This window comes from Ceratotherium simum, chromosome 36 (assembly GCF_057802395.1).
Source record: "Ceratotherium simum simum isolate JZ-2026a chromosome 36, ASM5780239v1, whole genome shotgun sequence".
Lineage (NCBI taxonomy): Eukaryota > Metazoa > Chordata > Mammalia > Perissodactyla > Rhinocerotidae > Ceratotherium > Ceratotherium simum.
Window position 1 is genome coordinate 1,425,373 of NC_141935.1, and position 565,666 is coordinate 1,991,038.

Here is a 565,666-nt window from a genome sequence, read left to right on the forward strand (position 1 = left end):
GGAGCATCTTGAATCCAGTGTCCCCCCCCCCAGGGCTGTAAACAGCTGGGAGTCCCCAGCACATTACCAAATACAGTAGAAAGGAGTCGTGGACCACACACTGCCCACAGCAACCTCACCCCAGGGTGGAGAAGTCGCATACGTGCCTGGACAGGGCACTCTGGGGCTGGCTGTTCATGAACCCCCGTGGCCCAGTCCCTGCTTTCCTGCCTGTCCGTGGCTCCGATCTGCCTCTGCCAGCCTCTGCATTTTTGTATCTTTTTCTCATTGCGTGGCCCCCTTGTCTTTAAAAGGCTAAATGCTCTGTACTAAATTTGGTCACACAGCGCTCCAAGATTCCCTGGAATGTCCTCAAGTTTCAAACAGCTCTGACAGCGAGGCCGGCCCGCCCCCTGCTTGGGGATTGGCTTCTCCTTTCCGGGCCAGGCGGTCATCCAGTCTTATTGGCCACTGGTTAGACCAGCCAGGGTCTGCTAGCCCTGGGCTTCCAGTTAACACTTCAGCACCTGTGGCAGGCAGGGCCGGGGAGCTGCGGTCCTTAACCAGCTGGGGGTCTGCTCCTGAGTGCACTCTGCTCCATCTAGACCAGCTCACTGCCCACTCCAGGCCCACCAGGACTCCCATAGCCCCTGCAAGAGCCACAGCCCACTCTGCCAACATGTCCAAGGTAGCCAAGTATCGCCGGCAGGTGAGTGAAGACCCCGATATCGACAGCCTGCTGTCCACCCTGTCTCCCGAGGAGATGGAGGAGCTGGAGAAGGAGCTGGACGTGGCGGATCCAGACGGGAGCATCCCTGTGGGGCTACGGCAGAGAAACCAGACGGAGAAACAGTCCACAGGCACGTACAACCGGGATGCCATGCTCAACTTCTGTGAAAAGGAGACCAAGAAACTGATTCAGAGGGAGATGTCCATGGATGTGAGTGACCACAGTCCTGGAGGGAAGGGAGGGGGGGAGGGATGGAGACCCCGACTCGGCAACTGGGATGCTGCTTTCCTTAGAGGAAACATTCTTGTGGCAGAGGATTCACTGCTTCAGACCCATGTCATCCCCTAAATTGGCGGTATGGACCTCTCACCCCTGATCTCTGTTTGATAAAGCAGAGATTGGTTATGTTGGGGGAACTCGACATCCCACAGAACCAAATAGGGCTGCTAGTGGGATGGGAGCCGAGAGTGTCCTTGAAGTGTTCATTGTCAAGTTGACTTCCTCCTGGTCCCCTAACACCTGTCTTTTTTCTTCACATCCGTCCCATCCTGTTGTGGGGAGGGGCACAAGGATAGAAAGAGGCTTGCTGTCTCTTGCCAGCCACCCAGGAAGAGAGAGCTAGGCCCTCCTTGCGGGAGAACCGCTCATCTTCAAGCCCTCTGGCGTCTCCTGGCACTCGGACTTCTTGAGAGGCTCAGGGGTAGATGGGCTTCCCAAGGCTCAGGGGCCGGGCCCAGGGGTCTGTGGGGCAGGAAGTGTGTCAACCTGAGAGCTTCCGACTCCTTCCCAGGGCAGGAGGGGTCTGCGCTTTCTGGAGGAGCCTCTTGCAGGAGCCTCCCCTTCTCTTGGCAGTAAGCCCTCGTACAAGCCAGCCAGGTCCTTTGCTGGGGAGATGCAGATCTCTCCCGGCAGGGTTTTGCCACCAGGAGGGGATAGAGGAGAGGCAGGGCTGGCCGTTTGGAAGCGTCTGCCCACATCTAGGATGGGCCTCAGCAAACCCTGCTTTCTGTTTCCTGGGCTGGCATGGAGCAGTTCTCTGTTTTCACAGTGTGTCGTGTGTGAGTTTTGTCCAGCAAACTAGACCAGCCCCCAAGTGTGACTTTGTAGAAGCCTTGTCCGTCGTAAAGAGTGTTCTCGCTCTCCACACTGATCCTCTCTTCACCAGTGTGTGTGATTTTCCAGGGCCTGGCAAGCAGTGGCCCCCACCTCTGCTTGTTGAATGGATATTACAGGGGTCAGGGCGAGGCGGGAGGTGGTGCTAGGCAGAGCCGACCCCTGGCTTCCCTCTTTCTCTTTAAAGAGGCAGACCTCTCAGCCAGTGGGTCCTCCCCACCTTCTCCCCATCCCCTTCCCCCACCTGTCCTCGTCCTCGTCCTCCCGGGAACTCTCCCTCACCTGGTGGGAGACAAAGTCCCTGGGCAGGTGTGCAGCCACTGAGCCAGTGAAACCTTGTCCTTGGCTCAGTTTTCAGGAACCAGATCCCAGCAGGTCAACTCTGGTGTTCTCTTTCCTTCCCAAGTGGGATAGAAACCCTCCAACCTGCCTCCACCGTTCTCCCTGGCGGTACCAGGGTCAGGATTAGCACTGATGCCCTGCCAGGGACTGGGCAGCTGGGGCAGGGCGGAGGAAGCTCCTTTAGGTTCTCCCTTGGGTAAACTCGAGAAGCTAACCAGAGGGCCCCACTGGCCAGTCTCTGCTGGGCCCCAGCCCCCTGACCCTCCCCTCTGGTCGCTGGCCCCGGCAGTCCCAGTTCACAGCCCAGTGTCCGTGGTAGCTCGGCAGGGATGGGAATGCAGGGGGACCTGGGGCCAGCAGCACTAACCCTCAGGCTGCCCTTTGCAGAGGGCCGGGCCCTATCAGGACTGCGCTGGGCAGCACGGCTCCTTGCTTAAGGAGATTAACCCCGACTGGTAAACACTCAAAATAGCCCTGGAGCTGGGGCGGAGTGGCAGAAGAGGCAATGGGGTCTGTTGAACAGGGAGGCAGAAGCAGGCACCCAGCGAGGGTGCAACAAGGTTAAAATCTCTGCCTGGCGTGAGAGCTGCCTCCAGATGGTGGGTGCCACAGACATCTGTTTTGTTTTTTGTTTTTTCTGTGAGGAAGATCAGCCCTGAGCTAACATCCACGCCAATCCTCTTCTTTTTTCTGAGGAAGACTGGCCCTGGGCTAACATCCATGCCCATCTTCCTCTACTTTATATGGGACGCCGCCACAGCATGGCTTGACAAGCGGTGCGTTGGTGCACACCCGGGATCCGAACCTGCGAACACCGGTCCGCTGAAGCGGAGCGTGCGCACTTAACCACTGCGCCACCGGGCTGGCCCCCACAGGCGTCTGTTTTAATGATGGCTCTTACTCCTATATTATAAATTTTCCTCTGTATGTATAGAATATTTAAGTTCACGAATTTTAAGCAGTGCAGCATCGGTGCCTGCTCCCGCCCTCAGTGTGGCCCCGGGGTGCATGCCTTCTCCTTGTCAGGACAGCAGGGCTAGAGCTTGGCTGGAGAGGGAGCCAGGACAGATGGACAGGACCATGGAGGACTTGGGAAAATGAAATGGCTCAATGGTGAGGGGGGAGGTAGATGGTCAGAGGCGGTATGAGTCCCACTGACCAAGGGAAGGTTGCTGCCAGCATCTGGCAGGCTGGGCGCCTTGGGGTCCCCAGGCTGAGGCAGGAAGAGGCACATCCGAGCAGACACTCAGAGTGCGGCAAAGCCCCCTTCTACCTGTCTACCCGCTCTGAGCCTCTCTCTACCCAAGAGGCTCTGGAGCATCTGTGTCAGACGATGTCAGCGCACGGCACCCAGCCAGAGTGTGCGGGGTTGGATGGAGGGCGCGGGGAGAGGACGGCGGACAGAGGAGCCGAGGCGCTGTCCTTGGAGACAGAAGGTCTCCATGCATGTGCACGTGCGCACGCACACACGCGCGCAAACACATACACACACAGGCACGCGCACACATGCACACGCACACACATGCGCACACATATGCGGGGGAAGAGAGGATGAAATTCGAATGCCTGCCAAGTTGGACACACAGGACTGTCCTGGCCACAGCACACAGGCCTTGCCAGCCCCATCTGTGCTTTTTTCCACTAGACCTCTTTTGGCACAACCAGCAAAGAAGAGGGGTCTGGCTTCAGAGTGTCAGCCCCCTCAAGTGCTTGTTGGCACGGAAGCCCGTGGGTGTTGGGACCCAGATGGTGCAGGTTTCGTCTTGCTCTGCCCCTTGCAAAGCCAGTGACCTTGAGTAAGTTACCCAAGGAAGGAGGGACATGAAGTGTATTGATACCCTCTGGTGCCAAAGGCATTATCAGTGCCGCCTCTCAACATCACTTCCGAGGCTCGATTACTCCTCCTGTCAAGTGGGGCGATAACATCGGCCTTCCTGGGCTGTGGTGAGGACCTGCTGGATACGGGGCTGGGAGTGTTTGCACATCGTGAGAGACCCTCATCTCCTCACCCTGGAGTCTTCAGACTTCATACCTGCATACATGCCAGATCAACCATTTTTGTTTTGTTTTGTTTTTTTATCTCTTATGAGGTTAAAACAAAGCCCTGTCGGTGGGAGGTAGGAGATGACAGGAGGGGAGAAGGAGCGGGCGCGCGGAGCTAAGGAGAAGGGCCAGACGTGGTGATTGCTTCCAGCCTGGCCCCAGGCCCCTGAATTCCTTGAGCCACTGCCTAATTTATTTTATGCCCCAGGCTCCAGGGCCCAGCTGCCTTGCTGGGTTGGAAACATGGCGGGGTAAAGGGAGGATTGTGGGGAGGTTTCGGGACTGTGAATTCTCTTTGTCTGCAGCCTCCATGACTCAGAAAAGCCAAGGCTGCTTAGGAAGAGTTTGCCTTCGGCTGTCTCTGGGGTGCACTGCAGAAAGGACCAGCAGGGTTGTCAGGATGCTGTTTGTAAACAGCTAGGAATAGCAAGGCCCCTGCCCCCTCACCCCCCACCCTCTCATCCCCTCACCTACCATCCCTCTTGAGGACCCTGGGCTCCCTCAGCTTGTCGCTCCATCAGCCCATACTTCCCAGTCAAGCGGCAAGGCCAGCAGGATCCCTGAGACCCTGTGGGGAAAGCGGAGCGTCCTGGGGCAGAACTGGCAGGAAGCTCTGGGTGCAGCGTGTGTGGGGTCCAGTGCTTAGGCTTGAGTCTCCAGACGCCGCTGGACCTGACTCAGATCCTGCCCTGCCCGTCACCGGCTCTGTGACCCCCAACAAGTTACTCTGCCTCTGAGCCCAAGTTTCCCCATCTGTAAGACGGAAATAACACCTAGTCAGAGGAGAGTTGTGAGGCTGAAGCAAAATCACACACGTACCGCACCTTGCAGTGCTGGGCTGGAAACCGGCTCGAAAGGGCCGGAACCTTTGCTTTTCTACCTTCCTTTCACGCCTGTCCCTCCACCCTCCGTTCTCCTCATTCTTTTGTAGGCAGGATTCAAGAGTCATGCTTGGGTTTTCCAGGAGGGAGGAGGACTCCATTAAATCGTTAATTCTCAGCTATTCCATGAGGCCCATCGTGGTAGCCCAGTCTAACCTCTGGGTAGAGTAGTGACTCAGACAGGCAGGTGCTGGCCCTCGTGACCTTTATGCTAACGGGTGAGAGAGACAGTGCATGTACACACGTCTGTAGAGCACGTACAGCACATACACGTGTAACACGTAACATACATGTGTTAACAGAGAAGAATAATGCAGTCTCAGGAAACAGTATATGACCCACCATACTGGCAGGGGACAGTTTCCTACAAGGTGGTCAAGGAGGACACCCCAGAGAGCTGACATTGGAGCAGAGCCTGGGAAGGGCCAAAGGAACCATGGGAAGGTCTGGAGAAAGAGCTTTCCAAGCGGAGGGCAGAGCCAACACAAAGGCCTGAGGTGGGAGCAGGTGTTGTGTGTCAGAGGAAGGGCTGGGCGAGTGTAACTGGAGCAGGGTGAGCATGGCGCAGGCCGTCGGGGGAGACCAGGCCAAGAAGCCCGCAGGGTTCAGACGATGCGGGGATGCAGGGCATCCAAGGGCAGCGGAGGGAGCGCGGATGGCTATCCCAGGTGTGGTGAGACCTCATCGGAGGGTTTTGAGCAGGGAGAGATGTCATCTGATTTATGTTTTAAAAGGATCGATCACTCTGCCAGCTGTAAGGTGAATGGACTGTAGGAGGGCAAGACTGGAGGAGCGGGACACAGTTAGAAGGGGGTTCGGTAACTCAGGCAAGAGCTCAGGGATGGTTTGAGGAGAAGTGGTCAGAGTCAGGACATTCTTTAAAGGTAGCATAGGCAGGACTGGCTGACATATTGGGGGAAAGAGAGAAATGGGGGTGAGCAATCCTGTCTGAGCTGTTAGGTGAATTTAATGCCATTTACTGAGATAGGAAACAGCAGAATTGGAGTGGTGAGCAGATCAAGAATTCTGACTTGAGGGGCCAGCCTGGTAGCGTAGTGGTTGTTTGCGCGCTCCGCTTTGGCAGCCCAGGGTTCGCCGGTTTGGATCCTGGACGTGGACCTACGCACCGCTCGTCAAGCCATGCTGTGGCAGCATCCCACATAGAGCAACTAGAAGGATGTACAACTATGACATACAACTATCTACTGGGGCTTTGGGGAGAAAAAAGGGAAAAAGGAGGAAGACTGGCAGCAGGTGTTAGCTCAGGGTGAATCTTCCTCAAATTGGCAACAGATGTTAGCTCAGGGCCGCTCTTCCTCCAAAAAAAAAAAAAAAGACTTGTAAAGAATTCCGACTTGAGCAATTAAGTTCCTTGTACTTCTTAGGCCCCCAAGAGGAAGTGTTGGGTTGACGGGATGAACAAGCCTGGAGCTCAGTTGGGAGGTAGGTCTGGAGATTAAATTTGGGAGCCATCAGTACATAGGTGACATTTAAAGCCGTGAGCCTGGAAGAGATCTTGTAGGGAGTGAATGTGGATGGAGAGGAGCAGAGGGCCAAGGACCAAGCCCTCCATTACCCCAACATTCAGGAGGAGGAGAAGGAGCCAATGGAGGAGACAGAGAGGTAGAGGAAACTCAGAGTGGCTTCACAAAAGCAAGTTGAAAGGGCTGAAAGGAAGAGTGAGTGTCCACCGCGCCCGTTCTTGCTGAGAAGTTTAATGAGATGAGAACAAAGAATCAGCAATAGTAACTGGAAAGATGGAAGCCAGTGGGACCTTGACAAGAATGAGTTCACTGTCGTGAAGAGGGGACTCAAGAGAGAGTAGTGGACGTGGATTGAAATAGGGAGTGTAGACCAGTCTCTTGTTTGAGTTGTGTTCTGATGGGAAGCAAAGCAGGAGGGTGGCAGCTGGAGGTAAACATGGAATCAAGGGAGGCTTTTTTTAAGATGGCTATGATAGCATGTTTACATGCTAATGGGGATAGTTCAGTAGAGGGATACCTTGACGACACTGGGAAGGGAGGCAAGAAGGGATGGAATGCACTGGAGTTGAGGGGTCAGCCTCAGCGGCAGGTGACTGCCTCTTGTGTTAGGAAGGAGGGCAGCAGAGACAGGCAAGGATGCTGTCAGGTTAATAAATGTGGGGAGGGGAAGATGGGGTTGACATGTGCTGCTCCGGGAGGACAGCACTGGCAGCCATATATAGGCTGGATTGAAGGGGAGAGAAATTTAGGAGGCTGTGACAATTGTCAGAGGTTAAGCTTCAGGTCACCAGAATAATGCTCAGTGCTCCCTGGGTGAGGTAGAGAAAATACAAAAACACTTCCAGATCTGAAATCTGGCATGTGAACAGTCAACAGACAACTGCCAGAGCTGCTTCAAAATCCAGTAGATTTTCACCTCCAGTGTATCCATCTTCTGCCCCCAAGGCCACCCACGCCCAAGGAGAAGGAGGGAACACACAGGTCCTTTCCCAGCACACAGCTGACCACTAGGGTGGTGGGACAAGCTCTGGGTTTGTCAGCCAAGCTGGGGGTACCTGGGCCTCCTTCCCAACTCAGCTATTCACTAGCTGTGTGGCCTCAGACAAGCGTTTACCGTTTCTAAGCTTTATTTTATCTTTATTCTTTAATGTCTTGTCTGTATGGCATATTATTCTTGACAATAATGTATTTTTTCTTATATGTATATGTTTTATTGAAATGTAAATTACATGCAGAAAAGGGCACACAACACAAATGTCGAGTTTCCTGAATTCCCACAAAGTGAGCAAGGACTAGAGCCCTGCCAGCACCGCAGCCCCCCGCCCCCCCGCTCCCTCTCCTTCTCTGCTCCCTTTCTCCTCCACAGGCAACCCCTCTCCTGACTTCAGCCTGCAGGCCAGTCTTGCCTGTTTAGATTTTACATGTAGAGAATCATACAGTACATGTACTTTTGTATCTGGCTTCTTTCACTCAACCTCATGTTTGTGGGAGTCAACCATGTTGTTGTCTGTAGCATTTTCTTTAAACTTTCACTGCTACACAGTATTTTGTTGTGTGAATGTGCCATAATTTATTCATCCATCTCACGGGTACTGTACACTTGGGCTGTTTCCAGTGTGGGGCTATTGCAGTCAGTGCTGCTCTTAACATTTGTGTCCATTTTTGGTGCACTTGCGACTTCATTTCCACTGGGTATGTACCTAGGAGCGGAACTGCTGGGTCAGAGAAGATGCATAATGCACTGTTAACTTCTTCAGCTGTAAGTAGAGGTGATGCTACCTATTTTGCAGAGTCTGTAAGGCTCGAAGACAAAAGTTTGGGGAAGGTCTAACATGATTTGCAAACAGGAGGCATCGAATTAGGCGATTGCCGTCATCGTCGTTTCTAGTGGAGGCCATCTTTGAGAGTGAGTAGAGTGCCATCCTGTCCTTTGAACGCGTCCTGCCTGCGGTCTCCTGACCCGCTCTCTTAGGATTGGGGCGCTTCATGAAAACCCGGTTTAGATGCCTCCGCTCAAGACTCTCATCTCCCAAAGATGGTGGCTTAAAGGCGTGGCCCACTCATGGCCTCTCCCCCTCTTAGCCTTTCTCACTCCCAGCGTGGACAGACTCCCCCATTTTCAGGCCCTTTCTGGCTTTCCTTATGTTCCTGTTTCTGTTTGGCTTCTGTCTTACTTTGGTCACTCTCAACATGATCCTCAGTTCTCATGCTTCGCCCCCAACCTTTCATCACCCCCTGCCAGGATGATAGGAACCCCTGGTCGCGTCTGCTCAGCTCTCTAGCTGCTGGTCAGACCTGGAGATGCCAGCACAGTCGAATATGTCGGTGCTGCTGTGGTTAAAACCCTGTAACCTCAGACCAGCCCTCAGGGCCTCCCAGAAAACCTCTACATGTCTCTCTTTTATTCCACAAGTGAGCCTCTCTCTCAAGCCTCCTGCCCCAGCGCCTCCCTCCTCTCCCCCGGCAGGTGACCTTGGGTCACGTTTCACTGAGAAGCTTGAAGCCACCAGGTGAGAATACCTTCAGATTCCTTTTCTGCGACCTGAAAACTTGCCTGCCCGCCGTCCCATCTTCAACACTCCTTTCTGTGGTTTCCCTTTCTCTCCGACCCCCTCCCTCTCTCCTTGCCTTCACAGCCAAGATGCGGAGACGTACCTACACTCACTGTCACCCCGTGGGTCCCCACTGCCACACTGAGGTCCGCCTTGGCAAGGTCTCCAAGGGCCTCCTTGTTGCCCTATCCAAGGGACACTTTTAGTCCTCATGCTGTATGTTACTTTGTGGTATTTGACCACTCTCTCTCTCATTCTCAAACCACTCATGTCCCTCGGCACCAAGACCCAACATTCGCCCAGTTTTCTTCTCTTCTCTCTCGCCGTCCCTCCCATCTCCCCTCAGAGCAACTCTTCCTCTAACGCTAACCATGGTTGTTTGTCAGGGCTCTGCCCTTCCTCTGCAGTCTTCGTAGGTGCCCTCCTCCCACCCCGGGGATTCAACTACCACCCCAGGCTCGCTCTCTATCTCTGGCCTACATCTCTATTTTGAGTTCTAGATCATTCACTGGCCTCTTGGACTCCTCAAGTGTCTCAGATTCAACTAGTCTAAAAATAAATGAATCGCCGTCACCCCACCCCACCCCAAGCCTGCTTTCCTCCACTTGGGTAAACAGAAGCGCACCTAAGTCCTAGCTGGGAATTATCCTGCTCTGATCCCTCTCCCAGGGTCTCCAAGCTCTCCTGGTGACAGGGTCCTATTGATTCGACCCCTGTGACCTCTCTTGATTCTGCCTCTCCTCTCCAGTCACTTCTACTGTCACCCACATCATGTATCAACTCGAAGAATCCTGTGGCCTCCTCACTCATCTCCCTGCCTCTCTCCTTGCCCCATTGCCATCCATCCTCCCCGCAGCTGCCGGTGTCTCTCTTGACACTCTCCTGCATAACAGCCTTCAGTTGCTCAGTAGAGCTTCCCTGCTCAAATTCACACTCCTTAGCACAGCTTAGAAGGCCCTTTTGTCCAGCACTTCCCTGTCCCTCCAGCCGCTAGCGCCCTTCTCCTTGACTTCCACCCTTTGCTACAGCCAGACCTGACCGCTGGTTCTCCAAAGGTGCCGTGCTCCCCCCTGCTTCCTCTGGGCCTGTCACATGCCATCGCCTTCAGCTGGGATGCTAACCCCACCTGCGCCTGGCCAGTCCCTAGTCCTCTTCCAAGGCTCAGCTCAGGTGCCGGCTTTCTAGTTCCCTGACCCATCCAGTCTGGGTCATGTGCTCTCCTCCGTGTCCACAAGGCACCGTCTGCAGCTTCCTTCATGGAAGACACACACGTAACACATTGTTTGGCATTGTCTGTTTCTGTGCTTTCCCCAAACATTTTGAGGGCAAGGCCTGACTCAAGTTCATCTCCACAGCCCCAGTAGGGAGCACAGTACCTGGCTCAATAGATGTCTGTTGAATGAATAAAGGATGAATAGTTTGCAGATACCAGCCTTGCCATACTTTACGGACTCTACAGAAGCTATGAATTCATCTATACTCTTCTGAGACTATTTGAAAATATGATTTTGTGTCCAAATCTTCAAATGAAGGGAAATTTGGCAGTGCTTCCTTTTTTTCTAGTTTCTGTAAAGAACCAATTAAATCAGTCCAAAACTCCACACGGTGGGATCTGAATTGTGGGCCATATTCATGGCCATATTCCCTTTCAGTTTGTCCTGGATGGAATGAGCCTCAGGTCTCATTTTCATCTGGCTCTATTTCTTCCTCCTTTTCTTGTTTTCCTCCTTCCCAGCTCTCTAGGGAGCTGAGATTACAAGCTGAGAGTTTCAGCCTGACCCAGTCATGTTCAAGTAATCTCTGGGGCCACAGTTATACCCTAAAGAGGATATTAGTAATTCGCTCGGTATACAGCCAGCTGAGGCCTTCAGTTCCCATCATCTGGTCTTCTCTAAATGTCTAGAGAAGTCCAGCAGCTTTGCCTGTAGATCTAGAAACAGTCATCTGGCCCCTCTGGAGAACTTGCTCTGAGTAGATGTCCCTTTGGGTCCCTCACGTGCAGCAGGACAGCTGCCCCCACGGTACTTGCAGAGCCCACCCCTTCGGGGGGCTGGCTGTTTGGATGTGTGGGTGTGATGACCCGGAAGGTCTGGATACACCAGTCCTGTGACCGTGTAGACACAGACTTGTGAGGCTGAGCACAGGCGGAGCAGAGCTGGGAATAGGTCTTCGTAGACAGACAATCAGTGTTTCTCAGCCAGAGTTCTGCAGGAGAATTAGGTCCTACAGAAAATGAATTGAGTGACTTTCAGTTCTCCCAAAGATGCTAAATAGCTGGTCCCATTCTAGATAATTCTAGACACAGAGGAAAGAAAGTAATTCATTACCTACAGTGGATGCCTCAGGGCATCAGGACTTACTTTTTCTCCTGGATTCCCAGGTGATAAGGGCTGACATGGGGCCATCTTGCTTATTCCAAGTTTCCCCAAGATGGATCATCTCACCTACTGCAGTGGCAGCGTCTCTGCCACGTGCCGCTTAGTGAGAACTTGCCTGTCCCTGGTCCTTTACTGCACTGAAAAACATAATGTAATTTCTAAATCGCCAGGAAGATATCTCACGATGACCCCAGAGGACGGAAGCCTCCACTGTTCCAGTCCCTCAGGCTGGGGAGACTTCCTGTTCCCCTTCAGTCCCTGTAATCCTTGCCTTAAAGGCTGGAGTAGGGGGTGTACACAGAGCAGAGAGGCGCTATTTCTAGATGTACTTTCCTCAAAAAATAGTTATAACGGAAGAGGGCTCCTTATAGACAATATACAAAATATAGGAAAAAAAGAGAGAAAATAACCAAGAATTCTTTGTCTTATTAGCTAAAGATGTTAGCCATTGTCAAATTGAGTGTGTGCTTCTGTACGCACCTTTCCTTTTGTGGTTGAGGTCATTTAATGTTCACACACAAAGGGACGTAAATTTTATATCCTGCTTTTTTGTCCTATTGTATTATAGTCATTTTTCCATGTCACTAAAAATTCTTCCTAAACACACCATTTTCAGTGGGTGTTATCATAGTCTGTCGTATGGCTGGGTTGAGCCATGTGCCTATATTTGGACATTTACATGGTTTCCAATAAATATGCTTTCCAAGGCCCCAAACAGATCCCCAGTGCACAGGCTCCTTGCCTTGGCCTTTGGCGCCCATCCCTGGAGAGATGGAGCCAGCCAAACAAGATGATAAGTAGGCCAGTTAACACACTGTCCCCAGCTGAGGCTCACAGCCCGACGAGGGAGATAGAACTCTCCAAGGAGAGAGGAGACTCACTGACCTGGGCACGGAGGGACTGACGGTCACTCACAGGACGGGTACTCCACAGCCCAGGGAAACGCGAGGCCGCACATGGTATTTTTCAGAGAATCAAGTTCCTGATGTTGGAATATCAGCCAACCATGGCCAACCTCCACCTCCCTCTCGCTGTGCCCCCCAGGAATGTGTTTGTTTGTGTGCACCATGGATGCAACAGATGTGCCTGGCCCCCCGTTGTCTTGGGAGGAAAGAGGTGTTACTAATTACAAGGAGAAGCAAGCCTCCAGCCTTGGAGAATTTCAGGTGTAGGGAGGACGTTGAGAAGGGAAGGTCATTTAGTCCATCCTCCTGCTGCCAGAAGGCATTTGAAAGTACCATAGTTAAGTCCACATAATACCCGGTTATGAGGCAAAGTCCTTTTTCCCTCCCAAGAAAACTAGAGGAAGAACGTCTTACACCCGGTAGCCTGCAGGTGAGCACTGAGTCGCTGTCTTGGGACATCACCACGTGTGCCCCAGCTCCTCACGGCCCCATGGTGGTAGAGCCCTACACCTTGTGTCTGTGTTGAGCCTTCCAGGCTCTGTATGCAGGGTCTCATTTGACCCTCCTGTCAGCTTTGTAACAGAGGAGGATAGACAGGCTCTAACCTGCCTGACAGATGCGGAAACTGAAGCTTAAAGAGGTCACCCAACTGGTGACCGAGGAAGATCTTGAACTCTTCTTCTGACTTCAAGTTGCAACAAGCTGCATAACTTAGAAAAAAAAATTGTCTCTCCGGCCTTTTTGGACTTCCACTTGAATGGGAGATGCATTTGTTCACTCAGCGTTTATGAAATGTCCCCTGTGTGGCCCCTTCCAGGAGAGGTGCCGCTCAGTCCTGGTGGCTGTCTCTGCTGGCAGCTCTCCAGTCACCTTGCTGCACCCTGGAGACCCTCTGCGCTCTGAGGACGGTGCTGGCCTGGCTCCCCTCTGCTCTCAGATACGCCCTGGGGAAGGGCTGTCAGGAGGCACTCCTGGCATTCTGGGTGATTCCTTCTCCCAGCAGCAGGATCCTCGTGCTCTGGCTCCCTTCGCACTTTCTCCCTAACTGTAGACCCCAGAGACTCACTCACCTAGTTCCCCTCTCCTCTTTGAAATTGCCCCTTCTCTCCCCTGAGGTTCTCCTCCCCAAGCCTGGCTGTAGAAGAGGCTGTGGTCTCCCCAGCTTGCCTCTTGCTAATGACATTGCAGCCAATCACACAAGCCCTGTGTTATTTAGGGTTTTTAATTGCTCACCACACACGGAAATAAACAGAAGGAAATCACTGGCTCACGTGGGAAGTGACCGTCATTCTAGATCGGCACTGTCCAACGTAGTGACCAGTCGCCACATGCAGCTCTCGAGCCCTTGAAATGTGGCCAGTCTGAACAGAGATGTGCCATAAGTATGAAATTCACATCAGATTTCAAAGACTTAGCAGGAAGAAAGGAATGTAAAATATCTTATTAATAATTTTATATTGATTACGTGTTTTAAGTAATATTTTGTATGGGTTCAAAACATGAATTATTATAATTAATTTCACTTGTTTCTTTTTACCTGTTGTAATGTGGCTACTAGAACATTTAACGTTACATGTATAACTCACATTACATTTCCACTAGATAGAGCTGGTCTACAATATAGTGTTTCCAACCACTGTCTCTGGCATACAGGTTTTTGGGTCTTTTTGTTTATCTTTTTATATTTTCTGTTCTTTATTTAATCTTTATTCTTTAGAAATTAAAGGAAGAGAAGATCAGGACAGTATGTGAGATAAGATTTTGTTTGGTATAACCCTTCTATCATTGTGTAATTAAGACTAGGATCTCTTAGTTATCTTAAATTTTTTTTATTGAGATATAATTCACATGCCTTAAAATTCACCCTTTCAAAGTGTGAAATTGAGTGGTTTTTTAGTGTATTCACAGTAGTGCAACCAACACCACTACCTAATTCCAGAATATATTCATCACTCCAAAAAGGAACCCCATCCCCATTAACAGTTACTCCCCAGTTCCCCTACCTCCAGCCCCTGGCAACCATGAATCCACTTTCTGTCTCTATGGATTTGCCTATTCTGGACATTTCATATAAATGGACTCATACAATATGTGGTCTTTTGGGTCTGGCTTCTGTCACTTATCATGTTTTCAATTTTGTAGTATGAACTTCCTTCTTTTTTATGGCTGAGTAATATTCCTTTGTATGGACACACCACATTTTGTTTATCCATTCAGCAGTTGATGGATATTTGGGTTGTTTCCACTTTTTGGCTATTATGAATAATGCTGCCATGAACATTCACATATAAGTTTTTGTGTGGACATGTTTTCAGTTCTCTTGGGTACATACCTAAGCATGGGATTGCTGGGTCATATGGTAACTCTGTGTTTAACTTTTTGAGGAGCTGCCAGACTGTTTTTCAAAGCAGCTGTAACATTTTACATTCCCACCAGCAACGTATGAGGGTTCCAATTTCTCCGTGTCTTCGTCAACACTTATTATTGTCTGTCTATTTATTATAGCCACCCTAATTGGTGTGAAGTGTAGCTCATTGTGGTTTTGCTAACCTCAAAGGATGGGGTTTTATTTTGTTAAATAATATGGCAATTTCCCTGCTCCTAGTCCTTAAATCCCTTTCTCTTCCTGATGACTCCCTTTTCCAGAGTCACCTAATTTACTCCCGTGGTTTTCGTTGTTACTTAGACACTTGTGACTCCCAAGTCTACATCTCAAACCCAGATCTCTTTCCTGAGCCTCAGATCCTTATTCATGCCAACTCGTTAGGCATTTAAACTTTGTCATGGCCCAAACAATTCACCATCTCAACTCCTATCCTCACCTCCTGCTGCGTTCCTCATTATGGTTATGAGCATCACTATCTATCCAGTCAACCCAACTGGAAATCTGGAGTCATCGTCCACTCTCCTTGTCACTCCCCACTTCACTGGATCTTACTCATTGTACCCCAGAAGTGTCTGTAGAATTCCTCTCCTCTTCCTCATGCTCACTGCTTGGCCTTGGTCCAAGATCCCATCGCTTCCTGCCTGGACTTCTGTGATAGCCTCCCAACTGGTCTCCTTCCCTCCGGCTTCTCCCAGCCCCAACTCCAGCCTCCAAACTGCTGCCAGAGCTGTCTTTCTAAAATACAAATCTGATTGTCACTCTCTGGTTAAACATCTGGATGCTTCTCTGTGGCACATCAGGTGAAGCCCACATCCCTTAGCATGATGTGTGGTCTTTCGTGATCTGGCCCAGGGCATAGTTCTGGTCTCATCTCTTGCCCTCTCCAGTTACAAAGAACTTCTCAACTATCCCTGGATGTCTATGCTCCAATAAACCACCTCTGCTGAGAAAGTCCCTCTCTGGACTCCTGGGCCCAAACGACCTCCTCTGAAGGAGGCCACCCTGAAGCTTTACTCTCAGCCCCTCCAGGCTCTCACCTCCCCTTGTGTATTCACTGGGTCCTGTGCTGTGTAGATGCCACTTGGCATCCCTGATTTAATGGATTGATATCCTTGTTGCTGCCTCTCTCTTCCCCTGCATCTGGACTTGCCTTTCTTCCCCCCAGTGGAATTGACCAGACCTTCCTCCCAACTGTCCTGGACTGAAAGACTCAACTCGATGCTCGGGCTGCTCCCCAGCTCTGGCTGACACCCCAGGGAGCCTCTTCTCCCAGCTAGTGAGGGGAATTCCCACCTCTGTGGCCTTGGCACATGAAGAGCTTGGGCCTCCTCGGGCCTCAGGCGCTGGAAGGGAGCCACATTTGAGAGTTGTAATGAGCCTGCAGCATGAAAGGAGGAACTTTCCAGAACAACTTGCCAGTGTCTGAAACCTGGGAAATGGTGGCTCAATGTGTATCATTTTACTGGGGTAAAAGTCCCCAGGAAGAGTCAGCAGTGGGTGGAGGTGGCATTGAAGCCAACAGTTCCCTCTCCTCTCCACAATCCTGTCCCCTCCAGAGGTTTAGGGGACTTTGGAGAAGGCCCCTCATAGTAGCTCACTGGCAAGGGTGGAGAGATGGGGACTGGGAGGTAGTGCAGTTGGACGCTGACTGGTGGCTCCCTAAGGGGTCTGTCCTCCACTCTGCCCCTTCCAGGACCTAGAAGGCATACCTACCAGATTTTCAGATTATCTGAAGCTGAGAGTGATGGTGAACTTTTAAACAGCAGAACTGGGATCCAGAAAGTTCTGATCAGACTGGAATGATGGGCTCAGTCTAACATGAACTCTTACAGCCTGGAGAAGGGCAGCCCCAGGGAGAAGACAACACATACAGAGCACTCATGTGGAGGAGAAGGGGTCGCCTTATTCTGTGCGACCCCAGGGACATAACCAGACCAGAAGTGCTTTCTGAGTCAGCTTAAAAAAAGAGGCCTGTCTTCCTCAGGAAGAACTGAGCTCCCTGTCACTGGAAGTATTCAAGCACAACCTATTTGGTAGGGACATTGTAGGTAGGATTGAAATCTTTTCTTTTTATCCCAGCTAATATTTACTATGTGCAAATCACTCTGTGAGGTCAGGTGCTAGGGACGGAAATAAAGGACTGGTCCTTCCCCTCAGGTTGCTCACCATCTAGCCCAGGGACAGAGAGCGGCGAGCCCTGCCTGCTGCGGGGGCACAGAGGAGGGATCCCAACCCGAAGCCTGGCTGAGGGCCAGTGAGAGGCCCTGGGCTGAGTGTCGATGGGCTACTAAGGAACTGCTATTAATAATTTTTCAGGTAAAAGAATGGTAGTGTAGCTATCTTTTTAAAAAGTTTCTGTCTTTTAGAGATACACACTGGAATATTTATGCATGAGATGATATACCTGGGATTTGCTTCAAAATAATCAGAGGCTGAGAGAAGCAGGGGCGGGCATCTGGAGGAAACAAGACTGGCCAGGAGACTGGGCACAGGGTGTGGGGCTGGACCCTGGGGCCCTGAGGCTCACTGTGCTGTTTTCGAGTCCTGTGTACAGTTGAAGTTTCCCATAATAAAAAGTTAAAAAGAAGAAGGAGGAGGTGGAAGGGGAGGAGAAAGAGAAGGAGAGTGAGAAGAGTTTGCCCGGCAGAGAGGGAGAGGACACTCTGGGTGGCAGGAACAGCATTCGCGAAGGTGGCTAGGCTTGAGGGTGGGAGGTCCGTTCTCCGCTACAACAGGGATGTGAGGGTGGGGGAAATGGGATGAGAGGCCTGATCGCAGGGCGCTGGGCACCAAGCTAGGAAGTCTGGACTTCATCCTGAAAGTATGGGAGCCACTGGTCAGATTTACATTCTAGAAAGATTTCTCTGGCCACAGCGTGAAGATGGCTTGAGAAGTCAGACAGGAGACAGGGAGACCAGCGGGGAGGCAAGAGATGACGGGGGCCCCAAGCACAGCACCGGCAGTGGGATGGTGAGGAGCTGATCTAAGTCAGGAAGGTGGGGTGAAGCGAACGTGGCAAGGGAGCAGGATTGCTCCCTCTGTTCCCTTCACTGACTGTGAAGGGAACTGAGTGTCTGGGGTTGGGGGTGCCATTCCCGAAGATGGTGAATGCAGGAGGGCAGAGATCTGCTCTACTCCCAACATCCTCTGCTCCTGCTCTTCTGTTAGGCCCAGGACTGGTGACAGAATTTTTGGAACCCAGTGCAAAATTAAAATGTGGGTCCCCTTGTTCAAGTATTATGAAGCCTTTCAAGATGGCGACAGCAGAGCATTAAACCAAGCACGGTGCCCTCTTGAGCACAGGGCCTGTGGATCCAGTCCTGATTGGGCATCTTCTGTTTAGGACAGGCCGGGGGTGGGGAGGGTATGTGTGAGAGCCAGGCTCCTGCTCGCAGCACCGGGCAGCAAGAGGACAGCGTGTTCCTCCTGCCACCCCCGGGGACCTGAGTGAGACACAGTCCTTGGGGACAAATGGCTTACATTTAAGCAACTCTTTACAGAGTGTTTCAAGCTTGCTTGGGTTTTCGTCTGTGCTGGGGTGGAGTGGAGAAGGGAAAGCAGCAGCAGGCCTTTCAGGGAGTGCAGTGCTGAAGTGACGTGTTTGTTTCTACAAAGAGATTTCCCGGTTTCTCCAAAAATGGGGTTAGCTACAAGCTCCCCAGTGTGAGTCACCAGACCAGTTGGGCAAGTACTTAGGTCTGCAGAGAGCACAGGGGCTGACCGTTTGTCATGGAGAAGATCGGCCACAGGCCCTCAGGCTCTGGAGATGGGTCCTCATAACCTGCCATTCGGCCCGTCTCAACCTCCCATCTTCCTTGTTTGTGCCTCTCGGTGGCTCTTCTGGGGCTCCTGGAAGGGGAGCAAGACCCACAGAGCTCTCACCGTCGGGTCTGCTTACCCAATTTCATTTTTAATATCCTTTTGCAGGAAATCCTTGTCCTTAAAGACTCCGAGCCATCAAGACTCACCATACCCTTGGCAGAGTTTGGTGGAACATTCAGGGCCAGGTGTGCACACCCCTGTCTGTTCCAGAATACGCCCGTCCCCCTTCACTTACCAGGGCAGAGCAGACCCTGACACAGACGCTGTCTGTTCCCCGTGGGAAGCCCCGAGCTGGACAGCCTCAGAAAACGGCCTCATATCCCAGGTTCTCAACCCCCTGGAGACAATCCTGCGAGGGAAAATGAACCGTGGAGTTTGTGCTTACGCGGGAGGTGGAGGCGGACCCTCCAATAAGGACTAACATTTATCACCGGGGCTGACTCTGAAGTCACTGGAGCAGAACCAGCGAGGGTCAGGCTCCGTGGCAGGTCCTGCCACAGCACAGCCGGGCTGTGTGACGGGGGCCACCACCAGCTCCCTGTCCCCGTTGTCCCTCCCATCCCCTCTCCCTGCCACTGGCCTCAGGGGTCTTGGGTTGTTTTGTTTTTGTTTTTTCTTTTCTTGCTATGAAACTATTATTCAGACAATTTTTTTTCATAAAAAATTTTGTTTTTTCTGATCATAAAAGTAATTCAGACATTGAATATCTGTTTGGAAAAAAGAGTTAGATTGCTCCCTCCTATCCTACTCCAAAGTAAAATCCAGATGAATTAAAGATCTCAGCTGAAACCTCTCTAGGTTGGGAAGTAGGGTAAGAATTTGCTGGGCAGAAGGAGGAAGAGCTTTCCACATGGCGAGACCATTGCTGCAGAAGCCCGGGCTCTGGCTGCTCCGGGAACCAAGGGGAGTCAAGCAGGGCTGAGCAGAGCTGCAGGGAGGGATGCCAAGAGGGGCACTGAGGGACAGAGGTCAGCCCAACGTCGGGAAGGGCCTTGAGTCTGGACTTTGTCCCGAGGGCACTGGGGAGCCACTGGAAGGTTTTAGGTGAGGAAGTGAATTGAGGGGTCTGTACTTCAGCAAGGTCCCCGCAGCTGCAGTGTGCAGACTGTCCTGGAGAAGGAGGTCAGCAAAGCCAGGATAAGGGTGTTGCAGTAACCCCAGGGACAGGTGACAGTGACCTGGACTAAAGTGACATCGATGAGGATGGCAGGAGGGACTGGTTCCAGAGGTGTCAGGAGGCGTCTGCGTGTAGGAGATGAGGGAACAGAACTGTCTTTTATAAAATAGGTCGTTCCACAGCCGGCCCCCAGATCCCCTGGGACGGGGGAGAGGGACAACTGAGTGCAGAAGGGTCCGCACTGCTCCCCCACATGCTCCTCCCATCCTCTTCCCGTCGGGGCTTCTGATCTGAGCCACCGGATGTTTGCAGGAGCCCTTCACCAGGAGAGGGACGGAGCAGGGGCAGTCCTGGCAGTGGGGAGAGAGGAGGAACTCAGTGTTGGGGATGTTGGGACGCGCAGACAATGGGACACAAGGGTCTGAGCCTCCGTAGTGGCGTCTGGCCCAGAAATATGGCTTCAAGAGACAGAATGTAGGACACAATGATGCCATCCGCGTGGGTGAGGCCCCCTGGAGGAGGGTCTAAAGGGGCTCAAATAAGACCTTGAAACACCCACACCAAGAGGCATGCAGAGGACACAGATCTTCAAGGAAACTGGACAGGAGCTGTAGGAAAGCTGGAGGAATCCACGAGGTGTGATGGAAACCAGGGAGGAGCAGTCAAGAGGGAGGGCTGGGTGTTGTGTCAGAGCTTCCCAAGCAGCTGGGCAAGATAAAGAATAAACGATGTAAACGCAATTTAGCAATGAGAGAGTCCCTGTGAGCTGGATGAGTTTCCATGGCTGAGGCGAGATTGTCTGGGATCCGGGAATGAAGAGGGATTAAAAAGGAACTCTTTGGGGAAGTTTGGGTGTAAAAGGATAGAGACAGTGGGCAGCAGCTGGAAGGCAGGGATTTGATTGATGTGGGAGAGGTGCTAGCTGTCTAAAGGTGGTGGAAGGAGCTGGAAAGAGGGAGAGGTCAGGGCTGTGGGAGACAGTGGGAGCTCCAGAGAGAGGAGGCTGGGAGCGGAGCCCATGGGGTCAGGAAGAGAGACGCTCTTCCTTCCCGAGGACAGGAGGACAGAGACGAGCTGGAGGTGGGTGTACAGGTGTGATGGCGGGAAATTAGAGAATTCTCACTGGTTGTTTCTGTTTACTCCTGGGGAGTGAGTGGAGGAGTTGGTCTGCTGAGAATGCAGGTGGAGTGGGATGCGAGAGCTGAGGAGAAGGGAGAGAGATGCAGACAGGCGCTGTGGAGAACCAGCAGAGAGCTGTGAGTCAGGGAAGCAAGACTTCTCCGGGGCGCTTCCTGTGCGCTGGGCACTGCTGTAAATGCCTCCCACGAGGCACCAACCCTCTGAAGGACTGCGATCTCCGAGTCGCATAGGAGCAAAGACTGCAGCCCTGGGTTCTCACTCTGGAACTTGTGCTCAGCCTGGCCATCACTTGGGAGGGCGAGGCCGTGGGGGAGGAGGCAGCCGGTAGGTGGACTCCCTAGGGTGGACCCTCAGCCTGGAGAGGCAGCAGTGCAGGCGTGGACTTGGGAGACTCTGGGTTGGGGCTTGGGTGGAGAGTGTGCCCCCTGCTGAGGATATTTTCAGGAAAGTGATTCACACACTGGGTAGGATGGAGGTGAAACAGCCAAGGCGGGGGGTGCAGAGAAGTCAGAATGTGGGTCTGTTCCAGCAATGCCCCTTCTGGGTGTACGCCCAAAAGGATGGAAAGCTGGGACTCAAACAGACACTTGCACATTCATGCTCACAGCAGGGTTATTTACAAAGTGAAAAGGTGGAAGCAATCCAGTGTCTGTCCATGGATGCGTGGATAAACAAAATGTCTATACATGCGACGGAATATCATTCAGTCTTAAAAAGGAAGGAGATCCAGAATTTAAACTTCTTGCAGTGTTCCCATTCAGCAGGACTTAAATCTCGCTCCTGCTCACACACATTCCTCAGTAACAAGAGGGCCAGCGGTGGTCTGGATGAGAACTGAATTATCAGGACTCCAATAACTTGCCCTGAAAGATTGTGTTTCGAGTAGCAGCCGAGAGAGAACCACTAAAGAAACTAGCTGATGGATGACAGTTCTGGAGTGAGCTTCTGAGCCTGAAGCTAACAAGCCTCTGGTTTGGTAAAATAAACTTGACCTCTCCCCAGCGGCTCAGTCCTTTGGGATAAAGTGGTCAAGATGGAGAATAAGATGGTCATCCGGGCTGCCCCCACCCCCAGCCTCCCACCTCTGGCCCCATGGGGCCGAGCTTCTTGTTTACTGCATTCCTTTAAGGAAAGTCACTGGCAGGCCGGCTCTGGGAGCTGGCCTGGCTTGGTAGCTGCCTCTCAGCTCCCACCTCCCTCCCCCTAGCTCTGGACATCCTCAAGGCTGCGGCCGGCCAATAGCAGGCAGCACAGACCCAAGAGGACTTCTCAGTGTGGACTCTGGGAAGTGTCATACACACGAAGGTGTGCCCTACAGTCCAACTAGTGTTGGGGCGGCCTGGTCTGGACCCCGCACCAGGGGGGGAAGGGGCCAGGGAGCTGGAGAGCCCCCAACAGAGGGCACAGACTGGACAGGGGCACGTGTAGCCCTGGGCCCTGAATGGGAACCTGTCTCAGGGTTGGCCTCCTCCGGAGAGGGTATGAGTAGCTTAGAAATGCTCTTCTGCTGAACAGCAGAGCCCGGGGCTGTCTTTCCAGGAGGGATGGAGTCACACTCATCTGTTCTCCCAGCAGCCCTGGCCCGTGGCCTGATCCTGGCTCAGCCTTGGCACATGTGTCAGTGAGCAGCTCTGGCCAGGCCTGTGCCCAGAGCCCCTGCCGGCCTACGTGCTACTGGGTGAAGGGTCAGGGACGTGGCTCGGGGGCCGGTAACACATCTGGACCAGGCTGAGAAGTTGAGGTCCAGGTTTCTCAAACCTACGGCCAGACTGGATGTCGAGCACACCGCATTTCAGCCTTGGAATCTGCCCCTGACAGTGGTCAGTGGTGGGAGGGCACCCTTCTCACCTCCAACGTCAACCTCAATGATTCATTTTTATTCATCACTCACTTAGTTGTGTTCAGTTCCTTGTTCTACTAAGGTTCTGATCTGCATCATTCCAAACTAGTGTTGGGCTTCATTTGGTGGCCGTCACTCACTCACTCATTCACTCACTCATTCACTCACTCACTCACTCATTTATTCACTCACTTACTCACTCATTCACTCACTCACTCACTTATTCACTCACTCAATCATTCACTCACTCATTCACTCACTCACTCATTCACTCACTCAATCATTCACTCACTCATTCACTCACTCAATCATTCACTCACTCATTCACTCACTCATTCACTCACTCGTTCATTCGACAGCTGTCTATCTAGCACCTACTGTGTGCCAGGCTCTGTGCTATCTGCTGGAGATCCAGTGAACAATAAGCATCCTTGTGCCCATAGTCCCCAGGGGAAGATGGACAAAGGGACAGGTGATAGGGGCCGAGACCAAGAAGGAAGCCATGGAGAAGGGACCAGGGGTGACTTCCCAAAGCAGACCATGCTTGATGCTTACATGATCCCAGATGATGGGCAGGGGTTAACCGGCTGAGAAGGGGTGGAGAATTGCCTGCAAAGGCACAGACCTGTAGGATGGGGCTGGGGGTGAGGCACAGGGGGAGTGAGGCTGTGGATGGGAAACTCTTTCTCGGCACACCCTGCTCTTTACCCATTTCCCAAACTCCTCCTTCGGGATCAGCTCCAGGGTCTCTGCCTGTGTGGACCCTCCTCAGTCCCTTCCCAGGGAGGCTTCCTAGCTCTGTGCTCCACAGGCACTACCACCTGTGAGGCCTTCTCATCTCAGGCTAGTGATCGCCTCTGTCAGGAAACCCGTGTGGATCTCCCTCCTTTCAGCCAGGCTCCTCCCCAGGCCCGGCTCCATTCTCCAAGCTCCTCCTCTCGCTGCCATCCACGCATCCTTTGGGTTTCTTCCTCCAGGCCCGATTGTGGAGTGAGGAATGGTTTTCCCACTGGCCTTTGCTTCATTCTGACCCCGAGTTAAGCACATAGGCCCTTTTAGTTTAAGAGCATTGTTGCCAAGCACTGGAAAACCAGCAGGGAAATGAGCAGCTTCCGAGGCCGACAGTGGAGGCCCCTGACCCTGCAGGGAGGAAGTGAGGAGTGCAGGGGGCTGCTGGCCTGGTTTTCATTCCCACGTGGCTGTCTTCCCCTAACCCTGCCCTCAAAAGCCACTCGCCCTTCCCTCCAGGACGGCCCCTCCTCCCAGCCTGGCTGTGAAATCCAGGAGCACCGGGTACCCCTCCCAGCTCTGCAGAGATTCATGCCCCTCCATCTCTACATCCCCAGAGCCGAGCCCAGAGCCTGGCACGGAGCTGTCACTCCGTAAGTGTGTGTATGACCGTATGGCCAGACGCCCAGGTGGCAAGGTTCAGGTTCGTGCTGTGGGCTTTGCCAGGAGCTCCTGGCGGGAGCACGGCCTTCATTCCTTGGGGTTTTGCCATGACAGCGGGGAGTGTAGCATGGTGGTTAAAAGCACGTGCTTTAGAACCCAAGAGATCTGAGCGTGGATCAGTCCTCCCACTTACTGCTGATGTAACTTGAGAATGACCAGCTGCAAAATGGGGAAATGTTAACACTCACCCCTAGAAGCCATCACTGCCCCTGAGCACAGGGTCCAAAGGTGGCAACCTTTCAGTGGTTTAATTCTAAGACACTATGATAATGTGATGGTCTTTAAGAGCATGATGACAGCTTACAGGAAACAGCAGGAAAGGAAGACCTGAGACACAGGCGAAGGGCCACCCCACGCCCTCCTCAGGCGTCCTGCTGCTGGGGCAGCAGCCTCGGCAGCTGCGCCCGCATCCTGCGGCAGAGCGGGGACTGAGTTAGGTGGGTGACTGTGTCTTGCCCGTGTAAACACTCAATAGATGGGTGTTGTTACTAACACTCATTTCAGTGCCGGGTGGCTGGGGATGGAGAGACACCAGGGGCAGGCGTTTCGGTGAGAGAGTGGCTTTGCGCGGCCCACGTGCGCATGACGGGGCAACAGAGAGGTAAGCAGTGCAGACTTCAGAGTCTGAATCTTGCTTCCTCACATCACAGCTGAGTGACCTTGGGCTTCCATCTCTTCTGTACGATGGGCTAATAACAGTGATTACCCATCAAGCTGTCAGGGGGCTGCATGAGTCGTCACTTGTGTGAAACGGATGGAATAGCATGTGGATCAGCCGTGCTAAGGCTGCGACGTTGTGCTGGAGAGGGCAGTGCTCCCAGGACTGAGGATTTGGGGAAAGGATTGAACACGAGCCTGGGAACGTGATTTTCAGGTGGATGGCAACCAGGGGCGGGATCAGGCCTTTTGGAAATACAGGGCTCAACGCCATGAGATTGGCCCCTCCGGTTTTCAAGTTTGCTGGTTGCTGCACTGTGTAGAAGGACGGCAGGAGTTTGCCCTGCCCATTCCCGGAAAGCCTGGTGCCATTCCCAGATGAGGCCCGACCATCTGCGGACACTCTGCCCCGGGGGCGGAACCCGCCCCCACCCACGTGGTGCCTCACATGCGCACCAGTGGGCTGGCTCCTGGAGAGCACCTGGAAGCCAGGTGGTCAAGCAGGGGGTGAAGGGGCAGCAGGGGCATCTGGGCTGCCTGCAGGACCGGCTTTTCTCCGTGAAGGCATGGGCCTTGGCTTCAGCTCGGAGCTTACCAGGTGCACCTGTCCCCCAGGGGCCGGCCCTGGACATCCCTCGGAAGCCCGGGGCATGTGGGAGGCTTTCTTTGGGCCCGCGTTGTTTTGGGGTTCGAGGGGGCACAAGCCTCCAACATTGCTCATTGTGTTTATGGTGTGGATCAGCACTCACACTGTCAACCTACAGGACTTCAAGCTGGGAGCTGTTACAAGACCTGAAGCTCTGTCTAGTGAGCTGGCCTCGGTCCAGCAGAGGACTCCTGCCCCCCCAAGACCAAGGGAAGCGGGCACTGCTGTCCCTCCCCAGGACCACAGCCCCAGGAATACTGCTTCCGCACAAGGCAGCTAACCTCCTGAAACTTCTTGGCAGGAGAGTCTAGAATCTTTCTTTTCGGGGGAAAACAAGAGTCGTCACTCCATGCAGCCAGAGGCTAGAGGAAGTGAACTCCCTCTGTCCCCACAAGCCCAGGGCCCGCTCCCTGTCCTGCCCCGACGCCAGCCCTGTAAGGGTGCTGCTCTCCTGGGGGACTTCGGCAGGCCCCGCAGCCTGTGGCCAGCTCCTCCCCGCCCTCCCTGTAGACAGATGACCCTGGCAGCCGCAGTGTCTGGTATCAGGAAGTCACCAGGTGGCTGGAGGGAGTGCGGCCAGGCCCAGCCTCTGCTGAGTCCACTTCCTAGGAGAAGCAGGGTGCTATCTGGGGCTCGAGATGTGGTGGGGGACACTGCTGCAGGACTGGAGGGAGAGGTGTGGGGGTTGGACCCTGGGGGCAGTGCTGGGAGATGCCATATGTGCTCTCTTGGTTGATGTAACCTTGACCCAGGAGAACGAGAAGCAGGCCACAGTCCAGGGCCGAGGTAAAAATGCTGTCTTCTAGAGAGCTGCGCTCTGATCACCCCGAGGCTGTCAGTGTCCTCAAGAACTTCAGCTAAGGCCTGGGAGAGTCTCCTGAGTCCTGGCCCGGCCTGGAGTTTGAGCTGGCGCATTCTGGACGCCTCCCCAGGCAGCCCTGGGGAGAGAGCACAGGCTGGCCTTGGACGATCTGATTCGGCATCCCTCTGTCTTGCTCTGGGGAAGGAACCAGTGTACCTGCGTTCCTGGCAGGGGTATCACACCTGAGTGCCACACCCACTGCCTGTCACCCCCTGGCCCTACACATCCCCCCCAGGCAAGTGGCTGAAAAGTGAAGCCAGCAATCCTGCACCCTCCACCTCCTGCTGGAGGGTCCATTTCCCCAGGGTCCATCTCGTCTTGGTGCCTCCTCTGGGGAGGTCCACAGACTGCCGCCCCCACAGACAGCTGGGGTAGGGTCACTCTGTAAAGAGGGAGGAGCCTGCTCCTGGGGTGAGGGGTCACAGGGAGGAAAGAGAGGGCCTCGGGGGTGGTCAGCATGAGCTGACCGGGAGCCAGTGGGCTGGGGGCCTTGGCCTTGCCCTCAGCAAGTTCTCGTTCTCCAGGGACTTCCAAATGGACAAACCATTCTGTTCCTCACCCCTTTGGCAATGGAGGGGGTGAAATGCTCTCCTCTCTGTTCCATCAGACAAGACTCCTAGAGGAAGGAGTGTCAGGAGGCCCAAGGGGAGGGGAAGATGTGGGTCCTGCCATCTGAACCTATCGACGGCGTGGAACGTGGGTCCTCACCTAAGTCACAGACACAGAGCCACATCGTGTGGCCATGGGGCCTAAAGGGGACGGAGAAAGGAGCTGCTTCTTATCTCTGAGCCTGAGCTACATCCCTGCAGCACGTCACAGGTTGTTAGAGGCTCTCAGCGGTCATCTTGTCCATTCCTCTGCCTCCATGAAGGACTCCCAAACCACCCCTGTGGGCTTCTCCTAACCCTAAAGCTTTTCCCAAAGGGGAAAAAAGTGATTGATGCTTAGGTCTCTCCTCTAGAGCCCTGTGGACCTTTGCTGCATGGAAGTTCTTCATTATAGCTAATCTAAACCCCTCTTGCTATAAGGGACGCACAGTCGAGTGAGGCCTAAAGACAGGAACGCAGCCCAGAATAACCCCTGGAGGTCACCAGGATGCACAGCAGTTCTAGAAGCAGAAGAGGTTGGCCTGGGCTCCCTTTCAGATAAGCAGGAAGGAGCACGGCTCCACAGCAGTCCCAGCCTGGGGAGGACGCTGGGTTCCTTCTCCTTTTAAGGCAACGTCTGAGCTCTCAGGGCTGCCCGTGCTGAGCTGCAACCAGCCCCAGCCCACTCATTCCTGGGTATTTGGAGGAAACCCATAATTAATCTGCCCTTCCCCCGGCCTGTTTTTCATTAGGTTTTTTTTAAAGCGTTGGCACACCTTCTCAAGAACAGACACATGGCAGGTCCAAGTCCAGCAGGACCCCAGGGTAGAGGCAGTACCTTAAGAGGGGGCGGGGAGTCGCCCCAGATGAAGACAAAGGGGAGAGGTCAGGGTCTGGGCTATCAGGGCAGAGAGAGGTTAATGCGTTGGACAAGGAGTCCTGATGCGCAGCCCTGGGCCTGAAGTGGGCTGGGTCTGACTAGGAGAGGAGGAGGCTGGTGTGCAAGGGTCTGTGGCGTCGGGGCACAGGCCCCGTGAGGGATGTGGGTGGAGGCAGTGCCTCGGCCCCAGTGGAGGAGGTCAGAGGAGGTTACCCTGACTCGTGGCTGCTCTGAGACAGTCAGGTCTGAAACCCAGCTCTTCCCAAACTTGCTGGGTAAAGCTGGTTAAGTTCTAATCTCTCTGGATCCTCCAGTTTCCCTCCAAGTGAGGCCTGTGAGTGTGTGGGAACTTGCTCTGCTGAGGGCAGCTGGGCAGTGCCCACGGGGCTCTGAGAAATCCTCTAGTGAGCACACTGGGAAGGGAAGGAAGCGGGAGGGCAGGAGTCTTCAGGAGCCCGACCTCTGCAGCATGGGCTGGACTGGCTGGACAGGCTGTGGCCCCAGCTCTCACCTCCAAGCTCCTGGAGTGGGCGGGGTCTGAGACGAAAGCGCTATGACCTGGGGTGGGGGAGGACTCCCCTGGCTAACCTGGGCAGAGCATGAGGGGTGTGCTGAAGGTTGCCCACTGGGCTTCCTCATCTACCTTCTGTTCGCATACTGCCCTCTTCCTCCTCCTTTCAAATCAAGGGACAGTGAGCTCCCCAGCCCTGACAGGTGATCTGAGGGTCACACCCAGTTCCCTGGAAGCCAGAGTGGGTGAGAGCGGCCCCCCGCCCCTTGCTCTGTTGCCACAGCCCATGAGTCCCCACTGGGGCTGCACCCCAGGGCCTGCGGGGCAGGAGGAGGGAAGGGGCACATTCCAAGGCCCTGTCTCACCAGGCCCCGTGACCCTTGGCTGCCTCTTGTGATTCTAGCAGAGGAGCCAAGGACTTCTGCTGCTAAATAAGCTCTGGGGCTGGCCCCCGATGGCAAGTGTTTGTGGTGCAGGTACAAGCTGTTTCCATAGGACCAAGCAGCTCTCCACGCCCTCTGGGAAGGGCAGGGTGAGAAGGGCCGCAGGGGCAGAGAGCCGATGGAGGGCGGCCTCATCTTCCTCCTTCTCTTCCCACACCCCATCTAGGCACTGCTGATAGACAGAAAACCCTTCTAATAATCAGGCAATTAAAAAAAAAACCCTTTAGGGAAGGACATCACAGCATCCCTTGAGGTCCCGTTGCTCTGGGATCTCTATCACAGCTGGACAGTTAAATATAACATCTGGGGGCCGGCCCGGTAGCGCAGCAGTTAAGTGCGCGCGCTCCGCTGTGGCGGCCCAGGGTTCGCAGGTTCGGATCCCAGGCACGCACCAATGCACCGCTTGTCAGGCCATGCTGTGGCGGCATCCCATATAAAGTGGAGGAAGATGCGCACGGATGTTAGCCCAGGGCCAGTCTTCCTCAGCAAAAAAGAGGAGGATTGGCAGATGTCAGCACAGGGCTGATCTTCCTCACAGAAAAATAAAAAATAAAAACTAAGGCTCAGACTTGATGTGACTTCCTGAAAGAAGAAACAGGTCCCCATGGAGGTGCCGGCTGGCCGTGCCACATGCAAAACTCTAGTGCAGAGCAGCTGACTTAGTCCCATGGCCTCCTCAAACCATTCCTCAGTGTCTAAGTGGTCAACGTGGAGCCGGAACCCCAGATCCCGAATCCGGCAGAGTGCTCCTGTGGTCAGCCAACCCACCCAGCAGATTCCAGGGTCCTCACAGAGGTGCTGGTCCTGAGCAAAGTTTAACTAAAAAATAAGGACAATTTTGTGAGTTTTTCGAAAAGGCACATGTATTTCATGTAAAGGTATGTCCTTTATTCTCTACCTTCCTTCTTTATTGTTGCTCCTTCTTTCAATGAGATGATGATGGTGGACAGAATTTATAAATATCCTTAATTGGTAAAATAAAACGTTAGCAGCCCTATGTTTGGCCCTCCAATTTTTTTCTCCTTTGAAAAGGTATTAGTTATCAAGTCCCAGTATCTGAGAGCCACTGGCCTGCCCTTGGCAGCAGGGCCGGGACTGGGGTGAGGTGGGCGAGGCACTCACCTGGAACGGGATGCAAGGGGGCGCCCAAAAGCTTGGTGATCAAGATAACTGACATTTTAAAAATCAACGATGATGAACAAAAATTCAAAATTTTAAGTAAAGACAGGATGAGTATTAGTACTTTTTCATTTTTCCTCAGTTTTAACGTGGCTCACAGCAGGGTACCACTTGGCAGCATCCTTTCTCCACCACCCATGACGGAAAGGGCAGTTCTGGGTCTGAGGATCCTCTGGGGAAGGAGATGCCACAACCTCCTCAGGTGTTTGTTGCGGGGCCTCGCGACTCTGAAGCCCTGAGTCTGATGTCAGCCTGCTCTCTGCAGTTCGAACCCCAGTCCCTCTTAGGGTGTGCTCCACAAGACTGTCCTTCCGAGGCTCCAGGGCAGTTACATAAGTGCCCACAACGCCTGTCCCCATACTCATTCCTCTCCCTCCATGGCCAGCTCTTCATGTTTATTTTTCTTTTTTGAATTCTTAGGAAAGCAAGCAAGCGGAGACCAAGACAGATGCCAAGAACGGAGAGGAAAGGGGCAGAGATGCCAGCAAAAAAACCCTGAGCCCCAGGCAGGACTCAGACCTGGGGAAGGAGCCAAAGAGGGGCGTTTTAAAGAAAAGCTTCTCCAGAGACAAAGATGAAGCTGATGGTAAAGGTGGCGAGAAGCCCAAGGAGGAGAAACTCATCAGGGGCATTGACAAGGGCCGGGTCAGGGCTGCAGTAGATAAGAAAGAGGCGGGGAAGGCTGGGGGCACAGAGGAGAGGCCCGCGGCCACGAGGAAGGGAGAGGAGAGGAAAGCGAATGACAGGAGCCCAGGTCTGAGCAGAGACAAGGAGAAGAAAGAGGAGGTGAAGGAGGTAAGCAGGAGGGAGGAGCAGGAGAAGGCGAGAGGAGACAGGAGGGACACAGACACCAGGAAGCAGGATGAGACAGTGAAAAGAGGAGCTGGAAACACAGACCCGAAAAAGAAGGATGAGAAGGTCAAAAAGGATGAGGCCCTAAAGGAAAAGGAGCCCAAAGAGGAGAGCAGGACCCCAGCAATGGAGACACAGGCCCCTGAGGGGCCTGCCAAGGTGGAAGAGGAGGCGGCTCCCAGCATATTTGACGAGCCCCTGGAGCGAGTGAAGAACAACGACCCCGAGACAACTGAGGTGAACGTCAACAACTCAGATTGCATCACCAATGAGATCCTGGTGCGCTTCGCCGAGGCTCTGGAGTTCAACACCGTGGTCAAGGTGTTCGCCTTGGCCAACACCCGCGCTGACGACCACGTGGCCTTCGCCATCGCCATCATGCTCAAGGCCAACAAGACCATCACCAGCCTGAACCTGGACTCGAACCACATCACAGGCAAAGGCATCCTGGCCATCTTCCGGGCCCTGCTGCAGAACAACACGCTGACCGAACTCCGCTTCCACAACCAGAGACACATCTGCGGCGGGAAGACGGAGATGGAGATTGCCAAGCTGCTCAAGGAGAACACCACCCTGCTCAAGCTGGGCTACCATTTCGAGCTGGCTGGGCCCCGCATGACCGTCACCAACCTGCTCAGCCGCAACATGGACAAGCAGCGACAGAAGCGGCTGCAGGAGCAACGGCAGGCCCAGGAGGCCAGCGCAGAGAAGAAAGGTCTGCTGGAGGTGCCCAAGGTCGGGGCCCTGGCCAAGGGCTCCCCCACTCCCTCACCCCAGCCATCTCCAAAGGCCTCTCCCAAGAACTCACCCAAGAAAGGGGGTGCTCCAGCGGCCCCACCTCCGCCTCCACCTCCCCTGGCCCCACCCCTCATCATGGAGAACCTGAAGAACTCACTCTCACCAGCCACCCAGAGGAAGATGGGAGACAGAGTCCTCCCTGCCCAGGAGAAGAACTCCCGGGACCAGCTCCTGGCCGCCATCCGCTCCAGCAACCTCAAGCAGCTCAAGAAGTTAAGCAGCAGGGCTGGGGCCGCGTCCGGGCTGGGAGGAGAGGGCAGGGCTGCACATGCAGGGAAGGTGTGCAGAGGCAGCTGTATCAGGCTGCAGGCAATAGACAGACAGTCAAGGGCACTTCCCTCATCCATCCTCCCGCCTCCAGGCAGGCCTCACCTCTGTCTCCCTTAGAGGGACACTCTATCCTTCCTTTAAGGAGCTTCCTCTAGCCTTTCACTCCACCCTGTGGCTAAACAAAGACAGAGAAGGAGGAACAGTCTCTACATAGTAGTCCTGCCTCAGGCCTGCCTTTAAGTCTTCTCTCCTCCATTCCCAAAACAAAAATGGTCTTCCCTAATTCCCTCTCAGGACCAGCCAAGTCCTATATGTGAGTTCATCCCAAAGGTCTCTGGGAGATTCAGCCCTCAGGAGAGTCACCTTGTGACTACCCAGTGCCATGGTCACAGGAGCCATCCCTGGAGACCCTACTGCTCAAAGCTCCACCTTCTTGGGTGACAGAGGCCACGATCATCTGCCAATCTGACCTACCCCCACAACATCACTTGGGACTAGACCCCATGAGATAAAGAACAACCTCAATTGTAATTCCAGCAGTCATTTGGTGACATCCAGTTTTTACAGAAAAGGAAAAATGCTCCGTGTCGACACCTCGTTTATTCATTCTACAGACGTACACTGAGGTGTCTGTGGTCGAGAAGGGAGGGGAGGGGAGGGGAGGGGAGGTGTGTTCCAGAGCCCCTTCTCTAATGGTCTCTGCTTGGCCCTCACAGGTGGAGGTTCCCAAACTGCTTCAGTAGGACCAGGCTGCCAGGCACCGTCTGCCAACCCGGGACTGCCCAGGCCTGGCCTCCCAGGGCCGCACAGACCCCGCCCACCCCACCCCCGGCTGACCTGCTGTGACTGTCCCTACTCTGCCACCGGAGAGCTCGAGGCCTGGGCCATGCACAAGGAAGGATGCCTTATCTCTTCTCACTTTCCTTTTCTTGTCTCTGAGGCTCTCCAAAAATTTCTTTTATACCTGGAGCTGTGGTTTCTAGACAAGAGGAGTCCTTCAGCACGTCTCTGAGAAGGTGGCATGCCTGGGGCCCATGGAGCCGGCGAGCTTCTGAAGGCCTTGATCCTGGAGAGATGTCCCACAGCCCAGCCCACTTCCTGCCAGGGCCAGGATTCAGGCCTCTGAAGAGCCCTCGGGGCAAAGCTGCCGGGCCAGTGGCACTCTGTGTGGGGCAGTGATGATGGAGAGGGCATGAGGGCCCAAGGGAGAGGGAGGAGGGCTGAGAGTACCCCCAAACCCCTCCTGGGCTAAGCAGAGGACATGGCAGGGGCAGCTGGCCTGGATGGACAGTGCCTGCTGGGGAGTGGGCTCTGGACGGGAAGGGAGGGATAGACAGCAGCTGGACCTGATGCCAAAGCAGATGTTTGCCTCACACCCACCTGCTGTTGTATAAAGAGCCGTGTATCTGTTTTTCCATAAGATTTTGATAATATATACAAGCCTCTAGCTGTGAATGACTATGCCCCACTCTGTCCGACGCTCACCCTGGGCTCCCTGGAGGACACTAGATACTCGGGTTCCCTGCCATGCTATGCCGAGCTGACCACAGGACAGGTTCCCACCTGCAGAAAGGACGAGTGGGAGAAAGCCTCAACCCGAGTAGTGGGTTCCCCACTGACCCCAGCCAGGGCCTGCTCCTGCCCTGTCTTGCTGCCTGGAGTCATTCGGCAGAGTCACTCTCGGGGTGACAGGCAGCGTGGCGCACGGGCCCCGGGATGGCTATATTAGGCATGCTCAGGGGATGCCCACTGCATGACTCTTCCCAATGGTGGGCTCAGGGCCAGCTCCTCACAGCAGTCACAGGCCCAGGAAGGCAGCCATCTCTGAGCACACAGAGAAGAGAAGGGACCATCTGGGGAGCAGCATTCCCACCCGTCCCCTGCTCACGGATTCCACTCCCTGCCCAGCTGCAGGCTGCCCTCTGGACCTGACAGTGCCCACGCCCTCCATCCCGTGGACATCAAAGGCATCTTTCTGATTCGATTGGCTTAAAGGCGCTGGCACCCTTGGCACTGTGGAACTGCCACCTTGGGTCTGGTCACTGTAGGTTTTTCTGCCTCCAGGTTTTGCCTCAACAGCAGGGAGAACAACAGCTTCATCATCACTGGGGGGAAGTGGGGTGCCCCGGCTAGGAAGCAGGGTCGCTGTGCTAGGTCTAGCTGAAAACAGAGGCAGGCTAGTCCTGGGAGCAAACCTCTGATCCCAGGGCACACTCTGCCTGCTCCTCTACCAACTGGCCTGTCCCCCAGTGACCTAAAAAAGCGATGGTCCCAGGAGAGGGGAGACAGGCTGTGCTGCCTCCCAGACCCCAAAGGCTGTTGGCTGGAGCTAAGTCCAGCAGGGACTTCCATTCTCCCAGGTCACCAGCTGATCCCTCAACTCCCTGAGGGGGATCCCAATATCGTCTCCATTTTGCAGACCAAGTTCCGCCCACAGAGGTTAACTGACAGGTCCAGGATCACACAGCCGAGAAAGGAGAGCTCGGGCCGCCCCTAGAGCTTCTTCTGATGAGAGGTCCCCCCACTTTCTGAACCGAGGCCAGTGCGGGGGCCCCAGGACGACGCTGGCCTTCTAACCGGGACAGACCACCGGGCTCCAAATCTAGAGACTCCAAGCGCACCTGTCACCTCGGGAAGCCCTTCCTACCAGACTTAAACAAGAGTCAGCAGATCAAAAACCGCTTTCCAGTCCCAGCAACAAGGGGAGCCCGCTACCCCTCCCCCGCGCGCGGGGCTCACCCGCCCCGGTGACGTCATCTTCCGCGGGGCCCGGACCCGATGAGGGGCAGCGACACCTGGCGACCGAGCGCGCCCGGTCCTCCGCGGTCCCGGGAAGCGTGCGAGCTGCGGGGGGGGCGGCCTGGGGCGAGGGGAAGGGGACAGAGCGCCCGCCCACCCAACGGGGCGGCCTGAGGGCGGGGAGCCCGGGCACCTGCTGCCGGCGAGACCGCATTTCCCCGGCCGTGCGCACCGCCCACTAGCCCACCGGCCCCGCGCGCCCCGCCTCTCTCCACGGAACCGGGAAGGAGAATGAGGCTCGAGGGAGCACACGAGTTAACAAGTGGATGAATCCGAATCCAAACCCAGGTCTCCTGCCGACGGGGCAAGGTGCTTCCACCGGGTGCCATCACTCGGGGTCCCCTCTGTCCCCTCCCACCTCCGCCCGGGGGCGCCCGCAGGACTGAGGCCCCTCGGGGCTGCTTCTGGACGCGGCTCACGCCCCGAGCTGCTCCGGACCGCCGGGTCGCCAAGCCAGCAGAGCTATGTCCGTTCCCCTCACCCCCACGCCTGTGCCCGCGTGTCCAGGCCTGAACCCGCCTGTGGAGGGGGAGGCTGGCTGCTGGCCTAGGAGGGACCCCCACCGCCACCTTGCCGCGCGCTCCCCCGTCCCGCGGCCTACCACCTGCTCCCCGTTCCTTGGCGCCGTCTCCAATCCTCCACCCCTTCTTCTGTTCCGCCGCCCTCCCTTACTCCTTGCCCGAAGTATTTGCTTTCCCTGCTGCTCCCTTCTGTCCCCCTCCTGGCCCCTTCCCCACAGCTCTCCCCTTCCCACTAACCCACCCCTCCTCGCCCTGGCTGTATTTCCAGCACCTCTGCCCTAGCTCTCTCCTCTGCATCCCAAGGCCCGCTTCCCCACTCGGAGCCGGGCCTTCCCCCGCAGGCCTGAGCAGGCCCCTGCCCCAAGAACGCAGGCCAGTTGCTTCTGTGTGAAATGATCCTCTTCTCCCTCCCGTTCCGGTCCTCAGTGTTCCCTCCCAGCCTTGCGGGACCCCATGTACACCAGTGGAGACTGCAATCCTCACACTCACTGCTCCTCCCATCCTATACCTGCCTCCCCTTGTAGGGTCCCACCTGGTTTTCAGGGGTGCTGGCTGTGGAAGGTGATTGGGAGGGGCAGCTACAGCCCTGTGCTCCTGCTAACCCTGCTCCCCTGGTGACAAGCCAACGAGATGGGGTTACTGAAGAGTAGAGCTTTGGGAAGCATATAGGGTGTTGCCCTATCTAAAGAACTAGAGAATGTGAGATGGCCTTCCTCTCTGCTCCGAGCATGTGAAAGCCCCACTCTGTCATGGTTTCCCCTTTTTTCTGACTGGAAATGTTGGAAGAGGGGGATTCCACCCTTCCGGGAAGCAGCTGGGATAAACTGCCTTCCCTCCCAGACTACAAAGCAATTTTTAACTGGCCTCAGGTTGTTGATTTAAGGATAATGAATTCTGGCTGGCATGGCCTTGTGTTCATTGACACCTGATTTCTTAGGGAAACTCAGAAACCTTATCCTGCAAATCTCCTCCACCTCCCAGCTTCAGGGGAGAGAGAGAGAGAGAGAGAGAGAGAGAGAGAGAGAGGGAGGGAGAGGGAGAGAGGGAGGGGGAGAAGGAGGGGAGAGAGTGGGGGGAGAGGGGAGGGAGGGGAGAGAGGGAGGGAGGGGGAGAGAGGGAGAGAGGGAGAGAGGGGGAGGGAGGGAGAGGGAGAGGGAGGGGGAGAGAGGAGACTGGGCCCCAAACCTTGAGATGACCTGGTGACCCTCTCCCCCAAAGCGTGAAAGCAGAACCTGCAGCCTGGAAGCCAGGACACTGGAGCCCCCACTCCCACCTCTTGCCCCACCCTCAGAGGGAAGGGGGATTTGCAGCTGTGGCCCCAGCTCTGTCCCCACCAGCGTCAGCTTCCCCTGTCTGGGTCAGGTCCAGGGGCTCACCTAGGGCTCTGAAGATTTCACTGGGGGGGAGGAGGCCGTGAATCCAGGGCAGAGCTCTGCCCACGGAGGAGTTTCTGACCCTGGCCCCGAAGCAGCTGGCCCAGGAGCCCCTCCAGGCTGTGTGACAAGAGCCTCCGCGATATTATAGGGTGGCAGAGGGCCCTGGGGGCATGATTAGCACAAGGGCCATATCCAGAACCTGTCAGGAAGACAAGCCTGCAGGAGCCCAGGGGCCTGAGGAAACGTGAGGGGGTGAGGCGGGAGAGAGGACCTGAGGTTGGACTGAAGGACCTGCAGGACCTGCGGATGGGGAGGGAGGAGGGGCTGAGCACAGCGGGAGGAGGAGAGTTGGTTGGGGGTGGGGCTCTTCCCACTTGAATGAAAAACTGTAAAACTTCCTTCCCTGGATCTGTCGCCAGACAAGTCCTGGGAGCTCAAGGACGTGCCCTTGGGGAGCAGGGCAAGAGGAGAGGGTCTGGCTAGATGCACAGGAAGCTCCTGGGGGGGAGGGGGGAGGGAGGATTTGCCTAGCCCAGTGGGGGCACTGACATGTCTTAGGGTCCCCTGCTGACCCAAGCAGCTGACAGAAGCACATGCCCCAGTCTCTCCGGTGGCCTAGTCTCCACCTGGCTCCTAATCCTCCATCAGGAGGGAAGAAGGACTAACAGTTTCATGTACGTAGTTCACCCGCACGACAACCCTGAGGTATTATCCCCATTCTGTAGATGAGGAAACTGAGACTTGGGACCTTCAGAGACACCTGGGGTCAGACAGTGGCTCTGTGTGCCCGAACAGGGAGGTGCTTTCCTACGGTCAGTGGTGCTGGCCCCTAGCAGGGAACTAGTGGGGAAGAAGATGCAAACCAACACCCCTTTCCCGGGGGTGGCAAAATCTACCTTGCTGGCTTTGGGAACCAGCCCCAGGAGCCCTCCCTGGGTGGTTCTGCCTGCAGATGGGGGCATGCTGGCCCTCCCTGCTTTGGGGATGTGGTGCTGGCAGCTGTCAGGGCCCCGCTGGGGCACTGCTGCTGGCCGGTGTGGATGGGCCAATGATGTGATGACGGAGTTACCTCTTTACAGCTTTAATCCAGCAGACCGGAGCCCTGGCTAGTGGGGCTGCCACAAGGGGGGCTTCTGCCCACTGCTGATGGAGCCCCCTCCCTGCCCTACCCCAGCCCACAGTGGGCAGATGGGGTGGGGGACCAGCTTTCCTGGGAGTGGAGGGACTAACAGAGAGCAGGGGCTGTGACCGGGCTTTCATGTCCTTCCCTTGCCCCAGTAAAAACAGTCCACCAATCCCAAGCCCTCCCCACCCCCCCCATTCACAGCCAAGGTCCAGCTCAGCTCCTGTTCCACTTCCTGGGGCTCTGTCCCCCGTTGGGCCCAGGGCTGGGCTTGGTCTGGGGCCTGGTGCGTGGAAGACCCCTGCCCACCCCCAGGGCCAGATGCAGATGCAGGAGAGGGCGTGACTGAGGGGCAGCAGACTGGGTCCTCAGGCTCCTGGGTAGGAGGGCTGCGGTGGCATATAGGGGGGAGGAGCTGAAAGCCAAGGAGACAGGAGGAGGATCAGAGGTGGCACAGGTGTGAAGTAACCCCCAACCCTGGGGCATGCAGGGTCCATGGGGAAGAGCCAGCCTGGAGGTTTCTGGCTAGAGGCAGAGGAAGCCTGGGAGAGGGGCAGGGGAGGTCCTGGGGCAGGGCTGGGGCTCCAGATGGCTTACTTACCTGCAGGGTTGTAGATCGGGGGCCCCGCCGGGTAGGGTGGGTACTGGGGAACAGGACCACTAGGTGGGTACATGAAGCCAGGCTCGGGGGGTACAGGGCCAGCTTTGGGGTCCTGGGGGTACGGGTACACTGGCTGCACTGGGATGCCTGTCATGGGAATCTCCTGGCCTAGGTGGGGGACAAGGAGCAGCACTCAGAGCTCCACCTCCATGGGGAGCCCCCCTCCTCCTGCCCGGGAAACAAGGTAGGCACCCCTGGGCCTGGCCCTCTGGCAGGCTCCAGGCTGGCCACCTGTTGCCTTTGTCCCCAGACCTCGCTTGGCAGAGAGGAGCAGGGCGCTATGCCCACAGCCCCGGCGGTCCATCCATGTTGGGCATGTCTGCTCCTCTCAGCAGGTTTTACAGACCTCATGAGCCAGAGAGAACAGCTCGGGGACTGTCCCACGTGGGCGAGCAGAGGGCAGCTCCAGCAGCCGGTATCTTGTAATCTAGCAGAGCTGCCGCCAAGGGGGTCCTCCCCCCATCCCCATGTGTGTCACCGTTCCCGTGCTGGTCAGGTTTGGGCATAGATGCAGTCACATGCCAGCACTCAGGCACGGGCTCCATGTGCTGGAGCACACCCAGTTACTGCTCACCACGATAGACCCCCGGTGTACTCACGCAGTCACGTGCATGCATTCACCCACTACACACACCACACGGCTCACCACGCACATCTGAGCATCCACGTGCGTGCATGTACACGTACCCACAGTCCCGTGTTCATATGTACCCCTGGCACACTCTTATTTCTTGGATCCCGTGCTGGCAGATGTGTATCTACAGAAGCACACACCACTACAGAGCTCACACACCCTGAGCGCTCTGGTGCCCCTCACAGCACCTGTCTCAAACTCGCCTTGCCCAGGACGGTGCGTACCTTCAAATGGGCTGTGCAGCTGCTGGCGCCGGCGGTACAGGTAGCAGCAGGAGCAGAGGAAGCAGCAGATGGTGGTGGCAACCACAGCCACAAAAAGGATGACAGCCGAGGCGATGCCTGCTATGGTCTTGGGACTTTAGACAAAGGACAGGTCCTGTCACCTTCCAACATTCGTGGGAGAGAGTCCTCAGGATGGTGACCATAGAGCTGTGCTCCTGCTCCTGGCCAGCAGGGGCCACAGCAGCTGAGGTTGGGGTTCCTTGTTGGGCTCTGCCCGGTCCCTGTGGAGGAGATCTTAGGGGACCCCCACTTCCCCTAGGGCTGTGCTGCCTGGCAGGGGTGTGGTGTGCCCCCCACCCCACTCTTACATCTGCAGCTTGATTGGTTAGACTTACAACATGCTGGCCCTGAAAGGCGCCTTAGAAATAATCTAGAGCCTTCTTCCACATCCCACCGCAGTCACAGTCTGCTCATATCTGTTTTATATAGTAGTGGTCCCCTTCAAAAAGAAGTTTGAAAACCACTAATTTTGGCAACCCCCTCATTTTACAAAGAGGAGACCATGACCCATGAGGGGAAGCGCCTTCCCCAGGATCGCAGGCTGGTGGGACGTGCACCTGGGAACCAAGCCAGTCACCCTCCTCCTTGCCAGACCTCCTTCCGCAAAGCCACACCGCACCACTGACTCTACACCCTCCCCCACACGCGACCTGACTGACCAGGGGGAGGGCTCCAGGAAGAACCTGGACACCCTGGCCCAGCCTCAGCCTGTGATGGCCACCAAAATGCCTTTCCTGGGACTCCCAAGCGCCTGCACTCACAGCTGGCTTTGTCACCAAGCTGGAGTCCGGGCTGGGCTCAGAGTCGAGCGGACAATGATGGGGCAGACTCGGCGAGGAGGAAGGGCCGCCCACCTGAAGGCCAGGCAGTGCTTCTGCTGCCGCTCGGTGATGAGAAGGCTCAGGTCCCGGCAGCAGTACCGCTGGTGGCAGGTCCCGCAGCAGAAGGTGAAGAACTCGCAGTTGAAGCCCGGGTGCCAGGAGCCGTTGCGGTCCACGTACCACAGGCAGTCCTCACCGGCCAGCGCTGCGGGCAGGGGGCGGGCGCCGGTGGCCACCAGCCCGGGTCCCCGGCCTCCCAGCCCCCAGGGCCTGAGAGCTCCCGTGTCTCCACCCTGGGGGGCTCCGGCCCTGCGCCCCAGCCCCTCCCTGCTCCCCGCCCACAGCCTCCGCGCCCCTTACCTGGGGGAACCCCCAGCGCCAGGAGGGCGACGGCAGCGAGCGGCGCGGCCCCGCACAGCCCGGCTGGCCGCATGGCGGGGGATGAGGCCGGCCGCCGGGAGCGGGGACGCAGCTAACTAGGAGGGCGCAGCCGGGAGCAGGGGCGCAGGATGGGCTCGGTCGGCTGCCGCTCCGGCTGCTCTGCCGCCGCCTCGGAGGGCGGGACCGAGGCCGGTCCGCGGGGACCCTGCCCCCGACGCGCCGAGCGCCCCGCCCCGGGCCACACGCCGGCGACGTCCACCCGCGCGCCCCTCCGCAGCCGGCGCGGCCCTGCGCCCGGGTCCCCGCTCTACGGGGCTCCTCCCGTCCCGGCTACCGAGGCGGGAGCTGCGGGCCGCCGGGCACTGCGCCTGGGAGGCCTGGCCTGGCCTGTGCCCGCCTCCCGCCTGTGCCCAATCAGCATCCCGGCCCCCAGAAACCCTGATCCTGGTGCCATCTCCTTATGCCCAGGCACATGGGACAACCCCGGAGGGGCAGGGCCGGCCCTTCCCCCGTGCGGGACCTCCTCTGCCCAGTGTCCAGCCCAGGACGTCCTGCGGGGGGCGGAGTGGGGGGGCCGGGAGCACCCCACCCCCACTCCCAGAACACAGGCGCCCATTGACGGGCAGCTCAGAGCCGCTTTGTCCCTGGCCCTGCCACAGGCCTGGACCCTGCCAGCTGCACTGGCTCCCTGAGATGGCCACTTCCCCTCCCAGTGGACTGCGCTGGCACGCACCAGCCTGTGGCCTCACCACTGGGGATAGCAGGCCCACCTGGGGCCCATCCAGTTAGACACCCTTCACAGTGAAAACTCCTTTCCTCACAGAGCACTCCTGCAGCAACACCCTTTAGCCAGGAGAGCACAGGGAGGGCGAGTTAATGGCACTGGAGACAGCGTTTCAGGGTGGGGGGATCACCTCCCTACAAACTGATCCCGAGTGTTGGTGACTGAGCCCACCCTGAGGAGCAGTTGCAGGTCAGGCTAGGAGAAATCAGAAGCCTCCTTCTGCCCTCACCAAGGACAGCCCTTTACCAAGCCCTCCAACACGCCTCATTGGAGGCCCTGCTCAACTGCGTGAGCAGAGCAAGCTGACGGGTGTTATCATCAATCCCATTTTACAGACAGAGAAATGAAGACTCAAGGGAGGAAAAGGACTGGCTCGAGGGAACAGAGCCAGCAAGGAGCAGAGGCAACAGCAGGACCCGTGGATTTCCATCCCCAACAGCAGATGGGGCTGATGGGGAGTCTTTCCGGGGTTCTGAGGTGAGGGGACCAGGGCAGGGCATGGGAGGCCCGGCAGAATCTCAGTAGGTTAGGCAAGGCAGCTGAAAGAGGAGCTGCCTCATGCTGGGACCTGGGGGTGCTGGCACACCCCCTGGGAGAGTGGAGGGAGAAGAGAACGCTCCTGCCCCAGGAAGGTGCTGGCCATTGATGGGGGCAGGCGTAAACATGCACTCACGAAGGACACAGTCACAATGCAGCAGCAGAGGGGCAGAGAGGCATCTCTCAGTTTACCAGCCTAGATGGTGTGGCCATTCCTCCATCGCCTCTTTCCCTGACCACTGGCTCCATGAGCGCAGGGACCACATAGCCTCGCCACAGGCACTCAGGTTAGTTGAACGACTCTCCGATGAAGGGCTGTCTCTTCCCGCCAAGACTACCTTCTCATGTGGACCCTGATGCCCACCTGATCTCTCTTCTTCATTAGCCCTTCTTTTCAGTTCTTTCGTTTCTCCTTCTTTACGAGCTTCTTCTCCATAGGAAAACAAAATCTGTCTCTCCTTTAAATCTCAACAAAACCACAAGCTCCCTGAAACTCATTCCTTTCTAGCTATTTTCCTACTTTTCCCCTTTTCTCTCCAACTAGTCCTCCTCAAGGCCTGTACCCCTGGTTGACTCTTCCAGCTCACCACCACGACACCTCGCTGTCACCAACATCATCAGTGAATTTCTAATTGTAAAATTCTAGGAAAACTTGGCAGTCTGCAGGATGGGAGGTGATTCGACCAGGACAGAGGGTGAGGAAGGGCTGTGGGCAGGCCAGAGGGGACAGCTGGCCATGCTGGGGAGCGGGCACTTCCTGGCAGGGGATGCTGGAGCCTGGAAACGAGAGCTGAGGCTAGCGAGGTCATCATAAGGGACAGAGTCCTGAAAGAGCCCATGGGGCTGGGAGGGACTGAGGAAGGGGCTTGGGTGGGAGGGCTGGGGGCCCTAGAAGGTGGTCGTCCAAATCCTTCGGCCTAGAGAGACTTCACTGGACCTTCTCTCAGCAAGGGCACACAGGGAACATCCCCCCCTCAATGTGCCAGACTCCGAGACCCAGGGAGGGGAGAGGACTTTCCTGGAAAAGAGGAGGCAGACAGTAATCTGTGATCAGATGAGATACAATATGGACTTTGCCAGTGGCAGGCTCTCCCTGGAATATGAGAATAATTATACGAGCAGCTAACACTGCAATGAGTTTGTCCCATCATACAAATGAGGACACTGAGGTTGGAAGAAATTAATTCTCCCAGCTCACACAGCTGGGATTTGAAATTGGGCTTTTGTGGGCTGGCCGGGTGGCACAGTGGTAAAGTTCTACATGCTCCACTTTGGCAACCCAGGGTTCGCAGGTTTGGATCCTGCCACCAACCTACACACCATTCATCAAGCCATGCTGTGGCGGTGTCCCACATATAAAATAGAGGAAGATTGGCACAGGTGTTAGCTCAGGGCCACTCTTCCTCACCAAAAAAAAAAAAAAAAAAAAAATTGGGCTTTTGTGATTTCAAAGCCCAGGCCCTTCCACTCCCCACTTGCCTCTCCTGAAACATTATGTCTAAAATGCTCTGTGACATCCTGGCACATGGACCACCTATTCGGGAAACTTGATGCCCTTAACCCCAGCTGGTCTGTGTGGGAAGGAGGGTAGTGGGGGTGCTGGGACGGGGAAGGGCAGTGGGGGGAGGGGGCTGGGACCATGCTGTGACCCAGTTTGAGCTGGGCCTGGCTCTGCTGAGTCATCTCACTGCGGGGCTGACTGACCAGCCAGGGCTCCTCCCAACCCCTTTCAGGCTCCTCTTCAAATCTTGCAGACTGCCAGCCTGGGCCTTCCAGAGGCCCTCTTACCTTCCCAGCCCAGGCCTGGGAGCCCTGGGGGCTTGCGTTGAGTCACTCTGAGATAAGGGGCACTCCCTTCCTCTCCTCTGCTGGCCTCTGGTCACGCAGTGCTCTTCAGGAGAGCCCTGCAGACTACCTGGCCCACCACCTTCCTGTGGGCCTGCAGCTGCCCAACTCCTCCACATGGGTAATTACACATTCCTTTCCTCCAGAGGACCCTGAGCCCTTTCCTCTGTCTAACCTCATTACACCCACTCCAGGGAGCCACGGACACACGGATTCTCCGTGCAGTCCACGGCTGGGGAGAGGAAGATCCAGGAAGGCGCCAGGAGCCGGCCAAAGTCTCCTGGCTTCACTGGGGACGAAAGGAACCAGTTCTCCTGGCTCCCACTGCCCCAGAATAAACAAACATTTCTCTGACATCAGAAAGTTTTTCGTGGTGTCTAGCTTTAATCTTTCTTGCTATAAATGAAAGAGTGTCTCCTGTGTTTGTCCTCTGGGGGTGGGGAAGGACAGTGGCATCAGCCTTACTGCTGCTCTGGCTACTGGTCAGGAGCACTCTTCCGCAGAGGGGTTTTCAGCAACACCCTTGCAGGATTACCTCTCCCAGAACACCAGGCCTCTGCTTCTCTGCAGAGTCCCAGGGCAGTCTGGGCAGAACTTACACAGCCTGGGCCTCAGGAAAGTGGGGTGGGTACACAGGCTGGCTTGGGTGGCGCCTGTGAGCAGCCCACCCTGGGTGGCTGTGGGGGCAGTGGCAGTCCCAGGCCACCAGTGCCTGGCTTCAGGGCCCAGCACAGCCAGTGGGGCAGACAGGGAGGGCCAGGTTATCTTTAAATGGCACCTTATTCAGCCTGCAGCTCTGCCAGTGTTATTTTGGGATCTGAGGATAAGAGAGGAAGAAGGCTCTGTTTACAGCTCTCCCCTCTGTCCCTTCCCTCTCCTGGGAAGGGTTTGGGGACATGGGCCTCTGCCCTCCAGCTGACCCCTTCCACCTGGGGGTGCCTGTTCTCAGCCATCTGCAGAGATGGGAACTGTTGGATCCAGGGGCACAAGTTCTTTCTTGGTGAGACCAGCTATGTAAGGGCAGGTTTAGGTGGTGAGAATTGCATTAGACTTGGGATTGGACTAATAATCGCGAACATTAATACTTCTATGAGGCAGCACTGCAAAGTGCTCACTATTATGTTGACTTTAATCTTCAAAGTCACTGCATGAAACAGACACTCACATCATACCTGTTCTGTGGATTGGGAAGTGGAGGCATGGAGATTGAAGCAGCTTGCCCACAGTCACCCGGCTGACACATGGCAGAGCCGGGACTCATACCCAAGCAGCCTGGCTCCAGAGTTTATGCTCTGAACCTCTGACCAGAATGAATCCTGCCCTGCTACTTACTGGCTCTGCACACTTGGAGAAGCCACCTGCCCCTCTGGTCCAGCATCCTCACTTGTAAACGGACCACGGTTCAGTCAAACCCACTAGAATCCCCAGCTCAGCTGGCAGAGGCGCTCTGGTCTATTCTCTCTCCCTATTCAACAGAAAAAGAATTTACTCCAGGTCGCATGGCAGGCCACTGGCAGAGCCTGGGCAGGAACCCAACCCTCCTGCCTCCACATATATTTCTGTGCTCTTGCTACTGAACGTCCCTGAGTTAGGGACAAGGCAAGGTAGCCAAGCTGGTGAGGGATACGAGATCACATATAAATTTGCCATCACAAGACCACGTGTGGAAGAAATGCACTTTTCTTTCTTTTCTTTTAATCGAATTAGATCAGACTGAGTCTACCCCACCAGCTGGTGGGGAATTCAGTCTGTGGTTGTTATGGTTTGCTCCCCTACCAGCACTGGGAACAGGACTTGGGGGTCTCACACAGTGCCAAACACTGGGGGTGGGCCTGCGGGCCTCGCCCACTCTGCTCCACTGATGTGAGCCCAGGCACAGGGAGCCTTCCCGGTAGCCTGGGTGCCGGCGTCCGGCCTCCGCAGGGACTCCATGAAGCCATTCCCTTAGAAGGTTCTCTCACCCCCTAGTGCTGTGCAAGGACCAGGGCAGGGCCCACACCACTCATAGGCACTTCTTGTCTTCTGGGACCACTCCCCTTTTTCTCTCCCCATCTTCCTCCAAGGCCCTGGGCCCCATCTCAGTTCACCCCAGCACTCAACATAGGACCCAGAGGAATGCCTATCTTCAAGCCATCTGCATTCCACCCTGCAAAAGCAACTAAGGAGATGTAAAGAATCTGGCTATGTTCTCGGAATAAGTGGAGGAACAAACCTAGTGGAAGCAAATTAACAGGTGGGTAATTCATAATGCCACGCAGGTAATCTCAGGGAAACCCTGCTTAGCAGGTGGGAGGCAGGGGCTGCAGCCACCTCCCGTTCTGTCCTCTGCTTCCAGGTGGGGCTGCAGCCCCTCAGAGCTGTGCTCCCCAAGCCACCCTGATTTAGCAGCAGCATCTGTGAAGCTGAGTCACTCTAGTCCAGTGACTCAGGGAGACCGCGCCAAACATAGCTCCCAGCTATGGGAGGGTGGGAACACGGGATGAGACGCTGTCCCCATCTGTGCTGCTTTCATGAAGTCACCGTTAATTCTAACCACGACCCTAGGAGGAAGGTATTTGTCCCCACTGTTCTAAGACAAGGAGGCCCAGGTCGGAGCAGCTGGCACTGCCCCAGCCGCCTCACTTTCCAGCTGTGTCATCATGCCAAGTCAGAGCAACTCCAGTTACAACCCCCCCAGCCTGCTCGTCAGGCCAGTGGTTCCTCACTGCCTGCCTGCAGCACAACTGTACCATACAGGTCTACCGTGTACACACGGGTCTGAAAGACCAGGTGTAACGTGTAATGTTAGGAAAACAACAGGAACGCCACCCTTTCACATCTACTCAAAAAAAAAAGAAAAAACCCTGGAATGTGAGGGTCTTGTTAGACAACTAATGCTGAACTTGTACCAGTCGATTAGAGAAAGGTAAATGATTCACAAATTTTGGAATTTTATTAACAATTACTTGTGGCTGCTTTGCTACTGGAATCCCAATAAAGTGTGGTTAAAATCTAGTCTACACTCCTGTGGGATCGGGGTTTTTCCAGTTTGATGCCTGGCCTCTGGTCGGGCACGTCGCAACACCATCCTTCCACACCTACCATTTTGGAGAACCCTTTCCTTATCAGTTGTCAGGTCCTGCTGACTCCACCTGGTCAACACTCCACTGTCTCCTCGTCCACTCCACCCCTCCAGTCACAGCCTCATCCAGGCTTGGCTCTCTCACCTGGAATGTGGCAGCTGCTCACGGCTATGCACGGCTCCACCCAGGTTCCAAGTCACCCTTCTGGTTATATCTGGATCAACATCCGAGTGCTTTCTTTTTTGTGTGTGTGAGGAAGATCAGCCCTGAGCTAACATCTGCCAATCCTCCTCTTTTTCCTGAGGAAGACTGGCCCTGGGCTAACATCTGTGCCCATCTTCCTCTACTTTATATGGGACGCCGCCACAGCATAGCCTGATAAGTGGTGCGTTGGTGCGCTCCCCGGATCCGAACCCGGCCGCCAGCAGAGGAGCGCGCGCACTCAACTGCTAGGCCACAGGGCCGGCCCCTAGAGTGCTTTCTAAAAGGCAAACCTGATCACATCACTTCTCTGCTTACCGTCCTTGAGTGGCGTCCCACCCCCCGAAGAGGAAGAAGCTTTGTCAAGCCCTTCACCACCTGGCCCTCACTTGTCCTTCCAGCTTGTTTCTGGCTGAGAGCCCCATGAACCATAAATTCCAATACTTTTACCTTGCTTACAAGCTCTGAAAACGCCGTTCTATTCCATGATGGTCTTTTCTGAGAGATTTTCTTTTCTCTGGGGATGTCCTACCCCACACCCATCTGCCTGGCAAATGCAGAGAGGAGGCAAGACAGAGAACTGGCCAAGAGCCATCTCCGAGACTGGAATCACACACTGGCACTTGCTGTGTGAATTTCAGCAGGTAACCTTCGCATCTCTGTGCCTCAGTTTCACCAATCTGTAAATGGGGGTAAGCAAAATTACCTACTTTGTAAGGTTATTAAATGGTCTAAACGAGACGATCCAAGGACAAGTTTACAACAGTCATTGGCATTTAATAAGTGCTTCTGAAATCTTGGCAGTTCTTGGCCACCTTGTAAAGGCTCAGTTCAGGGTCACCTTCTCCATGAAGCCTTCCTGACTTCCCCCCAGTTCCCGTTCACCAGTCCCTCGTCTGGGCAGCAGGGATTAACCCAGTACTCACTTCTCTCACGGCACTCCCCACATTGGCATTATTTCTGATCCCTGCTAGACTAGCTCCCTGAGGGAAGGGGCCAAGCCTCGCCAGCATCGAGCACTGGCCTTGCATGTAGTAGAGGTTTAATATTTACTGAAACGGAATAGAAACAGAGAGTAGCCAGACATTGGCTGTGTGTTTATGGTGTTTATTGACCATTGGTCTGCCTGGCTGGAGAAGTGTAGGATGCCCTTTGCGGGGCAACTTTCATCTTCCAAAGCAGTGTCCTGTTTTCCCTGAGTCTTCTTAACTCCTTCCAGCTGTTTTCCCTTGACACAGTTGGGGTTTTCTACTTCTTGGTTTCCCCCCTGCAGACGGGATCTCCACTGTAAGGGAGCCTCGGCTGAGCACCGGAATGGAACAGAGCGCTCTAGGGCCCGACAGGACAGGAAGACTGACAGGACCTTACACACTCCCCTGGACAATCTGTGCTCCACCCCAGCCTCAGGCTACACTGGGGTTTCGTGAAGACACATGGGCAGTTCCTGACGTCATAAGACTTATCACTGGCACACAGACTTGCGATTGAGACCACAGTACTCTATATAATCCTCGACTTTTTCCACAGATACTCGTCAATCCACATTCTTTGAAACAACCTTACATTTAGATTCTGCCCATTTTTACAGCTTGTACACGTATTTGTTCGGATCTTCAAGTGTCATCCTTCCCAGGGGTTCCTGTCACCTAAAAATTTGATCAGCATCTCCCTTATCGAGTACTTTTTTAGTAAATGGCATCAAACTCTCTTCTGGAATGGGTAAGGCATAAAAACCCCTCCTCAGTCATTAATCAGGGAGGGGCCAAGGACAGCGTCCTGGAGCACATCATAAACCACCTCCAGTGGGTCAATTTGTAGTCCAATCGTTGGTGGCCAGTTACCAACTTCTCCAGCTCCCTAGTGCTGACTTCACTACGTCCAGATTTTATCCAGTCTGTTAACAAAACTAGACAGTGAGGCCAGTTTGGCATCACATGCTCTCAAGTTCACAATGAACATCAATTAGAGCCCAGTGACCACTTTATCATTTTTATCCATCTGCTGGAGTCATCTGCTGGGTCATACTCCCCACTCAAGGTCACTCATAGGTCACTGGCTCACGATCATCAGCTTCCTTCCTTGGACCTTTACCTCCTTTCCTGTCTTCTAGTGTTTCCCCCATTTTCCCTTCGATTCTCTCCACTAAGAGCTCAGCAAACTCCTGAGGAAGCCCTTGGTGTCCCAGCTGCTATTCACCAGGTCAGGAGACCTCGAGTGCTCTTTGTTATTCCTAACTTGTCTTATTGTGAACTTCTTCTAACCAGTTAAAGAGTCTGAAGCTAGTTCTCTTTGGCCCCAGAGACAGGAGACAAAACAGGAGCTGGAGTTCAACTTCATGTCACCACCACCAGCCTCAGCAGATCTTTTTCTTCCTGCTCTGATGTGGTTGCGTCTCTGAACTCCTTTCCTCATCAGCATAATGAGAATAACATCCACTGTGCACCTGCTGTAAAGGTTAGATGGGAAGACATCTGTGAAAATGCTCTGGAGCACAAGGAAGTGCCTCCACACCAAGGGGTCTGAGACCCTCTGCTCTTACCACAGCAGTGTTTGCTGGGCATAGTGGCCCCAAGGTGACACTAGGACCCTTTCCTTCAGGACCCAAGTTCTCCTGAGGCAGGAAGCCCAGTCCTCCGCAAAAGCCAGCAACAGGAGAGCAGGAAGAGAAGATGCTTGCCAAGGGACCATTTTTGACACTACAGACTATTTTCCCAATTAGCAGGCCTAAAGGGGCCCACGTCATTCTCAGTCTGTGTGGGAGCCCCAGGCTTCCCAAACTCAGCAGCTCCATGCTGCTGGCACGAGGCCATTCTTTTGTGCCAAAATCAAGGGCTGATTTGGCCTTGTGGAACTGTCAGCACCGAACCCAACTGCACCGCGTTGAGATCGAGCCCTCTGGAGTGAGTCTAGGGCTCCGACTGTGGTCTTCCGAGCACCAGCATTTCCCAGCATCAGTGCCTCCCCAACTTGAGGGGAGGAACAGCAGGGGCAGAGGCAGCCCCACCTCGGAACCGGCTACACGGTGAACACACACCCCCTCAGGCTTCTCAAAGATAGTAACTTTGACAGACATCCCTCCCAACTAAGATGTGGGAGCTGAGCACCAGAGACCCCTAGTGGCATGAAGTCACTATTAGCTACAAAATCCTTAGGCTTCCATAACAGTCCTGCAGAGTAAACGCCCCAGTGGGGCCCTTTCCTGAGAGAATGGACATTTCCTGTCTGTGAGACCATCCACCTCAAGAAATATTCCGAAGCTGTTAGAAGGGGGGGTAACAGATGCGGGCACCATCAGAGAAGGCAACGCTGGGCTTTCCCCTCCTCCCCTGCACTGTTTACCCCCATTCCCTTTCTGAACCCAAAGCAGACCAAATGTCCCAATTAAGGGACCTCCCTTAAACATGTCTGATTGGACAATATAGTTCCTAAGAATCACTTTGAGTCAGGTTAGGTAAAACACGCTAGGGTGTCTCAATGGGCTCCACCTAACCCTTCCCCTTTATTTTATTTTCCTCCTAGAAGGTAGAGGTGCTGAGACACCTGATACCATGCGGACTAAATTCATTTGTAAAGATTACTTTACTCTCCTAGAAAAATACACATTGCAAATCTGAGGGCTACAACTTAACCACTTGAGAGGATTCCTGAGGGAGAGGGGTAACCTTTGAATATGAGGCTGGGTGGTAACGTGTGGGAGAGGCATATTAAATAGAGTTGGGTTAGGGGGACTTTTAAAAAAATCTGTTTTTCCTATTTTTTTTTCCCTAAAAAAGAAAAAACAGATTGCCATCTGTCTGGCTTATCTTGTGTGTGCGCATGTATACACAGGAATAGCTTGGGGGAGGGGCTGAATCATGCAATGAGGCAAGAACAAGATGACTTCCTTTGACAGACAGGGAGCCTTAGTGTTGTAGGAGGGAACAAGGAGAGGTCACCGGAGAGGGCTGAGAATGTCGCTGCTTCCTCTCGCTCCTACCGAGAACCCAGAGCATCTGTGGTAGAGGGAGAAGCAGCAGTACCTCTCAAGGGCATTCCTATCTGAACACATCAGATGTCCTATGAAACAGGTCTGTTTCAGAATATAAATAGTCATGACTTCCTGTGCTCCTGAGGTGCGGCAAATAATCCATGAACACAGATTCCTTCTGGGCAATATGTTTCTGGACTAGGCAGCAGAGGACTCTTGGAGCAGAGGTGGGGCACAGTTGGGCAGAAAAGGGTTCTAGAGATGGGATATCTTCAGGGGGACTTTGAGAAATGTCCTTTGTTCCATCATTCCTAGGTGACAGCACTGGTGAGCTTGGTCTGAATGTCGTCAGTGTCATTCTGTGAAGGCCGAGGGCCAAGAGTCAGGAGGCCACTCCAGATTGAGGAGCAAGTGCATCTCAAGGCCAGGAAGGGCTGCAAAATGGTTTGTGGCTGGGCCAGGAGGAGGAGCAAATGTGCAAAGGCTCCGCTCTTTAGATGCCAATGGTCTGCAGAACCCGCCTCTCGTTGTCATTAAGGTGGCCTGAGAACATTATGTAGCAGGGCTGCTGAGCAAACTGGCAGAGGAAGTCTGTGAGGTATGCCTGGAGGAAGAGAGAGAGCGGCATGCTGAGGGTTCCCAGGTCACCCTCTGCAGTGGGGTTAGAACCACATGTGGGATACGAAACACCAGCTTTAGACAAACGCCAGCACCCTGAGAGACAGCTTTCTACATTCTCAGATCTAGTTTAGGTTCAACCCTGAGACTAAAGTCCATACGGAAACAAAATTTTCCCCAGAATGTATCTCATATTCTGCCCAACGACCTATACAACAAAGCCTCAAGAAGCTGGATTACAACACTGGTATTAACACAAAGGTCTGAAGTCCCAGCCCACCAAAGCCCTTGACCACTCAGCAAGACAGGACTCTGCCCTGAGGCTCCCAGGATGAACCATGAATGGGCTTGAGCCCATATTCCCTTTTCCGTGGCTGAGACATTATCACTTGCAAGATATCTTCTCTGGACACCCTCACCTGCAGGTCAATCTGATAGAGAGGATCCTTCAGGGCATCAGGGTCATCTTCCTCGTCATCCTCGTAGTAATCCTCCTCTGTCAGACACAGCCAACATGGGAGGGGTCAGGACAGATGCCCCTGATCAGGCCCGGGGTGAGGCATCACCACATGGCTAAGGGAGAAGGGATAAAACCCCAGGAACCTCCCTGTGGCCCACTTCTCCCGTTTCTCTGGCACCCCCTTCTCGGGGCCAGTGCAGAGAAAGGGCATCACCATGGCTGTCCTCTTCTCAAACTGCTTACCATATTTACTCGTAGCAAGAATGTCAGACAAGAGCTGGCCAGCTAAGCCGTCCTCCTCATCCTCGTCCTCCTCCTCCTGGTCCTCCCACATGTCATTGGAGTCATCTATGAGAGAGGAGGAGCAGCTGGAGCATACTCACGCATTTTCCCTCCCAGATCCAGACAGGCGGGAGCAGAAGGGTCCCAAGGGCTTCTGCAACATGGCCTCTGGTCCCAGTGGGAGACAACCAGGCCAACCCTCCCAGCAGGTCTGAAAGGAAGAACCGAGAGTGTTCTGGGGGAGATAAAAGGTTGAGAAGCTCTTGAGAAAGACCAAACAGGAAGGGCTAAACCAGCCTGCCTCCTGGCTGCCTCTTACCCAGCCTCTGTGAGATTTCACCCGCTAGACCTGAAAAGCAACTCTTTGCATGCCCAGCAATGCTAGCCACACAGGAGGCATGCAATAAACATTAAACAAAAGAAAAAAATCAGTGAATCCATAAACCAAATCGATAGTTTGAAAATCTGTAACTTGATCTGCCAGGTTACAAGTCTCCTGGGAGTAGGGCCTGGTGCACCTTGACTCCACTCAGCAGGAGCTGCCTGGCGAGCTGCGTTGGCCTCCATGACATTGGAGAGCTCGTTGATGATCAGCTTTAGGATCTTGACCAGCAAAGGAATGTTCGTCCAGCGCTCAGGGTCTGGGAAGGAAGGAAGAAAGGCTTCAAGTCACATTGTCGCTGGGCTCCTTGTGGCAACACCACATCTTCCTGCAGTGCTGCTCACCGGACACAGCTCACTACCCCTCAGGCTTCCCACCCTCCCAGAACTCTACCCAGCAGCCAAAGAACAATTTCAAGTGAGGTGACTTCACTCTGCCAGATGTTAGACGAGTTCAGAAGTCAGGAGAGATGTGAGTGCAGGAATTAAGGGAGACAGGTTTTGCCAGTGACAAAGCTCGGGAACCAGGTAACCCCTGGCGCACAACACCCCAGGCCTGGAACCTGTAGCTGGAGAAACACCGCAGGTGGCTCTGAGGCTGCAGTTAAAGAGGGCGGCTCTGCACTCACTACCTAGACCCACTGGAGTCACAGGCCAAAGGCAGTCTGGTCACAAAGACATGATGAAAATGGGAATCAAAGCCCCAGAAGGAGCTGGAAACCGGGGATCCTTGGTACCTGAGACGATTTTTGTCGATTTTCAGTAACAGGAACCATATCGTCTCATCCATTGTTTACCTACAGTTTTCTGCTTCTTTTTACCAAACTGATCAGTAACAAGTATGTTTTAAAAACACAGATCCCAGTACTCCCTGCCCCCACCCCAGGTGCCCTCAGCCCCCAGGGCTGAGGACTGGGGGGTGGCAGCACCCACTTTTGGCTGACTTGGAGCGGGTGCGGATGCCCTCCTCCATGCTGTAGATCTCCTCTCCCTTCACGCGGATATCCTGCAGCCGCTTGTCGTCCGCGTTGATGCCATGCTGGAGCAGCTTACACAGGGCCACAGAACTGGCAAGAAGAGCCAGAAAGGGTCAATTAGCCACCCATCTAGACTCCACTCCGAGGAGATAAACAATTACATCCCGAGACTCTCTGATGGTGAAAATTCTGTTCACAACCAATTAGGAGAGAGAAGAGTCCAGCTGAAAATGGGATTTATAGCATGCATGAGGATGGTCTAACAAGCACTGTTCTTGAATGGAGCTAGGGTGGGCAAGCATCACAATGGCTGTCCACACTGGAAGGTGCAATGGTGTGATGAGAACTGGTTGGATAAAGTCCAAGAGAGAAAGTCAGAAAGCCAGGCTTGGAAGGCTGGGGTTTGGAAAAGAGAATAAGCCACCAGCAGTCCTTGGCTTGGTGAAGTCTGGCAGAGGAGGATCTCCAGCCAGCTGAGATCAAAAAAATATGGCCTACCTGTGTAGACTGTCTTTAGGGAATTTCAAGATGGCAGCTAGTCAAATACAGTCATGTGCCGCATAACGTTTTGGTCAATGAGGAACCGCACACACGATGGTGGTCCCATAGGATTACTACCACATAGCCTAGGTGTGTAATAGGCTACACCATCTAGGTTCGTGTAAGTACATTCCATGATGTTAGCATGACGACGAAATCCCTTAACGACGCACTTCTCAGACAGTATCCCTGTTGTTAAACTATGCATATGCATGACTATACACAGGTGAGCGATAAAGAGGGAAGAGGGAAAAGGAGCCATTTGATATGTTGAACAAAAACCAATGAAGCAAGTCAGGGAAAGAAGCAATGTGAAAGGCAGACTGCCCAGAGGAGAAAGATGAGACCCTACCTGACTTTGCCTTCATATTGTCCATAGAACAGATGCTGTCGGCTCGTCCACTCCGCCATCACAAACTCCAGGGCAGGTTTGCCAGTGGGGCCCGGAAGGCTGCACAGGAACTCCAAGAGGGGCTCCAGCTGAGTGTGCACCAGATGAGCGAACACCATGATGAGAGACTAGAAGGGAATGAGGACAAATGCTTCAGAGAAGGAGACGAGAGGGAAGAAACAGGAAAACATGGAGATCTCCTTGTCAATGTTTCCGGGGCCAGAACAGATACATCTTACTTCACTGTTCTACAAGAACAGAGAGAGAGTGAAACAACTCAGGACTAACACACTGATTTCCATCTCTATCACCTGGGGGTGGGGAAACCCATCCCCACTGTCCTCTTACCTGCATGACACTGAGCGTCTCTGCCTGCTGCATCTTACTGAGGATGGCACGAAGGATCTGGTCCAGATTCTCCCCCAGCTCCCGCCCTGCCTTGGAGATGAGGGTGGAGACAAGGCGGCCCACAAAGGCTGCAGTGAACTCCGAGGTGCGGGGGTCCAGGAGCTGGCTCACTACTTGCATCACGTACCACAGCCCATTGTGGCCCTGCTCATCATGCCACTGGGCGACCTGCTCCAGCGTCACTGACACATAGGCCCGCAAGCACTCTCCACCATTCTGGGGAGACAGGGGTGGGAAGCAAGATTAGCAACTGGGGGACAGATGCCAGGATGCCCTCAGTCTGTGTGGGCAAAGGTTATTCTCGGAGGCCTAGGCCTCCTAAGAGTGCTGAGTCGACAGAGCTTGTGGTGGGCTCATACCACAGCAGTCTGTCAGATACAGACATGGACTACACAGCCCCCACTCTATCTAATCAGCTATCTGAAAAATGCACACTTCTGATCACAAGGGACAATGGCCAAGCAAAGTGAGTTTTAACCATAAAGATCTACCTCTGGTATTGAAAAACACATCTAAGATGTAGCAATAACTGGGGATACAACAGGTCTCTATGGGAATAAAGACAGACCTTACACAAACCACCATTTGCCCAGAAATTTCCAGAAGCCTATCACTTTGCTGACTTTATAACAGAAAAATATCCAGGAAAGACTTTCTTAGGGCCCCAAGTCTACATATCTGTAATCTCTTCCACAGTAGCAATACCCAGACACACATGGGGAGGACACCCAGCATCCACACTCTTCAAGATTATGACATACCCCAAAGCACAGGATGCTTACTTAGCTTTTCCAGTCTGAACCCTTCCTGAGTACTCTGGGTAAATCCAGATTTCAGAGACTTATACCTCAAGAGCATGAAAGCATGTTATGTTTCTCAGCCTACTCTAAGCCCACAGCTGCAGAGTATCTTCCCTTTTCCAGTCACCATGGCTCAGATACCTGCATGGTGGCGTTGTCATCTGTGTGAAGAGTGCACTGTGCCACAGCAGGGAAAGCTTGGCAGATGAGGAGCTGGGAAAGGGGAGGCTTCGTATTCCGTACTACTGTGGTCAGGATGTCAATGGCTGTCTGAAGGAGAGAAGAAAGAAGAATCAGAATTGCCTCTGGGGTGGGGGTAGGCGGCGCCCAGCAACCAAGATTCTTACACGGTGGATACAACATTGCAACCCAGAGAAAGCTCATTAATAAAAGAATAATCAGACAGTAGAGAGTGCTCTTGGCCTCAAGACAGCTCACTGCTTGATCAGCCACAGGGGTGTACGGCAGTGGACTGGAGGGCCAGGCGACTTACTGAGTGGTGCCATGTTATGATGGCACTCTGTTCAGTTCACTGAGGGCAGCTCTGGAACAAGCAGAGCCGTTTCTTAAAGTCTCAAGAATCACCCACTGTCCCTGCAGGCAGAGTAGCCCAGTAAAATCACCCCATGAATCTCTAATGCTATTCTTCCCATCAGCGAGGTGGGATCTGCAGGCGGCATCTGTAGAGCATGCGCTCTCTCTCTCTCTCTCACACATACACCCACACCCACACCCACAGTGCCTCATAGCCACTTACCGCACAGAGCCCTGCTGGGATCTTGTCTGCTGGGGCCTGCATTATGCTGACTAGAGTGGGAATCAGCCTCATCTGCATTGGGCCCTGACAGGCTTCAATCTGGGACAGCTCCTTGAAGATGTCCTGAGCCAGTGAGGCGACGACAGGATCTGAAGTGGATAAGGCAACACGGACCCCCCGCCCGAGGGTCTGCATGTGCTTCTGGCTTAAGGATGCCTATTGTTTGCCCTAACCTAACAACCAGGCTTTGATTACACTCCAGACACCTAGAACCTAGTGGGACTACATGAATAACCTGAAAGAACAGGAGAGATGTTACATCTCCAGGGAACAGAGCATGCATGGTTTTGTTCAACTGGAGACTAGTCTGTAATAGTTACTCCTAAAACAAAATTTGGCTCTTTTTCTGGGGCAAATCTTTAATGCCCTTATTCTTGTGAAACCTGGATTGATTATGAAGCCAAATGCTTAAGAAACAAAAAAAGCCCACTAATCCTTTGTTAAGAAGACATGAAAGTTTCAAAAATTGCCAAAACACTGACTTTCCCAAAGGTTTCCCTGTTTTGAGGAGGAATCATACACACCCCCTGGGGTAAGGCATGATAGACACGCAATGATAGACACCTGAAGGCACTTCCAGGGCAAATGGCACAACACTCAAAAGCAGAGCCTTGTGAAGAAAAGGAACTTGAGCTCGACCCACTTGACCTATGTGAGAAAAAGATCCCCTCTACCTAGCATGAAACACAGGCAGGGTGCAGGGTGTGGCGCACTAGGGTGTGTGTGGAAAGAGCACTGCAGCATCGTCTGCAACAGACCATGGGGACAGCCTCGAGGGCCACGACAGACGGGACAGGTTATGACACAACCATTTCAGGGAACACTATGTGATGGGGAAATCTAAGAGTGTAATGTGGGACCCTCTCAAGGACACATTTTTAAGTGAAAAAGCAAATCCAATAAAATGTTTAGTATGATATCATATTAAATAGCCAACTTGACCCCTGTATATCCTTCTGAGCTTCAATACTGGGGTTCCCTCTTTAAAAACAAATATCCTCAACATTTTTTATGATAATAAACTATTAATAATACACTCGCTACAGAAAAACTTAAAATGCAGAAAAGTATCAAAGGAAAGAAAACACCTGTGATTCCACCACCTACAGATAACCACCCTTAACATGTGATGTGTTTTCTCTTGTCTTTTTTCTACATACATATCTATACATACATCCTTTTCCAAAACAAAAACCAAAACTTGGGATTATATTCTATGCATTTTTTTGAAAACTGTCTATACTTATTACAATGTGAGTACCTTCTCATGGCTTTAAATATTCCTTTGAAGTTTAATTTTTAATGGCTGCATAGTATTCCATTTTATGGATACAATTAATCTCTTTTTGTTATTTCCAAATTTTTGTCACTATAAAATACATGTGATGAACACCGTTGTTCATAAGCCTCTGCATGTATCTTTCTCCACTATCACCTTTTCTAATTATAGTTATAGGCCTCTTCTTTTAGGAAGCTTTTGATGCAGCTGCTCAATTTTCTGCTTTATCGTCCAAGCTCTGAATTCTATCTCTTGCTTGTTAGCCCTTTATTATCTTTTCCTCCAGTTCTTACGAGGGGAAGAGGTACAGGAATAGGTACTCCACTTTTTAGTGAAACTGTACCTGCAGCACAACTCTCACTGAAAGCCACATTCTTTGCTTATGATGCTTAAAACCTTCAGACCCAGGGACACTGGCACCTGACTTCACCAGCCGCCACCTTTTCTTTGGCACCCCATCGACACATCCCCCCTGGTGCATACCGTTACTGTACTTCAGGAAAATGGCGATGGTGAAGGGGCAGACTTTGCTTTCCATGTTTGCTGTGAATTCTGGGTCTACCGTACACACGATGCACAGGGTCTCCATCACCAGGTTGAGGACCTCTGAGCTGAACTGGGCTGCTAGGTGAATGAGGCCATCCAGGATGCTGGGGAGGAAGGGCTGGAGCACGTGGGTGCTCTCCGAGACCTTCAGTTGGTCACAATAACTGCAAGGAGAGAGAGAAGCAAGAATTACTCACAAGTGGATCCCTCCATGTCTAGTTTTTCAGTCAATGTCACGTCGCACCATTTGTGTGTGCAGCTCCACGCAGCCACTTCTAGAGTCAGTGTTACACCTTGCTGTGGCACGTCTGATAAACGCCAGCACCACCATTTCTACATTTCTAGCATACTTCTGCTTTGGTCTTGGCTATTTCCTTTAAAATGTCTTTCATCTCTCTCCCAATCTGTTTTGAAGCAAATCCCAGTCATATCGTCATATCCAAATTATTAAGCTATCAAGTTAAACGCATATTTATGATACACCTCAGACTACTGCTTCAGTCACATTCCTAAGATTTTGATATATATTGTTATTTTCCAAATAGTTACTGTTTTTAACATTTTTCCAATACAACTGTTATTTAGTAGGAAACTATTTTTCAACCTCTATGTAATAAAAATTTTGTATTTTTGGAGTTTTTTTGTATCCTAAAACAAGATCAATGTATATAAACATTCTATGCACACTTATAAAATTGGTGGACTGTTTGTAGGGTTTAAAGTTTTCTATACATAGTTCTACTGTATTCACCTCTTATTCAATCAATAAATACTTACTAGGTGCTGCTTACCATGTCCAGTGGGACACAACTTAAAAATACATCATCTAAGTCTACTTAAACATGTTTATCTTCAGAATGGCAATGGTAAGTTAAAAGTCAATAAATACATTGTTTCTGTATGTTAAAAGAACCTAGTACAGGGGCCAGCCCAGTAGCTTAGTGGCTAATTTCGTGCACTCCACTTCAGTGGCCTGGGCTTCGCAGGTTCAGATCCTGGGTGCAGACCTACACATCACTTATTAAACCATGCTGTGGCACGCATCCCACATATAAAAAAAAGGTAGAGGAAAATGGGCATGGATGTTAGCCCAGGGTCAATCTTCCTCAGCAAAAAGAGGCGGCTTGGCAACAGATGTTAGCTCAGGGCTAATCTTCCTCACCAAAACAAACAAACAAACAAACAAAAAAACCTACTACAGAAACAAGGTCCTCATCAGGTACTCAATAAATGACTTCTTTAATTTATTTATTTTTTCCCCCAAAGCCCCAGTAGATAGTTGTATGTCACAGTTGCACAGCCCTCTAGTTGCTGTATGTGGGACGCAGCCTCAGCATGGCCGGAGAAGCGGTGCGTTGGTGCGTGCCCGGGATCTGAACCCGGGCCGCCAGCAGCGGAGCGCGTGCACTTAACCGCTAAGCCACGGGGGCGGCCCAAAATGATTTCTTAACTTTATTTTTTAAGTGTCTTATAACTTATTTGTGTCAGCTGCTGGGTTCAAAGGTACATAATGACCAGTAAAACTGTGGGCTTTGATCTCAGATTTGTCCATAGACTTTGTTTTTTGGTCCATAACATCCCAATTTTCAGTCTCCCTTGCTCTGATCTAACTATCCCTGCAGAGCTGATGTGGGCATGGGTCGGCTCTCAACTTCTTAGACCAGGTTTTATCCAGACCTCTCCCTGCTGGTACCCAGTGTGTCCTCCCTCCTCCCCCCGCTTCTCCATTCTAAGGACTTACAGTCACATTGCCCCTCTAATGAACTGGAAACTAAACACTCTAGTAGATCACAGACTGCATCATCTGGTCAGATCATACGCCATCTTGTATGCCAAGTAAAGCGAGTTTGGACTTTATTTTGGAAGCCAGCGTATTGCAAACTTTTTTACAAGTTATTTCTAACACCTAATTTCTTCTTTACCCTACCCCAAAGTCTTCAAGGAAAACTGACACCCCAGGAAGATGCTACTATATATTTATCCTGTGGCTTCATGTACCACCTGCATACCAGGACTTCCTTCTAGGATATCTGTGTCTCAGAGTTTGAAGAGCACAACTGGAGCCATGAGGGTTTGAATTACAGGAACAAAAATATTAGTTTCCTATCTTAGAAAGATCAGTTTGACAGCTAAAATATACAGACTGTAGTAGTGTAAGGCTAGAGGTAGAGAGATCTACTAGGAAGCTACTGCAGTAATTCAGGCACAGGAAGTTGAGAATACGAGCTACGGGAGTAGCAGCGGGAGAGAAGGAGGAAGAGATGAGAGGCTAAGGAAGCAAGATCTAAAGGCAGACATCTTGGATGTCCACTTTTATTAAAACAGAAAATAAAAGACCTCTATCTTTAGCTACAAGATCTAAAGGTACAAGATATCACTTTTACTAACAGGGAATACAAGTAGGGCAGGCTTGGAGGTGGTATACAGTAAACTCAGCAGTGGATGTGTCACTTTTCAAGTACTTTTAAGATATCCATCCTGGTATGGATAGTAAGCAGTAGCTATATTAACTTGCAGCTCAGGAGGAATGACTGTATAAATATGATTTGAGAAATGTGACACAAGTATAATATCTGTGGATCAAAATCTTGCTTCAGAAAAGATTTAAGGCAGTTTGCAATGATACATAAACTATGACATGAAGGAATAAATTAAAACTGGGGCAGAGAGGAAAGAGAAGTGACCACTGAAAGGTTGCTGGTGACGTGAGAAAGAAGAGCTTCATGATGTGATCAAGACAGAAACCAGAGTGTGGCTGGAAAGAATGGCTAAGATCCCTTCACAGGACAGTTCTTAGCCTGGGATTCATAGCTGGCATCTCAAGGGATCTAGTCTTTGACACATTATGTAGAACTGTGTGTGTCCAGTGTGCATATTCACTGCTTTCATCACCTTTCCAGAGAGATGTTATACCTTTTAAGAAACCACTGCCCATGTAGTCAGAGACTTGAATATTATTTAAAAAAAAGTTTTATTCACATTTTATGATTATAAAAGTAATATAAACTCATAAACGTTTTTTCATTTTATTTTTTCAGCTTTATTGAGGTATAGTTGACATTTAAATTGTAAGATATTTGAAGTGTACATCGTGGTGATTTGATATACACATACATTGTGAAAGGATTCCCTCCATCTAGTTAGTTAACATATCCATCACCTCACATAGTTATCTTTTTCTTTTTTGGTGAGAACATTTAAGTTCTACTCTCTTAGAAAATTTTAATTATACAACACAGTGTTATCAACTATAATCAGTATGCTTTACATTGGATCCTCAGACTCTATTCATCTTACAGATGAAGAGTGTGTACCCTTTTACCAACCTCTCCCCATTTCCCCTACTCCCAAAACTACCACTCTACTCTCTTTTTCAATGAGTTCGACTTTTTTTTTAATTCCACATATAAGTGGTACCATGTAGTTTTTATCTTTCTCTGTCTGGCTTATTTCACTTAGCATAATGCCCTCAAGCTCCACCCATGTTGTCATAAATGGCAGGATTTCCTTATTCCTCACGGCTGAATAATTTCATTGTATATACACACCACATCTTTATCCATTCATCCACTGATGGACACTTAGGTTGTTTCCATGTCTTGACTATTGTGAATAATGTTGCAATAGACATGGCAGTGCAGATATCTCTTTGAGGTCCTGTTTCCATTTCCTTTGGATATATACCCAGAAGTGGGATTGCTAGATGACATCATAGTTCTGTTTTTAATTTTGTGAAGAACCTCCATACTGTTTTCCATAGTAGCTGCACCAATTTACATTCCCACCAACAGTGAACAAGGGTTCCCTTTTCTCCACATTCTTGCCAGCACTTGTTATCTCTTTTTGATAACAGTCATTCTATCAGGTGTGAAGCGGTATCTCATTGTGGTTCTGATTTGCATTTCCCTGATGATTAGTGATGTTGAGCACCTTTTCATGTACCTGTTGGCCATCTGTATGTCTTCTTTGGAAAACTGTCTATTCAGGTCCTTTGCCCAATTTTTTTTTTTTTTAATTGATGTTTTAATGGTTTCTAACATTGTGAAATTTTTGGGTTGTACATTTTTGTTTGTCCATCACCATATATATGACTCCCTTCACCCCTTGTGCCCACCCGCTACCCTCATTGCCCCTGGTAACCACAATACGGTTTTCTCTGTCCATGTGTTGTTTTATATTTCACATATGAGTGAGATCATACAGTGTCTTTCTCTTTCTGGCTTATTTCACTTAACATAACACCCTCTAGGTCCATCCATGTTGTTGCAAATGGAACGATTTTGTCTTTTTTTATGGCTGAGTAGTATTCCACTGTATATATATACACCACATCATCTTGATCCAATCATCAGTCAAGAGACACTTGGGTTGCTTCCACTTCTTGGCTATAGTGAATAATGCTGCAATGAACATAGGGGCACATAAGCCTTTCTGGATTGTTGATTTCAGGTTCGTTGGATAGATTCCCAGTAGTGGGATAGATGGATCACAGGGTATTTCTATTTTTAATTCTTTGAGGAATCTCCACACCGTTTTCCATATAGACTGCACCAGTTTGCATTCCCACCAGCTGTGTGTGTATGAGGGTTCCTTGTTTCTCCATATCCTCTCCAACATTTGTTGTTTTTTGTCTTGGTGATTATAGCCATTCTAACGGGTGTAAGATGATATCTTAGTGTGGTTTTGATTTCCATTTCCCTGATGATTAGTGATGTTGAGCATCTTTTCATGTGCCTGTTGGCTATCTGTATATCTTCTTTGGAGAAGTGTCTGTTCATTTCCTCGGCCCATTTTTTGATTGAGTTTGTCTTTTTGTTATTCAGTTGTGTGAGTTCTTTATATATTATGGAGATTAATCCCTTGTCAGATACGTGGTTTGCAAATATTTTTTCCCAGTTGGTGGGCTGCCTATTCATTTTCATCCCGGTTTCACTTGCCTTGTAGAAGCTCTTTAATCTGATGAAGTCCCACTTGTTTATTTTTTCTTTTGTTTCCCTTGTCTGAGTAGACATGGAATACAAAAAGATCCCTTTATGGCCGATGACAAATAGTGTACTACCTATACTTTCCTCCAGGCGTTTCAGGTCTTTGACCCATTTTGAGTTAATTTTTGTGTATGGTCAAAGAAGATGGTCTACTTTCATTCTTTTGCAAGTGGCTGTCCAGTTTTCCCAGCACCATTTATTGAAGAGACTTTCTTTTCTCCATTCTATGTTCTTAGCTCCTTTGTCAAAGATTAGCTGCCCGCAGATGTGAGGTTTTATTTCTGGGCTTTCCATTCTGTTCCATTCACCTGTGTGTCTGTTTTTGTCCCAGTACCCTGCTGTGTTAACTACTATTGTTTTTTTTTTTTTTTTTTAAAGATTTTATTTATTTTATTTTTCCCCCCAAAGCCCCAGTGGATAGTTGTGTGTCGTAGCTGCACATCCTTCTAGTTGCTGTATGTGGGACTCGGCCTCAGGATGAACGGAGAAGTGGTGCCTCGATGCGCACCCGGGATCCGAACCCGGGCCACCAGCATCGCAGCGCGCGCACTTAACCACCAAGCCACAGGGCCGGCCCGTTAACTACTATTGTTAAAGCAGCTTTTTCATCTCTTCATCAGGTAAGCCATAGATCTCCATGTCTTTGGGGTTGGTTACTGGAAAATCACTGTGTTCCTTTTTGTGGTGTCACGTGTCCTTGATTTTTCATGTTCCTTGAAGTCTTGCATTGCCATCTTCACATTTGAAGTAGTAGTCACCTCCTCCGCTCTTTACTGATTGACCTCTTCAAAGTGCCCCATATTGGATTTTCTTCTCTAACGGTATGCTGGAATTCTCCACTGAACCCTAGACTCCACAAAAGCTCTCTCGTCCATGGGTGATTTCTAAATCAGTGTTCTCTAGAGGCTCCTGGACCACAGCCAAGATGGCTGTGAGCCAGTTCACGGGCCACTTCTGGATTCACAGCTGGGACCGAGGTCTATATTCCTATTATCCAACACAAAGGTGGGTAAGATCCTCCAGGGTCCCTTGCTTTATGGTGCTGGTGACAGAACCCAAGCCAAATGGGGATGTGGTCAAGTCCTCAGGGGTGTGGGGTTGTGTCCAGGGCTTTAGCCAGGACCACGATCAGTGAGTCAGCCACTGGGGGAGGGCCTGTCTTCTCAAAACGGCTCTCCTTGTTCTTGGACTGCACCAGGGTTTCACAATTTCCTACCTGGGTCTCACAGGTCCCACAAAGGCACTTCTGTCTGTGGATGGATGCCAAATTATTGTTGCTGAGGGAGGGATACGAGTGAGGGATGTCTTATTCAGCCATCTTGCTGACATCACTCCTCCTCAATGCTTCCTAAAGACATACATAATAACGCACCATCTCAATCTCTGCTTCAAAAGGTAGGAAGACACAGGCAGGCGGAAGGTGAATTTCACTTTTAGGATTTTAGGTAGTTTTTAAGATTTGAGACTCTTAAGTTTGGACTTAAAAATACTCCTTAAAACAACAATGCTCCCTCTGGTCTTGGTGGGACTATAAATAAATGACCAGATGAGCCACCAGTAACCTAGCTGGGAAAAACAGAGGTAAAATTGGGAAAAAATAAGCAGTGTTTCCAAGCTACATTATCCTAAATTTGGTTTCTAATACAGAGGCAATCAATCAACAAAACGACCTGGGCCCTGGGCTCTAATTCTGTTTCTGTAATTTATCACTGTGCAACCCTATGCAAGTTATCTCTCGGAGCCTCAGATTTTTCGCCTTTGTTAGAAAGGGAGTGGGTCTAGATGACTCTGGAGCTGGAGTGAATTTAAAGGGAACACGATGTTTCTGGGACTCACAGAAGCCACATTCCTGGTATGGGTTTTTTCCTTGCCTTTCCAACATTCATTCTGTAGGTCTTCATCAGAAGCTTCCACACAGCACAACCCACTGGACAACCACTGAGGGGAATCCCACTCTGAGTGATCTCTTAAATAGTTCTTATTGCCCTAAGGGGCATACTCACCCCCAGATGGCTCTCACAGCAGAAATGCGAACTGACGGGGGCTGTGTCTCATGAAGACCACTAACTGTTGCCTGCAGGAACTGCTGGATCAATTCAGGGGACATAGCAACAGTGAACCGACTGGCAGCCCAAAGTGCCCGGCCCAAGAGGAATGGAGAAACTGAGAGAAAGAGCAGGCAATTAGACACTGGCAATAAAAGTCCCTGTTACTTGCCCTTCCCCTTTCCCTCCTCCATTCTTCCACCTGTCACAATAACTGGACACTACGCAATGCATACAACCTAAGTGAGAGAAAATGCATGATCTTATAAGATCCAAGTAAATGTGTTACTTACGGTACAGAATCATTTTCCTAATTGCACTTCTCACTATGTGCAGAGTACATCTTGAATATTCTTAGACTCAAAAGACTTACCACCCCCAGCTCTCATTATTGCTTACATACAGCATTTATTAGTCCTCTAAATGTCTTCACTGCCAGTTTTCCCCTACTCTTGGACCGCTACTGGAACATTACAAATTACAGCTCTGTCATTCTTTTATTTAAAATCTGTCAATGAGGTTGACATTCTACCAAATAAAGACCACCTTAATCAGCATGGCATTCAAGGCCCCCTGAGACCAGTGGCTCTAGCGTTACCTATGATTTCCCTTTTTGCCTTCTAAACTCAGGCACACACTCCTCCCCAGCAACTCACACCTTACTCTGCCATCTCTCTGCTTTGTTTATAAGCCAACTAATGCAACTCGCCTTGCACTGCCTAACTGATTCCTTGGGCTGAAGTAACCCTCACTATCTCTGTGCCACTGTAACCCTATGTCTTTAGCTCTCTTACATGTTATATATTTTGTTTGATACTCCAGCCACTGGTGTAAGGATTACTACCCACTGACTACTCTAAGCTGCTTGATGACAGAGACTATACTTATTCAGCTTGTCGGAGGGCCTAACTTAGTTACTTGTACAGTGAACATTCAGTTGATGGGAACTCTTGAACAGAACCTAACAAACTGCGCCAGTCAACTATTTTCACAGTAACACCAAGACCTGATTTGTCTTTTTCACTCTCATTCTTTCTTGAGCATACAGTGGAGTTTTCCAGAGGTTACATGACGCACAACACCATGACTCTGACAGCTAAAGGAACATATGCTTGCACTTCTATTTTAAAAACTTCTCAGTTTTAATTTCTAATGTTAAATATTGTTACATAAAACTCACAGAAAAAACTATGTGGGATCATTGAAAAATGTAAGAGTATACAGAGATCCTGAGACTAAAAACTTTGAAAATGGCTGATGTAGAAAAGCTTTTAGCTATAGGCAGGATAATAAATGCTATATATTAAAACTTTTTCCTAGTCAATACTAAATATTCTCAAATCTCCATGAATTTTAAGATTCTTTGCTAGGGCAAATCCTACAAAAATATGTTGATAGCTGTGAGAAATTCCAACACTTTCATTTAACACGTAAATATGGAATGCCTATTACATGCAAGGCATTGTGGGATAAAAAGATGTATGGACATGATTTCTACTCTCAAAGACTTTACATTCTCGTAGGAGAAAGAACACATATTTATCAACCGTAATACAATGCAGCATATGATAAGCTCAGAGTGAAAAAGGATACTCCCAATAGATCTGAGCTCTGCATGCTCAACCACTTTAATTCTGTGATTCAGAGAATGGAAGTGATGGAGTGAGACATCTATAACAGATTACCCATTGACAGTCAGAGAAGAATGTTTTCGAATGGCTTAAGCGATGAAAGGGCTATCCTATGAAGGAGAGGCAGGTGAATAGATTGAGAACGGAGCACACAATGACCATCAAATGTCCCATGATTTCAGTACTCAGAGAGGAAGCAAATACAGCATTTTGTAATGGAGGTCTGGCTCTCGGGATGAGAAAAAGGCATGGCATGGGCAAAAGCAATGCAGCAGAAAATGTCATGTAGAGAGATGACAGATTCTCGGCTACTGCCCTGCACCGCTGGAGAAATCAGTCTAATACAGCAAAGCCTCCTTTTTTTTTCCTTCCAAAGGCAAGCACCTAACATGGACATGAGAATGGAACATTTTAATTATCTCAATATCGGCCAAGAATAAAGTTTGAGAAAAATGACAGGAAATAAACAGGAAGAATGAGCATGACACAGACTGCCCAAGGGCGGACGTAATAACGACTGCAGAACTGAAGCCAGAGTTCTCAAGGTACAGCAACCGGTTTTGCATTCTATTCAAACACCACAAACAGCCATGAATGGGAGTGCCGATTTGGGAGGAAATGTGAACAGCATGGAAGATATAAATGAGGCAACATTAGGCTCAAGCTTCACCTGCTAAGAGACAAGGTCTCCGGGCTGTTTTAGAGGTTCAGATGAGCTCAAGCTCTAGGGTGGAAAGAAGAATTCTCACCCACAGGACATGTGAATACCTGGCTAACTATCTAAGTGAACAATATAGCTCAGTTGATGACAGGTCTAAAGATCTTCCAGAAGTCTGGCATTGTGCTGAAACATACCTGAGAGGTTGAGGTCTGCAAGGATGACATTGGTCAGGAACCCATGCATGTCAAAATGGATCCTGCCGTTTTTCACACTGTCAGTGATGATGGACTTCACTGAGCCTAGGGCAAGCATGCACGCCTCATGGATCTTCCACCTGCGAAAGGGAGGGACACCACAGCCTGGGAAAACAAACTACACTGCCAGAAAGATAAACATTTGATGGCAGAAGATCCAGCAAAGGGTGTTCCAGCACAATCTGACCCAAAGGGTCATTTATCTGCCCTTCCAATCTAAACCTATAGCTAAAAATAGTGAAATTTACTAACAGATTTTTCTAATTAAAAACAAAGTAAAAGTCCTTCCTTTCAAGGCTAAAAGGGGTAAAACAAAAGCATCCTAACCAATTATTTTAAGGTTGGGAAGAACTTTTTAAAACAGATGATCCAAAGCATGGATTTGTTTGCCTCAGATCTGATGCCCAGAACACGTCCCTAAGTTACGCATCTGCTGCTCACTCTTACCAATGTTCAGTGCCGCTGTTTTTGTTTTGCTCAGCTTCTTGCAAATGCCGAGTGGCTGCAGCAGCCAGGGCTGCTGCACTCTCATTCTGGAAATCAGTGGCCACAGCCTAGGGAGAGAGGAGGGGGGCTAATAAATCTATTTGTGCAAATTAATCCCCTTTTAATGGCAAATTGCAAATTTAATTGCAAACTGGATGGTTCAAACTCTTTCACACACATATGCTAAGCCCTGATTAGGTGTATTAAAAATATGATCCCTGTTAGAGCTCAGGGTCTCTAATGAAATTAAAGTAATATCTATACTTCTGCAGCGCCCAGGCCTTATAAAGCTAACAAAACGTTCAGCTCCTTTTGGCTAATATTCAGCAGAGTGAAAGTGAGCAATGACAGATTCAGCTTTGGATAACAACAGACTAGATATTCATTCTCTGGGAGCCTGACTGTGGGAAAAAAAGGCTAATCTCTTAATTGAAACAGTGTGATCTTTCACAGGTGCCTTAGAAATACCAGAGGATAATGAGAATATTTACCAATATTGAGAACAAACCTCCCAGCCAACAGGCAGCAAATGGCAGCTTCTTCATAGAACTTCATAGAGCTCTACTGTCATAGAGACAGTTCCACATTCTAGTCAGGGCCAAAGAAAACAGGAGCAGATATCTGGATGTTCATCTCTCAGCAATCTAATTTTTTTTTAAGTTTGTCAACCTCTGGTTTGTGCTATAGATTCTTGCTGAAGGGTGGATTAAACTGAAATGTTCCTGACTCAACTACCCTTATTCATTGGAACACTTTATCCTATGCACTTTTTTACATCTACATCTACAGTTTTTACATTTAATATTTACTTGTAAATCAGAACCAGTTAGCAATGACTTTGGAATTTCTGAGTCTCAAACTTCATTTGAGATGCTCTCGTTATCCTCCAAAAGGTCTGAGATCAAGTCACCCAACAACACTGCTCAGCTTGGGTCAGATGTCAGAAAAAAGAAAAGCTCAAGAGACTGATGAGGATGACTTGGCTAGAGTATCAGGTAACCCTCTTACCAGCACGAGGTCTTGAGCTGCAATCCTAACAGTGTAGGAGAAAGTGTCGTCATCTTCATCTTCTACAAACTGTTGGGGGTTGGCCGTCCATACTTTAATCTGAAAGGAAGATGAAGTTAGGTCTCTGTGAGGCTGCCAATCTGGTTCATATGTTCCTTTTTTCCATCATCTATTAACACAGAAGACTTTGACTTGCTGTTTTTAACTTGAACAAAACTCTTGCCTCAAAAGCCTTTTCTTTTTAATATAGAGAAGGAAACCCTTTATCAAGGTAAGTAGCAAAGGCTAGCGCTCTCTAGCAGACACTACTTTAGAATTTGACCGATTACTAGTTCTCTGCTACCGTTAATCAATGTTGTTCTTTGATAGATCAATTTTCTAAACATATTAGATCTGATGGGATATTTAATATGAAAATTATGTCCATTCCTATGCTGTTTATATAAGAGAGGTATTATCTGTTTTTTTAATGCTCTATTCTGGTCTAATGATCCACCAACCAGGCTAATGATCTAATCTTTATATTTCACTATTTATAGAGAAGGAACAGGTTTCTTCTAGATACCAGGGTCTTTGGTTAGTGGTCCCGTGTAGGTAAATGTACAGGTATTCTGAAAGCCCAATTACCTACTAAAGGGGTTGATAAAACTCGGACACTCAGGGATTTGGCAATAAAATGACATCAACGCTTTCCTAGAGCTTCACATGAAGTCATTCTTCTAGTGTCTACTTTTAGAAATAAATTGTTCACTTGACCTAGATCTCGCCTTCAAGTTGCACTCTCCAAATACGAGCTAGTGACTGCCTCCCAAAAATCATTTACCTGTTCCTCAGTGATTTGCATGTACAGGATAATATAGTAAATCAACTCAGGCAAGGCTTTCTTAACAGTGCTTTTGAATTTGCTATTTTCTAGTAGAGCATGGACAAATTCAAAAATGCTGAAGACAAGATTTTCAAAGCCCAGGACTTCACCTACAGGAAATACACAAAAGAAGATTTTAATGACATGAAAGCAAAAGAAAAGCATGTATGCTAAAAACAAACTACAGTGTCTTCGTAAATTAATGAGTATTTAAAGTACTTGCTAATTATTATTCCCAAGGGAATCGAAGAGGGGGCTGAGGAGTCAAAGAAAGGAACTCTGAGGATATTAAATACTATGATTTTTCAAGTAAAGGAATCAGAAACACTGAATACATTTTCCAGTATGTCTACTTATTTATTTTTTTTTTTTTTGGTGAGGAAGATTAGCCCTGAGCTAATATCTGTTGCCAATCCTCCTCTTTTTTTTTCGTGAGGAGATCAGCCCTGTGCTAACATCTGCCAATCCTCCTCTTTTTTTGCTGAGGAAGACTGGCCCTGGGCTAACATCTGTGCCCATTTTCCTCCACTTTATATGGGACGCTGCCACAGCATGGCTTGCCAAGCAGTGCGTCGGTGTGCGCCTGGGATCCGAACCAGCGAACCCCGGGCCGCCACAGCAGAGCGCGTGCACTTAACTGCTTGCGCTACTGGGCTGGCCCCAATCCTCCTCTTTTTTGCTGAGGAAGATTGGCCCTGGGCTAACATCTGTGCCCATCTTCCTCTACTTTATATGTGGGACGCCTGCCACAGCATGGCTTGATAAGCCAGTGCATGGGTCTGTACCAGGGAATCAAACCCGTGAATCCCAGGCCGCCGAAGCAGAGTGTGTGAACTTAATCACTATGCCACCAGGCCAGGCCCAGTATGTCTATTTTTGATCTGCAATACTTAAAAACATTAAAACAGAAAGGAAAGTATCATCATCTGGGACTCCCAAATTAAAAGAGACAAAATGCCAGAAGTAACCTGGATTAGATGGCCTTTAAGGTATCTCTTCCAACTCAGAAATTCTATGATTTTATGAGATTTATGCAAATGCATATGAGGAACAGATTAAAGATTTTCAATTTCTTATTTCCCCACATCCAATATGCTGAAAGGAAACTCAATTAGAAAACTCACTTAAGAGAGTGAAGCCTCTAAGTTACTGCTTTTTTCTCTCTCTGGCTTTTTCTTTTCCTAGATCCCTTTTCTCAGTACGTGGTATCTCCGTTAAGATCAGATAAACTACATACCATCAGAATCCACAGGATCTTCTACTTCCTCTGTGTAATTTACTTCTGTCCTCACATAAGTATGATGAAGAGTAAAGAAACAGAATTTGGAGTCTGCTTTATACATACAAGGGAATGGTATACATTCCTACACCAAGAGCAGGTACTTCAAAAAACTCCTCTAAAAAAGTGGAACCACATGAATGCAAGACCCAATGCTAGATTCCCAACTATGGCGGTAGCAGGTCCCTTAAGCTTTCCAGAAAGGATATAAAGCTGCACTCTCAGTTAGGGTGTTCCAAACAATAGGCAGAATCTGCTGCATGGAGGACACCATGTGCTTGGGGAAGTTTTTCACCAGGGCTGTCACTGCCTGAGAAGTTAAAGAGAAAAAGACCCAAGAGGTACAAGTAATATAGGAGAAAAATCAATGATTTCAGACCACCCGCTCAAACTCCAAGTATCTCCATGGCAGTAACTGTTTACCTTTAGGACTTCCATCTTAAAGCCACTGTCAGACGTGGGGCCATCTGGTATCTGGAGGGCCTGAACAAAGGCCTCTGTGAACTGCTGCACCACAGGGAAGATCAGGACCTTGGCTGCACCCTGACAATAGAAACCACAGTCAACAACGGACACACCTCTCATCAGCGGCTTCAACACACATATCACACACCAAGATCTGAGGCATCTGAAGATCTCTTCAGGCTCAGGTTCCAACAGAGGGTGTAGCTATAAAATCGCTGGAGGTATGCCTCAGATTTCATGTTTCCTGATCTAACATCTGCAGTTCCTCACTATGGCCTTCTGAAAAGTTGTTCTTTAAGACCAACTTTTCAAAACGGCTTCTGAATCACAGGGATCAGGGTTTTTCAGGTAGCTTTGTTTCCCATGAGAGGGCCACAAAAGAGTGCTAAAATTCTGGGTGATGACTGGTATGAAAAGGATGCGGGAGAAAATTTTAGAAGAAAAAAGGCTCAAACAAAAGGAAACTAAGCTACATACAAATGAAAAATTTAATCAAAATTTTAAACATATCCACAACACTGGTTAGTGTGCCTCCTGGTACCGCTGTAATGAAATGAGTCACTGCCTTGCCTACAATAGAAGGCATTAATGAAGACTTTAAAGCATGAAGTTTGTTACTGACCCAAAGGCTCACTTACTCTTTCCAGTTCCTCCATGTTACAGATCATATGGGCACAAGTGGTAAAAATCTCCACAGCTCGGGAACGGGTTCGAATACCATACACCTGGGGAAAAAGTTATAGCATAGCCATGAGATAGTGTGTGTATACGTGCATGTCTGTGACTAGGAGAAAAACTGTGACTACTTGAGGAGTCCTGACGTGGGAGTGGATTCCCTAGAGAGACGGGAAATGTCATCCACCCCCGTCCAGGAGACAGACTTCTTTTGTCATTCAGAGAATGAAAGGCAGCAGAATGTTAGAACTTACTGGAATTAGCCTTATACATAGGCCTCGGTGGGCCGATCTGACTAAAAATATTAGGTTGAGTACTGCCTGAAATCCCAACACGGCCAATGTATTTCTTTCAAAACGCAGACCCTTGGCTGGGGGCAGAGAGTAGTCAGGAAGTGAAAACATTACCCACCAGGCACTCACATAGTATTGTGAATAAGCTACCATTCATATACACATTAGTCAAATACATATACAGTATATTAAGGGCCTATTATGTGCTATGCAGTGATAGGTTGATTTCAAATACTGAGCCGAGGGGAGCAAGCTTAGATGGGGTGCCTCCAGGAGAGGGCAGAGGTAGCACAAGGCACTAGGTACTTAGGGGTTCCAGGGTGTCAGGAAGTATGAGACATGTGAAGAAATGCTGTAGCTACACTACTCTTCTGTCAAAGGCTTGCCCTGGTAGCCCTAAGTGAAAGGCCTAGGGTTCATCCAGATTCAGATCATACCTTCAGGTATGAGCCAGCAGCAACACAACAGTCTGCCCCCGCCCCCACCCCCGCCCCCCAACAGGAGGGGCCAACCAGAGCCCAAGCAACTCTCATTCACTGTGATCCGGGGTCCAAGACTGCGTACCTCGGCCATAGTGAAGATCTTATACATCTCTGGGAGAATGACAGGAGCAACTAGTGGCATCTGTGTGTCTGTTACTTCCCGAGTGAATTCTACAAAGAAAAAAGCAGTACTGTAAATGAAATCTTGCTTTATAAAGACATGAAGTGCGGGGCCAGCCCGGTGGCATAGCGGTTAAGTTCACAGACTCCGCTTCAGCGGCTCGGGGTTCACAGGTTCGGATCCAGGGTGCGGACGGACACACCACTTGTCAAGCCATGCTGTGGCAGGCGTCCTCTATAAAGTAGAGGAAGATGGGCACACAGGGCCAAACTTCCTCAGCAAAAAGAGGAGGATTGGCAACAGATGTTAGCTCAGGGCTTATCTTCCTCAAAAAAAAAAAAAAAAAAAAAAGACATGAAGCATGAAACTTCTCAAACTGCTTCTAGGTGGCAGTTCCCAAATAGAAAGCACCCACGTAAAGCCAGTGGCCTGGCTGCCTTGTCCTATGGAAGGACAAGTAGCAAGAGTTCCTGATTATTTGTTAGAAGCGGAAAGAGAACAATATGGAGACAGAGGAAAATACAGGAGATTAGGAAAGCAAATCTTTATACAAATATTGAAAGAAAATCTGTAACAGAGCTGCGTAAAAGTCCTTGTGAGGTTGCCTTAGGAAAATTCTGTATTAATCTAGTTTGTGCCCACGTCAACATTCAGAGGCACTTTGAGGTCTCTTACCTTTGGTTCCACATGTGACTCTCCCTTGGCAAGCTGTTGTGATAAGACGTAATAAAACATGTGCAGACTCACTAGATTTAAGGCCGTCCTGCATGTTACTCTTCCTAGTGAGTGACATTCACTGACCCAGAAGTCAGAGGCACAAAGGGATTTCTACCATACGAACGTGGAAAAAGCAACCTACACGTGGAATGAGACTAGAAGAAGGTGAGGGAAATATGGGCCATACCGTTCCCTTCACTTCCAGAAACACTCTCACAAGGCACTGAGACAGCACCAAGGGCCCTGGACTTTTCGTGGAATAGAAGCCCTTGAGTCCAACGTCTGTTGATCTTCCTGGCTCTTCCACATTATCACTAAAAATGGAGCTAATCAACTGGGACGTATTTCAGGAGGCTAGAAGTGCAAGTTGGCAGTTTCAAGTTTAATAACCCCTGCAAATCTCGGCATATCAATCACCAGAAGTCAAATGAAGACCAAAGAGCCGAGGCTGAGTCTTCTTTACCAGCTGTGGTTTCCTCCTGAAGAATAAATTCTTAACTGTGAACAGTGAGTAAGTGTTCTATTTTGTTTAGAAATCCAAGGAAATTAGTCCAAAGAAATGTGATGGATGGCATATTAATGAAACTAAGTTTTATGGAAAATGTAGTATCATTTAATTTTACTCTCATAAGTTTTAACACATTTTCCACTCTCCTATAATCACTCCAGGCAGTCTCAGTATATTAACACTTCACACGCTTAAGTCCAAAATAAGTTCTCTGAGGTCACTCAGCAAATCAGAAAAAGCTTGAGACACCAGCAACATCTCAATCTCCAAACATCTTTGAGATTGAAGAAAACACTGTAGCTTTTGATCAACATTTCAGCCTTAGCTGCTATGTCTGCATCTCCTTCACACCATTAGCCTTACTTCATTTTCCTTGATAAACAGATAAGTTTAATGGGAAGCCTTATTAAAGTGAGACTGATTCGCTATCTTAAAAAACCTGAAGAGAATCAGTCCCATGCTCCTACTGGGCCTCTGTCCATACATCAGTGTCCTGCTATCTTCGTGCATTCTTGAATTGCTGTTGTCAGAGTACAATCTACCCTCCTTTGAAAATGTGTAGAGCAGCTATTTGGGAATGGAGGTTGGCGGCTGACATTCCAAGTCTGCTGACTCCATCACAAAAGGAGACACACGTCCCCCCAGTTCTTTCCCTGTGGCTGACAGAAAAGTGACCTCACCAACAGTGATTTCCTCAGGCAGGCACAATGAAGGCTCTTCCCATCCCAACTACAGTAAATGTACAACCAGCTTTTCCTCCACGTTTTTCAAAAAGAAGCTGAATTTGGTGTTGAAAGACTAGAAGGAATAGGTTTCCTTTCCTTGTAGAAAACATATCTGTTAACTGATGTTCTGGCACCATAAAGCTTTATGTAAAAAAAGAATCCTAAAAGGCTAATTCCACGGAGAGAGTTGTGTGAAGTCACCTGAATAATGAGTCATACAAGAGAAGCAAGGGAAAAGCTGAGACAGGAACATTTTGATCTTTTTGGTAAGTCTGCTCTACACCCTGAGCACCTGTCACAGAGAATCAATAAGAATACAGTGGGTAGTTCCAAAAGGCAGCTGGGGCATGGGAAGAGGGGCTTTGAAACAAAAGGAGAGGAGGGATTTGCTTTTGGACATAGGACTGATATTATCTACCAGCAATATTACATGGACTACTAAAATTGGGCTCAGATGCCAAGTTCAGTAAACTGAGACTCCAAAAGAGTAGAAATGGCATTCATAACTAGGTAAGAACACATTTCAGGTAAGCCAGCAGACCACAGAGAAAAATAATATATAATAACGATGATAATCATAATGACTAAAATTTACTGAGTGCTTACCATCACATCAGTATGTAGATTAGCTCGTTTGAAGCACGAAAAGCTCCTTTGAGGAGATACTACCATTATCTTAACTTCATATACAAGGAAACTCAGGCTCAAGAGACTAGGTAACTTGGGTGAAGGTGAAGCCAGAATATGAACTGAAATCTGAGTGCTTAACCAGGATGCTATTACTCCATTCTTAAGTGGTAAGGTTTAGTAGTGGTAGAAGTACTCTACCAACTTAATTCCCAGGAAAGAGTCGATGGAGTGGAAGGATAGACACAGAGATAAAAAACTAGGAGGGAGGAGTAGCATCAGGGAGAGCTATAAACTTCAATTCCTACTGGTGAGAGCCACTCCATCACACAGCTGCTTCTAAGTATTCCTGTTACTTGGGATCCAAGTACCAACACCAGGGATAAGGCTTCTGATACCTGTCAGCACTCGCATGGCTCCATGGACTGCATTTAAGTCTCCGCTCACCAACATCTCCATGAGCAGGTTGAAGAGTTGGGGCCAGGCTTCAGGCCAGTCCCAGTGGGCAATGGCAGACACTGCATAGGCCACACTGGAGCGCACCTTGCTTATTGATTCTCTCAACCCGTTGGGCAAGAGCTCCCGGATAACAATTTTTGCCTGCAGAGGAAAAAGCCCACCTGCCATTACACCAGGTTATAAGTGACTAGCAGAGTCCTATCTAGTTTATGGGTTGGAAACAACTGTGCAAGATACTGCACAGCTATCAAAAACTCCACCATATAAACCTGACAAATAATTAACTCAGAGTTCACCTGTGATCACTAAACTTATGCTGTCCATTACACTAGCCACCAGCTTTTAAATTTAAATTAATTAAAATTAAAAATTCAGTTCCTCAGTTTCATTAGCCACATTTTACGTGTTCAACACTCATATGCGGCTAGCAGCTACTGAACTGGACAGCACAGATACAGAACACTTCCAACACTGTGGAAAGTTCCAACAGACAGCGTTGCTCTAGACCATACACCTCAGCATTTCTTGGGGGCCCAGAATGGTTGCATAGCACTGTTCTAAGTAGAAACAGTATTTCACTTCATCCTCAAACAACTCTTTAAAGTTGGAATTTTAATTCTAATGTTAGATATTTAGGAAATTAAAGCTTAGAAGTTAAAATACATCTCCAGTATCTCACAGCTAGTGAAGGCAGAACTAGAACGGAACACCTGACACTCGAGCTCTCCTATCTACAGCATGGTGCCCAAAATGCCAGCTACCAACCAAGCTCCCCTTCTGCCTAGTCTTCTGATTGCTCCATGCTGTCCCTGAAAGTTATAGCCCATCCTCTGAAGATGGCCCCTCCAATCTCTACAGGTAGACTAATCAAGTTAACTCTCCTTACCCTTTCTGTAGTTTCAGGAGGCCTAAACTTCTCTGACTGGGCACACCAGTGAGTCTCCACATACTGCTTCAAAATGACTGATGCCAGCTGTGAAGAGAATAAGCCAAGTAGTACAGCAAGAAAAAGACTTTATTCACATATAAAAACTATACACACAGCCTGATACATTCATTTGAAGTATATCTAAATCTGGTACATAATCCTAAACTATTTATAAGTTGGTCTTATTCCTTCTCTTTCCCATAAGAAAGTTTCATTACCAAGTAAAGTGAAATCACTTAGAAATTGGGCCAATCAGTCTGGACTTACCTGACGAATTGCCAGAGCCCCCTGGGGATCTACTGTCAGCTCTGCCAGGTGAACACCAAATTCTGAAAGAGAAAATTTTATTGTTAAGTTTAAGAGCACCAGAAAAGCCATAGCAATTTATTGAGTGCTAACCCTGAGGCCAACAAGAAATGAAAGAAGCTTGATCCGTTGCTTTTAAAAGTGATAATAACCGCTGAGATTGATTCCTCCAAGAGAAACAGGTTGGCTGGCAGGGCACGGCTGCTTACAACGGACAGTTCCAGCACAGTCTTATTTTCTCCAATCACTGCATAGCATCTTCCAGCCATCTTCTCTTCCAAGATGGCAACACCTTCCTCTTAGACAATGAATGCAGTTATTTGACTGAAAACCAGTACTATCTGACCCCAAAGAAAAATTAAAAGGCGTGATATCAGGCGTTGCCCAGATACACACCACGAGAAAAGAGACGATTAAATATAAGAAAATCTGGCTTTAACAGCCTTAGTCCTAAAAATATACTGCTGTAAGTAAACAGTTTCCAATAAGCAATGTAAGCAGTCATCTTGAAATGGATATTGGGAGGTTATAAACAATTCTTACTCCCAAATTAAAATTTAGACCCTTCAATGCAATCTCTATCAAAATCCCAATGATCTTTTTTGCAGAAATAGAAAACTCATCCTAAAATTCATACGGAATCTCAAGGGACCCCGACTAGCCAAAATAATCTTGAAAAAGAAGAACAAAGCTGGAGGACCCATACTTCCTGATTTCAAAACTTCCTACAAAGCTACAGTAATCAAAACAATGTGGTACTGGCATAAAGAGAGACATACAGACCAAGGGAAGAGAACAGACAGCCCAGAAATAAACTCTCACATATACGATCAAGTGATTTTTGACAAGGGTGCCAAGACCATTCAATGGGGAAAGGACAGTCTTTTCAACAAAAGTCTTTCAAACAAATTCGGGAAACTGAATATCTACATGCAAAAGGATGAAGTTGGACTCTTACCTTACACCACATACAAAAATTAACTCAAAATGCATCAAAGACCTAAATGTAAGACTTAAAACAATAAAACTCTTAGAAGAAAGCATAGGACAAAAGCTTCATGACATTGGATTTGGCAATGCTTTCTTGGACATGATACCAAAGGCAGAGAAAATAAAGGAAAAAATAGACAAAATGGACTTCAAAAAAATTTTTAAATTTTGTGCATCAAGAGACACCATCAGGGGGCTGGCCTGGTGGCACAGTGGTTAAGTTTGTGCGCTCTGCTTTGGTTGCCCAGGGTTCACAGGTTTGGATCCCAGGCATGGACCTACGCACTGCTTATCAAGCCATGCTGTGGCAGGCACCCACATATAAAGTAGAGGAAGATGGGCACGGATGTTAGATCAGGGTCAATCTTCCTCAGCAACAAGAGGAGGACTGGCAACAGATGTTAGCTCAGGGCTAATCTTCTTCACCAAAAAAAAAGAAAAAAGAGAGATACCATCCAGAGTAAAAAGGCAACCTTCAGACTAGGAGAAAACATTTGCAAATCATAAATCTGATAACGGAATAATATCCAGAACATATAAAGAACTCCTGAAATTCAACAACAAGCAACATGATTCAAAAGTCGGCAAAGGACTTGAATCCTTCTCCAAAGAAGATATACGAATGGCCAATGAGCACATGAAGAGATGCTCAACATCACTAATCATTAGGGAAATGCAAATCAAAACCACAATGAGATACCATTTCATACCCATTAGGATGACTACTATGGAAAAAACAGAAAACAAGTGTTGGCAAGGATATGGAGAAATTAGAATCCTTGTGCAATGTTGGTGGGAATGTAAAATGTTGCAGCCACTGTGGAGAATAATACAGTGGTTCCTGAAGAAATTAAAAATAGAATTACCACACAATCCAGCAAATTCCACTTCTAAGTATATACCCCAAAGAACTGAAAGCAGGGTCTCTAAGAGATAATTGTACACTGTGTCCATAGCAGCATTATTCACAATTGTTAAAACGTGCAGGCACCCAAGTGTCCATCAACAGATGAATGGATAAGCAAAATGTGGTATATACATGCAATGAAATATTATTCAGCCTTTAAAAGGAAGGAGAGGGGGCCGGCCCCGTGGTGCAGTGGTTAAGTGCGCACGCACTCGGCTCCTGGTGGCCCAGGTTCCAATCCCAGGTGCACACCAAGGCACCGCCTGTCAGGCCATGCTGTGGTGGCATCCTACATAAAGTGGAGGAAGATGGGCATGGATGTTAGCTCAGAGCTGGTCTTCCTCAGCAAAAAGAGGAGGATTGCCATGGATGTTAGCTCAGGGCTGATCTTCCTCACAAAAAAATAAATAAATAAATAAATAAAAGGAAGGAGATTCTGCAGTACACTACAACAATTGCTACAACAGATGAACCTTGAGGACATTATGCTAAGTGAAATAAGCTAGTCACAAAAAGACAAACACTGCATGATTTCACTTATATGAGGTACTTAAAAGTAGTCAAAAAAAAAAGTATTCATAATCATAAAGACAGTAAGTATAATGGTGGTTGCCAGGGGCTGGGGGAGGGGAAAATGGGGAGTTATTTGTTTAATGGGTATAGAGTTTCAGTTTTACCAGACGAAAAGAATTATGGGGATGGATGATGGTGATAGTTATAAACTGAACTGTCCACTTAAAGATGGTTAAGATGGTAAATTTTAAAACACACTTAAAATTTACCATCTTTTTTACCACAATAAAAAAACACTAAAAAAATTTAGATGTAACTTACACTTGCAAAGGAGTCACTTATCAAATATTTGTGAAAAAAGGAAGAAGAATGTAAGAACCAAGAGTGCATCACAATTTTCACATCTCACATTCCAGGGCTGTGCTATTCAATATGGTAGCCATTAGCCCCAAGTGGCTACTGAGTACCTGAAATGTGGCTAGTGAGAACTGACATGTGCTGTAAATGTAAAATACACACCAGACCACAAACTTAGTATGAATACAGAATAATATGAAATATCTTAGTAATGTTTATATTGATTACATACTGAAACAGTTTGCATACATTAGGTTAAATGAATAGAGTAATAAAAAATTGAATTTACCTGTTTCTTCTTACCTTGTTAATACAGCTACTTGAAAATTTAAAATTTTGCATGTGACTCACACTGTACTCCTACTGAACAGCACTGCTCTGGAGAATGGAGAGCTGCTTCTCAGACCTGCTCAGCTGTGGCAGGTGCACAGGTTACACAGGCTCGTCCCTCCCATCTGGAGGGAGCTATCGATGAGTGCGGTGAGCTCCACAACTGGGCAAATTTAGGTTCAAATCCTGGAGCTACTATGTCTGACCTTAGGCAAGTCACTTATCCTTTCCAAACCTCAGCGTCCTCATCCACAAAATAAGGACAAAGGTATCTAGTGATGAAGCAATCCCGTGAGGACAGAAAGATACCATGCACGTAAAGTACTTAGCATAATGCCTGGCACACAGTAAAAACTTTAAAAGTCAGTTGTTGTGCTATTATTGCCACCACGAGGACATTGTTTGGCTTTCCTATCTATGCAACTAACGTTATTTTCCATGGTATGTTGTAACTATCATAACTAAGGGTACTTATGCAATAAAAAAGCTTCATATCAAGAAAAAGTTGTTCCACGCAATGTTCCATGTTAAAGTAAATAGGTTAAAAACTACTGAAAATGATCTATGTCTATATTTTTAAAAATGCTTTATTCTGAAATAATTTTTAGACTTAAAGGCTGATGAACAGTACATCAAGTTCATGGACATCCTTCACCCACATTCCTCTGATGTTAACAACTTAGATAACTGTAGTTCAACACTCAAAACCAGGAAACTAACACGAGTATACTACTATTAACTGAACAGACATGATTAGAATTTCACCAGTTTTTTTCCCTTACCATCCTTTTTCTGTTTCAGGAACCAATCCAAGATGCCACATTTATTTGACTGTCATATTTCCTTAGCTTCCTCCAACACGTGACCGTCCCTTGTCTTTTATGACCAGAACACTTCTGATGAGTTATGATCAGTGATTTTGTAGAATGTGTGTCTGACTGAAGTTTCCTCATGATTAGACTGACGTTGATCCTCTCTGGCAAGAATACCAGAGAAGTGATGCTGTGCCCTGGGGATATCAAATCAGGAGTACATAATGTTGACACATTTTATTAGTGGTAATGTTAACCACAATCACTTGGTCATGTGGGGTCTGCAGGGTTTCTCCCTTTGCAACTGATACAAATCTTGGGAGAGACACTTTGAGATTATGCTAATATCCTGCTTCTCTACAAACTTTCACCCATTGATTTCAGCATCCATCTGTGGATCCTGCCTACAACAATTACTACTGTGTTGTTTGCCTAATGGTGATTCCGTATTTCTTTTATTCTCTTTACATTTATCAATTTTTTTTTTAAATGGCTGTCTTAATTTTTTTATTTATTTATTTTTTCCCCCAAAGCCCCAGTACATAGTTGTATGTCATAGGTGCACATCCTTCTAGTTGCTGTACGTGGGACGCGGCCTCAGCGTGGCGGGAGAAGCAGTGCGTCGGTGCGCACCCGGGATCCGAACCCGGGCCGCCAGCAGCGGAGCGCGCACACTTAACCGCTAAGCTACGGGGCCGGCCCTACATTTATCAATTAACTGCAATTCTTCTGTAAGGCAGAACTGCCCCTTCCCCTTTATTTATCTGTTTATGCCAGCATGGAATCACAATACTTTACCTTACTCTACGGGTTTTCATTCAATACTCCCATTTATTCTGTTGCTCAAGTTGTTCCACTTTGGCCACCGGCACTCCTTCTGGACGGCTCCTGTGCACTTCCACACGCTCCCATCCTTTTTCAAGCACTTGCTTATTTTCCGATATCACAAGATATTCTAGGCTTATCTTGCATTTTCTCTGCCTAAGCCCTGGAATCAACTTTTTCTCCAAGGATCCCTGGTGCTTTATAGTGGAGAACGCTATTTAGAAACCAAATCTCAGGGGCTGGCCCCGTGGCTTAGCGGTTAAGTGCGTGCGCTCTGCTGCTGGCGACCCGGGTTCGGATCCCGGGCGCGCACCGACGCACCGCTTCTCCGGCCATGCTGAGGCCGTGTCCCACGTACAGCAACTAGAAGGATGTGCAGCTAAGACATACAACTATCTACTGGGGCTTTGGGGGAAAAAAATAAATAAATAAAATTATAAAAAAAAAAAAAAAACAAAACAAATCTGGGCGCTAGCTGTGCTCATCGCTACTGGGCTGTCACGGGTCCTAGGTCCTCTCAGAGAACAGTGGTAGGAAATACATGTATGTGTATAACCTACAACTACACATAGGTCTGTCCACAAGTCCGCCCATCCATCCACCAACCCATCCATCATACTGACACCTCGGATGCCAACCCAGCACCTCAAGGTTCATTCTACTTTTCCTCCTTTTCTTATTTGTAATTCTTTCTCCAACAGTGATAAATCTGGCTTTCATTATCTATAATAAATTGACGTACTTGTTCAGTCTTAGTATACACATAAACTAATTACAGAACTATTAACCCATACCCTTGTGAAAAACAGATATATTAACTGGAGTACAATTTTTGCATATAGTTCTTTTTGACTTTAGTCTTATGATATGCTGTCAAAATACAATCTTCCAAAGTTACTTGGGTTAGTTCTTTTCTTTCCCAAGACCTAATAACTGACATGTTATTCACCTGTAATACAGTTAGGTTCATTTGTTACCAACTTGTATTCCATTTTGGGCCTCCTCCATCGTTTGACTTTAATCATTTACTTATTTTTATAAAACACTACTATGATTCTCAGAGTCAAAGCTATACAAAAGGGCATATTCCAAGAAGTGTCGATCCCTCCTCATCCTTATTAACTTCTTTCCACTCTTTCCCCACCCACTCCATGTAGGTAACCAACCAGTTTCTGGTTTATCTTTTCCGTATTTCTTTTGCATAAATGAGCAGATACATGTGTATCTTCTTCTATCCTCTTGTTTACATGAAAAGTAGCATATTACAGAGACTCTTTCTACATTGTTTTTTTTTTTCAGTTAATATTATATCCTGGAAATCATTCCAAATAAATTCAGATTCCTCATTCTTTTTTACAGCTGTACAATATACTACTGTATAGATGTGCCTACTTAACTCATCCACTCTCCTATGCATGCGCAGTTAAGTTGGTTCCAACATTTTGCTTTTATAAACAATGTTACAGTAAGTAACATTGTACAGTATGTATTTTCATACTGTTGCAGGTATATCTTCAGGGTAGATTCCCAGAAGTGGGACTGCTGGGTCAAAAGGTTAGTGCCTGTGTAGTGTTGTCAGGTGTAGCCAGATTTTCCTCCTGCAGGACTGTACCAATCAGTATTCCCACTAGCAATGTTAAGAGTGTTCCTCCACAACCTTACCAACAGAAGTGTCATCATACTTTAAAATTTTTGCCAGACTGATAGATGAGAAATGGTATCTCAGTGTTGTTTTAATTTGTATTTCTCTAATCACGAGTGACTTTCAACTTTTTTCTTTTCGTGAGGAAGATGGGCCCTGAGCTAACATCTGCCAATCCTCCTCTTTTTGCTGAGGAAGACTGGCCCTGGGCTAACATCCATTCCCATCTTCCTCCACTGTATACGGGACACTGTCACAGCATGGCTTGCCAAGCGGTGCGTTGGTGCGTGCCCGGGATCCAAACCGGCGAACCCTGGGTCGCCGGCCGCAGTGGAGCGCGCGCACTTAACGGCTTGTGCCACCAGGCCGGCCCTGACTTGAAAACTGTTTTTTGTATCTTCGAGTGCCATTTTCATGTCTTTTTGGGGAGGAGGAGGGGTGATTTATCCGTCCGTGTCTCCCTTCATTTCTCTATTTGGGTTTTGGTCCTTTGTTTCTCAATTTCTAAGAGTTCTTTATACATTAAGGATATTATCCTTTTGTCTGTGGTATATGCTGTGAAAAATGTCTCCCAGTTGGTCAGCTGTCTTTTAACGTTTTATATGGTGCTTTTTGTCATGCAAACAAAACATTTTTTTTTATGTAGTCGAACTTATCAACCTTTTAGCTTCTGCAAGGCAAATGAAACCAGGATTAAAATGAAAAGACAACCCACCAGCTGGGAGAAAACATCTGCAAATCATATATCCGACAAGGGGTTAATCTCCATAATATATAAAAAACTCACACAACTGAACAACAAAAAAACAAACAACCCAATCAAAAAATGGGCAAAGGATATGAACAGACATTTTTCCAAGGAAGATATACAGATGGCCAATAGGCACATGAAAAGATGTTCAACATCACTAATCATCAGGGAAATGCAAATCAAAACTACACTAAGATATCACCTTACACCCGTTAGAATGGCTATAATCACCAAGTCAAAAAATAACAAATGTTGGAGAGGATGTGGAGAAACAGGTACCCTTATACACAGCTGGTGGGAATGAAAACTGGTGCAGCCTCTATGGAAAACAGTATGGAAATTCCTCAAAAAATTAAAAATAGAAATACCGTATGATCTAGCTATCCCACTACTGGGTATTTATCCAAAGAACATGAAATCAAGAATCCAAAGAGGCTTATGTGCCCCTATGTTCACTGCAGCATTATTCACTATAGCCAAGAAGAGGAAGCAACCCAAGTGTCCCTCCACTGATGATTAGATAAAGAAGATGTGGTATGTGTATATATATATATATATATATATATATATATATAAAATGGAATATGACTCAGCCATATAAAAGACAAAATTGTCCTATTGGCAACAACATGGATGGACCTGGAGGGCATTATGTTAAGTGAAATAAGCCAGACACAGAAAGACAAACACTGTATGATTTCACTCATATGTGGAAGAAAAACTAACACATGAACAGAGAGAACAGTTTGGTGGTTACCAGGGGGAAGGGGGTTGGGGGGAAGGCACAAGGGGTGAGGGGGCACATGTATATGGTGACTGACAAACAATAATGTACAACTAAAATTTCACAGTTATAAACTATTATGACATCAATAAAAAAAGCTTATCTATCTTTTGTTTTATTGCCTCTGTATATTGAGTCGTAGTTTGAAAGTCTTTCCTTACATCCAGGTTAAAGAAAAATTCATCCACGTTTTCTTCTGGAACGTGTATGGTTTTATTTTTTAAATATTTAGATTCCTAATCCATTTGGAGCTTATTGTTTTGTATGGTGTGAGACACTGATCTAATTCTAAACGGCTACCCAGTTGTCCCAGCATCTTTCATTAAAAAGTCCATTGTTACCCCAATGACTTGAGGCACTACCTTTATACTAAATTCCATAGGTACTTGTATCAATTTCTGGACTTCCTAGTCTTTTCCACAGCTCTGTCTACTCATGTGCCAGCGCCATGCCGTTTGCTTTAATTACAGAGGCTTCATATAATTGTTTTAATGTCTGGTAGAACTAGTCCCTTCTCAGAGTTTTCCTTTTCAGTGTTTTGGAGTTATTCCTCCACGCTTGTTTTTCGGTGAACTTTGGAATCAACTCGTCTAACTCACCTACAATGCTGACTTGTCCTATCCAGGGACAGTATATGTCTTTCCATCTGCTCAAGTTTACTTTTAAGTCTTTCAGAGTGTTTAAGAAGTTTACCCTAATAGGTTCTTGCACATTTCCTGTTAATTTTATTTCTAAGTATTTAATCTTTTTTGTTGCTATTGTAAATGTTTTTTTTAAACCACCATTATGTCCTCTAACCTTTTATTGTTTGTGTATACAAAGGCTACTGATTTTTGTATTTTAATTTTACGTACTGCTACTTTACTGAATTCTTAGATTCTTAACTCATTCTTATTACACCCTTATTTTAAGCTGCAGTTTTTGATACAATCCCATGGCATCTATCATTCACTCAGGAAAGGAGAATTTTTGCAAGACCACTGCAAAAGAAGCCACATTCTTTCTAAAGCATTCACTAAGTGATTAAATCATAAGTAAGCACTTGAAACCTACAAATTACCTCTAAAGATACTGAAATCCATTCTAATTCTTAGGATTAGTTTGGCTAATTCAGACTCTGGTAAGTCTATAAAACCCACTTATAGCAGAAGAAACAGCAGGTACACATGGGATGCCAACATTCCAGTGTAATGGAGAAGGCGCTCTACAACGCGTGTGTGGAGCTCAACCAAAGGAGTCTGAGAAAGAGCATCTGAAGGCATTGCACTTCCTGCCACTCGGATACTTGGTGTGATGGTGGATGCCAACTTCATGGCCCCGAGTCTGCTCCGAATGTCACTGTCTCTCCAGGCACAGCCTCCCTGGATACAGTCTACTAATTCTGGTGGGCCTTATGTGATGTCCTTCAGAAGGATCTATGAGCATGTTCATAAATTACATGAGCCACACAGTATTTTCTTTTCAGGCACTATTTCAGTAATTTTTGCACGGACCACTGTGATGTGGGTTTTTTTTTTGCTTTTTTTTTTGTGAGGAAGATCAGCCCTGAGCTAACATCCGTGCTAATCCTCCTCTTTATGCTGAGGGAGACCGGCTCGGAGCTAACATCTATTGCCAATCCTCCTCCTTTTTCTCCCCAAAGCCCCAGTAGATAGTTGTATGTCACAGTTGCACATCCTTCCAGTTGCCGTATGTGCGACATGGCCTCAGCATGGCCGGAGAAGCGGTGCGTCGGTGCGCACCCGGGATCCGAACCCGGGCCGCCAGTAGCGGAGTGCGCGCACTTAACCGCTAAGCCACGGGGCCGGCCCTGATGTGGGTTTTAATGCTCCTGACAAGAGCATAATTTTTGGATCATCACTACAGGGACAGACTAAAACGAGATCAAGATAAACAAAATCTGTAATCATCTGGTGTGAAAAAGATACCGAGGAATAAAATGAGACTTTTTGAGTTGAGACTATAAAGCTTAAACACACGTGAATAATTACTTTTCCAATGAAAGCACAGACTCTGTCACAGTTCTGGGGGAACACCAAGGCTCATGGAAGGGTAAAGGAAGCCATGCATTTTCCATCAGTCCACGCTGGTACCAACCAGAAGAGTCACTACAGTATGAAGACCAGGCAAATGCCACACACAGCTCCTGCCAGTTTTGGGTCCTTTCTCAGAACTGAGAACTTCAAATCTACTCTTTTTAAAGAAAAGCTTAGCGTGAATACGTTTTTTCCATACCTGTGCCGGGAGAAGGTAGTACCCTGGTGACGATGACAACAGCTGGGAGCTCTTCGCTCTACACAATCTTTAAATTAATCTTGTCTAGTAACCTATCACAGATCATACCCCGCTTTCCACCAATCACTTTGCTTCACACATCACTGAGACTGTAAAGGATGGTGAGAGAAAGGGATCATCAGATGATTAAGATCCATGTGGGGCCTAGAACTCTAAGCCAACCAGGGGATCTGGACCTACAATGAGCATCATAAGATGGATTTTCTTTGGAAGTTTATTTTCTCCACAGAGGAAAGAAGAAGCTGGAAAGTTCGAGTAACATGACTCTCTGTTCAAAAGCCTTAATGGGAAAGAAAATCTTCAAAGAATATCATCAACTAAAGACAAATTTCAAAAATAGAATGAATGAAGAGAATAGATTTTTCTTCTCTGCAGGCTCCCAGTTTTAAAAACAGTGACCACATGATCAACTCTGGTTTGGAAACCCAAAAAATTCAAAGACAAAGAACTCATTTGCATTAGGTTGTAGGGGGACATAGGAGGGAAAATATCAATTACTTTATTTAACCCAATTTATTCTGTCTAGACCACATACCCATTAGAAACATGGGGATATCAGTCACCATAGAAGAGTTTCATACCATAAAAATTTTAGTTTACGTAAAAGCTGTATGAAAAATTGTTTACAAGTAGTGACAATGGTGGTGTCTTGTGGATGGTGAGCTCTGTGCTATAAAACTAATGCCCAGAATGAAAAGCCAGAAAAAAACCCTCAAGTTCTCTGATCTGTTTTAAATCTGATCACCACAGCTGCTACCAGCTATTGTTGGTTTCTGTTTAGTAATGAAAACCCTATGTACAGATATTCACTGAACAGACTACACAACATTTTTTGAAGAAATAAAACTAAGTATATCTGTAAAGAAAAGAGTACTTTTATTTACTTAACGTGTGTTGGAGGATTTCTACCTTCGCTGACTGGCGTCTAATGTAATTTCTTTAGAAAGCATTGGAAAGAACAGCTGAATGACTTACTCTGGGATGATTATGGCAGGGAGAACCCAAGAAACACAAACACACATAGCTGTTTTGTTTTGCTTGGAAAGGACCAATTCAGATTATACTAAGATTCAATCTATGAAGTTAAGCCAAAGGGGAACATTCCCAAGTGGGTTGTATGAAGTTAACTTTCTAAAGCCATTTCTGGGAAATTTACTTTCTCTAGTTCCTTTCCCAAGGTCAAATAAGGATAGTCCCACTCTGTTAATCTGGGTTTTCCCCCCGACCCCAGGTTCTTGATTATACCTTTAATCCAATCCAAAACGGTATCCTCAGACTTCCTTTCTAAGAAATCCTTCCCTCTTTCCTTAACTCATTCTCTGGTCTTTTAGTCTTTTGCCCCCCTCTCTTGTTATCCCTGCACCCCTTTCTCTCCTTTCATCCCATTAGGCAAAAATATTACCTACTAACACTTGGCTTAGAAGGGAAGATCCAAGCAGAGCATGGAGGATGAAGCGTAAGTCAAGAAATATACACTACTGCTCTAAGGGTCTACTAGAGAGACAGGAGACTTGGACAGTCAGGGAAGCTACTAGCAGGAAGAAGTGTGAACAGGGGTTGTTTGGGGAAGGAGGAAGTTCTGAGTAGAGCTCTGGAGAAGCCCCTTTTTTCTCATGGGGATTGGTAAGCACCACAAAACCACAGCTGAAAGGAAAAAGAAAACTCCACCACTGGCCTTTTTCCGAGCGTGGCCGCCTTCCCCTTGGCTCAGTGCCCGCCACATGCCCAGGAGCGCGTCTGGATCCTTGAGGGGCTCCCTTCGCAGGTGACAGTGCTTACGCTATACTGTAAGAGAGCCAGAAAAGTGCCCATGAGAACCCGAAAGCAAACTTCCATCCAGCAGGATCATCTCTCTAGGCATCTAAGATGGGGGGATCAATATGGATAGCAGGCAGCACCTGAATGCCAGGAAAACTGAGGGAGAGATAATTGCCCCTCCCCAGTTCAATATAGTGGTGGTGGAAGGAAAGAAAAAAACGTATTTTCTGTGACATACCTGCTGGGAGCAAGACAGAAAAGACTAAGTCAAGGCCAAATGACAGCGGAAAATGTCTTCATTTCTAACAGACAAAAAGAGAACTTAAAGAAGACAATGACCTAGGGTCTAAACCCAGTTATATAAGAAAGTCTGTGCTATGCTGGCCTGGAGAATTAAAGCTTGTCATGAACACAACTCATTTCACCACCTGGGTGATGCGGCTCTTAGAGGAAAGTAGACAGAGAAGAAAAAGAAGGAAAAAACTGCATTCTAAGATTAAAAAAAAAAAAGGTAAAGCATAAATACACCAAAAATAAAGAGCTGACATTCTCAAAAGTCATGATCTTATCATAAGTCAAACAAAAGAGAGTTGATGAAGCTGAGTAGAGAACATTAGACTTTGAGGTAAGAGATCTTTGGTAGTTGATAACCTTTCCAGTCTTTCTAATTACTATGTTCCTAAAATGCTTGATATGACCCTATTAAATGAAATGGAATTAGAAGACTGCTCTAACAGATCAAAAAGCCTTTTATTTTGACTCTATTGAGGCACAACTAAATTCCTGCAAACCCTGCTGATCAAACTCAAAATCTCAATCCTCCTAAGGAAAATGAAAGGATACTAATTATCTGCTGGAATACTGTATAACATAGAACTTCCAAACTTTCAAGTGATGTGCTTCTCAATTTAGGATGGGAGTGCTATCTGAAGAAGGTGGTTAGTGGCACCATCTTCTTCTCTAAACTTGTTAAATACACTGTAATCATCAGAAAGGTTTTCTGGGTTTCCCTCAGATTCCAAGTGACTAAAGAAAATGGCAAACACAGGGACTCGAGAAAATCATTCCAGGACATGAAGTGATGAAACAACCTATCCTGATCCTTTCAAAATTGACCCACTATGAGTCAGGTGAATCTCTCAAATATATACACTTCCTTGGCTTAAGAGAATAGGCTCCCATTGTGGAAAACATGATAACTAACTATAGGCAAGTTATTTCTTGGAAAATATCTGCTGGCAGACTAAAGGACTAGGATGTACCTTGGGCTTCAGCAACCCCAATTTTCTAAGATAACTGCTTCTCAAAGTCTCCTCTACCCCAGAATCTGGTCAGAGCATGTCAACCTCTCATCTGTCCATTTAACAGGGAGTTGAAAATTTACTCTGCCCTTTCCCCCAAAATTAAATTAGAGCTTCTTTCACTTAATCCTCAAGACTAGGGAAGGAAGGTGGCACACTAGTTTGTCAAAGGGAACAGACTGGTTAGTCTTAAGGATCAGTTGGGACCAGTCTCCCATGTGAGACAATAATAAATGGCTCACAAAGACAGTGTGGTTATTTGAGGGGACAGAGGATCTAGAAACAACTGGATTTGGTTGTCAGCTGACCTTGGGCCCCAGAGAACCAAGACAGGATCAAAAGATTACCAGAATACAAATAACAGACACCAACCCCCAGATTTCTCATTAACTTCAAGTTTTAAGGAAGCATGTTTCCTAGGACCAGAAAGCAAAGTTTCTTCCACTAGAGTAAAACTAAAATGTGAAGCAATTCCAAAGGAGTGGAAAACTATCTGTTCATTCATTTGCAAGAATGGCTCCTCACCTTGGCCTGCAGGGTGTTCTAATGGCAGGAGCAGCGTCCTGCCAGTTTCATCAGGTCAGATGGCTAAATCCTGGCCGGGAAGCCAGGAGCTATATATTTTCATGTAAAGAAGGGCAATGGCGAGTGGAGAAGAAACTACTGACCATGTTAATTTAACACCTGAGATTCAGACAGATTATAAAACAGGAGGTACTCTGGACCCCCGGCAAAAAATAACTTGTTCAAGGCCACAAGAAGAGAAGCAAGGTACTGTATCTGAGAAACAGGTCTCCATCCTCCATCTAAAAATAAGTTAACGAAGGGGGTGAGTTTCTATAGTTTTTAAATAAACATAAGGAGTCAGGCTATTTAAAAACAGAAACAGCCTCCAAACGGTCCAAAGCACCACATTCCACTGGAGACTTGATCCAACCCTGTCCATCACATCCTAAACCTGTGAACCTGTGGGTCATATGCCTTCCTCCTAGACCACTGATACAGGTCACTGTAACAAAGCCTTGCTATAGGTCTCACAGCATGCCCAACAGCACAACACCAGTAAATTATGGGGTGTGTGTGTGTGTGTGTGTGTGTGTGTGTGTTTCAATCCACTCCCATAAGTGGCCTAGGTCTAAGGCAAAATCCTGCATTTCTGCTTAATTTTTTATTTCAAGACCCAAAAAAGATGAAGTGAGAGACTAGAACTTCAAAAAGACTTCAAGAAGTTTCTAAGTGACTTTGCCTAGATGAGACCATGGCACTGGCTAGAGTGGAAGGGATCAGAGCCCAAGTGGTGCTGTTGCTGGACAGTTTAAACAAGAGCCAGGGTTCACCTTTCATAGGAAGGCGCTGGACATGTATTTGGGACACCAGGAACGTTGGGTATCATTCAGGGAAGGCAACGGACCCTCACCTTCATTCAAGTAGTAACCTGAAAGTGATGAGGTTCCTTTGTCACTCTTCCTCCTTGCTGCCCAAGGGAGGCAGAGACATGAATGTGAATCAAGGATTTCCCTTGGGAAGCTGTGATAACTCCTTCAGGTCAATCTACACACGGCTCTCAAACAGTTTTCTCCTACCTGGTGGTTGCTCCTCTTGTAGGGTCTCACATTTTACAGAACAATGACAAGTACAACTAGGCCTTCAAAATGGTCCTTAACCTGTGAGATCGCAAATCTCAATGCATTTCCAACAGAGGGAAATTCGTTTTCAACAGCTCACATTGTGAGAATATAAAGTTAAATTTAAGGGATACTTGTCTTAAATTCTTTTCGTAAAACTCTTAAGTCCAGTAGGAGAGCCAACTCAAGGTTTTGAGTGTGACTGTCAGACCCGGGACAACTTCCCGCGTCTCAGAAGAGCCTTTAAGAGGCGGTGGAGACGTCCTGCGGAGCTGGGGGATTCTGAGGATCTGGAGTCCTCCCAGTGGAGCCCTGAGAGACCAGCACATTCTTCCAAAAAGGCCAAGAGGCTTCTCCCTCCTCCTGCTTCAGGATCACACTGTTCTTTGTGGAGCGGCCACCCCGAGCCTGGTGAAAGGCCCACTCAGCAGGAAAGTGACGGAGCACCCCGAACCCGGAGTTTCTTTTCTCCTCCATCACTTTAAGACATATCACAGGAGGATGGGGACAAAGAATCAGAGACAAAGGATAGTCGGTTCCTCCCAACGGAACCGCACACGGAGGCATTTAAGAAATGCGAGTTACTGTGAAAACGGACGGAGAGAAGTAGGGTCAGGAAGGGAAGCGGCTGCATGCGCGTTTATTCGATTTCTGGGAAGACACGGGGAGGAACCGCCACCGGCCAGGCTCCGAAATCGGAGGCGGGCCCTGGAGAGCAGGACCACGCTCGGGAAGCGCCTCCCAGGCCCTGCTCCTCCGCTCCCCGCGCCCGGCCGGGACCCCGCGGTGCGGAGAGGAGGACCGGGTCCCGACTCGGTCATACTCGGCAGGCGGACCGCCCGCCCGCGGGTCCCGGCTCCACCCGACCCCTCCCCGGCGCCTCCCTCGCGGGGACCGACGCGGGAGCCTCCCTCCCGTCCGCCCTCTCCCGCGCTGCGCCGGGCCCTCCTCATGTGGCCGCCCTCACTCACCCTCCGTCACCTCCAGCACCTTGATCTGTTCCTCGGCCGCCGCCCGCACCTCCTGCACGGGCGACAGGATCCCGGTGAGCGTCTCCACCAGCGCCTCCTTCAGGCCCTGCGCTACCGGGCCCGGCAGCCCCGACGCCGCGCCCGCCGCAGCCGCGGCCGCCATCTTTCCTCCTCAGCCCGCCACCCCGCCGGGACCCGCCGCCGAGGACGGCTCCCGCGCGCGGCCAATCCGCGAAGCGGCGCCTGCGTACGGGGTCGGGCGGGGGCGAGCGGGTCGGGGAGGGGGTCCAGGCCTCCGCAGACAGCGCCTCCTGCCGCCTGGACGAGAACTGCACCCTTGTCTGCCGGAATCATGTAGGATTGACGTGAAAACCGAGCCCCGTACGGGACAAGCGGCTTTCCTAAAGAGGACTTGGAAGCAAGGCCGTGACATGTGACTTCAGATCCACAGATCTTTCGGGTGTTGGGAGAGAGGACGTGGGATGGGGATGGATGTAGAGGGCTTTAATAGCTCCTATTTTAAACCAAACTTTTTTTCCCTAAACACTGAAAAAATGTTGGCCCAGGTGAGTCTCTTCCTCTCTTAGCCTCAGGATTCCAAAGGGAGGGGGAAAAGAAACTGAAGTGGACGGGCACTGAGGTGTGGTCACCTTCCAAAGCCAATGTCTTGGTTTTCCAGCCTAGGTGAGCCCAACCCCCAAACTGGAACTTGGCCGGCCAGGAGAGAGCAGCTCCGTGCGTAAGGGCATTTCCTCCACTGTCAACACTTCTATGACTATTTGAGAATGAATCCTATTAGCTGAGAATGTATAAATTTTTTTTTCCCCAGAGAAATTATGGCTGGACATTTAAGGGGTGGAGGGACGAGAGTTGGTTAATATGGATGTCCCAGGCTGGTCGTGGGAAATGGCTCAGGTATAGAGATGCCCCTCAATACTGGAGCAAGTGGAGGGAGTTATCCGAGGGGTCGAAAATGCAGGACAGCGTGGTGGCAGAGGTTGGAATAGCGTATGTTCTTGGAGTGGGAGGTTCTAGAACAAAGAGGAACAGGTATTTCTTAGAAAGCTGTTCAGGTTGAGTGCCTTAAAATGGTTTCTAGGAACCGTCTCAATCCTAAGTGGCAAAGGAAACCAGTTAGCAATTCTTGGCTCAGTTGTAAGATGGTGGATGCTAAATTGATAACAATCAGGGTTTAGGTCACCAATCTGAGGATTCTTCCAAAAGAAAGACTCCTCGATTTATTTTGAGGTGAACTCTAAACACATTTGTCACCTCCCGTGTTAGGGAGCAGAGGTCGGTTGTGTTACCACAACTATTTCACAGGGAAAAGGTTGCTTCTTTCTTCAGTTCCATAGTAGGGAATAGGAAGACTTCTCACTTTCCTTCTCTCAGTGGCCAAGGGAAGGTGAACTCCATTAGAATAGGTTAATTAGAATTAGGTTAATTCACTTTTATTCCCAAAAGAAAGCTTAGGGAAGTCCAGTGGGTGGTATGTTTTCAAACATTGTGGCAGTGGATGGAGGACTCAAGAACCCAAGTTTGGGGCTGGACATTTCGAGTTTTGGTGATGGATGCTATGTCCACAGTGTGCAAGCAGGAGTTCCCCCCAACTCCCAAAGGGGTCAAGAGACTCCTGCTTAGGATTTGAGGATGAGACATTTCCGGGCAGGTGGGTTTTACCTCTAAGGTTAGGCAAACAACCACGAGCGGTCTCACCTTCCAGTTCGAGGAAGGGGCCACAGGAAGTGGAGACAGAACCAGATAGAGAGGGAGCTAGAGAGAACCAGTGGACAGTACAGGAGATAACTTTATTGAAACACAAATGGCATCGAACAGATGAATCTTGCTGGGAGGAGACATGCCTAATGGACAGAGGGCCCAGATGAGGGGATGGCCTCTTCAGCTGGCCCCAGCATGGATTCCATTTTCAACCAATTTGTGATTTAAAATGAATTACTGAGGGGACAGTCCCGCTCTCTTCCTGATTGTTACCGCAGCTATATACAACAGGTTGCTTTCCAGGTTGTTTTGCTTCTCTACATTGGATATAAAAGGGGGTCGATTGGAAGAGGGGAGGGTCAGATGAGAAAAAACATAAACACACAGACACACACATATCCTGGTTTTGGGTTTTGTGCTCAATAAATTAAAAAAAAAAGTGTTGCAAAAATTCCTGCCCACCTTCCACCTGAGGTTCGCCATGCATTTGAGAAAGAAAGACTCCATCACATAAACAGTGCTGCCTAAAACCGGATGGGGAGGGGAGAAGGAAAGGAATCTAGCAGGGGTGGGAATTTATTGTAAAAAAGATTATTCTGTTAAAACAAAAACAAAAACACAAACACAGCAGGAAGTGGGAGGCTTCTGCACAGCAGCAGCACAGAGACCAGCTGGGTATGGGGCTCTTGCCTTATCATCAGACGTCTCCGGTCTCAGAGAAATGGCAGGGAAGCAGGAAGATCCCACAGGAGATGACCAAAGGACCCATCGCCTGCCTTCTGGGGGTGAGGGGTGATTTTAGTGCAATTGTTTTAGACTCTCCTTCCTCTGTGGCTTAGTTCCAGAGCTCAGGAGGACTGGCATGCTTGTCTTCCACCCACAAGCTCTCTCCCAGGGAAAACAGACAAGTTTGAAACAAAACCAGCTGTCAACAGCCTCATCTCCCCCATGGCCCCATCAGCTGGAGTCAGTGAGTTTGGAAAGATCCAAAGCTCCTTTCAGATTTTTAAAGGGTTTTATTCTCTGGCCATGGCTGGGGAGTTGTGTATCTGAGTCCTGGTGTGGGGAAAGGAAAAGGGGAGCCCAAGGACTGAGGTGCCCCAGGACTGTGCCTTCATCGAGCTGAACTCTGTCCTGTGAGCCAAGTGGAGCATGGAGAGGGGCCTCCGTGGGAGACAGCATCACGGCTGTCTGCCGCATTGGGAAGGAGGTTCTGGCCAGGTTCTCAGACCTGCAGAGCCCAAAACTGGAGTAGGGAGGGGGATGTTCCTCAGACAAGTTGTCATGGAAATACAAAGGAGGTGTTTTGACTTTTCTCATCCTGTTACATAATCGGAAAAGGCTCACAGTAGACACAAGTAATCCAGAGAAGAGCGATCTGGAAGAGACTTCCAGCTGCTGTCTTCTGTGGGAGCCCCTTAGTGTGCCAGCCAGACACTTCAGAGCCATGGGATTTTTCTCTGAAGGTTGTGTTCAACTAGGAGAGATGCAAACATCCTGCTAACCTCAGCCCAAAGGCACACATACCTTTTCTTTCTGTGTTAAATAAAAGGAGAACCAGAAACATAAAGAAGCATGAGAAAGGTAACTTTGGAATTAATGTTGATGTCTGCATTATAAATAGGACCTTCTTATTCTAGGTCCCAAAGCTCCTCAGTGTGGGGCCTCTGATACTTGGCTTTCCCTCTAAAACAGTGAATTTCAGACTGTAGTGTGCATCAGAATAACCAAGGGGTTTCATTACAACACTCATTGCCGGGCCCTCTCCCCAGCTTCTGATTCAGTGGGTCTGGGATGGGGCCTCAGAATTTCACTTTTAACAAGTTCCCAGATGCTGCTGATACTGCTGGAAACACACGTTGAGCACCACTGCTTTAAGAAATGAAAGAGCTGAATCAAGGAACCAGCTGCTCACTTACTTCCATGACCACTCTTGTCATAGAAAATGCTCCATGGCATAATCGTTAAGAAAACTAGCCAAAATATCAAACTGGGAGGACCCAGTATACACAGGTTTAGTTTTCAACTGTATTGGTCTCTCTGCAGCTTCCAAATTTCTACTGGTGTCCTCACTTTGAGACTATACCATCTTCCAGTTTGCTTCCATCTTTCCCAGGGTCTGTGGCTGGCAGTGCTTGCTTCCATGGCTAGGCTGAGCATACAGGCACACATGGCCCCTTGGCAGTGGGGGGAGCTAAGTGGGTGGCCCCACATATCCCTGATCAGGTTGATTGAGGACTCGTGAATACATAAAGCTGATTCAATTATAAAGGGCAATATCTTCAGGCTTTGGCCTTTTGGGAACACAGTGTTCCTGGGACCATTTTGTTACTTATGGCCTCTTTAGTGGGGCCATGAATCAGAACTCGCTAGTAGCTATTGGTCATCCTAAGAGTGTCCCAGCATTCCACTAGTATATCCTTCTCCATGAGTAAACTCTGCAAAGCACATTTCACCTCATCACTGGGGTTGGCTCATAAAGTCTACTTATTAGCTTCAGCTTAGCTAAGGCCCAGGAGGAAGGAAAGGAAAGAAAGGTATGATGAGGAGCTACATCTGCTGACCACGATCCCTTCAGCACTTGAGCCCTTGTGCTGTGTGGTTAGGACAAGACCAACTTCCTCTCCCAAACACCTTGCAATAAAGAACCCTAAAGCCCCACGTAGGCTCTCCTTGATCCTGGTTTGCATGACCAAGTCCTACTCAGTCAGGCAAACTTCACCTGGGTGCAGGGTTTCTGTAGATGGGTGCTGTCCCAAGTGGTGACGTGAGGTGTCTGTGAGAAACTGCAGGCTGCCACTGCTCCCCTCCTACTCTGCTGGAACCCTAGAGGAAACAGTTACCTCTCAGACCACTCCAAATAGTGTGACCCTTGTCTCAGGGAGCTAGAAGTGAAGAGACGGTGAGGTTAAATCTACTCAGAGTCTTGCAAACCAGGAAACCCAGAAGGCAAGAAATGAAATGAAAAAAAAAAAAAAAAATCACTATTTTGTCTTAAGTCCTTAAGGAGTATGGATAGATTAGTTAGAAGGTTGGTGATTCAAGCCAAAAACTTGGCATGCTAGCCAATAAGGACTTCATTGTAAGGTCTCTCCGTGGACTTTTTGCAAATCCTTCTTCCCTGCCAGCTTCTAGCTTCCCAATGGTTAGACTACATAAAAAAGACATTGGTCTCAGGATTCACATAAAGACAGAGAGATAAGCACCGTAGAGCTGCCACAAAACACAGATTTTAAAAAAATACTCTATGAAGCTTCAGAAGATAGACAACAGTAACAGCAAACTGCTCCTGTGAGAGAAAGAGACACACACAGACATCAGGTCCCATATAAGCCTCAATTACCTAGTATTTTATTTGACGCCTAGGCAGGGATGGAGAAACAAATACACTGGACAGAACATGTTGGTCTTCTTCATCCAGAAACGAGAGGGACTCTGCTGAGGAACCTCTCCTGGAGCTGTGGCTCTCTCCCCAGAGGTTAGTGTTGGGTATTGAACCATGTTGTCTGCGAGCCAACTTTGGTGAGGAATGGAGTTGGGGGCTGGAGAGGAAGGGCATAGCACAAATTCCAGTATTAGGTAGGCTGGATTCTTCTGAAGGTGCTGGGGGTGGGTTGAGAATTTAGCTATGGGACCCAGTTTCTCTTTTTTGAGGGACCCCGGTGGTCTCCACCAAGAAGCAGGTGCGTAGGTAGGAGAACGCTGTGGATTTGCTCTTGCCATTAATTTCAGGGCAGCGAGGGGGAGCTCAGGTTTTCCACTTCAGAGAAGTCTGGATGAGCGTCCCAAGGGGTTATAGCACCATGAGGAGGCTCAACCTTCTGCAGTTGCCACATACCCATGATTCCTTGGTGAGATGACTGATCCCCACAGTGAGGTGCCCAGGTGTGCAGCTGTAAACAGGGTCCCAGGCTCCAGAGGGGAAGCTGAGGCTGCAATACCACCTCATCAGATGGGATCACACTTTCTGGAGGAAAGCAGCTGGAGACCTGGGCTAAATGCAGCAGTCAGCTGAGAGCAGAAGGTGGTGGATCCAGGAACAGAGATGAGAAGTCCTAACATGAGAGGCCTCCAGAATCAACCTGCCGAGGATCCAAATAAAATTCACGATGGTATCCAGGAAGGCAAGAATCTCTTTGGGGTCTGAGGCAGTTGGAATGGAGGAAGGGGTTCTCCCCTTTCCTCTTTCTCAAGTAGCCAGTAACATCCGTGACAGAAGGCACTGGCTGGGCAGCACCAGAAAAGAGAGTTAAGGGCTCAACCACCTGATCAAGAGTCTGAAACTTGCCACGGGACTGCAGCCAAGGAGAGTGTTCAGAAGAAGCCTGGGTCCAAAGAAGACCCCTCTGGTCCTCCCTCCTTCCAAGTTAGAATGCTCACTCCAGGGCCTCCTCATTCTGCACAGCAGAGACCTTAAGGCAGTGATTTCAGCACCATCCTTGGACAAACAGCCTCTTTCCACCACAGAGTTGCATATCTTACAGCTGGGTTGGTTGGGGGTCTTCACAGCTCATAGATTTAGCAGCAACAGCAATACTAGTCTCCAGCATCGAGGAGCCTGTCAGCCCTGGGAGCTACCAGGTGAATGCAGAAGCTTTCTTGGGGAGCAATGGACCATCTTTTGGACCTAAATGAAAATATTCTGAAGATTCAGAAGCATCTGCTCCTTGCTTGGGTGGGACAGTGATCCAGGTTAGGATGCCCATAGATGCTGATATGGTCTTGTGCTACTTAGGAATCTGCAGAGCAACCACTTGGGCCCAGGCTCATCACAGCTCCCTGATCTGCACAGCCCTGACACTTCAGCCTCACCGGGCAGCTCAGCCTGGATCTGGTCTCACAGGGTCTTTCAGAAATGGAAGGAAGCGGACTTGTCCACTCGAGATAAGCAGGATGTCAGAGTCCTTCAGATTCTATCTTAACTGATCCCAGATCTTCTGCCCTCAAATATGGGACATCTAAACAAAGGCTTCTTTCCAGCTGGCTCCTTGGGTTTTGGTGACATTTCTTAGATGATCCTGAAGGTCTGGATAACAAGGGGATGTGTGCTTAACAGAGGTTAACACTTCCTACTGCGTTGTGAACATAAAGGCCCAAGTCTTATCTTTTTTTTTTAACCAATTGACTGGTACACAGTAAGTACTCTATAAGTGCTTGTTGATTGAAGGAATATAGACTGCCAACCCTGAGGGCAACTTCTGCAAAAGGTGGATCCCTTTGGAAGGCAGATCTTTGCCACCAAATCAAACTCCTTGAGCCTCCTATTCTGATTGGGACTATCTCATATGGATGTCCAGTCCTACATGAATAACAATTAGTAAAGTCCAGTGTGGGATTTTGGACTCCGTCAGGCAAAGGGGCTGCCATCAGAATAGCGCAGTGAGGGGCTAAACAGGCCGCCAGCTAGAGGACTATTTCTCGTCTCCTGGTTTCCTCCAGGCCATGGGGAAGCTTAGAGTAGATCTTCTATCAAGATGCCAGAGGCTGGCAGCTGAGTTCCCAGGCAGAATGTGCGTCTTCTCTGAAGGGAAGTCAAGGTTCCTCTTTTCCCAGTACTTCTGAGCCAATGCTTCATGTCCCACATAAGCCCCAAGGATGCCAAAGATAGTGGCATAGCAGGTGTCTACTGGTGCCAATTAGATGGCATCAGATTCTCCAAAGAAAACCCACTTGGAAAAGCCAAACCAGCCCCTGGAAAGGCAACCCAAATGTCTTGTGAACATGTAAGGAAATGGAAAAGAACAAACCAAAAAAGAAAAGGAAAATAAATAGGCAAATGGGAGAAAAAAATAGAAACAAAACAAAAATAAAAAATAAAAAAGTAGGGTTTATTGACTCTCATGCATGTTAAATTATAGGGTATAAGACAGACTTGTAGTCTTTCTCTGAAGGCTGTCATGTTATTTTTGTGGTTTGGTGACTTCTTAGCTTGGCAGCTGTCTTGTCAACGTCCCCATGTCATCCAGAGGGCAGGGCGGGCAGTGCTCTCTCTACCTTGGCATTGGTTTCCCTCTCTCCAGCTTCATCTTTTCCATTTTTTTTTTTTTTTCCTTTTACAGATTGATTTAAACATTTTCTAAACCACATGCTTCTTTTTCTGGGCTCCAGCCAGATCTCTGGGGGAACAGTTGTTGGCAGTGGTGATGGAACTGGGTAGGGTCTGCGAGAATTCTGGGGAGCTTCTGCCTCCCTCAGATTTCCCCACACAGGACTGTGTCTCTCATAGTTCTTCATGAGAATCAGGAACTACTGCGAGTTTTTTTGATGTCTTCTGAACCCCTCCCCAGAAAGCCCAGGAGTTTGTAATTGACATAGGAAATCAAGGAAAAAGACTCAGAATCATCTTTACCCCAGAGTCATGAGAGGAGGCCAGTAAATGTATCTAGGGGACGTAAGTTCCCAAATTCCACCCCACCAATCCTTATGAGGAAGTTCTCAAAGAGGCAGCACCAAGAACCTGCGCCTCTTCTGTCACCTCCTCCTCCTCCCTTCTGTTCTCCTCTTGGGCTGGAGAGCCAGTGGTCTGGAAGAGGAGAGCGGAGAGGAGGAGCTGACATAGCTGATGTCAGTGTTCTGCTGTCCCAGGGCAACAGTGACTGCTGGACCCTCAAAGCGTTGCCTGGAGGTTGGGGTCCAGGATGGTTTCTCGATCTGGAGACTCAATGTAATTGGCAGCTTCTTGAAGTTTCAGCAGCATGGCCATCTGAAGAGGGGCAAAAAGATGGATTAACGAGAGTTGGGACTTTAAGTCTTACCCACAAAAGGGAAATAAAAAATCTAGATCGTGGGTCTGATCCGTGGTTTGAAAATGATTAAGAGCCCAGAGAGTCTAGAGGCGGTTCATTAAAAAAAGCAGTGATGACTGCTTTAACCCTATTTGTAGACACGCACTTGTGTAACAGATACTCGGGAGTGCCTGGGCTGTACAAGGCACCACGCTGTGAGGTGAGGGGGAATGGCAAACAGAACAAGACCACCTCTGCCTCCAAGGTGCTCATACTCCAGTGGAGGACAGAAGGCCCTCTGTACTTATGTGTATGTTGTATGTACATACAACAAGGTACATACCAGCTAGTACTGGGAAGCATGGGGAAGTGCCAGAAGAAGGTCTCTGTCTAACAACTTGTCCCTCCAATAGACTGTAACCCAACAGCGAGACTCCGTGTTATCATGAACCTGTTTCTCCGAGGCTCACAGACCCTATTGATTCACGTTAAGTCTAAACTCCCCAGGGTCTTTGCCTCCTCCCTCTTGACCTCTTCTTTCCCCTTCCTACTTCCAGTCTGTGACCCTCCACTCCAGCTGACTAAGCTTGGGAGAGTCTCTAGTGAATCTGCCTTCTACCCTTCTAGTTACACGATTATTAACCGTCTTCCAATTTAAAAGCGTTTTTACACACATAACATCTATTTTCAACAAAGTAAAAATTAAAATAAAAATGTATTACGACTAAAGAAGGAGAATTTCTTATTGAGAGGTAAAATTGCAAGGCCATAGGATATGTGCATGTTAAGTTTTCATACAATCTGTCCAATTATCCTCCAAAAAGGTTTCACTAAGGAACACTCCCACCAGCAGAGTGGGAAAGTCCATGCTTACACACACACTACTGTTGCCAACGTGGATGGTCATCTCCTTGTTGAAATATGCATTCCCTCAGTTACTAGAGAGGTTAAGGATCTTTTCATGTTTTTATTGGCCGTTTGCATTTCCTTTAGTCAAATGCCCATTCATATCCTTTATCCATTCTTCCGTTTGGAAGTTTTTGGGAAGTTTTATATGTTCTAGATATCAATACTCTTTTGGTCATAAGCATGGCAAATATCTCCCCCACTTTGTTACTTGTCTCAGCTTGCTTTCCACAGGGGGTTCATGAAATCTTCTGAAGGAAAGTAGTCCTCAGGATACCTCAGAGAGCAGAAATACTGCGCAGCCGTCGGGACCCGTCAGAGAGCGAGGGGCGGAAGCCGTCCCGGGGACCCCCGGAGAGCGAGGGGCGGAAGCCGTCCCGGGGACCCCCGGAGAGCGAGGGGCGGAAGCCGTCCTTGGGACAGGTCAGAGCGGCGGTGGAAGCACAGAGAGCTTGTGTGTTGGCGGCCTGTTCTTTGGCTGATACTCCCACCCGCGATTTGCCTGAATCAGGTCTTTGCTAGAATACATCTTGCTGGCTCGCATTATTATGGAGCTTAAGCCAGGTTGCAGGCATACGATTTGTATGACCCAGGATCCTGCCAGTCAGAGCTCCTCACTGGCCTCATCCTGGCCCTGGCCTTGCTGACCCTCTTCAGCCTCCAGGCCCCCATCAGGGTGTGCATGAAGAGTCAAGTCTGTAATACTCTTACTCTTGCCTTAGAATGGCTTCTACTCACCAGAGGGTCCGAGTCCAGGGAACTTGGGGTGCTGTCTTTGACTGTCCTATCCTCAGGAGGGGAGGCAATGGTGTGAGGGCCCACGGTGGGTGGGGGCAGGTGGTACAGCTTCGATTGGTCTTGTTGGGCTGACGGCCAGGGAAGAGTGTCCCGGACCCACTCCACTGGGTCCTCCCAGGCGGCTTTCTGTCCATGGACCTGGAGAGAAGGAGAGATGTGATCACTGAGAGAGAAGTCCACAGACTAGAGGCTGTTCGTGCAGCCTCCCCGTGGTGTGTATTTCCTCAAATGTAAAGCCTGGAGGCTCCCATCCCCAGGGAATTTTCTTTGAGTTTCCCAACAAAGTAAATAGTTGGCATAAATTGGTAAAACCATTTTAGGGGATAATTTGGAAGACTATGTTAAAACTTAAAAGTTACAAATCTTATGACCCCATAATGTTTTTTTTCAAGTAGGAAATTCTTCCACTTTATTAACAATACCTTCACAAAAGTTTTTGACTTTGTTGAAAACAGATGTTATCTGTGTAAAAATTCTTTTAAATTGGAAAACTATTAATATTAATGCAAAATTAAATGAAATAATGATTTCTGGCATCAGTGCGATAGAAAGCATCTCTAGAAATTTACCATGTCATCAGGAGATATCTTTCCATCACAATGAAAAATTACTTTCACGGACAACACATGACCAGTAGGGTCCAGTTGCTGCAACATAGCTCATTAGTGCCAGAATGGGCCTCAGTGATCATATGCCCTAATTTGCAAGTGAGACAACTGAGAGGTTTAAAAAAAAATGACATCTTCCTTTTGCACAAAGTTCTTATTCTAACTTTTAAAAATTTTATCACATATTTCATATGTCTTCAAAACAATCCAGTGATTTAGGCACAGCAGAATTTATCTCCATTTTTACATATGAGGATGTTAAAAAGGTTAAGCAACTTGGCCCAAGCAACATTTTTATTAGGAATAATCAGGTTTTACTTAATTCTTAGCTCAATTATTTCTCTCTTTGCTCTGATCCCTAGAGAGTGGTCTGAGTTTGGCATACAGCCAGAAGGCCCAGGACTGGAGACACGGCCCCAGCAGCTGTGGTCATCTAGCCCTTTACTGAATAGTGGTTGAAGGCAGGAAAGCAGTGTAGTCTCTCCAGTGCCTTCCTGTACCTGCTAGGAAGGGAACCTCACTAATCTCAGTAGCCCCAGGTCTAACACTGAAGAAATGTGTCTGCTTTGTTAGGTAGGACAGCCTGGCCTTGGCGAATGAGTAGAGTCAGAGGGTAGGGCTCACCTTGATCCCATCCTTGGCTCCTTCTTGTAGGTAGGGAATGATAGAGTTGTTCCACAGGTCAATGAACCAGGTCCGGAAGTCCTCAATGCCAATGGGACAGGACAGAAAGAAGCAAGGGCCTGGGGAAAAAAATGGGGCTGTGAAGATAGTGCCTGACTGGCAATCTCATAAATCATGCTTCACAAGGTGGAAGTGAGGTCAGAAAGTGAGGGGAAGCTTTTAAACACCCTCCTACATATTTTCCCTCCTTTTTTCCATTAATTGTGGGAAAAAATGAAGGAGAGGGGTTAGCTTTCTGATAGTTGAAGTGATTTACCCAAATCATGGTGCTAAGTGTGTTGGGAATGCTTGTTAAGTAATTATGTGGTTCTAAGTCTGAAGCCACAAGGTTTGCAGCTCCTTTACATGCTGAAGACACCAGAAAGAAAGGGTAGCATCCCTCTGGGGTGGCCAAGTCGGAAAAGGAAGCCACCTCCTGACCCCAAGGGGAAGCTGCACCCCAGTACCGATGAGGAAGTCTGAGGTGCTGTGCTTCTCAAGGAAGGTGTGGAGGTGGTACCACAGCTTGGGTACCCAGTCGAGCACCCGGAGCAGCTCCTCCTTGTTGGCATTGATGTCGCTGTCTGACTCTACCAGCTTCCTCCTCAGGTAACGGACCAGGAAACCATTGGCTGGCTCCACGTTGTTGGAGAAAGTCAGCATCCTGCAGCCAGGGGCGGGGAGAGTGGGGTCAGAGTGGCAGTGGGGATGTTGTCAGGTTCATCCCCTGCCAGTCTGTCCCTCCTCTGGCCTGCCTCCCACTGATGCCCGCTTGGTCTCTTCTCAAGTAATAGTGAGGTCAAGAGAACTCCCTGGGCAGGCAGAGCTGATTCTCAATCAGTGACCCTTTTCAGATAACCACCTGACCTCACTGACCCAGATGAGGGAGTGTATAGGCATAGAACCCGAATTCCAGCAACCTAGCTGCGTCTCTCGTAGTTTTGCGGTTCCTCCTCTGCCCTGTAACTGTCATGGCAGATATACCTGCTCTCTTCCGAGCCCATGGCTCTGGCTGGTTCTCCTTCCTCCTGCTCTCTACTGCCTTCTGGTCAGATCCTGGGATTTAACTAGTATATAGACTCTTGGGTAGGGTTGGAAGGTTCGTCCAGGGCCACAGTTCTTACCTGAAGCTCAAGTGCAAGCCGTGATTGGGCGTCATTTTTACAGGCTGATTGGTGGTACCGATAATATATGGACTGTGGGAAGAAAGAAGAAAGAGATCCACCTAGACTTGTATACTTGCTTTCTGCCAGGTGCCCCCAAAAGGAAGCTCATAGGTTGGCCTGGACCGGGCTCCCCTTCTTCCCATTGTGGTGAGTTTCGGCCTGACTCCAGCTTACCATTTGTGGTACTTGCAGGTCAGGGCCCCATTGACCAGCTCACTGATGGAGCCTGCTTCACTCAGGTCATCCAGGAGGATCACCAGGGGCACGTCTCCAATCCCTGTTTCCCGGTCTATCTGGTTGGCCAGGTTGGAGAGATACAGCTGCAGATCCTGGAACAGAAGCAGGCAGCAGGTTAGCACTCAGGAGTCGTGAGCACGTGGGTCAGCCTTGGAAAGAAGGGTTTAGGAGAAGCTATGCTAGTTCTGGGTTTCCCTAGGGCCCTTGGTTCCTGCTTGATGCATTCGCACATTTGACTGTAGAAGCAGAGACTGATAAAACAGTGGTCCCAAAGGCTCTAAGGCAACCTTTGTAAGCAGGGGCCCCTAAATCCCCCAGAGGTGGGGAACACGTGCTATTTCCTAAATGGACTTTCATGGGTTGGTCCTATGAACTCTTCCAATGGACATGTCTCCCCCAGCTGAGAAGCCAAGATGTGAACCAGCTCCAGAGTGTTAGGGTGTGCCTAAGAGACTTCAGGATTTTGCAGGGGATAGTACAAGATGCAGCACTTAGTTCTGAGTGCTTCTTCCCAGAAAGACCAAAGTTAGAGAGTGATACTGAAAAGAGAGGTGGACGGAAGAAATAACAGACACGGGATGGGACGGACAGGGTCAGAGGAGAGGGAGGTGGCAGTGAGGAGGATGCAGTTTAGTCAGTGATCAACCGAAAGGAAAGGAGCTCAACAGAGGCAGTGGGTGAGAAGACAGAACGGAGAGGAAAGCACGGAAAAGGGGGAGGAAGGTTAGGCAGACGAGAGGAGAGGGGAAAAGGAAATGACGCGGTGGGAGGGGTCTGGGAAGGCGCTGGGGGAAGCTGAGGCCTGGACAAAGGCTGGTGGGGGTCTCGGGAGGCACCCACCTTGCAGGACTGCTGGTGCATGTTGAAGGTGCTGACGATGCCCTCGGTGACCTCGCGGCCGGAGCGCTCCACTAGGTACTCGGCCAACCGATTGGTCAGGTAGGTCTTGCCCGTGCCACTGGGGCCCGAGAGGACAAGGCGCCGGTGCTTGAGCAGGAGGCTGATGTAGTGCTGCATCATTGGCTTGGGGATCAGTGTCTCAAACACCAGGCTGTCGACGCACTTCTCCTTCAGACCTGAACCCCAGCCCCAGAAAGCACGAGTCTTGACCAGGGCCCTGAGGATGGCAAGTGACCCTGAAGGGCTCTCTTTCTTCATCCAGGAGCCCAATGAGAAAACTCAGAGCCACCTGCCTAGTGGTTCCACGGGAATCCCCTAACCCCTAGTTTTGAAAATGTAAATCTTATTTTTAGGGACATGCTCTGAGCTACAGGTGCGTGGGTGGTATGAGAAACCCAGGCTTGGCAGAAATGTCCCTGGGAATAAAAGTCAGGACTGGGTCCTACTCATGTTTTTGTATCTCACATTACTTAAGCACAGTGACCTTCATATTGGAGCTTCTCAATAAATCCTTATTGAATGAATCATGATGGACCCTCTGACGCTCCTCTCCCTCCATTCACCCCATATCACCACACCCCAAGAGACAAAGACTGACCTTTGAGGGAAACTGATATGTTATTGACACCTCGGCGGCAGGGAGGCATCTCTGGGGGCTCCGCATCCAACACTCGTTTCACGTGGCTGATGCTATAGCCATGGATGGACTCAGTGCTTAGTCCCAGGGTTGAGGCTGGGTCCATCTTAGAAATATAGTCCTGACAGAAGAGAAAGGAAGAAAAAGAAGAAGATGGTGAGAAACACTGCAAAGACACAAACACATGTAAGAGCCACAAGAAAAACAAGCATTAAAGGGAACAAAAGTAGATGGAAAAAGGGAGGAGCGTGCTTTTCCTGTTTAGCATTTCTCCATATAGCATCCAAGGTCCCCAAGATCCCAGTGCCTGATGAGCAACCTCTGTGGGAACATGTACCCTTTACCTTGAACACTTGGAAAACAGCTTCATCCAGCATCTTCCAGTCGACTTTTCCACTGACCTTGCTGCACCCCAGGAAGAATTCCTGCTGCTTCAAGTCCTGTGCGGCCAAGGTGGAAGCATGTGAGCCCCAGGGCAGGTAACTCCAAGAAAGGGAGACCCTCAAAGGAGTGGAGTACTCTGGTTTTGGGGGTATTCAGAGCCCAGATTCTCTTGGATAAAAATGACAGTGTCACTGGCCCTCCATCAAGTTCCTTACCCCTTTGATGATGTGCTGGGGGGGCATCCTCACCACCACCCGAAGGGTCACTTCCTCCTTTGGACCACAAGTGCTGATGCCATCCATAGGTGACAGGTCTGCAGGCAGAAAAGGGACTACCAGTTTTAGAGGCCCCCACAGGCTTTCTAAAACCTTCCATCATTAATCCGTTCCAAATAACTCTTGATTTACCACAAAGAAGAAACAGAAGCCCCAAACTGAGAAGTAAGTAAGGTTAAGGGACCATAACAGCTCTTGGTGTCCCATGGCACTGGCGTCTCCTTGGTTTAGGCTTCGTTACCTTCAGGACCCAAGGAAGATGCCAACAGAGCAAGCAGAATGGTGTAACAGTGACCCAACCCTTTTCTTCCCTCCACCCTATGGGCTCTTCTCCCACACAGGTACCTGTGTCTGTGAGACTTGGGCTGAAAGAATGGGTGAGTGCAAGGCCCAGGGAGCGGTGAGGGGATGATAAAGCCGATGATCCAGGGGCCTGCCCTGGAGTGGTGCCCGAGGAGGGGCCCGGGGCCACCTTCAGCCGGTCATTCTCTGCCTTCAGCAGGTCCACCTCCAACTGTGGCAAGAAAACAGGGAGGGTGGCAGGGCTGGACAGGTCTCTAGCCTTGGCCCTCCCTTTCCTCAGCTCTTGGCCCAGGTACTGACTTGCATGTTGTGCATGGTCTCCCGAAGCTGGTCCAGTTGGTGGGCAGAGTTGAGGGCCTCCAAGCGGATATCTGTAAGCTTCATCTCCTTCTCCCACAGCTCAGAGCGCAGCTCTGACACCTCCTTCTTCTCTGGCTCCTCTTCCTCATTGGCATGGAACAGCCTCGTGTGGGGAGCCGGGTGAGCAGGGCCCCTGTAAAACAGCGAGAGTCAAGCTCGGCTACGAGGAGAAGCGCTGGAGGTACTAGGGGAGACTGAGACCCGTGGCTGGTAGTCTTGGTTCCTCCTGCCCGAAGATGCTCAAGCAGCAGTGAGAGGAAAGAGCCATCTCCTGGTCTCGTCTGCCCAGGGAGAGGTCTGTAGCGGGGTACTGTTAGTTCAGGGTCTGATGGGCTTACTGCCAGCTCTGGCCAGCAGTTTACACTGGCTCCAGGCTGGGTGGCGGGCAGTTGGAGAGCACTTACTCAGTGACATCAATGCCCACAGAGGACGAGTTGGAGGACTTGATGGAGGGCGAGGCCGTCTCTGTGGAACCATGCTGCAGTTTGGGCGAGGAGGGGGCTGAGGAGTCAGGAGTGGCAATCTCCTCGATATCAGAGTAAGAGGAAGCTGACTTGGGTCCCTTTTTTATACTGAAGGCTTTGTTGAAGGAACTTCGAAGCTAGAAAAAAGCAGATCCAGGGAGGGAGACGTCAGGGCTCCACTCTGGGGATGGGGGAGGACTGGTTTGGGACTTCTGGGACAGGTATAGAGGCAGGGGATCTGCTTGCTGTAATTAAGGCTCCCTCTTTAAGGCTTCACTTGATTCATGGGATATGGACGTAAGAGTCGCCTAGAAATTAGGTCTGAGAGAAAGTGGAACCTTCTGTCTCCTGCTGTTGTAGGCTCTGGGAACTTCTGGGGTCTTCTCTCTCCCCTAGGGGAGCTGTGCTCAAGAGGGACAGAGAGAAGCCCCCAGGGGTCACTAGTGTCTCTCTCAGTGATGGAATCCTGCCTTCTCCAGCAGACCAGTACCTGCTCAGTCTAGACCCTTGCTCACTTTGGGCCTCAGGATCTACCTCTGCCCAGGCTCATCAGGCTAGAATCTATTCACCTACCCACCAGAAACTGACAACATGATTCTGTGGACATCGACAGAAGGGAGTGGTGTCAAGTCTCTTTCAGCACATCACAGAATGGTTAAAACAACCAGATATAAAAGCTTCTCCTATTTCCACCAAATGTCGTAGGAGAGGGGATATTTCCCAGCATTTCCTCAGAGTATGTGGGGTAACAGCTTGTTTGATCATAGGAGTCGATGAGCTTGGGTGTTAGGGATGTGAGCTGGAGATGCAAATCAGGGTCCTGGCCCACACCCATCCTCATGCATCCGTACAGCATGCACACACACAGGGACACATGTGGAATGGCAGCAAGAGACAGAGAGTAAAGGAGGGGTCAAAGGCTAAGGGGACAAAGGCAAACCAGACCTCTCACAGTGAGAGAAAAGAGGGGAAATCCGAGGGTCCTCTAAGTGTCTCTCCTGGAGCACAGGAAGGCTGTGGGGTGCTGGCTGGGGCTGACTGGTGGTGTGTGATGGCGTCTCTACTACGTAGGACATAAAGGAGGACCTCTCTGGTTGTGATGAGGATAGGAGTGAGAGAGCATGTGTGCAGGGGACACACGGTCACTGAGCAGTCGGGGCTCCAAGGTACCATAAGGCTCAGTTCTCTGTAGAGGAAAAGCAGACAGCTGACTTGCTTGAGTTGCATAACTTTCTAATTTTCAATCTGATGAAGTCTTCTCTGCACCACTGCATCACGGGAAGCCGTGTGTCTGAGTGTGTGTGAGTGTGAATGAGAGTACACGTATGAAAGTGTATGTGAATGTGTGAATGACAGTGTGTATGAGTACATGTGTGTATGAGTGCATGAGTGCATGTATATACAAGTGTGTGTGAATGAGAGCATGTATATGAGAGCATGTGAGTGTGTGAATGAGTGTATGAGTGTGCATGTGAATGAGTTTGTGCAAGTGTGTGTGAATGAGTGTATGAGTGTGTGTATAACTGTGAGTGTGTGAATGCGAGTGTGTGTGCGAGTGCATGCAGAAAGAGAGCCTGTGACCACATCTGCTGGAGCCTAAGCCCTTTAAGATCACTAAATCCTAGGTGAGCAGAGCGCTCTATGTGTATTCCCAGAGCAGAACTGCCAGGAGGTGTTGACTGGTGTCATATGGTGAAGGATTCCGTGGTCAAATGAGTTTAGGAAACAATGGATCAAGCAAAACGAGACAGGACTTGTCACTGAGGGACATCTCAGAACTTCTATGCGATGTGTGCTGTAGAAATGCAGTGCATTTCCAATTTGATGCTGGCATCACCTTTTTTTTGAGGAAGATTGGTCCTGAGCTTATATCTGTTGCCAATCTTCCTCCTTTTTTCCTTTTGTCTCCCCAAAGCCCCCATAGATAGTTTTATGTCATAGTTGTACATCTTTCTAGTTGCTCTATGTGGGACGCTGCCTCGGCATGGCTTGATGAGCAGTGAATAGGTCTGCCCCCAGGATCCAAACGGGTGAACCCTGGGCTGCCAAAGCGGAGCATGCAAATTTAATAACCACTACGCCACCAGGCCAGGCCCTGGCATCACTTTCTAAGGAGCATCTCAGTAGACTAGTGTGGACCACGCTTGAGGAAATGTGAAGCTAGAGAATCAGGTTGAAGTAATTTTCCTAGCATTTCAGGCCCTTCATATCTGTGCTCACTCCACTCACAGTGCTCCGGCCAGACTGCTTTCTCCCCACCACTGCTCCCCTTGATCAGCCAGTGTCTGTAGAAGGAATGCAGCACACTCCTCTCTGCCTATCGCAATCCCACCGCAGTGTGGCGTTTAGCTCCTCTGTGGTATTTTCCCTGCCTTCTGATATGAGCCTGTCTCTCCATGAACTCCGTTAGCACTCATTGACTGACTTAAACATTCTGGCACCACTGAATTGTCATCAGTTTTATATACAATGTTGTTTTTTGTCTCCCCAGCAATTCTGCAGGCTCCTTGGGGGCTGAGATGACAGACTCCAGTTTTCACAACCTTCACAATGTTGGGACAGAGTTAGGGTGGACCTCAGATGGCTGGTTTGTCACTTAAGTTCTGGGCTCACTTTCCATTTGTCATTTGTCTGAGACTATTCTCTAATCCCTGAAATGTCTTTGCAAACTCCATGGATGCTCAGAAGGCTTTGGGCTTGAGGGTGACTTGAGGGTGCCCTGGCCTGGACCACATCCCTCACCTACCTCTGCCTCATCTTACTCTAGAGCTACATCTGCAGGCTAGACCCAAAGTGAGCTGGCCTCTGGGAAGCATGGTCAAGATAATGTTCGCCCAGTGATTCTTTTCCATTTTGGGCTTCTAGGGGTTGATGGAACAGAAAATAAGAGAGCTCACTTTCTGGGTAGGAGGAGCTCCATTTGACTGCTTTTATAACAGGCTGATTTTGTCACAGGGGAAGATGAGAAGACAGGAGGGAACAGGTCAGGATTCTGTCTGACGTTCCCATTTGGCCCCCAACCAGACCACTCCTCTGTCCTCATGTGGGGCAGCCGTGGATGGACCATGCAGTGGAGCGAGTTAGGTACTCTAGGGTGGTTGTTACGGTTAGTTTCATGAGTGGCTGTTCTTTTTTTAAGGGAGGGGGTTGCTCTGGAAATGGGGAAGGTATGGCGAAGGGAAAGAGAAAATGGGGGAGAGGAACTGGGTCTCTTACCTCATAGACCTGGAAAAAAATAGGGATTTGAAGTCAGCATTTTGAAGGGAAAAAAAAAGAAGCAACACTTAATCACTCATTGCACACAGCTGGTAGCTATCTGCACTACCCCCAGGTTTGCGGCCAGGCTTACTGCACAGGGACAGCGGGACAAGAAGTCCTCTCCAGACCATAGGCAGCAGAGGAGCTGAGAGGGTTTTAGACCTGCCTCAAGAATTTCAGAAGGGTCATCCAAAGTCAGTTTACGGTTATCTGGGGGAAAAAAACCCCAACTATCTCTGGACCAGTCAAAGGTAATATAAAGGTTCCTCTTGAAGTAATCTGGAAAGTTCCACAAATACCTCTCCAAAAAATTGAAGAAAAGGACCTCCAGGAACATCTAGAATGAATGGCTTTGTTCATAAAATCTTCTCTCCATAGTATAGAAGGGGGTGGGGGTGGGGGGGCTGATAGGACATTCCCTTCTGGATATGTCCTTCTGTTGCCCATGCACTTGACCTAATCAGAATGGAGAGCCCAAGGAAGCAGATGTGTATGAGGGATGCAGGGATGGCCTTAGGACAAGCAGGGAAAGACTGGGGGAAAGGGAGAGTTTAGCAGACCTTGCTCTGAGCAGACTCAGCCTGGAGCTTAGTATTAGAGAGACTATATCTTGGTTAATCCTGGAAGGATCTGCTCCCTATGCGGAGGTGGAGGTGGTCCACCATGGTTCTACATAGTGCCCGCCCCAAAAACCTTTACCTACCCAACTCTTTTTTTTCTTTTTTTTTGCATCAGCATCCTTGCCGCTGCCAATGCTGGAATGGCTGGTGATGCTGTTGAGGCTTGAGATGCTATCTGAGGAGTTCTGTCTCTTGATCCGAAGTTCTAGGGGCCAAGTACAAGTAGGAAGAACACAGTCAGGGCAGATTTAAAGATGACAGGAGAGGCTGGCCTGGTAGTGTATCGGTTAAGTTCGCGCACTCCGCTTCGGTGGCCCAGGGTTCGCGGGTTCGGATCCTGGGTGTGGATCAATACACTGCGTGTCAAGCCATGCTACGGCAGCATCCCATATAAAGTAGAGGAAGATGAGCACGGATGTTAGCCCAGAGCCAATCTTCCTCAGCAAAAAGAGGAGGATTGGTAACGGATATTAGCTCAGGGCTGATCTTCCTCACACACACAAAAAAGAAGACAGGAGACTTAAGGCAAGTCTAGCTGCAGAAGGTAGAGGAGAAGGAACCAACCAACACCTAGGTCCACGTTACTCACTCAATTTTTGGATCATTCTTTCAACAAACATTTATTGAGTGCCAACCATGTTTCAACATAAAAACAATGCTCAAGGTAAAAAGGTAGGAAATCATCCCTTTCTCAAGAAGCTCCCAGTCTTGTAGGAGCAGCCGCAGTACATGAACTAGTGAACTCAGCGTGAAGAGGTCTGAGAGGGGCTTCCCTAAAGCTGGCCTCTACGGTTCTGTGGAGACATCACTCTACCGTTTGTCGTGATTTTCTCCAGCAATACTTGGATGCCCGGGCAGCCAAGGCCAGATGCCCTGCATTTAACCTGAATGAGCTTTAGTTTTCTCATCTAGTAGGTAGAAAATCTTTGGCTCCCTGAAGTTTGTAACGGCCCAAAAGATGACCCACTTTTCTGAAACAGGGGAGGAAAGGGTTAACAAAGGAGGTGCTGTCTGAGTCTTGAAAGAACAGAACTTCTTTCAGATGATAGCATTGGAAAAGGTATTTAGGGTTGAAGAAACAGCATATGCAAAGGCCCTGTGCAGGGCCAGAACCTCGGGGATGGAGCAGCACGGGGGCCAGCATGAGAGGATGGTAGAGAGGGGGCCCAGGCCAGGGCAAGGAGAGCCCTACGTGCCTTTTACAGAAGTCTGCCTTTGTGCCACAGGCAATGGGCAGCAGAGGATCTGAAGCAAGGGTACACCATGACCAGATTTTTAAAACTTTTTATTTTTAAATAATTACAGATTCACAGGAAACTGCAAAGAAATGCACAGGGAGGTCCTGTGTACCTTTTACCCCGTCTCCTCCAATGTTAACATCTTGCATCACTAGAGTACAAGGTCAAAAGATATGTTTCTTCCTAGAGCCTACCACAGTAACGAGGAGAAAGACGAAGTGGAGGGAAGCGAGTCTGGAGGCAGGGGGCTGTCTGCTATAGCTCTCTGAGAAACAAGAGCCAGTCAGTGAAGGAGATGTGGGTCATATTTGGTCATTTTCTCACTCTCTCTGTCACCAGAAAAGGATCTTTAAATTCTAATTTTCCCTTCAAACCACAGGGAAAACAAGACCCTAGGATCTGATGTAGGAACTACCTGAGCTCATAAAGCACATGGAAACCCTCTGTTCAATGATTATCCAAACAGGTTTATCACACAACAGAGTCCTCTCAGTTATTTAAAAGGGATGGAAAATTCTCAAGAGAATACACTGAACTGAACTAAAGAATTTTCCATTTGTATGAAAACATATATGTACCTATAGATATTTGTTTGTATATGCATAGGAAATTATTTCTGGAAAGATTCACAAGAAACTATTAGCAGTAGTTACCTCTGGGGAGTGGGATTTGGAGGGGGGTTCAGGGAGAGGGGCTTTGTCTTTTACCATGTACCCTTTTGTGTAGTTTACATGAGGGGCTGGCAACCTTTTACTGTAAAGGCCAGAGAGTTGATACTTAGGCTTTGCAGCCATAGGGTCTCTGTCACAACCACTCAGCAACGCTGTTGTAGCATAAAGCAGCCACGGGCAACATGTAAATTCATGAGTGTGGCTGTGTTCCAGTTAAACTTTATTTAAAAACAGGTGGTGAGTCCGATTTGGCCAGTGGGCCATGGTTTGCCAACCCCTAGTTCACATTTTCCCCCAGAACATGTATTGCTTTTATGATGAAAACAAATTTAATTAAAAATGAGTTCATTAAAAACAAAATGAGGGCCGGCCCCGTGGCTTAGCGGTTAAGTGCGCACGCTCCGCTACTGGCGGCCCAGGTTTGGGTCCCGGGTGCGCACCGACACACTGCTTCTCCGGCCATGCTGAGGCCACATCCCACATACAGCAACTGGAAGGATGTGCAACTGTGACATACAACTATCTACTGGGGCTCTGGGGGGAAAATAAATAAATAAAATTATAAAAAAAACAAAAACAAAAAACAAAATGAAGCACAGCAAAATAAGCATGTGCTATCTATCTATCACCAGTGACTTGGAGGTTCCAATTAGTTGTGAGCCTATAAATTAAATTTTAAAAATAGGCTATATAGTACTTTTAAGAGCAAAAGATGTATTTTAGAATCAAGCAGTCTTCAAAAAGTTAGGAAATCTTTTGGGGCATTTTTAATCTTGTGCCATGCACATTTATGACCTATTTACAAATGAAAAACAGTTAGGCATCACTGCCTTAAGCATTAACTCTTTGAATGCCCCCAGAAAGCCTCCTGACCAAGTTGAGCCTGGGTCAACATGAACTGAGGAAAGCGTGAACACTCACAGCAAAAGAGAGGATGCGTTTATTCACTCAACACAGACACATCTGAAGAGTAGCTGTCCTTGGGAAACCAGAAATAGCTTAATACCCCAGACCCATCACTTAGGGGCTGTGTTTGAGCAGCTTACTTATTTTCTCTTCTCTTACTCTCCCCTCAACTATAAAATATTGAGTTGTTATCTGGAATAAATTAATTAACATAAGTAAAATGCTTAGAAAATGTGTAGCATATAGCGAGTGCTCAGTCAACACTGGCTGTTACTATTGCCACAGCTGGAATACAGAATGCAGGGGGACAAGTGATGGGAGACGAGGCTAGAAAGAAAGGCCTGCCTTAGGTCAGGAGGAAGAGGAGGTGCCACGCTAAAGGGTTTGGGATGTATCCTCTTTCCCTTTAACTTGTTTTTCTGAAATGTTTCAAACACACAGAAATACTCAAAGCACAGTACAATGGACACCCGGATGCTCTCCCCCTAAGTTAACAACTGTTAACATCTTGTTGTATTTGCACTTGTGTGCTCTCCTTCTTCTTTCACGTACAAATGTGCATGCACATACACACAAACACACATACACAGAGATATTTTCTTGAACAACTTGAAAACAAGTTGCAAACATGACACTTTACCACTAAATTCTTCAGGATGCACCTTCTAAAAATAAGGACATTATCCCACAACATCATCACACCTAAGAAAATAAATGGTAATTCTTATAATTTAATCTCTAGTCCATACTCAAATTGCAATGATTCCTGATATTAACTGATGCGACTGGATTACCCTGGGGGCAGTGTGAAGGAAGGACCGTAGCAACACAAGACCAGGTAGGAAGTTATTCTAATAATCCAGAAGAAGAGTGGTGAAGACCTGAGCCAGGTCTGACAAGACACAGGAGGAATAGAAACAAGATCTATAGATATATAGATATATTTAGGAGCTACATTTATAACTGACTGACCATATAGCGTGAAACAGTGAGACGAAAGCATGACTCTTGTATCAGCAGTTTGGGTGACCAGGCAGATGATAATACCTAAAATGAGGAGAAGGAAAGGGCTGGCTTATATCTTCATAAGGGAGGTGGAGGGAACGCCTTTTAACGTTGGACATGAAGAGTTAGAGATATCTATCAGGCGAATTACGTGGACACATCCAAAAGTAGTTGGAAACAGGGGTATGGAATTCAGGAGAGTGATACAGATTAAGAAGAGAGTGTAAATCCTAGAGAGTCAATAAATGAACTCAGGAAGTTTGCAAGATATAAGATCAATAAACAAAAACCCAATTGTATTTCTATATACTAGTAATGAATAATCTGAAAAGGAACTTAACAATTCTATTTACAATGGTATCAAAAAGTAAATTCAACAAAAGAAATGCAAGACTTGTATACTGAAAACTGCAAAACACTGTTAAAAGGAATTAAAGACTATCCAGATAAATGGAAAAGCATGCCATGTTTATGGAAGACTTCAATTCATATACAGAGTCAACATAATCCCTATCAAAATCCCAGCTGGCTTATTTGCAGAGATTGACAAACTGATCCTAAAATTCACATGGAAACACAAAGGGCAGAGTAGCCAAAACTATCTTGAAGAAGAACAAAGATGGAAGACTCACACTTCCTGATTTCAAAACTTACTACAAAGTTATAGTAATCAAGGTAGGGTGGGACTGGCTAAGGATGCACATATAGATTAATGGAATAAAACTGCGAGTCCAGAAATAAACCCATACCTTTATGGATAATTGATTTCCTACAAGGGTGCCAAGATAATTCAATGGGGAAAAAGAGTCTTTCCAACAAATGGTGCTGGGACGACTGGATAGCCACTTACAAAAGAATGAAGTTAACCCCTACCTCACATCATATATAAAAATTAACTCAAAATAGGGCCGGCCCTGTGGCTTGGTGGTTAAGTGCGTGCGCTGCGATGCTGGCGGCCCGGGTTCGGATCCCGGGTGCGCATCGAGGCACCACTTCTCTGTCCATCCTGAGGCCGAGTCCCACATACAGCAACTAGAAGGGTGTGCAGCTATGACATACAACTATCTACTGGGGCTTTGGGGGCAAAAAATAAAATAAATAAAATCTTTAAAAAAAAAAAAAATTAACTCAAAATAGACTAAAGATCTAAAGGAAAAAGCTAAAACTATAAAACTTTTAGAAGATAACATAGAAGTAAATCTTTATGACTTTGGATTAGGCAATAGTTTACATACAACACTGAAAGAACAAAAAAAACAAAGAAAAAAAAAAGATAATCCTTCATTAAAATGGAAAGTTTTATTCTCCAAAGGACACTATCAAGATAGTGAAGACAACCCACAGAATGGGAGAAAATATTTGCAAGTTATATATTTGTTAAGGGTCTAACATCCAGAATATATTAAAAACTCTTAAAACGCAAGAGTAAAAAGACAAATAACATGCTTAAAAAATAGGCCAAGGATTTGAATAGACGTTTCTCCATGAAGATATACAAATGGCCAATAAGCACATAAAAAGATGCTCAATATATCCTTAGCCATCAAGGAAATTCTAGTCAAAATCACAATGAGATAGCACTTGACACCCACTAGGATGGCTATAACAAAAAAGAAGGACATTAACAAGTGTTGGCAAGGATGTGGAGAAATTGGAATCCTCATACATTGCTGGTAGGAGTGTAAAATGGTGTAGCTATTTTGAAAAACATTTTGGCAGTTCCTCAAAAAGTTAACCATAGAGTTACTGTATGACCCAGCAATTTCACTACTAGGTATATACCCAAGAGAACTAAAAACATATGTCCACACAAAAACTTGTACATGAATGTTTACAACAGCATGATTCGTAATAGCCAAAAAGTGAAAACAACCCAATGTCCATCAGCTGATGAATGAATTATGATTATGGTGCATCCACAGAGTGGAATATTATCCAGCCATAAAAAGGAATGAAGTACTCATATATGATACAACATGAATGAATCCTGAAAACATCATGCTAAATCAAAGAAGCCAGTCACAAAAGACCGCATAGTATGTGATTCCATTTCTATGAAATGTCCAGAATAGGCAAATCCATAGAGACAGAAAATAGATTAGTGGATGCCAGGGGATGAGAGGCGAGGGGAATGGGGAGTAACTGCTCAGGGGATGGGCTCTGTTTTCTCTGTGGGATGATGAAAATGTTCTGGAATTAGATAGTGGTGATGGTTGCACAACCTTGTAAATATGCTGAAAACCACTAAATTTTATGGTATGTGAATTATATCTCAATTTAAAAGAAAAAAGAAAAAGTTATAGAAGCTACAGGAGCGATGTGAACACCAGGGAAAGTATGTGGAGTCCTAAGAAAAAAAGCTGTGTCTGGAGTCCTGAGAAATAGCCCACTTGAGGAGTAAGTAGATGACAAGGAGTGGGCTCCACGAAGGAGTCGGAGTAGCAGGAGAGACGAAGACGGGAATGCTGACTCAGAAGGGAGGGGAAGAATTTAATAAAGAAAGGAGATCTTAACGGGCCAAATCTTGGAAGTCTTGGAATATTGGTTGTCTGTGTGTGTGCGTGTGTGCGCGCGTGCGTGCGTGTAGAAGAGGTTTTCTTCGAGCACCTAGTCTATGCCTGGCGCTGTGGTGGATGTTAACGTACATTCTCTGATTCATCTGAGCCCCATGTAACTTCTGTGACCTTTGTCTCATTTGAAGAGTAGATTGCATCTCCCTTGGAGAACTGAAATGAGCATCAAATAAGATTATATATGAGTGTGTGCACGTATAACACATTTATGTAAAAATGTAAAGTGCTAATTCTTCAGACTTTATTTTTTGGAGCAGTTTTAGATTCACAGTAAAATTGAGTGGAAAGTACAGAGATTTCTCCTATCTCCCCTGCCCCCACACAAAAACAGCCTCCCTCATATCAACATCCCCCACCAGATTGGTGCATCTGTTACAATTCCTGAGCCTACACTGACACATCATACTCAGCCAGAGCCCACAGTTTACATTAGGGTTCACTCTTGGTGTTGTACATTCTATGGGTGTGGACAAATGTATGATGACATGTGTCCACCATTATCATATCATACAGAGTAGTCTCGCTGCCCTAAAAATCCTCCAGGCTCTGTCTACTTATCTTCACCTCGGCTGCCCCACCCCTGGCCACCACTGATCCTTGTACTATCTGCATAGTCTTGTCCTTTCCAGAATGCCAGAGTTGGAATCATACAATATGCAACCTTTTCTGATTGGTTTCTTTCACTTAGTAATGTCATTTAAGACTCCTCAATATCTTTTCATAGCTTGATAGCTCATTTCTTTTTAATGCTGATTAATATTTCATCGTCTGGCAGTTTATCCATCCATTCACCTACTGAAGGACATCTTGGTTGTTTCCAAGTTTTGGCAATTATGAATAAAGCTGCTTTAAACATTCACGTGTAAGTTTCTGTGGGGACATAAAATTTCATCTTCTTTGGGTAAATACCAAGGAGTGTGATTGCTAGATCATATGGTAAGAGTCCCTGTAGTTTGGTGAGAATAAAGTGCTATTTGAGTGATTGTCGTTGATAGCTCTTTGGCTCTGGCCTAATGGCTCAGGGGAGGACCCCTGGGGACTGCAGGCCTCCTCTCCTCTCCCTCATCCCCAGGGATGGCAGCATCGTGCCCCTGGCACTCCTCACTGACCAGTCCAGAGCGTCACACTGAAGGCTGTTCAAGGACCCTCACCTACGAAGTTGGTATAGGACCCGGCATATTGTATCAGATAAAAAATTGCAATAACCTTCCTTGCACCCCATTCCTGTGCTCCCTCAACCTGCGGGTGGATGTCTTACCTTTGGGTGTGGTTTCTGAGGCATTCAGGGCTCCCTGAATGACCGCCTGGGCCTCAGAGTTCTTCTTCTTCAGAAAGTCTATGGTTTCTCGCAAATCCAGCAGCTCGGTGTCCTGAGAGAGAAATGAAAATAGTGTCCTTATTTGGGACTGGGAGCTCCTATCATGTGCCGGGCACTGGAATCCACCAGAGTCGATGGAGAAGGGCAGGAACTGGGACCAGTGTATCGAGGGGAAGGTTGAGAATTCGGGGTGACAGGGAGGGAGGAGCTGGCAACGAGGAAAGGGAGGAGGTCAGCCGCAGCCTGTGTGTCCAAGAGAACCCTCCCTGCATCCATCCCTCCCATCCAGGCCTCTCACCTTCTCCTCTGCTGTCTCTGCCAAGTGTCGCAGGCGGGAGGTCATATTCACCAGGCTCTGCTCGAAAGCCGCCACTAGGTTAGCCTGAAACAGACACATGAGGAGTTTCTATGGTTGCCTGAGGCCTAGGGAGAGGAAAGGATTGAGGTGGAGGTAGTTTTAGCTGAGCTTCTGGCTCAAGCTGAGCACTGCCCACAAACCTCTTGGGGATTTTTAAGAATTGATCTCCCTGAGCAGACAAGGTACGATCAGACGCCTTCCTCGCCTGAGGAAGTTTTCTGGCAGGGACCAGTTTTCTGGCAGGGAGCAGTTTCCTGAATAACGAAGTGGTACAGAGAGCATGAGGGCAGGTTTCTGGAGGCTCTTGGAGACTTGCGACCCGGCACCCATCATTTACCAGAGCTGGGACTGTCCCTCTGCTCAATGGGAGGGCCAGAACCTCGGGGTCACGTCTGTGCTCTTGGTCTAACTCCTCTGTTGTCTAGCAGGCTGGCCCCCAGGATCCACATCGCCTCCCAGTAGAAACTGGCACATCTTTCCAGCTCTGCTCCCAGGTGGCCTACCCTTCTTAACTCATTCCTGCTGCTCCTCCTTTCTGGCTTCTTCAGCTCCCTGTGCAGGGCTGGAGAGAAGCAGCTCAAGGAACATCAGGGCATCCCACAGTTGGCCACTAGATGTCAGGTCTGTATCAGGAGTGAAGGATGCCCGGGACCAGGGTAAGAGGCGGCTGGGGACAGGTGCTCAGTGGAGCTGAGGCGGGCAGAGTGTGGCTGGAGCTTTGGCTGTCCAACTAGCCGCAAGGTGTGCGGGAAGGGTGAAGGGACACGGGGCTATAGAAGAGACACTCGGGGACAGAAAAACAGGCACCAGGGGAGGGTGTCTGAGCAAGCTGATGACCCTAGCAGGAAGCGATGGATACAGTCTGGCAGGTCCTTCATACAGAGCCCTAGGACGTCGGCAACACTCTCACTGCCTCCTGTCAGCTAACAATTCTTCCTCCCTGTTGGGCCGATTCTAGTTTCCACCCACCGCCCCTGAAACATTCCTGAAGGCTGCTTCTCCTTGACCATGGCTGGAGGCAGTCGCTCTGGTCCTCTGTGAGCCCTTCTTCCACTTGTACTACAAATGTCAGCTGGGCGACTGGCTCATTTGTCACGACCCTGGGCGGTTTACTTTCACCCACTGAACAAGGAGCTCCCGTCTTCTTGGCCTCAGGTCAGCTCCTGTTTGCTTCTCCATATCCCACATATCTATAGACAGACTGCTCCTGGTCCTGGAAACCCACTCAAGGGACCCCGAGACCCTGGCTTCTGTGTGCTTTTCTGTGCTGCTCTTCTCGCTGGGCTCTCTTGACAGATCTGGGTGGGCTCTCCTCCTCGTCCCTTCTCTGAGCCTCCCCAGCCCTCAACCCCACAGGGAGCCTGTCAGAGCTCAGGACAGAGTGGTGGTACTGAGAGAGGCTGGCATTTGGGAGGGAAAGTGATCCAGGCCCTTCCCTATCTAGGGATGCCCTCAGCATGGGCAGCTGGGAAGTTCCACGGAACGAGAGCAAAGCCGAGCTGGGTCCTGAGGAGAGCTGCGGACCTTCCGCAGTCCTGCATCACACCTCCTGCAAAACCCTCAGCAAAAGTCTGCCTCTCAAGTTCAGAACTCGTCGGGTCTGGGCGTTTGGTTTGTTCTCTGTTAGCCAAAGGAACTTCCTGTTCTAAGAAAAATCACCCTCTAATCCATTCTCTTGGCTTTCACCCAGCCTGGAGAGCACGATGGCTGACAGACTGCAGTGTAAATGAATCAGACACACTAATGTTCTCTGCCTCCCTGGCGCCTCTCCCCGCAGCATCTCCCAGACATGAATTTCCTGGGGTGTGCAGGACGTGACCCAGGCCACCAGCCTTGGTGGGAGGGGCATAAGGGAGAGAAGAGATGGCTCTTGTTTATATTATAATTCTTGTGGGTTCCCGAGAGGGGAAAACAGTGCTGGCCGTGAGCTTCAGACAAACGGGTGAGTACACGACTTATGAACTGAGGATTTGGAAAGAGAATAACCAGGGAACTGCTGCTGAAATAGACTGGAAACAGGCAAAGTCTTGGTGAGAGTCCTCCACCTGATTACAGGGGAGACCCTGGGCCTGACAGCTGGGTCCCCAGAGGGGAAAGGAGAGAACACCAGAAACTACTGCGGAAATTGCACGTTACTTCTGTGCAAACGCTTGGAAAGCTCCTACAGATCCGGCTCAGCTGTTGTTTACAGCTTTGGGGGAAAATGGCTCTTGTGTTCTCGGTTTGCACCTTGGTCACCAGGCAGAAACGGCCACAGCCCAGTTAGAGGAGGTGGCTTCATTCCTCCCTGTCTCACAGGGGAGAAGAACCAAGGAATACAGAAAGAAGAAACCCATTCTAAAGGGACGCACTGTGGGCAGGTGGAGGGAAGGAACAAAGAATTCTGGCTCCCAACTGAAGCTGAGCTCATTTCTGCCAACTGCCCAAGGAGGCTACTAGGAAAGGCAGCTGTGAGTGAAGGAGCTGGACTAGAATGGCAGTGGGATTCCTAAGGGTGTCATGGTCACCAGACAGAATTCTAACAACCAATCCCGTGCCTGCCCAGTTATGTGGCGTAAAACAATGACATGAACACACCCCAGGGCAGTGGTAAAGGACTCTGAGGGCTCTGTGATTATAATCCAGAACTATTTCTGTCCACGGCCAATGGCAAGGTGGTTACCACCTCCATGCAGAACCACTGAAAATCTTTAGGGAGTTCAAAGACCGTCAGACATGAACTCATCCATACCTATTAATTAGGCTGGGGGCAAAATGGTTCTTTATAAAAATCGAGACTCGGAGAAGGGGAAAGCAAATCCCCAAATCCTCTGTGGTGGAGCATGAACAGGACCCACTCCCGCGGAACCTAAGCTGGGGATGCCTCATGAGATGATTCTCCTCTTCTGGCTGAACTTATCTAACTTACGGCCAGAACAACTGCCTGGGCCTCCCCGACTTTATGGCACTCACGTTGGCAGACAGTTGAGACGTCAGGGTAGCCACTTTTTCCTGGGACGATTCCAGCTCCCTACGAAGCTTCCGGATTTGCTGTGAAAGGAAGAGAAACACAAACTTGAGGTGGCAGAAGTAAGTATCAGACTTGGGAGGGAAATGGCGTGCAGCGGTGTTAACAAGCAGAGACAAGGGCTTTGCACCCTACCTCAGATTGCATCCTCTCCTCAGCCTGAAGAAGGGAGCACAGAAGGAGAGAAAGAGAGAAAGGAGCTAGTTACTATGGAGGGGAAGAAGCCAGGCCCAGAGGCAGGCAGAGAACTTGAAGAAGTGACTCAGAGGTGCAGACTCTTTCCTGCCCCTGGCTCCTCACAAGATCGGCTCAGACCCTACCCTAGGGTTTACAAAACAGATTTCTCTGCCCACTTTGTCACTGCCAAGAAGGCTAGGAAATGAAGACTAATCCTTACTGCCACCAACTTGAAGGGGGAAAGAATTAGGGGCAGAACAAACCTAAGAAATAAGTTATACTCTACAGCCAAACGCAGTGCCCAGTGCCCCACAAGGAACACTAGGTAAATTCTGTACACTCTTAGGGTCCAGAGTCCTAGAAACCTACCCATCTCACCTTCCCACTCACCATGGCACAGAATCGGCTCCACGACAAGGGGATTCTCCATCTTTCAAAGGAGGGGAACTAAAGGCACTGGAGTTGCTTGGGCATTGGCAACAAGGCCAGAAAGACCACTGAGGAACTAAAGGACCCAACCGACTGCTCCCAGCTCTGGGTGCCTCCCCACCCCCACCCCAGAACACAGGGTGTAATGAAGGGACAGCGTGTCCCCACCCCCACCCAGTCACCCAACCAAAAGAGGTTCTAGGGAGCAGAGCAGCTGTGGTAGGGGAGGGCAAGGGGAGAAGTTAATGCTCTTACTGAGGAGTAAGTGGAGGAGGCACTGGAGGCCAGGGACAGCACCGAGCCGTGAACTGCAAGAGAAGCAGAACACAGAGTTAGACTTCCAGGGACAAGGGTGGGGTCCTGGGAAGAGCCCTAAGGCAGGAGTTTGGATTCTGATTCTGGAGAGCATCTGCAGTGAACAGAAAGAACAGAACAGGGGAGCCCACTGGTATCCCAACAGCCCAGAGCAGGAGCATCTGCTGAGCAGGCAGGTCCTGAGAGAGCCGGCCTCCTCCTTCAGGTTTATTCTCTGGCAGCCTGGCCAGGGTGGCCCCTTGCTCGGCCTGCTCCGAGGAGCACAAGGGTTAAGGGAGAGGGAAAGGGGACGTTTGGGCATCATCTTATCTTCCCAGTCAGGGAGGTACTTCAGCTGTGGAAAAGGGGATTCTCCTCAGAGCTGCTCGGCACAAACACTGCATTTCTGCCTGTGCCTCCTCTTCTCAGCACTGGGGCACTTGCCTAGGAGGCTGGGGACCATTCAGATGAAACAAACATCGAAGTGTGAATACTTGTTCTGATTATTCAGTAGAGCCACTGAGAGAACTACAGCCCATCTGCAAGGAATGAGCGTCCTGAAATAACAGTGGGAAGCCTCTTCTCCCGGAGAGCCTGGTCTTCCAGGCTGACTGCTAATACCCAGATCACCACCAGCAATCCACAGGGCCCTCCCTGACGCTAATCCTTGGAACATTCTTGAAAGAGGAATGAGATGCCTAATTCTTCATAAGGATTTAAGAGCTACCAGCATGCGCCTGAGACATGGGATGTACTGAGAGACTGTGGGGAGGAGAGACCACTGCTGGGATGAGGAGGACGGGAGCCATGGGTTCCAGAGCATTCTGTGGGGCACCATGTAACCTTCTGTGCTCCATTCCCTCCCCAGCCCCAATGGCAGATGCACCATCCCAAGCTCCAGTGCTAGACGGTGCCACCCACGGTTTCTGGGCCCCCAGACCCTTCAAAGGGATGGGAAGAAAGAACTGAAATGGCCCCAACTCAATGTCTGTGAATCATATAGGTGTGTGTGGTGGTAGGAGTGGTGGGAGTGGAGTGGTGGTGGGTGAGGGGACCCAGCAGAGCTGGAATGAGCGTGAACCGCGCTGGCATGAAGTCTCACCATCGTCCGTGGGGTCTCGGAAGGATCCTGACCGAATCATCCCCTTGGGTCTCTCGGCCAGGGACAGGGTGCTCCCCATTTGGGAGCCGCTGTACAGCTCGAAGGCCGCCTCGTGGGTGGGGATGCTGTTGGAGCGGGTGATTCTTGGCGTGGTGGCCGCAGTGGGACTCACTGGAAGGAAGAGGGGAGGGGACAGGAGAAGGGGGGAGGGCAGAAGAGGCAGGGTCATCAGCTCTCTGGTCCCTTGGGGAATGGAGCACCAGGAGCGTGAGAGGTGGTGGAGAGAGGGCAGGAGAGGCGGGTGGTGGAGCAGTGGGAGTGTGCAAACGGCTGGTGGTGAGGAGCTGGGTCTCCCGCGGGAGACTAGGCCTAGTGGAGAAGGACCTGCTATCTGGAACAGGGGGTGAGCAGCGCCCCCGCAGCCCTGCCTGCCCCGGAGTTGTCACATTCTAAGGTCTGGCTGGGGGCCTGGCAGTTCTTCTGAAACCTTCACATCACTTGGATGTGCCGATGAAATGGGATGCTGTGCTTCGCTAAAATGCAACCAGCAGCTTGGAGGGACTGAAGATTCAGACCAAGACTCAGATCTGAATGATGAGAACGAGCCAGCTGGACAAGGGGGCTGGGCCATGGGACTACAGGCCTGGCACTACAGAAGGCAGTGCGACTCTCCCCACAAAGCAGCGTCCTTCTACATCACCGGCCGGTTCTAACGCAGCAAGAAACATGGTCCTCTCCACCCAGCACTGCCCCGGCTTGACAGTCAGACAGTCGGAGTAGGTGGAATGTCAGGTCAGGCTGTGGAGTCCGTTGTGAGGCCGGGCCCAGCTGACTCCCTGCCGCCCTGCAGGACCTCTCCCTGTGCCCCACGCTGGAGTGACAGCCTCCAGGGGCTCACACCCACACGGAGCCCCACACTGTCCTGCTGCCCCCACACAGGTGATGTCTATTCTCTCCATCCAGACCTTCACAGAAGGGAGCTCACACCCCTCTCTCAGCCCTGGGGGCGTAACGCCCTGGGTGTGTAACGTGATCACTGTTAGCCCAGCCCCTCAGCCTGCAGCATAAATGAACTTCCTGTGCGGCCTTCGTGGAGATGGAGAACGAGCTGGCCCCACCCTCCATTTGATAGCCCTTCAGGGACCAGACGACCTTTCCTTAAGAATCATTCCCTTCTCTAGGCAAAATGACCTTATTCCTAGTTTTTCCTCAGGTCCCTGACAGCCACTACAGGCACGTCATGGGCCCTGGAAGTTTCCTCACTTGGCTAAAGGAGGAGACAATCAGGAAGACACAGTGAGGGAACGGCAGGCCTGTCCCCGGCACCATCCTGAAGGGCTCCCACGCGGCCAGTCCCAGCACGCTGCCTCCCAGACCAGGGTGGTGCTGGAGGCCAGCCAGGCCCTCTCCTGAGCTTCTTCCCTCCCTGTCTCTGAATCATGCTGTCACTCCCCTCCTCCCTGGCTTTCCCCTCTCCTCGGGCTTTAGAAAGGGTGTGGCCAGGACGTGTCTGAGACAGCTCTGCCTTTGGGGCTAAGATGGCCCTGGCCCAGCCAGAGAAGTTGGGCAATCTGGACTTTCCTGGGTCTGGAGGCAGATCCCATCCTTTGCAATCAAGAACCTCTCCCTCTTTCCTCCCCAGCAGCCCAACATTTTAGAATGGCAGCCCTGGGCGTGGCGGCTCCTTTCTGGCATTGACTGCCTACTCACTGCATGACTGTGATGTCCGGCCTCGGGTTACGGCTTTTCCAGGCCATCATTCCAACTCTCTGATGCCACAGGGACCCTATAACTTGTGACCGGGGCAACTTTTCAGTTTAGGATCTTGGAGCATGTTGCCATCAATCTTGTTTTGGATGGATGACCTGAGGCACCATGAGGCAACCCCATGTAGTGCATCAAATGTGAGATGAAACCGAAGCTCAGCTGCCTTGCCTCACCCCGCAGGGTGACCCCTGCCTCATCCCACGCCACACACAGTGATGGAGACACTGACCTATGTTGGTGAGCTGGCCCTTTGCACTCAAGGACATGGAGAGCGCAGGGGGCGAAGGCAGCTCTGACTGGTCGTCGGACTCAGGCAGCCCACCAATGGTGTGGGAGTGTCGCCTCTCCTTCGTCTCCTCTTGGGACTGAAGCTGGTACCTGCAGGAAGTAGCAGAAGAACTTGGTACTAGTAACTACGAAGTGATACCAGAGGTTTGGCTGGTGTGGAGGTTCTGAAAGCAGGACAAGGAAGGGCCACCCAAGGAGGGAGCAAGAGGAGGTGACTCAGTATCCTCTCCCGACGATCGAGAGGGTGCTGAAGGGCTGGCAGGTGTCTCTATGGGAGCTTCCTGAGGTGGGGACCAAAATGATGGCGGAGGCATGAGAACATCTTCCCTGAAGCTCAGGACAGAGCTCTGTGATTCCACATATGGCTTCCAAGTAGTGGGGTCACCCTAGTGGAGCCCTCAGTGCTGCAGTGATGGAGCAGGACCAGGTGGTCCCACTCCGCCTGTCTGCATGACCCTAGGGCCAGCTTGCACTCCCAGACTTGGAGGGGGGAAAACCACCGAGGAAGTTCAGCCAGCGTTGGGATGGCACAGGCCGGTGCACGTAAGTGCATGATTCCCACGTACAAACCTGTTTCTCCTCTATAGCCAAAAAACAACGCTGGCTGTAAAGTTGACTCACACAGAAAAGTGAGCTTGGGCAGGATGATGGGAGGTCTGTGTACAGGAACCACACACAAATGCCCTGATTAAAACGGTCACTAATTGTGACTGGGGCCCGGGACGGGTCAAGTTATGGTTATTTCATACAGACCACGAGCCCCAGGTGGAGGGAAGAAAAACACATTGAATGGTTACCTGAGCCCTTTCTTGGGAAGGGTGTTCCGATCCCGCTGATTACTGTGGAGAAAGAAAAGAGAAGCATGTGGGTCCACCTTAGAAACTGGAGTTTCGGACAATAGGTTTGAGGGACGCAACACCTGACCCAGGACATCAAACTGTTAGCCCCTTTATCTCCGTAAACAAAACAAGACAGCTGCAGCCTGGGTGTTACCATTTAAGAAATGCACCTGAAATGCTCAATGCTGTTCTCTGGTTAGGAGTCGGGGTGTGGCTAGCTATCTACAAGATCACATTAAGGTGTGTGAAAACCAGGTGTGATATATCAGATCATTTTGGACTCGGAAGCAAAAGCTTTGGATGACACATTAAACTAATGATGAGATCTCGGATGAGTCATTTAACATCTTTGTGCACCGGTTTCCCCATTTATAAGATGAGAATAATAATTTAAAAATGAAAAAATCCTACCTATCTCATGGAGTTGTTGTGAAGCAAATGGAATTACTTAATGTACCTGAAAAAATCTGGGAAGTCACGAAGCGGCAATCAAACACAGGACAGTGTTAGCAACAGCCAGAGGCTCTCTCTCCATCCACCCACCTGTCCAGTTGCCCAGTTCTGGGGCTCCCGCTCCAGGTCAGCTCTTCTGTCTCTTCCTCTGCGGGTGCAGCAGGGGGAGCAGCTGGGGTGGGGATTGGGGTGCTGCTGGGGAAGGCACTGGGCAGGCTCATTGGCATCTGGAGGGACTCCATGCTCCTGTGCAGGCCTGAGAGTTTGGGGTACATGCGGGTCTCTTTGGGGACGCTGAAACCACTCATTAGCTCCAGGCCCTGGGAGAAGCTGGCTGAGTTAATGTTGAGAATGGGTGCTGGACTGGGGGTGAAGCAAGAAGGGAGAGGGCCCCCGGTTCCTGAGCCTGCAGCATGAGGATCTGGGACCTTCGAAGCATGGGTGTCACCGGACGATGGCAAATCCAGACTGTTGGAGTTGACCTTGTCTAGATTGGCTAGTGAGGGTGGCTTGACAAAGCTCTTAGCTGTGGCCCTGAGAGAAATGAAGAGAAAACAAAATATTTAGAATAACGGAGGTAGAGAAGCAAGAAGCAGGTGGATCTGAGAGAACTCTAGTCCAGGTTCCTTGCTTTCTGGCTGTTTGCTAAGTACGAGGCTTAAGCCGAGGCTGCTGTGAAATACACGGAGGGAAATCCAATGCCTGACCTAGGGGCACCTTCAGTCTTAGAAGGGGGCTGGCAGACGCATATGGGAGACACGGGGGGGTGTATATACACACACGGATGTGTATAAACAAACAGTAAAACCACCCGTACAAGTGCTGAGGACAATTAAGGGTTGATCAGGGACTAGTACAAACGAGGTGAATTTGGAAGACAGTTTTGAAAGAAGGAGAAGGAACTTGGCCTATAGGGGAGTGGAAGGGCCAGACCTGGCAAAGGCCCAGAGGCAGCAGACAGGCCACGCCTCACTGGTCTAAGGAGTGCAGGGACATGTGAAGGGAGTCAGGGCAGACAGGTGAGGAGGAAGCCACCCACTTTGGGTACCTGAGAGGGGTTGGTGGCAGCTCCGCCAACTTGGTGGCTGGGGGGTGACTGGCTTGGCTCTTAGGAGTGCTCTCTGGGGAGCCAACGCTCTTCAGGGAGAGGTTATCTGAGTCCAGGGCCACTGCCTTGGCTTTGGCCTTCTCCTTTTCCCGATCTGTCTGGTTGACAGGGGCTGGAGCAGTCCGCGCACTGGCCACCTTGGAAGGCTCCTTGAGTCTGGAGGGTGTCAGGGCTCCCTGCTTGGTGCTGAGGAGGCTGGGGTCGATGCTGCTGCTGACAGGGCGAGGGCCGCCCCGCCCGCCCGTCACACTCATAGAACTGGACTTGGCCGGCCGGGGCAGGCTGCGGTACTGGATGTTGGAACGGGCTCCGGGAGCCAAGAACCCGGGCTCTGCACTGTTGGACACATCGAGGCTCGTCTTGCGTCCGTTCACGGGCTTGACAGGGATGCCCGAGGACTTCTGGATCTTGCTGAGAGTGGCCGAGCCACCCGTCTGCATGACTGTGGCCGTGCCTGTGGCAGGAGGAGGCTTCTTGTAGCCGAAAGATCCTGAAGTGGAGGGGCGAGCGATGCCCGAGGGAGGCTTCTTGGCGTCACTCAGGCGGTCTCGGCCAGCGTCAGAGGAGGAGCGCTGCAGCCCGGGGTTCTTCACCGCGAGCTTGCTCTTGTCCGTGGCTTTGCCTTCAGGTTTGCCTGCAAGAGGGCAGGATGGAGTGAGGAGAAGCTGAAACCGGCTGTACCCCGGCAAATCCTTCTCCCCCTCCACGGGAGAGGGGAACACTGTCAACATGTTCTAGAGTTTCAGGGGCCTAACGATGGGTCAGCAGGCGAAATTTCTTGCCAGAGGGAAGGAGACACCGTGGAGGAGTGGCCTAGGGATTTTTGTTTGTTTTCTATTTTGTTGTTTTCTGCTCTCAGAGTAGGATATTCCATTTTGGTTAAAGTGGCTGAGGCAACCACAAAAATTACTAAGAAGTGCATCTGACAAGCGGTCAAGGGAGGAAAAAACGGAGGGAAGCAAATGGCCTAGAGTATGGCACCATCTCCTGGGGATTAGAGATCAGAGGCGAATGTCGATTAGGGTGGAAAGTTCCACAAAGGGACGACTTGGGGAGCAATACAATTCTGATTGATCGGTTTCTTAGGACTCCCCCTGGGATGTAAGGCAAGCACCCTGTGAAGATAAGTACACCAACCAAACATCTTGGGAGAGGAAAGAAAAAGCCCATTGGGAAGTGTTTGAAGGCAGGTCAAACTAGTCTGTGAACACAACATAGTCCCTCCTCTATCGCTTGTTAGCAGTGTGATCTTGGTCCAGGCTCTTAACCTCTTTGAGGTTTTATTCCACATTTGTAATGCCCGTCCTTCCTAACTCACAGGACTGTTGTGAAGACCAGAAAAGACACATTGGAGCACCAGGCAAAGGTCTGCTACCATTCGAGGGGGTGATGGCTGTCAAGAGCAGTGACGGTTGTCCCTTCTGCTATCCCTTTGCCCCTGTCCTTTTGTTCATTCCAGGCTCACCTGCAACTTTAAGGGCACTCTGGGCCGTGTGAGTGATGGGGGAAGTGACAGCCACTGGCGGGGTCTTGCCCTTCTTCAGGGAACCAGGCTGTCCCAGGCTGAGGGGCTTCTTCAGTTCTCCAACCTTGGATGAATCCTCACAGCTCTCAGGCCGCTCTCTCCGCCACTTGGAAGTCCCAGGTTCCATCTTCAGGCTACCACTGTCGTACTCCATCTTTCTGGGGGCCTTCTCCTCCGATTCACTAAACCAGCTCAGCCCACTTTCTGCCAGCGAGCGCTTCTCTGAGTCTGTGCGTAGCTGAAGAGCAGAAGAGAAAAAGCAGAGTGAGTCACTCATTTGGGGACAGGAAAATGGCAGGCTGAGAGGATTTATTTTGGTTGCTGGGTGGCCCTGATCTTCCTAGAGTATTAAGTCAACCCAGGGTTTCTACCTGCCCTCTAGGTGCAGAGGGAAGGCATCATACATGTCTCCGGGTTTCTTTGTCTTCTCCAGTTGGAACAGCTCTTACGTGTGTCACTCCAAATTGGGGTGGACACTAAATACAGGCACTACTCACTATGACAACAGCCAATGTCTTGGGTGACTGCTTGGTGGCTTCAGGTTTCTTTTTGCCAGCTCTAAAAGGACTCGGCCAAAGGCACGTGGGAACCAATCCCATGGACTAGGGGAGTATATGTGCAAACCTGCACGTGGCCAGTCTGCCCTGTGGTTCTTCCTGAGATGGTGGCCTAGGTGTTTGCGAGCTCACGTACCACTATTGTAGAGTTCCTGCGAGAGGCAGTGGGAGTGGTCGGGAGGGAGTTGAGTGAGGAGCTGGCATTGAACTCTTCCGAGCTGAGGTTGTCTGAGGCATCACTGAGCCCACTGCTGATGGAGCTGCTCTCATCCCAGCTACACGACAAGAGAGATCAAGGTGAGCAGTTAAAACAGAAGCCAAGGCAAGAAATAAATTTTTCGTATTGATGGAAGAATGGCTGTATTCCAGTATACAGATTGGACAAAAGCTTAAGGGTTAGTCCTGGGTCTAACCAGTAGAGTAACTCAAAGCGTGGCTTAAACTTCCTTGTAATTTGGTGAGGGTCTTTTATAAAAGGGAGAGACTCTGTCTTTATCTGGCAAAGGAAGATGTTATACCTCTTTAGCAGAAAGGTATATCCTAAAGACAAGGCAACTCTTGGATCAATCTAACTAAACAAACCAATTTTCTCTCCCTGTAAGGGCCTCCATTCTTATAATTACCATCTTTGTTCATTTTCCGATGTGTCTCCAGGTACTTTCCCTCCTTTTTTCTAAATTTTTCCATACCTAATAACAAGGGCCAGAAAGAGATTTATCTTTTCTAGAACCCCTTAAACCTGTCATTCCTCATTGCTCCCTGTTTATATAGTTCACCCCGTCTTGGGATTCTGCTTCTAAACAGCCTGTACTGCTTTGCTGGTAAACGACCCCACTTAAGGTGCTGTGGTCTAGGAGAAGTGCAAAATTTGTGCTGAATGGTCTTACTTTTCTGTCAATCGCTTGCAATATCAGAGTTGTGGAATCTGGGAGAGACTGTTGTTAAACATCTGTATCTGAACATCTTTATACTAGGTGAACTTAGCACAGCCTCCTCCTCTTCATAGCTTGCACTCTACCACATTCCATTGGCTGTTCATTTTGTGTTTAACAAGTCTCCTGTCATAAAGTTTATTCTTAACACCTAAACTAAATAGCCTCCTCTACCATCTATACCAGTTTCCTTTTGTTCCATCCTTGTTTGCTATTCACAAGTTGCTTTTGATCTCACATTATTTTCTAAGCTCGAATTCTGTCTCCTACAACCTTTCTTCAAAGGTTCCGTTTTCCAAGTCGTTCACTGTTTCTATTACTTACTTCTGGGCCCTAAAAAGTTCTTCAGATTTCACTCAAGTTTTGAGCCCAAAACTGAACACAGAACTTCAGTAAGACTGCAGCGCATGAGCATCTGTCCGTCATGCAGGAATTAATCTCTAAATCCTTGAGTCTGTGTTCAAAGGAGGTTTGTTTACCAGCTTTGCGTGTGAGCAAAGACTTAGAGGCTGTAGATGTTTTTTGTGAATTAGCTGCTATCTGAACAATTTTCCTTTTTGATTTATTTTGAGTTCCATATCATGGAACTAAAGTCAGACAGACAAGTCATCTAAGTGCTTGGCTTGGATTTCAGCTGGCCTCCCTCTAATTTGTGTGCAGGGAATAGGAAAGTGGGTGGTTTGGATATCTGGCTTGGTTCTCTGTAGTGATGAATCCAAACACACTGAGAAAGAGCAGAGAGAGCACGGGGATTAGAACACCCTACAGAGTGGTTTCAACTGTATTCCTGTGAAATACAGCCATTATCGAATGAGAAATCAACCCCTTCCCCCCACACTTGTGACAGAGTAAATCTGACATTCGTCCTGGACTAAGATATCACACCCCCATTCTGTAGAGAAAGAACACTGAGGAGGAAAGATTGATTCTGGTTTTACGATCCCATCAGCTCTTCTGGGTCAAGATAAGATCTCTGGCAAGCAAACAGACCACTCCCAGCGTGTTTTCTTAGGTCAAAGACAGAGGAGCCTGCAGCACTGAACCTTCCTTCCGAGATGAGTTATTGGTGAGCAAGGTCTTGGAGCAGAGGAAACTCTTAGGGAAGGGCGCTTGCAAAAAAAGAAGTTCTGCTGCAGTCCACCAGTCCAAAGAAACCCTTCCTTTGCCCAGTGTTTATGGAAAGCCTGAGACTCAAACACGAGAGGGGAGTTTATCTTTTCAGAGAGAGTTCAGGTCCAGACTCTTCTCCTAAAGTAAGAAAGTATAAACCTAAAATGACCAGGGAAAGTTGGCGAGAGGATTAAAGATTTCCTAGCAAAACTCCTTTGCAGGTTCTGAACAAAAGGAAAATTCTGTTGTCATTATCTAAGGGTTAAGCATCCCCACTGGAGATGCTCCACTGGAGGGAGCATATTTTCTTTCTTTTTCTAAAAAATCTAGAAAAATAATAAGTGCTATAGTCAAGACCCAAACATTATATAAAAATATGAAGGGAAAAAAGAAAAATGCCCCTCGTTGCCCTCTCCCTTTTACTTCTAAGGTAAGCATTGTCAACAGTTTCTTGTGCTTCCTTCAAGAATATCCCTGTACATCTCCTCGTCTTCTAGCTGTCTGCCCTCTGGATCTGCTGTATTGCTGACATTACGGGACCACACCTCATCCTCTGGGAAGTCCTCTTTACCTGGCTCTTAAATGGAGCCTCAGTCTCCCTTTCTGGTTTACTCCCTTGTTGTAAGTAAGCATCTCTTCCAGTAGGTTTCTGGAAAAAGATGCTTGGAAAGCAAACTTTAGAAGATCTGACATATTACAAAATGTCTTTATGCTATTTGTACATGTGAGATTTTGGCTAGGCACAGAATTCTAAGCTGAAAATAACCTCTTTTCGGAATGAAAAGGCATTGCTCCATTGTCTAGCCTCTGTTGTTGCCATCTTGGTTCCTTGTCCTTAGTATGTGACCTGTTTCTTTGTTTCCTTTCTGGAAACTTTTAGCATCTTCCGTGGTGTTCCGAAATATCATTAATGATGTACTTGGTGGGGCTGATCTTGACCCAATCAGTGGGGTACCTTCCTGCTGGGCCTTTTTCATCTGGAAGCTCATGCCCTTCAGTTCTGGGAAATTTTCTTGAATTATTTCTTTGATGATTTTCTCCTCTCCATTTTTCAGTTCTCTCTTTTAAAATGTCTGTTATTCAGATGATAGATTTTGAGGCTGCTACTCTGATTTTCTTACTTTCCAGCACTATATATCTATTTCTAACTCTACTTTTTGGGTAGTGGCCTCAATTTTATCTTCTATTGCCTCCATTAACATTCTCTTTTCTGCTATTATATTTTTAATTTCAAAGAGTATTTAAAAAAAAAAAGCACATTATTTTTTCTTTCAAGGACGCAATCTCTTCTCTTAACTCTGAGAGACACTCATTCATTCACTCCTTCATTTGGAGGGGCAGGTTTACAACCTCTGCATAGTTTCTGGTTCTAAGACACTTTTTTCTGTTTGAATTGGTCAGACTTTCAGGTTATAGACCTTCTCAGACATCTCATGATCCTTGGCCGCTTACTCCTATGTTAAGACTGGGACACTCATTCTAAGTTATTTGGAAGCTCTGTGTACGTAGGTAGGACTTGTTAACTACGGCTTCAGTACAGAGATATGTGATTGGACTGGTTCATTTAAGTTTTTTCTCTTGGGCTGGTCAGATTTCCTAGAGATGAATCTTTCAAGCTCCTGTCTAGGGGATATAAGACCATTGTTCCGAGAGTTGAGTTGGGGAAGGGGCCTGGGGGTTTCAACACTCAATATGCAAAGTTTCACTTAACACTCCTTGTTTTTGGTTCAAAATATATGCCCTTACTTGTGCCAGGAGTCCACTAGCTTAGGGACCCCCTTGTTTTATTCTCGCCAGCGTCTCCAGTCTTCTGTTGAGGAGGGTGAGGGAAGTTGCCTCTCTAAGAGTAGTAGAGGAGGGGATCTGAGAGTCTCACGCATCTTTGTACCCCTCATACAATATCTCGTACACAGTGGGCTTGTACACACGTGCAGACTTGAATCTCTGGCTTATGTGAAAGTGGGAATGCATAAACTCAGGGAAGGGGTTACAATTCTGGAACTGCTACTTATCTGTTCTCCAAGAATGACTAGTAGTTTGTTTCCAAATAATCCTTGCTTCAGTGAGAGTTTATAAACATTCTCTTTTCAGAACTTCCAGTTCTCTGCTTAAATTCGCCATCTGTTCAAGAATGTAATCCACCTTTTCTTGAATGTAAACCCCCAGGCCCCTTCCCCAACTCAACTCTCGGAACAATGGTCTTATATCCCCTAGACAGGAGCTTGATTAGATCCTTAAAAATATTTACAAAAATTATTTTACAATCCTTGTCTGCTAATTCTAACATCTGAGTCATCTGATGGTCTGCTTCTATTGACTATTTTTTTCTCAGTTATATTTTCCTTTTTCTCATGAGTCTTACAACTTTTTATTATATGCCAGATGTTGTGTGTAGATGAATGGCAACGTGTATACCTAAAAAAGGACATGACCCTTCCTCTGTCAGTCTGCTGGGGTTGAGAGCTGAGTCAGTCTAATCTGTAGTGGAGCTAGGTTTGGGCTTTGTTTCCACTGTGGTCAAAATCAGTTCACCACTGGTTTCAGATGTTTTGAGGGCAGAATCAATACTGTCCTTCCAGTAGGGCTTGGGATCTGACCATAGTGAGACTCAGGGTTCTCTCTCTATGCTTTATGGCCCAGATGCCAGCTTTTTGGGCTGCTCTGGAGTTCTCTTTGCTCTTGGTGGGCCACTTCCATGCACTCAGTGAAGGGCCCTTGTGCTTTGGAGGGGCCTTTCTCTACCCTCCTGCTCTGCTCTCAGATTTCTCTGTACTGTGCTGCTGCTGGGTACCCAATGAATGCCCTGTGCACATGGGGTGGATGCCCTGCCCTCAGCAGTCAGCTCGCTGCCACTGTGTGTATTCAGCGAAGGCCTCATGGGGAAGAATTAGGAGTGGATGGGTATATATTTGCTCTGTGATTGAGTCTCCTTACAGCCAGTTCACACGCAGGCTTCAGAAGTCTGTATGAAGTTCAGCCATTTTCTCCACATCCTCATCTACGGTAGGTTACTCCTCCTCCTGCCATGCCCCTGGGGCGTGAGCAGCCACACATTCTCTCTCTCCGAGGAAGGGCTCATCCCTTTCTGGAATTTAGTTCAATCAGAATACTTTGCATCCTTAGATACATATTTTTTTCTTTTCTAAGTCATGTTTGTTACTTATCTGGCTTATTCTTATTGTTAAGGTGGGAATGACAGTGTATTGTGACACTAAACGATTCCTTTCAATAAATCAGCCCCTTGAGCGCTAATTTATCAAACCCTCCAACTAGGGCTTTAAGAATGGCAACTGACTCCTTCCTCCTCTTGTTCCTTTGCCCACTTCCTAGCATTGACACCATAGTCTAAGGGATGCTCTGGTACACCCCATCTCCTCCGTAGGATGAAAAGAAGGACTGTGAGGAGGCCAGCTCAACTGAACACTGCTCTGTTTGTGTCTGTGCAGACACGCGGCAACGCACGGGGCAGGGAACACTCCTCCCCTCTGGGAAAAGCACCAACACTCACGTAGCTCTTGGCTAGGACCGGTTGCCCCTCCCAGACTTCTCTCACACAGTCTGCTCCTCACATTTCAGGTCCAGCCATTCCACAGAACTGGAATGGCCAAAGGAGCCTGCAGGCAGCCAGAGGGTCAAGGGTGTGGGCTAGCTAGTGGGAAGGGTGGACTACCGTGACTGCATAGGAAAAAATCCTTATTGTTTCTCTAGCACAGCAGGGTTCCCAGAAGTCAGACTTGAACACTAAATCAGTTCTCCTTTTGTCCAGAATATATATGTCTGGTGAATCAATAACCAAATTTCTCTAATCATTTACCACTTAATGGATAAGAGCTCTGCACATGAAACCTTACTTTCTCTTCTGCAAGTGGAGAAATATCTGCAATGCAATAGGCTAGTTATAAGAGCTGGAGTTTATTTTTTTCCTTTTGGAATTATTTTTACTCTCAGGTAGAGCTGATGGAATTGGAAGCCTAATATTATAACCCCAGGAGAGACCTAGGACTTCCTGCTCTCCTGTCTAGGAAAGAGAAGAGCTATCCCTCCCATCTAAACTGGACACAGGCTCCAAGACAGCAGGAACCTCTTGGACCACACAGTGTACCCAACTGCTGGGGACTGAACGCCCAAACTACTCGTAAAAAGAAGCCAGAGTCAGACTCGGGATGCTTCTCAGTCCCCATCACTGTACCAACAAGGGTGACTGTATTCTAGAAAACATACAAACACCAAATGGGGTGGAGTGGGAAAAGGTCACCAATAGCCACAACCTGATATTGTCTCACTCGTGGGGTTGTTGGGTGGTGGGCTAGGTCAGGCAGCTAAACAGGCAACAGTGACTACTGGTGAGACAATGTGTGCACGAGACCCCGAGGCCCAGAGCAACCTGACAGCCAAGATGGGTGGGAGGCCAGCAAACAGGATGAGCCTGGCTCTAGGTCCCCTGCGGGCCAGAAAGTCTGTAGATCACAATAGAAGGAACATTTTGCTAATGCCAGTGCTGCAGATAATTTTGTCATTGGATGGTTCTGTAGCCAGGGGTATATCATGACATCTGTCCCTAAAACTCAAATTACTCTTAGTACTTCAAGGGAACAGAGAAAAGAGTACATAAAGCTTGGTCTAGGGTCAGCCCGAATTAGAATTAAATACATAAAGATAGACTCAAAATTAATCTGTCCTCTTGGGGAGGCTAAGTTTATGGCTGGAAAGGGACCAGGCTGACTTCAAAGAGCACATTTCCAGGAATCAGAATACATTCCTGATACTTGTGCTAGTTTTGAAAATTTCCACAACTTCCTTGGAATAACACCAGCTTACAGTTAAGACATAGCTTTCCCTGCTGACTACCTCAAGAATACTCTTGCCATCTATGATGAAATTCAATAGGTCAAACCTCATGAAATTGCCAATTTTGTAGGTAAAAAATGGTTAAACGTGGGCACTTTCATATGGTTCAACATCAAATATGTTTATTTTCATGTTTGTCCTATGCTTCAGCACTCATCTGCTACAAAAGTGTGGTAGTGGGTTCTAAACTCTTCATAGGAAGAAACTAAGTTCTGAAATCTCAGTCAAATAACAGAAATGACAACCCGTCCTGACCAGGCCTAGTTTGGTACATCTGAGCAAGCGATTGTGTTCTGGACTCTTCTCAACCCAAAGTTCCAAAGATATCCCATTCTTCATTCATCTTTTATACTTTCCTCAGGCCCATTCTTAGAGGTAAGCCACCCAGTTGATAGCCAGCCCAGGTTTCCCCAAAGGTCCTTCAGCCAGCCATGGAGATGTGGGATCCTAATGAGAGAATTAGTCAGCGATGTCCCATCACTGGTCCCTGCAGCAAGTGGACTCACTTGCTCTCCTTTGTTAATAAGGTGGTAATCTCCTAGATCTATGTAACATGGTAGCCACTAGCCATATGTGGTTACTGAGTACTTGAAATGTGGCTAGTCCAAATTGAGATGTGCAGTGTGATTTCAAAGATTTGGTACCAGATTTCAAGAAGTTAGTATGCAAAAAGAATGTATTATCTTATTAATAATTTTATGTTCGATTTTAAAATGGTAATACGTTAGATATATTGGGTTAAATAAAACATGCTATTGTAATTAATTTCATCTGTTTTACTTTTTAAAAATGCGTCGACCAGAAAATTTAAAATTACATATGTGGCTTGCATCACATTTCTACTGGAAAGCACTGTCCTAAACAGGAAACTTTTGGTCAATGAAATTGTCAGCTCTGAAGAGCTGGAGTTCATTAGCTGCTACAGTAGATACAGTTGGTCCAGAAAAAGCTATGGTTTACAGTTAAACTTCAGCTTACCCTTCTCTTGATGGCATCAAATGTGGTAGAACTGTTGGGTACATACATTGAATTATTAGCCACAGTCCTGAGAGAGCATTCAAGAGGTTAAAGAAGATAAGTGATTTAAAAAAAAAAGATAATAGAAGAGTCAGAGTGAAACTGGGCAATTTTGTGATGTTCAGTTTTGAAAATGAATCAAGGCCATGTAGAAAAACCAACCAAAGTTCTCAAAGTCAAGAAGCTCTCCTGCTCCCCACCCCCACATGGCCTCGGAGCCCTCCAGGATGAGGGCAGCACAGGCCTGCCTCCTTACTGTGGTTGGCAGAGACCACAGCAAGCTAGCCCACTCTGGCTGACAGAGCCAGGCAGTGGGAGGAAACGAAGAATGGCACAGAGTGAGAGATTTACAGGAAGAGGGGATGGAGCGGAGAAGAAGCCAACGTAAATTTTTTGAGCTAAGGGTTTCCCAAGTCTTAAGAGGGTAAAGATCATCAATAAGAAGAGACTCTAGGGGCCAGTCCAGTGGCATGGTGGTTAAGTTCGCACACTCTGCTTTGGTGGCCCGGGGTTCGTGGGTTCGGATCCCAGGCACAGACCTATGCACCGCTCATCAAGCCATGCTGTGGCGACATCTCATATACACAAAATAGAGGAAGACGGGCACAGGTGTTAGCTCAGGGCCAATCTTCCTCAGCAAAAAGTGGAAGATGGGCAATGGATGTTAGCTCAGGGCCAATCTTCCTCACAAAAACAAAAAACAAGTGACTCTAAGGAACAAAGTGACCAGAGTCTGGACGAGGTTGGAGGCCATGTACAATTAGGAACATTCATTTGTCCCCTTGATATTTCAGCAGTGAGCGCATACTCCCATCCCATCCATAAGAAAACTGACGGTTTCAGTAACTTGTTAAAGACACTTCCTAAACTCCAGTTTGAATCACAGATCTATCTGATTAATTTTGCTCAACTCTCAAATGTGGAGGCTAATTGTGTGCATGACTACGGGCTGGGGACCCCAAAAATTCAGATTTAATTCCTACAGACTGGTTACACAGCACTACCTGCACAATTGAAAAGTCAGAGAAAACAGTCACCTCAACTTTGGAGCCTATCATTTTAGGGTATCTGTTGCAACATCTAGGTGATTAATTCTTACTCAGACCAAACTGGGAAGATTATAAATATTAATACCACAAATTTTGAAAATATTTCCTGGAGCTCAAGCCCAGCTGAAGTAAAAGCCAAGAAAATTAGGCCTCAATGCCCTACTGTACCTTGATCATTCTGTAAAATTCTGAAATCAAAGATTTCCACGGTTGCCTTTTTCCTTAATTTCTACAGTGACTGCCAGAGATCTTGTGGCATCTAGAAAGGGGTAAGTGTAAATAAACACAAGGCTGCTTTACCACCAAGAAGAGGAAAGGTCACCATGATGGACCCACTGAGGGAGGACTTCCACTGTTACTTCTAATGATGCTGGATGCAAAAGAAAAGAGAGAAAACTCCTGTCCCCTTGGTCCCAGTGTGAGCTCAACTAACTCTTCCCTGCTGAAGTTCTAACCCCAATCAGCATGTCCATTTTCACTTACTCTCCTTTCCTACCAAGTAGAAGTTTTTTTAGCAGTTGCAGGAGGATCACAGGCCCTGTCCTGGGCAGAACCCCACACAGTCAGAATAAAGCCGTGAGTTTTTGTTTCGCATCCTGTGCCTGAATCTGTACAGATGTCATCTCATCAGTGGCGAAAGAACGTTTTCAGAGAGAATTAGCCAATGAGCGTGGAGTACTGACTTGGTCTGGAGAACTGGATGACCTTGCAGCTATGTACAGAATTTTGTGCACATGTGCAATTTTCTGGTCTCTGGTCATACTTTCAGATTCTTAAATGTCTATGACCCAGAAAAATTTTTTTAAAAATTATCATCTTGCCTCATAACACCCTGCTTCAAGCACTGCCTTCTTGATTCTGGCGTTTACTCTTTGCCTGAAGGTTAAGAGTTTCCTCAACTTAGACCATTGTTATGAACTGAATTGTGTCCCCCAAAATCCCTATGTTGAACCCGTAACCCCCAAAGACTATATTTGGAGATAGAGACTTTAGGGAGGTAATTAAAGGTTAAATGAAGTCATGAGGGTGGGGTCTTTATCCGATAGGATTGGTGGCCTTATAAGAAGAGACACCAGTGAGCTCTTTCTCTCTTTGCACACAGAGGAAAGGCCATGTGAGGACACAGAGAGAAGCAGCTGTCTACATAAGCCAGGAAGAGAGGTCTCACCAGAAACCAACCCCAATGGCACCTTGATCTTGGAATTCCAGCCTCCAGAACTGTGAGAAGATAAATGTCTGTTGTTTAAGCCCCCCAACCTTTGGTATTTTGTTAAAGCAGTCCGAGCAGACTAATATAACTATGTTTTTTAAATTTTTTTTATTTTTTATTTTGTGAGGAAGAACAGCCCTGAGCTAACATCCATGCCAATCCTCCTCTTTTTTTGCTGAGGAAGACTGGCCCTGGGCTAACATCCGTGCCCATCTTCCTCCACTTGATATGGGATGCTGCCACAGCATGGCCTGACAAGTGGTGCGTCTGTGCGTGCCCTGGATCCGAACCCGGGCCGCCAGCAGCAGAGCGCGCGCACTCAACTGCTACGCCACGGGGCCGGCCCCTAATATAAGTATTAAGTGATGACAATTAGCTTAGTCTTCGTCTACACATCAACACCCCCACTAGGCTCCAATGGACACTGACCACCTCCACGATTCCAGCTAGTTCTCAATTCAGAGACTTACTAACCTGAGGTTTTTGATCATGATACCATAGGTCATTACCACTGAAATAAAATACACAAATCCATCAGCTGGGCTCCGTAGAAGCTGTGGACCGAGAAATCAAGGACTCAAGCCAAGTAGAAGGCATTACCACTGGCGCTTTGACTTGGAGCAAAACAACCCTAGAGAAATTCCCTCTTTTATGATGAAATCAGGTTCTATGTGTGCTCCTATAATGACACCATGCATGATTCTTCAGCCTGCCAGCAGCTCACAGAGCACTCTGAGGAACACGATGGATGCAGCCGGACTCGCGGCGGCAATGTCTCTCACTGGGATCTTAATGTGGGAGGGGTAACTGCAGGGGCTGGGTGAGAGACAGAGAAGGCAGAATACAAGGGGAGACAGGAGAGGCTGGTCCTGAGGTGTCGGTTAAAGCTTTGCCACGTCAGCTGGCAGGGCCAGAGCAAAGAAAAAATGAGCGGAAAGCTGAGCTGGTTGACGGGAGTCTCCCTAATTGGGACCAACTGCGGGTGAGGAACGCTGACTTGGCTGGCCACAGCTCGTTGAGTTCTCTCCAGCATCGGAGATTTCCCTTTCTGCTTGCCCCAAGCCTTTCCCTCCTCTGCTTCTTTCACGGGGGAGCAATGGAAAAACAGGGCACCTTCCTCTCTTTTTCCAAATGAGGCAATTTAAACCCTTCACGAAGTAAAAGATAACCGTGAATCTCTCAAGAAAAGGGGAACACTCTCAGGGAGGCCCTCAAACTCGCCTTCAGAGGATACAGGCAGCCTCCGGAGCAGGCTCTGGAATATTGTGTGTGCACATCTCTCCCCACTGCTCTTGCTATGAGAGGTGAATCTGTTTACTTGTCTTAGCCTCAGTTTCCCCAAGTCTGAACAGGTAATTCAGCACCTACGAACCAAAATGCTTGGAAAGTTGAACATGAGGGAAAATAATTTTGATTCTTAACTTGGGCAAAAAAGCATCTTGATAAAAACTAAAAAGTCATAAAATTAAGGTGCCAATTAATAAAAGTGATCTTAATTTGAGTTTCCATGTTTTTATCAGAGAGGGCCTGAAGGGGGCTCTAAGAACAGCCAATAGGGTACTGTTGGGAACCAGCATTTCCTTCTCTTTCTAAAACCAACAGAGAAGTCCCATTTTTATAGATTTTTGGGAAGGGATGAAAATGATATTTAAAATGTCGTGAGGGCCCAGCCCCGTGGCATAGCGGTTAAGGGCTTATGCTCCACTGTAGGCGGCCCGGGTTCGGATCCTGGGCACGCACTGATGCACCGCTCGTTAGGCCATGCTGTGGCGGCGTCCCATATAAAGCGGAGAAAGATGGGCACAGATGTTAGCCCAGGGCCAGTCTTCCTCAGCAAAAAGAGGAGGATTGGCATGGATGTTAGTTCAGGGGTAATCTTCCTCACACAACAAAAAAAAATAAACAAAAAAAAAAATCAAATAAAATGTCATGAGATACTTCCTGCTTCCTCCCCTTCTCACTCATATCCTTCCCACGGCGCTTCATTCCAAAATCCCTGGAAACTGAAAGGAAGTGACACAACAGTGTTTGCATTTCTGCATTTCCTTTAAACCAATAAGGAATTAAGAGACAACTGACAATACTCTGAGAAGTAGGAAAGTTTCAGGTTAAATGCCTAGAGCAGGGCGGCACACTCCTTCTGCACAGGCCCCAACAGTGGCTATTAGGCTCTGAGGGTCACACGGCCTCCGCCGCAACGCCACAACTCTGTGCTGTAGCAGGACAGCAGCACAGACACGATGTAAACAGGTGAACGCAGCTATGTTCCAAAATAACTTTATTTATGTCTAATGAAACCTGAATTTCATATGATTTTCATGTGTCACAAAATATTATTCTTCTTCTAATTTTCTGCCCCAATCACTTAAAAATGTGAAACTATTCTTAGTTTTGTGGGCCAGAAAAAAACAGGTGGTAGACCAGATTTGGCCCAGAAGGCCAAAGTATGCCAACTGCCAGGCTAGACCGAATTAAAAAAGAAAGGGAAAAGGAATAGTAATTCTTCAGCTAACAAGTCCTGGACCAAAATGCAACTCTGGACCAAGAAGGCCCTCCATCCACTCTTATCCCCTTTGAAGGCCTTTCTGATCCAACTCGCTTGGTTTTCGAGTCAAAACAAGATTTCCTACTAGCAATATGACTCGCTCAGTTTTGACCTAGGAGAAAAAAGGGTGGGGGAAGGAGGAGGGAGGAGGCTGTGGAGACTAAAAGAGAAGCACCAGCATGGCTCGCACCTTACTGCGAATCCTCCAACGGGGTCAGGCGGTGCCCCAAAGTAGGATGAGATTCAAACACGCTTGTAGCTTCTAGAATGATTTATGCAGGGTTGACAGAAGCAAAAGGCTTTTTCAGTTAGAAACACAAATCCTGCTACACAGACGGGTTGGAAGAGGTCATAGACGGCATATGTCCTGTGTTTCTGTTATGTTCATCTTCAGATCTCAAACCACCGTTAGCTCAACGTGAGCAGCAAGAGGAAAAAGCGCCCTAAAGTCAGACTACCAGGCTAAAGAATCTGTGCACCTTCGGGCGTCTTCTGTCAGGTCCAGGAGACTCAGGCCAAGACAGCTAGTGTGAAACACTGAGCTGGCAATGAACACCTCTTGCCTGCAGGCTGCTCTCTCTTGTGGAAGGAGGCTCCCACCACGAACCAAGTGAACTGCCAGGCACTCCCTCCGAACACATCACTCCTCTGTCCTGACTTCTCTGTACCACATTCTATCTTCTCACCCTGAAATCCCGGGACTTCCATTATCACCTTTTCTCTCTTTTACCGTATTAAATAAAAAGTCCACTTTCCAACTTTTGCTCTAGTGTTTTCACATAAACGGAGGAGATCATCTTTTTTCTCTTCACTGAGCCTGCTTGTTCAGTCAAAAATCCAGACTCTAACTAGAAGGTGAATGTGCCACCCAAGCTTTCTGCCTGTGGCCTCCCTAATGCTGCTCACATTTCATCTACCAAAGAAAAAGGAAAGCCAGGGGCTGGCCCCATGGCCTGGTGGTTGAGTTCGTGCACTCTGCTTCGGCAGCCAGGGAATCACAGGTTTGGATCCCAGGAGCGGACCTACACCACTTGTCAGCCACGCTGTGGCGGCAACCCATATACAAAATAGAAGAAGACTGGTAACAGATGGTAGCTCAGGGCAAATCTTCCTCAGCCAAAAAAGAAAAAAAACAGAAAAAGAAAAGCCAGCAAAACACAACAAACAAAAATTCTAAATCCTAAAACCTAAAGAGAAAAGTACTGGACCCTTGTTCCTCGTGTCTGCCTGCTCGCACGCTATCATACTGAACACATGGTGGCACACTGGTGAGAGACCCAAGGGCCTCTTTAGATCCAGAGACTTAAGCACCAAGGAGGATCCACTCAGGATAAACACAAGGTATGTGACAGTGTGACACTCAGTAATGCACATAAAGGGAACGCCATCTCAATCCATGGGTTCACCGAAACCACTCAATTTGTTTTCCACTTCAAAAATAATACCGAGAAACCAATCCACAGCAGAACACAACCACCCCTCTCAGGAATTCACACCCTCTTGGGATCCCTCAGGAAGAATTCCGTGAACAATCTTGGATGAAGATGGTCACTCTACTACAAGTCAAATGCAGGGTCACACAAAAACAGCTGTTGTCCCTTCACTAAATACAAACGAAAATCATATCCCAGGCTGGTTGGAGAGTCATACAGAAGATAAAAGATGAGGCTGTTTTCCAGGTTATAGAAACTTTTACTACAGCCTACCTGGATCACTTTGAGGTTCCGACCTCAGTGACTTTGGCTAGATTTCTTCATTCCCGTGACTTCTGCAACTTCTATTTACGTCCCATCCTCACTTTAATTCCAAACTAAAAATATCAATTATATACGAGAGCAGTGGCCACAAGGGTAGGAGTACAAGCTGATAACTTCATAACTGAATATTTCTTAGCCTGTGTGGATTCAACAGTGAAGGTTTTTGTTGTAGCAAAGCCATCCATGTAAAAGTCTGAGGTCTGAGGCTGCTTTGTGGAAAGCTGCTGTTCACTTCAGCAGCAGACGGCTGGGATCTGACTCAACGTTAGCTATTCCTTCTACCCACCCAGTCAAACACAACCAACATACCTCAACGTTGCTGCACAAACACGCAGCAACGTCCTGCACTTAACCAGAGGAACATCTGCAGTGTTACTAGAGACTCGTGGCTTTCTGGAAGACAACCCTGAATAACTTAGGAACCTGAGAAGAACCAAATGAGAGTCACGAATACTCAGGATCTCTGCATCACGCCATCCAACATCAGAAATGCTGACACCTGGGTGATGGTCCCCTCAGTGTGTGGAGTCAATGCACTTATCCAGCTCACTCATTCGTTTGTCATCTGCCTATAAGCTTGCATCAAATCACAGCAGTTTCTCCACTTTTCTGCTACATAATGCACTGTGAAAATCCAAACAGTGTTTCTGAAATACCCACTGTTAAAAGGCAGCTTTAATACGCTGCCTGTTATACTGACCCATGGCACCTGCTTTTGTCAAAAGGGCACACGTTTTACATTATTTTCTAGTGGAGATGCTGATCCACGCACATATTCTAATCTTATTTTTCTTTGTGAACATCACCAAATCACTATTAAAACAATAGTTGCCATATGTCCAGTATTTAAATATGTATGCCAAGCACTTTGCTGGGCATTTTTACATACATGTACAACCTCATTTAATCTTCACATTAACCCTGAGTTAGATATTACTTCCCTTTTTCCTGTAAGACAGCTGAAACTTAGGTAAAGTTACACGCCCAAGGTCCCACAGCTAGTTAAGAACCAGAGTCAGTTTAATATCAAGATCTGTTCTGACTCTAAAGACCCTGTTTTTAACCACCACACATACTATAAATACTCCCATCATGAGAGAGAGAACTGAAGTTGGGGTGGTCACAGAATAGCCAAACTAAATTAGGCATTTACTCAGCTCACTAGGGAACCACTGGGCATTACTGCTGCACTGCATTATTTGGCAGCTTTCCAAATGGTGTTCCACTGGAAGGCCAGGATCACTTATGTATCTCGAGGGTCTCTTTGCACAAAAAGGTGGTCTCCAGGTCAAATTTCATGTGTGTCTGCTCCATCACTTTTACACCGCACCTCATTAGTTACTGAGGTTTGGAAGACCCCGAATAGCTAAAGGAATCCTGAGAAAAAAGAACAAAGCTGGAGGTATCACACTCCCTGATTTCAAAATATACTACAAAGCTATAGTAATAAAAACAGCATGGTACTGACACAAAAACAGACACACAGATCAATGGAATAGAATCGAAAGCCCAGAAATAAACCCACACATCTATGGGCAGCTAATCTTCGACAAAGGAGCCAAGAACATACAATGGAGAAAAGAAAGTCTCTTCAACAAATGGTGTTGGGAAAACTGGACAGCCACATGCAAAAAAATGAAAGTAGACCCTTACCTTACACCATACACAAAAATTAACTCCAAATGGATTCAAGACTTGAATGTAAGACCTGAAACTATGAAACTTCTAGAAGAAAACATAGGCAGTACGCTCTTCCACATCAGTCTTAGCAACATATTTTCAAGCACCATGTCTGACCGGGCAAGAGAAACAATAGAAAAAATAAACAAATGGGACTACATCAAACTAAAAAGCTTCTGCACAGCAAAGGAAACCATCAACAAAACGAAAACACAACCTAACAATTGGGAGAAGATATTTGCAAACCAAACATTGGATAAAGGGTTAATCTCCAAAATATATAAAGAACTCATGCATCTCAACAACAAAATAACTAACAACCCAATTAAAAAATGGGCCAAAGACCTGAACAGACATTTCTCCAAAGAAGATATACAGATGGCCAACAGACACATGAAAAGATGTTCAAAATCATTAACTATCAGGGAAATGCAAATCAAAACTACAATGAGACATTACCTCACGCCCATCAGAACGGCTATAATTAACAAGACAGGAAACAACATGTGTTGGAGAGGATGTGGAGAGAAGGGAACTCTCACACACTGCCGGTGGGAGTGCAAACTGGTGCAGCCACTGTGGAAAACTGTATGGAGATTCCTCAAAAAATCGAGGATAGAACTACCATATGATCCAGCTATTCCACTGCTGGGTATTTATCCAAAGAACTTGCAAACACCAATGCGTAAAGCTACATGCACCCCTGTGTTCACTGCAGCGTTATTCACAATAGCCAAGACTTGGAAGCAACCTAAGTGCCCATCAAGGGACGAATGGATAAAGAAGATGTGGTATATACACACAATGGAATACTTCTCAGCCATAAGAAACGATGAAATCCAGCCATTTGTGACAACATGGATGGACATTGAGGGTATTATGCAAAGTGAAATAAGTCAGAGGGAGAAGGTCAAATACCGTATGATTTCCTTCATTAAGTAGTAGATAATAACAACAACAAACAAACACAGAGAGACAGAGATTGGATTGGTGGTTACCAGAGGGGAAGGGGGGAGGGAGGAGGGCGAAAGGGATAATTCAACACAAGTGTGTGTTGATGGGTTGTAGTTAGTATTTGGGTGGTGAACATGATGTAATCTGTGCAGAAATAGAAGTATAAGGATGTATACCTGAAATTTATACAATGTTATAAACCAATGTTACTGCAATAAACAAAAAATTTTAAAAAAAAAGAAAAAAAGAAGGATTTAGGAAAATAAATAAATATAAAAAAGCAGCATAAAAAAAAAAAAAGTTACTGAGGTTTGGAATTGAGAATCATGAAAAAGAAACAGGGTTAGTTCCTAGACCTCAAAAAGCCTGCAAACCAAAAGAGAACTTGCCTGAAGGAGTGACATGCTCCTAGCTAACTCCAGGAAGGGCTTTAGCAAAAGAAGAATGTAAGACAGCCTACCTTGACAAAAACCTTTCCTATTTGCTCAGACTGGTTCCCACAGTTTGCAAAGGCAAATTAGTGCACTCATTTAACACGAACACCACCAAATAAAATCTCCACGGTCACAAGCCTGCAGTGGAATGGGTAAAACTAGCTGATGCCAAGGTACCAGCAACACAGGCTGAGAGCAGCTGGTGATAACTGAACTGACTTAGCATTCCCCAAGTGGTCGCTCTTTTCGGAAAGCCCCATCCCAGTACTTTCCCCTCTAGGAAAACTGCTCCAGGACCCTTGAATATTAAGTCCAATCTTCTGGGCATTGCTTTGCAAAGGGAGTCTTTGTAACCCACCAGTAAGAATCCGAATACCACTCCCTCTTAGAGGGGCCACTACATGGGGACATCTGGCTCGGGCAGGGCACCCTGTGGTCCCGAGGGGAAGGGAGGCCACAAGGGTGCCCCTACACATGGGGGCAACCCAGGGCCTCCACCATGGCTGCGTCTTCCCTAGGACCCCTCATGACACCCTCACACGCTACGACCAGGTTGGCCCAGAGCACTGGCGGTGCCTCCTCTTCGGACACCTCTGTCTTCCTCTTCGCGCCTGGGCCTCTTCAGGGTGGGAGTCCTATGCCCCGGCTCCCCAAAGCTGTGGGGGCAACAGCTTCAGGATAGGGGCTTCTGCTCACTTCCGCCCCAGCAGGAAGTCCCGCCCACTGGCCTCCTCTCCGCTTGTCTATCAACCTCCGGGACGACTGCCGATTGGTCTTCTTGCGCTGAGCCTGTGTCCCACCCTTCCGCCCGTTTGGTTTCTTTCCGGCGGTTCTCCTGCCAGTGCTGATCTTAGTGGCGCAAGTCCGGAGGCTTATAAATGGCGCGGCCACATGTGGGTGGGTTGGTCTGTGCTAAAAGGAGACAGGGAGTAGGGCCGTGGGCTAGACTGAGCATAAGGAACTCTAGAGACCCCCCTTCCCCAACGCAGAAGAGCTTGTCCCCTAATCTTGCTGAAAACCACAGACCCGTAAGCACTGAACATCTCAAGTTCAGGAGCAAATGTTCCTCTCTCGTGCCTCACCGGATGACAATGAATTCAAAATCGTGTCCCAAGTTAATGGCAGATGTCCCAGGTCAGCTGATTTGGGGGAACGTCATTTGATGACAGTGCTGAAGATAGTATATGGTATGAACCACAGCGCTGTGTGGGCTCTGTCCCAAGACAGATGATCAAATACAGAAATGGAAGGAAGCCTCTAGGGACGCTTTCCCTTTAGAGATCCTGAGGAGGAGCTGCTTTTTCAGATATTCAGTAGAAGGCATGACATTAAAGTCAAGCCCCAGGGGCAAGTTGTTGAACAGCAAAATAACAGGGATTGCTTTTCTGTCGCTGATAACAGAACATTATAACATGGCAGTGGTGAGAACCAGGAGTGTTGCGTTGGTTGCCTTCACATAGTCTTACACCAGACCGGCCCTAGCACTGTGACCACAGAAGGACGTCTTTGGTGCGAGAGAATCATTTTCTGATCAATCACAAAGATAGCCAAAGTAGAAAAGAAAAAAAGAAAAGAATTTCTCATTAGTTCTGTGCCCCTTTTCAGATCCCTGGGGAAGGATGAAGTTTAAAAAACGTTGGATGTGTTGGAAGAGAAACCTATTAGTGTGGAGAAGGAATTTTTCTTCAGGGTGAAAATGCAGAGAATTTTTACATATTCAGATAGGTGAAGGCAAAATACTGACTGGAAAACAAAGCAGCAAGGAAGTGGGGATCCTGAGGCATTATAAAGGACAATGTTTGCGGGAGTCTGCCCCGGTCAGCGGCAACCCAGGACACCATCAGCAGAGGTCAAATGTTGAGTTTTCAAATGTAGAGGCCCTTGAGACACTTCTTAGCCCCTGTGTGGACATCTTGAAGAGATATGAAACAATACGAAGAGTTGATAAAATGGTCTTGGTTCAGAATTAATAAGGAAGTATGACGTATTCAGAGAACTAGGCTTTTTAAATGCCTGAAAGTATGATTACAGTGCTATAATCTAGATAAACTCTGTAAAAACACATGAAAACTGAAGATTTAAATACTTTTAAGTAGGCTCTGCGTTATACCTACATTTGTACATTTTCTCCTTCATTTTCAGTCTGTTCCTTGGGACATTTTAACTCTTAGAGGCAACTCTGAACTCTTAAGAGGCTACTTTTTCATGCTGGAGCTATTCTGCCCACGCTCCATAATTAAAAAAACAAAAACTTCATTTCTAGGACCCTCTCCCCCATTTCAGGCATCAGGAGTGAGCACCCTTCAATGATTTCACCTTCTAGGTACTTCCCCACATATAGTCTAGGACATTAGTGGCCAAATCTCCCAATCCACACCACCCTGATTCTTGTGTTATAGTTTCCAAAGAAAATCAAACTAAGAATTCAAATAATTTCTCAGCCTGCATCTGGCCACCAGTGTAGAGTAGTTCCTACTCTGTACCAATGTGGACAGCCAATCGTTACTGCCCCTTCAAAATAACCATAAAAACTAAGTTAAGCTAAAAATAAGTATATCCTCCCTCCATCTTAAGTTTTTTAAAAGTATTTTCATGCAAAAGATTTAATTTTTATTTTACTGAGATAAGAGGATTTTTTTTTTGGTCAATTCTTTCTAGTGTTGCTGAAACAGCTGAAATGTGCTGTGTGCAAAATGTCAACTGGGCAATATTTAGGCAAGGTATTAAGTAACAAGTTGCCTGGACTTTGAATTCTTATTACTGATGTTTAAAGACACTAGTTTCTTTAAAGTTTTATCTCAATGTATCTAAAGTTATTCCTCTGTTCCTGACTGGCATTTTTTCTTTTTTTTTACATTATACCTGATACTACATTTTCTTTAACATTTTGATAAAATTCCACTGTCTGAAACAAATTATTCATATGGGTTTTATTGATAATTTTATTTTGAGAGCCCATTATACATGTTGAATGAAATGGATTATTTCCCCATTTAAAAAACTGGTTAAGTTTGTGATATTGGATTTATAGTAAGAAATATATATATTTGGTCTTAGTCCCAGTTTCTGGCACAAAGTTCCTATAACCCTAGGAATTTTATAAGTACAGGAAGAGATGAAAGTTTCTTTTGTTATGTTAATGAGGTGACGTTTAGATGGCACCTAAGAATGGGGCTGGTTGCCAGAAAAACCAACCTTGTGGTTAGAGGGTTGGAACTTTCAGTCCCACTCCCAACCTCCGGGGAGGAGAGGGGCTGGAGGTTCAATCAATTGCCAATAGCCAGTGACTTAGTCAGTCAGGACTATGTAATGAAGCCCCCATAAAACCCAAAAGGATGGGGTTCAGGGAGCTTCCAAGCTGACGAACACGTGGAGGTACTGAGAGTGGCGCACGGGAGCTCTGCGCTCCTTCCCACGTACTTGGCCCTTGCATCTCTTCCATCTGGCGGCCCCTGAGTTATAACCTTTTATAATAAACTGGTAATCTAGTAAGTAAATGTTTCCCTGAGTTTTGTGACCCGCTTCAGCACACTGATCGAACCCAAGGAGGGGGTCATGGGAACCTCCAAGCTATTGCCAATTGGTCTGAAGATCAACGGACAACTGGACTTACAATTGGTGTCTGAAGTGGGGGGGCGGGCAGTCTTGTAGGACTGAGCCCTTAACCTGTGGGATCTGACGCTATCTCCAGATAGACAGTGTCAGAATTGAGTTGAACTGTAGGACACCCAGCTAATGCTGGAGAATTGCTTGGTGGGGGGAAAAACCCACACATCAGAATTGGTGTCAGAATTGAAGTTAATATAATGCGACAAAATAAACTTGTATCCTGTGGTACAAATAACACAAAATGTAACTTTCTACCACAGATGAGAGGATTAAAAAGGTAAAAACAGACACAGCGGGAGACGGTCATCTCCAGTCTGATCCTGGTGCCTCATCACTCAGGAGCTGCGTGGAAAGGACTCACCTCATCTGTAGGCTCCCGCCTGTCCTTTCAACCACCTACACTCATCTCCACCTCACCTCTCACTTCCTCCTCTGCTCTCTGGAACTTGGCTTCCATCCCCACTGCTTCACTGACATCTCTCTGGCAAGGGTTACAAAGGATTTGTACACTGCTAAATTCAATTAGGACCTCCTAGTCCTATCTTTACAGCCTCTCAATTGCATTTAACAGTGTCAGTCACTCCTTGAAATTCTTCCCTTTGTCAGCGTCAGTGACAGCATTCTCTTCCTGTCCCCCTTATCCAGACTCCTTCCCCTTCCTCTGCCTACCCCTTAAACTTGGCCTCTCATTGTGTGTGGCCCTTGACTTACTGCTCTTCTCATTCTGCCCACTGTCCCTGGCAAAGATGATGGCAAAGCCTCTTCCTGGACAGGGTAAGAGAGGCTGGATGGAAGGGCCTGGCACAAAGTAGATTCTCAATAAGCACTTGTTGACTGAACGAATCAAGGGGTCATGTTAAAATATTTTCCCCAGAATGGACATGGTTGAGAACCCTACTAGGGTCTGTGACAGGAAAGAAGGCCAATATGGAAAAACAACAATTGCTAAATGTTTTCAAATCAATTTTATCCCACTGGGAGTTCCTGGTTCTAGCTTTCCTTCACTTTCCTCTTCCTGGGGCAATCATCGGCCATCAGATTGGCCATACATCTACTTTTGGGAAAGAGTTTAATAGCGTCAGCTTGGGTTCCTGTAGGGTCACACAAGGATCTTATTAGCTTCACCTTTAGTTTAACAACAATAATCCCACCAGAGGCCAACACTTTATGTAGCCCCAATACATTTCTGGGAAGCCCTCCTATGCAGAGTTGGCCCAGAACAGCTTAAAAATGCAAGACGGGGGGCCGGCCCCATGGTGTAGTGGTTAAGTTCAATGTGCTCTGCTTTGGTGGCTGGGGTTCAGTTCCCGGGCGTGGACCTACACCACTCATCAGCGGCTGTGCTGTGGCAGTGACCTACATACAAAATAGAGGAAGACTGGCACAGATGTTCGCTCAGGGCCAATCTTCCTCAGCAAAAAAAAAAAAGCAGCAGCAGCAGCAGCAGCAGCAAGATGGAAGCAGAACATGCTCTGAAGTCGTGTCTGTGCAAAATCTTTTGACCTTTCACAATGAGAGCTCCTGGAGAAGCTGAAGCCTTGTCACTTCTCTGGAAAACACTTATCCTGGCCAATGCAAGACACACAGCATTTGAGCTGAGCACTATCATTTTGCAGGAATCATTGGAGAAGCATCACTGACATGAAACATTATCGCAATCTCTTTCTCTAATAAGGACATTTGAAAGATGTGTTCTTACACCAACTTTAACCACTGTCCAAGCCCAGACAGTAGTCAAACATAAGGTCACCAAATTTCACCGTCCTACACTGGATCATGGAATTTAATTAAATAGGAGGCTTCTCGAATTACCCAATTATGGGCTGAAATTTAATACAGCACAATTGCTTCTGCTTTTCCCACTTATGAAATGTGCTAGGTACTTGCTACCGGGGCCCATCATGTCTGTCCTCCAGGCGGCCTGCAGTGCTTATACCACGGTGGCTCCTAAATAGACAATTTTAGAAGTGATTCCATTATCATCTTGTCCCTTGAAATGGCCACTTCTCAGAACTCACGAATGCTCTTCATCTGGGAAGAGAGTTATGGGCGACCAAGACAACTTTCTTTGCTTGGAGGGATGTGGATTTCCATTCCATTCTCAGATCCCAGACAGATCTGAGATACTATACAAGGTAACCTTTAATTTGAGCCTCCCTTCCCCCCAAAAAACAACCCATACATTCTTTCCTAATGTAAAGATTTCCAATAACAGCATAAAACTAGCAGTTAATAATAGGTCCCAACATGTAAATTACAGTGGCCTCCAAAAATAAAGCTTCACAGGGGAAAAATTTGCAAGTTACCACTGTGAGGTGGATGCAGTAAAAGAACCGTGTCCTCACACCACGGAAATCTGGATGTCCTCGCACAACTGGCAGACAAGCTTTCTGAACGCAGTCCTTGGAAACGATTTTTCTGTGTAAACCAAACCATGACTTTTCCCTACCTCGCCTCTCTGTCTCCCTCTCCTCAACCAACCTTACAATTAAACACCCAAAGGCTTGTTCCTCAGTCTAAGTCCTACATTTCTATTTTATTTTATTTTTTGTGAGGAAGATGGGCCCTGAGCTAACATCTGCCAATCCTCCTCTTTTTCCTGAGGAAGACTGGCCCTGGGCTAACATCTACGCCCATCTTCCTCTACCTTATATGGGACGCCGCCACAGCATGGCTTGACAAGCAGTACGTCGGTGCGCGCTGGGGATCTGAACCGGCGAACCCGGGGCCGCTGCAGCGGAGCGCGTGCACTTTACCGCTTGCACCACCGGGCCGGCCCAGTCCTACATTTCTAGAGAGCACAAAGGGGAAAAAAACGCAACATTCTAATCCATTACCTCCTTAGCACTTTGTCTAAGCTGACAGCTGGGACCACAGGTTATTTACGAAGTTTTCTTTCTTGCCCACCAGCCCATAAATGGGCTGAAACCCTTGAATGAGAGTACTCATTAAGGATTTCAAAAGAAGTGCTCCCAAGAGGCCCTCTGGATTTGTGCATTCTGAATAGCTTCCTCCCCCACTAAGATGCTCTCCTCTTCCTTTATCAGTTCTACCAAGGAACCCTGGGCAGGTGTGTCCAAAGAAATCTTAGCATTAAGAAATCCTATTGAATAGAAAGTTTACTTGTCTCTTTAATCCAGGTCTTAAATTGTCGCCCCCACTATGGCAAGATCCGTGGTCTGGCCGTGGTGGGCACTGTAATTTTTATAGACCTCTAGCCTTCATCTTTATCTCAGAATTAACGGCCTTCTTATCTTGAGTCATTTAGTTCATGGACTGCTTACTCGCAGTGAAATATCTTTGTTGAGGGCTCTGAAGGTTTTCACTCCGGAGAACAGGGCAGCTGAATACCACATTGTGCGTGGGGGCAAAGGTCAGCGCCAGAGAGAAAGACCCTCACTGCTCTGGTGAGTCTTCCGTGCATGGGAAAGTAAGCGCCATCTCTCACCTACTGCAAAGCCTCAAACAAAAAGAATGAAAAGGAAAAGAGATCTTAATTCTTAACTACTTTAAGTGGATGAAGCAAAGATCTTATTCCAGAGAAACAAACCAGCTGCAGGTGTTCAGGCAGGGTGAAAAGCCACTCACGATATGCCCCCGGCAAGACATCCTGCCCACTTAAGGATGAAGGATGAATGGAGGGAACAATAACAGGGAACTGAAAAGACTGAAATGTCCCAAACCCTCACCTGCAAATGCCAGATGTACGAAACATCTCTGAAAGGCAGATGTCCTACCCAGTTGTTACAGAATCAGGTACTGAAGTATCTGTAGTGCTTTGCAAACACAAATACCTGGCCATTTTTGTAACTGGTTATTGCTTTCAACACCCCATGAGATTGCATTGCTGTAATTCTGTAGCAAATCCTCACTGATGCACTTTCCATTCAGACAACATTCCATTCCCTCCAGACTATCTCATGCTCATTATGCATTAAATGCCTCTCAGCTGCCAGTGGCCTCATTCTCCTTCAAAGAAGGGGAAATCAGGGCTGCAAGTTTTGCCCCGGGTCATAGAACAAGTCACTGGCCAAGTCAATATTAAGACTTCCGGGTGCTTCATCTCTTCACTTCAGCATCAAAAATGTATGGCAACCCTCGCTGATATAAAGTGTACACTTCACATATGCTGGATACAAGCGTGCACTTCACATACACTGGACACAAGCGTGCACTTCACATACGCTGGACACAAGCGTGCACTTCACATACGCTGGACACAAGCGTGCACTTCACATACGCTGGACACAAGCGTGCACTTCACATACGCTGGATACAAACGTACACTTCATATAACTGGATACAAAACATGCACTTCACATACACTGGATACAAAGCATATACTTCACATACACTGAATACAGAGCGTACACTTCATATAACTGGATACAAAGCGTGCACTTCATATTGGATATAAAGTGTATACTTAGCACAGCATCAACCCTTCTCCTGGCCTCTCTGAAGTGTCCTTTTACTCATGCCTTCCTCAAAAGGCCTCCTGCCACATTACCTCCCCCAAGTTGAGAGGGAGAATACCTCCCCCAGGTTGAGAGGGAGAACGGTTTTTGTTATCTAAAGATACATATCTCGGGAAAAAAATAACAATTTTGAGAACACAGGAAATGACTGGCTAGGAAATTACTTTCGGTATTAATATGGTTTTTCTTGGGCAGCTATGAGCTGAAATCTCTGTCCTGAGGCTTTAGGATCAGTCTTGGGCTTTTGGTATAATCCTTAAAGACTTGGGCTTTTGGTATAATCCTTAAAGAAGTCAAAAGAAGGAAGAAAATTAAAATAAGAGAAAGTCAATCAAAATCAAACTGGTTTTGTTCCTGGGGATGGTGCCTTCAGGCAACAGACAGGAACAAAAACATCTTGCGATTTCTTCCATCCTGTTCTGGTGCAGGACCCATCCAGAGCCCCTTCTCAGCTTAGAACCAGTCCTCGCGGCTCCACCTTGCCCTCCAGCCCTCCTCTGCCATCGAAAGGGGTCTGTGCCAAGGAGTCCTGCCTGCCTTTCTGAGATTTGGAAGAACAGAGCCTAATGGGGCCGCCCTCAGAGGTGACAGCCCCCTGGGCAACAACCAAGTGTTAGGTTTGGGTAAATATAAAGTTCATCAATTGTCACTCCAAAGGAGTTGAAAATGAATGGATATGAAATACGACTTAAGCACTAAAAATATGTCCTCTGGTCTCCCTTGCGGGGAGCTCAGTTCAATCTCACATGGATTTGGAGAAAGGAGAAACACAGAAAAGAACTAATCTAGGAGTCTGCAAGCTCTTTTTAAGAAGAGAACCCTTTTTACTAACATTTTTGCCATAAGTCTCCAATGTCTAAAACAGGTAAAAACAGGGCTGCTCTGGTTGAAAGGGAGGCAGACGCTCAGGGTCGACCTGTTCCCCCGCTACCCCGCAACGGGTGGTCCCCCGAACCCGCGCAGTTGGATCTCAGCCATTTCCTCCCCCATCACCAACACACATGGCATCCGGGCAGGTGCGTGTCTTTCTGCGTTTAAAGACCCCCAGGGAAGGCCTTCCCAACCCTCCTCAGGCACTCATCCCTATAAAATCCTTACAGCAGCAAGTCCTGTTACAGAAAATTACACAGAAAGGAGCCAGTGAAGCTCCGTGCTACTCAAAGCCTAGAACCAGCAGGATTTCCCCTGACACACTTCTGCTTTCCCAACTCCACTCTTCATACCTACACCCACAGTGCATTAAAGTGGAGCGAGATTTTCAGGACACAGAGCCATGTGAGAGCAAAATCCTTCTAGAGTTTTATAATCTCCCCAACCTTTTGAGTCCTACATGTAGCTCATCAACAGTTTTCCTAACAATCTGCCTTCTCAAGCGTCCCAAAGCCTTCAATAATGTATTTATAGGAACAATTTTCTTTGTACACTCACACTTCATCAATTTATGTAATAATTATAAAGGGTACGATTTCAACTGGCATAAACAGGTTTGGGAACAAACAACTCTTGGAAAGCACTGAACTGGACAGTGGGCGCAGAAGGGTTCAGGGACACCAGCGAGCAGCCTGCTGGCAACTAGCGGTCAGTGTGCAGAGGGCACAGAGAGCGGCAGGGGAGAGGGTTCTGCTGTATCTGATGCCCAGAACCATTTCAGAAAGACAAGAGTAAAACTCACAGGCTGAAGCCATGGTCACAGCTCCACTTCTGACCTTTCCTGCTTCTCAATACCTTCCTACTTGCTTCACCTCTGGATTTCTTTGCTATATATAAAGACCAGAGGTGGGGATAAGGAAGTGAGGCTGACAGAAATAAAAATTCAGGTTATTTCTGAATACGTGGGCTCAAATCACGTGACCAGTATTATTTTACTTGGATGGCATTATTTTACTGGTAGAACTGTTCTGGGTTAGAGAGAGTCCTAGTTCAACTCTATAACAGGAACATGGAGTGGCTAAGAGGCTCCCCAGAGCAACTGTTATGTGCAAACCAGATACCAACCCCAGGAGTCTCGACTGCTTTGGGGGGGCTCCGACAGGTTGCAGTGCCTCCTCGGCACAGCAAGATTTTTCCCAAGGGCTTTTGGACTCTCTGGGGTTCCAAGCAGCTTTCACAATGAGCAGCTCTGTGCAAAATCCCAGAATTCGTTTCTCAGAGAGCAAGGCAGCTCCTGACCCAGGTTGCACATGAGTGAGCAGTGACTTCCTCCCTCCCGCTGGAGGTGCATGGCTAGTTTCTCAGACACAGGGCGGACTGGTCTTCTATCCCAAGGTTCTGAGGCCAGGGCTGGAGCTCAGAGGAGGAGACTCTTAGGTTCCCCGCTGAGCTAACTCAAGTGTCACAGCCCAGATTCCATCTCCCTTTCTCAACCCCACGTGTGCTGATCCTCTGGGACCACAGCTTTGCCAGGGATTTCCCTATGGGAACTCCAGAAAAGAAACCCACTTGAAGATAATGGCAAATATGAGATGCATCTGTAGAGGATGAATCAATTTCTATAAATCACAGGAGAACTGGTGGTGTTACATATGCCACCTCCTTCACATTTAATTAAATGTGAATGAATCGACACTATAAGAGCAGAGAGAAGAGGACCCGGTTAATAACTGGACAAGGAAAATTAATAAATTAACAGACTGCTCATTACACTTCGAAGGTAATAATTCTAAAATGCATTATAAGCACTGAGAATCATGGTCTTCATGAACTTTCCTCATTCAGACAGCCACCTCTCCAGGAAAAGGTGATTGGTAAGTCTTCCACAAGATCGGTTCAATGCTTGCTTGAAAAGCATCTGCTGAGTTGTGAGGCAGGAACCCCATATAGTAAAGGACCCCCTGGGGGCTGCTGCAGGAGCTCTGAGTTCTGGAAGAATGTTCCACGGGTAAGCACTCAGGAGGAGCAGGTATAAGACTCTGGGCCTGGAAATTATAAGGATGCTTACCAAGAATTTATGAGAGATAAGCTCCAATGGGGAGAAACAGTAAATTATGGGAACCAAATACATATATAACATGGGAAATAGGAAGAAATGGCACAAATTTCCAGAACATGGAAATATACCACAACATAAACAGGATTTCATGAGGGAACTATGCAGACAAGAGGCATCCATCTCCAGGGATCTGATTCCCCCAGTCCAGGGCTGCTTTTCAACCACGTAGAGAGAACTAAGAAACAGGGTCCAGGATGTGCGGCACGAATACCGCTGCTGTCTCAGCCACCGTGTCCAGGGGGTCGAATTCCACAAACCCATGACCCCAGGAATGGATCCCAACTATCTGTTTCCTTGAGGGCTTTTGAGCCATAATTCCACCCACTGGCAGAAATACTATTTTTGTTTTAAAGCTGTTAAAACCTATTTTTAAAATCACGCAGGTGGCAGATCACCAGGATCAAAACCTGGTAGTCTGGTGAAGCTTTATAGAAGAATTTAAAATAATCCATGGGAAACTGTTTCAAGCCTGAAAAATAACTTTCACACACGCGTGCGCACACACGCGCAGGAGCACGTGTGCACGCACTGGACAACTGCCCGCACAGCTTTAAGAGCAGGGGCCCAGCAGGACAGCGAAGATGACAGAGGGGGACAGGCTTATGTTCTACTTTTTAAACACGTTACCCATCCATCCCACTGCCCCATAAATTCTCTTCAGGATGCATCCTCCCTCCCTCTTCCTTCACACCCAAAAGCCTTCCTCCTTCCTGAACACTCTCTCCACGTTCCCTTGCAATCTACATTTGACCTTTTCATGACCTGGCCACACTCACCGCCCTCCTGACACATTGCTCCTTGACCTGGGCATAAATCTTCCCTTATATTTCTGACTCACTTGCTTCCTATTTCCAGCTCCTGTGATTCCTGGTGTCAGAAATCAACATCCAGCTCCATGACGAGTCAACCAGACCGTGATGTGGACTGAAATCAGCTGTGGTTGCTCCCTCTGCAGCCATCAGCAGGATTTGTGGCACAGAGTAGGCAACTAATGTACACTTGCCAGTGGATGACTGATTTGCTCCTATCTCATGTAGCTGTTGTGTTTTAGGAGATCTGATTTGCCTCAATCTAAAGAGCTCTAAGTGTGACATGGCACAGAATAAATATGGTACGTCCAAATCTGGACTGTCATATAAGCTCTCATAATCGCGTCCTGTTAGCTATTTGTTGTCATCATCAAAAGACCATTCTTAAATTCCACATACGCATCACTGGAGTACGAGTCCCAGACCCCCAGGAACTTAGGAATGGACAAAACTATCACCATGGGATGAATGAATGTGGGAAAAAGCTATATAAATTGGTAAATTGGAAAAGCAGCTCCCCTAGAAGTGGGAGAACCTCATTAACAGCTCTCCTTTACAGAAAATGACCATCCCGAAAGGTAGCCGAGGCATTCTCAAGTCTGCAGGAAGCACCAAGCTCCTTAGGCTTCCATTCGGTCTGGAACAGAATGGGCTATGGGGCCAGACAGAGCTGAGTGCGAATTTCTGCTCTACCACTTAACGAGCTGTGACTGTGGACGGGCACTTGCCCTCTCTAAACACACACCCACAGCACAAAAATGGTCATATGGTCTGAATGACCCACCTACTACCCATGTGGCACCTGTAAGCAACACATCAAGTAGGAAGACTAGTGGATGAGGAAACCCAGGTTTCCTTCAGCCTCTGTGACATCAAGCATTTCTAGCCTGTGCTAACAGGACCAGCGGCCAGGCTGCTGTGTACTGTGCACATGTGCACGTGGGGAGGCGGGTGTTGATGTTCTTTCCTTTTCAATATTTCTTCCCCAATGACATGCCAGAGTCTTCATGGGATGGAGGCTTCCTAAGATTTAAATGTCCAAGAATTTAATATTTCTAGGAAATTCCTGAAGCATCCCAAGAAAGTCAGGCTGAGGATGAATTCTCACATCCTACACATTCTCCACCTGGGTAGAATTATTTGACTCTGCCTTAATGGCAAGGGCATTCTACTATTCCAGACATGAACTTAACTGGAGGAGACACTGACGCCCAGGTCCGGAGGAAACAAGCCAGTCGCGCTATCAGAGGCTTCCAGACAGGATGCCTGGTGGTGCCGAGCAGTGACAAATTCATCGAGTGTCTGTTTCAGAGGATTCCGTCTTAGACACGGAGTGTGTGATTTGAGAAGCCACAGTGATGGCGGTCTGGCTGGAGAAGCTGGAAGATGACATACAGCCTCTCAAGTGAGGAAAACTCCTCCTTCTCTCCTCCAATGAGCTCTTGTTCCTCTGGAAAACTCTCATTTTCACTTCAAGGCCCAATGAAAATGCCACCTCCTCTGTGAAGCTCTCCCTGACCACTCAAAGTATGGTCCCTTCCTGCTTGGTTCCAGTTACCACACACATGACCTGGCATCAGTTATCCGCTCTCTTCTGTCTGCTCCAGCAGACTGCATCCTCCTGCATTACTCCCCTCATATTTCTCATGATTTGAAATGACGTTATGTATGTATTTGTTGACTTTTATTTACCTGTTTTCACTGCAAGACTAGATACTTCCTGAGGACAGGGACTCTACGGGTCTTGCTGCTCACACTGTATCCCAATAGTGATACAACACAGTACCACAGTGATCCCCTCTACCCCCAGTTCCCAGTGCCTGCCTGCATCTGGGAGGTGCTCGCTACAGTGTGCGGAAGGAATGAATGAATCAACACTAGCTCCTCAGGGGCCAGCTCTGTTTCTCTAGCACCTGGCACCATGGCTGGCACAAAGTTATCACATAGTTAAAGCTGAATAAGTAAGGTTTACTTTTTAAAAGAACAATTAAATTTTTAAAATAGTGGTCTATTTTTACATAAATTGCCATCAAAAATAGGATGTATAAATATGCCATCCTAATTAGGATAGAATTTAGACTGAATAGAAATCTGAAGATGGGGAATTAAAAATGCAAGTAAAAATCAAAGATATGCTCTAAGCTGGGAACAGAGAGGCCTCCTCACTGGGGTCTCAGCAAGATGGAAGGAGGGGATGCTAAGGAGAAAAGCAGTCTGAAGAACGCAGGAGAGAACCCTGCTGCCCAGGAGGGCCCTCGGTTGGTGTAAAGCTCCCAGGTTGGAAACACTCTGACCTTCATCTCATCTCCTTGTCATGACTGCCTCCCAAGGAGGTAGACAGTCAGGAGCGAGGCCCATTTTACAGAGAAGCAAACTGAGGCCAAAGGCTAAGCAGCCTCTGTAAGGCCACAGAGCTAATCAGCAGTGGAGCCCGAGTTCCAAATCAGGTCAGCTGACCCCAATCCAGTGCTCTGCCCTCCACACCCCACTGCAGTTCCAGGTCAACTCCAGGCCTTTGTGAGGCCTCGAAGACCCTCAACTTCTGCATCTTCAGCATTTAGTATTGCCAGGGCTAGATCAGTGTCAGTGAGAAAAGTCTCCTTATGGTGTGTTTTGGGGTTGGCTTTACAGTCAGACAGATCTAGGCATGAGGACGAATCCCACTACTCCGACCTTAGGTATGCTGACTTAACCTCCCAGTGCCTCAGTTTCTTCATCTGTCAGCGGGATGATCATAAAATATACCTCAAATGGTTATTGTGGGGATTAAATGAGTGAATGTTTTTAAAGCACTTGGCACAGGTGGTGTTTTAGAGCAACATGCTACTACGGTGGGAAAGGTGACTGGCTCAACCCAGGCTGCCGCCACAGTCTCCCTTGTTAGAATCCTTCCTGCCCAGCTCCTCTCTCCTCCTTGCCCCCCAAGCAGAGGCAGGGGCTTTGCAGGAAGAGGTTAAGCCAGCAAGTGTGGTCTGCCTGCGGTGTGCGTGCCTACCGCCACAAAACCCTCTACCAAGCCGCAGCTCAGGGGCTCTGCTGTCCCTAGGCATTGTATCCTCTCACAGGCTGATTCTTGATTCTGTCCAACTGGAAGCCCCCAGCCCCAGGGGTCTCTGTGGGCTGAGAGAGCAGCCGCTGTGAGCGGGTCTCGTTCCCACTGAGCCCCAGGCTCTAGCTAAGGGTCCTTTCCTGGAGGGAGTCCAGGGGTGCTCCATGGGACAGATGCCTGGACTCCAGGCTTCCTACTAGAAGACACCAAAGGATGGCGTCTTCTGGGGCAGGAGAAGAGACAGGTCTCCAGGAGAGACCATGACACTTGAAACTGCAAGAATCATGCTTATGGAGACAGCCTCCCACAACAGATGCAGTAATCCCAGGCATCTCCTCTGAGGAAACGGAGGGGCCAAGGGCTGCTCACAGCTCAACTCCTCAGAAGCTGGCCGTGGAGATACCGGAGGGCCAATTAAGCCATTGGCCCGAGACCTCACATCTTCCCATCCTGCCTCCTTGACAGCTTTCGGGGAACCTGAGCCTGCAGGGAAAGCGTCTCTTTGATCCCTGCTGGCCCCAAATCTAGCATCATTTACAGGGAAAGTTTTGAGCTGCCCCCAGAGCAAGGCTTGGGCTAAGCTCTCCCTCTGTGGATTACAGCCAGGGTAGTTAAATTTTATATTTGAACTCCGGCAATTCGAAGACTGACCTCCACTTTACAACATCCTCTCTCTCCTTGCCTACTAACAATTCCCCCGAAAGCCTCGGGCTTGGATGGAAAGGAAACCACAGGCTCGGCCCAGCCCCGCCGGCAGACACCAGGCTGGGTAGGTATAACAAGACCTGCTCCTCCCTGGGCTATGGCAGACAGGCCCGCCCTGGCACACCTACCTAAAAGTCATTTCTGGTAAAGAGCTAGGTGAGCACTCACAGCTATGGCCCCAGGTTACATAACTAAGCTCACTGTACAAAGCTAGGTCCCCTGGGGTGGGGTGGGGCGGGGCAGAGCAGAGGAAGGGGGCAGGGAGAATACCAATTGAAAAGAAATGATGGGGTAACCTAGAAAAGGCTGTGGTGTAGGACAGAAGGAGTGACGGGCTCAGGGTAAGGGTGCTTGAATCGACTAGAGAATTTTCACATCTTCCAGGGGTTGGGGAGGAGAACTTAAGAGCAGAGTCAGTGCAAACCTTGATTCGGGGGCCACACCCTGCATGGACTTGCAGTAGGTTCTAAGCTGGGGAGGCAGTGGTCAAAGTGTGGGAGGAGGTTATGAACAGCCCATCCCTTCTAGCTTCTCCAGGGCCCAGGGACTCAGGGCTCAGCCCAGGATCTCACCAGGAGTAAGAATCCCCAGAGGTCACTAAACAGATCTATTCTCTGTTCATGAACTGGTTCCTCTTATGACATCCCCCACCATCATTTTAGCAGAGTGACTTGACTCCAACAGTCCCAAGTCACATTCCAGAGGGGCTGCAGTCTGTCCTACTGTGGTGGGGATAAAAAGTTTGGGGCCAGCAGGACTCTGGCTTCCAAGGGGCTCCCTTCCCAGGCTCGCCCGATTCTTTTGCTTAACCCTAAGCCTGTGAGTTCAGAGCTGCAACAGAGCTCCTGGAGAGCCCTGGGGGCTCCCTCCAGGACCCTGTGGAAGCAGGAGGGGGTGTTACAGGGTGCAGCTAGGCTCCAGGGCTGAGGACTTGAGGAGGTTTGGGGGTGGGAGGGGTCACAGCCCCAGGCATCCGGCCTCCATTCAGCTCCCTAATCACCAACTTCCCTCAGCCCCAGGTCAGAGGGAGGCTGAGGGGAGGGAGGGTGGACACTGGGGCGGGAAGCTCCCAGAAAAACCAGAAGGCATCAGCCCTCTTTCTCTGGGCTGGAAGTTCCTAATCCTCTCTCAGAAGTGGAATTCCCAAGTCAGCTCTGAGGGTCGGGACTGTGGGCACACTCACTCCTCCTTCAGGAAGGAGCCTCGGTGCACCCTTCTCCTTACAGGACCCCGTGCTATCCCCCACAGTGCTTCTCCCCAAATCTCGGGGGCTCCATCCCTTCCTGGAGTAGGGCCCCAGGCTTCACTCCCTCTCAGAGGGATCCGACTGGCCGTGTGTGGGGTCACAAATTCGCTCTCCCTCCCCCAGGTCTCACCTTCCCGCCTCCCACCACCTCCTTTCACCCCAGGACGCCCCCGACGCTTCCGGGGTTAGAGAAAACCACCCTGAGCCGGTCTAGGGCTGCAGCCCCCTCCCCGCCCTCTCCAGGCCCCCAGCACCCCCGGCCCCCACCCCGGCCCCCCGCACTGCAGCGGCGACCGTCCAAGTTCAATCAAGTTGTGCTATTGTCTCAGCCTCATCACCGTCTCCGGGGAGCCCCGCGCCCTGCCTTCTCCGTCCTCTCCCTAGCCCCCCCTCCCACCTCCTCCGCCCCCAGTGCCAGCAGGCCCTGTGTGGGGGCCGGAGGCTCCGGCGGCGCTGGCACTGCCCCTGCGGGAGAAGCGAGCGCCAAGACCCTCCTTCCCGCGGACCCCACGCCCACGCCCGAGGCTGCGGCTGCGGCGGAGTGGGGGGCGCGCGCGACGGAGGCTACAAACGTGACCCCCGGACTGCGGTCGGCGAGGCGGGCGCTTACCTGCGGGACAAATTCACCGTCCTCCCCGACCTGGGCAGGGGCAGATGCAGCATCTTCCCAGCTCGGGCGGCCATGCGCTGGGCAGCCTCAGGCGACCCCGGGAAGGCGGACTCTGCACCCGGGCAGATGTACCCCTAGAAGGCGGACCCCGTGCAGGCGCAGCCCGGGCAAGCAGACCCAGACCGGCGCATCCCGAGAAGCCGGACCTCGAACCGGGACGTGGGATCCGCGCACGCGAGGACAGAGCCCGCCTCCCGCGCACCCGGCCCCGCGCACTTACGGCTCCAGCTGTTCTTAAAGCGACAGAGCCCCGTCTCCCGTCGCCGCCTGCTGTCCCGAGCGCGCGACTCCGGCTGCGCGCGGGCTCTTTAACGCCCGGAACAGGTAGACAAAGGGCCACTGCAGCCCTGCCGTCCGGCGGCCTCCAGCCTAGGGGTGCGCACGGGGCTGGGGGCCGCGACCTCCCCCGACTGCCCCGGCGCTAACCCCTGGGACACCAGTGCGTCCCTGGGCGCGCTTACTGGGGCGCACAGGATAAGGGGGTGTGGGCAGCGGGGCGTCTCCAGGTGTCGAGCACGGGAAGCCCACGTGCGCGGTACCAGCTGGGGAGGCCTGGCTGAGCCCTCCCCAGAGAGGGCTTCCTCCCGGCCCCTGCTGGCCCCTGTCCAGGCTTTTAAAATTGATCAGAATAAGGGCCTGGGATCAGTCCATGCCTATCGCACACGTGGAGGTGGGGGTGCATATAGCCGGAGGTGAGCTCAGGAACTGCTCAGTTTACAGAGAGGGGGGTGGGATGGTGCGACCCCCTCAGGTGCCCACAACCTGAGGGCTGGGGCCTAACCTTTCTCCCGCTGGGGAATCGTTGGGGCGAAAGGGGTGCGTGTTGGCGGGAGCTGGTGGGGGAAAAAGGACTGTTCACACCATGCGGGGGTCTGTGCCTTCATCCAGGAGGCACTTGCAGAGGCTTGAAGCTTTTAGCGCAGAGTATGGAAAAAACAGAGGGACCCAGGAGCAGGGCTCTCCCCTTGAGCCCCTCTCCCCTGGGGTCTCCCTGGTAACTGAGCTCTCCCTGTTCCCGAGAATGAGGAGAGCTGCACAGGTGCCCGCTTCTTCCAGGCCTCATTCCTTGCTCCTGGAAGGGATCAGTGTCTCCCGTTGGGTCCCAGTCCCGATGTGACTGGACAAACTGGGAAGGCTACCTTTTAGAAATGGACAGATTATATCTGCCATTTCTTTAAACAACAAAAACAGCAGCAATGATTTTTTTTTAAAGCCACCCACCAAGTACTGAACTAAGATGACCGGGAAGCACAGAGCAGCAGTTGTCTCTGGCACGTGGGCAGCCTGGCGTGGCTGAGCCACACACAGAGGTCCAGGCCACCGGCGTTCACTTTAGCTTTCTGAGCCCCCCACAAATGTTAAGGGAGGGGTGGGCCTGGCCTGGTGGCATAGCAGTTAAGTTCATGCACTCCACTTCAGCGGGGCAGCCCAGGGTTCGCAGTTTCAGATCCTGGGCTTGGACCAACACACTGCTTATCAAGCCATGCTATGGCAGGCGTCCCATATAAGTAGAGGAAGATGGGCATAGATGTTAGCCCTGGGGCCAATCTTCCTCAGCAAAAAAGAGGAGGATTGGCATCGGATGTTAGCTCAGGGCTAATCTTTCTCAAAAAAAAAAAAAATTGTTAAGGGAGGGGAGACACACTCCTCTTGAGACCCTGCCTCCTCCCCAGCAGTTAAGGAGTTCTGGATGGTGCTCTGAGTCCTGGGAATGGACCTTCCCCTTAAAGCCCACCTCGCTCCAGTCTCCTGACCACCCAGTGCTGCTGATGTGGGGCTGCGGCCCTAAGGGGTGACTCCCATTCTCAGAGGGTGGGAACCTTGCAGAGGGGGCTCTCTTTCAGGATCCCTGAACCGTCCGTCTAGGTTGCAGAGGGGTTGTTGTTTCTGAGGATGCGCACTGTGGCCAGCTGTCTGATTGTGCTTTGAGATCAAAGGGGAGTAAAGGGCTGCAGCAATCCCAGCACCCATCCCGCAGGCCCCCAGTGGGGGGCACGTCGACTTTTATTTTTATTCCCTTTAATCTTTGGGGAGATGCATCGGGTCCCAAGCAGACCAGCTTTGAGGACAAATGGGAGCAAGGCAGGTGGTTCTCTCCAGCACATTCTCCCATCTCAGTCCAGGTGGGGTCCCTGGACCAGCCCCTGTCCTGGTGATGTCCCCAGCATCCCCTCCTCAGCACCACCCTACATGGAGATTCTGCCCCTGCAGCTGTGTTGGGCTGCCCTGGGTCATCTGGGGAACAGCTTCTGGTGACGTGCACCATAAGGGATTCTCTTTAGCCTCAGCCAGCACGGAATCCTGAGTAAAATGACTTTGTCTCAGCCAGAGGAATGTCACCAGCAGGGGATGTTTTTCTCCAGATCAAGCTGTGCGTTTTCCATACGGTTTCCTCCTTTGCTGCTTTCTGGGCAGAGCCTGGAGGGAGGGAGATGAGGCCTGGAAGGGGTAAGGCACAGGGTTGACTCGGAGGGACGAGAGTCTTCAGTGCAGGAGACCGAGCTGTCCCTGGACATTCCTTCACAGCCCCACAGAGCCTGTGTGGCCCTATGCCCCTTCCTCACACCTGGCAGCCTGCCTGCCCTCCCTCCACCCTCCCCTCCCCGTGCATTTCACCCCCCACAGGGACTGGGGGACAGAAAGAGAGAAGTCTCAGCCAGCAGCTCAGCTCACGGGAGGGGCTCTCAGCTTTCTGAGTCCCCGCTAAGAGGATTCTAGACTAGGGGGTCTCTGAACCTCCTTCTCCTTGGGACAGATTTCTGTGCTGCCAGAACCCACAGAATCTGAGGTTTCTCTCTCTACGTTCCTCTTGCCTTCTCGAGGAGGAGGGTGGGTTCCATGGCACTGTCTGCCTTCCTCCACCTGATGAGCCACCTTCTCGCCTGGTGGAGCAGGTCCTGGAGGCTCTGCCACTTAAATGAGTAGCGTGCAGACCAGCTCTAGCTATCTCCAGCCCCCCAGCCAGGGCGCTTTGTGCAATGGACAGCAGCGCGGGAGGGAAGGCTGTCTGGGGGCTTTTGTGAAGACAGGAAAACAGCGCCCCTGAAGAGGCCCTGCCCTGGCCCATCACGGGGTAGGCAGAGTTGGGGAAGGGTATGGCGGCCTAGTTGCCTTGATACAGTGGGAGGCATGCAGGGGGTGACTCAGAGCTCTTCTTTCTGGCTCCCTGGCCGCGTGGCTGTGGCTTGGGTAGAGGGAGTGGGGGCCAGCAGAGGTGCACATGGTGGAGAGGGAGACGCCTGCTGAAAGTGAGCGGGGAGGCAGGCACTTTTCTGGAAAGAAAACCCGGCCAGAGAGGGAGAGAAGAAAAAGGCCCGTCTATCTCAGATAGGCTTCCTCTGTCTCCTCTGGCGCTTCTCCTCCAGGAGCCCTGGCAGCCATGATCTCGTTTGTCTCCTGTGCCAGGGCCAGCAGAGTGGCTCATTCCAGGGGGAAACTGAGGCATGGAAAGGCCAGGAAATATCCAGAGTGGAAGGCAGAGCCCAGGCCAATATGCAAGAGGTCCTTCAGCCAGATTCCCGTGGGGGGTGATCCCCTCCCCCACCACCTCTGAGGATGTCTGGAGCCACTTCGGCTCTGGCCCACGGTCCTCTGGACTGTGCTCCATTTCCAACAGAGACCTGCAGAGAGGTCTGTGGGAGGCTCTGGTGGTTTCCCTGACAATCATCTCAAAGGTTGTTGGGGTTGGTTAGAGCAAGACAAGAAAAAGAGACTTCCAGGAAATTCCATGTGGTCTGAGTGTGTTCCAGTGTCACCTGCCTGGGGCCTGACCACACCCCTGATCTCCTGGTATGCCCCAGAAGTGAGATCCTTGAGAAGACTAGGGCCCCAGGGTGGGTGTCCGCTCTGTCCCTTGACCTACCCTCACTTCCCTCTTCCCCATCAAGTAGGAGGCTGTTTACTTCCTTAGCTAGAAAGGCTCTGCCCCTCCACAAGTCTTGGCCAGTCAGAGATGCTCCCTGGGGACTTTGGGGGAAAGCCAGCCCGAGACCCCACCACATCCTGGCCAGGCTGCGCTGGCAGCATCTTGGCAGAGGCAGAACAAAGAGCGTTTCACTGTGTGGAGAGGGGTGATGAGAAAGAGAAGGAATTAGACCAAAACAGAGGGGCAGGGACAGGGGAGAAAGGACTTAGGGGAGTCAACCCTGTGATCACTCTGCGGGGGGATCCTATGCTGTCCTGGGGAATGACCTGGCCACATCTCTAATCCTGGCTTTTAAAAACTTACCCCCAGGTCCCCCAATCACCCCACCGAATCCCAGAGAATCATCTGCTGTGACCTTGATGGAGACATCTACCAAAGTCATTCCCAGCGTATGTAGCACTTTCACATCCAAGGTGACACAGGTGTTATTATAGTTGTTTAGAACATGAAACCCAGACAGGTTAAGACAGTGGCCTTGGGTACTTTGGCCACCTGCGTGGAAGCCGTGATGACATTAGTCCCGGGCCAGGGATCACTCTCGACTAGATCTCCAGTGGGTTTCTTGACCTCTCAGGGGATCTGAGTTTTCAAGAGCTCCTTGTGCACGACCCCGGAGAGGTTCTCTCCACTCCTGACCTAGCAAGACTGTCCCTTTCCTCACCAACCTCCAGGCCCTTCCTGGAGGACATGCCAGGGAGCCCAGAACAGCTCCACTTCATGTGGTCAGAGAATCCAGAATGTCAGAGCCGAAAAAAGTCTCTGGAGATCATCTGGTTCACATATGGAGGAAATTGAGCTCAGAAAGGAAAAGTGACTTGCTCAAGGCCCTTCTACAGAAGCCAGGCTTCCTGACTCCCAGGGCAGTGTTCTTTCTACTAGTCAATGCTGCCATTTCTCACCAACTCCCTCCCTGGGCCAGCCTGGGCTCAGACAGAAAGGTTTTGAGGGTAGTGGGAGAGTCTGGATGGGGGCACTGGAGTCAGGAGATGCCCAGTGGAGGGTCCCAAAGCCTCGCCCTAATCCCAGCTGAGACGTCTCTGGGGAAGCACATGAGCCTGCTGGAGGACAGGGTCCTGCTCCCGCCTGTGTTCCTGCTCCGCAAATATTTATCCAACCTCTGAGGAGCCCTGCCCCTCTCATCACCCCCCAGCTGGGCGAGGCGGCCCAGAGGAAGCTCCCCTGCCAGATCTGAGAGAGTGAGCTACTGTTCTCCTCCCACCATCCCAAACATCAGTCTCTGTGTGGTTCTGAGCACACGGGACAGATGAGACAATGGGGACGGAGACAGGAGAGAGGCTGCCTCCCCAGTAAAGGCCTGATGGGCCGTCAGCTGGCCTCCCTGGGCAGAAGCGCACACGTGTGTGTGTGCGTGTGTGTCTATAATCCCTCCAGCTCAGGTCCCTGAGGCCAGACGCAATGATTCCAGAACAACCTGAGCACCTGCTGCCCCAGGTTCTCTGCTACCAAGTTGGATCGCTAATCTCCAGAGAGAAAGAAAAATAAAACCTTATACGATTTGAGAAGGCACTGTAAATATATGGCCTCCATTTATCCTCCAAACCCTTCACACCACTTCCACCTCTATGTCCCTGGTCTAACCGCGTCTTCTCTCGCAGTGATCATCTCAGCCACGTCCTGTCCATGCTTCCAGGCTTCCCTGGTTCCCTGTGGTCATTCTCCTCATCGTAGCCAGGCAGATGCTTCGCAAAACATGTCAGATCTTGTTGCTCCTCTCCCTGAGAACTTCCCTTGGCTTCCCCTCTCCCCACAAAGTCCTCCCCGTGGTGTCCAAGGCCCTTTATTACCTGGCCCCTGGCTACCTCCTGATCTGACCTCATTTCTAACTACTCTCCCCTTGTTTGCTCTGCTTCAGCCACACTGACCTTGCAGTTCCTTGAACACAAGCCCGTGCTTGCCTCAGGGCCTTTGCACATGCTCTTCCGTGCACAGTTTACCAGAGATGCCTTCCCTGACCACCCAATCTCAAGCAGCCCCACCCATCCCTCTCTGCCCCTACCCTGCTCTATTTTCCCTCGTGACATACAGCACCACCTAATCTACTACATATTTATTTGTCTGCTTGATTGGCATCTCTTTTTGGTGTGTGAGTTTAAGAACATGTCTGTTTTTTCTCCTGATGTATCCCAAGTGTCTGGTGTAGTAGGTCTCTACAAACATTTGTTGAATATATGAATAAACACCATGAGGTGGGCATTATTATCATCCTTCCTTCCAGACAGTGAGACTGAAGCACAAGGAGGCGAAGTAACTCATCCTAGGTCACGCAGGTAATGAGTGGCAAACCAAGGATTAAATTCAGGTCAGACGGACTCCAGAATGTTCCACAGACTTTGCCACCCTGCCTCCCAAGAGCAGGAGACAAACCACAAGGACTGATGGAGACATAAGAGACTGTAGCTGCTGCCTCCCAGACTTCGGGGGCACCTGCTCAGAGCCAGGAAGGGCAGCATCTCAGCTGGAGCCACACACCAGGAGCTCCGTGTCCCAGCTACATCCAGACCACGGGGGCCATCTGAGGAAAGTTCACTCCCACGTGGGCACAGGGCGGCGGCTGTCCCCGGGGCCCCTCTGTGAAGGCTTATGGCTTGGAAAGGGACGGTGACAGCAGATGACAAGCTTCTCTAATGACACTCGGCAGGACGCCAGTGGTCCTGGGAGGCCCTGCTGCTAGACGTCCCACCATTCAGGTCTGTCCATGTGGCCGTGGACGTGCAGAGGGTGTCATTCTTGAATTGCCCCGTGATCAAACCTACAGGGGCTGAGAGAGAAGCCAGACAGGCTGGGAGATTGAGGAAGTTGACCAATGAGAAGAGGGGCCGGGGGAGAGAGCTGGAAGAGAGGGAGCAGTCAGGAGAAGCCGGCAGGAACTGGGTCGGAGATGTGTCCCTATCTTCCAGGCTGGAGATGCCCCACAAGAAAGGGGGGACTGGGCACAAGACAGACTCCTTTTAAAGCGAGGTGGCCCAGGGAAGCAGGAAGGGTGGGTGGGTGACAATCCGTTGGCCCTGCTCTGGCTCAGGCTCCAGGCTGAGTGCAGGGTCACTCCCCTCACAGACACTACCTGTTGGGGTCTGCACACCCCTGCGCATTGGCGGGCACGTCCTCCGTCCTCTGCCCGTCCAGCTAGTGCACACACAGCCTCTTTGTATCGCCCGCCTCTCACACACGTGATCGGATGTGTCCGGCACAGTATCTGTCTGTCTCTCATCCCTCCTTGGCGTGCACATCACGAAGCCTGGCTTGGTTTATCTGTGGCACAGGCCCTGACATCAGCTCTCCTACCTTGTCTCTCCCCTACCCCATCTTGCACAGTCAGTAAGTGTCGATCTGTCCCTTACATAGCTACGTGCTTTGGGTCCCTCTGGGTCTGGCTCTCTCTTTCTGCCTGTTTGCCAATCCAGACTTCTGTGCATCTGCCTGGGCTCATCTCATCATCGCCCCAACACAGAGGCAAGAACAATTCAGTCCCGCGGCCTCTTCAGGGCACCCCCATGCACAGCTCAGTGGGTAAGTCCTCTGCCTGGCCTGCTGGCCTGTCTTCAGCGGCAGTGAATGGTCTTTTGCTGTCTGGCCAGACACATCTGATAGCCTAGAGGCCAGAGCTGCCCCTCATGAACATCCTGGGACAGCTCAGCCTTTGAGCCAGAGTCAACAAGACTTGTATTCACACAGGCTTGGGCTGTTCCTCTGCCCTTGGCCCTGAGCTCCTGGCTGTGGTGACTTTGTGGCTCTCCACAGCAAGACCCTATCCTGAAGATGGAGAGGTCAGTTAGGGGCATTCCAGGACGGGGTCTCTAACAACGATTCATTGGTCAGTCAACAGCATGGCCTTAGAATCTGTGCTGCTGGGTGCTGAGAGGTAGTAGAGAGAAGACAGGGCCTCTGTCCTGGGGAAGCTCCTGCTCCAGTGGAAGGCATGGGATCCCTGCCCCCAACATGCTCCCAGGCTTTGGGGGCGCATGGGCTGCCCACGGAGGGAAAAGGCTTCGCGGTGCGCACAGCAAGGCAGTGGGCGTACCAGGAAGAGCGCGAATGCAGGAGTCGGATGGCCTAGGTTCTGCTCTGCTGCTGCCACTTTCAAGTTTCAAGTTACGGGATCCTGGTAAGCCAGTTCAGCCAAGTTCCAGCTTCCTCATTTGTAAATTGGGAGAAAGAATACCTAACTCACAGTGTTGTAAAGATTAAATAAGATAATGCCATATTAGTGTTTTTATAAACCATATGTGCGGTGCAATTGTTAAGGAATCATAAAAGCACAAGTTACTACAGTACAAATTACAGACACACATTCCAGGACAACCCAGAGTCAGACAGCAACATCCTGCAGCAGGATGAATCAGGGCATTGGGCAACTGGGCATCACCACCCAGGCGGGAGAGTGCCTCTCCAAGGTCCTTCATAGTTTTGGTTCTAGGAGCCAACAAAAGAAGGGAGAGAGGTAACATTTAACCAGCACCTACTGCATACCTAGTGTAGTAACATAGTATCTTCTATAACATCCTGACAACAATCCTATGTCAGTGTTACTAGAATGGATCCAGTTTTCCCAAAGCCTCAGAGTTGGGATCTGAACCCAGGCCTGTCATACTTCCAAACTTGTGCTCTCTCTGTAATATCAGATTGCATGGAATTTTCAGACATCATGCGAGCCCAGCCAGCTTATCAGAGAACAGAAGGTTTGTGGGGAAAAGAAGGAGGCTGACAATTAGAGGAGAGACAAGGGGACAGGCGGGCAAGTGGGCAGGGCTGGTGGGGAAAAGCCAAAACCATGGCAACAGCTTCCTCAACCCCTTGTCCACCTTGACTGTCAACCAAACTGTGTGTCATCACACTCAGTGAAACCCCAGCAGCTCAACTGTAGGTTACTAGGACACACCGGAGGAGGGGCCCCGCCTCAGCCTATCAGTCACCATGGCAACCAGCCTGCCTCCAGCTGCCCCTCTGGAGTACCTGGTTCTCTCTAACCTTTGCCGACCGCTGGGTTTGAACAGACACTGCGATGCCGATTAACCCACAGGGACCTAGGAGTGCAGTCACTATTGTTTGAAGAATTAAGGGCTGTTTCAAGAGCTGGGGCTCTCTGAAGATACCCCTTCCCTCCCATCAGACCCAGGAATCTGACTCCATATGCTCCTTCCCTCCCTCCCTCTTTATAATTGATGCCATTTTTGTCCCACCTGCGGTCACTGTTCCCGTAGGTGCCAAGAGAACTCTGCAGGCACCCGTGACTGTCAGCCTGAGGGACTGCTCTCAGCCCGTGTGGAGCAGGCTGGGGAAGCCGGGACGCAATGGGAGTTGAGAGAGAAACATCCACACTCCCCTGCCCTCTGGGTGGGGCGACTCTGAGGGGTGTCCCAGGTAGTCTCCCAGAAGTCCCTCAGCCCCGGTTCCCACAGCAGTGACCTGCACAGGGACATACCTGCATTGGCTGCCCTTCTCTTCCGACTCACTTCCCACCCCCATCAGGCCTTTCTGGACTCATCACCCAAATAAACCACCTGCCCTCAAATCCTCGTCTCCAGTCGGCTTCTGGCGGACCCCAGCCCACGATACTCTCCATATACAACAAACAAGTCTGAGTGAGAGACAGAAAGCCCAGTTAGCCAGGTCATGATGGGAAAGAGGCCGCGTTCTCTTGTGTGACCCTCTGCACAACTAGCTTAGCTGTCCTGCACGACCACATGCTGAACCCATGGCCCAGCAGTCACTGGGTGCTGTGCAAACCACAGATGGGCACCGTCTGCCACATGAGAGCGTTGTATGAACAGGTGTAACTGGGTCAGGACATGCCCACCTTGCTTGGCAAACCACTTAGTCTGTCGTCTTCCTAGGGAGGATCAGAAACATCATCTTCAAGCATGAAGGTTAACACACACTTTCCCAAATACCGTGTTATCATTGAGAACGTGCGTGTGAGGCTGAGGTCCATCAACCTGCTGCCGTCTATTATCAAACGGCTGACAAACAACAGCGAGCGTTTGTTGACACTTGTTATGTATGAAGTAGGGTATTGACTAATTTACTCATCACATCTATCTTACCTGGTAGCACCGTTAACTCTCCACATTTCTCAGCTGAGATACTGGAGCAGAGGGAGAAGAGCTCACCCAAACTCACACAGCCAGTCAGAGGAGCCAGGATTCCACCCCAGGCAGTCCAGCCACGAGCCTTCACTGCACACTACCCGGCCACACTGCCAACCTGCAGCACGCCTGTATTGGTTAGCCTGCTCTCAAAGGCTGTGTATTTAACCACACAGCACGGGACTAAAAGAATATTAAGGCAGTGTTAAAAGCAAAATAAGATCATCCTCACCACAGAGGTCAAAGCCCAGATTCAGTGAACTCATCCGCCAAGTGTAAGACATCTAACTCTGTGTCTCTAGTAGCCTCTAACGAAGACAGAGGCCATCAATTAAATGAACACAACAGTCAGTTGAGATCAGAATCATGTATTTCAAACCAAGAGCCCTTTTTACTTTTCAAATAACTCATATGTTCTTTTCCACTAGATCTTCACAAGGTAAAAATGCTCACCTCTTTATAAATGAACGAACTAAGACTCAGAAAGATTAGGTGACTTGCTCAGCGCCACACGGCAAGCTAGAGGGGTGCTTAGGATGGAACTCCAGCTCCCTAGATTAGCCCAGTGCTCCTTCCCTGCACCACAGAGAAGCATCAGCCAAGGCTATGGGTGTGAAGCTGCAGGTCAACGCTGTAATTGTGGATGTCACCCCCAAAAGAGGCAGCACCCTCTGTCTGCTTCAACCACACATCACTTCTTTTGCTGTGAACCCAGCAGGCATCCTACCTCCCTTTTGGATTTGAAGGTCTTCAAGGACAGAAACTGAGTTTCCTTCCTGAGCTTGAATGTTGGGTCCCTCCCCAGTGGCTCCCTACCGCCCTCTGCCCCTATCCTTGTGTTCCATGGACAAAAGGCAGGCCCGGTCCAGCTGCTTACTAGGTGGGAAGCCTCAAGAACTGCCAGGAGACAGAGAAGACGAAGGCAGAAGAAGAAGACCCTCCTCCCCACCCACTCAAATCCAGAAGGCTCCTCTTCTCTTTTTGCAAACCCTACAAATCCAGTGCCCACTGCAAGGGAATTCTTGCTGCTGACGGTGGTTGGGTTGGGCATTCTGGGGTAAGCCAGTAGGACGTCAGCCAAACTGGACAGCAGCGAATGAGGCTCCTTCGCAGGAGGGTGGCTGTGGAGGCTGAGGCCCGCTTAGCAAGGCTGGGAGGTGTCTCTTTAAGGCTTGGGCTCATGGCCTCTGGGAGCAGAGAGCCAGCCTGGGAGAAGGCAGGGCCTACGGTTTATTTTATTTGACATTTTTCAACGTCAGGACACTTCAGAGCCAAGGAGGAAACGAGTCCCATCTGTTCCCGAGCGCTCAAGCACAGTTCAAGAGGACAGCCTGGGGAAGGGAGGGGCAGGTGAGGAGGCAGCAAAAAGACTGGGACATCCAGCCTCACACTCGGAGCAGGAACCACCTAAGGAGAGACATAGGGCACAGCAGACGGTCACCAAGAAATCCTACTGTCACCCAACACACACCCACAGAGCCTTCTCAAGATGGGGCCTGCTGGCTCTGTGTAAGGTTCTGCGGCCCTGGCATAGGTTGCTGGACACGACACCACTCTGTACAAGTGAATGGCGCCCCCTGGAGGTGTGTGACATGGCAGGACTGCTGCTGGCTCGGCCCAGGATTCCTGCCCATTAACCTGCAAAGCTCAGACACGCCTGCCCAGGCTACCATTCACAAAGACAGAAATGGAGACGCTGAGAAGTAAATCCGAGTCAAAGCAGGAGGGGATGGGGAAGGCCGCCTGACCTCCTTCCCCTCTGGGCACAGTGGCCCCTAGGCCTGGCGTCTGCATTCACCCCTGCAGGGCGTCTGTCTTCTGCACCTCCTGCGCCAGCCCTGGGCACCCGGGTTGGGAAGGACAGAGGGCTGCCGAACTTATCTTCTTACTTAGATTAAATTCCAGACCTCACTATTTTTAGAAAAACAAATTCCTTTTCTCTTTTCAAGAGGTAGGAATGTCCCGAGCTGTCATCTCAGACAGTCAGCAGCCAGCTTAAAGTTGTCACAATGTTGTGTTTGGATGTCACCCTGGCGGGACTAGTGTCAGGCAGTGATCCATCCAGGTGCCAGATTTTAAGAGGATCGTTGACAACTTGAGAGTTTCCAGAGGAGGGTGACCAGGATAATCAGGAGCCAGAAAACTGGGTCATTTAAGCAAGTGCTGGAATAGCTGGGGACTTTTTTTTTGTTTTTTTTTTGATCTAAAGAAGAGAATCTCTGAGCCATCATTAAGAACATGTTGAAATATTTGAATGAAGATTTACACTTAATTCTATTTTTCCCAGACGACAAAATTCAAATCAATAGGCAGAAGTAACAGTGAGGCAGATTTCTGGTGAATATTCAGAAGCTTTGTGATAATTTTATTCTATCTGAAATGGAATAAGCTCCCTGTCACTGTGCCTACGTGAGTCAAGGCTGAAAGACCAACTCTCAGGGACACTATAAAGAAGATTCTTGTACTTCATGGGAAGATGGACTGATCCAAAGTCACTGAGAAGCTTTAGAAAAATATGGCTTCCTGGGGAGCAGAGAATCTGCTTGGGAGGTCTGGGATGAGACTTGGAATCTGTATTTTTAAAAAGTCCCATCAGCTATAAAACTCAGAAGAAAATACAGGGGAAAAGGTTTATGACAGTGGATTTGGCAATGATTTCTTGGATGTGACACCAAAAGCACAGGCAACAAAAGAAACAATAGATAAATTGGTCTTCATCAAAATGAAAAACTTTTGTGCATCAAAGGACACTATCAACAGAATGAAAAGGCAACCTACAGAACAGGAGAAAACATCTGCAAATCATACGTATGATAAGAGATTAATATCTGAATATATAAAGAACGCCAACAACTCAACAACAACAAAACAACCCAATTAAAAAATGGACAAAGGATTTGAATAGACATGTCTCCAAAGAAGATATACGAATGGCCAATAAGCACATGAAGAGATGCTCAACATCACTAATCATTAGGGAAATGCAAATCAAACCACAATGAGATATCACTTCACACCCATTAGGATGGCTACTATTAAAAAAACAAACAGAAAATAATAAGTGTTGATGAGGAAGTGGAGAAATTGGAATGCTGGTGCATTGCCAGGGGGAATGTAAAATGGTGCAGCCCCTGTGGAAAACAGTATGGTGGTTCCTCAAAATATTAAAAATAGAATTACCATGTGACCCAGTAATTCCACTTCTAGGTATTTGCCCAAAAGAACTGAAACCAAGGGCTTGAAAGGATATTTGTACACCAGTGTTCATAGCAGGATTATTTACAACAGCCAAAGGTGGAAACAACCCATTGACAACTGAATGGATAAACAAAATGTGGTCTATCCACACAATAAAATATTATTCAGCCTTAAAAAGGAAGGAAATTCTGACACATGCTACACACGGATAAACCTTGATGACATCACACTGAGTAAAATAAGCCAGTCACAAAATGACAAATACTGTATGATTCCACATATACGAGGTCCCTTGAGTAGATAAGTTCATAGAAACAGAAAGTAGTACGGTGATGCTGGGGGCTGGGGGAGGGGAAAATGGGGAATTTTTGTTTAATAGGGGACAGAGTTTCAGTTTGGGAAGATGAGAAAAGTTCTGGAGATGGATGGTGGTGATGGTTGCACAACAGTGTGAATATACTTAATGTCATCAAACTGTACACTTAAAAATGGTTAACATACTAACCATATATAAAAAACATTTAACACAATTGTAAAACTACATAATTTTTTAAAAGCATATGATTATTTTGGCAGCAACAGCAGTTCACCTTCCTCATGTTTGAGGAATTCACCTCCCCTGAACTCACACGGATTGGTGACCCAGGAAAGGCCTGGTGTTGGATGGAGCAGAGAGAGATGACCTGGCCTGAATGTCGGCTGGGGAAGAGCCCCCGGGGGGATGATCTCCCAAGATAACTGAGAGCACTGAGTCACCATCGTGTCTCATGGCTCACTGATAGCTTGTGGCTGATTATGTCACCCAGTGGAGGACAGGGAAGCCCATCAGTCAGCGTCACCTCTCCCACTGGCCCCATGTTGGGAGCTCCTGGTCGGCAGAAATGCGAATGGCAGGGGCCGGCCCTATGGTGTAGCGGTTAAGCGAGAGCGCTCTGCTGCTGGCAGTCCGGGTTCGGATCCCAGGCGCGCACCGATTCACAGCTTGTCAGGCCATGCTGTGGCGGCATCCCATATAAAGTGGAGGAAGATGGGCACAGATGTTAGCCCAGGGCCAGTCTTCCCCAGCAAAAAGAGGAGGACTGGCAGATGTTAGCTCGGGGCTGATCTTCCTCACACACACACACACAAAAAGCGAATGGCAATGGGCAGTGGCTGATGGGGGTGTATGGGGTGTCACCGCAGGGGTGTCACCACGGGGGTGAGAAGGGAAGCATTGCGGCCCACCTCTACGGGGAACAGCTCTACCCATCTTATGAACAGGAAAAATAATTTTCTAGATTACAAAACCTGGATGGAAACCCCACAGGATGGGAGGACCAGGAAGAGGCTGAGCTATAGGGTCTCAGGTTTGCATCTTCTCTTCAGGATTTGCTGGAATCTAAGATGCCTCGTTTCTAATGAAAAAACACAACGCTCAACCACGAAAACACATAATTGAGGAGTGAATGTTTACATCAAAATTTCTGGGATTATAAATGGATTCCCCTCAATTCTGACTTTCTCGGCACATGTAAGGTGTGTTTACAGTCCTGGCAGGGAAGTTAACAATGGAGAAAGCTTACAACCCAAGCGTTGAGAGTTGCTACTAACTGCAGACTGACCATACAAGACGTGTGTGAAATTATCTTGGCAACTAGCGCTGCAGTTTACAGGAAGGCCCATGTTATGGACAGCACCCAGCCAGCACTCTGTTCTGCATCCCCCACGACCTCCAGGCTCCCCTGGGCTTAGGGTGGTGGGCACAGAAGGGACACGTCCTCATTCAGGCCAGCTTCGGCCAACGCTGCTCTTTTTACTGACTCAGGAGCATACACACTGCCCAGAGGGAGGAGCATAAAGAAAGGTTGCCAGGGAGTAGATAAAGGGCGTCTTTCCTGGCTCCCCCTGCCCAGCATTCCACACCCCCACACCCCCAAAATCTATGTTGGCAGGACTGGTCAGCTGCTACCACTGATTCTGTGCTCTGGTCAGACTGCACCCTGAGGGCAAGTCTGGGACCCTCAGAGGGCAGGAATCCATCCCCCCATCCGCCCCGCACCATGGTATTTTAACAATGACAATAACAATAATAACAGTAATAACAGCAATAAAAACAATAGCTAACACTGAATATTTACAGTGAGCCGGGAATCATTCCGAACACTTTCCCTAAATCAGTCCATTTAATCTTCACCATCACCCTGGGTAGGTTCCACCATCATCTGCATTTAGCAGATAGATAAACTAAAGCCTGCAGAGGTTAACTAACCTGCCCAGTTCACACAGCTAGTTAAGTGCCAGCATCCCCACTGCCTGCTCAGACCAGGCCCCTCCACAGGTAGGAGTGTGGTGCCTTCCAGCATTTGGGGAATTTTCTGCCCTGGCCAGTGGGCGGGGGAGGGTGGGGGGTGGAGGGGTGGGGAGGCTCCCAGAGGGCTCTCGCCAACCTCCGTCGGGCAATCCCTGAGGCCGGGGCCCTGTCTTTCCAACACATGGGAACTTCCAGAGCACTCTGCCCACCCCCAGGGGCTGTGCATCCCTCTGCCCTACACAGCTGGGAGCCCTCAGAGGGCAGGGACATGACACTTCCTCAGAAGGAGCCTCCTGGGGCAGGGGCCATGCAAGGCAGCCCGTCAGACGCCACGGCTGTCCTTGCCCAGCACAGGCCCTGAGCACAGCAGGAGCTGGACGGCTTCCCTCCCATCCCAGCTCCAGGCCGGCGGATCTAGTGTGAAGTTGGCCGGCCCCTGGGATTGAACAGGCAGTAAACAACCCCATTCACACGTCAGCTGTTTTGCTCCAGAGCAGCCTCATCAGCTGGACAGGCCCTGAGCAGACTTCTCCAAGTTTATCCCCCGGGGTGGGGAATGGTGGATGGCCTGGAACTCTGCGCCCTGTCCTTTCTGAGGAGGGGCTACTTTCTGTTCTCTTGAACTTTGAGAGTTTTCTTGGGGAAATGTAGCCCCTGAGGGGGTAGGGGATGGGGTGCTGCTGCTGTCTGTGTGGTCTACCTGTGTGGTCCCCCGAGGGTCCCAGCAGACCAAGATGGAAGAGTGGAGTAGCGGTCAGCTGAGAGATGCCCCAGAGACCCTTCCAGAACCCCTGCAGCTCTCTGGTCTTAGGGCTTACGACTTCTTTCTTCCCATCCTCTCCCCTCACTTCCCTTCCACGCTATTCCACAGGCCCAACCCTGTTAGCTGAGGCAGAACAAGAGAAGAAGATGAGGGTTCCTGTGTGGCATAGACCACGGTGGGGACCAGGAAGCTGTATTAAGGGCAGAGGTTCGTGGAGGAAGAAACCTGAGGGGTAGAAACTAAGGGCCACAGGGGAGGGACAAGGGGGCTGGGGACCCTGGAGACAGAAGCAGAGAGAGAACCACTGCTTCCCTCTTGGAGGCTCCCACCTCACGCTCTCATTCTTTCTTCTCAGCAGCTGCCCAGACAGATATGGGACCATCACGCTCTCTTTACAAATAGGGAAGCAGGTTAAGGTGTCCAAGGTCTACACAGAGTTAGCAGGAGAGCTGGGCTAACACCATTTTCCAGGCCCTTCCTGCAGGCCTTTTGAGGGCAGAGGACCGGGGAGGACCGGACATACCTCAGAATGATGGCCACAGGGCTCCGGCGGGGGCGGGGGGGGGGCGCCTTCCTCGACCAGTGGGTTCCTCACATGTAGCCCCCACCGACACCCCAAGTTTAGAACACGCCCCATCAAACTTCAGGCGCAGTCACCACCACGTGCCAAGGCCCCGCATGGCCCCATCCCAGCACAGCAAACCCAAACCCCTGATGTGAGCCCCACCCCACTTCCAGGGAACCCCATTCCACGGGCTTTCCGCGGTGTCCCTAGCCCCCTCCCCAGCCTCCAGGGCCCTGCCCTACCCGGTGGTGATGTCATCGTCCTCAGCCATCGTCTTGCCCAGGAGGTCGCTGTCGCTCATGTAGCCAGACTTGAGGTCCACCTCGTCCGAGTCCAGGGACTCGACCAGCTCCAGGCGGGAGATGTGGCTGAGCTTGCTGGGGCTGCGCATGGGCATGGTGTGCGAGTAGTGGGTCCGCTCGCCGTGCATGTACCAGGTGGGCGGCCCCTCCGAGCGGCAGCTCCCACCCACCGAGGGTGCATCCCCAGCCTGCAGCCGTGGGCTGGACTGGCCGTAGCGCCAGGACAGGGGGGACGAGCGGTTGGAGAGGCTGGACACGCTGCGAGGGTTGGCGTCATCGCTGTCATAGCAGGTCATCTCCAGGGAGCTGGGCAGAGAGCAGAGGGCACCGGTTTACTGAGTGCTCCCTGTCCGCTCAGATCGCGCCCCGCAAGGCCCCCTCTCCACCTGCCGAACTCCCCCTCCTCCAGGGGCCTCTCACTATGGACGTCAGCTTGTTCCATGTCATCTCAGGTCATCAGAGGAAGTGATGTCCGTTCTAGGGGAGCAATCCAACATACTGTTTTTTTGTTGTTGTTGTTGTTTTTTGGGAGGAAGATCAGCCCTGAGCTAACATCCATGCTAATCCTCCTCTTTTTGCTGAGGAAGACCGGCTCTGAGCTAACATCTATTGCCAATCCTCCTCCTTTTTTTTTTCCCCAAAGCCCCAGTAGATAGTTGTATGTCATAGTTGCACATCCTTCTAGTTGCTGTATGTGGGACACGGCCTCAGCATGGCTGGAGAAGTGGTGCGTCGGTGCGCGCCCGGGATCCGAACCCAGGCGGCCAGTAGAGGAGCGCGCGCACTTAACCGCTAAGCCATGGGGCTGGCCCCCAACATACTGTTAAAGGCATAGGTTTGCCATATGGCCTGGGTTGGAATCCTTTTTTACCATTCGTTAGTAAGTGAGCAGGCAGAAACGGAGCAGCCTTGCCAAGCCTCCGTTTCCTCATCTGTGAAATGGGATAACAGCATGACAGCGCTTCGTGGAGTTGTAAGGATCACATGTGTAAAGACCTGACATGGCGCCTGGTCCCCAGAAGCTGCTTCATAGATGGGAGGGCCTGTGAGGCCCCCTGGGGACGTGGAGACTCGTGCCCTGAGCTTAGAAGGCCTTGATCATTCCTTCTGTTCAGAGTGTGTCCATCACCTCTTTTTAACTAATGAGCTAAGGGCCGGTCGATTCCCAAACTGGAGATAGGAAAGTCTGGAGTGGGGTTCTGAGCGTGTAAGAAAAGCCTTGAGAGCCTGGGAGGTATGGCCGGTTCCCAGTTAGACCAGTCCAGCCAAAGGCCCAGGGCATCAGGGGAAGAAGCAGAACCTCCCTAGAGGACAGAACTAGACCGAGGAGAGAACACAGGCAATGGACGAGGGGCGAGGGCAGGACATCCAGGGCCTCAAGCCTCAGGCCCATTGGGCAGGCCAGGGAAGCGATGACCAGCTTAGCAGTGGACGGCCGGAGCCTCGGGGCATCTAGGGGCTGGGGAGGAGGTGCCTTCCTCCCTTGGGGGCCAAGGTGGCTGCAGAGAAAGTACAGTTGAATCTGCTTAGAGAGGCGGCTCGGATTTGGCTTCAGAGAGAAATGGATAATCCCACCCAGCCTCGTGGTGATGCCCACCCAAGTCAGCTGTAGTTAAGGGCTCAGCAGCTTGGCCTAACTAAACCAGACGGGGTCAAGTAAATGAAATAGGATCTGGCGGCCACGAGAGCTGCACAGCCTCGGCAATCTGTGGCTGGATGTGAGTTACACAAAGTGCAGGAGTCTTCTTTCTGTGAGCACATCCATTTCTCAGTCACCCTGGGGGTCAGGATGGGAGCTGGACATTGATTTTTCTATTCTTGTTTTTTTGGTGAGGAAGATTAGCCCTGGGCTAACATCTGTTGCCAATCCTCCTCTTTTTGCCGAGGAACACTGGCCCTGGGCTAACATCCATGCCCATCTTCCTCTACTTTGTATGTGGGATGCCTCCACAGCATGGCTCGATAAGCGGTGTGTTGGTCCGCGCCCAGGATCTGAACGTGTGAACCCTGGGATGCCGAAGCGGAGTGCACAAACTTACGCTACACCACTGGGCCGGCCCTCTATTCTTGTTTTTATAAAGTTCCTTGAAAAGAAAGAAACTCTTGCCAAATTGTCTCTACCAACCCTGAGAAAACAGGGTTTTATTTTTATTTTTGATCAGTGGAACCAGAGCGAACCAAACAGCCCTTGAAGCTGGGCATGACGGTCCCTGAAGAAGTGCTGTGGGCGAGTGGGGAATGTGGCTGGGCAGGGCGGTTAGTGACCGCTTTTTCTGATGCTCATGGGGTCTTCCTGACCTGGTCTCCACACGGCTTCTCCCCTCCAGGCCCTCCTTTATGTTCTGTGTGCACTGCGTCACACACTGTGCTATTTCTGTTTCTAAGGACTGGGGACCCCAGAGAGAGTGGATTTTCCCTGAAGGACAGACTGTGGGCCTGTTGACTCTGTCTGCCTCACTCACCACTGCACTTCAGCACTCTGCACAGGGCCTGGCATGCAGTTGATGCTCAAGAATGAAGCAAAGAGGAGAAACCCAAGATGAACGTGCTGAGTTGAAGAGCAGGGACGTTCCCGCCATAAGACTCAGTTCAGGGCCTCGCACAGTGAGTGCTTAACAACAGACTGCCCATGACAGCGAGACGAAGAGGAGAGGGAAGAGGATGACGACGACCACGATGAGCTCCCAGAGGATTAGGTTTTGAGTTAGTCTACACCACGGTAACAAAATTAGTGCAGTGTGGGCTGTGCCAAGCACCCCAGTTCCTCAGTCCCATTCCCGGCCCGCCTCCTGTTCCGCTCTCTGCACTCAAAGTGCCTCCTGCTCTATTTCAGTTTTTCATCCCCTAAATGCGTCTCTGGACATCTCTAAGTCGGTGGGGTAGGGGAGGGTAGGATTCTAGCTCAGCAGGGTGGTGTCTGACTCCCAGACCTGCATCCAGCCCTGGTCCTGCCTCTCTTTGCAGAGGACACTGGGGTAGGGACGGTGGTGGGCCTGGAGCAGGGGAGGGAGTTTCATTTCCTCTCCAGCCCCGGCCCACTGACCCAGACGCTCTCCTCGTGGGGGAAACAAGCCAGTAGAAATAGAGGAAGCAGAACAGGAATAAAAGTTTCTAAAAAGGAATTGAATCTAGAATTAGCCTGTCGGTTCCAGGGTGAAAATAACCTTGCTGGAAGCACACACTGGACTATAAGCCTCAAAGATGGAGCCCACGTTTGTTCTGAGGGTCAGTGGCCGGGACAGGTTCTAAGTCTGCTGGACACAGGCCTCCCCTACCCCCTAGTCAGCCTGGGTGACTCTGTGGGACTCTGGCAAGAGACCCTCTCCCCAGCCTCCTGTTCCTTCTCTAACACAGGGATCTGTACATATCCTGTCGACTCCCAGGGCTGATTGATGGAAAACACTTTAAAAAGTAAAAGAGCCATAAAAATTCAGGGAATCACTGTTTGGGCTGTCTGAAGTGCGGGACAGGAAGAATATAAACCACAGGCTAAGAGAGGAAGTGGCTCTGGGTCCACAGTAAACAGAAAAACCAGCTTCAGGGCTCTTGGTTCCTTTCCTGTAAAGGGAGACAGAAGCCAGAGGCCTGAGGCTCTCCCCAAAACCAGCCAGCTTTATGCAAAAGGCTTTCAGCCTCCTTCTTCCCCCTGCCCCCAAGCAGAAGGCAAACAGGCCTGCTGGGGTCCAGCTGTCCTGCCTACCCTGGGGGCTGGGGCCGGCTGCTCACAGTCAGTGGCACCCGGAGGCTGGAGCTGCTGCCCTCCCCTGTGGCTGAGTCATCTGGGTGTGGCCTTCTCAGCAACTCAGCACTTTCTGCCTTCTTTGGCTTGGGGCTGGTGGTGACTTGTGCTGAGCCCTATTCCAACAACTTCCCCCGATGGGGGATGGAGGATATTCAAGATTTCACTCACTAGGTCCCCAGAACGGTGAACCAAGCAGAGCCAGACCTGTCCCACTTGGGTTCCTGCTCAGGGCTGTGAGGGATGGAGGCTGGAGACATGTAAGGGGCCTGAGTCCCAGGGCCTCCTGGAGCCTCACTGTTCACTTTTCTCTCAGACCTCCTTGGTCACATCCCTTTCAGTAGTCAGGGTCCTCTGGCCTGAGCAGAGGTAACCCCAGAGAGTAGGGGCTTTGATTTATCACGTAAAGTATCTTAGATGCCTGGGAGCACAGGGCTGAGTGTCCAAGCTGGAGGGCGGGATGGGCCGGAGGAAGGGCAGCGGAGGGAGGAGAAGGGCGGCCTCACCTGGGAGAACTAGAGCCAGTGGGTGACAGCTACCGACCCTGATTTAGTTTCACTTCACAGTCATGTCAGTCCCACAGTGGACCGAGATGACTGAGAGGTAAAGAGCTCTCTGTCGTTGTAGGTATATAAATTAAGTCTGGATATCACTCGGCCACACACTGGGCTAAGAAAACCCCTTCTCCCTCCATTGCCCCTATGTCCCAACTTTGCTCTCATTTTCCAACCCCAGGAGATGGGGAGGAACCCATCTCCAGTCCAACTGGAGAGGCTGCCTTCCTGCTCCACGCCCCCCATGATTTCCCAATCCTGGCTGTCTGCTCTCTCCCTCTACCCCCCGAGTGTCGCCCAGCCCCTGTCCCCCTTGGAGCTGACAGCATGAGCTCATCTGGGGAGCCGGGGGGAAATTCTGAGTCACAGCAGAGGCTGTGGCCAGGATGCACTCCAGGGTGCTGTGGGGGTGGGGGGGGTGGATGCAGCACAGCTGGAGGGGTGGGCGGAGGGGTGCGCCCACATGGCATGGAAGCCAGGTGACACTGCATGGGCCCTGCTGTGCACTCAAGCCTCCCTTCGCCACTGGCTGAAGCGGCAGGAGGGACTTGCCTGACAGAGTGAAAAGATCCGGGTGTCGGAAGGGGAAGGGCATGATCCTAGAGTCCGGGATCAAGGGAAACTTCAGACCAGGAGGAGAAGTATGGAATAACCCCTGTGACAAACGAGGAGACTACGTCTCAAGAGGGAACGTGGGCAGTGAAGTCACACAGCCCGCACTCCAGTGGTTTTCAAGCTTATTCACTTAAATGAAATCAAACGCTTGAGCTCAAGCAGACAGCAGATGAAGCCAGGCCTCTTTGCTGAGATGGCTGGTCGCTCCTCTCCCTGTGGCGGTGGCTCCGTGGGGCTCCGAATGTCTGTGCAACTGCAGCAGGCCCTCTGCTGACCTCTGGTGCCCAGGTGCCCAGGAGACCCTGGGACCCTGCCCCCCAGAATGGGAGATGGGAAGAGGGCAGCAGCGGGCAGGACCCCTCTGCAGCTCGCACTTACCTGTGTGTCACCTGGGACCCTCGCAGGCTGGACATGGTCTCTTCCAGGTTCTGTCGAAGATCCAGGACGTTCTGCACTGTCCTCTTTCTCTGGGACTCTGGGTCTGGGAGGGAGAAAAGAAAGAGCCATGTGAGTAAATAGGACTTACTGCTGGGAGCCTGGTGGGTTGGGGAAGTGGGGACACCAGATCCCGAGAGGCCGGTCTCCGGGGCATGCTGGTCACTGGCTTGCAGGCCCACCTAAAGGCCCTGGACACATGCCCTTGAGCCTCTGAGGTCTCAGCCTTGGAAGATGGATGAAGACATGGGGCCTCCTGTGTCTATGCACTGCTCCCAGACTCCCCCACCCTGAGTAACTGCTTTTGCCCCTGCCTTCATTTTGGGAGGCCCTGCTTCTCACAGCAGAGGTCCTGGGCAAGGCTTCCGTGATTGAGGTCAGCCGGAGCATCCGCCTGAAACTGCTTCTCCAGTGACGTGCTGGTAAATGTTTAACATGGCTCCTGGAGGCAGGGACCCCCCCTCACATGTAGTGTTTGCCGATTTCTGCGGTGTCAGTATTTCTACCATGGCTGCTTTTAAGCACCAACATGACGTCACTGACCACAGAGTTAGGAAGAGACGCTAACAGCGGGCTCTAGGGAGATGGTGTGAGCATATCACACGCCCTGAGCCCCAGGCACTGATAGGGAACATCGGAATTGCTCCCTGGGGTCCAGGGAAGATAGTTCAGAAAGAGCCCCCTAAAGTGAGGGGCTGGTGGGGAGGTGGGGAGGACAAGAAGTCATCTTCTGGAGCATAGACTGAGCTCTGGGCAATTCAGACCCCAGACAGGAGGTGAGACGAGTGACGAGGATGTGTGGGTGTGGGCCCACTCTCAGAATCCTGAACAGTCAGGGTCATTTCATCCAGCCTTGGTTTTCAGGTGGGATATTAGCCTGGACAGGGGAGAATCTACAATAGCAAACACATTTCTCCCATCTCCTTTCCAGGGTGGAACACCACCCAGAAGACTGAGGGTACCCGAGCATGAACTCAAAGATCTTCTCCTTCCTTCCATCAACCCACCCAGGAAATCTCTATTAAACACACACTCATGCCAGGAACCATGGTAGGTCCTGAGGACACCAAGAGTAAGAGGACCTGGCCCCGCCCCCAAAGTCGCTGAATGGGGTCAAACCCCCAAAGCCTTCCAGAAAGTCCCTCTCTGAGACAGTCAGGGACCAACAGAAGAAGGTGGCAAAGCAATGAGAAAACCCAAGATCCTGGGCCCTCTGGTTACGTCCCTTCCCTCCATCCTCAGACCCTCTGCGACCCTCTCCCGAAGGCCAGAGTGCCCACTCGCTCCCTCCCCCACCCGCAGACTCAGCAGGAGCAGAAGGTGCTTTTAGCCGCCAAAGGGAACATTTCTGAACCCCTTCAAGAGGCGTTTGTTCCCCAAGATTACACTCAGGCCGGCTGGCAGGCGCTGCCCTGACTGTCTTGTCAGCCCAGGGAGGCTGGCAGGGCCAGCAGGGAGCCTTCAGGCACCTTTTCTGAGAGTGGACTCCACACCCAGACCAGGCCACCTCTCCTTCCCCTCCCCGGGAGCCTGTAGAGGGCTGCTGGTGGTGACGGAGGAGGTGACGGGCTCTCTTGTGGTCAGCACCACGTATCCAGGCCTCCATGCTGGTGGCAAGGAGAAAGGACAAATGGCAGACCTCTGTGCCAGGGGCCTGAGCTCCATCCCCAGCCTGGCGTCACTTCTGTGGTTGCCAATGCCTGTTTACCCTGGCAAGTGCCACCTTGTGAGCCGCCCATGGCTCTGACTGATGGCTTGGCATGGAATACAGACAGGATCAGAAAGTGCATGTATGTGTTTTTACAGTTTGGTTCTAAAATGCCTACATGGGGACCAAGAACAGGGTGCCAAGATGTGGGTTTCTGGGCCAGGGCAATGCTTTCTATGGGTCTGGCACAGATGAGGGAAAAGGCACGCTCTCCAAGGGTTGTGCCGTCCCCAAGAGGAAGGTGAAGGGTTCCTCCGAGACGTCTGCAGGTGCCGGCCTGGCCCTCTGCATGCATCAGCGAGGCGAATCCCTACAATGTTTATGGGAGACATGCACTACTGTCCCCACGTCACAGATGAGAAAACAGACTCAAGGAGGTGAAGTCAATGCCCAAGGTCACCCTCCTGGCCTGTAGCACAGGGCAGAGGTGAGTCCAGAAGAAACTCGTATTTCTTCTGATGTCCCAGGGCACCTGTACCACGAGCATCAAGCACAGTGAGGGCACACAGTGGGTGCTCACTGAGCATTTCAGGAATGCATGGATGCTACCACCATAGAAAAATACAAAAATACCTTAAAAAAAGAATGGATGGATACATGTCCTATTAGGAAGATGTCTTTTTTTTTTAAAGGGAAGAATATTTAACTCACCCTGTGGCCAGCCTCCAGAGGGTCGCTGTGCCCTAATGCTCCAGGCTCTGGGGCAGACAGGGGGCTGTGGGAACCTAGGTCTCAACGTTCCAATGGTGACAGAAAGAGACACTTTGCTACTTCTCATTGCGCTGATCACAGTGTGCTCTTTCCCCACAACTCTTCCCTCAAAGGCACCCACACTAGCCCCCACCTCATTTCCACGTCAGTGGAGTGGGGTGGGACACCCCAAAGTCTCCTAGACTTGCCAAAAACTAGAGCCACAAGAGTCCTTGGAAGAAGAGAGGGGCTGAGGTCCCGGGAGGGGTGACCAGCAGGAGGTCGCAGAGAGATGATAATGGGAGAACATCTGGCTCCAGGCAGCCTCCTGCTGGGGTAGGTCTGGGGCGTGCGGAGGAGGAGTTTGGGACAGAGCTGACTTGCTGGGGCGACCAGGATCTGCTCTCCCCTCCGAGGCCTGGATGGTCCTGCAGAGGCGACACTCGAAAGCTTCCTCCATGCACACCCAGCAGTGTCCCCTGGTGGTCATCTTAGGCATGCCACCCTGCTCTGGAAGGCTCAGCCGGGAAGGGTTTGGTGGGTCAGAGTGGGTCTCAGGGGCTCCTGAGGAGTCTGGCTGTGCTCCACACTTGTGGGCACGGACACATTCCTGGGGGTGCAGCACTCCCCAGGGTGGGAGGACTGACCGGCACACGAAGGGGCTCCGGACACTCTGCCTGGGGTGGGGGGCAATTTGACTTGCACATCCTGATCCCAAGGCAAATCTTTACATTTTTAGCTCAAAAATATGAATAAGTTGCATTTGCAAAAGAATTAACCCCACCCCCTTGCCCTCTCCTGACCTTCACTCCTTCCTCACTGTCTCCCGTGGGACAGAGCAGAGATGGGGTAAAGGGATCAGAGAAGGTATCACACTACCATGTGGTGATGAGAACCGAAAGCTCAAGGATTTGTTTTACTGGCTAAGTCAGGATGCTGTGGAGACTGCCTCCATGTGTCGTTGTCAAATGCTTGGGTGTGGGGTGGTGGGCCCTGGGGACAAAACAGCATAGACCAGCAGAGATGGAGGGCCCTGGTAGTTCTGCTCCTTCCCCCTGCGTTCCTCAGAGTGGGATGAGCTCAGGACACTCCCAGCCTAGGTGGCACCTGCGTGCAGATGAGGAGGCTCTCCAGCTGACTCAGCTCTCCCCGAGGCCCCCGCTGGCCAGCAGAATACACCTCGCTCCTTCTTTGGATGCCCTGGTTGGGACACACCTCACAGCCTTCTTCTGAGTGCCTGAGTGTGCTTGCTGTCTCAGCTCCTACAGCACAGGGTCCAGCTGCCAGATTGGGGTGTGTGTGCATGCGTGTGTGTGTGTGTGTGTGCACGAAGCAGGGCTGGAGGGGGGCCAGGTAGGGCTCCTGGCAGTTCTAGGCTGACACGGATATTCCTGGCCGCTGCCCCAAGCCTTTCCCTGCAAATGGAGCAACCAGGGAGGATGTGTGTGCTCCTCAGGCTCAGAAGAGAGCAACAGTCTCCTCCAGTGCAGCCATCACCATGGTAACTCACAGTCGCCACAAACAACAGCATCCTCCCAGCATGCACTGGGGCACTGCAGGGTAGGGAGGTGTTCCTTTCTACACACTGTTGCCTCTTATGCAAGACCACAGAGAGCACACTGTCTTTGTCACGAGTCTTTGGACGAAGGACTGGCAATCAAATAAACATGACACACGGGTGCCCACACAGGCAAACGCAAATAATGCCCGGCTACCGAACATTTTCCACGCGCTGGGCACTTTCCATTGAACCAAAGCCCCTGTTCTTTCCAAGACAATACAGTGCCTCATAATACACACCCGGGCCTCCAGACATACACATCTACTCATGGTCCAGCCCGTAGTTTGTGGAAATCCTCACATCAGAATTGTACACACGCAGTTCTGCAATTCTGCAGACACAGGCCTGGAGATTCACGTGGACGTGTCTTCCATTGTAGGTGAGGAAGCAAAAGGACTAAAGCGGTGCACAGGAGAAATTTAACCTTGAGAAGGGGTGGTGCACTGGAAAGATGGTGGTAAACAGGGTCCTTCTTTCTGCTCTGGAGTCAGAACCGGGAAAACAGGCTTCCCGAGGAGGGCAAGACTATGAACTTGCTAACCGAGACTGAGTCACTGAGCAAGAACTGAGAGCATGGTGCGGTGTCAAGAACACAGTTCTTAGAGTCAGAAAGACCTGAGTTCAGACCCCAGCACCGCCCTCTCCCAGCCTGCTTGACCTTGAACGAGGCACCTCCCCTCAACGCAGTTTTCCCCTCTGTAAAACAGAGAGAATAACAGTACCTGCCGGGTAAGGTCCTTGTGAGGATGAAAGAGCTAATTCACATAAGGAGCTTAGTATGGGGCCTGCACACAATAGGTGCTGTATCAAAGATAGCTCTTACTTGTCAGAAGGCACAAAGGGGCGGGTGGGCGATGGGCACACACCCAGGCCAGGGCTGCAGCAGGCTCTCTCATCTGCAGGAGGGTGGTGCTGCCCCACAGGGCGCAGCTCAGGTGGACCACACAGAGCAGAGAGGGACCCCGCTCTGGTTGGCGGAGGCCCTCATACTTGGAGGTAGGGGTGATGAGGTGGTGACAAACCCCTGTCACTGAGTCATCAGGCCTGACTCCCTCCGTGCTGACATCACATCTTCAACCCCGGTCCCTTGCAGGCAGTCTCAGCTCTGGGAAATGCTGGGCCTCAGGGGCCTTCTCTGGCCATAGTCTAAAATCTGCTGTAGTAATGCATGGGAGCCTCCAATGGACCGCTTTACCCCCAACAGATCTGGGGGCATGCAAGAAGGAGCAGGGCTCGAGGGAACCATCACCCGGCAGTCAAACTTCCCCAAGTTCTGAATAGTTTTAATGATTAGCTGACAATTAAGTAAACTGCAATAAGTGCCTGCTGAAATCTTAATTACTTCCACCAGCGTTTCAGCACCCACACAAGAGGTGTAGCCGAGGGCAGAGGCCATAGAGGACGGGGTCTACGTCTGATTTCTGGACTGGGTGGGAGCCAAGAGGAGGAAGGGAAGAGTCGAGAGGAGGAGCGCTTTCCAGATACTGCATTTCAGAACTCGACAGAGTCATTTGCCCTCATCCTACAGACAGGGAAACACAACATCTCGCTCAGGCCAGTGTCACAGGCTGTGAACAGCGGGGCAGGGGTCTCCTGGCCCAGGGATCTTTGCACCAGAGCCCTCTGTCTCATCGTCCACGTCGTGGGTCAGGTTGATACGCACCGAGATGCACCACCTAAAGAGTGATTGCAATGTAAATTACCGTGCAGGACGGTCTGGGAACAGATCCACTTAGAAATCCAGGCTAGACGAAATGACCTGGGAAAGGAACACTTAAGCACCACACACACACACACACACACACGCACACGCATGCTCACACTCTCCCAACAACTCCCTACAAGAAGAAAAAAAAACCCTCTCCCGACTCGCTTAGATCCCAAGGGTAGGGTCCACGTCTTCTCTAAACTCTAAAATTTGTCACGGTTTGGGCTCGTAGTGCACACAGGCCAAATACCTTTATAATAAAAGCCATTACAGCACAAATATCTCCTAACAAAATGATTTCCAGCCCTGGCCGGTGGGCACCCTCCTCCTGATAATATTTAGCACAACCCCCACCAAAGATTCTCGGAGTCTGCTCCACCACATCACGACCAGCATTTGTGGATGCTCATTTTGTGTTGACGCTGAGTCCAATGTCTTTGGGAATCTGAATCACTTTTATCCCTCTCGTCCGCCCAAGGACAATCCGTCCAAGCCCAGCCACAGAGGGCGGTGCAGGCCCACCACCGCGCACCCTTGGTCTTCTGATACCGTTCAGGTCCCTGCCCACTGCTCAGGGGTCCCACTGCTGCGTTCTGGGGTTCCGGCACGAGGCGACCTTGCGCTGGATTCACTCCTCCCCTGAGCGTTCGAAGGCTCCATCCTGCGGTGTGGCTCAGAGACAGATGACCCGGCACACACATATCCCTGGCCCTCAGGCAGAACAGATTCCTCCCCCCCCATCCTCTCCTCACCATCTGACGACCCCAGAGGCCCTAGAAAGAACGCTGGATGGGCCCCCAGGCAGGAAACACCCCACTTCCATGGAGTATGCAGGCGGGGGACTATTTATTCTGCTGCTAATTCTATCGTTTCGCTCATCCCCCACAAGTCACAATATTGTCAGAGGCGGCTGTCACAGAACCTGCAGCGTGACGAATAGCAGGCTTCCAGCCACTCAGCACGCCTGCTCCCAGAGGAGCTCCCTGGGACTTCCATCCTTGCCCCGAAGAGTCCCGAACCCTCTCATCTAGCGAGTGGACCCAACTGGAGCTGAGCGCTCAGTGGTGCCCCTACTATTTGCCACATGGGGCAGAATACTGAGAAAGAGCCAGGACTAAAGGAATAATGTACTGGCTGCATGGGTGTGAGAGGCAAGGAAAGAAAAACCAGGAGGTAGAAGCAAATCTGGGGCCAGAGAGAGGGGCACATACGGTCACCCTGGCCCAGAGTCGCCAGGCAGGTGCCTCTCCAGATGACCTACAGGTTTGATTCTGACTGGGTGAGGAGGCTTGGATCAGAGGCTCTCAGGACTGTGTCTCCAGCAGGCACTGGGCTGGGAGGAAGAGTGAGGCAGGGGGCGTGTGGAAGGAAGGCAGCTTGGGGTGGGTGGAGAGGTCTAGCTTAGTTTTCCAGAGGCACATACTAATCAGCTGTGGGGCCTCAGGTAAATTCCTTCCCCTCTCTGGGCCTCAGTTTCCCTGTGTGTAAAATAAGGGAGTTGGGGGAGAAGATACCCAAGAGCCTACCAACCTTGACAGTCGGGTCCTATAGCTTTGTGGTTGGCTGAAGCCCGTACAAGCATCTTTTCTCCCAGAGTGCATTAAAAACACAGGTGCCAGGGTCACCCCCAGAGACGATGACTCAGCAGGCTGGAGACAGGGCCCAGGGGTCTGCATTGCTGCAAGCCCCCAGTGTGGGTGCTGTGATACAGAAGGTCCCATTTTGAGAAATCCTGACATCCTGTTGCACCCCCAGAATAGAATGACCGTCACAAACCTGGGGCTTGACTTTCTGATGCCCGGCCGCCTTCAAGTCTACACCCTGTCTGTTCTCCATGAAAGCCCACCCCTCCATCTCCAGACTTGGAAGAGAGGAGTCACCTTTGTCCTGCTCCTCAGAGGATGCAGCCCAGTCCAGCCCTGCCAGGGTCTCTGGGGCTTGCTGCTGAGAAGGGCCACCAGGAGGCGCTGCTGGCCCTCAGCCAGCCTGGCCTTGCTGCGGCCGTGGTGCTGAGAGGCATCGGCCCTGCTCATATTTGGGAGCGGCCGCCCAAAGGGTCCTTTTCCCTCTGCATTCTGTTGAGCACAACTCCCTTCCTCCTGGGCTCTGCACTCCCAGGACAGCCATCCTCCCCCAACCCAGGCCTCGGTGTCCACGTTGGACTCTCATCCTGGAAGAACAGGCAAGAGTCTGCACTCTGGAGAGCCTGATCTAGTCCAGGGGAGAGCCAACCAGCCCCAGGCACAAGGGAGGGAACCTGTGGGCTTCACTTGGCAAGCTCAGATGCAAGGCCCAACTTTCAAAGAGAACTCCACTGGCCTTTCTGCTCCAACGCCCAGCAGATGAAGAGCTGTCTGTGGGGAGCAGATCGGGGTTCAAATCCATGCTCTGGAGGTCTCACTTCTGTTCCTCTAAGATGTTCCTGAGGCAAGAAGCTTGCCTGACGAGGAGGGAAGAGAGTCACCCCCTCACTCCCCGGCCATGCCCAGCCTGCACCTGGCTGGGGGGAGAGTGGGAGGAAGTGAGCCGGGGTCAGCCCAGCTCTTAGGGCTCAGCTCAGCCTGTGAGCAGGTGCAGCCTTGGAAGGGGATTCGGAGAGTGAAGATTAAGGCTCCAGGGGTAAGTGATAGCAATACCTCCATGGTCACTTCTTAACATCCAGCACCCGATGTTGCCCAGGGAAGGACTTGCTCCATCCAGGACAGTCAGTGCTGAGGGCTGCGGGACCAGGAGAGGGCGGAAGGGTTTGCTAATCTTGTCTTCCCTACCCCTCTTGTCCCATTTCCCTCTGACGGTTACGCTCTAGGATCAGACTATGGAACATAGTCAGTCTTCTCTCATTTAAAGACTATGACTCTGGGCTCAGTTGGGAGGGCAGTCCTCTGCAGAAAATGGCCTGCCTGCCTCAGCCGGGGACTCAGCCCATTCCCTGACAGGCCGCCTCTCCTGCCCGGTGGACCTCAGGGTTTCCTGGAAACGTTTCATTAGCGATGCTGCCAGACCCTTCATGTGACGCCTGCTCCACGGAAGGCGCTGCTGCTGGGAGCTGGAGTGGTTGTTATGGCAACAGTTTACGCAGCAGAGAACCAGCTGTGGCAGAGGGCAGGGAGAGAGGCCTAGAGGGGGAGTGGTACCCAGGTGTGCAGGACAATCCGTTGTCCCCGGGGGTTTCTGGGTGTGAGGCAACTGCTATCAGTGTGGCTAACCCTTCTGTAGTGCAGCGTGCTGGTCCTCTTCTAAGGCTTTCCGTAAGTAAGCCCATTTCATCTTCATGCCAACCCTCGGAGGCAGGCCAGTATCATCCTATTTTACAGGTGAGCAAACTGAAGCCCAGCGAGGTGAAGGAAGCTGCCGGAGGCACATACAGTAGTAAATGGCAAAGCCAGAACTGGAACCCGATACCTCACCCTAGAGCTGTGTAGTCCAATATTGTAGCAACTAGCCACAAATGGATACATAGAGAGATCTAATTCACAAAGCACAACATTCACCCTTTAAAGTGTACAATGCAATGGTTTTTAGTACATTTGCAAAGTTGTACAACCATCGCCACCATCTAATTCCAGAATATTTTCATCACCCCAAAAGAAACCCCACACCCATTGGCAGTCACTTCCCAGTCTCCCCTTGCCACAGCCAATCTATTTTCCATCTCTATAGATTTGCCTATTCTGGGCATCTCATATAAATGTAATCCTAAATATGTGGCCTTTTGTGACAGGCTCCCTTCACTTAGCACAATGTTTTCAAGGTTCATTCCTGTCGTCGCATGTGTCAGGACTTCCTTTTCATGGCTGAATAATTTTCTTTTCTTTCTTTTTTTTTTTTTAAAGATTTTATTTATTTATTTTTTCCCCCCAAAGCCCCAGTAGATAGTTGTATGTCATAGCTGCACAACCTTCTAGTTGCTGTATGTGGGACGCAGCCTCAGCATGGCCAGAGACGCGGTGCGTCGGTGCGCGCCCGGGATCCGAACCCGGGCCGCCAGCAGTGGAGCGCGCGCACTTAACCGCTAAGCCACGGGGCCGGCCTGGCTGAATAATTTTCCACTGTGTGGATAGACCACATTTTATACACCCATTCATCATTTGATGGGCATTTGGGTCGTTTCCACTTTTTGCCTATTTTATCAATAATGCTGCTATGAACATTCACATACAAGTTTTTATACAGACATACGTTTTATTTCTCTTGGATATATGCCTAGTAGTGCAATGTTGGGTCATATGGTAACTCTGTTTAACATTTTGAAGGACTTTCAGACTGTTTTCCAAAGTGGTTGCACTATTTCACATGCCCAGCATTGCATGAGGCTCTGATTTCTCCACATCCTCTGCAGCACTTGTTACTGTCTGGTTTTTTACTACAGCCATCCTAATGGGTGTGAAGCACTAGGTTTAATTTGCATTTTCCTAATGACGAATGATGTTGAGCAGCTTTTATATTTAAATTAATTAAAATTAAATAAAATTAAAAATTCAGTTCCTCAATTGCACTAGCCACATTTCAAGTGCTCAATAGCCGCATCATCTCACTGGCTAGTAACCACCATTGCACAGACAGAGAACATTCCGCCACCTCGGAAGGTCCTATTGACATCGCTGTTAGACCCAGTGGGCTTGGTCTGTACTAATACACCGGGTTTTTCTCTAAGGCATTGCCTTTGATTCACTTCAAGTCCAGTAATCTCATTTTACAGATGGGGTCCATCTTGAGGTTCACGGGGCCCTGACACTGAGGCCCCGAGTTGGTCAGGCAGAGACTTCCAGAGCACGTAATTCGAGTTCGTGGCAGGACAGAACCAGTAGCAAAGGTGAGGGTGGGCTTTGGCTACAGCTTCTGTCAGCTGCATGCACAGTGCCCACTCTCAGTCCCTGTCCAGGCCCCCGTGCCAGGCCCGCCCCTAAGTCCCTGACATGACTTCCTTTTCCAGGACCACCAGTGGCCGAGAGACAAGAGGCACTGCCTCTCAAGACGCCATGTTCTGATGGGGTGGACCTGCCCCGCCTTGCCTCTGCTGGCACCAGAGGTCCAGGTGTCAGCTCTCCCGGCTGCAGACCCCTCCTGAGCTCTCCAACCTAGGCCTTCACCATCTCCTCCTCTAGACCTGTGTCACTCCTGACTCCCCTGGAAGTGACTGCCCTTCAGCGAGGGGACAAGTCTGATGGAGAGACTACCACTGCCTTTGAAGCACCAATTGTCCCCAGAAGCCTCTGGCTTCCAGCTTAGCCTTCCGTGCAGGTGGCTTGCCCTCTGGGAGGCTGCCGCTGAGAGGCTGGCACACGCACCTGTGGGCAGGCATCATCGGCACCCAGAGGCGAGCTTCTGTTGGGGACAGACTAGAAAATACTGAAGCAGGGGTGGGCTGGGGCAATCGGGGAAGGGCTCCTGGAAGAGGCAGCCACTGATCTGAAACCAAAGGAAGGGAAGTAGGGAGTCTGACGGCAGGCAGCAGAGCGAGCCCTGGGTTCTGGCTGGTGCAGCCCGAGCCAAGGCCAAGCCACAGGAGAGGCAGGGCTGGCTCTGGGCACCGGATGGCGGGGCAGGGAGCCAGTGCCATCCCGACTAGTGGAGGTAATCTCTGGGCTCAGCACTGCCACCTGTGAAATGGGATAATGGCACATAACCCCCACACTGTACTGTGACCTCCGGGAGGGCAGAGTCATGTCCTACTCACTCTGCCGCCTACACGACACCCACGCACGGTGGGTGCTCCACACATTGCTCCAGAGCAATACAAGGCAGAGGCTGTGGATCTAGGTGGGGGTGGGGTGTGGTGGGAGACAGGCAGATGTGGAGGGTGACCCAGCTGCTGGACACGGTCTGGCCAGCCTGTGCATGGCCAGTAGAGAAAGCCCCCACTGCAAGCCTGGAGGAGGGTGGACGGGAATTCTCATCAAAAATCAGAGCTGGCACGAGCCTCACAGATAGGTTAACAGAAGGAGAAACTGATGACACGTCGTCTGCTGATCTCAGAGTCAAGCTGGGAGTTGGGGAGGAGGAGGTGGGGCTTTGAGGAGGACGCCCAGGGAGAATGTGGGGGAGGGTATGGGCCCGTGCAGCGCTGCCTCAGAAGCGGGGGAACCCCTCCCTAAGAAGGCCCTCACCACACCTCTTCCCCAGCCCCGGCTCTGCCTGCAGAGCATCTGTTCCTGCATCAAAGAGCTGTCGTCCACCCCGCCTGGCTGCCTCCCTGGAGGATTCCCATTTCTGGAAAAGCTTTCTGTGTCACCGATCCCCTTGACCCTCCACTGCCCAACCCTGGGGACCCTCAGGCTCAGCCCATCTGCCACCAACACGTCTCCCCACCTCCAGCATGGTCCCACTACCCACGGAAAGGACGAGGCTGGGACAAAGGCCACAGCCCTCCCCCAGAGCGCGGGCACAAACTGAAGCAAGAAGGAGCAAGGTTAGCTTTAAAGAAGACTTCTAATTAAGAAGACAGAGAAATCCAACAGTGAAACTCAGCAAGGTTTGCTGAAGAGTTATCAAAAAACAGACAGTGTTCTCTGGGGCAGGAGGGGAGGAGACGGTATTTACTCAGCGTTTCCTCTGTGCTGAGCATGGCTGATGACAGGCATAGATTCTGCCCTGTCACATGACAGCCCTGAGCCAGAGTATAGTTACCCCAATTTTATAGATGTTGGCCTCAGAGAGGCCAGTGAACTTCCTAAGGTCACACAGCTCCTATAAGTGGTATAGCAGGAATCTGAGTCCAAGTCTGACTCTGAAGTCCATGCTTTTTCCAAAATAAATTATAAATGACAACAAGGACACTAAAGCTGGACACCAGGAGGCCCCTCTGGACGGACGTGCTGGAACCGTGCTCCTCACAGACCACAGGACAGTGTCCTCTGCGCTGTGGAATGAATGAGACAGGACTGACAGGAGACTGGGGAGTCACAGGCCACGGGCCAGGCCGGTGTTTCTCCACCTCCAAGACTCAGGGCCACCTGCCAGTCCCTGCCAGTCTGGGCCTTGTGGCGGTTGCTGCTCCTGCCGGCACTTCCTCGAGGAAGCCCTTTCCCCCACCGGGCTGGGTCCCAGTTCTGGAACCTGCAGACCTTCTGGCCTCGGAAGAACCTTCCTGGAGCGTCTGGCAGGCAGGTTGGGCGGCTTGCCTGCCAAGACCCATGGCTGTGCTCCGCTGCCTCATCGGACCTCTCAGAATTCTCCTCCCCCGTCCAAGCCCAATTCAGGAGCCTGGGAACCAGCTGCAGCCAAAAGCAGGGCTCCGGCCCCACTCCCTCCGCCCACCCCCTCACCTTCTCCTTCACGGGGAACACATGTGTGGGACTGGAGCCACCCGCAGTCCTGCCCTCTAGCTGGCCTTTCGCTGGAGGCGCCAAGGGGTCCCCCTGCATCTGGCAGCGAGCTCGAGGGGCAGGCTGGAAGCTGAGACCCCTGGGTCCAGTGCCTGGGAGCGAGCTGCCCAGCCCTTCTGGGCCTCGGTTTCTCTTTCTGAGAGAAGGAATCAACCCCATTCCCACACTCCTGAGAGAGGGGGAGGGGTGTGAAGAGAAAAGAAGTGAGCAGGGGCTTATGCACTGGGCATTCTTCTCCAGAGGAACAGCCTGAGCTCCCACCATGGTCCAAGGGTGGGCTGGGGACAAGGCTGGGGTCGCTCTGCAGAGCCCTGTACCCATATCAAAGTGAGGCTCACAGGCCTTCTCCCAGCCTGCGCCCAAGCCCACCAGGGCCTGCAAACAACCCATGGCAGCCCAGGCGCTGTGCTGCAGCCACCAAGCTGCTTAGGATTGGTCACCATTTGAATGGAGCCAAATTCCCAGGAAAAATATCTCCCTGCAGGGATCACCTGGTCTGCCAAGCCACAAAGCCCACCCCAGTTTAGTGACAACACGCTCCTCAGTGGAGCCCCAGCCCCTCCCCACACCCCACCTTCCCCCTCTGCTGGCCAATGTCTTAGGGTTCTTGGAAGAACCCAGCACAGTCTCTTTCTGCAGGAGCCCTCTAAAGGAATGGCAGAGGTGGGGCGAGGGGGAAAGACCCCACTCTACGTGCCGAATAAGGTCCAGCTTGGACCAGGAACCACACACAGGGGGAGGGCCAGCCTATCCCAGGAGGTCCTTGGGTTGGAAGCAGGGGCTGGGGAGGGAGCAGGCACAGGCCATGAGCTGCCTGCACTCAGGCAAAGGTGCAGTGAGGGTTTGTGGAGAGGATGCTGTGCAAGTGCCCTGGGGGCGGGCACAGGGAGGCACTACCTCTGGTGGACGCGGAGAAGCCAGATGCTCTCTGTTATTTGCCTTCCTCCCTGGTGCAAAGAAATGCCCTGAAAAAAAAAAAAAAAAAAAAAAAGAAATGCCCTGAACCCATGCAGGTGGGGGCAGGAGGCCTGTGCACGGAAAAGGCTGGCCCAGGACGAGGCCAGGCTCAGAGGAAGGTTCTCCAGAGGAGAGTGGGCAAGGAAACCAGTACTTAGCGCCTTGATTCTTGAAACTCTATAGACCCTTCTGGCAGAGCAGATCACATCTGCCCTCTACCTTTGGAAGCAAGCCTACTGTGTGCCAGGCCCTTTCACATCCCTTACATCATCTGAGCCCCATAATAATCCCGTGAGACAGGCACTGGGATTTTGCAGCTGTGGAGACAATAACCAATTTGCTCCAGGTCTCAGCTTCGAAGCAGCAGGGCTGGGATTCGAACCCAGCCTCCCTGCCTCCAACTCCAGCGCTCACCCCAGTGGACTTTGCATCTTGCCCATCATACATTTTCAATGACAAAGCAACCTAACAGAACCAGGGCCCGGAGCACATGCACTCCCGAGCTATTCCCGGCTCTCTCAATTAGCTTCTAATATCCGTCAACAGGATGAGCCTCTTCTTAGGGACAGGCTGCCAACAGCCCTCGAGGCCATGGTCCCGGCACTCATCCACCGCCTGGCTCGCCCTGCTGCCACTGCAGGCAGGCTGGTGGTCCAGGCTGCCTTCTCTCTGCAAACGATCCCCAGCCCATGATCCCCAGTCCATTGCGGGGCAAGAGGCCCTAGCAGCTGGTGACCCCTGCCCCTACCCTCCCTGGGGTCCTCTATCTTTAATGAGACAGAGGACACAGAGGGGCGCCCAGCTCAGAAGGAGGGAGGTGAGGAGATGGGGAATCTTGCTGTGCGCAGCTCCTGCTCCGGTCAGCACGGCTCTTTCTCCTTCCAAGGACAGAGGGAGCCCTGGGCCCTCCAGGCTTCCTGGCCACTGCCCCACTCTCCACTGCAGGGAGCAGCCCCCTGTGCCCCTGGCCCCACCTGGGGGAGCCCCGGTGATGGTCGGGGCTGCTCCTCCAGCTCCGTACTGCACAAATTGCAGCTGCCATGGGAACAGCAGCAAGGCTGCGCTCCTGGGGACGGGAGAGCAGACTCTACTGAACCGATGTCGGCATGTGACCCCTCCCCCACCAAGAAGCCAAACTGGGGGACATGCTGGGCAGAGAATTTTGTTCAGGAGTGCCAACACCTGGTGGGAGGCTGGGGTGGCTCAGGTGACTTCAGACAGGCCCTTCCCCCATCCGTCAGCCCAAGGAGTCGGGGGGCATGCCATCCCCCTACCTTGGGCCTCCGCAACGTGAGGCTCAGGATCCCTCAGACAATATTCAAGTCCTTGCCCCAGCGATCCAGGCCCTCTACAATAATTTTTGGGCCTGATCTTCCACTTTTTCCTTACGTATTCCCTCCATCCATTCAAGCTGCTCTCTGCTGCCTCTCATTATCACACCCTCACTTGCTCCATCCCCTCCTGCTCCCATCTAAAGGGCTGTCCCGCTGAGTGACTTCCACCCACGCCTCAATGTCCAGTTCAAGTCACACCTCCTCCAAGAAGCCTTCCCTGGCCACTCACTGATCACTTCTACAAGCCACTCTCGTCAAAGTGTGCACACTACACCTGCAGCCACCACTCCTGGGGCCTGCCAGTCTTGTTTCCCCACTAGACTAACAATACTTCTTGTGCAGTCCCACCTCCACCCAGCACACTGGGCAGCACACAGCCAGCGCCCCAGGAAATGTTTCACTGATGGAGGGAGCAACCTTGTCCTCTGGAGAACGCAGACTTGCCTCTACCTGGCTCCTCCCCTTGGGCAGAAATCGCTAGTCCTGTCTTAGGGTCCCTGCTGGGGCCTCCAGGGGACTCCTATCACAGCCTCATTGTTCTTCACACGTCAGCCCTGGGACGCAGCAGGTCCTCAAGAAGATCCTGCTCCACAAACACATCCCTGGGCATGTAGCCGGGGCACCCCTCACCCCCCCCCCACCTGCCACACCTGTCCTGCCTCACGGCCTCTTGGGTTCACAGACGGGCAGGGAGGCAGCCTCGTGTCCCCAGTCGCCACCCTATAGCCTCCCCCTCCGGCACTGCCACCCCACCCCATCGCATCTCTCCAGCTAACTTCCTTCAGGAAACTTCCGTGCCATCCCCCACCCCAAACTCCCAACCTACGGTCTCAAGTCTTGCCTTCTGCCTCTCAGATTCCAGCAGCCACCATCTTGGCCAGTTTCTCCTGGTTCTCTGAGTGTCTGGCTTGACTCTCCAAAGGCAGGGACCACGTCTTTCTGCCCTGTCTCTGCAGGTGCCTAACCCAGGGCTCTGCCTCTGGTCTCACCTGCAGGGGGACTTCGAGGAAGCCTGTTCCGCCGTGGCCCAGGCACACCTGACTTTTCCAGAACACACAAGGACCTCTGACTTCCTCCCTCACATCTCAGCCTCAGTCCTCCCTTGTCAGACACAGATCAGAGGGAAACGGCTCCCCCGACACCACAAACCCTTTTAATGGAGATCAGGAACTCACTTTCAAGACGTTCCTGCATTTTCTAGGCCACTACAAAGTCCTATTACCGGGCAGCCACAGTGACCTTCCCTGGGCAGGCAGACATATATATTTTACTGGACATACAACTGTGACACACGTTGGAAAAACCACAATAAAATTCACTGACCCAGACCCGTAAAGCAGGAGCTCTCCATCACCTCACCCAGGGCCCGGCTCTCGGATTCCTTCCCTAAAATGTCCCAACAAGCCTGACTTGGCGGCTCCAGGTGAGGCTCCTCTGGGCTCCCAGGGCACCCCACCCCCGACACAGCGCCCACTGCAGTATGATGCGCGTGCCTGGCGCATGTCCTCCCTATGTCCTCCCCTGAGGCACAGCAACTTCGCTGTGTCCACCACTGCCTCTCAAGTGTGTGTAACACAGACTCGCTAACCGTTTGTGAATGAAGGACAGGGGATGAGACGGCAGGGAGAAGAGACGAGGACTCAGCCACAGAGCAGCTCCACGGCCAGGAGGGAGCGGGGTGGGGCTGAGGGACAGGAGATGCAGCCCAGGAGAGTGCGCAGCACAGCAGCGTGACCCACGGCCGGGAGGGGCTGGTGCGCTCCTAACAGGCAGCCTCAGGCAGGACACCGTCCCCCACTTCTGCCATCAGGCCCCTGGACAGTCGCCAGGGCGGGAAAGACAGGTGACACCCGGTGCTCGACTCCAAATGATGGTAGGGTTTGCTCACACATATGCGAGGCCGAGTCCAGGGAGTGACACACAGGGATGGTTGAGGGATGTTGTGATCAGTTGGCGGAGGTTTCTAACTTACAGGCAGAACTGCAGTTACAGCCGGCCCACCCACCTCGAAAGACCCAAAACTTCAGGGTCTCCAGAAAAGGAGATTCCATAGCTTCCTGGCCAGGCTGCATAAGCCACAGTCCTGTCACCCATGGAATAGGGACTGGGCAGCTGCAATTCCCCACAGACATCCCCTTTCCGCCCCAGAGACGGGCTCAGTGCTGGTCCTTTAACCCAGAACGCACGCATGTCCCCTCCCGTTCCCTGCAGGTTCCACCCTTCCTCACTCATCCACCCATTTGTTATCCACTCAGCGAGCATAGGCTGAGCATCTTCTGTGTGCCAAACACTGGCCTAGACTCTAGGGACAAAAAGCTGAACAAAACCAAAGGAAAAAAAAAAATGCTGCTTTCTCAGTGATCACCAAACCTCTTCTTCCAGGGAGCCTTCCCTGATGCCCTCGCCCAGGCTCAATCACACTCTCCACTGGGGCTGAGCACATAGCTTGTGCATCTATTATGAAGGTTCTCAACAGGGGTGACCACCCACCAGGGGACAGAAGGAAAGTCTGGAGACAGGTTCGATGGTCACAACTTGGGAGGGGTTGCTACTCGCATCTGGAGGGTGGAGGTCAGGAATGCTGCTAAACATCCTACAGTGCACAGGACAGTGCCCCCTCACCCCAAAAAAAGAATTATCTGGCCCAAAATGTCAGTAACGCCAAGGTCAATCCCACTATTATGCCAACTCTCTTCTGACCTAGGGTAACTGTTAACATTAGGGAGCCCCCTCCCCGCTCCCCTCTCCCTAGGCTATAAGTTCCCTGAGCACACAATCCACGTGCTGTAACATGTGGAGCAATTCAGCAAGGCTACAGCAGGTCCGGAAACTCCCTGCAAGTGTCTTGACCTGGAGCCCAGCACTACGCATGGACAGGCCACAGAGGTGACGCACGCAGTCCCCGGGGGAGCAGAACCCCCGCCCATTGCTCTGAGGCCCCCAGCAGAGCTTCCATCACCCTCCTACGTTGCTCACACCCCTCTCCACATCTGGGCTGGGATTCGGATCAGAGAGGTTGGCTCGGCAGCGCTCCCCTCCTGGGGCCCCCTCTGAAATCCCGCCATCAGCACCCTCCTCCTGGTGAGTTCAAGAGAACTAAATTATGTAAAGAAGTTCCGACAAAAAGGAGGAGGACTTCCGCCTTAGAATTCCTTGAGGACGTTCCAGCAGAGAAGGGCACATGCTTTCCGTGGGTGTGTGGGGAGCCCAGGAACACACCGGGTCCTCTGCTGGAGGATCACAAAGCTTGTACTAAATCTCCCCGTGTTCCCACTGGATAAACTGAGGCCTTACACTCCAGGTTGTGGGGGCAGGCAACATGCCTCACAACCCAGGGCCCAGCCTCTGCCACTCCACTGACCAGCCCCCCTGTTGTGGAGACAGAAGTTGTCAAAGTGAGAGCCAATTTCACTCCATCATGCCAGGGACACGGAGGAGAGACAACAGTACAGTCGACTCCCGCTGTCAGCCAGAGACGCTAATGAATCCTCTGTTTCCGAAGACGATTATCGGATGGAATAATTCATTGCTCGAGATTAATTGGACTAATTACGTTGGCTCTCAGAATCCCCTGAATAATTATTTTCTATCGGGGTGGGTGTCAGTGATAACTGGGGGACATCTGAGCCTCTTCCCCTCAGTGAAAAGTCCACAGCAAGGCCCCTGGTTTGGAGCAGTGGGCACGATGTAAATACCACGGACGGCCCAGTGTCAGCCCTGGACTGGTTACATGGTGCCCAGATTTCGTGTGGAAATCCTTTATTCAGGGAAATACTACCACTTTGAATACCCTTCCTCCTGCCCTCATTCAACATATTCTTCAAAACATCCCTCTGTTCCCAGGAAGTCCTCCTTATTCCATGGGAGTAGGGAGAAGCTGTGTGCCTTCCCATCCCTCCTGTGGGAGATGCCTACCCACTCCCCACACACCCACCCAGCCATGGCCCCTTCTCTCCCAGGGCCAGCCTCCCTGGCCCCCTCACTGCCCCCCACAGTGAGCCAAGAGCCCCCAGACCTGCACATATCCAGAACAGCCCACTGCATCCGAGCACCTGACGGTACCTTGCAACCTCTCCCTCTTCAGATTAAGTCAACATCCTCGCTACGTGAATAACTACGAAGGCTGAGCGCACAGCAAAAGAATTTGGTGTTTCAATAAAACTCACAACCAAGTTAATTTGACACGTGTAATAATCTGCATTGTCACTTTCCTGTTATGTGGCAATTAGACATAAAATGGCTGGGCAGCCATTCCTCTTAATTACGGACAGCCCAATGAGGAAAGCTTAGGACCAGGGGGCCGCCTGGAGGTGGTTGGGGGAAAGGAAACTGGCTTCTGCTCTGATTCTCCCCATCAGCCTCTGGTCGACAGATTAAGTCGGTTTCGGGAGAGGGCGAGGTACCACATTAATTAGCGTTAGGCTCCAGTCCACTCTGAACCAGTATCCAGGGTGGGTGGGTGGTGGCTTTAGAATCAGACAGATATGAGTTTGAATCCTGGCTCCACCACGAGGTATGTAAATTCAGCCAAGTCTTAATGTTCACAAGTCTCATTTTTATTTCACCTATAAAATGGAGGTAATTAAATATTTACTTCTTAGGATGACTGGGAAGATTAAATTAGATAACATATGTTAGGTGCTAGCACAGTGCCCAGCTCATGGTAGGCACTCAAATGGCAGTAGTTTTATTATTATCATTATTATTATAAATGGGAAAGCCGATCCATCTCGGTCCACTTTGGTTATGGACCTACAGGCCTCCAGACGGTCCTCAGCTTTAAGCTCTTACCAATCCTCCACTCAATGGAGGAAATGTGCCCGGGACATAACGCTCATTTCCCCTCTCTTCACCTGGAGCTGGAGACACAATTGATGTACACCAGGCTGAGTGGTGATGATGTAAGAGAAGACACCTCCTGTCCACTTTCCACCGAACTCCCCCTGAAAACAAAAAGCAATCTGTGAAGCCTCCCACAGTAGCTGCCTAGACTCAGTGAGATATACCCAGATTCAGGGGTCAAGGCCCTGGAGCGAGGGTCACTGGTTAGTCATTCCGTGGCGTAATCTACATGATACTGTACACACTGGCAGAGACCTTCCTAAACACTGCAGGCTTATGAAGACTTCTGAAGTGGGGGGAAAGCGTTTAGGACGAGCGGAAAGGTTTCTGTTAATGGGTAACCACACAGAATCGCAAACACCTCTCACACCAGGAAGGAGCGTCTGAATTGAGGGACAAGCAGCTGCTGGAGCTTTCTGTAAGGACAGCAAATGGGAGCCTGGCCCCACCCTCCTCGGCTCTTCCTGCAGCGATGGGGAGGGAAGGCGAGTGAGGGGAGGCAGGCTGCAGGGCTGGGCCATTCTCCAGAAAGACAATGGTAGACAGCCCCAGGAAGCCACTTCAAGGCTCTTTAGGAGGCAAAGGTGGCAAGATGAGGAGCAGGAGAGCAGCCTCCAGAAGCTACTGAAAGAGGCACACGGATGGGGGGGTAGGGGTGGGGATAAGGGGCAGACAGCAAGTAAAGGAAACCTTGCAACAAAATCACAAGAACTTCAGTTCGGCACAAAGAATTGCGGTTGTAAATGCCTGGGCCACACTGAAGACCAAGCATAAGTGCAGTTAACAAGGGGGCACCCAATGCCTAGAGTCAGGGGCTCGCACCCCAAATGTTCAAAATGGGGTAACAAATCTCTGAATTTTGTCCTATAGTTTAATCAGACTGCTTTCCAAACACCTTGACTAAAGAAATGAGTATTTTGATGGGGACTTTGGGGAGGGCTGATCTGGATGAGAAACATTGGGGGGCAGTGATGGGGGCAGCAAGGTGCAGCCTGAGATGGGTGAGTATGGGGGGACTGAGAAGGAGGCAGATACAGGGATGGGGGTGAGGGTGCTAAGGACACACCACGATTGCTTAGGACTAAGATGACCCCTTCCCTGGGAGCATGGGCAGCAGTCACCTGACTCCGGTTAGGTCTGCCCCTTTCCACACCCCCTTCTCCGGCTCTGGAGCCTCAGGCGAGTGTGGAATAAAGTCAGTGAGCTGAGGACCTCTTGTGCTGAGGATCTGTAGAAAGGTCTCAGGCACTCCTTACCCGGACACTCTGCAGAAGGCCGGCCTAGAGAGTCAGGGGTACTGTAGTTTACAGCGGCCTTGAGGACACATAGCTGAGGGCTTCCCTACGTGTCAATCAGGTACCATCAGGATTCCAGCCCGGGGCGTTTAGAAGGATGGCTGGGGACAGAATGGTTCTGAAGAGCACAGGGAGCTTAGGTTCCACTTGCTCTGCCACTGACTGGCTGTGCTTCCTGGACCTGTTCCTCATTTGTAAAATGATCACTTGTAAAATGATCCATAACTGATTTCCAGCTTTGTGGACTCTGATTAGAGACACACATGCCCTGATCGTCACCACAGGGAAGGACGTACTGGCTGCTGGGCCAAGGGGGACAGGCAGGGCTGTCACTGAAGATTCTGCCGCAGGCAGTAATGGTTCCCAGACAGTCTGGCCTCACACCAGGAGTATCAGGTGTTCGAGGAACGAGATACAGGAGGAAATGAGCAGAAACACCCAAACACGGGGTGACAGACACCTAGGGGAGAATGGCAGGCTCCTTCCTACAAAGCTTCATGTGGGTGAAAGTGACAGCTGACTCGTCCACAGCCCCAGGGGCAGAGACACACCGGCAGGTCTGGAGATGCTGCCTGGGCAGGTCTGCATTTCTCTAAACTCATTTAAATTTAATAAACATTTGTGTGCTTGTTACAGTGTTTCCCAGCCTTCAGCCCAGGCTGGAAGACTGTGATTCAGAAGAACTGGGGTTTTAAAAAGCTGCATAAAGGAAGGGAGGTTAGAATGAACCGTGTGGTACTAGATTAGAGTCTGAGACATGAGTATGAACTCATGTTTATTATATTAATTATATTAAATAGAATGATAGGCACGTGTGTCCATACAGGTCAATGCATACATATATTTCCTGGCTCTATCGCCTGAGAGGCCTGGCAGCAGCGACACCCCAGCAGCCACATCTTGGTTTCTAACACCATCCTCCAATGAAAGAAACAGGGCTCCTTGGGGAAATCACTGATTCTTGGACCAGCGCTGGGAATACGCAAGATGAGTCTAGAGTATCTTGTAGGGCCCAAAACAAAGGAAATTAAAAAAAAAAAATGATTGGAATATGTCAAAGGGACACAGGTATCAACCGAAAGAGCTCCTGGGAGCCAGTGCAGAATGAAATAAAAAGCGTCGTATTAGGTTATACCTCAAAGCGCCTACAGCCACGAGGCCACAGTGACCTAAACAGTCAAATGGGGGAGAACGACGACTCTCCCACAACAGAAGTGCACACAGACACTCCTCCCTCCAAGAGGCGGAGCTTGATTCCCACCCTGAACAGGGGCTGCCCATGGTGACGTCCTTCTAAAGAACACGGTGTGGAAAAGGGGGAAAAAGAGTAAGTCTGCAGTAGGAACACTTGAGGAACACCATTTTAGCCAGATGATCAAGGCCAACACCAACAGCGGTAAGTCATGGTAACCTTCACATGATGTCACGACAACGACACTTTCCCTCTGGGGTCTTCAATCCAAAAACCCCAAGTCCCTGTCTAACCATGAGAAAAACATCAGACAGACCCACATCGAAGCACATTCTACAAAACACCTGACCCGTACTCTTCAGAACTGTTAAGGCCATCAAAAACTTGGAGAGTCTGGGAAACTGTCACAGCCTGGAGCAGCCTAAGGAGACCTGAAGACTAAACATAATGTGGTGTCCTGGATGGGATCCTGGAAAAGAAAAAGGACCTTAGGTAAAAACTAAGGAAATCCAAATAAAGCCTGGGCTTTAGTCAGTAATAATGTATCCATATCGGTTCATTAATTGCACCCAAGGTACCACAGTAATGTCAGATGTTTGCACTAGGGGAGACTGGGCATGGGGTATATGCCAACTCTCTTTCCTCGCAACTTCTCAGTAAATCCAAACCTATTAAGTTTATTAAAAAATAAAAAGCTGCACAGATGAGCTGTCTGAGGCACAGCCAGGGTGACACACGACATAGAAGTTCCTGAAGAGAATAAAATAATGAGTCACACAGAGTCTGACCAGGGAGAGAACGGGGGATTCTGCCAGACAAGCACACAAAAGAGAGAGAACGAGTCATTTCGACTGATGAGCTCTGCCAGAAAGACCGCGGAAGAGGCGCACAGCTGGGGACAGGGGGGCAAGGGGGAAAAATATTTTTAAAGGATGGGTAAGATTTTTATGGGTGATGATGGAGGAAGTAAGTGTTCTCAGACTGGGATGTGGCTTAATCCAAGACACAAAGGCCAGAAAATCTGGGGCAGACTCTGGAAATGGCAAGGAACCCAGCTTGTCCAAAGGCTGGGATAGTCCCAGGGACCACTGGCCCCACAGAATATTCTGTGAAAACAAGGCCAGTGGACAAGTGAGTTGGGGAAATCCTGCCCACTGTTAACCCATGCTGGCGCGTCACAAAGCCCATGAGGATATAAGGCCCCTGAGAAGTCCCTGAGAAACCTATTTCACCTTGTCCAACCCAGAGTTCCCCAGATTTATTGACCACAGGGTCTTTTCCTTTTAAGTAATGTCAATTAAGGAAATTCCGCAGGGAAACGCTGGCGGACGGTCAAAGGGGTGAGGAAGAAAGAGCGGAAGCTGAAGGGGCAGGAAGGTGCAGCGGTGGAGGCCTTGGACGTCGGGATAGGAAGGCAGGATGTCATACTGTGGGGAGCTGCTGAAGGCCACCGTCCCGGGAGTGACAGGGTCCCAGCTGTGCATTAGGAAGGCACCCCCGAGCAGTGGACAGGGACGAGCCGAAGGGGGGACGGAAAGCTTTCCTCATGCAGGGACGGTGTCTATTATGACAACGGCTGGGGCGAGGAAGACGATGTGACATTTCAGGGGTAGAGGCAACAAGACTTGGTGGTAAGTGATTGAACGAGGGGGGTTAGATGCAAGAGAGGGAGAAACAAGAGACATGGGTGGGGGTGGCAATACAGGGACATCACAGCTGGGGGGACAGGCCAGCCGGCTGGTCTGCAGCAGAGTCGTCCTCACCCTTCTCCTCCTCTCTGTCCCCAAAACTAAGACCAGAGGGGTGGCATCTCCAAACCCCCACCAGGCAAAGGGCACAACAGAAGAAATTTAATCTGAGCAACAAGACAAAAAATGCAGTGTTGGCTCATAACTCACAAAGATAAACATCCATGAGGACATACTGATATAAATCAATGATTGTACAAATAAATCAATGGGGGAGAAAAGACAAATCCCCCATACAGAGGAATTCCAGACAATTTATGTAGATTATGATCTACATACTGACGGGGGACCTGTGCCCAGAGGATGTCCCATCACTCCGGGCACCACCCCAGAGCATGGCCTCCCAGAAAGGCCACCGAGCGGAGCGGTCAGGAACCAGACGCCTGTGCAGACCCCTTTCCCACCACTTACGAGCTGGGTGACTTCAGGTAAGTGACTCAACCTCTCTGCCTCTGTTTCTGCGTTCACAGAAGCAGGACAAAAATAATTCTAATTTTGGATGCTTATTATGAAGAGTTAATGTATGTAAAGTGCTTAGAATGGTATCTGGTCCGTAGTAAGTGCACAGCAAGTATTAATGACTATTCTGATGGGGAGGGTCAGGCTGTGGGCATGGATGGGAAGGAGTCCATGGACCCTGGAGAAGCTTAAATACCAAGTGCGCCCAGCAGAGGAGGCGCTCAGGGGTGAGGCTCGGAGTCCCAGTTGGAGAAACGGGGACCTGAGCGCCTTTTCCCTTCACGGGATGGAAGCTGCTCTTGGCTGCTCATCTGCGCATGGCCGCCTCACTTTCCCAGATGCTCGCTGGTAATTAAAGGCCTAGGGTTTCTGTTCCCCGAGCACCTCCAGGCCTTCTGGGGACGAGCTGTGATCGCGACCACCGCTTTGTGTGAGAAAGGTGCGGAGAGGGCCAGCTGGCCTCCCTCTGTCTGCCCGCAGGCTCTGGAGGTTGGCTCTCGGCTGCAGATGGGGCGGCACCCCCAGACCCCCAGCAACCTGACCACCTCCTCCCTTCTGGGCTCCCCTCTCCAGCATCCTGGGCCTCAGCTGGCAGCAGATGGAGGGGAGGGGCTGCCAAACCCCTCCTGCCCCCCTGATTTCTCAAAGCCTCTGGCAGGGCCCTTCCTCCTTTTCCATCTGCGCTGAGGCTGTTGGGCGGGGAGGACGGACAGAGAGGGAGGTGTGGCCCTGAGTTTGAGCCCATGGTGAGACTCCCACGGTGGTGAGTAGGCGGTAAGAAGCAATGAGTTTCCAGGGATGAATGGAGCCTGGCACTCTGGAAAGCAGCCTCTTTTGGTAGAGGCTGGATAAAGTCAGAACGCTGAACACAACTGCTGATAAAGTTACTCCTTTCTCACTGGGTTTCTTCCTCCTTAAAGGTTGCTGGAGTCGCCAGGAGACCCATTACAGGAGAAGAATGAAGAGTCCAGGGTTCAAATTCTGGCTGCACCAATGACCAACTCCGGGACCTCCAGCAGGGTGCTCACTTTCTCTGTGTGTCTACTTCCTCATCTGGAAGATGGAACAACAGCACCTGCAGCTCTGAGCTGTGGTGAACTCTGAGCAAACCGTCATGCGTGACATGCTCAGTACAGTGTCTTGAGCACAGTGGGTCCTAGGAACACACCAGCCACCGCCAGCTTCCGTCAGACGCCTCCACGGAGAGCTCAGAAAGGCTGGCTTCAGCAGCAACGGTCCAGATCGAGGCAAGAGGCCGGATTCAGGTCCTGGCATTCCACAGACTCATTGCCTCATCCGTTCCTAAGGCGGCTCCCTCATCTGTCTAACGGGGCTATGAACACGTGTCCTACCGACTTGATGAGGATGGTGTGAGAACAACGAGGCCTGTGTGGCAGGATAGAATATCCCTGTCTGTGATATTTAATTTGCTGTCTCTCTCTCTCTGCATTCTACTCCCCAGCCCCACTGTGAGCAAACCCTCAGGTTTCAAAACTCTCCATTTCAAGAACATGGGTTAGGGTAGAAGCAGAACCAGTCAGAGGATCTGCTGAAAGCTTCAGGCTGTCAGGGAGGTGATTTTAGGGGAAGGGAAGAGACCACCTTTGAGAAGCAGAGAGGGGAGGGGGCGAGGCTCTCCAGAACTAGAAATGGAGAGGCCTCCGAGTCCCAGGAACAAGCAGTCAGAGGCTTTCCCAGGCCCTGGGGGAGGACGGAGTGGTGCAAGGAGGAAGGGGGGACATGGGGCACGCGCTCCCCCAGCCTTGACAGGTCCAGGTCCCACTGCGGTAGAGCTGGGAGCCGCCCGCCCAACGAGGCCATTCGGGGTCTGCGTGCTGAGGAAAGCTGAGGGACCACAACAGAGCCTTCCTGTCCCCGGTACAAGCCCGGGTTGGGGGAGAGGACTCCTGTCATTCTGACGTGAAATACCCCACCACTCCAGTGGGCGGGGGCTCAGAACCAGAATTAAGTTGATTTAAAGAGAAGCAAGAATGGGATGTTTCCTGAATGCCGGAGTTTGTGGGCTGACATCTGTATCTATTACACACGGATTCCAAGTTTAAAAAGTAAAGTTCCAGAAACACAGTACATGACATGGTCATTAATTACCTAATTATTTTGGTATAAAAACGCTTGGCAGGAGAGGAATAGGAAAGATTCCCCAGGGCCAGGGAGAGTTTGGGCTGGAGCCCCTGAGAGTCTGCGCTTACCTTTCACAGGGCTGGCTGGGCGTGGGGGGGACAGTGGAGGAGCCGCTAGGGACCCCAGCCTGGCCCTGACCACTCTGGTGAAACTACTTCCCACAAGGTGTGGCCGGCTTGACCTCCCTGATCCTCCCTCCCTTCGAGGTGAGGACTGGGGACAGAGCTGGGCCTGTGCCCAGGGAGCCTCCTCAGCAGTTATGGCAGCTGTGCTTCAGTCTTGTGAAGGATAAAGGGGAGAGAGAGACAGAGTCCCTGAGCTGGAACCTGAGCTCAGCCTGCCTTAAGTAAGCACAGCCTTCAGCAGGGAGTCAAGCTATCTCAGACTCAAGCTCCCTCTTAAGTAGCAGAGGGAGAGACAGGCCACTGGGATGCCCAGGTCTCCAGAATGTGGCCCCTCTGACCTCTCCGGAACCTCCCCTCACCTCCCTTCCACTCCTCTCTCCTCCTTCCATTCTTCCACTCCCCTCTCCTCCTTCACCCCGTCGTCCACTCCTCCCTCGATAGCCTGGCCTGGCCTGGAGGAGGCTGCCGGGCCCCGGAGGAACCCAGGGCACCAGTGAGGAATCATTGGCAGCCCCATCTCAGAAAGAGCGGCCGGCATCATCTCCTTTTGGTGCAAGGAACTGCAGCCCGAGAAGGTGGTTTGGGAATAACTTCTCCTAATCATGAGTGACAGCCCACGGGCAGGGCACTGGGCCAACGAAATGCTGTTCTTTCTCCTGAAGACCCCCTATCATCTGACTGAAGGAAGCAGCTCCAGGTAGGCAAAGCCTCATTGGCCCAGGAAACTCCAGGCCCAGAAGGCCGGGTCTGGGGTGGGGTGGGGGTATAACGTGAGTCCCAGAAGATGGGAGATGAACTGGGCAGAACTGTGGGATCCACCGGGTGCCGGGAAGTATCTCAAGTTCACTGCTTTGTTTTAAGCACTGTCCCCGTTACAAAACGCTAACTGGGGAAGGAGGAAGACGAAGGCAATGAGATGAGATTTAAACATGCAGATCCCTCTGGCCTGGGGAAAAGAGAAAGACCTCACCCAGCCCTGAGTGCTAATGGAGCAGGCCCTCTGAGCAGGCCCGGGTAAAGTTGTTCTGCAGTTCTCCAACTGCCCACTAAGCGGGCCGTCCATCACCCTCCTTGGGTGCTGTGGCCCATCCCCCGCCTTGGGTGCTGTGACAGGAAGGGCCCCATCAGAGAAGGGACTGCAGGTGTGGATGGGGACTGGGGGCAGGGGACAGGCAGCAGAGGGACATCACGTTTGGTGTTTTCTGGGTTTTGTCAAGAAGCAGATTTGGCCTGGAAGATACTGTCAGACATCCACCAGGGAAATGGAAGAAATATCTTGCTGTGGAGGCCCTCTGTGAGCATTCTTGATCCACCGATGACTGCTTCCTGGAGAAGCCCCCACCCCTCCCAAGGGGGACCCTGAGAAGGAACAGAACAGGATCGTGGGCAGCGTTGCACTGCCGCAGATGGTCCCCACCACCCTTCCTCTCTGCTGATACCCCTCCCCCAAAATACTTTTTGGTTTTAGACAGTTTCCATAGCAACTGCAGTCCCTATCAGGCAGAGGGTTACCATGACGACTTAACTTGGCTCTGCGTCCACAGCCAGGAGGGCCCTCACACCTTATCTGTCAAGCAGGCTCACAGGAAATCGTGTGAAGGGAGGAGGGAGGCCTGGGCTTGCCGAGGGCACTGGGGGCCGGGCTGGCCATTCGCCAGCCTGGCAGGGAGGTCTCGGAGCAGCAGTGGCTCCAACAGGACCCAGAAACCTTGGCTCAGGCTCCTCCTCCTCCTCGGTTCTCCCTCCAAGCCTCTGCCTGGCGTGCTTTCAGACGATGTACCTTCCCCACAGCTGCTTCTGCTAGGCCCTTGCCCTTCCCTCTTCCAGGAGGACTTCCCTCACCCCATTGGCTCCTCCACATTCTCTCTGTGGGTAGAGACTCAGTTTACACGGTCTGCACACGGCTCCTGGTCAACAGCCCCACGTCTAGGCTGCAGGCAGGGCTGGTGTTCAAATGCCGCGGCCTCAGTGTGCACCTGTGGCTGCATCCACTCTAACTGTCCAGTGCCGGCACCTCCCCTTGCTCAGTCTTGTCCTCTGGGTCCTTCCTCCCCATCAGACCGGAGGCTCTCTGAGGGCACGGCCTGTTTCCTCGCTTTGAATTTCTGCATTGGGCTTGGCTGAGGAAGCAGAGGGCTGGGAGCGGCCGATGGTGATGGGCTTGACACTCCCAGCTGTAGAAAGAAGGGGCGTGAGGTGGAGTCACACTTTGTGGGGGCTGATGATCCAGTCTGTAGACAGTGGCTGCTTCTACTTCAGCCACTTCAGTTTCTCCCCGCCCCCCGGCTTCAGCACTCGCCAGCTCTGATGCCAAGAGGAGAGAGCAGAAATGAAATCTGATGCGTGTGAGCCTCCCACGACCATCCCTCACAAACACACGCTCCCTTCGCTCCTGACGCCAGCCCATCTGTGGGGCCCTGCCCGCCCACGGGCGGAAGCAGTGGGCTCAGATCTTAACAGCAATCTATCAGATGCGGGGACACAGTCTCACTGTGCTCTGAAATAGACTTTTAAGACTTTTGTTGTATTCTCACGGAGCCAAAAACAACAAATTCGTTAAAAAACAGTGAAAGTGTTTGGTTGAGTTCACTTTTTTTTTTAGCCTACAAAAAGTGTTATGTTTAAAATTAACAGCAGTATTTTTTTTTTAAAAACTAGAGTCAGGTTGTTCTTTCCACTCAGAAAGGTCCTACTTGCCGATTGGTCAGTGGGCAGAGTCCTGCGTTTGAGTTTTAACGGGCACTCCACTGGCCTCTCCATCGCTCTGTGTGCATCCTCAGGGCAGCCGAGCTTGGGCGTTTGCCGGGGTGCACTCCCACGGCCTGCTCCACAGGTTCTTTACTGCATGCAAACCAGGCCTGCTTTCTTGAAGCGCCGAGTCCAGCTCTGACTGCAGGGACACGGGTTGCTGGCTTTCCCAAAACATCGGGACGAATGCCGTGCGGGACCACCTTGTTTCTGTGGCATCCTGGCAGCCAGCGCAGTCCCACCCCTGAGCATCTGGTGCCTGGGGCTCCGCCACTTCCCAGCAGCATGACCTTAGGCAAGTAACTTCACCTCTTCTCTGCGCCTCCGTGTCCTGGCCCATAAGATGTGAAGTAACAACATCGACCTCAGAGTGGTTTCGAGGACTGGCTCAACTACCACACAGGAAGCACCGGGAACTGGCCAATTGGCAAGTGCCCGGCACAAAGTCAGGGTCCTGACACCCAGTTCCCAGGGACCTTTTCAAATTGCAGCTGGCAACTCATCTGTGGATCATGAAATCAGTTTAGTGGATTGCAACCAGCAATTTAAAAAAAAGACCACATACAATAAAACAGAAAATGAAGCACAATGTACATAATTAGCATTGTTTCATAAAACTTTTGAGTCTATATCCGTATACTGGATTTGCTGGAAAATGTTTCTTATTGGGGGTCAAGGTAAAAAAAAGTTTTAAATACACTGCTTTAGGGTGTTGTCAGTTAGTGACAACCTCAGTGTGAACGAGTTCTTGGTTCTGTCCTGAGAGGTAGTAGGGAGGAAGAAGATAGGAATGCTTCGGCAGGCTGAAGAGAAAACACAGGACACCACTCACAGGGTGGGGTGGGAGCGAGGGCAGGATGTGGAGGGTCAGGACGGCAAAGACAGTCTTGGATCTGTCACATTGTGTGCCCTAAGCTGCGCCTGTTCCTCCTGGAGGACCGGAAAAGCCTTTGAAAGAGTTTTAGCTCAAGACAGCCTTACATTACTCACCAGAGGTAAAGGCGGGCATCCATGCTGAGGCTAGCGGCATGGGCCCCCGTGGGAACCTGCAGATAAGGGCCCCTTAGTGGGTCAGGTCTGCTGACCAGACAGCTGGGAGACTCAGTGAGAGACACTCAGCTTACAGAGACCTCTGCTTGTTCCCGCATGCTCACAGGGCTGGGTCTCCCAGGGACGTCCGTCCACTGCACCCATGACCACATTGGAGCGAGAAAGAGTGGGGAAAATATTATCCTCCATTTAGAAGAGACAAGTAAACTGAGGCTCGGGGATGTCAAATGATTTGCTCAAGGTCATATAATCACAGTTGGTCCCAGAGTCCACACTCCTCCCTGTTAGCCCAGTGAAGTTCCATTAGCGAATCTAACCTAGACTGTACCTACACAGAGGCTTATGTGGCCGGGGTGGATAGGGGGCAGGTAAGGTGAGGGGGTGGCTTTGAAGAGGGCGCACCTTAGCGTATCTGGAGCTCCCCTAAAAGGAAGGTACGGAAAGGGGAAAAGATCAGCATCGTGAGATGGGACACCGAGATTTAGCACTTGGTTATATCCTAGGAAGATGGTAAAATCCCTGAGGGCAGGGACCACTTCTGTACTTCTGCCGTAACCCCACAGCATCCAGCATGGTCCTGGGCTCAGTAATACTTGTTGTCTAAAAGGAAGAAAGTAGGCCCTTGGCAGTCACCTTTAGCTCTTATAACTGGGTTCATTTGGGCCAGAAACTATCAGCATCACAGCTGCCCTGGCTTATTAAACTTGCCTCTGAGGCTGCAGACAGGATGACTGCTCCAGATGTCACCACTGTGTCATCACCACCCAAACCATCACCATCATCTCTACCACCATCACATCACCAAAACCACCACCATCACTAAAACATCACCAAAACCATCACCATCATCTCTACCACCATCACATCACCAATACGATCACCATCACTGCCACTGTCACCCCAAAACCACCACCATTATCTCTGCTATCATCACCAAAACATCACCACCACCATCATCAACACCATCACCATCACCACATCGCTGGCACCACCACCACCATGGTCACGACCACATCTGCCTGCTCAGGACCTTGATTGTTCCTCTCGCTTTCCTGAGTTCAGTCTGTATGAGTCTCATGTGTCCTAAGTTCAGTTGAGATGAGCTTACCTTTTAAAAAAGGCATCGTTACTAAAAAACTAGAGGATTTTCTGATCAAATTTATGTGCTTTACACATAAGAAACTTTTGTATTTAGGCAGAATGAAGCATGGCTGTCCCTCCCCCCCAGTGCCCCTGGTCAGTTCTTCGGCCTCTCCACTTCAGCTCCATCCCTGCAGCCTGCAGGAGCGCGTTCACTGCCCTCCAACTCCCACCATCTGCACTGCCTGCCCCCTCCCCCAGGCCACTGCCGCGTCACCTGGATGGCTCCACCTGGGACCTTCCAGTTGGGACCCCATCAGTCTTGCCTCCTCCAATTATATTCTCCCACAGCAACCTGAGTGACTTTTAACAAACACAAACCTACTTAAAACCTTTCCTGTCATCCCATTGGACAGGGACAGAATTCAGTATCCTGACCCTAACCTCCAGGGCCCTGCTTGGCCCAGCACCTCCCACAGGCCCATCTTCGGAGCCTCATGTCACCTCATTCCCTTCTCCATGACATTCCTTCACTTTCCTCAAATGCCTGAGCTCACTCCTATGTCAGAGCCACTGCACACACTGTCCCTCTGCCGGGCCAACTCCTGCTCACCTCAGGGCCCTATGCAGGCTCCCTTCCCTGGGGAAGCCCTCCCTGACAGCCCCTCTAATCCACATCATGGCACTCTTTGTTTTTCCTACACAGCACTCACCAGTGTGAACTAAGGATTCCTTTCTGTGACTATTTGCTTCAAGCTGTCTCCTCCACAAAACTCTACATCCATGAAGAGAAGGGATGGGTCTGTTTGTTCCCTGCTGTAACCTCAAAGACTAACACACATGTTGAGGATCCCCACATGTTGAGGGAACTGGCCTGTTGACAGCCTGGGCTCTTAACCATGATGCGGCATGGGCTCCCTCATTCCCCGGGCTCCCACCGGGGACGCCGCCCTCCTTTCCTACCCCAGGGCTAGCCATGCTTAGGCAATGGTCTTGTATTTTCTCTAGAAAACCACAACCGAGGACCCAATTCTGTTAGCACATTGCCCGTGGTTCTGCTCAACAGAGGAGTTAGGAAACAGAAGTGATGGAAAAGGACCCCAGTTCAGCTGACAAAGAGTGTGATGATGATGATGGTGAGGAGAGGGCACAGGTGAGGAGAGAAGGGGGAGGGAAGGGAGTCTAGAAGGGGCAGCAGGGCTGGCAAGCCCCAGGGACAAGGAACTGGCATCAATTTTATCCCCCCAGTGGTGGCTCTCATAGCAGCTGGGCTGCATGAGGGCTGTACAGACCATTCCCAGCCCTCCTTCCTTTCCCCTTGGAATCTCAGTTCCCAGAAGGCGACTTTCACAGCGGTATCCACCCAAGTGAGCAGTGCTGGGGCTAAGGGGAGGGGTTTGGATGCAGGCAGAGACCCTGGGAGGAAAGCCAGGGCTGGGCAGTGGATGAGGAGCGACGGGCAGAGGGAGCTGGCATGGCTGCTGCCCAGGGCACACCATGCTGCACGCCAAGCTAAGTCCCCAGGAGAAAACATCACATTTTGTCTTAAAAACTCACCCCAGGAAGAGGCAGTGGAGACACAGTTCATTTCCCTCTGAGCACCAAAGCCATCAGAGCTGGGCTTGGGGGATGCCAGAGTCGGGTGAAGCTGGGGGAACGTGAGCCTCCTGGCTCTGGGCTGAAACACCGAACCCTCGTCTGCTGCTTCTGGAGAGTGGGGCCTGGACTTCAGCAGACGTGACCTCATTCCCCTGCCTCCTGCTGTCATCAACCTCGTTTTTCCAAAGGGGGAAACTGAGGCAGCCTTCCAGGTCCCAGGGACTCTCAGCAGGAGGAAGACGTGGGCTCCGTGGTTTCCAGTGCCTCGTGTTAAGACCATCAGGCCCAGAACTGCCTGGTTGGGGCCTCCACCCTCGCCTCTCAAGGGAACTGCATTTCCCTGCAGGTGGAACATCTGCCAGAAGAGGTCCCTCAACCAACCCTGAACCATGCGAAGCCAGCTCTGACCGCCCCCAGGCTTCCCTGGAGATTATATGAGTCTCCGCGGGCGGGAAGAACGCAGAGTAGCTTTTAAAAGCATGTTTATGAGGTTTAAAAGCCACAGGGAGAGATGCGTTTGTTAACTGACCCTAAAACCTCAGCAGATACAGTTTTAAAAATCCATGGCTCAGGCCAGCAGCAGCCATGTGCCGAGGTGCTGCTGTGACAGGCAGCGTCCTCCTCTTTCCCGGGGGGACCTCCCAAAACAAGAAGGATCGCAGGACAGGATTAGAAGTCAGGACACCTAGATTGGGGTCCTCAATCTGTCACCCATTGGTGGGTGACCTTGGGCAAATTTTGCTTTTTGGCACCTTGGTTTCCTCACCTGTTAAACAGGGGACTGGAAGATGACCGCTGATGGCTGAGGCCACTCCAGGCTCTAACCTTCTGAGGAGAGCCCGGTGCCCACCCCGCCCCGCCCCATCCCTCTGTGGAGAGCGCCCGCCGGGTGGAGACATCTGCAGGGGTGGGAACAGGGCTTAGCCCACCCTTTGTTTCAAGGCCCTGCTGTGGGGTCAAGTCGGGGTCCCCTAACTTTAAAGCCTGAGGAAGGGGATAGCTAGATTAAATTTTAGTGGGAAAGGCACTGGACCAGGAGTCAGGGGCCTCTGGGTGACGCTGAGCAAATTCTTAGTCCTCTCTGGCCTCAGTTTCCTCATCTGCAAAATGAAGGGTTTGCTACGATCCCCTCCAGCTTGGACACTGTGACACTGTGGCTTGCCACGGAGCCAGGGGTCCGGGGACATCCTCAGCAGTGCCCCCGGCCTCAGCTAGACTCCCGCTCTCGCTGAGGGAGAGGTGGCTCTGGCCTTGCCCTGGGGACTGGCTTCACAGAGAGGGAGCGGGGCACCCTCACCTCCATTCTGGGCTCTTGCTGAATTCAGTTTAGAGACATCCTGATACTTGAATGCAGAGGGCAGCTGCCTGCTGGCTCTGCCTGGAAGCCCAGATGGAGCCAGGGACTACCTGCCTCCCAGGAGCCCTGAGTCCTGGAATCCAGGGCCCTTGAAATCTCAGGGCAGGAGGGAGTGAGCCCCCAGTCAGGAGAGCCAGAAGGCCCAGCGCCCACTCCCTCCTCCTTCTCCAGGTTCTGGCTGGGCCACAGCCTCCAGGCAGGCAGCAAGCCCAGGTGTCGGCTGCCCTGGGGATGGGGGTGGACAGAGAGGCCGCTGGCTTCCTCCACCGTCATTCCCGGGTCTCCTCGATCGTCACAGCACTCTTGTAGTCTAACCGCAGTCCTTCTTGCTACTCAGTTTTCTCCTGCTCTCCCCTCAGTCACAAAGGACAGTTGCTCTCCCGCCTCACACCCCATCCCCCACCCCATCTGTCTCTTCTCCAGACTTACTCTCCTGCACACAGAGCTGCTTCAGATCATAGATGATTTTTTTTCTTTTTTGGTAAGGAGGGAGGCAAGACAAGAGTGGGTATGGGGACAGATCCCCTTCCAACTACGTCTGCCTCAGGCTGATGCCGCTGTCCATTCGCATTCCCTGAACACCCAGGAGCCAAGAAACAAGAGGGAGGCGCTCACCTCCCCAGCCTTCTCCACCGCAGGCAGGCCACAGGACCCAGGGGGCGGGGATGGAGGCATCAGAAAGGTGGTCTGTCTGAAAGATGGTGGGAATCGGGAGCCCCATTCCCTTGGCTCCGCCAACCGGTCCCCTCTGGCCTCAGATCCTCACCCAAACAGGACTCACCTTTGACGGTGGCCTTCCCCCACCCCTCACTCAGAGCTCGCTTCTCCTTCACTTCTTTGCACATGAGTTCAGGGAATGGAAATGGATACCAGCCGTAGTCAAAAGTGATCAGAAACCAGAAAAGTCAAGCTGCCATCCCAAGTCTCAAGGAGAGCAGTTCAAGGCAGATGGAACGGCTTTTTTTTTTTTTTTTAACTTTTACACTGGCACAGATAACTGAGAGATGAGTGCATTTCAATGTGGATGGCAGAAACTCCAACCTAAGCAGGTTTGCTGTCAGGCTGGGAGTGGGCAGGAGGCAGAGGCAATTCTGGCCTCTTAACGAAAATTCTCCCACAGTGTGACTGCAGAGGAGGAGCCAGGAGCCATGGGCACCACCCGGGTTTACTCCCTCCTCCTGGTCCCTCAGCCGAGGGAGGAGGGACGATGACCAGCTGCCCTCAGGAGGGAGCGCTCTCATCTGCCCACCTGTGCTCTTGCCCTCACCCCTCCAGAGACAGCGACTGGAAAAGGAGGAGGCTCTTCCAAGGCTCCTCTGCACCTGGTGGCTCCCACATGCGGTGGTGCTGGCCGCAGTGGGAGCGGAGATGGGAGTGGGCCTCTCCCACCTCCAGAAGCCCCCAGCACGGGCATCAGACTCCTCAGCCAGCAGCTGAGCTCTTGACAACAGCTCCAGGAACTGACAGTGTTGGAGGAACAAGAAGAGCGGGCTGTTCCCAGGCAAATCTGCGGAGCTGGCCCCAGAAAAGAGGCAAAAAGCAGAGGACGTCACGCAGACCTGTGGCAGCAGCGGAGGCAATGCAGAGGAGACCGACGGGAGGGCATCCTGAGCTCTGCGAGGGAGAGGGTTGGGAGAAGGTGGTGCACTCTGGAGGGGGAAGGTCGGGAAGGAAGAAATGTGGGTGGGAGGATGCTGGTGCCTTTTAATCAAATGCAAACTGAAGGCAGACGGCACGCAAACTGACATGTCTAATTTTTGTGTCTGCAGTTGGGGCGGTGTTTGGAAAGGAACTGGCATCCTGGGGGAGATGCTTCTGGAGAACGTGCTCCGCACACAGGGAAGGACCCATGAGCAAGTTGCCAGGTGGACCTGGCCGGTGGTGAGACAGCACGAGGGAGGCAGGGCCCGAGGACACCAAAGGCAGAGAAGGGGGCCTTCTGGAGCTGCAGGGGGACGGGAGGAGGTGGGTGGGCTAGTGGCAGGCTGTGGCACAGGGGGCAGGCTGAGTGCATGCTAAGGCTCAGGAGGAAGAGATCTGGGACAAACAGGCTGGGCGCCCCAAAGCGCAGGGGCTGTCTCCCCCATCAGGACCAGAGCTCCCGAGAGCAACACCCATGCTCCCTCCATCTGACTGGTGGGTCCCTGAGTCTCCCCCACCATGACAAGGAGCTCCTGAGGGCAAGGCCTATGTCTCTGACCTCAGACTGGGGGCTTCCTGGGGACAGGGGCCATGTCTCCTTCCTCCACAACCCCATACAGGTGGGGTGGACAGAGACATGAAATCATAACATAAAGCTACCGTTTCCTGGGTGCTTCCCTGTGCCGGGCACAGTGCTCAGTGCCTTCCGTACGTGATCTCCTTTCATCGTGGGAGCCATCCTCCGAGGTAGCTGTTATTTGACACATTTAACAGGTGAGGAAACTGATGCTCGGAGAGGTAGGCTGGCCCAGGGTCTCAAAACTGGTTAATACAGTGGCAGGACCTGAACTCAGGCCTGTCTAACCCCATACCCCATGCATCTGACCACTCTGTTCTGTGTTCTCCCTCCCAGGACCCCATGAGGAAGGGTGATGACTTAGGATACGCAGAGCTGCTGCAAACAGCCTGGGCTGAGAAGCTGGGAACTCTGTGATTGTGATTCAGATACAATTTCAGCAGGAAACCCAATCTCTGTGCAGAGTGTGGGAAAATGCAGGAATCCGGCCCCTGCCCAGCCCCAGGCCAGGCTGGGTTCCTCCCATTCAGAAGCGGGGCTGGATCCTCCGGGCAAATTCCGTCCCATCTTCCCCAAGCAAGGCCATTGGGCCCCTCACCCCACACTCTGGCCCCAGCAGCTGCTTGTGGGAAATGGTGGGTCGGCAGCAACCCTATCCACCTGTTCTCCCCTGAGACAAGGGAGGGAGCCAGGACATTCTTGGCCTCGCTCCTCCGCAGATGTCTTCCCAGCTGTGTGATGACAGCCACCAGGCTGGATGTCATGCCTTAGCCCCTGAAGGACCTTTCAGGGACCACCAGAGAGACTGTTGGCCAATGGAGGGACTGGGGACAGGGCAGGACCTGGGTGGAGAGGGGACAGACAGCCCAGGGCAAAGTCTGGATCAGGCCTGAGTCCCCACCCCCGCCCAGAAATGAGGATGCTGCTGGTTTCACACTGATCTAGACAGGACCCAGGCCCTGGGAATGGGCAATGAACTTGAACAAAAGGTGCGACCTTCGACAACCTTCTTCACGTCCTCTTATAGTTCAAACAACTCTTTCATACTGTTTCTGCTATTTCCTGTTCATCAAAGCCTAAACAGCCACTAGGCTAACGCATTACCTTACAAACTCGACCAAGCCAACTCCTGAAGAATGTGCAAGAATGTGAAGAATCTCCTGTGGTGGGTCAATCAGAGCCCCCCACCCCCAGGGGAGACTGGCTGATCTCTTGGACAGAGGAGGCATGGAGCTGTGGGCATCCACATTCTGCCACATGAACCACGGGCAGAAGTGCTGCTCTGTGGTACAAAAGGAGATGGATCAGATGCTGGAGGAGAACAGAGCAGAGGAAGAAAGAACGCCGAGCAGGTGAAGATGCTGAATAAGGCTGGTTCCCTTCCCCTGGAAACCTGCTGATCCCTGCCGCCGGCCCTGTGAGACAGCTCTGTGTCCTAAAATAATCCCCCCTTTCTGCTTACGCTGGCTCCAGGCGCCTTCCACACGTAGAACCAAGAGTCTGAACTAAAACATCAGAGGTGAACCGAAACAGGGTCCGTGACGGGAGCCAATCTGTGAATGAGGCCATTGGCATGACTGTGACCACTAGGGTCTGCAGGCCTGCAGGGGAAGACAAGGAAGTGGTCAAGGGCCACTGAGGCTGTGGTTAGGACAAGGAGGGACAGAGTGTCTGCAGGCCAGCAGGTACTCTTTCTATTACTGCAGGAGTCAGGGGCCCAGAGAAACCCGGGGCTCTAGGCTAAGGGCAGACACCAGAGCAGTGGCCGTGTTGGCCCTCCTGGACACCAGGACCGTGTTCAGGGTGGAGAAGTGAATGCAGATGGTGGTGAAAGTGTAACAACCACAGACCCCACAAGCTGTCCCTAGCCTGGTAGCAGGTCCCCAAGTGTTGGGGTCCAGGGGACGTGCTTGGCCCCCAGCTCCACAAATTCCTACAGGGGACCTCAGAATGGGCCACTCTGTTTAGAATGAACGGTCTGGCAGCTGCCCAGGAGGGTCTGCCATGCTGTGGGGCTCTGCAAGGCCCGTGTTCTCTCTCCACTGGTAAGAGGCCTGGCATGGTGATGAAGGGGGCAGGTGAGCCAGGCTCCTCCACTTCCCCGCTGTGTGACCCTGGGCAAGTTCCCTAGCCTCTCAGTTTCCTCCTCAGTAAAATGGGGATAAAAACAGTACCTCACGCACTAGGTCGTCCTAGACAATTAAATAATTAATACCTGTAAAGTGCTTAGAACAGTGCCCGATGCCCAACACCCGACGAATGACAGACGCGATCATGAGTTCCGGATCTGCCATGACGTCGACGCCCCGGCAGACGCAGCCCTCCGGGAAATCTAATCTAGAAATCAGGGGCTTCCGGCCAAGGGGGAACAAGTGAGGAGACAAAGGGGAAGTCTCCCCTGAAATGCAGAGGGGCTGAATACGCAGCGCCAGCCACGCTATGCCACGCAGCATCCTACCCAGTCCTTCCGGAGCTGGGGGCTGGCGAGTCTGATCCCGATTCCATGACAAGGAGGCCGGGGCCGAGGCAAAAAGTGGCTTGTTCAAGACCCACAGGTATGAGTGACAGATCTGGGATTCACAGTCAGAGAGGCCAGATGAACAGCTCATCCCAGGCTGACAGCTCAGTTGACTCTTCCTGACTGTTCTAGTCACACTCATCATGGCCACCGCAGCCCCGATCCTTTGTGTCCACATGGAAGCCTCCCCAGAGAGCCTTCCTGCAGGTCCAGGGCTTGGCGCTGTCACAGCCCTGGCCACGGTGCTGCACCACCATCGCCCGTGTGTGTGTCTGCCTCCTGGACTGGACAGTGAGAGCCTGGAGGGCAGGGTCCCAGCAAAATGTTCCCTAGGGAACATTTGCCAAGGGCAGGAGAGAACCGACCCTTACAGACTGAGGCTCTCAGGACCACTGCAAGACTGGTTCGGCCTGAAGGTTCTAGAATGTCTAGAGGGCAAGGGAGTAGAAAGTTGCTGCTTGTTGTGCAAGAGGCAGTGGCGTCTAGTGGCAAAATGGACAAGGCTGAGTCAAGCCTTGTTGGAATCTTAGCCTCTCCATGAACTTGCCACGTGACTCTGGGCAAGCTCGTGGCCTCCCTAAGGCTCCCATGTCCTCAGATCTAAGTTGTGTGTAACAGAGGGGTTTCCAGTCAACAAGAATGCCCCAGGAGGGCCACACTGGCTATAAAAGACTATGAAACTCTCCTGACCTGTAAGCAAGCAAGGGCTTCCTTGAGCCCTCGTGGGTTCCCTTGCCACCCTGGCCAGGCAGGCCCTTCCTCTGTGGCTCCCACAGTCCAGCAACCAGAGTCAGCATCTGGCAGAACAGGGGGCCCCCAGGACTCCTCCAGTTCTGCAGCCTGCAGGGTTGTGAAATATTCTGCACATGACCCTTGAATAATATCTCATTGTGAGGATGAAGTGGGTGTATACAAACAATGCTCAGCACAGCTGGCAAACAGAGTGGTCGAGAAATGCAGTCGTCATTGTCACCCATCTCCAGTGACTCGTGACCGTGAAAGTCGAACGGTTCACCACGGGTCCTCAAGTGAAGGGTTCGGATCTGCCTGCGGATGACAAGGCCTCGAGCAGAGTCTCGGGGGCTGATGCTTCCTTCTAGGGGACCCAAACCCTGCAATCAGGCCCTCGTGGCCCCGAAGCTATGGGCTGGGCTGAGGTGCCAAGCAGGGAGGCCTTGCTCTGGTGCTCCCAGGAGCACAACAGGTCCCTTGGTGGTGGCGGCAGGAATAGTGACAGCCTCTCCACGCTGCCTGCTGAGCTGTGAGCAAACCCCACCAGGTGGTCAGGGGGTCAGACGACCCGGGGACTGAGCCCTGCCCCTGCGGCTGAGGCCGCCCTTCGTGGCTGTTGCCGTCCACTGTGGTGGTGGGAGCAGCAGCAGCTGCACCAGCCTGCCTGGCTCCATGCCCCAAGTAGGCATCACTGCCTTTTCTGCTGCGGTAATGGGCCCCCCCACCAGCACTGCAGCCAGGGGCAGGATGATAGGGAGGCCATGCAGGGAACACGGCAGCAACCTCCGGACACCATGGCACCAGGAAGGCCAAGGAGGATCCATGGAAACATCAACGCACTAGGACAGTACCCACACCCTCTGGAAACCCCCAAACTCGAGGACCACACCTCCCAGAGAAACCCACACTCCAGGACAAACCAAGTCCTCTATGGCGAAGACCCCAGCTCCTATCACAACGGATCCCATGGCAGCACCCAGGGCATGGCCACAGGAGCAGCCTGATAACATCCCAGACAACAGAGGAAGATGAAGACTTGAGTTGAGGATCAGGTTCCTAACCCTTCCTCCCAGTGGGCCCCCCTATCCGGCCGGCCTGCTCCCTTCCCTTCCTGAAGGACCATCTGCTCTGAGGGCTCCCAGCCAGCTAGTCCCAACCCAGTGCTCCTACTCCATCCCAGCAAAGCTAGGGGACTGGAATGCCTTCTCCTCCTGGGCAGGGGTTTCTGATTCCTTTAAATAGCTCCCCAACTTCCACCCCCTTCAAGAGGGCTTCTTGGATGGAACAAGGAAGCTCGGAGCTGAAGCCTTGCCCCCACTCTACTTGTTCCCGTCTGTCTGAATTGCGTGTGATTGACAGACTTCGCTGTCTCTTCTAAGATTGGTTTACATGGTGGTCCTGCTGTGGACAGTCTGGTTCAGGCTTTCCTGTGGGTTGTGGGTCTGCCTTCGGCCGGGTGCTCCCAGGGCTGGGGCAGAGCAGAGTACTAATCAGAGCTGCTGCTGATCAACGGACCACCTCTGGGCACACAGTCATCCTCTCTTGGTCCCTCCCATGCGGACACCGCAGGGCTCCAAGGGCAATCTTCACTCAAGCAAAGATGCAGAACTCCAGAGGCCCTGGGCGGCTGACCTCCCGCCAGCAGCCTCTCCAAGGACTGACGGGCACAGGACTCTTGGGGATCGTTGGGGGTGAATCCTGATTGCTCTCCTCTATTCAAATGTCTGTCCAGAGCCTGCAGTCGGAGCCCAGTGCACCTCACGTGGGGTCCGTCATGACCCCACCCCAACCTGCCTTTTCGGTCTCATCTGCTCTTGCACCTCCCCTCCTTCCTCTCCTCCAGCAGACAGTACCCTCCACAAGCCTCTCACTCACCTCCTCTCTTCCTTTCCAGTCCCTCCTGTCTCTGCTGCCAGAATCCCAACCTTCTTTCAAAACTCACCTCACTTCTCTAGATCTGCCCCCCATCTGCCACACCGCAGGCTGCAGCGTGTGCACACACTCATGCACACACCGATTCCAGCTCCAGGTGACCTGCTCTCCTCAGCAGCCCCTGCTAACTTGCCCCGCAGGGACTATACCTGCCTTGTCCTGGACCAAGCACAGGTCCTTCTTCCTCCTCATCCCGCCTGGCCTGCTGGCAGCTGGCGAGCAGGGCCCAGAGCCTCTCTCGGGAGCACAGGGCTCTGCCCACGGTGACTACTTGACTCTGAATCTTGAGTTAAATGGAATCAAGCTCGACCTCTGGGGGTCTTAAGGCTCCTGGAAGCAGTGTTATCATAGGGGTCAAGTTCAGATCCAGGCTCTGCTGCTCACTTGCTCTACTGGCTTTGGGCAGATGACCCACAGCTCAGGGCCTCAGTTTTCACATTTGTGACAACGCCGCTCATATCCCAAGTGACTGATCATCATGAGATGACTGCATCCTCTGGGCCTGTTTCTTTCCCCCGGGGAGAGTCTGGTCCCAGAGCTCCCAGGAGGCAGCTCCCTGGCCTGGGATGTTGGAGTCCTAGGCCCCGTAGCAGCTCAGGGATCCTGCAGAGAGGAGCCAGAGCCTCCTGGGTGGCTGCCAGCTTCCCCGAGAGGGAAGGGCCTGTTGAGAGTCACCGAGGGCAGAGGGAGCCTGTGTCCTGAGGAGCAACCAGCATACACAGTGCTGCTTTTCTGGGAGATGAGCCAGGGAGACTGAGCCCCTGCAGTCTCTGCCTGGGGGTCTGTTTGGGGGAAGCAGTTCTAGCCTGGTCATATTTCAGGCTCTTTTAAATCCATCCAGTTCTTGCATACACACACACACACACACACACGCATGCACACAAATGCACCTTGAGTATGTGCATATTTTCTGGAGGCCAATGAGTGTGCAAGCTCCATGTCTGCATACTATCCACTGCACATCCATGTCTGTACACACCTTTTGTGCTCACACCCTGACTCCCGAACTCACCTAGTCCTCGGGGTCTCCGCCTGTCTACTGCTCACCCTATTAACCCAGTGCCTCCCCTACACTCTTGCGTAAGTCTTGTTCTCAACATTCACTCTCTTCCCACCCAGCCCAAGGTCACAGTTTATAATCTGGCTCTGCATGGAAACTCTGGGAGCTTATGACATTATCCACCTTCCAGACCAGATCTCACCCAATGGCAACCCCCCAACTGGAGACCCTTCAGGACAAGCCGGGACTCCCCGGGGACCTGCACTGGGCATTTACAGCACACCTCGGTCCGCTGGGTCTGCCCTTGCTCTGGTTTCCACATCCCCAACTCCCAGGAGCAGCCACCCTGAGAAGCCCAGAGTGAGGGCTGCCGCTCAGAAATCTGAAGACTGCAGAGAAACCGCCCATTCCAGGGCCCCGAAATGTATCATTGGGATGTCTAAAATAGATTCGACGATGGCTCAGGCCCAGGCGGGCCTCTGCTGAGCCCTGGCCGCCTGGCTGAGGTTTGGCTGGAGCTGAGCTGGAGAATTGTGTGTCAAACACTCAATGGACAACAGTGTTGGCAGTGAGAGCCTGGAAAATGCCAAAGCCAGAGCACTTAGTGGGTGAACCTGCAACCTGCAGATGGGCCGCGCTCTGCGCTCTCCCGGCCCTACCTCAGCACCAGGACAGGCCCGAGAGGCTGGGGACCCCCCATTAGGTCCTCATTCTCCCCTACTGAACTTCCCGCCCTGCGTCTGTCCCTTTTCCCCTCCCCAACAGCATCGGTGCGGATAAAAGATGACAAGTCGTGACCCGCCCCGTGATCCAAGGCACGCACCGCTATGCCCACACTCAGCCCATGGCAGTGACCAGGCTGGACAGACCCTGGGCACAACGCGAATCCTCCCTCGGCCTCCAGCTGGGAGGCAGAAATAGCATCTGGAGCACCTGCCCAGTCTGGACCCTGATCTCTGCTGGTCAAGAGGAAGCAGAGGCCTGTGTGCACTCAACGCGGTAGAACTGAACCCAGGGGCTCTGGTTTCCCCTCCCTGCAGGAGGCCCCGCCCCCAGGAGCAACAGTGTGGGGGCAGGTGTGGGGGTGGTATCTGCCTCAAGGGCTCCTATCGCCCCCATACCTGCCCAGGCAGGGCCAGAGAGCTGCGCCTGCCACGGCCCTTCCTGTGCACGAGAGAAGGCTGCGGGCCCCGGGGCCATCAAACGCATCTGGGTAATCCAAACAGGGTGTGGGAGGAGGTCAGCCAGCGCAAATGAGAAACACGTGGCGGCCATTTCCCCTTCTTGGGCTGGGGCTGGCGAGCAGAGGGTTTCCGGGCAGAGGGAGAAGCCTGCGGGGGGAGCAGGGCTGGGCCAGGAGACAGCTCAGCCAGGTGCAGCGATGAGACACTGGGGGCGGGGGTGGGGTCCTCGTGGGGAGCTGCACTCCACCCTGCTGGCAACAGGGCGATCAGGTCAGCTCCTTCTCCTCCTGTCCTCTTATTCCAAAACAAAAGACAGATGGAAGGAGAAGGCAAAGGGAGAAAAGATGGGATGGAGCACGGGTAGGTGACCTCAAACAGGAGAAACAGGGTCTGTGGCGGGCAGGCCAGCTTAATCGTGAGGACCCATGGGTGGAAATTCTCAGGGGAAGGAAGATCATTCTAATAACGAGTGCTTTCCAGGGAAATGAGGTAGTGAGCCCTCTGTCACCAAGAGTGTGCAAACAGGATACCCACCTGCCCATGATGCTGTAGAAGATTCAATTTGACTTTAGGTGGGCGGCTGGACTAGACAATTCCCCTTCCATGGTTCTGTGAATCTGGGAAAGGGGGAGCGGGGCAGGGCTCTGCATAGAGGAGCGGCTCCTCTCTCCCTGGCTATGGGGAGACACTGCAGCGTGCTGCAGAGGTGGAGCAGCAGGCAAGGGTGCTGTGCAGCAGTGACAGGCCCTGGGGCTCTGCTCGGCCTGGTCATGCAGGACTGGCTCTCCCCTAGGCCCCAGGGAGTAACCCGGCCATTCAGCCCTTGGAGTCAGAGGCTATGAGGTGGGGACGTGTGTGTGGAGGGACAGCTGCAGAGAAGGGCGAGACTGGAGGTCAGCAGAGGAGAAAGTGTGTGATGTTGGAGCCTACCATTGGGGACAGGTCACAGGGGGTGGGCGTTGTAGCCACAGTAGCCAACGTGGCTGGTGTGGAACAAGAGGGCGGTGACAGAAGACACCCCAGGACTCCAGGTGGCTTGATCCTGTTACCCATTCAGTCCACGTCTGGAAGGGGCTGTGGGGTTGGAGCCACCACTGATGACAAAGGGCAGCTCCCTGGGTTGGTTGGTGCTTCAGGGAAGCAGAGATGCTCTGGGCACTTCTGCTCCATCTATACCTTCTCCCCAGAGCAGAGGAGCTGCCCTCAAGACCTAGCCATCCATCCACCCACCCACCCACCCACCCATCCACGTATTATTCTCAGAAGCAGAGCTGCGGCTGCCCTGTGGACAGGAGAACAGCTCTGGCTGCAGCATCTGAAGAAGGTGATGCCCAGAGGAGGGCAGCAGGGCCTGGTGGGGCCTGGAGAGCACCAAGTCTGGCCTTGAAAGAAAAACGTCTGAACATGGGAGAAGAGAAACATTCTCCTCACACCAACCTTGAAGAAGGTAGGAGGCCTCACAGCTGGAAGGTTCCAGGCCAGTTCCTTCTCCACTCACGAACACGCTCACCTGCAGACCCCGCACCTTGCCACGGCCTGTGAGCCTACAAGCAGCCTCCAGCTGTGCCCAGGGCAAGGCAAGAAGTGAGCTCTGTCCTCACTCTCCTGCCAGGCCTCGGGGGAGTCCTGGGAAGGCATCAGGAATGGCTCTGGGTATGGAGCCTCCAATACAAGGGTGCTGGTGAGTTTGCACATCCACCTGTCTGCTCTGGGCATCAATACTTTGGAGAACTTAAAAAACTCCTTTACCCACCCCGACCCCCCAGTGCATTGAATAAAAAGGAAGAAAAAACTGTTTGAGAAGCCATATCTTCCCTCCCCCTATTCAGAGCATCCCAGAACACACTCGCTAGTGTAAACCCCACCAGCACGCCCCCAAACCCCACATCAACCAATTGGCTTAGAAACCGATAACTTCCTGACTTCTTCCCCTCTGAGGGCCTGTTATCATGGCAACCCCTCACCTAGATCCAGACACCCAGGTGGGACTAGGAACTCCAGCCACCCCAGTCCCTTTGCACACTGGCCTTGGGCTGCCTTTAGCTGTCCTGCTTTGCCCCTCTGCCTGGAGGACTGAGGAGGGGAACACTGGACGTATGGGGACTGACTCTGCCTTGAGATCCTCAGGCCCAGGGCTGAGGGAGGAGAAGTGTGGTTTGGGTGGGACTGTGCACTTAACTGCTCTGTATTAAACCAGCTCTCTTTAAGCCGCCCAGGACGTTTTAGGTAAGGAAGAGCCATGGGAGGGTCTCTTCCATTCACAAATGGGGAAACTGAGTCCCAGAGGAGGTCACAGAACTTAGGACTCCCAGACAGGGGACTCAGGATGGCAGACTCCCACCCTGCTCCAGACCAGGCCAGGGGCCTGGTGGCCTCTCCTCTGAGGGCCAAACTGCCTGATGTGGAACATCGACCAGGGTCCAAGAGCAACAGATTCCTGGAATTGGCCCATGTCCCCTGGGCACTCACCCCTCAGCCTTCCGAGTTTCTAGGGTTCCCCAGGGGGACACTAGTTATCTGGCAACTTCCAAGGCGAGGGAAGGGGCAGGGAGCCTGCCCCACCATCTGGACCCCAGCTGATTTCTAGCAAGGGGTGATCAAGTTCCAGCTCTTCCTTTTACTACAGAAAGGATCTCATTTGGGGCTGCCTCACACCCCTCTCCCCCCGAAATTGGGTCTTGGCAGCTTCTTGGGTCTGGGATGGTACCAGGAGTGAGTGCAGCCTGATTCTGAGCCTCCCGGGTGGGGACAATATTCTGTGTCTTTAGCCACCATCCTGAGGTGTCAAGGCAGCCATTTTTCCCCCCAGAGGCCACCTGCAGTCCAGTGAGGGTGGTCCTGACAACCTGGGACACCTTCATGGGCTCTACTGTCCCTCTGGCTCCCCTCCCGCCCACCACCTGATGCCAGCACTGCCCTCCTAGGCCTCCCTCCCACCCTGGGTCCTCTCAGCCACAAACAGGCCAGCGTGTCTGCCAAACTTTCCAGACCCCCAGAGAGCTAAGCCTCTCGGCCTCTGTGGGGTCTTCAGGGCAGGCCCCTGCCCAGCAGATACCCGCCTTTGCAGGCTCCTCTTCACCTGCCGACTCACCTCTCTCATCCAGGTCTCCTAGACAGAGTGGCAACTTAGGAATCTGGAGGTGCATTAACGCACAGGTGACTCTAAGACCCTCAGAGCTTTGACTCTGCATTTCCCAACTGGGAAGGGGGAGGCAGTGTTCTCATCTCCAAGGCTGCCAAGAGGCTCCTGTCTTGATGTGCTTTGAGAAGTGACACCTGCTGAGCAGAAGGAAGGGACCACAGCTCAGCTTCCCCCCTCTTCTACCCTCCTCCCCCTACCCGGCCAGCTCTAGGATGATTGGTCAGGGTTTCTGTGGTTCCTGCCTCTTGAGAAGCAGTTCCAAGGGCCAGGTCCTGGGGCAGAGCTGGCACTGGCAGGTCTGGGGACAGCCCAAACAGGTGAAACCCTGACCTTGAAAAGGGAGCTATGCCCTCTCCTGTTCTGTGTCCCTGACACTCCCTTCCGCCTTCCTCTCCTGGATGCCATTCCCACTCTCCTCTCAGTCCCTCAGGGAGTGTTGCTCCCCCAGTAGGCCAGTGCCGCCTCCTCCTGCTCGGTCACAATTCAGTCATCGCCTCCTTAGACAGCCCTGATGTAGACTCTCCTGTCCAGTCCCTCTCTATCCCTGGTCCCCTCTCATTTTCTCTGGAGCGCTCCTTGGTGCCTGTCTTCTTGTTTCCTTTATTGTCTCACACCATCAGACTGTAGGCTCCTGGGGGCAGCCCTCAGCACACGGTGGCCCAATCTCTTTGCACACGAGGCTGCCCTGTGGCTGGTGCACCACCCCCATCCCACCTGTCTCTGACCAAGCAAGGCCTTCAGGAGGGGCTCTGGGAGGGAAGGGGCTGCCCTTCCCCTCTTTCCCTTGTCCACTCTCCTGATTGCCCCTACAAAGCCCATGTGGGCTCCTGCGCGAGCGTCCAATTCTACAAATCCAAATCTTGCCCCGGAGTCAGGGGTCCCTCAGCCTGGCCCACCAGGAGTCTAGGGGTCCTGGGGAGATCTCAGCAGGAGAACCAGTCCTCTCCAGCCCTGCATTCTCCAGGCCGCCAGTGAGCACCCGCGCATCCCCACCGCCCCACCTCGGCCAGCCTGTCACTCGGACCACAGCCGCGTCGGCTCCGCCCCTTCCCACGCGCACGGACACGCCCCTTCCCAGCCCCCAGCGGGCGGGCAGCCGCCTGGTACCCGGGGAGCTCTGTCCCTCGGCGCCGGGAGACACATCCCAGCCACCGCAACGAGTCCGCGGAGCTAGGGCGACCGCCGGCTCCAGGTCTGGCTGCCGTCCCCGCGGTGGCCCTAGCACAGCCCTGCCGGGGGGCACCGCAACCCTACGTCCCGCACGTCCCCCGCTCCATCCCTTCCCGGGCACGGGCTCCCGGGAAAGCAAGCGCAGTTCCCGGCCCGCTCCGGGTTTTTTACATAGACTCTTCAGGCTCAGAGAACAATGGAGCAGCTCTCCGCGCTTCCTCCGCCCGAGCAAGCTTTGTTCTTCCCTTCCCGCCCGCTCGGCTTCCATCAGCCAAAGGGCAAAGGCTTCAGTCTAGCGAGAGTCTCCGCGCAAAAGCCCAGACCTTTCCACACTCTCTAAAAAGCCTGGGGGGTTGGGGTTTGGGCCGGAGCCGGGCCGAGGTATAGGACGTGCATCCAGATGCGCGCAGCTGGCTGCCCGCCCGCCCCCTGGCTCCAGACCAGTCTCCTTGCCAGAACCCCCACACCCGGGAAATCCGACTCGTGCTCCCACGGGGATCCACAGAGGAAGTGGGGCCTCAGTCATGCTCCGCGGCCAAACAGCCCTCACATCTGCTTTCCCCACATCCGTCCTCTAGATCCGGCTCCCCCCGGACGCCCCCCTAGCAATGCTGGACGCGCAATCTTGCCGAGCACAGACCACCACACAACTGAGGTCTCCACCAGCTCCAGATTTTGCCACATTAGGATTCTGGGCTTTAAAATCCGAGGAGGCTAATGGGCTTTATTTCTGAGAATCTGTGACCCCCACCCCATTGTCCAGCCTCACCTCAGGCAGGCCAGAGCAGAGCCTAGGCTCCCGCCTGGTGGCATCTTGAAGAAGGGGCACTTTAGCCATGCGCATCTGGAGGTGGGCCAGCCCTGCACACCTGGGCGCAGTGCCCCTCATAACCTGACCAGGGATCTGGAGAGCCTCACTGGGAGGAGAAGCAGCAGGCGGAGCTGCGCTTTCCCCACACCTTCCCAGCAGCTGGCTAGGAGGGAGCCCGGGCGGGGCGGGGAGGCAGGACTCACCCAGCATCTGGCTGAAGAGCAGCTGCTCCAGGTCTCCCAGCACGGTCACCACGAGCTCGGGGTCCACCTTGAGGAAGGCGCGCTCCTCTTGGCCCTTGGCGGAGGGCACGGGCGCGGAGCCCTTCTGCGCCTTGGCCTTGCTGGAGAGCAGCTCGTCGTCCGACTTGGCGTCGTCGCTCACGGCCGCCTCCGGAGCCTTGCTGAGCGGCTTGACCTCGGCGTAGGGGCCGCGCGGGATCCGGCTCGGCTTTCCCAGACTGGGCGCGAGCGGAGCCAGCGGGGTCTTGGCGCCGCCCGCCGGGCCGCCCTTGGCCTGGAAGAGCGAGTGCTCGGACTTGGACAGCGTCTTGGACATCAGCGGAGCCTCGCGGCCTTTGGACCCCGCCTTGCCCAAGCCCTTGGGCGCCTTGGCCATGTCGTCGCTCCACTGGGGCTCGTAGAGCTGCATCTTCTTCTCTGAGTCCGTGAGGAAGGAGAGGTTGGTCAGAGACTTCTGCTTGCGCAGGTTGGAGGCGGGCGGCCCGCCCGGGACTCGGCCGTCCACGCTGCCGGACTTGAAGACCTTCAGCTCCGCCGCGCTGGCCTTGGCCATGCCGCCGCTGCCGCCCGGCGCCTTGGCGCGCTTGGGCAGCATGCCTCTGCCGTCCGCCGCCGCCTTCCTGCTCGCGCCGCGGGGCTCGTCCGCGCCCTCGCCGCCGCCGCCGCTCAGCCCCACCTCGGGCTGCGCGCTCTTGACGCTGCTGCCCAGCATTCTGCCCGCGAGGAGCGCATGGACGATCCGCGCGTCTGCAGGCACGGGGGGCGGGGAGCGCAGGGCGGAGGAGGCGGGAGGAGGGGGAGAGAGAGGACGGAAGGAACGGAGGAGGAAGGGGAGAGGGAGGGAGGGGGCGAGCAGGGGGCGCGGGGGAAAGAAACGCAGGGAAGGAAGCGGGAGAAGGAAAGAGCGAGGAAGCCGGGGAGCGATGGGGCGGGGTCGGAGGCAAAGGGGCGGGGCGGGGAAAATACGAATTAAAATTGAAAGATCAATCAAAGGAAGCACGCGAGCCCGCAGCCTCGCCGGCGCTCGGAGGCGCTCGGGTGCCCGGTCCCGCCCGCCCCGCAGCGCCCTGGCCGCACCCGCCTTGGGCTGAGCCGAGGCCGTCGCTGCAGCTCCAAGCCGAGGCCGGAGGGGAGGGAGGGCGCGGCGCGAACCGGAGGAGGGCGGAGTGTGCCAAGCCGAGGGAGGTGGGAGCGCGTCTATTTCTGGCTCTGGAGGGGGTGGTCTGTGCAGCAGAGATCCAGGGGCGGAGGAGTAGGGGGTAGGGGGGGATGAAGGGCCCCGCCAGTGTTTCTCCTCGCTTTCCACGCAGAGGCGGGGCAGGTTCTCCGAGGGGTACGGGTGGCCCCCTGCCGCGCCCAGGGGAGGGGGGAGGATCTGCTGAGGAGATGTGGGGGTGCGGGTGTAAGGGAGTGAGACAGGGCAGCTCGTGGGGACTGGGGAGAGATGTGGGACGGGGCGGAGAGGTCGCTGGTTCCCCCAGGAAACGCCCAGTCCCCCCTTACTTTAGTCTCTGAGGCACGAGGCTGCACTCCTGAGGTAGGGTCTACCTCCCCAGGTAGGGGTTAGCAGGTGGGACAAGGGCGGCTTGGAGAGACAGGGCCCAGGGTTGGCTGGGGAGGGGGCTCAGGGCATTGGAGGAAAGGACCAACTCTTGGGTTCAGGAGACTGGGTTCCCATTCTAACTGACTGCAAGACCTTGTCAAAGTCATTGCACCCTCTAGCTCTGTCCTCTCTTATAGTGGTTATCGTGCCAGCGTCACAGGTGGAATGACTCTGGAACTGTAAAGTGCTGTGTAAACCTAGGGAACCAGGACCAGACCTAGCACAGGCCCCTAGCCTGTCAGAGCTAAAGTGGGCTGCAGAACAATGTAAAAAGACAACATTTTCCTAGCCCTTCCCTCTCCCCTCCCACCTGGTGCAGGGAAGAGAGAGGGTGGAAGAAGCCCAGGGCTGACCCTCAGTAGAGGGCGACACCGCACCTCCTCCCCTGGCCTCCAAGTTAGGGCCAAGTTGCCTGAGCAAATGGCTCTCAGGCAAGAAAGTGAGGGACAGGAGGAAGCAGAGGGGTTGTCTCTGAAAGCAAAGCTTGCTCCAGGAGGGATGGACCCCGGATGGAGCCACACGCTGGGGCTGTAAAGCCCTAAGAACTCTCTGCCAGAATGTGCTAGCCATCACGTTATCTGCCCACCCCATCCCCAACCTCCGTCTCTCCATCTCTCTCCCCCTTCCCCCTAGAATCTGAAGAACTGTGTCAGTCTCATGGTTCACCCACTCTCCTAGCACTAACCATCACAGCCTCCTGGTGTGCGAAGTTGTTGATGTAGACCCCCATCTCCCCCACCAGCACCAGAGCTCTCCGGTGCACCTCTCAGGGAGCAGGCGCTGCCACTATGTTGGTTAAATGGATTTGGAGGCCTGTGTGCTGTATCCTGGGTCTGTACCCTGCATGACTCTGGGGTGCTGTGGTGTCCCCCGCATTCTGCCTTCCATAATCCTAGGGCTGGATCGAGATGCCACAGAATGTGCAAGGACAGGGATCGTAGCCGAGAGGATGTGCTTACCACAGTGCTGAGAACAGAGTCCTCAAGCAGAGGGTAAGAAGCAGCGATCCTTGGCTGGGCCTTGGAGATACAGAGAATGGTGGAGATTCTGCCCTCAAGCAACTCAGTGTCTGGCAGGGAATACAAGACACACAGTACGAGACCTGGGAAACTAATAATCCTGTCCCTGTGAGAAAGCAATGTCACACACATCAACACATCCTCACAGGTAGACTGACGTGGGTGTGTGTATACCAGTTACAGGAACGACAGGAGGGAGACTCTGGGGAGCAGGGACCCTGGATGTCTCACTGACTACTGGAATTCCAGAGTCGGGCCCTTACTCAGTAGGTGCTGAATACATATGAGTGGAGGAGTAAGAGGTGCTGGCAGGCAAGCGAATACGATGGCTTGATGGCTTTCTGGAATACGATGCAGCGTGAGTAGGGAAGCGTTCGGACCGGGAGAGCAGGAAGCAGGAGGCTGTTCAGGCTCATGCCTGCACAGCAGCGGCACTGCCTCAAAGGAGTGGAGGAAAGGAGCTGGGTGCAGAAGTGCACCAGAAGGTCTTGTGACAGAGGGCGCAGCGCAGCCTGGCCTCGGGGCCCATGTCCTGCACTGAGGAACCTCGGTGGAACCAGGGCTGATGATTTCAGACAACCAATGACAAGCCACGGGATCTGGTTGAAGGGACTTAAGCAGGAACCTGCCAGAACTTGGCGTGGGCACAGAAAGCACCCCAAGGATGAGGCCAGTCATGAGATTTTCTCTCTGGGCGCACAGGAGGTACGCGTGCTCACACCCAAACACAGGCTCCAGCTCAAGGAAGGGATCAAGCCCATCCCTGGTGCCAGATCTCTGGGGAACACGCCCCTCCCCCATCCCACAGGCCACTTCTAATGGAATCACAAACCACCCCTCCTAGTCTTCTTCCTTACGTGGAGGGCATGTCTAGTTTGCACAAGACAATGGAATTCAATCACCACCTTTCCTAAAAACAGCAACTGGCAGATCCGGGGACACTTGTTCTCTGATCTACCAGGTCACACTAGTTCTTGCTGGTTGTCTGTAAGTTCTTTTCCTGCATATGAATTCATCTCCTCCTAGCAGACAAGGAAAAATTAACTGGCTGCCATCTGGCTGAAAAACATTATTTCCACTGGGGTCCACTCCACCCAGTGTGGACTGCTGTAGGCAAAACCTGGCACTCTCCCCTCCGGTTAATGGCCCCTCATTGCTGGTTTCCACGTCTGGAGATTCACTTCTGTCAAATTAGTCTGTAGAATCGCTATGAAACACCATTCCACTTGTTGCTCTGTCCACTGCACTAGTCACTGGAGGCCCACTGCCCCGCGGCCTGCTCTCCCTTCTTCCTGGTTATCTTATACCCATCTCGTTCCTGTGCTTCAGCCTAGTCCCTTCCCCTCTCCTTACGCCTCTTTGGTCCTCCGTGCCTCCTCTCGAGGGATATCTTATGCCCCAAATCCCAAGTCCTCTCCCATCCCTCAATAAACAGCTCCTGAAATTCTGCCTCCTTCCAAAAGAGAGGGTGGTCCAGAAGAGAGAGAGAGGTGGTCCTAGCCCCCTCCCCACCATCTAAACCTCCCCACTCCCTCCTGTGTGAAACGCCACCTGTCAGTTTAGGGACAGAAACTCCTTCCACACTCATCTCATGAGTTCACTCAGTGTGGATCCCCTGGGGGCTGGTCCCCTCTGTCCACCCGTACTGCTCATCTTCCCACTGTCACTCTCTAAGGGTCTCCGCATGGCCATGTGGCGGTCCCTTTAAGTAGCCATCTTGGCATCTCAGAACTTTCAGATGCTCCCTAACCCTAACATGGCCCTCCCTCTATCTGCTTCTTTTTTGATTCCCTTCACATCCCTGAGTTTCCCACCATCCTCTACTGCAGTGGGAGCCTCTGCTGCCGTGGCAACCGCCATTCCAACCTCAGTCGATAAAGCCAATATGTGCAGAATGTTTCCTCTAGTGATTCCTAAAAAGAGAGGGACTTGCCCCGTCACACCACCCCCAAGCCCAGCCGTGAGGCTCCTCCTCTGCCCTTTCCCCACTCTGTGGGACAGATGGACTGTGAATGCTCCAGAAGACAGACGCCGTGAGGAGCTATGTGATGAGGGAGAGGCCTGGCTGGGCAGGGATGGGTGCTGCTGATGGCAGTGGCCTATGGAAGGGGACCGGATCCTGCCCAGTTTCTAAAGGGGAGACGGGGAAAGAGGCTGGTTGGGAATTAGGGAAGTCCCCAATCCCCAGCTCCCCAAAGTCTGGCTCATCACCCCACTCCTCTCTCTCCAAAGGCATCGGCAGTTTCTGGGATGGGGAGTGGTTGGGTAACTTGACCACATCTGTTGACCAATAACATAAAGCAACTTGAAGGATGAAGATAAGGCATGCAGCCAAGGAAAGAAAAACATGTACACATCCTCACGCCCCTGCGACTAGAAAGGGATGGAACCCAGGTTGTCTGTGGTGTCTGGGGGGCTCTGCCTATTGGACTGGGTTAGGATCCCTGGAGGAGAGTGGGAGAGAGAAGAAGGTGAGAAGGAGGGCTAGGCTGCTGTTGACCTTGAAAGGCGACCTTGGGAGAAGAGGGGATCTCAGGGAGGGGTAGTGGACAGGTGAGTCTATAACTGGCTCCCTCAAGGGCTAAGGGCTAAGAAGGGAAGAGGGAGGGTTTTCCTGATTTCTGTGCCCACAGTCAGGATCTGCAGAGCAAGGGCTGGGCACCGACCACCCACCCGAGGCCAGCCCAACTGAGTCACAAGCACCTTCTGTAAATTTTCCTGCTCAGACCCCTGTGATGAGGGTTTTCATCACTTCCCAGATTCCAACTCCTCTGCTTTTGTGGAAAGCCCTCCAGCCACTGCTCTCTACTTCCTTCTGCCCTTTTCTCTGCCATGTCATACCTATGGCATCCCACCTATCAGCAGGGACTTGTTGAGCACAAAATGTGCACGAGGCCAGGCTGAAGGCTGCTCACATAGCTGGTGCACAGAGTCTCCTCTGCATCCAAACAAGCAGCTCCCTCCCACTGCTCACATCTCATCCAATCCGTGCCATTGCATGCCAGCTCTGACAGGGCAGAGGACAAAACAGACAAGAATTCCTGTCCTCATGGAGCTTCCATTCTAACGGGAGGGACAGACAATAAATTAGAAACGTTAGCTACTTAACAGTGCTAAGGAGAAAACACAGAGCAGGAGAGGAATAGCAAATACCCAGGGGCCAAGGTTGAATTTTCAATGTGGTGGCAAAGAAGGCTTTCCTGAGCAGGTGACATTTGAGTGAAGATCTGAAGGAAGAGAGGGGCAGTCTGTAGGGCTATCTGGGGAAGAGATTTCCAGGCGGAAGGAATAGCCTGAGCAAAGGCTGGGGAGGGGGGGGGGTGCCTGGCCTGTTTGAAGAACTGCAAGATCAGCGTGGCTGCAAGGAAAGGAAGGAAGGAAGGAAGGGGCCAGTGATAGGTGATGAGGTCAGAGACGGAACAGGTCGCCAGTGTGTGAGGGCCTTTCAGGTCATTAGAAGGACTTTGCCTTTTACTCCCAGTGAGATGGGAGCCACCGGCAGGTTTGGAGCAGAGGAGAGACATGACCTGGCGCCCTCCTTGAAAGAGTCACCGTGGCTGCTGTGCTGGGCTCATGGGCAGAAGCAATGGCGATAATCTAGGTGAGAGACGATGGCAGCTTGGAACTGGGTGGTGACTCTGGCGGGGGCAAGAAGTGGTCAGACTCTGGATAAATTGTGAAGCTGTTAGAATTTGCTGATATCAGATGTGGGTGTGTGGGAGAGGGGAATTGAGAATACCCACGGATTTTGGCCTGGACGGCTCTAAGAGTGGAGATGCCATCAATCAAGAAGAGAAGGACTTCAGGAGGAGCCAGTTTTGGTTTGAGAAAGGATTAGAGAGCTGTACTCCCTGGCCCTTCTTGACACCAAATGTGCCTCCTCCAGGAGGCCTTCCCTGACTCTGCACACAGTCCACTGCAGCTGCTTTAGTAATTTCCCGACATCCGTAGCCAGCATTCTGCAGTCACTCATCTGTTTCCCAAGGACCCATCTTTGGTTGGTCTACCGTGATGAACTTTTTCTCAAATCCCATCGCAGCTCTTCGCACATAGTGGGCTCTCAGACATATTTGGAGAATGACGACTGATTCAATGAATGAATGCGTGACTCAGAACAGATGTGTGGGGGATTGTAAACAGCAGTGACCTCTCGCTACCCCGTGGTGAGAGACAGCACAGCTGGTGTGCTGGAATGGAAGCCAGGCTCTGGGATGGGGTCCCAGCAGCATCTTTTCTCCCTTGTCTGCAACCCTGGGCCACAGGGAGGCCAGCAGACCCTCTCTTTGCCCCTTTGAAGACAGGTCCAGTTCTTTAGGGGAATGACCTTGGCACAGGTCACAACAGAGGCCCTCTCCTCCCCACATCTCTGCTCTGCTTGGAGGCACAGCATGAGTTTTGCCACACCTCTGGGAGACAGGGGCAAGAGTGGGCAAGGTGTCCTCAGCTTCTCCAGCACATGTTGCAAGTCCCAGCTGGAACTTGAGCCCCACCGTCCACTGCCACTTGGAGAAGAAAAGGGGCCAGTGGACCCAGCAGTCCAACATGGACGCACCAGCTTGCTCACACCTCAAGGGCCTCATCCAGGAAGCCCTCCCAGATTGATCCACTCGCTTCTTCCCAGACTAGTCATCACCTTTGCTTTGCCAGGGCATTGGCAGTGAGACATTTCTGTGGACTCTGCAGGGCCCTGGCTCAGCCACTCTGGTCTTAGGAGGCTCCCTGAGCTTAGAGGTTGGGGATTTTTCTTCTGGGCCACAAGGTCAGGAGTGTAGGCTCAGAAGAGATTTGCTGTCTGCCTGTCTGTTGGAGAAAATGGGGCTCAGTAAACTGAAGGCTGGGGGTGGAGCCAGCGGTCATGTGCCTCAGTCTGCCTTCTGGGCCAGCCGTCTCAGGGAGAGCTTCCAGGAGGGTGGAAAAGGCAAGAAATTCTAAACTACTACCCCTGTTCCTCAGAGCTCACAGCAGCCTGGACACATTTCCCCCCGGCCTCTACACCAACAGGACAGGAATGGAGCTAACAGGACAGGGATGGAGCGGGGATGGGCTGCCCATTGTGTGAAATGGGAGGACAGAGACTAGGCCCCGAGAAGGAAAACAAGTCACCTCTGGTCACAGAACGAGACAGGACCCGAGCCAAAGTCCAGCGCCCCTGGCTGGAGGACAGGGCTCTCCAAGGCTGGGAGGAGCACAGGCCCTGCCTCCAGAGGCAGGGTGCACGGGGCTGTGTGGCTCCAGAGGGAGTGGGGACTGTGGCCGAGGGACCACTCGGAGAGCCTGCCCCAGGCCTGGGAGGTGAGGGCAAGACTGGGCCCATGGGGTGGGCCCTCCTTTAGCAGGGGCTTCTCGGCCTGCCCCAGGGCTGGGAGTCCAGGGCTAGAGAGGGCTGACTAGGGCTGAGCTGTGGCTCCTTGTTCTGACCCCCAGAGGTCCCCCCCAAGTGTTCTGACTCCCAGGCTAGAACATGGGACCTCTATTCCGGGTGACCCAGACCCCCAGCAGGGGAGCCTCGAGGTGTGCAGCAAGGCACTGTTCCTCCTTCCTCTTCTTCTGAGGAGGGAGGCCCAGGACGTCCAAGTGTTGAGACCTCCCTTCTCCTTTTAAAGCCAGAACTGCATGAGCTCCTGTGGGGGAGCGTCTCTCTGACTTGGTGACCTGGATGGCTTCCCAGGGAAGGACTGTCCCCTACCCTCTGATACCTGCTGCCACAGAGCCCAGGGCTGCCCAGCACCACACTCAAGGCCTCACCACTCTGGCTTCACCTGCCTGGCAGTCATGCCCTCTAATGCTCTCCCACCCGCCCTCTGGTCCAGGCCTCATCCCACCCTGCACCTGCTGTGCCCGCCCATCCCCCCAGTGCCTTCTCTGCTATGAATTCAAGTCCAATTCCCCCTTCACGGCCCAGCTTCAGGGCCACCTCCTCTAGGAAGCCTTCTCTGACTACATCCCACACTGATCTTTTCCTTTCCTATCTATTGATTGTGGTCAAATTCTGCATAGTTACATCCTAAGGAGATATCCTCTCCCTCTAGATCCATTGTTAAGCCCCCTGTTACAGACTGCATGTTTGTGTGCCCCCAGAATTCATAAGTTGAAACTCTAATCCCCGTGTGATGCTATCTGGAGATGGGGCATTGGGAGGTAATGAGGTCACGAGGATGGAGCCCTCACGATGGGATTGGTGCGCTTATAAGAAGAGACCCCAGAGAGCCTGCATCCTCTCTCTCCACCATTTGAGGACACAGCACGGAGACGGCTGTCTGCAAACCAGGGAGCGGGCTCTCCCTCGACACAGAATCTGCCAGCACCTTGATCCTGGGCTCCCCAGCCTTGAGAACTGTGAGAAATGCATTTCTGTTGTTGAAGCCCCCAGTCTATGGTGTTTTTTTTACAGCAGCCTGAACGGACTCAGACCCCTCCCCACAGGGAACAGTGGGTCAGGGCTTCTGATGCCTGTTGAACTGAAGGGCCGGGGACCTCACAGCTCTAAGCACCTACTATTGCTGGACATGGTAACGTGCATTATTTCATAGCGCCCTCTGAAGCAGGGCTTGTCTTATCTGCATTTTACAGAGAAACACACTTGCCCGAGATCACACAGCAGGCTGCTGGTGGGGTCAGAAGTTGAATCAGGTCCGTGGTCTCCCACACCTTCTCGTAACTTCATGCTCTTACCGTGCAGCTCTTTCTGGGGGCCTGCCTCATAAGTGCATGAGACCCCAAGAAGTGTGGAACCCCCACAGCAGGAAGCTCTGGGGTCCTTCAGAGAAAGGAGGATGGGTCCTGGAGGGCGAGTGGGAAGTGGGAAGGAGGGCCTCTCCTGCCTGTCCCGCCAAGGATACCCCGTAACCCAGACGCCCAGTGCACCTGAGGTCTGCTTGGGTCTGGACCGCAATCACAGGAGATGGGCCCACAGAATCCGGGGAGTGGACGGGATGGAGGATTACTCCTCGGGGCACCACCAGCCCCTGAGCTAGGACCTCTGTCCTGGGTCCTGGTCACTCCCAGTGGACCTTGCAGTCCCAACAAGTCCAGGACCCCTTGGGGACTTCCCTATTCTCAAGTCTTAGGGGTCCTAGGTTCTCTTCTTGACTTGCTCTGTAGCCTCAGAGAATGCCCACGTTCTCTGCACTTCATCAGGTTGTGTAAGACAGTGGTGGAAATGGGGGAACCTCTCTCCCTCTGCTCACTGGCTCTCAGGAGGACACTCAGTCTAGAGTGTTCTATCTGGAGCTGTACTCACTTAACATCAGCTCCCTCTCCTCAGGCCACAGACCAGGGTAAGAAGTCTAGATGTTTCCCACATGTGCTTGGCCTGTGTGTTGCCGTGGCAACTGTCCGTACACACCCGCTGGGGTATCCATTGCACATCGCGCCCCAGATGAGCTCTGCACCACGCCGGTACGTCGCCCCAAGACCAGGAGCAGCCCAGATTAGTTGTCACGGCAACCGCAGGCCTGTGACGGGGACCCAGGCAGGCGAAGAGGAGGGTAGAGTGCGCGCTGTGCCTGCATATGGGATGGAGACGCGAGCTCCTGTGTGAGGATGCATCCTTTGATGTGGGCCACGCTGACCATCCACAGAGTCAGTTGTTTCAGGGTTCTTGAAGCACCGTGCTAAGTGGAACCTCAAGATAATCTTACTCAACGTTTGTAATAAATCCTATGACCTCACCGAGGGCCAAGGAAACCCAAAAACCTGAGAAGGAAAAACACAAGGCCGAAGCCGAGGTAGTCTGGCCAACCCTGTGATGACCTCACTACCGCAGAGCAGGGCTTCTTAATCTGTGTTCACAGAGCGGACTCACAAGGTCCGTAAGACCAACCTTCGGATATAAGCTTTGTGCTGTCAAGACGTCTATTTGTCTGGGGAGACATGTTGTAATGTTAACTGGTTCTGAACGGTCCCTGATGCCACAAAACTCGAGACAAGTGCAGAGGAAAGAGGAAGCTCCTCAGCCCGGACCGAGCCGGGAGGGACCGCTGGTTTAGAGAAACCACCGGGAGAGAAGACATCGCCGTGTCCTGGCTGCCTCCTTGTCTCCGGGGGCACCTCTGTGCTTTAGGAGAGTTTCTGTTAGGTTTTGAAACGAGGCATTAAACTTAACAGAGGAGTGCCATGGATTCCTATTTCAATGAATTTTAATAGAATAATCACTGGCAATTACCTGGAGTGTAAAACTGCTCTGCGAATGTTAGGAGTACTCATTGGTGTGATGGTGGGAGCTCCACAGGGATGAGAACCTTGCCCTTCGTGTGGCCTGATTTCATCACCGGGAGCTTACCTGCTCCGTGTTCCTTCCTGCCCCCCTGGAAGTGCAGGCTCCTAGGCAGGGAGGATGCGGCGAGCTCATGGGGTCAAGCTCCTGCCCTAGGCAGTGTCCCCTCCCGCCAGGAAGTTCTCTCTCCATCTGACCTCAGCCATGCTGGCCACAGAACACACTCAATTCCTTCTCCAGCCCTCTGTGGGGGTGGAATGAGCTCCTTGAGAGAAGGGACAACTAAGGGTTTCTCTGCCCTCCCCTTCCCCAGGGCTTGGATGACCCCACACTCTGACCCTCTGCCCTGAACCTTCATTATCTTCAGCTCCCTTTGAATCCTGGGCCTCCCACAACCTGGAGCCACACACAGGAAGGCAGGGTTTTGATTCCTTCCACCTCTTAAAGGACTTGGACAGAGGAATATGAGGACTGCAGCTAATTCTCAGCACTTAATCTCTGGGTTATTGTGTCTGTGTCACCTCCCTCTCTTGAACTGCCCCCTCAGACCTCTTCTGTGTCCACCTGCTGGGCAGACTTATTGTGGGGAAGCCTCTCGGGAGGGACCCTAATCCTCTTATCACAGGGATGGGGAGTTTGGGCGGGGACAGTGCGTTCTGGTTTCCACCCATTCAGTGGTGTGGAGGAGAGACTAAAGCTTGAATGTGACAGCACTCCTAGAGAGGAAGCCCCTGCAGCCCCCAGGGAGACCTGTCTCAGAAGTTATGGAGAAGATTGGCCAACCTTCACACGGGGAGAGGGGGCAGACACCTGGGAGCCGTCTTCAGGGCAACCCCTGAAGTGAGGTTTCTCTCCACCCATCATGGAGGGACAGTGGGGGAGTTTACCAAATAGTCCAGGTTCCTTCCGCCTCCCATGGCTCAAATCTCTAGCTGCCCCACAGCACCTTGGATAACTACCCCCAAGTTGTAGGGCAGTCTCATCTGGAGAGATTCCTAGTAACCAGGCCTACCTCCTCTCGGTGAACAGCCCCATCCTCAGGACCTTCCCGTGGCCCAGAGGCACACGAGGACCAAACAAGGGCCAGGATTTTCCAGGAAGAGCTGAAGCTGTTCATCGCAGGTTGGAGAGTTGAATCTCCAAAACCTGCCAGGAGGAAGCTGAGTCCAGGGCAGACAGGTACGGGAACAGGGGGCAGTTCTCCAGGAAAACCACAGGGGGATGTTTGCCACCTTCCTCTCCCAGTCCTCTTGCCCAGCATCGAAGGCTCGGGGTGAAGGGGGTGGCCCAGACTGCTGGTGCTTACACTCTCAGGGGTGTCATGAGGCCAGAGCTCTGCACTTGCTCCCTGGATGGGACACATATTCCAGACCTGGGGCTTCTCCAGGGCCACCATGCAGCTCATACACAGCTGCCCAGGCTGTGTACTGCTCCAGACGGCTACATAAGCCCCACATGGGCAGAGGTCTTGGCCTGTTTTGCCCTCAGATGTATCCAGATCATCGAGAGCAGCACCTGGCACATGGCAGGAGCTTAGTAAGATTTGGCGGGTGGATGTGAATTCCCTCTGCACTTGGGCAACGCAGAGGCCTGCTGGCTCAGATGGAGCAGCCTTGCCAGCCCTGGGTGTTGTTTTTTGAGCACTCGTGGGTGCAGACGCCATGTAGAAACACTCCTACCCCTTCTGGGTGGGAGAGTCTGGGGGCAGGCCTGGGCCCAGGTAGCAGTGGGGAGGGGGTCCAGGCTGCCCAGTCTCCGCTATTTGTGACACCCCATGAAAATGGCTCCCACTGGGTCCGATTGACTGCTGGAGATGAAGCCTATTCCTGCCCAAACGCTGTCTCGAGGAGAAGTCACTCATCTCCTCCCTCCCCCGTCCTCCTCCAAAGAAATAGAATCCAGACCCCTCGGTTTCTATTTTAAGCCCCTCCAGCAGGGCACCTCGGATGACCTCACTTCTCCGGCCTCTTCCTTCTTGGCCCCTCCCAGAGCCAGGCTCTGCCTCTCCTGGCCTCCCTGGGGCGCCCGGGACCCGTGACATGCCCCCTCCAGCGAGGTCATGGCATGTGTGGCTGGCTAAGCGCAGGACCTCTGAAGACCTGCTGCCTCGGTTCCAATCCTGCCCAGACCACCCTGGGCATGTCACTTAACCTGTCCTCATCTGTAAAATGGACATGTTCATAACAGCACCTCCCTCGATGACAAATCACGCCAATCACGTATTAAGCAGTTACAACACATGGGCATCCTTCTAAGTTGGTGTATTTAATCCTCACAAAGCCCTAGGAAGATGGTATTGTTATCATCACGGAGGCACAGAGAGGTCAAATAACTTGCCCAAGGCTGCTCAGCGAGCAAGCAGCAAAGTTGTGATGCAAAGCTAGGGAGTCAGGCTCCGACTCTCTCACAGTCATCTGTGTTAGCGCCTGTTCAGAGGAAGCCACTGCTCTCCAGTGTTATGATCACTTCCCAGCCCAGCTCCTGGAAGTCTGCCTGGTCCCAGGCAGCTACTGTTTATCCAGATGGGGCCTCCAGACACGCCCTGCACCTCCAGCCTCCTCTGCCCCCCAGCACGGACCCACTGAGCCCCAAGAACAAAGCTACTGCCATCTGCCCCCGAACTTGGTCAGTTGTCTGCATGTCCTCTCTGCACGGATGGTGGGACATCAGGCTCAGCTCAGCTTGCAGATCCCAGAGGGCAGGGAACACGGCGCTGTGAGCTCAGTGTGAAATGACACAAGTGCGGGTGACAGAGGAGCAGTGGCATCCTGGGGCTTGCTCAGCTGAGGGAGGGGTCAGCAGGACTGTGGCTCACTGACTCGCTTCCTTCCCCACCACTTGGCAGAGGTGCAGGGAGACCGAGAGGAGGTCAAACAGCGTGCAGCTAACACAGTGAGGAGCCGCAGCAGCAGGATGGCCGGCGAGCAACTGGAGAGGACGAGCCTGGACTCAAATCCTGGTGCAGCCCCCTCGCTGCGTGTCCTCAGACAAGTTATTTTATGTGACCTCTCTGAGCCGAAGTTTCCTCACCTATGACACAGAATGACAGGACCACTGCAAAGGGCCGTGTGAGGGGCTTATGAAGGACTTTATGTGAAGCACCAGCATTGTGCCCTGCACACAGTAAGTGTTCAATAAATGGTGGTCACTCTTACCATTTGGTCATTTAGTGTCCGGGAAGTCAGAGGGCAGTGGTCCAGGTTTCAGTTCACTTGCTAACTAGCCGTGCAATCTTGAGCAAGTCACTGTTCCCCTCTGAGACCATCTCTCCCCATCGAAAATGAGGCCATATTTGGGTGATGGGTAAAGTCCCTTAGAGCTCTGACTTCCCGAGTCCTTTGTAGCCCTGGGAGACCTGGACTTGGCCTGGAGCTCCTGGACAAGCACGGGGGGTTGTTCCACGGCGCTGGGGCCCCCTGAGAGCCCAGAACGACCCTCTCCCGGAGAGCGGTTACCAGACCTCTCCCACCCCGGCCAAGGGCCCACCAGGTCTGTGAGTTTTCTTAAAGGGGGACTCTGTCCTCACTCCCAAATCCACAAGACATGAAAAACTTAATTGTGGCTTGAAGATGGAGCCAGCTCCACAGGGAGGAGAAAGGAGAGAGCTAAGAGCCGGATGTGCAGCCAGACTCGCGCTGCCCTCCTGTTCCACACACATCGACCCTCGCACAGAGTGGGCTCCAGCTCGTTCCCAGCGACATGCTACGATGGAAAAGATCCTTTCATTACGTGTCCACTTGGCGCTCATTCAACATGCCACAAAGTGGAAATAATTAGGAATGTGTGTCAACCTTGGAGTGACCTCCCGCAGTCCTCCGCACGTCGCCTCGCACATGTGGGCCAGCAGAAATGGCAGCCCTGGCTGCCCTTGGCTTTCCAAACACGCTCTGCAGGCGCCGAGGGAGTGTCTGCAGATGGGACCCGCTCACCAGCACAGCCAGGGGGGCTGCGGGGCAGGGCGCACCTACAAATGCCTGCGGGCTGGGTGGTTCCCCACTTGCCCAAGGGCAGAGGTGGAGGGAGCAGCTGGTTGTGGACGCCTTCGGGACAGACAAGGCCAACTTCATACCCCTGCATGGTGGCAAAGCATCGTCGGAAAGTCTCTTCCTGCTGCACAAAGGTTGCTGAGCCTCACTTGGACCCTGTTCCACGCAGAGTAAGGAAGAAAGTCGTGCAAGGCTGAGAAAGGTCTTCAGCCCTCTCCTGCTCCCCTCAAGGACTCTGCCCCCTAGGCGCCCGGATGCCAGAGAGGACCGTACTGGGAGGAGAGCAGAGAAAGGCTGCTTGCTCCCCCTCAGCTGGCAGAGCAAGAAGCAGGCCCCGGAGGATGAACGAGCTCCACAACCACTGACGCTGGGTTCCTGACCTGCTCGCCCGATTCACCATCCGACCGGGCACGGAGCGGCAGGCACCTCGGAGGTGGTGGGGAGCAGGGCGAGTCCAGGACAAGAAGGAGGACTGGAGAGAACATGATCCACAACTGAAGTACCTGCACTGGGCCCGGGGAATGGTATCGATATACGGCATGGTGCTCTCCAGGGCACCCAGTGCTCCTTCTACAAAGTGCGGGGAGAAGCCCAGTGCCCTCCTTGGGCCGCAGGGCCTCGGCGGGAGGCATGGCTGAGCGGGCTGTCTTATCAGCTCCTAGAAGGGCAGGTCACTGGGCGGGCCTTTGGGGATGCCAACAGATTCTCTAGAGAAAGCTCCCTGCAGTGAATCCCTAGACCGTGAACACCTTGAAGGCAGGTTCATGGTCTGATTCATCTTTACCCCCTCCCCGTGTCGATCACAAGACAAACCCTCACTGTTGGTTTGTTGATTGAATTAAAGAATAAATGAATGAATGAGTCATGTCATGCCCTGAGGGAAGTTCGGGGAGAGCAGGGCAGAAATGGAAGCCTTCTGCCGTCTCCTCTCTTCCTCTCATCTCTGTTTTCTTCAGGCTCAGAGTACAGGTCCCCCTATAAAGCACAGGCAGATCCTAAGTCTCTCCCGCATGCAACCCGTCAAAGAGCCCAGTGTCCTTGGACGGGATGGATCACCATGACGACTAGCTAGTGCAGGAGCAGAGGCAGCGCCGCGAACCAAGCTCCCTTTCCCCAGGAGCCTCGGAGGAAAAGCCCACCTCCAAAGGCTCACTGAGGCTCCAGCCTGCAGAGTAACCCAACCTGTGATCTACAGATGCTTCAGATCTGCCTGGTGACAGTGGTCCTCCAGCGGACCAGCCTGGGCGAGTCCCAGGGCCAGCCTGCAGCAGACGTTACAAGTCCCAGCCCTCCCACCAGCGCATCGGGGAACGAAGGCAAGCGCCTGCCTGGTGAGGTGGACACAACCAGGCTCCAGCAATGTTGCGCACACGTGAGGAAGCCATCACACAACAAAACTGCAGATGGAAAACTAGAGCTCCACGGAGCGTCCTGGTTACCACGTTCTAATTCTGACGGCTTCTCTGTGCCAGTGAATTTGGTTTCTTTTGTCTCCTGCCACGCACTGGTCCCCCGTTTGGATGCCTTCTGTGGAGGCAACGGCTTACTTTTCAGGTGCCGGGTCTCTACCCCACAACCCTCCTCTGCAGGGCTTGTCATGGAAGAGTGAGTGCTGCTGCTCTATGTTCGGGGTCACTGGCTCCAAGACCACTGCTGGAGAGCAGGCTGGCAGAGGGCTCGAAAGGGCCCAGCTCCCAAGCTAGAGGGACACCCAAAGACCTGCCCAGTAGGGGACAAAGAAGGCAGGAATGCACACCACCAGGGTCCCACTGGAGCAGGGCTCTGAGATGAGCTGTAAAACAGACCCTCTGGACAGCTCAGGTTTGCCAAAAGCAAGTCCATTCCTTCCTGGGGCAAGCGTCCCTTTGGAAACCAAAGGACAGAGCAGATTCCCTGCAGTGTGGAGTGTATTGTACCTCTGCTGTGGATCACAGCGATCCTCTAGGTATTTTTTTAAGGTTGTAAGAAAACCAACACACACCTCTAAACCCTGCTAGGAGCTTAGGATCTGACCCATTTAGGGATCTGATCTGCAGTACACAGGCATTCACTCATCATTTATTCATTCAGAGACACCTACTGAGCACCTGTGTGGGCAGAGAGTGGCCTGAGGATGCACCTGGGAACGGGCGGGGTCTCTGCCCGTAAGGAATACCACCGTGCTTGAGTCTCAGGGGTCTTCTTGGTGAGTTTCACATCCTGGGTCCTGAGGCTCAGTTAACAGTGCTATGCACATCAGGAAGGTGCCACTCGTGGGAGTGGCCTGTGAAGAGAGGTCCTGGGAGAGGGAGCAGTTGTTGGGAGGTTAGCCGATGGCTCTGCACTGCTCCCTGGTGCCCAGTGCCTTCACTGTTAATCTGGGGCTGCGACCTGGCTCCTGGCTCTCAATCTGTTACCTTCCTGTCATGGCCTCAGCGACCCCCACAACTGAGCACTGGATAAATGGGGCGCCCATGGGCCACTGTCCTATCCTGACCCTGAGGTGCCCCTGGATTTGATGGACCAACACTGTCTCCATCTGCCAACATGGCAGTTCTCAGGCTGGTGTCTCGTTGTTGAGAGCGGCTGTCTAGCTAGGTTGCTGCTCCTCCCATGGGGGCAGTGGGGAGGGTTCTAGTCTGGCAGCCTCCCCACCCCAGGAGGATGTCTTCCCCCAGAGTACTCACCCATGCAGGAGAAGCTCTCCTCAGGCCTGCCGGGGGGGCCAGAGAAGCCATCCAGGGCGCAGCTATCCTGGGGGAGGAAGCCAGGTTCCTCCTGGTCTGTCTGCAACCTGCGGGACAGAGAAGGCGTCGTCATGCGCGGCAGAGGTTGTCCTGGTCTCAAACCCTCTCTTTGGGGCTAAGGAAGCCCCTGGAGCCTGGTTTTTCTCTGCTGGTGCCCTGTACCCCTGTGGGCTGGGCCCTCCTATTGGGCATACATGTGTGTGCCCTCCAGCAGGCGGCAGGCCTTCTGGGCAACATTAGGCCAGGGCAGGGGGGAACCCCTGAGCACTGGGATGGCTGAAGCCAGTCGCCCTTTGGTGTTCTGCCTACTCCTCCTTCACAGGGCGGAGGGATCCCACAGTTTAACTCCAGGCCTTGGGTGTTTGTCCCGCCATGGTCCCTGCCCTCAGGATGTGCATATATGTACAGCTGTATGCATACACACAGGGAAGAACTCCCTCTGAAGCTGAGGTCACCAAGTTCTTATGAGAGCTCCGGGGGCACACGGGCCTCCGTGGGCTTGCTCGCGGTCCAGGCAGTGAGGAGGTCAGGGAAAAATGAGGGGCCGCCTCAGCTGGGGTCACAGTGACTCCCGGGAGAAGTCCACACGGGGCCAGCTGTGGCAGCAGGACGGAAGGGTGAGGTCTCTGGGCACCAGCTCCCAAGTGCACACAGACCTCTGAGCACAATCCCAACCGTGCAGTGGCTCCCAGGAACAAAGGCTGTGGGAGCCTTTATTACAGGCAATTACCCCGGGCGGGATCCCGGAGCTGGCCCGCCCAGCCGTCGGCCAGCTGTCTCCAGCTAAATGGACCTTTGGCAGCTTGGCTGCAGCAGGGGGGAGGGTGTGCAGGCAGGAGGGGAAACTGACGCTGGCCCCGGGGAGGGGCTGGGCCAGGGGCCCTGGGCGGCTCCAGTGTTGCTGAGATTGGTCGTCCTCTCTCTCCATTCTTCCTTGGTTCAACACTTAGCTGGCGCTGGGAAAGGCAAAGCAAGTCTCTTCTCTCTGGTCTCACTTCCCTCGTGGGGTGGAAGAGATGTCTCCAGGCCCAGATTGGTCTGACAGTCTAGGGCTGTGGGAGGTGTTTGATGCTCCTGCTCTGCTCTTTCTAAGCCGCGCAGGCGGGGTTGAGCTCCTGGGTGTCTGCAGGCCCCTCAGCTGGGTGCTGGGGATGGGGCCGGGGGGGCGTGCTCAGAGAGAGCAGACCTCATCTTGCCCTGGGGGGTGCTCAGTATGATGGGGTCACTCCTCATGCACCCGCCAATTCAATGTCGGCCCAGCTAGACGAGTGTCAAGGGGACAAGGGAACACTGGAGTTGGTTGGTTTCTTGGAAGAAATGAGTATAGACTTGGGTTTTTGAAGTCAGGGATGCAATTTGTTGGTGAGAAAGTCATAGGACATTCTACTGGAGAGAGCGAATTCTAGATAACATATAAATGTTCCACTGGATAACATCATATACGTGAAGGGTAAACACCGCCTGACCTAGAGCAGGCAGGCCATAACCAGTGTTAAGAATGGCTGGCTGTCATGCTTGTCATCACTGTGGTGCAAGGACGAGGGAGTCGGCCTCGACCATGTGGCCAGGACCCCAACCGCAGCAACACTGAGGAAGGCAGCCTTCGTCTCGCCAACCTCAGTAGGCTCTACACTCCTACCTCCACCTGCCTCCACCTCCCAAACACCGCCAGGCCTCCATGTCTCCCCTCACTTCCCAGCCTGAATGGACAGGACTAGCTATGCTAGAAGGTGGTTGGAGGTTGAACGAGAGAGAAGAAAGCCAACAGCCCAACACTCCTCATTGAAGTCCGACCACAGGCCAGCCCGAGGAGGGGGAGAGAAAGCACTGGGGCTGGAAACAGGCAGCAAGTACGGTGGTGAGGCTGCCGGGGCTCTTCCTGGAGGGCAGAGGGGAGTGAGGTGGCAGCTCTGATGGAACCCAATGGACGAGACCAGAGGATCAGAGAGCAGACCGAGGACAGTCATGCCTTCCCTGCGTCCAGGGAGTGGGGGATCCAGGAGATAAATGTCACTGGGAAGGACAGCACCCAGAGCCTTGGAAAGAGCCGGCTATGGAGGATGCGGCGGGGGAAGGATGGCTGATGGTTTTCCCTGGAGAGGCAGGTCAGGCAGGACTAGAGATGGGGAGCGGAGCTGGAGCTTTGCAGAAGCCAAGGTGCCGGGTAGGTACAGATTTCCATGAAGACAGGATTCTGTGACTTCTAGGCAGCAGATGGCACCTCCTTGGCTATGAAACTTGCAAGGGTAGCCCAGCCCGGCCCTTGGCCCAGTTCCCCATGGCAGCAGCTCCGGGCCTGCAGGGTGTGCTGGCTCCCGCCCACGGGCCTGCAGCACCTGGGGGCGTCCTCGGTCCTAATCTTCCCTTGTCCAACCATGACCCTACCTGCCACCCTAATCCGGGCCTGAGACAGGCAGGGCTCAGGGGTGGGATGGGGAAGGAACCCCCAGTGAGTCGCTGTGACACCTTTCCACTTCTGTTTAAAATGCAAACACGGAATAAATGCTTGCTGGGTGGAAGAACGTGGTTCTGTTTAGGCTGCACTGAAATGTGCAGAGGAAAAAGGTCTGACCTCTGTGGACAACATCAGATTCTAAGTATGCCGGGGACCTGTAGGGGAGATAACGTAAACTCTTTAACAATTTAACACCCAGACACTTTTCCCCAAAGACTGAATTCAAAACGAAAGAAATCAGGCAGGAGAAGAAAGTCAAGGAGTCTCCAGGCAAAGCATTTACTAACTGGAAAAAGGCCGTTCCAGGGAGGGTCTGCCCTGCACCTCTGCTTCCTTCAATTCTCTCAGCAGCTTAGACTCGACGTCGAGAAAGTCTCAAGGGACAGAAGGGATTTGCTCCTCAGGAAGAGGAACACGGGGGCGCCATGTGGGCAGTACACTGGTCAGAGAGATGCGACGAGAGGCGAGGATCGGCCGGTAAGAACTCCCTCCGGTGGTGGACTCAGCTAGAATTCCCACAATGATGGGAAGCTCACTGCCTTACAGGTAATTTGTAAACCTCTCTCGTTGTTGGAAAGTTCTTCCTACTGAGCTTCAAATCTGTCTCAAACTAACTTCCAACCACCACGACACTGACTCAATTCTTTGGCGCTGCACCAAGTAGATCTAATTCATCTGACAACGTGACAGCCCTTCAGGTACTGGAAAATAGCTCTCAGACGCTCTCTCAGCCTTCCTTATCCAAAGTGATAGACTTCTCTAGTGTGTTTTGTGCATCAACGTCCTTTTAAAATGTGGTGTTCGTAACTGAATGTAATGCTCCAAATGAGGGCTCACTGCACACAGAGGTAGTGGGACCATTAACTTCCCTGTGCTGGACCCCGCATATCTACCACTGGGGATAAGAGCGCCTGAGACCCCCAGAGATCGAGTTGCACTGTTGGCTCCTAGTGGTTCCCTACCCCACGACCCCCACGCTCTGCCACCTCAGAGCCCCCAGCATCCAGGGTACGACGTATGGGATTCTCTCTCCCCCAAATGTGACTGAGTTTCTCCTCATGTTAGCATAGAGAAAAAACCCAGTCAGTTAGGTTCTTCAGGAAGGGACTTAATTTGCATGTGAGCATTCTGAACTGCGTAATCCTTAGTAATTAAAATTTAGTTGACTTAATGTGACCATTTTAGTAAAGAGTCATATTTTTATTAAAAAAGCATAGTTGACGGAAGCGTTTTTCTATGCACTCAACCTGCCATGTCTGAAGAAAGCTGGAGAGACCAGCTTGTTGACCACATGGTTGTGAGCAGTGGCCCAGCCACCACCAGTAGTGGCAACCCCCATCTGACCATTTGAGAGCATTACTGATCACCCTTGGTGTGCCGGGCACACATACAGACACGCAGAAGGCAGTATGGTAAGTGGAGAAAGAGAGAGAGCGACAGACAGACAGACATACACAAGGTATTGTGGGAGCACCAAGGAGGAGCAGGGAGGATTCTTCCATGAACTGAAGGCTCGGTGCCCATGACAATGCAGTTAGCCTAACTCACAGAGGCAGCAAACGTCCCAGATGAGCTGGGTAAGACTGACTTGCCTACCTACGAATCTAGCTGCTTAAGCATCCATAGTACTCTAATATTCTGTCTCAGAGAACAGGAGAAATGGACATTTTAGGGGGACCCTCCTTAGGAGCTTCTGCTTGTTGTGAAGTCCTCAGAACTGAGAAAGACCAGAGCTGGGATTCAGGCCCTCTTTTTATGTTCCCAGTCCCATCTCAGCTCTCCAGACCCTCTGCCTAACTTCTATACCCTGGGGCCCTCTGTCTCCACCAGCCACTCATCATCCGGGCCCCTCTCCCCTTTGGGCTTGCCCCTGGGTCCCAGCTCCACGCCTCCCCCTCCCTCACACCTGCTCCCCCAGCTCACCTGTACTGGAATGGGGCCACAGTGGCTGTGACTGGCTGACTCTGCTGATGGGCGGAGGAGAAGCTGATGGCCCCTGGGGCCGGGGCCGCACGTTTGCTCTGCACTGGGCTGCAGACGGGGGAGGAAGCCCCTGAGGCTGCCCCGGCATCAGGCTCCAGAGAGCCGGGGGCCCCAGAACTTCTGTAGTTTGTGTCTCTTTGTTCCTTTCCTGGGTGGTTAGGAGCCTTTCGACCTTCAGGAGCCCCTGGTATTTGGGTTTCTCCATGAGAGCTCGTCCGGGATGGGCTCCTGCCCCGGGTCTGGTGGGTTGGAATCCCTTCCTGGGCCACCTTTTTCTTTCTTGGGGTGCCCTGTGTCTCCCCAACTCTTCTGGACCCAGCCCGGCTGGAGAGGGCTGTTTTTGGGGTTGCCCTGGGACTGCTCCATGGGGAGCCGGGGAGGCCTTCGCCACCCTGGGCCAACTCTCTCACTGCCCCAGAAGGCTTGGGGGAGCCTCTCCCCCGAGAGGCCTTAGGAGAGGAGCTTCTGGAAGGGCCTCCAGCCTTGCCCAGTCTTGGGGAGGCTGCTCGCTGGGGGCTCAGGGCTAGGCCGGCCTGGCGTGGCCGCAGCTGGGGAGAGGCGCCCGGCGTGTGGATCCTGGTCTGGGAAGTAGCTCGGGGCACAGGGATGGAGGAGGCATAGTGCACGCGGCTGGCAGAGTTCAAATTGGCCATCCCATTCATGGTTAGCGAGGCTGGTGATGCCGACTACGGTCCTGCAGGGAGAGGAGAGAGAAGACCGTCAGGCGCTGTCCAAGCTTCTGTTCCTGAGGGTACAGAGATGATGTGGGGTGGGGGGAGAAGGCTCCAGCATCCAGCCTGAGCGTCGGGATTCCTGGGTTCACATCCTGACTCCGTCACTGGCCACTTGCCTGACTCTGGGCAAACCCCTTTACCTCTCCGCTCTGGAGGCCGTTGTGAGGCTCATATACAAACACAGGTGTGAAAATGTCTCGTGAATTGTGAGGTGCTGTACAAGCGGGTTCACTGAACTTTCCTTGACTCTAATCCTGTCCATTGATGGGGATAGACTCTCCTTCTCACAGCCCCTCTCTCCTAGATCTTTCATTGTACCCTGAGTCTAGAATGTTCTGTTCATGGTGAACTGGCTCCCTTGTGTCTTCAGCCTTTTCTCTGCATGTTCCTTCCACTTGCCACTTCACCTGACACCTGGCTCTCCCAAGAGTCCCTCTCCAGTGGAGTGTAATCTTCTCCCAGATCCCACTGGGTCCAGAGGAAGGGCAGTGAATCACATCCCCACAAGTCACAAACTTGTAAGCCTCCACCCCAGGCCCCTGCCACCTGGCTCACACCATCCCCTGGTCCTCCTCATTGATGCCACCTCTCCTGGTCCCTCTCCACTGCCTCCGCCCCCTTGGTCACTGGAGATTTGGGCACCTGGCTCACCGTCTTCCTTCCTGGCCCATTCCCTACCTACCTCTTGCCCTGGCAACACTGACCTCTGCCACCCCCTCCTTGAGTCTCAGAGCCTGAGTGTCCCACCTTCGGATCAAGGCAGATTCCTCTACGCATCCCCTGCCCCCAGCACGCGATCCCTTCTTGTCCGGACCTTGATCCATTAATCATGTCATCTCTCTCCCATATCCTCAACCTCTCCTCCTCTACCAGCTTCCCCTCCCTGCCTTGTTAATTAATGAAGTAATTGGTCTATTAATCATTTTCATCTCAAAGGGAATTTGAAGTAGTTTACAAAGACACGAGCAATCAATTCCACATCGAGGAAAGAGTCAAATGTAGAAAATGAAGCCATAAAAGAATTTGGAGTGCACATGCATGAATGTTCCCATAATTTTGGTGTGGGAAAGGCCTTTATAAGCAACACATCACAGCAGAAATCATCAAAGAAACACTGATAGTTCAGTATGTAAACATTAAAATCCCTGCATGGACAAAAAAGCCCTTTCAAAAGGTTCAAGCCATCAACAAATGATAAAAATACTGCAACATATACGAGAGACAAGGAGTTAATACCTTTCAATATAGGAGCTCCACCAATAGAAGGCAAAAACCCCATAGAAGAAAGGGCAAAAGACTTGAGCAAGAAATTCACAAACTAATAAATATAATTGGCCAAAACATAACAAAACAGAAGTCTTCATCAACGTTGCAGAGATGCAAATGAAGTGTTATCCTCTGTTGCTATCAAATTTACTCTCCTTTGGAAAATGATAACACCCAGGATCAATGAGATGTGGCGTGTGGGCTGCACGGCTTCACACACGGCTGTGGGAACAATGCAGATCCAGAAACGCCTCCGAGGGAAGAAATGATGAAAGACACGGGCAAATGGGTTTGTACGAGGCAAACGCTCAAGCTGACTCCCGAGATCAGTGAAGGTGGAGGCCAAGGGTGTGTGGACAGAGACAGGACCACCCAAGACGGCCGGTCCGCCTGAGACCAGCGGGATGTCCCCTCGCACGCTGTGGGGAAAGCTGTCAGCACAGCACGGAGCGCTGATGGCTGTTGCTGACCTGCCCCTGACCTTGGCCTCTGTGGTCCAGGACCAGTGAGAAGCTAAACAGTAAAGAGTCATGTAGGCCCCGGAGCAGTGAGGGATTTACAGAATTACGGCTTGAAGTGACTGTAAGAGTCACTGCGCCTGGGACTGCTCTACTGACAGGTGAAATGATTTCCACGAGAAAGAGAAATGCTGTGACCCCCACCTCCTTTCCCCTAATTTATCCTTTAATGACTTGATTCCGTTATTCGATGAACTAAAGCAACCCACCTCCTCCGGCAGAGAAGGATGCAAACCGTGTGCATTCAGGGAACCAAACCAGCTCACCTGCACCCTTCCAGTGCTACCCATCACGTGGACCTACAGGACCGGGTCCCAGCTTGGCCAGCTCCTGCTTCCTCCCCCGTCTCGCTCACGCCTCTCCCTGCCCACCCACCAAGCCACAGACTGAAAGGACATTGAGTCTCCCTCGGCCTGCCCATAGTCCCCCACGCAGGGCCCTGTCCCCAGCCCCAGCATGCCAAGGACAGCCCCACAAGAGGGCCTAGGAAGAACTTCACACAGAGTTTTCAAACCTGCAGCTGTGAGAATTTGGGTAAATTACTGACCCTCTCCATGCCCAGCCTGCAAAATGAGGGTAGGATCAAATCTAGAAGCTGCAGTCAGGTGGAGAAACAGGGAGTCTAATAAGACAAGAAGAGAACCCCATGCTCTAGCCTGGCCCGGGACCTGTCGTCAGAATTCTCCCCCCACAGAGCCGAGGGTAGATTTACTTTGTCATCCTCCTTCCCTCCAACACCCCACCAGTATCAGCGACGTGCATCTCTGACGATGCAAGCAGGACCAGAGGCACAAGTGTGGACCTGCTCAGAGGCTCCTGTGGGCCCCGAGCTGCTGACCTTGGCCTCTGGCACAGAGCGGGGCCCTGCGCTGGCCAGCTGAGCTAACCAGCTAACCACCCACGAGAAGGGCCTAAGACCACTGACCCACTGCAGCCACACCCCTGAGACTGCGGCGTTCTCAGGTTCCATCTCCAGCACTGGCACAGGGCCACACGCCCACTGCCCCTTCTCCCCTCAGCCCCAGTCCCCACCAAGTCCTAGTGTGGGGACCAAAGCCACTTAGGCCCCCAGACCACCCCTTCTGGGAGCTGCATGTGTGAGAGCCCAGAACTGCTTCTTGGCTCCGCCACATCTCTTCTGGCAGCTGCGCCCCCCCAGGGCTGTAATGCCCAGGGATCCCCAACCCACCTACATTGTCCTCGACGCACCCCCAGCTCCCCTCGGCTCAGACTCCCCCAGTCCCTACACCTAGGCCTGGCTGATTTCCAGCCAAGAGAGCCCTGGGGCCAGGAGGCTGCTTCTACCTCGCTTGCTAACAGAGCTACAGGAGCCCTCATTTTTTCAAAAGCTCAACGGGAAGAGGATTTAAAAACATTCCTGTGGTAGGTCCCAGAGCCCCACGCTCCCCCTTCTCTGCGGTTGGGGCCCTGTGCTCTCCTCCTGCCTGATGACAGCCCTCACCCAGGAGCAGCCTGCATGAGGGTTGTGACAACCACTGTCCCAGGAGGGAGCCTGGGAGAGTCAGACACCTTTGGGGTGGGTGAGAAAGGCCCGCAAAGAAAATGAGCTGGTTTTCACTGGTAGGAAAAAGGCTCAAAGGAATTTTTCTGGTTTGCCTTCAGAGAGAGAACTCAGGTACTCAGCATCTTTGAGGGAGGTCAAAGGGCACTCAGCAGATCCCTCTGACCTGCACATAGTGACAGTATCTGTGTTTCTCTGAGACATTGTTTCTAATCCTCACAACAACCTTATAAAGCAGGTTTTACTACCCCTACCTTACAATAAGGAAAGGAAAACCAGGCGGAGCAGGCTGAAGGAGGTGTCCGAGGACATGCAAAGCTGGAATGTGGCAGAGCCCAGCAGATCAAATGCAGAAGGGCAGGAATCTGAGGCCCGGGGATGGAAACCCTCAGCCACACCACCAAACCCATGTCCAGCTTCAGGGTGCAGACCCAGCCTCCGTGAGCAACACTGTCGCTGCTGTGACTGACAGCTTCACGCCTTCCAGAGATGGGGAGGGGGGTGCGTAATCCAGTTTACAGAGTGGGAACCAGAGAGAAGAACACCAGTCCTGGGCAGCTCTGAGGGAGCTGAGGGAGGCCTCTTTCCCCTTCCTCTTTCTCCAACACTCCTCAGAGCTAGCCAGTTTGCCCTGTCCCCTCATGTCCTATTTGCCTTCGGTGGTGCTGGGGGCCAGGGTGGTCCTAGGGCATTGCTCCATGAGAGACTGCAGGCAGCACGAATAGGGACAGGGAGGGAGATAATGGGCCAAATGCAGCCTGGCCACAGGCTTAATATGCCCAGCTGGTGGCAGGTGGCACCCTGGGCTAGGGCGGGAGTGAGGAGGAAGACTCTGGGTTACAAGTCTCTGGGGGGCCTGGGACAGAGAGGGAAGAGAATGCTCATGGGGGGTGGGCTCCTAGCTGAGACCCATGGGCAATGGTGCCTACAAGGCTTGAGGGTGGGGCCTCTGCCCAGATGGTCTCTCCTGGGGCCCAGAGAGATGCCTGCTGGCCATGGCACCCGACTGCATTCTTAATGGACCAATGACCTGGGAGACTCCCATGCTGGCTCTGGGCTCAGTCTCGCCTCCTGTGAAATGAGGGGAATCCTTTCTGCCTCCCCACTGCCTCCTGTCCTGAGCAGGGTGAATAAGGTAATTTCGGGAAAATGTTTGGCTTCCTGGGTGAACAGGGTGAGCTGTAATGTCCCCATCTCCTGGCTCTCAGTGTTAGACAGAAATGTCCCAGAGAAGCAGGACAATCTATGTCTCCTTTTGGACAGGGCTCTGTTCAAGCCAAAGAGCACGGCTATCCGTGCTGGTCACCCTGCGTGATGTCTGGGGGGGCTCAAGGGCAGGAGGCGGGGGTGGAGCTGGGAGTGGAAGCAAGGAGCCCATTTCTTTCTCACGTGAGTGGGTGTGCGTGCACGTGCACGGTGTTGCGGGATCCACCACATCCCTCCTCCTAAACGTGCTCTCTTTGTCCCTCCTCCTTCCGGTGCCCTGATCTGGAATTCACTTAACCTCAGTGAACAGATTCAAACAGATGGCCTCAAGTGTCCTTTGCCCCCTCATTCCGGGGACCCTGGCCCCCTGAGTTACATTAGGGAGCTGGTGCTCCCCATCACAAAAACTTGTTGCCCTGATGAAAGGGTTCCCGGCAGAACCCATTTGCTCAGCGCCCACACACCTGGGGGGAGCACGTCCCTGTGCTGGGTGCTGTGCAGATGCTGGGCAATTGCAGCAGCTGAGCCCCAGGCTCTGTTCTCCAGGAGCCCACAATCTGGCAGGGAAGAAACATGCACACGCCTCCCAAGCACATGTGCGGTGTGTCGAGAGGCCAGACTGCCAAGGGGATGCATGTGAGTCACGTCTGTCCATGAGGCAGCATCTGGGAAGGCTTCAAGGAAGAGGCAGCAGCAGGGTTGGGGGTTGGGGGTTTGAGGCCTTGCGAGCAGTGGGTTTGATCATTGAACTCCCATGGCCAGGGCCTATCTGTCAGTGCTCCAGTAGAGACCCTGCTCTCCAGAGAGGCTCTGCATACTGGGGGGAGCCCAAGTGCCTGGGTCCAGAGCATGGCCCTGCCATTTGTTGGTGGTGTGACCTCAGGCAAAGTCCACAACCTCTGAGTTTCCCCATCTGTAAAATGAGGCTGAGACTAAACCTGCCTGTAGGGTTGCTTTGCAGATTAAATTAGTTAATAAATGTGAAGTGCTCACAACAGTGCCTGGCTCACGGTAAGGTGTGGTTATTATGAACACAAGGACAAAGAACCTTCTTCGTCAAGTGTCCCTCCATCCAGGTGCCCAGGGACAGAGGCTGAGCTGCCAGGTTCTCGTGGAGCTTCCAGCAGAGAAAAGGGGGATCAGAGGACCTGCCAGGCTCCCATCAGAACCTGCAGCATCAACAGGAAAACCACCGTCCATGCAGGATATGATAACACCACTGTCCACCCATGGGACGGGCAGGAAACTAGACATTTGGAAAATGTGTGATGGAGAGAGTAAAGGCTCTTGAGTCGGGAAGAGCTAGGTTCAAGTCCTAGCCCTGCTACTTCTTGCCATGTGGCTTTAGATAAGTTATTGGAGTTTTCTGAGCCCAAAGTCCTCGTCTGCAATAAGCACTCAGTTCTGTAAAGATTACATGAGAGACTAAAGGAAGGACGCCTAGCACGTGCCTGGCACACAGCAGTTGCTCCAGAAATGGCAGAATTATGCTAAGGAGAGTGGCTACCCCTCTTTCTGGATGGGAAGGAGACAAATTCAGACATACACTGGGACAGTCTGGTGGATGGCAAGTGAGTGAGAGGCTGGTGGCTTCCAGGCTGAGGTGGCACAGTTGCAGCCCCTGAACACGGTGTGCAGCCCCACCCAGCATGCACTTCCACCGTGTCCCACTGCTCCCTCTCCAGCCTACACCCCACTGCCTGCTTTCTCATCCCCACCCGGGTGCTTGATTTATTTTTGGGTGCTTTATTTATTTTTAAGTCCAACATTGTTTTTAGTTGCATTTGCTGACTGCATGCCAGCACTGTTCTACTGCTTCAGCTGTTATGTGGCAGCTGCCCTGTGAGTTGGTGCTATTATCATTCCCACTCCACAGGCGAGGACACCAAAGCACAGAGAGGCTCAGGAACTCGCTCATGATCACACAGCTGGGAGGCGGCAGAGCCAAGACTGGACCCAGACGGTCCACCTCCAGCCTGTGCCTGCAATTCCTCTGCTCTGCTGCTCACTCGCAGCCTGAGCCCAGGCCTCTCCCCAACTCCCTTCCACCCCCAACCTCCCAGCCTTTCAGCCTGAAGTCATTTTGGCCCCGGGCCCCAACAGGACAAATGGAGGCTGCTGGCTCCTCAACGCTCTGCAAACCCCAGAGCCAGGAAGTATTTTTGGCCTATAAATATTTAACTCTCGCTCAGAAGGTGGTGAGAGCTGTTCTCCAGCTCTCTCGGATCTGCGGGGCCGGCGGGATGAGAGGAGGGAGGGCGGGCACTGTATGGGGGTCCCTCCCAGGTCTGGAGGACTAGCCAGGCTGCAGGTTCCCTGCCTCCCTTGCAGCCCTTGAGGGCCCCAGCGGGGCGGGGCGGGGCGGCGCAGCCGTGGTGCTGACGGGACAGCTCCTCCCGCAGCGGCCGTTAAAGGGACCGCGTTTGCGGTTTGCCGACGCGATGAGGACGCCCATTTCAACAAGGTCGGAACATTTTAACCACAGCATCAGCATCGAGAGGCTGGAATGCTTAAAAAGAAAGAAAGAAAAAATGCAAAAAAAAGGAAAAGTCTGGGAGGTGGGACTCCTGGGTGCTGGTCTCATAATTTCATCGTGGGCTGAGTGAATTTGGGCAAATCATTCATCTTCCCTGGTGTGTTGTGTACCAGCTGCAAAACAGGGAGGAAAAACTTGGCATCTCAGGAAGAGGGCAAGAAAAAGACTGGACTCGTCCATGGAAAAGGGCTGGAGTGAGCCTGGACACAGGCAGTGAGGTACAGACCCTGCACAGTAGAGTGGTGGGAAAGTACACAGGCCCAGGAGCCAGAACTACTCCTCCACCCCCAACTGGCCTCCATCCCCATCGTCCTTGCCATCTCCCCCGCCCCTCCAGTGCAAACTGAGCTGCACTGCGTCCTGGCTTGGGGTCCTAAGCAAGTCACTTAACCTCCTGGGCCTGATTCCTCATCTGTAAAATAGGAATAATAATAGCAATACTTGTAATGTTGTTATAAAAAATGTGAGTTATTATAGGAAAATTACTTGAGACAGGGCCTGGCCCATAAAAATCACTGAATAAATGCTAGTTATTATTAAGTCAAATAGACCATCGGCCAGCATTTATCTCCCTTCTCTGCTCCCCCCACGTTTCCCACCAGCACCTGTGTCACCGGTTGCAGTCAGAATAACACAAACACTGTCACCAGCACGTTTCCCTCTAACCTAACTTTCGATGTCCTTATTTGAGTGTGAATAGGACAGCCAGTTCACATGAGGTTGGGGAAGTGTGGGTAGGAAAAGTTAGACAAGTTTCCAAAATAAACCATGGCCCGGGTTAGTGAGAGAGATGGGGAGACTCTGTTCAGGGAGACCCTTCTGAAGTTGAGACACTCCTGACAGTGTGAGGATGGCTTAGGGCCACCTGTTCAGAGGCAGGAGGGTGGACAGAATGACTTTCAGGGGTCCAGAAGACACAGACAGAACTCCTGGCAAGCTTTCCTTCTCCACCTGCCACATACTGTCTTCTGCCCATGAATCCTGCCCAGTTCCTTCCAGGTCCAAACCCCAGCTTGGGTCTCACTTCTGGTTGGAGGCCATCTGGTCCCTGGAGGCTGAACCACCTCAGGGAACAGAGAGCTGTGCCCTCTGATGTCAAAGAGGTGACTTGTGCTACCACACACCTTGGACAAACACCACATACATAGTGACATACACACTCACATAGACATACACCCACTCACTCACACCCATCCACTGACACACACACAGACCCACACACACGGATACATACACACACACACACATACACCCACTCACACCATCCACTGTCACACACACATACACACCTCTTGTTTCAGTCTGTGCCCGCTCTCACTGTCCCTTGCTGTCCCTCCCCTTTGGCCCATTTCCCATGAGCCCAGGAGGACACAGACTTCCCATCCTTGTCCGTCACAGGGGTTCCAGGCTCTCCAGCAGTGTGCTCATGGGCTTTCTCTGGGAAAATGGGCCCAACACCCCCAGCATGTGTACACACTTTCTTTCCACATTTGTGGGTTATAGACTTTCTACAGCTCGCACATGGAGCTAAGCATGAAGGATAAGGCAAATGGGAACATCCCTATGCCAAGAGGAAGTAACGTGTCCCCAGCCACCCCACTGAGGAATGGCAGTGCCTGGGGTGATGCCTGGTACAGTGCTCTTCTCCCACATCACACGGTCTCCCCTCCACGTAAGGCCCCAAGACTGGGCATCGTGGGGAGGGTCCCAGGGCTGAGGACAGGACTGCAATAGCCATTTACTGCAATAGCCATTACTTCCCTTCTTGTCCAGCCTCTGGTCTCTGCCACTCTCTCTGGACAGAGATGAAGGAAGATCTGAGATGGGGGGCATAGTAGAAGGGATTTGAGGCCAGCCCCTTTCCCAAGCTCTTGGCCCGTAGTCCCTGGCTTCGGGCTCCAGCAAACCAGCTGGGGGCCATTCAGCTGGGTCTGGTCCTTGGCAGAGAAGGCGATCACCCCAGTCAGTGTTGAGAGAAGGACAGGATGGGCAGCCAGCAGTGTTGCCACCTCAGCGTGGGCATGGGCCGAGTGGACAGAGCACTGGCAGGGACCAGAGGAAACTGGGTTCTGCTGGCCAGGACTTGGCAGGGGTGGGGGAGGCTCAGGACTCCCAGCGCCCGCCTGGCTGGCTCCCGGCTCAGAGTGAGGATCAGGATTGTCCATGAGTGGTGGGACTCATTGCCCTCCCCATGTCCACCCCCAGAGCCCAGGGCTCTGCCAACACCCTCAGGAATTCCTTTAGCCTTAAAACCGTTAAATGGTCTTCTTTCTGGCCAGATGGCAACATGTTCTTATGGACGAAAGATAGGACCAGCCATGATCATCTCAGATAATGCCAAATAGGTAGAGGTCAGTTTCCCGGCATTTAGAGTAAGTAATAAAGCTGGTGCCTAGACTCCACCTTCCACATCCAGCCCAGCCCAGCACCTTCTCCCAGGAGAGCTTCTGAATGCTGTACTGCCCAAACTTAGCATTCTCAGAGCAACTCCATCACTCTGCTTCCCAAAGAGTGTCCCCCAACTCCGGGCCTATGCCGGCTAAGTCCAGGCTACAGGCAGGACGTAGACAGCTCTCCAACCACCTGCAGTCCTCAACACTTCTCCCACAATTGCTCATCCCATCGCTCTAGGCTAGAAGTTCTTTCAAATATCCAACCTCCATTCCTCCTGCTAAGAATCAAGTTGACTTCCTGGCTCTCCATCTGGAGGGCTGTTTCTCACAGCCTCTGGTCTCTGAGAGAAGTGAATTTTGAGCTCCAGGGAGGGGCCCCAGAGGCGCCCAGCTGAAGACTTGTGCTGTGTCAGCACATTGGCATTTTCCCCTGATTTGATTCATACAAATGGCTCCGCTGTCAGTATCCTCGGTTCCTTTTCAATTAGCCAAGAGAAATGCTTTAGTGCTAATGAAAATCAATGGTTTAAAACTGTCCCACAAGTCACAGGGGGCTGGAAGGCTCGGTTATAAATACCTCCCAGGAAGTTGAGTTGCCATTGGAGCATGTGCAGCCATGCACGCCTTCTCTCTGCTCAGAACATCTGTCCCAGCTCCAAACTCCCTCTGGGTGCTCCCCGCATGTGGCATGCCCTTCTGTGACGCAGATGACAGCCTGGAGTTCTAAATCACAAGGGTACAATGCCTAGGCCCCTGAGGAATTGCCCCGAAGACGGTCCACGTTGCACCCGCATCTTATTCTCTCTTTCTGTGTGTGTGTATATGTCTCTCCCTCTCTCTCTCTCTCTCTCTCTCTCTCTCTCTCTCTCTTTCTCTCTCGTTACTTCCTCCAGGCCAGTGTTACCAGAGGTCTGGCTTCCCAAGGAATAGCTTAGATTCCAGATGGGCCCTGGAGCTGATGAATGTGGGAGGAGCAGGAGTAAGTGGAGCCATGGGCAGGGAGGGGGGGCTCTTCACAGAGAAGCTGGAGCCTACGCAGACCCGCAGGCAGCTAGCCAGATGACCATGTCTCCCACCAGGCCTGTCAGCTCGTCTTTCTCACACTCACTTTATTATTATTTTTCTCCCTCAACTTAAAGCGTCCAATGTTCTTCCATGGATGGTTTTTCCAGGCAGGCAGATGGAGGAGGCATCATGCAACAGGCCTTACATGCTTCCCAGGCCCCAAAGTCCATGCGCCCCAGGGCCACAAGGCTGGGGCGGGGGAGGGCAGTTCCTTGGGGCTGGGGCAGGAGAGGTCTGGGGGATTCTGGACTGCTCTTAAAGCCCTCCAGGTCAGAGACTCTGTCACTTGCAGTGTTTGGCCTGGTACCCTGCCTGGAACGCCACATCCTGGCTTTTGGAGAGAGCCAGACTCTCAATCTGACTGCAAATCCAACAGTGAGTCTGCGCTGTGAGGGGCAGACCAGACCCCTGGCCAAGTAAGTCAGCATCAGGCTAGCTACAGCAGCAACAAGCTCTACCTTCCCCAAAGACCTCAGAATGCGTGAGGTGAGAGAGGACAGTCTCTTCAATAATGGTGTTGGGAAAACTGGACAGCCATATGCAAAACAATGAAAGTAGACCACTATCTTACGCCAAGCACAAAAATTAAATCAAAATGGATTAAAGACTTGAATGTAAGACTTGAAACCATAAAACTCCTAGAAGAAAACAAAGAAAACTCTTTGACATCAGTCTTAGCAGTATCTTTTCAAATACCATGTCTACTCAGACAAGGGAAACAAAAGAAAAAACAAACAGATGGGACTACATCAGACTAAAAAGCTTCTGCAAGGCAAAGGAAGCCATGAACAAAAGGAAAAGCCAACCCACCGACTGGGAGAAAATATCTGCAAATCATATATCTGAGAAGGGGTTAATTTCCAAAATATATAGAGAACTCATACGACTCAACAGCAAAACAAACAATCGGATCAAAAAATGGGCAGAGGATATGAACAGATATTTTTCCAAAGAAGATAAACAGATGGCCAACATGCACAGGAAAAGATGTTGAACATCACTAATTACTAGGGAAATGCAAATCAAAACTACAATGAGATAACTTACACCTGTCAGAATGGCTCTAATTACCATGACAAGAAATAACAAGTGTTGGAGAGGATGTGGAGAAAAGGGAACCCTCATTCACTGCTGGTGGGAGTGCAAACTGGTGCAGCCACTGTGGAAAACAGTATGAAGACCCCTCAAAAAATTAAGAATGGAAAAATCATACGATCCAGCTTTCCCACTACTGCATATTTATCCAAAGAACATGAAATCAACCATCCAAAGAGGCTTATGCACCCCTGTGTTCATTGCAGCGTTATTCACCATAGCCAAGAAGAGGAAGCAACCCAAGGGCCCATCAACTGATGAATGGATAAAAAAGTTGTGGTATATATACACAACGGAATATTACTCAGCCATAAAAAAGATAAAATTGTGCCATTTGTGACAACATGGATGGACCTTGAGGGAATTATGCTAAGCAAAATAAGCCAGACCAAGACAAATACCAGATGATTTCACTCATATGTAGAAGATAAAAACAACAACAACAAACAAACACATAAACACCAAGTACAGATTGGTGGTTACCAGATGGGAGGGGGGAGGGAGGAAGAGGAAAAGCGTAAAAGGGCTCATGTGTACAGTGATGGATGGTAATTAGTCTTTGGGTGGTGAACACGATGTAGTTGACACAGAAACTGAAATATAATGATGTACACCTGAAAGTTACACAATGTTATAAACAATGTGACCTCGATAAAAAATATTTTAATTCTTAATAAAATCGACAAACACTAAAAAAAAGACTGTGAATGTGTGAGGGGAGAGGTGGGGGTGAGAGGCATGAGTTGGAAGTCGGGGGCCCAACGGTCAGGAGCAGCCCAGGAGTCAGACCACTGGATACATTCCAGGGCTAAGCATCCCCTGAGTGTTTCAGTCTTTAGGCCTCGGCGTAACCATCTGAAAAGTGAGCAAGTGATTCCGGCAGAAAGAGAAGCTGAGTCCCGTGGCCTCTCCCATCACAGAGCAGTGGGGAGAACAGCGGCTGCCAGTGTGTCTCAGCAAAGCCAAGCTCCCCTGTCCTGCTGGCTCCACCAGCCTCCCTCAGAGCCAAGCTAGCCCCGTGCTCGGGCCCGCTCCTGCCGGGACAGTGCCGCCAAGCCAGGACAAGCCCCCTTTCGGCAGCAGCACATTTGTGTGGGAGTCACGCACAGAGGAGAGGCCAGGCCTGGCTGCAGCCCCAGGCCCTGGTGCCAGGCCGCAGGAGAGAAGGCTCCCCTCCCCCAGCTGACCCCAATCTCAGGGACAGGGTCCCACGAGCCTGAGGCTCCCAGAGCGCAGCTCCCCAAGGCCCAGGGTCCTGCCAGACACCGGGAGGCTGACAGATGAGCTCACGAGATCCCCATCGGCTGAGGTTGGGGAGGCACCTCTTTGTCCTCTCCCATCATGCTGGCAGACCCAGGAGTGCAAACCCCCACCCTGCCTTCACGGGGGCCTCTCTCAGTCACTGTCCTGGGACTCCCGGCATGGGGTCTGAGCAGGGTCGCCTCTGCCTGGAAGGCGGATCAGGAGGTTTGACCAGGGCTGCCCGACAAGCAGAGCCGGGGCGACAGGGCCACCGAGGTGGGATGCATGGGCGTTTGCACACTGAGACCAGAAACCCACAAGATGTGGGACCAGCACCACTCCCACCCCTCCCCCACCCTGAATGACAGCATCAATTTTCTGTAACTTTTTGGGGGTGTTGTTCAGAGTCTGGTTCTGCTATTTACAAACTGTGTGGCTTTGGGAAAGCTACTTAAACTCTCCAAGCTTTGGTTGTTTCATCTGAAAAATGAGGGAACCTACATCATGGAGTCGCTGTAAAAATGAAATGAGACAGCGTGTATGTCTTAGTCCATTTGGGCTGCTTTAACGGAACACCATATACTGGGGGGCTTAGAACAACAGAACTTTATTCCTCATGGCTCTGGAGGCTGGAAGTCCAAGATCAAGGTGCCAGCAGATCCCGTGTCTGGTGAGAACCTGCTTCCTGGTTCACAGACACCATCTTCTCACTGTCCTGACATGGAGGACAGGGAGGGAGCTCTCTGCGGTCCCCTTTCTAGGGGAGCTAATCCCATTCACGGGGGCTCCACCCTCATGACATAATCACTTACCAAAGACCCCACCTCCACATGCCATCACCTTGGGGGTTAGGATTTCAACATCGGAATTTTGGGGACACAAACATTCAGCCTACAGCGGTGTGAAAATGCTCAGTGCAGGAGCACACAGGAAGTCTTAATACAGGGGGGTTCCTGCTGTAAACACAATAACATGCTCATTGGAAAAAACTAAACCAATCTAGAAAAACATAAAAAAGAAAAAGTCCATCAGCTATGAGCCTACTAGCCTACATTTAGCAACCTGAAGTGTGTTGGTTTCTCCCAGGTTTTTTATTATTCACTTGCATACACATCTATATTACAAAATTGTGATTATGTTATACACACACATTTTATATCTTTTCACTTACTGTGTGTCAAGCATTTTTACTTTTCCTTTAAAATCTTCTTTGAGCCAGCCCTGATGGCCTAGTGGTTAAAGTTTGGTGTGCTCCACTTTGGCGGCCCGGGTTCGGTTCCCAGGCACAGAACCACACCACCCGTCTGTCAGTAGCCATGCTGTGGTGGCGGCTCACATAGAAGAATCAGAAGGACTTACAACTAGAATATACAACTATGTACTGGGGCTTTGGGAGGAAAAAAATATCTTCTAAAATTTTTCAAAAACATACTTGTTAAAAGATAAACTATTATGTGATAGCATTATACAGAGATTACTTAACATTCCAACATCGCTGGCCCCGTAGGCTGTTTCCAGTTTCCCACTGTTATGGACAACACTGTGATGAACATCTAGACAAGCTTTCCTTGAGCCTCTGATGACTCCTCAGGCTACAATCTTAGGAGGGGAATTATGGGGTCCCAGGGGAGAGTGGTATAAAGACTCTTGGTTACAAATTGCAGATTGCTGTTCAGAAAGATTCAACAACTTGTTCTCCCTCCAATCGTGTCTGACTTGCTGCGTCCTTCTCAGGATTAGGATCAGGCATCTAAACCACCCAGTTCAGAGCGGGCTACAGCCTCTGCTGGGGGCCCAGGCCCCCATTTGGCCATACAGGCCAAGAGCTTCGACAGCGTTCTTGAATAGTCAGGCCAAGTAGGTGGGGCAAAGCTGGAGGCAAGAACGTTGGGGTGGCCCCACAGCCGCAGCTCCTGCTCTCCTTCCCCACTGGACACAGAGAAGAACCAATGACCTGCTCTATTTTGGGGATTTAAGTTAGAGCTTAGGAGGAACTGTCTGTCCATGAAGACCATGAAACACTGGGACCAGGGCCTTTCTGGTCCTTCTGCTTTGGAGGTTTGGAGAGGTGGAGAATGGTCAGGGCCAGGCGCATGGACAGGATGACAGGGTGACCCTGGGCCTTAGGAGAGCCCCGAGGTACACGGCAGCACCGTTGGGGAAAGCGCTGGGGAAATGGGGTGGCTGGGTGGGTTCAGGGAGTCCCTATAAGAGCCAGGCACGGCTTGGTGCGTCTTCCATGCACCATCTACCTTGAACTCTAAATAAAGCCCCAGCAGGCCTGCTTTGCCCACAGGAGAGGAAGTTTTGCAATATGAAGGTCCTGGCCTTCCCGAGGGTCCTGGAGGTCCTTGACTGGTCCCCACCACACGTGCACGTAGGTGGTTCTCAGGTGCTCTAACTGGCTCAGGCTTCCTCCCCTTTCCTCTCAGTCCTTGCTCTTTCTGAGACCATCGCCCAACTTCCCCATCCTGGGTGGGTCCCGTAGCCACCTGGTGGACACCTGTCAGGCCCTCGGGGCTGCGGCAGGAAGAGCCAGGGTCCCCTCTGTGAACACCAGCCCTGGCATCTGACCTGGTGCTGTCCTTACTTCCTCTCCCGCCTCCTCCCTCCCTCTTTTCCCTGCAGGCTTCCTCCAGGCCTATGGAACAGGAAGGCAGAGTGGAGGGGCTGCAGAGGCTGCCGGGAACCACCACCACCCAGAGGACAGACCAGGAGGACCTCACAGGTCCACGCACACCCCCAGTCTTTGGGCAGGAGCTGTGTGTCCACAATCTCGTTTACGACACCCCTCTCCTCCATCTCCTATCCTTGGCCTTAGCCCTTCCCTCAGTGCTGCTTGCTTCAGTCACAGCCCTGTTCAGTTACACCCCTACCCATCCCCTACCGAAAAATCCGCCCTCATCCAGGCTGCCCTCCTGAACTGACCCACAGAAAGGTGCTCACGTGACCCAGTCTCACTCTATCTAACAAAAAATGCCCATGGCTCTCATCCCCGGCCCTCGCACGAATGTCCCTGAGCTGCAATCTATATCTGCATGTGCAGAACTGTCAGTCTCATGACTTGCATCTCATGGCGTTTTGGTTTAGGCTATTTGTGACACCCTCTGGGGGCCCTGAGAGTGAGCAAGTTATGGCTAGCAAAACTGCACGGATGTCCTGAAACACAAGGTCTCACCACCTCCGCCTACCACCACCTAAGTTTTTTTCTCTTTTGGCAATACTTGTTGTCATGGAGATTCTAACACAATGGGGCAGGTAGGAAGCCTGTTGCTTGGCAACGAGATGGTGGAGGTGCAGGATTGGCTGCCGAGGTCTAAAGGAGCAGAAATGAAGATGAGGGAAGGTGGGAAAGTAGAGAAACACCCCGGGGGACACAAAGGCACGGAGAGAAGCTGAAACAGCAGCGGGGGGAGAGAGAAAACCGAAGCGAGAACACGCAACCTCCCAGGGACTGGGTCACCACTGTGCATTCACTAGGATGCCCTCGGTAAAAACATAGCAAAACAAACACACATTGATGTATTTTCATAGCTGTGTTTACACTGGAGTAGGGTGAACAGAGATTTAGACAAAAAGAAATTCCTAAATATCAGAGTGGGAAAAGTCTATGGAAGACTCTACGGTCCCATGGGAAGAACTCAGGCTTTGGGTCAAAAACTCGGGGTTGAATTTCTGCTCCTGACATGTGACCCATCAAATGACAGAACCTTGTTGAGCTTCTCACCTGTAAAATGGATATAGCAACATGTACTTCACAGGGCTGCTGCAAGAATAAATGCAATGATGCGATGAGCGCCGGCACGTTGCGGGGCTTAGGAGGGGGTCGATCGCATGGTTATTGTTGTCGGGCTCTGTGACCACCCATTCATCCTTGTCCTAATCACCATCACTATGACCAAAATTGAAAGGCTGTGTGTGGGTGGAGAGAGCCCTCTTCCCGATGTCCAAAGACCTGGCTCCATCAGACTAACTCGCCCGCTCTCTGAGCCCTGGGCAGACTGTCAACCTCTCTAGCTCTCAGTTTTGTATCTGCAAAATGGGGACAATAATCTCTCCCTCAGGGTGTCATGAGGAGGATCACTATCAAGTAGGTTGATAAAGAGTCTATCCCGGCGCCAACCCCAGGGGGCGTCCTAAGGGCAGGGCGCTCCCACCCCTGAGCACCCAGGGGACATCCTAAGGGCAGGGTGCTTCCACCCTAACTCCCCGCCAGGGTCCACTCTCTGGAGCGCAGACCCACAGGTCTTGGCGGGGGCCAGTTGAACTTCCTTCAAGGAAGGGAAGGGAGCAGTGGTGCCTGGGTGCCCTTCCCAGCCCCAAATCACACGTGGCTGTGGAGACGACAGTGAGGACAGAATGCAGCCCGTGGAAGACAAAGGCCATCTTCCAGGCTAATTTCCAAGCAAATTCATTTTGCCAAAACAATGACTTCTGCACCAGAAGCAAGAACAGCAGGGGTGGCCCCGCAGAAGTTACAGGTGAGGGCGCAGAGCAGCCGTTTCTGTACATCTCACAGTGACGTAGCAATTCCTCGCGGGGACTATGAGAGGACTGCTCAGGGAGATGGGAGTCACCAAGTCACAGAAGAAGAGATATTCAAGGGGCGGGACTGACCTCGGTTACCCCCAGCAGGTGGAGCTTTCGCAAACTCATGGATGCCTCCTGGGAAAGTGACACCCTAAAATCCTTTGGGGCCCGTATAGTTCAGGGAATTATTCTTGAAGTCTAGCCTGAACCTCTCCTGCTGTCATCCTCAGTTCTGTCCTTCTGATTCTGTCCTCAGAGAGCAATCTAACTGGCGGAGACGGTAGTAGGCTCACGGCCCCGCCAGGCCTGGGAGGCGGCAGGAGAGCGGTGACTCACGCAGACACTGTTTAATTCAGCTGTCTCACTGTCTGCGGCGCTTCCGAGCTCCAGCCCCCAGCAGTCAAGATCCCTCTGTGGTTTCAAAGCCAACTTTTCCAGTCAGGCCATCAGGCATCAGAGGTATGCTGGTACCATTTCTGCTTGGCCTGAGCCAGGCTCGCCAGGATGGGGGAGGTGGTGAGAGCGGGATGAGAGGGCCTGGGGAGGTGGTGAGAGCGGGATGAGAGGGCCTGGGGAAGCCGAGAGGAGTGTGAGTGAGAGGCTGGAGGGGCAGCTGGCTCCAGCTCTGCCCCTGCGGGATGGAGATCCCGCCCCACCTAGAGCAGCGCCTTCCTCCGGTCCTTTCTCAGGGGGCTCAGAAGGCCTGGCCCTGTGGCCCAAGCCAGAAGGACTCTAAGGGTCTTCACGGAAAAGGAGAGAATTTACAGGATCAACTGCAGCTCCAAGAACACAGAGTTACTTCAGGTCTGATGGCGTCCAATCCTTTTCCTCCTGCACTGGGAGAAACATGAAGAAAAAACTTGCCATTGCAGCAGCAGGAGAGACTTAGGGAAGACTGAGAAGGATGGCTTTGACAGTGAGCGGGTTTTGCAAAACCATTCCCTCTGGTGGGTCGGGGAGGGGTGGGTGTGAGAAACGCACACGATGAGCTCACCTTGAGGCGCTCTGGAGAGGGGGCAGTTGACAACCCTCACTGGGCAGGGCTCAGTCATTTCCAAAGGGCTGGTGGAGACACCACCTCGGGTGCCGTGTGGGAGAGGATGGGGGGCTGGTGGGAGGCCTCCCCTGCTTTAAGTAGCTTCAAGTTTATCTGTTTTAAATCTTGGTTCTCCATGTTAGATTGTATGTAAACGATGTGTTCCCAGCTAAAAGAATCCGAGGACCATTCCAACTGAGTCACTCCCTGGAGTTGGTGGGGATCAGTGACCACTGCGGCCTAATAGATCGGTGACCACTGTGGCCTAATCGATTGGTGACCACTGCCTCCTTAATCCATCAGTGACCACTGCGGCCCTAATCGATCAGTGACCACTGTGGCCTAATGGATTGGTGACCACTGCGGCCTAATGGATCGGTGACCACTGCGGCCTAATCCGTCGGTGACCACTGCCGCCTTAATCGGTCGGTGACCACTGCAGCCCTAATCGATCAGTGACCACTGTGGCCCCAATCAGTCAGTGACCACTGCCGCCCCAATCGGTCTGTCTCTGACCGTCTGAGAGCTTAGAGAGGAAAAGAGAAGAGCAGGTTCATGAGAGGCTTTTGCGGAGGCCCTAGGAGGGGGCAAACCTCCCAGGAGACAGCTCTGAAGATGGAAGAAGTGAGGCTCCACAGCTGACTTCAGGAGGGAATCTGTCAGGGGTTCGAGGGCAGTGAGCTCAGGATGAATGCAATCCTAGGGCTCTGCCTCTGCAGAGCTCTCTGCTCTTCCTGGGATCAAGCGGTCAAGGGGTCAGACACCTAAGGTCGTAAGCCTCAGTGTTCTTGAATTTTCTCACTCATCTTTGTCCATTTTTTGCCCTCCCTCCACCTTTTAAAACAATAAAGTTTGTATGTTGAAGCAATTTTAGATTTACAGAAAATTTGCAAAGATAATACAGAGCTCACGTGTACCCTTCACCTGGCTTCCCCTAATGTTAACATCTTACAGAACCACCGTGCATTCGCCAAAACTAAGAAATTAATGTAGGCAAATTACCGCTAAGTAAATGACAGACTTTATTCAGAGTTCATCTGTTTTTCCAGTAATGCCCTTTTTCTGTTCCAGGATCCAGTCCAGGCTCCCCCATAGCTTTTAGCTTCCCTCCACCTTTTCAAAGTTAAACTTCCTTTTGCAGACTCCAGCCTGTCTCCACCGTGCTTCAGGGGAAAGGAGAAAGCACTGGGGCTACTGTCCACTCTTGGGATCATCAGAGCAGGATAATTCTGGGCGGGGCCAGGGCAGGAACAAAAGGAAGAGGAGGCCTCAGAGACGTGAGCCACAGCCTGCCCTCCACCGGAGAATCTCTCTCCTGGAGCTCGTCTCTGCTCCAGCCTTGGGACCCCTCCGTGCAGAGTATTCAATGGTACAAAGGCTTTCAGGGATGACTGTGGGGTCTCTGTCCCCAGAGCCATAAAAACGAGGTGACCAGAGTCACAGAGGAGCTGCCCTTCTCCAGACCCTTCCCCTCTTGGGCAGATAACCTGGCCTGAGCTGCCCCCTTGGATCGGAGCCTGGAACTGGGCCTGTGCCTTCAGAACTCAGCCTCTATTTCTGAGTACATCGTACTTTGTAATAAACAGCAGGGAAGGTGAAGCTGAGATGAGACTGCATCTCAGCAGAACTGTTTCCAAATAAAGTGTTATTTTTTTTCCTCTCCAGCTCTCCCTGGAGACGACTATGGCACTAAAGAACCACTAAATATCTCTCCTTGTTTATGACACAGACACCTTCCCCTCCTCCCTCTGTCCCCTGGCCTGGTCTCTTTTAGAGCAATGACGTGAGTGGCGCTGAATGAGAATCAGAGCAGGCACTAGGAAGCCTGCCCTACGGGTCCTCTCCTCGGAAGAGGGGCTCACAGTCGTGATGGCGACTGTCATGGGCTTTTATTTCCTAGAGATGCAGATTCATGGGGAGAAGCTCCCCAGACTGGAGGATCAGAGCTGGCCCTAAGGCCTGGATTTGGCTGGCCGGCCACCATGGGCGCAGAGCTGCCAGAAAATCCATCGTCCTGTACCAGCCGTGGGTCAGAGCCTCAGGAAACCCCCAACCCACACGTTCTGTGCTCTATGGCCCAGAGAGGGTACAGGGAACTGGAACTGCATCTGGGGGAGGGGGCGCAGAGTGGGGCCAGCCAGCAAGAGACTGATGGACCGGGCTGGCTCATCCCAGAGAGAAGGTCAGGGGAGGCTGACTAATGGGCTTTGCAGGTCTTAAGCCTTAGTTCTCCATTCCCACTGAAAGCAGGGCCTTGGAAAAGGAAGTCCCCTTCCAGCCAGAAGGACTGGGGTTAGATACAAGAGAATGAAGAGGCGAGGAGCTGGGACCCTCTGCAAAATGGGAGCCAGAAGAGCGAGACCTCATCTGCCCAGACGGCCCTCCTCCGTGGGGTTCTGCTTCCTGGACGTCCCACCCTGGCCAGGCTGGGCAGGTGGGGAGGCCGGCAGGGTGGGCAACTGTCAGCAGGCAGAGATCCAGCCTTACTCCTCATGGCTGAGTGGGGCCAACAGAAGCCCTGTCCCCACAAGAGGCTCCAGAAGGGCAGATCCCTCCTGATTCTAACACCCCACCTGATGATGACCACCTGTCCCGAGGAAGGGACTGAGACAAGGGCCTCCTCAGGGCTCTGTCAACTCCAGGACCAGCCATAGAAGGAGATGGCACCTGGCTGCCGTCTTCCCCCAGGATCAGCGTGGCAGGATACCGACAGGCTGCGGTTCCTCGGCCTTTACCAACCAGCACAACGACTGCCCTCACCGCCGCCCTGACCTCCATTGTCCCAGACGCTTCTGCCAGGTGCGGAAGGCACCTGAGACAGGACGAACTCGGGGTTCAGAGAGTGTGAAAGATTGTCCACAGAGCCACCAATGGGCCAGCAGCCAGGTCCCCGATTCCAGGCCCAGGATGTCCAGTCAGACCCATGGTCCTGCCAGTTTCTCTTGACCCTGCACCTAGTGCCACCACCCGATTCAGGCCCCTTGTGTTTCTCACCAGGAGGAAAAACTTCTCCCGGCCCCACGCAGGGCTGGTCCACTCACACCACTTCTTCACTGACGCCGAGGACCCGGCCAGGACCTGAGCCTGACCACGACCCTCCCACGTAATAAAGTCAAGCTTCTTGGGGACCTCTAAGACCCTCTTGACTTGACTCCTCCCTGTCTCCCAGCCTCATCTCCTGGCCCTCCCTGCCTCACACTTTATCCTCAAGTTTTACTATACAGCTTACCATTTACCCACACCTCATGTGGCTCCAAGCTCTTCTTCAGCTAATTCTATTTATCCTTCGTGTTCAGCTCAGATGTCACCCCCTCCAGGAAGGCCTCCCTGACCTTCTGTGGGAACTAAGTGGCCCCCCTGAGCTCCCACAGTTTTGTCTATATGGTGCTGGCTTCTCAGTCTGTAAGAAGTCTCTACTCAGCTCAGATTCAGAGCCACCTTCCTGAAGTACTTGGTCTTACTCTGCTTGGGAGTCCGGGCACCCAGTACAGTGCCTGGCACATAAAAGATGCTCAAAAGATGTTGGAGGAACTGGGCAACACCCCGACGCCTGGGCGCCGTGGCTGGGCTCACCTCTCCTGCAGAACTGTGCTCTGCTCCCCTACAGTGGTGGGTGGGGTGGACTGCCCCTCCCACGGCTCCCTGGAGGCCCAGGGAAATGGAGTCAGGCAGGAGATGGTGCACTGCACACCGAGCCCGGCGCCACGAGAGGGGGAGGAGGAAATGAGACACAGCTGGCACGGAAACAGGCCAGGAAACCGTCCCCACTGAATGGGAAGCAGGTGGAACGTGCGGGCAGGGCTTCCTGAGGAGTGGGAGGAGGAAATCTCACCCCCTGTGCTGGTCCTGGCTACAAGGCCTTCCCAGCTCTGCGCTCAGCCCAGGGGAGCAGGGGCTTGCAGCCTGGGGAAGGTGTCTCTGCAGATCCTCTCCTTGGGCTTTAACCAGAGGGCCTCCGGGCACGTTAGGAGGTTATGTGATAGCCTGTGGTTTGCACAGGGAAGCCTGGCCAGGAAGCCCCAAGTCAGAACAGCCACAGAGTCCAGAAAGATGGTGGAGCCACCTTCACGGTGAGGTGGGAGGGTGGGAAGGAAAGTGGGGGATGTTTGGCCAAGGCAGGTCTGCGTGAATCCTGAGCAATGCTGGGTGCCTGGGGATGGTGGAGGCTGGGAAGCCAGGGGGGCTGCAGAAGGCCTAGACTGCCCCCTCCTCATCCCCTTCCCTGACCCCCTTCCTCATCCCTAACCTCGCAACCCTGGTCACTCCCTCGGCGATGGTTTCCCTCACTCCCACACCAGACTGATGGTCCCGTTGCTTCTCCCTTGTGAAAGCTGTTCCGCTTGCTCAGTGTCTTTGCACGAGGCCGGCAGCTCCTGGGGTAGGGGCTGTATCTGTTCACCACCTATCTCCCGCACCCGGCACAGTCCCATGTACATAGTGGATGCTCAATAAACAAGGTCGAGTAGGTGCTACATGAAGTAACTCGAGAATGATGGAGAAGGGACTCTCACAACCAGGCCCCAAATCTGGGCCAAGCAGAAGGCCAAAGAATGACAGGCCAGCTCTTGTGGGATCCATAAAAGAACTGAGGACTTTTTTGAAGTCTATAGCCCATGAGCTGCCTCCATTTCTTGCACATGAGCCCAGCCAGTAGCTGGACTGGCTTGATCATGCTCTGTCTTCAGTGTGTCCAAAGCTCTGGGCTAACATGGGCTAACTCAGGGTTGGGGTTGGGGTACCCCAAAAGAGGGAAGAGAGTCCCTGTCATCAGGAAGCTCTTGTGCTGATGGGGGATAGATAGGTGAATGTGCCCTTGGCCATCTCCCAGCCTGATGGGAAAGGTGGGGTCCACGGCTGGACAGAGGCTTACGATTCAGAGAGGTGAGAACGAGCTAACATTTATGGAACACTCTCTGGGTGCTGGCCATGCTCCCAGCATTTTACATGTATCAGTTCATTTCATCTTCACAAAGACCCACGAGGCAGATGATGTTATCATCCTCACTTTACAGCTGGGGAAACTGAGGTGGAGAGAGGTCAAGGGACTTGCCTAAACCACACAACTGAGAAGTGGGGTGGGCAATATGCAAGCCCAAGCTGCTGGCCCCCGAGCTGACGCCCGTAACAGCTATCCCACAACATGTCTGGGACAAGGGATGCACGGAACTGCGAGGGGACGGCCACAAAGGGGGCTTAACGACAGGTAGTCAATAGCTTCCTGGAGGAGAACGCTGGATCAGGACGGATATGGCTTGGTGTGGGAGGCAGGAGATAGACATCCTGGTTGCAGGGGACATGTATTCAGTGACCAAGGGGGCACATAGAAGGTTGCTCTCAAGTTAGCCAAAAAGCGGTGGGATGGAATTTCTTCCTGTGCCCTCAGCTGGATGACAGTGGCCTCTAATCCTGACTCTTAATGTCCTAGATCCCGCCCATTTGCAGTGACAGTGTGCATAGCTGCTCCAGCTTGCCCCACTCAGCCCCCAGCCTGCCCCCAAGTCACTGCCTCAGATTGATCAGAAGCCTGGTATGGTCTGGAGAGGAGGGACCTGGTGCGTGAAGGTGAGAAACAGACCCGGCATCCCCTGTGACTTGGGGAAAGGGGGGCTTCAAGGCAGCCCTTGAAGAACAGGGGGTGTATGGGGCCAGAGCATAGGGCAGGAGAGAGCCAGCGGGCCTCTGAGGACCTGGGTTATTGAGAAGGCATCAACCGAAAGGGTAGGTGTGAGGAAGAGAAGCACACCGGGGTTCACCTCTAAGCATTAGGGTCAAGTGTCCTATGCTACTCTTACATGTCCTTGTGCCTAGCACAGCACCAGGGCCACAGAAGGGCCTGACAAAATCAGCTTACACGAGTGATCCTGGCAGCAGAGGCAGACATCTGAGATGGCCTGGGCCATCAGCACACAGGACTGGAGGTCCCTCCAATGGAGCATCTCAGAACTAGCCCAGACCCGAAGACTTGGAGGTGGGCCTGGACACATCAGTCCCCAGCTATGTAGCAGGTCCAGTGGCCACCCCAGTGAGCCACTCAACTGTTGGTTATACCGTCAGCACTAGAGGCATGAAGCAATCCTCACATGCTTTCACGCCCCTCCCCTCGGGGGCAGAGCAGTGCACCTCACCTTGACTAACGCTCAGAACTGAACACTGCATGCTTCTTGAACACCGCGTTGCTTCTCTTCCCCCCACCGATGCCCTTCCCCGTAGAGAAGGTACAAAGATCCTCTGCTCCATGTTCCCTTTCTCGGGGCTGACTTGTAAGGTGGTCTCTCAATCTCTGGAGCAGAGAGGGGGCAGTGAGCCACCGAGGGCACCCAGGGAGAGCCACCACACCTTTCCTCTGGGGCCCCTGCTGGTTTCAGCAGGTCCCGTGCTGGACAGCTCCCAGTTCCCCAGGGCGGAGGCTGGAGCTGCCCTCCCATCCCGCTGCTCTGCCCCAGGGAAGGCTGGCTGAGGAGAGGGCCAGCTCCCCTCCCCACCACCCCTCACTCTCCTTACTGCTACCATGTGTCCCAGAGAGAACCCTCCCTCAGGAATAATGCCACCCCCTGCCTGCCTGTCCTCCCTCCTTCGCTTTGGAGTAAGCCAGAGCCTCAGCCGTCCTTGCTGAAGGAGGCTCCACGGTGGGCTCTGTCAGCAGTCTGGACTAACCTGGCTCTGCCTCTGGCTACTGGTCCCGATGTGTCCTCACATTAGCCTGATCACAGACCTCTCTACGAGCTGGCTCTAATGCTTCCTCCTGTAGCCTGGCCAGACCCTCTGCTGGGAGTGTTCCACATCTTTTCATTCCAGCAGCCGCCTCCTCCCCTCCTTTTCTTCCGGGTCATCCTGAGAACACCAACCTTCCAACCTTGGAGGCTCTGAAGTGCACAAGTGAGGCAGAAATGAGCCACTGCCTGCACGATGCCCTCCCAGAGCACGGGGCTAAGAACTGCAGGGCCCAGAATGGCCTTTGGAGCCACCGATGGGGCTGGGAAGTGCACTCCCTTCTGAGCAGACAGACTAGATTCCTTGGCTCCCATCTCCTGGCTGGTGGTGTTCTCAGGATGGCTTGGTGCACTTGGCCTCTTCCCCCCTGCTTTGAGGGTGGTCCCACTGCACTGACCCCTAGGGCCAGAAGTTGAAGATTTAACACCTGCTCTAATTCATCACCATCCCTGTGAGCCTCCAATGAGCATCGGTTCTCCCTGCAGCTGTAGCTGGAGCAGAAGTGGGAGGGCGGGGGGTGGGGGTGGGGGGATGGTCCCGGAACGGGGTGTGGCTCAGAGCTGAGGAGCAGCCTGTGCTGAGGCCACAGTCAGCCCAGTCTGATGGTGGGGGAGGAGACAAAATACTCAGGCTCATGCTAAACTGCCCCCCACACCCACAAGAGCATCAGTAGAGATGCTGCCAAAGAAACTCACACATGGCTGCCAATATGGTACAGGCCCAGCACACAGGAGCTTAAGGAACTGCTCAGAAAAGGGGGAATCAGGAGAGAATGGGCCAGCAGGGAACGGTCACCGACATTTGGATAAACTCTCCGTTCTGGATTTGGTTCTGCAATCCTCTGACTCATCTGACGTCCAGCTGCTGCCCCAGGGCCTGACTAACAGGAGGAAAGTTGAAGAGGGCCAAAGAAAACAGGAGAAGAGGCTGCAGAGCCCCAGGTTCTTGGGCTGGGAGGGAGAGCAGATGTCTTAATTTATGGGCCTGCGTTAGTGCCCTCCGGGGAGGGGAAGTTGTCTCTAGCCTGGAGTGGACTGAGCCCTGAGAACCCGAGTAGCCCCAACTTGCTGACAAGCTTCGTGGGGCTGACGGATGAACAGGCTGCAGCTGGAGGCAGACTGGGGCTGGGAAAGGCCTCAGAGAGCGAGGGAAGGGCAGTGGTGAACACCTCTTCCCTACCCCACACCCCAAGCTCTTGGTTGCAGTCCCTACTCAGTCCCAGGTACTCAGATTTTACCTTCCAGATGGGACAACACTGCTCAGGGGCTGGGGCAAGCTCAGGCATGGCTTGGCAGTGTCTTAGCTGTCAGGAGCCCAGCACAGGCTAAACTATGTCCCCAGAGGCCCCTGGTAATCAGGAAGAGGGAGTGAGAAGAGTGACTGGGAGGGGACATGGCCCCGAGCTGAGAGTGAGCATCTGAGAGAGACAGGAGAGGCCACCAAGGGAATCCCAGTCATCACCGGACTCACTCCTGGTACACAGGTAGAGCTCTGAGCTGCGAGGTGAGGGCTGTGGGACCTTCTGCCCCTTCCTGCAATGAGCCCCCATTTTGCTATCTGGACCACAGACCGGTGTATAAGCTCTCCTTCATGTCCCTTGCTGGGTACAACCGGTTATCTGCTCCCTGCCACCCCTCACGTGTGTCAGCCTTTAGAGCACAATCCTGACACACCTCCTCCAGGAAGCCTTCTAGGTCAGGCCACCCCTTCTTGACTTCACTGCCCACCCCTCATTGTCATTAAGTGGAATCAGTGAGCCTCCAGAGCACCAGCTTGGAAATCAGGAGGCCCCAGTCCTGGCTCCAGCACTGCCATCCCTGCTGTGTGGCTCCAGGGACGCCCCTTCCACACTTCGCATCTGTTTCGTCAACAACCAAGCAAGGGGTTGAGCTAGGAGCTCTCTAGACTCCATTCCAGGCCTTGCGGTGATGGAATTCTCTGGTTCTTTGGGCCTTTGTGTCCCACCCCGACCCCCCCTTGCCAGGGGACTGGAGGCCTTCTTGGGGCAAGGCCTGTGTCTCTCCCTCAAACTCTGGTTCAGGATTGTGTTGCTGTCACTGGTCCCACTAAGGTTTGCTGACGGCAGACGGGGGGATGTTTGCGGGAGCAGAGGGGAGAGCTGACGGCAGTGAGAGGAGGGCAGGCTGCATTGTAGAACATTAAAGGCCCAGACCCAGACAGCCTGCTTCCCGCACGGGTGGGGCAGCTTCCACACCCAGGACCCTCCTCCCCTCTCTAGGAGCTCTGCTGCGAGAGGAGGAGGGTGGGAGGCCGAGGGGAGTAGAGGAGGCTCACTCACATGGACTTCCCATCGCTTAGCCTGCATCTGAGACACTGCCAAGCCCTGCCCAAGATTGCCCCAGACCTCGAGCAGCGGTGCCCCACCCGGAAAGCGGAGATTTTGGTATCTGGGGTTGAGCAGGGACGGCAACCAAGAGCCTGGGGGCCGGCAGCCCTGGCCTGTCACTCTCAGGTGCTGTCCTTCTCAGTCTGGGCCGTGTCCCTCTGTTCCCCACCCCATGACTCAGCATTCTCACTTTCCCAGACCTCCTGTGGGGAAAGGGGGGCGCTAAGAGGAAGAAGATGCTCTTGGGAGGGAGAAGCAGGGATTCATGGCCAGAAGGAGACGACACACCTGGGGTGGGGCCGGGGTGGGCTGTGGATCTCCTACCCAGAGACCAGCACTGCGGCTGCAGAGCTGCAGAGATTTGCATACATCTGCACGTGCTGATTTTCCTGGTGCCAGCCCAGCTCCCTGCCTGCCCCTCTTTATGCCAGGCTTGCTCGGCCCCTGCCCAGGCAGGACCAACCCCTGGCTGGGAGCAGCGGGGTCCACCCAGCTGCACTGAGCCTGGCTGGGCCCTGACCCAGAGGGGCTGTGCAAATCACCCTTTCCCTCCCCACTCTCAATGAAGAGGCCCTCTGGGCACTCACCTCCTTCTTGGACCAACGTGTCACTTGCTCTCTGGGTGACAACTTCCCTCCTCCCTCCTCTGCCTCTTCTTTCCCAGGGGACCCCATGGTACACTGAGAGTGAGGAGAAAGTCAGAGAGAAACCTAGACATCTCTGGATTCAGCACCCTTGTCTTACAGAAGAGGAACAGGAGAGGCTGGACCGGGTTCTGATGCCAGGAATTCTGCCCCAAATCCTCATCCGCAGAGTTAACTACATCCCAGTGAGAAGGGAGGTGACGAAGAAAAAAGACAGCAGGCTGGATGGTGCTAAGGATGCAGAAAAAGAAGCAAGAAGAGCTTAGGGGGTGCCAGGAGGGGGTGACATGGCCCTTACAAAGACAGGTCACTGTCTGGGGTCATCGGTGAGTCAGTCACAGAATCAGAGGTGCAGTCAGGCCTCCGAACTCCTAGCTCCACCCAGCACTGCAGTACCCCACCCCACGTGCCACCCCGCCCTCCACTTCCGGTGCTGTGCTCGAAAAGGGGACAAGAGGACAGTTCTCCGAGAGGCCTGGCTGACTCAGCTGACGAGAGGAAGCCCCGCCCCCGGCCTGTAGCCCCGCCCCAGCCCCTACACCCCGCCCCTGGCTCCGCCCTGGCCGCCCCGCCCCCGACCCCACAGCAGCTCCCCGCAGCCCCTCCTCCTGGGCAGGGCACCTCTCTCCTGCAGTCATCAATATCTGTGTCAAAGAGGGACAGCAGGGGCTTGGGGCCAGGGGGCCAGGGACTGTCGGAAACTTTGGAAGAGATGGAAATGTTGTAAATCGTGGTTGTGATGGTGGTGCTCCGACTGTATACATTTGTAAAATCTCACTGGATTTCATTTCATGTAAATCACACCTCAACCTCCATACACACAAAGAAGTCAGGCAGGGCCTTATCGCTGGGAGAGTCTAGACTGGAACGGGGGCAGCCTGGGCCTTGGAATCCGAGGGGCTGGAATCCGAGGGCATTTCCCACCCACCCACCCCCCACTAGCGACCCGGCCTTAAAGGGGGGCTGCCTGTTCACCCCCTCAAATCTCACTGTACATATGCTAACTCATTTAACAGCACAGCCACCCTACAAGGAACTAAATATTATTATCCTCATCTTATAGATGATGACACTGAAGCACGGTTGTCTATTTGTTTCTCCTTTCCCCATCTATAAAGTGGGAATTTTCAACATTTCCCTATTTTTAACTGTTTCTGCTGGGTACTCTGAAGTAAAAAGGACCTATATTCAAATAAGTTAGAGAAATGCTGGCTTGAATAGGTCTCATTTTCTTTTCTATTGAGATATAGTTCACATATAATAAAATTTGCCCTTTTAAAGCATACAATTCACTGGTTTCTAGGTTACTCCCAAAGCTGTACACCCATCACCTATCTAATTCCAGAACATTTTCACCATCCCAAACAGAAACCCACACCCAATAGTAGTCACTCCCCATATCCCCCATCCCCAGCCCCTGCAACCACTCATTTTCCATCTCTATGGATAGTCTTAAAATTTCATATAAATGTAAATATGCCTATTCTGAAAATATCATATAAATGGGATCATATACTATGGTCTTTTGTGTCTGGCTTCTTTCACTTAGCATAATGTTTTCAAAGTTCATCCATGTTGTATCATATATCAGTACTCCATTCCTTTTTTATGGCTGAATAATATTCCACTGTATGGATATGCCACATTTTGTTTATCCACTCATCAGCCGATGGACATTTAGGTTGTCTCCACTTTGTGGCTCTTATCAATAATGCTGCTGTAAAAAATTCATGAACAAGTTTTTGTATGGACGTATGTCTTCAATTCTCTTGGGTGTATCCTAGGAACAGAATTGCTGAGTCAAATGGTACCTCTTTGTTTAACTTTTTGAGAGATTGCCAACCTGTTTTCCAAAGCAACTGCACCATTTTACATTCCCACCAGCAACGTATGAGGGTTCCAATTTTTCCACATTCTCATCAACACTTGTTATTTTCTGTCTATTTGATAATAACCATCCTAGTAGGTGTAAAGTTGTGTCTCACTGTGGTTTTGACTTGCATTTTCCTGATGACTAATGATGTTGCGCATCTGTTCATGTGCTTGTTGGTCATTTGTAATCTTCTCTGGAGAAATGTCTATTCAAGTCATTTGCCCATTTTTAAATTGAGTTGTTGTTTTGTTGTTGAGTTGTAGGCATTCTTTATATATTCTGAATAGCAGACCCTTATCAGATATATGATTTACAAATTTTTTTTCCAATTTTGTGGGCTATCTTTTCACTTTCTTGCTAGTGTCCTTTAAACCACTAAAGCTTTTAATTTTGATGAAGTCTAATTTATCTATGTTTTTCTTTGGTGCTTGTAAATGAGGAACTTCTCAGAGCCTTTCCTATGTTAGTGTAGATCGAGATTCCAAAAGGCTGATGGATTTTACTGCACTTCCAAATCTTAGCTGACCACAGGAACCGCCCCCCTCATCTTCTTCTCCCTCACAGAGTATCTTGCAGGACTAGAAGCCACAGAACACGCCCTGAGATTGCTGCTCTGGGGGCTCTCAGTCCATAAACAAGCCCTTGGCAAAAGTTGAGGCATCACAAATTCAGAATCCTGAAGCCAGGAGAGATCTGGCCCAGGGACCGACTTCAGGGACGAGGTACCAAGGACCTGCTCAGAGCTTGAGAGACTGGGGAGAAGGGCAGGCCCCTGGGACAACTGTCCAGCTGGGAACTCAGGTCAGGATGCATTTGTCTTACCAGTTGTACGCGGGGTGGGGCTGGGTGGGAGGACCCCTGTCCGTTGCTTCCAGGGCAAGGATTTTAGGCCTGTCTCTCCCTCTTTTGAGTCCCTTGGTTTGGAAATACAGGGGCTCTTCTCCCCCCACTCCCTCCCTCCTGGGGCGCTGGGGTCTGGGCTCCCTGCCAGCCAGCCAAGAGCTTCCTGGATCCCCTCCATCCCTGTCTGCTCCAGACTCTCCCCGGACCCCTCTCTCTGGATGACTCAGGAGCAGATTAGCCAAAGGTCCAGAATCCAGACCTCGGTGAAGCATCTGAGCTGTCCCAGCCTGTCAGCCGGACTGACAGGTGAGCCCTGGGCAGCTTCTTGTGGACTCAGAGGCAATTCTAGAAATGGGCTCAGCAGGACTCTCACTAGGCTGAAGTAGGATCTGCTGCCCACAAGCACATCCCAGCCTGGAGTGGCTGCTGACTTAGCAGCTGTGTTCCATCCTTGGGCCTCAGTTTACCCAGATGGCAACAAGAATCCAGTGCCCGAAGATTATATAAACTTCCTCTTTTTCTTGAGGAAGATTCTCCCTGAGCTAACATCCATGCCAATCCTCCTCTATTTTATATGTGGGTTACTGCCACAGCATGGCCACTGACAAGTGGTGTAGGTCCACACCTGAGAACCAAACCCACGAATCCAGGCCACTGAAGCAGAGCGTGCTGAACTTAAACCACTAGGCCACAGGGCCGGCCCCTATATAAACTTTTTTTTACCTTCAGGGTCTGCAGAAATGTCTCAGGTGATCTCTCAGTCACACAGGGAGACCAGAGGAATAAGTTTCTCTCTCATTCATTCTTTCCTAAACACTGTGGTTCCAGAGAAGTTGAGGAGTCAGAATTGAGGCTCCTTGTCTTTAGCCTGGTTACTTGCTCCCTCCACACTCAGCTCTGTCTTGTAAGGAGCCATCTAGATGGGCAGGCCTCTGAAAACACAGTGTCACAAAAAGAGCGATAGTTTCACGGCCTCATGAACGTGGATGTGCATACCGAGTCCCCAGTGTACTAGACGTTTGGCCCGGGACAATGTATTTAATCTCTCTGAACCTTATCTTCCTCATATTTGAAATGGAAATACTGATAGAAGTGCAGGAGCTGGCAGTATCAGGGATTCGGTAAAGGCCAGCTTCCTTCCTTCTCAAATTGCGTCGAAAAGAAGAATCATTGCGAGTGATGGAATTTCTTGGTTGGAAAGGATCTCGGAGGTTATCCAGTCAGATTCCCTAATTTTTTCAGGGTAAGAACCTAGAGCACAGGGAGATTAACTGACTTGCTGAAGGACACCCTGCAAAGTGAGGCTGCAATCCTGCTAAATCCAAGTCCCTCTGGGGAGTCCAGGGTCCCGGCCAGCAAGTCTCCCCCGGGCACAAACACCGCTGGTTGTTGGGCTAGTTACGTGCTTTATCTTGAGGCACGGTGTTGGGACCATGGGAAGCATTGTTAACCGTGATAACACAAGACTGGGGATTTGCACAGCTACTCAAGGGAGCTGACAGCTTCTCATTCATTTCCACAGCTTCCTGGGCAGAAGGGAGGGGAGGAAAGGATTTCCAAGGTTCAGAAAAGGTCAATTGTTTGCCCAAGGTCACCCAGCAAGTCTGTGACAGAGCCAGGCCCAGGCCGCAGGTGCCCCCCTCTCACCCAGGGCCTTTCCTGCCAGCCCAGCTGCCTCCTTCGCCTGCTTTCTTGGGCTCAGAGGCTCCCAGCAGCAGCAGGGAAGAAGTTAATGCCAGCCTCTGTTGGCCTCGGGAGCTGCTGCTCTAGAAAAAGCCCTCAGCAGAGTCTGCAGATAATGGGAGCAACAGAGATAACGAGCTTTCTGTCTTAACTGCAGACATGGAAACAGGGTGGGCTTGTTGGAGGGCCAGCACAATTAACACAGCTGGGGTCCAGGGGCCGATGCGCCCTGCCTGGGGCTGTGCCCCTGCTCTCTCCTCTCCGACTGACCAATGAGCACGGGGATCAGAGCTGTTATACCAGGGCGGCGAGCCTGGTGCAGCAGGAGCCAGGCCGAGGCTCAAGAGGAAACCAGCAGGGCGGGGGGGGGGAGGCTGAGAAAGCACAAACGGACTGAGCCCGCAGGGTGCACGGCCTCCGTGCTCGGCCCCGCTCAGACACCGGGACCGTCGGGGCTCGGGCTGGGCCCCACATAGCCAGGCCGTGGGCCCCGCCTCCCGGGTGTGGAGGGCGTGCTGAGCGATGTGGTACACGCTGTCTCTGAAGGCTGGGCAGACGGGGAGCAGTAAGGACAAGAGCTTGAGGTCGGGAGCGGGGTGTGAGCTTAGATTTCAGAAGGGAGCAGCTGTGTCCGGATCGGGTCTAGCTTGTTGAAGGGTGCCACGGACCTGGGCCCAGGTCAGCAGCTCCACAGTCAGCAAGCAGGGCTGTTGCCCAGATGGGGACTGGACCTCAACACTTTCCCTTAAGGTCGCCGGTGCTTTCCTGACCTCCCAGTCCAGGGCACACTTCAGGTCAGCCGGCCTCCTTGAGGCCCTGGACACTGCAGCATACTCTCTTCTTGAATTCCCTGCTCCTCGCCTCTGTGCCAGTTCTGGGCCTTGCCCCCGTGTCCGTTCCCCCCGTTCCCCAGCTCGGCCCTGTGTGCGGAGACTGCCTGATCCCTGTAGGCTGCCTGTCCCAGGGACCAGGGCTCCTGCGTCTGGCTGAGTTCCACCAACAGGAGGCACTGGCGAGTCGTGGGAGGAGGGAGGAGGGAGCCGCCAGGGGGTTTCTCTCCTTCCCTCTCTGCCTCAGAGGTGTCTCTGGCAGCATCTGAGTCTCCTTGGGGCCCCAGGCCCTGCCAGACTGGCCTCTGTGGTCCCAGCTCCCACAGGTCTGGGTCCTCCTGCCTCAGGTGGCAGCTGCTTCCTCCTGGTCTGGCTCTTCTGTCACTCGTGTGGCGTGTTCCCTGCATTCAATTTCTTCTCTTGCGAATATGGAAGTAGGTTTGGTAAGACTGAATGATACAAACTCAGGACGGCCTTGCTCTCCCTCTCGCGGTCCCTCCTGGTATCCTCCAAGGGCTCCTGTTCCATCGTCCACCCCTTTAACATGGCGGCAATGTTCTTGGTCTTAAATTCGTGAATGCTCTCAGTGAGCTCCATGATTTTTTGTTTTTGTTTTTGTTTTGGTGAGGAAGATTAGCCCTGAGCTAACATCTGTTGCCAATCCTCCTCTTTTCGCTGAGGAAGACTGGCCCTGGGCTAACATCCGTGCCCATCTTCCTCTACTTTACATGTGGGGCGCCACCACAGCATGGCTTGACGAGCGGTACATAGGTCTGCATCTGGGATCTGAATCTGCAAACCCCAAGCTGCCGAAGCAGAGCGCGTGAACCTAACCACTATGCCACCAGGCTGGCCCCGAGCTCCATGTTTTTAACTTCAATTCTCTGTGATGACCCCCGACTCCATCTCTCTCCAGCTTTAACTTCTCTGCTGAGACATTTGTCAGTCTGACATCTTCCCTCCAAACTCAACACGTCTAAAGCTGAACACATCTCTTGCCCTCTCAAAACCTGACTCTGCTTTTCTCAGTTGGGGCTACTGAGCCGAGGAGCCAGGCTCCTCCCTTCTCCCTCATCCACTGCATCCTGTGACCCCTGTCTCTTAAATCTCTCTCAAATCCATGCCTTCAGTCCGTCTCCACCACCACTGTCGATGGTCAACCTCACTTGAACCATAAGGAAAACCTGCTTTCTGGCCTCTGTACTTCCTGTGTTGTTCCTCCTGGGGTGATTGGCCAGAAATACAAACTCGACCATATAATTTAATGCTTAAAACCCTTCGAGGGTTAGCATGGCACACAATGCCCTCTGTGATCCGTCCCCACTCCCTGGCCTCCCTCTGCCAACTTCTCCGGTTTCATCACCCCACCCGCTCCCATGCCGCCTCGGTCACGGCCAGAGCCCACAGAGAGCTCTCTGAACCCTCTTGCTGTTTGATGTTCTAAGCCTTTGTATCTGCTGCTTTCCCTGCTGGAATGCCCTTTCCCATCATGTCATCCAGAAATCTGCTTATCTTTCAGAGCTTAGCTTAGGCACAATGGGTTCCTCCAAGAAGCCATTCTTGCCCCCACCCCATCCCAGGTCGGGTGGTAACCTCCATCTCCTTCAGCCTCCAGCATGCCTCATAGGCTCCTACTGAAATACTCATAATGCAGTATTTGATCTATTTGTTTGCATTTCTCTCCTCTGCTAGACTTTGAGCTCTTTGAAAGCAAAAAAATAATTTCATTTGTCTCTGTGCCTCTAAGGGCTGGCACAGACAGGTGTCCAGAAAAAAATCCCAGGAAGATGGAGTACTGTTCCCTATGCCTCCCATGAAGCACAACTAAAAATCCTGGACATTATCCATAAAACAAACATCAGAAGACTCTGAAAGGTGGCGAGAAAAGGGCTGATTGGCCAGGGAGCCTTGGGACTGGAGGGCAACACAGTGGCGAGGTGCTCGGGTTTTCTTTCTGCTTCATCCCCCCCAGACTTGGAACTGAAGACACTGGCAACCCAGAGACGCCAACAGGCACAAACAAAAAACCCCTCAACAAAAGGCTGCTCTCTCCCGCCAAAGGACCAGGGAAGGGGCAGCCTAGAAGACAGAAAACCTTTAGGCAATAACTGCTCCACTGCAGCCAACACCACAGAAATAACTACGGCTCCACCCCTGCCCACACCAGCAAAGGCAAGTCCACCCTCCCCAGGCTGAGGCTGTCATGAGAGGCCCTAACAGCCCTGCTGGGTGGTGTCACAGAGGGCCAAGTAGGGAGCAGGGACATCCCTGCCTGCTGGTAACGAGGCCACATCTCCCCCCTTCACTGTCAGTAGAGACCAAGTAGGGAGCCAGAACTCCCACCCCTGCCCAGCAGAGAATAGAAGATATAAAGAAGAACTCAATGGAAAATTCAAAACGAAAAATACAATAACTGAAATATAAATCACAGAGAATGGAATCAACAGCAGGACGGAGGACACAGAACAAAGAATCAGTGAACTGGAAGATAGAACAATAGAAATTACCGAATTGAACAACGGAAAGAAAATAGACTGAAAAAAGTGAGCATATCCTTAGAGACCTGTGAGATTATAACAAAAGATCTAACTTTCATGTCACTGAAGTCCCGGTAAGAGAGGAGAAAGAGGATAGGGCTGAAAAAGTATTCCAAGAAATATGGCTGAAATCTTCCCAGAGCTGGAAAGAGACATAAACCTACTGATGCAAGAAGCAAATACAAAACAAGATAAACCCAAAGAAATCCACGAGAAGACACATCACCATTAAACTTCTGCAAACTAAAAAACAAAGAAAAAAATCTTGAAAGCAGCCAGAAAAACAGGAAATCTTATCTTTCTGGGAAGAACAAAGAAAATGACAGTGGATTTCTCATCAGAAACCACGGAGGCCAGAAGGAACTGGCACAATATTTTTCAAGTGCTGAAAGAAAAGAATTATCAACCCAGAGTCCTACAGTCAGTAAAAATATCCCTCAGGAATGAAGGGAAAATCAAGAACATTCTCAGATGAAGGGAAACTAAGAGAATCTGTTGCCAGCAGATCTGCCCTAAAAGAATGGCTAGAGGAAGTTCTTTAAACAGAAAGGAGAGGAAAAGGAGGGAATCCTGGAATATCAGGAAGGAAGGAAGAACACATTAAGCAAAAATATGGGTAAATGCAATAGGGTTTATTCCCTTGAATTTTCTAAATTATGCTTGATGTTTGAAGCAAAAATTATAACACTGTCTGATGTGTTCTTAATGTATATAAAGGAAATATTTAAGACAATGATATAAACAGACGAAGGTAAAGGGATGTAAAGGGAAGGAATGTTCTATACTTCACTCACACTGGTAATTTGACAACACTAGGAACTGTGATAAGCTATGTATATATAATTTATTACCTGTAGCAACCACTAAAAAGCCTATGCAAAGAGATACACTCAAAAACACTACAGACAAGACTTATTGTGGTGATCATTTCATCATTTCACAACATACACAAATATTGAATCATTATGTTCTACACCTGAAACTAATATGTTATATGTCAATTATATCTTAACAAAAAAACTACAGATAAATAAAAATGCAATTCTAAAAAATGTTCAAGTAACTCACAAGAAGGCAGGAAAAAGAAAATAGAGGCAAAAAGCAAAGAAAACCAATAGAAAACAACACATAAAATGGCAGACTTAATCCCTAACACATCAATAACTACATCATTGTAAATGGGTCTAAATATATGAATTGTGGGGTGGCCCCGTGGCTTAGTGGTTAAGTGCGTGCACTCCACTGCTGGCGGCCCGGGTTCGGATCCCGGGCGCGCACCGACGCACCGCTTCTCCGGCCATGCTGAGGCCGCGTCCCACATACAGCAACTAGAAGGATGTGCAGCTATGACATACAACTACCTGCTGGGGCTTTGGGGGGAAAAATAAATAAATAAAATTATTAAAAAAAAAATAAATACATGAATTGAAAGACAGAGATTGGCTGAATGGATTAAAAAATATAATGCAACTATATGCTGTCTACAAAAACTCACTTCAAATATAACAATATGGTCAAGATTGAAAGTAAAAGAATGGAAAAAGATATATCATGCAAAAGTAGTGAAAGGAAAGCAGGAATGACTATATCAATATCAGATAAAGATTTCAGAGCAAAGAAAATTACCAACGACAGAAAGGGACATTATATAATGATAAAAGGATCAATCCACCAAGAAGACAGTAATCCTAAATGTGCATGTACCAAACAACAGAGCTGCAAAATCTGTGAAGCCGAAACTGATAGAACTGAAAGAAGAAATAGAAAAATCCACAATTATAGTTGAAGACTTCAACATCCCTCTTTCAACAACTGATAGGACAACTAGACAGAAAATCAGCAAGGACAGAGAACTCAACATCACCATTAACCAATAGGATCTGATCTGCTGATCAACAACAGCAGATACACATTATTTTCAAGTGCTCTTGGAACCTGTACCAAGATAGACCATACCCTGAGTCATAAAACTAACATCAACAAACTTAAAAGAATTGTAATTATACTGAGGGTGTTTTCTGACAACAATGAAATCAAACTAGAAATTAGTAATAGAAAGATAACAGAAAACTCTCCAAATACTTGGAAACTCAGCAACACACCTCTAAATAACCTAAGAGTCAAAAAGGAATTCAATGGAAATGAAAAAATACATTGAACTGAATAAAAATGAAAATGCAACATATCAAGATTGTGGGACAAGCTAAAGCAGTGTTGAGAGGAAAATTTATAGCGCTAAGCGCACACACTAGAAAAGAGGAAAAGTCTCACATCAATCATCTAAGCTCCCATCTCAAGAACCTAGAAAAAGAGCAAAATAAATCCAAAACAAGCAGAAAGAAAATAATAAAGATAAAAGCAGAAATCAATGAAATTGAGAACAGGAAAACAATAAAGAAAATCAATGAAACAAAGAGCTAATGCTTTGAAAAGGTCAATGAAACTGACAAACCTCTAGCAAGACTGACAAAAAGAGAGAGAGAGAGAGGAACTACACAAATTATCAATATCAGGAATGAAATGAGGGACATCACTACAGACTCTGAAAACATCAGAAGGATAATAAGGGACTACTATGAACAAGTCTACACAAAAAAATTTAACAACTTAGATAAAACGGACCAATTACTCAAAAAACACAAACTACCATAACTCATCCAATATGAAACAGATAATTTGAATAACCCGATAATTATTAAGGAAATTGAATTCATAATATAAAAGCTCTCTCAAAAGAAATCTCCAGGCCCAGATGGTTTCACTACAGAATTCTACAGACGTTTAAAGAAGAATTGACACCAATTTTACATAATGTCCTCCAGGAAATAGAAGAAGAAGGAACATTTCCCTCTTTTTGAAACTTTTATGAAACTAATATTACTCCAATACCAAAAGCAAAGACAGTCTGAAAAAGAAAACTATGGACCAATATCCCTTATGAATATAAACATGAAAATCCTTAATAAAATATTAGCAAATAGAATTCAGTAATATATTAAAAAATGCAAGAATGAGTGAATGAATAAGTGAAAGAACACACAAGTCAGAGAAGAAAGACCCCACGCCTGGAGATCAAGGATCAAGAAGCAGATACATGCTCTGCTCCAGAGCTTCCCTCTCTTCACAATTTGTCCCTTTCCTTCCTTCCTTCATAAAAAACTCGAGACACTTTATCAAAGAAATATTTCCTAACTGACCTCAATTTTGATATGTCACCACTCCGTACTCCTTCAGCATTCATGCTCACTTTTAACACTAAGTATTTACTGCAGTGAGATATGACCTCACACCTGTTAGAATGGCTTTTATTAAAAAGATAAGAAATAACAAGTATTGGCGAGGCTGTGGAGAAAAGGGAACGCTTGTGTGCTGTTGGTGGGAGTGCAAACTGGTGCAGCCACTATAGAAAACAGTATGGAGATTCCTCAAAAAATATAAAAGAGAACTACCATATGATCCAGCAATTCCACTTCTGAGTATTTATCCAAAGAATGCAAAAACACTAGTTCAAAAAGATATTTGTACCCCTATGTTCATTGCAGCATTATTCACAATAGCCAAGACTTGGAAACAACCTAACTGCTCATCAAGGGATGAATGGATAAAGAAGATGTGGTATATACACAATGGAATACTACTCAGCCATAAAAGAAGATGAAGTCTTGCCATTTGCAACAACATGGATGGACCTTGAGGGTATTATGCTAGGCGTAATAAGTCAGACGGAGAAAGACAAATACGGTATGATTTCACTTATATGTGGAAGATAAAAAACAACAACAATAAACAAATACATGGATACAGAGAACAGACTGGTGGTTACCAGAGACAAAGTGCAGGGGAGGTGAAAGGGTTAAAGGGGCATATGTTTATGGTGAAGGATGGCAACTAGACTTTGGGTGGTGAACACAATGTAGTCTTTACAGATATCAAAATATAACGACGTACACCTGAAATTTATATAATGTTATAAACCAATGTCACCTCAATAAAAAAATAAAAATTAAAAAAAAAGATTAAGGAAAAAAAACCACATCAAATATTTATTTGTCCTTGTTTGGGTTCGGACCCTCCTTCCAAACTGAGGGGTCTGGGAATGTCTCCTCCATCAGATTGGGGGCAGCCTGAGGGCAGACACCTCATCATCCCACTGGACATCAGTCCCCCAGCAGAGTTTCATACCAAGACCCGCCAACTTGAGTGGATTTGGGTGTTTCTAGGGCAGGTGTCCACAAACACTGGCTGGATTGACTGCACATGCTATAAAGTCCCTTCTGCATGGGACTAGAGCCCACAGCTCAGCAGTTAACAGGCAAACAGGCCAAGAGACAGGAATCTAGGAGACAGAAGGCCAACAAGGACCGAGGTCGAGGACCAGGCGGAGATGGTGGAGACCCTCAAGAAGACACGTCTGTCTCCTCATCTGTCTCTGGTTCTCTCCCCGACTGCTCCCCAAATGCATCACCAAGAACAGAGAAGCACTGGGTGTCCCAGAGGCTAGACACATGTTCAGAACAGAGAAAAGTGAATTTCTTTAAGCCATCCTCTGCCTCAGGACTTCGAGGAGAAAGTGCCAACAAGCTGGGCAGCTCGATCTCCTTCTGCCCGAGACACCGAAGCTGGGCAGACGACGAGAAGAGGCAGGGAGGGTCAGCACTCACAGCCCTGGTGACGGTGGGGTGGCAGACGCAGTGGGGGGCTCCGTCTAGTTTCTGGCGGTGGCAGCAGACCTGGTCTGAGCAGGCTTCTTGCAGCATGCCTCGGCTGCGGGTCTGGACACCAGCTTCCCTGGGAACCAGCGGGATTTCCAAGCCTGGTCCTCAGCCTTCCCACCAGCTCAGTGAGTTACCGTTATGTCTGACAAATTCCTCGTTTGTGAAGTTAAGCAGGGGTGGCTCCTTCTGTTTGCTAACAGGAGCCCCGATGGTCCGGGGGGACTGACCACCACAACCTCTGTGGGTCGCCCACTCTGACTCAGCACTGGGTGACATGGCTTCTTCTGCCAGCGTGACCCACAACCATCACCCTGCAAAGTCCACTTCTCATGCCACCTCCTCCACGGAGCCTTCTTGGATCTCTCCAGGGAAATAATGTCCCCTCCTCGAAACCCCCCTGACTCTCAGGGCCTTGACACTTCCCCACCTTATAGACTGTGCATATCTTACCTTATTTGCCAGCTGGTGAGCCCCTGAGATTGAGGCCACCTCTTGTTTCCTCCTTTGTGCCCTGTCCTCCACATTGAAGAGTGCTCAGTAAATGGTTAGAAATAGCACTCCACAGTTTGTCCAGATTATGGGTTCTTTTTTTTTTATAATTTTTATTTATTTATTTTTTTCCCCCAAAGCCCCAGTAGATAGTTGTATGTCATAGCTGCACATCCTTCTAGTTGCTGTATGTGGGACTCGGCCTCAGCATGGCCGGAGAAGCAGTGCGTCGGTGGGCACCCGGGATCCGAACCCAGGCCGCCAGCAGCGGAGCGCGCGCACTTAACCGCTAAGCCACGGGGCTGGCCCCAGACTATGGGTTCTTAATTCGGGGTCCAGGCACCCCCTGAACTGAATGTGCATTTTTTGGACACAATGCCCACAGCTTTCCTCATGTTCCCGGCAGTATTCTACGTGCTTTTCATCTATCAGCCTATTTAATCATCACAAGAACCCCAGGAGGTAGATACCGTGATTATCCTCATTTTACAGATGAAGAAACAAAGGCTCAGAGAGGTTCAATAACTTGCCTGAGGTTACACAGCTAGAAAGAGCAGACCCCAGAATTTGAACCCAGCGAACCTGGCCCAGAGTCCACTCTGTATCCTATAATGGCCTCTCTCAGAATCTCTTGGGCGAGACTACTGTGGGCTGGGCTGGCCCCGGGCTGTCTAGAGACTGGGTAGGCCCCAGGGCAGCTGGAGGTCTAGGGACAACTTTCCCGTCACCCCCCTGGGCAGGGTGGGCAGTGGCTCTAATACAGCCACGCACCAGCTGCCTTCTGGGAAATGTAGGTGCTCAGAGTCAGTGGAGGCCACGCAAAGCCACACAAGCTGCCAGGGCCAGTGGCTTGTGACCCCACTGCTGAGCTGGGCTGGGCTTTCTTGTGGCCGTGCCCAGGGCAACCACATCTGGAGCCAGCCACAGGGGACAAGCAGGCTGGCCTGGAGCAGAAGACAGTTTGGGCCTCCCTCTGTCATTACAGAGGGTCCCGACTGCAGGATGGCGAGGGGTGTGGCCGATGCAGTGGAGGGAACAAAAGCTCAGTGTGAGGACTGGGCTAGAAGAGCTGGTCCAGAGGGGGCAGGGCAGGAGCTGCACATGTTGCACCTGGGCCAGGTGGCCCCTCTTAAAGGTCTGCTTTTGTCCCCCTTCCTCCCCTCCCTCTCTCCTTTCCTCCTTCCTTCCCCGGAAGGAATATGTCACAGGTGCACACACACAGACACACTCTCATCAGATGAAAAATTCTCCGGGGTTAGGGAATTTTCTGGGAAACCCATACTCCAGGGTCAGCTCCCGGTGCCTGGGCTGATGTCCTGCTGTCTCTGTGTCCTTCGAATCAGCCAGGGTGTCTGGCCTAGATGGTAAATTCCTCAGGGACAGGCCCTGTGCCCACGTAGTTCAATCTGAGTTTGACCAACCCAAATAACCACTCCATCTGGGCTTTAAACAGTTTGACTCTTTACTCTCAAGGAGAGGGCTCATCCGCGGACCCTCCCCGGTGATGACTGCAGCTTTAGATGGCGCTGCCCTGGGCTGCTGGGCTGACAGTGCCTGGCTCAGGCTTCTTGGGGCTGTGGCGGGAAAGGACGGGATGGGATGCAGAGGGGCAGAGCCAGGCAGCACAGGAGGAGACAGCCACTGGAGCAGAGGGGAAGCGACTCCTGAGGACACCCCCAGAAGCCATCCTGAGCCCCGGGCCTCTGCTGAGCAGTGAGGATCTATTGTTCTGGAAGAAATAAGTCTCCGTGTGTCCACCCTGCACAGTGTAGAGAGGGCCACTGTGCTGCCTCATCTGAGGCCCTGATGGCTTGCTGGCAGCAGGTCAGACAGGATCATTGTCCCCACTTCACTGACGGCAACAGAGGCTCAAAGAAGCTAGAACCCAGTCTCCAGACTCCAAGTCCTGTACTTGCCCTACCACACAGCACTGCTCGCGGGAGCCACAGAAGCCAGCTAGGGACCCAGCACCGTGCCACGTGGCATGTCACACGTCTCAGCATGGAGGGGTCCCAATGCCCTGCTCCCTCAGTGTCCTCACCATCCCATCAGGAATCCCAGGCTTTCCCCCACTCCCCGATCACACCCTCATCCACGAACGAGCTGAATGAAACTCTCTCTTGTAGGGGCCTTTGCCCCACAGCTGAACAGATGATGGAATGAATGATGGAATGAATGAATGCACTGCTAACAATTCCCGACGGGTGCATCAGGCACAGCAGTACCCCCTTCCCACTAGAGGGCCATCCCCGGATGACAGTAATGCTCTGGTATTGCTTCCCTAAGACTGTGGTGGTAAACAGTCCTGCAGAAACATTCTCGCAGCAGCTAGATCTTTGCACACACTGATGATCATTTACTTGGGATAAACTCCTACGTAATCCCACTTTAATGGTGGGATAAACAAAACCAAATTAGGAAGAGAAATTTGCTGCAAAGGAAAAATAAAAGCTATAATAAGCGATTCTAGGCAAAACAGTAAGCCTGGCCAGGACCCCAATTCTGGACTGTAGAGAACTGAGGGGCCCCGCAGTACTATTGCGGGATTCCCATGGCCAGGGACCCAGTGACAGGCCCAGAGCCTCCCTCTGTGGTCCCCACTGTCTGTGATCTCATCATGGGGAGGGGGGCTCCCCAGCTGTGCTGCAAACACCCCGCCAGCAGGAACTGCATTCCCCAGCGCCCGGAGCCAGCAGAACCTGGGACACGGAAGGTGCTCAGCAGGAGCCTGACGCTCGTCTGCAGGCATGTTGAGCCACACGATGTAGGAAAGGGAGCTGTCATTTATTCACTGGGCGCCTGTTGTGGGATAGTGTGCTGGGAACCCTGCGCACAGCATCACATCCACTATCGCATTTCATCCTCCCAGCGACCCCCCCCCCCCACCTACACTCTACTGACGAGAGGGAGGCTCAGGGGGTGGGCCTGACCCCCCATCACACTGGCCAGTGTGGAGCCGAGGTGCCTGCGGGTGCTCACAGCTCGGTGCATGCTGACTGCTCTGTGCTTTACGACCGATGGTCCCCAGACCCGGCAGGCCTGACACGGGGAAAGAGGCAGTCACGGGCACCTCCACCCTGGCAGACACGGCGAACCGGGTGCCAGGATTCTGTGAAGCGCAGGAGACTCAAGGGCTTTGTTGCCTTAGCAACAGCGACCAGGGTCAGCCGCAGAGCAGAGGCAGCTGTGGGGCGCGCGGGAGAAATAGGCCAGGCTGTCAGGCCCGAAGTTCCAGGGGAACATGTAGAGGTGACCTCCCTCCTCCACCTGGGCTTCCAGAGGCAGGCTTCCGCGCAGGGACAGGTCCTGCGATGAGAGATGCCACAGCCCGGAGCCTCCAGGGTCGGAAGGGGGAGACCTCCAGCAGAGGCCAGGCTTTGTCCCACCCACGGCCTCTCCGTGGTTCCACCACACACAGTCCTGGAGATTTGTCCCCATCCCCTCTCAGGACAGACAGCCCCAGGGCACGCCATCTGGCTGCCTGGGGGGCCCATTCCCATCGGCAGACTTGACTTCTCACAGGCTTAGCCCGCAGAGGCCAGAGGCAAGGAAGGAGGTTTGTGACCTGATGCCCCTGGAACTAGAGGGGGCGGAACTCAGGGCTGTCTTGTGGGGCATCCCCTGATGGCTGGAAGGAGGGCCGGACCCTGGTGGTGGCCTTGTCTCTGGGTTTGTGGGGACTGCCCTGGGCACAGGTGCCTGGGGGCCACGGGCTCCTGCCGGGGAGGGAGGGAAGCTGCTTCCTTCCACCTGCCCAATTTTTGTGTTTGATGTTTTCAGGTCACCTTAACCAGGACATGCAGGAGGCCAGAGACGCTCCCACTCTGGATGGCTGTGGCTTCTCTATCATCATCAGTAATAACTCACATAAATTATAACTTATAAATCATAGTAAATAAAACAAACACGGTATTTACAGTGAGAACACAGACACCGTCTCATCTGGCTCACACAATGACCCCGGGAACGAGGCAGGGCAGGTGGTATGTTTCTATTTCGTGGGTAAACCGCGAATCTAAAACTGTAGAAGCAAACTGATCTGTCCACTTGTCAGAAGCCAGCAATCTGGACTTCCGCTCCAACACCTCTGTTCTTGACCACTCTGCCGCGGTCAAGGTGTCCAGGGCAATGCGCAGGTGACGAGCTGACTTCACCTTGAGGTCCCCAGTCCCATAATGACAGCCCCTCCTTGGCCTGCCTCACGAAGCAGGGCAGAGAAATGGGCCCTCCCTACATCATTGCTTTTCCCCCAGATAATTTTTTTCCTGCCAGAATTGTTCCATAAATCTCTTCCTCGAGCTTAAGGATGTAGCCCCCTTCCTGCCCCTCCTCCCTCCCACCACACCGGCCCCAGTTCTTGATGTATTAACCCTGGGTCTGCGTGGAGAAGCCAGCCATCCCAGGTTTGTGAGAGATCTGTGATATATCCAAGCCAATTGCTCAGACCACGTGAATTCGAACCAGGCCTCAAATTGCAAAAGATAGTGGAAACGCACTTAGAGGACCACAGACGTTCCAAATAGGAAAAAAGCTCAGGTTGGGCCCCTGGAAAGCTGTTTGTTTGCTTTTTAACCTTTTCTATCTACTTATTTATTTTTGACGAATTTTTGAAAACCATCTTAAAATTAGAGACAAGTTTCAAGTTTTAGTACCAAGAACCTTTTCCCCTGAAGCATTCAAGAGTAAACTGCTGGCATTACCTCACCACCCGATTCGTTCAGTGTTTATTTCCCACCGTCAGTACCTTCTACACGACGACATACAACCCTCAGGATCAGAACACTGACACTAACGCATTCTGTCACTTAGTCCTCATATTCTTTCCAAGTTTGGCCACTCAGCTGTGGTGTCCTTTACAGCAGAGAGAGCCTGCTCTGGCCCATGGATGCATTTACTTGTCATGTCTCTCCCTAGATAATTTTTTAAACGCAGACATACTCTTGGCAATCCGGAATGTTTTATATGGTGTCAGACCTCAGAAGGCATCTTCAGTAACCTCGAAAGTGGAGAAGGTTATCAGCCTCATGGTCCATGACACCCTCTGAGCATCCCGGGTGCTGTATAGACAAGCGTGGTTTGAGATCCCTGGAGTCGTTTGCTTCCAGAACTTAAGGTGATATTAGTCTTGGACATCAAAATCCCTCGTAAATCAAAGCTCCCTGGGGGCAGGCCCTGCAGCAGGGGAGTTTGCGCTGTCACCGTAGACCCCTGTTGCCCTGGGGTACCAGGAGGTGGCCAGGCAGACCCCTCACTGGAACAAATCTGCCACAGGAGCCCACCCAGCATCAACCACAGTCCTTGATGGTTTGAGCATCTCTGATCAGGGCTGGCTGTCCAAGCTTTCAGCCCCGAGGACTGAGGATGGTTCTGAACAGGAGTCCTGGGAGGGTGAGGGAGTGGCCTGGGTTTGCCCAGTGCAGGAAGGAAATGGCATCTCCCCAGGGGGCCTGCTAACAGGAAGCAGCTGGGAGAAGTGGGGGACTGGGGGGGCCTCACCCTGCACAGCTGTCGGGCTCCAGGCCCACCTATCCTGCCCTTTCAGTCTGACCTTCCTCCCTGGGGCCTGTCATCCACGCCCCGTGACCAAGAGGGGCCTCCAGAAGCTTCTGTGTGTGCACGAGGCACACTGGACTGTCAGACCAGAGAGACACTCTGGGAAGAGAGGGTCAACGAGCAGCCTGAGGACCCAGAGACCTGAAAATGAGATCTCCTTCTTGAGCACACACGTAGGGACGGGCCCCGTGCAAACGTGAGATGCTTGTGTCATCTTGTGAATCCTTATGACAACCTCATGAAGTGTGGACGATTAACAACCCCATTTCACAAAAGAGGAAATTGAGGCCAAGGAGGTGAAACCACACACCTCCGTTCCCAAGTCATTATCAAACCCACCTCTGCTGAGCCCACTGTGCAGTCGGCGTGTTTGGGATCACGTGTGTGCATGTAGCCACGGAGGCCCTCACTGGAAATGTGCTGGACCCGAATGTGGCCAGACACGCCACTGTCCAAAGCCCAGAGGGAACAAACACAGCACCCAACAGGAATTCAGGATGTAGCCTGGGAAGTGGGGGCAGTGCTGACACTATGTGACCAAGCAGGGTTTGTGCATTATGGGAATCAGAGTTCCAGGGTTCCAGGGACTGGCAGCCCAGATCTACCCACAGGAAACTGCCAACTAGGGACAAGAGCACATCTGCACAAGGGGCAGCTCTGGGCTGGTGCCAGCCCCTCACCAAGCGGGAGCAGCAGGGGGACCCTCAGCAGCCGTCCCTCACCTTTTCACTCCAGGCCCCACAGTCTCCCCTCTCCTTGTCAGCCCGGCATGCCCACACTCCACTTCCTCCTTTGACACACGGCCCCAGCAGCCCTGACATCCAGGCACTCAGAGATGGTTAGGGGGCTCGCTCTGCATTGCGGGGTCCTGATGGAGGAAGACGGTGAGACACAGCTGGGCCACACAGCTGGTCAGAGCACTCGGTGAGGCTCAGTGCCCTGGTTTCGATCCTCATGTGGGTCAGTCACCTTTGCTGTGTACCATATAGAGAAAGGCCATTCTAGAAGTGCCGCCAGGGACCTCACCAACACGACGAGTGCAAGGCCTTGGGCACAGACATGACTGGGAAAGCAGGCATCTATGGACTGGGAGGAAGTCACAGCCTCTCACAGGTGCACAATGGCCAAGCTGAGTTTGAAAAGAGATCCGGGGAGCTGTCAGCTCCATCTCCCTGTGCCTGACGCCTTGGGCACCTCAATGCTGTCTATACGCAGTAGATCCTCACTGCTGGTTAGACCAGATGGATCCCTGAGACGCCTCTCTGAGCACTGTCGCCAGGAGAACTAACGAGTGTGGCAGAGCCTGTCCAGATGTTCCCGGAAGCCCGTCTCCCCCTGAGTGGGCAGCGGACCCCATTAATCTCTGCAGGGCCCAACTCACGCCCTCGAGTCTGGGGACAGCCCTATCAGAACAACAACAGAGGCGACCCCTGCGCCACCAGAAACTGGTTCCCCAGGAACAGGGTGGGGTGTTTGTGAGCTCCCCTGAGCTGATGGCTTTCCCACGTGTCAGGCAGGAAGGGCAGGGTGTGGGAGGGTGCGATACTGATTTCCAAAGCCACCCAGTTCAAGATCCTAATCAGGGTCCCGTGAAGAGCAGCCAGTCACCTCTTTTGTCTTCCATGGCTGGGGGTGGAGGGTGGGAGGGGCTAACTTCCAAAACACTCGCTAATGAAGTCCTCATGAAGTCCTCGCTCTACAGTTTGGGGATCATGAGTGAGGAGGGACCACAGACAGTGGAGCAAATTACAGTACTCCCATACAAAAGAATGTTAAAAATGATGTGTACAGAGCTTTGATGGGTATGGAAAAGGCCCGAGATAATGTTAAGCAAAAAAGCAAAACCACAAAATTGTATGCAGAGTAGGATAGCTTATAGAGACAAACTTGCCTAAGACAAGAGGAGACTAGGAGGACGTGTCACCAGCGCTTGCTTCTGGAGTGGGAGATTGTGGCTACTTAACACTTCTATTTTCCTGTGATAAGCTCTGTTAATCAGGAAAAAAACCCGAACACCTGTGAAAATTTAGGCGGAAAAGGAACCACAGGTGGGGGGAGATGTGGTGCACACCATCGTTTGCCAAGGGAAGAGGGGTCCGTTTGTGTTTGCGGGCGGGCAGGGGAAGAAAGCCCTGCGTGTGATGCCAGTGTGGCCTGGAGCCGGGGGCACTCTCTGCCCCACGGGAGACACATCTCCTAGAGAAGGAGGGTATAAAGCCAGGGACAGCTGAGGCTGCGAGCCCCAGGTGGTGCCCCTGGGCACTGAGGGGCCAGGGAAGCCAAGAGTGGGGGTGGGGTGGGTTCAGCAGGAAGCCTTCCTGGAGGTGGTGGGCCCCAAGCAGGCCTCTGAAGTGAACTGGCATGGAGGTGGGGCTGTGGGTGTTTAGTGGGGCATGGGAAGGGGTCCTCAGGGAACAATAGGATTGCGGGGGAGGTGGCCTGCCTCTTGGGGCAGAGCGTGGGGGAGAGCCCTGGAGTCCCTGGGGAAGAGTCTGGACTTGATGGGGAGCTCAGTGCTGTGGGGGAGGAGGAGCCAGGATCTGAAAGAAAGGAGCAGACGGAGCCTTGACTTGACGGGCAGGAGGGTGGCTGCATTTCAAACTGGCCTTGTAAAGAAAAGCGGGAGAGGTGCCGAGGGGCATTTGGGTGTTAATTTTTGGTTCAGTTCAGTGAACTGGGGGTGGGGAGAGTGTCTGGCGCCTATGGTGATGAAGTGCTGGTCTGAAGCCACCTGTCCCCTAACAGTCGAATCCACCTCCTCATGTGGCCTGGGGTCCTGCCTCCAACTGCGTGGGCCTCAGTTTCCCCCCCAAGAGGCAGGGGGTGGGTGACAGCCCTTCTATTATCCTTAGGTCTCAGGGGCTCTGCTAATAAAAATGATTGTAAAACTCTTTGCAAATAGCGAGGCTGCCTGACAAGGAGGCAATTCTTTCCCACAGAGGGGGCTCAGTTCCGGCAGGGGTCGGCTTGGAACCTCTCTGCCCTGGAAGAAGGGGCCCTTCTGTTCCCTTGTGATCTCCATGAATGCTGAGTCCCTGGGATAGCCAGGGGCCGGGCCCTGTGCCCGCTGCTGGCAGCCGTCCGCGCACAGACAAGGGGAACTCTGTGCGTCTCCCAGGCCAGAGTCAGAGCTGCCAAGACCAGGGTCAGCTTCGCCTCTGAGGGCAGAGGAAACCGAGGCCTGGGGAGGGACAGTGACAGAGAGCCCAGCGGAAACCAGAACCTGCACCTTCTCCCTTAGAAAAGCAGCCTCAATAACTCACGTCGTGATGATGGAACCAACAGCCGAACATCCAGGGGGCACATGGTGTGTGTCTGTCAATTTATACATATCACCTTCTTTTTTCATATATTTACTCCTCCGAACAACCCTCTGTGATGGGGACCATTATCATTCCCTGCAGCTGGCAGAATAACGGACCCCACAGACATCCAGCCCTAACACTCGGAACCTGTGACTGTGTCACCTTAAATGGCAGAAGGGTCTTTGCAGACATGATCGAGGTTAAGGACTAGAGACCGGGATTATCCTGGATTACCCAGGTGGGCCGAATCTAATCACACGAATCCTTAAAAGCAGAGGCCCATTCCCGGTGCAGAGACCTGAGAGAGGGCAGCACGAGAGGGACTTGAGCGGCTATTGCTGGCTTTGAACCAGAGGAAGGGGCCATGAACCAAAGAACAAAAGGGGCCTCGAGAAGCTGGAAAAGCCAGGGGACAGACTCCCCTGCAGCCTCCAGGAGAAGCCAGCCCTGCCCACATCCTGATTTCAGCCAGTGAGACCCTGTCGGACTCCGACCCCAGAGCTCTAAGGTGATACATTTGTGTGGTTCTAAGCCACTAGGTTTGTGGTCATTTGTTACAGCCGCCAGTACACTCTCCTTTTACAGGTAAGGACATATCCTCGAAGGGTAAGGCCACACGCCAGAAAGCAGAGGAGCTCAGACTGAACCACTCCCTCCCCAAGTAGGAATGGACCACCCCCGAAGCTCCAGACCCCTTGCGAGGGCTGAGGAATGTGCCGGGCTGCAGAGAATGGGGTCCCAGCCGGCCGGGCCTTCTGCAAAGCTTCTGCCTGTAACCCCACAGCATTCTGCCTTCCGCTGCTCTTGCACGCGTCACCTCATTTATCCTGACAAGGCCTACTGAAATAGGAATCAATACCCTCATTTTGCAGATGAGGAAACTGAGGCTCAGAGAAGTGGGGTGTCAGTCACAGAGTCCCAGAAGGCCTCGTCAGGCCCGGAGCACACACACCTGGCATCCGGTCCCAGATTCTGGGTTCCTCCTTACTCCAGGTTTGGAGGGGTCCTGGGGTTCGCCTTGCTGTGCCGTGGCACTTGAAGCAGACATTTGGGGTACCACCCCACCAAGCAGCATCTTGGGGTTAACAGTCTCATATGTGTTCCCCTGGCCCAGATCCAACAACTTCCCCCAGCCTGGGCCACAACAGAGAAAACCATGCTGGGACAATGACACCCCGTGGAAGGGAAGTGACGCCCCTCTGCCGTCCAGGCTGGGTCTCGGGTCCCGAGGCTCTTTGGGGGGACTTCTCCCCAGAACAGACATATCCTGCTGCTGCAGATGCACAAGAGGGGTGAGACGGGGCAGCAATCCCAGGCTCCCATGCCCGCTTGTTAAGCATGTCAGCAACCTCTGACCATCCTGTCACCTCCTAATTAGTCTGTCACTTTCCCCACACAGCCCACTTAGGACTTCACCGCAAGACCAGGACAGCTCAATCAGGGGACCCAGGCCACCTTAATCCTCACAACCACCCACTCTGGTGAGACCTGCTTACAAAGCGCTTGCCTACGCGTGAGCTCATTGATCCACCCCACCCTGTGTGTTTCAGAAGAGGAGAATGATGCTCATACAGATTCCACGATCTAGAGACCATCCAGCTGCGGACAGTCCAGGATTTGGACTAAGGTGTTTGACTTCCGAGCCCACCTTCCTTCCTGGGGACTCGCTGGCTCCCATATGGACAGGCACCATAGACAGGACCTGCCCCACCCTCCCTGGCTGCCCCATTCAAGGCCAGCTCTCCTCCATCCACCCCAGCCCAGGACGGAGCACGAACAGCCTGGGAGACCCCCGAGCTCAGACTGGAAGAGGTGCCCACGGTCTGCTCTTGTGTGGCCCCAGGACGACCTGCTCACTGTGATGCTTCAAGCTGCACCCGGAGGGGAGCGGGGCTGGCTGTCAGAGGCAGGTGTACTAAGTGGCCCAGCCCTGCCAGCATCCCTCCGTCCTTTCTGCCGAGATCCAGCTGCACCCCAGGGGAGGGCACCCTGTGTGGCCCGGCTGCTGATGGGTGAGTCACAGAGCCTGGAATCCGAAGCCTTCCAGACCCTCACCCCATCCAGCCAACTCGGCATCTGCCCTCCAGACGTCTCCACTCCAGAAATATCCTCTGCAGCGAGGACCCCACACAGAGGTCAGAAGGCGCCCTCAACCTCAGAAAAGTGCCTGCAGAGCCCACCAGGTACCTGGCCTTCGGTACCCACCCTCCTTGGCTGATCAACGATTCTCACACCTAATTGTCCTGAATCCTCAGATGCCTTTGTTCCGACCTAGAAAATCTCACTCCATAGCTGTGCTTCCTGCCTAAGAGCCCAAATATGAGGCACTCCCAGTCTGATGGAGGAGACAGACCCCTGCCTTCAGAGAGCTCCCAGTCTGAGGGAGGAATCACAGCCCCTGCCTGCAGAGAATTCCCAGTCTGATGGAGGAAACACAGCCCTGCCTGCAGAGAGCTTCCAGTCTGATGGAGGAAACATGGCCCCCACTTCAGAGAGCTCCCAGTCTGATGGAGGAAACACGGCCCTGCCTTCAGAGAGCTCCCAGTCTGATGGAGGAGATATGGCCCTGCCTGCAGATCTCCCAGTCTGATGGAGGAGACACGGCCCCTGCCTGCAGAGAGCTCCCAGTCTGATGGAGGAGACACGGCCCCTGCCTGCAGAGAGCTCCCAGTCTGATGAAGCATGGTCCCTGCCTGCAGAGGTCCCAGTCTGATGGAGGAAGCATGGCCTCTGCCTGCAGAGAGCTCCCAGTCTGATGGAGGAAGCATGGTCTCTGCCTGCAGAGCTCCCAGTCTGATGGAGGAAGCATGGCCCCTGCCTGCAGAGGTCCCAGTCTGATGGAGGAAACACAGCCCCTGCCTTCAGAGCTCCCAGTCTAATGGAGGAAACATGGCCCCTGCCTGCAGAGAGCTCCCAATCTGATGGAGGAAACACAGCCCCTGCTTCAGAGAGCTCCCGTCTGATGGAGGAGACCTGGCCCTGCCTGCAGAGCTCCCAGTCTGTTGGAGGAAGCACGGCCCCTGCCTGCAGAGCTCCCAGTCTGATGTAGGAAGCACGGCACATGCTTCAGAGAGCTCCCAGTCTGATGGAAGAAAGATGGCCCTGCCTGTAGAGCTCCCAGTCTGATGGAGGAAACACGGCCCCTGCTTCAGAGAGCTCCCAGTCTGATGGAGGAAATACCGCCCTGTCTGCAGAGCTCCCAGTCTGATGGACAGGGCACAGTCGCTAACTTCATGGAGGCCCACGGATGAGTGGGGAAACAGTCTCCAGTAAATCCCAAATGGATGGGGGAGACAGGGCCGTGTCCTGAGGGAGCCCACAGTCTGACAGGGGAGAGAGTTCTGTCCCTGGGGAGTTTCAATGTATGGAAGAAAGGACTCAGAAGAAAAACCTAGAAACATAGATGATGAAACGTGAAACTACTTTTATTGAGTGCCTCTCAGGAGCCAGCTCCTTTACAGGTTTAATCATCCTTAATGCTCACAATAATCTCATTTACAGTCAAGGAAACTAAAGCACGTGCTTAGTGACCCGCTGGAAAAGAGCGGCACCAGGATTTGAACACGGGTCTGCACACCTCCGTCCTGCTTTTGCATCACACCACGTGTGACGGGCAGATGGGTCCACCTTCTTTTCCCACGGCATTCTTTAGACCAGAAGCTGCTGCTCCTTCTCATCTACTAATCAGCATTCTCACGACATTAAGAAGTTACATTTAGGATCATCTCATTGATGGACAACATCCCACTGTCCCAGCAGCAAGCAGGGCTGCCAAAACTGTCCCTTAACAAAGAGAAGGGCCCACAGCACAGCTGCAGCCCTGTCCCCTGCAAGCTCTGCCCACACAGAGGCTCTTATGGTCAAGGCAGGGACTCTTGGGGTCTCAGAAGGTTCAAAGCGGCAAGCCCCACCCCAGGTTGGCCCCAGGCCAGTCCCTGGAGGAGTGCACTGCTCAGGACCTCTGGAAAGAATAATGACTGGGGAGTGTGGTAGGAAAGCCTGTGGTGGTGGAAAATGCAACAGAAATGCTGAATATGTTCCCCGAGCCCACTGTCTGCTCTGTGGCACCCAGGGCTGGCCTGGAACAGCAGCCTGGCCTTCCCTGGGAGGCCTCGGGGCTCCTGGCACAGATCCCGAAGCTCCATCCCAGGAAAGGGCTCCGCAGAGAGGGGAAGGCAGAAATGCTGCCACGCGGCAACAGCGACCCAGACGGTAGAGACCTCGGTTTCTTCCCATGGGAACAGGGCCCTGGGCCCTGAAGGAATGGGAGATGGGATTCATTACATCCCTGCCTCTGAGGGCCTGCTATGGGGCAAGGAACCCAGGGCCCAAGGCCATCCCAGCTCCTCCTCTGCCTCACTCTGGGGAGTGTCTTCCCCTCGGCACCCCAAGCCACCCAGGTGCAGGGTCACTGGGCTCTTATCTGTTGGCCACTGGCCCAGGAGGGCCAAGGCCAGGCCAGCAGTGGTTTGGGGAGACCTCTGCCCCTCTGCAGTGGGGCAAGTTGTCCTGGGCTTGCAGGAGGGTGGTGCGGAGGGTGGAAGGAAGCCTGCTCTGGCTAAGGGCCTTATAACCAAAGGGGAGAATATTCCAGAAGGAAAAGCCAGGCTGGAAAATCTTTGACCTTTTGCTCTTGCCAAACAATAGCATCCCAGCCTGCTCCATATCCCATCACCGAAGACACCTAATGGGCTTTGCATCCTGAAAAATGAAGCCTAGAGGAGAGAAGACAAGAACTTTGTTTTTTGGCAGGGAGGGTAGTGGTTAGTAGTAGCTGGAACCAAAATCAAGAATAAGAGACTTTTTTGACACCACCCAGCAAACTGGAGGCAGACAAGCACCCAGGGAGACAGACACAGCTCTGCTCCCCTCAAGCCTCTGAACCTCCTCGCTGACCCACCCTGCCTGGCCGTCACACATGGTGCAGGCCCCCCCACCCCAGAGCCTCCTACCCTAGACTTTTCTCCAGTCTGGAGAAGAGCGGATACGCACAGGGCCTGCTGCCCCAGCCCAAAGGATGCAGAGCTGCCCGCCTGCCCAGGAGAGGAGGGCGTGGGGACATGGAGGCCTTCTGCTGGGCAATTGCCCCCTCTGGTGGTAGCGCTGGGAAGATGCAAGGACATGCAGACAAAGGGCGAACCAGGCCCCCTCTCCCTTTCCCAGAATCCCTTCCCGTGGCCTTCCTTTAGCATCTATTGGCGGATGCACTGGGCCCTGCCCAGAGAGAAGTGGACAAACACCACCCTGCTCCTGAGGGCTTCTAAAGGAAACCCACCCAGGAGAGCGATGGCCAATCCCTCGTCACACTCCAGCTCCTGCCACGAGTCCTGAAGGGCTGACCTGTTCCCTCTGCCCACATGCGTGGCACCTGGGCATCATCCGGCCACGCTTCTCACCTCCCTCAAAACCCCACTCCCAGCTCTCCTGGTCTGAGAAGCCACCTCTGGCTCAGGCGCTCAGCCTCCCCCACCCCACACAGGCGCAGAGGCAGCAGCCGCTGAAAGTCACCATGTGCGACAGTTTATGTGGGCGTGCCAGTCTCCAGTCTCGGATCCTCCCAGGGTGTGTATCCAGTCTCTCCAGTTGGACTGGGAGCTTCCTACGGGCAGGAGACAATGGATCAGAGACAAGACTCATGGGAAACCCATTTCAGCCAGCACTTTATAATCAGCATCTCATCCAAGCCCCTTGGCAGGCCTGAGCTGGAAGGACCGTGAATAACCCCCAATTATGGAGAGGAATTTCAGGCTCTGGAAGGCCGCGAGGCTGGACCAAGAGCCACCACTGTCCATGTGCCCGCACTGTGCTAAGTGTGTATGTGAGTCATCTCACCTCACACCAGGCCAGTGAGCCGGGTTAAAAATTATCCCCATTGTCCAGATGAAGACATTGAGGGGATAGATACATAATTTGCACAAAGTCACAGCACTAGAAAGTTGCAGAGGATAGGAACCCGGTTCCGCCTCACCCTTTTCTTATCCCTGTTTTTTCAGAGGGCCAGGCCTCCCCTTTCCTGCCCCTCCAGGCCCCCAAGCAGGGCTCCACACCCAGCTCAGACACTGCCCAGCACCAGATGGCCCCGAGGAGGCCTCTCGCCCTACTCCAGCAAACCCCAGAAACTACACGTTCCTCTTCATCCCTACACTTCTACTGGAACGAAAACCACACTTGACAGCATTTCTCAGCATTATTACAGTAAAGGGACTAGATCCCAGCCAGCTGTTCCTGGGCTGTAATTACTTATTCTTCCCAGTCTAAGAGGTGTGGGCAAGGTGGTCCTCAGTTTACCCATCTGAAAACTGGGAAGATCCAGAGATACCCCCACACTGGATTACCGGCAGAAGGCTGTCACTGCGTGTGTGGGGGCAGCTAAGTGACATGGGACCTCAGCTCTCCCTTGGGCTGACCGGGGACCCTGGGCCAAGGAGCAGCTTGGTAAATGACCTCCCCATGGAGAGTTAATGTCCTCTAATGGCAGCCCCATCAGTTGTTGCACTTGTGTTTGGGCTTACATGCACCAGGCCATGTCTGACTGCCGTCCCGTGGGCTGGGCCAAGCGACACTGGACACGCACACCCCCACCTTCTGTCTTTCTTCCAGAACCACTATGCGCCGTTTCACAGAAAGGGGAATGCAACAGCTGGAATCTTCCCGGATTCCTCAGAAGGCTCCAGGATCCTACCTTCCCCGCCCTGGCTGAATGGTCGGGGCTGAAATGTGGCATTACAACATCACATCACGGTTGGTGGCGTGGGAATGCAGAGGGATCTCAACTTGACACCAAAGCCGACTTCTCTGGGGCTTCCTAACAGACAGCCTGTTTTTATCTCAGTCCCCTCCGGCCATCGGGGGGCCTGTGGTCTGGCGGGATCCTGGAGGAGGGCTGGGAACCAGGAGTCAGGGCTCCGACCGGCTGACTCACCATCGTCCCCACCCCGGGGGTGAGCCCGCTGGTCTGAGCTGTCGCCTGTGGCGTCTGCCCCTGCAGAGCCTCAGCGAGATTAAGCCTCTGCATTTATGGGGAAGACTTTCTAGGGCTCTTCAAGGAGACAGGAGGACAGCGCTGTCTGCTGGCCGGGGTAGGGGGCACTTCTCCAGAGAGTGGTCCGGAACCAGCCCAGAGTCTGTGGAGGGGACCGGGCTGCTCCTGAGACCCCCTGGAGGCCCAGACAAAGGACGGGGCTAGGAGAGCAGAGGTGAGGAGTCCCCGCCCGGAACGCCCCACCTCCCTCCCCTGCACACCTGTTCTTTGCCTGACTTAGTTCCCACACGCCCAGTGGCACTCGCTTCCCAGGAGGCCTCTCCTGTGCCCCCAGTGCTTACAAGTCCCTGGCCTCCCCCTGCCCTGAGCTGCCTCTGCTGCACCTATTATACTGGGAGTGCAGTCGTGGGCTTGCTTACCAGACCACTGTTTGTGAACGACCCTTAGACTGCTCGTCCTCGCATCCAGCACGGGCCCGAGCTGAGGCAGATGTTGAGGGAGTTAATGAACGCGTCAGTGAGGGAATGAAGGTGGAACATCCAATCTTCTCCCTCGACCCGAAGTCCTAGGTCTCCCTCCCGGGCCTTTCTCCCTGGCTGTTCTCTTGGGGTTCCTGAGTGGCAGACCCCTGGTTCTGCCCCAGAAGCTGGCACTAAACCCGCCACTGACCCCCCTCCCAGGACCCTTCCTTCAGCACCCTTCCTTCAGCACCCGGGAACCCAGCTGCCTCCCGAGTACCTCCCACTCTCTCCCTTTTCTGGCCTCTTTTTCGGAAACACCTTTTTCCTGCCTCATGAGGCCGCTCTGTTTCCGGCACAGGAAGAGGCCTTTGGATTCGAGGGTCCTATTTATAGCAGGCCTCCCTCCTTCCAGGTGAGGGTTGATGGCCCAGGGGATGCAGATAATAGGTGCTTGGGACTTTCCAGGGTCCCAGACACCAAGGGAAGGAAGCGGGGTCCCCAAACGAGGGACATGTAGAGGAAGCATCTTCTGATATTCACACCAGTCCCCCTCCCGACTTCCCATATCTGTTAGTGACCCCACAGCTGTCTCACGTCCCCAGACTTGAAATCTCAGAACCTCAGAGGCAGAGTTACAGGATTTAGACTGGAGAAGACTGGGAGACCAAACCAATGAGGAAACGGAGACTCAGAGAGGGAAAGAGATTTGAACAAGGCCCCACATGAAGAAAAGTAGGTCCCCAAGCTAAAGGTCCCCTGTGGTCACTGTGCCCAACACGTCACAGTAACAAAGGACTTCACGTGCATTGCCTCCTTCCATCTCACGAGGCAGGTGGTATGTTATGGGTTGAATTGTGTCACCAAAAAAGAAAGTTGAAATATGAACCCTCAGTATCTCAGAATGTGCCCTTATTTGGAAACAGGGTCACCGCAGATGTAATTAGTTAGGATGAGGTCATAGTGGAGTAGGGTGTCCTTATAAGAAGAGGGAAGTCTGGACACAGGCACACACAGAGGGAAGATGCTATGAAGACACAGGCAGAAGACGGCCACGTAATGATGGGGCAGAGACTGAAGTGAGGCATCAACCAACCAGGGGACGCCAAGGATTGCCAGCAAACAGCAGAAGCTGGAGAAGCCAGGCAGGATTCTCCACTATGGGTTCCAGAGGGAGTGGGGCCCTCTGCCTAAACCCTGATTTCAGACCTCCAGCTTCCAACACTGAGACAATGCATTCTGGTGTGTTAAGCCACCCAGTTTGTGGTAGTTTGCTGTGACAGTTGTAGCCAACAGGTACATGGTGTTAGACCTATTTGACAGAGGAGGACTGACACCAATGCAGGTTCAATGCATTACCGGGTTACACACCAAGAGGTGGAGCAAGGACTCGAATTCAGGGCTGACTCGCAGCCCAGTGCTCCTCCACAAAGACTGCAGGCTCCTTGATCTCCTCCCAGCTGTGTCCTTTCCATGTCAAGTCATGAAATTCTGGTGGATTTTCCTTTGTGAAAACTCTCTCCCACCCTCTCTTCCTTTCCTCTCCCAGCAGGGCTGCCCTAGCACAGACACTCCACGTCAGGAACGTGATGGTAGATCTGCTGGCCCAACTCTCTCACTTCCAACCCATTGTTCACTGGACACCTCTGTCTCAGTGTCCACTGTGTGCCGGGTTCTGGGTGAGGTGCTGGGGTCCCCTCAGCGAGCAGAGTTGACTCGGCCCGTACTCCTGCTAAAACACCACTTCCTCGTGTCACTCCTGCTCCGAGCCTCCCGTGTCTCCCCCAGCTCCAGGCTGAAGTCCTGCATGTGCCTTCTCTGTTCCTCATACGTGGGGCCAGACGTTCCGGCCCATTGAGATGCGCCAGCTCAGTTAGGGCAGAGAACACCTTCTGACTTAGGGGGAAGACAGTGGCCTCTCTACCAGTGATCTCAACTTTCCAGCTCTAGGACGTAAAGGTGGCTCCCCGTCCACAAAGGAAAGAAGAGGCATGGTGGCTTCTACAGGAAGCCATGAAAGTGGGAATTGGTCTGGGAACAAAGAGGGAGACTGTGAAGTCTGCAGAGTCTCAACCCTGGCAGGTACCCTACTGACGCTGGGTGGAGGAGAACCCTAGAGCAGCGAGAGCCATCAAGAGGTTCCCCCACAGACAAACGGAGGAGGCTTCCAACATCGGAAATGAAAAAGGAACCAACTACGTCCTTCAACCCAGACGAATCTCAGAAACTGCATGCCCAGCTAAAGAAGCCAGACACAAAACAGAACGCGCCATCTGATTCTGCTCACACGAAGTTCAAGGACAGACACCGCTCGTCTAAGGTGACGAAAATCAGAAGAGCGACATGGTGGGCGGGGAGCTGTGTTGACTGGAAGGGGCAGGGGGAAACTGTGGCCAGGGAATGTTCTATATCTGGGCGACGAAGCCGCATTCATTTGTCAAAATGCATTTGACTGGACACAAGATTTGTGCATTTCACTGTTTGTAAATTATTCCTTAGTCAAAATACAATAGAACGGAAAAAGAAAAGAAGAGAAAGGGTTCCCTCCCTCCCAGCTGGAGGGAAGACGTGCTGATGAAGGTGAGGAGACGCATTCCTTCTACTCCTCTCTCGAAGTGGAATATTCCTCGGGCTCTGCTCAACCCCCCAGCTGGGTTCGGGCAGCAGCTCAGGTGTCTCTACAAAGAGGCAGATGGAAGCAAATAGAGTAGGCAGCTCTGGCCCACGGGCCACTGAGCACGGCTCTTTCTGGCTCACAAGCCAGGCATCCAGGCCACGTCCTCCCTGCCCAACTGCCATGGAGATGGCCCCAGCCTGTATTTTGGCTCAAGGGCTGAGTTCATCATTTCAAATCTCCCACCTTCCCATATACCTTGCCTCAGCCACATCTGCGACCTCTCCTTCTGAAGCCGGTGCTATTTATAATGCCCTGAAAACATAGCCGGGGCCAGATAATAGGCAGGCTTTTGCCAAACAAAACCCCAGGCCGCCCCACTCCCCCACACCCCCCAGAGGCCTGCAGTCTGGAGCCCAGTGGGGCCCAGGGGAACTATACGTCTCAAGGCCGGCACCTCTCCCAGCCCATCCGTCTGACCCCAGACAGGGAAACATTTCCCTTGTCTGGCATATAAACACCACTTCGGGGATAAATGCACTGGAAGCATAGTCTGCAGGGCCGGGGAGCCGAGTGTCTGCGGCATCCTCGGCTCTGGCCGGCCACTTGGCCTCGCCTGCATTTACCCTCTGAGGACCAAGTGCCGTGAGCCATGGGGGCATCCAGATCCAGAGGGTGACAATGGCTAGCATTAGCTTCATGCCAGATGGTTTGTGACGCCCCTAGGAGGATCCTCAGACTCTGTGGGGTAGGCGTGACTGTCCCCATTTTATAGGTGAGCAAACTGAAGCCCAGGGAGGCTGCAGGAGCCCAGGTCAGGCCGCCTCCAGAGCCTGGCATCTTCTACCATGCCATGTCAGGGAGCAACCGAGGAGGCAAGGAGGTGGCTTCTGAGCAAGCCAGGTAAATTCAGGACCTAGGGTGCTCCCAGGGCAAAAGGGGGAGGACATTCACGGCTGTCTGTCCCTCAGCTTAAGGACAAACCTAACCCTTACCCCAAGGAGTCAATGAGCAAGTACTTCCTGAGCCCCCACGATGTCCCAGGACCCAGCCAGGCCACCTCCAGCTCCAAGGCCAGCCGAGTGTGGCCTGGCGGGCTCTTCTCTGCCCTGGGCAGCCTCTCCCAGACCGTGTCAGCACACCAGCACCGCCCGCACCTGGCCCCAGCCCTGCTACCCAGACACAGAGGCCTTTGTCTGCGACTGAATGTGGGTGCAGGAGTGTCATGGCCTCTGTGGCCAGCTCAGCAGCGGCCCTTCCCACCTACTTCCCACGGCCATCCCAACCCTGTGGTCACCTCCTGGGCCTCCCTAGTGGCCTCTGATTTCTCTCTGGCCGTGGCCAGCCAGAGGAAGTGGGGAGATGACTCAGTGGTGCGACGTGGCCTTAACAGACACATCTTTGCGGCGACATTCATAAGGAGGTGGGCAATGAGCGACAGAGAGACCTGGATCTCGCAGGAGACGTGTAAGTGGGTAGAGGCCAGCTTATTAGGTCCAGACCGGTTAAAAGCAAAAGAGCCTTAATGCATTGCCAGCCTAACACAGGCCTAAATTCATGCACAACAGTTATTTTCAACTCTGAGGAGAAAATGAGAAACAGAACTCAAAATATAACACTTCTGCAATGTTTCTTTGACTGTGTAAAATTAGCAGGAGTGGTAAAATTGGTGATGTGCTTTGAAGTAGCCTTTATTGAAAGACAGATCTGAAAGACTTGTCAAAATAAATGCAATAGCGAAATTAATAATAAAAACTCAGTGTGATTTCTGCATTTGCATAACAGATAATGACGTCTGTAGTTAAGGTCCATGGCCATTACAGACGCTGCCCACCTCTGCTCTATATGGCCCCGAGGGGAATTGGAAAGGACAAAGATCAGAGGTCAGGGTTCACCACCTGACTCCTCGAAGCTGTGTGGCTTTGGGCAAGTTACCCAGCCTCTCTGAGTCCTGTTTTCACCATCTGTAGAAAGGGGAACATTCATCCTGCCACCTCATGGGGTTGCCACGAAGAGTGACTGAGATGTAGGATGTGACATCGTTCAGCAAGGGTGCTCCACTAAACCGGAAGAACTTCCACAGTAAAGGCCTGAGAAAGCCCGTGATGGGAAGGCGGGATCTGGGTCTTGGGATTTCCGTTTGGCTCAGCTCTGCTCTCAGGGTTGGGCCATTACGGCCCCACAGACCCCACCAACAGTGTGGGTCTCAATTACTCACCCACAGATCCCCCTGGGGCCCCCTGTGCTCTCCCCACCCACCCCAGGACAGAAGGTTCCTAGGACAGAAGGCCCCAGGCCAAGGAGCTTCTCAGAGGCTGATGAAGAAAATGTCACAGGCCCCAAAATACAAAAATAAAACTGCAAAATTGAAAAGAATCAAGGTTTAATCAAACATCTGTAAAATGTAACATCGTGTCAATTGCCTCAGTACTTAAATTCGGTTTTCATAAAAATTCATTATATTTGAGGGCCGGCCCAGTGGCATAGCGGTTAAGTTCGCGTGCTCTGCTTCAGCAGCCCGGGTTCACCAGTTGGGATCCTGGGCACGGACCTACTCACTGCTCACCAAGTCATGCTGAGGTGGCATCCCACACACAAGAGCTGCAACTCTTCTGTAATACACAACTATGTACTTGGGCTTTGGGGAGAAAAAAGAAAAAAAGAGGAAGATTGGCAAAAGATGTTAGCGCAGGGCCCATCTTCCTCGGGAAAAAAAAACTCATTGTATTTGAAAATAACCTGTAGGTACCATTTTTCTCACTTCACAATAATTTCTGCATATGTTCAGGGTGACCAAGAAACAGCCAATTTTAAATTACTAAGAAATGAGTTACCAATGTCTAAATACTTTGAAAAGTGAAATTATAACAATCTCTTAAAACTTTTACAACAAAAATATGACCACGTCCTGTGGGATGTGCGTGTGGCGCATCCTCCTGGGATGCTGTGTCCTGGGCTGTCCTGGGGAAGCATGCCCAGTGGGTGCCAGGCTCTTACATCGTGCTTTGGACTTCAGCTGCGCATTGCAGAGGAGCTGCCCGGGGCCGGGCCTTCTGTCCTGCGCCGGCTCAGCATACAGAAGGCAGGATGCCTGAACTGACTGCGCGAGGGCACCATCAATCTGTACAGGAGACCTTACAACAACAGCAACAGTCTCCTGGCCCGCCTCTGCCCAGCCCCACCCTGCTGCTCAGAGAGTTCTGTCACTCATTTTTGGTTGGTCACCCACATAACTCCAGATCACCAGCTGATGGCTCGAGTCCTGTTTTGTCACCTTTAGACAATACCCGTCATTACCAACCAAACAGGTGAAAATAAGGATAGGTCACTTACGCTAGACCCATCAGTCTTCTCCTTCTCTTCCTCCCAATATTTGATTTTAGTTTCTCTTATTGGTTATTTTGCACTTTGAATTCTAAAATTTGGTTCCTTGTTTTATAACACTTGGACAGACTCTCTCGAGACCCCTCTGTAGGAGATGGGCATCCTGGGGCCCTGTCCTTCCCTCCTCCCTCTCACCTGCAGTCTGAATTGTCATTTAAGTCAGCCAGCAACTGCCACCATCCACATCGGGCTTGCCTGAAGATTACCAATAGATCTCACTTACATTCCCAATACCAATACCGATGGATGTCACTTACATTATCTCGACTATGTAAATAGTGTTTAATACCAGCCTCAGAGGGTCTCATCCCCACTTTCCTCATCTGTAAAGCGGGGACAAGACAAGGTGAAGAGGACAAGGAATGTGACCAACACTTAGAAGGCTTTCTGTAAACAGATCTTATTTTTCCATTTACATGACACGCAGCACAGAATGGTAATAATGGCTCCACTATCTGGACTACGAGACTAACTTTCTGAACCTCAATTTCCTCACCAGTAAAACAGGGGGATGCTGGTACCCATCTCACTAAGTGGCTGTAAAGATTAAATGAAATAATTAAACCGACATGCTCGCATTCAGTGCCCCACGACCCCACTTGAAGGGCTCACGGCCTCATTTTCCTCTTCCTGGGAGAGAAAACGCAGTTCAGGCCTCAACCCAGCAGGCCGTGGTTGAGAAAAATGCACAGCACTCTCTAAAGAGCATATGGGAGACAACTGGGAAATCTGAATATGGCCCATATATTAAATAATTCTGTTCAGCTCACTGTCATTGGGTGTGATTATGGTCCTGTGGTTATGTGGGAGAATATCCTTGTTCTTAGGAACTGCATGCAAAGTATTTCGGGGTTACACGTCACAATGTCAGCAAATTATTTTCAAATGGCTCAGGAAGATTTTATGATATATACGTGTGTGTAGGTAGACACAGCAGTGTAGCAAAATGTTAACAATCGGTGAATCCAGACATTCACTGTACTAATCTTTCATCTTCTCTACTGATATGACATTTTTCAAAATAAAACCTTGTGGGGGGCAAAAACCTTTCAACTTTGGATGGCACCTTAACTGTCCTGCAGCCTGTCCCCTCCCCCGGGAATCAGGTGCAGCCCTGACGCTGCAGCTTCCACAGTCCCTCCCAGAGAGGCTGGGCAGCTTGGCTCACATCTTCCTAAAGCCCCTTGTGACACTGGCCATGCCAGGAGGTGATGGGGAGCATGCAGGTTTGGGGGCCAGCAGATGGCACAGGAAGGTGCAGGGGGGGCATGTGATGGAGCCCTCCTTCGGCAGCTTTGGGGGACCGTACAGAACGGCCCCAGATGAGACACAAGGAAGGCAGCTGGCAGCTGTGGGTCCTGGCTGAGGCTCCTCCACCGAGGTCTCGTCAGCTGTCTCTCCTTTGTTAGGAGGAAAGCAGGCGGGGAACAGTTGGGATCTTAGCACGAAGGAACCCAGACACTCCTTCCCAGTCGACTCAATTATCTGCACCAGTGAGCTGGGAAGAGACACTGCTAATTGACTTCAGCAATCATTTATTAAGAACCCATTCTCTGCTACACGACATCTACAAAAAATTAGGTGACACCAAAACAAAGCGAAACACCTCAACAACAAGCAGTAAAAAGCAGACAAAGCCTCTTGTACCCTCAAGCCCTCCTGTTCCCGTCCCTTCTCGGTCACCGGCTCTCAGGCTGTGAGGGGCAATCCATGAATGGAAACAAAGCTGCTCTGCATCCCTGAGGATAGGTGATCCGCCACGGACGGGCTGTGCCAGACAGCTCACAGCCGGAGCGTGGCATTTCATCGTGGACACGACACACACAAATGGAGACAACATCCTCGCTGGTACTCGGCGGCGAGCACAATGTTGGGTGGGGGAGTCTGGCTTTTACTGAGCTCACATGACCGTCCCAGGGCGGCAGGTCTTCCACGGTCTCACTTGACCCACACAGTCTCTCTCTGACTGTATTTCCCAAACTTGCCAGATCATAGGAATCACTGTGGTGGGTGCGGGGGGGGGGGGGGGGGGGAGGAGGGGAGGGGGAGGGCACGCAAGGTGGGAAACCTTGTCTTGTGAGGAAGGCATCTTCATTCACCGTCTCCTGGGGAAGAAACTGAGTCTCTGAGAGGTTCCATGGCCTGCCTCAGGTCACACAGCACTAATGATGTTGATGAGGAGAACACGATTTACATGGCTAATATTTGCTGGATACTCACCATGAGCTAAGGACTTTCCATGCAAAGTCAAGATCTAAACCTTGACTCCAAGTCTGGCTCATTTCATGGTCTAAATTCTTACTATTACATCATACGTCTTCCCAGAAAATACTTGAGAACATGTCCAATGAAGAAGATCTGGAGGAAACAGAGCTGCTGAGAGCAGAGAGGAAAGGGCGGGGCAGGCGCATGGAGCCCTTTCCACACACTGAATGGCTGTCCTGGTGCAGGGCAGTTACCCTTGCTCTGCGTGGTTTATTTTCAATATCCCCCACTTTATCTGAGGATGCCTTTTGGAGAAGCCTATTCACCTTTTGGTATCTCTCACCCACGACAGATTAATACAGGGAGGCGCTCTGAAGACAGAGCTGTCCAAATATGGAATAAGATGGTTTCCACAGATTGCTGTTGGGAGTTCCCCAGCATAGCGGGGTCCACGCTGGATGACCCCCGTGGGGTATATTAGAGGGCTTGGTGTATCTGAAAAAGAATAAAATAGGGCTACGTGACAGTTGAGGTCCTTTCCAACTCTGAAAGTTTAATTCTACAGAGGTTGGCATTTATTCTATTTACAAATGGATTTAGAATCAGGGAAGGGATGTAAAGTGGGTCAGTCTTACTGTCCAGATGGGAGGGAACTGCGTCACCAAAAGCTCCGACTGAGCCAGGGTTCCAGGGAGTAAATGAGCTGACGCACTGTGCATCAGGATCACGGAGGAGCTTTTAAAAACAACAGCTAGGGAGCTGCATTCCAAACCAAAGGAAGCTGGATCTCCTGGGGTGGGCCCAGGAATCAGGAACTTTTAAAAGCTCCCCAGGTGATTCTAATGTGCAGCCCCTCTGGAGAAGCACTGAGCCGGAGAAAATGAAGCTGGCACTGAGGCAGACCTTGGTGCCTCCAGCCTCCTGATGCTCAGGAGTCAGTTCATCTCTACATCTGGGCCAAGCGTCTCTGATGTGGGGGCCGTTGTTGAGAGATTGTAAGTCAAGAAGATCTGAATCAAACTCCCTCCAGGATACTCCCTTTGGAAGCAGGGTGAGGCCCTTTAACGCTTCAATGTCTCGAAGTCCTGACTTTTCTAGTTATTACGAAGTTTTCACAAATTTGTAGAGATAGAAAGTACAAGGGTGGTTGCCAGGGCTGGGGTTGTGGAGAATGCAGAGTCACTGTTTAATGGGGACAGAGTTTTAGTTTGGGAAACTAAACTTCAAATTTTCAAAGTTTGGGAACTTTGAACAAGTTCTGGAGATGGATGGTGATAATGGTTATATAACCATGTGAATATACTTAATGCCACTGAACTACATCATTTTTTTTTTTTTGTGAGGAAGATCAGCCCTGAGCTAATATATGCCGATTCTCCTCTTTCTGCTGAGGAAGACTGGCCCTGAGCTAACATCCGTGCCCATCTTCCTCCACTTTATATGGGACGCCACCACAGCATGGCTTGACAAGCAGTTCGTTGGTGGGCACCTGGGATCCAAACCCAGGCCACCACAGTGGAACGCGAGTACTTAACTGCTACGCCACTGGGCTGACCCCTGAACTGCACCTTTAAAAGTGGTTAAAATGGTCGATTTTATGTTATATATATTTTACCACAATAAACATTTTTTAATGTTTAACGTACAGTAACTATAAAGAAAAATATAATAAACACACACCAACCCACCCAACTGCAGAATGTTAGCACTTTGTCAAATTTTCTTCAGTCTTTTTAAGTAAAATAAAAGAAACTTTGCAGATTTAAAAAAAACAAAAAAAGCTTTCAGAGAGGGATTTATCCCAGGAATGTAAGGGTAATTCAACCAAAGAAAAGCAGTCAATGTAATGTACCAAAACACATGATGATCTCAACTGACGCAGAAAAAAGCGTTTGACAAAAACCAACCCTCCTTCGTGATAAAAACACTTAGAAAACTGGGAATTGAAGGGTATTTCCTCAACATGATCAAGGGCATTTATGAAAAACCCACAGCAAACATCATACTCAATGATGCAAGGCTGAGAGCTTTTCCTCTAATATCATGAACAAGACAAGGATGCCCATTCTCACCACCACTGCTCAACATTGTACTGGAAGTCCTAGCCAGAGCAATCAGGCAAGAAAAAGAAACAAAAGGGATCCGAAATGGAACAGAAGTAAAACTGTCTCTATTCACAGTTGATATGATCCAATATATAGAAAATCCCAAAGAATCCACACACAAAAACACTACTAGAGCTAGTAAACACATTCAGCCAAGTTTCAGGGTTACCAGATCAACGCACAAAAATGAGTTGTGTTTCTACACACCAGCAACAAACAATCCAAAAAGGAAATTAAGAAAACAAGCCCATTGATGAAAGCTTTCAGAGCAGCTGAGGACTGGGCATCAGAACAGTCCCACAGTCCTTTGAAGTGGAAACATCTTGTTATTAATGGTCCTTGGCAGAGGCACATGCATCAGCACCTTTAATTTCTCATATTAGTGCATCTCGGATTAAAATTAAGTAGAGCAAATACATTTGATGGGGACAGTGGTGTAGACTGCAGGAGACGTGTAAGAAGTGGGATCACATCCACAGGCAGGGCAGAGTGGTGTGGGTCTCAGCCTTCCGCCTCCCTTCACAACTCAAGAGTCATAGGAAGCTGGAAGCAAAATTCCAGGCCCCTCGGAGGAAATCAGGCCTGAGTCAGCCTTCCTAGGAGGTTGAGAGAACACATTAGACCCAGGAATCTGTTTACTGAAGAGGGAGTTTTTTACTTACAAAGTTGGTGGGGTTTTTTTTAAGTTGAAGAAGGAACTAAAAGTTTTTTTTTTTTTTTAAGTGTTTTTAATTATTGTTTTGTGACTGGGGGCCAGGAAGATGAAGTGTTTGCCAAGTATTGCCACATTTCTTGGTTCCCCATGTTCCAGAGTCTCAGAGCTAGTAGCTGGTTCCATCACAGAGACAGCTCCCCATACCCCTTGTTTCTGTTCCTCTCTCTTGCCAACAGCTAAGTAACATCTGCTGAGATCTACGGATGAAACATTAGGGAGAGAAAACTGAGTGTAGGGAGGTGATTTGCTGAAAGGGAATGAGCCCCGGACTGGGAGCCAGGAGCCCTGCGTTCTAGGCTGGCTTCTGCAGCATGGGCTGTGGGGTTCTGAGACCCTCCTCTCCCTCTGAAGGCTTGTTCTTATCTGTGAAGGGGAGGGGGTGGGGTAGGGGTTGGAGGGGAAGCGATCCTTTTGATGTTGACATCCTAGTTTTTCTAAAGGTCAAACTCTTTAAGAATTCAAAAGAACTTTAAAAGAAGAGGGAAGTGACATTGACCCCACATGGAAAGATGATAAGAAAGACACATTTTAAAAGATGGACAAGAGATTTTTCTACCCCTGGCCTCTCTTTTCTACTGGGCCAAAGCCGAGCTGACAACAGAGGCTCAGAGGACTCGAGAGGGGCAGATTGGGCGAAGGAAGGAAAAACAGCACCCTTGTCTTCAGTTTCCCCAGGCCAGGGTTCCCTGACGAGATCCCAGAAAAGGCCCAACTCAACCTCATTATGGACCACGTTTGGAGGGGAAAAAAGGGGGATGGAGGGTAATCAATTCCCAAAGAATGAATAAATGAGGGGAGGCCCCTGGGTGGAACTTAGATGTTTTCCAGTTTTATTAATTCAGCAAACACTGAGAACGTGCCTACTACATGCTGGTGTTGTGGGTGGTCAGACAGCGGATCTGGCCGGAAGTCATTCGAAGAGAGAGAAGGCATCTGCACAAATACCCACGTGTCTAAAACACAAAGCAGAAGTGAAACCTGCCCCAAGAGTTCAGACCAGCAGCTGCTCTCTCTTCACCTGGGAAGTGGGGGAAACGGACCCTGGAGGCTGGAGCACAGACCTGAAAAGCCGTCTCTCTCTTCCAGCCGCAGCAGTCTTCTCCAGCTCCATCTCACACAAGGGAAAACCAAGACACAGGTGGGGAATTTCTTGCCCTCTGATCATCCAGGTTGTTAGCAACACAGGCTGATAGAGAACTACAAGCTAATGAAAACTTCCCCCAGAAACCAACAGTGAAAGCGAGCACCTCTATAAAGCTGACTTAGGGGCGGAAATCCACAGTCACAGCCATTCCCTGTTTCCCTTCCCAGTTTAATCCCGAAGACGCACCAACCACCATTCAAAGCAGGCAGAAAAATTCAAAAGCAGGCTGGAGTCACAGGACCCTTTGGCCTGAAGGGAGCCAGGGTCTCTGGGGTGGCAGCTCCCCCCACTTGGGGACGGTTCTTTGTGTAAAGTCCCGCTGCACCGTCATATGCGAGCTACAGGGGACACCATGTAGCGGGACAGGACGCGCCACCAGATGAAAACCCAGGCAAGCCCTCTGATATTGCAAAGCGAACGAGACCTCAGGCTTCTCGGCATTGAATTTGAACGAGCCAATGGTATCCCAACCATTGAAACAGGAAGCCAGATAAAGAGCATGTTATCAAGGGGGTTCCGGCGCTTCCCTTAAGCCGGCGCCAGCTGCGCCCTGTGGCTGTCCTAACAAAGTCCCATTGACTCACCAGCTGATTTTTCTGTGTTGGGCTCCGGGGGACAAGGAGCCCTCTCCGCTGGGTGGACGTCAGCCCTGCACACCGCCCCCCGCCCCCCTCTCCGTCCTCCCCTCTCTGCCCTCTGCAGACTGGGCCGATTCTTTATCCTATGGTCAGTTTCTATCGGCTCTGAGGACAGAAGGGACCACACAGCCCCCGCACCGCGCGCCCTCAGGTGAGCTCCCCGTGTTCACAGCCCTCTCCGTTCTCCTCCCTCCCGCCTCCTCTGGGGGCGCTTTGTCTGGGCGGACGCCAAAGAGGATAGCCTCGGGGAGCCTGGCGGGAGGCGCTCCTCCGCGCATCCCGGGGCCCAGGGAACATTCTCCGCAACAGCCCGCAAAGCCACCTGCCCCAGGTGTGCCGCTCGCTCCGCTGGGACGGGAGAAGGTGCGGGCAGGGCTGTGTGATAACGTAGCACTCGGTGTCTGTCTATAGGATCGCAACACACTTTAAGTTGCAGGTATTTCACAGGAAGGGAAACCGAGGACTAGAAAGGTTGGAGCGGGGAAGCCCAAGCTCAGCTCCCCGGGCTCCGTCCCGGCCTGCAGGACCCGCCAGCCGAGCCCCGCAGAGTGCGGAGCGGCGGCCCAGGTCCCCGCGCCCGCCACCACCCCGCCGGGCCAGCACCCCGCCAGCGACCACTCCACCGGGCCACTCACCCGCGCGCCCGCCCCCTGGGCTCCGGTGCGCGCCGCCGCCTCCGCGCAGGGCCGCGCATCCCCCGAGCAGCGCCGCGGCCGGGCGCCCTCTCCGCGCGCTGGGAAGTTTCCCGGGGCCCCGGCCCGGCCGCCCTGCGCACGGGTCTCGGCGTCCGCCGCGCGCTCCGCCCACTGCGAGCAGGGAGGCGGCGTCCTGCACAGAGTGTGTCCCGGCCGGGCGGAGCCTCGTGACCCGTAGCCCCAGGCACACGCCGCCGCCCGCAGCGGCCGGGAGGGGTGCCCGGGAGGGGGCCGGGGAAGGGGGGCCCGGGGAGAGGTGCCCGGGAGGGGAGCCGGGGAGGGGGGCCGAAGAGTGCTACCCGGGGCGGGGGGCCAGGGAGGGATGCTGGGGGAGGGGACCCTGCTCGGACCGCCCTCGCTGTCCTCCTCGGCTCTGGGCAGTGTGACCTGTGGAGGGGCGGAGGCGTGGGTCCCTTCCAGACTCGGTCATGGGAAAGCTATTCCCGACCCCTTTCCTGCCTTCGCCTCCCCGGCCGCAGAAAGGCGGCTGCTCGGGGCGGGGCTGGGGCGGCGAGCTGGCAGGCAGGAAGCCTTCTCACAATCGAGCCTTTCCTCTGCGCGGGGACCCGCCACCACCACTTCCAGGGCCGGCCGCCCCCACCTCCACCCCCGGCCTCGGGTGGCCGCTGGCTGGGCAGCCCCTTTGGAGAAGGGGACAGACGGATCGGCCGGCCTCCTCACCCCGTCCCCCTCCTTTCCTCTCTGTACTCCAGTCTGAGCAGGGATTCTTGGGTGCAGAGGACAGGGGAGGCCCCAGGAGTGCCGGGAAAATAGTAGGGGCTCAGGACAATAGGGGACCTCTTCTCACCTTCCTGAGTCTGCCCCGCCTCCTTCCAGGGCCGTGGGAGGGAAGGAGAAGAGAGGGGAGAGGAAGTGAGACAGCAAATGGGGCTGAGGTCCTCTGTCGAACCTAATGCCACCTCTGCAATGCAAGGAGTCCACCCCACCCCTGCCTGGGCCTGGGGGCTGCAGGCTCTGCAGGAAGAGGAAATCAGGTGGCTTTGAGCTCCGCGGGAGAAAGGGGGGTGGCTGTGGCCATGACCCAGCAGACTGGGATCAAGACTTCCCCAGCTCCAGACAGCAAACAGGAGGAACGATTTGTTTCCAGGGCGTTTGGGCTGGAGGGATAGAAAGCAAAAATGTCTGCTCCCTGGGAGATCTCTGGATGCTGCGTGGGGAGCTGAGTCAGGATGAGAGCCCCCACCCAGTCAGGCAGGTCACATTGCTGTGGACATAAGCTGACGGTAAAGGGACACTGGACAGTGGACTAGGAGTGACATTGGAGAAGTTTCCAACTGCTCTTCAAAAAGGGTTTTTATATGGTTGTTGTCTAGGGAGGGAATGAGTTCTCTTTTGGTGGGGGTGAGGGGGCTGTGTGTAGTGGCTGAAAGTGTGGGATCTTGAGGCAGCCTGCCTGGGTTCAAATCCGGATCGACTACTCACTAGCCATGGGAACTTGAGCAAATTCTTTAACTTCTGACCACCTCAGTTTCTTCATCTGGAAAATGGGATCATAATAGTTCCCACCACATGAGATTGTTGGGAGGATGCAGTGACGTTATGCAGTGACACACAGGACAGTGCCTGGTGCCACTCCATAGATGCTGGGTATTGTCTGATCTCCGAGTCTGACAGCCCTGTGTCCTCCTCAGCATTCAGTGATGCGCTAACTTCAGTCCTCTCTTGCTTGCCATGGTCCCCTTGGCCTGCGAAGGGGACCTGGTCCTTTATGAAGAAGCGCTATCCTTTCTTGAGGGCTCACAGAGTGGGGCGTGCTGAGCTCCGTGGCCCTTGGAGGCCCCAGGACCAAGGATCACGCAGTAGGCACACAAACCGGTTTCAGGGATTGAACTGCCCCCTGACCCATAGTGAGGCTGCACACAGGCCCCCCCCCCCGCCATGCAACATTGGTAACGTTGGGGTGAGGTCTTTTCTTGGGTGATCTCCAGAATGAGAAAGAAGGCCAAAGCCGTCACTTTGTAAGGGTTAGACCTTTCCCATCAGTGCACGCCATCAGCATTTCTCCCCCATCATGGGTGGCTGACCCTACGAGTCCTCTGGGACCCTGCTCCAAATGCCCCAGTCACAAACCTCCGACAGTGAAGTGTGTGTGGATAAAGACGACGGCGTGTGGACCAGTTGAGGGTGGGGTGGGCCAGCCTGGGTGGGTGAGACGCAGAGGGTGTGAAGGCTACTGAAGGAGGAGGTGGCTGGGACGGAGCATCAGAGAGGAGAAGCCAGGAGTGAGCGAGGAGAGAGCCTGTTTGTCCCAGAAGTGGCCTCCGGCAAGTACCTCCTCTGAACACGTTGATGACTCAGTTGCTCTGAATCAAGCAAATGGATTTTCCTTAAATATGAAAATCAATAAGAAGTAGAGGGAAAGTCTGGCTGGGGGGAGGAAGTGGAAAGAACAGAGGGACACTGGTGAGGGAGATGGCTGGGGGGTGATGAGAGGAGTGAGATTCAGGCTCATCGTGTCCCCACACCCCGACTCCCTCACCAAGAAGGTGGCCTCGGGGCCCTGCTGACCTTACTGAGACTCCTTAAAACCCAACAGCTCCCCCATCTCCTCCTCCATCCACGGCTTAGAGTCAGGCCTGCCTCAGGGAGGAGATTGTTCACGAGAGGATTAATGTCAATGTGACAAATGGGTTTTAAAAAGTCAGCCCGGGAGCCTGTTGTCACCCCATAGAGTCGCAGGCTAGAGATGAGATGAGAGCTTTGGGACCCCCCAGGGAGCAGCCTGATTTCTTTCTTTTGGGGGCTCTGCCTGTTTTCCTGCCACTTCAAGGTCTGTGGACCAGTGCTGATTGGTTTCACCACCTGGGTTATCTGACGGGGGCCTTGGGGATCTGAGCTGAGTCGGAGCCTTGGTCCATGTGGGCCTCGGAGGGCCTGTCTGTGCCTCTGGCTCTCTGGTTCATGGCGCCCAGAGCAGCTTGTACGGCCGTTGGCAGGGATCTGAAGACAGGACATTGCCTTCTTTTCTTGAGCCTTTAATAAATGTCATTAGAGCCTCTGAGCTGGAGTCCGAGGGAGCCTCTGACTTCCTCCTCCCGAGCACAGTGGAAAATCACTGGGCCTGGTGTCAGAAGACCTGAGTCCACGCTGTGCATGGCTCAGCCGCTGCTGAAGTGTGTCACCTCCGTCTGCTCATCAGTGAAAGGGGCTGCTGACCCCCAGGGGACAACAATATCCACCTCCTGAGGCTTAGAAGAGTGTTCAGTGAGATGATGGAAGGGGAAGTGGCATACACAGCACTGTGCAGAAACAAGCAGAAGTGCTCATCAAACAGAAAGCCCCAGCTCATGCCCCACCCCAGCCACGCTCACTCTGGTGATGGGCTCAGGGCCTGAAGACTCATGTGTCATAGCAATCTGACTGTCCACTAACAACCCTGGTCCTCTCAAGCTTGATTCATTAACCAGTGAGGGGTTTCATCGGGGGGGGGAGGGGATGGGTGCGGGCAAAGCAGTTTGTCCCCTCCATGGCCTCTCAGGCCTCATGACTGGCCGCAGGCCTCCTTTCAGAAGGGCCTCTGTGTTGGTTGTTTGCGCTTACGGGGCCCCGGGAGAGATAGTCTGTGGGGAGAAGTGGGCACGGTAATGGATGTTTTCTGAGAGGGAGCAAGTCACTGCCTGACTGGGAAGATGCTCTCTCCCTCTCTCTGTTACCAGGAAGTGAGATGTGCTAAAAGTCATCACGGTGTTTTTCCAAAGATGACTTTTCAAGAGAGGTGTTTCTTTAAGGGGCCAGGAGGGTAGGGATGGGGTTGGCAGGGCGAAGCCTGGCTCATCATAATAGTCCGTACCTATAGCGCCCTGCGGTATGCCAGCTGCTCTTCCGAGCACTTAACAGATGTTAACCCCTTTAATCTTCGCCACAGCCCTGCAGAGTAGCTATCATTCTTACCTCTATTTTATGGGTGAAGAGATTGAGGTCAGTATCTTGCCTGGGTCTTACAGCTGGTAAATGCTAGAGCCAGGATATGAACCCAGGCAGATCTGAACCCCCGGGTCCACGCTTTCGAGTGCTGTGTACAGATGCAGGTGAGAGGGGCCCTTCCTTGGCAGTGTGCAGTGGCAGTGAGGGGGTCTGTCATTTCTCAGCTTCAGTACATTTCTTTCTTTCTTTTTAACAGCTTTTTTGAGGTGTAATTTACATACTATAAAATTCATCCGTCGTAAATGTACGATTCTATGATTTGTAGTAAACCTACAGAGTTGTGCAACCATCACCACAACCACGTTCTAGAACATTTCCATCACCCCAAGAAGTTTCCTCATTCAGGATGTGTTTTAATCTGAGCCTTGGCTCCCTCATTCTGTGAAATGGGACAACAGGGCCTGCCACCCGGGCCTGCTGTGAGCAGTGGATGAGCATGTAAATGGAGTATGGTGGATGCTCCAGAAATGTTAGTCCTTATCATCGTCATCTCTCAGAGTCATTTAAATAGAGACTTTCAGAACTGGGAGTGGCCTTAAAGACCATCTAGTCCCCCCCCCACCTTTAACAGATAATGAAACTAAGGTGCCAAGATGTTAAGCAACTTACCAATTAAGGACACACAGCAAATTGAGTGGCAGGGCCAGAGCTGAGACCTGGCTCTCTCGGGTGGCAGTTCAGGGCTCTCATCTCCAGAGAGCCTTCCCCCCAAGGCACAGGGATGTCATTGTGTAGCACCCCGCTCTTCGTGGGTGCCCCCAGAGCAGTGCTGACGGGCAGGACAGAGCCTGGGAGTTTGCTTGTGCTGGAGTGGAGGATGCTGCTGGCGAAGGCTGGGTGCAGAATCAAGGTCCAGAGCCAACGTGGAGACCGAGCCGGGAATGTCCACTGTTAGCACAGCGACGCACTGACGCAAAGCATCCAGGAGACAGCCAGTCTCCATCGAGCCCGTGGGCAGGCCAGCTTCACGGGCACATGGCCTGTGCGGTCACACCGGACCCCGTGTTTAGAAGGGCCCCTGCTTGGTTTAATGCCTTGCTGTTGCCATCTTTAAATTCTTGGTAATTTTTTAAACAAGGGATCCAACATTTTTATTTTGCTTTGGACCCCGTAGATTATGTAGCCAGTTTTGCTTACAGGGCAGAAAGCAGAGCCCAAGTCAGACTCTAAAGGCCCCAGTAAGGAAGAGTGTTGCTCCCCCCAGAACTCACTCGCTTACAGACTGTACACAGTGTGCAACATAGTCGCAGAGTCTGCATGTTGAGGATTCAGAGAAATAACAGTTGCAAAACAATGTGCACACTATGGTCCCATGTATGTCAAAAGATGCCCCACAACACTGTATCTTTCTACATGTACGTACACCTGTATGCAAACACGTTTTTGTTAAAGGCTTGAAAGACCCTCCAAACTGACAGCAGTGGTTACTTCTCGGGAGAGTCATCAAGGGAGTTGTTAATTTTTTCTGTACGTCTGAGTTGCTGTGGTTGTTTTTACGAGGAGAATGTATTCAGGTATTACTTATATAATGACAAAGAAAATGGTAAGATACTCCTAATATAGTCTGTGAAGATTTTCTTATATCAATAAATGTTCTTAAGACATTAAGAAGACAAGCGTCTTGAGAGGGGAAAGAGAAGGCAGGGTGAGGTGGGGACCCTGAAGAGGGGCAGATGGAGGCAGAGAAGGAGCCCATGCTGCAGTACGGCTTGAGGGGAGCAGGCTGGATGTGGGGGGAGTTCTGGGCGCAGGAGCCCCTTGACAAGAGGGCCGTTGGCTCCATGTGGATCTTGAGGCTGTGGTGTCCACCTTGTGGGGGGCGGTGATAGGAGGTGTTGGGGTGGGAGTTCCCGAATGACATGTGATAAAGGTGGTGGAGGTGACTCGAGCTGCGGTGCACGGGGGGGGGGCGGGGGGGGCAGGCAGGGGTTCCCTCCACAGGGAAGGGGGTGGGGCCCGAGTGGGGCCTACCCAGGCGCGGGACGTTTCAGGCAGTGTGCCCAGTGGACGGAGTCAGGGCTGCAACTGAGTCGCAGGTTCACTGCATCCTCGCTGTGTGACCTTGGTTTCTCCCCTACGAAGCATAAACGATCCTGACGCTACATCCCCGGCAGGGTTGTTGGGAGATTTGATGAGATGATGTAGGTAAAGCATTGGACCCAGTGCCTGGCACAGACTAGGAGCCACAAATGCTCCCCTTCCCTTGAAGTGATGCTGTAGTTTGAGGCACTAGAATGGCAAGAAATCGTCTGAGTGTATAAAGAGCTGTTCTTTCAAGCACTTCCCTCCCGGTGTTCTGGGAGAGCCACTAAGAGCCAGGATTCTGAGTTCCATCCTGCAAAGGCCTGAGCTGAGCCAGCCAGGAAGAGAGAGGAGCTGGCTTCAGCCAAAGGCTGGGCAGCAGGACAGAAGAGAGGACTCAGGCCTCTGACTCCCAGGCTGCAGGGGCCAGTGAGGCTGACTTTGGGGTGGCCTGGCAAGGGGTCCCGCTTTGGGATCTCTGGGAGAAAAGTGTGCTGTGGGTGCTGATCCTAGTCTGCCCACAGCTCAGTCACCCCCTGGCCCTTTGGGCACACGCCCGCGGATCTGGGGAACATGTGGAAGACCCACCGGTCCTGCTGCAGCCCTCTCCCCGTGGGTACAGATGTGTTCAGCAGCAGCTGTAACGCGGGCCACACCTGTTGCCTCCATCAGCTGCTGTAACTCTACTCCTGGGAGAGCAGGCCCGGTGCCCACACTGAAGCCCTCTTTCCGAGGGCAGGTGGAAAGGCACAGCATCTGCCCGTCACAGCAGCGCAGGAGGCTGCCTGGAGGTGCTGGGGTCCTGGGGGGGGGGTCTCAGCTACAGACCGGGACCCTCTTCCTGCCTGGAGCTGCTCAGGCTGTACAGCTGTCCCATTGGCCCTCATTGGTCCTCTGACCACCCCACCCCCACCACACTGGGGTTGGGGAGACTGAGGACAAGGAGCGAGGTGGACATCTTGGATGGGCTCCCTCCAGCCATCCTGGGGCGGGGCGCTGGGAGCTGAGCCACAGTGTGGATCAGCCGGGCCAAGGACGAGGACAAGTCTGGAAACAGAGCAGAACTTGCTCTTGTGTGGCTTGGGCTGCGGAGACTGTGGTTCTGGAGACTTCCATTCCAGACTGGGCATGCGGGGGGCGTGGTCTGAGCCGGCACTGTGGGAGCGCTTCAGGGACCTTCACGGAGAGCCTGGGTACGGAGCAAGTCCAGAAATCCCAGGTCTCCGAGCAGATCTCAGCAAGGCAAATCCGAGACACGTCCTCCGACATCCAGACCTACACAGTGCATCACCAGAGCCAAACACAGAAAACCTCCCGGTAGAAATCCAGATGGTGCATTGGCACTGCAGACATCTGGATTATCTGTCTTCCAATGAGCGTCCCTCCATTGCCCATCCCACTCCACGCTCAGGGAAAGGGATCTCGAGTGGCCCAGGCTCCGAGCGATGCCAAGGCCTCCACAGGAAGGTCTTCTCCAGGTCAGCCCCCACCAGCCTGGGCAGTGCCTGGAGAAGCAGCACATGTGGCAGCGGCTCCCGGCCAAATGGGAGACACTGCTGACCCCTGCTGGAGCTTTTCCCTCTGCCGCAGCTGGGAAAGCCCAGGGAGAATGGAGTGTTGGAAAAACCTCGCAATCCGCCTGGGCGGGGCAGGGAGAAATACCCAGCGCAGAATCTCCTCATCTGGAGCTCCTTTGATGAGACCAAGAAGAAATTAGAATAAAACCCAGACTGAGTTTCTGGGAGGAGGGAGACAGACTAGCAGCGTGTCCCTTCAGCCTCTGTGGCTTGGAAAACACTGGCTGCCAAGCGCCCTGAACCTAAATTGGGAAACCATTAGCAACACTCCATCAGCCAAGTTCAACCACTCAAGCAAAAGAAAAAAGAAAGTAAAACCTCTCTCCCTCTCTCTCAATTCTTATTCCAGTGCAGAGCCTTTCTGAACTGTTAGCTTAATTTATTGTGGGTCTGATGCCCCCTTAGACCTGGGGCTAACATGGGCTGATGGTTGTTTTAGTGTCTCTCTGTCCATGAGCGAGGTTGGTAGTACACTCTTTGGAAAACCACCACTAAGAAAGCTGACATCTAGAGTATTTGCGCTTAGGTTAAATGTTTTAAAAATCATTTTGTATACCCAGGGGATGAAATTCGAGTCCTCCAGAATCTTTACTGGAATATTTAGTGGGACCAAAGAAACACAAGGGCTCTGATCATTCCCACAGAACAAGTGTGGAAGCCCCGAGGAGAATGAAGTCACTCATTTTTAAACTTCTTCCTCTACCCTGCACCCCATTCTAGCAACAGCCCCGACTCTCCTTCACTTCCCAGCTGCCCTCCTGCAGGGACGCATCCTCCCCATCTCTCTACAGCTCCGTACGGCTGGCCTCCCCCCAAACGCAGATCTGAGACTGCTCCAGCAAAGGCACTCATGGCCTCTTAAAAGCCAAATCTCATGTGTGTTTTCCAGTTCTCGTTTTACTTGGCCTCTGTAGCATCTGACATTTCACAGTCATTCATTATTTATATATTTAAAACTTTATGAAATTTCTTAGACATGCCAAAGGTATAGAAAGTAATATAACAAACATACCTGTTGTATCAAGTTTCTCCAGAGAAACAGAACCAAGAGGATATTTATTTATTTATTCATTTATTATAAGGAACTGGCTCGGGCAGTTACGGAGGCTGACAAGTCCCACGATCAGCAGGGAGAGTTGGCAAGACTTAGACCTGGGAGAGCCAACGGTTTAGTTCCAATCTGCGTTTGAAAGCCTGAGAACCTGGCGAGCCAATGGTGTAATTCTAGTCCGAAAGCCAGCAGGCTTGAGACCCAGAAGAAAGAAGCCAATGTCTCAGTCTGAAGGCAGTGGGGCAGAGGAATGCTCTTTTATTTGGGGGAGGGTCAGCCTTTTTGTTCTATTCAGGCCTTCAACTGATTGGACAAGGCCCACCCACCTTGGGGAGGGCAATTTGATTTTCTTGGTCTACTGATTTAAACATTAACCTCATCCAAAAATACCCTCACAAAAACACCCAGAATAATTTTGGCCAGATATCTGGGCACCCTGTGGCCCAGCCAAGTTGACACATAAAATTTAACCATCACATCTGTAAACACCACATAGTTTAAGAAACAAAGCAGCAGGAATATAGTTTAAGCTCCTCCTCTGTTGCATTCGCCTCTCTCCCCACAGAGGAAATGCTATTCTGAACTTGGTGTTAATCATTCCTACACATATCTTTATAATTTTACTACATTTTACACTCTATATGCTTTGCATATTCTAACTATACGAATGGAATCATAGTGGGTATATTCTTCTACAACTTTCTTTGAGTCAATATTGTATCTGTAAGGTTCATCCATGTTGATGCACGTGGCTTTAGTGTATCCATTTCCACTGCTGTATAATATTCCACTGCACAACAGTACGACAACTTATCAGTTCTATTATTTCCAGTGTTTTGCTACTGTAGCACAGTTTTGCTGCTATGGAAGTTCTTTCATACACCTTACTGTGCACATTTGTATTTCTCCAGGAGGGAAGCTGATGGTTGTAGAGTCTGGACACCTTTAACTTGACCACATCTACATCAGATCTTTTGTTTTGACAACCAGGTGGATGTGAGATTGTAGATCATTGTGATTTTAATTTGCATTTCACCAACTATTAATAAGGTTGAGCATCTTTTCATATGTTTAGTGGTCATTAGGATTGCCTTCTATTCCTATCTCCTAATCTTTTTCCAATTGTATTGTTAATCTTTTTTCCTTTGATTTGTAATCCTTCTTTATATACTGTGGCTAATAGTCCTTTTTCAGTTATATGCTTTTCATTTGTCTTCTTCAAGTCTGTGGCTTCTCTCTCTCACCGTCTTTTTAATACCTGGTACCCATTACAAGTCACTCTCCACTCTTCCGTGTCTCCACTCCAGCCCTAGCAACTGCTAATTTACTTTCTGTCTGTATAGCTTTGCCTATTCTGAGAATTTTCTATGTATAAATGGAATCACGCAATATGTGGTCCCTTGTGACTGGCTCCTTTCACTTAGCATATTTTCGAGGTTCATCCATATTGTAGTGTATATCAGTACTCAATTTCTTTTTATTGCCAAATAATATTGCCTTCAGTTTTTGGGGGAGGGGGGTGAGGGTGAGGAAGATTGGCCCTGAGCCAACTGCACCAATCTTCCTCCACTTTTTTATACGTGGTATGCCGCCACAGCATGGCCCAATGAGCGGTGTGTAGGTCTGAGCCCCAGATCCAAACCTGCGAACCCTGGGCCTCCAAAGCAGAGTGCGTGAACCCAACCACTACACCACTGGGCCGGCCCCATTGCCTTCATTTTTGAAAGATATGTTTTTGTTGGGTTTAGAATTCTAGGTTGACAGCTTTTGCTTTTAGTACTTTAAAGATGTTGCTCCACTGTCTTCTCGCTCGCGTTTCCAGTGAGAAATCTACTGACATCCTTGTCTGTTCCTCTGTTCATAAAGTGGCTTTTTTTCTCTGGATTCTTTTAAGATTTTTCTCTTTATCACTGGTTTTGAACAATTCAGTTGTGATGTGTTTTGGTGTATTCTCTTCATGTTTCTTGAATTTGGGCTTTACTGAGCTTCTTGCAAGTGTGAATTTATAGTTTTCATCAAATTGGAAATTTTTCAACCATTATTTCTTCAAATATTTTTTCTGTCGCCCCTCTGTTTTCAGAGACTCCAATTGCACTTATATTAGGCTGAACTTGTCGCTCAGCTCACTGATGCTTTGTTCATTCCAAAAAATTATCTTTTCTCTCTGTTTTCATTTGGAAAGTTTTTATTGCCATTTCTTGGAGTTCACTAATTTTTTTCCTCTGCAATGTCTAATCTGTTGTAAATCCATTCAGTGTATTTCTCATCTCACACATCATAGTCTTCACGTCTAGAAGTTTAATTTGGGTCTTTTAATTTTCATCTTCTGTGTTTCTACTTAGCATTTTGAATGCATAAAATGTAATCATGTCCGTTTTATTATCCTTGTCTGTTTATTCTAACATCTGTGTCAGTTTGGGGTTGGTTTTAATTGATGGATTTTTTTTTCCTCATTATAGGTCATATTTTTCTGTTTCTTTGCATGCCTGGCAACTGTTTATGAATGTTAGGCATTGTGAATTTTATCTTATTGGGTATGGGATATTTTTGTAGTCATATATATGTATCATTGAGCTTTGTTCTGGGATGTAGTTAAGTTTTTGGAAACAATTTGATTCTTTTAGGCCTTGCTTTTCAGATTTGTGGGGAGAGATGTCTAGAGCAGTGCTCGTCTGGGTTAATCTTCCTCCACCACTGAGGCAGCATTCTCCCGTGTGTCCACCCCAGCCGCCAGGATTCACGGGGTTTTCCACTCTGGCGTTAGAGCAGGCCCTCCTCCTGGCCCCATGTGTACGCTGGGCACTGATTCCACTAATTCTTTTGAATGTTTTTTCCCAGCCTCAGATAGTTTCTGCACATGAATGTGCTGGTTAGTGCAAGCTGAGGACTTGAGAGGGCGTCTGAAGACGTGCGAGTGCTCTCTCTGCAGCTCTCTCTCCTGGTCCTTTGTCCTGGGAACTCTGGCCTCTGCAGACTCTCAGCTCGGGAAACCTGCTGAGCTCTGCCTGGGTCCCCTCCCCTGCGTGGTGGCCTGAGGCTCTCAGGCGGTAGGCTGGGGCCAGCACAGGTCGCCCCATTTGTTTCCCGGTTTTCAGGGCTCGCTGTCCCTTCTTGCCTGTTTTCCAATGTCTTGAAAATTGTTACTTCATATATTTTGCCTTTTCTTGTTTTTGTTTTTTTAGGCCAGAGGGCACCTGTTACTCCATCTGGACCAGCAACAGAAGTCTATTAAAATGAATTTTACTGAGAACTCACAGGTCCTCAGATACCACATTTTCAGAACCTCAGTTTAGGAAATGTTAATTAATAACAAAAAGACAAATTACTCAATTTAAAAACAGGTAGAGGATTTAAGTAGACATTTCTCCAAAGAAGATACACAAATGGTCATAAGCACATGAAAAGATGCTCAGCGTCATTAGTCATCGGGGAAATGCAACTCAAAGCTTCAATGAGATGCCGCTTCACCCCCACTAGGTTGGCTGTAGGCAGAAGGTTGATAATGGTAAGTGTGGATGAGGACATGGAGAAATTGGAACTCGCACATGTTGCTAGAGCGGGTGGAGAAGGGTGCAGCTGCTGGGCAAGCGGTGGGGCAGCTCCTCAAGAGCTAAACACAGAGTGGCCACACGACCCGCAATGCCACTCCCAGGCGTCTGCCCAAGAGCTAAACACAGAGTGGCCACACGACCCGCAATGCCACTCCCAGGCGTCTGCCCAAGAGAAACACAAACACACGTCCACACAAACACTGAGACATCAACACGCGTGGCAGCAGTATTCAAAATAGACAAAAAGTGGAAACAACTTGAATATCAATAACGGATAAATGACATGAATATCCACACAATGGAGTATTATTCAGGAATGAAAAGGAATGAAGTACTGACCGTGTTAGGACACAGATGAACCTTGAAAATGTATGTTGACTGAGTGAAAGAAGACAGACACAAATGACCAAGTGTTATATGATTCCATTTATCTGAATGTTCAGAGTAGAGAGATTAAACAGAAAGCAGATTAGCAGCTGCCCTGGGCTGGAGAGGCTGGGGGAAGTGCGGAGTGACTGCTAATGGGCACGGGGCTTATTACTGGGGGGATGAAATGTTTCCATGTGGTGATGGTTGCAAAACTGTGAACGTACTAAAGATCTACTAAAAACCGTTGGAATGTACATTTTAAATGGGCAAATTCTATGGTACATGAATTATATCTCTATGAAGCTGGGGCTTTTCAATTAAAGAAATGCTGTCAGGTCCTGTATGTCTGGATGGGTAACTGGTGTCCCCAGAACTCCTCTGGCTCTCCGGGACTGACAGCTCCGGTTTGCCTAGGAAACCAGGGCACAGCTTTTTTTATTGTCTGACTCTCTTCTCCTTCCTTCCTTTTTTTCTTCCTTCCGTCTCAAATACTTACTCTGAGCCAATATTCTCCTAGGCACTGGGCATGCAGAAATAGACCATGATGCAATGCTGTCCTCAAGGCGCTCACAGCCTCATGCTTCTCTTCAGCCCTTCGTAGCAGAGGAAGCTTTGTCGCGACCACCTCTGTATATCCCAGGGTCTGAAGAATAAACTAGTCTTCCTAGAGCAGCATAAATCTGCGCGCAGGGGCTCAAGTGACGGCACCTCCCTGCTCAAAAGCAAGCGAGACACTGGGGATGGGCTTGGCCGTCCTGCTGCTGGTCCTTCTCGTCTCCAGGCCATGTTAGAGAACTGTGGAGAGAAGGAAGCCATAGTCTCCTTCCCCTTCGGGTCTCAGGGCCCGGACACTGAGTCCTTGAAATCTCACTACTAAGACTCAGCAGCTGCCAAGCAGGCAAACGCCCAACTTCCCAGACAGCCAAGCTTGAACCTCGCTGTTCCTGGCTCGTCCAGCCTTTAAACCAGGCTCAGCCATCCTTCCCTATAAGGCTGCTGATTGACATGGAGGGTCCTGGGCATTTGGTGCCCTGGTCCCACCAAGGGCCTTGGGCCCTTGAGCTCTGCTGTGGTCCTTGATCTCCATCCCTATTCACTTTGCTGTCAACCTGCCTTCTCACCATAGGGCTACGTCTTATCGCTGACCAAGCTCTGCTCTGGCGTGAGCACTGCTCCCTGCTTCCGTGTCACGCCAGAGCTGATAGCTGCCATGTTATTGTGTGCACATCTTATCTCTCTTGCTACACTATGGCTTCCTGTTGATTGTGGCTTCCTGGTTTGGGCCGTGCCCACTGCTGCTCTCAAAGCCTCAGCTTGGACGTGGCCTCTGGCTCTTCCTGGCCACCTGCTGTAGTGCCACTACACCAATTCTTCCCCTCTAAGACTCAGTCTTGGCAGAACCTCACATGATGGGCCCCCTCAATGGCCACTACTCCGCTGCCTTGGCCAACTGGCACTGGCCATGTGTCTCAGCCTCCTGTCACTCCCTGGGAGTTCAGCATGCCTCTCCCCTTTCCCAGAGTCTCCTCTGCAGAGAAACCTTTTTCATCAGTCTTAGTGACAATGGCTCAGTGAACACTTGTAAAATCTCATGTTTCTCTTAGCAATGCCCAGTCTGTAAAAACTGCTTTCTCTCTTAGAAAATGCATCTCCAAAGCTACCATCAACGAAGGTATCCACCCAGAATGACCGTCCTGCCTGTAGCAAATTGTATTTTCCCAAAAGGGTGGCAGTTATATTTCCCATCCCACATGCTCTCCCAGAACCTTGGCACTCACACATCACGAAGTGGGGTCTGTGTCCCCTTTCTTGAAACTGGTTGGGGCTTTGTACTGTCTCAACTAGTGGAGTACCAGGGAAGATCTACTCTGTGCCATCTGAGGCTGGGTTTCAAAAGGCAAGATAGCTTCCTCCTGACGCCCTCCTGGGATGCTTGTCCTGGTGACCCAGCCGCCATGCTGTGAGGGGGTCCTGGCCTCGTGGACAGCCTACAAGTAGGGGTTCCAGTTCACTGTCCCAACTGACAGCCAGCATCAGCTGCCAGCCACGTGAGTGAGGGAGTCTCCGTGACGACTCCAGTCAGCTGTCACCTGACTGCCATCGCATGGGAGATCCTGAACAAGAACTAGCTAGCCGAGCTCAAGAAGTCCCAGAATCATGAGAGAGAAACATAAATGGCTGTTGCTGTTTTAAGCTACTAAGTTTGGGTCATGTGTTACACAGCAGAGGATAACTGGATGCTGTCCCTCTCCACGTGTCAAATGCCTACCCACCCCTGTGGCCCCATTCCTTAGCGTGTGTAAACAGCCAGTAGAGCCTTCCCAACTCCTACAGCGAGGAGTCTCCCCTCCTGACTCCTGGCGCTCTGCCTGTGCCTGTCTCCTATATGACATCCCAGCGCACACTTTGCCTCCCCTTCCCTATAAAGTCCAATTCGTATGCTCCTGGCGCCTAGCCCAATGCTTGGCACACAGTGGGTGCTCGTTTCTCTGTCTGGACGGATGATAGAGACAGGGACCTTGGTACACAGTGGGTGCTCTTGTCTCTGATTGGATGGATGATGGGGACAGGGATCTTGGTGAGGGAACGTTTGCCAATGGAGAGATGAGGATCCTGAGATGTAAAACAGAGCTTCCGCTACCTTCAAAGGTCTTTTTCTCTGACCAGTGTCCCAGGACATTCTTGGCTTCTTTGCTGTGAACCTAGGATGTCTTGAGTGAAAGTCAAAAGAATTTAAATATCAAGCGATCCTGGTGAAAAAATGATTGTCTACGTCGCCAGGGCCGCTTAGGCAGCCCAGGCCCTGGAGGAGTGCTTTTCATGAATTCACCAGCAGGTGGCAGCCTTGCTTTTGGTTGGTACCTTGCAAACTGGGAAATGAATTTATTCATGCACACATTCACACAATTTAACTATCCAAATATTTAATCCTGACTATGGAGCACCTGCTCCACATAAGGCACTGTGCAAGCTACAAGGAGAGTCAGCTACAATCCCTGCCTGCTGAGACCTTCCTGTCTCGTAAACTCTGTGGCCCTTGAGTTCGTCTTCGTCTTCGCGTTGATGACTCCAAAAGCCATCAACCCTTTCTTCTGCCTTGGAGTCTAATTTCATAAATCGACCTTGATGAACAGAGGTGTCGAAGGTCTAGCTTAAATTCTGGAAATTTCCAGCCTACTTCACCGCCCTAAACCACTGCAGTCTGGCCAGATGACAGTAGAGCAGGTGGGAGCAGAAGTGGAGTGTCTGAGACAGAACAGGAAAACAGGTTTTAAAGCAAGAGGGAAGCACATGATGAGGAGCGAAGGTGAGCCGGAGTGACTGGTAGGGCTGTCAGGAAACCTCTCCCGAGGCCACGCTTCTCCGGCAGCCTGTCCGGCTCAGACTGGTGGCCGGGTGCTCCCTGTCGGCCTTCCCTCCCAGCGCCTCCTGTTTCCCGCCCCCACACTCTCTGTGAGAGCTGCCCCACAGCCGGCCCAGCCTGGGACAGAGGCGGCATGGTAGCAGGCTGCGGAGGAGGCGAGCGGAAGTGGCCCTTCACAGCTGTCAGGCCGAGGGCAGGGAAGGGGAAGTGGTCATTTGAAGAGTCGTCCAACCAGTTTCACGACGGCCCGGAGGCGCTGACGCTGAGCCTCCCCTGAGCGAGTTCCTGAATCACCTTCCCAGCTCCCTTGGAACAGTCTTTGTGCTCACGGGGTAGACGTCAGCTTGAACATCAGAACAGAACGCTCAATGGAGCCCCTGCAGGAGCCCCTCTGTTCCCTGCCAGACCGATTTCCCTTCCCTTGCCTCTAGCATCTCATCTCCATGACATCCACACGCTGACTTTCCTTCTGCCTTTGACTATCGGGCTCCTTACCCGCAGACCCTGAGAGGTTTCTGGGACTCCTGCTTGGGAAACAGGAATGGGGAGACCAAGAGTCCTGGTCGGGAATGCTAGGCCCCTTCCACAGCCCCCCGACTCACCCCGTCACAGCCTCAGAACTACAGAGCCAGGTCCAGAAAGATCCAGAAAGATCAGGAAGATCCAGAGCCAGGAGGAGCCTGAGAGACCACCTATGCCTCCTGCTGGCTCTATTCACAGTCCCAGGGGGGTCCCAGAGTCCACGGTCGCCTGCCAGGGGCTCCTGAAGCTACACAATAACACGACACATTTTCCAAGAACTTCTATTTCTCTTACAGTAAATAATTTTCAACACTATCTTTTTATTAAAGCAAACACAGATATTGGTGAAGGAGAATGCAAAGTTTAAATAAATTTTTAGCTTTATTAAGAGCACGGGGGTGGTCCAACCTCTTGTTTCACACGAGGAGAGCCGCATCTAGATCGTGGTCACACAGCCGCTAAGTCATTAACTGCTCTGAGCCTTGATTCTCTCCCACTCTGAGGAGGGTGCACATAGTCCCTCATCACTTGGTTTCTGTGAAGATTGATGGAGACGATGGTGCAAAGTGCCTGACATGTAGTCAGAGCCCAGAATTATCTGTCATTATTAATATTACCTTTAATGGCTGATGACAGAGCTGGCCTCAATCTGCAAGTTCAGTCCTGGATCCTTGACAGCTCAGTGACTCCTGGTGACCTGGGTCTTGCTTTTCTTTGGGGTCCATTTCAGCTACGAAACGGCTTCAAATACTCCCGGGAGACGTGAGAGGCAAGGCCTCTCGACAAATGGTCTAATCTGTGCAGTGAAGCCTTCACTGCGTGGACCCTCATGTTCCCCACGTTCACTTCTTCAGCTCTCTGTGAGATCTCCAACCCCTCCAAGGAGAATGTGGGCGACAGTCACACCTTTTCAGGGGTATGGAGGAGGGGAAGGAGGACAGAGTGTCTCAGCCTGCTGGCATCCGCCTTCCTGGACCCCTCCCAGGTGTCCCCCCCTCCCAGGGCTCCCTGGAAGGCGCGGAGAAGAGACGCAGCCTGTGCCCGACAAGGCTCCTCCCCCTTGAAGCTCCCTCCCTGGCCTCCTTGCCAAGGGCTTTCTCCCTCCATCTCTCATCTTTCCTTCCCGTTTCCTTTGCGGGCTCTCAGCCCCCTCGAGTGTTGGTGTCCCTCGGGGTCCCGAACCTGCTCCTCTTCTCCAGCTCTCTCTAGACTGAAGTCACCAGCGTCTCCATCTCCAGCCTGGCCCCTCTTCTGCCCTCTGTGTCCAACTGCCTTCTAGATAGTTCCATGTGGACGTTCCTCAAACATCTCAAACCCAACAAATCTGAGAGGGAATCCATCACCCCTCCCTGCCCCTCAGCCTGCAGCTCCCCTGAATTACCTGTCTCGGTGAGTTGGCCAACCCGGGAACCCAGCCTGACCCCTCCCTTCCTCTCTGCTGCACTCTTCACCCCACCCCAGGAGCCAACTGCTCATCACGTCCAGCAGATTCTGCCTCAACAGCTCTCAAATCCATCCCCAGGGCTACTGCCAGCCATCATCTCTTTCCTGGACTATTGGAATAATCTCCCAACGGGCCCTCTGACTCCCCTCTCCCCCTTCTCATCTGGCCTTCATAGGGAGTCATAGTCATTTTTCTAAAATGCTTTTTAAACTGTCCATGTCATCTCCCTGCTTAAGACCCTTAAAGGCTGTCACTGTCCTCAGAACAGTCCACCCTCCTTCAAATGGTCTACAGTGGCCACCATGTTCTTCTGGTCCCTGCCTACCTGGCAGCACCATCCCTCACAGAACTGTGTCTTTCATTCTAGGTGTCAGCTCTGCCAACAAACTTGCAATTCCCTGGCTGAATAATGTTGTTCCAGGATCTTGCTCCTTCTCCTTGCTTCCTGGCCAAGACTCCAATCCTATCTCACTTTCTCTATGAAAATTTTCCTGGCTCTGTGCCCTCCCCCACAGAAAGAGAATTCAGCATTGATCCTTTGTCTGCTCACTGTGCTCTATACCCCTCCCCTCAAGCCCCTGAAAAACATGGGGGCCCTGACATTGGTTTACCCACTAGACAGTAAACTCCTTGAGGTCAGGATCCAAGTCACAGTCTTCCCCGTATTCCCAGCATCTGTAGGACATGACCAGCACAGAGTAGGACCTCAGTAAATGTTTGCTGAATGGATGGATGGATGGACAGGTGGATGGATGGATGGATGGATGGATGAACAGATGGATATATGGATGGAGGGAGGGAGGGATGGACAGATAGAGGGAGGGAGGGATGGATGGATGGATGGTTGAACAGATGGATGGATGGATGGATGGAGGCATGGATGAACAAAGGGGAAATCTCTGGCCCAGCCTGGATCTCTAAGCTCTCTGGGATGATGGACAGATCTAAGCTAGCCACATTCCTACACTCTTCCCTCAGCCTTACACTCAGGTCCCCCTCACTTGAGCTTAATGGGAAAAGAAATACTTCGCAGCAGGAAGGAAGAGAGAAGGTGTGACATCAGGTTGCTGATGAGGGAGGAAAGAGGAGAAGAGGCCAGAGAAGGCAGCAGTGGAAGTTGGAGGGCAGGGGCTCCCTACTCTTTCCCCAGTGCTGAGTACCAGTCCAGAGGCATTGGTGGGTGGTGCGCACAGAGAGAAGATGAGGATACTGGAAAGTTTAGACATTTTTGAGAGTCCAGAGAAGCAACCAAGCCCCTGTGTGTGGCAGGACTCCTCCTAGAGCCCCCAGCAGAGACTCTCTTGGTGATGAGCTCTGACTGTGTTGTCTCCTCAGAGGTGGGTGCAGCTGGCTAGGCGGAGCCAGTCTGGGCTCAGTTATGTAACTGAGTGTCTTTGCCTTAAGGACATTTCGGCTTGTGTGACGCCCCAAGGGCTGATGGTTCACTGGCCTTCCTGCGATGTGAACATGGGGCTTGTGCCTGTTTGCACAGTTGATAATTTCACACACCTTTGACTCGCCGCATTCCCGAGGTCCTTTCTACCTCCCTGAATCTCCTTTATGTGCAAGAGGGCTACCCAAGACCAAGCCCAGATGCGTGGCAGCATGCAGGGAGGGTGACATAACCGAGGTGAGAGGTTCTGGAAAAACAGCAGACGAGGCAGGGCCCACTTGGCTTCCTTTATCTCCAGCTCTGCCTAGACAGCTCCTAAGACACAGTCCCTGGGTGGACACGCAGGGTGAGCCTTGGTCCTGGTTTGCCCAGGACAGTCCTGTTGCTTAGTGTACTTATGAATACTGCTGCTACACTGTTCGCTATCAACAGCGTCCCAGTTTGGATGACACACTATACAGCCACTCTATTTACAAGGTGCTTTAGGATCTTCTGGGAGAAACCCAAGTTCGACTGGGGTTACTGCTCTCCTTTCCCTGGACCTTCCCTGAGGACATTTCACAGCACAGGTTGGCAGGTCCACATTCATCAACTGCCCCACCACTCCAGAGACCACAAACCCAGACCAAAGAAGGAAGTGCAGGAGTTTGCCCTTTTCTAAAATCTTGGACAAGACTCCACGGCTCAGCTCTCCAGGATCCTGATAACTGAAGGGAGTGGGGATAATCCTATGGGACCACCATCTTTGAGCAGCAAGCCCAGGGTCTCTGACACCGACTGGAGTTCTGGAATTCAATGTACCCGTTTGTCTATTACTTGCTCAGTGCGGGAATGACCAGGAATTCTCCTGCTTTCTCCTCGTACCTATTGGTTGGGTCAGATGAGGATGGCTCAATCTGCAAGAAACACTGCTGGGTGCTTGTAGACGTCCCAGTCTTGGAGGGCCCTGTGTTATGAAGGGCCTGGCAGAAGGAAAGATATTTCTTATGGCAAAAGGCAAGAAAAACCTAGACAAAGACTTCATTTTCTGGATTATACAATGCTTGACCTTATTCCTGGAAGAGAGCATCCAGCCTGTGGAGACCTGAGCGCTCGACAGCCGTCCAGGCTGGAAGACGAGGCAGCTGCATCTATGAGTGACCTGGGGTGAGGGGTGACCAGCAAATCCTCCAGGACCTGCCCCCGGTTAACTGCCACGGGCAGAGGGAGACTGTGGTAGCTCATTCTTAGAGAACACTCTAGATCCCGAGAAAGCAGGAGGAAGTTGCACACAGACACACCCACAGAATACACACAATCACAGTGAAACGTGGGCCCCAGATCTGAGAGTGTTTGTTTCCCGCTCAGTAAAAATCATGTAATTCAACTGTGGAGAATAAGACCCTTTGGTCTTGGAAATGTAGTAAACAACCTACAAAAATCTACAAATGGGAGGATACTGTTTTGTCTCCCTGAGGCTCTCACTTCTTCGTTCCGCTCCTCGTTCCTGGGCATGTCAGTATCTCCAATTCCTGGGTCCGGAGGACCGGCCTGGGGAGCTCCTCGTCTGTCTAGAGCACTGGGTTTCCGGGCTGTCCCTGCATCCAGTAAAGGGGTGCAGGCTCTATGCTGGCCAGGGAGCAGCTCTACAGCGTGCGAGCATCTCTGCCCTCTGAACTGCTGCAGCAGGCACCCAGGAGGGGCTGGGAACTGGGTAGATGGCACACCCGCAGGTAACTGCCCCGGGGCAGCGGTGAGTGGCCTGTGTCTGTCGTACTGAGGTTGGAGGCCCAGAGAAAAGCTCCAGCCAAGGCACCCACTTTTCAGAACTGCTGTTTTTGGGGGTAGAGTGGGGTGTTCTCCTTTGGATAGCAGGGAAGGTTCCCGAAAGCTGAGGGGACAAAAGACGTTGGAGGAGGGAGTTGACATTTATTGAGTATCTACCATGTAGAGGGCCGCTGCTGGAAGCTTACAGTCCTGCACAACCTCAGTCCCCCACAACATCCTGCAGATTATAGGACTATAGATTATACCTCTTTCACAGATGTGGCACCTGAGGCCCAGAGGGGCTAAGTGTCTAGGCCAAGGGACCAGCTATGACGAGGAAGGGTCAGGATCAGAGCTTGGGCCTGTCTTACTCTGGTGCCCAAATGTGTCCCTTACACCTCGCCACCAGGACATGCAAATGTGAGACCCCCCTTTCTTTTGGGGTGCAAGATTATCAGGGATCTGATCTCTCAGATCACATCTCCGCTCTCCCATCTGGCTGACAGAAAAACCCTGAGAGGTTATGGGCATGTGCAAGATGTTTTTGACGCCATGGCACACAGTGGGACACACAGTGGGCACACTGTGGTCACACACTGCGGGAGCACGCAACGGCGGCCCAGTGGGTCACAAACAGCCGTCTCACAGTGGGTCCGCGGGGACACACAGTGGGTGTACACAGCGCGCACACGCAACGGCGCACAGTAGGTGCGCGGGGACGCTGGAGCCAGCGTCTCCTGCTCGCGCCATGCGGGCCGCCCCGGGTCTTGGGGGGGCCGCCCCGGGGCTTCGCTCCGTGACATCAGCCTGGTAGTGCAGTGTGCAAAGCCCGCTGGTTGGCGTGGCCGGGACACGCCTCCCGGAGCGGAACAAAACGGCGCGCAGGCCGGGCGCACCCAGCCACCGCCTGGAGAGAGCTGCCCGCCCGGCCGAGCCCGCCACCAGGTGACCTAGCCGCCAGGTGAGCGAGTGCGCCCGGGGGTCGCGCGGTCCCCGCCCGCGCGCTGCACGCACCGAGCGCCCCCTGGTCTTTCCCCCTCCGCGGCCCCGTCGGTCGCGAGGAAAGTTGGAAGGAAAAGTAGCGCGGCCGGGGGCCTGCAGTGGGCCGAGGAGCTGGAGCGATGGCCGCGGTTAGCCAGGGCGGCGCTGCTCCTTCTAGGAGGCGCTGGGTCCCTCCCCGCCCGGGGCTTCCGGACACAAAGGTCCCCGCGTGCCCCAACCCGGCGCCCCGCTCCCCGCACCGCCGGCAGTTCTGGCCGCAGAACAATCAGCGATTCTGCGCGCCACTGACGCTCATTGTACGGCGGGGGGATGAGGGCACCCGTGCCACCCCGCCCTCACCCTCCTGCTCCGGGAGCACGTGCCCGCGGGGGGCGGGGACATCTGGCTTCATGGCCGGCCTGGGGCATCTGTGCCCCAAGCGCAGGTGTGCGAGAGAACGAGATGGAAGGTGCAGCGTTTCACTCCCCCACCCCGAGTCTCGGTGCTGGTGGAGACCATTAGGAAGCCTGCAAGATCCCGCAGTGAGTGTTTTATGGCCTCAGCCCTTGAAGGCGGGAGAGCAGGAAAAGGGCTGGTATCGAGCACATTTAAAGCAAGTGACAGTGTGTTCCCCAGCAAGCAGCTCTGAGGCTGGAGTTGTATTTACTCTCACAGGCCTGGGCGTATTCTGCAGCTCCTGGTCCCCGTGCTGCTGTCACCTCCTCAGGATGGGGTCAGCCAGGAGCAAGAGGTCAGGCCCTTCCCTAGAGGCCTGGGCTCCAGCCACCCACCCCTGCTCTGGGGGGTGAATGAATGGGCAGGCGCTCCCCTGCACAGAGGGCTCTGCTGGGGTCCTGTCACAGTGGGCCGAGGACATCCACTAGGCTCTGGTGGGAAGGGCAACACAAGGAGGTGGCTGGGATCTTGGTGGGCGGGTGTGGGGAAGGTGGACTGAGTCCTGATGGTTGGGTTTGCTGCTTCACACCCGTGACCTGGGACGAGTGACTTTGCTTGGTGCCCTTTGGGGACGGCACTTTGGGACGGTGCTGCACAGCCCTGGAGCAGGGGACTCAGTTACTGTCTTCTCCCACGTCCCCTCTCCCCACGAGAAGCACGGGGGATGCAGGTGCTGGGTCCCTCTGTCGTCTCAGTGCAGGGGGCCTTCCTCCCAGGGGCATTTGGGGCGGGAGTGCTGAGCTTCAGTGGCTCTCGCTCAACTGCAGCCTCCTGATCCTCCAGCCGGGCTCCAGCCCAGGAGCCAGGGCCACCTCTTGCAGAGAGACTGTCCCCAGCCCTCGGCTGCCCCTCCCTGAATCCAGTCTTGTGCTGCTCACAGGCTCCCAGGGAATGAGCCCTGCCTCAGGGAGGATGTCCAGGGCGGGGGACAGTCGGACAGGGAAGGAAGTTTGTCCGCAGAGGGTGTGGTGTGGGCCAAGGGTCAGGGCACTGCTTGGTGTAGAGGGTCTGGGGAGGATGCAGGAAAGAAACTGCAGAGCAGGCCCACCTTCCCTGCACTGGACTGTGATAAATGTGACAACAGGAGGGCCACGGCCTTTGCCCCGGGCTGCCCTTGCATGGTCCTTCCTGGCCCAGGTGTTTTCTTTTCTCATTGCCGACATCGGCCTCTGGGGCCAGCGTCCTCACTGGGCCAGAGTTGCAGCTGGGAGTGTAGTGCTGACTCTTGGTTTGCAGTCAGTAAATATCTGCTGAATGAAAGGGTAGGAATGGGCTTTTCGCTGAGCTGCCCTCCTGGGTACTCATAAACCCTTCAAGTGGCTATTGGCCAGTGTTTCTGTGTGGTGGCACTGAGGAGCAGGTGAGGGGAAAAGGCAGAGTTTTTATTCACTGGGAGTCTCCTGGTGGGGAAAGCAGATGCGGAAGGCTTTTCTGATGGGCTGCTGAAGTTTGAACTGTTTAGGTAAGCCTGGATTATGGTGAAAAGTTGGCTTGCTTGAGGACTGAAGAGTCAGGCGTTAAACATTTTGAGGTCCAAGAGGGACTAGTAAGAATAAAAGGACCTTTTCTTCCAAGTCAACCGTTGCCATTATTTGGGTGTCCTGGCAAGTGTTTGAGTTGACCTTTCCTTAAGATACTAGTAAGCAGACACCTGCACCTGCTGTGCACCAGGGACTGGCCTAATTCCTCATGAGTGTCATCGTGGACAACCCATGAGGTGGGCACGGACCCTGTGTTGCAGATGAAGAAACTGAGGCACGGAGGTGGTCGTAACTTGCTCAGGATTGCAGCTGGTCAGTACTGAGCTGCCACTGAAACACAGGCAGACTCCCTCCAACACCCACGCCCGGTCACTGTGTCACCGTTTTTCTTTGCTCCCCTACATTTCCTATTTCTAGATCAACTCACTAAGGAAGTGTCAGCCACTTGTGAAACACATGAACTTCATAGAGCGCTTGACAGCGGCTTATAGACTAAGGACGATATGGCTTTGCCAGTGTGAACGTGGATGGAGTCTGGGTTAGAACTCAGACCTCTAGGTGTTCACTCTGCTGCATGGCCAGGGAGGAGGGGGCACCCCTGGAAGTCAGCCCCAGACCCGGTGGGTATGCTTTCACCAGGTCTGTGGTGTTTGAATTTCCGGGCCAGGTTTACAGGGGAGAGAAGAAGCCTGGAAAAGAGCCTGCTTGAGAAAAAGACACACACACGCACACACACAGGCACACGCACAGCAGAGCCGCGGGTGGAGGGGCAGGGAGGGGGTCCTGCGTGCTGACAGGCGGCTTCCCTGCGGTTTCGGTTGGCAGGAATTTCTGTGGTACTGACGCGGCTGCACTACGCAGCGGCCCAGGAATTCGCCTGACGTCAGCAGGGGCAATTCCCATGTATGGTCAAGTGTGTAAATCCCAGGCGGCTCGAGGTTCCAGACTCTGGCATTTCCACTGCTTCCCGAGGCCAGAAGGCAGCGCCTGACTCCTCAGCAGTGACCCAGGAGGAAGAAAGAGAAAGTTCGCATTAGTTCAGGCCCGGCCCAGGGCCAGGCCACCAGGCCCTTGTCTCCCATCTCCTGCGTGCCCTGCATCCTGTATGCAGGGGTGGCGTGGGGTGGGGCTCCCCGAAATGTCAGCTGTAAACAGTGTGTTTTTACAGGGTCTGAGTGCTAATTTGTTTTAAAAATTCATCAAAGGAAAGTCGTTCAGACCTGTCAGCCTGGGACAAGCACTTGTTGCCACTCTAAATTGACATCATTCCAGATAAAAGCAAAGAAACTTGATCTCTTGATGAGTCTGAGAGACCCTATAACATAGGACTGCGTGGAATAGTTTTGAAATACTTAAAATAAGTCGTAGACCCCCATTTCTACCTTTGTTGACCTTCAGGTCTCTCAGCTCCGATTGGGGGGAGGGGGAGAGCTGTGTCTTGGAAGGCATAGGGACAGGCAAGGAAGGAAGACACAGCCCCGCCCTTGTCGGCTCACAATTCCACTGCGCCACGGGTGTGCATTTGAAAAGAGAAGCTCACACCACAGAGAGAGAGAGAGAGCTGGAATGCCGGTCAAGTTCTGGGGTACCTTGGGGCCTGGAGTGATCACAGCTGTGAGGCTGGTTAGCTTCTTAGAGACGTGAGTCGTGTGCAGGGTTCTGAAGAAGTCGTGTGGTGGGACATGTGAGGCTGAGGCCGAGTTGGCATCTCTATATTGGCCATTCATCCCCCTGCCAGTGACCATTACCATCAGGGGAGGTCTGTTTCCTGGGCCTTCAGGTGTCACCTCCAAGACGTAGGCCCTGAATCTTGGCCAGCGGGGGCCCCCTCCTTCCCTCTCCCTCCTTGGCTGTTCTCCTGACGTGGGAGCGTGGGGGAGGGACTGAGCTGTGGGGTTGGAAAGGATGACAGCTCCCCTGTACCTGGCCAGATACCACAGAGCTCAGGTAATGGGAGCTGCGCATTTCCAACCAGACGAACACCTGAGAGGTCTCCACCAGACCAAGTGGGTGGGGACTTGAGTCCTGTGCCCAGAAGTTGCTCTTTGGCCCTAGGGAAGAAGAGGTTTTGGAAAGGGAGAGATAGGGTTTTTCCATGGGAGAAATAAAGGCGTGGAATGGTTCATCAGGTCAATGGTTGATGAGAGGAGGCTGTCCTTCAGGCACTGGTGGCTAGCAGTTAAGGACTGTACATCTCTGAGACGGTTCCTTAGACTTGAACCCGTTACCCCATCCCCACTTTCATGGGATTGTGAACATGAGAGTCTGTGCTCTGTGTCTGCTCCTTTCTCTGCTGCTGTGTGAGCCGCCATCTTGAATCTCTACTCTCAAGTTTGAGGATCTGGATACAGCTCTTAATGGGACAACCAGAGAGGAAGGTGTGGGCAGCAGACTCAAGCTAGTTGCTTATCAGAAGAGGCCAATCCTTGGCTTCTAGCTTCCAGCCAGGCCTAAGGAATCCTGGTATTTCAGGTAAATAGCTGACCAGATATTTCCAACCATGCAGCAGAAAATTCAAGCCCTATTCCCTGTTGAGATTATCAACATAGTGAGGTAGGACACACCGGAACAGGCGGCAGCTCCCAATGGGAACGTATCTCTGAAGGGAACCCGCGCAGACCCAGAGGTGGATGATGTGGTTACAGAGGACAGCATTGCTTCTTATCAGCTCCCAGAGAGCCTGGCATCCAGACACAAGGCTCTGCTTGGTTCCCAGGTGGCCAGGGGAACCTAACCCCAAAGAAGGGCAAGGCACTTGTCCCAAACTCATTCCCTGGGCTGACAGACAAGTCAGGAATTCCTGATCCTTATTTGGCATGTTGCTTCTCAAGCCTGGCTCCTTCCAGATGTGGAAGGAGAGGACATCTGGCCCCACATCTAGTTAAAGCTGGCCTGGGCTGGTCCTGTTCATGGTCATCAGAGGAACGAGCACGTACAGGACACCAGTACTGTGTGTCGCTCCCGTACATTCTCATCTCGTCCTCACACGAGGATTTCAGGGAGTCAGTAGATGGTCCCGTTTCAAGACGAGCAGGTTGAAGCTCCGAGAGGAAAGTAACTTGCCTGAGATCCTCCCACGAGGAAGGGATGAATCCAGACCCCATTTCCTTTCCACTGGACTGTACCCCCTGAACTCTCACCTGGGGAACTTCCTTCTTCCCAGTCCCTGCAGGGCTTCTGTCCCCAGAACTGGGTAGGCCAGTGAGAAGGAGCCAGGTGTCCCTCTGGGCACTCCAGAAACTGAGAAACAGGTTTCCTTTTAAGGCAGTTCAGCCTCCTGACAGACAGGGGGATTTGGCTGTTGAGAAGCCGCTGGGCCGAGGGAGGGAGACTGAAGAGCGCTCCCCTCCCCTTGGGGGAAGGAGGTGGCTGGGCTCCCTCCAGCTGAGACATCCCCCAGGCAGGGTCCCCTGGGCGGAGGAGGGGGGGCCCATCCACAGGGGCTGCCTGGGGGGCCCTTCCTGGCAGTGGACACCGTCTTTGCTTTTCACCCCAAGGTGCTCGAGCCCTTGTCCCTCCACTGGCTCCTGAAGGGAGACCCCCAACCCAGTGGCCCCGCTTGGAGGAGGGCCCAGCCGAGAGGCATCTCCGCAGGTTTTCTTCACTGGCAGGCCCTTGGGTTTGGCCCATCCTCCATCCATGTTCCTGTTTCCCTGGGGGCCCTGCTGGATGTGGGCCCCTGACACAGAGCCAGGGAGAACAAGGGAGGCTGTGTGGAGCTGTGGGTCTCCCTCACAGGGAAAAGGGCCTTTGTGTCTGGGGACAAAACATGGCTTGGAACTGGCTCTGAACCCAGCCGTGTGGGAACGTTCACCCCTGAGCGGTATTCCTAGGGGCGTGGAGCTTGTCCCCAGCTGGGTCAGGGGGTGGGAAGGGGAGGAGAGGGCCGTGCATCGGGGTCCAGGATGTCCACTGGGTGCAGGCACTCTTAACTGTGGTGGGGGATGGCATGGCGCAGGGTGACAGAGGGCTCAGAAACGGCTGGACCTGCACTGGGATCCCCGTCTGTCTCTTCCAGCCCAGTGACTGCTGGAGAGTTGCCTAACCTCTCTGAGCCTTGATTCCTTGGCTGTCAAGTGGGCGTGTTGCCCACCTCCAGGCGAGGATGAAGTGGATGATGCATGTCAACACGTCTGTGTAGGCACGCGGTCACCGGCGGTCTGTCAGTGGGTGCCTTGGCTACAGGGGTTCTGGGTGTCACGTCTGGGCACCTTTCAGAGGCAGAAGAGAACCTGTGTGGCTCCACATGAACGAGCACATTTTCCAGAAGCTTCCCCAGCAGAGCTCCCCTTGCATCCCACGGCCTGTCCCTGAAGCAGCCCCCGCAGGGGAATGGGGTCACCATGGGGGCTCAGGTGACCAGGCTCTGTCCCCAGAGCTGGGGTTGGGAGCACCCACAAGGCACTCAGTGGAGTGGTGGCTGCCTGAAGAGAGTTGGGGTCTGTGACAAGGAAGGAGAGGAAACCGTTGATGGCTAGGCAGACGGTCACACACTATGTATTGCTATTCTTCTCGAACCGTCCTTCATGTAGCTGGACGTGCAGCCCTGAGCTCTTGCTCAACAGAGTGGCTAGCCCCTGGAGTCTTCAGGGCAGAAGGGGCTGAAAGAACTGAGGGGCATCAGAGGCGGGGGTGGGGCTGGCCCCAGGGACCTGGGAGCTCAGGCCTGTGGGTTATTATCTGGGGAAGGCAGAGTCACGTGCAGCTAGAGAAGCCCTACCTGCGGGGTGCATCAGTGTGTGCGTGAGCCTGAGGATGCAGCGGCCAACGGCCCCGCTAGACCCACGCCGGGGAGGACCGCGGGCCCGGCTCCAGCTCTTCGCCCGGCACAGCCTCCCGGCTCTGTGCACAGGCCCTGACCGAGCCCTTCCTGCACGCCGGGTCGTGCTCTGGGCTCCGCGGTGGAACATGGCGCTTACATCACCGACCTCGATCGTGTGAGGTGCAGGGGCAGGAGACGGACCTGCAAGAGTTAGTGGAGGCCATGCTGTGAGCATCTCAAGGGGAGGGTTTGGTTGTTCTCAGGCAGCAGGGGTCCCTGATGGTCTCTGAGCAGAAGTCGCCACAAAAAATCTGGCAGTGGTGGGGGGTGGATTAGGAAGGAGTTTCAGAAGCAGTGTGGCTATAACTGTTGTCTCTCTGGGGATGCGTTGGCTTGTAAAGTAACTGGCTTCAACAGTAAAGCAAATTTGTTGGTTTGTTTAACTGGAAAATTCAGAGATAGAGGAACTGAAGGTCTGGCTGAATGGTGGCTCAATGATGTCACCACAGATTCAGTTCTGTCTTCCCTGCTGTCAGCTTCCTCCTCAACGGCCTGCCCCCTTGGGACAACGCCCCCAGAGCCGCTTGTTCCCCTCTCCTTGCACCAGGGGCTTGCTTCCAGGAAGCTCTCTCACAAGATGGGGACATTTCTTTGCCAGAGCCCCCAGAACTCCCTTCTTCTATCTCACTGGGATGTGTGTAGCTGGCCCACCCCTGAGCCCTGGGCTGATCAGGTCAGGTCCAGGCCACATGCCATGGCTGAAATTGGGGTAGCTACCAAGAGAAAGGTGGCTGTAGCCTGGTGTGGGTTGGCCGGGTGAGGGTGAGCGGTGGTTAGGCTGGGTTAGGGTGGTGGAGAGAGAATCAGAGAGGAGAGTGTGGTGCATGGTTTGGGGGTGAGTAGATGAAGGGGAGCAGAGTGGGTGCAGCTAAGGGAGGGGGACAGCTCATCTCATGCTAGGGTTTGGGAGAGAATGGCTGTGGTACCACGAGCAAAAGTGGAAAAGTCTGGAAAAGAACAAGTTTGGGAAAGAAGGTGATGTGTTCAGGTCACCCACGTTGACACTGAGGTGCTTCTGGCCCATCCAGGTGGAGATGCTACCCTGAAACTGGACAGGAGCCTGGCTCGGAGGAGAGGTCAGGGCGAGAGGTATACGGAAGTCCTTGGCATGAGGGGATAGTAGGTGCAATGGCACCGAAGAGGTTGAGAGAGAGAGGGACCAGGGTGGGGCCAGAGGGAACCCCAGCTCTTAGGATACGGGAGGACAGAGCAGAGGGAGTGAAAGTGTCTGTCCCCTCCACTCTGACAAAACCTTGCTGATGCACACACCCAGATCTCAGTGATATTCCCGCTGGCATGCCCAACACCACTTTGCACCTTAAGCCCTGCGTATCAGCCTGCACACGTTCACTGAGCGCCTCTGCGGGGTCCCGGGCTCCGTGAGGCACACGGCTGTGGAGAGCACACCCCACCGTGGCTTTCAGTGTAGGGTACCCTTTGTTCCTTCCTCAGCTGTTTATTGAGCACCTGTATGAACACCTGTACGAACACCTGTCTGCCAGGTGCTGCGTAGCCCATGGGGACTCCATTATGAACGCAGCCTGGAGCCTCTTCTTAGGCTGAGGTCCGTGTCCACCCTCAGATGCGAAGCTCTCCAGCAGTGGAGGCCCGGCTCCCCTGTCCTCGGCACTGGCTCCCGAGCTCCCGGCACAAGCCACAGTACCCACGGAGTGGGCTCTGGATCCACGTCCCTGTTTCCAACGTTTCCATGACATGTGTCCTGGCGAGCTTTCTCCTGAGGCAACAAACCCCTCTGGCCCCTGCCCCTTCATTTCCTAGCACGCTGCATCCTCCTTTACTCGCCGCATCCTGGCCACCTCAGCCCCATCATGTACTCCCATACGTCACCTGTCCACAGGACCCCTTCCCTGCACACACTGAATCACGTCTGCTGAGTGACAGATTGAAATGGAAGGAGAGAAGCAGATCCATCAGCTGATGGCTTTCTCTGCTCTCCAAGTCTTGTGGATTCACCCCCTGTGCCACTCTCTGGGGAGTCAGGCCCTGCCCCGCAGCACAGCCTCTCCTGCAGTCTTGGGCTTCTGTGTTAAGAATCATTATTATTTTTTTTATTGCGGTAACATTGGTTTATATTATATAAATTTCAGGTGTACATCATTATATTTTGATTTCTGTGCAGATTACATCATGTTCACCACCCAAAGACTAATTACAATCCATCACCACACACATGTGCCTAATCACCCCTTTCGCCCTCCTCCCTCCCCCCTTCCCCTCTGGGAGCCACCAATCCAATCTCTGTCTCTATGTGTTTGTTTGTTGTTGTTTTTATCTTCTGCTTATGAGTGAGATCATACGGTATTTGACCTTCTCCCTCTGACTTATTTTGCTTAGCATAATGCGCTAAAGGTCCATCCTTTTTGTCACAAATGGCCAGATTTCATCGTTTCTTAAAAAATCATTATTGGGGCCGGCCCCGTGGCGTAGTGGTTAAGTGCACGCGCTCCGCCAGTTTGGATCCCAGGCGCACACCTACGTGCCACTTGTCAGGCCATGCTGTGGCTGCGTCCCATATAAAGTGGAGGAAGATGGGCCCAGTTGTTAGCCAAGGGCCAGTCTTCCTCAGTAAAAAGAGTATTGGCGTGGATGTTAGCTCAGGGCTGATCTTCCTCACACACACACAAAAAAATCATTATTGAACACTCACTGTAGGCCAGACCCTGTGCTGTGTCATTGACTCTCTGTATCTCATTTAATACCCAGAAATAATCTATGAAGTGGCATTTTAATGCAGAAATCAAGGTTTAGAAAGACCGACTACCTTGCCAGGGTACACACAGCCAGCGAGGGGCAGGATCAGGATTGGACCTGACCTGTCTGCATCAGGACTGCAGCTCGGAACCAGTACCCAGAGCATCTCAAAGTTGGTATCAGGCCTCCTGCTAAGGATGCTTATTAAAAGTTCAGATTCCTGTACCTCATCCTCACAGGCCATTATTCGTCGGCGCTGGTAAATCTGATTTTGGAGAAGCCCCCGCCTGATTCTGATGGACTCTAAAGCCTAGGAACTAAGCCCTGTGTGTCTGCCTCCTGCTTTAAAAAAAATTCTTTTTGGTGAGCTATCTTACACACCAAAGAGCATATAAAACCTACGTGCATAGTTCAAAGAATAATTACAAAATGTGACGACCACCCAAGTTAAGAAAAAGAACACTGCCCGTGCCTTGGCAGTCCCCCGGAGGCCCCCCCAATCCCGCTCCTTTGCCCCCCTCAGAGGTAACAAATCTAAGACAATAGTTAGTGATGATCATCCCCTTGTCTGTCTTTATAACTGTTCCACCCATGTGTTTATCCCTTGACAGTACGAATTTTGCCTGTTTGTGAAGCTCACACAAGTGATTTCTGTTCTGTGAATTCTGGTTTATCTGCTTCTTCTGAATCTGTGTGATTCGTTCGTGTTGATGCCTGCAGTGGTAGATGGTTCATTTGTATTGCGACTATGGCCTCCTTCGTGGAGCCTGTTTCTTACGCTGATTTGTATCCTTTAGAGCACCTAGCACAGGCCTGAAACACAGCCGCTGCTAAGGGAGTATCTGTGACTCCGCGAGGAGCAGTTTGAGAAGTACGTGGAGCCAGCGGGGAGTGCGGCCTGCCAGGACCCGCAGCCTCCACTGTGGCCCTGCCTCCTGGCCTGTGTCCTTCTCAGCCTCTGCCTGTGGCTTCTCTGTCGTGGGCAGTCTGTGTTTCCACCTCCCTGTAAAGTTAATTCCCATTTCTGTGTCCAGTTTCAGGATGCCGAACTGGGGAGGAGGCAAGAAATGTGGGGTGTGCCAGAAGACGGTTTACTTTGCCGAAGAGGTTCAGTGTGAAGGCAGCAGCTTCCACAAGTCCTGCTTCCTGTGCAGTGAGTGTGGCTGGACCGCTGTCGCCGTGGGGACTGGGGCTGGGGGCCCGCCCCTGCAGGCCAGCCTGTCAACACCCCCACCCTCAGGGAACTGGTCCCACGGGATGTAAACAGCTTGACATTTGGCTGAAGCTCAGCCGGAGAGGGAGACACTTAAGGGCCTCTTTGTTCCGCCCAGAAGCTGCTTTCTAAGGGGATGGACTGGCCAGAGCTGGTGGGGGTGGCGGGCACTCGGGCTGAGAGCCAGGCTGTAAAGACTTGGGTAGGAAAACTTTCCACTCCACTTTCTTGTCTTTCTCTCCCTGCCACAATCCCATCATTTAAGACAAAGACACTCTTAGCCCAAAGTTTCACCAGCCCTTGGACCTGAATTGTCCCTGTGACAAGGCAGCAGAGGCTGCAACCTTGTGGGGAAGCTGAGTCTGGAGGAAGGCTCTCCCTTCCTCCCCAGTCCTGGGCTGGCCGCTCACCCTCTCACTTCCCCTTCCTACTCCAGCAGCCTGGATAAGAGGAAAAAGAGTGACAAGCTCTTTGACATCAGCTCCCAATAACCCAGAGCAAGACTTGTCCATCTCAAGCCTGGGTGAGCTGGAAACCAAGCAACAGACACCAAGCAGCCGGGACGTTAGGGGGCCAGGGATCCTGACTCCAGGATGCTGTGCGGGCTGGTGCCTGGGCCCATGATGATTTCAGAGTGCCCAGGAAGTGCTGACTGGGGGAGCCTCCCGCAGGTTCCTAGATGGTTCGGTTCATCGTGATCAGAGCAGAGGGTCTGGGTAGGAGAAGAGGCAACCATAGCAAGACGTGTTTTCCTTGAGGCTGGCAGAGTGGGGGCAGTGGAATGTCTCCGTTAAGCCCCAGGTTTCAGAGCTGGTCAGTGAGGGTCTGAGTCTGAACTCAGTGTTGATTATCTGTGCGATGATGGGCACGTTACTCAGTTTCCCTCTGATCGAGTTTTCTCACGATTCCAGGGGAGACGATAAACTCACCTCAGGGGGTTGTCGTGAGCATTAAAATGAAAGGAGCTTGGAAAACAAAGCCCTTAAAGCAAATTGTGAGTGTTCAGTAAATGAGAGACACTGCCCCAGACACACACGCGCATACACACACACACACACAGACGCACACATATGGTGCTGGGGGATCTGCAAGCAAGATGGGGTCACGCAAAGGAGACCTCACATAGGGCTGAAGTCCTAGCCCATCTGGGCGGTCCGCGGAATGGGGTCCCATCTACCCTGCATCACAGGAAGCGAAGTTGGGAGATCTGTGGTGGATTTGTTCCTGGGTGACTTGTGATCCAGAGCAGTATCCAGATGGGCCAAGGGCCCCCTGCTCATTGGGTGCTCACCAGCTCTCCTCTTGCAGCTGGGCCACCAGCCAGAAGCCACCCCGCACCGGGCAGCAGGGCCTGCACCCTGCCTGGCTGGCCGAGTGACACCCGAGGGCTGCGTCCGTGAATGGGGAGTGAATGAACTCTAGTGGAGCCTCGCTGGCCTCCAGCCTGCAGAGGAGGCCGTGAACAGCAGCATCTTGTTATCTACAGCTCCCTGCACTTAGGAATTCCAAGCTGTTTATTTTTTCAGAGGGAACGAGAGGACTTGGCTCTGGCCAGGAAGAGGGTCTAGGCAGCAATTTGCTCTTGAATGTTGTGTAATCACTGCTAAAGGTGGCCAGCTGTGGCCAAGAGGCTGCCTGCCCACAGCCCTGCTTGTAGAGGAGTGGCTGCCAGTCAGGCAGTGGAGGGAAGTCAGGAATTCAGGGGGTGGCGTTGGGAGAAGGGAGCAGCCTGGGCCAGGGAGTGGGGGGTGCTGAGGATTAGAAACAGTTGTGGGAGGTCAGGCTGGGAGCAGGGCTGGGAGGGGCGCTGTGACACTCACAGCCATAGGGAACAGCCTCACGTCTCTCCGGGCTGTGTGGTCCCTGGGCATGAAGCTCAAAGAGGTCCGGGGCCTCTCCGTACCCTGTCTGTTCCCAGAGCCTGGAGCACAGCAAGCACGTGGCAGGTTGTTGATGAGGATGTTCGTGAATGGAAGGAGGGTCACTTCTCTCTCTCAGTGAAGGGGTGGTAGGTGTGCAGCTTGAATCCAAGACTCAGAATGACCTTCAGAATCAAAGGACTTTCTCCTAAGGAAGAGAGAGGCGGCAGGGTTTGGGCCTGGATTGCATTAAGGGCCATAGTCCTTTGCTGACCAGGCCTGAGCGAGTCCCCAAAAGAAGTTCCTCTGACCATTCAGGTCCTTGGCTCTGGATTTGACTCTGCGTGGCACCTACGTTCCCTTTCCTGAAGACCCAGGACAGACAGGAGGAAGGGAGACAGGATGAGGTAACAGTCAGGGAGAGTGGCCTTTGACCCGGGACGGGGACAGAGAGGGCCCGCAGTATGCCCCGTGGTCTCAGCAGGGCAGCCAGTTCCCATTAGCAGGCAGGAGAGCTCGGCTTTGTGGCTGGGGGCCTACCCCAAGGCTATGAGCCTGGCTCTGAGCTGTAACCACCTCTCTCCTGGGGCAGGTTGGGTGAGCAGCCAGCCCTGGCCCAACCCCTTGAAACTGGGCTGCTCCCCAGAACCCAAGAGCAGAGCAAGCCCTGCTTGCCCTCTGACACTAGCGTCCCCTTACCTGCAGGCTGAGGTTCACTGTCCGTTTCACCCTCCGGGTCCCACACACTTGGCCTCCCCGAAAAGGATGGTGGGCTGGCAGAAAAGAACCTGGTCTGGAAGTCAGGGGCTGGGTCTCCCTGCCCGGCTTCTGGCCAATTCTGTGAGCTTGAACGTCGTGGCTGTGGTTTTCCTTCCAGAAGCAGAGAGAATCCATCTCTGTCTTGGGGTGGGGTGAGGGGGCTCCGACCTTTCACCTGGGGCTGCCTTTCCCAGTATTGTCAAACGGCATCACAGGCCTCACCGAGCCAGGGAGCATCTGGAAGTACATTTGTGCAACAGATGCAATAACTAACCCATGACTAGGTCTTTTTTCCTGGCTTAACACGATTTAGTGACATTTATTTAGGCTTTCATTCAAAATTCCCCTCGTTGAGTCTTGGTGGAGCCTCCAAGGGGCCGCCTGGGTCACCTAGACGGAGGTGGAGGGGCAGAGGCCAGGGTAAGGTGGAAGGTGGGCCACAGTGGGCAGACCGGGCCTGTGGGAGAAGCAAAGCAGAGCAGAGACCAACAGGGAGCTTCCAACGTCGTTCCTGGACATCAGGGCCCTGTCAGCTTGGCGGGGAGCCCCCTGGGGGGTGCGGGCTTGTAGGCCTGGTATCTCCTCAGGCTGGGCTCCTGGGTCTGCTGCTGGAGGTCCGTCAAGAGACCTCTGTTGCCCCCACTGCTCTCGTGTCCACTTTCTGTCCTCCCTGTGGTCTCCGAATTCCCAGTTCAACTTGGGTCTTGCAGGAAGCAATTCCCGGCCAGCTCTCTGCTGCCCACCCTAGAAGGGAATGTCCCAGCCCTTGGCCTATTGCTCTCTCTCCCTCCTTCCCGGGAGCCAAGCCCCAGGGGAGGCCGCACGGAGCTCCATGTTTGGGCTGCCCAGTGCTGGAATGAGGTGGGGATCTTGGGGCAGGACAGGAGGGTCCATATTTAGTCTGAAGTCTTCAACCTGGGGCTCCGGGTGAGAGAGGAGCTGGCCCTTAAAAGGCCAGAGGATGGCCAGTTCAAGGAGCTGAGCTGAGAGCCTTCTTGGAGGGGGAGAGGCGGGCTTCTCCAGCTGTTCCCTGGGTTCCATCTTCAGCGGGACGTGCGGGAGGATATGTCGCATTTGGGCCATGGAGTCCCAGGATTTAAGGAGTATCCTAGAACCAAGTTATTGTTGTAGGACAGGACCTACGGAAACAGGGTGAGGTTGAGTCTCTTGAGAGAAGCAGTTGGGGGTTGGAATCATGTGATCTTTGGAGCCTCCCCCACCGTCTTTCTGTGGTGCTGACTACGCAATGCTAACAAGAGCAGCCAGCACTTATGATGAGCCTGTCGTGTGCCAGGTGTGCGCTCAGAACTTCTCACGTAGCATCTCGGTTCTCACAACCACCTTTTGGGGGAGACATTAGTATCTGCATTGACAGGTGAGGACACAGAGGCTGGAAAGGAGCAATTCCTTGTCCAGGGTCACACAGCAGAAGACGGAGAGAGCCGGGGCCTCACTCTGGGAAGGTGACTCTTCATGACCCCTGGCTCCAGACAGTCCCACTCTGGAGAGCTGGCACAGCTCCCCTCTGACATAGACGGGAGCACAGACGAGGCCACAGGCTTTCCAGCTCATCCCATTCCAGGCTGTCTTACCCAGTTGTCAGGAAGTTCCTCCCAGAGTCTGATCTCGCTTCCTCCTGTGGCAAAGTGATTTCTGAGAGTAGAAATTTTCAATCCTGTTGTTGTGGTTAGCATGACTATATCTCTCTTCAAAGCCCACCATGCTGGGCGCTTCATAATATTAGACTTTTTTCTCTTCTGGGGGCATCACTTCACCTGCATCCCTGCCCCCTGAGCACACACAGATGGTTCCTTCTGGATCCCATTGCTGGAGGCAGGAACACCCCGCCCTTCTTCCTTCCTTTCTTTTTTCTCCTGTTCTGCTGGGACACGTGGTCTCTTTGTCAAGGGCAGAGTCAAAGCTTGGGGTCAGCCTAGGCTGTTGCCTCTGATGAACCCCGGGGGTGCACTGCAGCCAGCGGAGGTACGAGGGTGCGGGGGACTGAGGCTGCCACCAGCGTCTCCGGGGGAGGTGGTTCTACCAGTGTTCCTAGAGCTGGGCCGCACAGGTCCCCTCCCTCTCTCCTCCCAGCTCAGTGGCCATCCTGACCTCCCCTTCCAGGCTGCTCCTGAAAGACCGGGATGGTATACATGCACAGTGCCCCGCGAGCCTCGGCTACAGGGGGCTTGCAGGGAGCCAGCCACCCGCCCAGCACTGAGTCGCCATCCTGACTTCTCTCCTCAGTGGTCTGTAAGAAGAATCTGGACAGCACCACCGTGGCGGTGCACGGTGAGGAGATCTACTGCAAGTCCTGCTACGGCAAGAAGTATGGGCCCAAGGGCTACGGCTACGGGCAGGGCGCCGGCACGCTGAGCACCGACAAGGGGGAGTCCCTGGGCATCAAGCAGGAGGAGTGAGTACACAGCCCCCCGCACCCCCGAGTTCTCTCCTCCCCTCCGACGGTGGACACATTTCCACCACTTTGGGCTGAGCGGAGGAAGGCTCAGAAAACCCTGATTTCAAAGGTGGTCCTAGAGCACCCACTTGGTGTCAGGCCAGCCGAGGAGCTGGGGTCCAGTGGGGACAACACGGGCTCCTCCCTATCTGGAGCGTGCAGCCTAGGGTTTTATCTGTGTCAGAGCTGGGAGGGGCCCTGAGAATTACTGGTCCAACCTCCTCTCTTCATCGATGAGAAAGCCCAGCGCGGGCTCAGTGACTGGCTGGGGCTCCCACAGCCCCAGCGTCTGAGCTGGACCAGAACTCAGAAGCAGCACCACCGCACCAGCTCCCTCTCAGCATCTCTCACCTCTGCTGAGGGGAAGTCGTTCCCCTTGAAAATGCTACAGGGTGTCACCAGGTCCCCAGCACCCACTCTCCTGCTGTAACCAGTGGTGTTGGCGGTCAGCCTGGCCAGCTCCTGGGCCTTGGGGGGTGGACGGAAATGACGATGAGTTACCACATTTCAGCCGAGGGCACTGCCCCGGTAAGAATGACTTGTCAGCAGATTTCTCCCTGGAAAGAATCTGGTAACAGACAGGCTGCAGGAACGGGGGCAAAGGAGGGCTGTCCTTAGCAAAGGAGGTGTTACATGGTTACAGCGTTTTAACTAGGTGCTGAGAGAAGTGTGATGTTTCAATGAAAATAGCACTGGGCTGAGCCTTGGTTTGTCCCTCTGAAGAATGGGAGATGACCCTAGAGGCCCTGGTGGCCCTAGCCTTGTGACTGGCCACGCAGTGCCCACCCCACCTGTGTTTCCCAGTGTAAGTCATTCCGCCTCATGTCCTTCCCCACACAGGGCCCCTGGCCACAGGCCCACCACCAACCCCAACGCCTCCAAGTTTGCCCAGAAGGTTGGCGGTTCTGAGCGCTGCCCCCGATGCACCCAGGCCGTCTATGCTGCAGAGAAGGTGATTGGTGCTGGGAAGGTAAGGCGGCCACTGGGCATAGTGGGGAGAGGGGAGGGAGACAGGCTGGCAGAGACCTTCTTGGAATGGGGGTTCCAGAACGTGGCAGATCTGACCCTCGCTCTGCTCAGGGGAGCCTGAGCCCTGCCGTTAACTCCCTCCCTTCATTTCAGAAGCCTGCCAGGAAGGAGGAACCCTTTGTCCCTGAGCCTCCCAGTCTCCAAGGCGCCCAAATCGCTCATGAGCATGACAGCCCCAGCATTGATGGAACTGATGATTAAATGCCCATGGGCAATTCATAGGGAGTTGCAAAGATCAATCTGTGTCTAGAATTGGGGGCTACAGACCTCTAAGGGTGCCTGAACAGATTTCAGAGGGCCCACAAGCCCCCTAAAATTATATGCAGCTTTGTGGGAACATGTCTTTTTCTGGGAAGAGGGTCCATAACTTTCATCAGATTTTCAAAAGGATTTTTGATCCCCCAAATGTTACTAAGCCCCCAAAATTCCACATACATTCTGTTGCATAGGATGTGCACTCCTGGAAACCTATTCACATCCCCCAGGGCAGAGACTTCCAAGGCTTGGGGCCTATTGGAGCCTCCTGGGGGGCTCATGCAACTATTTCTAACCGCCATGCATGTGGCCCCCGACTCACCAAAGGGCTGTAAGAGTCAGTGTGGCGAGCCCCTGTCCCACAGGAGGATCACAGCCGCAGGAAGGCTGCGGTGGAGGAGGCCCAGGGATCTGCAGTCTCGGACTAGTTCAGAGTCACAGAAAAGGCATCTTCATGATATATGGCCAGAGAGGGTTCTGGATCTTCACAGGAGGCCCAGGGTAGAGGGGGGACTTGGCCAAGCTCACACAGCAAGCTGATGAGACAGCTGGGCCTGGAACCCGCCTCAGCTGGGCTCAGCTTTCAAGACGCAAGCTGAGACCTTCCGTCTCAGCTTAAGGCGTTTGGACCTTGAGGGGCGGCCCTGGGGGTTGCCTGGGGAGCTAACTGGTGGCCATGTCTGGACCAGAGCAGGCTCTTTGTTCAACCTTCACAGTCAGGGTGGGGATCGGTGCTGTGGCCCCATCTTACAGATGAAGAAGCCGAGAGCCAGAGCGCTACACAGTCTGCCCGGATCTTCCAGCGAGGAAGTGGCCGGCGAGGAGTCGGCCCAGGCCCGCCTGACTCCAAAGCGCTGGTTCTTCCTGCAGTTAGCTGTACTTGGGGCCGTTAAGCCTCTTTGAACCCACTTCCACAGCTGACCACAGTCCTCACATGATGATTTAGACCTGGGACCCTAGACAACCTGGTTTGAAGCCTAGTTTTGCCGTTTACTAGTTGTGCGACCTTGGGCAATTCACTTAACGTTCCGAAGCCTCAGGTCTGCATCTGTAAATGCAGGGAGCATTGGGGATCCCTGAGGAGCAAGGTTGAATTGAAGATTGACTGCGAGAATGCACACGGAGCCCCGCGCGCTGCCCGCTGTGTGCTTAGCAGAGGCCAGCCGCTGTTGCCATTGCTGTTGTTATTGTTTACTTTGTGGGATTGTTGTGAGGCCAGAATGAAGACCCTTGCCATTGATGAAATGATATGAAAACAGCGATATTATTAATATCAAGTTGATGTTTTTCCTTCTGTGTCTCCCTGTGAGAATAGAAAATTATAAAAAATCACTAAGTTGGGCCGGCCCAGTGGCTTAGCGGTTAAGTGCGTGCGCTCCGCTGCTGGCGGCCCGGGTTCGGATCCCGGGTGTGCGCCGACGCACCGCTTCTCCGGCCATGCTGGGGCCGAGTCCCACATGCAGCAGCTAGAAGGATGTGCAGCTATGACATACAGCTATCTACTGGGGCTTTGGGGGGAAAATAAATAAATAAAATCTTAAAAAAAAAAAAATAAATAAAAATAAAAATAAAAAATCACTAAGAATCAATATTTCCGTTCCCTAGACAGGGTCTGAGTTAGAGTTAAGGCTGTGCTACTGAGGAGTTGGGGTGAGAGGATTTTGCCTGCAAGCAGGAAATGTTGGGAGAAGCTCTCGCCTCTCTGTGACCTTGGCCAAGAAAGAAATCTGGAGGAGCAGGCGGATGTTTAGGTGCTGTGTGAAGGAGTAGAGGATGGAGCCTATTTGCAGGAAGGGCTAGGCAATGGGCGGGTGGGGGGTCTACATGTGATTCAGCCCTTCTCCAGCCTGGAGAGCTCAGGGTGGCTGCCCCTGCTTTACAGAGGAGGAAGCCAAGGCTGGGTGATGGCTGAGGGCCACAGGCCGCTGGGAGGAGGACCGAGGTCTGGGACCCCCATCTCAGCTCTCTGGACCCCACCGTCCCTCCAGCACCATCCCTCAAGCACAGGAGGAGGAGCCACGTGCAGGGTCTGGCGGCCAGGAAATCTGAGGGATCTGGTTTCCTTTCATTCTCCAGCCCGGCACTGGGCGGCTGTGCCGAGGGAGTCTCTTTGCCCTTAAAAGGCCTTGTTTTGTCCTGCCCGAATCCGCCTGCCTCCTGCCTTCCCGCAGAGCTGTCTACATGTCAGCCCTGTAGCCTGCTCAGCTGCTGCTGGTGAAGGCCGGCTCGCTGTCTGTGCCGGCTCCCATCACCGCGTGCAGACCTGGGCCGGCTCTTCCCTGGCAGGCTGTTAGCCTCCAGGCTCCGCTTAGAACCACGAAGGGCCTTCTGTGGCCCCTGGAGAAACTACGGTCCTGGGGCCTCTTCCTGCCGAGTTCAATGCACTTCATACACCCGTTCTCCTTCTAAAGTGGTAGTAGACCCTGTTGACTCAGGGCCTCCGCTCTGCCCACCCTGTGCCAGGCATGTGACACTGCTGAAGTCACTGCATCCTCACAGCTACCTCGTGAGGGTGATACCGCCACCCCACTCTTCAAGAGGTGATGGCTTCTGGGCAAGCAAGGCACCCAGTTCTGGAACTTCGGAGGTGGGGCTGGTGCGGAAGAATCCCAATTACAAAGGGCACCATCCGGTTATATCCAGTTCTCACGTCCATCTGCAGGGTAGGCAGTGAGGTCTCCCAGATGAAGAAGTGGCTGAGGCTGTGCGGCTGGGCAGTGGCAGTGCCAGGACGAGTCTGAAGCCCACAGCGCTGATCCCCAGGCAGGACGGGTCTGGAGAAGCCTTGTCTGGCCCTGCCTGTCGGGGAGCCTTGGTGGTGACCCCCGCCTCGCCTGCCCTTTGTGGTGCAGCTGGTGCCACTCACCATCCAGCCATTGCAACATGTCCTTGAAGATGGTGTGAGGCGGCATGTGGTCCCTGGCCTGCTCCCTCCACTGCCTGGCCCTCGGCAGATTGCAGAAGTGTTGAGCCCATCCATGTGGTCCTGTCAAGGGGCTGGGGCTGGGACTGGGTGCAGGGACACCCGAGTCTCTGGTGGCAGCATTAACTGTTTCCTTCCCTCCCCAGTCTTGGCATAAGTCCTGCTTCCGCTGTGCCAAGTGCGGCAAAGGCCTGGAGTCAACCACCCTGGCTGACAAGGATGGCGAGATTTACTGCAAAGGTGGGTGGCTTCCCTTCGAATGTGAGGGTCAGGGGTTCCGGTGGGGAGGGGGGTTAGTAGTTATGCCCTTGCTAAATGTAAGCCGATTCCTGGCCTTGGGGTCAATTCCAGAGCATCTAATACGACCCCTTCATTTTACACGAGCCCAGAGGGAGAAGCCACTTGGCCAGAGTCATAGGGCAAATCTGGGCAGGATGGGTCAGACCGGGCTCCTATCTCCTAGTCCGGTGCTTTCACAGCAGATAATGCTGCTCCTGACATCTCAGTGGCAGGGGGAGTGGGTACACTGTGGAGCCAAGGACCTCCTCACTGTTGGGTTGGGGTGGTGTGGAGGTGAGGAGTGCTAGTGGACTTTGCTGCCCCAGAGGCCCGGCCAGGCTCAGAGGATGGAGTATCTTCAGTGGGAGGTCAGGAGGTGTGGCTTTGGGGAGGAGCCATGGTCCTCACCCCTCTCTTCTCCCCGCAGGATGCTATGCTAAAAACTTCGGACCCAAGGGCTTCGGCTTTGGGCAAGGAGCTGGGGCGCTGGTCCACTCGGAGTGAGGCCATGCCACCCGCCGCCCCCAGCTCACTCCCTTGCTTCTCATTGCCCTTCCCTTCCCGCAGCCTCAGCCACCTGCAGGATTCCCTCTTCCTCAGTCCTGCCACACATCACTAATGACGAACTTGGGCATCTGGCTCCCTTTAGTTTGGGGGTGGTCTGCCTAAGGTCCCACCTCCCTAAGGAGCTCCCCCTGCTTGGGAGCTGATGCCACTGCCAGCAGGAGACCTCAGGGTTGTTAGTCTAGGTAGGACCGTGCCCCTGTCCCCACCCCCCGCCCCACAGACCTCTGTTCTTGGCCTCTTAGGCTGAGTGTCCACCATCAACTGGCCACACCCTGAGCCACGTCTTGGAGCCCAGAGGAGGGGCAGCAGCAGGCCTGGTGGGGAGGGGAGCAGGACTGAGGTGGGGCGAGGGAAGGCTGTGGTTCACTGGATCCCGGAGATTCTCCTCCTTGTGTAGGAGGTGGGCTTCTTGGTGTCCCTCAGAACAGGGGGAGAGCAGCCCTAGCTCTGGGAGTTCCTGTGAGGCTGCAGAGAGGCACCTGCTTCTCTAGGCCTCTTGTCTTTGAGGCTGTGGGGAACTGGTGTCCTCCCCCTCAGGGTGGGAGGGGAACCCCTGGCTCTGAGAACCCCAAAGTCAGGATGTGGTCTGACCTCTCAGGGCACCTAGTTCCCTGTTGGATGGAGGCCCTAGTGGAACACCTCCAGTTCACACTCCCGTTTATCAGTGGCCCCATCTGAGAGCAGATGGCCTGCCTCTAACTCTGGGTCCCTAGATTGGGGTGGCAGCTCCTCCCCACCCAGCACAGCCCAGGCCAGTGCTCTGTTCTTACCACGCCCACTCGACCTGCAGATGTGGAGGGAGGTGCGTGCAGCCTCGTCTTCACCCCGACACCCCTTCCCTCTGTGCCCTGTCCTCAGGAACTTTCTGCCCACTGGGGCCTTGCCCTTCTACCCACCCTTCTCCAGGGACCCTTCTCTGGCCACATCACCCCCATCCCTTCCAGCACCCCCCCCCCCCCCCCCGCCAGGAGCAGTGGGAGGGAGGGGGAGGGGCCAGGCTTCGCTGCTCCCAGTGACTGACAGGAGGACACTACAGAGCTGAGCTGTCGGCTGGAAGGGCTGCAGGCACGCAGGCACGGCTGTGTTCAAGCTGACTTCTCATCTGGGCAATAAAGCTGTTACAACACAACTTGGTGTCTGGTCCTGGTCTGTGGGGGCCCTGCCACTGCCCTGGGCTGCGGGGGACCTTGATGGGAGCAGTCAAGTCAGTAGGAGTTCTCATGGGAATAAAAGCCTTGTTCCCCTTTTTCTAAGGGCTGCTTACTTCCCAGTATCGCTAGCTGAACCGCACCGCCTGGACTGACCTGCCCAACCAGATCGCATTGCCTTGCCCTGTCTGGGGGTGCGGGGGATGGACTCTGTGGGCTATGGAACTTGGGGGTCTCAGCAAGACCCCAAAGCTGTGCTCAGAACTTTTCCCAGCTTGGAAAACCCCAGAGTGAGGGAAACAGCCAGAGGAACCTCCGTGTCAAATCCAGAAGGCTCTCATCTGCCCAAGAGGATGGAGTGGAGGGGCCTTGCTTAGCCCCCTGCACCGTTAGAGCCCCGTCTCAGTCTGTTCTGGCTGCTGTAACAGATTACCATAGGCTGCAGGGCTTATAAACAACAGGAATTTATTTCTCCGGTTCTGGAGGCTGGAAGGCCAAGGTTAAGGCACCAGCAGATTTGGTGTCTGGTGAGGGCCGCTTCTTGGTGCATAGAAGGCCGTCTTCTCGCTGTGTCCTCGTATGGCAGAAGGGACAAGGGAGCTGCCTGGAGTCTCTTTTACAAAGGCACTAATCTCAGTCACGAGGGCCCCACCTTCATGGCCCAATCACCTCCCAAAGGCCCCACCTCCTGACACCATCACACTGGGGATTAAGTTTCAACAGATGAATTTTGGGGGGACACAGACATTCATTGGACATCTATAGCATTTTGCCCCTGGCCCCCCAAATTCATGTCCTTTTCCCATGCAAAATACATTCATTCCATCCTGATGGCCCCCAAAAGTCTTATTAACTTCCAGCATCCACTTTGAAGTCTGAGTCTCTTCTCAGTGTCATCTACCTCAGATGTGGGGGAGACTCAAGGAAGGCTTTCTCCTGAGCCAAAGTCCTCTCCAGCTGAGAACCTGTGAAAACACATGCGATGAGTTTCCAAAATACAACATGGGACACGCGTAGGATAGATATTCCCATTCTGAAAGGGAGAAATAGGAAAGAAGGAACGAGTAACAGGTCCCAAGGAAGTCCCAAACCTAATGGGACAAATTCCATTAGACCTTAACGTGTGAGAATAATCCTCTGTATTCCGGACCTGCTGGGGTGGCAATGTTTCCCCACCCCTGTGGTGGCTCCTGGCAGTGCCATTCTTTGAAACCTAGGTGGAGGAAGCCATGACCCCTGAGCCCTTGCACTCTGGGCCTGTGATGGGAGTGGCAGCCCTGATGATTTCTGAATCACCTTCTAGGTCATTCTCCCATTGTCTTGAGGGATAGTCCTAGGCTTTGGTTGAGATGGCTGACCCACACTAATCTCCTCATTAGAAGGTCGCTCGGCCATACCCTTCATGTTCTCACTTTTCTGCAATATGAATAGGCTGAGAATTTTCCAAATCTTTTAAGTTCTGCTTCCTTTTTGCTTAACAATTCCATCTTCAAGTCATTTCTTCCTTCCCGCACTTTACTATAAGCTGTCAGGAGGGGCCAAGCTGCACCTCCCACACTTTGCTTAGAGATCTCCTCAGCTGAACGTCCAGTTTCATGGTTCACATGGTTCACCTTCCACAAAACACAACCAAGCCAAGTTCTCTGCTATTTGATAACAAGGATCACCTTCTGTCCGGTTTCCAATAACATGTTCCCCATTTCTGTCAGCAGAACGGCCTTTACTCAGTGTATTGCTACCAACTTTCTGCTCCAGTTTGCTCGGGTACTCTCTGGGACCACTGAAGCTTTCTCTCCAGCTCTCCTCTCTTCTTTCTGAGCCCTCACCAGAACCCCCTTGAAAGGGCCATTCACAGCAATGAGGCTTTTTCAAGCAGACATTTTGAAACCCCGCCAGTCTCCACCCATTACCCAGTTCCAAAGCCACTTCCACATTTTTAGGTGTTTGTTCCAGCAGCACCTCCACTTCTCAGTACCAATTTTTGTCTTAGTCAGTTTGGGCTGCTATAACAAAATACCATGAACTTAGCAGCCTATAAACCACAGAAATTTATTTCTCACCATTCTGGAGGCTGGATGTCCAACATCAAGGTGCTGGCAGATTCAGTGTCTGGAGAGAGCCCACTTCCTGGTTCTCAGATGGCCGTCTTCTTGCCGTCCTCACATGGCGGAAGGGGCGAGGGAGCTCTCTGGCGTCTCTTTTATAAGGGCACTAATCCCATTCATGAGGGCTCTGCCTTCATGATGTAATCAGGTACCAGAGACCCCCACCTCCTAATCCCATCAACTTGGGGGTTAGGATTTCAACGTATGAATTTGAGGGGACACAAACATTTAGTCCTACGGCAGGCCCCCACAGCCAAGTCCATGGACACTGCTGAGCTTTTTGTAAATGAGTTCATCTGAGGGTGCTGTGTCCTTCATCTTAGGGACACGGGTGTGATGTTTTGGGGCTGGGCTTCTCTGCCTACACTGTGAATTTACAAAACAGTAAGCAGATGCTTTAACAACAAGCCTCGTGTGTATAAGGTCTGGATGCCCAGTTCAGCAGTGGCCTGAGAGACCCCCCTCCTCTACTCTGGGAATGGGACCTAAACACATATAAGACCAATCAATGGTGCAGAGCAATGAATAGGTAAGTGCAAGGTAACAGGTCAAAGAGCTGCAGTAGTTCAGAGGAGAATGCTGCCCACCAGGGTGGGCTCCGGCTGTGAGTTCCCGGGGTGGGGGTGGGGGGGCAAGGTCTCCCTCATCTTGGTAACTTCTCTAGGTCTTTCCCAGGATGTGGCCAACCGGAAGTTCTCCGGGAAGGGTTTGCACACCCATGAGGATGGATGGATGGACGGATGGACCGATGGACGGACAGATGGATGGATGGATGGATGCCTGGATGGACGGACGGACGGGCGGGCGGGTGCCTGGATGGCTCCACTAACAGCTGGGTCATCCTCCTGCTCTGGGAGGGGCTCACAGGAAGGGCCAGGATGGGAGCCTTCTGGGCGCAACATTGGAGACAGGCTGCCCTCTGCTGGCTGCTCGGCGGGGCTCTGGCACCCAGCATAAGTCCATCCGCCCAGCCTCTCCGACACTAGCTATGAAGCTCCAGACCACCCATCTTCCAGAGCAGCCCCATGGGAGGAGGGGTTCGACGCACTTCCTGGGAGTGAAACCGGCTAAAGGCAGAGGGCGGTAGCCAGAGGCGGCTAGTCGGGAAGCACCCGCTTGGCGGTGTAGGGCTGGGAGGAGCCGGAGGGCTCGGAGAGAAGGGAGGGGCACCCGCGGGCGGTGGTGTCTCCGGGGAAGGAAGAGACTTCCTGCCCGCCCGGCGCGCGTGCGCCGCACCAGGAAACAGCAGGTGGCGCTGTGGGGTCAGGGCACAGGCAAGTGCCCCTTTCCGCGCTTCGCATGCCCTCCTCCGATACCCCATAGCCTCCTCTCGTACCCCGCCCCCTCCTCCCGAACCCCACAGCCTCCTCCCGAACCCCACACCCTCCTCCCCTACCCCACAACCTCCTCACCCAATGGGCTCTTGAGGACCCTTATTTACTGCTCCCCCGATAATAGCTTCTCCCTTGGAGGACTTGCGGCTAATAGGGGCCTGTGGTGTAGCAAACCGTGGAATTGATCCAGAGGAAGCGGGGAGCAAGAGTTTTTGTGTCATTCACGTACTTCTTTTCTCATTTCCCTTGTCTCTGAGCCGAGTGTCCAGGGCCCCTCAGAAGACCCCACGCGCCGGGAGCCAGGCTCCACTGTGGGAGTCGCAGGCTCCGGACAATTGGGGTGTGAGGCTAAGGGCTGTCCTGGTGACAGGAGGCAGGCCCATCCCCCAATTCAGGGAGATTCCCTCCTCCAAGGGCCTTGGCAACCTATTTGGCTCGTCGGGGAGGCAGAGGATGGAGAGAGACCAGAAGGAACCAGACTGGAGGGTGAGGAGGGAGATGAGGGAACGTAGGGGTCCCTGAACAGGGCACAGAAATCCCTTGGGAGGGGCAGAAACCAGTGAGGTCAGGTCCCCCGACCTAGACCGGGTGGTGGTGGCGAGTGGAGCAGGGTGAAGAACCCTCAGATCAATTGGCTGTGCCTCCACCCCGCACCCCCATTATGAGAATCACTGGGGAGCCTTTTAAAATGGCTCCTCAGCCCCACCCCCAAACATTCTGATTAAGTGGGCCTGGGTGGGGCCTGGGAATCCCTATCTGAAAAGCCCCTCTGGTGATTCTGATGCTCAAGCTCATCCAGGCATGAGGACCTCGGGACCAGTCCAGCTCCCCAGCCTATGCTGCCTCCACCCTGCCACCCAATGGGGCGACTGCATGGCCGCCTGAGCTCAGTCGTGTGGCCCCACCCGCCAGCTGCTGCCTCTGAGCAGTTCTGACAATTGGAGAGCACTTCCGGGAACTTCCTATTTCTGTCCCCACAGTCACCCAGACCAGGTCTAACCCCCGCTGCATGACAGCGCAGCAGAGGTTTGACGAAAGCTGCCAGAGGGCCGCCCGCGGCTGCTCCTCTCCAGGAAAGACCTGCCCTGGCCTCTCCGTGCTTTCTGACTGAGCACAAGGGCACCCGGTGAGGCCATGGCATCAGCTGAGGAAGAAGAACACAGCCGGGGACGGGGGCCGTCCAGGGGCCACAGAAGAGGACTCCAGTCTTGCAGTAAGTCAGCAGGGCAAAACAGAAGCAGCTCCCTCTGAGGAAGGCCCTTGCTCTGCTGGCAGCTGGACCCCCTCCACCCCAGCCTCCCTCTTCTGGGCATTCTGGAAGTACCGTCATCCATCCCGAGGACCTGCTCTTCACCATAGCCTGTCTGAAGACCTCAAGTGTATTAACGCATTTAATCCCCACACTAACCCTGTGAGGCGGGTGCTATCGTATATCCGTTTACAAATGAGCAAGCTGAAGCCAAGAACTAAAGAACAACTTAGGAACGGGCCCAGGGTCACGTGGCGGAGCAGGCTGTCAATGCCGGCAGCTGGGCTCGGGTCCCACTCCCTGCACTGCTGTACCCGACTCCCCTCCTCAGAAGACACTGCCGTGTGCCAGAAGGTTGCAGCAGTGGTCCAGAGCAGTGCGCTAGGACGGTAGCAGTAGCTAACACGTGTTGAGTGCCTACTGTGTGCTGGCCTGGTCTCAATGTGGTCTTACCTGATTCTTACATCAGCACTGTGATTGGTTATATGATCTCTTTACCATAAAAGAGGAAACTGAGATGCAGTGAACTTTTCAGTGACTTATTCAAAGTCGCTGCCAAATGGTGGAGCCAGGATTGGAACCAGCTGTGTGACTTTGGGCTAGCCTCCTCCCCTCTGGGTGTCAACCTCTCATTTGTGAAATGAGGATGTTGGCCTAAATTAATTCTAGAGAAACGCTTCTCAGGCTGTAATGTGCACACGAGTCTCCTGAGGATCTCGTTAAAATGCAGATTCCAGTTCCGGGTGAGGCCTGAGATCTGGCGTGTCTCACGAGCTCCCAGGGGAAGGTGGTGCTGATGCTGCAATCCTGGGGCCACACTTGAGTGGCCAGCTGCTGGCCACTCAAGTGAGCCGGGGGACTCACCCAACTCTGATGTTCCAAGTTTATGGGCCTAGGAGGACTCGCCCCAAAGGCCATGAAAATTCAGGAAGCGGGTTATTGTGAATAAAGCCCTTAGTTGGCACTTTGCGTGCCTGGACAAGCCCTGGGTGCCTTTTCTGAAGCGTCGGCCCTGAGCCTTCTACACCTCCACTCTGTCGACCTCACCCTGACTTTTCCAGAGGGTTCAAGGGCTTGGTCCTGGGCCACCCCTACTGAAGGGGTGAAGGCCAGTCCCTGGACACTGTGCCTCACGGCCCTGCCTCCTGGGGACACCCATTGGTCCCGTGGTGGGCCACACCACCTAGTCCCTTAGGGCTGTTTACAGACAGTCCCCACCTTCTGGGCACGGGGGAGGTTACCTTTCTCCCCTCTCTTGAAGTTCCGTGTGGCCGTGTGCCTTGCTCTGGCCTCTAAGAAGAGATGAGAAGTGACTCGTGTCACTTGTGGGCAGAACTCTCTCAGAGCCGCGCAAAGGCATCATGTCCCTTTTCCCTGTCACAGAGGTTGAAGTGTGCGTCGTGGTGGAGCCTCCGTCAGCCTGGCTCCGTGAGGACACAGGGAACAGAACCTGCCCCGCTGGCCTCGGCAGGGTGTGTGTGAGGAGTGGGTGGCTTTGCTGGGTTGACCTTTGGGGTCTGGGGGAGCTTGTTGGTGCAGCATAACTCAGCCCATCCTGACTAATACACACACCAACGTCCGCCGTGACGTGGGGCTGTCACCTTGGGTAGGCTGTGTCCAGTACTGGGGACCGCGTTTCTGCAAGGCCAGCATCGTGGCCTGTGAAAGAACCGGTGCTTACCTCTGGGATCCTCTTCAGAAGGAGGAAACAGCTTCTTGCTGAACATGGGAGGGGGATGCAAGCTCCTCCTCCAGCCCCTGGTCCCCAGTTCTCGTTAAAAAGAGCACTGTGCCACACTGATGAACCATTGCGACCCAGAGCCTGCTCACAGGACCGAATTCACACCTGATAGGGCTGACTCTGACGCTGCTTTCCACGAGTCTCCCTGTGGGTCACATTCAGGAAGATGCTGTGAGCTTCCCTCCCCTCCCTCAGCCCCTCCACACCACTCTGCTTGGAGCCACCTGTTCATTCTCCCTGACCCCAGTCCCAGCCTGGACAGCTCACGGCCTCTCCGCTAATCTTGACAACAGCACTGCACGGGAACTTCTCGATGATCCAAGTAATACTCACGAAAAATCATCATCCTCACTAGGAAACATTGGAAAATGAAAGGCAAGCAGGAAAAAAGTCCTCCGTCATCCCTCACCTGGGAGGGACTGTTGTCTTTCTCTCTATTCTTTCTCCCCCCATGCATCCTCCCCGCCCCTGCGTCATTTTAGCAAGATCCTCTGAATGGTTGCTCTTCCGGACGAGAGAGAAGAGCCACCCAGCAACGCAGAAAATGTCAGAGCTGGAGGGACTCATGAATCCTCCCACCAGCCCCTCACATCACCGTGGGAAGGCTGCTGTACGCTATTCCAGGGGCAAACGTGTGAGATAAAGACAAGAGTCTGGAAGAACCCACACCAGGCTGAGTGGTGGTTGTCTCTGGGGCAGGGGGAGCTGGAAGGGTGGTGAAAAAATACTTTCACATTTTCAATTTTTTACAGCAGAAACGCATTAAAGTATTAATTGCACTTAAAACATGTTATTGAAATATGACGCACACTTGAAATTAATGTTATAAACAATGTTACCTCATCAAAAAATAAATAAATAAAAATAATAACTGTGGGAAGACAATAAAATGAATAATCAGGAAAAAAACATGGTTATTATTGTTAAAAGACAAGAAAAAGAAAGCAGTCGTCGTGTCTGGGGCTGCACGGCTGTCCCGGGCGGGTCGGTGGAGGCCGCCAGCTCCCTGGGCGTCAGAGGTCTTCTTCTGATGGCCTTGCTCCTCGGCCCAGCGTCCCTGAGAATGAGGGTCACTCCAGGGCGGCCCCTCTCTCCTACAACACTGGCTCTCAGATGCCACGATGCCACGGGGAAGGGAAAGTCCAGCAGGCCCCAGCCTGAGCCCGGGCCCCCAAGTTCCATCTCTGCCAGACCCAAGCTGGGACCAAATGCCTTCGAGCCCAGACTCGGCCCTGTCGGAGAGGGGCCAGTGGGCACTCTCAAGACGAAAGGATCCTAGTGAATCAGGCAAGTTATGGGGCTGGAAAGTGATTAAAGGGCTGAGCACGGGAGGGGATTTCCACCGAGAGGCAGGCCCAGGAGCAAGCCTGGGCAGGTCGGCCGCAGGGTGGCTGCCCACTTGAGCTCTGTTGCAATGGTGCCCGTAAAACCCAAATCGTTAGAGACTTGACACCTTGATCCGTTTTTTCTTCTGTTTCCCTTTAGAGAAACGGAGATCCAAGAAAACCCAGAGCCCTGGAACAAAGGGCTTTCCATCAAAGTGGTGTGGGCAGGTCTAGAGAAGTCCAGGGAGCCGTCAGCAGAGGTGGGTCTCCCTGCTCCCGGTCTCCCAGGGAGAGGAGGGGGGTGGGCCTGTGGACTGAGGGTGCAGAAGCCCGGAGGCGTAGGGGGAGCAGAGCTGTGAAGAGACCCATTCCCTTCCCTGTCTGGGCGAGGAGGAGCTCCCCAACCGATGAATCTGGACATGGAGCAGGCCGATGAGGGACTGGTTGTGCTCTTCTTGTCTCGCCCGAAGGGGAGACGACCCATACAGACGTTCATTTGCCCCCATAACGTAGCCGGGCTTTTTGGCTCATCTGATGCAGGCCAGACAGGCTTCAGTTCATGGACCATGAAACAGGTCAGAGAGGGCACGTGATTTGTCCAAGGTGTCACGGAGCCCTGTCTCCTGGCTGAGCACTCCTTCCTCTGCACCAGTGGTTCATCAGAGCCCCCTGGAGAGTGCGTTAAAACACACTGCTGGGCCCCATCCCACAGCTGCTGCCTTGGAAGGTCTGGAGTAGAGCCTGGAGTCTGCATTTCTAACCCAGGTGATGCTGAGGCTGCTGACACACTTTGAGAACCACCGCTCCAGACCCTTGCTATCTAAAGTTAGATATGAACCATGAACCATGAACCAACAGCGTCGGTGTCATGGGAAGCTTCTAGAAATGCAGAATCTCAGATCCCACCCCAGGCCCACTGAATCAAAATCTGCATTCACAAGGTCCCCAGGAGATCTATTTGCACGTGACAGTCTGAGGAGCACTGTCTACACCGCCCACCTCTTCCTTATTCGGAGTCAGATCCAGGCAGCCTAGAGGAGCCATCCAATCCCAGCTGCCAGGGGATGATGGGACAGGTGCCCAGGGCTGTGCGGGAACCTGCCTGTCTCTACGTTTTCAAGGGTGGGAAATGGGGGAGGGAACTGCAGAGACAGGAGGGCTGCGCACCCAGCCCCAGGGTCTGCTCTGCCGCGGTGCCCACCCCCCACCCCCACATCCACCCCGGGAGGTTCTGCAGACCTCCCTGGGCGATCAGCTGCCAGCCTCTGCCCCTCAGTTCTGGAAATCAACTGTGCTTTCAAGCCAGCCCTTGTATTTGTATTTTATTTTAAAAATATATGTAATACATATGCGTTTATTTTCTTTGTTCAATGTGCATAATACATGAGCGTGACATCCAAACCACAGAGATGCATGCTTATAAAGTGACAAGCATTCTGCTGTCGACCACATCCCGGAGACTCCACAGGGAACACAGTGGGTGACCCCTTCCAGACAGAACATGTAGATGGAGAGATACGGGCTCTGCTCATTGGGGACCGCCTGATGCACCGTATTATACTCACTGTACTGAAATATTTTCCCCACAAAACAATGGATTGTAGACATCTCTCCTTGTTAAGACCTGTCTATGTTTCATTATTTTTAACTGCTCCACTGTATGAACATTTATGATTTTTGATTTTTAAGGGAAGCAATGCATGCATATGGTAAGAAAATAAAAATAAAGCAGGACAGAATGAAGAACAATGACAAAGTAGAAGTCCCTGTCTTCTCTCCCCATCCTTCCCCAGAGGAACTACTGTTAACCATTTATTTTTGTTTTTTAGTAATAGACTTGATTTTTAGAACAGTTTTAGATTTACAGAAGAACTGAGCAGATGGTACAGAGGTCCCACATACCTCCCCCACAGCCATAGTTTCCTCTATTATTAACATCTTGTGTTAGTGTGGTACATTTATCACAATTAATGCACCAACACTGATATACTTACTATTAACTAAGTCCGTAGTTTACAGTAAGTTCATTCTTGCTGTTGTTCGGTTCTGTGGGCTTTGACAAATGTGTCACTTTGTGTATCTGCTGTCACAGGATCATGAAGACTTGTCCCACCACCCCGAAGATCCCCTGCCACCGTCAAGTGGTTGTCACCATTATTGTAAATAATGCCCTTAGACCCTCTCTGTCGGCTCACTAACCCGAGACGGCAGGCATTGGTCATCCTTTCCCACCTCCTGGGCTTTGTCAGTTATGTTGCCATGTCATTCACTCATGCAATCATTAGTTCCTGAGGTCCTGCTGTGTGCCAGGCGACCGTCCAGGTGCTGGAGCCACGGGGTGAGGAGAACAGAGAGCTCCCCGCCTCAGAGAGCCTCCATGGTGCTGGAGGGGGTGGACGGCAAGTCAGAACAGTATAAAGAATTTTAGATGGCGATGTGGGCTGTAGAGACAGTCGAGCAGGGAAGGGGACACAGTGTCTGTGTATACATGTCTGTGTGTGTGTCTATGTGTGAGCGTGTCTGTGTGTGCCTGTGTGCCTGTGCAAGTGTGTGTGTGTGTATCTGTATATCTCTGTGTCTGTGTGTCTGTCTGTGTCTATATGTGTGTATCTGTGAGTGAGTGCTGTGTGTGTATCTGTACATGTGACTGTGTGTCTGTCTGTGCGAGTGTGTGTGTGTGTCTGTGTGCCTGTGGAGAGTGGGCTGAGGTCTTAAACAGAGTGGTGGGGGAAGAGATCCCTGAGAAGGTGGTATCTGAACACCCAGTGGAGTGAGGCGAGGACATGAACCTTGTGATGATCTAGGGGGAGCTCCTAGGCAGAGAGCACAGCAGGTGCAAAGGCCCTGAGGAAGCGGGGAGAGTGGCTTTGAGGAAGGAAGGGGTCGGCCTTGCAGGCACCACAGGCTTCCCCCCTGACCCGGGCTGTTCTCAGAGAGATGGGAAGGCTCTGTGGATTGCAAGCCAAGGAGTGACATCATCTTACTCCCATTTAAAAATTTTCGGTGTTAACATACATTCTATTCTGTAAATAAAATGATCTTCAAGGCGTTTTCTATAGAATGAGTCTAACAATTAATGACCACTGAACAGAATTTATAATAAGATTGAGTAAATATTGTAGAAAACAAAAGATACTGCTTTTTGTGTCTCTGGGTCCCTTTCTCGCCTCCTCCACCCTTATTCCCATCTTTCCTCCCACTGTCCTGCGTAGCCACTTGGAATGGATCCAGGGCTCCCTCCTCCCCCACGGTGGCTCAGAGCTAGCGAGTGCATTTCCGGCCCACTAGTCCCTGGGCCATTTTGCATGTAGCCCTTTGCAGCTGGACTCACTGACTGATGCAGATCAGTTTTCCCTCGGGTGGCGAAGAGAGGAGCCGGCTCTGGGCTGCTCCCAGGGGGCCTCCTGTGCAGCAGTCCCATGAGGAGTCAACACAGTCAAGAACTGAGCCCCTGGTGAGCGCCCCACGAAGGTTGCTACGTTGGACCTCCAGTTCCCGTGGGCAGTGTAGGGACCGCCTGCAGGGAGGGAGCAGCCCTGGGCCCTATGCCCTGCTGCCCTGGCTCTCAAACGCTTCCTGATCCTTCTGATGGCCCAGTCACCCAACTTGGGCCAGTCACCCATCCTCTCCCAGATGGGCGACCAGGCAAGATGCCAGGTCTGGTGCAAGGTTTAGAATGAGTCATCTCCCCTCCTCCCAGGAGGTCATGAGACCGGAGGACAGGACTCCCAGGTTCCAAGGACCCACACAGCACACGGGGGAGATGTGGTCTGGGAACCGGATGTTTAGCTGGTGAAGACCTTTCCAGCAATGGAATAAGCCTGCTGAATTTCCTCCTCTGGCCTCCTCTTTACCCACTCACCCCTGCTATCCAATATGCCTGTCTTTTTTGTCCTTTCTCCTGTGTCCAAAAGCCTGGCACGCCTCCACCCAGTAAGCTGAAGAGGGGAGTGTGGGTGGCTGGCCCATCTCTAAAAGGAACCATATGTGCTCAGATGCTTATGCAGAAGTGGTGTGGAATCACCAAAAGACCCTGGGTCCCCGTAACCACCACACATTCTCATCCCAGCTTTGCCATTTGCAAAGCTGTGTGACTTCATCTAGGTTGCTGAACCTCTCTGATCTCATTTTTCTCATCAGTAAAATGAGCAACAATAATAATACCTATCTGTCATGAGAATCAAAACCATGTGAGAAGACTCAGTAAACTTTAAAAGCCCATACACTGTGAATAACCTGAAACTGGACAGAGCATCAGTGAGTCCCAGGCCCCGCGGGGGAGAGGAGGATGTGAGAGATAAGAGTTAGGAGTGGCGGCTGGTCTGGAGCCCTTTCCTCAGTGAGAGACTCTGGACCATGGCAGGACTGCGCCAGCCTGGGGCACTCAGGACTTGGTTGGAGGGGGGGCGCTGGGGAGAGGAGGCTCAGAGGGCATGCACAGTGGGTAGACAGGCTGAGACCTTAGGGTCCCTAAGGCAGAGCTGTGGGCATCTCGAGCCACCCCACCCCCCGGGGCCTCAATAGACACCTATTTTGGCTGTTTCTCTGCTCTCGTGGTGCAGTCCACCCCCTCTCCTGGAGGGGTGTCGGGTTAGGGAGTCAGGGGTCCCACTGTGGGCGTGCTCCTGCTGCAGGAGGCTGAAGAGCTGTGGGTGGAAACTGACAGCTCCCTTCCCCCTCTTGATGTGGGTGCTGCAGGGGAGGGCACTCCCCTCCACTGGATGGTGCTCCTCCCCCCAATAGTGGACCGTCCTCCTCCCCCAAACAGTGGGTGACCCTCCTCCCCCCAACACTGGACCATGCTCCTCCCCTTGCCCTGGACCGCCTTCCTCCCCCCGCACTGGATGGCCCACCAGTGCCCGTTAGGCTCTGCAGCGGTGGGCAGGGAGATGGACAGCCGCGGCGTGGGCACAGAGAGTCACTATTACACGTCGTTATTCCCATAATCGTCTATTACTAACAGGTCAATGAACAAGCCCCTAAGAAACTGTGGGCCTGGGGGAGCCGACCAAGACGGGGCAGCATTAAGGCCTCGGAGAGCCACCGTCCAGTGCCTGGCCTGGTCTCAGCCCCCGTCTTCCTCTAAAGGCAAGAGAAGGTGGGGGAGGAAGGCCATTACTGAGCCTCCTGGAGTTGCCCGCCCTGTCCTGGGCCTTTCACGATATTCTAACTTTGCTCACCACTCCTGAGAGGAGAACAGATTCCTTCCCGTTTGACGGATGAGGAAATTGAGGGAGGACAAGCAGGTGGGCAGGACGCAGCAATCAGGAGGCAAGAGCTGAGGTTCAGATCTCACTGGACTCTCGCAGAAAAGGGAGGGAAGCCGCCTCTCTCCCCAGCCCTCAGCCCAGTGTCCAGGGAGAAGTCCTTCTCCCAGGAGGGGAGGGGAAGCCGCAGGCCTGGGGCGAACTCCACCAGGCCTGGCAGGCCACGGGTGTGAGAGCGGGCCCCTCCAAGTGTGTGCCACCAAGAGGACTGCAGGAGTGACAGCCCAGATCGCCGTGGGCCCTCCTCACCAGGGGAGGCTGAGTGACCTCAAGGCTCCTCTCTCCTCAGCTCCCACTGGCTTCTGTCTACAGCTCCCTGGGGGAGAAGGAGGGATGGGTGGTCCCAGCAGAGGCAGCTGTGGGCAGGCTCTCCTGCGCCCTGCAGGGAGACATGTACTCACATCCATTGGAGGAAGCCAACACAGGCTTGATTCCTCCCTTCCCTCCAAACCCCAGGATCTTCCTCATTTTTCTGATTGCTCCATGCCAAGGGGGAGCTGGCCACGCTAGGAGAAGCGGCAGAGGCTAGGGCGCCAGGACTCCTGGGCCTGGGAAGCATCCAGCAGCTGTCTGACACCCACATGCAAGTCCCAACCGGTGCCACTGCGCGGCCGCAGCCGAACAAGCCTTCCCGCCCCTCCAGGCGGCGACCCCTCTCATCTAGGAGACGCTCCTTCCCACTTCCTCCGCCGCTATCTTCCCCCCGGGTCCAAGGCCTAGAAGAGCACTGGTTCCCAGAAGCGGGAGACGAGAGGCTGGAGGCTTGGGCTGCTGGGTGGGCAGCGTCCCCTCGGTACCAGCCCTCCCCGCCCGGCGCCCAGCGCCTCCAGTGTGCGCGGGGCCCTGCCCGGGCGGGTGCGCGGCGCCGAGGGGAGGGGCGGGGAGGGGCTGGCGGGCCGCAGCGGGAGGCGGGCCGGGGCCGGGGCCGGGGCCGGGGCCGGGGCCGGGATGCGCGGCGGGCGGCGCAGGAGGCGGGCGCGGAACGTGTAAGGGCATGTCCCGCGAGCTGCCGCCCAGCGCGCAGACTGAGCCCAGGGGCGCGAGCTGGCAGCCGGGCTCTCGTGCCGGGAAGCTGCGGGGGCACCGGGCAGCGGCGGGGCGGGGCGGAGAAGCCGCAGTCGCACCGGACAGCGGGGTCCGGCGGACGGCGGGTGGGGCGCGCCGGGCGGGCGGGGGCAGGGGCCAGGGCGCACGGCCAGCCAGCCCCGGGTGCCGGCTTCGGGCGCCGCAGAGCCGGGAGGGGCGCCGCGCCCGCCGCAGCCTGCAGCCTTCCCGGGAGCTGGGGGCGCCCATGACGGCGGCGGCGACGGTGCTCCGGGAGGGCGTGCTGGAGAAGCGCAGCGGCGGGCTGCTGCAGCTCTGGAAGCGGAAGCGCTGCGTGCTCACCGAGCGCGGGCTGCAGCTCTTCGAGCCCAAGGGCACGGGCGGCCGGCCCAAGGAGCTCAGCTTCGCGCGCATCAAGGCCGTGGAATGCGTGGAGAGCACCGGGCGCCACATCTACTTCACGCTGGTGACCGAGGGCGGCGGGGAGATCGACTTCCGCTGCCCTCTCGAGGATCCTGGCTGGAATGCCCAGATCACCCTGGGCCTGGTCAAGTTCAAGAACCAGCAGGCCATCCAGACCGTGCGCGCCCGGCAGAGCCTCGGGGCCGGGACCCTCGTGTCCTGAACCGTCAGGCTTACCGTCTGACCTGCGTGCTCCCCACCGACGCGACGCCCTGAGGTCATGTCAGGTAAGTTCCCCACTCCCACGGGGGGACTGAGCCCTCTTTCCTCCCCTCCCTTCTCCTCTCTCCCCTGCAGAGAATGGGGGACCCCCACCAGGACTCTGCTTCAAAGCTGGACCGTCCTAGGGCCAACAGCGAGCAGGAGCTCAGGAGCCTGGGCATGGGGGGCCTTTCCCCTGGGGCACTGGGCAAGTGGGTGTGAATGTGACCCTGGTGTCTGAGAGCAAGGTGGGTGGCATGGGCCCTCCCACAGATTGGTTCTGCCTTGACTCAGGTGGAGGGAGGCTGGCCTGCACGTTCCCTCACCTGCTGGGCCTCTGCCCCGACCCAGGGCAGGGCTCCAGGGCTGTGGCTTTCTGAGAGCTGGGGGAACGGAAGGGGAACAAGTTTGCTCCCTCATTCTGCTAGGATGAACCCTCTTCATAGGAGAGCTGGGGCATGGAATTGAGGCAGAAACAGTCTCCCTCCGTTAGCGGAGTCATCAAGGGCTGGGAATGGGACCAGGGAGACCCAGCGTCCAAGGTGGGGCCTCGGCGGGAGGGCTTGGCCAGGCTGGGCCCGAGGCTCTGCTACCCATTCTTGACCGTGGGTTTGGGGTCCTAGGGCTGAGCTGTTGGGAGACCAGGGGAGTTGCAGGGTGGGCAGGCCAGGCCACTGATGCCCAGGGCAGCGGGCCTGTCCACCTGACCCTGAGTGGCAGCCAATGCCTGGCTGGGCCAGAGGAGGAGAAGCTGGAGGAGGGGGTGGGGCACGGGGCTGGGTGGGCAGATGGATGCAGGATGGGGTCATGATTTGTTATTTGGGCATCTTAATCCTCCTTGAGCAGTAGGGCAGGGGATGAGGGGCGGATGTGTGGGCAGGAGGGCCCAAGAATAGAACGTAGAAGCCCTGGACCCCAGCCCTGTGCCCTCCTCCCCAGATGCCTCTACCTCCCATGGGAATTAGGAGCAGGGCTGAGGAAAGGTTTATACTGCTCTGGTTTTATTTTCTCCCGTGGAAACCTAGACCCCCCTCGCCCCGGCTACTGCCTCCCACACTACGTCCCCTCCCTGCCCTGCAGCTTCAGCATCTTAACAAGTAGAGCCCCAGCGAGCCCAGCTGTCTGGTCCATACCCCCCTCGGAGCCTCCTGTCCACTCCTGTCACGTGGCAGTGAGGGTTAGCCGAGAGCCCGGGAGGAGGCAGACCTGCAGGCCTTGGGGGCTGGGAGGAAGCGGGTCCTCCGTGGATCACAGTGTATTGCACACGTACTAGCTCCTACGTGTGTCCTGCTGTGGAGAAAGATGGGAAGCTGTGGTGTGAGACAGTTCTCAGTGGATGCTCGGCACCCAGGGTCTGCCCTGCCCTGACTTCTCTTCTTTCTTGCCAGCTTCCTTGCCCTTTTGGACTCATGGGGCACGACTGTGCTCCCTTGGGCAAGGCTGAGCCATGGACGTGCAGAGGAGGCATTGGAGCTGAAGGAACGGATGGGCCCGGGAGGAGGGCAGAAGACCACGCAGGGCTGAGGATGAAGCTTCAGCCCTTGGACGCTCAGACTCTCAAGACGTACATGACTCATACATCATGATGAGAGCTGGCAGCAAAGCCCCCTCCCCGGTGGCCCTGCCACTGCTCTGCAGACTGCTGTTAGTGCCCAGCTCAGTGCCGAGCCCGGGGGAGGGTAGTGCCCCCGGGGTGCTAAGCCAAAGCCTCGGGACTCAGGAGGCCGGCCTGCTACCAGACAAGAAACTGCTTTGGGATCTCCTCTGGAGTCACCTTGGCTGGGGGGCTGATGGGCTTGAGGCCCACCTTTGGGGGTCTCCTGCTGCTTGGGTCCTTTTGGGACCTCCACCCATCTGGGCCCTCTCTTTGCACAGTTCTTCTCTCCTGCCCGTCTTCCCCCCACTGTGGTACTGGGCCTGGAGGGGGTGGGGGTGGGGTAGGGGTTTGGCCATTAGCATTTCATGCCCATCCCCAAATGAAGATGCCCTTCCCAGAGCAGTGACTACACTGTTTGCTGAGTAAAATTCTTTGCCCACAAAGACCCTGTGCTTGAAGCGTCTCTCTCCCCACCCCCACTTTCCCCATCAATCCACAGCCCATTCTGAAGTCTCCAGCCTGGGTAGTAGGGGAGACACTGCAGCTCCAATAGTCATGGCCTCTGTGGTCCTAGGAAGAGGGACCACGAGGCCTGGATTGCAAGATGTTACACCCGCCAACTCAGTCTCAACAGAGGCCTCTTCTCCAGGAGCATGCCTGCCCCTGGTCTCCTGGGAGGTGGCTCATCTCCCTGTCATTTACACACTTGGGCTTTTTACATCTGTACAGTCAGGCTTCCTTACTGGCTGGCTTAAAGGAATAATTCCAGCATGGAGGAAACAGGCACAGAGAAGTAGCTGTCCTACACACAGAAACTGTTAATCCGGTAACCCCAAGACCCTTCCGTGTCCACCCGAGCCTGGCCTTCTCTGTTGCAAAGCAGTGGCCTGCTTCTGAGTCTGGAAGGAGCAAGGGGGCTGAGTGGCCCCTTCAACAATTTGAAGTCTCTTTAATAACTTTTTTGTGTTTTGTTTCCTGTTAAATTTCTTCTACTGTCCCATCCAAACCTCTCTGTCCTATGTCTCAGATGTCAGAGCCCTCAGGAGCATCTTGCTCGTTTGGTTATAAACTACATCTCACAATTGAATGAGAATTTACAAATTGCAAAGCAATTTTTACAAATACCTGATTTATTATCATTAGGCTGTACACTCAGCCCGTGATAGCTTCACCTAACATGGCAGATAAGCATCCTCTTCCTTCCAACCCTGATCAGTGCTGAGAAACATCTGGGCTCGACTAGGGTGCTGTGACCAATTGGTGATGTGTGCACGGGCTCTGGGAGACAGGCGGGGAGCCTGGTGGCACTGACTTAGGTGGGAGGTGAGGGGTGGAGAGAAGATGGTGTCTGCCGCCCGTCCTTGGTTCCAGCTGTGTGACTGGGGAAGGGTTGGCTCGTCCATCTTCCTAGAAAACAGCAGCCTTGAGTATAGAATTCTAGCTCTTCCATTCAAACCCGAAGCTGAGATGGTGGGGATTCAGGCATAAAGAAAGAGGAGTCCAGGCCCTTGGGAACAGGAGCGTGTTAGAGAGCAGAGGGGATGGGGAGGCAAGGCACGTGCCTTCCGCAAACACACTGAGTGCCTCTTCCGAGCCAGGACCATGCTCGGTGCTGGGGGTGGGAGATGGAGACAGGATCTGCTCCCTGCCCCGAGGAGTTCAGAGTCTAGCGGGGAGACAGTGCCAGCTGGGGTTAACAGCTGGCTCAGGGGCGCGGGTCGCTACTCCTCTGCCCAGCGCCGTGTTGGCCTTCACAGAGCTCAGAGGGGGGCTCCCCTTGGAGGGAGCCTGGCTGCAGAGGGCAGTGGAGGTGTGGCCAGTGTGGGCATCAGGGACAGGGGCACCCGCAGGGTGGAGGGAGGTGGCTCCCTGCTTCCTCAGAATACCCAGCCCTGGGGGCTCCAGGGTGCTCTGGGTCTTGCCCACACCCAGCTTCTGTTTCTCCCTCTGCTGGGAGAGCCCCAGCCCGTCTGAAGACTGTGCTGCTGTTAGGGCCCCCAGCACAGACCCCGGAGTGTCATACGCCCTCAGTACGTTAATCTAGGTGGTGGCGGTTACGGTGGGGACGATCGTTCGCTGCGATCTGTAAGAGCCCTGCATCTTCCTGAAGGCTCTGAGGACTCACAGCACAGAGGTCTGGGGCTCACACACCCAGTCTTTTTTTTAAGATATGTGACCTCTTTGGGGAGTCTCTGCTGGGGAAGGAGACCCCTGCTTCCTGGGCTCAGGGGCATCCTCATTGCTCCGGCACCTCCAAATTCTAAGACGGAGCATGGCCCTCACCCTAGGAATGCTTGGCTGGACTACGGACAGGGTCAGGGCCTTTTCGGGGCACAGACAGGCCCTGGCGGTGCCAGCAGACATGCGTGAGATGGAAAAACTGCTCAGTTGGGCCTGAGGATGCTGTAAGGCAGGGAGGAGCCGCCGTCTCCCCCTGCCCTGGCAGCCCTGGCCTCACCCCCGCCCGGTACGTGAGTCATCGATGGGAAAATGAGACAGGCAAGTCCCAGCCCGGCAACTGGGAGGCATGAGGCCAGGGGTGGGGAGGTCGAGGGGGAAGGGATGGGTTCCATCTGGTCAGAGTCAGCGAGGCTGGGAGCCGAGGCTTTGGCAAGAGCCAGCCTGTTGCAAGAGACGAGTGCAAAGAGGCGGAATTAGAGTTCATGAGCCGGGATTGCAGCAGGAGGGAGTAAGGGTAGATCTGCAGGGTATTACGGCGTGAAAGCCTGAAGTCTGGCCTTCCCCGGCAGGCGGGGAGGTATAGGCACCGTGGCCAGTTGGCCCACCAGGGCCAGGCCCAAGGACTGGGCAGGACCGTGTTTGACTGTGTGCCAGGCTGCCGTGGGGCTGCCCGGGGAGCCCTGTTTTGGCCTCCTCCATCTCCCTGCATGGTCTGCATGGTCCACTAGAGTTCCGTCCAGAATGCAATTCATTGTCCTGCTTAAAACCTCCAGGGGCTGCCCCACCACAGAGGGAGGAAGTCCGGGCTCTTCGGAAGTGTCGCCCTCCACAATCAGGGCTCTTTCCAGGGTCTGTCTCCACAGTCACCATGCCCGGGCCCTGCATGCAGACCGCCGCCTTCCAGGACTGGCACTCCCGGGCCTTTACACCCACACTCCTACACATTTTTGTATCACTGGCTCACCACCTCTGAGGAGCCGCCCTGCTTTGCCTGCAGTCCGAGCCGAGTAGCTGCCCTGTCCTCTGTGCAGCCACAGCTCACCCATGACTCGCACAGCACTGCAGTTGCTGGCTCTCTTGTCTGCCTGTCCCACTAGACGGTCAGCTCCTGCTGTTTGTCATTCCTGCTGCCTCAAAGTATCTGGCACACAGTCGGTTCTTAATAAGAGTAATGGCAAATGGTATAGTGCTTTCTCTGTGCCAGGCATTGATCCAATAATGTACAGTTATTGAATCAGGTAATGCCCCAAGAACTCTGTGAGGTAGGCATTGTTATGATTCCCGTGTTTTACGTTAAGAAACAGGCCCAGAGAGGTTAAGTGACTTGTTCAGAGTCACACAGCAGCTCATAAGTGGTGGAGCCAGGATTCAAGCCTGTCAGTCGGACTCCAGGCAGGTGCTCTTAACCCAATACCAAAAGATCAGTTCTTACTGGATGTGTGAGTGAGTGAGTGAATGAATGAACCCACAATTTCTCTGGGAGAAAGGAGCTCAGAAGCCAGACTGTGGAGAGAGTTAAGCACTGAGGAGCAGGGAGCATGCAAGGGCAGAGAAGGGAACTGTCTGTGGGCTGGGGAGTGGTGGAGGCTTCATGGAGGAGGTGACTGCAGCCAGTCCTTGAAGCAAGGGTGGGTCTGACTACAGGAAAGGACACCGGGTGTCCTGGGGGTTGGAGGATATGTGCACGCACAGGAACAAGGTCCCAGGCAGGACCAGCCTGGAAGAATGGAGGGACCCGAGGGAGGGAAGGGGCAGTGAGAACTCGGGGAGCAAATATGTTCCAGGCTCAGAGTGCCAGGCCTGTGTTGCCCCCAGATGCTATTTGTCTCATGACCTGGGGGTGGGCCACCCCTTCCTGCAGGGACAAGGGCTGTGGGCTCAGAAGGTGTAACCCCATGTAGCAGCAGCCCTGGTCCCAGAGGCACACAGCTGGGGCTCATCGCCTGCTAGGGAGACGGACCGTCCCAGTTCACCTGGGACTCTCCTAGTTCTAGCACGGAAAGCTCTGTGTCCCGAGAAGACCCCCATTCCTGGGCAATCTGGGATAGTCAGTCACCCTGCCCCTGGCCCCAGGGACAGGAAGCCCTGCCTCTCCCGCCCTCTTGGTGTCACCAGTCAGCCCTGCCCACAGCATGCGGCCCCACTGAAGAGGCCATGGCAGAGTCCACACCTGTGAACGACAGTGCTGTGGCCCAGGGGCCTCAGCCACCCTGACTCAGGCCCCAGGGGTTCCGGCCATCCTCAGAGGAGAGAGACCAGGCCCCAGCCACAGGCAGGACGGAGAGCCAGGCGTCCTCAGGGCCCCTCATCAGCTCTGCCTCCGCTGGAGCCCAGCTGCAGCGCAAGCCCATTCAACCCACCTGCAGCCCTTTGTGGAGCACCTGGTGTCTGCTGCACCAGGACAGAGCCCTCCCTTGCCAAGGTGAGGGAGACCCAGGGCAGCAAGGGCAGCAGGGGAAGAGGGGGACGTACGGGGGGGACAGAGCTGGGAGGGGCGACAGGAACATTCTCAGTGGTCCTTCAGAGCGGGGATAGGATTCTGACTCTCAGAGGGCTGATGGCACCGGGGAAGAAATTGTGTTCCAGGAAACAAACAGGTTTCCACAGACTCGGGTGTGACAGCTGAGCACAGGGTGAGTGGGCTGACGGGGAGCCCACGCGCTGGCCAGGGGTCTGGGCTCTTTCACGGGCAGTGGGGAGACATCAGGAGGCTTTTGATCTTACACACACCTTTACTTTTATTACACAAATACGTTCATTGAAGACAAGTGTGAGAGGACAGGAAATTACAGAGAAGGAAACAAATCCTGCCTGCATGTCCCATCTTTCAGAGAGAATCTTTGTCAGCGTTTGGGTGTATTTCCTTCTACACGTATTTCTGTGCAGACACATGTGTAACATGGAACTGTTATACACAATACAATACACATGGGGTCATACCCTGCATACCCTGTTACATCCTGATTTGTGTTCAGGCCATGACATTAAATAAGTATTTGAATGCCTGTGTGTTATTCTGTTATATTTACTATCGTTTATTTGACAAACCAGGCCCTTCTTGTTGGGCACTCATGTTCTTTTAAATTGTTCTCTGTTCTATATAAGGCTGCAATGAACATTTGCCTATTGAAATCTCTGGTTGTTTCTCAGGAGAGTACTTAGAGCGGGATGGCGGGTGCCCCCCTGGAGGAGGGCAGAGGGCAGTGAGCACTGGGTTTCTCGGGGGGTGTTGGTGGAGATGGGGAAGGAAGACCCTGGGAGCAGGGAAATCAGTTAGGAGGTAACTGACGAGCAGTGGCAGGAACAGGAAGGGAGGGCGGGAGACAGGGATGAGATGGCACTGGTTAGTAGGTGGCCACGTGGGGCAGATGCTTCAGGTCCCCAGGTTGCACACATGGATGGATGCGTTCAGGAAGCAGTTAAAAATTCAAGCTCTCGGGCCGGCCCTGTGGCTTAGCGGTTAAGTGCGCATGCTCCGCTGCTGGCGGCCCCGGTTCGGATCCTGGGCGCGCATCGACGCACCGCTTCTCCAGCCATGCTGAGGCCGCGTCCCACGTACAGCAACTAGAAGGATGTGCAGCTATGACATACAACTGTCTACTGGGGCTTTGGGAGAAAAAAATAAATTAATTACTTAAAAAAAGATAGTTGCAAAAATTCAAGCTCTCATCCCAGACTGAGTGTGAATCCACGCGGTGTCTGTCATCAGCTATGTTACTTGCACCCCATTAAAATGGGGGTGATAATAGCCTACTTCCTAGGATCATCGTGAGAATTAATTGAGAGATGCCCATGAAGTAGATAAGCACACAGATAGTACACCATGAATGTTTGTTATTACAGGAGGGGAGCATCTTCCCAGCCACCTGCTTTGCTGAGTCAACATTTAGAAAGCTGCGTGTAATCAATAACTTAAATCAGTAACGCTCACCAGTGCTTTCTGCTAACAAACACCGATACCCAGCCTTTCCGGAGTGTGTCTGAATTGCAGATCCAGGCTAGACTTGCATGCTTTCAGCAGAAGCGCCCCTGTCTTACAGACGATGGAACTGCCACTCCAAGAATGCAAGCAGCAGCACAGGGTGGATTCAGGACTCCGGGTCCCACGCTCTTCTCACAGCCCCGTGCCTCCTGGGCTTGGAGCTCCCAGTGAGAGCGAGGATGTAGTGAGCAGGCGAGGTTCCGTCAAGGTCCCTTGTCATCAGATTGCGCTGCACCATCATTATCATCGCCAGCACCGCTACCTGGGCTCCACTCCAGGGGCTCAGAGCCCTTCACACATAAATGCCCTGACCCCCACCAGGGAGGAGGGGGCAAGCGGCACAACTTATCCAAGTTCACAGAGCATGTCGCCAACCAAGCCAGGAGAGCTCGGGAGTCTGGCCCAGGCCAGTCCTGGGAGCCTCTGGCTGACTCCCTGCTGCAAGGGAAGGGGCCTCCCTGCTGACCAAGACAGCGCAGACAGACAAGCTGTGCTCAGAAAGCAGCTCTACAGAGCCCACAGCATCTGTGAATTGTACTTGACCGACGTGCTCGTGGCTGCAGTGTGGAGCTCTTAGCTATTTATGCAAAGGGAGGCTTCAGATGCTGTCCTACCCCACTAACAAAACACACACGACCAGGGGACGGTTCTCACGGTCCGGGTGGTCCCCCCACGGTCCAGCCCAGACGGTCTATTTCTCCAGCAGGAGAACACATACCCTCTCCTGGCAAGGTCTCTGGAAGACCCCTCCCCATCCTCACCTTTGAATCCTGTCATCTTTGTCACCACCCCTGGGCTCTGACTCTCACAGGACCTCCAGACATGATCTTGTCGTGTTATCACAACACCCTGTGAGGGTGGGAGAGCTTGGCATATTTCCTAAAAGATGGCAAAGATGGGAAACCTCCCCCTGGTTGAGCCAGGGTCCCTGATCCAACACCCAGTCTGGAATTAGAAAGACAAATGTTCCCACCCAGGCCCTCTGCTGCAGGCTGTGGCGTGCACGCGTCTGAGCCCCTTGGGAATTGAGGGAGGGGACATCTCTTAGCTCTTTCTCCTTGGCTTCTGCTTGGTGCCCGGGGCTCCCATCAGCCGGCCTACAAGTCCTCTTTGCTGCCAGCGCCCACTGCTGGGCTGACATACTTTCACTGTAAAAGGTACTGACAAGACCAGGGGTGCCTGGCAGCATGCAGAGACCTGGGTCCACCTTGCTTTGCCCAGTGCCCCCTGAGTTCCCAGATCCAAAGCCAGGAGGCCTGCCTGTACACCTGTGCCATCAGCCAATCACCTGCCCCTTTGCTCAGCTGCTCCCAGGCCTGGGCAGAGCCGGCTGCTGGACTGACTTGGAGCAGCCCTCTGGTGCACCGTCCTCGATTGGAAGGGGCAGGAGGGCAGGGCCTGCATTTCCTTCTTGTGCTCACTACTGGATCCTCCAGTCGGGGCTGGCACACAGCAGGTGCTCAGTAAAGACTGGGGAAAGAATGACTGTGAAGTTGTGTGAGAGTGATTGTGTGTGTATGTGCATACGATGTGGGGGCTCGCAGGGCAAGTGTCTTCTGTGTGTGGGTGAGGAGAGGACACAGTCTGGGCTCCCAGGAGCTCCTGGCACATGTCGAATGAGGAGGGCCTGGGGGAAATCGAGGGGTGTGTGGTCAGGCGGAACTTGCTGAGAGGACCCCTGGTGGCCAGGGCCCGGGAGGCAGCGCTTCTGGGTCCTCCTTCAGGCTGGGCCATTACCAGCCCTGTGACCTCGGGACGGTCCTCCTCGCTGGACTTTGCTCTCCTCCCCTGTAAAGCAAGGAGCTGAAGCAAGCCAGGAGGTGCAAATCCAGCAGATGCTCGGAGTCTCCAGGGCACTCGTTAAAAGCACAGAGCCCTGGCCCTGCCTGCCGCCACTGAATCGGGACCTCTGGAGCTGGCCCAGGAACCGATATGTTAATAAGCCCCACAGTGGTTCTGAAGTTGCCAGTCCCAGGGAGTGCTCGGTGACCTCTGATGGTCGTCAGGAGCTCAGGGCACGGGACGCTCCGGGCTGTCCTGGCCCCCGGGGCTTGGGGCCCAGTTGCCTGGTGAAGATGTATCGAGTGGAGCCTGCTGAGCTACACACGCACACACACGCACACGCACACGCACACGCACACTCTGCAAGCTCATACATGTCCACTTAGCCACAGGTGCCAGGGTCCTGGGCGTGCCATCTGGCATTGAGGGAATCTGGCTTCTCCATTTCCTGTGTCCCCCTCAGACTGTAGCTTGTCCTGTGATTTTCTTATCAAAACACTCCCTGGAGAAGGGAGCCCAGGCGGGGCAATTGGCCTCTGGCCACTCTTACTGTCTGGGTCTCAGTTTTCGTGAAAGTAGGGTAGGAAGAGTAACCCTCCCTCCCTCCGGGGACACTGCAATAACTCAGGTCCATGTAGTGGAGCACGTAGTGACAGGTGAACACCTGGGCTGCAGGCAGGCGGAGCTCTCCGCAGGGCAGCCCCTCTGCTCTGGTCTTTCCAATAGAACTCCAGCTCTTCTGGAGCCTCTGTTCCCACCTGGCCTGGCTGGTCCCTACTCTTCCCATGAGACTCATTGTGGGATTCCCAGGGGCAGGCAGACCCTACGGAGGCCCCCAGTGATCTCTGTCTCCTGATATACTTGTATAAACCCCTTGCCTTGAGAGCGGCTCGGCCTAGTGAGTTGCTTCTAACCAGTGGAGCAGGATGGGATGTCACCTTCGTGATTCGGCTACAGAAGATCATGATTTCCATCCTACTCATTCTGACTCTCTCTCTTGCTCATTTTGACGAAGCCAATGGCCATGTTGGAAAGTCCCACATGGCCAGGAACTGAGTGTGGCCTCCAGCCAACAGCCTGCAAGGACCCAAATCCACCATCAACTGTGTGAGTTGGAGGCAGGCCCTTCCCCAGTTGAGCCTTCAGATGAGACCCCACTCCTGGTCAACAGCTTGGTGCAGCCTGTGAGAGACCCTGAAGCAGAGGGCTCAGCCAGGCAAGCCCGGACTCCTGACCCGTAGAAACTCAGAGATGATAAATGTGTGTTGTTTTACGCCACTTAGTTTGTGATAATTTGTTACACAGCCATAGAAAACTAATGCAGACACCTTCTCCAGGAAGCCTTCCCAGGATTCTCTTCATGCCCCAGTCAGGGCCAGGTGGCCTCCTCTGCTGGCATCGTCAGAGCCCTTACATACTCTCTTGGTGTGACCTTGGTTCACTTGTTTGCCTCCCTTTCCAGGCAGGGACCACGTTCTCTTTGCCTGGCCCTGTGCCTGATACTTGGGAAGAGTTCAGTGTTTGCTGAGAGACTGAGTTTCCAGAATGTCTCTCCCTCCTCATCTCCCCACCTCCCCCAGATGTGGCATTTGCCTTTTCAGAAAATGAGTCAGGTCACCCTGAGGTTACTGACCAGTAGAAGACTCTGGAGTGCCCTGGGCTGTGGGGGTCCAGCGAGCACAGAGAAGATGCTCAGGGCTCAGTCTGGTGGTCTCAGAGGCCACATCACAGACAGCAGAGAGGAGGGAGTGAGGAAGAGCGGGGCTCTGCTGTCCCCCAGTGGGCAGTGCACCTTCTCCAGCTGCCTGCTCAGCGTGGGACGTCCTGCCTCCCCACCTCAGGACATCCCGGAACGGGCTTTGGCTACTTCAGAGTGCCATCCCCATGGCAGGGAAGGTGAACTCTTTGAAATGGAAACTCTCCAACACAACATGGAAAAAGCTCCTTGACAAGGAGCCAGGACTGGGCATGTGCTCTCCTCGCTCCGCCAGGTGAGGAGGGTGCACTGGTCTCTTGTGGCTGCTGTGACCAATTACCACAACCTTGGTGGCTTAAAACAATGGAAATTTAGTTCTGGAGGCCAAAAGTCTGAAATCAGAATCGGCAGGTGAACTCAAGGAGGCGGCAGGGCCATGCTCCTGGGAGGCTCTCGGTGAGAATCAGTTCCTCGCCTCTCCAGCTTCTGGTGGCTCCCGGTGTTCCTTGGCTTGTGGCCCCATCACGCTAATCTCTGCCTCTGTGGTCACCTTGCCTTCTCCTCTATCTGTCATATCCACCTGCCTCCCTTTTATGAGGACACTGGTTGATAACATTTACAGCCCCCCTGGATAATCCAGGATAATCTCCCATCTCAAGATCCTCAATGTAATTACATTTGCAAAGTCTTTGCCGTGGAAAGTCATATTCACAGGTTCCAGGATTAAGACTTGGACATTTTGGGGGCCGTTATTAAACCTACCTCGGAGGGTGTGCCCAGAAGGGGAGAAACAGAGGCACGTAACAGCACAACATATTTTCACCTGGAAATTGAAACCTGGAGTCTGAATTCCCAAACCAATTCCCCTGCCGCTAACTACCGTCCCTAAATGCGGCGAGGCCCAGGACAGACAGGGCCAGCTCCACTTTTGCCCATCCTGGTCCCTGGAGCCCAGCCCTGCCTCCTCCTGGGTGCCCTGGCTCCTCTTTCCTGGTGGCCCCCTCACTGGCGCCTGCGTGGGAGGCCCTGGCTGCGGGACAGGGGAGTCTGGCTGTGGAGCGCCAACCCTTCCTTTTCGCTCCTGGAGAGAAGCATCCTTCCCCAGGGCAGGCTCGGTAGCCCCACAGTGGGGGAGGCAGTAAATCCCCCGCTGCCCACGGAAACAGCTGGGTCCCGGGCACATCCTGTGGACTTAACCCTCTCCAGGCTGCTGACCACTCCTCGAGACTGGGCTTCTGCGCATGCGTACAATGCTGGCAAATGGCCCAGGATTGTTTATTGAGGGACTTAAACTGCCCACCCTGCCAGGATCCAGGAAGGGGCCGGGTCTGGTCAACCCCTGGTGTGGCTGGCAAGGACCACAGCAGGAAGGGTGTTGCCTGGGGCACATGAGCCTCCTCTTGGGTCATCACCAGCATCCAAAAGACCTTTGTTCAGAACCGAACTAGACCAGGCTCTGGGATAAACCGGGACCAGCTGGAAATACCCTTAAGGGCCCCAGGGCGGGGCTGCTGAAATCTGTTTACTCAGCTCTGTCCTCACCAGACTGTGTGTCTAGGCAGTAGGAAACTTGTTTATCTTTAGCAGATAGTAAATTCTGTATAAATGACCCGAAGGATGCTGAAAGTTTCCAGCTGTCCAAAATTATTCTCCTCCCTACCTCTTCTGACATTGGATCCACTGGGAAAGTTATAATGGTTTGAAGGGTGTGAAAATGCTTTGTAAAATTAGGACACCACACACCTCAGGGATAATTGTCATTAGAGTCTCCAAGAAGCTAGAAGAGGGACACATCTCCAGGCAGGTGGGAAGGCCATGCATCGGTGTGAAGACGGTCATAAAGTGTGTGGCCTGGTCATAAAGTTGTGTGGGGCTTTCATAACAACTATCTTATTTGATCTTCCCCATCGCCCGGGGCAGAGATGATCCCTTCTCACGTGTGGATAAAGCAACTGAGAATCCAGAGACATTTAGCAATTTGCTCAAAATCACACAGCGATTGAGTGATGTTGGAGCTGGGGTCAGAACCCAGGTCTGCGGGCCAAGAACAGGCTGGGCAGAGCAGCAGGAAGATGCTGAAGGTGCCAGGGAAAAAGCAGAGCCAACAGGAGGGACAGGGCATAAACACTGGCCTGTGAGGCCCAGAGTAAAAGTTTGGGAGTTTTAAATCCCTGTCCTGGGGGACTTAGGGGGTGGCTGGACAGTAAGAGCATTTTATGGAAGGCTAAACGTGGGCAGGACTCTGCTAGGAGCATTGTACAAACTATTAATTGATAATAAGCATTAATTACAATAATTAATAACAATCTACTCTGAGAGAGATCTTCAGAGTTCTTATCACAAGGAAAAAATGCGTAACTATGTGTGGTGGTGGGTGTTAATTAGACTTATTGTGGCCATCATTTTGCAATATATACAAATACCGGATGAAACTAACATAATGTTGCCTGTCAATTATACCTCGATTAAAATATAAAAATAATAATATAGTAAATATAAAAATAATAATATATAAATAATTCACTTAATAAAGACAGCAAAGGAACAGGATGGGATGGAGGCTGTGAAAATCAGGGGATGGGGATGAAGGTCTCTGGGAGGAGGCGGGGCAGGGGGCAGAGGCCCCAAGATTGACAGTAGTGCTGCTGGCCCAGAAGGCAGCAGAACGAGTCCTGACAGACATCTGGGCCATTGTTGGGTGGGAGGGAGGTATCAAACCTACAGTCACAGCACTCCAGGAGGTGGTCTGGGGTGTGAGCCTGCCCCCTGGCCTGGCTCTGATCTGCCCCTCCCCTAGGCCACAACAGAAGGACAATAGCCCCAGAGAGACTCTTCCTCGGGACAGGACAGGCGGGTGCCAGCCTGCCCAGCAGGACAAGGAGCCCTTGTGCAGGCCTCAGCTTCAGATCCTGCTCGACCCTCCCCAGCCTCGGGGGGTGGTCGGAAGTTCAGATCCTGGGATGGGAGGAGACTGGGAGCGAACCCTGAGGGCCAGAGCTGGGCCCGGGGTCCCCTGGAGGTCTCCAGGGAGCCAGGGCTGGGCTGGGAGCAAGTTCTGGGTTCCTGGAGCCTGGAGGAGGCAGGGATTGGCTGCCAGGGCGGCTTCTGGGGGAGCTTGAGGAGCCGCCTCCTTGGTTCAGACAGGAGCATAGATGTTGATGTTTCGAGACCTCCCTCACTTGATCCCCATGACAACCGTGGGGTGTGAACGGACCTGGTGATGACTCTCATTTTACAGATGAGAAAACAGTTTGGAAGAGGTGGGAGGCTTTACCCGAGGCCACCCAGGGAGCAGGAGGAAGCTCCGGGATTCACACCAGCTCTGGGAGTAGGGATGGGAGGGGGCGTGCAAGACGTTTACCGGAGGCTACGTGGTCAGGAGACGGGGGCCATCTGAAGAGTGGGGGTCAGGGCCAGCCAGCTGTCTAGGAGGGCCCTCCTGCCACCCCACCTCTGCCGGGCAGGCCTCTGGGAGCCCCTGCAACATTCCAGGGAAGGGAGGCACGGGGTCCCCGCCAGACAGCCCAAGTTTACTCAGCTTTTCCTTGAAATTCCACATACCCTGGGTGTTGGGCAGGGGCCCGGAATGCACTTCATCTGAACAATTTGTCTTTCATGGCGCATTTGCATCAATTACCCCATTGTTCCTCGCCTTCTCCTGGACCACTCAGGCTGGGAGGCACGCCTGTGCGCGTGGGGGTGGGGGAATGCGGGGCACAGGGAGGGGGGCGCCCCCTGGTGGCCCAATCCACACCTACCCATCCTGGTGCCAGAGCTGAGCTGGTGGCAGAGCAGCCCGATGGCATCTTCCGGGGTGGTGCTTCCCAGCCCTGCTCACTACCCCGTCATGTTCCCGGGGTCCGTGGGTGGAGGAGAGAGATTACGGGAGGCAGAAACGCACAGCACAGGCGTTGGGCAATTCGTAAAGGGCAGGTGCTGCTGTGACAGAATGGACCGTCCACAGGTCCAGGGTCAAGGTTCAGCCCCTGAACTGCCCCCAACACCTGTGTGGCCTTAGGTGGTTCAGCATCCTCTCGGGCCTCAGGGCCTTTTCTGTAAAATGAGAAGCGGTCTGGAGAGCAGTGTGCAGCAGGGCCAGAATCATGGCCGGGGACCCTGACACATGGGGTTGAATCCCGGCTCTGCCACTTGCTGGTGGTACCAGGTGCTCATCCTCATGAGCCTCAGTTTCTTGCTCTGTAAAGTGGGGATGGTGATTCAGCCAATCCACATTATCCGTGGATTCCGTATTTGCAAATCAGCCAACTTGCTAAGATTTATCTGTAATCCCAAATCAAGGCCTGTGGTGCTTTTGTGGTGTACACAGACATGAGCAGGGGGCAGAAGGTTTGATCTGCCTGTAGCACATGTTCCCGGCTGAGGTCGGGTGGGGTGACACTGCCTTCTGGTTTCAGCTCTCGTACTGAAGTGAGTATTCTTTTCGTGGTCTACTCAGGGCCACGTTTTTTGCAAATTTCTGCTTTCTGATGGTGATTTCACTGTTACAATGGCCCCAAGTGGAGAGGTGAAGTATGTGTGGTGTTCCTGAGCACAGGATGGCTGCGATGCGCCTCACAGAGAGAACACGGGTGTCGGATGAGCTTCGCTGGGGCGAGTTACAGTGCTGTGGGCTGTGAGCTCAATGTGAGGGAGTCAATGACGTATTCATAAGGTATCTTTAAACAGAAACACACAGGAAACAAGGCCGTGCATTGTTTGATGACTGCGCTGTGAGCAGAGGTTTGAGGGGCCCTGACGCTGTGTCCGCAGGAGCAGTGGGTCAGTGTCCACTAATTCAGTGTCTCAGTGACTCGACAGAACAGAACCACCTCGGATAACCAGAATTGACCATACCTGTCCCACAGCCTTGCTCGGAGGCCTGGGTACGTCAGGGGCGGCCTCGTTGCTCTGCAGTTCTTACTGTCTTGCCATGGGTGAGTCCCAGGTAGATCTCCGGAGCCCCTGAGCCTCAGATGGGGGCAGCCACCTGGAGGTGAGACCACCCACTGTGCACACGCAGAAACATCACCAGCCAGCTTCGCTGGCACTTCCGCCGTCAACACTGAGTTTGTTTGGTTTCATGAAAAGGCCCACGTCACTCTTGATGACTCACGCACGAAGACTCTCTGCACAGACATTATGTCATTTGACCCTCACAACAATCCCGGGATGGCCGAGTAATTGTTCCCACTTTACAGATGAGCCTGAAGTTCTGTGAGGCCATGTAGCCGGCCCAAAGTCGTGGGGTGGTTGGCTGAAGTGTCAGAAAGCTTCTTGGACCTCCCACTGCCAGCCTCTTCCCTGACAGAACATCAATGCTCTGGGGAGGTGAGAGCCAGACATTGGTATCGACAATTAGTATGAATGAGTGCATTGTGGTCCCCAAGGAGACTGCCTGAGGGCTGGAGGGAGATGAATATCTGAGCCCCTGCCTCTGCTCTGGGCCAGGGCTCACCCAAGTCACCCCGACCCTACCTCTTTTTGCCTGCAGTCCCCATGGGCCCCGAGTCACCTGCCTGCTGTCACGACAATCACACATTAAGTGCAACAGTTACACATAAACCTCCTCTCCCCACCTCACATCCCTCCCTCCCACATCCTCTCAATGAACTTAGCTTTATCTCAAGTTGTGGTTACATGAAAAGTGTTCACCTACTTTGTCAATATTTTCACATGGAAGCTCCGCAGTATATTCTGATGATCGTCTCTTTTTGTACAGCTGGAGATGTTCTCTGAAGTTAACTCTGCCTTGCCCTTATTTCCTCTGTGTGTCTGGGACTGAACTAGCCTCCTCCCCGCCCTTTTTTTTTTGTGAGGAAGATCAGCCCTGCACTAACATCTGCCAACCCTCCTCTTTTTTGCCAAGGAAGACTGGCCCTGAGCTAACATCCATGTCCACCTTCCTCCACATTATGTGGGATGCCACCACAGCACGGCCTGACAAGCAGTTCGTCGGTGCGCGCCCAGGATCCGAACCCGGGCCGCCAGCAGCGGAGTGCGTGCATTTAACCACTATGCCACAGGGCCGGCCCCCTAGCCTCCCTTTTTCTGATGGCAGAGCAAGCAAAGTGCACCCAAACCCTCCAGGGATTCGGGAATGTTCCTCCCTCCTGCCCCCACTCTGCCCTGCAGTCACTCACTGGGCCTCATCTGCAGCTGGTCCTGACCTGGTACCTCGCTCCCACACCCTCTTGCCCATCAAATCCCCAGTTTCCTGCACCCGTGTCTGCCTCTTGTGATTTGCTCCTTCATTTGGGTGAAACACAACCTCCACCAGCTTCCTGAGAAAAGAAGCAAGAGAATTTTGAAGGTTTGTGTGTTAAAATATCCTTCCTCTCTAGCCCATATGTTGGGAAACAAGGCAAGCCTCAATAAATTTAAGAAGATTGAAATCATAACAAGCATTTTTTCAGAGCATAATGCTATGAAACTGGAAATCAACCACAAGAAAAAAACTGGGAAAACTGACAAAGATGTGGAGATTAAACAACATGCTACTGAACAACCAATGGATCATTGATGAAATTAAAGGAGAAATCAAAAAATATCTGGAAACAAATGAAAATGAAAATACACCATACCAACTCATATGGGATGCAGCAAAAGTGGTCTTGAGAGGGAAATTCATAGCAATACAGGCCCATCTCGACAAATAAGAAAAAGCCCAAATAAGCAACCTTAAATTACACCTAACAGAACTAGAACAAGAAGAACAAACAATGCCTAAAGTCAGCAGAAGGAGAGAAATAATAAAAATTAGAGCAGAAATAAATGAAATTGAGACCAAAAAAACAGTAGAAAGGATTATGAAACAAAGAGTTGGTTCTTTGAGAAGATAAACAAAATTGACAAACCCTTAGCCAGACATACTAAGAAAAAAAAAGAAAAAAAGGCTCAAATAAGTAAAATTAGAAATGAAAGAGGAGAAATTACAATGGATACCACAGAAATACAAAGGATTATAAGAGAATACTATGAGAAAATATATGCCAACAAATTGGACAATCTAGAAGATATGGATAAATTCTTAGACTCATACAACCTCCCAAAACTGAACCAAGAAGAAATAGAGAATCTGAACAGACCAATAATAAGTAAAGAGATTGAAATAGTAATCAAAACCCTCCCAAAAAATAAAAGTCCAGGACCAGATGGCTTCTCCGGTGAATTTTACCAAACATTCAAAGAAGATCTAACATCCATCCTTCTCAAATTATTCCAAAAAATAGAGGAAGAAGGAACACTTCCTAACTCATTCTACAAGGCCAACATCACCCTGATTCCAAAGCCAGACAAAGACAATACTAAGAAGGAAAATTACAGGCCAATATCGCTGATGAACATAGATGCAAAAATCCTCAACAAAATATTGACAAGCCAAATACAGCAATACATTAAAAAGATCATACACCATGATCAAGTGGGATTTATACCAGGGACACAGGGATGGTTCAACATCTGCAAATCAATCAACGTGATACACCATATCAATAAAACAAGGAATGAAAACCACATGGTCATCTCAATAGATGCAGAGAAGGTGTTTGACAAGATACAACATCCATTTATGATAAAAAACTCGCAACAAAATTGGTATAGAAGGAAAGTTCCTCAACATAATAAAGGCTATTTATGACAAACCCACAGCCAACATCATACTCAATGGGGAAAGTCTGAAAGCCATTCCTCTGAGAACAGGAACAAGATGAGGCTGCCCACTCTCGCCACTCTTATTTAACATGTACTGGAGGTTTTGGCCAGAGCAATTAGGCAAAAAAAAGGAATGAAAGGAATCCAAATAGGCAACAAAGAAGTGAAACTCTCACTATTTGCAGACGACATGATTTTATATATAGAAAACCCTAAAGAATCCATTGGAAAACTATTAGAAATAATCAACAACTACAGCAAAGTCGCAGGGTACAAAATCAACCTACAAAAGTCAGTTGCATTTCTGTATGCTAATAATGAACTAACAGAAAGAGAGCTCAAAATGATAATACCATTTACAATTGCATCAAAAAGAATAAAATATCTAGGAATAAATCTTACCAAGGAGGTGAAAGACCTATACAATGAAAACTATAAGACATTATTGAAAGAAATCGATAATGACATAAAGAAACGGAAAGCTACCCCTTGCACATGGATTGGAAGAATAAACATAGTTAAAATGTCCACATTACCTAAAGCAATCTACAGATTCAACACAATCCCAATCAGAATCCCAATGACATTCTTCACGGAAATAGAAAAAAGAATACTAACATTCATATGGGGCAAGAAAAGATCCCGAATAGCTAAAGCAATCCTAAGAAAAAAAGAACAAAGCTGGAGGCATCACAATCCCTGACTTCAAAACATACTACAAAGCAATAGTAATCAAAACAGCATGCTACTGGTACAAAAACAGACACACAGATCAATGGAACAGAATTGAAAGCCCAGAAACAAAACCACACATATACAGAGAGCTAATTTTCGACAAAGAAGCTAAGAACATACAGTGGAGAAAGGAAAGTCTCTTCAATAAATGGTGTTGGGAAACTGTTGGGAAAACCACATGCAAAAGAATGAAAGTGGACCATCTGCTATCACCATTCACAAAAATTAACTCAAAATTGATCAAAGACTTGAAGGTGAGACCTGAAACTATAAAACTCATAGAAGAAAATATAGCCAACACACTATATGACACTGGTCATAAAGGAATCTTTTCGGATGCCATGCCTACCCAGACTAGGGAAACTAAAGAAAAAATAAGCAAGTGGGACTTTATCAGATTAAAGAGCTTCTACAAGACAAATGAAACCAGAATCAAAATGAACAGACAACCCACCAGCTGGGAGAAAATATTTGCAAAACATATATCTGACAAGGGGTTAATCTCCGTAATATATAAAGAACTCACACAACTGAACAACAGAAAAACAAACAACCCGATCAAAATATGGGCAGAGGAAATGAACAGACACTTCTCCAAGGAAGATATACAGATGGCCAATAGGCACATGAAAAGATGTTCAACATCACTAATCATCAGGGAAATGCAAATCAAAACAACACTAAGATATCACCTCACACCCGTTAGAATGGCTATAATCACCAAGACAAAAAACAACAAATGTTGGAGAGGATGTGGAGAAACAGGAACCCTCATACACAGCTGGTGGGAATGCAAAGTGGTGCAGCCTCCATGGAAAATGGTATGGAGATTCCTCAAAAAATTAAAAATAGGGGCCGGCCCGGTGGTGCAAGCGGTTAAGTGTGCGTGCTCTGCTTCAGTGGCCCGGGGGTCACTGGTTCGGATCCCGGGCGTGCACCGACACACTGCTTGGCAAGCCATGCTGTGGCGGCGTCCCATATAAAGTGGAGGAAGATGGGCCCCTGGGCACGGATGTTAGCCCAGGGCCAGTCTTCCTCAGCAAAAAAAGAGGAGGATTGGTGGATGTTAGCACAGGGCTGATCTCCTCACACACACACACAAAAAATTAAAAATAGAAATAGCCTATGATCCAGCTATCCCACTACTGGGAATCTATCCAACAAACCTGAAATCAACAATCCAAAGAGGCTTACACACCCCTATGTTCATCGCAGCATTATTCACTATAGCCAAGAAGTGGAAGCAACCCAAGCGTCCCTTGCCTGATGATTGGATCAAGAAAATGTGGTATATATATACAATGGAACACTACTCAGTCATAAAAAAAGACAAAATTGGGGCTGGCCAGGTGGTGCAAGTTGTTAAGTGCGTGTGCTCCGCTGCAGTGGCCTGGGGTTTGCCGGTTTGGATCCCGGGCGCACACTGACGCACTGCTTGGCAAGCCATGCTGTGGCTGTGTCCCATATAAAGTGGAGGAAGATGGGCACGGATGTTAGCCCAGGGCCAGTCTTCCTCAGCAAAAAAGAGGAGGATTGGCAGATGTTAGCTCAGGGCCGATCTCCTCACAAAAAAAAAAAAGACAAAATTGTCCCATTTGCAACATCATGGATGGACCTGGAGGGTATTATGTTAAGTGAAATAAGCCAGAAAGAGAAAGACAAACACTGCATGATTTCACTTATATGTGGACTATAAAGCAACACACCATCAGAGAGAACTGTATTGTGGTTACCAGGGGCAAAGGGGGTGGGGAGTGGGCAGAAGGGGTGAAGGGAGACATGTATATGGTGATTGACAAACAAAAATGTACAACCAAAATTTCACAATGTTATAAACTATTGACATCAATAAAAAAAAAAAAGCTGATGCCCCCCCCAAAAAAATCCACAAACAAACAAAAATATACTTCCTCTCTTTCACAGTGAATTGATAGTTTGGCTGGGTATCTACAGCATTCTTGCTGGAAATTATTTTCCCTTAGGATTTTGAAGGCATTTTTCTATTGTATTCCAGTTTCCAGTGTTACAGCTGTGCAATGTTTCCATCTGTTGTATGTGACTCACGTTTTCTCTCTTTAGTTGCCTTCTCTTGTCTCCTGCTCCTTCAGTCACTGTAGTTAACAGAGCTGGTGAGCCCTGTGTCTTCCGTTCTGGGAGGTATGGGCTAATATCTTTGATAACCGTCTCTGTCTAAGTTCTTGGAGCTCTCTGGGGCTCCAAGAAGTAAAACACTGGACCTGAATGATCCTTTAATTTCCTCATCCTTCCTGATCTGCTTTCCATCTTTTTTGCGCTTTTTGGAAGATTTTTTCAACTCTACCACCAGCCCTTCTATTGCATGTTTTCCTGTTGCTTTCATATTTGTGATTCCCAAGAGTTCTTTTTGTTTTCTGAATGTTCTTCTTCTATTTTACACAGCGTTCTCCTCCCATTTCATGAACACAATGTCTTCTCTTTCTCTCTTGATCACAGTCTTTTGAAGTTCTGTTCTGTTCCCTGTATTGTGTCTTCTCTCCAGATTGCTTTTTAATCTCTTTTCATTCTCTTTCGGATTAGATGTTTGCCTCAAACAGCGGGTGATCTTTCAATGTCCATTTCCACACGGGAATTCCAGCACTCAGAATGGATTGGCAGCTCTGTGGGGTGGGGCTGGTGTCTCACGGGTCCGCCTCCAGGGTGATCTAGCTGGGGCCCCTCAGTCTCAGGCAGGACCCTCAACTGCCATGCCTTCTCCTGGGTTGGCATCTTTCGTCTCCTGCCAAGGAGTGTGAGCCCGGCTGCCGGCGGTTCAGGGGTAGGAGTGGGAGGGGCGGGTGTGTGCTACCCTTCTGTCGTGAACTTTCCTTAGTCCTCTTGATTTCAGTGCGATGTCCTGTCCTCAGCTGTGCCTGTGGTCCCTGAATCCCAAAGCTCTCCGGCCCAGTGTCTCTAGAGAGAACACTTCTCCTTTTCTGCAGGGGCCTGAGCCCTGGGGTGCGCTAGCATTTAGGTGTTTGGGTTGAGACCTCTCCCTCCAGATCCCCAGACTTCCCAGTGGCCGAGCCCTGGTGGAGGTCCGACTTCTCGGACCCTGCCACTGCTGGTTCCTCCTCCCAGACTCTGCTTCCCTCGACCTCTGTGACGTCACGCTGACCTTGTTCAACCCCATCTCCTTTTCTCTCCTCCTCCGAATTCCTTCCTTGGCCTCCTCCTTGCACGTCTGCTGCCTTTGGGGTTTCATCCTCAGCCGTCTTCTCCTCTCTCCCTGCCCCCTCCCTCCACAGCCTGCCCACCTTATCCAGGCCTAGGTTTTAACTCTACAAGAAGCTGATGACTCCCCGCCTGCCTTTCCAGCCACCGTGTCCCCCTTGAGCTGTTGGGGAGGACACCAGATTACCCACAGCTAACCAGCTACCGCGTGTTGCCACTGCCTGTCTGTTGAGTGTCTCTGGGTCTACCTCCAAAATGGAACTCACCGTCTTCGTCCCAAACCAGCTCTTTCTCTGTGAGATATTTCCATTTTTGGTTTAAGGCACCACATCCATCCTGTTGACTAAGCCAGAAAATCAGTCTGAATTCTTCTCCTTCCCCACCTCACTGCCCCCTCCAACACCTGCTCAGCTAGTGCTGAAGACCGTCCTCCTGATGACCTGTTGAACCTGTCTCCCCTGCCCCGCGCCACTGCTGCCACCTTAATTCAGTCCTCCTCAGCACTCACATCTTATTATCATACTTTTGTGATATTTGTGTATTATTTATATTATATTTTAATTTTATTACATTTGTTTATTATTGTTGTTGTTGTTGTAATTGCCTCTGATCTGGCCCTTGGCCTCCAATCCTTGCACTCTCTAATCCAGGTTTACTCTGCAGTCTGTGTGAACCTTCTAAATTCACATCTGACCGTGTCACCCTGCCTTATAGCCCTTTAATGGACCTCAGCTAAACTCGTGAAGTCCAGGCTCCCGGGTACCTGGCAGGAGGCCAGGTTTTATGACTTGTCACCACCCCACATCCACTCCCAGCATCCTCTCCTCCTGCTTGTCCCCAGCCTAGTCCTTCACACTCTAGTGAGAGCAAACTGTTCATAGCACCCCCACCCATGCCTTTTCATGCCACTGTGCCATTGCTCAGTCCGCTCCTTGGCTCTGTAATGCTTGGTGAACTCCTGCACCTCCTAAAAACGGAGCTCAGGGGTCACCCCCTTGGCAAAGCTTCTTTTCGGTCCCTTCTGAGAGAATTCATCACACTGTGTCAGTACCACAGTAAAACACGTGTGTTGTTGCATGTATTACAGATGTTTGGGTAGTTTTTCACATCTTCATGTGGACATATGAAGCAGGAGAAGCCCTCCCTTCTCTCTGGGTTTCAGTACGAATCATGAAGAACCACAGTTATCAAGGTATACACAGCAAGCGTGCATTTCAGCCCGGGCGGAACTCCCCGAATTACTGTGAGTGGTTGCACACGAGGTGGGGGTGTTGGGGAGAGTCAACATCGTTTTGTCACGGGCTGTGAACTGGCCTGGCTCCCTGGCCTCCGCCCTGCGAGCCCCAACATCCTCACACAGTGGTCACAGCAGCAGGAATAGTCTTCATTCTCTTGCACCTTTGTTCTTTGTCGGGGAGCGGCCCCCTCACGCCTGCTCCACACCGCCCCCTAGTGTCGGCCGCCTCTCCTCCAGCTCCGTCCTCCTCAGCATCAGCCCCGCAGCCCCAGAGACCAGCAGGGGCCGCAGGGGCCGGTCCTGGCAGGAGGATCTGTAAGTCCTTGGAGACAGTTGTGCACACACGACTGGTTCAGGCAACCCCCCGTCCCTGTGTGCCCTTGAATGCGTTTCAGGGGGTCTCTGATCCCCAGAATTGGGGTGTGTGAAAGCTTTTGAATTTCAAAATGATGTGGGTGAGTGTTACGGATTTCAAAAATTTTCAGAGGAACTTCTAAACCTCCCCCAAAGTAAAGAACTTCTTAGATCCTCAAGGCGACTCTAGCCTGCGGGGAGACCTCACTTTAAGAAAGATACGCATTTTCACACAGCTGCATCGGTACAGCCAGTGCGTCCACAGCGCTTGTCAGACTCGCGGCATTTGCTGCTCTCCCAGCTCCAGCCCCGGACTTGACCAGAGGGCCTGTGTGAACGAGGAAGGCTCGGGGCGGGGGGTGTTGGGGGGGGTGTTGGGGGTGGGGGGCGGGGGGGACGGGGATGAGGGTCTGGAGCTGGAGATGCTCTCGATTGGTTATCATCTGGGTGGGGTGGGGGGACGGATGAAGTCACACATGGTCAGCCACCCCCATTTTCACAGCAAACTATCTCATATATGTAGTTGGTACTCACAAATACGTCACACACATTCTGGCTGTCTCTCTGACACACGCGCACACACACGTGCACACGTGCACCAGTGCTCCCTCTGGTGGCGAGGAGGAGACCTCGGTCTCCAGCTCCTGGCAACTGACTGGAGGAGGCCCTCGAAGCCAGAGTTCTCTCACACAGACACACAGAAAAGGACTGAACTAAAACCACAGTTGCACGATCCAACTGTTTCATGCAGGTCCTCATGAAATTGTCCCTAACTCGTCATTTTAGGGACGTTTCATTAAACCAGAAACCGCACAGAGCTGCCTGGCCGTGGCCTGTCCCGCACTCAACAACAGGTTGTTAAGAGCTTCTTGATTGATTCCTGTTACTGGCTGTCATTCGACAGAATTAAAATTGTACTTCATTTTTTCTTGATTGTTTTTGTTTTTTACTTTATTTTATAGATAACTAAGTGAATCAGGATAATGACAATAATCTACTAAAAACATAAAATAGTGGTTCTCAAATTTGGGGAGTTCAAGACCCCTTTACACTCTTTATTGAGGACCCTGAAGACTTTTTAAGTCTATCAGAGCTATCAATATTTACCTTATTAGGAATGAAAACTGGGGCCGGCCCGGTGGTATAGCGTGAGGAGAAGGGCTGGAGGTGCAGGGGCGTGGGAGGCGTGAGGAGGAGGGCTGGAGGTGCAGGGGCGTGGGAGGCGTGAGGAGGAGGGCTGGAGGTGCAGGGGCGTGGGAGGCGTGAGGAGGAGGGCTGGAGGTGCAGGGGCGTGGGAGGCGTGAGGAGGAGGGCTGGAGGTGCAGGGGCGTGGGAGGCGTGAGGAGGAGGGCTGGAGGTGCAGGGGCGTGGGAGGCGTGAGGAGGAGGGCTGGAGGTGCAGGGGCGTGGGAGGCGTGAGGAGGAGGGCTGGAGGTGCAGGGGCGTGGGAGGCGTGAGGAGGAGGGCTGGAGGTGCAGGGGTGTGAGAGCCGTGAGGAGGAGGACTAGAGGCTGAAGGGGTTTGGGGTTTGGAAAGCAATGGAGACGGGGAGGAAGCGGCAGGGAGGCTGGGTGTTCACCAGGTCTCAAGGCCCTTTGTCTGTGTTGGCACCTGCTTCCCCCTGACCTGCCCGGCCCCAGCCTGGACACGGGGTGGAGGGGGTGTCATGGCTCAGGGTGACCTCCGAGGCGCTAAGTTTAACATCAACAGGGCCCAGCTGCCCAGCTGTTGTTTCTGTGTATGTCCGAGCACGTTGTTGGAGGGAGAGCGATTCAGCACCCACGTCAAGGTCAGTGAGTGGCTGTGGCTGCTCCTCCCTGGGGGATAGGGCAGCTGGTGCCTGGACACTCTGGGTGCCAAGAACTTGAACAAGAGGCTTCCCGGCCAGCCCTCTCCCTATCCCTTAGCCTGGAGCTCCCCAACCTTATTTCAGGTCCCCGGGGACAAGCAAGCGTCCCTCCTGAGCCCTGAGAGGCGGTTTCCTCCCCCGCCCTTGGGCAGAAGGCTCCTCTCTGTGTTGTCCATCTGTCCATTCATTTGTCCAGTGAGCATTTATTTACTGACCACCCACTAGTGTCAGGCACTGTGCCAGCCGAGGAGGACACGAAAATGAGTAAGACATGGTGTTGACACTCAAGTTTCTCCAGACTAGGAAAGGGATGACTTCAGCATTGCAGGCTACGTGTAGGGAAAGAGGGACGTGCAGGGGCTGCGGTGCCTGGAGGAGGGCTCCCAGTGCAGTCAGGGTGGTCAGGGCAGGCTGCCAGGAGGAGGCAACGCTCCACTGAGACTTGGAGGAGGGTAGGAGGCAGCTTGTCTGGGTGTGGTGGGAGAGAAGGGCCTCTGAGAAGCCTCCGCTGCTCGGGGAGCTTTGAGCAGGTCCATGTGGTCGGAGTGAATGGAGCGTGGAGGCCGGGGAGCTGTGAGGTCACACACAGTGTCGCCTCATTACTGGCTTGCGTTTCGTCCTGAGGTCACTGATGGGGGAAATGGGGGGTGACTTGACCATCTCCTCACTGTAGGAAGATGGTGCAGTGGGGATCCTGGAGGGGCCTCGAGGAAGCCGGCAAAACTCGGCGGCCTGAGCAGGGACAGCAGGACGGCAGACCCCAAGCGGGGACAGGACAGAACTTGGTGACCAACCGACCGTGGAAGCGAGAGAGGTGAGAGGGGGATGACCCTTGGGTTTCTAGTTGGCTCCAGGGCGTGCCATGGTGAACAGAAGGAACAGCAGGTCGGAGGGGCAAAGTCAGGGTTCAGGTTGCGACCCGTGAGTGAGGAGGGGCTTGCAGACGCCTGGGCGAGCGTGTTGAACAGCGGTGCACATGGGTCTCGTGCTGGGGCGGCCTGGGCGAAGACACAGACTCGGCACCAGGGAAGGCCAGGAGGCTGCCCCCAGTGGCCCACCCTCCCCTCTTAGCCCCGACACTAAGTTCATCCCTCTGACAAAGAAGAAAACGATTTCTGTCCCTCAGCATCTGCAGTGTGGGCAGAAGGGAGAGTGTGAAAGCAGTGAGGGGCTCAGGAAACATGGGGGCTGTGTTCAGGTACCCAGGACCATCCACCAGGCCTGTGCCGCGGTGGGGACAAGGTCCAAGGCTCACTCTTGTGTCCCCAGGGCCTGGGTCAGTGCCTGGGACACAGGGGCCTCCGTCAGGTGGGCCTCCATCAGGTGCGGCTGAATGGACAAATGAATGAACGGATGGCAGGGTGTTTGGGGACCTCCAGAGCTCTCTGAGTCTGGAGCTTGGGGGGCAGTGGCAGGAGGTGGGCCAGGGCAGTTCTTGGCTTTATGCCCAACTCAGGGGCCCTGCTGAGAGGTGGCACAGACTGAAATCAAGCCATTCCCCCAAGAGGTCTGCCCAGGGGGTACTTTTTTCTACTTGGTTTAGTAGAACAGTGGTTCTTAAAGTGTGGTCCCCAGACCAGCAGCCTCAGCATCACCTGGGAACCTGTTAGAGATGCAGATGTCCAGGTCCCACCCCAGACCTGCTGACTCAGAGACTCTAGGTGAGGCCCAGGATCTCTGTTTCACCAAGCCCTGATGCACCATAAAGGTTGAAGACCACTGGGCTAGCAGAGGCCTGCTCTCCTGCATACCAGGCTGAGTCCTGAGGGGGCAGATAGAGAGCAGAAGCCCCAACACCTGTCCCGGAGACAACTTTCTCAGAGGGAAGGGAAACCATGTACCTGAGAGGAGATGCAGTGCCCAGAATCAGCAAGTCCTGTGGCCTGAGGGATGTGTGGAGTCTGGGAAAGCCTCCGGGAGGAGGTGGCTTCAAGCAGGACCTGGAAGGAAGGGTAGCATCAACTAGGGGAGAGCGGCGTTTAGTAACAACTCTGCTTTGGAAACCTGCGAGCTCAAAGGTGCAGAGGTGGACATCCATGAGGTCTGGGCTGGGAGGCTGTAAACAGACGCGGTGGCCAGGGCGGCGGTGTGGGCAAGTGGGGAGCTGGGCAGGAGGCCCCACTGGAGACACGGTGCTGGGGGTACTTTGAGGGGCTGGGAGGGGTAAGGCAGAATTGGTAGGGACATAGCGAGCTGGTCTCCTAGCTCCAGCCTTGCTGACTGCTCACAGGCCAGTTTGGAAAGAATTTGTTTCTAGGGTGGGATCCACCCTGATTTGCTGGCTCACTCTCCAGTCCCCCCATGCCCCACAGCCCCATAGGGTCAGCCCCAAACCCGCCTGCTTACTATGGGATTTCTGGAGAAGCAGCCTGTTCTGCAGGGACCTGCCAAGGCCCGGCCAGGCCTGGGATCTCAGCTGGGAGGGCCCGGCTGGCAGCACAGAGGGGCCTGGGGTGACAGTGGGGTGGTCTCCCTCCTCCACCGAGGCACCGGGCTGACAGGGGAGCTAAGCAGAGGGGCCATGGGGGACTCATGGTGGGCAACGCTGAACTGGAGAAGGCAGCTCAAGGGAGAGGTGAAGCAAAGGTTTGGGCAGGGGGCGGTGGGTGTGGGGTAAGTTGGGGGGTACAGGGGGGTGTGGAGGGTGCGGAGCTTTGAAGGGACGAGTGTGAGAAACACCAAAGTTGGACTGAAGGCCAGCCCACCCCCACCCCAGTGTGGAGCTGGCTGGGCCCCTGCCCGCCCCTCCTCTCCCTGCAGTGCCTCTCCTAGGCTTCCAGTGAGCTGTACATTGCCACCATCTGCCCTTCACCGGCCCCACGCAGGCCTCCCTGGAGCAGGGGCAGGGCCTCCTCCTCACAGCGTCTCAGCCCTGAAAACAGAGGCTGGTACCGTTAGTTGCTGCGCAGCCAAACCCCTTACAATCAGGTGGATGGAGAATCCGTAATCCAAAGCATCACTTAACAGCTTTTAATGTTGGAATGAATTACGTGGGGCTTTGAGGCCCAAGGCTGGTCACTCCAAATTCCCTGGAGGCCACCGTGCTGGCAGAAGAGAACTTTATACTCACCTGGCCGGCCCCTATGGATGGAGCACTTGCCCTGTTCAGGCATCAGAGGCAGGGCTGGTTCAGGAGCACAAAGGCCCGGGTGCTGGGGCCTCGGCGGAGCGGCTTCCCCATTCTGAGGCTTCAGGGAGACGTCTGAGTGCTCACATTTGTGAAGGTTTGCTTTGCACCCGACATTTGCAAAGCCTTCTATGCATGTGACTCAGGTAAGCCCCACAGCACCCTCCGAGGCAGCACTGTCATTACCCCATTTTATAGACAAGGACACGGAGGCTCGGATGGGCCAGATCGCTTAAGCTCCACAAGTGAGTGTCACCGGTGAGTGCAGAGCATCTGCCCCCAGGGTCATGTGTGACTCGTGTGTCTCTGATGCCTCAGGCCTTCATGCAGAGGCTAATTTGTGGGAGGAAAGGGAGGGGTGACTGCTTTTCTTTCTTCGTTCCTTCTGCTCCAGCCTCCTCAGCCCCCAGCCTCGCCTCCTCCCAGGACTCAGCTGCAGGAAACCGGCCCTGGATCACCGATGGGCTTCAGGTGGGTGGGGGGTGGAGGCAGGGAGGGGCTTGTGGCTGGCTGTCACTGAGGCCCTGGCCCTGAGCGGTTGCAGGGGGGCCTGCGGTGGTGCGGGAGGGCTGGGCCTCATCACTTGCTTATTTGGGCTCCTCTGCTACCCAGACAATGCCAGGGCAGCCAGGCAGACAGGTGTTGGCCACTGAGGGGATGGGGCCCTGACTCCATGACCCACACGGCCTTATGAGGCTTAGCTCCTCTGGCTGGACACTTCCTTCCTGGTCCTCTGGACACTGGGAGCCAGAGGGACCAGAGGCTGGAGCCCCCTCCAGGTCGCCTCCCCTCACCTCACCCTCCCTCCCTTGTCCTGGGCTGGCCCCTTCCTCCCTGGATCCGGTGAGCTCTGGTTCTCATTCCTCCTCCTCCTCCTGGCAAGTGTTCTTCTGGCATTTTCCACTGAGCTGGGAAGTCGCAGGAGATCTGAGAGGGCATGGACCACATGGGCCCAGCTTCTGGTCAAGGCTGCCTCAGACTCTCCCTGGATTTTAAAAGGAGGCTATGAGAAGGCCATGAGCCTTGTCCCAAGGAGGAGGGTCCCCGTGGAAGCCAGGCTCACCTGAGTCACTGTATGCCACCAACCCAGATTGTGAAGGAAGAGGCCGAGGTTCAGAGAGGCCCCTGTGCAGCGGGGTCAAGCCGCAGGGACCCTGAATCTAGAGTCTGGAAGACCTGCCACAAGGTCAGGGCTAATGCCGGGAGGGGAACAAGGTCAGGCCTGCAGATTCGGTGTGCAGCAGGGGTCGGAGAGGAGGCTGGATTAGGCATGGGGACAAGGTGAGTTTTAGCATTTCACACAAAATTGTGCCCAAAATGGACTACAAGGGGGCAAGGGGCTACGTCAGGGACCAAGTGAGGGAGGAGAGAGCTGGAAGATGAAGCTTCCAGCAGGTTAGGGCCAGGCCCGCTGGGTGTGGTGCGTGGATCATTCACCCCAAGAGAACAACTGAGCAGGCCGGGCGGGGGCCCCCGAGGCAGTCAGTCCTCGCCCGGCCGCAGGAGCCACACACCTGTGGGGCTGTGTCCACCAGGAGGGGGTGCGCTTCCCAATTCACATCCAGGGCACCTCCGGCCATTGGAGTCTTTAGGGTCAGAGGCAGGAGCAGGGTCATATTAGGGTTAAGAGGAGGATGGTGCTCCGATAAAATCGGGCTGAGTTAGGATAGGAAAGTGACACTGCTTTACGGACAGCATGACAGGAGCCCCTGGCTGGGGCTCGTCTCCCTGGTCCTCGGTTTTCTCCTGGGCATAACGATCGGACCGGACAGTCTTCCCACTCTGACGTCCTGCGGTGCTCTCGGCAGGATCAGAGCCGGCTTTCTGGAAGGCCAGGGACATGTGGGGATCTGCCGCAGGGTTCCCACACCTGGGGACACGCCCTGGCCTGGTTCTTCTCGTGGGCCTCTCCAGCCCAGTGTTCTCCTGGCTGGCACCAAGCGCGTCTGGACCATGGAGGCCCAGGGCCCAGCGAGGCGCTGAGGAGTGTGTTAGTCTCCTCTTTGCTGCTGTAACAAATCCCACACACTTAGTGATTTAAAACAACCCAGATCTGTTGTCTTATGGATCTGGAGGTCAGAAGTCCGAACTCAGTCTCACTGGGCCGACAGACAAGGCAGGACCAGGCCTGGTTCCCTCTGTAGGCTCTGAGGGGAGAATCTGCGTGCCCGCTTTCTCCAGCTTCTAGAGGCCACAGCATTCCTTGGCTTGTGGTGACCTCCTCTGTCTTCAAAGCAAAGCATCCTCTCTCCTCTCTGACCTCTGCTTCCTCCTTCATATCTCCTACTGCTGACCCTGATCCTCGTGCCTCAGTCTCACAAGGACCCGTGGGATTCTGTGGGCCCACAGAGACAATCGCCCATCTCAAGGATACTCTCCCCATCTCAGGCGCCTTAAGTTAATCACTTTTGCAAAGTCCCTTTTGCCACGTAAAGTAACATATTCACGTTTCCATTAGGACGTTGACGTCTTTGGGGGGCCATTATTCAGCCCACCACAGGGAGCTCTGCCCGGGGCTCCCGCAGACCCATAAGCACTGTTTCGGGCTGTCTGGGGAGGGTCCTCCTTGGCCGGGTGAGTGTCTGTGCCGGACACAGCCTCAAAGCTCCAGGGACAGCTCTCCCTGCTCTGCAGGCAGAATGGGAGGTGGGGGGCCTGGCCTCTGGGCAGATGTGCACTGAGAAGGGGTGACCTTTTAGGAGGACAACTGTGAGCAAGGCGGGCAGGAGAGAGGCTGCAGAGGCACCTTGGCTGTGGCAGAGAGTGGGGACCCCGCTGGGTGTGGACAGCCTCCAGCCAGAGGTCTCCAGGCCTGCAGGTGGACTCCAGTGGCCTCTACACCCACTGCACACACCGAGGAAGACTGGGGCAGGTGCCAGGACAACAGGGCACAACACTCTCCTCTCTGAAGGCCACCTCTGAGCAGACGGCAGGAGAGAGGCCGAGAGAAGCTGGTGTGCCCAAGGGCAAAGCCGTTCCTTCCCTCCACAGCCGAGCGGCCGCAGGTCAGGGTGGATCTGAGGGTGGACAGCTGGACACCGAAGACCATGTGGTATGGACAGTCCAGATGCTGGGACCTCGGACAAGGGAGCCTGGCCCCATCTGTCCCAACAGATCCTGAGGATGAATAACACCCGAGACCCTCTGAGTCCGTGAGTCCTCATGATCACTACAGAGAGGAGGGTCTGCTGGGTGGGTTCCAGCCGTCACGTCTTCCTGTGAACATCCAGTCGCCTTTGTTTTAGTTTGTATTGACCCCCTTTTGCTATTCACTTTGTCAGTCTGTTCTGTGTTTTCCATTCCAAAAAGCCGGGTAATCCACCCAGACAATTTATTGTTTTTATGCATATTAAGGTCTGGTAAGAAAGCAATTGTATAAATTATAAACATAATAAGCCCATGCAATAAACCCCAGTAGACTCACTTCCCAGCCCCCAAATCCCTCTCTGATCCCCGGCTGCTCCTTGCTGCTGCCTTCATTTTCCATCCCAGCCCCCCAACTTGGAATCCTGTGCCCCGACCCCATAACTTCCCAGACCCTGTCCCTTCTCTCTGGCAGCTTGCCAGCCTGGACGCTTCCCAGAGTTAACCTGACCTGGGCCAAGTTAGAGCAACTGCTGCTGGGCCCCAGAACGGCAGTGGCCTCCCTGGCCCGGTGACACTGTGGCTGTGTCTCCTCAGGACACACCTGTCCCAGCTCTCTCACCCCCAGCGGGGAGCACGGTATTGCTGCCTGCTCTCCCGCCACTGCGAGGCCTCTCCTGGCCTCCCCGAGGGGTCAGTGCCCGCGCGTCCTGCCCCAGCCTGGGATCCTGGCCCACGAGATGACCGACGATAATAGCCAGGGGATTAACATAGCAGGCATTGTCTTTTTCTGACTATAGGGTATTATGTGTTCACCAACCGTCCTAAAAATACCCTGTAAACAGGTGCAGCCCCCTGCAGCCCAGCCGCCCGGATTCTGTTGGCGGGAGACAAGGGATAGGGCTGGGAAGAAGGTGAGGTAGTCTCCCCGGGGTCCAGGCGTGGGACGTGGGGTGCCGTTTGGAAGCTGGTAAACCTGAGCTTCCTGGACCTCCACCTGGAGACCGTCAGATTTCTACGAGGTGGGCCCCCTGCTGCCCCTTCAGCTCAACCCCAGGAGGCTCCTTGGAGTTGGTCCGCAGTTCTGTTTACATCACTCCCCGAGTCCAGGCGTCTTGAGTCCTCTTAGGCTTTTGGAGTGTGGGCTCGGGGCCTGATGTCCACATTTCCTTGTAAGAGATGTAGGGTCAGTGCAACAGTTCCCTTTCCCCCAGCCCCTGCCGGCTCCTCCACAGGGCCCCTTGCTCTCCCTCACCCCCCACGGCTGCTCAGCACCCAGCTGGTCTGCTGCTCATTGTCTCCCTTTCTTTGGCTTGGGTCTCCCTAGGTGGGTACTGGTTGTACTCAGTTGGTGGCCTCTGTGCACAGGGTTTGTGTGTACTCCTGAGCCACGTACACACATGTCTTCAAGCCCGTGGGCCTGCCTTGTGTCCTGCCTTGTGTCTTGGCTCTGTGAGGTGTGTGTGGTGGGCGGGGGTGGGAGGAGGGCAGCTGGAGGGCCAGCAGTCTGTTCTATTTTTACTGGCCAGTTGCTGTTGGCGGCAGTTTTCATAGCCTCCCCCGCTCTGCCCCTCACAGTCCACAGTCAACTGCGAGACACCGGCCAGCCCGGCTCCCGGACACTGACCAGGTAAGCCTCTGCTGCCCAGCACTGCCCATCTAGGTCGAGCCCAGACGGCGAAACTGGGGCTTGAGTCTCAGGGGAAGGCGAGGGCTTGGAGACAGAAGAAGGTATTTCTTGCCCATACGACTGGGTTTCTTGGTGGACCGGTCCTAAGACACGCCTGCCCGCAGGGTCTGTCCTGGAGGATGGCGGCTCTCTTGCGTTGTTGCGGGTGCACCGCCTGCCCAGTTGAAGGCTAAGAGCACGAGCAGAATTTCCCACCGGGTTCCTCGAGGAGCCCCAGGGCAGCACCTTTGGGTTATGCCTTCGCGCTGGGCTGCCCAGCAGGTCCCGGGAGGGAGAGGGCACCAGGGGAAGGGGATGGGAGGTCGGGGGCAGTAGGGCTGCATTTGAAGTTTCAGAAGAGCCTGGTGAGCAATAAAAGTGAGCAATGCCAGCAGAGGAAGAGAAAGAAGGTGCTCTGGCATGCAGGAGCCCAGGGAGCCTAGAAGACTGTCCCCCAGCCCCTGCTGACCGAGGGAACCATCTTGCCTCTTTGTTCTTTGTCTTTGAGGGACGCACATAGCTCCCTTTGCCCATCCTGCTAACAGTAGGACAGGAACAGGGGAGGGCAGGCTGCCAACATGCTGGGCGAGAGGCCAAACCCTCTCCCCACTCCAGGCTCTGAAGAGTGGACAGAGTTGGTGGGGGGCCCCTGGGGGAGTGGATGGTGACAGCATTTGGAGTTGGAGCAGGAGGGTCTTCGAACATGAGCGAGGGCAACTTCTCCAGTGGGAGCCACAGCTGCGGGTGGGGGTGAGGGAGTTGGGGTCTCTAACTGGCAGGGGGGGCTGAAGGCTGCCCTGGCACCAGGTCTGGGAGACAGGCCCCCAGCAGTCCCGAGACAGGCTCTCCTGTTCAGAGGTCAAGACTGAGGTGCAGTGTGGCCACAGCCACAGGCTGGGGAGTATGACCCTTGTTAGTGGTCAGCCAAGGAGGAGTGGGGTGCCCATGAACTGGGGTCCAAGGTCAAGGGAAGTAGGGCAGGGGGACAACATGAGCCTTACTAGAGATTTGTGTCCCTGGTTATCAGGTGTGCAAGGAGATCTGTTCCTTTCCCTACACGTACAGTTGCTTACACACTCACGCTCACACACACGGCCTCAATCCTAGAGTCGAGCTGATATTCTGTTCCACCCCACGGACCTCGGGGAGGGGAAGGCCCAGCTCTGAGGCCACCACCCGCCATGCTCTGCTTCCTCCCTCCAGCTTTGGATTCTCTAGCTCTCTCCTTGCTTGCTGCTCGTGGGGGAGCTGGAATGCCGGCTCTCCAGCCTCGCCCCTGCTGCTATCTACATCCTGACTTCTTATCAGGTCCTGTCAAGGGGTCCGGTCTGGTGGGTGTCAGAGCACAGGCTGGGACCCCTTGGCCTGGTATTTGTCAGTGGGGCATGCTGGGGGACGGCCCTGGAGCTTGGCAGGAGGCCTGGACTGGCCTGGGCAGGTAGGGCCCCACACTGGTGAGAGTGGGCTCTCTGAGGGAGATGTGAACACAGCCAAATGCCCACCAAGGGTGAGGCCCATCCGGGAAACAGACAGGAGACCTCCTAGGCTGAGACCTGGGGCCCTCTGGGGACTGGCGTTTGGGGAGGCAACGATGATGGACACGCGGACCTGGGGGTGGTTCTTCATCAGCTGGTGTTTTTTCTGGACTTCCTTAGTATCCTCGGAGGAGCGGAGCCCTCAGAATAAACAGCTGGTGATAAAATCTAATTTCAGCCAAGCATGTTGGGAATTTATGGATTGGCCCCTACCCCTCCCTCTGTGCCCCGGGCTGACAGCTGAGACTCTGGGGTCACCCTCCCTCTCCCCACCTCCACCCCAGGCCCCACTCTCCCCTGGTGGCAGAGGCAGAGGTGGAGGCCCAGGAGGCTTTCTGATGGGAGACTCAGGAGAGGTGGCCAAGCCCGCTCATGGGCTGGGGAGGATGCTTCGTGGGCACAAGGGAAAGGAGAGAATTAAGGCTGAGGTAGGAGGTGGCTCTGCAAGGAAACTCCTGGTAGCCACTCTACAAGCGTCGTTCGAGTCTGCCCTTGCCCACTCCACACCAGGTTCTTGGACCAGATCCGAGCCCCTGACCCTGTGCTCTGTGCCTCTCCCCGCCCCTGAACTGGTCTCCCCCGTCCTTCCCTTCATACCGGGCCCAGGGCTCCTGTCCTGCCAGGACACCTGCTGGCACCCCTGTCGTCCCCTCTTCCTCTGACCTTTGCACAGTCTCCCTCCCCGGGAATGTTCTTTGTCCAGGCCCGGGGAAGATGGATGGGCAGGTCTGGCTTTGGAACATCCCCCTCTGCAGTGTCAAGGACCCCTTCCTCGGCCTGGGCCCCCAACTGTCGGGGCTAAGGCGGCCCCAGGATCACCCGGCCAGGGGGCTTCAAACTGAGCTCCACGGCCAGTGGTCCTCACAGAGGATCGTGGGGCCCCTGTGCTCACCCCCCCAACCAGTGCTGCATGCTCATATTGATGGAATTTGTTTTGTTTCCAAGTAAAGTTTGGTTTGAACAAAGGGTTCAAGAGTTGAGTACTAAGTGGACAACACCTTATCTAACCCCTAATTTTGCAGAGAACAGAACTGGGCTGGAGAGGGTCAGGGTGAAGATTAGAACTCACGTGTGCCCGCCTCCTGCTTGACCCCTCCAGGTGGGGCCCCACTGCCCTACCCCCCTCCACACAATTACATGGCTCAGAGTGTGCATGGTACCCCCTGGAGCTGTGCCACACGGCGGCTACCTGTACTCCATCTTCACTCTGCGCCGTTTGTCTTCCAGATCCTTCCCCTCCCCCAGATCTTCAGGGACCACCCATCATCCGGGGGACAAAGTCCAAGCTCAGCCTGTTGGTCAGGGCCCCGGGAGCGAGCTCCGCCCTCACTTTCCATGTGTGCTTTCTATGGACTCCCTTCTGCTCCCTGCAGGGGCCAGCAAACTTTTTCTGGAAAGAACCAGATAAGAAATATTTAGGCTTTGCAGGCCACATAAGGTTCTGTTGCATGTTCTTCACTTTCAATTCTTATATTGTTTCTTTGCCTTTATAAGATTTCTCTTGCTCGTAAGGAAATGCATACATGAATGAGCGAATGAGGGTAAAAAAGAAGAAATGGACAAGTATTTATCCTCTCCTGACTGGCTAGAACCCACTGGGTCTGGTCTCTCCTTCCTGCTGCCTGACTCTCTCCCGGCTGGTCTGCCTACACAGCCCCCAGGCCCGGGGGTGGGTTGGGGGCAGGAGTTGTAACTTTTCCTCATTAGTGACTCCTTTGTGCCCCCAGGTGCTGTCGCCCTGCTGCCACCATGCCGGAAGTGTAAGTAGTCCCCCATCAAGTCCTCTGGCTGCAGATTTCAGCCCTATGGTTGAGGCACTGTCTGTTACAACCCTGACGCAGTGCCCAGGAGAGCAGGTCCCGAAATGGAACAGGCCTGAGTGCCTGGGCCCAGGTGGCCATGCGTCCTCCCAGCCTTGAGCAGAACCCTGGCCCCGGGTTGCCTGGGGACGATCTCCTGGCAGGTGCAGAGTTTGTCTGTCTGCACTGATCAAATGCATCGCATGTGCCATTAACACTGGCCCAATAGATGATCAAAGCTTCAGGAATGTGCCCATGAGCCCAGGATGGAAGCTTTCACATTGCTGGAACCCTAGGTCCAGGCTTCTCTGACCTTCCACCTCTCCTCCCCAGCTAGTACCTCCCACAAGAACCTCCGTAGCCCAAGGGTCGTTGGGTTTTTATTCTATTCTGCTGGAACCCTCGAACTGGTCCCCTGCCTGATGCTTGATTTCCTTTTGGTGCACTGTCGCCCCCACAACGTGTCTGCGTGGTTCTGCTGCTACATATATAACATGCATTGCTCATACTCACTCTCTCTTCTGCTTTTTCCCCCTGTCCCTCCTGTGACGGATGCCTGAAGCGAGGTAAGTGGGACTTGGGGCAGCTCTGTCCTGGTTAAGTCTGCAGGCTGGTGAAGGGGGGGGTGGGCATTTGAGGAGAGGAGGGAGCTTGAGTCAAGGCCTGGGGAGGGGAATGCCCAGTGGCTGAGAAATTCCCAGGAGAACAGAAACCTTGGGTGAAGATTCTGGACATGGGGCTTCTTGGGGTCCAGGGAGTTGGCTCCCCAGTGCACGATGTCACTGGAAGGTGGTCCTGGGGCTGGGAGCACAGCCGAGCTGGGTGCGACTCTGCACCATCCTTGCTCTGCACCTCCCTGAGCACGGAGCAAGTTCTCCCTCACCCACTCTGAGAGCTCGTCAGCCCTGGGGGCCATCCTGTGCTTGCAGAGCTGGTCCTGTGCAAAGCCATATTTGAAGGGAGGAGGGGGTTGTCCCTGGGTTGTTCCACCCCTGCCCAATGACTGAACGTTGAGGGAATAGCAAAGAGGTGTCCTTTGCTCCCCTCAGGTTTTAGACAGCCCCGACTCTGGTACAATCCAGATGTATTCTGGCTGCTGAGAACACAGCCCGTGTACAGCCCAGGGATGAGGACCACAGGGACAGGGCTGTGACTCGGGGCTGGCAAGGGTGGGAATCAGCAGCACTGATGGAGGGGTATGTGGCACAGAGGTTCTCAATGAGGATCAAATACACCATTTTTCAACAGCCATATGGATTTCTAAGGTTTGCTGAGGCCCATATTAAGTGAGTCCTCATTGATTGATGGTCAAATGAGGTGGCCCATCAGCTCACCAAGTGGTGGGGAGAGGACACTGCAGTGAAACACTGGCCACGGTGCACTACAGTGTGCAAACCACGGTGGTATTGATTGTAGCGACAGGCTGTTTCTCCTTCAGTCGCACTAATTGAAATGTAGCAGAAACCTGGGCTGAGAGAAAAAGGCAGACGAACCACTGAATGGTCAGATGACAAGCGCACGTTCCGTGCGCTAGAGCTCATTCATTTTCTCCCACAAAGCCTGGTCACTTCCACTTTCCACACGTGAGTGACAAAGTGGAGCTGCGCTCTTCCAGCGCACGGCACAGAAGCAGCAGGTGCTCATCAACAGCAGTGTGAGGTGACGACCCACAGCCGAGAGGGGACACCGGGGCTGGAAGGCATCAGTCTCCTTAGTTAGGGATCGGGCACCTTCCCGCCCCTCAGGGCACACTGCCTGGGGCTGAGACTTATTGCAACATATCTAGTTCGCAAGAATATGTCTAGTATCCTTAGTGAGAGGAGAAAACAGTGCTTTTATGTCTGAGAAAGATTTATACAGATGGTGTTGACATGAACAAAAAATATTGGTATGTCTCCATCCAGAGTGCTAAAACAGGCATCTCTTTTACACTTTGCAAAATATTTGCACACCCACGATGTCATTTGTCTGTAATAACTCTGTGAACTAAGTCAGATGGATCTTAGCATCCTATTTACAGATGAGGAAGGAGGTGCCTGTAGAGGCCGTGTGACCCACAGAGCACCTTGCAGGTTCCAGCAGCAGCAGAACCAGAATTAGAAGCAGGGCCTCAGCCCCCAGATCAAGGTAGCCGATGGCAGCTTTCTCTGAATTTGAGGGGTTAAAGCACAAAGATGAGCTTTTAAGGGCCCTGAGGCGAGGATTCCGGGTAGTGATGGTGAACCCAGCTGGCACTCATTGTGGCTGAGACAGAGTTCAGTTCTGCGGCCTCCACCTCACCCCATCTCTCCCCTTCTCACCCGCAGAGGAAACCGAAGATCACCGCGTCCCGCAAGCTCCTGCTGAAGGTTAGGCGGTGCTGGCTCCGGGGGGTGTCCCACGGGAGGCAGAGGGGACACAGCACAGACTCTGAGGGGGTGTGGAAGGTCGTGGGAGGGGCAGAGCGAGGGGGCCAGAGCAAAGATATTGAGGAGGCAGAGGGAGACCGGCCGCTGCCCGGAGCCAGGTGGTCAGCGGGTACAATCTGGAGCCGTGGAGTCCTGAGAGGGGGCAGCGAGCAGCTTCCAGGAGGGGGCGCTGGTGGGGCAGAGGGACTGGCTTCATTTTGGTGAGGGTCTCTCTCTTTGAGGCTCTGCGGGCCAAAACAGACGAGGAACGGGTAAGAGGAAGGAGCGAGGGAGAAACAGTCTCCGGGGTCTGAGGATGCGGGGGTGGGGGCATTCGAGGGCCCCGGGGCCTGGGCTCACCAGGCTCCGTCCGGTCCAGAGCCTGATGCTGGCCAAGGCCAAGGAATGCTGGGAGCAGGAGCACGAGGAGCGCGAGGCCGAGAAGGCCCGCTACCTGGCCGAGCGCATCCCCACGCTGCAGACCCGCGGCCTGTCCCTCAGCGCCCTGCAGGTGAGCCTTGCCGGCCAGGGTGGCTGGGGGCCCCGTGTGGGTGACCCCAGGGGCCAGGTGGCAGGAGCCTGGACCACCCTGGCTCCGAGCTCTACGACAGACGAGCAGCTCTTCCCTCCATGGTCTCATTTCATCTTCCCACCCCCTGCGCGGTGGGCCATCAGAGCCCATTTCCCGCGTGTGGGAGGTGGGCCTCAGCCCGGAAGGGACTTGCTGGGGTGGGGCCGAGCCCGGGGTGGGGCCTCCTGTCAGACTGTGTGGAGGTTGGGGCTGCGTGGAGCGGGGAGGTGGGCAGGACCACGAAGCCCTGTTTCCCCAGACGTGCCCGTCTTCCCCCTACAGATGGGTTTTAATTAGTTTTTACACTTTGATAACTTTAAACGCCAGCAACAGCAGAAAAAACAGACTGGAAGGAAGGACCCTGAAATGTTGCCCTCAGTTATCTCCAGGTGGTGGCAGCAGTAGTCACTTTTTATTTTATTATTTTTGCTTAAAACATAATTTTCAAAATGTCTACAATTAACTTATTTAAAGAAAACAAGTACATTCCGAAAGGAAAACAACGGGCTGACACTCAGAGCGCAGGAGTCCGTCAGCTCCCCACCGCCCCCCACCCCCCAAGCATGGCTCTTGCAGAGTGGCTGGGGAGAGGCCCAGGGTACTGGGCTTGGGGGCAGACAAGAGAGGCTGGAGGCTGCCCTCCCCTCTTCCCCATTCCCGCCCGACGCACCTTGCTTCCCCAGGACCTGTGCCGGGACCTGCACGCCAAGGTGGAGGTGGTGGACGAGGAGAGATACGACATCGAGGCCAAGTGCCTCCACAACACCAGGGAGGTGAGCCAGGGGCAGGCTGAGCTGGCTGGCATGGACCCGGCAGCTGGGGACCAGGGCCCCGCCTTCTGCAGGGCCCGGGCAGTGGCCACTTAGCAGGAAGCTCTGGTGCCCCCATTCCAGCCCCACAGGGACCCCACAGGGCTGGAGCTAGGCAGAGAGAGGATAATCACGCAGATGAAAGGCACAGACTTCCTCCTAACCTGGCACGGGGCCTCCACAGTCTAACAGAAGCCACCCTCTGTATTCACCCACACAAATAATCATGGGCCTGTTAATAACATCTTACCCTTATGAACGGCTCTCATGTGCCTTTGATCTTCCCTACATGCCTGAGGATGAAGTAAGTGCTATTATCTGCACCTTACAGATGAGGACACTGAGGTTCAGAGAGGCTGAGAAAATCAGCCCACAGCACTGGTCTCTGACCCCTAGCCCAGTGCTTCATGCTCCCTGGGTGTGGGGCATGGGGGCACTGGCTCTGTCCAGACCCTGGGATGGGGCAGAGAGCGGAAGCACAGGGCTTTTACTGCTGGAGTGGGCTGCTTCTGGACACTTGTTCAAGCACAAGGAGGGCGGGGAGGGACCAGGAGCCGCTTCCCTCCTTCCCACTTCTCCTCATCAGGAATGACCACCTATAATCTCCCCAGAATTCCCTCTGGAGCGCGCACCCTGGAAACTCCCCCAGGGGTCCGGGACCTGGGGTTTGTCCACCCTGCTGGACCGAGGCCGTGCCCTCAGTGAGCTGCACTGAAGGCGCCCCTGGGGGCACTAGTTGGAACTAGTCCAGCTGAGGCTGCAGGATGAAGACAAAGCGGCCGCGCGCTCCAGACGGGGCTCCTGCCCCTGGTGGGGCTGCCCGTTCTCTTCACGGCTACTGTGAAGTTGGGAAGAGGGTGGCTGGCGGGCTTCATCTGTCCACTCACTCATTCAGTCGTTTATCAGCAACCATGTGCTGGCTTGCAAAGTGTTGGGTAGGTCTGAGTGTCCCGAAGGGTCTGGCCTAGAGGCTGCAGAACTTGGGGTGCTGCTCTGGCTGGAAGCTTGAGGTGCTTGGGAAGGTGCCCGCGAGCCCTCGTGCTCCTCGCCTGCAGATTAAGGACCTGAAGCTGAAGGTGCTGGACCTCCGCGGGAAGTTCAAGCGCCCGCCCCTGCGTCGGGTCCGCGTCTCGGCGGACGCCATGCTTCGAGCCTTGCTGGGCTCCAAGCACAAGGTGTCCATGGATCTGCGGGCCAACCTGAAGTCCGTGAAGAAGGAGGACACAGAGAAGGTGGGGACCCCTCTCCTCAGAACCTTTCATTGCCCGTCCCATCGACCTTCACCCATCACCCCCTCACGTAGCCTGGGGCAGGCCCAGCAGCTCCTGTTGGAGGCCAGCCAGACTGTTAGAACATTCTAGGACCCGCTGGGAGACCAATGGTGCTGTTCTGGGAGAAGAAAGACTTGCTCCCTCCCCTCAGGCTGCTCCCAGTCTGAGGGGGAAACAGGGACACAAAGGAAGGCAGATGAAGGAATAAAGAAAAACCATGTGCCCACTGCAAAGAGAACCGGAGGTTTAGGGTGACTGGGGGACAACTGCCCTCTGTCCCTGCTGGGGAAAGGCAGCAGGCTGGCGTGGTTGTAGGACACACGGGCACAGAGATCAGAGAGCTGGGTTCAGTCCCCCCCTCAGCAGCACATCACTCACAGCGGGCCGGGCTCCGGGCCAGAAGGGACGGGCCGTGAGGAACAGGGACGGACGGGGTCTCTGGCCCAGGAAGCCTCACAAAGAGAGATGGGCCAGGTAATATGCTGATGAAACGGAAAATGAGCTAAGTTGGAAGGAGGAAGACATCTTGGAAGAGGTGACCTTGAGCTGCTGAGCAGCAGACCAGGGGGGTGGCATGGGGCCTGGAGGTGAGGTTGGGCTGTGGCTCATCAGGATGGGAGCTGGCCCCAGAACCCCACCACAGTCACCCAGAACTCCCAGCCGACACAGCTTCTTCTTCCCGTGCAGCCTCTGATTGACCTGTGTCCACTTCTCTGACTGCGTCCTAGGACCCCACCAGCTGGGCTGGGGTGGCGGGGTTTCCTACCACCCCATTTCTCTTGTGCTTGGAGGGCCCTGGCTGCCCCTGTGGCCTGCTAAATCTCTGTGTGTGCGGCCTGCCCACAGGAGCGGCCCGTGGAGGTGGGCGACTGGAGGAAGAACGTGGAGGCCATGTCTGGGATGGAAGGCCGGAAGAAGATGTTTGATGCCGCCAAGTCTCCCACCACACAGTAGAGGTACCCAGAGACCAGATCCCCTTCTCGGGCCCACAGGAGCCTCAAGGATAATAGGGCTGGAGGGCTGGGCCCATGCGGTGTAGTGAGGGCAGCAGCGACCAGTCGGCCTGTGGGCTCAGTCCTGGTTCCACCCTGAGACTCTGGCACGTTATTTCTGCTTTGGGGCACTTTTTGTTCCTCTTGTCTATAAAGTCGGGGTTGTATCAGATCAGTGGTTCTCCAAGTGCGGTCCTGGGACCCGCAGTACGACACAGCCTGGGGTGCCAATGATCTGGCCCGACCCCAGGCCCACTGGACAGGGCTGGAACTCAGGGCTGGGGCCAGCCTTCCTGGTGATTCCATGCCAGAGTTTGGGAACCGCTGGGTTAGATGATCCCTGAGGGCCTCTGGCGCTGACTTCCTGCAGTCTCAGCTCTTTGAAATGCCTCCTGGCCATGGCCTGCACAGTCCCTGCTCCCAGGGGACTCCATTCAGAGAAGACAAGCCCACCCACTCTCCAAGGAAACTGCTGGAGAAAGCGGCAAAATCAGGCCACCTAACGACCCTAGGGGAGTGCTGAGGGGATGTGCAGGGGCCGAGGTCTGCCAGATAGCCCATCAGAGAAGGGGAGCTCTCCTAGGAGGTGATGGGCAAGTGTTAGCAGACACAGAGGAAGGGCTTGTCTGAAGGCTGGTGGAGCACAAAGGCACAGCCATGGGAATTAGCCAGTCCTGGAGGCCAGGCTGTGGCGGGTGCGAGGAGCCCAGGGGTAGGAGCAGTGGGAGGGGCTGGGACAGGGGAGAAGCTGAGGCTTCCTAGGAGCCCCTGTGGAGGAAGGTCCAGCCCAAGGTGGCTAGGAGTGAGAATCTGGGACTGTGTGTGCTGCGGGTAAGTCAGGGAGTCATAAACTGCACACAGGTCTCCGGGAACCCATGGTCTCCGCCTCTCTGTCCCTACAGCCCGGCTTGCTGCATTGCGCTCTGGGCTCCTGCTCCAAGCCCCTTCTACCACCCGGCTCACCCACCTCTCTGCACCCGCCCTGCTCCCTCCTCTGCCTCCAGCCTGAGCACCTCCGTCTGGAACTGGGATTAAACAGACAACCACGGGGAGAAACTCCCGTGTCTGAAGACCTCACCCAGCAGCCCGGGGTGTAGCCACACTGAGGACGGGGCGATGTGAGGGTCCTTCCCTCCAGCCCCGCTGCCTCCCTCCACCGCTGCTGTGACATGTAGAGTGTCCACAAGCATCACGACCTCCTCATTAAAAACCCAGTGTCCTGGTCATTACTGTGGCTCTGGCCGTGAGCACTCAGAAGAAAGGGAGGCAGGGAGTCTGTGAACACAGGGCTGTGTGGGCTCCACTCATGAGCCTGGGGTCAGAATGGAGGGCTGAGGAATTGGCAGCTGCCTGCGGAGGTCCCCCTGGGACCCTTCTGTCCAGTGACATCACACCGCACCCCCTCTCCACCCAGGATGCTCTGCTCACCGGAGACCCGACCTCTGAAACAGCCCAGTCCCACCACGACTCCAGCCAAGAGGGGCCTCTCAGTTCAGAGCCCCGTGCCCTGCCTGATTTCACAGTCCTCTTTCCCTGCAAATGTGGACCGCCTCTCCCTGGTGCCGCCTGGATGCTCCTGGCTGCTCTGGGCTGAGGTCAGAGCGCTCTCAAAACCTCACCTCGTCCTACAGGCTCAGGGCAGGACCCGGGTCCAGCCAGGAAGGGTACCTTACAGTTCTGATCCTGGCCACCAGGTGGTTCCCTTCCTCATCTCTGTCCCTTGGGCTCACCTGTCCTGGGGCTCTCCTGTCCTGGGGCTCTCCTGTCCTGGGGTTCTCCTGTCCCAGCCCCTACTGGGTCCACCTTCATCCACCCTCCTCCTACTTGGTTTCCTTTCACACTCCTGGACTGGTCATCTCCTCCAGGATGAATCCTCTCCGTGAGGTGGGACAGCCAGTGGTCTGTTCTCTAGGTCAGGTCATTTCTCCATCCCACTGCTATCTGGACCCAAAGCCTGGGGAGGGGTGCAGGCCGCTGGGGTGGAATGGGGGCCTGGGCAGCCTCCCTCAGCACCCACCCCCCCATACACACACTGAGGACAGTGGGTCCTAGGAGCAGAGACCAGAGGTCTGGGCCAGAGTGGAGCCTGGATTTCGGGGCAGTGTCATGGCAACTCCTGAGGTAGGCCCTCAGAGGAGGTGGCTCATCCCAGACCTGGGGCCCTTCAGCTTTCTGACTGCCCAGCAGTGGTCCCAGGTGAGGCCAAGCTGTCTGAGGAGCCCCTTCCACCTGCCCTGGGAGCCTCTGCTCTGCCCTCTGTTCCTGGTGTATTATCCACCATAAATGCCAGAAGCTGGGTGCAAAGTGCAGTGCCAGCTACTCCCCAGGGTGGGGTCTGGCCCCAGGCTGCTCAGCCCACAGCCCCTTGAGGGACCAGCACCCTGGGATGTGCTGGGGGAGGGGGCGCTCTGCCCAACTTTCTCGATACAAACAGCACAGTACGCAGAAAGGCAGACAAAGTTGTGCAAAGAGCACAACTCCTAGCACACAAACTCTTGGGCACAGACAGACCCAGCCTCACACACACACGCATACACACACACCCCCCCCCCCCATAAACTGGAGAACCTGGTGGGATGGGCCTGTGCCACAGAAGATGAGGTTGGGCTTCATGCCCTGGCAACCACAGAAACCCACCCTCCCCTGCCTCCCAGGGCTCTTCCCGGCTGCCCTGGGGCCACAGCGTGGTCTCCTTGCTCTGCCTCTTCTCAGCCCTTTGAGAGATCCTGGCCCCAGGTTCCAAATCTCAGTCTGCCAGTCAACTATTAACCCGGTCCCGGGCAGATCGGGGTCTCCACCCTGCCCTACAATGGCGGGAGACCAGCCCCAGGCCTGACTCAAAACAAACACCTGGGTGCAGAAAGCCCATGGGAGGAGGAGGTGGGGCCAACACACCCAAGGCCACGGCCCTCTGGGAAAGGCCACAGGCCCATCTAAAGGCCTCCTGGAGTTCATCCGGTTCCTCTTGCTTCCGGGCAGGGCTAGACCTAACCCACCTGTGAGGAAGGAGCCAGAGCCGATAAGGGAAGCTCTTTCCAGGAGGAGACTGAGAGCCTGAGTGGCCGGGGAGGAGGGCCTGTCACAGGGCCCCTCTGGGGCAGGGCAATCTTGGAGGGGCTGATGCTTTAGCGGTAGCCATGGACAGGGCTGGGTGGGAGGCGGGGTACCTGGAGAGCATGATTCCATGCAGTCCCCCTCCCTATGGAGGGCCAGCACCCCCCTGGGCTGGGCCCAGGAGAGCAGAGCTGGAGTGAGGCTTCTCTCTGCATAACAGCTCCCACTTCCGGCCCAGCAACTAGATGCCAGCCCTGCTCTCTGCACATCAGTTCATTCACAAGCCTTCAACAGCCCTGTGAGAAAGGTGCTATTACCATTCCCATTTTATAGATGGGGAAACTGAGGCACAGAGAGGTTGCTGCCTTCCCATGGTCACACGGCCAGTAAATGGAGGGGCCAGGACTTAACCCAGGCACTCTGCTGGAGTCCACACTCTTAGCCACTATTCGAATAATAATAATAATAGGATATACTAAGCTAAATGCTTAATCAGAATTATATCATTACATTCCCACAAAAACCGAAGAAGTAGAGACTATTATCTCAGATTTACAGATGAGGAAGTGGTGGCCCGGAGAGGTTAGGTAATTCACCTGGAGTTACAGGGTTTGATGGTACAGACTGGAAATTGGGACCTGGGTCAGCCTGCCTCTGGTGAGGCCCTGTTCTGGGATCAGACTTGCCTCAGCAGAGCCCAACCAGCCACTTTCCAGAAGGCACACGGCTGGGGGTCAGGAGCCCTGCATGTGCCCCTGGGGAATTCCAATATCCCCACCAAAGGAGAACATTCAAAAAAGATGCAAATGAGACCCAAATGAGCAAAGGGGAGGCCTCCCTCCCTCCAGCAGTAGGGCCGGGGGACTCCTGGGGGAAGTCTGTCACAGACTGACACACAGCCCTGGGGTGAGCACCCCTCCCCTCTGCAGCTGGAGGTGAGCCTGTGGCTCCTCCCTCCTTGGTGGCAGCGACCAGGGCAGAGGGCCTCCTGCCGCCAGCCCTGCCTGTCCCAGAGCCGCCCTCCCCACCCCCTCCCTTCCTCCGTGGGGTAGGAGGCCCAGCCCTCTGTCTGTCTGGAGCCCACCTCGCAGCGGGGCCATCGGGCAGGCCCAGCACTCAGGGCTAAAGTGCCCGGCCGCCCAGGAGGGAGCCAGTTAAACATTAGCCCCAACGGCCCCCCACAGAGTGAGTCAGACTCCCTGCAGCGCTTGGGGCTGGGCAGCCAGGGGGTGGTTTTGTTCTGGGTGGATGACCAAGCTGCCGAGGCGCAGGACAGGTCTCGGGGACCAGTGGGGATGGCAGGCTCCTCTTCTACCCCGGCAGGGCCGTCTCATCAAAAATCCCCGAAGCCTGTCGGCCTGCGGGCCCCTCGCCGGAGGGGAGGGGCGAGGGGTTCTCTCACTCCAGGACACATCCCTAAGCTGGCCCGAGGGTCCCCTGAGGCCAAGGCTGAGCACGGTGAGCCTCCGTAACCCCGCGGCACTGGCACAGAGTGCCTCGGTCAACGTCTGGGGGTCTCAAGAGGGACAGTGACTTCCTCAAGGTCACAGACAAACCGGAACTGGAACATCGGCCCCTGGACCCCCGGTCTGCTGAGAAGACTGGATGTGGGCCAAGCTGTGGCCTCTCAGCCAGAGGCTGAGGCCCAGCCACCCGAGCAGGAGGCCCACCTCTGCCCCGCACAGCACCCGCCTGGCTCCAGCACCAACTGGTGGCTCACTGTGGGCATGGGCTGGGTGAGCCTGGCCCTTTGCTCTGGGGTCAGGAGAGAAGCACGGCCTCGCCTGGTGCCAGGGCAGGTGTGCCAACCTGGAGCCCAGGAGAGGAGTGTGTGTGACGCTGGGCTGTTCGTCTGAGGGTGAGCCCGGTGTGTGCGCCTGTGTGTGCACACAGCACACAGGGTGGCACCTGGCCAGGCCGGGAGTGTGACGGTGTCTACGTGCCCCTCGGATTAGTGCTCCCCAAGTACATTCTCCCATTGGCTCTTCGTGACCCAGGTTTCAACAGCTCTACTGCCCAAGGAGGAAACCAGGGCCACTGAGGCGGAGTTTCCATAAAGCGAAATGCTTTCAGTGAAGAGGGCCCTCCCTTGTTCTGAAAGCGTGTGTGCCTCACCTCTATTATTGTAGTGTTAAGCTATCCATTACCTACAGGGTGGGAGGACAGGAGGTAGAAATTGTTTTTTAATGTTCTCACTTCACAAAATAAACCAGGGGCAATACCATTTGGGTAGTCACATGAAAAAAATGTTATGAGTTCGTAAAAACCAAGAGCCAGAGAGCCACTCCTGGGTTCTCTGGGGGCGGTCTCCTCAGCTCACGTGGATGTGGGACAGACGGGCCAGGGTGCGGCTTCCGTCCCCGCTGCTCGGGGCCGTGGGGCTCCCAGGTGTCCCCTCTGGCCTCTTTGGAGAAGGAGAAGCTGCCCTATGCCTGCGTAGACAGGATTGGGGTGGGGGATTCCAGGCCTGTCGTCTGTTCTGGGAGGAGAAGGGATGGAGGGGACCCCTTCCCCATGGCTGGCTGGGAAGTGTTGGAAACCCCGGCCCTCCACCAGGGGATTCCCATGTGAGAAGCCCTGTCCTTGTGGACTCTCCCCAGAGGAAGTGACCAGCACACGCTTACAGGTTTTAATGCCTGTGCAGTGTTAAGAATTACCAAGGGAACAGCCCTCTGCCAGTCCCACTCACTTTGAGAACCAGGGTGCTGCCCACACTCTGGAAGCCCCGTGTGCCCTTGCCTTCCTCTCCACCAGGGTAAACACAAGCCTCAGTTCTGCGTGTGTGTTTCTCTGGGTCTCTGTGTAATGTTACTACGTGTTTATGAATCCCCACACAAGACATTGTTTACTTTTGTATCTTTTTGTGACCTGACATAAATACTCGCTGTCTGCTTGTTCCCATTCATTCTGTTGGAGGTCAAGGCTGTAAAATGCATCCCCGTGGACACATTTAACTGTAGCTCATTTTCTCTGCTGTGAAGTGACGAAATGATGCAAATACCATCACTTATTCATCCATTTTCCTGTTGATAGACATTTGGGTGGTTTCCAGATTTTTGCGACTATCAACAGTGCTGCTCTGAATACTCATGAGCCTCTCCTGCTGCTCATGTTCCGGAGTTTCCCTCCCTGTGAGTCCTCGCCTTTGCCAGGTTGAACCACGTACACTCCCACCAGCAACGGCGAGGGCTGCTGATGCTCCACGTCCGGGTTTTGCCAGGGTGGCCCAGGGTCCTGGATGCTTAGAGCCCCCGGACTCAGCTTCTCCCTGACCCAGCTTCCCAGGTTACACTAGCTTCTTGGGCTATTTCTGCTTCCCGAAAGTGCGATTCTCAAAACCTTTCGAGCCAGCCATTACACTAAGCATGGCGTTGAGGAGCTACTGAGGTGAACGAGACTGTCTTTCTCATCTCAAGACACCCACAAGACACTCGGTGAGTCAGAACACGGGCACCTTGAACACCAACCCCTGCCCTCATGAACCACTCCCTCCTCTTGCCTGCTCTGCAGGTCACCCTTGGGCGCTATGAAAAACACAGGCAAGACTGTCTCCTGGGCTCCCACACACCAAAGCCAAGCCACCTGTTGACAGCTCCACCTGGCTGTCTTCAGGGACCTTAAATTCTAACGAGCAGAGGCCAGGGATGTGGCTGATCATCCTACAATGCACAGATAGCCCAAACCACCAAGAATTATCAGGCCCAGAATGTCAATAACGCTAAGGCTGAGAAACCCCCAGTGGTCTAAAGTCACCCTTCTCCCTAAACCTCCTCCCCCCGCATCCTACTTGCATCAATGGCATCTGTGTTCACCCAGCCCCTCAATGAGGGAGGTGTGAGTCTCCTAGATTTCCCCTCCTTCACCACCATAGTCCATCAGCTCAGTCCTGACCATTGAACCTTCTAAGGCTCTTGCCAACACCTTCTCCTGCCCTCCTCCTGCTGCCTTGCTCAAGCCCTCTTCATTTCTTTTAAAAAATAGCCCCCTAGGTGGTCTCTCCACTTCCAGTCTGACCTCTGGCCACTCTGCCTCCAGGGCTGTGCCTCAAAGTCTCAGGGCCTTCCCACTCAAAGGCCAGTAACGCTTCTCATTTTCTCAACGTCCACATATTCGACAGGACAGAGGCCAGCTCCTGAGCACAAGGGCCCTCTCTCTGTCTCCGACCTCTCCCTTCAGCCTTGGAAGCTTCGAGGATTCAGGCACACAAGTCGTCTCTCTGTCCTGTGAACACCTTCCGTCTTTGCCCCTTTGTCATTCATGCTGTGTCCTGTAGCCAGACAGAAAGCCCTTACCGCCTTTCTGACAAGTGAATTCCACTGGACCTTCAAGGCTGACCCAGATGTTCTTTCCTCTTGAAGACTTCCCCCATCACACCATTAGAGTCCATCCCTCCTGAAGACACAATTTCAACTTTTATCACAGTCTGTCTTGAATGAGCCTTGGGTGCATGTACACTTGTGAATATGTGTGTGTGCACCAGCACACGTGTCTCCATCGCTGGAGCTCGAGGGTCTTGAGGTCAGGACCCAAGTCCTTACCATCTTTGTGTCATTGACTGTCAAAGCCACGTGCTAGGGGGCCGGCCCCATGGCTTGGCGGTTAAGTGCGTTCGCTCTGCTGCTGGCGGCCCGGGTTCGGATCCTGGGTTCGCACCGATGCACCGCTTCTCCGGCCATGCTGTGGCGGTGTCCCACGTACAGCAACTAGAAGAACGTGCAACTATGACATGCAACTATCTGCTGAGGCTTTGGGGGGAAAAAATAAATAAATAAAAAAAATTATTAAAAAAAAAAAAGCCACGTGCTGACTGTAGTGGGTAGAATTATGTCCTCCCAAAAGATATGTTCAATTCCTAACCCCTGGTACCTGTGAACGTGACCTTATGGGGAAACAGAGTCTTTGCACATGTAATCAAGTTAAGATGAGGTCACACTGGATAAGCGTGGGCCCTGATCAATGACTGAGGTCTTTATCAGAAGAGGGAATTTGGACACAGACACAGCGACACAAGGAGAATTCCACGTGACTGTGATGGCAGAAACAGGAGTAATGCACCTGTAAGCCAAGGAGCTCCGAGGATGACCAGGGGGAAGCAGGGAAGGATTCTCCCCCGGAGCCTGTGCAGGGAGCACGGCTCTGCCGACGGCTTAGTCTCGGACTTCGAGCCTCCAGAACTGGGAGAAAATGACTTTCTGTCGTTTATGTGCCCCAGTTTGTGGTGCTTTGTCACAGCAGCCGGGACGCTGCCACGCTGCCACAGCACCAAGCACGGTGCCTGCCCTCAAGGGACTTTTGGGGCACTGACATGTATGTCATCTATTCTTCCTTATTGCTAGAGTTGTCTGCATTCTAACCTTCCGTGTCTTTGGGTTTTTATATCCACAGAGAGGGGGTGGATTTTGGACTCTTAGGTTCCCGACTGTCCCCTGGCTTCATGAAGTGTCCCTGGAAGGGCCAGGCTTCAAATGACCAAGAGTATTTTTCTTCCCATATTGAGGTGCCACCACTGACAAGCCATCAGGGAACACTCTCCAGGTCCCCAGGGGGGTAGCAGGCTCCCCAGGAGTGTCAGACCTGGATCAGAGGATCCAGGAGGCAGATTATTGCTGTCCCTCCTCCTCTTTCCCTGGGAGAGCAGAGGGCTCAGGGCCTTGCCCCGGCCACTGCCCAGGACACTCTGGGTCCTTGTCAACTCTCACGCCAGGGTCACCAACACTCAGCAATGGACTCATTTGATCCCCTCAACCTGGAGGGAAGCAGGGCAAAGTGTCCTTATTTCCACTACACAGATAAGGGAACGAGGGGATTGGCTCCAAGTCACACAGCTCATTAATGGCAGAATAAGAGCTCAGAGCCAGGTCTCCAGGCTCCCAGTCCAGCACTCACTCCTCACCTCCTATGCCAACAAGCAGGGCTCCCCGGAGGAGGGGGCATTTGGGGAAGGAGATGCTTTAGCCTGCTAGCTCTGTGTGTGTGTTTGGAGGCTGTCCTTGGCTGTGAGATCTCAGAGTGGAGGGCACTGTGAGACCACTGGCCCTGGATCAGTGTCAAAGGGAGGCCAGGCAGGGAGCGGGGCCCAGCAGAACGCTGGCAGTTCTGGCGTCCTCCACCTTCTCACTCTGCTGCCTGGGGCTGCACCTCCTTCCTCACAGAGCAGAGGGCTGCTGCTGCTGCTGACCCTGCGGTTCTGACCCACCAAGGAAGAAAAGAGCCCCTGCGCAGCCCACCCAAGGCTGCTTCCTGGACAGAAAGCACCCTGCCCACTCCCCAGCCCAGATGGGTACTTCAAGTGGTGCTGGTGGTGCCTGAGCTGCCTCGAGTTGCTCCGGAATGCCAGTCCTGTGATCTGTGCCCACTCCTCCTTTGGGGGAAAAGCTGAGCTTGCTCTGCCCTGTCCACACCAGCCCCTCCAGCCCCAAGTCCAACGTCAGCCCACAAGGACCGTTCCTTTGACATCTTGGTGTTTTCTGTGCCATGGGCATTCAAATGTTTGCTGAGCTGAGTCTAGGAATCCCATCTGGGGAGGGGCTGGCTTTCCACGGGGCTTGTTTGGTGGTTTTGCGTGCAGCACAGAGAAAGCCCTGCCCAGCTCATCCCCTGGGGCCTCCGGGGGTGGCGGGCGGGGACCCCGAGGACCGGGCGCTCGGACACGAGATGACGGTACCTGCTCCAACCTTCCCGCGCGGCCTGCTCTGGGGTTTCTCCGGGCTCAGCCTGACCACGATCCCCGGGGCGCCCCCTCCCGGCACCCGCCCGCCACCTGCGGGAGCAGGTCCGACTGGTTCTGAGCTGTCTCCTGCCCTCGCTCCCGGCGCCGCCCAGCCCCGCGCTAGGCCGGCGTCCGTCAGTCCGTCCGTCCTGGGGCGGAGACCAGTGCCCCCGGTCTGGGACGCCCACAGCCTGGAGGCCGCTCCGGGCCGGCAAATGGGAGCGGGGTGACATCAGCGGCCACGTGACCCTACCTGGCCGGCGCGGGGAGGGCGCAGGTGAGGCTGGAGCAGGACGCACGCGGCGCACGGCTCCCGCAGCATGTCCGTCAGCAGAAAGGACTGGTCGGCGCTGTCCAGGTGAGCGCGGCGGGGGGCGGGGCGGGCCCAGCCCCGGTGGGGGCCTCTCCGTGGGACCGGCCCTTTCCCGCTGGGGACCCTGGTTGGGGAAGGGGGGACAGAATTGGGGCCACACTGGGCAACCCTCAGGCGCTGGAGTGGGTGTTCTTGCTCCCCCACAGCTTCCTTTCCTCCCCTTGGGGACCGAGGCCACACACAGGCTGCTTGGCAAAGACTGGTCCCTGGCCTGGAGAACCCCCTACCCATGACCCCCTGCAGGTGGGGGCGGGATTGGGGAGGTGTTCAGGAGTTACCTGCAAGTCTCCTTTCATTGGGAAGCCTCCCTCCCTGCCCCCGGAGTCTAGGTAGAGTTGTAGGATGTGCCCTGGGGTCCCTCGGCCCTCTTAGCAGGGAGGAGAGGGGCAGCAGAACAGGGCTCACTGAATAGGACCAGAGGGAAACATCCCCTTCCTGCTGATGAGGCTCAGCTTCTGAGTGTCGCATTTTGGGGTGGTGTCTGGGCTGGGTGACCTCAAGACACTGCTGTCCCCCTCTGTGCGTCTTTTTTTATTTGTGAGCTGGTCCCTCAGAGGGTCAGGAGAATGCGCATCTTATCCTTGCCTGCTGGGCAGCCTATCAGGGTCTGAGAAGCCTGGGGGGGTATCCAGGATGCAGCACCCCTCATCATGTTGGGGACTCTGGTGACTCCTTGGGGCACTTCCCGGCACCTGCCCCAGAAGCCCTCACATGAGCATTCTCACCTCCTTACCTGCCCCCCACCAATCGTGCCCCTAAGGAAACTGAGGCCTGTGGAGCGGCTCAGAGCTGGATCCCTACTCCTTTGATCCCGTGGGCTCTAGCCAGGTAGAAATTGGCTTTTTGGCCCCACCCCACCCTACCCAGGTGGGCATTTGGGTATTGAGGCCTTTCATGAGGGCAAGGCTGTCTCCAGGTGCAGAGGGCACCCTCCCCAGGCCTTCCCTATTAGGGCTGTGGCTTCCGTGCATTCTCCTGCGTTCCCTGGTGCTTGGGATCTCCTCCGCCTCCTGGAGAAAGGCTCCAGAGCTTCTCCAGCATTTCAGCCACAGCCTCACCAGCAGCTCATTCCCCAGGGCTGGGGGTCCACCTCCCCAGACCCTCAAGACACACCGCCCTGAAGCACCGTAGCCTGGTAGCCCCTGCATGGAGGGGCCCATGGGGTCTAGAGGGGGGAAAAGGTAAGCCCAAGAATGGAGGGAGCTCGGCCCTCTGGAAAAGAAACCTGGGCTGCCACACCCCAGGGCAGGTCTGAGCCGGGGATGGGGCTGAGGGTCAAGGCCCTGGACTCTTCGTGTGGCCAGTGTGCATGGGGGCGATGTGGGAGTGTCTGTGCTCCTAGGTGTGGGCACACTTGTGCCCATGGCTGTGTGCTTGTATGGGGGCACATGTGTGGGTGAGCCTTTTTATAGCCGATGTAGTGAGGAGAGCTCCAGGGGGGTGGCAGGCTCCTATGTGCTGAGTTTGGGCCTTGGAGGCCGAGTGTGTTCAGTCTGAATGTATATGAAGACCTCAGTGCAGTGCATTGGGTTAGAAATACCACCCAGCACTCCTTCCTTAGAAGCTTCCAGTCTAGGGGGGCACCTGTGGTTCTGTGTCTGAGAGCCTGCCTGGGTAGACGTGGGAAGTGGGCAGCCCGGAACTTTGAAAATGGGAGTGGGGTCTGGTCTTAGCCTGTCCACTGCTCAGCTGGACGTGGTCTCATGTGGCTGCAGGGGTGGGGCCGATTTCCCACTAGACGCCCAAGGTGAGTGCCGGGGAAGCCCTGAGGAACCAGTCGTGCCCCCCCGCCAGGCCCCAGCCCTCCGGGAGCCCCGTGGGAGACGCAGCTGCTGCCAACAGACTCCCTGATGGGGCACCTGGGGCAGAGGACGGCTCCGCTCCACTCGCTCCCAGGTGAACAACAAGCCTCAGCCGGCAGGAGGGAACGGCTGTGAGTCACTGCTAGCCGGGCCTCCAGGGCTGGGGAGGACTGTGATGAGGGTGTGACGTTCGTGGCCCAGCCAGGGCCCTGGTGGGGGGCTGAGGGCCAGGCCGCTACCCAGCCTGTGCATGAAGTAGAAATTCAGATGCCCCGGCCCTGGGCTGGGGGCAGGGTGAGCTGGCTGGCTGGGTGCCCTAGTCAACGGCCTTGTCCTTTCCTCCCTGGGCTGGCCTGGTGATGGGCGAGGCTGGGCCGGGCCTGTCTGCGGGGGGTGAGGGGTGGATCTGAGGGCACCTGGGCCTGAGCAGCCCGTGGTTAATCATTTCCCTGTCTGGGCCTGAGCAGCCCCACCACCTGCCAGCACTGCCCTGGGTCCTCCCCTGACACCTCTCCCTGGACCATCAGGGCTGGAAAAGACCTCAGTGACCCAGGACCCAGGATGACCTCTCACTGTGCAAAATGGGAGCCTGAGGCCTGCTCCCCTCAGGGGCTGAAGACTGGCCCAAGGTCACAGAGCCCATCAGAACCGGGCCTCCCGGCCCAGGGCCAGGCCCAGGCCCGGGCTCCCTGGTCTGTCCTCTTCTTCTGAGATTTGCAAATCCTGCTCCTGGAGCCCTGGGGTTCCACCAGATGCTCCTGGGGCAGCCTTCTTGTGTTTTAGCCAGAGCAGCTGAGCCTTTATCTGTCGTATAAAGGGCTTCTCTATGTGCTTCGATTTGAGAAGCAAGTTTCCACTGCTAAACATAATATTTAAAAACGACAGCACTTCCACCGCTGCCATCAGCTGCTGCGGCATGGATGGAAGTTAGGCCTCAGGAAGAACAGCCCTGTAGGGGGATCAGCAGGGCAGAATGGCTCCTAGAATTATTCAAGGGAAAAGAGGACCCCACCCTAAGGATGGAGTTGGGAAGTCAGGAGTGGAGCGGAGAGCAGCCTTCCATGGAGCAGAAAGGGCGCTGTGTGTCCCAGACCAAGGCCAGGAGGTGGAGGGGAGGGTTGTCAAGGAGGGAGTGGTGGGGCACCTGCCCAGGGCTGTGGCACCAGTGGACGACAGCAGCTGGGACTCCCCGCGTGGCGGGACCTGCAGGTTCCACCCCAGGCCTGGCTCTGGAGCTTGGAAGGTCAATGTGTGTGTCACTGGGTTTCCCCAAACCTCTGCTCTCCCGGGCTGCATCTGAGCTCTGGCCTGTCCCGGTGGGGAATCCCGTATCCTCAGAGGCCCCCCGTCTCCTCGGCTCTTTCCTCTCAGCATTCATAGGTCTGGTTCCCCGGAGAGTGCGGTCTTCCTCTGGTTAGGGTGGGTCCTCCCAGGACACCCTTTCCTGGCATTTGGGTTGTAGTTAAGAGCGTGACTTTTGAGAGGCTGACCGAGGCTGGAATTGTGGTTTCCTCTTATTAAGCTGTGATGTCTGGGGAAAGCTGTTAAGCCCTGTGACCTCAGTTTCCTCATCTGCACAAAGGGGTGACCCCACCTTACCTCCCAGGGTGGTTGTGACGCTTCATGTCAATGGTGTTTGTAAACCATGGAGAACGTCCTGGCATTATAGTGGGTGCTCACGTGTTAGTGCCCTCGCTTCTTCCTTGATTTATTGATTTATCAGTCACCATACTCTACAAATATTTGTGAGCTATGAATGTTAAGCACTGTTCTAATCCCTTAATTATCATTTATTCATTATTGGGGTTTCAACCAGGGTACCTGCTGAGGTCCCCCCTGGAGTCTGACCTTTGCCCCTCCTTCCCCTCCAGGGCTGTCCATTTCCTCATCTGTAGAGGTCAATAACTCTTGTTGGAGAGAACATTTCTCTTCCGGGGTGGAGTGGTGGTGATGGAGGGACTCGCGGTTGCCAGGGTTTCAGGATGGAAGGCAGCCCCCTGACTCCTGAGCAGCAGGGGGGACCACATCCCCTTGGGTGAGCTGTGGGGTCGTGGCATAAAACTGGGGATGCTGGGGGATGGCTGGGCCCCACCCCCTGCAGCCCTAGCCCTGGAGACCCCTTGGGGCTAGGACCAGCCTGGGGTGGGGTGAGTCATTTCCGAGGAGCCCAGGCTCTGACAGGTCACAAGCCATACATGGCCCTCAGAGGAGAAACACATCAGCGGCTTCCCCAGGGCTGAGAGGAGCGGTGGTGGGAACGGGGTTGCTCAGGACCAAGGAATGCTGGAGGCTCCGGCCGGCCCAGCGGTGGGTGTGGTCAGAGGAGGAGCTTCTTCCTTTTCGGGCTACTTTGCCCAGGGCTTTGGAGGGCAAGAGCTGGTCCCAGACTGCATTGTAGGGGCAGGGAGTGCGTCCAGAGAGGGAGAGACTAACACCTGGCCTCAGGCGAACGCCGGCTGAAGCTGGCGTTTCTGAGCCTGAACAAGGGGAGCGGAGGAGAGGTGGGCGTCAGAGCCTGGCTCCTAAGAGTCTGTCGATTGGTGCTGAGTGAATGAATGAATGATGAATCTTCGAGCATGCAGAGCTCGCAGGGGTCATGTGCAGGCCCAGGGGATCTGGCTTAAATTCCATGGTGAAGGCCATGGGGAGAGCACTTTGGAGCCCTGCTCTCTCCACGGAGGTGACTGAAGCAGGAGGGACTGCTGCCCTGAGGGTCCGAATTGGGAGGTTCTGGAAGATTCCCTTCCAGAGGCAGCCCCCTGCCTGTGGGGTGATGGGCAGATTGCTGTTGGGGGGCTCTGGATTTGCTGGTCCAGGCAGAGATCTGGCGATTTCCTGGGGGGGGGGAGAGTACGGTGACGTGTACCCCTCATTCCGAGTGTGCTGGCTCTGGTCGTGTGCTGGGCGCCACGGTGGATGCTCAAGATGAGAGATGCCCCATCCTGTGGTCTTCCCTCTCCCTGCAGGACCACTTCACAGTTTCCTTTCAAACCTCTCATACCCTCTCCAGTCTCCTTTGTCTGCCCATCTTTAAAAGAAAACAAAACTTAGGATCTGTGTATGTGTTGTATGCAAAGGACACCTCAATTAAAACCGCGTTCCTTGAGCCTACGTCCTCCTCTGTCCACTGTCCACATTGTTTGCTCTTCTTCTCAGTCAAACTTCTCAAAGGGTGGTTGGTGGCCACTAGTTCCCCTTTCTTGCTCCCAGTCTCCCCTTTCTCGCCCAGTCCGGCTCTGGCCCAGTGGCTGAGGGCTCTTTCTGGGGTCCCGGGAACCTCTGTGCTCACCGCTCCATCCTGGTCACTCGCCCGCCCTCCCGCTGGCAAGGACAGGCTGTCTCCGGGCCAGCCCCTCCCCAGTTTCCTCCGCCCTCCCTGGCGAGTATCTTGGGCTCCTTGGCTCTTGACCAGTGTCTCCTCCTCCCTGAATGAGCCAGGAAGAGACTCCCGCCGCCTCCTCCCCTCCTCACTGCCACCCGAGTCTCACCAAAGTCCTCCTCCCCTCATCTTTCCTGTCTTACTGATAGCAGCACCAGGAACTGCTCAGGCCAAAAATCGAGGAGTTTTCCTGATTCTTCTCTCCCTCACCCCCAGCCCCATCCAATCCATCAGCAAACCCCACTGGCTCTGTCTTCAAAATGTGTCCCGAATCCCTCACTGCTCCCATCTCTCTGTCTCCACCCGGTTCAAGCCAGCATAGGTCTCGCCTGAGAAGTGGAGGAGCCTCCTGACAGGTCCCCCTGTTTCTCCCCCCACCCCCACCCCTTCAATTCTTTTTCCATACGGCAGCCAGAGAGATAAAAAATAATGGCAACAAATCATATCATGTCACTCCCTCTATAAAACCATCCAGTGGCTCTCCAGAACACTTGAATAAAACCCAAGTTCTTCCGCTGGTCTGCGAGGCCCCCTGCTCTGGCCTTGCCTTGTCCAGGCGGACAACCTCTGGCTCCAGTGCCCCCTTCCCCCTGGACAGCCGGCTCATCCATCACACCCAGGTCTTGGCTCTGCTGTGCCCTCCTCCTGGACACTCTGCCACCAGATCCGGCTCCTCCGGCTCCTTCTCGGGGCTCCAGGAGGCCTCCCTTCCAGTCTCCTTCTCACATCACCTCTTGTCCTGCCCCATTGTCCTCGTGTCACTTCCTGACGACGTGTTGTTCACGCCCCTGTTTCCTCGCTCCAGTCCAGCCCCCCCACCGGGACACGTGTTCCAGGAGGGGAAGAACCCTGTCAGTCTCCTTCCCCGCTAACTACGCCTGGCATGTCGTCGGTGCTCAAAAATATTTGTTTAGTGAATATCGGGTCAACAAATGGGGTGTTGGACCTAGGAAAAAGATCGGAGCCATCGTGTGGCTGATCCTCATTCCAGGAAGGAAAACCAAGGCAGAGGAAGGCTGTGAGCTGCCCAAGGGCAGGACGGTAGCAGGCAGACCCTCTGATCCACTTTACAAAAGACCGCCTGGAGGGGTCTTCTCTTTGGGAGGCTCCTAGGATGCATTTCATATGCAATTCAACTTATAAAATTTGTGGGTTTGAACAATTGCTCGTTAAATCATCGAGGCTCGGTTGCAGTTGCGTGGTGAAGGGGGCAGGGAGGGGGGTGGAGGAATGGGGCCGGGCAGCAGGCAGGCCGGGAGAGCAGGTTTGGCACTTGGCGGGGCAAGCAGAGACCGTGCAGTCGCCACCTTCACTCTGGGAGGGAAGAAGGAGGCCTTTTCCAGACCTTTCCCATCAGGCCCCAGGCAGCACTGGGGGGCATAGGAAGGCTCCAGAGGGTTCGCTCCACTGACCCCCACAGCCCACTCCTCCCCTGCCCACCCCTTCTCCCCTGGCTCCAGGTGAAGCACAGCCTCCCCGCCCACAAGCCCCCCCATCCCCCAGTCCTCCCTCTGCCTGGACTGCGGGTTTCTCCCCAGGCCCCATTGCCCCTGTTGAAATCCTGTTCCCCACCGAGGGCCAGCCTCTTCCGTGAGCCTTTCCTGGTAATCCTGGCGCACGGTAATCATTCTCTCTCTGCAGAGGAGTTTCTGTGTTTGGTTGGGGAGTTATGGGTGAACACGCTTGTCTTTCTTACTAGACAGTAGCAGTCTCCAGGCGGGGACCCTGCCTCCTCCTGTGAGCCCACAGGTCCTGATGTGCAGCTGGCCCATTCTGGTTGCCCAGCACACATTGACTGGTTGAGGTGGAAGCGTGGGTGGATGGGAGGGGAGGTGGGCTGGTGGGGAGGTGGGTGGGAGGATGGGAGGGCAGGTGGGTGAGCATGGTGGGTGGGAATGGGTGGGGAAATGAGGGGCAGATGGGCGTTTGGATTGCCTGGTGGCTGGATGGGTAGATGGGCTGAAGGAAGTGGACGGTGGGTTGGTGGGTGGCTGGCCCGGTGAGTGAAGGGTGACTGGGGGCAGTAACCGGAAGCAGGGTGTGTGGGGTCCCCTTGTGAGAGCTGGTTCTCAAAGATGAAAGAGGCGCAAAAAGCCTAGGAAGGGAAGGCGACGTTGGGATCTTTTCCAGGTGTAACTGGCCTTAGTTGTGAGTCTCCCTTCTGAAAAGCTGAGACAGTGATGGGAACCTGAGTAACTGAGGAAATTTCTCTGTGGTTGTCCATCGAGAGATTTTTTCTAAGAATCCCAGGACCACAAAGAAAGAGGAACTTACCAAGTTCATCCGGCTCCTTCAGGCAGCACCGTGCCCGCCCTCCCACATCCCTCGTCACCCCCTGAGAGGCGGCCCCCTATTCCCACTCTGGGTTCAGAGTGAAGTCCCACCCAGTGGGTCTTGTCTGGGGTGGCTTTGCCCCCAGGGGACACTGGCAGTGTTGGGACACATTTTTGATTGTCACACTGAGGCTGGTGCTACTGGTATCAAGCGGGTAGAGGCCCAGGGTTACCAGTCAACATCCTGCAGTCCGGGACAGCCCTGCCCACGGAGTTACTCAGCCAAAATGTCAGCGAGGCTGAGGTCGAGAAGCTCTGGTCCAGCCTGTATCCCACAGCTTGAGTAGAAATCTGATCGACATACAGTGTGAACCCAAAATGCAAGCCACATTTAAAAGTTGACATTTTCTAGTAGACACACTGAAAAAGTAAAAAGAAACAGGGAAAATTAATTTTAATAATATATCTCATCTACCCCAATATATCCCAAATATTATCATTTCAACATGTGATCACCACACACGATTATTAACGAAAGAGTTTACGTTCTGTTCTTCGTATGAAGTCTGGGAAATACAGGGCGAGCTTTGCACTCACAGCATGTCTTGGTTCAGAGCAACCCTGTTTCAGTGCTCTGTGGCCACCTACAGATGGCCATCCTGGAGGGCTCTGGTCTCTGTCCCCTGCCCCACGGGAGTCTGCTCGGGCACGGGCCCTGGTCTTTCCTGGGCTGCACTGACTCTCCCCCTCCCCTAGCCTGGCCAGGCAGCGGACTCTGGAGGATGAGGAAGAGCAGGAACGAGAGCGCCGGCGGAGGCACCGCCATCTGAGCTCCACCGCGGACGACGAGGCTCCCAGGCCCACCCAGAACGGAGGCCGGCCGGCCATGGAGAGGTGCCAGGGTCGGGGTGGGGGCGAGGCGTCCTTCCCTCTCTGGGTGACAGGATGGACTTAGCTGCCCCGACAGGCTAGTGCAGCACATTTAGTTTGCCCAGGGAGTGAGGCTGAAGGGCATGAAGGTGACCCTCAGGTTCCTCATCTTCCGCAGACCCCCTCAGCCCTGCAAGGCTCTTCAGGACAATAATTGCTACTATTCGTTGAGACCATCCACGAGTCACTACTTGGCTGGATATTTTATGGACATGGCTCACTTAATCCTTACAATATCCCTAAGAGAGAGGCGTCATTAACTCATTTCACAGATGGAGAAACTGCGTCAAGGAGTCCGTAGGTAACTTGCTGAGATCGTAAACCTGCGAGTGGCAGGGCCAGAATTTTCAGCCAGGTCCATCAGGCTCTATGGCTTGGCTCTTTCCATTTAACTTAGATGCCTCCCTCTCACCCTGACCCCCCCTAATTCACTTCTGAGGGGAGGAGCGCGTGGCTAGTCTTGCCCCATGGATTGTAGAATTGTGAGGGAAAGGAAGAGAAGGGGCCGGAATTGACCGCATGTCTCCTGGGTGCCAGGGCTGTGCTGGGCCCTCTCGTGGGACGAGGCTCTTTTCTCCTCCTAACAAGCACAGTTTTCAGATTTGGAAACAGAGGCTCAGACAGTGAATTAACTTGCCCCAAATCACACGAGAGCAGGGCAGTGGACGAAGGAAAGAGTCTCCTTTTGCTGGAAGCCAGGCACTATACAGTTAGACGCCTCTCATGTTCCCTCGGGTCCCAGGGAAGGGAGGACACGGGTGGGTGCTGGGCTGCACCGATGCCTGCGGCTGCCGCCTGGTCGCGGCTGCACCCCCTGACCGACGGGAGTGCAGGACGATGCAGCAGAAGCGGCGGGTCTTCTCTCAGCTCCACCTCCCATGAGCTGTGTGACCTTGCATAAATCCCTGAGCTTCTCTGGTCTTGATCTGAGCTCTAAGGGGCGGGACCTGCGTGTATTCCTCTTGACCGCCCATGCCCAGTAGGGGCCTAACACGCATAAAGTGGTTGTTAATCAGGGCTTGTTGCTCTGTTGCTCTTGTTGTTCTGAACGTGGAATGGTTGGACCTTACAAGGGTTTATAAACTTTTTTAAAAAGCATGGTGTGCTTTGTTCAGATGATATCTTGGAAGCCCAATATGTAAAGCAGATAAAAGTGATCCTGATTTCAGTGATTGGGGGGCAGGGCTTCACATCTTCATCCCCTCCCTGGTGGCTCTGGAGTCATCTCCATTGGGTCGGGTACCCCCAGGGCTCTCCTGGCTCTGATGTCCTCTGATTCCACCTCCCACCCCGTCTCCCACCTTCTGGCTCAGACTGCCGAGCGTGGAGGAAGCGAAGGTGCCCAGGTCACCACCGGCGGCCTTCAAAGATGAGGAGGAGGACGTCCAGGCCATCCTCAGGACACGGCAGGAGCGCAGGCAGAGGCGGCAGGTGGTGGAGGGGGCACAGGCGCCCGTCCTGGCACAGCTGGAGGCAGAGGAGGGACGGGACAGCTCGGGCCCTGGGCAGGTGCCCAAGAAGGAGGCAGAGCTGCCGCCTCGCCGGAGACTAAGCCAGGAGCAGCGGGGCCCCTGGGCCAGGGAGGAGGAGAGCTTGGCGGGCAGAGAGCCGGGAGGCTGGAAGAAGGGGGTCTCGGAGAAGACCCCAGCTCCAGACAAGAGCCCGGTTTCGGGGAAGTCCTCCGTTCCAGAGACGACATTAGCACCTGAAAAGAGACTGGTCTCGGAGGAAACTTCCGTCTCCGAGAAGGGCCCGGGCCCCAAGGAAACATCTGTGTTGGGGAAGACAGCAGTGTCAGAGAAAAGACCCATCACAGAGAGAAAGGCAGTTCTAGAAAAAACAGGCATCTCAGAGAAGCCGCCTGCCCCAGGGAAGATGTCGGGCTCGGAGAGGAGACTGGTGTCTGAGAAAGCGTCGATCTTTGAGAAGTCCCCGGCCACAGAGACAAAGCTGGCCCCAAAGAGGGCAGCAGCCTCGGAGCAGTCGGCCTCTGGGGGAAGCCCGTCCAGCACCAAGGAGCAGGGAGGAAGGGCCCTCCCCGAGAAGAGCCCCCAGGCCTCCGCAGAGCTGGGAGAGCAGGGGGCGTTGGACCGTCCAGCTGTGGCTTCCCGCCTCCCTCCCATCACACTCCAGGTTGGCGCTCCTATCCCTCCCGTGCTTCTGCCCTCTCCTCAAGTCCTGCCCTGCTGGTGTCTGTCCACTGTCTCCTGTCCTCCCACCTACAAGCTGCCCTTGGCACTTTCTTCTCTCCCTCCCTGCTCCCAGCCACTGACACAATAGGGGACACTGAGGCAGGAGCAGGCTGCTGGCAGCTGAAAGGGACATCAGCTGTGTGTCAGGGAGCACCTGGTACCACATACCACGTCCTCATCCATGTCTGGGACCCCAGGCCCCAGCAGACTCTTGGGAAGCCTCGGATCCTTCCAGAAGCTCCCCTGGAAAGCTCTGCCTTGTGTCCTGGCCCCATGGGACAGTGTCCACCATCCCCACAGCAGAGGCAGAGGGGCAGGAAGCAGCAGGGGAGGCCACAGGACTGTCTTACTCCCCCCTTCCTCCTGCAGCTCCTGGGATGAGCCAGGCCACATGGGGTCCCCATGGCGGCTTGGGCTCGGGGCCACCCAGACCTCCCGAGTGACACCCCTCCTGCTCCATCCAGGTGAAGATCCCCAGCAAGGAAGATGAGGTGGACGCGGCCTTGCCCACCCAGGCCACCTTCAGCAGCTCCCTCAAACGCTCCAGCCCCAGGACCATCTCCTTTCGAGTGAGAGCCCAGGGACCTTTGTCTCCAAGCCACGGGAGGGCCAGCCAGGGAAGCCAGCACCTGTTACACACAGGGGTGTCGGTTAGATATCGAGAAGATGGTCTGGATAGAGGGGCTTAAGGTCCCCGCAGGTGCTGCAGGAGCAGAGGGGGCTGGATGAAAGGAAGGAGGGCAGGTTAATGACCTGGAAGGTGGGTGTGGACAAGCGTGACAGCCCCACCTAGTGGGTAGGCCAGAGCTGCAGGAAGATGGGCACCTGGGAGGGACACAGCAGGGCCCACATCTGCCCACAGCTCCTGTCCTCACCCCGGAGGCTTGTGCAGGAGGGACGGGCAGGGGCAGCGGGCTCTCCTAGTGCTCTCCACTCTACCTCTGCCCCAGCAGGACCGACCATGTGGACTGGGGGCTCTTATCTGGTCTGGGCCGGCATTTACTCTGAGTTCCCCTGGTTACTGGGTCATTTTTGACCACCTGTGCTTTGTGGCCCTGCTGTGTGCCGGCCCTGGGGGGCGGCTGGAGGCCTGAGGTTGGTCAGTGCCCGTCCCTGCCCCACGGGGCTCACGGGCAGTGGGGAGGCCGACAGGGCGGCGGCAGGTTCCCCGAGAAGACCTAGCCTGGTGGGTGGGGGCAGGCTCTCCCAGACAAGAGGAGGGCCTTCAGTGAGGGTTTGCCTGGGGGTTGAGCCGTGGAGGGGCGGGGGTCTAGGTAGGAGGAGGAAGTGTCCTGAAAGCCGAGCCCTTCCTGAGAGGAGGGCCGTGGCCGCCCTGGGTCTCCCACTCACCCACTCCTTTCCATCTCGTTTCAGATGAGCTCCCGGAAAGACAACTCGGAAACAGGCTTAACCCGCAGGTCAGGGGCCTGGAGATGCTGGCACTCTCCCCTCTGGTTGGGTTCGGCCTGTTTGTTCTCCTTGAGTGTGCCTGTGCCAGATGCAGCCCCTGCCCAGGGCTCCAGATTCAGCAGGGAGACTGGACTAACATGAGGAACTGAGGCTGATGAGCTGGAACAGGGAGGGGAGGGATCTGGGAGAGCTTCTTGGAGGAGGCAGGGCTTGGGCAGGGCTCCGAAGGTAAAGGACAGACGGTTTAGTCTTGAGGTGTAGGGGTGGGGAGCAGGGAGGGCCTTCCTGGAGGGAGACAGTGAACAGTGCAGGGAAGAGGGAGCCTGATGCGGGGGGTGGGGGTGCCTGGGAACCTGCATGTTTAACGAGTGCCACCCCCCCCCCCCCGCCCCATAATGTGGATGCCAGTAGTTTGAGGACTGTGTTTTGAAAAACACTGAAATAGGCTCTGAACAGCAGCTGTGCTTGTGCTGTGTCCATCTGCCCCTCACGTTTACTGAGGCCCGTTATCCCGGGTGAGGCCCGGGCAGAGGTGGCAGTAAAGAGTACAAAGATGAATAAGACACAGTTGCTGCCCTCGAGCAGCTGACGTCAGACCTTTAAACACAGAGAGCCACCCAGCAGGGACAGGAATATGGACCAGGGCTGGGAGCTCTGCATGGCTCAGCCCGTGACAGCTGGGAACCAGGTCACAGAGCAATTGACATCCAAAAGGGACTTGAACTTTCCCAGATGGAAAGTGGAGGAATGGCATGTTTAATGGCGGGAACAGCATGTGCAAAGGCACAGGTGTGAAGAGCACAAGGTGTCTAGATGGCTGGCACACAAGCACGTGGAGAAGGGGACTGGGGGGGATGCTGGAGTCGGGAGGGGAGGCAGGGACCAAATTGTGAGAGCCTCATATGCTGTGCCGAGGAGTTTGGCCCCAGTCCTGTGGCCTGAGGGTTTTTGTGGGAAGGACAGGAGGGTCTGTTTGGGGTGGGAGCTGTCTGGTGGCAGTGGGAGAGAGCTCAGAGTGGCAGGCAGAGGGACTGGGTAGCAAGTGACTGTCGTGATGGGGAGGATGGAGAGGAAAGAGATTCGGGAGATGTCTGAGGTGGGAGGGTGGGAGAGGGGAGGAGTGGCAGATATTTCTGATCCTGGGGATGTCTCTCTAGCTGGGATGGGACGCTTCTCAGGGGTGAGGAAGGTTCCTGAGGTCTATAGGGTTTCGCCTCGGCCAAGTCATTATAGCCTCACTCAGTGATGGAGGCCATATTCTGCCAGAATGGTGGGGTGGGGTGGGTACTACTCCTCAGGCTCCGGGGGCAGGCCTGGTCTCCCAGGGGGCAGGGGTCTCACCTGGTCTGTCTGCTCCTGTCCTCCCATCCTGCAGCGCCAGTGTGAGGCTCCCAGCCAGCACGGTCAAATTAGGCGAGAAGCTGGAGAGATACCACACAGCCGTGCAGGTGGGCGGGGCCCGTGCAGGGGCCGGGTACCTGAGGATGTGGTGGGCGTGGCCCGGGCCCCTCACCCTCATGGGTCAGCAGTGTGTGTCCTCTGTTCCCAGAGATCAGAATCCGTCAAGAGTCCTGGCTCCTCCCGCACTGAGTTCTTGGTGGCTCCCGTGGGTGTAGCCAGCAAGCGCCATCTCTTTGAGAAGGAGCTGGTGGGCCAGAGCCGAGCAGAGCCAGCATCCAGTCGGAAGGTGAGGGGCTCAGGCCTGGCCGGGCATCTTCAGGCTGATTAGGCCTGAGGTCGCCAAACCCCGAGCCTGGGGCCTGGCCGTGCTAGACGCAAAATTCATGCGTCAATTTTGGCAGAACCTGCTGTTGACTTGAGTTACCATGTGTGTCCCTGAGCCCAGATCTCCTTAGCTGTACGTGTGACTCCCTGGGGAAGGGGTGGGGGGCCTCCCAGGTGTATGTAGCACGTGCTGGATGGACATTGAGTGAGGTAGAGGCCTACCCTGTGCCGGGGCCCCTGAAAATGCCCTCTTGTGGGCAGTGGCCCCAAACCCTGAGATGGAGCCTCTGTTTCCAGGAGAACTTGAAGCTTTCAGGGGTTGTGACATCGAGGCTCAACCTGTGGATCAGCAGGTCCCAGGGGTCTGGAGATCAGGACCCCCAGGTACCCTGTCCCCCACAAGGTCCCTTACGGTGGGCCCTTTCACGGTGGAATGACCCGGGTCAGAGAGGGGCGGCCCAAGGGTAAGGGAGATATTCCGGGAGTGGAGACAGCGGGGAGGGCTATGGGGAAGCCCGTGGGTCAGAAGCATCAGAGGGAGCAGGTCTGGGGTCCTCCCTCCCAGGAAGGGCCTCCGCAGCCTGCCTTAGTCCCCGTCTCCACTTGTGGCCCCCAATCAGGAGGTGCAGAAAGAATCAGCCGCCGCCAGGAGGACCCCAAGAGGAAGCAAAGCAGAGCCCTCCCTGGACGTTGAGGTGAGAGGGGCTGGCCCTGGGAGACTCCACATACCCACCCCTCCACATACTCGCTGGCCCGTGGTGGCACCGTCCAAGGACCTGGAATGTCCTGGTCCTGCTCTCGGGCCAGTGTGACCCGAGCTTGAGAACACTGGTGTAGCCCTCAGCTGGCTCGCCTCCCCCTAGCTCTGCAGAGCCTCCCGGCTTCAAGCAGCAGACTTGAATCTCTGGGCCAGTGTGGGCGTGGGCCTTGGGCAAAGGGATGCCCCCCTGTCCAGAGGCCCCTTCTCCCAGCCCTGCCCCCCCCTTGTTCTGATAGACCTCTGCCCCACAGGTGTGACAGCGCTGCCAGGACTGTCCTGCAAGTCCATTCCAAGGGCCCTCTGTCCTGCCAGGCCCTTCCTCCCTGCCTCTCACTGCCCCTGCCCCCTTTCTGCCTCTGGGCCAGGGGCCGGGCATGTCGGGAGACGCTGCCAGCTCCTTCCCAGCTTTGCCTCGGGGGCAGGTGTGCCCTGGCCCCTTGTTCTGTGGCCGGCACAGCAGATCCCAGGACCCAGCATCAGCCGTGCAGAGCACTGCCTCTTGTCGGCGTCTCGTCCAGAGACTGCTCAAAGCAGGTGCCTCCTCGTGCCTGTGACGTCTCTGCCTCACTGAGTCCTGGACTTCCCCACCTTATTCCCTGGAGCCCGCTCCCAGCTTGCCAAGGCCCACTCCGCCAGACCATGAAGGAGCTGCCCTGCCTCCCACGTGCCCACCCCCCTCTTCCCTGCCTGTTGCTCTGGCCAGGAGCTCAGTGCCTGTTTGTGCCCCCTCACCCCACCCTCTTTGAAAAACCTAGTCTCAGGAAAGTTCTAATAAACTCATTCACTCTCAGGTATAAGGGACTAATAATGCCTTAAAAATGGATTCCTTCCTGGAGGCTTTGCTTTTTATCAGGGATCATCTGCCGTGTGTGAGGAGGATTGTTTAGTTGGGAGTTGGGGGGTCAGTCATCATTTTCCTAGCAGCCTCCTGTTTTCCTCACATGAAGGTGAGTGGCCTCCCAGTTGTCCTAACATAGTGACTTGAGAAGGGGGCAGAACTGCCATATCAGTGCCAGGCCTGCTGCCACACCCCCCAACACACATTCTCCTGAAATCCAGTTCATTAGAACTTCGTTAGAACTCTTATTCCTAATTGCCCTGGCTTTACGCAGACCCAGCTGGGGGGAGCGCGTGTGCAGGACCCTGCCCACTTCCCCTTTGTCCGCTTTGTCCCCCGCCCCAGGCGCGCATGGCAAACTCCAGGTCTTCTCGGAACACGGTCCTTAAGGGCGGCACCAGGCCCAGGTCCCCAAGCTTGTGGGGCAGAAGCAGCCAGCCACGGACGGCCAGCTTTGCCCCAGCCTTTGTAATTGTGGTGAGGGCTCCTGGCCTGGATCCTGCGGTCTGGGGACAGAAGGCCCTCAGAGCCCCATCGGGGCAGACCTCCCAGTGACTCCAGGCTGTGGGTCACTCCCATGCCCTCCCCTATCCAGCCGGTGGGTCTCCGGTGGCTGCCCCCAGGCCTGCACTGAGTGGGGGCGCTGTGAGACCTGGAGGCCCTGCCCTGAGCCCCCCACCCACTGCCAGGGCTGGAGCTTTTGCGAGAGCTCTGACACAAGAGGCTGAGGACAAAGCCGGGGGCAGGGGAGAGGAGTGGGAAGGGCACTGCCCTGAGACTCAGGACCTGACTCACTCTGGCCTCACCAGGAACTCAGTGCTCTAACAAGGGATCCCCCCAGGCTTGTGTTCTGAACTGTGGAGAGTCCCCAGCAGGTGAATTTGTCAGCAGGCAAAACTGTCCTCACGCAGACTTGTCTTGGGAGAGGCTCCTAGAGGCCTTCATCCAGAGTGGGGGCCCCAGAGGGGACCAGGGGGCCGGCTTGGTCCTGGGTGTCTGTGGTGTCCTGCAGCTGCTGCCTCCAGGACGTGGGGCCCTTCATGTCGGCGCCCCTCCCCCCACCGGGTGCCTGCTAAGGGCAGGCTGCTGGGCAGAGCGTCGGGAGACATGACCCCATGACCTCCTCTTCCTGCATCCGTGCACCCCACACCCTAGGGCCTGCGCTCACTCCTGCTGGGGAGACGCTCCCACAGATCAGATGTGAGCACGAAGACTTGCAGTGTGGTGGTGACCGGGCGGCCAGGTGGGCAGGGGAGGCCTCTTGGAGGAGGTCACATTGAGTGCCCTCTGGAGAAAGAAAGGTCCCCCGGCCCACCCTCCTACCTCTCCTTGCCTCTCCTTCCTGCTTTCCTGCCCCGGTGGCCCCAGGACCTCAGAATTGGTCTGTCCTCTTGTGGGTCCTCAAATTTGCAAGCACCCCTCCAGTGCAATTCTGGATGAGCACCATCTCTGTTTTCTCTTCCCTTCTGCCATTAGCACTGGGAGGTGACTTTACATCTATTTGCAAGGACAGGGGCATCCATGACAGCTGTCATATCAATGTGTGGCTGCTGGAGGGCCGCTAGACCTTACTAGCTGAGTGCCTGCCTCCCAGTTCTCCGAGTTAAATCCCGGCCTCTGGACAGTTAGTAAAGCCTCACCCATTTAGTCGATGGATGCCAGGAATCCACAGATTCTTCCTGGGGGCTCTGTGGGATTGTCGTGCCCAGATCCCTCTTCCAGGCACTCCTGCAAACAAGTCATGGCTCGTTTGAAGGACTGTTGGGCTTACAAGGAACAGTAACCTGCTGGAAGTAGCTCCAGGTAAGGGAGGGTTTAGGAAAAGCAATTCCTAAATCCCAGGGGATTCAGGGCCAGGCCACGCAGCGAGGCGGGGGCCCTGGTGGGCCAGAGCAGGGTGAAGGGTTCTCCTCCCTCCCTCTGTAAGGCGGTCTGGCTGCTCATCGTTCCTCCGTGGATGTGCTCCCCCACCCGCCTCTCTCTGCCTCGCACCATCTCCCTCTCCGCCGGGAGGCTGGCTGGCAGGCACGTGGCTTCAGCTGGACCTGCCACTGATCTGCTAGCAGCGTGAAGGACCACATGGCAGGGGATAAGCCTGGGGGCGGGGAATCAGGCCAATGGGCCCAGAGGCCACTGGGGACCATGGTGGGGATGGTTTCAGCTGAGCAGTGGGGCAGGAGTCCAATGGCAGAGTGGGTGAGGAGCGAGCGGAAGTCCTGCGTGTGGAGGACTCTTTCCAGGACGGCGGTGGTGGACGCAGCAGGAGCTCCAGGCAGTGGGACTGAGGGCTGGGAGGCTGCGCGTGTGGTCAGGAGAGGGGAGAGGAGGCGGCGGAGCATGGGGGAGACTGACTTTCTGTCCATGGAGAAGAGTGTGGGTCACTGATGGGCAGGATCTGGAGGGGCGGGGGGTTCAGGGCCCCCGGGTGCACGAGGAGGAGAGGGCCTGGCTCCGGGGAGGGGCATTCCGTCTTCAGAGTTGGGCAGGATGCGGACTGTGAGGATTCAGAGGTCCAGTCAGCCCCGCTGCCTCCAGACATGCTTTCCCCTCTCTTCCGCTGTCCTCACGTCCTGAGCCCTGGAATGTCCTAGGGGCTGCGTAAGGGACTGAGAACGAGTAAACCCCTGGGCCCTGGCCTTATGGATCTACAGTCTGGCAGGTTTAGCAGATCGTGGTCCCTGACTGGCTTAATTGTAAAGCCCTTGGGGAATGAACTTTGACAGTCCTCACAGCCCCTCACGCCACCTGGCTGCCTGTCCGAGGAGAGCCATCATTCTCACTGGAAGTTCTACCTCATATCTGACCTCCTGTAGCAGCTTCAGTCCCTTCCCAGTGAGGAGGGCTTGTCACGTGGCTTTGGGGGGTGCGGAGAAGACCCTCTGTGTAGGTGCCCTCGCTGAGCCCGCAGAGCCTGCCGCTGCCCCGGGTGGCTCAGCCCGTTAGAACAGCCAGTAGCTGGAGGACGTCTCTACCCACAGCATCACTCAAGTGGAGCTGCAGAAAAGCCTTACCCCTGCCCACCGCCCCCGCCCAGGGGCTCGGGGAGGGTCTCGGAGGTCGCCTCTGCCCCTCACCCTGGCTCCCAGCCTGCCCTCCCAGGCCCGGGCCGCTGGCATCTGCTTTATCAGGTGTCTCTCAAGAGGGACAGCTGGTTTGTGTTACATGCCTGCTCCCTCCTCTGTTCCCCGCATATCTGTTCTGGTTTTAAATAGCTTATCTGAGCAACTGGACAACCGCATGGGCTTATATGGCGTGGGGTACAAGTCCCATCAGCCCTGTCCCTGGCACCTGACAAAATAGCAGCCGACACCCCCACCCACTGCCGTGTCTCCTGCAGCACATTCCTCCCACCGTGGGGCTGGGCTTACAGGGCCCCAGCCCGCACGCCTGCTTAAAGCCCTCGCCACCCCCTGCCCTCGCCCAGTCCCTGCCGAGGCTGAGCAGACACCTCAGGATAGTCAGCCGCTCCTGTTCCGAGGTAAGACTCTAGAGGGGAGAGCAGAGCGTGAAGGGCACGTGTCCCGCGGCCCAGCAGCTTCCTCCAGAGGCTGCCTGTGTCCACTACAAGTGGATGTCGGCGTTGGTGGAGGTCCACCCTCCGCGAGGAGGCCGCGCTGTCGAGGAGGTGCTGCAGGCGTCGGGCTCCAGGGCTAGTGCATAGAGCAGCAGGGACCCACGTCAGATTGCAGGCCTGGGTTCCAGCCCTGGATCTGCCAGGAAAGATGTGGTATAAGTTGGCAAGTCCCTCCCGGGGCCTCAGTTGCCTTGTCGGTAGGACGGACTAGATATTTGCTATGCCCCTGCCTGCTCTAAATATGGTGAAGCTCTAACCAGCAGGGGCTCCCCCGTTTGCTGGGTTCCTCCGCTGTCTCCAGGCCGAGGGCCCCCTGAACCAGTCCAGGTGGGTCCTTCTTGATCTCCAGAGAGCAGAACGAGACTGTGGTCGTATCAGTCAGAACAGTCCTTGGGGGCAGATTCTCATGTCCAGAAATTCAGAAACTGTCCTGGAAGTGCTGAGACCTACCACCCATCCAGAGGCAGGTGGGGCTGCTGGAGGAGGCTCCTCTGACTTCCCAGCCTCAGCCCCGCTCCCCTCCCCAGAGAGGGCAGCCTGAGCAGCACGAGGGGCTGATGGAGGAGAGGCCCCACCGGGAGGCCCTTTCATGGGCTGTGACCTCAGCTCGTTGGGTTCTAGCTGCACCCCCCTCAGTGTTCCTGCAACTGTGACCCCGGCCTGCCCCATCCCAACACAAGCCATAGGGACAGACCTTGCTCTGTGCCCCGGAGGGGCAGAGAGAGAAATAGCCTCTGGAGTTTTCAGCTTCTTCTGGGCAGGCTGAGGAAATATTTGGGGAGGGGGTTGCGAGGAGTGTAAGGAATTTCAAAGCACATTCCCGCTTCCTGGAGCTGGGAAGCTGCCTGACCTCCGGAATTCCTCCTCTGACCCGTGTGTTAGGGCACATCCTCCTCTCAGGGCAGAAGAGGAATCTGAGAGGATCAAGTTGCCAGCTGACCCCTCCCTCCTACCCCCAGCTCCCACCCCCCATACCCTGTCGTTGGCTCTCCTGGGGGGCCAACAGCTGCAGGCTTAGGAAGATCCCAGCTGAATGTTGGGTACAAGGGCTGAGAGAGGGGCCTACATTCCTCAGAAACTCAGAGACTGTTTCCACAAGACTAGAACTTGAAGCTCATCTATTTTATGGATAGGTTATCTGAGGCCCAGAGAGGTGAATTGACTTACCTAAGGTCACACGGCAAATACTGGGTTTTAAACCCAGATCTTTTGACCCCATGGCTGGTGTTCTTTCTGCCTTCTCTTGTTTTTGCTTTACTCTCCAGGCAAGGTGACCCCGACCTCTTGGCTGTGAGGGAGTTAGGCTGGAAAGCAGTCAGTGGAAGCAGGTGGGGGCTGAGGGGTGAGGACACAGGTGCCTTAGGACATTCTTGCACCTTGCCCACCAGGTTCTTGATTGGCTCCCACTCTGCAGCCCCCAGCCTCAGCCTATCACCTTTCCCTCCATCAGTTCTGCCTTCGACGATTGGTTGAGCTGTGTCCTCTCCCCTACGCTTCATGGATGGCACACTATTTTTAGGAGCTGGATAGTGCACCTAGGAGCAGGGAGAGGGCTCTGAGCTGCTCTTTCCTCCTCTGAGCCCCAAGGCAGTGCCTAGTGGTCTGAGCTGGTGGGAGGGCAGGGCAGGGGAGGAGAGAAAGCTAGAGACTACCACCCCAGGCTGGCCTCAAACCATCCCCCCGAGAAACTGTCCCTCCTCCTCGAGGTGACAGACTCCTCTCGGGGCTCAGTGAGCAGGTCCCCAAGTTCTCAGGTCACTAGTTCTGGCTGCTCCCTGTGGCTCTGGGCAGTGCTTGTCTGCCACTTCCGCCCCCGCACCCCACCCCCCTTCCTGGGGTCAGGGGCTCTCTCTGGCCACTGGCATCCTGAGGACCCATTTGGAGACATTCTGAGGTTTGAGTCTTTCTTCAGCAGAAGGAGGCTCGACCCCCTATCGTGACACCTTACATATCTGATATCTCTTCCTCTCATCCCCCTCGACCTTAGGGGAACCAAAAAGTGGCTCAGAGATTTTATCTGAGGCTCCATGTAAGCCAGGCCCCTCCCTCACTGCCCACCCTGTTCTAGCAGAGGGGCTTGCCCAGCAGCAGCCATGCTGGTCCAAAACCCAGCAGGACTGGGTGGAATTGGAGCAGGTTCAAAGCAGCAGCCAGTCTGAGGTGCCAAGGGCACTGGGTCTGAGGAGGTGTCCACCCAGAGGGGCAGCCGGGGGCAGACATCACCCACCCCACCAGAGCAGGGACTCTCACTGAATGTCTGCAGATGGGTGCCTGGGTGGGTCTCAGCCACTGCAGTGGGATGTGCAGGGAGAAGAGGAGAGGGCAGTGAGTGGTCTCCGTGCCGCCGTCCCACCTGCAGCTTGCGTCAGATGTCGGTAGACTGCCCTGCTGGACGCGGCAGGGCAGGAGGCAAGGGCACAGGAGGAACCTCAGGGAGGGTGGTCGTACTCAGCATTCGATTCTGCTCCCACCTCCCTTGGCACCTCACCCTCACATCATCTTGTCCTGCCTCCCCCTCAGGAAGACTGCAGAGCCCTCGTGTCACACAACTCCAGGGGCGCCATTCACGTTTCAAACAACGTGAGTGGTGGCCCTGCAGCTGTCCACTGCTGCGGCCCAGGAGCGTTCAGTTGTAATACAGCGGTTTCCCCTTATCCTCAGAGGATACCTTCCAAGGCCCCAGTGGATGCCTGAAACTGCAGATAGTACTGAACCCTGGATACGCTATGTTTTTTCCTATACACACATTCTGTGATAAAGTTTAATTTATAAATTAGGCACAGTAAGAGGATATCTGAATTTCCAGCATCACTCTTCTTGCACTTTGGGACCATTACTAAGTACAATAAGGGTTACTGGAACACAAGCACTGTGACATCAAGACAGTTGCTTTGATAACTGAGACGGCTGCTAAGTGACTCACAGGGCCCATGACGTCTACAGCGTGGATCCAGTGGACAAAGAGATGAGTCACGCCCCGGGCGGGACGGAGCAGGACAGGATGGCATGAGATTTCATCATGCTATTCAGAATGGCTGGCAATTTAAAACTTGTGAATTGTTTATTTCTGGAATTTGCCATTTAATATTTTTTTTTTTTGTGAGGAAGATCAGCCCTGAGCTAACATCCATGCTAATCCTCCCCTTTTTGCTGAGGAAGACCGGCCCTGAGCTAACATCTATTGCCCATCCTCCTCCTTTTTCTTTTTTTCTCCAAAGCCCCAGCAGATAGTTGTATGTCATAGTTGCACATTCTTCTAGTTGCTGTATGTGGGACGCAGCCTCAGCATGGCCGGAGAAGAGGTGCGTTGGTGCGTGCCCGGGATCCGAACCCAGGCCGCCAGCAGCGGAGCACGTGCACTTAACCGCTAAGCCACGGGGCCAGCCCCCATTTAATATTCTCGAACCTCATTTGACTGCAGGTAACTGAAACCGCTGAAAATGAAACCTCGGACAAGGGGGGACTATGTAGTTATTAATGGACTGCTACTCTGGGCCAGGCACTTCACACCAGTTCTAAGCCTCATGGCCACCCCAGAGGAAGAGCAATGTCACAGAAGAGGGAACTGAGGTGCAGGGAGGTTAAGTGACCTTTCCAAGGTCACACGCAGATTCGAGATGGAGCCAGCATTCAAACCCAGATTAGTCTCACACTCAAGTGGGTGCTATTTCCACCTCCCCCTGTGGCTTCTCCCTGTAACTACGTGGAAATTACAGTAAAACCTGACATTGCCTAGTGCCTTCCACTTTCCTTAGTGTCGATTTGGTCCATAAAGATCCCTGAGCAGCGGGATTTGTACGCTGAATCTCCATAGCACAGACAAAGAGCTGAGGTTCCGAGACGTTAAAAAGACTTGCCCAAACACGCCCAGCAAGCTGATGGAAGAGGGTTTGAATCTCCATTGTCTGTTCCTATCTCAGCGAGGGGGGTATCTCAAAATGTCTCAGCAAGGGGGCTTTCTCAAAACGAGTTCCCCGGGGGAAAATTTATTTAATTGGAACTTTTATTCAGATAGTGGTAGATTAATACGCAGTTGTAAGAAATGATACAGATCCCTCCTACAGTTTGCCCAGTTTCCCCCAGTGGTAACATTTGCACAACTATGTTGCAAATCCCAGCTGGGTCCTGGTCGCTGCCACAATCCGTGATCTTTCTCCATTTCCATAGCTCTACTTAGACTGTGCGTGTGTGTGTGAAATTCAATACAGTTGTAACCTGTGTATGTCCACATATCCCTCAGCACAGTCCAGATATCTAACAGTTCTAAAACCACAAGGCTCCCTCCCACCTCCCTGCCACCCTCCACACAACCCCTGACAACCACCAGTCTCTTCTCCATTGCTACGATTTTGCCATTTGAAAGATGTTATATAAATGGAATCATACGAATGGGCTTTTTCCCCTCAATGAGAGGAACTCCCTGGAGATTCGTGCACAGCATTGCGTGGACCGCCGGCTGGTTCCATTTCATTGCGGAGCAGAATTCCCCACTGCTGACGTGCCACGCCCCACCAGCACCTGTGCGGGCTCTGCTCCCATGTTGCAGGGTTGTGAAACTTGAGAAACATTGTTTTGAGAGTTATAGTGTTTTGAATATGAACTCAGAAATTCCAGTTGGCCTGTTCAGGGGCAAGGCGTGAAAGGGACCTCAGCTGGTTGCCCTGGCCGGGGCGTGGGTGCTGTTATCCCCGAGAGCGGAGGAAGCGGGCTCCTTGCTGCAGATCCTGGGGGCAGTAAGGACCCTGCCCCGTGGCCTCTCTGGTCAGCAGGGCCGCCGCTCCCCTCTCAGGGGTCTGAGGATGGGGGGCTTCTTCCTCCGCCCGCACTGACATTTCTCTCTTTCCGGAGGGACCGCAGAGACCATGTCTGACACAGAGGAGGCGGTGGAAGAGTACGAGGAGTGAGTGTCCGGAGCATCCTGGGATCTGAGGGGGCTTGTTTTTGGGGCCCCCTTCATTTCCATTCCTGCGGATCCCAGGCAGACCCCAGGCTGGGGGGCTTTTGGAAGTACAGAGGCTCAGCTGTCAGGCCCATGAGCAGAGGAGCTGAGAAGCTGGGTCTCCTGAAAACTGACCCAGAAAGGTTCACTGACTATCCCGAAGTCACCGGGCCCTGTAGAACCCGACTCAGAGCCCAGCGTTGTCCCTCCGTCCGGCAATCCTCCAGGCCTAACAGGCCCTGTCACACTCCCGTCCTGGAGAGAAGCCTGGGCAGGACACCGTCAGCCAGTCAGACAACTGTCTCTGGGGTGGTGGTCACCAGGGAGGACAGAGTTATGGGCATAGTTCCTGCTGACCCCGAACTTTCTCTCCTACGGGATGTTCAGATGCAAACCGTGGGAAGCAATTAGCAAACAGGGGCCTGAGGAGGGTGGGCTGTCACAGTGCAGGGGTCCGAGGAGGAGGAGCCCGGAGACTGGGCTGGTCAGGGGAGGCTGTGTGCAGAAGGCAAGTCACACCTGGGTAGGATCTGGACAGAGAGCGAAGGGAGGGGAGGGGCTTTCCAGAAGGGCCACAGCCTGGGAAAGCTCAGAGGCCAGATCAGAGAGCAAGTGGACAGAATGCAGAAGGGACCAAGCTGGCTGGAGCAGAGGGTGCTGGGGATCGCGGGAGGATGCCCGGACGAGAGGGCTGGGCCAGGGTAGGGGCATCTTTGTAGGGCAGGCAGAGGAGGGTGAACTCCGTTAGGCAATGAGGGAAATAAAACCGGGGTTATCCTCAGGGAAAGGCCTGTGTGCATGTGGGTGCATAAGTGTGGGTGTGCGTGCTAGTGACAGCGTCTTCTTCTGCCCTTCAGGGAGCAGGAAGGTAAGCACACACCTGTACACTCATTTGGATGAAGGGCAGCCTGGTTTGAAACTGACCCACCTCTTCTCTCCCCTCTTGCGGCCGTGGCTTCTCTTCGGAGCAGACGGAGCCGTGGAAGGTATGGAGCCAGGGCTGATGGAGGCCAGAACGGAGGGGCCCGGGGAAACGGCTTGTGTGTCCCCGCCCCTCACTCTCAGCTGAGCCGAGACCCTCCAACAATCCAACAACCGAGGCTCCTCAGTGGGGATCGTTCCTAACCTTGCTGCTCACGTCTTGAGGCAGAAAGTGTAAACCCGCCTCTGCTGTCCACCGTTTTGTTAAACCAGAATCACCACATTCTCCAATTAATTATTTTTGCTTTTTTTCTCTAATTTTTTTTTACCATGGTGAAGTTTTAAATGCATGTAAAAGTAGCAAAAATAGAATAATGCACCCCCATGCACCCATCATCCAGCTTCACAAATCATCAACTTATAGCCCATCTTTCCCCTCTGCTGTCTCCCCCAGTATTTTAGAGCAGACGTCTGAACTCGTTCCAGACATCGTATCATTTCATGCTTAAATGTTTTACTATTTATCTCTAAAAGACAAGCACTCTTAAAAAGACATGACCACAATACCATTATCACACCTAAAAGCATTCAATGTAATAATTTCTCAAATGAGGTTATGAAAGTTTTCAGTTATCTGAATCACTTTTTACAGGCACGAAGCCTTATTACTGTTATTACCTTGCAAAGGTCCATTTTGACCCGTAGATCTTTGCTATTCTACTCTGACCTGTTGACACATTTCTGTCCTCAGCGTTGTGCCCACATCTCACTGAAAGAACACCTAACTTTTCTTTTTTCCTGAGTCGTCGACACACAGAATGATGACGAGGCCATGCCCCAGCCCCCACCCAGCCCCCAGATGGCCCAGAATGGCCCTCAGGCACCTCGGGCTCCTGCACCCTGGCAGGATGGACCCTGCCCCTTAGAGGCTCAGCAAATTCTCAGAAATACCACCTCTGGGCGTGGTGTGAGGACATGAGGAGGGGGGTCTCCATGAAGGTCCGGGAGAGAGCTGGGGTCTCTGTAGCTGCCCCTGTGTCCACCCCCCTGCCCTCTGGGAAAAATGGGAAGGCTCTGCACATTCAGGTGTTCTAGGGGTGCCTGGCCAAAGAGGAGACACAGGCAAACTCACAGAAGAAAGTGAGAGGGGCCGTGGGAGTCCCTTTTGGTTTTCAAGGAGCACCAAACACTTCAGAAACTATCTGAAATATTTTTTGAATCAAAAATCTAGCTGGCTCCCTCTTCTGCTGTGCTCCCTGCACAGACTCTCAATACGGTGGGTTTTTTCTTTGCTTCGGAGGATTTGCCAGCTCTTGACACCAGGTTTTGAGAGGTGGGATTTGAGACACAAACCTCTGGATTTGGGACCAATCTGTCTGCCACACACAGTAGGGTTTGGCTGTGAATTAACACAATGGTTCTCCACCGCAATGGTGGTCCGAGCTCCATGTAGCGTCTGCCTTGCTTGCAATGGATGGATCGCACCTGCTTCCCTTGTAGCTAAGTCCCTGCCTGTAAATGACCCAGAGAGAGCCAGGTGGAGCTGGATGTCCACAAAGCCTGTGATATGGACAATCCAGGGTCTCTTCTTCCAGGAAGAGAAATGGTACCAATTGCCGTCAGCTCTTTCTTTGGGCAGGTATCTGCATCCAGAACAGCTGGTCTAGAGGAGGTCTGCCTCCTCCGTGTTATAATGCCGGGCCTTCCCTGGATGGGCTGCTTCCTTACAACAGACCAGCAAATCTCCCTGTGCCGGCCCCCCAGGGGGCCTCTCAGGACTGTGACTCCTGGGAACTGGAGATGTTTCCTGGGGCGTCTGCGAGGCTCACTCAGGGCGGGAACATGGGAGAAGTTTGATGGGAGGGAATTGTTTCCACTCTGCTCTTTGGGGTCTATCTTAGAGGGAAACTGAGGCCCCATAGTCTAGAGGCAGGACAGGAAGCAGCCAGTTACCACTTCCTGAGTGCTTCCCGCATGCCAGGCACCTGCTAGGCGCTCCGTGCACGCGAGGTCATTGGTCCTGGCAGCAGCCAAGCAGTGAGTGTAATTATCCCCGTTTCACTGCGAGGCACCTGGGAAGTTCCCGGGACGCGGGCTGCCCGGGCTGCTAGAAGGCACTGGGTTGGGAATCGTGGCTCGCACCCCACTCCAGGCCTCACTCTGGCGCCCTGTGCTGTCGGCTGCTCCTGTCCCCATTCTGCTCCCAGACTAACCTGTCTCACTTCTTCCCCTGCTGCTGCTGCTGCTGCTGCTGCCTGCACCTCAGAAGAGGAGGACTGGAGAGAGGACCGGGACGGTAGTGCAGCTCTTGTGTCATTGTGCCTTGTGCTCCCCACTGTCCCGAGAGCCAGGCTGCTGGTGGAGGGCCGTCCTGGGGCGGCGGGCGGCAGGATGGATGTGGAGGGGTCAGTCATTTCCTCCCGGCCTCAGAGGGCAGGACCACCATTCTGCGCTCTTCTTCACGTCCCTTCTCAGAGCCAAGCTCCTTTTCCTGGTTCCAGATCTTTCCCCTGGGCCGTCCCCCAACCTGCTCCGAATGTGGCCGCAGGGGGGCCTCATGTCTGGAATGAGCAGCCCGGCTCGGCGCGCACCGCACAGGCCAGCGTTCTGCGCTGGGCCCTCCCTCCAGGCTGGACGGCACCCAGGCAGGGTGGCCAGGGCGTGAGGGGCCTGGGGACAAGGTCATCTGAGGAGCAGCTGGGGGAAGTGGAAATAGCCAGAGCAGGAAGGCGGTGATGTCAGCCTCCAAATATGCACTGCCGTGGGTGGGGGCCCAGACTGGCTCCCGGTCCCCAGGGACAGGACCAGGGCAAGGGACAGACTTGGGCTCAATTTGAAAAGAGCTTTCTAACAGTGATGTCTCAAGACGCAGTGGGCAGCCCGGGATGCAGTGGCCCCGTCACTGGAGGTGCTGCATCACCACTGCGGGGGGGTGGGAGGTATTCTACAGAGAATCAAAGCACCAGACAGGGTGGGGAGGGGTGTTCACAAGATGGCCTGAAGGTGGACCCCACAACTGGCCATACCCTTGCAGGCCAGACCTCTACTCTCACCCCTTCTGGAAGGATCTTTGAGGTAAGGCTCCTCCAGGGATCAAAGAGGAGGCCTCAGACCCAGGAAAAGAGGACAGAGAGCACAGAGGCAGAGAGAATGGAGGCCAGCCTTCTCTCATGACATCCCCTCTCTCCCAGCCGGAGGCTTTTCTTCTCCTCTGCCAGGAGGCAGCCACCTGTTAGTCCCGTGGTCAAAAGGCGCGGCCAAGCTCTTTCCACAGGCAGAGCTGTGCGCCTGGCGTCACCCTGTCTTATCTGCCTGTCTGTCTGCTCCAAGTGCCTGGCTGGGGTGGGGGCCACATCCTGCCAAGCAAATAGATGGAAATAGAAAAGTCCTGCCGACTCTCCAGAGAGCACAGACGTCTGTGTGTTGGCATCTCATCGCCCCCCGACCCCAGTCTTGTTTTTCAGTTTCTTTGAGACACAGATGAAAAGTCTCTAGAGTTACTGGGTCCAGGACAGGAGCGTCCCTGACACCTCACCTTAAGCAGGGCAGTCCTGGGGTGCCAGATCCCTGGGTGGAACGTCTGGGATAGAAAGTTGGGGAATGGGGTGGAGTCGCATCGCCAGGGAGGCTGTTGGGGAAAGGGGAGCTGAGTCGGGCGGAAAGAGCCAGCACACGGACCTCTCCACCCCAGCAATGATGCTCACTGGGCCCCTCTTCTCTGGTGCTGCCACAGCATCCCCACTCCTAACACGCTCCCATCCCCTGGCTTCTAGCCTCCCAGCGGCCTCTGGGTTGAGAACAGGTCTCCATACTTGGAAAGGCCCAGTTCCAACTCCCAGACCCCCAGAGAGGCAAGTTTAAAACAAAAGGACTTGTCGCCATCGTGCCCTTGTGGTGTGATTGACCGGGGGTCAGCGGACCTATCCTGGAAAGGGGCAGAGCCTCGATGTTTTAGGCTCTGAGGGCCACACAGTCTCTGTTGCAACTGCTCAGCTTTGCCGTTTCGCAGGAAAGCAGCCCCAGGCTGTATGTAGATGCATGGGCGTGTCTGTGTTCCAAGAAAACTTTATTTACAGAAACCCTCTGGGGGCCGGATTTGGCCCTTGGGCCACAGTTGGCTGACTTCTGCTTTAAACCAAGCACTGAGCTGCCCCCTGTCATTCACATCAGTCACCCCAAAGTTCATCTGGAGCCTGGATGTTGCTGACCCCCATTCCCCCCCCCACCCCCCCCCACCCCCGTTCTGGGTTCTCCCTGCTGGCTCAAGCGGGGGCCTGGGTGTTCACTGTGTCCGGTTCACTTCTCCAGAGCAGGAAGAGGCAGCGGAAGAAGAGGCTGAAGGTGAGGCTGAGGCTGAGGAGGCCAACGCAGAAGGTGAGGCTCTGGGGTGGGACAGAGACGGTCCAAGGGTCTCTGTCATGGTACTTAGGGGGCTGCTGAGAGCCCCTAACGCCATTCCTACGGCAGTAAGAAATCCACCTGGAGCATGCTTTCCACCCTGTGCAACTGTGCCTCCTGTCTGGGCGGTGATTCAACCATCAGTTGTCCGATCAATGAACCTTGACCGTGTGCTCCTTTTGTGCCAGGCAGATTCTTGGGCCCAGCGGCGCGTGCTTGTGTGTCTGTGTGTGTGTGTGACTAGACAGCTCCCTGACCCCAGAACCAGCAGGGTGCACTTTAGTTAGGACCTATCTGTGGGGAAGGCTGTTGGCAGGGGGACCTGCTCTCAGAATGAGGACCTTTCCCGATTTCTCATGTTCTGTCTAGAAGACGGACAAGAAGAGGAAGCTAAAGAGGCTGAAGGTAAGAACTGGTGGACATCGGGAGAGGGGTTCTGGGGTGGTGAGGGAGCCCCTCCAAGCAGCTCTGGGGGAGACTGCCCACAGGGCTGTCTCCGGGGATGGGGGGGGGCTTGGGGGAGAGGACACAACTTGGGGACCATGCGGGACCTGGATGTTGGGCTCCAAACCTCTGCCCTTCCTCGTTCCGGAGAAGCTGCGGAGTGGTGCCCAGTGGGAGAGGGGGCCACTGTCTGGTCCCCAGTCTGGGCAGGGCACCCAGGAGTCACATCCACACACGAGGCCTCTGGAGCTCAGGAAAATCACTTGTGGGGTGGTGTCTGGAGGATGAAATCCCAAGACATAGAAGTCCGTGTGGGTCACTACTGTGGTCATTGTCACACTGCAGCCTTACCAGGGGTCGGGTGGGCCCAGTCACACCTCTGGAGGAGAGGGGCAGCCGGCTGGGGCTTGCGGTCCTGTCCATCAGCTGCCTGGCCCTGTGGCCGCCAGGAAGTCCAGGAGGCAGCTGAGGAGGCAAGGGTTTGGAAGGGGATTCTGGGGCCAGGACCCCGGGGACCATGCCATGGGACCCCACCCCACGTGGCCAAGAGGGCAAAACCACCTCGCCCAGAACGGTGAACAAGAGAAGCCTCCACGGTCCACACTGTGTGTGTGGGTTCCCTGCCAGGACTTGGCGTCCCAGAGCCCCTGTGACAGGGAGAGCGGGGGGCTTGTCATTTTCCTTGATGCTCCTGGAACTAGGGTCCACAGGCTGGAAGAGACTCACTGGGCAGATGGGGAAACAGAAGCCCACAGGTGCCCAGCTCTTCAGGGGCAGAGTCAGGCCCAGATCCAGGGCCTCCTGACCCTGTGGCTGTGTGCTTCTCTCCTCTCCAGATGGCCCAGTGGAGGAGTCCAAACCCAAGCCCAGGTGAGTGGGACACACATGAGGTGAAGCCCTGGGAGCAGAGGGCCAGTGAGGGAGGATGATCAGGACAGGATAGGAGAGCAGTGTGGGACAGTGGGCATGGGCTGGGGATGGGGCAGGCACAGACCACCATGTGCAGTTTTACAGGTTGTGTACTGCACAAGAGTCTCTGCTTGGGGGTGGGGGAGTGGGGGCTGAAATCCACCCCACACTCCATTACCAATCTCACGTCCTGGCACAGACAGCACTGTGTTCATCTAGAGGAAAATGATGGACTAGTCGTGGCCCTAGGCAGACACCTGCTTGTATCCCACAGGATAGCTAGAACACCCTCCTCCATGGCTGAGGTGGGACCTGGGGGAAGATGGAAGGAAATTTGTGGTAGCCAAGCCTTGAAACCATGCCAGCCCAGGCATGGTGGCTTCAAAGAGTCACCGAGGGGCAGAGCAGGGCAAGTTGGTGCCACACAGGCGAAACCACCTGGAAGCTGTGGGTGTTGGGGTGGGGTGCCGGCCAGTGAGGGTTAGTTCCTTTTTGGCGATGCCAAAACGCGCCAGCTGATGGCGCCCCAGCACACTCGCAGGCGTCTTCCCACGTCATCCAGACGCTTGAAACCAGCCCAGGCCCATGACAGTCCAGCTGCATCCCTTTGTCCAGCACCTTCCCTGTCCTGGCCGCTTGTTCGTCCCCTGCAGGCTCTCGTTTCAGCCCCACACAGACGGGAATGCAGATGGGGAAGCCCACTGGGCCTGGTGTCACACAGCAGGTGTGAGTTGGGGGGGACCAGATGCAGGACTCCTGGCTCATGGGGTCAACCACAGGGATCGGGAGTTGGACAAGCATGTCACCTGGTCACAGCTTCTCTGCTTCCTAGCTGTGTGGTTTTGAGCAAGTCACGACCTCTCTGGGCCTCGGTTTCTTAAATGAGATTAATGGTACTTACTTCCCAGGTGTATTTTGAGGATAAAATGAAATGATGGGCGTGGAGGAGCTGGGCAAGCGTGAGCCCCTGTTGTGATGTCGGTGGTACTATTGTTGTGGGGGTTGGTGGGGTCGTGCGGCCGTGTTTCTGCAGGAAGGAGAAGGGCCTGGCCTGCCCCAGCCTGCACAGTCCTTGGGGTCCAGGGAGGGCTCGATGCTCACGAGTCCTCCTTCGTCTCCCCAACAGGCTGTTCATGCCCAACCTGGTGCCACCCAAGATCCCCGATGGGGAGAGAGTGGACTTTGACGTGAGTGGTGGCTTCGGGGAGAGCAGGCCGGGCTGGGGATGGGCACAAGGGAGAAAGACCTTATGACCCTGTGGGCTGGGGAAGATGGCAGGCAGGCTGGTGACCGCAGTGGCCCCTTCCCTGGCCAGACCTCAGGCCCTGCCAGAGGCCTTTTGCATGGAGGGGGTGGTGTTTCCCCACCTGTCCCTCCCCTGGGCCCGTGGGGTGTGGTGGCCTCTGAGCCCCAGTGGCCCCACAGGACATCCACCGGAAGCGCATGGAGAAGGACCTGAACGAGCTGCAGACGCTGATCGAGGCTCACTTCGAGAACAGGAAGAAGGAGGAGGAGGAGCTCGTTTCTCTCAAAGACAGGATTGTAAGTGTCAAGTCTCCCCGGGAAATGCTCCCTGATGCCTCAGCCTGTCCTCCACCCTCTACCCTGAGGCCCCACCTCCTCCAGGCAGCCTGCCCCTCTCTCTGCTAGAAGCGGGCTCTCCATCAGGAACCTGCAGCCAGGAGCCACTCTTGAGACCCTGCACTGTGGTTTCTTGGGTCCCTGCCTTCCCTCCCCACCAGACTGGACGCTCCTTGACGGCTGGAGCTGAGTCGATTCGTCTCCGGCCCCCCCAGGCCCAGCTGTCCCAGCCCTGCCCCTGCCTCCCTCCCATTGGGCACAACTCCCCCCCATGAAAGGAGGGTGAGTGTGGCCTCGAGAATCCAAAATCATTCTGCAGGGTAGTGAGAGGTTGCTTTGACTCCTTTTATTTCTCTCCACCAGACTGGCCTTTCCACCAGCGACATGCTGCTCTGGCTGGTGGCTGAGGACTTGGCCGTCTATCTCTGAGCACAGAGCAGCTGTGGGGCGTGGCTCTCGTGAGGGGTAGAAAAAGCCTGCCTGACATTTTTCAAATTGTTGAGGACAGTCCCACCATGAGTAACGCTCGGTGTGTGTCGTCTGCACATGCCCGGCCTGGACCGTCCTTATTTAGCCAGGGCATTCTGCGCTGGCCCACCTGTTGAGGGCTGGCTGAGCTCGGAGGCCCTTGGAGGAGGGGCCGTCACGGCCCTGAGACTCTGGAGGGAAAAGCCCCCATGGGTTCTCATGCCACCTCTTTCCCCAGTTGGTCCTTGCACCCCTGATGACACCTCCTCCCCGTGCACACTGGGCAGGCCTGGACTCTTTCTCTGTAGGAGAAACGGCGGGCCGAGCGGGCCGAGCAGCAGCGTATCCGGAATGAGCGGGAGAAGGAGCGTCAGACCCGCCTGGCCGTGAGTGACCCCCGGCCCCAGGCCCGCAGAGACCCCGACACACTCCCAGCTCCTGCCAGGCCCCCAGGCCTCTCTCAATTCATAGATGTTGATTCAGCCAAGAGACAGCAAGAACTCTGGGCATCGTTTTGGCTTTGATAACCCCCAGTGAAGGAGACAGGAATGCCTGGGTCGTCGTGAGCTTAGGATTTAAAAGACCCTCCACCCTCATCCCTTGCCGAGGGCGGGCTACCCAGGAACTGAAGGTCCCGTAGCCCTCTTCCTGCGCTGCTGCCGGAGGCCCTGCAGAAGCCACAGGCCTCCTTGGGGTGATGGGCCTCACACTCAGGCATCAGGACTGCATTACTTCAGTTGGTCGCTTGTCACTCATTCAATGCACAAGTCTTCAGAGCTGAGTGCCAGGCCCTGTGTGGGGGGCATCCTCGGGAAGCTTCCTGCCCAGCTCACCCGTAAAGACCACCAGCTTCAGCCCAGACCCAGATGTCCCGCCCCTGCCCCTAATTGCTCTCTGCTCCCTGCTGTAAACCAGGAGGAGCGGGCCCGGCGAGAGGAGGAGGAGAACCGGAGGAAGGCCGAGGACGAGGCCCGGAAGAAGAAGGCTTTGTCCAACATGATACATTTTGGAGGCTACATACAGAAGGTAGGTGAGGGCAGCAGAGGTCTTCAGGGGGTCCCGATGTATCACAAGGATGAGGTGTCCACTGCAGCAGACAGACCGGAGGCTGGACCCCAGAAAGAAGTTCCCAGGTGCTGTGGGTGAGAGACAGGCCTCCTTTCGCCCTGCCCCTGAGCTCGCTCAGCCTGACTGCAGCTTTCGCTCGGAGGGGCTGCTAGGGTGGTCCCGTGGGCCGAGGCGGGACGCCAATGCTCCTGCCTACCCCTGGCTTCAGCGTGCCCAGGAACCTCAGGCAGCGGGGTGCAGCTGGAGAGCCCGAGCTGCAGTCAGAGCCCCGGTGGGGACTCGGCTCTGCACAGACGGCTGTGTGTGGAGCCTCGGTCTCCTCCTCTGTGACGTGAGGTTGACACTGTCCACCCTGCCTGCCTTGAGAAGATCAGATCAGCTAACATGGAAAGCATCCATATGTCCACAGATGGGAGGAGGCAGTTTATTCCTGGGAGATCCCTCTCAATTCCTAGTTTTCACGCCCCTCTCCTACTAAATACTCTATCCTCCAGGGAGGAGGGGAGCTATAAATTGATTTTCTCTATGCTGTGGAGGGATCAGAACATTTCCTTAGATTTCCAAAGTCCCCAGCTCAGCATGAGGCCAGCCCCCTGCCTCCGCCCCTACGGTGACCGTACCAGCCACACTTGGTGAGGCCCTGCTGTCACAGTCGCCACTGCCCTAGCACCAGGTCATGTCCCAGTAGACGAGGGTGCCCACCACAAGCACTGATCACCTTCTCCTTCTTCCCCCTGTCTCTCCGCCTTTGTCTTCTGCTCTGTGCCCTGCCCTCTCTCTGTCTCTGTCGTGGTCTCGGTCTTTCTCTCTGGGTCTTTCTCTCATGCTGTCCTGGCTTTGCAGGCCGAGGTGGGTACCAAACCTCAAACCCTCTTCCTCCTCATGGTTTTGGGGGCTCCCCGGGAGGAGAAGGCGCCTGGCTGGAGGGGAGGCGTGGAGACTGGGCAAAGTGGGAGGAAGACGCCGGAGAGAGATGGAAGATTGGAGAGGCAGAGGAAGAGGGGGCTGGCATGTCCCTCTTTGCCCGGACTCTGTCTCTGGGGATCCAGGCAGTTGACGGTGTGGGGGCTGCAGGAAGAAGAGGATCAGAACCTGGTCCTTCTGCAGGCGTTGCCTAACTCCCACTGGGTTCTGGGAGGATCAGGGGTGAAGGGTGTGTTCTCCAGCCAATTCTCCCTGCTTGTCACCCCCTCCAGACGGAGCGGAAAAGTGGGAAGAGGCAGACGGAGCGGGAAAAGAAGAAGAAGATTCTGGCGGAGAGGAGGAAGGTGCTGGCCATCGACCACCTGAATGAAGATCAGCTGAGGTGGGGCCGGTTGTGGTGGTGCTCCAGGCCGCACCAGGAGGGGTCCGGGGCGAGGCAGGGCTCGGCACCACCACCAGGGGGCGCTGCCACCTCACATATTTTCCCAGGGCCTGTTGGGCAGGACAGAGAACTGAGCAGGCCCCTCATCTCTCCTCCCCAAGATTCACCTGACCCACCTGCTCACAGGTGGTGGGCAGGGGGATTGAGCCAGATGCTCTGCGGTGCTGAAGGGCTTCCCCCTTCCTCCGCCTTCCCAGAACTCTGTCCTGGCAGCCCCTGGTGTCTGTTCCTAAGCACTGGGCACAGCCATCTGGGCCCTGCTCAGCCAGGCGCGGGGGCGGGGGGCCCTCAGCAGGCCTGGGCGTGGGCAGGAAGGCTGGGTCCCCTGGGGGCTGGGTCAGGGTCAGGATGAAGGCAGGTGAGAGCCCTCCTTACTGCCCCCTTTGGCCCCTGCAGGGAGAAGGCCAAGGAACTGTGGCAGAGCATCTATAACCTGGAGGCCGAGAAGTTCGACCTGCAGGAGAAGTTCAAGCAGCAGAAATACGAAGTGCGCGGCCACCGCCCCCCATCCCATGCGCCTCCTGCTGTGATGGGTCCCACACCACCACCCGCAGACCCCTTTCCGCCCCTGCACCGTCACCCACTGAGGCCAGTGGGGTGGCCAGGAAGCCGGTCCTTGGCTTCTGCGACCTTGACCTCTCTGGACCCCTAACTGTTCCAACCCTCACCGCACTGCCCCCTCTTTCCCTCGTCCTCTGTCTTCCTCTCCTCTCCCTCCTCCTCCCCCTCCCCCCACATCCCCCTCCCCTTCCTCTTCCCTCCTCCTCCCTCTTCTTCCTCCTCTTCCTCTCTTTTTCTCCCCTCCTCCCTCCCTCCTCTCCCCTCTTCCCCTCCTTCCTCTCCACTTCCTCTCCTCTTCCCCCTCCTCTCTCATCCTTCCCCCTCCCCCTTCCTCCATCCTCCACTGCTGTGCTGAGCCCCCTTCTCCCCCATCCCCAGGCCACCTGGCACCTGAACCAAATGAGCCCCAGTGTGACTCTGTCTTTCCCACTTTTATTCCAGATCAACGTTCTCCGGAACAGGATCAACGATAACCAGAAAGTGTAAGTACCTGAGCCCCTCCTTCCCTCGCCCACCCCTACCTCCGCCCTCCTGGCCTCCCAGCCAGCCCTCCTCTGAAGGCTCTGGCTCCCACCCCTTCCTCCTCTCCTCAGCGTGCAGGTTCCCTCCGGGACCTCCTTCGTCTCTCCCCCGTGTAGCCTGAGGCTGCTGCCCTCTTCTGCCTCTGGAGGCAGCTCCAGGCTGCCCCTCACCCCTCAGCACCCCCCCACTGTAGAGACCTGCTGCCCTGCCCTGTGTCCCCTCTGATGGGTCCTGCTCCTCCTGTAGCTCCAAGACCCGCGGGAAGGCCAAAGTCACTGGGCGCTGGAAGTAGAGGCAGCAGCCCCCTTAGAGGCCGAGCCTTCTTCACAGAAGACCTGCTCCTCCAGAGTCCCTGCCCTGCATGCCCCCAGCTCCTGGGCACCGGAGGCCAACTCCTGTCTGGATGCAAGGAGCTGGCCCAGCTGGAAGCCACCACTTGTGCCTGACCCCCACGTGCCCACACCACGCCAGTAATAAAAGGCAGCTGCACACCGCATGGCCTTTCTGTCACTTCCCCTTCAGAGGGAGAGAAACTGAGGCAGACCTGGCTCTCACAGGAGGTCAGGGCAGACAGCAGACCCTCAGGACACGGGCCCCTGGTATCTTCCAAACCTGAAGGAGCTCCCTCCTGTCCGGCCCCCTCCCGTCTGCTCCGGGCAGGGAGAGGCTGATGGGAATGCACGCTTTCCCAGAGCCCAGGCTTGGAGGGGGAGGGGGGCAGAGGGCAGAAAGGGCTGTGCTGTCAGCCTCTGTGAGTCACCGAGAGCCGCACACGAGTGGGGACGGAGCCATCCCTGCGTGAGTCACTCCTGGGAACAATGCAGCCTCTCTGGGCGGCCTGCTTGCTTTCTCGTCCTGGCCAGGGCGCTAGAGGAGGCGTCCGAGGGCCCGCAGCTCCTGAGGGAAGGAAGGAGGGCCAGTTTCCTTGCAGCGCTGCCAGGAGGTGCGCACAAGTCTGGGTGCCTCAGTTTCCCCCCTTCCCACGACCAGAGGGTCCTCTGGGGCTTGAACCACACACCAGGGTCCCTGGAGTCCCTGAGTGAAGAGGACAGCATGGCGGCACTGGTCCCAGTTGGCAGAAGGACAGGGAAGGGATGTGGGCTGAGGGACCTGTCCAGAGCAACGCTGACCTCGGCCGGCCGGCCTCCCGCAGCTCCGAGCCTTTGCTCAGGCTATTTCTCTGCCTGGAGGCCTCCTCCCATTCTCCACTCATCATCTGCCCGAAGAAGCTCAGGGAGCCCTGTGTGTAGAAGGCTCCGCAGCTCCTCCAGGCACAGTGAATCCGTTTCTCCCTGCTCTGGGCACCCTGGACCCTGCTAGAACGGCTGTCACCATTATACCACCTAATGTTCGATGGTCTGTCCCTCCAGGCATTGCCCCTCGTCCTCTCCAGAAACAACACAGACCTATTCATCCCATGCTGTGTGCCAAGCTCTGCCATAGATGCTGGTCATACAGAGAAGAAAAGGCCATCGTCCCTGGGCAGCTGGGAGGGGCTTAGCTTGGGGTCGTGGCCTCATTTCTTATTCACTCACTCACTCACTCATTCAGTAAGTATCTCCCAAGCACCAAATATACACAGGGCACAGTGCCAGGGGCAGGGGACGCTGTGATCTGGAAGGCACAAACCTGCCCACACGGAGCTTGCAGCCCGGTGGGAGAGGGAGGCAGCAATGGAAGATTCCAGCTCAGGGTGACAGCAGGGGGGCCCAGGATGCAGGGGAAGCACAGACCAGGGGCACCCATCTGGCCTTGGCAGGCAGGAGGGCTTTCTGGAGGAAAAGGTGTCCACACAGAGTCCCAGAGTGAGGAGGGGAAAGTCAAAGACTTTCAGAGAAGGGAGGAGGGAACAGCACACCCTCAGCCCTGGAAGCACGAGCCGCCTGGTGTTTGAAGAGGCACAGTCACCACAGAACCCCAGGTCTTCTGTTGGGGGATGAGAAGGCCCCCTTGCACGTGCCCAAGAGGGCAGGGAGGCAGGAGGCAGAGCCTTGGGCCCACGGAGGGCACTCACCATTGCCCCTGGGAGATCCACGGCAGCTCCTGGGCGCGGCCCCAGCCCCACTCTCCCCAGTTTGCAGCTGAGTCAGTGCCCTAGCCCCTCTCCCTGTGACAAGACGCCACAGCCCCACCCTCACCTGCCACCAGAAAGAAGGGCAGCATGTCCAGGACGGGGACACCAGAATTTTCCAACCACCATCAAGTCCTTATCAAGTCCCCACAGGGGCTCTCCCTCCTATGTCTCAGCATCTCCTTGGAGCAGCAAGAGCGACCCTGGCGGGGTCTTGGGTCCTGTCTGCTGCGCCTCCTCTCCCAGCAGGATCAGCCCCATGATCAGCCCTGTGCCCTAGGAGATGCGGTTCCTTTAAGAACCATGTGCTGCAGGGCACATGGGCGGCCCTGGAGGGCTCACTCTGTGCTGCCCTGAGCCCGGGTCCCACTCACCTCCTTCCTCCTGGGGTCACGTGGTGTTCAGGAACCATCTGTTGAGTGCCCCAGATGCTGTCCCCATGCAGTGCCGACCGTGCTCCGACTCTGGCACCCAGGCCAGGTCCCCACGCCAGCACCTTAGAAAGAACACCACCGGTCGGCCCGAGTGCTGCCCTAGTCGGGAGCCTGCTGACGCCTGGTGTGCACGGAGCTGGAGCATGTGGCCATCAGTGAAGAGTCTGGGCAGGTGGCCCCGTCCTGTCCCACTCTCCACGGAGAGAGCCAGTGGGTGTCAGGGTGCAGGAGCATACCTGGGCCATCGGCCCCAGGCAGGGGGCCCTTCCAAGCCAACAGTAAAGGGCGTGGGCCTCAGGCTAAGGGGTCCTGTGCTCTCCCCACGACATTCGTAGGGAGCGGAGGGACCACGGACTTGTGCACAGAAACACAGTGCGATGGGTTCATGAGCGACGAGGTACTGAGAGGCCGGCTCCCCCCTCCTCAGTTCTTCATCACGTCCACCTCTCTGGTGCTTACCATGCAGCAGGAGCAGAGCCACACTCTGAAGGTGCAGGGAGGGCTGCGAGCCAGCCCGGGCCTCCTGACCACTCAGAGCTGGGGGAGGCTGCAGTGGGGGGACTAATGCCCTCCAGACACCCTGGCCCCCACTGAGCCCACCGTCCCCTGCACACCCAGGCCCCACCCTCCTCCTGTTCCCCACCTCCTGCTGCCTCAGGCGCCCCTGGCCTCGTGTCTCTCGGCACCCTGGGGGCACCCATATGCTCGGGAATAGACCTTCAAACTCTTCTGTGCTGGAGTCAGAGAGGTGGAGGCCCGTTCCCCGTCCTGCTGTCAGATTCTCTCTGCAAATGACCGTGTTGTGGGCAGAGCACGTTCACATTGTGCCCGCTTTGCAGGTGGGAAAGCTGAGAGGGGCAGTGGGCTGGCTCCCTGGGGGCCTGCTTGCCTTGAAGCTCAGCTCTCTGGTTGGAGCCCCCTGTTCCGAATCTCCACTCTGGCTTCCTCCCATGAAGGCCTGGCCCTCCCACTTCCCAGCCTGCCACTCTGGGCAGCTTCCTTCCCCTCCTGTGCTCCAGGTCCTTCTCTGAAAAATGGGGCTTGTGAGGAAGATTGAAAGATATGCCATGTGTGTAGCTGGTGTGGTCTCTGCGTGTGTAAGTGTGTAACAAATGGTGGCTGCTGTTAGTGCTGTTTTGGACGTAACGTGTTACAGCCCCGCTCAAGGGCTCGAGGTCTGCGGAAGGTGGGGCAGCAATGCTGGGTCCTGGCTGGGCCCTCCTGTGGGGGTGGTTTACGGAGCCCCCAGAAGCCTCTCTTCTCCCTGGGTACCAGGGTCAGGCCTGCTCCCTGACCAGACCACTAGGGGCTGCCCACTGTCCCACCCGGCGGCTGGCCCGGGTCTGTGCCACTGCTGGACAGAGGTAATAGAACTTGCTCCCAGGCGGGGCTCCACCCCGACACTGTAGCCTGGTTTCTGGAAAGGGTGGGGCAGAACCCGCCCCGGGGTGGGGACCGGTGGCTGGGCTCAGGGGCAGGCTCTCGGATTGGCCCAGGCTGGGGCTGGGGCCTGGCCGGAGTGCAGGGCAGAGCAGGCTGGAGTCAGCGCCACTGCAGTGGCCGTGCCTCTCTGGACTTGGCTTCCCCCAAAAGTCCAGCCTGCCTGTTGGCTCTACTAGGAGGAAGACTGGGTGGGAACTGGGGCAAAATGCTGCTGGTCGGGGCAAACTCACCCCTCCTCCTCAACGACATGCCCCCGTGTGTTTCCTGGCCCCCATGCCAGGCCCTGTGCTGGCTACTTTACTAGCTTCTCTCCACCCAACCCCCACGGTCCCCAGGTCACATCCGCATGTTGCAGATGAGGAAACTGAGGTTCAGAGGTTTGAGCAACGTGTGGAGGGCCCGTCATTAGCAAGTGGCAGAGGGGGGATTTGAACCCAGGTCCTGGCTCCAGAGCGGGGGCTCTTCCCAGCACGTGGACCTTGTTGACTGAGGAGCCCTCCAAGTCTCCCCAGACTGCAGTGCCTGCGTCAGAATCAGAGCCCCCCTGAGCGGCTGGAGGTGGACTGGGGGTCAGGGCACAGGGCATGAGTTCAGGGGCTCGGCTCTGCTCCCTTCCGCCCCTGTACCCCCAGGGACACGGCAGCCCCTCCCGGCAGCCCCTCTGTCCTGTGCCCGTCAGCCTGCGAGGCTGGCCTTCCTGCCCCTAGGAAGCCGCAGGGCCTGAGAGGGGACATGCACGTCCAGCACGGGGAGGCCAGCCTGGAGGGGGCTCTGGAGGGAGCTGCAAATGGGGCATTCGAGGGGCTTTGCCCAGAGCGGAGGAGCACAGTCGGGCAGCCTCCTCCTTCTCGGGGGATGACAGCCCTTCTCGTGACCAGGGTGGTGGTGGGGCCCCGTGGACCAGGTAAGCACCTGTCCTGGTTTTGCCAGTGGGTCCCGCCTCGACGCTGCAGAGAGTGAACCCAGGGTGGGCAGGGGCTTGGCCTCAGTGCCAGCAGCGGCACGGCCCCTGACCCGAGGGCGGCGATGCTTCAGGGCCCCGCGCAGTCCACCCGCGATCTTACTGTCCTGCAGGGGGAGTAGCTGGTTGTGTGCCCCAAAATGTCTCGTGTTCTCCCACCTCTGCGTCACTCTGCTCCTTCCTCGGACAATGCCCCTCGTGCTGCCTGGAGACCCCCACACTGAAGGCCCGTCCACTCGGGGCTTGTGATTCACAGCAACCAGATCTGGGTGCCCAGCCCCACCATCCCTCCCTGGCATGGTTACCGGAGCCTCAGCCCCACCCACCTGCTCATCCTCGGTTCTCAGCCCCCACCCCAACAGCTAAGGAATTTAAATTGCTCTCAATTGAAGACTCAGGAGAAAAACGTTTCCACGCTTGTGCAAAGCGCTTCGGCCCCAGGGGGAGCCCCACCCCGCAGCCCCACACTGGGCGCCGGCCTCAGCGACAGCAACCACACCTTCAGCACACCTCAATCCCAGGGCAGTTTTCCTGTCAAGTCAGGCCTGGGCAACGCACACCCGGAGGAGGCGGGCAGGGCCGGGGCTGCTCTTCAGGAAAGTGGAGGGCGGCAGAGAGGTGGTGCGATTCCCAGGCTGCTCCAGGGCTGAGATCCTGCTGAGGTTGTGCTGGGCTGGCAGACAGGGGTCAGGGGACCTGTTCAGCATGCGCTGCCTCACCCATCTCCACTCCTGGCACAACCTTACCCTGCCAATTCCCCGAAGGAGACTGCCAACGGGGGGTGCAGGGCGGTGAGGATGAAGGAGGAGGTCACTGCATTTCTGCTTGGGGGTAATAGACAGCAGAGTGTTTCCCTCTGAACTTGACACGGAGACCCCTCTGGCCTCACCGCTCCCACCTCCTAGGGCCTGAGTGAGTGGTGAGCAGTGGACTCTGCTGCAGAGACTGGGCATAACTTACAAGCATTAATAACATTAGTATTATATGTTGACACTAATAGATGGTACTAGCCTGCACATATTAGGCACCTACTGTGTGCCCAGGCACTGTACTGCAAAATTTACACCTGTTCTCTAATTACAGCAACACGTAAAGTTAGGGTTAGGGCCTACGTAAAATCTCCATTTTATACACAAGGAAACTGAGGCTCAGAGAAGTCAGGAGGCTCATCCAAGGTCACATGGTGCAGAATCCTGATTGTTTTGATTACAGTTTTTTTATTATTTGCATAGTAAGCTTTCTACCAAATTAAATTGGGTATCTGACAGAAAAAAAGAAAAGAATATTTTAAAGATTGCTTCTGCATTTTAGCCAACAAATATTCAAATAATTTCTGCCTATAAAATGCAAATTATGTGTGTGTCAACCCTTATCATCGGAGACCTTGAGTGGAATAATGTTCAGGTCCGTCTGTTGCAAACTTTGGGTCCCTCAGCTGGGCAGTCCAGGATGAGGAGGGTAGGATCTCAGGCTGCTCCTGGCTCAGATAAGATGACAGGCTGGTTAACCTGGGTCTCACCCACTCAGATGTGGGGATTTCCTCATCTCTCCCATCTAGACTGGGTGCTCCTGGGGCCGGAGCCCTGGCTTGTTCATCCCCAGTTCCCAGTGCCCTCCATACACACTGAACGAGGGAAGGAGGAAGCCATTCTCATTCCGCAGATCTTGTAGGATTTGATCATTTCAGTATCAAATATTGACAGGCAGGGAAATATGGTAAAAGGGTCAAATTAGAGTTGTATCGTCATTTATCGTTGTCAAAGCTCCGTCAACAAAAACAGATCAATGGAAACTAGAGAAAGAAGCACTTTGATCTTGAAAGTTCCGACGTTTACCTCACCCCTGTGATATCAGTGTAGGCTTCAAGTCTGCTCGGTCACCAATGTTTCTGTGTGAGGGCTCATTCACTAATTCATCCGTCATCGGTAAACCCAGCACACGTTTGCTGGGCACACACACTATGGCAGGCTCTGGCAGGTTGTTCGGGTTATAACCAGCACAGACCAAGACTGCTCCCTACATTCACAGGCTGGAGGCCAGAGAGATTAGACAGACATTAAACCAATGAATAGATAGAAGATATAGATATAGGTATACACATGCATGTCCACGCACACGCTCAGACACATGCGTGTGTTTCAGATCGTAAAGAGAAATCCCAAGGAGAAGAGCAGCTCGCCGTGAGAAAGAATAACGGGGTGGACATAATTTAAATGGAGGGGTTGGGTTAGGGATGGCTTCCTTGGGGAACCCATCACTGAGCGTGTAACAGTTAGATCTTAGGTTAGCATGAGGGAAGCCATCTTAGGGAAAGGAAGCAATACTGTAACTGTGATCCTGACTCACCAGTCTCTGAGAAAGCACTCTAGCCTGCACGTAGCCTAGATGATTAAGCACCTCTCACTTTTGCAAATTACATGATCTGCTAATTCTCTGACTCTTGCTCACATATATCTCCCAGCTGTGATAAGGATAACTTTGTTCTCTGAGTCCCAAAGGAAAGTGATGACCTCCAGAAAGAAAAATTCTGTGTTGGTACCCGTCACGAATGACAGAAGAAAGAGCTAATGTGGCTCCTTGAAGTTCATCACACTGGATAGTCGACATCCCTAACCCTCTCCTTCCCTGCCCATTTCCCCTGTATAACTGCCTCAAGTTTCTGTATGACTTCAAGATGGTTCTTTAGGACACCAGTCCACCATCTTCCCATTATGCTGGCTGATCATATAAGCTTTCCTTTCTCAACCACCGACTTGTTTGCTATTGATTGGCACTGGATTGCAGCGGGCAGAATGAGCCCCTTTTTGCTCGGTTATAAGCTGGCACCTAGAGAATTAGCAGGGGTCAGGCAGGGGAAGAGAGTGTCAATGTTGGGAGCAGAGGAGAGCTCGGTGTGATCAAGGGGCTGAAAGAGGGCTGATAGCAGATGAGCCAGGGAGGTGGGCTGGCTCCTTGGGCCCCTGTTCTAAAGGCCCACTCTGGCTCTCCTCTGGCTGGGCCTCTCCCCATGGGACAAGGAGTCCGCAGGCCCAAGGCACATGCCCACCCAGACCCAGCCCGCTCTAAACCAGACTTGCCACAGTGAGATAGGGAATTTGCACCAGAATATAAATCTACCCACTGCTTTCTTCATCAGGAAAGTCTTCCTACCAAAAAGAAAATGGCGAACTATGTAGCCACTTAGTGATATAGCCAGTCTGCATTCTACAAGCTCTTCACATTGTCCTGGACTGGAACCAGCACCCCCACTTTCAACAGTGCTGCTCTAGGCCACACTCAGGGTACGTGGACCCCTGGTTCCTGCCACATGGCTCACGAGGCATAATCCAGGGCCTGTGAGGCCTCTACTGGGGGGCATCTTCCAGAGGGCAGACCACTCCACAGAGGGCAGACCACTCGTGTGTGTACCCCCAAACCCAAGGGATGTCCAGGGGTGACTGCTTCTGGGTTGTGAGGTTTGATGGAGCTTGGAGGTGGGGCTGGGATGGGGCTCAAAGCTCCTCCCTGCGCCCGAGGAGATCAGGAGTGGGAAGAAATGGGAGTGGGCTGCTGACCAGGGGGTCGGCCGCCAAGGTTAGGGGAGGTGTGGCTTTTTCTGGAGGTGACAGAATGGGGTCGAGGTTACTGTAAGTCCTAGAAAGGCTCAAAGTAGCCACTCCCCCCCCGCCCCCCAGGGCAAGAGAAGGCAGGCTGGGGGGCTTGACTGTGGCGAACTATAAGAGGGGTCTGGGAGTGTGACGTGGGGCCTTGGGGGGGACAGTTTAGTGTCCTGAAGAGAGGTGGGCACATCACAGCTGCAGGTCTGGTGAGTCCAGTGGGAGACAACCGGTGCTAGAATCTGCTCTTTGGGACTGTCCGCTCCCCACAGGCCTCCTGGGGCCCCCTGACCCCCTCTGAGCCTACAGACAGTGAGGAAGAGGAGCCTCTTCGCAGGGGATGGGACACCTAGGGGCTGAGGAAGAGCCCCTCCTTCCCTTTGGCAGCCCACCTGAACATGAGAGGGGCCATGCGGAAAAGGGGCATGTGACGGAGCGCCCCTCCTCCCAGTGGAGTTGGCTGGGCACGGGGAGCGGGGTGCTGTGAACTGAGCGTGGGGTTGGAATCTGAATTGGACTAGGACCGAGTCCTAATAACTGGATGTGACTGTTGAAAGAATCAAAAGTGGCTGAAAATTTGGGAATATTTTCTAGAACCCCACCAAGCAGGGAAGGGCTTCCCCAGAGCAAATGAGCTTTTCAGTCAGACCTGCCCTCCCGGAGGTCTTTACTCCACCCCCTCAGGGGCCGTCCCTGCCCACCAAGGCTGCCTGTGTCCCCCCTCCCTCCACCTGCCCTTTTGGCCCCTCCTCTGCTTTATTTTTCTCTTTAGTGCTTTCACCGTCTTTCACGTTATTATTTATCTTGTTTTTTCTGTCTCTTTCCACTTCACTGTAAGCTCCTAGAGATCCAGGAACTGTCTGCTTTGCTCCCTGACGAACCCCCAGCATCGAGAGAGTGACTGGCACATGGGGGCACTCAGTACCTGCTGAAAGAATGAATGAATGAATGAATGATGGACATTCATCCTCAGGGAGTCCAGGCTGCACTAGTCAGGCTACATCTACGCAGTGTCTAAAAAGGCCGGAGATCATCTTGCTGCTTGGAAAGGGTTAACAGAGAGCTTGGGCCGCCCACCCACCCTCCCCAGCAGGGCAGCTGGATATTTGGTACTCTGAAGAATCTGACACCCTAAAGGTTCACAGAATTTTCAGTTGGTGGGATGGAGAGGCCAGGGCTGCAGTGCCCTGAATGAACGATGGGGACCCAGTTGAAAAGGAGCTTTTCCCAAGAAAGGGACTGGGCTGCCCTGCCACGCCTGGCGGAGTGGTCCTGTTGTCCTGCCTTTGGCAGCCCATTCTGCCTCCCGCTTGGCCAGAGGGTGGCGGGGAGGTGGTAGGGAGTGGAGAGAGGTTTCCTGTGCCCCAGAATCTGTTGTTTCCTGGAACACGTTTAAAGGCACAGACTCTGAGGCCAGATGCCCTGGATTCAATCCCAGCTCTACCTGGTGCGTACTCACTGAGGAACCCAGGCCAAGCGACTGTGTCTCAGTTTCTCCATCTGTAAAATGGGGATGATACTCACCTCACTGGGCTGCTGTGAGATGAAATGAGCTTATGTAAATACAAGTGCTCAGAACCGTGGCTGCCACGAGGTGGTGCTGGTGCATGTGAGTGTTTGCTAGCGTCTCTGGGATACACAGCAGGTAGAAAGGATCTCCCCCGCAGTGTGTCTCCTTGACTCCCCCCCCACCGCCCCATGGTGCCCACCCCTCTCTTGCCTCCCCTCAGATTCCTCCAGCTTGGGTCCCCCTCCTCCCACGCCCGGGGCATAGGGCGGGCTGTAGCCAGGCCCCTCCTTCCTGCCGCCTCCCTCCCTGAGCCAAGCCTGGGACTGCGGGTCTTGGGAAGACGGGCTGGCTGGCAGGGTGAGTCAGCCCCTCCCGCCTGGCCCTGCAGCCACCAGCGAGGGGAGGCCAGGGGAGGTGCTGATGACACCTCACCTCCTGCCAGGATGTCAGAGGTCTCCTCTGGAGAGAGGAGTGACATGGAGCCCAAGTCACCACACCCCTCTTCTTTGGAATTAGGGCTCACTCTGGGTGTTGTCCCTGGGTCCTCGCCAGATTATTGTCAACCCCACTTGTGCGGCCTGTGGGAGTCTTTGCCAACTCTCGACCTTGGTGTCCATCTTCCAGCCCCCACTCTGTGCCTCCCACCCATACCTCCCACCTAACCTTAAGATCTGTGCCCCCAGACTACGCTGGCTTCCTTGTTCCTACCATCCCTCCAAACTCGCCTCCCGTTCACAGTCTTTCCCCATTTTCTTATTATTCTGCAGCCCCAGCTTGGCTTTCTGGCATCTTTTCTCTCCAGTCTCCCCTCTCTTGTAGGTCTGCCCTTCCAGGAAGCCTTCCGAGATTGGTAGGACCTCGCCACTCAAAGTGTGATCCACAGACAGCACCAACAGCACCGCCTGGGAGCCTGTGGAAATGTAAGGTCTCAGGGTCTGCATTTTAACAAGATCCCCGGGCATCCACGCAGGCAGGACACTTGAGGATTATCGAGCCACGTTACCCTTGCTGTTCCAATCCCTGAAAAGATGGAGACTCCGGGGATCTGGGTCAGCTGGTACCAGGCTGACTGGGGACAGAGGAGAGAGCGTTTCAGATTCTGCCAATGATGAAATGGACTCCACTCCCGTCTTCCATCCTGAATTCTACTTTCACAGCAGCCTGCCCTCCAGCCTCTCCACCTGGCCGGAGCTGGACACGCCAGAACTCCCCTGGAAGGCCTCACAGTCGGACTTGTCAGCAGGGACAGAGGTCTGTCCCGGGCCACGCCCGTCTGGTTTGCCATGTTCCAGGAGGGCCTCTGCCTGGGATTCCAGAATCTGCCCTCGGAAGTAAGCTTAGACTTCTGAGTGTTGCCCAGACGGGCTCTCCCTACCACTCGTGTTCTGTTAAGTGTTCTTCAGTGAGACGAGTTTGGAGGGGCTTCATGTCACCCCACTCGCCCTCTCTTCCTCTCTTCCTTTCTCTGCTATGATGCATGTTAGGACGTTAAAGCTTCCGGGAATCACAAGTAAAAAAAACTCACCCTTCAACCTCATTTAGCCCAGAGTTTCCAAAACCTAGCCCTTCTTCATCACTTAGCACCTATGAACATCCCATGGGAATAACTGGGAAATGCTCATCTAATTCCCTTCTACACACATGCATTCACACACTCACACACACACACACACAGACACTCACACACAGACACACGCAGACACGCCATTACTAAGGTTTTTACATGAGGCTCCCTGGTGCTAAGGGCCCCTGCGCTCCTTTCCCGAGGGGAGAAGCCGAGTCTGGTGATGTTGGTGGGGGGTCTGGTGGAGCTTCTCTTCCAGAGCCCTTCTGGACAGGCGCCCTGTGGGTGCGGGCAGTGTCACCTCACCCAGGGTCTGTGGGGCAGGTGGACCTCACCAGCTTTTGTTTTGAGTCTCAAATGCTATTGTTCTCCCAAATCCACTTGAGTCCTAGCGTGCTGTCCCTGCTGGCAGGGACAAGGCTGTTCCCATGGGCCTGATGGCTGTTGTGAAAGAAGGTGTGATCCCCGCTGGAGGGAGAGGGAAGAAGGGAGGGACTTCAGCAAACCCAGCAGCCGGCCTAGGCTCCTGCAGGAAAGCCCCGTGCCTTGTCCACCTGGAGAGAGTGCAGCAGCAGCTGGATTTGGATCTAGCCAAACTCTGGCCTGGGCTTGTGCTGACACTGTGGTTACATGGAAGGAGGAACCGGCAGAGCCAGTTCTGACAGCCTGACTTACCGGCTTCCTCTGCCCCCTGCCTCCTGCCACGAGCACACTGTGGTTGAGAAGGCTGAGGCGAGGAGGGTGTGGGAATCCGGGCAGGAATGCCAGCCTGTGGGCCCCCAGCCCCGGCGTGGGAGCTGGGAAGGCTGGGGCCAAGGCTGGAGCTAATGGAGATCCTGGGGAAGTGGGTGGGCTTGGGAAAAGGAGACTTTGAGAGCCCTGATGCTTGGAGAATCACACGGTCTCAGCAGAGAGTGGCGGAACTGGACAGGACCCCAGACACCACTCATTTTAGCAGAAAGGAAACTGGTGAGGAGCCTTTCCCAAGGCCATACATCAACTCTGGGGCAGATCTGGGATTTCCTGACAATTATATTGAGACATCACTTTTGTGGCTTCTGGGCTGCTTCCCCAGCCAGAACTGAATTACCTGAGAATAAATTCATCCAAAAGCTGGATCCATCCACACTGGAGAATTCCATTTGCAAATGCCCATGCGCGTGCTCTGTTTCCTTGCTCCTATGAGACCCGGCTCCCTGAGGAGGTTGCACGGTAGGATCCACTATAACCTGGGGCCCTCGCAGTCAACAAAGACCTCTGCCTAAGTTTCCAAGGAACAGGAGCTTGGAGATGCCAGGAACCCAGCGATTTCCTGGCCTGCGTGACAGGGCAGACTAGAAATGGATGCCCCAAGTCTGAGAGGTCCCAGTCCCACTGTACTCAGTGCTGCTCAGACCACATCTAGTGTCATGCCCCATTCAGAGCTCTGTTCTTAAGAGAGATGTTGACAACCTGAGACGTATTCACAGAAGGGTGACCAAGACAGTAAGAGGGGCATTGAACTGTGCCCTATAAGCAAGGCAGGAAGAAACAGAGAAGAGTCAGCCTGGATATGAGGAAACTCAGGGCCACAGGATGGTTGTGTTCAGACATTGGAAGAACTGTCCCGGGGAAAAGAGATTGGCCTGTTCTCCATGGCCCTAGACGGCAAACACGAGGGCCAGGGAGTGGAAGACATAGGAACCCAGAGGCTGGAGCGGATCAGAGACTATCAGCCAGGACAGCTTCAAGTTGTCCTTCCCTGGAGGGGAGACCAACTTGGAGGCTGTGGGCATGGACCTTCAAGGTCAGATGGGGGGTTGGGGGCTGGAAGACTTCTGGATCAATTCAACACGAGATTCTCTGACTCTGTACCCAGAGTCGTCTTCAAACCCCTGTACATGTGTGTTGAGCTAATGCTCTGTGCCTGACACGCAGCTGGGTGTTGAGGAAGGACACGAGAACGAGTAAGTCGCTGCTCCTGCCCACAAGGAACTCCCGTTCCACAGAGGGGTAGGTAGACGCGCACGCAAGTGCAGACCCAACTGGGGCCTCCACGCGGGTGCAGACACGCAGGTCTCTTGGAGGGAAAGACAGGTGAGCGGGGCCTCGAAGGACAGACAGGGTTTTGACAGGCAGAGCAGGGGGAGGACACACCAGGCAGAAGAAAAGACACAAAGACACTGGGATTACAGGGGCACGGCGTGTCTGGGAGATGCGTAGCATGGGTGGGGTGCAGGGGTGAGTGAAGGGGAAGGGGACAGAGGGTGGACTGGGGCCAGCCTGGGAGAGACTTGGGCGACACCTAAGGATTCTAGCTCCAGGAAGTCGCGAGCTGGCAGATGTTTAGGCAGAAGAAGGCTCTGATCAGCATTATTTTCAGCTATGGCTCAGGTGGTGGCACACTCTGGTGGCTGGGAGGTGGGTGGGGAACAAGAGGCAGAGGCCAGCTGGAGGTGCCCACGTCCTGCCGTGGCTGAGGCCAGGCTTGAAGGTGGCCCAGGTGAAGACAGTGGGTATGGAGATGAGGTGACATTTTAGAGCTATCAGCCTTGGCGCCCGAAAGGGAAAGGAGGTTTTAAAGATGAGGCCAGAGTTTCTTGCTTGGGTGACTAGGTGGATGGTGATTTCATTAACCTTTGTTTTTTGTTTCTCAAAAGCAAACAAACAAAACTATGTGTGGCTTAGGCTGGTTTTAAACTTTATGGAGCCCTGAGCAAAGAACGGAAGGACCAGGGCAGTGCTGGGAAGCTGTCAAGAAGCTCTGAGGGCAGCAAGAGGTCTGAAGCTTGCTACATGAGCTCTCCCCACTTGGTGCCTCAGTTTCCCCTGAATGAACAGCAGAGGCAGACACAAGGTCCTGGCTTTCTAGCAAAGACCCAGACCCTCTCCTCTGCCTCCCTCTCTCAATCCTGTGTCTCTCACTCCATCCCACACCTCTCTACCAACTTTTGCAACTCTTCTCTCAAGATAACCTCTTGGGTGGATGACGAGATGTGTGCAGGGCCCCGCACCAGCCTCCCGCATACTTCAGCCTCGCTGTGAGTCAGTAACCACCAGCTGGACATGTTGGTCCATCCACAGAGCTCGGACCCCCAGACACGAAGTATGGAACCCTTCTCGCTCTAATCTCAAACCACGGCTTGTCCTCACGTTACCTCTGAGCGTCTGGAGGAGAGCTCAGCCCCATCCCCAGAAGGTGCGCTGACAGAAAGCACTACAGGTGAAGTCTGGAGAGAGGCGAGTCTGGCGCTGCCCAGGCCTACTTCAGCCTAGCTGAACAAATATCCCGTGTCATCACACCCCACCACCACTGCCCCCTGCTGCTGCCACCTGTAGACCCCCAGGCCACCCCCTCCTCCCTGACGACTTCGGCCCCAGTCGGCTGCCACTTTCTCAATGCTAGTTCTGTCTTCATTGTCGGTGATTTCAGTGCCCACGAGCACGATCCTTCCAATATCCTGGCCTCTTGGTTCCTTCCTCTCCTCTTCTCCAATGATTTTGTCTTCTACGCTATCTTAGCCATTCACTCCTGTGGTCAGCTAACCTTGTTGTTACCAACAATGACAATTTCTCCATATTTTCCATTTCAAGCAGCATACTCTCTGATTACCACTGCCTAACTTATGCTCACCCCCTCAAGTACCCTGACTCTTACAATTCTTCAGACCCTGAAATCCGTTCACTCTATCACCTTAATTTTAATCAGCTCTCAATCCTCTCACGTTCTTACCTTCCTTACTCAGGATGAAGCCCGTGGTCCACCTGTAATCACTCCCTCACATACTTCAACTCTCTTACTCCTCTCTGGCCTCACTGGACCTGCCTGGAAAGACCCCTGGATAACTTCTCATCACCTGCTCTACACCTGCACCTGCGTGGTAGCAAAACGTGGGTGGAGAAAATCGTGCCAATCCTGACTGGCTTCCCTTTACATTCAAGCCCACCAGCCTCAGGGGGGTCCTTAGTGCTGCCCGGCACTCCTATGTCACCAGCTCTTTATTTCTCCCACTTTTCCTAGAAAACAATTTCATGCCTTCCCCCTACTTCCAAACGTCTAACAGGTCCTCTTCTATCCTCACTCTCAGATAGTAATTGGGCTTCCTAACTCACTGAGAACATGGAAGCAAAACAAGGTAACTCCTACAAGCTCACTTCACCACGTCTACCCCCACCTGCCTCTGCGACCATCCACACCCACACAAGGCTACCCCCTCCACTCGTGCACGTCCCATCCTCTCTCATCTATTTAAGATATCACTTCAGCCATTCTTCCCTGTATCATCAATTTCTCCTTCTCTGCTGGATTATTCTCATCAGCCTATAAAACGTGCTTTTCTCTTACAAAATGGCCTCTCCTGATGCCCCATCCACCTCCAGAAACCAGCCCATTTCTCTCTTTCCCTTTACACCAAAAATTCTCAGGAAACTGTCAATACTCACTCTCTATAATTCCACTTCTTCCATTTTCTCTTGAACCCACTGTAGCCAAGTTTCTGCTCTTACCACTTAACCAAAATTACTCTTGTCAAGGCACCAATGAGTTTCATGCCACTAAATTTGATGGTCAGAAGGTTCCATTTCCAGTAATGGTGGAATTACTCCTATCAAACCATCTTTCCTACAGATCCAAGCTATAAACTCCGCACGAAATAGAAAAAGTAACAACTACTTGAAGGTATTGAAGAGTGGCCAAAAGCAGTCAGGAACTGAAGGGGAGTTGACACTCAGAAGAATAAAATTGCATTGGGTAAGATTGATATTTTTATGGCTTTTCACCCAAGGGCAGCCTGCAACTGGCTTCATGCAGATTGTCTAAAACTTGAATAGAAGCTCATGGTCTTACTGGGTTGAAGAATTAGAGGAGAGAGTTTGAGGCAGCTGGAAAGTGGAGGAGGGAAACATTGGAAATGAGAGAGAGTTCTTCTAATTCTGCATATAAGCTCTGACCAAATCTCTGGCTGACGCTTGAACTACGTGCCCATGGAGAAAAATTCAAGACCAAGTAAAACTAAATGAACTGAACTGATATTTCAGCTGCTTCTCCCCAAAAAGGAAGTTTGAGTTCAGCCAGTTAATTGCCTGCTAAACAAACAAGAAACAACATTCCTCAGAGGAATATAACAGAATCCAGAAGCTATACAATGTACCATTCATAATGTCCAGGATGCAACCCAAATTTGCTAACATAATAAGAAATAAGAAAATGTGAAAGAAAAAGTGAAAGAAAAAGCAATAAATGGAGACTGATCATGAAATGACTTAGATGCTGGAATTAGCAGACAAAGATTTCAAATCAGAGATTATAACTTTGATCAAAATGTAAAGGAAAAAATACTTGTAATGAACGAGTAAATAGGAAATAAATAGGAAATCTTATCAAGGAAATACAGAGTATTAACTAGAACCCAAATGGAAATTCTAAAACTGAAAAATACAATATGTAAAATAAAAATTCACTGGATGAGCTTAACAGCACATTTACAACAACAGAACAAAGTGCCAGTGGATTTGACGATAAATCAATAGAAATGATCCAATCTGAAGAACAGAGAATAAAAATAAACAGACATTCAATGATCTGTGGGAAAATATCAAAAGGCTTAACATACATGAAATTGGAGTCCCACCATGAGAGGAGAGAGAAAATGGAAACATAATAATTGAAGAAATAATGGCCCAAATTTCCCCAAACGTGGTGAAAGACAAAATGTATAGATTCAAGAGGCTCAGCAAAGCCCAAGCAAGACATATACAAAGAAAACCACACTTGGGCACATTATAGTCAAACTGTCAAAGGCTGAAGATAAGAGAGAATCTGGAAAGCAGGCAGAGAAAACTGATACAATGCACGCGGGGGAACAACAGTACGAGCGACTGCTAAATTCTTATCAGACGTAATGGAGGCTAGACGAGAGGGGAACAGCATCTTTAAAGTGATGAAAGAAAAAAACACATCACCAGAATTCTATATCCGGAGAAATAATCCTTGAAGAATGAAGATAAAATAAAGACATTTAAAGATAAATGTAAAATAAGAGAATTCATCACCATCAGTCCTGCACAAGAAGAAACACTAAAGGAAGTTCTTTAGACTGAAGGGAAATAATATGAGACAGAAACTTGAATCTTCAGGAAGAAATGAAAAGCACCAGAAATGGTAAATACTAAAGACTATTTTCCTCTTAATTTCTTTCAAGTACATATGGTATTTTAAAGCAAAAATCGTAACATTTTGTTGTGGGTTTTATAATATATTTAGGTATAATACATACGACAAATACAGCATAAAGGAAGGGGGCTGGCAAATGAGCCTATATGGTTGCAAAATTCCTACACTTCACCTGAAGTGGCACAATATTAACTCTAAGCAGACTGAATATTTAAGGATGTACCCTGTAATCTCTAGCACAGTCACAAAAAAATGCAAAAAGTTATAGCTAAACAGCCAATTGATAAATTAAAATGGAATTCTAAAAATATTTAATTAACCCAAAAGAAGGAAAGAAAGAAAAAACAGAGGAAGAAAAAGAGATCAACAATCAGAAAACAGTAGTAAAATGCTAGATTTAAATTCAAGCCTACAAATAATTACCTTAAATGTAAATTGATTCAACACTGCATTTAAAATTCAGAGATTGCCAGAATAAATAAAAATAAGAGTGAGTCTTATTTGCTATCTACAAGAGATGCACATTACATATAAAGACACAGATAGGTTGAAAGTAATAAGATGGAAAAAGATATAGAAGGCAAACAGTAACCCTAAGAAGTCTGTAGAGGCTATATTAATATCAAATAAAGTAGATTTTGAAACAAAGAATATTAACAAAAACCAGAAAGGGACACGTCAAAATGACAAAAAAGATCCATTTGTCAGGAAGACATAACAAGCAAATGTCTGCATACATTCAACAAATGCAGAATATATGTATTTTCTAGTGCACATGGTACCCTTACTAAGACTATATGCTGGGCCATGAAACAAATTGCAGTAAATTTAAAGGGATTGAAATTATACCAAATACGTTCTCTGAGTATAATGGAATTAAGTTAGGATTAAATAAAAAGAAAGTATCTAGAAACTCCAAAATGTTTGAAATTAAGTAATACTTAATGTTGTTAAGTTTTTTTGACTCACACAATGAGTCAAAAAAAAATCACAACGGAATTTAGAAAACATTTTTAACAACTGATAATGAAAATACAGTATGTCAAAACTTATGGGATGCAGCTGGAATAGCTCTTAGAGGGAACTTTAAATGCTTGAAAAGTCTAAGATCAATGATGTAAGTTTCCACTTTATGAATCTAGAAAAAGCAAAGCAAAATAGAACCAAAGTAAGTGGAAGAAAGGAAATTATAAAGAGCGGAAACTAACGAAATAGGAAATAAACATTAGAGAAAGTTAAAAGGTCAAATGCTTGTTTCTGAAGATAAACTGTTCAAGAAAAAAGAGGAAAAACAAGTTACCAGTATCAGGAACGAAAGAGGCATAGTGCTGTACGTCCTACAGATGTTAAATTTTTTTAAATGGGCAAAATTATTCTGTCATAAAACACACAACCGCGGTTACCTCTCAGGGGAAGGGAGACTGGGAAAACGCGCGCGGGAACTTCTGCGGTGATGATGTTCTATATTTGAGAGTGGTTCGAGTTGCACAGGTGCATGCATCTGTCAAAATGTGTTGAATAGTACACTCAAGGTTTGTGCACGTCACTGTATCTAAATTTTACCTAAAAGGGGGAGGGGAAGGAGGAGGAGGAGGAGATAAAGGAGAAGAAGGAAATAAAACAGCCATAAATCCAGTGGTGACACCTCATTCCCTGTCTCCTGTGGTCCAAGCGTCACTTCACGCAGCTGGTCCCTCCCTGCGTCCAATCTCACTTTCTTCATTTGCTTCCAGACGCCACTGTCTCCTGGTTTGCCCCCGTTCACTGGCCACTCGCATTCTCTTTGGCTGATTCTGCACCTTTGAGCCTCTTCTCTTCTCCATCCATGCTCACTGTCTTGGTCATCTCATCTACCCTTATGGTTTAGAAACTCTCAGATCTTTGCTCAAAGATGGCTGGTGTCTGGCCCTAATTATTCTAGACTCTCTTAGAATGTCGGGCATTTGGCATCTGTTTGTCCCTGCTGAGTCCCGGTCACCAATGCTGGGGCTACAAGAAGGGTCCTACTTAGTCACACAGGGACGCTGACCTTTCCCAAGGCTCTGCTCTGCCCACACAGTGCCGGCGCGGTCACAGATCTGCATATGGCTGTGTGTGCGTGTTTCTTGAATTTAAAAAAAGTGAGCAGTATATGAGCAGGGCACACATGCCGGTGCCAGTCTCAGACCCAGGTGGCAGAGGGCTCAGAGGGGGCAGCCCAGTCTGAGGATAGAGTCACTAGAGGGAAGTTTAGGAGTCAACCTAACTGTGGGCGGCTGCTGTCTAGATGGCAGCTGTGGCAAAGGGAGAAGAGCAGGGCCTTGGGCTCAGACCTGGTTCAAATTCCAAGTCTGTCACCTACTAGCTGTGTGACCCTGAACAAGTTAGCCTCTCTGAACCACAGTTTCCTTATCTGTGAAATGGGAGTGGTCGTACCTACTTTGTGGCATAGATATGAAGATTAAAGGTAACTAATATGGTACCTACATGTGGTCATGTAACAGGCAATCGCTCCTCTCCAGGTCTCTACCTGTGCCCACAGCCCAGCTGTCCTCCGGGAAAACTCTGGGCCCCAAATTGCAGGAACGTGAGGCTGAGAAGATCCGGAAGGACACACGTGGGCTCAGTGTGGGCCCCTTGGCCTTGGAGACTTGGCTGAAGTTTCCTTTCTGAGATGTGTAGAGAGCGGGACTTTAATGGCCTTGTGTGGAGGGGTGGCATTTAGGGCCCAGAGATTCAGAACCACTGCATAAATGCTGAAGTGCTTTTTGACTAATTCACTCAGTCGTGAAACTTCCTGATGGTTGACTGCAGCGTGTGGGGCGCTGTGAGCACGAAGTCCTTTGTTTTGTGGGGTCTCTGCTGACCCACCATCAGTGGGGCTTGTCAGCTTGGACATCCTTCCCCGAGAGGCTGACACGCTCCTCGGTGACATTCGTGTCCTGCTGAACCGGGACAGCTGTCTGCAGGATGACCAGTCAGGGTAGGGGATGCCTACTGGGGTCGTTCAGGCATTTTTTGCCCTGTGACCCTGGTCTCATCAGCCCCATATTCTAACTGACCAAACCAGCCGGACCCAGACCAGCTGATCCTCAGAGAGGCTTCTGATATCCGAGGTTCCACGAATCAGAGCTTCTTCTTTATTGCGTCTGCACAGCCACCCAGCCACAGGACGTGTAATTTTAGGATGTCTCAAGGTGCTGCAAGCTTCTGCATCACTAAAGATTGAGCTATGCACAGTGCCACCCTGGTGTCAGGCCCAGCTAACCATGTTCTGAGGCTGTGACTGCCGGGACACTCACGTGAATGGAGCTGCGTCCACCTGGCTGGGACAGAGGAGGCCTGGGTCCCGGCGCTGGTTCTGCCACAAACTTACTACTTGACTCTGGGCAGGTATCTTTCTCTCTTGGGGTCTCAGTTTCCTCATCTGGAAATTGGGAGTTAATGCTCTGCATTCTGCTGTCTCACAGAATAAGTAAAGATTAAAGCAGAAACTGAACACCCTGAGGCTTTGAAAGGTAAAGGGTGATTTGTGGCCCCTCGAGTGAAAAGCCTGCTGTTATTATTAACCACGTGTGTGCCCACTTTCTTGGATGGTGCTGGGTGACAGAGCGAGCTGCGTTCTGAGAGGTGACACTGGAGCCCTGCTCTATTTCCAGAGGAGCGTGGACTCCAGCGCGGGGAGCAGACCCGGCCACGTCAGCTGCAAGGGGACAGGAGGAAATGGCTCCCAGGCTCAGCGCAGGAGACTTGGGCAGCCTGGACACGAGATCTTGCCCTGGCCACAGTCTCAGCTTCCGGCTCCTGGTGCCCCCAGTTTGGTCTTGCCCTCTGCTCCTGGACCCCAATGCCCTCCCACTCTCATCGGCCAGTCCTCGGAGGGGCCAGAAGGGCCTGCCACCTCTTGGCCAGGGACGGCTGAGTGAAGACCTCCGTAACCCTTTGGCACTCCTACACATTAAATGCACCCACATCCCACATACAATCGAATTTCTTTACCATTCGTTATAATTTCCCAGTAAGCACATCACAGCAGGGAACTTTTGGGAAGTTGACAGCTAATGCACACTGTTTCCAAATGTGTGTATACACCAGATGTAACAATGACAGTGATGGAATGCCTCGTTTTGCATTGTAGTGTAGTCACACAATGTACTGCCACCCAGCAGTGACCATGACATGCAGTAGTCATGGACGAATCTCGTGAACATGAGCTCAAGAAGCCAGACACAAAAGGGACGTGCTGATCCATTTATACAAAGGGCAGGAAAGGCAAAATTGCCCTGTGGTGTTGGAGGTCAGGACAGCGTTCCCCTGAGGAGCGGAGCAGTGACAGGCGGGCCTGCGGGCGCTCTGGGTGCTGGGACACTGTGTCCTTGATTTGGGTGCTGGTTGTGGTGCGTTGGGTTTGTGGAGATCCGTAGAGCTGCACCGTTGAAGTTGTGCGCTTTCTGCGCACACACTCTGTTCCAATGAAAGCTTAATCATTACACATTTATCGATTTCGAATTTCTGATTTGATCTCACATTTTGGAGCCAAGACATGTTTTTCAGGTCTCAAGACATTTTTGGAGGTCCCAGACCTAGTGTATTAACAATCTGGGCCACAGACAGGCCACCTTCCTCCCCCGGGCTGGGGCACAGCCCCTCCTGCCTGGCCTCCCTGATCATAACCCAGCTGAGGGATGGCCCAGGAGGTCACGGCCGTGGGCTCTGCAGAGAGAGCATGCCAGTCACCACCCTCTCCAGCCGGGGAGACTCATCTCCAGCTCACTCCCTGAGCATCTCCAACCGTCTCCACCTGGGTGGCCGTGACGCTGCTCACTGATGGCCCACTGCGGTTATGTCCTTGCCACCACTTGGAACTTACCACCCAGGTCTTACAAAGTTCCATGTGCACATCTTGCCCCTTATGAGGCTCTTGAGGCTGGGCCACGACACCCTCTGCTTTTGCAACCACCCCCGCACCTCACACGGGACCCAGGCAGGACACACCTACACTAAATGTGAGCTCCCTTACGCCCTGCCTGGGTGCGTCCACGCTTGGGGTGGATTTCCCTCTGCGAGCTGTGTGGCCTCGGGCATAGCTGCTCCCTCCCTGAGCCTCACTTAGCTGTAAGACTGGGGCAGCAATGCTAGCTTCACGGAGCTCCCGTGAGGACCAAGTGCGGGGACACAGAGCAGGTGTCTGAGTGGTGGTGTCCCAGTCCCCTCAGGTGGCACTCCCAATCCTTGCCTGGCCCAGGGTCAGTAAGAGGGGATCCTGGAGGGAAGCGGGCAGCCCTTCGTTCCTCAACACCACCCCAAATAATCCACTGCTTGAAAAGGTTCAAAGAAATGCCAGCAATTTATTGATTTCCTATATTTCCAACAAAGCAAATACACAGTGTATCACACAGGGAGACCGGGCCCGGCCAGCACGAGGTTCTCACAAACACAGCGCGAGGGGCGGGGGCGGTCCAGGGCGCCCCCCCGCACTTCCCTCCCTGCCCATCCCCTAGTCCCGACCTTGATCATCCAGCCACTGTACCTCTCAGCCAGGCTCCGAGGTGGATTAGAGAGCATCACGGCCTCCCTAGTCCCTGGGAGAAGTGTGGGTCTGCACTGCTGGTCTGCCCCCACTGGATGGGCTGCTGGTGGCCAGTGACCGGATCTATCTTAGGCACGGGGGATCTTGGGGTCAGGGCAGGGACAGGGAGAGACTGAGTGGCCCGTGTCCTTCCTCATTTGACCCCAATTGGAGCGTCTTGTTTTGGGTGTCAACGCTGAGGCCGATGTGGGTTTGAAATACGGAGACACGCCCGCACACGTACAGCCCGGCGAACCCCTTACTCCCTTTCTCCAGGAAAGGCATCCTCAAGACCCCTCAGTGTCACTCCTTCCAAAGGACAGGGCATGAGACGTTACCAAAATCAGGCCTGACCTAACTGTCCACCTCGGCCCCTGGGGTCTGAACAGCTGCCCCATCCCCAGGCAGAGGGCTGGGCCCTCCTGGCTTGTCACTCCAGCGGGGAAGGAAAATGGGAGCTGCTGTGGGCCGTGAGGGCAGCGCCACCACAGCTGGGGCCCCTTCCCGGGGCCGTCACGGACTCGCTCGGAGCGGCTACTTCCCTCTCACCCCGACTGGACTGGACAGTCCTCTCGCACTGGGGATCCCTAAAGCCAAGGACCCCTGTCTCTTCTCTCCTCCAGGAGAACGTGGGCTACGTGAGGACAGGGACACGTGCCTGGCCATCTGGGTGCTCCATACAGGGGTTTTAGAGAAATGAATTCCTCTGCCCTGATGACCGGCAGAGGAGTCGTCCTGCCATCTATGCCCAGGACAGTCTGGGAGGACCAGGCTCACACGCGGGCCTGAGAGGGAGGGAGCGGTGAGCTGGGAGCAGGAGGGAGAGATCAGAGACCCTCAGCCCCAGAGGACACCTGGTTCAATGGCCTGTTGTCACACGTCTGGCCTCCTCCAGTCTCAGCTGTCACATCTCCTGATAGGCCCATCCTTAGTCCAGAAAGGTGTTTTTCCGTTCTGATTGCTGGGGTCAGAGGTGGGGTTGGATTGGGGGATGGAGAGGGGGAAGGAGGCCCAGGAGGAGGATGAGGAGGAGGAGGAGTGAGGAGCACCTTCTCTTCTTCCAGAGGACAGTGTGGACCAGGCAGCTAATTCCTATCTGCTACCAACAACGTGGGCATGGGCGGCAGAGGCTGAGGCCCGCGGAGCTGGGCATCTCTGTCCTGCTTGGTCTTACAGGACATACTGAGGGCCCTTTACAGCGAGATTTTCTCTGGAGGCCCTTCGACTACTTCTCATCCGAAATGCACGAGAGTCTGCGGTCTTGGGTGTGGCTGGTCCCCCCGACACGCCTCTGTTATCCCGTACCCTGTGGCTGGGGCTCAGGGGAAGGTGGGGCCAGCCTCCAGCTGGGGGGTGGGCTTGCTGGCACCCGATATGACAGTTCCTCTCCTGGTCTATCTGGATTCCCTTCTGGGGACCCTGAACATTCCCCACCTGAGTCTCCCAGGGCACGTAGGGAAGCATCTTCCTGGTTAACCTCCAGATGGCCCCTGTCCCCATGGAGGCTGGAGCAGGTCCCTACTCAGCCCCAGCCGTCCCCTCCACCAGGAAGATGAAGACCAAACAGCCATTTCCTGAACAGCTCCTTGGCTCTGAGCACCTTTTGCCTTCTTTCTCTTGCAGCAAGTGGATGACAAGCCCCTGAAGGCAGGGCCTGTGTGGGCTGAGCCTGCTCTGAAGGGTACGCAGCCCAAGAGAATGGGGCACCCCCTCTCTGGCTCCTCGTCCCCCAGGACAGACCTCCTATAGCAGAGCAAGCGCCACCGTCCCTGCGCGTCTTCCAGGGCCCACGCCCTGCCCGCCCCAGGCCTGTGATGCTGCAGAAAGGGCGGCCTTCTCAGACAACCTGATTTCCCAGGAGATACACTCTCAACAGCCCTGCACCTCTCCCTTTGCCCCTCAGCCCCTGGGAGATGGTCCCCCTCTGCGGCCTCCCCGTGGGCCTGGCCCTGGTGAGGGCCCTGCCCCAGCACAGTGCATTTCAGGAACTGCACACAGAGAAACAAAAAGCACATGTCATACTTGCCCACGAGTGGGAAACACGGAGGGGAAACACGGAGAGTCCTCCTCACCGCCTCGTGAGCTGCAGTGCAACAGCCTCCCAAGCTTTTTGCAAGTTGTGGTCCGCATTTACACACTCACACACATGTGTGCACACACACTCACACCCTATACACATATATATACCATTTCTCAGCGAAAGAAGTATTGACATCCAACATAAGCCCCCTTAACTCAAGAAAGACCCCTCCCACCCTCCCCAACCCCCACTGCTTGCCAGTTCCCCTAAGGAAAAAAAAGAATCTAAAAATATTTCCATCATCCACAGTGTCCAGGTTTGTTCTTGTTGCGTTTGAACATGTCCAAATACTGCACAAGGTGGATAGGATAAGCCCTCCAGTGAGGCCCGCAGTCTTCTCAGCTGGGTTGTATAATTTCTGGAAAAGGAGAAGTCTCCCAGTCAGCATTCAGAGCGATACACGCCCACACCTGTACGTCCAGGTCCCATACCTGCCACCCGTCCCCCCATGTCCGTACTGATGTGCTCTGGCCTGAGACTGGGTTCAGGGACACGGAGACACATTCACAGGTAAGCTTGTGAGCTTTGTCCCCCCCGCCACCACGCCCACCCTGTTCCACCCACACGGTGCCCAGCGCAGTGCGGGGCAGCTAGACTATGCTCCTTAAGAATCTGCTGAATTCAGTTTTCTTCCCTTCTCTGTTCTCATCTTGTTGATGCTCGTCTGCCAGGAATGGGTGTCTGAAGTCTTACTTAATCTTCATCTGGACCAAAGTGACAGCCCTCTCCCCCACCAGGACCCTCCTGGGTTTTGGGGTTGGGGTGCTGACAGAAGGCTGGAGCACTAAGAAGTCCCCTTCAGCTCATCCCTGGCTCTCTGCAGATGGCCCCATACCGGAGCCGCCTCTGGTGACCCTCTCTAGGAAGGACGATGTCTGGTTGGAGTCCTGAGTGTGGCCCTTGGCTTACCTGCATCAGAACCACTTTGGATGGTTGTATAAAAATGCCTTTTCCTGGACCCCACTCCAGAGCTACGAGTCAGAACTGCTGGGGTTGGGGCCGACAGCGTGCATTGCAGCAAGCATCCGGGTGATTATCATGAAAGCTCAGGCCTATGAGCCTTTGTCATAGATATGGATTCTGAGATTTGGTCCCTAGAATCACCAGCTGGAAATAAGCTTGTTCACACTAGGCATGTGCAGAGACTTGAAAGTGGATTACAAAAGGGATAAGAAAGTGAGCTATGGATGCCCAAACCCAGAATGACATATTATATAACTCCAGGGGGGCCATTCACACTGTAGTCCATGTGAATGGCACCATCTGGGTTGTGCAGTGTACAATCTACACAGATGTACCTGGCAGTCCTGCCCAGACCTCCGGCCTGCTGATGCTATCAGGACATCACACACCTCTGATGTCCCGTGGTGGGACAGCCACGGCACTCTGGCCAAGCAGTCCACACCACTGCCCTCATAGCCCTGTGTTGGCCAGAGCCAGGCTATCTGCCAGGCCAAAGGATGCTCCTGAGTCTCTGGGGAGCACGGGCCTGGCCCCTTTCCCTGAGACTGGCTGAGGCTGCTGCAGGGGTCCTGGAGGTGCCCCCTCTACTGGGGGGGGTGGGGCGATTCTTACCTGCAAGCTGAACTTGCTTGGGTGGCCTCTTCTTAGAATCGGGAGGTGAAGTTCCTGAGGCTGTTGGCCCGGGCTAGGGCTCCCAGCATGTTCCTGTCAAATCCTTGCTGCAGGAGGAGAAACAGCAACTGCACGAGACATCCCAGGATGGAACCGGGCGGGGCCTCCCACAGGGTCAGAAACCGTCCTCCCAGAGCATCCTCGGCTTAAACCACAGCCCTGAGCACAGGCTACGTACATGTATCAGGGCTAAAATTGGCCTAATTCAATGTGCAGCCAAACCCCAGGCCAGCGACATCCCCACATCAGTGAGACGTGCCTGCACCCCCACCAGCACATCTGAATTTCCCACTTGCAGTTGCAGAAATCGAATCAAGGCATGAGGAAGTAAGTATTACTCTTTAAACAGAACTATAACCAAATTCAGACTAGAAAAGTTGTTGGTGGTTCTTCAGTCTGACTGTCTGCTTTTTTTCAAATCCAGAGGAGAGCTCTGGGCAGGGAGGGCTTGCCCAGCACTTCTCAAACACTGGAGCAGGGCTGGCGCTGGTGGAGAGAAGCCGCCGTGCAGGGGCTCTGTTTTCTCGTCTGTTCTCCCGCCTCCAGCCCCCCAGCTCCTGAGCTCCTGCTGGGTGAAGAGTCGTGCTCCTGTCATTCCTCCCAGCATACAGCAGGTGCTCAGTAAATGCCTGGTGTGAATGAGGACAGAGCAGGGGCCCAGCGGCTTAAGAAGAGGCCACTGGTGCCAGCCCCGAGCTCTGAGAGCCTGTCAGCTCTCACTGACCTCTGGGAATATGAGGCCCAAGACCGCAGGCGTTCGGAGGCCCGGTCCACCCGGTCTGGGCATGAACCACGCAGTGCCCTTTTCCGTGCCGCTCTGCTTGCTCCTGCCGAGCTTGGCTGGGTTTGGTGGAAAGAGCCTGGTCCCAGCCCTGCTCCCGCTGGACTCGCTGAATCAAGGCGCACTCCCAGAACCCTGGCTCCCCAGGCTGCGGGGCGGACATCAGTCACGTGCCTGCCCCACTGAGGCTGTAGCACCCAGCGGATGGTGGCTCTGCAGGAGCTTGGGGAACAGAAGCCCCGACCTGGTCACGTCAAAGCTGTTGTCAAGCACGGCCGGAGGGAGCAGTGAGGACTGGTCCCTGTGGGCACCGTACATAAGAGCTAACCAGGGTTCTCTGTGTGTTGCAGGATGGCTGTGGTCTCTGGCTGTGTTCTGGGGGAGGTGAACCCTCTGGACCACCATCAAACAGCTCGGGGAAGCTCGCCCAGTCCTCGCCCACCTCCCTGGCAGCTGTCACGTGGCCATGCTCGCCCTCATGGCAGTGTTGTTGGAGAAGAGCACTGGATGGTCTGACGGACAACAAGGGCCACTACCGGCCGGCCGTCAGCCTCTTCCAGCCGTTGTTGACCCCAGTGGCTTCCTGGGCCTCCCTCCCGTCTCCCTGCTGGGCCGGAGGAAGAGCTGTTCCCCCGCCCCACGTGGTAGGCTTCCGTCCCCTCTCCTGCCTGATCAGGCTGCTCCTGACCCTCTAAGACCCCTCGGTTCTCAGCTTCCTCATCCCCCCTCCATGTTCCCCTTCTCTGCCCTCTCCTTCCTACCCGGCGATAGAGATGCTGACATCCCCTCTGTCGTTAAACAGGTGTCTTGTTACCCATCCTTCGTCTCCCTCCTTTCTGGGCCAAACCCAGGTGAGGAGGTCCCCCCGCAGCTCCCACTCCCCTTCCCCATCCACTCCTCACCCTGCTCCACTCCACCCCACGGTGCTCCCCTTGCTTTGCCAGCAGCGCTCTGAGAGGTTGGGAGATTTCCGAACCCCTGGACCCAGGGCCTTCCTGGTCTCTGTCCTGCTTGTCCCCTCAGCAGCCCTGGGAACCACTGCCCCCTCCCTTAGCACCTTCTCTTCCCACGAGGTTTTGGCCCCTTCCTGGCCACCCTGCACAGCTCCTCTGGATTTCCAGGCCACCAGGTGAGGGTCTCTCCATGCATCTCCCTGCCCTCCACGGCTTTTCCGCAGACACGTGCCCCACGATGTCCCTGCCTGTTCTTGCGGCTTCTCCCACCTGAACAATCTGAACAATGCTCCAGTCTGCGTGGTGGCCTGGCCTCTCTCCCTGGGCCCCACACCTGGGCCCCCAGCCCATTCTTTCAGACTCCACCTCCCCAAATTAGGACTCCTTCTGTTCCTCCCTCACAAACCCCCTCAACCTCTGCCAGCTGCTGTTTCTGTTAATGTAACTGCAGCGTCTCCAGCTGCCAGCTCGAGCATCCTCGGTCCCACGATCCCGCCCCTTCTGTTCCTGTCCTTCACTTCCAGCCTCACCGCTGCCTACATCTCAGTCTAGGACAGCTGCCGCGGCAACGGCAGAGAAGGTCAGTGTGAAGAGATCCTGTGAAACAAGCCCTGCGCTAGGACTTCGTGGGGATGGGGTTGGGAGGTGCTGGGGACAGAGCAGAGCCAAAGTCCCCACTGGACACACACAGCAGGCCCAGGGTCTCTCGGTCCACACTGCCCTGCACGCTGGTGTGGAAGGGGTCTTCCTACTGTTGTTTTCATCATGAAACCCTCGATTCTAACGCCCGATGGCTCCCCAGTGCCCAAGGCAAACTCTCAACTCTTCAGTCTGAAATCGAAGGAGTGTTGTAAACTGGCCCAAACCTCCCTTTCCAGCCAGAGTGCATGTCATGCCCTAGATGAATTATGTGCCTTTTGTCCACTCTGCTTCTCAGGTTGCTCCTAAAGAATCCCAGGCCTCTGCCTCATCTCCTTGAGTCCCTCTGCCCTCCATGCACTCAGCACCTCCCTAGACCCCTGAGCTGAGGGATTTGCTCAGAGCTGGATCACGCTCACTGTAATGAACATGTGTCTTTCAACTCTGCCTCTGTCTGGAGTGCAGCTCAGTTTCCCCAACTGGGCAGGTCAGGCCCTCCGGCCTCTCTCTTCTCGTCCACGTGGACTTGATTCCGCACAGGGAAAGGGGGGAGGGCCTTGCCAGCAGGCCAATGGTGTGGGCCCTTACCTGTCTGAGGACACCCTGCAGTTCCTTGCTGGACCACATGTCAGACAGGAGGAGCCGGGCAGCTTCTGCAGCCTTGGGTGAAGCACTGGGCAGGTGGGAAGTTCATTTGTGGGATGAGACTCCGGGAGGCACGAATGAGCACCCTCCTCACTCGCACCCTCACCTCCAGGTCCCAGCCGTGCATGCAAGGAGCCCCACTGGGCTGGCTGCTCTACATGTGGGCACAGCCCCACGCACTGCCCACCTAGAGGCACCCCAGGATTCTCCCGGGCCATGAGAGACAGTGCTCTCCCATTCCCATGCCCTGGGCCCTGTCCTGGGAAAACAGAGCCCCACGGGGCGGAATGAAGGCCCCGCATGGTTGGGCCTGCTGCCCCACGCCTCCTGCTGGCCCTCTGAGGACTCAATGTCCCCCAGGGATGCCCAGCCCAGGAGTGTGCTGCCCTGAGGCCTGGCTGCTGGCGCCCCCGCCCGGTCCTGCGCCCCCCGGGCCGCCCCGCGCACCCGCTGCGGCACAGGTTGATGACGTTGTTGATCATGCTGCTGGAGAAGTGCTGCTTGGCCACATGCGGCTGGGAGGCCATCAGGTTCCGCACGGTGTAGCAGGCCGAGGACAGGATGTCTTCCGAGTTGTTGGTGTTGCCGGTGTGACTGGTGAGGAGCCTGGTCACCTCCGGGAACACCTGGTTCCCTGGGAGAGAAAAGGGTGGAGGACACGTGGTCAGACGGCCCAGGGAAAGGGGGCTGGGGGAGCCCAGTCCTGGAAGGCCGTCAGCAGGACTCCCGGCAAGGCGGCCCCTCAAGGCTCCCTTCTGGCTCTAACTCGGGGCTTGGACCCTGATGGGACCTCACACACCTGCTCCCCATCCCAGGTGACCTGTCCCTTCCCACCTCCAAGCCTCTCTTGGGCCAGCTTTCCCTCCCGGATGCTCACCCCAGGGAGTGGTCAGAGGGAGACCTTCCAGCAGGCTCTGGGAAGTGGAGGGCCCGCTGAGTCCTCTTGGGGGTGAGGGGCTGATGCGTGGGGGCACTCACCCATCACTCTGTGCAGCACAGGGTGGCGGGACATGTTGCTCAGGAGGGAGGCTCCGGACCGCACCACATCGGAGTTGCCGGATTGCAGGAGGCGAGCGATCTGAGGCAAGCCCTTCTCCTTCAGCCCAATCAACTGGCTCATGCCACTGGACATCTGAGAGAGAGGGACGAGTGAGGACCTGGCCTGTGGCTTCCCAGGCACGTGGCAGAAGAGGGCCAGGTAATCCCAAGCAAAGAAACCCCAGAACTTTTTCTCTTTCATGTTGGAAGCAATGGCCAAGACAGACACAAATTTGCTCGCACACTAGCAACTACGGAACACTTGGGCAAAAATGCACCTCCGCCTTCCCCGACCCTGATCTCTCGCCCCGGGGCGGCCTGGAGTCCAGGTGGGTGACGAGAGGGGAGTCTCAGTCTCCTTGCTCATGGCGGCCCAGAATCAACCTCCAGACTGAAGTGTCAGAGGCCACTGCTCACCCATCTGTCTCAGCTCTGTCTCCCTTACACGGCCCGGCAGTATCTGCTCACAGGAAACCACGTGGTCAAGGGCATTTGTCAACTTGGGTGGTGCTGACAGCCCTCTTCCCATTTCCCTACCTCCGGAGGATTCAGTACATACTTGTGAGCGCTCGCCCGGGCCAAAGGTAGACAACAGCAGGTCTGTGCCACATGCAGATACGATCCGGGGTCCCCCAGAGGGAGGTCAGCTCAGCCGGCCTCTGGCAACCACGTCACCCTGGCCGTGACCTGGGCCAGGCTGGTGTGGAGTTCCCGAGACCCCCAGCCCTTCCTCTCAGTCAGGGAAGTTTCTCCTTTCCCCTCGACTCCCACTTGCCCTGCTTCCACCTTGTTCCCTTTGTCCTGAGATGGATAGTTGGCTGCCTCCCCATCTAAACGCTTCTTGACTGCAAACAGGCCTCCTCGGCTCCACTTCGTTCCATCATGTCCTCCAAACTACAACTGGCCTCAAAATCTCCACTGATTCTGTCACATCTTCCTCTGGACCAGCCTGTACCCCAGACCTTCTATTTTTACCTCTGTCAGTTCAACAAATGGGAGATTCCTCCTGCCACAAACACACCCTATATTCCTGTCCCCCACCAGGCCGGGGCCAGCACAAGGCCAGGAATCACAAGGCAAAGGGGATTCTGTGGGCACAGACAGAATCCAACAGGAGGGGGTTCACCCACTACCCACCCACCTGGGAGTCCCCAGTGGGCAGGGCAATTTCTGCCCCACCGTCACATCATTTCCCCAGCGCCCAGTCCAGAGCCTAGCACGTGTCAGAACAAAGATCTGAAGCCCCACGTATTTGATACGACTCAGATGAGGACAGGCTCATCTGAGGAAAGCAGGGGCAGAGCCAGCTAGAGAACCAGGGTGGGGGAGTTGCAGGAGGGAAGGGAGGCCCCTCCTCACCAGCCCCTTGCTGGCGGTCAGGTTCTGCAGGGCGCCAGCGCAGGCCTCCAGGGTGGCGTCCTTCTTGCTCTTGCCCATGAGGTTCAGGTAGGTGCGGATGGCATCCGAGTGGTACAGCCAGCTGCTGCCCTTGGGGTTGGTCTCCTCCTCTGGGAGCGGGCAGTCATAGTTGTTATTCTGAGGACAAAGGGCAGGTCAACAGGGAGCATTCTGCTGCCCCCAACCGCAGGGCCCTGTTCCTGGATGGGTGGGACCGAGGATGCGCCTGCCCGCTGCGCCCCTTCCTCTGAGCGCTGTGGCCCCTCCACAGAAAGAGGGCATGGCCATGGTCCTCCGGCTGTCCCCAAGGGAGGCAGAGAGCACGCCCATCTCTCAGGAAGTATGCTCCAGAGTGGCCTCTGCCCAGACCCTCCAGCCGCATGGGGCTGCTTGTGGGTCTCCCATGGTGATGCTTCCTCTCCTCCCGGAGGCAGACCCCGGGCCTGAGCCACCGGCGGACAACAAGGGTGGTCAGCGCCAGAAGCTTGCCCTCTCTCCCCAGCACCCTCTGCTTCTGGGGAAACCTGGAGGCTCAGGGGGCAGTGGAACAGGCCAGAGAAGCATAGAATCCTGGCCACTCCACAACCTCAGGGGTCAGGGAGACAATGGGGAGACTCCACCAGTTATACAGTAAGAGCGAGTGAGGCCTGCAGACGGCTGAGCTTTTGACGCCGGGGGTCCCAAGGACACGGATCCTTTCTGTGTGCAAGACGGAAGGCCCTCCACCCAGCTCCCGACGGCAGGGAGGCCCAGGCCAAGGTCTTGGCGTGGGCTGTCGGCTGGGGCTGGTGTTGGGTTCCGGAGGGGGAAGAGAGGAAAGAGAGAGCGAGGCCGTGGGACTGGAGGGGTGCCTGGCGGGGGCAGCCAGCCCTGCCAGCAGTGGGACGGACGCCACTCACCATCATCTTGTCGCTCTTGTTGCTGAAGCAGCCGGTGGAGGCCTTCTCAGTGTAGGCGTTACGGGCATTGTACTCTAGCTGGCGGTAGCGGGTGGGCACCTCGGCGTCCAGGCGGTAGGAGAGGTTGTGCAGGATGCACATGCAGTTCTCCACGGACTGGGGGCCGAGAGAGGCACAGCCTGAGCCTCCACCCAGCACCCCAAGGGCTTGCTCCCCGCCCTCACTGATGGGAGGGGGCAGAGGAGCAGAGGCACCCACCACGGTCAGGAGAGGTCACCCACTGACATCCCCCGGAACCCAGCCTGAATCTTGTTCTACCATTTCCTGCCCGTGTGAACCCGAGGGGCCTGCTTCACCATCTGGGCCTCAGTTTCCCCAGCTGTAAATGGGACTGAAGTCACCTACTTCACTGGGCTGTTGGGAAGATTATACAGGGAAACTACCTATCATGGGGCCTGGCACATAGTAGGACACGACACACAGTGGCTACTGTTCCCGTTGCTATGGCCAACGTGCCAGTGGTCAGACTGGGCCTTCAAACTGGACGGAAGAACACGCCTTCCGTCCTGGCACACACTCCCTCAGGGGCAGCTCTGACGTCTTTAGGTCCAAAAGCCATGGAGTCTACATGCCCCTACGGTTTGTCTTTTCATGGCAAGTCCTCAGCTCCTAGGCCCAGAGGCGCTAACCCATCCCGGGTCCACACCAACAGTGAGACAGGACCCGACACTTCGCGATGGCAGCTACTCCCAGACCTTTCGCCATTATCCTTTAGTGACTAGGCTGGGGTTTGGGGCAGATGATTTACCCTCCTGATGAGGTCTGGCCCTCCTCGGGTTTGAGGGGATCTGACGTCCAGGGCCTGGGGGTACACAGATGTAGGAGGCATCGTGCCCACTGGGACCTGGCTAAGCAGCCGAGTGACAAGGCACCCTCCTGAGTCCCTGTTGTCACTTCCAATGGGGGAGTAGGAGACGAAATCCCTCCACAGGGAACCCACGTGCAGGACCCAGGTGCACGTGGCCCTGGCCATCGAGGGGCTGCAGATATGCTCTGTCACCATCGTCCGCCATGGTGGAGATATCCCAGCCTGCCGTTCACCTTCCCTCCACGGCCCTTCCTTTCTGTCTGTCTGTGCTAGTGTGTCCAAGAGTCCAGGGGGGGCGGGATGGTGGCTCTGCCAATGGCCTTTTGGGGAAGACAGCTGTGGTCGAAGGCGTGCCGGCTCAGGGAGGGCACCAAGGCCCTGGGGCATCAGAGCAGACCCCTCAGGGCTGCAGGCGGGTTCGCCCTGCGCCTGGCAGCAGCAGCAAGCGCTCCGAGAGATCCCGCCCTGTGCCGGGTGCACTTCTCTGTGTTTTGCTTATTAACTAACTGAGTAATTAAAACAGCCCACAAGGTGGACACTATTATGATCATCTCCGTTTGGGCAGAGTGTGAGCTGAGGAACAGAGATCATGGGAGTGTCTGCCTTCACAAAGCCAGTGTGAGGGAGAGGATTTGCCTCCAGACCCAGGCACCCACCCACCGGGGAAGGGTCAGGGTGCTCTGCATCCAGACGTCCCCTCTGTCCCCTCTGCTGGCCAGGCTCTGGGCTCCTGTCCTCTCACCAAGCCAGGCCTTAAGGGCTCCCAGAAAGTGCGGACCTGCCTCGTGGAGTCCGGGAGAGAGACGGCAGGACCTGGAGGCCAAGGAGCTGTCCTCACTGACTCCAGGGGAGGCCCTGGGCCCCGGGCCTGGGCAGAAGGGAGGGGTGGGGCGGGGAGCCACCTGGGGGCCACCCTCGCACCTTGTCGTCACAGCGGCTGGCCGCCACGCAGTTCTGGACGTAGGCCATGAGGGAGTCAATGAGCCCCGTGTAGTTTCGCATGGTCTGGCGGCCGGCATCAGCCGAGCTCAGGTTCCTGAGGGAGACGACAGAGAGGGAGGAGGATGCAGGGATGGAGGGAAGAGAGCGGGGGGGGGGAGGATACAGGGATGGAGGGAAGACAGAGCAGAGAAGGGGGAGAAAAGAGTGTGGTGGGGACATGCAGGGAGAGAGCAGTGGGGGAAGAAGGGCAGAGAGGAGGGGTGGAGGTTGGAGGTTGTGGTGGGAGGAGAAGAGGAAAGGAATGAAGAGGAAAAAGAAATATATAAAGAACTCACACAATTCAACAACAAAAAAACAAACAATCCAATCAAAAAATGGGCAGAGGATATGAACAGACTGTTTTCCAAAGAAGATATACAGGTGGCCAACAGGCACATGAAAAGATGTTCAACATCACTAATTATTAGGGAAATGCAAATCAAAACTACAATGAGATATCACCTTACACCCGTCAGAATGGCTATAATTAAGAAGAGAAAAAAATAACAAGTGTTGGAGAGGATGTGGAGAAAAGGGAACTCTCATACACTGCTGGTGGGAATGCAAACTGGTGCAGCCACAATGGAAAACAGTATGGAGATTTTCCAAAAAATTAAGAATAGAAATACCATGTGATCCAGCTATCCCACTACTGGGTATTTATCCAAAGAACTTGAAATCAACAATCCAAAGAGGCTTATGTACCTCTATGTTCATTGCAGCATATAGCACTATAGCCAAAAAGTGGACGCAACTCAAGTGCCCATCAACTGATGAGTGGATAAAGAAGATGTGGTATATATACACAATGGAATATTACTCAGCCATACAAAAAGACAGAACCGTGCCATTTGCAACAACGTGGATGGACCTTGAGGGTATTATGCTAACTGAAATAATCCGGGCAGAGAAAGACAAATACCATATGATTTCACTCATATGTGGAAGATAAACAAACAAACACATAGATAAAGAGAACAGATTAGTGGTTACCAGAGGAAAAGGGGGTCGAGGGAGGGCGAAATGGGTGAAGGGGCACACGTGTATGGTGACAGATGGAAACTAGACTATTGGTGGTGAGCACAATGCAGTCTATACAGAAATTGATATATAATAATGTACACCTGAAATTATACAATGTTATGAACCACTATGACCTCAATAAAATAATTCCAAAAGAAAAAAAGAAATGAGGAAGAAGGAAGGAAAGAAAAATTACTCAGCCAATTCTGCCCAGCCCTGGCCAAGGCTGGGTGGGCTATCCCTTGAACTCAGTTCTTTTTGCCTTCCTCTCTGCCCACCTAGTCCCCAGGCCTGTAACTCATGACTGTCAGTGGCTCCACTGCACCTGGCAGTGCCTGTGGGCACCTGTTGAACAGGGGCTGGAGTCTCTGCCTGCCCAAGCCCTCTGTGGGGCCAGAAGCAGCTCTGTGGGGGCTGGGCCAGGTGCTGGATCAGAATGGACCCAGGGGGGCTTGGCTGGGACCATATGCCCCTCCCCAGGGAAGCTGTCTACCCCCAGCAAGGGGCTCATTCCCAAGCAATCTGGGCCCATCTGCCTGGTGCAGGTGGGGTGTGACTGCCATTGCTCCCTGAAGCCCCACAGCCCCCCATAAGTCCTTAGTTACCCCGGCTTTTCATCTCCCCAGCCTCTCCGCTCCCCGGGAGCTGCTGCGGGGGGCTGGCAGGGAGGAGCACAGGCTGAGACATGGAGCACGTGCCAATTGCACCACTCGTTCTGGGGCTCCCAGGAGTTGGGAAGACAAACCCCAGGAGAGCAAGGTGTGACCCCAAAGGGGATTTGCTCCACTGCTCCACTGCGGCACCAGCACCCCTCCCCAAAGTGTGTACACCTCCCCTGGAGTGAGCACGCCCAGGTCCCTCCTCCAGCAGCCCCCAGGCAGGGGCTTTGCAACACCTTGCCTTCAGGGAAAGCAGTGCCATCTTCGCGCCAGTGGATATGGCAGATGGTTTTAGCACCAGAGCCGAGAAGTGACTCACTAGGAGCCAAGCAGTAGCCTTCTGTCTGAAAGAATGCTCTTCAAGAGAGCACAAGAAATGCATGTTTCGGGGGTGGAGGAGGGGGGAATGGTTGGGCCAATTTGGATATTTGGATTCAGCATTTCCACTCGTAGATTCCTAACTAGTCTGCTGTGGTCCCTCAAAGGAGGTCGCGGGGTCCTGTGCTTTTCCAGATCCAGGGAAGTTAGGAATGCCACCCCGTGTCCTGGAGTCTGCCCACGAGGGCCAAGGCCAGGTTGGATCTTATGTTCTCTGCCCTAGTGAATCTTGGCTGAGATGGGGCTGCCGGAGAAGGGCCCTCTTCTCTCACCTCAAGCAGCCTGTGGCGTTGAAGAAGACCTCGGGGTCCACCGCTTCCCGGGACACGTTGCTGTTGCCATCGCACCAGCCCGAGAAGGGGATGATGACGCGGTCAGCCAGGACAGGCAGGGCATCAGCGATGAGCTCCTCCTTCAGCTCGTCAGAGGAAGACAGGTTCCAGAGCAGCCCTGGGGGTGGGGACAATCAACCCACTGCACACCAGCCTCAGGAAGACCCCAGGGGCGGAGGAACCACCCTGGCCTGCTCTAACCAGTAAGCCCTATGAAGCTGTCACCCTCCAGGTGGGCTGGTCTATCAAACCCACTGTCTGATCATTTCAGGAGCCCATCTCCCAGGGTCTCAACTAGACTGCAGCTTCTTTGAGGGCAGGGAGCATCGAGAGTTCTCTATCAAGGTAAAATTATGCACATGGAAGATGATCAAAAAACATTTGATGGATCAGTGGTTGTTAATATAAATTTTAGCCCTTAGAATCTTCTATTTTCCACCTGAAAGTCATTCCAGAAATACTTATCATTGTTACTCTGTGCATGGTCTGATCTTCCCAGTCCAATTCAAGGTCTTCACAGTGACTTCTCTCTCTTGCACCCCCACCCTGAGTGCTTAGGATATTTTTTGGACATGGTGAAGGTGCTTAAGACCCATCAACTCCTCGTCCACCCTACTCTCTCCGCTTCACCTGCAAATCTCAGAGTCTGTGGAATATGGATCCTGCCTGGACTCCAGCCTTCCACCCCTTGCCCTCTATCCTCAAAAAGTCCTTGACCCCTTGTGGGTATGCACGACACCCAGGGTCACCATCTGGACACCACTAACCTGGCCAAAGCCAGGCCATCAGGCTCCCAGTTAACCTGAGACTGGATCTGCACACTGTGCCCTGTCCCAGCCTGGAGGGCCTGCCCCCACCATCTTGGGGCCATGGCCCGCAGTCTTGCTCACCCCAACCCCGGCTCTCCATGGCTGGGGCTCCCTACCAGTCAGTTGTTTCTGGATCTCGGTGCTCCCAGTTCTCCTCAGGAGGCTGACAGCCTCGCGGATTCCATTCTGCCTCCGGGTCTCCAGCTTGTTGGTGGTGCTCCGGAACACCAGGTTACGCAGGGCCCCGGCCGCGGCCTGCTGCACATTCCGGTTGGGGCTGCGGAGGAGGTCCACCAGCTTGCAGATGCCTCCCAGCTGATAGACCTGCGGGACAGGGGTGCCACACCGCCCGGTCAGGGAGGTGAGGCCAATCTCAGAACTGTGTTCAAAGTGATATTTCTCAGACCAAAAAGTCTGCTTTCAGTTCAGAAACATCCACGCCAACCAGAATAAATAAGCATGAAGTGATGGTAACCAACCAGACCAGAAGCCAAGACAGGAATTCAGACCCTTGTGCCCCCACATCCCAGCAGGAGACCCTCAGAGACACACCTCCTCCCTGAGCTCTGAGCCCTGCTTCCCTCCTCTGGAGCAGGGTGGTGGGGACCAGGCGAGACAACGGATGTAAATACACTTCAAAATCCCAAAGCAGGACGGATGTAAGGGAGACCCTCCCACAGAAACTCGTTCTCCTGTGGTAGAAACTTTGACACAGATGAATCCTAGACTCTCCAGGAAACGCATCTATACTACATCCTTGGGCTGAACGGCAGAGCCCTGTGGGTGTCCTCCCTGCCAGCCGAGCCGGGGAGGCACGGACAGCCCTGTTTTCCATCATAGATGCCTGGTGAGAGAGGGGATCATGATTTGGAGAGAGACAGACAGACAGAGAGAAAGGGGGTCGGGAGGGAGTTGACGAGTGGGGAGTAGTCATGTTCTTCAGTGGAATGTGAGAAAGGGGATTTCTGTGGAACCATAGCTGTCACTGCAGTGTCTCTTCCATGACCAGTGGAGGAAACACACCTGGCTAATGTCCACTCAACCAGAGGGCTTTGCTCTGCACAGAGGGTGAAGATGCCCAGCTCTGATCTCAGGCAATGCCAAGCAGACCCCTCACCCCAGGCAGCTGGGCAGAGTGAGAAGGAGCCACGTGCAAATGCCCCCCTCCCATCTTGAAATTCAGGGTTAGGCTGACACACCCAGGCCCTGCCCAGCCCTACAGGGGAGGAAGGGGTGCCGCCAGTTACCTGCTGCTTGGCAGATTCATCCTGGAAGCAGGTGTGCTGGATGTAATAGGCCCCGATGGCCTGGTACTTCTCAACCTGGGAGCACAGGTACTGCACAGCCTTGGGGATGGTCAGCCCACTGCACTCGATGTCCTCACTGCAGATCCTGCGGGGAATGGCCAGTTGGGGTGGGTGACAGGAACTCCCCCGGGCACGCCCCAGCTGCCACAGCCTCATCTGCCCTCCAGAGAGCTTGAACAAGGCAGCCCCAGGCCCACCTGCAGAACACTCTGCCGTGGAACAGCTCCTCCAGAGGAAGGAAAAGCCTCACCCCATGGTGAACACTCACTGTGATGAGGCCCTGGCCATGGGGTAATGTCCAAGCAGGTAAGTGACCTCTGCACTGAGAAAAAACTCTGCCCTATTCCAGAGGAAAAGCTCCCCACCCACTCTGCCATCTCTCACGTCTGTGCCTGGTATTGGGAAAATGGAAGACAACGGCTGTGAACCTGTCCATCTATCCATATCCATCCATCATCCATCCATCATCCATCCATCTATCCATCCATCCACCATCCATCCACCATCCATCATCCATCCATCCATCATCCATCCATCATCCATCCATCACCCATCCATCCATCCATCCATCCATCCATCCCTTTTTCCTCCCTCCCTTCCTCCCTCCATCTTCCCTCCCTTCCTCCATCCCTCCCTCCATTCCCAAGTCTAGCTAGTTTTTCTGCACAAAAATTCTCACATCTACTCCCTTCCTATCTTCAGGGCCACTGCCTTCCTTCTGATCATGAGGACTCTCATGGGGACTGCAAGAGACCCCCACAACTGGCTCTCTTCTCTAAGCTCCCCCATCCCAAATTTTACACCCTTTTACCAGATTAGCAGTCCTAAAACACCGTTCACTGTGTTCTTCCCATCAGAAATTTGTCTATACTGTAGGTCAAATTCAAACAGACCCACATCCAAGGGCGTGTGTTAGGTTGAACCATCTGAAATGGCTGATAGTCAACCTTTTTTGTACCACAAAACTAGAAATTTCATGTTTTAACCTAATAGTCTGGCTCTGCTGTGTCGGACTCCCCAGCCCCTAACAAGAATCTGCTCCAGTAAGACTCGTCTCTTTGCTGTGCCCTGATCAGGGCTCAGGCATGCCTGTGTCCTCCTCCTCACTGCCATGTGACTGGCTGAAGTCCCACTTCCGTGAACCTTCCCAGAGAAGGGAAATCTCTCTTCTGGGAACCCCCGAGGCTCCCTGGTGTTGATTTGCAGGCTGCCTGTCCACCTGTCTGTGTCCTGGTTCCCTGAGGGCAGGGAGCAGCCCCTTCTGGGGCACCCAGCCCTACCCCACTAGACTCTCCCAGCACTTCTAGAGGGAGCCCTCGCCTCATTTGTACCAGCCCCATGTCTTGCCATAGTAGATGCTCGATAAATATTCATGGTTTTAGTGTGGCAACCCAATTACACTTCTGGAAAGAGCACCTGAGGGGCAGAGCTCTCTGGTCTTGCATCAGTAGCAGCCCGCCCCCCATTGAGAGATGTCACCCAGCATCTGCCAGTCAAGCATCACCTCTAAATGGCCTGTCACCCATCCCCACTCTCTGTCTCACCTAGACCTTGTCTGCTTAGGGCCAGACGCTAACCTGACCAGTCTCCAAAGGGAATAGCTTTCTTAGTTCTTCTCCAGATCATCCTAAATATACCCTCTGGCCTTCAAGTAGTTAGGAGTGGGCCAGCCTTAGAATGGGGCTCTGCTTTTGTCAAATAGTGTGGTAAAGTAGGAAAGAGCACAGGACGGAGCACCAGCTGTGTGGCCTTACTTAACATGTCTGTGCCTGTTTCCTCCTCAAGATTCTAGAACCTGCCAGGAAGGGGCTATGAGGATGAGAGATGAAGAAGCCAGTGCTCCCGGGACCCTATGAGAAGGGGTCCACGGGTTCACCGTGCAGCCCTAGGACAGCCCTAGGCTGCTCTGGTCATGGCTGTGTGCCCCACACTTACCACAGGTCCAGGGGCATAGGAGATGCTCAGTAATGTATCAGTCAAATGAATAAAGGATCATTAGGTGGTGACAGGGCAGTTCAGAGGTTCTGAGCCCCGGAGGGCAGGCCGAACATCCTCGAGACACCGTAGCCATCCGCGTGCCTGTGTGTCTTTACAGGACATCCCACTTGGTCTCCCTCATTCCCACTGGGTGCTGGTCCTTAGGGGTTTACAGACAGGAGCTGTGCCCTGCTCCCAGCACTAGATTGCGTCCCTCGGTTTTTATGTCCATTTGTCCTGCTTGTCTTTTGTCCGATAAGATGGAGCATGGCCTCTTTCCCATCGTCCACATCAGAACACGGATAGATTTACGTGGTTAAGACCAGAGAGTCTCAAACTCCAGTGTGAATCACAGGCCCCTGCAGGGCCCGGTGACACTCACTGCTGGGCCACCCTGGGCTCCAGTGTCAGTGGGTCTGGGTGGGGCCCGGGAACCAGCATTTCTCACAGGGCTGCTGGTCAGAGAACCACACCGTGAGCACCACTGGTCTGGCTCACCTGCTCTAATGAGTCCCCCTCTGCTCATAACCCCTGACCCTTTAAACTTCCGGACCCACCGCCTCTACTTTGGTGTGTGGGCTCCGTCTCCGCTTCACACTGAGGACTCCCCCAGGCCGGGAGCTCCCCAAGGCAGGGACAATAAACTCCCTGGGGTCAGAGGCCACGTCTTTCCCACCCACGGGAGCCCCCTTGCAGAGTGCACCAGGCAAACGTCTGCCTCCCCCGGCCGTGCCCGGTCCCCGCCCCAGCTGGCAGCACTCACTTGGAGCTGGGCCTCGAGTAGCTGAAGCAGTCCTTGCTGCAGAAGATGGGCGGGACGCACACGGGGTCCTGCTTGGGGGTGCAGGAGGGCGGCGGCACGGGGTACTTCTTGGCTATCTTCTGGCCACTGCAGATGCTGTAGAAGCTGTAGCGGTTCTGGTTGGTCTTGTGGCCCTTGCTGCCCAGCGTGCCCTTGCACAGGGTGCCCCGTGGGTCGCAGTAGAGGTCAGGCTCGCTGCGGCTTGTCTTGATCTTCTGCACGAAGCAGATGTCACTGCCCGCACCGGGGGTATTACAGCTGCCCCGGGGGTAGTGCCGGCCCCAGTTCTCCATCTGGCTGTAGGAGCTGAAGCGCCTGTTGTCCGTCTCCCGCTTGAGGGTCCCATTGTAGATCTGGCCAAGAAAGGGAGGAAGGCTCGGTCAAGCATCCTGACCAGGGAGCCCAGATCCAGCTCCCATGGGATACAGCCCTCCCCCAGCCCCATAATAATGCTCATGGAATCCCAGGACATTTGGAATGGAAGGAACCTTAGCCATCAACAGACGTATCATCTTTCAAACCACGGACTATGACCCATTATGGATTATGAATCAGTTTAGCAGATTGTGACCATCATTTAAAAACATAGGATTGAATAATCTATACCAGAATATAAAATATCAGCGTGCCATGCAGAAAGCAAAGACGCGTGTTGTTTTGTGAAACAACCCAGGGTGTCGGCTGCAGTACAGAATGTATTTCACACTGTGGGCTGCAGTCAAAAATGTCTGACAGCCCCTGATCCCATCCTACGTGGGCCAGTCCAGGAGGGGAGTCAGAGGCCCAGAGAGTAGAGGGGCGTCCAACAGCCACTCGGCGAGGGCCGAGCAACATTGGGGACTTGCACCCGTGTCTCCAAGTCCTGAGCCATTGCAGACACCAGCAGCTTCTGACATGGCCAGCCTTCCTCGGCCACTGTACTCAGCATGGGGACATTTCTCTCCCTCTGGCCAGGTCAGTTTTCCACTGACATTTCTCTGCTTACTCCTCATGTTGCCTCCCCTCTGCCTGGGCAAGAAGCACATGGTAACAGGCCCTCTAGGGGAGCCCCTCAAAGGCCAAAGGGGGAAAATGCTCCTGCTCCTGGGCCTTCTGTTATAGGGGCACCCACACACAGATGCCCAGGGCCTGCAGGGCCGGCCTCCTGGGCTTTGTTGTCAGGCCTGCAGTGGGGAGAGGCTGCGCAGAGACTCAGCCCAGCAGGAAGACATGCAACACTGGGGCACCCAGGGCTCTGGGGGAGCCCACCTGGGGAGTCAGCCTCCCTGGAAGAGCCCGCAAAGCTGGAGACATGGTGGGAAGGAGCTCAGAACAGAGCTGTCCAAGGAGGACTTTCCCAGGAGCTCCCAGGCCCGTGGGTCTGCCTGCTCTGACTTGTCCTGAGACTGGAGGATCAACATCGGGCCTGATAAAATGTCTCCACACAGGTGCTGACATGAGACTCGCCTTCATTGGGATGAGCCAGGGCCAAGTCCAGCAGCCTGGAGCCTGACTGCCCCAACCCGTGATAGAGTGAGTGTGTGTGTGTGAGAAAGTGAGTGTGTGTAGGGGAGGTCGTTAGGCAACTGGGTAATTCCCATCCATACCGGATCTAGACACGAAGGCTGGGGAGGGGCCTGCTTTGAAGAGTCTTAGCGTCTTAGAGAGCAGGAAACCACCGCAGGTCAAGCACCCAGTCAGAAGTGGCACCCAGATTCAGAAGCCACAAACTGTTAACCTTGCTAATGGCGCTCTGTCTCCTCCACCCACACACCCAGCTGCACACTCAGGCAGGCACAATTTTCTTCCCCACACTGGGCCAAACCAACCTCCCCAGGGAGCTGGTGTCTGGGTGCTGGGGAAGCAGAAACAGAGAAGAACAGATGGAGGGAAGAGGAGCAGGGCAGTTTCTGAGCATTTGGACAGGGATGTGCACTTGTGGATTACACGCAAAATACGCAGTTAGGCCCCCATGGCTTTAGGCCAGCGGCCACACTGGCGGGGCTCCACTCTCACAGGGGGAGGAAGGTGACGAGGGCACTCTGGAGGGAAAGTGGGCTCAGCCGTACACAGAAATGCAACAAGGGACACTCTTGTTCTCAGTAAATGATGCTCTTGGACGTCATCTCAGGCACCTGATGAGTCCAACGCCCGCCCATCCCGGCCCACACCCAGCGAAACTGCTATCTTGCCGACGAGGCCCACAGAGGCTCTGGGCTTGCTCTCTTGTGCTGGGAAAGGGAGCAGCGGCAGCCCAGCCAAGTCTCAGTGAGGGTGGGCTGCCCGCGGGGAATGGGGCGCTGGCTGTGGCCGCAGGGGGCGGGCGTGGCAGAGAAGGTGGAGACGCCCCTGTGGGATGGTGTTTCCCAGCCCCCCATCAGCCACGCCCATTGCTGGGATCCACCCCAGCTCCTGTGTCCCGGCTGCTGGTGGCTGTGGTCTGGTGTGTCTGAGGACAGCTGGGGATGACTCTTCCCTCGTCGTGACTCTTCGCGGTCACTTTGACAAGCAGGAACCAAGCCTCCTCTTGGCCATGCCCTATCCTCTCCTAGAGCCGCAGGGAGGCTGCTTCCCCTCCAAGGCTCAGCTGGGCAGGCTGCCCCCCAGCCCTCCCTGCGCAGACGGCCTGTGACCTTCCCCCTTTCTTTCCATCAGGCTGAGGTGGCCGCGTCGTGACTTTCAGGGAGACTCAGTGGTCAAGCACACGGACTCTGGAGCCAGGCTGCCTGGTTGAGCCCTGGCCAGCTGCCCGATGGGTGGCTTTGGGGGAGTTACTTAAACCCAATGTCCCTCAGTGTCTTCATCTGTAAACTTGGTATAAAAATTGTACCCAGTGCACAGGGTTGTTTGCAGAAGTCAGAGAACGTGTGTTTGTAAAGCGCTCAGTGCTGCATTCAGAGCCCCCTGCTGGTCTCACCCCACGGCCACAGAACAGGCCTCAACGGGTTTCAGAAGAACCAAGGAGGGTGGTCCGCCTGGATGAGGCACCCAGAGCAAAGTCAGGCTTTGTGACGGAAGGTGCGTGTCTCTTCACATGGGCACTGAGGGCGTTTGGGGCTGGACAATTCCTCACTGTGCAGGGTGCCCCAAGCATTGCAGGATGTTTAGTGCTCCTGCCCCCAGGCCCTAAGTACCAGGAATGCCTCACAGTCATTGTCACCAGCAAGAAAGCCCCTACACATTTCCAAACACTGCCCTCCAGATCCAAGGGGGCAGCTGTGGCCGGGAGGGAATGCATGGGAAGCATGTGCGCACACGTGTCCACGGCAGATGGGGAGCACTGTTCCCAGTGCCGGGTCTCCTGGGCACGCCCCACGCTCAGATAGCGATCTGCGGGCAGCCTCCACCGCTTTGCATATGAAGGACAAGGAGACATACACACTCCTTGTCTGGTTGTCTCATACTCCCTTGGGAAACTGCTGCCTCGGGTGGGATGGTCCACGGATCAGAACATTCCAGAGGCTAAAAACTTGATTTCCTGGGAGCAGAGATGACTGATCAACCAGAGAGCTGGCTGGGCTGGACACCTAGGGGGAAGCCCAGGGTGGTGTGTCCAGAGAGACATGTTTCTCCATCTGGGAGACCTGTGGGGCTTTTGGGGGGTCCACACTTGGAACCACCTTCCGAGGTGGGCCAGAGCCTCTCCTAGCCAGGCTGGCTTGGCTCCCCTCTTCTGCTAATGACTGAGATCTTGTAACTCACCCAGTTCTCGTCCCTTGTCTCCTTCCTTCTTGGAGAAGTGTGGAATTCACCCGCCACCAAACGCTCCCACCCCTCAACGTAATCTTCTCTTCCTGTTCCTCCTCGAGTCAGGAAGCTCTCAGAGGCCACCCCCCTGTTTTCCAGCAAGGAAGCAATCCTGGAGGGCGACTAGGCCAAAGTAAAGCAGCATAAGCCCAAGACCCAGGGCCTCAAAGAACTGAATATTGTCAGTTTCCATTCCCATAGCAGTCTCGTTCAGTCTGCAGAGGCCCCCAAACTGGAAGCGCTCCTGTTTGCCCAAGATCGTCAGACGGGACGGTGACTAACCACTCAGGAAGAGATGGCGTCCTTTTGTCCTTCCATCTGAGAGTCCTTTCTGACTCCCACTGCGCAGACCATGGCCCCAGCCATCATGGGTTCACCACTGGACAACCGCAGCGCTCCTACCAGCCCCCCACCCAGCCCGCAGGTCCTGCTGCCTTGACCTTCCTCAGACAAAGACTTTGTTAGCCTTGCTTGACAGCCTACAGTGTCTCTGTGCTCCTTACAAGACAAACTCACCCACCTGGCCCTCTGCCTATCCAGTCACCCCTCCCCTCCCCAACACACCACTTTATACTGCCCCGGTGATGGCAGCCACAGCCCAGCCTCCCTGCTTCTGCTCACTCGTCTCCATCCTGGAGGCTTCTCCTGCCCCCTCCTCTCAAATCCTGCATTTCTCCAACCTGTCGTCCCCACTGAGCCTGCTCTGACCCAACCCAAAGCCTTTCTCCAGACACCGGTGGTGCCCAGCGCTGGAGTCACTCGCCTCAGGCCCAGCCACCCGTGGTCCTGGGTGTCTCTGGTTGCTCATGTCGGGTTCTGTCATTTCCCCACACTCTCCAGGGCAGAGGCCCCTTACTGTGCTCAGAACAGGGCTGGGCTCGCAGCAAGCGCTCAGTACAAGGAGCACTGGCACTCGCCATGGTTCTGTGCCAGGGATGGTGACTAGGTTGCTGATTGATACCACAGCCTCCGTGGGCACAGGGAGCCACGAAGGCCAAGGGAACTGCATGGAAGGCAGGGCATTCTTGAAGGGGTGGGCCATCCAGGAGGTGGCCCAGCAGAGGCTCAGGTTGTGTTGGTCCGGGAGTCTTCCCCTCACACCTTGACCTGGGCGACAGCAGCTGGTTGGCTGAGTCCGGAGTTCCATTCTGGCCCTGGCTGACCAGAGAGAAGCTGCCTGGCTCCTTGGGAGCCAGGTATATGCTGGGCAGGCCAAGATGAAAAGAGTGCCTGTGTCCCCAGCTATTAGCTCGTTTTGAAACCAAGCTTCTGCCAGCAAGGTGGGGCTGGCCAAACCAGCTCTTCAGTGGGACACGCCCTGCCTCTGCCTGCCCAGTCACACACCTGGCCCAACAGGCCAGCTGCAGCAAGGTAACCTCCAACGCCCTTCTCAGGAAAGCGAGCACGCACACACAATTTCATGGGGTCCTCGAGCCTCTCAGGCCTGGTAGGGGCTCTCCTGAGAAAGGACCTCACTGGAAATGCCTCATACCTGCTACTCCCCGCTCAGCGCCCAGTGGAGGGCCCTCTTTCTGGGATTTTGGTCAAGACTGGGCACAGTCAGCCAGTCACGAGGCAGCAAGGGGGCCTTCACACATGGTGTCGCCACTCTGCTCCACCCCCTCCACCGGGTCTGGAGAGCACAGGTCCCCTCCCAGTAAGGGCCGCCCAGAAGGGGCACTCAGGGCCCCAGGGTGTGGGGAGATCCCCTGGGGGGTAGGAGTGGCTGCTTACTCAGCTGTTTGAGTCAGATACTTTAGAAAACTTGTTCTGAATTACCCACAACCTCAGGGAGCCTGAGTCACCAAAGGTGGGACTTCAGGAGTGGGTGCCGATCCCTGCCTCCTCCTGGGCACTGCTCCTTCTCTGGCTTGGAGCAGGGGGTCCCATGCTGGGCTGGCGCTCCTTTCTTGCCCTGGTGCGCGGCTTTCTGTGGAGCGTGGAGGACAGAGCAGTTTCACTGCTCAGAAGCCCTGACGTCTGGGCAAAGAGCAAGCCTGGTCAGCTTGGAGGAGGCAGGGGTGGGTGTGCCCACTGCAGAGTCCTCGAGGGCAGGGAGGAGCTGACCACGGTTCCACACCAGCACGCTGAGACCAGCAGAGCCTGCTCAGGAGGGACCCCCAGTCTGTGAACTGAAGGACAACGGCTGGTGGACAACCAGCTCCCTGTCTACTCAGAAGAGGCCCAACAGAAATCTGAAACAGCCTGATGCCAGATGCTGGGCATATTTTATCACCTGAATTTTTAAAATGTAAAAAGCACAAAAGTCTTGATGCCCACCTTGGGAGTACAGATTTCACCAGGGATCTGATTAACAATGACAAGTGTCCCTTACGGCGTTTGGAGGTGGCAGCTGTGAGCTGACATTGATCAGGACAGTGGTAAGAAGGTCGTCAGTAATTCAGAACAAGTTTTCTAAAGTATCTTGACAACCAAAGCCCAAATAGAAAAGATCCCGTAAAACTCCAGGTTGTGGCTGCAGATCTTTCACGAAGGTGCTGCTCTCTCCAGGGAGGCTGTGGCTCTGGGGTCGAATCTTGCCCTAGTGGGCTCAGGCTCCACGTCTGCCCTCCGGCTGGCGGGAGGGTCAGGCCGCCGTGGCTCCTGGTGCTATGGGGGACAGGGGGCAAACACCACGCGCCCCAGCACCCAGCTGAGAGCTGCACTCAACATCTGATTCCCACCCAACTGCACCAGCTCCACCCTCAGCCCTGTCCCCACGGCCTGCTCCCTGCCTCATCGCTAACTGCGGGAGAAAACGGATTTCCTGAAGATCTTCTCCCGGATATCTCCCCCTCCACCCCTGAGAACAGCTCCTGACACCCCCAGGATGGGTTTGGGGATCAAGGACCTAAGGTTTCATATGTAGACATCTGTTCCATTTTGGAAAGGAAACCCTTGGCAGGTGTTTGCCCCTTCAGATGCAGGTCTCACAAGCCCAAGTGGCAAAGGACCCTTGAACCTTGGCCATGTCTCTTTCATGGACTCAGAGGCATCTGAGGGATGGTCATTCTGCCCTCCAGAGACTCTCGTTCTATGGTCAGAGCTCTTGCTTTCAAATCCAGAGGCCAGCCCCATTGTCCCAAAAGCAGTTCATCCTGGGGAGGGAAAGTGAGGGGCCTCACAAGGTCCCACTGTGAAATAACTCCCGGAACCCCACATGACGTGCCAGCTCCCTGGAAGAGCATACTTGAGGGTGGGGAAGATCCCACTGGGCCAGATACCCCTTCCCTGTGCTGGGAAGTCTGGGGGAGGCTCACTGGCCCCTTGAACCATGCACTGGGCCAGGAGGTGCTGCCCAGCCTTCAGAAGAGGAGGGCCAAAGACTGTGATGTGGGAGCATCCTGAGGAGCAGATGCTTACTTGGCTCAAAGGGGAGCTCCTTGGAGACACCAACAGTGGAAGGAAACCCCTCCCGCTGATGAGATAGCCAAGAATTTCACACGAAGGGAGGAACCCTCCAGGGCTTGGGTGACAGATCTCCCCTTTGGAAGATGAGCCTGTGCACTCCCATACACATACCTGCCCAACTGATGTCTGGGACACATATCAATTTACTGGGGGTGGACTCAGGTGGGTAAGGTCTTTGGAAGTTCCTTGAGCATATCTCAAGAACACCTTAGCAGGCACGGTGCTTTACAGTTTGCACAGAGGGTGCCCTTCATCACCTTGTTGGAACCTCACAGCATCTCTGTCTCCCGTCTGGCCAATGAGTGTCAGGGCAGAAAGCAGCAATTTCATTCTCTCTGTGAGCATATTAAGCTTGGAGAACTTGAGGCTGGGCCAAGGCCACACAGCTAAGATGTGGCCAACCCTGAACCAGGACTCAGGTCTCCAACCTCCCTCCCGGTGTTTGTCCCCTAGCCACTCGGCCTCCAGAGTCCGGTGATGTGAACGTGAACGAAGTCTAAATGGCAGAGGGGCTCTGCCACTAGGGGGCGCTCTGCAGGAACTCCACCAGCATCTCTGGCTGGTTGCCACCCCGGCCGGACTCCTAGGAAACCCCCTCCCCAGGGATTCCAGACATGGGAAGTGCCTGCCCTCCTCTTTTGGCCGATTGTGTGAGGTCCTTGGAGACATTTAAGAAGAGCATAGCTTCTCAGCTGTGTGATACAACTCTACTGCCCAAAGACCTGGGCTGGAAGACCCTCTGTCCCAAGGGACACCTGTGGGCAAGGAGAATTTGTGGTCGTGACTACTGGTCTGTCTTGGCCAGAACCACGAGAGGGAAGGCATGGTAAAGTGACTGTTTAGTACCCCTTCAACCACACCTTGCTCCATAGGCACCAACGAGCATACACAAGTTGGGCTGAGAAAACAGGGAGTCATGTCGAGATGGTGGCTGAGGCCACACCTGGAGTCTCCTGGAATTAGTCTTGCTGAGCTTCTTTGGGCTCTAGAAGCTGGGCCACCCTGCTCCAAGCCTTAGGGGCAGTCAGGAGGGAGGAGGAAGGAGGGATGGGCCACCTGCTGGTCTCTCCAGGCTTCCTCCCACAGCACCCCCACTCTTCCCCCAGCACTGTGGGGCCTCCAAGAGCTGGTTAAGGCTACAGGGAGATGTGGCAGAGGCCTGGGATTTCCTGGGGACCTCTCCCACTTGGTCCCTGGGAGCTATCCTACAGATCCCTGCACTAAGCAGGCCCTTGACTGATACAGATGTCTGCAGACACTCAGCCAGAAACACCATCTTTAAATGCTCCATCAAAAGAAGGATGCACCCAGGCTCCACTTTGTTGCTTTTCTCCTTGGCCCTCAGCTCTACCAACTGGACCAGCTTTGGGAAAATAATTCTGCATGACAACCTTATGACCCAGAATGTCCCCAAGTGTGGGGCATGCACCATTGTGGTTGTGAAGGGACTTTAGTGCATTTAAGAGCACAGCAATAGCTAACACCGAACACACAGAAAGCTCTCCCTTTCTCCACTTTGATTATCATGTGGAGAAAGTCTCAGCTGGTGCCAGTATGTTTCTTTAATATTTGCAAACCTCCCTTTCTGAGCAGAAAGGAAAAAAAAAGCTTTATTTAGCTGGAATTAAATAATGATTTGTTTTCATTCTATTTATTATTATTGGTTATGTTATGGCTTCATTTATGGCAAAAAATACTGTTTTCTTTTCCTTTGAGTTGGTGATATAAAGTCTCCTTTCAAAATAAATGAATTGAAATTTAAAAGTGAATCCATTAAAAATAAGTAAATAGGGGCCGGCCCGGTGGTGCAAGCGGTTAAGTGTGCACACACCACTGTGGCGGCCTGGGGTTTGCCGGTTCGGATCCTGGGCGCGCACCGACGCACCGCTTGGCAAGCCATGCTGTGGCGGTGTCCCATATAAAATGGAGGAAGATGGGCACGGATGTTAGCCCAGGGCCAGTCTTCCTCAGCAAAAAGAGGAGGATTGGCAGATGTTAGCTCAGGGCCGATCTTCCTCACAAAAAAAAAAAAATAAGTAAATAATAGTTGATGTGATGATTTGTAAAGATTGTGACAGCAGAATGCAAATGACTGACGTTTGGGAGACACTATTACCACAGTGGCAAGAGTACCATGATGTAATGGGTGACAAAGAGCACTGGGCAAGGGGTTGGGAGATCAGGCTTCCAGCCCTGGTTCTTCTCTGCCTAGCTGAACAGCCTTGGGCAGTCATCTCCCCTCTCTGAGCCTCAGTTTCCCCAACTGCAGAGTGGCCTGTAAGGCCTCCTCTGACTTTTGGCAGTCTATGATTCAGCCCCTGCTGAAGTCACAAATGGCCTCCTTCCCAACTGAGCTCAGGGCCTCAGAACAAACCTCGCAGCCCAGTCTTCAGGCCCTTCCAGGCCTCGCCCTGTGCAGTGCTGGGGGAGAAGCGGGGGGCTCCCATCTAGAGCCCCACAGCGGCTTCTCTCCCCAGCTGTGTCTCTACACTCCCTCCCCAGCGCCTCTGCCTGATCTGATTCTGTCTTTCAGCTGCGTTTGCTCTCCTGGGGCAGGAAGGGCTCGGCAGAGACACGCCAGGGCCCTGGAGGAGAACGCGGAGCCTCGCCCTGGTGGAGGGGGGGGCGGCTCTTCCACCCATCCGGGAAACCCTGCTGCATCTGTCTCACTGGGCCCAGCAACACAAGGGAAACTACCCAAGCAGAAAAGAGGCCCCCAACGATCTACCCTGGCCCTGGAGCATTTGCAGCTCGCCTGGCAGGAGAGAAGATCCCGACTCCCTCCTCTCCCTGCCTTCGGCAGCTCCTTCCTCCTCTGCCTCCTCACCCCCGCCCTCCAACCACCCCCCCGCGCCCCACCCCCGGCAAAGCCCACTGGGCTCTGGACTCGGTTCTGCCAAGTCTACCTGTGAGGTACAGGGCAAGCCCCTGCACTTTCCTGTAGCTTGAGTTCCCTGCAAATGAAATCGGAAAAACAAAGCCAGTTCACCTCCTGATCTCACAAAGACCAAGGATCAAGGTGGGAAATGAAAACACGAGCACTTTGTGTAGGTTGAAAATGCTACACTAATCAGGGGATTAGCAGATGACTGATGATTGGAGATTGGACCTCTTTCTGCTCGCTGGCCAACTGCAGATGAAGGCAATGGGGCTGAAGCGGCCTGCGAACCCCCACTTGCCTGCTAATCCAGAACCTGAGGGCCCCGTCCGCAAACCTCCAGGACTCTGGGGACTGCGGCTAGAGCTGGTCCCGCCCCGCCATTTACAGACGAGGAAACCGAGGCTGGAGAGCTCTCAGTTAGCTTGTGCTGCAAAATTTGGCATTGAATTCTATCCTCTCTGATGCTGTGTTGTTTAACCTTTTAGTTGTTTTTGACTATAGTATAAGGACTGTAAAGACTTGTTGGTTGAGTAGATTAGTTCTTATCAGGACCAAAAAAAAAAAAAAAGAAGCCAAAAAAAAAAAACTATACTAATTTTCTGGAGCAAAATAAAGAAGCTTAGAATTATCCTTATTCTTCGAATCTTCCCTCTCAAGTTTCAGAGGCTCTACTTTGAGTATGTGCATGGGAGGAAGGTGAGGAGAACAATGGCCAACCCACATGGGACCCAACCCAAATGGAAGCTTCCTTCTTGGGAGAATTCTCAGCCTCACACTGTCTCAGCAGGGCCCCAGGTCCTCCCGGGCACTGGTTCCCCCAGCCCAGCCATCAACTCAGAGCTCCACACAACGGGATGGAAGTGATTGATGGAGACCAGCTGACCGATTAAGCTAAAAGGAGATGCCAAACCAGCCATTGTCGCTCACGAGCAGAGTGGAATCCCTTTCTGTGGGCTGTCTGAGAAGGGCCTGCTGCCCGCCGTGGCCCAGGCTGGCAAAGCCCGAGGCCTCGCACCAACTATACAGCTGCCACACTGAGCCCTTGGCAGTGACACCTCTCCCTGCAAATTGTCGACCAAATTGCCTGCCCCTCCCTGCCCCCACCACCAGGACAGCAACAGGTGAGATTCTGTCTCTCTGGGTGTGGTGATCCTCATTGGGGCAGGAGTAAGGGGTGGGCCAGTGTGCTCGCTCTGCTCGGAGGGGCATTGTGGGTTCTGTGCCCCCCCAGGAATTGGTTGCAGGAGGCCAGGGGGGCTTCCAAGACCACTGGAGCCGGCAACATGCAGCCAGCTGCCCCCCGGGGTGATGACTGATCTCTGCGAACAGTCAGAGAGGAGGGTTCGGGGCTCCTGCCAGCCCAAGCCCCAGCCCAGGAGCATCTCTCCCCTGCTCCTCCTCTCCTTTCACTCCCCATTCCAAGCTCAGCTCCTCCAGGAGCCTGTCCTGGTTTCCTCCACCTGGACCCGTCCGTGGATACCACCTGCATTTACTCGCCGGAACCATGTCCTCCCTTTGCAAGCCCGTGGTGCTGACACGGGGGCATTCTCTGACCTCTCCCCACTACCCTGAGGAAGGACACAAGAAACAGATGTCAGAGCTGCAAGGAGATGGTCTGAGCACCTGTCTGGTCTTGCTGATGATAAACCTGAGGCCCAGCGGAGACAGAGGTCCCAGCAACAGTCACCTGGGCAGGGGTGGAGAACCCCACGCCCAGGCCAGGGCTTCTGGCCTCAGAAGAGCCCTCCCTGGCTCACCCCAACCTCAGCCAGGAGGAGGGGCCTCAGGCCTCCCTGAGATGCTGAAGCCAGACGTGCAGGGAAAATAAGCATGAAAGGAAGCTGCTCACATTCGCCTCCTACTCAAAGGCAGCAGGAACTTCTCATGGGGAAAGCAGAGCCACTGAGGTGGACGGGAGCTTATGAAGGGGGGCCCATCCCCTGGACACCCCAAACACTGGCGTCTTCCCTGGGCTTCTCCTTCACAGGTTAAAGACAGGGCATGTCTCCAGCCTCAGCAACGTGTCTGTGAAAACACGCCTCACGCTGGGCCACTGCTCTCTATGGGGAGGGGCGCCCTGGGAGCTGGCCCCAGCTCTCGCTCCCTTGCCTCATCCTCTCTCAGGCACATTCTGTCCCTTGGCAAGTAAGATCCTTGTCTCTTCTTGTTGGGTGAAGCCCAGGGCCCTGTGGGACCCTCCTATCTCCCAGGGCTGGGTGGGAGTGAGTCACGAGCTGGCAGCAGGGACACTGAATTGGCAAACACATCAATTGCTCCCTCTTGGAGCAGGAGCCGTGCCCGCCTGGGAGAAGGAGCCTGTGTCCACTCAATCTCTCCCTCCCCTGGATTTTTGAAGGACAGACAGAGGCCAAGTAGGCACCACCCAAAGAACCCAGCTGGTGCATCTGGAGAGCGGCATTCAGAGCTGAGAAATGGGAGCAGGGCAGGAGGGCGGCCTGAGGTTTTAAGTCAGGGTAGTTACCAGGCGGAGCCGTTCCGTTGTGCCTTCTCCCCCCTCCCCCACGCCCCCGTAAAGCTAAAGTAAATGAGGTCCTACGCTCTCTCCATCCTGTTGCAAGGGTTAATTAGCTACTGTTTTCCTGGTGCCTAGAGATACTCAGATGAAAGCAGGGAGGAAGTGTGGCAGCCATTACCCACCTGAGGCCTGAAGTGGAGGTCTGGGTGGGAGGAGCTGCCCCTGCCCCTGCCCCTGCCCCTGGGGAGACCACCACGCAGGCTTTGGCTACGGAGCCCAGGGCTACTCAGAGTCAGCTCTCAAGCCACACAGAACCCTGAGAAGTTGGTGCTGAAGGAGTCCTCGGCTAGGACCAGGCCCACCTGCTGTGCTCCATGGATGCAAAAGCCCAGGTCTAGGATGGCGAAGGCCACCCCAGGTCCCTCAGCCTGTAGCCGCCCAGCTGAGACTAGAGTCCAGGCCTCCCACTGCTGAACCGATATGTCACATCCACAACCCTTACTGCCCTTTGAAATAGGAATTCTCACCCATTTCAGAGATGGGCGAGCTGAGGCTCAGTCTGGTTAAGAACTTGCCTAGGGCCACACAGATAGTGAAAGGGGCAGAACTGGGATTCGGACCTTAGATACCTGGTCACAGTTCAGGGCTTCTTTCTCCCCACCAGGCTGTTTCTGGGAACAGACTGTATTGACTGTGGATTGGTAACTCTTTCTGCCGCTCCCAGGGTGAGAGTCCTGCCCTGTTGCTCTCTGGCAGCCCCTCTGCAGTCCCTGGCCCAGGGCCCTGCCCTTGTGGACATTGCATCCACGTGGCTGACTGGAGAGCACTGTGCTTGGGGTTCCCATCCCCTATGGAAACCTGATGCAAGCCCAGCCCTCTTGTCTATAAAAGAGGCTCACCCAGGTGGCTTCAGGTCTGGGTGGGCAGGATCCTCATGGTGAGAGTCCCTAGCACATTATCCCCAAGACCTTGTCATGATGGGATCATCAAATATTGGCATGTCAGTTAAGCAAGTACAACCGAGAAGGGGCTGGGAGAAAGATTTGCTAGTGAGTCCTAGGTTAGGGTGGAGAAATGGGGTCAACGAACAGAACAAAGCCAGGACAGAGGCAGAATTCTCCCTGGTTACTCCTGGGGACTCTCACCCTCAGGGGCACTGGGCTGGATCTAACGGCATGGCTGAGTGATTCAATATGGCGGCCCCCATGGCACACCCTGGCCCAGACCTCCTGGCTGATGATGCCCACAGGGCTTCTCTCCTCCACGGATCAGATCCTGGGCAGGATGGTCTAGTCCCCTCCATACCCAAAGAGCATTCCACCAGATACGACTCCCAGAAGAACTGAATGCCAAGACGTGCTTCTTGATTGAAAATAAGAAACCCCTGCAGAGCTGGAGCTGGGAGAAGAGGAGCCTGCCATCTTCATCCAGAAACATTCCTGGAAAGCAAGACTGTCCGCTTGCCTCGGCTTCATTTGGGACAGACCCACGCGATGGAAGCCCACTGTCAGTGTTGGGACGGGAAGGCTGTGCCTCTCAGTGCCCCCAGCTCTCCACTGCCTGCATCCTGGCCTCAGCTGACCCCGAGCAAGGGATCCAAGGACCCACCACGAGGCCCCCAGGGAGGGGCAAACAGCCTCCATTTCCTCACCAGCACTGGCTGCAGCCTGGAGTGACTCTGCTTGGGTCCCCAGCCCGGGAGGGAGCCTGGTTTCATCACAGGGCGTGAGTGGGAAGACGCCCTGACCTACGGTTGTCAGTTTAGCAGATGAAAATACAGGAAGCCCAGTTACATTTGAATCGCAGATAAACAGCAAATAACTCGTTAGCACAAGCGTGTCCCAAATGTTGTATTTTACCTGGCAACACCGCCCAACCCCCCTTAGTGCTTACAGCTGAGTGAGTCCAGCCTGAGTCTAGGAAGGAAAAAGAAGGCCAGTCTCCCGCCCCTCTGAGCTCAGCTGACTGCTCCAGGAAAGAGTAGGCTTGGATGGGGGACGGGGAGGGGGGAAATCACGGGACCAGAACTCGTGCGTCTCTCGCAACTCCCTAGAACATGGCTGTAATGCTAAAATAGTAAGACCGCAGAAAAACATCAAACAAGGGCAAATGTCTGAGTAACGAACACAAAACTCGATTAGGTGAGGAGTCAAGAGGCCAGGGTCTGGTCTGCTGTGCCATTAACCCACTGTGTGACCCCTGAGGAGTAACTTATCCTCTCTGGGCCTGCTTTTCCGAGACTGGGAAATGTAAGTCCTACTTATTACAAGACTCTCTATATTCAATTATCTTAACTTGTGATATAAATGATCATAGATTATAAATGGTATGATGATATATATGCATATATTTAAAAATTAGAAGGCTATTGCTAATCTAGAATATAAGGTAAAACCATGAGGTAACATCACTGCTTTTTAAACCTTTTTAGAACTTTCTTTTGGGAATTGCCTGCAGATCCTTTACGTAGTTAAATAAAATATACATTAATGGTGACAAATCTTTGTTATTGAGGGTGATTTGACATTTGGAACTTTAACCCGAGGAGTGAGGTGCTCAAAGTGGTTAACGTTGTTTCTGGTCCAACACAAATCATGACAATCAATAAACAAGACTGGTTTTCTTATACGGCCCCTAAAAGGACAGTATTTTAGAAACATTTACGGGTCCAGAAACACCTCGAGTGACGGCAGCATCGGTGGAATCCTTCAGCATAGCAACTATCCTGCTTATCCAGTATAGCAACTTCCATCTGTCTGTGACCTCCGTGCTTCTCCCAACTCGACTGTGAGTTCACTGAGGGCAGAGAGCCTCTTCATCTGCGTGTCTAGGGCCCCAGCTGCTCAATACAAGAGGGCTGACCGAGGGAACACGAAGTGTCGGCAGGAAATGGTCTTTCAGTAGCTTTCAGAAGCTGCTGAAACCTGCTGACGAGGCTCCTGAGAAGAGCCTCGCCCTGCTCCTCACCCCCCTTCTGCCACCACATTGGTCTCAGCAGAGGAGAGACAATCAGGTCGTCCTGCGCCAGCCACACCACCCCTGGGAGAATACAGGATTCTCTCCTCACTCTCTCCTGCCTCCTCCTCCCTCAGTCCTGACCCTGCTTGGTTTCACCCAGTCCTCGGTGATTATATGCGTGGCTCCAGCATCAGTTATTCCATTTCCTCCCCACCTCACCCCTCCCTCTGCCAAACCCTCACGTGTGCTCAGCTCCTCGCTGTTCTCATAGCCTCTTCTGAGCTGAGAGGAGACAGGACGTGCCTCAGCAGCTGCCCTACCATGAGTCATGTCTAAAGTCCCTCCAGAGAAGGGCGAGGAGGTTGGGCCCTAGGGTGCAGGAAGGAAGGAATTTCACTGGTTCTCAGAAGTAGGCACAGGCAGGGGTGGGGCATTAAGAGCTGGTGAGATTGCTGTGGACTGAGTTCATTAACCAGGAGAAAGGCTCAACATGGGCCTTATGGAGAAGCTTTCTTTAAGAAACACCACCCCCAAAAGAGTCCCTTTACAGCTCTTGGTTACAGATTGCTGTGTGTAACTACCCCACACTGCCATTTGATCAGACTTCACAGTTACTGTAACATGATATCAACTATCCGTGAAGGAAACACACAGGTATCATCATTCCCATTTTACAGATGAGAAAATCGATGCCCAGAGAGGTTAAGAGCTTTATCTAAAGTCACAGAACCAGAGAGTGGCAGAACTAGGACAAGAACCCAAGCCGTCGGAGCTCTGATTTGGTAGCGCACTGTATGTAAGGACAGTCACATCAGCACTGGCAGCATGATCATTCGTTGACTGCTGGCCCAGTGCAGGGATCTGGCCTCCCGGCCTCACCTGATCCTTCACACCACGTTACTAAGTCATTTTCTCCAATTCCATCTGGTCATCACTGTTTGCGTCAAAGCCCTTGATTCACGTCTACGCCTGATCTGCCAGCTGATTGGGCTCCATCAACTGTATTTACGTGGCACTGAGGGTATCAGTTGACGTCAAGAATCAGAAAGAAGGGAGGGAGGAAAATTTGCAGCAAACCTAGTTAACTCTTCCCTTTGGTCCCTAAACTGTAACATGCGAGAAAGACAAATCCCCTAGAATTAGCCCCAACAAGAACTCAGGAAGGAAGGAATCAGACCAACAAAAGAATACTCAACTCATAACCACCCACTCTCTCCCTCCCGACAGCCAGGGGTGACGTCTCTGAGCAAAGTGGACTCCAAGGACCGCTGCTGAAACCCGGGAGCCCCAAGATGACAGAGCCCCAGATTCCCAGGGAAGAGCACACTGTCTCGAGGGTCACAAAAAAGAATTTCCAAGAACAATCTAGGCTAATGTCGAAATCGGCAAAAGTAAATGAAAGTCGTAGAACTTGGGGACTGGGAGCAGCCTTGGGTGTCATGGAGCCCAGTACCCTGCTGTAGAGGAGACAATCCCACCCAGCTTGTGCGGGCGGCCCATGTCCACCGCACGCTCAGCGCAGAGCTGCCCTCAGTAACTAGTTTGTTCAGTAATGGTTGGACGGGCATGGTGGTTGAAATCACATAGAGAGAAGGTGACAGGGCCAGGATTAAAGGATCTGGAATAATCTCTACCACGTTAACTTAAAAAACACATCTTAAAAATGATTATAATCAGGTTTTTTTTCAAGTACATTATTATTTGATCGAATCCTGACAATAACCCTACAAGGTAGACTCTGATGTCCATTCAACAGGTGAGGAAACCGAGGCCCAGAGGCAGAAGCATCTTGCCCAAACTCACAGGCTCCGTTGAGTAGCAGAGCTAGAATCTGACCCCAGGTTTGTCCAGTGACAAACTCTAGCCATGCTCCCCTCCACATTCACTCTATTCCTCAAGGGTCACAGCAGTGACGTGCTCTCCCAGCCTCGGGGGGCCTTCTAGAGCCCGCTCCAGGGTCCTCAGCGCATAATGAAGAGAGAGGTCCCTTTAGGATTTTCCTGGAAACGTCTAAGTTAATCCATAAAAGGACCTCAAGAATTCAAACTTCTCTCAAATCCATGATCGAATCAGACATATTGGGAAATGGGCTTTTTTCTCTTGAAATATGCTCTTTTCTTTATGCTTTTTCTAAAATGTTCTCATTTGAGACACTCAGAAAAATCCATCAGCCCAAACAGGAGGCTGCCTTAAGAGCCATCTGGGAAATAATGGCCACGCAATGGAGCTGGTCGGGGTCAGTGGCCTCACTTCACGGACCAAGGCAGCCCGTTCGCACCCCACATCGCTCTTCCCGGCAGCCAGGGCAGGTTTTCTCTACCAGAATCCCAAACCCTCCCCACGAACATCCCAGGTCTTATTGAATGGGAGCGTTTCTTACCGGGTACCCCCAGGAGCCATTCCCGGCCTGGAACTTGGAATAGTAGCTGCTCCGGCTGCTGGTCCCATAGCTGTTGTAATTGTCGGCCAGGCCGTCGTACATGGAGCCTGCAGGACAAAGGCAAGGGGTTAGGACAGGACGGCCATGCTCTCCACTGGCCCTCCTCCCCAGGGCGTCACCTCTGCCTCCAGGTCCACGGCGCCCCATTGAGGAGACCAGGTCTGAGCTCCTGGAGGAGGAGGATGGGGAACAAGTCACCCCCTGCCATCTCCCTCTATTCCACCTCCTCCACAGCTGGGGCCAAGGAAGGGCCCCTACAGAGGCTGCAGGCACAGCTTGGAGAGTCCTGACCGACCCCTTCCTGGGGACCTAGTGTCTCCCTGCGGCTCGGGGCAGGTTGACACCTACAGGTCAGGAGTTGGCCTCGAGGGCTTCGGAGCACCGCAGTTCCATTCCAGGGAATCGCAACTCGTTCCACCAGGATAAGCTTCCCACTCAGGGAAGACAGGCAGGATCTTGACATCCCGGGTCCAGAGCCCGAAGCTCAGGGCCACAGACAGCGATGGCCGATTAGAGTCCAATTCGGGGCAGGACTCTGGTTGCAAACCTCAACCTGGCCCCACTAGTGACAAGGTGACCTGCTGCCCCTTCCTTCATCTCCTAGGTGCTCCAGCTGGTGAATGGGAGCGTCAACCCCAAAGGCCTCAGTGAGGATTAATTAATGTTTTTGGGGTGCTTGGGGACCCACAAATGACAGGCCCCACGGGAGGGCACAGTGTCATTAGGTTTATTAGCAGCCAAGTGGCTTTGAATCTCAGAAAGCAGAACTGGATTTGGGGCTGCTGGTGGGGCCACCCCTTCCCCCCTCACCAGATGGCAAGGGGCCCTGAAGGACAGCCCCAACTCTGCGAAAGCTGGTCTGCCCACTGTCCCACTGTCCTGGAACACGGCTGACAGTCACCTGCCCACACCCTTGCTCACACACCACCCCTTGCCAAGTCTGCCCGTCCTCGGCCACAACCACTGAATCTCACCCATTTTTCAAAGCCAAGCTCAAGACCTCATCCTCTCTAGGACCATCCCCTTTCTGACCAGCCCAAGGCAATCTCTCCCCTCTACACCCATACTGTACTGCTGTCTGCACCCCGAGTCATATCCCACCCGGCGGCCCAGCGCCCACCCTGGGAGCTGCACAAGGAGCAAGCTGTGGCTTTAGGGCCTGGATGTCCAGGGCGAGGCTTGTCCCACATTCTTGTTAAATGATGGCCTCTGGGAGAAAGGACAATGGGCTCCAGTGAGAGCCTTCGGGGGGCTGAGCACCCTCTTCTCCTGGTGATGGGCAGGCTCCAGCATCAGAACCCTGTCTGGGGGCAGGGTCTGAGCTGCTCCCTCCCGGCTGACTTAGCTCCTCACAGGTCTCCACACCCACGCGGAATCCCCAGCCTTCCCGGGGCACTGGAACATCTGAGCAGGGAGTAGAAGGACGGCGGATGGGCAGCTCTGGAACGCAGCAGGTGTCCCTGCCCAGTGCCACCTCCTCTGTCCCATGCCAGGTGACCACCCCGTAGCTCACAGGAGGGGGCACTGCCCCCGATTCCCTGGACCTCATGGAGGACCTGGCCATGAGTCCATCGGCCAAGGCAGAGACAACTTGCTGGAGCCTGAGAGGTTGAAATGGGTCCTGGCTCTGGCATTTGGGCAAGTCGCCAGCTCTCTCTGGGCCTCGGCTTCCTCATCTGTAAAAAGAAGGGTCTGGCCTCTGTACACCCCACAGTCCCGCCCGGCTCCAACGTTCTGTGGCTGTGTGATTACTGTGACACATGCCAGGGGCGTTCGGAGAAGCCCGATTTCTCTTCCCTGAGATGGGGCTCAGCGTACAGGGAGGAAGGGTGGACATCAAAGGCGACACCACAGCCTCCTTTGCAACCTGCCTCAGGGTCCTGCCAGAGGCGTCCCCACCCCTGAAAGCCCCAGCCCCATCCCTGACTCCTGAAGGGGCTCTGCCCAGCCTCCAACTTACTCCAAGCTCCATGTTCCGGAAGCTGCCCCTCTGGAAAGGCTGCCTCTGTCAGGAGGCGCCTGGAGGCGATCTCACAGGCTCAGATGCCCAGAACTAGCCCTCACTGGGGAAGGGGCTACAGCCTGCCCCTGGGCAGCTGACAGCCAGGTCGTGTCCCCCTCCCTTCCGTCCAGCCCACTTCCATCATCCCTTCCAGGGCTTGGCAGGCCAGACTTTGCTTGTCTCCATGAGCAGGGATTTCTCACCAAAGAGCGAGCATGGGTCAGCCAGCTGCTTTCAGACGGAAAATATGGGGTGGTGACACACACAGTGTTTTGGGAGCCCCAGGGAGGCCTCCTGTGAGGAGAGGCGACCCCAGGAGGCTCTGGGGATGGCAAGCTCCCACAGGGCCTCCACCCTTTCTCAAGAGGGAATCTGTCAGCAGTGATGTCACTCACCCTCTCGGTCATCAGATGAAGCATCTCCTCCCTCCACGCCCTGCGCCTGCCCGCCTCCCTCTCACACCCTCTTCTCCGTGTGACAGGTGGGGAGTTCTCTGCCATGGAGGCAAGGAGTGAACAAGATGAATTCTGGAATGCTCTATAATTCCAAAAGCCAGTCCCTATGTCCAGTGGTGACTCTGATGATGACAGGTGTGGGCTGTAACTCTCCTGGTTGGCCAAGGCTTCCAGGCCCTTCCAGGCAGCTCCTGAAGGCACCCCCTAAGATCCATCTGCAATTGGGGTTCAGACCTCCCGATCCCCACCTTAAGCTGCTTTGCGTGGCTTCTTGTGAGAATGAGGCTGCCATCACACCAGCGAGCACTGCTTCTCTGGCAAAAGGTAGCTGCACCTGGGGCCAAAGGTGTGCAGGAGGGGCGGAGTCCACAGATGGGACACACTTGAAGGCACCCCTTGCAGTGTGCCAGATGACCAAAGGGGTGCAGGTGGGAGGGGAGCTCTGCTCCTACCACAAAGGCGATTTTTCCCTCTCCTGACCCTGGGGTGTCTGGCTAGTAAATGCTACCCTCTGAAAGTGAAGTTTAGCAAGAACCCGGGGCTTCTCAGTGAGAGTAATGGTGATAGCCCTGACAGCCTTCTCCTCTCCACCTGATCCCTGGCTTCTCTGGAACTCACTTCTAGGAAGCCTTTCCTGATTAGCTGGGCCGGGTCCCAGCATGCTGCGGGTCTTCTCCGCACAGGGCACGGCCAGCTGCAGTCGGTTCTCCATCATGTATATGCCAGGCTCTGCCAGCTCGGGCTTCGTGTGCTTCCCCATGTGAGAATCATGACTCTTCTCTCCCCAGGGTCCTGGGCACAGGGCACTGCTCGGCTGGACTGGGCTCTCTGGCCCTTTTTGTTGACCAGTTCTCCCCTGCCCAACCCTCTCTGTGAAGGTTCTGTGATGCCTATGCCTCGAGGCTCAATGGCCCCGTAAATGTAGAACAGGACACGGGTCCTTGAACTTCACTCAATCAGGCCCTCCTCCCACCTGAAAAAGTCCCTGGTGCATTGGGTCAACCAGGAAGAGAGAGGAGCTGAGTGCGGCTCTAGAACACCCAAGGCCGCCACCTTGAGGAGGATTCTTGGTCCAGGGGTGGGAAGGGCAGATGATCCCAGCACCCAGCTCCCCCCACAGAATTACCCGCACCGTCCCAGCTGAGCATCTGCATCCCACTGTCCTCTCCAGAAGGGTGCGAAGGCCGTGAGCAAAGGATGGTGGCTTCTCAGTGAACCTGGCTGCCAGCCCAACTTCTGCATAGCCCCCGGGAGGCGTCTGCCCATCCACAGAACCCCAAGGTCAACGAGCAAATGTCTCAGAAAGTACGCTGCTTTCTCTAGTATACAAGCAACACCAGCCGCTCTGTCCACACAGCCTGTCTCATCCTGTGCCAGTGTTTCAGGGTGTAAACCCATGTCAGAAACTCTACCACTTGGATGATCAGCGTCCCTGGATGCTGCTTCCCTTTGGTGTCTCAGACGATGCCCAATTCTCTCTTGTGTCATAGGGCAGCCCAAGCTTCCTCACCTACGAAAGCTTTGAAAATGGACAAGGCAGCTCCTTTGTTAGGAGACATGGAATTCGCTCTCCAACGAGGACAGGCAAACCTCTGCAGAGGTGACTCATCCTCTTCCACCCCCAAGGGTTCAAAGAGGTCACACCCACCACACCTGAAACATTCTCGCTCTTCTTCTCAGCCAAACCCTCTCCCCGAATTCAAAACCTTGCACAAAGAGCAGCTTCTCCCAGAGATGACCCTACCCAGCTCCAGGCAGTCCGAACCCCGCAGCACAGCCTCGTCAGCACTCTGTCCAGCGGCTCAATGCACTCTGTGCTGGCTGGTGTGTTCCTTGAGTGTGGCTTCTGTACACTCTGTGTGTGTGCGTGTGTACACGCCCATGTGCCCTTCTCCCAGAAAGCAGGACCTGGATCTCCCCAGTCAGACTGGGAACTCTCTGAAGAAGGGGGTAGTCTGGATCCCCACCCCACTCTTGACCCCAGTTCTACAGGGAGAAGACCCTCAGGATATGGGCCTACCTGACCGACAGGCTGCCCTCGGGGCGGAGGTCATCTGAAGGCCCTCTCCTCCACCCCACCCTCCCCCAGATCCCTCTCGCTTGCTAGTCAGGAGGACCTGTCAGAGGGCAAGCTGCCCGAGAGGTTTCTCTATTGCTGAATCTGTCTCCTGTAGGCTGATGTCTCTTCTAGCTTCTACACTTACATAAAGCCCATCTCTTCCTCAGCACAAAAAGGTGGAGAGAGGAAACCCATTATCTTCCAGCCCTGAAAATGCCTTTACTTCACTCCCTGAAATCTCTTTCCCCTGTGTTGTCCAGTAAGGCTAGGCCCACAGCAGGAGGAATTCAAGTGAGATAATGAGAAGAACTGCCAGAAGACACTTCTGAGACAATCTACCTCTGAGATGTTCGGGGGCTGGCAGGAGCTGTGTCTGTGGGATGGCTGAGGTGCGCGGAGGGAGGAGAAAAGCCGATATCCTCCTGTTCCCCTCTGCCCAGGCCAGCTGGGAGACCAGGAATGTGCCTCCCCTGTCCTGGAGCTTCCACGAGCCCAAGGGGGCAGGAGTTCAGCACAGCCTCACCAGGCACTTTGGGGCGGCGCTTGCCCCTTTCCTGGGCACGTACACAGAACAGAAATGCCGAAACAAACTGGGCTGCTCGGGCCGCCTCCTCTTCTCCCTCAGCACATGTGACTGCCTCGGGCTCTGCCGGGCCGTGTTCCAGCCCAGCTCTGCCAGAGCCTGTGCCCTTTCTGATAATCTGTTCGCAGCCACCATCAAAACTAAGGACTGGGCAGAAGGTGAGAGCACCCTGGGGGGCCAGGGCAGTGGGTTAGTGTGGACAGGGCCAGAGAGGACTCAGTCACCCAGTGGGGTCCAGAGCAGAAAATCATCACCAGCAGCGACTACACCAGATGCCCATCCGTGTGTGCACACACGTGTGTGTGCGTGTGAGAGATGTGTGCACACTACAGTGATCCTCACACTGGGTCCACGTGTGAGTGAAGGACGGGGACTAGAATGGCTGGCAGCCTTGGAAAGCCCTGGTGCCCACGCTGTCCCCCACATTAAGTCAGAACCTCCGGGGGCGGGATCCAGGCATTTGCATTTTTTAAATTCCCAGATGATTCTACTGCGTGACCGAGTTTGAGAACAGCGGCTCGGAAGATGTTTTTGGTGGATTAGGATGTTTACACGAGGGAAACTGGGGCGATGCGTCCTGAGGGACTGTGAGATCTGCAGGTTTGGGGCCCGGATCGCAGAGGTGGGGTTATACAATCTATTTCCAGAGAGCGTTCCCACCACCGAGCACCTGGGAGATGATCTAATCGACGTCTTACGCTTGCAGAGACGCAGGGAGAGGCAGCGACTCGCCCAGATCACACGCCAGCAGGCACTGGACCCAGACAGAACTCGAGTCTCCTGACACCAGGCTGGACTCCTGCCACAGCACAAGCTGCAAGGTGGGGTGTGTGCATGCTTGTGTGCGGACACGTGTGCCTGGGTGTGGGCACGTGTGTATATGTGTGTGCCTACAAAGAACTCCACATGAGGGTTGCTAACATGCTCTTTTATTTTGTTCAAATATTACACACCTTCTAGGGCTCCTACCCCACTGTAGATATAGTTCCCAGATTTTTCAACGTAGAACAACTGGCTTATTGATAATTACAGTTTGGTGTGTGAGGAGAGCATTTTTTTAAAAATCTCTGCCAATGAGCTTTGCAAAGGAGCGGGATCCAGGGAAACGGCATTTGCTGTGGAACAGCCTGGAATACTCGGCATTTTTGCACGTGTTGTAACAGGCCAACGGAAATTCTGGCTAAAACCTCAGCTTCAAGCCAAGATACATTGTAAAGAAACAAGAACCTGTTCATCGGCAGTTTAATTGGTACGTTTCGCTGCTGGGACAAGGTAAAGCACGAACACCTTTACCATTGCCCTCCCAGCTCTGGTCCCAAGAAAACAACCCAGAAGTGCTGTCTGCTCCCGGATGCAGGCGGGAAGGAGAGCAGAGCAGAGCCCCACGCAGGCACAGGCTCCTGCTGAGACAGCCCGCAGACACAGAGGGACCGGCACAGGTGGGGCCTCAGGCGGGACATCACCTGTGCACGGGCACAGCCAGCACCAGCTGCCCCCAGGGCCTCGAGCCGCGTGTGCCCGTGAGGGACCAGAAGCACCTGCCCCAGCCCAGTGTGCCCCCACCCGTACCTCTGACCAGGGAGAAACACCGGCTTGGTCACTTTCGATAGGAAAGGGTACTGCTGAGAAGAAGGGAGGAGGAAGACTTCAGGCCAAGGCTGAAGATGAAGACCACAGTGAGGCCAGGAGGGACGGGATTTCCCTGGATTGAGCAGAGATAGGAGGAAGGACGCTGATCTCATTAAACTTAGTGTATCAGCGGGGACAGGGGAGGATGGGATCAGATGAGATTTGAGGGAAGCTTTGGGAAGGGACTCCGGGTGAAGTTATGAAGAGCCTGACTGTGGAGAAGGGTTTCCCTTTAGGCTGGACACCTGGTGTGACAGCCCTTTACCCCCTACAGGGCAGCTCATGAGCCCCGCAGGGACTTTCCCACCCTTCGGGAGCCGAGCGACCCCAGCAAAGATCTTTGGCTGAGCAGCCCATCCCCCTGGGTTCCCTCCTGCTCCCCACACAGTCTGAGATGACACCCTGATGCACACAGGGACCCTCTGGAAACACGGGGGCAATACTTAGGGGACAGTTCTGGAACAGATCCAGATGGGAAGGCAGGGTCAGAGCAGCCTCCTTCTGTGGGGTCTCCAGACCCCCAAGACCCCCTCCCTCCCTGGGGACTGCCTGACCAAGATGAGGCATCCGTCTCATCTGCTGAGTTTTAGGGAAGACACGGGTGAGACGGGCATTCAGTGCCAGGCTCCTTCCACAGGGCTCCTTCCTCCAGCCCTTGGGTGACTCAACGCCTCCTCGCTGACAACATGGAAGAAGACCCTAGTGGGGTGGTCTCTGAGGACCGCAGGTCGCCGATTCCTGACTGTCCTTCACGGGGTACGAGGAGTAGCAGCTACTCTGCCAGGCAACCTGTGGAGTGTGGCTGACCTTCTTTGGGACAGGAGATCTTAATTAGAAGGCCCTGGACAGGATTCAGGGCCCAGGAATCAAAGACCCCAGAGAATCCGACTCTTCTCTCTTGGAGGAGACTGAAGGAGAATTAGAGTCCATCCAGGGGGCCGAGGGGAACGGCCTGGGGTATGGCCCTTCCACAGCTACCCACTCACCCATCCCAGGAACCAGAGCAGGTGCGTGGGATACCAACCAGCACGAGAAACGGGGAGCCGAGGGAGTGCTTGGGTGGTTCTGATAAAGAGGAGCGGAATCTGATGAAAACAAAGCCAGACAAACCAGAAACACCAGCTCCCAGTGACCTAACCACCTCTCCCAGCTAGGATGCCTCTGGGGAAACTGGCAGGGTGGGAACCTCGCCTGAGCTGAGGGTAGAGGGGCCACACCTACAGGGTTAGTCCTGGGAAAACCCCGTTTCTGGAGAGGTCTGCATTAGCCATCAGAGTCAGCCCTCACCTGGTGGAAGCCCCTGGAGGAGCCTGGGGTGGACAATGGAGAGGAAGGGAAGGACACTCACACACGGCTGTCATGCACAAAGGGCAGGGCCAGAAACAGAGCACCCCATGACGATGGCGTCCCCACAAGTCCGGGGGAGAAGTAGTGTTTGGGGCACCTGGGGCTGGTTTGAGATTTTTCTGGAGCTGTGAGCCCAGAGCTCACGCCTGGGATGGAGTGGGAAGGGACAGGTAAGTCTTGTGCAGAGACAACAGTGGGCTAGCTTGAGCTGTGACTGGGCTGTGGCCAGAAATGGGGACACTTTGTCAACTCAAACTTCCAAAAAATGCCAATAAGCAGCTACCAAGGCACAGAATACGAGGGAAGGAGGCAAATGCCCTGGAGGCTGCGTGACCTTGAGTGGAAGCCTGGCAGGAGAGGGACCAGGAGCCCGGACCAGGGCAAAGGCACACAGAGGCACAAAGAGCTTCAGGACCAGGGTGCAGGGCAGTCCTGAGCCAGCCATTTTCTCTCCCTCAGCTCTCCACAGGGGCCACTCAGGGACGAGAGACAGAGAGAGAGTCAGAGACAGAGAGAGAGAGACAGACAGACAGACAAGTAGCCAGAGGTAGAAAGTGTGAGCTGGTGTGTGTGTGAGTGTGCATGTGTGCATGGTGGGGGAATGGGCAGGGGTCCATCTCCTGTGTCTCCTTCCTCCTTTCTACCGCCACACTTTCATGAGGGCTGGACATCATCAATAAATCTCGGTTGACCTGTACTGGTTTGCCGTCTGCAGAGCCTTTCTTAACATTTTACTAAATTTAGCTAAATAAATAAACAGAAGGTTCACTAATTTGTGTGCAATTCTTACTGGGAAGCCTTTGTATTAAAGTATTTGGTCTAAAAATTCTCCACAAATGCCCCTGTTGGATATTGTACCTTCCTCCTTAAGTTTCGGGGTCCTGTCCCTTTCTCCTAGCCTCCCTAGTCGGGGACCTAACTGTGGGATGGGGATGGTGGTGAGGCCTGGCACCAACATTGCACAAGTACCCATCACAAGGGCTCAGCACTGGATCCTAGTGGGATTCCCAAGGCTGCCAATCTCATTCTCTGCTGTCTCTGAAGACACTTGTTCCCACTTAAGGTAAGCGGAGAAGGGAGAACCTGGGAAACCGAATCTCCGCATTAGCCACTGGGGAGAGAGGGCATCCCCAGGTCCCTTCCCTATCCTCAGGGGGCGCACCTGCCTTGGGGTGACCTTCCAGCCAGATCTGCCTCTTCCAGGTGTGAGGCTCCCCGCTAACGTGCTGTAGAGTTCCAAGGGCTTGTCCTGCTCCGTGCGCGACCTCCCGGTCCTGCAGCACGGCCCTGAGCCTCACCCCTGTCTCAGTGACTCCCTCCCGGGCGGCAACCACGCTCTGGCCCCACCTGGACTGGGCGCCAGCTGCCTGCTGAAGGCGCAGTGGAACTCGGAGCCCAGGAAAGATGGGGCGGGTGTGGGTGGCCACTGGGCGAGCCCTGCGTCGCGGCCCCCAGGAGACCGGGGACAGGACAGCATGTGGAGGCTGTTGCCTGAGCAGGATCAGGGAGAGAAAGCCCTGGGCCAGGAGAACGGCTCGCGGGAGAAGCTCAGTCTCCCGGCGCGCAGGAGGAACGCTCCTGGAGGTGGATCCCCGCGGCGAGCCAGCCTTCGCGCCCACTGGCGCGCCCTGAGCTCTTGGAGCCGGCGCGCGGGTCGGGGGCCGCGGCCCCACTGGTCGGACCTTCGCGCACACCCTGCCTGGGGCCGGCATCCCCTCGCCTCCCTGCAGCCCCGGGACGCGCGCCCCGCGGTGCCCGCCGCCGGCCGAGGCGCGCCAGGGAGGGGCGCACGGAGCCTTTACCTCGGTTGGAGTGGCTCAGGGTGGACGACTGGGAAGACTTGGACTTCTGCCGCTTGACGGTCATCATCACCTGCTCCTGCACGCGCTGCCTGCCCGACGTGCCAGTCTTCATCTTTTGGTCCGACGGCAGGGCCAGTGTCGAGTTGTCCTGGTCCTGGAAGCATTCGTAGGCCAAGGCGGTCTTGAGCGGCGAGTGGTTCATAGTGGCGGAGGAGCGCGGGCGGGCCGGGGCGAGTGGGGCGGCGTGGGGTGCGGTGCGGCTGGCGGGCGGCGCGGAGTGGGCTCTGGGAGCTGTCAGCGGCTCCCTATGGCCATAGAGTGAGTGGTCCGCGCGAAGTCCCGGGTGCTGCTGCTGGCGCCTCCGCCCTGGCTCGTCCCTCTGCTGCACTGGCGCGGCCTGCCCTCCGTCAGACTGGATATACCGCCCTGCCCTGCACCACCCCTCCGCTCAGGCGCGGGCTGCAGGGCCTGCCGCTGCGGGCGCGAGGGCTCCTGGGGGCAGGGCCGCGAATCCCGGGGGTGGGACGGCTGGCCTCCGCCTACTCTCTTCCTTTCTCTCCCTTCCCTCTCCCCACGACGTGCAGTAGGTGAGGCCGCGGGAGACGCCCCTCGGTCCTGTTCCTGCTTGCTCAGGAGAAAGTATGTGATCCACTCGGGAGCCGAGGGAGACCTCTCTCTCTAGGAAAAAGAAGCCTTTCTCCACTGGGCCCAGGACAGCCAGATGCCCGTCCCCCTCTGCCCCGGGGTCATGGCAGAGACCAGCCCTGTCTGTGGGGGCTCCCAGGCTGACGGCAGAAGCACAGCCCCTGTCCTAAGGAAGTGTTCTATCTTATGGGGACCACGTATTTACTCTAAGGCACCCTCCAACCTACAGGGAGTGGGGTGGGGGCATGAAGTGCACACCAAGGACGGACTTGAGACAGAAAACCACAAGCAGCACACCTGTCATGCATGGCTATGCCAGGGGAAAATGCCTGTGTACAGTGGATCCTCTCTGAAACTCCGGACTTAGCCGCTAAAACAGGTGCCTGGCACGTACGTTTTTAAGTTAGTGCCCATTGAGTTGATTCAACTCCTAGTGACCCTGTGGACAGCAGAGTGGGACCCTGCCTGGTCTTTTCGCACCATTTTCTCCCCTTCTGGCGCCATATCAGACAATGCTCCACTGCTATTCACAGGGTTTTCATGGCCAATTTTTTCAGAAGTGAGTGGCCAGGTCTTAATCTGGAAGCTCTGCTGAAACCTGCCCACCATGGGCGACTCTGCTGGTGTTTGAAATCACAGTGGCACAGCTCTCAGCATCACAGCCACACACAGCCACCACAGTATGACAACCCACAGATGGGGAGTTGGTTCCCTGACTGGGACACGAACCTGGGCTGCGGCGGTGAGAGTGCTAAATCTTAACCACGAGACCACCAGGGCTGGCTCTGGCACATATTAGGAGTTCAATAAAAAATATTTCTGAGTGGAAGAATGAGTGAAAGCTAGCTAATTTAAGGTAAATTAAGTCTAACTTGCATCCTACCCAGATCCTGCGTGAAAAACTGGAAGGTGGCCTAGCCCATAAAACTACCCCACTGCAGACTTAGTATTTTAGGACTTGTGTGTGTGTTCTCCCATAGCCCCCTCCCACCGGGAGGGGATACTTGTGTTGTGATGCTTCGCTCACGCAGCATCACCCTCAGGCATGGAGTGGCCCACACCAGGGAATTTGGTGTGTAACAGGAGCTGAGTATTTCTAAAACTATGTTGATGGAAATCTTGCTAAAAGACATCACGCTCTGCCTTTCCTCCGTAAGCAAAAGGTCCCAAACATATTTTATGCACTTCTTGATGATTCAGAGTTCCCTTTCTGGACATCCATCACTGAACTGCGTGACAGTGTGGTCCGGCCAGCTCCTCAGTCTTCGGGTCTCCTCCAGCTGTGGTATGCTTCCACAGCGTCACTTCCACTGTCATCTGTAGTCACCACTCACAGCCCACACATGTCACTGCTAGTTTGCCTTTCCGATACGCAGAGGATGGACCAACAGACATTATGTGAGGAAGGGTGGAGAAGCCTGAGTGACAGTCTCAGGGACCACACGAAGGTCACTTGCCCACCTCCTGAGAAGGGAGTGTTATATGCAGGGAGCCCCAGCTTTTCCCCATGATGCATTCCTTTTAGCCACATTCAGAGCAGAATATTATAAAGCAGATCATAGTTTCCAATAGAAGTAGTTTTATAATTGAGGGTTGTGTTCCTAGGAACTTAGCATCAAATAAACCAGAGATGTGATCAGCAATATGTCATAAGTACAAAAGTTCAACACCCCTAAACTTCTATCATCACTTAGAATGTTAAGATTCTGCTTCCAGCCACAGACTGTCCGGGCTGGACAGAGCCTTGCACATCACTCAGCCAGCCTCTGCGTTTTTCTGATGAGGAGAGGAGGTAGCTTGCCCGCGGTCACGCAGCTAATACGTGGCAAAGCCTCCATTCTAATCTGGCTGGATGACTCCTGGGCCAGTGCTCTTCCCTCCACACTAGCCAGCCTCCCTATAAAAGTCCTATAAAGTGGGCATTAAAGTGCAGTGCATACCCATTATGTAGGGCCCCAATATGCTATAAAGTGTTTATGACAGCACTAAAAATACACTCCATTGTATTGCACATCTGGCCTATCTAAGACCTAACATGCTAGCTACAATAAATGTTAATTATGTCTTTAAATAATGACAATTTTACCTTTAGGATGTAGAAGGGCTCTGAAGGAGGTAATTGGGGTATCTCATGTTGCTATAAAAAGCCATACTTAGTCCCTGGAAGCTGAAACTGATTATCTTTAAAATTGTTTCCAGAGATGAAGTTAGGTTTTTCTAGATGCTTCTCTATTATCTTGATATTGACAGTATTTTTATATGTTGGTAGCAATAGCAAACATTTGCTGGGGTCCTATGAGCACCACACCTACAAGCCAGGCACGGCCCTGGGCCGTTTATGTAGACCATCTCATCAAATCCGTACAATGATCCTAGGAGGTGGGTACCAGCGCCATCATCTTTCTTTTTCAGATGAGGAAACCGAGGCTCAGCAAGGTCACAGAGCTGGTAAGTGACAGAGACAGGGCCGAGCACAAGCAGCCTGGATCTGGAGACTGGGCACTCAGCGAGGTGCCAGGCTGCCTCCTCGTGATTTCCCTGTGACAAGCAGTGGCTCAAAAGCCTTCCATGGATCATCCTTTAACAGCATCCATTTCTGTCACTTGTCAGGAAAGTCAGGCCACCTGGGTTCCGGTTCCAGTTGTGTCGCTAACTAGCTTTATGATGTTAGACAAGTCCCCTCCTCTGTCCCCTGTGCCAAATCTGTGAAGAGAGGAGGTGGCTCTGATAGCTCCCCAAATCCTCTCTGGCCCTAACCCCCCAGAATTTGATGTCAATTATGGGATTTTCAGAGCAGATGATCTAGAAGCATGTCCTCCGGACAACATTCCGTTTGTCCCTCCTCCCCCAACGCCAAAGTGAAGGGAAGCCTGGAAAGGACAGAGGGGTGCCCACCCCACAGAGTCGCGCTGTGCCCAGCAGCAGGCCCACTTTGCAGACGTTATTTTATCTAATCCTCCCAAACACCCCGAGAAGCTATTATTTTGCAGACAAGGAGACACACTTGGAAAGGGTAAGTCAGCGGTGAAGACAGATTTGAGCTGAGGTCTGGCTTCCCACTGGGAAGGAAAGGGAGGGACATGGAGTGACCAGTTCTGGGCCCAGGTGAGTAAGGTGTATTCAGGCCGGGAGGTTGGTTTGGGGTCAAGTGCATTGTCGTGAGCATAAATCCAGGACTTCTCCATCACCTCTCTCTTCCACCTGAGCCCCGCCTGGGGGCCCCTGCCTCAGAAAAGGGCCAGAGAGGAGGGTGACCCTCTGAAAGTGCAGAAGAGATGCCACAAGGCTCGTGGCAGCTGAGCTCTGAAACAGCATGCCTTCAGGTGACTCTCAGAACATGATTTAGATGATGGAAAATTCCAATGAGTGTGGGTTAATTTGCATTTAGAGGGTGGAGGTGGTCTGGGGAAAGCTTCCTGGACAAAGTTAACCTTGACTTGATTCTGAAACAATATGAGTAGATTTTCATCCTCAAAGACATCGGAATGGGTGAGTGTGAGCCGGGCTCCGATTCTCTTTGCTGCTGGCCCTGCAGCATTAACCGTGACCAGATGTCACTCAACACTCCAGGCTTGCAGTGCTCATGGCAGTAAAATGTCCGGTGACCTTGAGGTGCACTAGAAGCGGAATGGGGGTTCATTTATTCAACAAGCATTTACTGAGTGTCGGCTCTGAGCTAGGCCCTGTCCTAGGCACCGAGGATGCAGTGCCCTTATAGAGATGGGGAGGAGGGGATGCTGGGCCAGGTGGGAGGACTGACGGCTGAGAGGAGGGTTTGGGCTCCTGCTGCCTTTAGGAGTGATCGGGCTGAAGCTTCTCCTTGCTCAGTTTCCAGCCCCCAAGGTGAGGGGACCACCTCCACCTGAACCCCAAAGTGATGCAGACACCCCCAAGGAGCTGGGAGAGGTAACCTTCCTTTATGACCCCACCTTATTCAGCCCCATCCTTCTGCCTCTACCCCTGTTCCAGGCACCTGAGGGCTTCCCGGGCAGCAGCCATGGGGCCAGCTCCCTGCTCTCCAGCCTTTTCTAGCTGAGTTCCTTTGGTCAGCTAGCAGGCTCCTCAATGGCTGACCAACTCCTTAACATTATAACCTCTCCTGATGAACCCCAGTGCCCCTTCCCCAATCTTTAACTAGCCTCCCTTATCATTTTCCCTATTAGCCCTCAGCGGCCCGCCCTGAGTGGATGCCTGCCTCTGCACCTTTGTGCACACGCTATTCCCTCCACTTGAGCACTCTGGGTCAGACACGTAAGTATGTCCCGAGTGCCTAAATGGGCTACACGCTGTGCCAGTCCCTGGGGATAAACAGGAGAAAAGCCTGGGTCCTGCTCTCACAAGGCTTACATTCTAAGGGGGTGGACAGAGTAAACTTGTCAATGAGCTAGCAAAATTACACTCAGTGCCGTGAAGGAAGCCAGTGAGAGTCTGATGGAGAATACAGGGGGGCGACGTTCACCACGTGGTCAGAGAGGGGCGACAACTGGGACCTGGAACTCCAGCAGTAGCTGCCCATCAGGGGTGGGGGCAGGTGCTCCAGGCAGAGGAGACAGCGAGTGTGAAGGCCAAGAGCCTGGCCTGTCCTCGGAACCGACAGACCAGCATGGGCTGGGTACAGGGTAGGGGGGTGGTGCACACACGGTGGACACAGAGGCAGGTGGGCTGCACTGTCCTGTACAGCCTCTTGTGATCATGGAAATGTTCTGCATGTGCTGGCTATTTCAATCAGTTAGAATTAAGTGAAATAAGAAATTCAGTTCCTCAGACCCACCAGCCACATTTCAAATGCTCAAGAGCCAAGTCACCAGTGGCCACTATACAGGACAGCACAGGATCCCATGGGATCTTCTGGACCTCTGTCTGGGGCTTGAATTTTGTTCTAAGAGGAGTGAAGTTCCCTTGAGAGGACTTAAACAGAGGTGACAAGACACCCCTACCCCTGCCTTCCTGCTGCTTGTCGACATGTCAATCCTATTTATACTTGCTCAGCAATTCCCAGACTAAACTCAGCCCCTCGCCTGGGACCCCGTGTCACTGCTTTCTACCTGTGTTAGAGCCCTGGCCCTACACCACCACCGTCACACGTCTACATGACCTTGAGCAGCCTGAGGGAGGGATGTATGCTGTTTACTTTCCGACCGTCCACATTACTGGTACGCATTGGGTGCTGGGTAAATGTTTATTTTGTTGAAGTGAGGCCACCCCCTCACTCTGAGGTCCATTGTACAGGGCCATTGTGTCTGGAAGGTACGGAGGGTGGAGGCTTCCAGCTGTGACGGGGGAAGGGAAAATGGCAGAGCAGAGGCCACTCCCCAAGCCATTTGGCGACACTGACACCCTGATTGGAAGATGTGAGCATGTGACCATGGATCCCCCATCCGTGAGGGCAGGACTAGAGGGCTGGCCTGTGCCCTTGTGTTCCAGCCCTGCTCTGCTCTGGAAGGAGATGAAGTGGAAGGGCTGGCAGGGGGAGGAGCGAGAGCCGCGGGGTTGGGTGCACAGGCCCCGAGAGCCGGGCCTGGATGTGTCCCAGGCGGGCTGGGCCAGGCCAGCTAAGGGGAGAGGCAGGGTGTGCACCACGGGCTCCCCGAAACGCCAGAACTCTCTGAGCTGCCATTCTGGTCTCTCTGGGCAGTGTGGGTGGGGTGGTGGCCAGGGAGGGAGGGAGGGAAGGTGATGAATAACAGCAGCGACCCAGCCCAGCTGCTGTCAGCACTAGCTCTGGTCTGCGCCCGCGCCCTGCCAGCCCCAGATTCCGGCTCTGTCCTCCCGAGGCTGGCAGACCAGACCGGCCTTCCCATCTGCCCCCCCCCTGCAGCAGTGCTGTTTGGCAAACCCCTGGGGGGACTAGGGCTCCAGGCCTGAGCCCCAGCCACAGCATCCTGGGGGCCCCACAGCTCTCTGGGGAACCAAAAGCCACTGGAGCATAGACCCCAGGGTCTTCCCAGGGAGGTGGCCTGGAAAACAAGAACAGGGCTTTGAGTGAACCGACCAGGTTTGCACCCCGGCTTTGCCACTGTAGGCTGTGTGACCTTGAACAAGCCCCTGAACTTCTCTGTCCCTCAGTTTCCTCCTTTGTAACATTGGGTGTGCTACACCTGCCCCACAGGGTTCTCGTGATCATAAATATATAGAAAACACATTAAATGTCTGGCACAGGGCTGGTACACGGTGGGAGCTTAATAACACACAGAACTCTCCCTCCTGCCGCAGCTCCTCCTGCCTCCCATCCGACTGCCCTCTCCTCTGCCTGCCTCACTGCTTGACGCCGTTATCCAGGCCCAGTTCTCCACGTGCGTCTCTCCTGCATCTCAGAGCCTCCAACATTCCTCCTCTCTCCCGCTGCCCCGCCTCTCCTCCTGTCCTGGCCCCGCACTGTTGTCCTTGTTGTCTACAGGGTGACTCTGTCATCACTGCCCTTGGACACTTTCGAACCTCAGAGGCGGAGGGGACCTCAGGGACCATCTGGTCTAGCCCCTTAATTTGTCACAAGAGGCAGCTGAGTGCAGAGAGGCACAGTGACGTGGCCTTGCAAAGGCCTGGGTGCCTGGGACCTGCCTCCCCCACCATGGGCACACGGGCCCCTCTCCCTTTGGGGGAGATTGGGGGTGGGAGGCTGGATGACAAGCCTGAGACTTAAAGGGGTACCAAGGCAGGAGAGGAGCCCAGAAGGCCCTTCCTGGAGGGGCTGTTCTGCTGCCCCATGCTGGAAGAATCGCCAGCCCTGGGAGGTGGAGCAGAACCCAGGGAGTGGCTGTGGGAGCCGCAAAACTGGCAGACGCTTGGGGCGTGTGCCCGAGAGCTGAGCAGGCCCTGCACTCTCTCCCTCTGTCTCACAGTCACCTGCCCAGCCCCGGCCCCAGCCCTGCACAGCCTAGATGGTAATTGGATGAGTCACCTGCAGACAGAGCAGCCACACCCAGGATAGCTGGCACCCTGGCGGTGGTTCTACTCAGAGCTGCTGGGCCGGCAGCCTGCCAGGCCACGATGGGCACTGGTGGGGAGCCAAGACGCCAAGAACATGCTGAGTGGCAGAGCTGCCTGTCTGCATTGCCCCATCTCCGTGGCCAGGGCCTCCTTCGGACAGCCCGGCCCAGGTGCCTTCTTATTATGACCAACAGCAGGCAGCAGGCCAGGCATCTCCCAGATTTGTGCTCAGGCTCTGGGCTTCAGGCTGCTCTGGAAGGTTCTCTAGTCTCCCACCGACTGGGCTTGAGTCGAGACACACAGCGGGTCAGGTGTGGTCCCCTCTGCCTGGCAGGGCTGATGCTTCATCCCTGCGCCTCAGATTCCATCACTGCCCTGTCCTCTGAGCCCACCTCAAATGCTCCCACCTCCTGCCCCCACTCCTAGACGCTGCAGGCAAGTCTCCTCGCCCACTCTTAGGGTAATTTTTTCTCTCCTGTGCCACTTCCCCGGTGCACAGAAAGCTCTTTGCGTCACCAGCAGGCCTACTCCAGTGCCCTGGATAGTGCAATGGCCCAGTAAGTGTTCATCCCGTCCATCAACATTCCATCTGTGTGCCCTGTGATGATGTCCCTGCACCCAGACACCCCCCTCGGCATCTTTCTGCTCCCACCTTCCCCCACCCTCTTTCCAGGCCCTATCATCACACCAGAGTTCTCGACTTCAGGCCCTGCTGGGCTGGGGCTGGACCTGGGCCCACTTTGACAAAGAGGCTCGAGGAACTGGGGGGTTCCATGACACCTTGACCCTCCAGCCATCTCTGGTCTTAGCTCTCCACTGGGCACCGCAGCTGCCGAGAGAGTAGAGTGTACAGGCCTGGGGCCTGGAACACGAGGGGATCCTGCTTACCTCTCTCCTTTCCAAAGGGGCCTCTAGTCTCGCTTTGCATTTGCTAGGCCCGGCCCTTGGCAGCCTGCTCTGTGAGCCCCTCCTGCCCCAAGGAAGACCCTGGGTGGCCTCTATCACAGATTTTGTCCCCCACCCCACTGTCTTGGAAACTGGTCAGCAAAGCAGGGATCACCAGCATTGGGTGGCAAGAGGTGTCAGCTCAGGTCTCCCCTGGTGATTTCTGAACCCCAGTGTAAGCCAAAGATACCCGTTCCACTGCTCTCAGCTCTGAAACTCAGGCTGGGTGAGGAGGGCGCTGGGGAGGGTGGGCCACAGGACAGCAGAGACAGAATTGGGAGACCTCAGGAACCAGGGAATCCTGGAGACCGCGGAACTGCTGCCGTCCAGGACGAAGGCTCTGCTCTCGCTGCTGCGAAGGGAAGTCGTGTCATGACCTCCAGAAGACTGGGTGCTTCTTGGATTACTTGGTGATTTCTGCCTCTGCTTGCATCTGTGTGTACAAAGAGGCATGATAATGTTTCACATCTTGTCATTCTTCGCAGTTTACTAAGTGCTCTCCTGTCCTTTATCTCTTGGGATCTGCCCATCAATTCCTCAAGAGAAGCATTCACCCCATTATCACCTCCATTGTAAGAATGAGGAGACTGACACGCCGAGAGGCTGCCTGAGTTGCCCAAAGTCACTACTGGTTAGCGGCAAGAGCTGTCTCAGAGGTTCTTCCTACAAACTCCAGCCGGGTGCTTTTCCCCGACACCACACACCCTACAAGACATCGCTGGGGTGGAGACAGATGCTGAAGTACACGGTCTTCAGAGACACTGCAGCAGGTTGAATGGTGGCCTGCCCCAAAAGAGATATGTCTGTGTCCTAATGTCCAGAACCTGTGAACGCGAACTTGTTTGGAGAAGGGTCCTTGCAGATGTAATTAAGTAAAGGATTTGGGGATGAGGTCATCTTGGATTTAGGGTGGGCCCTAAATCCCACGACAAGTGTCATTCCATGAGAAAGGTTGGGGGAGATCTGGGACACAGAGGAGAAGGCCTCGTGAAGACAGAGGCAGAGACTGGAGCGACGCAGCTACAAGCCCGGGAAGCCGGAAGCTGGAACACGTGTGGAATGGATTCTTTCTCAGAGCCTCCAGAAGGAACCACCTTGATTTTGGATTTCTGACCTCCAGAACTGTGAGAGAATAACTTTCTGTGGTCAAGATGCCAAGTTTGTGGTCATTTGTGGGGCCGCCCTAGGAAACAGAGACACTAACCCCGAAACTCTCCCCGTCACCCAGCATGAGCTGTCGGCCACTCAGCAAACCCACTCAGCACGTGGCTTGTGGGGGTGTGAGACCCAGAACTGGCCCGGGGGCACCAGAGTGACACAGCCCCTCAGCAATGGCACTGAGAGAGGGCCAGCCGGCTCTGGCCTGGCCCTGGACAGCCAGCCTCTCACCCTCGCCTCCTCCTCCCATTGCCTTGTTGTTTGGTTTCACTCCAGACCAAGAAGAGAATGGTGCTCCGGCAGCTCTGGGAAAGGTGAGTCGGCCGTGGGCGATGTCACCCCTCCGGCAGGAGGAATTTATGGAGCAGTTATGCTTCTGCCAGGAAGTTGGAGGGGCCCAGCCGCTAGCGACTCCCAGGCTCGCAGCCCTGGCAGCCCGTCATTCCATAATTCTCCACCTAATGGGATGCCTTCGGGGGATTGACACGGCACAGCCACAGTGAAACACGGTGACACATAATAGGACTTTGTCTATGGGGCCTTTCATTCTGAAATCCCAGGCAGTTTTATGAGCCTTGGGAGGCCCCGGATACTTCCTTTTTAGATGGGTAAACTGAGGAACTGTCAAGGAAGAGAGCCAGAACAGGGCTCTGGTCAAGTTATCCATCAACACTACTGACCAAGAACTGGGTTCTGAAGGTCCCTCTGGCTCCCTCATTGGTCAGGTCTACCAGGCTTCAACAGGAACCATAGTTTGTTTTTTGTTTTTTTTTTTCTTAAAAGTCCTCAGGGTTTGCCGTACCTTAGCTGTGGTCAGAATGGGGCTCGGCCAGCCTGCCCAGCGTCACGAGCAGTGGGAGGTGGGTGGGCACGAGAAGATGGGTGTTGAGGTGGAAAGATCCCTGCCCTGGGGGTCCTCGGCACCTCCCTCTGCCTGGTACAGAGCAGAGTTCTGGGCCTGGCCTGGCCACCAACTTGCTGTGTGACTTTGCACAAGTCATTTGCCCTCTCTGGGTTTCAGCTTCCTTCCTTGTAGAAATGAGGGGGTTGGAGTGGATGCTCTAAGTCAGTACTGCTCAAATCTTAATGTGCATAGAATCATCCAGGACTCTTGTTAAAATACAGATTCCAATCCAGCAGGTCTGGGGCCAGGGCCTACCGCTCTGCATTTCTAACAAGCATCTAGCTGGTGTTGATGCTGCGGGTCCTCAGCCCACACTCAGAGCAGAGTCACCCAGCCACGATCTGTGAAATGCCATCGTCTCGTTGTCACCACCTTCCCCGGGGTGCTGTTTGAAGAGCAAATTCCCTTGTTTTGTGTAGGGGCACTTTGTAAGCTGTAAAGTCCCATACAAATATGTATGTTTTAAAAAGATCACCAAGAATATGATTAATAGTTGATATTTGAAGCCAAAGGACTTGGTTTAGGACCAAGTTCTAGCTCCTCTCACATGTTAAGGATATCTTACGTGAACACCACATCTCTCGGAGCCTGTAACATGGGGACGATGGCACTACCTCACGGGCTTGTTATGAGGGTAAATAAAATAAGATCGTGGAGGGAAGCGGCAACAGAGGAGAGCCTGCACACAGGAGACACGCGGCCGTCACACCCCCTCTTGCCTGTCATCCCGTTTACAGGATGGGAACGCGCGGGGGGGGCTGCTGCTTCCACTTTCAGCTGTTCTTTTCCCTCTCATCCTGGACTCCAACCTGCCAGGTCATGATATAATGGCCGCTTCGTCCCCAAGGTCCCCCCAGGCTCCTCCACGTTCCTGCTGTCCTGGGGGCTGGACCACCAGCTCCTACTGGTGAGTCCCTGAGGGTGGGTGTGCCTCTACACGCAGCTGCCGGGGGCCTGTGAGCGAGGCCTCAGCTACTACCCGCTGGAGTTGGGGGCTCTGGACAGGAGGGAGGGCAGTTGGCTCAGGTCAGGGGATCTGTGTTTCATTTCCCTTGGGAAACCACCTGCCACCTGAAGGTGCTGGGGGCTTAGCGGGAGCAGTGGTCAGTCTCCACGGCAATGAGGTTTACGGATATAAGCAGGCCTCGGAGGCCAGGCACCACTGGATGCTGGGGGCACCTCAGAGCTCCCACCCCCTCCCAGGGCTCGACAACAGGATCTTCGCCCTGCAGTGGCTTTTCCTGTCCCCACTGCCCCCAGCATCCCGCCCTCTTCCCGGCATGAGCTGCTTGCTTGCCAGGTGGGCACGGGGACAGCAGAAGCAGCAGCGTGCAGCCCTGGAGAGGCTACCAGGTGTCGACTCGCTCCCAGCCGTGCAGTGAAGTCTGGTTACGTCGAAACAGAACAATTATCCTAATTGCTGTTTGCGCTAATTATACTGTCATCATCGGTCTGACAATAGGACGGGTGTTACTCACCCCAACTGGCCATGGCACAGCAGGCTGCTGCAGGCCAGAGACCGAGCCACTGGAGAGGAGGGCCCAGGCAGACCCCAACACCCAGCCCAGGGCTGCTTGAACCCAGATCCACTCTGCCCATGCTCCAGGCGCCTGGGGGCTCTCTGACCGTGAGTGGGATACCTCTTAGTTTCTGTGCATGAAGGTTTAGGTCTGCGATGGATAATGTTTACATAATATACTTAAATCTGAAAAAAGAAAAAAAAGGTAAATTACCTTATTGTCTGTACCCAGCTATGTGGAATTCAGGGGCCCCCTTTCTGATTCTGAAGGTGGCGGGGAATCAACAGCAGAAAATAAACCAAACTTGCTCACTTAAGGTAACTGGGTGCTTATTTATAACAATCACTTTTGTATTCATTCCAAGTCATAGGGTGAGTGATCAGTTCAAAACTGAAACTCCACATCAAGGCTGTTCCCGCCCATTTCACGGGTTCCCCGAAGGTGCCCTCCTGGCATTGGGGGTGGGGGTCTGCACACTGCCTCTGCCCTCTGTTTGCAGATCCTTCTGTCCTGTCTGAGGCCAGGCCCTGGGGTTGCTCCCAGGGAGCGTGGCCATCTCCC

At 53.3% G+C, this 565,666-nt stretch overlaps 10 protein-coding genes across 25 annotated transcripts; 6 read left to right on the top strand and 4 right to left on the bottom strand.

The window, feature by feature from the left end:
• Nucleotides 1-570: 570 nt before the first annotated feature.
• Nucleotides 571-34,830, top strand: LMOD1 (leiomodin 1). The gene is made up of 3 exons (XM_087424227.1): nucleotides 571-919; nucleotides 30,350-31,858; nucleotides 34,456-34,830. Exons 1-3 carry the CDS (start codon nucleotides 659-661, stop codon nucleotides 34,828-34,830), a joined length of 2,145 nt encoding a protein of 714 aa, XP_087280353.1. The 5' UTR covers nucleotides 571-658.
• A 3,019-nt stretch (nucleotides 34,831-37,849) lies between these two features.
• Nucleotides 37,850-42,589, bottom strand: SHISA4 (shisa family member 4). The gene is made up of 5 exons (XM_004438956.3): nucleotides 40,429-42,589; nucleotides 40,102-40,273; nucleotides 39,188-39,321; nucleotides 38,270-38,437; nucleotides 37,850-38,083 (listed from the first exon to the last, which is right to left on the bottom strand). The coding sequence occupies exons 1-5, from the start codon at nucleotides 40,499-40,501 to the stop codon at nucleotides 38,037-38,039; spliced, it is 594 nt and encodes a 197-aa protein (XP_004439013.1). The 5' UTR covers nucleotides 40,502-42,589; the 3' UTR covers nucleotides 37,850-38,036.
• Nucleotides 42,590-50,438: 7,849 nt separating this feature from the next.
• IPO9 (importin 9) lies at nucleotides 50,439-93,903 on the bottom strand. Of its 2 annotated transcripts, XM_087424290.1 has the most exons (24): nucleotides 93,726-93,903; nucleotides 77,826-77,887; nucleotides 77,517-77,603; nucleotides 76,570-76,771; nucleotides 73,556-73,644; nucleotides 72,662-72,748; nucleotides 71,982-72,101; nucleotides 71,768-71,868; nucleotides 71,517-71,575; nucleotides 70,238-70,389; nucleotides 69,415-69,513; nucleotides 68,368-68,474; nucleotides 67,861-68,000; nucleotides 65,333-65,492; nucleotides 58,282-58,508; nucleotides 56,460-56,608; nucleotides 55,844-55,972; nucleotides 54,843-55,118; nucleotides 54,456-54,622; nucleotides 53,520-53,653; nucleotides 52,724-52,846; nucleotides 52,167-52,271; nucleotides 51,883-51,959; nucleotides 50,439-51,449 (listed from the first exon to the last, which is right to left on the bottom strand). In XM_087424290.1, the coding sequence occupies exons 1-24, from the start codon at nucleotides 93,886-93,888 to the stop codon at nucleotides 51,339-51,341; spliced, it is 3,126 nt and encodes a 1,041-aa protein (XP_087280416.1). In that variant the 5' UTR covers nucleotides 93,889-93,903; the 3' UTR covers nucleotides 50,439-51,338. The 2 variants fall into 2 exon arrangements, with proteins under 2 accessions (XP_087280416.1, XP_087280417.1); XM_087424291.1 differs by lacking the exons at nucleotides 50,439-51,449; nucleotides 51,883-51,959 and having other exon boundaries at nucleotides 52,170-52,271; nucleotides 52,678-52,846.
• Nucleotides 93,904-98,766: 4,863 nt separating this feature from the next.
• NAV1 (neuron navigator 1) lies at nucleotides 98,767-334,477 on the bottom strand. Of its 9 annotated transcripts, XM_087424292.1 has the most exons (33): nucleotides 334,354-334,477; nucleotides 262,741-263,494; nucleotides 258,303-258,409; nucleotides 240,775-241,560; nucleotides 211,081-211,170; nucleotides 190,888-190,990; nucleotides 185,542-185,907; nucleotides 133,500-133,638; nucleotides 132,747-133,044; nucleotides 131,222-131,915; nucleotides 130,264-130,707; nucleotides 129,679-129,720; nucleotides 128,823-128,971; nucleotides 126,827-126,997; nucleotides 125,686-125,738; nucleotides 124,960-124,983; nucleotides 124,770-124,847; nucleotides 121,758-121,841; nucleotides 121,400-121,511; nucleotides 113,832-113,953; nucleotides 109,811-110,007; nucleotides 109,347-109,539; nucleotides 109,089-109,257; nucleotides 108,684-108,781; nucleotides 108,429-108,524; nucleotides 108,046-108,205; nucleotides 107,388-107,623; nucleotides 106,485-106,639; nucleotides 106,269-106,340; nucleotides 105,612-105,808; nucleotides 105,106-105,224; nucleotides 103,814-104,011; nucleotides 98,767-102,147 (listed from the first exon to the last, which is right to left on the bottom strand). In XM_087424292.1, the coding sequence occupies exons 2-33, from the start codon at nucleotides 263,460-263,462 to the stop codon at nucleotides 102,052-102,054; spliced, it is 6,570 nt and encodes a 2,189-aa protein (XP_087280418.1). In that variant the 5' UTR covers nucleotides 263,463-263,494; nucleotides 334,354-334,477; the 3' UTR covers nucleotides 98,767-102,051. The 9 variants fall into 9 exon arrangements, with proteins under 9 accessions (XP_087280418.1, XP_087280420.1, XP_087280421.1 ...); XM_087424294.1 differs by lacking the exon at nucleotides 211,081-211,170; XM_087424295.1 differs by lacking the exon at nucleotides 126,827-126,997.
• Nucleotides 334,478-356,256: 21,779 nt separating this feature from the next.
• Nucleotides 356,257-378,335, top strand: CSRP1 (cysteine and glycine rich protein 1). Its single transcript, XM_014794126.2, has 6 exons — nucleotides 356,257-356,358; nucleotides 366,884-367,002; nucleotides 371,925-372,093; nucleotides 372,976-373,105; nucleotides 376,489-376,582; nucleotides 377,049-378,335. Exons 2-6 carry the CDS (start codon nucleotides 366,891-366,893, stop codon nucleotides 377,123-377,125), a joined length of 582 nt encoding a protein of 193 aa, XP_014649612.1. The 5' UTR covers nucleotides 356,257-356,358; nucleotides 366,884-366,890; the 3' UTR covers nucleotides 377,126-378,335.
• A 14,203-nt stretch (nucleotides 378,336-392,538) lies between these two features.
• On the top strand, nucleotides 392,539-395,992 carry PHLDA3 (pleckstrin homology like domain family A member 3). Of its 2 annotated transcripts, XM_087424301.1 has the most exons (3): nucleotides 392,539-393,090; nucleotides 393,161-393,312; nucleotides 394,453-395,992. In XM_087424301.1, the coding sequence occupies exon 1, from the start codon at nucleotides 392,649-392,651 to the stop codon at nucleotides 393,024-393,026; it is 378 nt and encodes a 125-aa protein (XP_087280427.1). In that variant the 5' UTR covers nucleotides 392,539-392,648; the 3' UTR covers nucleotides 393,027-393,090; nucleotides 393,161-393,312; nucleotides 394,453-395,992. The 2 variants fall into 2 exon arrangements, with proteins under 2 accessions (XP_087280427.1, XP_004439018.1); XM_004438961.3 differs by lacking the exon at nucleotides 393,161-393,312 and having other exon boundaries at nucleotides 392,541-393,090; nucleotides 394,453-395,987.
• Nucleotides 395,993-433,299: 37,307 nt separating this feature from the next.
• Nucleotides 433,300-437,776, top strand: TNNI1 (troponin I1, slow skeletal type). Its single transcript, XM_004438962.3, has 5 exons — nucleotides 433,300-433,427; nucleotides 434,171-434,260; nucleotides 435,352-435,528; nucleotides 436,414-436,523; nucleotides 437,462-437,776. The coding sequence occupies exons 1-4, from the start codon at nucleotides 433,302-433,304 to the stop codon at nucleotides 436,519-436,521; spliced, it is 501 nt and encodes a 166-aa protein (XP_004439019.2). The 5' UTR covers nucleotides 433,300-433,301; the 3' UTR covers nucleotides 436,522-436,523; nucleotides 437,462-437,776.
• Nucleotides 437,777-446,598: 8,822 nt separating this feature from the next.
• On the top strand, nucleotides 446,599-461,963 carry LAD1 (ladinin 1). Of its 2 annotated transcripts, none has more exons than XM_087424302.1 (10): nucleotides 446,599-446,680; nucleotides 454,906-455,043; nucleotides 456,393-457,212; nucleotides 457,736-457,840; nucleotides 458,646-458,689; nucleotides 460,057-460,129; nucleotides 460,231-460,368; nucleotides 460,704-460,790; nucleotides 461,027-461,101; nucleotides 461,418-461,963. In XM_087424302.1, exons 1-10 carry the CDS (start codon nucleotides 446,643-446,645, stop codon nucleotides 461,421-461,423), a joined length of 1,524 nt encoding a protein of 507 aa, XP_087280428.1. In that variant the 5' UTR covers nucleotides 446,599-446,642; the 3' UTR covers nucleotides 461,424-461,963. The 2 variants fall into 2 exon arrangements, with proteins under 2 accessions (XP_087280428.1, XP_087280429.1); XM_087424303.1 differs by lacking the exon at nucleotides 446,599-446,680 and adding an exon at nucleotides 455,198-455,380 and having other exon boundaries at nucleotides 454,938-455,043.
• An 11,478-nt stretch (nucleotides 461,964-473,441) lies between these two features.
• TNNT2 (troponin T2, cardiac type) lies at nucleotides 473,442-483,274 on the top strand. Of its 5 annotated transcripts, none has more exons than XM_087424307.1 (12): nucleotides 473,442-473,734; nucleotides 475,747-475,812; nucleotides 476,206-476,241; nucleotides 477,117-477,150; nucleotides 478,316-478,376; nucleotides 478,615-478,731; nucleotides 479,547-479,624; nucleotides 480,154-480,264; nucleotides 481,503-481,612; nucleotides 482,069-482,159; nucleotides 482,675-482,715; nucleotides 483,002-483,274. In XM_087424307.1, the coding sequence occupies exons 5-12, from the start codon at nucleotides 478,323-478,325 to the stop codon at nucleotides 483,045-483,047; spliced, it is 648 nt and encodes a 215-aa protein (XP_087280433.1). In that variant the 5' UTR covers nucleotides 473,442-473,734; nucleotides 475,747-475,812; nucleotides 476,206-476,241; nucleotides 477,117-477,150; nucleotides 478,316-478,322; the 3' UTR covers nucleotides 483,048-483,274. The 5 variants fall into 5 exon arrangements, with proteins under 5 accessions (XP_087280433.1, XP_087280434.1, XP_014649622.2 ...); XM_087424308.1 differs by having other exon boundaries at nucleotides 476,209-476,241; XM_014794136.2 differs by lacking the exon at nucleotides 473,442-473,734 and having other exon boundaries at nucleotides 474,488-475,812.
• Nucleotides 483,275-508,303: 25,029 nt separating this feature from the next.
• On the bottom strand, nucleotides 508,304-553,444 carry PKP1 (plakophilin 1). Its single transcript, XM_004438967.3, has 14 exons — nucleotides 553,007-553,444; nucleotides 543,070-543,176; nucleotides 525,199-525,590; nucleotides 522,399-522,543; nucleotides 521,268-521,475; nucleotides 520,283-520,460; nucleotides 517,891-518,005; nucleotides 516,102-516,257; nucleotides 515,164-515,340; nucleotides 513,745-513,898; nucleotides 513,214-513,400; nucleotides 512,710-512,794; nucleotides 509,689-509,795; nucleotides 508,304-508,471 (listed from the first exon to the last, which is right to left on the bottom strand). Exons 1-13 carry the CDS (start codon nucleotides 553,206-553,208, stop codon nucleotides 509,721-509,723), a joined length of 2,181 nt encoding a protein of 726 aa, XP_004439024.1. The 5' UTR covers nucleotides 553,209-553,444; the 3' UTR covers nucleotides 508,304-508,471; nucleotides 509,689-509,720.
• Between the last annotated feature and the right edge of the window lie 12,222 nt (nucleotides 553,445-565,666).

Bases quoted from the DNA above. Each gene is read 5' to 3' on its own strand.
- LMOD1 (XM_087424227.1), top strand. From the start codon at position 659: ATGTCCAAGGTAGCCAAGTATCGCCGGCAGGTGAGTGAAGACCCCGAT. The intron at 920-30,349 runs GTGAGTGACCAC...TTGAATTCTTAG, and splicing joins AGAGGGAGATGTCCATGGAT to GAAAGCAAGCAAGCGGAGAC. The intron at 31,859-34,455 runs GTGTGCAGAGGC...CTCCAAATCTAG, and splicing joins GGGCTGCACATGCAGGGAAG to AGACTCCAAGCGCACCTGTC.
- SHISA4 (XM_004438956.3), bottom strand. From the start codon at position 40,501: ATGCGGCCAGCCGGGCTGTGCGGGGCCGCGCCGCTCGCTGCCGTCGCC. The intron at 38,438-39,187 runs GTACGCACCGTC...TCCCCCACCTAG, and splicing joins GCTGCACAGCCCATTTGAAG to GCCAGGAGATTCCCATGACA. The intron at 38,084-38,269 runs GTAAGTAAGCCA...CTTGGCTTTCAG, and splicing joins CCCGATCTACAACCCTGCAG to CTCCTCCCCCCTATATGCCA.
- IPO9 (XM_087424290.1), bottom strand. From the start codon at position 93,888: ATGGCGGCCGCGGCTGCGGCGGGCGCGGCGTCGGGGCTGCCGGGCCCG. The intron at 54,623-54,842 runs GTAAGAGGACAG...ATTCCCTTCTAG, and splicing joins AGACGCTCAGTGTCATGCAG to TCTCTCATCATGGTGTTCGC. The intron at 51,450-51,882 runs GTGAGGGTGTCC...CTCTTCCTCCAG, and splicing joins TCTATCAGATTGACCTGCAG to GCATACCTCACAGACTTCCT.
- NAV1 (XM_087424292.1), bottom strand. From the start codon at position 263,462: ATGAATGGGATGGCCAATTTGAACTCTGCCAGCCGCGTGCACTATGCC. The intron at 130,708-131,221 runs GTACCCAAAGTG...CATTTCTCTCAG, and splicing joins CTGCCACCAACCCCTCTCAG to GGCCACAGCTAAGAGCTTTG. The intron at 113,954-121,399 runs GTAAGACATCCA...CTTGGCCCCTAG, and splicing joins CTCAGAAACCACACCCAAAG to AACTTCGGATCAAGAGACAG.
- CSRP1 (XM_014794126.2), top strand. From the start codon at position 366,891: ATGCCGAACTGGGGAGGAGGCAAGAAATGTGGGGTGTGCCAGAAGACG. The intron at 372,094-372,975 runs GTGAGTACACAG...TTCCCCACACAG, and splicing joins CTGGGCATCAAGCAGGAGGA to GGCCCCTGGCCACAGGCCCA. The intron at 373,106-376,488 runs GTAAGGCGGCCA...TTCCCTCCCCAG, and splicing joins AGGTGATTGGTGCTGGGAAG to TCTTGGCATAAGTCCTGCTT.
- PHLDA3 (XM_087424301.1), top strand. From the start codon at position 392,649: ATGACGGCGGCGGCGACGGTGCTCCGGGAGGGCGTGCTGGAGAAGCGC.
- TNNI1 (XM_004438962.3), top strand. From the start codon at position 433,302: ATGCTGGCCAAGGCCAAGGAATGCTGGGAGCAGGAGCACGAGGAGCGC. The intron at 433,428-434,170 runs GTGAGCCTTGCC...TTGCTTCCCCAG, and splicing joins TGTCCCTCAGCGCCCTGCAG to GACCTGTGCCGGGACCTGCA. The intron at 434,261-435,351 runs GTGAGCCAGGGG...CCTCGCCTGCAG, and splicing joins GCCTCCACAACACCAGGGAG to ATTAAGGACCTGAAGCTGAA.
- LAD1 (XM_087424302.1), top strand. From the start codon at position 446,643: ATGTCCGTCAGCAGAAAGGACTGGTCGGCGCTGTCCAG. The intron at 446,681-454,905 runs GTGAGCGCGGCG...CCCCTCCCCTAG, and splicing joins GACTGGTCGGCGCTGTCCAG to CCTGGCCAGGCAGCGGACTC. The intron at 460,791-461,026 runs GTACCCTGTCCC...GCCCCCAATCAG, and splicing joins CTGGAGATCAGGACCCCCAG to GAGGTGCAGAAAGAATCAGC.
- TNNT2 (XM_014794136.2), top strand. From the start codon at position 475,473: ATGCATGGGCGTGTCTGTGTTCCAAGAAAACTTTATTTACAGAAACCC. The intron at 476,242-477,116 runs GTAAGAACTGGT...TCTCCTCTCCAG, and splicing joins GGAAGCTAAAGAGGCTGAAG to ATGGCCCAGTGGAGGAGTCC. The intron at 482,716-483,001 runs GTAAGTACCTGA...CTCCTCCTGTAG, and splicing joins ATCAACGATAACCAGAAAGT to CTCCAAGACCCGCGGGAAGG.
- PKP1 (XM_004438967.3), bottom strand. From the start codon at position 553,208: ATGAACCACTCGCCGCTCAAGACCGCCTTGGCCTACGAATGCTTCCAG. The intron at 521,476-522,398 runs GTAACTGGCGGC...CCTGTCCCGCAG, and splicing joins ATGAATCTGCCAAGCAGCAG to GTCTATCAGCTGGGAGGCAT. The intron at 516,258-517,890 runs GTGCGAGGGTGG...CTCGGCCCCCAG, and splicing joins CCAGCCGCTGTGACGACAAG to TCCGTGGAGAACTGCATGTG.